The 576,716-nt window shown below is 41.6% G+C and overlaps 10 protein-coding genes and 6 pseudogenes across 24 annotated transcripts in view; 1 reads left to right on the top strand and 15 right to left on the bottom strand.

The window, feature by feature from the left end:
• Positions 1-110,225, bottom strand: part of AHCYL2 (adenosylhomocysteinase like 2) — a 178,721-nt gene extending 68,496 nt beyond the window's left edge. For 2 of the 6 annotated variants that reach the window (XM_082632673.1, XM_082632674.1), the window contains exon 1: positions 109,817-110,225. In XM_082632673.1, coding sequence (XP_082488799.1) covers positions 109,817-110,179 — 363 coding nt within the window. In that variant the 5' untranslated portion in view covers positions 110,180-110,225. Of the gene's footprint in view, positions 1-24,544; positions 24,742-109,816 lie in introns of those variants that run through there. The other 4 variants (XM_082632675.1, XM_082632676.1, XM_082632677.1 and 1 more) reach the window with 2 other exon arrangements.
• LOC309810764 (homeobox protein NANOG-like) lies at positions 17,327-18,269 on the bottom strand (annotated as a pseudogene). The gene has a single exon. The product of its transcript is annotated as a homeobox protein NANOG-like (transcript).
• Positions 110,226-120,342: 10,117 nt separating the features above from the next.
• SMO (smoothened, frizzled class receptor) lies at positions 120,343-141,276 on the bottom strand. Its single transcript, XM_082631615.1, has 12 exons — positions 140,405-141,276; positions 128,909-129,114; positions 127,984-128,193; positions 127,567-127,739; positions 127,007-127,226; positions 126,788-126,911; positions 125,389-125,481; positions 124,236-124,344; positions 123,244-123,429; positions 122,658-122,806; positions 122,055-122,189; positions 120,343-121,838 (listed from the first exon to the last, which is right to left on the bottom strand). The coding sequence occupies exons 1-12, from the start codon at positions 140,733-140,735 to the stop codon at positions 121,426-121,428; spliced, it is 2,349 nt and encodes a 782-aa protein (XP_082487741.1). The 5' UTR covers positions 140,736-141,276; the 3' UTR covers positions 120,343-121,425.
• A 14,781-nt stretch (positions 141,277-156,057) lies between these two features.
• Positions 156,058-174,532, bottom strand: TSPAN33 (tetraspanin 33). 2 transcript variants are annotated; one of them, XM_082632715.1, is made up of 8 exons: positions 174,229-174,532; positions 162,182-162,239; positions 161,394-161,521; positions 161,009-161,083; positions 159,773-159,868; positions 157,856-157,984; positions 157,293-157,454; positions 156,058-157,083 (listed from the first exon to the last, which is right to left on the bottom strand). In XM_082632715.1, exons 1-8 carry the CDS (start codon positions 174,328-174,330, stop codon positions 156,982-156,984), a joined length of 852 nt encoding a protein of 283 aa, XP_082488841.1. In that variant the 5' UTR covers positions 174,331-174,532; the 3' UTR covers positions 156,058-156,981. The 2 variants fall into 2 exon arrangements, with proteins under 2 accessions (XP_082488841.1, XP_082488840.1); XM_082632714.1 differs by lacking the exon at positions 174,229-174,532 and adding an exon at positions 164,371-164,419.
• A 59,455-nt stretch (positions 174,533-233,987) lies between these two features.
• Positions 233,988-556,918, top strand: TNPO3 (transportin 3). The gene is made up of 27 exons (XM_082632672.1): positions 233,988-234,878; positions 274,371-275,156; positions 347,997-348,784; positions 388,273-389,058; positions 461,608-462,395; positions 501,655-501,855; positions 502,803-502,876; positions 504,248-504,404; positions 514,247-514,390; positions 516,930-517,105; positions 517,631-517,769; positions 518,981-519,127; positions 521,197-521,304; positions 523,013-523,104; positions 525,058-525,197; positions 527,489-527,680; positions 529,344-529,435; positions 530,320-530,396; positions 531,929-531,989; positions 533,068-533,208; positions 536,137-536,253; positions 537,121-537,215; positions 538,446-538,602; positions 540,135-540,302; positions 545,714-545,826; positions 554,003-554,094; positions 555,720-556,918. Exons 5-26 carry the CDS (start codon positions 462,276-462,278, stop codon positions 554,061-554,063), a joined length of 2,772 nt encoding a protein of 923 aa, XP_082488798.1. The 5' UTR covers positions 233,988-234,878; positions 274,371-275,156; positions 347,997-348,784; positions 388,273-389,058; positions 461,608-462,275; the 3' UTR covers positions 554,064-554,094; positions 555,720-556,918.
• Positions 245,330-249,819, bottom strand: LOC309810287 (histone-lysine N-methyltransferase SETD2-like; the record flags this gene model as incomplete). The annotated part of the gene is made up of 1 exon (XM_082632246.1): positions 245,330-249,819. A coding segment is annotated over one exon (4,425 nt), but the record flags the coding sequence as incomplete, so codon positions are not given.
• LOC309810575 (histone-lysine N-methyltransferase SETD2-like) lies at positions 249,812-255,487 on the bottom strand (annotated as a pseudogene). The gene has a single exon. The product of its transcript is annotated as a histone-lysine N-methyltransferase SETD2-like (transcript).
• Positions 285,094-290,109, bottom strand: LOC309810286 (histone-lysine N-methyltransferase SETD2-like; the record flags this gene model as incomplete). Its single annotated transcript, XM_082632245.1, has 1 exon — positions 285,094-290,109. A coding segment is annotated over one exon (4,425 nt), but the record flags the coding sequence as incomplete, so codon positions are not given.
• On the bottom strand, positions 304,593-305,523 carry LOC309810572 (histone-lysine N-methyltransferase SETD2-like; annotated as a pseudogene). Its single transcript has one exon. The product of its transcript is annotated as a histone-lysine N-methyltransferase SETD2-like (transcript).
• On the bottom strand, positions 356,663-363,725 carry LOC309810285 (histone-lysine N-methyltransferase SETD2-like; the record flags this gene model as incomplete). Its single annotated transcript, XM_082632244.1, has 1 exon — positions 356,663-363,725. A coding segment is annotated over one exon (4,425 nt), but the record flags the coding sequence as incomplete, so codon positions are not given.
• LOC309810574 (histone-lysine N-methyltransferase SETD2-like) lies at positions 363,718-369,393 on the bottom strand (annotated as a pseudogene). Its single transcript has one exon. The product of its transcript is annotated as a histone-lysine N-methyltransferase SETD2-like (transcript).
• On the bottom strand, positions 399,071-403,959 carry LOC309810284 (histone-lysine N-methyltransferase SETD2-like; the record flags this gene model as incomplete). Its single annotated transcript, XM_082632243.1, has 1 exon — positions 399,071-403,959. A coding segment is annotated over one exon (4,425 nt), but the record flags the coding sequence as incomplete, so codon positions are not given.
• On the bottom strand, positions 418,440-419,370 carry LOC309810573 (histone-lysine N-methyltransferase SETD2-like; annotated as a pseudogene). Its single transcript has one exon. The product of its transcript is annotated as a histone-lysine N-methyltransferase SETD2-like (transcript).
• Positions 473,133-477,557, bottom strand: LOC309810763 (histone-lysine N-methyltransferase SETD2-like; the record flags this gene model as incomplete). The annotated part of the gene is made up of 1 exon (XM_082632979.1): positions 473,133-477,557. A coding segment is annotated over one exon (4,425 nt), but the record flags the coding sequence as incomplete, so codon positions are not given.
• On the bottom strand, positions 483,702-484,550 carry LOC309810577 (histone-lysine N-methyltransferase SETD2-like; annotated as a pseudogene). The gene has a single exon. The product of its transcript is annotated as a histone-lysine N-methyltransferase SETD2-like (transcript).
• Positions 556,919-559,806: 2,888 nt separating the features above from the next.
• IRF5 (interferon regulatory factor 5) lies at positions 559,807-572,162 on the bottom strand. Of its 3 annotated transcripts, none has more exons than XM_082632681.1 (9): positions 571,635-572,162; positions 566,778-566,987; positions 564,606-564,795; positions 564,111-564,175; positions 563,588-563,621; positions 563,140-563,409; positions 562,520-562,912; positions 562,312-562,430; positions 559,807-562,008 (listed from the first exon to the last, which is right to left on the bottom strand). In XM_082632681.1, the coding sequence occupies exons 2-9, from the start codon at positions 566,970-566,972 to the stop codon at positions 561,763-561,765; spliced, it is 1,512 nt and encodes a 503-aa protein (XP_082488807.1). In that variant the 5' UTR covers positions 566,973-566,987; positions 571,635-572,162; the 3' UTR covers positions 559,807-561,762. The 3 variants fall into 3 exon arrangements, with proteins under 3 accessions (XP_082488807.1, XP_082488805.1, XP_082488806.1); XM_082632679.1 differs by having other exon boundaries at positions 566,778-566,983; positions 571,634-571,716; XM_082632680.1 differs by having other exon boundaries at positions 563,140-563,361; positions 566,778-566,983; positions 571,634-571,716.
• Between the last annotated feature and the right edge of the window lie 4,554 nt (positions 572,163-576,716).

Genomic DNA, 576,716 nt, shown 5'->3' with positions numbered 1-576,716 from the left:
CCTGCGTATGATTATCTATAATAATCACCCTGAACATTTAGGAGTTTGCAACTTCAAAAGGATACACAAACTCCACCTGCCCCTGCAGCCTTCAAGCTTTACAAAAATTGACCAAGTATGTGAATAGCTCAAAAGAACCTCATTTTCACTCCAAGAAGAAGATGGCCTTTAAGTTCTATGTGCCAGTGGTGTTCCTACCAGTGGTGATTTGATACTAGTATCATCATTAAATTAATGAGGGCAAGCCAGATGACTTGCCGGAGTGAATATATGCTTGGGGCTGGAGGGGAAAGGACAAGAAGTTAATATTTCCAGGGGCCAAAGTCAAAAAGAACAAGGAGTAATTACAATGTGATGAAGAAGTAACTACAATGGCAGAAAAGTTTTAAACAGGAGGCAATAAATCTGGAGCCTTAGAGAGTCATAAGGCACAGGGCAAAGAATATAAGAATGTGACCCTGTCCTCTATTCCTGGCTTGTCCCTAATGGTTTTATTAGACTTTGGCAAGTCACCTAAGTACTCCCTTCTTGAGTTTCCTTATTATAAAATAAGGGGGAGGTGTAAGAGGGCACTGTGGAAGGTTAGAACTGGTTCCTTCCAGTTCTGACATTTGGTATTTCTAATCCGTCTGGTTTCTCTGAGGCCATAAGAGAAAGCAATAACTACTCCTTAGTCACCTAAGTTACAGCTAATTGTAGAGGCTAAGGTTTCTAACCAGCAGAGTTCAGAGTTCCATCTGGTCAATTATGAGGTTGGCTGAAATTGCGAGACTTTAAATCTCCTTTGCCCCTTCAAACTTGAAATGCCCACGCTACCTGAGCAACCAGAGTTAAGTCCTACTACCATCTCCCGCCCACCAACTTAAATGTTAGGCATCCTATCTCTCAGTTCCTCAGTGATCTTAAGACTTTCATCCCACAGGTATTTTATATTCCACATGGAGGCATCATCATTACTGGTAAAGACTACAGGCTTTAAGAGTTGGATAGGCTTGGGTTTAAGGCTAGCTCCATTACTTACTAGCTGTGTATCTTTTGGTAACCTATATAACTTTTTTGAGCCTTTGCTTCCTCATCTGTAAAACAGAATAATAAAACCCTCCTCAGATTGATGTTATAAAGATTAAAAAATACATTTAATACATAGAAAGCACTTAGCACAGTGCCAGGGAACTATTTTGTCCAAAACTAGACATAGCAGAGTAGTACCAGATGGGTTTGAATCTTGATTCATCACTTACCAACTGTGTAACCTTAGACAAATTACTTATCCTCCTTGTGCCTCAGTTTTCTCATCTTTAAAATGGAGACATTAAGAATATCTACCTTATAGGATTGCTGAGAAGATAAAATAAATTAACATACATAAAGCGCTTAGAGCAGTGCCTGCAACTTATCAGTGCTATTTAACATTTACTATTATTATTAATATATATATCATGTACATCTCCCAACACACCCAAATTCATCTTTTCTTCTTATACATGGTGAATTCATTCAATTGAACCACAAGTATTTATTGGGTGCCTATCATATGCCAGGCAGCAAAGAAAGATAGTCCCTGCATTCATGGTGCAGGAGAGAGAGAGGCAATTCAATAATTACTAAAAATAAAGTGTGAAAAATGATAAGGTAAGTACAGGCTGCTATGGGAGTATATGGCAAGGGTACCAATCATGTGTACTGGGAGTGTCACATCAGAGAAGCTCCAAGGTAAGCTGAAAGATAATGGGTGAATAGGGGGTACCTGGTGTGCATTTGGTGGGGAGGGGGAATGAGAAGAGTATTCCAAATAGGAGGAAGAATATGTTCTCCACATTATCTCTTGCAATCTGTCCTATCGTCTTCACACCAGCTGTCTAAAGCCTGACCATCATCCTATCCATCTAAATCAGTGCTTCTTAAACTTGAATGTGTCTACAAATTATTTGGAGATCTTGTTAAAATTCTGATTCTGATTTAGTAAGTCTGGAATAGGTCCCAAGAGTCTACATTTCTATCAGCTCTCAGATGATGGCAATACTGCTGAGACTACACTTTAACAGGGCCTAGGTAACTCCATCCCTGTAATACCCTACTTCAGTTCATTAAATTAACTTATTTATATGTGATTATCATCGGCACAATTATTTTACACATCACTTCCTTGTTCATAATGCCTCAATAGCTCCCCATTGTCTTCGAAATAAAATCCAAACTCCTCAGCATGAAACACAAGACCCTTCATGACAGCCTCCGTGTATCTCCTGAATTCCCTGGCAGTCCAGGGGTTAGGACTCTGTGCTCTCACTGCTGAGGGCCGGGGTTCAATCCCTGGTCGGGGAACTAAGATCCCACAAGCCACATGGGGAGGCCAAAAAAAAAAAAAAAAGAATCAATTCTATGATTTACTGAATAATCACCAAGACTGATCTCTATTATAGCACATATCAGTGCCGATAGTATAATTGAACATTTATCTGTTTACACAGCAGAACTGCAAGAAATTTGAGGGCAGATATTATGTCTCATTCCTGTATTCCAAGCACATAGCAAACAACCAATGGATATGTACTGAATTTTTTTAAAATGACTAAATCAAAGAACAGCTAGCTCAGAGTAAAGCCCCAAATGAATAAAATATACCACAGGCACCTGAAGGGTAAAAGGAAAGAAAAGGGACTCAGGTATGAGTAAGTATTGACAAAACCATAAAAAGAAACTGCATCATAACAAAATTATGCCTAGTATCCCTAAATGTACCTCCTTGCCACTGACTAACCCAGTCACTGTTACAATTAAGCAATACAGAGACTATAGTACACTAAAGCAGGCACCAAGCCACCTTTCCCACTCCCTGTTAAGTCCTCTAGAATCTGGGAGTGGAATGTGGACTTGAATCCTCAATCTCCCTGACACAGCTAATAGAGCTCCACTTAGGTCAGAGTTCAATTTGCTGCATAGTTAGCACCTCTAGCTAAAACTGTCCTCAAAAAGAGATCAAGCTTAAACTTGAAAGCTTCTTCCTAAACATGAAAACAACTAGAGTAAGAGCGGACAAGCATTTGCATTCAGGGCCCTCAATTTTATCACAGAGTGGGAAGTAGGGGAAGGGTAGGAAGGATGCAGGATGAAATAATGAAGCATAATGCCATTAAATAAATGTGGAATGTAGACTTCTCACTACATTATTTTTTATAATGAACTTTAAATTGAGGCATAACGTATCTATAGAAAAAGTACATAAGTCAGAAAGTTACAGTTCGATAAAATTTCAAAAGTCAACACAGCTATGTAACCACTACCCAGATAAGGAAATAGAACTTCACCAGCACCCTAGAGTCTTCCCTCATGTCCCCTCTCAGTCATTACCTTCACTCCTCCTTAAAGGTAATCTCTGGTTCCTATCACTATTTATCAATTTTGCCTATATTTAAACCTGATGTAAATACCATAAAAGATGCATTCTTAAGAGCCTGCTTTTTTCCTGCTCAATGTTTCTAAGAGTTATCCAAGTTCGTTGATTTAGCAGTAGTTCATTTATTTGTATTGCCTGAAAGTACCCCATTGCATGACTATTCATAATTTATTGAATCCATTCTCCTGTTGAAAGTTGGTTTCAGTTTGGGGGCCTTAAATAATAACGTGGCTATGTATGTTCTTGTGTATGTCATGTGGTACCCATATGAAAATATTTCTGTAGGATATAGGTACGTAAGAGTAGAATTGCTGGGTTATAGGGTATGCATATGTTCGGCTAGGTAGATAATGTCAAGCAATTTTCCAAAGTGTTGGTACCATTTTATACTCCTACCAGCAGGATATCAATGTTCCAGTTGCTTCATATCCTTGCTAGTGCTTAGTATTGTCGGTCTTTTTACATTTTAGGCATTCCAGGTAATGGTGTCACATTGTGATTTTAATCTGCACCTCACCACCACAACTACCATCATGACCACAACCTGAGCACATTTTTTTATGGTCTTTATTTTGTAGAGGTACATTTCCTCTATAGCCACTTCGTTGAGGTTTTTTTTTTTTTTTTTACCACGAATGGATGTTGAATCCTGCCAAATGCCTTTTCTGCATCTACTTAGATGATCGCATGATATTTAGCCTTCATTTTGTTAATCACATTGATTGATTTTCAGATACTGAACCATCCTTGCCTCTCTGGAATAAATCCCACCTGATCATGGTATATGATCCTTTTTATGTATCGTTAAATTTGGCTTGCTAATATTTTGTTGAGGTTGTTGAGGATTTTTGCATCTATGTTGATCAGGAATATTGGCCTGTAACATTTTGTGTGTGTGTGTGTGTGTGTGTGTGTGTGTGAAAAAATATAAGATTTGCTATTTTAAAGTGTACAATTCAGTGGCAATAATTGCATTGTTGTGCAACCATCACCACCATCCATCCCTGGGACTCTTTCATTATCCCAAACTGAAACTTTATACCCATTAAACAATAACTCCTCATTCCCTTTCTCCTCAGCCCCTGGTAACCACTGTTTTACTTTCTTTCTCTTTGAATTTGACTAGGTACCTCATATAAGTGGAATCATACAATATTTGTCCTTTTGTCTGGTTTATTTCACTTAGTATGTTTTTAAGGTCTATCCATATTATAGCATGTATCAGAATTTCATTCCTTTTTAGGGCTCAATAATATTCCATTGTATGCATACAGTACATTTTGTTTATCTATTATTCTTCCATCAATGGACATTTGGGTTGTTTCCACCTTTTGGTTATTGTGAATAGTGCTGCTACAAACATAGGTGTACAAATATCTGTTCGAGGTCCTACTTTCAATTCTTTTGGGTATATACCCAGAAGTGCAATTGATGGATCATATGGTAATTTCTGCTTAATATATATATATATATATATATTTATTTATCTATCTATCTATCTATCTATCTATCTATTTATTTGGCTGCGTCTGGTCTTCATTGTGGCACACAGGATCTTCGTTGCGGCATGCAGGATCTTTCTTTGCTCTTTGTTGTGGCACTTGGGCTTCTCTCTAGTTGTGGCGCATGGGCTCCAGAGCGCTTGAGCTCAGTAGTTGTGGTGCGTGGGCTTAGTTGCCCTGTGGTATATGGGATCTTAGTTCCCCAACCAGGGATTGAACCTACATCCCCTGCACTGGAAGGCAGATTCTTAACCACTGCAAGTGGTTAAGTCCCCTGTTTAATTTTTTGAGTATCTACCATACTATTTTCTACAGAAGCCACACCATTTTACATTCCATCAGCAATGCACAAGGGTTCCAACTTGGAGAAGTTGGAACTCTTGTGCACTGCCAAGAACATTTTTATGCTTATTGGCCATTTGGATATCCTCTTATGTGAAGTGGCCTTTCAAGTATTCTGCCTATTTTTCTTTCAGGTTGTCAGTCTTTCCCTCATTAATCTGTTTAAGTCATTTACAGATTCTGATTATGAGTCTTTTGCAAACATCTTCCACTCTGTGGCTTCCACTCTGTTTTTTTTTTATCTTTGTTTTGAAATAATTATAGACTTAGAAAGAAATTTGTAAAAATAGTGCAGAGAGCTCCCATATACACTTCACCCAAGATCCTCTAATGTTAACAACTTGTAAATGAGGGTAATTATCAAAACTAATAATGTTGGTAACAATCCTATTAACTAAATTACAGACTTTATTTGGAATTCAAAAGTTTCTCCAAATGTCCTTTTTTAGTTCTAGGACCCAACCCAGGATCCCACATTACATTCAGTTGTCATGTCTCCTTAGTCTCCTCCAATCTATGATAATTCCTCAGTCTTTCGTGACCTTGGCAATAGTAGTTGACTAATCCTGAAATAAAGCTATGCATTAATTGGATTTAAAACAAAACAAAACATCTGCTCATCTTTTCTGATTAAATTTTTAGTCTCCACACCAGTTTTACTGAGATATAATTGACATACAATATTGTATTAGTATAAGGTATACAACGTAATGTTTTATTTTGTTTTGGCGGTTTTTAAAAAAACTTTTTAAAAGTTTTATTTGTTTATTTAATTTATTTTTGGCTACATTGGGTCTTCGTTGCTGCACGGGGGCTTTCTCTAGTTGTGGCGAGCAGGGGTTACCCTTCCTTGTGGTGCTCGGGCTTCTCATTGCGGTGGCTTCTCTTGTTGCAGAGCATGGACGCCAGGCACACAGGCTTCAGTAGTTGTGGCACGCGGGCTCAGTAGTTGAGGCTTGCTGGCTCTAGAGCGCAGGCTCAGTAGTTGTGGCGCCCAGGCTTAGCTGCTCCGCGGCATGTGGGATGTTCCCAGACAAGGGCTCAAACCCGTGTCCCCTGCATTGGCAGGCAGATTCTTAACCACTGAGCCACCAGGGAAGTCCCAACATAATGTTTTGATATATGTATATATTGCAAAGTGATTGCCATTGTAAATTTAGTTAACACCTATCACCCCACATAGTTACAGATATCTTTTCTTGTGATGTTATCTGCTCATCTCTTTTGGTTACTTTTTAATAGAATGGAGATACCAACTTTATATGGTAATAAAGTTTAAACAATTTTAAAGATCAGCTAATTCAAGTTCCTTATTTTAAGGATAAAGAAGTAAAGAACTAGAAATATTACTTATCCAAAGTCTTACAGTATGCCTTTTCCCCACTGATTTTATTTGGAAAGTGATATATTTTTGTTTGTGACTTTTAATAGATTTTTGGGGTGCTTTAAGTGCCTTAAGTGTTTGGAGACCCTCTCTTCTTAACGTGAACCAAGTGGCTCTATTTCCATTAAGAGATCAACAGGGCCTAAATGGCTCCTGAATTGCTGCTCATTTTCTAATTTTTCTGGAATGAAGATGTATTACTCTTATAAAAATAGAAATAAAGAAAAGAAATGTGTGGTAGACAGAATAATGCCCCCCCCAAGATGTCCACATCCTAATCTCCAAAGCCTGTGAATACATAGCATGGGTGAGGCTGCAGATGGAAGTAAGGTTGCTAATTCATTGACCTTGAGATAGGGAGATTATCCTGAATTATCCAAGTGGGCCCAATATAATCAAAAGGTTCCTTATACTTGGAAGAGGGAGGCAGAAGAATGAGAGCCAGAGAGATATTTAAAGATGCTATAATGCTGGCTTTGAGAATGGAGGAAGGGGCCACAAGCCAAGGAAGAGGGAGGCAGAAGAATGAGAGCCAGAGAGATATTTAAAGATGCTATAATGCTGGCTTTGAGAATGGAGGAAGGGGCCACAAGCCAAGGAATCCTGGCTGCTTCTAGAAGCTGGAAAACGCAAGGAAGTAGATTCTCCTCTAGAGCCTCTAGATGGAATATAGCCCTGTTGACATTTTGATTTTAGTCCACTGAGACCCATTTTGGACTTCTGACTTCTAGAATTATAATTAAATACATTTGTATTATATTTAAGCCATAGAAAATTAATACTTGAAGGCTCTGAAATTTTAAGGGGGAGAGGGAGAGATAAGCTGTTTGGTCTTAAACATCTCATTTTCAACTAACTACCCATGAATGCTCAGTTTGACTAGCAATATTTTCATAACTTTTTAAATTCTGCACATTACAATGACTAACATTTTAAAAAGTGCTTGGGAATAAGATTCCATTTTTACCAAATCCTTATTTTGTATAAGAACACTGTCAGTGAGAGACAGTGTTAAGATGTGACTGGAGAGGTAGGCAGGGACTGACTGGCGATGTAGGGTTTGCAGGTCACAGAAAAGTTTTACTTGTATTCTAAGAATGATAGGAGGCTACTAGGGATTTATGTTTTTAAAAGATCACCATGGCTGTGTAAAAAGAGAAAAACTAAATGAACATGAATGGAAATGAGAAGAATAGTTAGAAGGTCATTAAAACATATGAAAGATGATGGTAGCCTGGATGATGATGACAGCAGTGAATGGATTTAAGATATATAGGTTGGTGGTCGACTCAACTGGACTTGGTAGCAATGTGAAAGGTAAGGAAGATGTCAAGAATAACCAACAGGTTTCTGGCTCAAGCAACTGGTTAAATAGGGATGCCATTGTTAAAATGTGGAAGAATAGGGGAAAAATAGATGTGGGAAGAATATCAAGACTTTAATTTTGGCCATGTTAAGTTTGAATACAGAGTCTGGAGCTCAGAGCAAAGCCTAGGCTGGAAATATAAAATTGGGAGTTATGATTTCTTCCGTTTCTATAATTTAAATCCCATGTATAGACAGATATATAAAACCATGGGAATGGATAAAAATTGCCTAGAGAGGAGAAAAAAGCAAACAAACAAACAGAATTCAAGTCTGAGCCCTGATCCATGATCTACCATACAGGATAGAAGAAGAAAAGCCAGCAACTGAAATTTAAGAAGCAGCCACCAGAAAAGTAAGAGGAAAAATCCAAAGAGAATGGTGTCACTGAAATCAAGAAAGGAGATTCTTTGAAGAAGGAAAGTATGGTCAGGTATTTCAAATACCTGCTGAGAAGTTTAACAAGATGACAGCTGAAAATAGTCTGTAGGACTTGGCAACATGAAGGTTTTGATGACTTGAGGGAGTAATGGTGGTGAAAGCAGGATTAGGGAAAACTGAAGAATGACTGGGAGGTTAAGAAGGAGAGATGGTTTGAATAGACAAGTCTTTTGAAAAACTGGGCTGTGAAGCAGAACAGAGGTACATTAATAACTAAAGAGGGATTACAAGTCAAAGGAAGTTTTGTGGCTGTGTGTGTCTGTGTGTGCTTTGGTTCACAAGATGTTTACTAAAGCTTGACTGAACTCTGAAAGGAATGACCCAACAGAGGGAGAGGATAAAAATGTGTGCGTCTGTGTGTGTGTATGAATGTGTGTGCATTTAGAAGTGTAAATAAAGTAAAGAGAGGGGTAAATAGGGTTACCAGATAAAATTCAAGACATCCAGTTATATTTGAATTTCAGATAAACAACAAATAATTTTTCAGCATAAATGTGTCCCAAATATTGCATGGGACATGCTTATACTAAAACCTATTTGTGGTTATCTGAATTTCAAACTTAACTGTGCAATGTGTTGTTGTTTTTGCCAAGTTTAACAACCTTAGGGGTAAATCAAGAAGAAAAGTCTCAGAAGAAAAGAGAGAATGGGATCCAGGGCACAAGTACTTCTTCCTCTGTTATAGAAAGAAAAAAGAAGAATAGATGTAGCAAATTTACAGATGATGGTAATAAGATGAGGGAATTCACATCTAAGAGGTTCCTGCCCCCCAACAATGAGTCATGACATAACATCAATTAAGGGGGGTGTTGGGGGGGTAGTTCCCTAGTGGTCTAGTGGTTTGGATTCCGTGCTTTCACTGCCATGGCCCGGGTTTGGGGAACTAAGATCCTGCAAGCTGCACAGCACGGCCAAAATTAAAAAAAAAAAAAAAAGGTAGATGGGGAGGAACAGCTGTAGGAGAACTGAAAAGCATTAAGAGACAATTGGTTTATAGTAATTTAAAAACAGACAACTTGGGACTTCCCTGGTGGTCCAGTGGTAAAGAATCCACCTTCAATGCAGGGGACGTGGGTTCGATCCCTGGTCAGGGAACTAAGATCCCACACGCTGCAGGGCAACTGAGCTCGTGCGCCTCAACGAGAGAGCCCAGGTGCCACAAACTACAGAGCCCATGTACCCTGGAGCCTGCGCACCACAACTAGAGAGAGAAAACCCACATGCCACTAGAGAGAAGCCCATGCGCCACACTGCAACTACAGAGAAACCCGAGCAGACTGCACGCTGTAATGAAAAAGATCCCGCCTGCCTCAACAAAGATCCTGTGTGCTGCAGCCAAAACAAAATAAATAAGAAAGACAAATAAATAAATAAATAAATAAATAAATAGGGCTTCCCTGGTGGTGCAGTGGTTGAGTCCGCCTGCCAATGCAGGGGACACAGGTTTGAGCCCTGGTCCGTGAAGATCCCACATGCCGCGGAGCAACTAGGTGCGTCGCCACAACTACTGAGCCTGAGCTCTAGAGCCCGTGAGCCACAACTACTGCAGCCCGTGCCCCTAGAGCCCATGCTCCTCAATAAGAGAAGCCAACGCAATGAGAAGCGCCACAAGTAGAGATAGCCTGTGTACGGCCACAAAGACCCAACAGAGCGAAAAATAAAGTAAATAAATTTATCAAAATAAATAAATAAATCCACTGAAAATCTACATTTGGAAAATTTAAAAAAGAAAAAAACAGACAACTAGCAGCCACTGAAAGTTTCTAAGTAGGGCAGTAATATCTCTGCAGAATGATATGATAAAAATATGCTAAAGTAAGATGCATTCAAGGGAGAATGTGGCTGAAAGAAATGAGAGCAACTTTAAGGTCAACTTGAAGATGGTTAACGTCTGTATTTCCAGGTTACTATTACATGAATGAAAAAGAAAGGAAAAATTTGAGAAATTACATAAAGGAAGAACTAGCAAGATCTAGACAAAGATCTGAATCCGGAGTTGAAGGAGAGAGATGTTCCTATAATATATATGTATATGAGGAGCCATGTTCAACATAGTACATTCAAATTCTATGCACTCAGCAACTTACATCATTACCGCTTTTATGTTTGTGATAATAACCACTATGATTATTTTTCCCTACCTGACAATTTACTGACAAAAAGTTCTAATTGCTTTCCAAAATTCTTTCATCTTTTCACTTTTCCCCATGAAAGCCAAATAGGGAATATTCTGATGAGTTTCAAAGCAAAATCAATCAAGCATAATTATGATTAGGAAACAGATCTTTTTACATCCAGGGTCAGGATATAATATATTTAAGAGATTCCTTATAAGAAGCAAAAATTGTCCTAGGATCTGAACATTAAAGAAAACCTACTATGTGGATTGCCCCCCACCATCCTCCATATAACAAATAAATTACTGTCTAGCAGCCAGTTTTTGAAAGTTGTGTTGATGACTGAGCTAATGTCTGTAAGATACTTTAATGTCGTTGAAGTAAAGAATATATAAAATACAGTAGATTCTCACGATTCACAGTAGTTATATTCTAATAAAGTCACGACAAACACTGAATTAGCCAACACTGAAGCATTGGTCCTATGGGAAATACAGGGTTAGGCTCCTATGAGTCTCTGATCACATTTTTGTCAAATGATCAACAGATAACCTTGCTTTATATGTTTCTGTTTAAAGACACCTTACTTAACATATGTTGTTGATTCATTAACACTGAACTCACAGCCAACAGCACTATAACTCATGGCTGCATGAAGCTTATCTAATGCACATTTTTCTCTATAAAACACATCACAGCCTTTTTTGTGCTTAGGAACACTAGACAGCACTTTAGCACTACATTTGGGGGACATTTTAAACAGTGAAATCACCAAGAAAAAGCACAAAAATAAGTGGCACTAAGTAGATCATGTAAAGCAGGGGTCCCCAACCCCTGGGCCACAGACAGGTACTGGTCCGTGGCCTGTTAGCAGCCAGGCTGCACAGCAGGAGGTGAGTGGCGGGCAAGCAAGCGAAGCTCCATCTGTATTTACAGCCTCTCCCCATCGCTCGCCTTACCACCTGAGCTCCGCCTGTTAGCATTATGGTGAGTTGTGTAATTATTTCATTATATATTATAATGTAATAATAATAGAAATAAAGTGCACAATAAATGCAATGCGCCTGAGTTATCCTGAAACCCTCCCCCTGCCTCCCTGGTCCATGGAAAAATTGTCTTCCACGAAACCAGTCCCTGGTGCCAAAAAGGCCGGGGACCACTGATGTAAATCAGGCCAAGTGTTTGAGACCAGACTTATTTTGCAAACAAATTAGTCTTAATTTGGTTATATTTGGTAGAAATGAGGGTAATTTTAGAGAGAAAAAGATGTTTCAATGAATGTTAAATCCCAGTTTTGATAATGGAGGTCTGTATTTACTAAGACTCACCTCCCAGATAGTTCCTTGCTGTTATATTGTATTAATGTAAACTTTAATTGAATTATTAAAGGACACTTTCTAAGTTTGTTACTGCAGCTTATCTCAGTAATCTACCTTTGGATGAAGATCAGATACCCCAAGACCTGCAATCAGGGGATTATGCGTACTGGAAAAGACATAATTTAAAGGACTATCTCAAACCTGGACGGAAGGACCCTTATCAGGTACTCTTAACTAGCTCATGCGCAGTAAAACTGAAAGGAATTGACTCTTGGATTAATTTCCACTCACAAAGGGCCCTGCTCGGTCCCTGCACTGGACTGGCCTATAGAGAGGACAGCTGACCTCAAAATCACCTTAAAACAATGCTCAAACAGAGGAGAAACTACACTTATACCAGGGCTAGAAGACGACATCAGGAGTAGACAGCTTGCCTAAGATCCTCAACCTGACTCGTATGATCATTTATAATGTTTTCTTGACTTCTTGGACCTCTGCATATGAATCAAATGTTTTTCTGTCATAGGCATGATCCTATGCTAGTTTTAAAAATCAATCCAATTGTTGATTTTGTGGCCAATTACCTGTGTCTAGTACTTCTGGGTTACTGGGATGGATTTCTCCACTCCAAGGCTCTAACTGGTTGGCTCTTAGGAAATTTGTTTATTTATTTTTGTTTCTTTTAAAAAATTAATTAATTAATTAATTTTTATTTTTGGCTGCGTTGGGTCTTCATTGCTGCACGCGGGCTGTCTCTAGTTGTGGTGAGCGGGGGCTACTCTTTGTTGTAGTGCACGGGCTTCTCATTGCAGGGGCTTCTCTTGTTGCGGAGCACAGGCTCTAGGTACGCAGGCTTCAGTAGATGTGGCATGCCGGCTCAGTAGTGGCTCATGGGCTCTAGAGTGCAGGCTCAATAGTTGTGGCACACAGGCTTAGTTGCTCCGTCGCATGTGGAATCTTCCCGGACCAGGGATTGAACCCGTGTCCCCTGTATTGGCAGGCAGATTCTTAACCACTGTGCCACCAGGGAAGTCCCAGGAAATTTATTTTAAAAGAAAAATTATAGTCATGTTCAGGCCACTATTGATATTACTAGATGGAATACCCTCACCTGGCCAAGTAATAATGCCTGCTCTGACCCTGGCCATAAATATGAATTTTCCTCTATTACTCAAGTTCAGAGCAACAAGCAAAATTTCAGCCAAGGAATAAAACCTCCCACAATTATGGGATGGATTTATGTAGTTAACACCAAACTATGGTAATTTAAATTTAAATGCCCCTCTATGTTGAGAACAATTAAATCATATTAAGGATAATCAGTCTAGCAACATTAGGAAATTAAGCTGGGTGCCTTATGGACAGTGCCAACACATAACTTCCCTTAAAGATAAGGATTGGTACAGAACACACTAAGTCAGACAACCTGGACATACTGGGCCACACCTAATGGAAGTTCTTGGCTTCTTACTTATGACTTTACTAATACTGCTAGCTATTTTAGTTGTATTTCACCTGTTTTACAAAATTGTTGTTTCTTACATTACCAATGTGTGACTGAGCCTCTGAGAAAATGATGATATATAGTTCCATATAAGAGCAATGATTGTAATAGTGTAACTCTAGATATGGGAAGAAGCAACCAGAGAGAATATTTTCCTGGACCACAAGAGACTAGTAAGACAGGTGGTCCAGAGACTTTTTGCTACTCACAAGGCCTAGTCCAGTAATAGCACATTGAGTGGTCTATCAGCAAAATCTCTGCCAGACCTGGGAATGAGCATTCCTAGTACTGTGGGACAAAGTGGTCATGAAATGCCCCAAAACCATGGTCGAATTTATGACCATGAAGGGGCCCTGCAGACTGGAAACTGGCACTGGCCATCTACCTCTACGAAGATTAAATCATGTGCTGCTACATCTGCTGACTTTCAGCACCCTCTGAAAGGAGTTCAGGGTGGAGATAAGGAACGAGGCACTCTGTGCTCTGGGAAAAACTGACAGAACAGGCCTTCAGATAGTTAGATTCTTTCAGGAGAAGATTTTATGAGCTCAAATTCTTGCATTTTCCCATACTAGAAAAGCAGTGAAATCATTAACAGTGACATCTGCTTTAACGTTGAGGAGGGAAATGCATTTGAAAGTCAAAATGGAGTAATGATGGTAAAACTAGGTGGATGTGATTTCAGATGCATTCATTCCTGTATTGCTGCAAACTTGAATTTTCTGAGCTATGTCAGACTCCACGAGGATTTAAAAATTCCCCTATATTCTTCAACGAGATTTTGGCTAAAGACTTGAGAGGATTACACTTGGATCAAGGTTGAATAGAGGCCTTTCCAGCCAAAATGGAAAAAGCATCAGAAGTGACAAAAACCCTTCTTAAGGACATTATTAAGAAAACGCTCGCCAAGCTATGAAAAAAACTCATCTAAAATGGGACAAGGTCTTTCCAGTTGTTCTCCTCTGTATACTGGTGGCCCCTAGAAGCGGGCTAGGATTGAGCCCCTATGAAATTATACACAGGAGACCACTCTTAGCTCCTAAGAGTAAAAAGAAGAACATTTCTAACACAGGAGGTAAAAATTAAACAGTATGTTCAACAGACTGGACAATTCTGAACTGCTACGTGTGAGTTTGTGTTCCACAGGTCTCCCCCTCACCTGGAAGCTACCTTACATCCCTTCAAAGCAGGAGACCAGGTGCTGCTGAAAGTGTGAAAAAGAGCAATGACCTGAGCAACAGCTTGAAGAAAAATGGAAGGGATCCTCTGAAGCTCTTCTTACTACTCACGCCTCTCTAAAACTGGATGGAGTATAACCGTGGGTACATCATACCAGAGTAAGAAGATTACCAGAGACTGACCAGCCAAGCCTGCCTACAGCCAGTAAGTGTACTCCTGAGAAGCAGACATCTCACCCTTTGGGAAACTTTAAGTATTTGTTCCAACAAGTGTAATGAAAGTTCTGTTTTCTTCTTTCTCATACCTTCTACCTATAGATTCATATGCTGATTCTTTCAATAATTCTAACTGCTAGATATGTGGTCAGCTTCCTATTTCTGGGTCTGCAGGATTGCCTTGATGGGTTTTCCCCATACAGGGAATGGTTTGAAAACAACTGGCTAAGATTAAGTCTCTCTGAAGTGCTGGTTCTAGACTGGGCTTCAGACTTATGCTCCTGAATTCCTAAGGAAATGAGATCTATTCTTTCTACTAAAGTTCTAGTTATCACTCCTCTTATCTCTAACTGGTTTTGCTGCACCAAAATGGTAGAACAAGGGATTGAGATCTTAATCATGTAAGACTCGAATCCAGGACTTGGAACTCAAATATTTCTAATTTATTATCTATTTCCCCAAATTTAGGCAGGGCCATGCCCCATCTCAGCAGGAAGTAGTTAGCATGTTTATCCCTCTGTTCCCTAAAAGATCTTGGGAAAGATAAAACTGAAGTGGGGATTAAAACTGAGTCCCCTTAAAACCGAGCTCCTCTGCTGAGTTTATGATTAACATCCCTATCCAAAATGATTATTCCTTCCTTGTCCAACACCTGTTCTCCTCAAGATTGGGGAGTTTCAAAGAAAAGGGGAGATTGATACTGAGCAGGGCTCTGTGGGGCTCCTGGGTACAAAGTCTTTCTGTGTCCCCCATTTCTTTGATCACAGGAAATAGCCTTCATTTAGCTTCCATGACCTTCCCCAACTTCCAACAGGCAGATTCAAGCAGTTGTTAATTAGGGAAGGGAGGGGAATGCAAGACAATGGAGAAACAAACTGTCAAGAGAAACAATAGTGCAGCCTTGGGGCAAGGTCCTGGTTCCCCATCAATGGATACACACAAAGATATTTTTGAGCTGTTTTGAAGATACTGAAACCCGCTCCAGGTGGGAGAAGTTGATGATTAACAATTAATGATGGTATGCTGCCCACAAGCACCTAGACCCCAGACCAGTTGGAACCTGAAGGTTGATGATGCTGACTCCTACCTACCTCACCACCAATCCATCAGAAGAATGCAAGCCCATTACTGCCTTGATCCTTATCACCTACCCATGACCAGGAGCCCTGTCTATAAGACCTCTCCCTATTTCCCAGGGAGAGGGGCACAGTTCTGAGGGCATTAGCCTGCACTGTTTCTTCTTTGTCTGGCAAAGAATAAAGCTACTCTTCCTTTCTCTTCCAAAACTCTGTCTCTGTATCTCATTTTAGCATCGGTGTACAGAGAGCCAATATTTTGGCATCAAACTCTTCCAGAAAAACCACAAATGAAAAACTGAATAAAACAGAAAGACAAACCTTTAGGATTAGAGGTAGAGTCTACTCAGGAGTTATAAATTTTGTTGAAATAATTAGTAGACAGTAATGGGGCCTGCTGTTCTTCTAAAAATAATAAGACTCTCCTTTAATTCTAATTCAGATAGGTACCTGACAAGGAGAGAAAGAAAAAAATCTACATGACCTTCATGGTGGAAATCCCAAACCTATCAGGAAACAGGGCAGCCAGTGCAACCTGAAAGCCCAGAGATCCAATGATTGATACCTGATTCTGAGCTGTTCTGCTTTTTTTTTTCTCTCTTTTTTTGTCAAGAACATAGAGGCATGGGCATTCATAAAGAGATCCTTGCTAAGGGATTTATGCAACAAAGTAATCTTAGGAGAAAACTGGTTCTAAATTCTGATAGTCAACAACTCTACTCAACTACTTATCTACTTGTCCCACAGTTCAGTGTAGAATCCAGGGAACTTAGTCTTTTTATAGGAAAATATACTCTGACCCACCCATTCAATGAGGCCCTTTAATTCAAGAAACTGAAACCTACCTCTCTGACTAACCAGTGCAACAGAGGGCCATTTTCTTAAGGTAGTCATCAAAATTATCAAGGATATTCTTTTTTTTTTTTAAATGTAAAATGGGTAATTTTTTAATTTATTGGTACTTATAAACGAACCAGCCAACTGGTAGTATTATGATGTGGACAAATCAAGACATCTTTCTACAAATACTAGAGTGGTGGGAAAAATTAGGGATTGTAGTAAAATAGCAAAAAGGAGTAGAGGAAATCAATGAAGCACATTGTAGCTTAACCCTTCACCTTAACAACTGAGGTTCTTAACAAGTAAAGCCTCCCTATCCCAGAAAATATGAATAATCCTTCATCACACATCTTTGTACTTTTGCTCTCTATTTTTGAAGTTAAGTTCTAGATCCTAAAGATATCCAAAAAATAGTATTATAACCTAGTTATCTATAGCCGCCAGTCATCTTTTATCATGTTGTCCGTAGAAGCCAATGCTTCTGAAACCTCTTTGATTAGACACCAATCATACACCCCCAAACTGACACAAAAGGCACAATGAAAAGCAGCTTATCAAGGCAGAGAGAGACGTAATTGTAAAAGAAAAATTCTAGGGAAGTAATACAGTCACGGCTCAAATTGAGATTGAATAATACAGCCATCGTTACAAATCTTCAGGCTGTATGTTCAGATAGTTATTGGGGAATAAATCCATGATTTGCTGTTGGGAACTTAAATACTTAGCAGTTTGCTGTATTATGTTATAGCTTTCCCCAGCAGTTTCCAAGGTGGCCTCCAAATCACTGACAGGAGAATTTTGCTGGAACTGGATCTGGGGCTGCAGGAATTCCTCAACATAGTTGTTGAATTGATTGTTCCAAGTCTGGTTATTCCAGGCTTGGGGGCACCAGGTCTGACTGTTCCAGCTCTGGTTGCTCCAGGTCTGACTGTTCCAGCTCTGGTTGCTCCAGGACTGACTGTTCCAGCTCTGGTTGCTCCAGGACTGACTGTTCCAGCTCTGGTTGCTCCAAGTTGGGTTATTCCAGGTCTGGTTACTCCACATGGGCAGGTTTCCGGAAGAGTTCGCCAGGCATTCTTGGTGGGAGGAATAGAAGCCCGGGTATTCTGTAGTTGCTGGGCCCTGAGTCACAGTGTTGCTCTTCCTCGGCCAGTTGTTTTTCTGCCACCTCTTACATCTCATTCTCTGGTTCTGGAACCAGGTCTTAACCTGTTTGTAGCTAAGGTTCAGGATGTTGGAAAGTTCTTGCATTTGCTGGAGGCTGAGGTATTTCTGCCTCTGAAATCTGTCATTGAGCACACACAGCTGCGTCTGAGAGAACACGGTTCTGGTCTTCTGCTTCTTGACCAGAACCTTCTCTTCCTTCTTCTCTTTGCTCTTGTCTGCAGCCGTGGCCAGCAGTTTTACTCTGGGGCTTGTGGAAGAATCAGGACTGTCCAGTCTCCATGTCGTGGGTCTCAGCAGATGACATTTGTAAGGACACATAATTTTCTTCAGGCCCATTAATCTCAGGCATTGGTGAAGATTCCCTAGAATTGGATGCTTCGGGGCCACACAGGCTTTGGGGATAAGCTGGGTCCACACTCATGTTGTTGAATTGAAGGAGAGGGAGAAAACCAAAGAGCTAGACAGATGGTAGGAAAAGTCCAGGCTTAAGAAGCTAGGTAGAAGAGCTTAGAGAAAGGTGAAGATCTCCAGGTGTAAAAGTATTAAAAACATGGGATGAACGGATGTCACCTGTGTGATAACAGAAGCCTACCAGCCCAATGTAGGAAAATGACCATCAAGGATATTCTGATTGTGGGATAACAAGACCATGTTAGCTCTCAAAAGAAGAGTGATTTGAAGGTCATCACTGTGCTACCCAACACAGGGCAAAAAGAGTGCATGACATTTTTCCAGGTGCAACTTAACTTTGGGAGGACTAGATTCTCTGTGGTAAAAATTTTTACTTTTGTCAAAATATTTGGGAAATCTCTAAACTGACTACTGTTTAGAACTCCCAGATCATCTATTATGGTGACTAACATATCCCTAGTACTTACAATGAGACTTGTTTCAAACGTATTACTGAGGGAGTGAAATGAAGTAATACACAGCACATACACCCAAGGAGGAATGTCTAGGGATGGTGGTACTCTGTTTATAAAATCCTGGGTATCAAGTTAAAACACAGACAGACAAAGAATAAAGTTCTTCCTAGATTCAAAAGAGTCAGCTCAAGAGCTCACTCTTAAGGAAAGAAAGGGAAAGCAGAAGAACTATAGCTGAACACAAATAAATACAGAATGTGTGTGCAAACTAAATTCAATTAGCAATTACCATTCTAAGGTAACCTGAAGAAAATGACAAAGAACACAATCAAGATTGTAAGTGCGTGGAGTTGTATAAAACATTTTATACACAATCCAAGTTCATCCTTTCGGTCTCAGCTCAAATGTCACCTCTTCAAGGCCTTCCCTGATCATCCTATCTGGCCCTGCCCCCATCACTCTGAACCACTACCTTATTTTATTTTCTTCAGTTATCACTATCTGAAATTACTCTTTTTTTCTCCTCCCCATTCTGGAATTTAAGCTTTAAGAGGGCAGGGACCTTATCTGTATTGTTCACCTAGCATAATATCTGATACATACAGGCATTCAATATATATTTATTGAAAATATACGGCCTCTACCTTGGAAGGCCTAAAGTTCAGTAGCAAGAGAGATTACAATAACAACCAAAGAGCTGCAGGAACACAGCTCAACACCTGTGAGATCTGTGAAGGCTTCACTGAGGAAATAATATTAGATTTGGGACTTGAAGAAATAATAAGTTATACATAACTCTGTAAGTCTGCAAACTGTCACGGTGCTTTATGTCTTCATGTTTTTAATAGCAACAACAACAAAAAAGATACTAGTTATAAAGAGAAAACTGACAGCAGAGTATTTTCTGGTGGAAGGAAACATAAAATAGCAAAATGGCTTAGATCACGTGTCTTAATTTTTTTAGGGCCATGAGACCCTCCTTAGAAAATATGATGAAAGTCACATACCCTCTCTCTAGAATCTACAGTGTTTGGTGTCTGCTTACACAAAATTTGGTATACAATTTCAAAGAGTCCACAGATCTATTCAGATTGACAATCTGAATTCACTTAGGCCTAGGTGAAGACAATAAATCCTCCAAACAGTAATTATGGAACTGGAGGGAAATAAACAAGAACAAAGTCTATCATTTATTGTATATGCATTTACTATATGCCAAGCAGCACTGCAAGAGATTATATACATGACTCATTTAATCCTCAGGACAGTCCGAAAGATAGGTTTTTTTAAATCTAGATTTTATTTTTTGATTTGTTCATTTGTTTTTCACTAGGTAACAAAGGTTCATGGCACAAACTTCAAGAGACAAAAAGATTATATTGTGAAAAGTAAGTCTCTCTTTCTGTCCCTTTCCTTCAGCACCAGATTATCCACTCTAGAGGGAAATTCTGTGCACATTCTTTTAGAGCCATCTTTTGCATATAAGCAAATAGGTTAAGTAACTGACTCAAGATTACTCTTATTACACTTATAAGAGGCAGAGCTAAGACGTAGATCTAGGTACATATATGTTTGTGTGAGTATTTTTAATTAATTGATTTATTTATTTATTTTGGCTGCATTGGGTCTCCGTTGCTGCACGTGGGCTTATCTCTAGCTGCGGCGAGCGGGGTCTACTCTTCCTTGCGCTGTGCAGGCTTCTCGTTGCGGTGGCTTCTCTTGTTGCGGAGCACTGGCTCTAGGCACGTGGGCTTCAGTAGATGTGGCACGCAGGCTCAGTAGTGTGGCTCGCGGGCTCTAGAGCGCAGGCTCAGCAGTTCTGGCACACGGACTTAGCTGCTCTGTGGCATGTGGGATCTTCCCAGACCAGGGCTCGAACCTATGTCCCCTGAATTGGCAGGTGGATTCTTAACCACTGCATCACCAGGGAAGTCCCTGTGTGTATTTTTGTTTCTTTTTCTACACAAATAGTAGCATGTCAGGAATTCCTTGGCGGTGCAGCAGTTAGGAAGCCCTGCTTCCATTGCAGGGTGTGTGGGTTCAATCCCTGGTCAAGGAACTAAGATCCCGCATGCTGCACAGTGCGGCCAAAAAAAAAAAAAAAAAATGTAGCATGTCGTACATAAACCTTCCCCTGCCAACATTACCTTGAAGATTGTTCCATATCAGTATTTATAGAGCTGCCTCACTCAAAAAACTCCTGAACATTATTCTATTCTATAAGTGTACCAATATTTATTTACCAGTCCCCTACCAATGGACATTTAGATAATTTCCTACCTTTTCCTATTTGCATATCACCATGATAATACTACAATGAATATTCATCTTTATATGGTATTTCATACATATGTGAGAATATCTATAGGATAAATGTCTGGAAGTATTAGTTATTATTCTCTTTTTTCGAAAAAAATAACTTTTGCCACTCACCCCACCCCAAAATCTGGATGCAGTAAGGAAGGAGAAGAGTATCTACCAGCCAGAAACTAGCCAATTACTTCACCTTAGTTTTTCAGGCTTACTTGTATACATGGGTATAACTCAATACCCCTTTTCCATCTTTTCAGAAGTTGTTTTGTAATCCATAGGGGAGGGAGGCCCTGGTACTCAAAGTAGATTAATGTATAGTATTTATTTGAAAAGCTCTGAAGTATAAAATGGTACTTGGATGTAAAAGTAAACAGGGTAAAAAATACAACTGAGGGACTTCCCTGGTGGCGCGATGGTTAAGAATTTGCCCGCCAATGCAGGGGACATGGGTTTGAGCCCTGGTCCAGGAAGATCCCACATGTCGCGGAGCCACAACTACTGAGCTCGTGCGCTACAACTACTGAAGCTCACACACCTAGAGCCCAGGCTCCGCAACAGAAGCCACCGCAATAAAAAGCCCGTGCACCGCAACGAAGAGTAGCCCCAGCTCGCCGCAACTAGAGAAAGCCCACACGCAGCAACAAAGACCCAACACAGCCAAAATAAATTAAAAAAAAAAAACTGAAAGAAGATTCAAATATTCCTTATTTAGTGAAATAAATTTCTTTTAATTATTGGTGTTGGATGTTTTCCATCATCATTTCTCCCCCAGCAATATAAAAATCCAGACATTTATATCTATACACTCATTAGGCTATAATTAAATCTTTCCAAGGAGTGTAATTGTTCACTATCATTGTAAAAAAACTTGACGGAGTGGTGAAAGTTGAGGAAGGGAAGCAAAACCTTCCCATTAAGCAGCAGCAAATAACTGAAAATAAAGACCAATGAATCCTACAGTATTTACTAAGTGATTTCAAGTTTAGACCAGTAGTCCTGAGTTATTTACCATATCTCCATGCAATTTCTTATTACAGCTAGTTTTTAAAAAAATAGACTTTATTTTCTAGAGCAATTTTAGGTTCACAGCAAAATTGAATATATAGATAGTTCTTATGTATCCCCTCCCCTCTAACACACACAGCCTCCTCCACTATCAACATCTAGTCCCAGAGTGGTACGTTTGTTATGATGGATGAACCTATGTTGACACATCATTATCACCTGAAGTCCAAACTTTACATTAGGGTTCATTCTTGGGGTTGTGTATTCTATAGATTTGATAGATGTATAATGACATGTATCTACCACCATTATACTATCATACAGAATAGCTTCACTGGTCTAAAAATCTTCTATGCTCTGCCTACTCATCTCCTCAACCCTCCACTCCTGGCAACCACTGATCTTTTTACTGTCTCCAGTTTTTCCTTTTACAGAATGTCATATAGTTAGAATCATACAGTATGTAGCCTTTTCAGATGGGTTTCTTTCACTTGGTAATATTCATTTAAGGTTCTTCTGTGTCTTTTCATGGCTTGATGACCCATTTCTTCTTAGTGCTGAATAATAGTCCACTGTCTAGATGTACCATAATTTATCCATTCACTTACTGAAGGACATCCTGGTTGCTTCCAAGTTTTGGCAATTATGAGTAAAGCTGCTATAAACATCAGTGTGTGGACATAAGTTTTCAGCTCATTTGGATAAATACCAAGGAGGACAACTGCTGGATTGTATGGTAAGAGTATGTTTAGTTTTGTAATAAGTTGCCAAATTATCTTCCAAACTGGCTGTTCCATTTTGTATTTCCACCAGCAACGAATGAGAGTTCCTGTTGCTCTATATCCTTACTGACATCCGGTGTGGGCAGTGTTCTTGGTTTTGGCCATTCTAATTGCTATAGAGTGGGATCTCATTGTTTTAATTTGCATTTCCCTGATGACAATGATGCGGGACATCTTTTTATATGCTTATTTGCTATCTGTATATCTTCTTTGGTGAGGTTTTGTTAAGGTTTTTTGCCCATTTTTTAATTGGGTTGTTTGTTTTCTTATCGTTGAGTCTAAGAGGTCTTTGTGTATTTTGAGTAACAGTTCTTTATCAGATAGGCCTTTTGCAAATAGTTTCTCCCAGTCTGTGGCTTGTCTTCTTATTTTCTTGATGTAGTTATTTTTAATAGACCAGAAAATTATAACTCAGAAACCTGATCAACGCATACAGTAGGAAGTGGCAAAGCCAGGGCCTAAACTCTGTTATTACCACCATTCCATGTTGTACTTGCTAGGACTCACTTGGAAAAGGAGACAGAATACTGAAGGAAAAAACAAAGCAAAACACCAACCACCACAACCATTCTGGGTCTGAAAAAAGGAAACCACACACCCTCCTCTTCTCTTACCTCACAAATTCCCCCTGATAATCTCTTCCATCACCATGTTTCAGTTATCCTCTATGTGCTAATAACTCCTAAATCTCTACTGAAAGCCCAAATCTCTCAGATCTGTATATCCAAATGCCTTTTGGACATCTCCACTTATACACCCTATGGGTTCCTCAAACATAGCCTGTCCAAAACTCAATTCATCATTTAACCAAAACTGTTCCTCTTCCTCCCAAATTCTCTATCCCAATAAATGGACCTCCATTTCAGAAACCCCAAAGTCACCCTAAGACCACTTTCTCTTAACCTGCCATTTCATTTGCAGAAATAGCCCCAATTCATAAAATTCTGTCCTTTGTCCAATGACATCATTTTCTCATAATTCATCAACTCTTTTTTTAGTTTCACTTCCCTCCTTGTCTAGCCTAGATTCCCTAGCCCATCTTGAAAATGACTCATAAATAACTTCATTCCATCTCTCCCTTCATTATTTTTGCCAGGCAAAAACCTCAGTCCTGATGACCCCTACTAATCTATCTACTTCATGTTTGGCCCCAACCTGCTAAGTTTTGCAAGAGAAAAACCACATGACCAAGCTGACTGGTTTCACTTTAAATTCACCTTCCCCAAACTCAAATGTGCATCAATAGCACCTCAGTCATCTTACGAAGTTTCTTTAGTGGTAAGTACTCCCTCTGTCCCCTTCCAGGAAGAATAGTTCATGTTTGTCCCCTCAAACTTCTACCCTCACTTTCAAGTGACAGCCTTATCTTATATAGATAAAAGAGAATAAAAAGAAGAGGAGGGGGCTTCCCTGGTGGCGCAGTGGTTGAGCGTCCGCCTGCCGATGCAGGGGACACGGGTTCGTGCCCCGGTCCCAGAAGATCCCACATGCCGCGGAGCGGCTGGGCCCGTGAGCCATGGCCACTGAGCCTGCGCATCCGGAGCCTGTGCTCCGCAAAGGGAGAGGCCACAACAGTGAGAGGCCCGTGTACCGCAAAAAAAAAAAAAAAAAAAAAAAAAAAAAGAAGAGGAGGAAAATATCTGATATAAACTTACATTCCCATCACCAGGCCTAGCTCATTTGCCCCAGCTTCACCTTCTTCCCCACTTTTACTGAAATAAGGGTCTCACCTTGTGCTCTACAGTCCATTCCATCCAAGTTCTTGAGGACTTGACTCTTTCCACATGATCTGGCACTTACTTATCTTTCTAACCCCATCTCCCATCATTTAGCCTCTGCCTAAAAATACTCCACTAAAAACCAACCTTCTTTTCCAAATTAGGGCCTTTGTACATGCTCCCTATGCCTTCTTTCCTTCATAATTTGCAATTTTTTGGTTAACTCAGTTGTTTGTCTATTTCTCCTGTGCAGTTGACTCACCACAACCACCACGATGGCCCTAGACAAACACTGATGTGTTTCCTGTCACTATAGAGAGAGTTGCCTTTTATAGAATGTTATATAAATGAAATCATAAATATATATACTCTTTTGTGTCTAGGTTATTTCACTTAGCATAATACTTTTGAGATTCATCCACATTGTTCCATGTGTAGTTCATTCTCTTTTATTGCTAAGTAGTACTCCTTTACATGGATGTACTTTAGTTTATCCATTTACTTGTTGATGGATATTTGGTGTTTTTCCAGTTTGGGGCCATTATGAATTAAACTGCTATCAACATCAGTGTACTAGTCTTTGTGTGAACATAGGATTTCATTTTCTTCGGTAGAGACAAAGGTAGGGGTAGAACTGCTGAGTCATTTGGTAAGTATATATTAAATTCATGACAAACTGGAAAACTGTTATTCACCAGTAATGTATGAGCATCGCAACAGATCCATATCCACATCAGTACTAGGTATTGTCAGTCTTTTGAATTTTAGCCATTCTAGTGGTGTATATAGTATCTCACTATGGTTTTAATTTGCATTTCTCTAATGACTCATCATGTTGAGCAACTTACATGCTTACTGGCATTTGTTTAGCATCTATTGAGGCATGTCTGTTCAAATCATTTGTCCATTTAAAAGACTAAATTGTGTATCATATTATTGAGTTTTAAGAGTTCTTTATGTATTCTAGATACCAGTCCTTTGTCTGGTATATGTATTGTGAATATTTTCTCCCATTCTGTGGCTACCCTTTTTATTTACTTAACTGTGTACTTTAAAAGAAATAGAAAGAAATAAGAAATTTTTGCTTGCCCCAAGGTCATGAAGATTTTTTCCTTTGTTTTCTTCTACAGCCTATGATCCATTTTGAGTTAAGTGTTACATATGGAATGAAATAAAGGTAAAAGGTCACTTTTCTCCCAAATGGATATCTAATTGTTCAAGTACCATTTGATTAAAAAAAGATCCTTTCCCCACTGATTTCCTCTGGCTTCTTTGTCAAAACTCAATTCATTGTCTACATGTGTATCTATTTCTGGACTCGCTATTCTGTTGCACTGACCTACATGTACCTATTCTTTTTCCTTTAGTGTCAGTACCTTCTGTGGAGTGAGAAAAGGTAATAACTGGAGTCCAAAAAATTCCAATTCTTTCCCATCTCTCCAAGTCCTCCTTCTCTTTTTCTTCTTTAAGCACTTAGCACAAAATAGTCTTCAAAGTCAAAATTGCTAGCACAGAAGGTACTGTAATCGTCCATGTATGTCAAATATAGACTGACCTCAGGATAACGATTTTATTCATACAAAATGTAGAACAAATAAGAAAAATATGGAAGTTTTAATTCCAAATTCACTATGAACAGTCCACTAAAAACAAACAATATCCTAGTGCCCTCTAGTGGGGAAAAACTGAAGGGATATAACAAACAGAGAAATGGGCTAATAAAACACCATTCGGAGGAATACTGAATACCGACAAATGTGATTAATATTTTCATTTATTCTCCTCACTCTCTTTATAACAAAATTATTTTTTTGGTAAAAAGGAAAATCTTTTGCTATCTTAAGCTATTTTAATCCAATGTGCATGCAGTGAAATAGAAAATTGGTTAGAAAAAACAAAACAGATGTTTGAAATTTGTATTCCCACAGAGTACTTCCCTATACAAAGGAAATGGGGACCAGAGGTCAGAGAAAAAGAGAAAGGATTTTACATAATTGATTGAGCAAGGATGTAAACTAAACGGTTTCAAGACATGTAGTTTAAATACACTGTCAAGGGCTTCCCTGGTGACGCAGTGGTTGAGAGTCTATCTGCCGATGCAGGGGATGCGGGTTCGTGCCCCGGTCCCAGAAGATCCCACATGCCACGGAGCGGCTGGGCCCGTGAGCCATGGCCACTGAGCCTGCGCGTCCGGAGCGTGTGCTCCGCAACAGGAGAGGCCACAACAGTGAGAGGCCCGCGTACCGCAAAAAAAAAAAAAACAAAAAAACAAAAAAACACTGTCAAGATATATATGTTAATATACACTTGTATACAATGCAAGACATAATAATGTATAGTATTAGGCACACACACAACACATTTTCTGGAATGGAGCACAAGAAGTTTATACATTTATATATTTTAAATATATATAATAAACCCTTTTTAAAATGTAGGTCAATCGTTTTGAAACAGTGAAATGGAATTCTACATACTTACCTATGAGCCCCCCAAATAGGTGGCAAGAAATACTTTCTTGAGAATAGTTCCAACAGTTGGTTATAATTAATTAACTCTTAAGTCCCACAGGGTACATAGCTACATTAACCTCCAACATTCTCAAACACGCAAAAGTAGAGAAATAATAAATTAAAAGTACTTTTCGGACTTCCCTGGTGGCGCGGTGGTTAAGAATCTGCCTGCCAACGCAGGAGACATGGGTTCGATCCCTGGTCCAGGAAGATCTCACATGCCGCGGAGCAACTAAACCCATGCGCCACAACTACTGAGCCCGTGCTCTAGAGCCCGTGAGCCATAACTACTAAGCCCGCGTGCCACAACTACTGAAGCCCGCGCGCCTAGAGCCCGTGCTCCGCAACAAGAGAAGCCACCACAGTGAGAAGCCCGCACACCTCAACGAAGAGTAGCCCCCGCTCGCCGCGCAATTAGAGAAAGCCCGCGCGCAGCAATGAAGACCCAACGCAGCCAAAAATAAAATAAATAAAATTTAAACCTCTAAATTCTGGCAGTGATTTATTACGCAACAATACTAACTATAACAGATGTTACACAGTAGTAGACAAGCTCTCCACTTTATATTATTTGAAGTCAATATAGAATCTTGAAGATATTCTGCTTCACTTCTTTTTTTTCTACTTTTTTTCCTTGCCTTAGAATTTCAGAGATATTTTTGTTAAAATTCCAAACCACTCATTTCATAGGTGTAGAAACTTATGTCCAGAGAAGTGAAATCACAGAACAAATTACAGATCAAACTAGTAGTAGTATACAGATCAAAATCCATGCTTCTTGATTCTCAATGTAGTGTTTTTTGTCCGTAACCAAAACCTCTTTGTATCTCCTCCTTCCTTTCTTTATTCCACTCTTTCTTTGTGGCAGAAGTGCAGCCAAAATAATATCAATCAACCAGCTTTATATGCTTCCCTCCAAAGAGCCCAGACGTATTTCCAATTAATTCAAGGATTTAAAGCGCATTTCCCAGTCCTGCTTGTCTCTACTCCCGCTGAGCCTCCAGCAATGCATGGTGCCAGCCTCCTGGGCCAGTTGGTAAGTGTGTATAGATTATCACCAACAGAATGCAAATCTGCTACTAAGTGTACCTGGGTAACAGGGGAACAATGACAGGAGGGCATTATCTGAGTAATAAGACTTACAGAACTTCCAGTAAGTAAGACAGCAAGAATCCCAATCTCACCTGGACTGAAAACTGCTATCTTTTGGCAACTGTAAAATGTAAAAGTTACCTGCAAGTCTAACAACTTCCTAACAAAGATCTAACTAGCAGTTAGACAGGCTGGTGTATCACATAGGGTCAGGAAGGAACCAAGACAAGAAAATTAAAAAACAGAAAATAAACCAAATGGCACCAGAAAAACAGATGGTAATAAAGAAAGAAAAACAAAGTAGGGTGAGAGTGCATAAAGGGAGCAAAACTATGAAGTTATACAGATATCTTTCCCTAGCCCAGATTAGAACTACAGCGGGATTTGTAGTTTTTCATTTATATTCAACTGATTTCTATGTATTAATTTCTGTAGCCTGATCCCAAAGTAGGATTGCTAATAAAAGGGACTTAAAGTTACTAAAATTTCAGCTTAAAACTATATGAAACCACTCAAATGTCCATTAACAGAGTTTTGATATATCTGTTAAAAAAAAAAAAAGAGGAAGCTTTTTGGTACACATATGAAGGTTCATATTATGTGACCCTTGGTGTAAGAAAGGGGGATAAGGATAAATATATGTATTACTTATATTTGCATAAGGAAACAATAAGAAATGATGACTAGGCCATGAAAAAAAAATTTTGGCTATCAATACATGTAAGTTCATTATCAACCTTCCTGCCCAGTTAGAGACTTAGGGTCATTATAATGACACTTCTTATTTAACTTTTGCTCTCTTCTAGCTTAAGAATGAACTGGACCATCTGGATGAGAATGTTTAATTTTAGTGCTGGTTGGCACAATAGGGTCTGATGCTGATCGGTTTCCAAAGTCTCCTCAGATCAGATAAAAAATGATTTTTTCTCCATATCTGGATTAAATGAGTAACTGTAATGTGCTTTTTTTCTCTTCCCCAAATAATGTATCACCCTATGTTTACCTCCATTAACCCCTAATCAATATTTACAATTTAAATTAATATCTTACTATCTGATTCTAAGTACTTACCTAGTTTCTGTGCCAAATGTTTTAGGCTTCAGCTGTTCTTGTCCCTCCAGTTGTAATTCTAAATGCTTGTAAGTTATTGACTGACCAGCTAGCTACACGTACCTTTGCATAGTGCCTCCAGTGCACATTTAATTAGACACTCTGGAACTACTTTTTTATGCCAATCCCCAAAGTGTAACCCTATATAACCAAAAATCCTTAACTTTATGTCATGCCATAAAACTTTTCCTAGGTTTTCCAGTCCTGAAAGACAGCTTAGAGTCTATGAACTCCAATAGTGACAGTTTCCAACATGCAACCAGAGAAAAAGTTATTAGCAACATCTCTCAGCTGCTGGGAAAAAAGGGCCAACACAAATAGCTATAGGTAACATACTCTAATCCCAAAGAGACAAGAATCAAGACCAAGAATGTAAACATAATATTCTCCTCCCTCAATTTCTACCCTTTCTTCTAGTCCTTCCCTATTACCTTCACCACCCTTTCCTTCCCTTCCTCTAGGGAGCGAGGCTCAGGCAGCAGCTGGTTTACTCATAGCTAGCTTTATTTGATTTACATGGCAACAGAAACACACAAAAAGTCAGGCCCAAAAGACAGCTATTTGTTTTTGATTGGTTCAAATTCTTTTCACCCAGGTAAAAAAACCCTCAAACTAACAAAAAAGAATTGGGAGAAAAGATAGGTGAAGGAGGATTTTCTAGTGAAAAGCTAAGAGATGGGCCCGGGGAATTGCTAACTGGTAAATTTCTAGGTACTGTGCTTCTGGTTTCTGAATCCTGTTACTAGTGGCCATGGTCCCAGATCTAGAGAACAAACTGAGCTATGGTTACAATGTTATTATTTAAAGACCTTTCATCTGTTCACATCTTAGGATCTCAGAATAACACTGCCATTTCAACCTTCCAGCTTGTATAAACTAGTGCCAAGAGGAAATTACAGGCAACATCAAGAGTGGATACACCCGAACTCAGAAACATATCTCTCTTCACAAACGGAAGGAAAAGGGAATGGTTATTTTTTTTAATCCACCCCACCCCTATGCTATGAAATGAATATCTTTTTTAAAACTTCAATTATAAAAGTCACTCATGTTCACTGTGGAAAACAACAAAAGAAGAGACAAAAATCAATCATAGTCCCAATACAATTATTATCATTGCTGACATTTTAGAATGTATCCTTCTGGTAAATTTTTATAGGCAAAAAATGAGATCATGTTATAACCATTTTTCATGTAATATATTATTACATATTTCATGTCTATAAAATCATTAAATACTGTGAGAGCATGGGTTTTGAAGTCAGACAAACATAACTGGGTCCCTGCTCTCCTACTTATTGTGCGATTTTAGATAAGTTATTTAACCTCTCTCAATGCCTGAGTTTCCTAATATATAAAATGGAAACAAACTGCTTACCTCACAGGCTTATTCTAAGTATTAAATAATAATAGATAAGAGATAGATAGAATAAATCTAGTACATAGTAAGCACTCAACAACATAATATACGTTGCATACATTTTGTATTTCTACAACATTTTATTAAAGTAGCTAGTCTTCCATGGAATAAATGTATCCTAGTTTATTAAAAAACCCCTATTGTCAAAATAGAGTTGTTTCTAAATTTATAATATTATAAATATCAATAACAATGCAACAAACACTAAATCTAAATTTTTACATGTTTGTGATTTTTTTCTTTAAATTCCTAGAAGTAAAATTATAAGTCAAAGGGAATAACATGTTCTCTATTGCCAAAGTGCCCTCCAGAGAAGTTGTACCAGTTTATAATCCCATCTGCATATATAAAAATGTCATCTCACTCCTCCATACACATAGAGATTTTAAAATATTTTTAAAATATCACACATATCTTTTTATAATCTATGTTTTAGAATTAAAAATACAGGATTCTGACAGAAAATTCCATCATTTCAGAACCATTGGAGATGAAAGTTTCCCTTCCTCCAGTTCTTTCCCTATTTGGAGGTCAACTTTTATGTAGTCAAATGTATTGCTCTTGTGAATTCTGGGTTTTATGTCAGTTAGAAAATAATCACTGATGGCTTCCTTCAGTACTTTTATAATCTCACTTTTATTTATGTATGCTTAAAATGTAGAAGTTACTCATGAATGTTTATTAAAAATTCAAATAATACATAAATATAAAGAATGAAAAGTAAAATTCACCCTTCATTCTTTCCCAGCAGTGACTGTGATTATTAAAGTTCATCCTTCCAGACCTTTACCTATGAATTTACAAACAGATAAATTCACAGTTTATTTTTGTTTGATATAAATATGGTCATATATCATCATACTACAAAAAGCAGCTTGCTGATTTTTTTTTCCTTTGCGGCACGCGGGCCTCTCACTGCTGTTGCCTCTCTGGTTGCGGAGCACAGGCTCCGGACGCGCAGGCTCAGCGGCCATGGCTCACGGGCCCAGCCGCTCCGTGGCATGTGGGATCCTCCCGGACCGGGGCACGAACCCGTGTCCCCTGCATCGGCAGGCGGACTCTCAACCACTGCGCCACCAGGGAAGCCCCTGCTGACTTTTTTTTTAAGTTACCAGAGTATCCATGACTGAATATGTAGATCTACTGATACATCATTCTTTTTTAAAATAATTTACTTATTTGTTTTTAGTTTTAGCTGCGTTGGGTCTTCGTTGCTGTGCACGGGCTTTCTCTAGTTGCATCGAGCGGGGGCTACCGTTGCAGTGTGCGGGCTTCTCACTGCGGTGGCTTCTCTTGTTGCAGAACACAGGCTCTAGGCGCACGGGCTCAGTAGTCATGGCTTGCGGGCTCTAGAGCGCAGGCTCACTAGCTGTGGCGCACGGCCTTAGTTGCTCCATGGCACGTGGGATCCTCCCGGGCCAGGGCTCGAACCCATGTCCCCTGCATTGGCAGGCGGATTCTTAACCACTGCGCCACCAGGGAAGCCCCGGTACATCATTCTTTTTAAACACTGGGTAATATTCCATTGAATGAGTGTACTATCATCAATGATGGTATCATTGATGATACAATGATTAAGTATCACTTAATCATTCCTCTGTTACTCTGTTGTTTCCAACTTTTCACTATTACAAACAATGCTGCAGTAAAAAAATTCTTGTACCAGTGCCCTTGTGGATTATGTGGGTACTTCTCTAAGATAAATACTAAAAAATGGAATTGGTGCGTCAGAGTATTTCTAATTTTAATAGCTACTACCAAAGTGTCTTCCAAAGAGGGTGCAGAAAATTTTCTTCTATCATCTGTGTATGAATGTACCCATTTCTAAATACCCTTGCCAAGACTGAATATTACTAATCTTTTAAAATTTTCCAATATCATGATCTGAGAGACAGAAATGGTCTCTCAGTTTAATTTGTATTTCTCTAATTACTAGTGAAGACAGGCATCTTTTCATATTTTTAATAGCCATTTGTAATTCCTCATCTGTGTAATTCTAGTTTATATCTTTTGCCCATCTTTCTATTGGATGGTGTGTCTATTTCTTATTGATGTGTAGAAATATTGTATATAACATGGATATTCATTTTTATCATATATATTACAAACATCCCCTCCCAGTCTATAGCTTAATTTTCAGCATTGTTTATAGCATCCATTTTTGTAGAAACGTTTTTTACCTGAATATTGAGTCTTATTTAAGAACTGCTTTCCTATCCCCGAAAGACTGAACATCCAAGGGAAAAAATGTTTATAACTCATTGATCCTACATACTATGTCTGTATTTACTCAGAACTATCCTCATTGAATTTCCCTGTTTGCTTTGCCCCTTCCCCAATTTACTAACATTATAACAAATTCTGTTCCTTTTTGTCTAAAATGATACAGAACAACAATAAAAGTGGGTAAAGATGTGTAAGATACCTTACACATCTTAATTAGATCTTCACAAAAAAAACCATACAAGTGGGGGTCATCCCACCCATTTTACAAATGAAGAAACTGATGACAAATAGATTAAGGGATCTCCAAAGGCTACTCAGTCTAACAAAGGCTAAATTTAAGATTTTAACCGAGATCTATAGATTCTAAAGCCCCATTCTCTTTTCAACAAATCAAAATTGCCTTCATTCCTGCCATACTTCAATACATGTCCACATACATGATTATCATAATCTCTATGCTATTATCTGAGAAATCAATAGAAAAACATTAATAGTAGATCCAGGACTAATTCCTGCAAGGTATTCTCACTGGATTGACAATGAGCCTTTGGTCACCACTGAAACCCAATCCTCTGGCCTAGGTTTTCCAAAGGGTATTCCAGGCAGATATCTTATTTTTTAAAAAGTCCATATTCAAATCAGTTTGAGAGACACTATAAGAAGCACAACAAAAGACCATCTCCATGTATTTAAAAAAAAAGATAAGTTAAAGGAGAAAAATGAACTAAGCAAAATATGAGGATAAACGTTCAAGATGAACTATTAACTAGGGATGTCACAAAATAGAAGAAAAATAGGTATACAGCAGTACAAGAAACGTTAAAGGAAGTCCTTCAGGCACAAAGAAAATGAAAAGATGGATCTACACAAAAAAATGAAGAACACCAAAAATGGTAACTATGTGGATAAATGCAAGATTTTTTTCTTGTTATTTAGATCTCTAAACGTTTATAGTCTGCACACCCTTGCCAATACTTTTTCTCTCCTGTTTTCTTGATGACAGCCATTCTAACAGATATGAGGTGATATCTCATTGTGGTTTTGATTTGCCGTTCCCTGATATTAGTGATGTTGAATATCTTTTCATACCTGTTGGCCATTTGGATGTTTTCCTTGGAAAAATGTCTATTTAGTTCCTCTGCTCATTTTTAAATGAATTATTTGGTTTTCCTTGTTGTTACTGAGCTGTATGAGTTCTTTATATATATCGACTATTAACCCCTTATCCAATATATGGTTTGTAAATATTTTCTCCCATTCTGTAAGTTACTTTTTCATCTTGTTGATTGTTTCTTTTGCTGTTAGAAGCTTTTAAGTTTGATGCAGTCCCACTCCAGTTTTGCTTTCACTGTTTGTGCTTTGATGTCATATTCAAAAAATCATTGCCAAGATCAATGTTGAGGAGTTCCTTCCCTATGTTTTCTTCTAGGAGTTTTATGATATCAGGTCTTATGTTTAAGTGTTGGTCCATTTTGAGTTAATTTCTGTGAGTGGTGTAAGATAAGAGTATAATTTCTTTTTTCTTCATGTCTTTATACAGTTTTCCCAGTACCATCTGTTGAAGAGACTATCCTTTCCCCATTGGTGTTCTTGGCTCCCTTATTGAGTATTTTTTCACTGTATATGAGGGGGTTTATTCTGGGCTCTCTATTATGCCTCATTGGTCTATGTGTCTTTTTTTTTTTTTTTTTTTTTTTTTAGCGGTACGCGGGCCTCTCACTGTTGTGGCCTCTCCCGTTGCGGAGCACAGGCTCCGGACGCACAGGCTCAGCGGCCATGGCTCACCAGACTAGCCACTCCGCAGCATGTGGGATCCTCCCAGACCGGGGCACAAACCCATGTCCCTTGCACCGGCAGGCGGACTCTCAACCACTGCGCCACCAGGGAAGCCCTATGTGTCTATTTTTATAGCAGTATCATTCAGTTTTAATTACTATAGCTTTGTACTATAGTTTGGAATCAGGAAGAGTAATGCCTCTGGCTCTGTTATTCTTTCTCATGACTGCTTTGGCTATTCAGGGTCTTTTGTGGTTCTATACAAATTTTAGGATATTTTCATTTCTGTGAAAAAAGCCATTGGAATTTTGATAGAGATTGTGTTAAATCTATAGATGGCTTAGAGTAGTATGGACATTTTAACAATATTAATTCTTTCTGACCCATGAACATTGGATGTCTTTCCATTTGTTTGTGTCTTCCTCAATTTCTTTCAACAAAGTCTTGTACACTATTGGTAGGAATATAAATTGGTTTAGCCACTATGGAAAACAAGATGGAGGTTCCTCAAAAAATTAAAAATAGAGCTATATATGATACAGTAATTCCACTTCTGAGTATATACCAAAGGAAATGAAAACAGGATATCAGAGAGATATATGCAATCCCACATTTACTGCAGCATTATTCACAACAGCCAAGATACGGAAACAACTTAAGTGCCCATAAACAGATGAATGGATAATGAAGATGTGATATATATGTATATACAATAGAATATTTTTCAGCCATGAAGAAGGAAATCCTGCCATTTGTGACAACATGAATGGACCTTAAGGACATTATGCTAAGTGAGATAAGTGAGACAGAGAAAGACAAATACTGTGCAATATAACTTATATGTGGAATCTAAAAAAGCCAAACTCATTAAATCAGAGAGTAAATGGTGGTTACTAGAGGCTGGGAGGTGGGGGAATATGAGAGAGGCTGTTTAAGGGTCTAAGCTTGCAACTAGTAGATAAATAAGACCTGGAGACCTCACGTACAGCACAGTGACTATAAACAATAATATTGTATTATAAACATCACACTTGCTAAGAGCCTAGATATTAATTATTTCTACCACAAAAAATAAAAGATAATTATGTGACATGATAGAGGAGATAATATGAGAATGGTAATCATATTGCAATATATAAATGTATCAAATCAACATGTATATCTTAAACCTATATAATGTCATATGTCAAATACATTTCAATTAAAAAAATGAATGTAAGATGCTTCTACAAAAATAGTTTACAACAAATAAATAAAATTAAATTAAAAGGTACTGTTGAGTTATATGCAAAAATAAAGTGGATGACAGCAATAATACAAAGGATGGGTGGGGAGATATAGAAGTATATTATTATAAGATTAATACTATATATGAAGTACCATAATATCACACAAATGTAGTCTCTGGTAAGTTAAAGATATGCCTAAAACAACCACTGAAGAAAAGAAAAGAAAGAATTATAGCTAATAAGCCAATTGGGGGATAAAACTAAATGATTAAAATATATTTAATTAGTACAAAAGAAATAGGAGAAGGGGAGCAAAGGGTAGATAGGAAAAACAGAAAACATATAGCAACATGGTAGATTTACACTCAACCATATTAACAATCACATCAGGGACTTCCCTGGTGGTGCAGTGGTTAAGAATCTGCCTGCTAATGCAGGGGACACGGGTTTGATCCCTAGTCCAGGAAGACTCCACATGCCGAGGAGCAACTGAGCCCACGTGCCACAACTACTGAGCCTGTGCTCTAGAGCCCACGAGCCACAACTACTGAGCCCACATGCCACAACTACTGAAGTCCATGCACCTAGAGCCTGTGCTCCACAACAAGAGAAGCCACTGCCATAAGAAGCCTGTGCACCACAACAAAGAGTAGCCCCCACTTGCTGCAACTAGAGAAAGCCCGTGTGCAGCAACGAAGACCCAGTGCAGCCAAAAAAATAAATAAAAATAAAAATTTAAAAAAACCCAATCACATCAAATGTCAATGGTCTAAACACCCGAATTAAAAGGCAGAGATTGTCAGATTGGATAAAAGCAAGACCCACCTATGTGCTGTCTACAAGAAATACACTTAAATAAACATAAAGATACAAACACAGTAAAAGAAAAAGAGTGGAAAATATATATGCTAATACTAACTAAAAGAAAGCTGAAATGACTACCTTTATACACATTCTCAGGTGATTTCAAATCTGATTGTCTGATGATGAGACACTCAATATTCACCAGCTTCCATCTTATTAATCATACCTAATTCATTTCTGAGGATTAAAGGCCTAAGTCATTAAAAATTATATGCCCCATTTAAGCATATTTTCTGCACACTTTACTCAGGCAAAAATGTTGAATGCATTTTCCCCTACATAAATTATGTCTTTTGTTTATGATTTACCAACATTTAAAGCTAGTAAATAAATGGATGCCTCTCAGTCTCGCACGCTAGTGGTGCATAATTCCTGAAAACAGCAAACTTAAGCAATAAAGACATCCATGCACTGTGTCCCCCACCCTTCTTCAGGCAATTATTCTTGGGGGAAAAAATCCCAGAGTTGCAAATTCCTTTTATAAGCCTATATATTTTAAACTGTTTTCATTAAATACAGAAACTAGAACACCCCTCCCTCAGTAAATTTAACCAAATGATTGTTTCAAAATACTCTGTTTTGTGACTTTTTAAAAAAAGTGTGCATATTTTAAAAATTGAAATATGGTTTCTTTTTTTAAAAGGTTGAAATGGCTGGGAATTCCCTGGTGGTTGAGTGGTTAGGGCTCCGCACTTCCACTGCAGGGGGCACGGGTTTGATCCTTGGTCAGGGAACCAAGATCCCACGAGGTGCGTGGCTTGGCAAAACAAACAATCAAAAACTAAAAAAAAAAAAAAGGTTGAAATGGCTATGTTAATATCAAGTAAAGTATATTTCAGAGCAAAGAATATTACCAGGAACAAAGGATATCATTTCTTAATCAGAAAGGGGTCAGTTCATCAAGAGGACATAATCCTAAGTGGTTCTATATCTGATAACTAAGCTTCAAAATAAATGAGACAAATGCTGATAGAACTGCCAAGAGAAATAGATAAATCCACAATTCTAGCCAGAGATTTCAATACCCCTCTCTTAATTGATAGAACAGCCAACTAGAAAGGATTATAGAAGACTTAAACAAAACTGTCAACCAACTTGACCTAACTGACATTTATCAAACACTCAACCCAAGAAGAGCAGAAAATACATTATTTTCAAGTGCACATAGAACATTTAACAAGATAAAACATTCTGGGCCAAAAGACAAGTCTAAATAAATTTAAAAGAATTCAAGTCAACAATGTACATTCTCTGACCACAATGAAACTGAACTAGAAAACAGTAACAGAAAGATATCTGGAAAATCCCCCAAATATTTGGAAATTAAAAGAAAAAAAAAAGGAAATTAGAACATATTTTAAGCTGACTAAAAACATAGCATATCAAAATTTGTAGGATACAGCTAAATAGCACTTAGAAATATATAACACTAAACACTTCTACTACAAAAAAAGAAAGGTCTTAAGTGAAAAACCTCAGCTTCCACCTTAAGAAACTGGAAAAAGAAGAGCTAATAAAACCCAAAGTAAACAGAAGAAAGGAATAATAAAGATCAGAATAGAAATCAATACAATACAAACTAGAAACTATGTAATAGAGAAAATCTTTGAAACCAAAAGCTAGTACTTTGAGATGAATGAAGCAGATAAACCTTTAGTCAGATTGATGAGGGAAAAAAAAGAGAGAAGATCCAAATTAACAATATTGGGAATGAGAGAGGTGACATCATTATAATTCTATAGATATAAAAAGGAATACAAGAAAATATTATGAGTAACTTTTTCTAACAGAGTCAACAAATTTCTTGAAAGACACAAAGCTCACTCAAGAAGAAATGAATAAATCTGAATAGCCCTGTATCTATTAGAAAAAATGAATTTGTGGTTAAAAACCTTCCCCCTCAAACACAAAAAACAGGCTCAGATAGCTTAACTGGTAAATTCCACCAAATATTTAAAGAAGAAATGATACAATTTCTACACAAACTCTACAAAGACATAGTAAGAGAAGATACCTAGAGACTAATTTTTCTCACTAACACAGATCCAAATGTTCTTAACAAATTTTTAGAAAATCGATTCCAACAATATATGAATAGAATAATACATCACAACAAAGTGGAGTTTATCCCATAATGGAAGGTTGGTTTGCAATATGAAAATCAATTGATGTAATTTACCACATTAATAAACTAAAAAAGAAAAACTATATGATCATCTCAATAGGTGCAGAAAAGCATTACATACAAGTCTTTATATGTACATATGCTTCCATTTTTCTTGGGTGGGTTTCTAAGAGTATAATAACCTGGAATGTCATTCTGCCCCATATAGAATTACCCTAGCAGGCAACTTTTGCTTGGGGACTCCACATCTGCTGAGATTTCCTCAATTGTGCTGTGATCTGAAGTTCTTCCCACCCAATCCTTCCTTCACAGCTGTTCGACCTGTATCACGTTCTGAGGGCTCTCCCTGCCTCTCCTGGCTCCCTTCCCTCTATACAGGTGCTCCCTTCCCTCTATACAGGTGCTTCCTCCAATAAATCTTGCACCTCTAAGGCTGTCTTGACATCTGCATCTTGGAAGATCCACACTGACATAGGGAATATAAGATAATTTAATTGAGGAAAGAATCAGCTACCTGTTTAAATTGGTCCTGACTCCACATTGTTCACACCCAACATTATGTTTAAAGCTGCAACATGGATGGTTTCTTTTGATAAGCAGTTAGAAGCCATGGGGCCCAGACACGAGGGAAGAGAAACAAGTTTTTTTAATCTCAGCATACTGTGGGCTCTTTTAGCTATTTCACTTGAACACTCAAATACATTTGCCTCAGGAAACAAAGATGTCTCTAAGTGAATCACCATACTTGTCCTGTCTTGAACTGAGAAATAACTCAGAGATCTGGTCAGCACTGAAGGTAACTGCACCACCCTCTCGCATTTAAAATGTCCTGAACAACAAATATGTTATCAGCCCAAGGCTTCTTTGTCCCCATCCCTAAGGAAAATCTCAAGTCTCACCCCAAGAATAGATGTTATGCCACCTTCTAACAGGCAACACTCATTTAGATAGGATTTCATCCGCATTTTTTCTAAAGTTTACCTTTGGCTTACTTCTACCATCATTCTGTTCCAAAGGGATAGTCTTATGAAATTTGCCAAAGTTTCTAAATTATTGGAACAAACTGAGAATACATAAAGCCTATAATAATCAGTGGTTTTACTTTAGAACCTCAAGAATCATGTGGCCTTACTGTGTATACTGCTCGACGTACAGGGCATGTCTAATAAATGCTAAACCAACCCTCTATAACCTGCCTTCTAGGACAAAAACTCTCTTTAATCATGAGACCAATATATTCCATGGCAGTGTTTCAAGGGAAAGAGCTTCTTAAGTCTTACATTTTGGCCTTACCGCTTCATACTATAAAAAGTTCTGAGGGATGAAGGTGACACCATTACCCCAAAACCACATCAGGACATTACTTTTAGAAAGGTATAAATTCGCCTGCCCTTAGTTTCACCTTCTTACTAAGTTTCCTAGTCTAGGCTAAATAATTCCTCTCTTGCTCTAATGTTAATAAGCTTCAGAAATTTGGGAGTGTCTCTCTCCTGGATCTCGTAGTTGCCAGATTTCAGTCAGCCCTGCATGCATAAAGTCTTTAAATGATTCATTTATTTATCCCTTCCAGCACTACAGTTGCTCTCAGAACTCACCACCTTCTGTTTCTATTATGCTGACACTGTGCTAAATGTAATACTCCCAGTGGGCTCTTGCCAACTCCCTACGCTGTGGCACAATTCTTCTTTGTTCACTGCCTAGAATAGCACTAGCTTTCCTTTGACTGCCAGATCACATTTCAAGCCCAAACCAAGTTTGTTATCTGCCATTACTGTCAAGTCTCTCTTGCCCTCTGGGGTTTCTTTCTTTTTTTTTCCCTGTCAGATCACTTGTATCTCCTCTTCAGCCTCTGAAACAAGAGCAGAATTGTGCCCTAATGCTAATTTCCCAGACAAATGAATATTGTTCATATTTTGGCCTATTAGTACTAAAAATTGCTTATCAATAATGTTCATAACTGACATTTTCCCCCCTGTTGGATTCCTACTTAAGATCTTTCTTTGTTAAATCTTCACTCAAACCTATATCCTCCTTCTAGTAACTATTTTAGTTAAAACAAAATAGGTTGTATACTCTCCATAGTTCATTTAATTCAATAAACTTTTACTAAGCACCTACTAGATGCAGGTGTTGTGGATAAAGATGAATGTACCACTTTTGCCCTCAAACAGTTCACAATCTTGTTTTAAAGAAAGACACGTACATATATATTTATAATACAGTGTAATAACACAATAATGGAAGATTTTACAGAAACTACAAAGATCAGGAAAGGTGATAACTTTAAGAAAGAATAGGAATCTATCAGCCCTGGAGGAAGGAGAGGACATTCCAGTCATACAGAAATTCCAAAACAAAGGCAAAGAATGTTGAATAGTGTGGAATGCTTGGGAAACAAGTAGCATGGTGTTATACTGGAGCATAAAGGGCAGGCATGGGGAAAATGGCAGGAGATAAAGGTAGGGAATTAGAAAAGAACCAAGGCAGTAGACCCTGAAGTGCCTTGAAGCTCAAGCTAAGGAGTTTGGACTTAATCATGTAAGCAATGAGCAGAGGTTAAAGAAATATAAAAAAGGAAGATACGTGACCAATGTTCTAGAAGAATCACTGAACACAAGTGCAGAGAAGAGAATGGAAGGAGGGGGTACAGAGGCAAGAAAATCTGTCAGGTGTCAGCTGCAATAGTCCAGGTGAGATGTAAGCGCTTTAAATTTGAAAATTTCCAGAAGGAAAAAAATCAAGATGGTTATCAGCTTAACGTTTACTGAGCATCAACTATGTGGAAGGTGCTATATTATAAGATTCCTGTATTTTATCTCATTTAATGGTTACCATAACCCTGTCAGGTAGATACTAGTGTCTTTTTTTTTTTAATTTATTTATTTTTGGCTGCGTTGGGTCTTCATTGCTGCGCGCGGGCTTTCTCTAGTTGCGGCAAGCGGGGGCTACTCTTCGTTGCGGTGCGAGGGCTTCTCATTGTGGTGGCTTCTCTTGTTGCGGAGCACGGGCTCTAGGCACGCAGGCTTCAGTAGTTGCGGCACACAGGCTTAGTAGTCGTGGCGCACGGGCTTAGCTGCTCCCCGGCATGTGGGATCTTCCCAGACAGGGGCTCGAACCTAAGTCCCCTGCATTGGCAGGCAGATTCTTAACCAGTGCGCCACCAGGGAAGTCCCGATTCTAGCATCTTAATCTAACACATGAAGGACCTGAGACTCAGAGAAAACAAAGTTCAAAAATGCAACAAATAAACCTACCACCAAAGAGTCAAATTTAGTAAAATGTCTGCTCCCTTTGGCTGGTAAACCTTTCAGTACATATAACTACTACACTTTTGGAATCTAAAATTTAAATACCACATTTCATCAAATCTAAGATGCTATCAATTGGAAGATTCACCATTATTTCACATACCAATAAGAAAAAAGTATTACCAATTAAACTGACATCTCAACTTCAAAGATATTAAGGTGAAAAAAAATACTCCTAAAATCAATAACTATGGTATCTTAATTCTGATGGCAACTGCTAGTCCTTTTATCAGCCTCTCACTCTGTGTTTTCCGTTGTATCTCTTTGACCTCAGCTACACCTCTGGAAACTTGACCCTTTTATACTATCCCAATCTGTTAGCTCTTGCCTTTTAGCAAAAACTGAGATTAGAATTTAGAGACACGAATTTAGAGAGGCAGCAATTCTATAACGTCATAGCACAGACAGGAACAGAGAAGGCAAACTACAGGAGTAATTCAGGAATTTGGGGACTGATAGAGGATAAGAGTCAAGGGGGCTGAAGGTATTTACAGGTGACTAACTGAAATGACAAACCATTTGTAACTATCAGTATTTATAATTCAGTCCTTTAAAATACTTATATCCCTTAATATAGCAGACTGAGAACCACTGCATGACCATAGAACATCACTGAAATTGTCTGTAATGATCCACACTAGCCTGCCCATATCATGTGGCCCATGTGCCTCAGCACCAATACCACATGCCCCTTATCACAGTAAATTATTATTCATTAAAATAATGGTTTATTTTTTTGAAATCACTTTAGAATAATTTCATTATCTGAATGTTTCTGGCTTTTAAACTCACATGAAGAATCTTCTCCTAGGGACTTCCCTGGCGGTCCAGCGGTTAAGACCCTGCGCTTCCACTGCAGCGGGCACAGGTTCCATCCCTAGTTGGGGAACTAAGATCCCGCATGCCACTCAGCCAAAAAAAAAAAAAGAAATCTTCTCCTATGTATTCAATTATGTGCTAAAACATCTTTTAGAAAAGTCATTCTGGTGTTTCGGATTTAAATTATCTAAACTATAGAAAATACAATAAAGCCAGAACAGATCAGTTCCCAAACGTGTGGATAAAGAGTCATCTTCTATATATACCAAGTTGTGTACTTCTACACTATATGGTTGGTGATAATGGTGAACAGGTACAACACCCTCTTGACAAGTCATAAGAGCATGAAAATCTTCCTAAAAGTTGGGAAATTCTCATCTAGACTATCACCTCCATGGGATATGAAAACTTAGTGGATTTTTAAAATGTGTTTGAATATAAAGCAGCAGTCAGCAAACTATGGCCCACAGAAAAAATTTGGCACACTGCCTATCTTTGTATAGGTCTTTTTTTTTTTTTTTTTTTTTGCGGTACGCGGGCCTCCTACTGTTGTGGCCTCTCCCGTTGCAGAGTACAGGCTCCGGACGCGCAGGCTCAGCGGTCATGACTCACAGGCCCAGCCGCTCCACGGCATGTGGGATCTTCCCGGACTGGGGCATGAACCCATGTCCCCTGCATCGGCAGGAGGACTCTCAACCACTGCGCCACCAGGGAAGCCCTAAATTTTTAAGTTTTAATTAATTAATTAATTAATTTTTGGCTGTGTTGGGTCTTCGTTGCTGCGCATGGGCTTTCTCTAGTTGCGGCAAGCAGGGGCTACTCTTTGTTGCGGTGCACGGGCTTCTAATTGCGGTTGTCTTTCCTGCTGTGGAGCACGGGCTCCAGGCACGCGGGCTTCAGCAGTTGTGGCATGCAGGTTTCAGTAGTTCTGGCTCGTGGGCTCTAGAGCGCAGGCTCAGCAGTTGTGGCGCACGGGCTCAGCTGCTCCGCGGCATGTGGGATCCTCCTGGACGAGGGATCGAACCTCTCTCCCCTGCATTGGCAGGCAGATTCCAATCCACTGCACTACCTTTGTATAGGTCTTTAAGAATGGTTTCTACATTTTAAAATAATTTTTTAAAATCTTAAAACAAATAATATATCATGGCACATGGAAATTACATGAAATTTAAACTTCAGATTTCAGAAATAAAGTTTTATTGGAACATAGCCACATTCATTTGTTTACACGTTGTATATGGCTACTTTTGTGCTACAACAGCAGAGCTGAGTAGTTGCAACAAGAATGTGTGGCCTGAGAAGCCTAAAATCCTTACTGTCTGACACCTTACAAAGTTTGCTGACCCATAATCCCCCCGAAAGTCTTATTTTATTGTACATTTTGGTGATGACAGTGAGTTATTTCCAAATGGGCATAAGAGCTTGAACCAACAGCAATTTGGAAAATGATGACCTTAGTCGATTAGAGTTAACAAAGCTTAAATAGTTTAATAAGTAAATTAGTCCTAATTAAATGGGTAGAATGGCAGGTATCAAACATACTATTGCATATGTGCCACTTAAAAGAATTCATCTCTTTGGTTTAGTTCTTATAAGCCCTTACCCTGCTTTTCTTCAATTATCCCCCAAGCAACCTTTTGTAATAACTCTCCGAATCTCCCCTAGGAGTTTTAGGGAAAGCCACATAAAGGTATAGTATTTTTTCACTGCAACCCTACCTAGGCACCTTCCATAGCTGTTATATTTCCATATTTCAGGAAAACAAAACAAAACAAAAAAGCGTATCCTCATGAAATGTCAGCTGAATTATGGCCAGTAGATGGAGACAGTTTCTCACCAAACTAGAGAAGCAAATTTTTTTTTTTTTTTTTGCGGTACGTGGGCCTCTCACTGTTGTGGCCTCTCCAGCTGCGGAGCACAGGCTCCGGACGCGCAGGCTCAGCGGCCATGGCTCACGGGCCCAGCCGCTCCGCGGCATGTGGGATCTTCCCCGACCGGGGCACGAACCCGTGTCCCCTGCATCGGCAGAAGGACTCTCAACCACTGTGCCACTAGGGAAGCCCGAGAAGCAAATTTTGATTTCAAGTTGTAGTGGAAATTTAAACTATCTTTAGATCCTTACCTTGAAATATTTAGTTAACTAGATGGGACAAAGTGATTTTTTTCCTAGTTCAGCACTAAAACCAGACTAACTCATATTTCTTAAATCAGATTTCATTAAGGGATCAGAAATAGAAAGGCTGGTTGTTGAACACTCCATTCCCTATAGAATATGAACCTACTTTATCAACCAGAATCCAAAATCTTCTTCTCTCGCTAATAAAAAAGGAATATTTCCCAATCATTTACTCTCAGCGAGGTTAGCATCTTTCCTCTCAAATCAAACCTCAGGCCCTCTTTTGCACTACTCTCAAGCTGCTTCTTTACATAAATTGGGAATAACTTGCTATTCAGCAGGTAGTAATTTGATAAACAGCTCCAAATCAGCTTATCAAATACTATTTACCTTCACTAACAAAAAATACCCTTCTCAAAGATTTTTCTCATTTTATAGACAAGAAAAAAAATTTTATATACTGCAAATTGTGCATAAACACCTGTGTAAAACCACAGGAACAGAATTGTGGTTCTAATTATTGGGCTACTAGTCCAGAGTTACAAGGCAATTTTTCTAGCAGTAGACAGGAGTAAGGAAGCTGGTTCTATTAGGCATTAAGCAAAAGCATTGTAATCCCAGGCACTCAGTACCTAGTATCAGCTCTAAACCACCTAGTGTCATAAGGTTCTGAAATTTTCATTTTACCTTTCAGGTTATGTGGAATATAGGTATAAGCACCTTAACCTTTCCATTTTAATAAACCCCAGGCATTTACTCTCTATCAATTTCATGGATCACCCTAGGAAGCCAAAATATTTAAATCTAATAAAAGTCAACATGGCACCAGACAATTTTACCTTTCTTCCCTGGATGTTTCTGATCTTTTGATCAAGTACCTAACTGGAAGGAAGGTCTGTGGTTGATGGTATATTAAGGGTCCAATGGTTCTTCACTGGCTCCTTTATGTAGCCTCTCCTCTACTCCTCCTATTAGTTCCTTGATTACTTTCAACAAACATCTGTTTTGAGAAATCTTAAGATTCCCCCAAAATAAGAATCTTGTACTAACCACATTTCCAAGTCTCCAATCAGTTTCTTTAAGTAACTGGAGGTAAAGGTGGGAGCAACAGAGCCAAGAGGCTGGCATAAGGTACTAAGATTCCAGGGTCTAAAATTACCTATATATTTATCCAATATATATAGCAAATAAAGACAACAGTTCAAATGCAAAGAACCTTTAGAAAAACTGACTCATCTATTTTCATCCTGACTTTGGCCAAATTACCTAAATCAATGCCTTTAACTTCATGTATGTTCATATAAACCCCCAGCAATACCAGCAACTGCTGGGAGAATAAAGGATTGAGCAACCTTCCAGGGATGCCTGTCGTTTCTCTGGCCATTCACTGCCTTCACCTTAAGACAATAAATAAGCATAATTCTATAATTGTTTTTACTAAACATTCATACATTTACTTACTGTGTGCCTACTATTTGTTGATTGTTGTGTTTTAATTTTCTTCTCTATATAATGGAAAAGTCCATGAATCAACTCACTAACAAAGGTCTGGAGAAACACCAAATAATGCCTAGATGGGGACTCAGTTCTACAGTCCACACAATTGGTCCCTCTACTGCCCATTTTTCTGCTTTCAGAATCTAGGCTTCTTTTCAATATGCTATTGAGGACCATTCCCTGAGCTTAAACTAGTTGCAGTTTACTGTTCTCAACCTAGGGACATAGACCAACTCATATGTAACATTTTTAAAGCTGTTGCTCTGTGGTGGACATCCCTCATAAAACCTTTATCACAATAAATTTAGTTAAATCCTTTAAAACCAGATTGTTCTAGCTTCACAGAAAAAGTGTGGCTGCTCAGCTTCAATCCCCTAGAGAGAAGGGAGAGGCTCTACGCTATTATGAAACCAGCTTGCCTAATAAAATTCCCTTTCAGAGAAAGAGGTCAAGGAGAATAACTGCTGTGCTATTTTTCAATTCTTCCTTCCAAGAAATTACTGTGATTGACAGATGCTATTTCTTTGAGTTCCAGTGGCCTACTGCCAAGATCAACTAATTGTTCCTTAGTTAAAAGAATGACACCAATCCACCAAGCTACACAACTCTCTATAATCATAATACATAATACTTTACATTTGTAAAAGTTTTATAATTTTCAAAGCTTACACATACACACTCTCTCTCTCTCTCTCTCTCTCTCTCATTCTCTCTCTCTCAACACCCCACTGGGGATGTAGAACAGATATTATCCTCATTTTAAACACTGGGAAAATGTAACAAAGGCAGTATATCACTTGTCCAGTGTTAGGTGCTGAATCTAAATGTTGGATCTAATATGTTGTTTTCCTATAGTCCTGCAATTCCTCACATTACATATCTCTGCAATCTCTTTAGTATGTCTACTAATCTTATTATCTGCCCCAACTTATTGAAGCATTTACTAACAGAAGACAGCATGTTCAGTCATGTTAGTGTAGTACAGATTCGTGTGGTGTAGTAGAAAAAGTGGTCTTTGGAGACTGAGATGGGTTCAAAGTATTGCCACTTAAGATATATGACTTAGGGTAAATTGGTAACTAGCCTTAATTTCTTTATCTGTAAAATCGGCATACCATCTACCTCACAAAACTCTAAGTGAAATTAAATGAGTTAACACATGTTAAGCACCTGATACATAAAAGGAAATCAAATGTTAATTCCCTTCCCTGGAACAGTCCTAAACAGATCACCAGCCCATGAGAGAGTCTAACTTATCTGATTTCAGCAACCTCTAAAAATTAAGTGATGAGGATTAGGGAGACTGGAACATTAACACTTTCTTGGCACTTCCCTCAGACATGGGGTTTTTTGGCTGTCAGTCTAATGAGCAGCTTTTAGAGATGCAGTCAAACCAATTAAGAAAAAATAGAAAAAGGCAAATGTGTCCAAATAAATAACATTTATCATGGGTACACAAAGTAATTGTTCTACCAAGTAAACATATATTTGGATGGCAGCTAGAAAACACCATTCAGCCTCCCAATAAAGAGCTGAATTAATGTTACGTTTCCTACAAAATAACTGGTTGATCCATACACAAAGAAATAATATGAACATTAATCTAAATAATCCTTCTCCACTACGACCAAATAAGCCAAATGGGATGAAGCACTTTTCACAACCAATAAATGAATAATCACATTGACTATGAAATAAGTCCCTAAAAGTGAATTAACAGTCTCTCAAATGAATTTCTTAGTTTAGAACAAATCACATCTGAGTCTTATTCTCAATACAACACATAAATTCATACTAAGCCATCTCTTTCCCTGAATTTACTATATTTTAATAAATAGTTGAAAAATAACTCCAATAAATATTTCAAAGACTTCAACATGTTAAGCCCCTCACATATAAGAACCCATATTTGTTGTTGCTGTTTTTATTGTTTTTGTTTGAAAAAAGTTGGATGTGTGTTGGGTTCCCTCAGATAAATTTTATTCTGTGGTCATAATCACTTCGTGGTTTCTACTAGAACATATTCAAGGCCATACTCAGACACTGATATTAGTTGAAGGGGCATAAATATATTTGCAAATAACTTTTATGTGCTGCAAAAATATTTCTTCTCTCTCAGATATAGGAAATCAGTAACATATTACTTATTAAAATAAATTTAGCATTGTTATTCTTGGTTTCCTTTTCTAAAACTTCCTTTTCCTCAACCATTAAAACTGAGCTGCCAAAAAACAACAAAAACAAAAAAAACCTGAGCTTCCCAAACAAAAGTTTCAAAGATAGAAAGAAAATAATGCTACTAGATGTCTCTGCTGTATCAATTTGAAGAAAGGTGGTTAAGCAATATGCTTCAAAGGTAATGTTTCTCCAACATGTTAGATCAGATGGACTCAATAAAAATACACAGAACATTCCATCCAAAAGCAGCTGAATACACAATCTTTTCTCAAGTACACAAGGAACATTCTACAGGACAGATCACATGCTAAGCCACAAAGCAAGTCTCAGCAAATTTAAGAAGACTGAAATCACATCAAGATCTTTCTGACAACACTATGAGACTAGAAATCAACTGCAAGAAAAAAAACTGCAAAAAACACAGATACTTGGAGGCTAAACAATATGCTACTAAACAACCAATGGGGGACTTCCCTAGTGGCACAGTGGATAAGAATCTGCCTGCCAATGCAGGGGACGTGAGTTCGATCCCTGGTCCAGGAAGATCCCACATGCCATGGAGCAACTAAGCCCGTGTGCCACAACTACTGGGCCTGTGCTCTAGAGCCCGCGAGCCACAACTATGACAACTGAAGCCCACGTGTCTAGAGCCCATGCTCTGCAACAAGAGACGCCACCGCAATGAGAAGCCTACACACCGCAATGAAGAGTAGCCCCTGCTCGCCGCAACTAGAGAAAGCCCATGCACAGCAACAAAGACCTGATGCAGCCAAAAGTGAAAAACAAACAAACAAGCAAAAATAACCAATGGGTCATTGGAGAAATCAAAGAAGAAATCAAAAAAACAAAACAAAACTGGAGGCAAATGAAAACAATTCAAAATCTATAAGACACAGAAAAATAAGTTCTAAGAGGGAAGTATATAGCAAGAGAAGCCTACCTTAGGAAACAAGAAAAATCTCAAATAAACAACTTTAACCTTTCACCTAAAACAACTAGAAAAAGAAAAATAGGGAATTCCCTGGTGGTCTAGTGGTTAGGATTCCAGGCTTTCACTGACATGGCCCCGGGTTCAATCCCTGATCAGAGAAACTGAGATCCTGTAAGTCGCACAGCCAAAAAAAGAAAAAAGGAAGAAAGAACAATGAACAAAACCCATAGTTAGTAGAAGGAAAGAAATCAAAAAGCTCAGAGCAGAAATAAATGAAATAGAGACTAAAAAAAAAAACAATAGAAAAGATCAGTGAAACTAAGAGCTGGTTCTTTGAAAAGATAAATAAATTGATAAAACTTTAGTCAGACTCACCAGGAAAAAAAGAAAGCCCAAATAAATCAGAAATGAAAAAGAAGTTACAACCAACACCACAGAAATACAAAAGGGATTACTACGAACAATTATACACCAATAAAATGGACAACCTAGAGGAAATGGACAAATTTCTAGAAATGTACACTCTCCCAAGACTGAATCAAGGAAGAAACAGAAAACATGAACAGACTAATTGCCACTAATGACACTGAATCAGTAATAAAAAAAAAAACCTCACAAAAAACAAAAGTCCAGGACCAGACAGCTTCACAGGTAAATTCTACCAAACATTTAGAGAAGAGTTAACACTATCCTTCTCAAATTATTCCCAAAAATTGTAGAGGAAGGAATGCTTCTGAACTCATTCTACAAGACCAGCATACCCTGATACCAAAACCAAACAAAGATATCACAAAAAAAGAAAATTACAGGCCAATATCACTGATGAGCATAGATGCAAAAATCCTCAACAAAATATTAGCAAAACAAATTCAACAATACTTTAAAAGGATCATACACCATGAAAAAAAAAAAAAAAGAGGTAATGTTTCTCAATCTAGAAGTCAAGCTGTAAAGCTGTGGGGACTTCCCTGGTGTTCCAGTGGTTAAGAATCTGCTTTCCAATGCAGGGGACGCATGTTCAATCCCTGGTCGGGGAACTAGGATCCCACATGCCTTGGGGAATCTAAGCCCACGTGCTGCAACGGAGCACACACGCCACAACTAGAAAGCCTGTGCACCGCAACTACTGAGGCTGCATGCCACAACTAGAGAGAGAAGCCCATGTGCTGCAACAAAGAGCCCACACACCACAACGAAAGATCCCGCATGCCGCAACAAAGATCCCATGTGCCACAACTAAGACCAGATGCAGCCAAAAAATTAAATAAATAAATAAATAAATATTTTTAAAAGTTGTAAAGCTGTGATCCAGATAACTTATTTGTAATAATACTTAATACTTTTATAAATAAATTAAGTTCAAAGTTTTCTCGATTAATGCCACTTTCATTCTCATATTACATTCAATTTTATTGAGTGGGAGAGAAATAAGTGACATACAGCCAGTCAGCCAGGAATTTTGCACAACCTGTGGACTCAATTATACATGTTACAGCCTTAGTTGTGACAATTACAGATTATTATAGTGCCTGTGAGTTATTCTCTTTTTCTCATGCATAAATGCATAGTAATGATGGAAGCAAGGAGAGATGAAGAAACTAAGACAACTGCCTCTTCAGGGCTCAAGTAGCATGCTATGAACACGTTAGTAACCACACAAAACAAAATCACTTGCCCTAATCAAAGGGAAAGTGATGGCAAACAAATGTTACAAGTACTGTTCCTCCTAAAAATGTTTAAGATTTCCAAATTCTATGAATCTAATTGTTTTACAATAAAATAGAGGATAATAAGAATTTGTTCATACTTATTTGCTTTAATACCATCTATGAAATGATGACCTAGGGAAAAAAATTAAGATTCACTTTTCTAGGAATAAAGTTTTATTTAAAAAAAACTGGCTTAGCCATAATTATTTATCATTAAAACATGACAGATGGGCTTCCCTGGTGGCGCAGTGGTTGAGAGTCCGCCTGCCGATGCAGGGGACACGGGTTCGTGCCCCGGTCCGGGAAGATCCCACATGCCGCGGAGCGGCTGGGCCCGTGAGCCATGGCCGCTGAGCCTGCGCGTCCGGAGCCTGTGCTCCGCAATGGGAGAGGCCACAGCAGTGAGAGGCCCGCGTACCGCAAAAAAAAAAAAAAAAAAAAAAAAAAAGACAGATTTTGTGACACTAGATGAATAATTTACCACATGACCCTATAATTCTTTTATGAGCACCCTCCCATCCTGCAAAAGTCTGTGGTTAGGTCACTAAAGGTAATTTAGCAGCACAGGCTCTGGAGAAAGAGTACATGATTTGAACCCTGGCTCTAACATTCACTACTTGTGTAACCTTGGGCAAGTTACTTAATCTCTGTGCTTCTACTACTTCATCTATAAAATAGGAGGATGATAATAATCCTACCTACTTAATAAGGTTGTGGTAATAAATTATATATATTCCACGTAAAAGCGCTCAGAACAGTGCCTACCATATGGTGGGTACTTAGTTTTGCATTACTGTCCTGCAAATTTTTTTTTAGGGTTTTGTAAAATAAATGGATAAACTCTGGGGAATGTACGCTTGATGATGATGTAAATGTTCTTTGGCATTTATATTAAGGGAGAAAAGAACGGGTTGCGGGTGGGAGAAGATGTTTTTAAATGTTATTTATCTTATAGCAAAGAAGTAAAAACAAAGATTCTGATTTATTCCTTTGATCAAATATACAATGAAAAGACTCACTGGAAATAATGGGGTAAACAACTCCATGCCTTCTAACAAATAGCAATTAAATAACACTTACTTTTTAAAAACTCCTTTTTCTTTCACATTCATTAGAATATTTTTCACTGTTGTATTATCTTTTCTCAGATCAAGCAGGGAAGCCATACTTGACACTGTCTGTCATGTCTCTAAGATGAACTGATATTTTAAAATGCTGCTCAGAACATTCATTCATTCATTTAACAAACATTTATTTATTTATTTATTTATTTTTTATTTATTTTTGTGTGTGTGGTACACGGGCCTCTCACTGTTGTGGCCTCTCCTGTTGCGGAGCACAGGCTCCAGACACGCAGGCTCAGCGGCCATGGCTCACGGGCCCAGCCGCTCCGCGGCACGTGGGATCCTCCTGGACCAGGGCACGAACCCGTGTCCCCTGCATCAGCAGGTGGACTCTCAACCACTGCGCCACCAGGGAAGCCCAACAAACATTTATTGAAAGCCATGTGCTAGGCACCAGGGACACAAAGATGACTAAGACATGTCCTCATCTTCAAGCTTAGTCCATTAGAAGAACAAACATGTAAAATTACTAGGTAAGGAATAACGTACAATGATAACAGCAATGAATTGAAGCATATTAAAAAATGTTTAAATCTAGGCATTCATAATGATACCAAAAACAAAGCAAAACAAAAAACCCTAACCAGTCACCACTGGCGAATGCTAGTGAACCAATTCATTATTCTGAAAATTGATGAATCAAAAGAAAGAATCAAGCATTCATCCTGACTTTCTTATATGAACTATACCACTGGGTAATCACATAGTAGATAAGGGAGAGTTTCTCTTTATAGAAGTATTCCATCTAATAAATGAAGAATAACAGATTAGAATATCACTATTTTGGAGCTCTTAATGATTTAATGGATCTAAGCAAAGATCATTAATAGCTACTGACATCACAAAAAGAGAGTCAGTACCTCCTGATAGAAGTACTTACCACTCTTGAAGAAGTCTGAGCAAACTTCTAAATTTAAGTACCAATTTAAAGGAAATGCAGAAGGGAAAGGAACATGCTAAAAGGCACCACAGAGATGTTATCAGCAAAATTCAGACTCAAGGAAACTCTACAAGACAAATGACTCAGTTTTTACAAGAAAAAATTGCGAAAGAAAAAAGAGAAAGAAAGAGATGGACGGTCTTAAAAGATAAATCAACCAACTGTACTGTACAAATTTATTTGAAGCCCAATTCAAACACACTAGAAAAAATATATGTATGTATGACACAATTGGGGAAACGCAAACACTCACTGGGTTTTGATGCTATTAAAGCATTATTGTTAAATTTTTAAGTGTAAGAATGGAATTATGGTTATTTATTCAAAGCCCTTATCTTTTAGAGATGTATATGGATATGTTTGTAGATTATATTATAAAATGTCTAGAATTTGCATCCAATAATCTAGGGAGGAGGCTGGAGTAAGTAGGGGTAGTACTAGGTGGGTGACGGCATACATATTTGACATTGTCTACTATAAAAAACATTAAAAAGAAACAATAAAGATCAAAATAACACGAGAAAGAGAGAGGCTGACTGTATGTAAAGCACTTAGGCTGTACATCACAAGTACTACTTATAATTATTATAAAGCTTAAGGATTGGATTAGATGACCTCTCAGGTACTTTTCAATTCTGAAAAGTCTAAAATGTTATGACTAGATTATTTTTAAAGGTCATTTTTATCTCTCAAATTCTTCGATTCTTCCCCAGGGATACGGCTCAATTTTCTTCTCCCACTGGTTAACAATATCACACAAAAACACTGAACAACAACTACTTTTAAAAAGCGCATGAACTGGAACTGACTCCCAGTTCAATGCTTGGAGGTTTTGGCTATCCCACTCACCTCAAGTCTGGAGTCTGGCTGTTATACTGCTTAAATACTAGGTTAAACAGCCAGTACTGGTTAAACACACGGAAAATTTTGCTTTATCCAATGGTGATAACTCCTATGCTTCTTTTATCCTACACATAAACAGTTTGGGAAGAGTGGTCCAGAACCCCATGGAGATAGTGAGGCACTTTCAGGAGGTGCCTGAGATCCAGAGTATTTTTGTGGTAATATAAGATGATATTTTCCTTTTTTACTCTCATCTTGTAAGTGTACAGTGGTGGGGTTTTCCAGAGGATACATGACGTGTGGAAATACACCAGACCAAATGCAAAAGCAGATATAAAATTCAAGCTGTTTTTTAATGAAGTCAGATATCAAAGAGATTTGCAAAAATATAAAACAATGCCTTTTTTCCCACTAAATGTTTTCTTGTTTTGGAAAATATATTCTTTTTTTTTTTTTTTTTTTCCCCCCAGCCATGCCACATGGCACCAGGGATTAACCCCCTGCAGTAGAAGTGTGGAGTCTTAACCACTGGACCTCCAGGGAAGTCTTCTTCATGAAAATGTTATTTATGCTAACATGTATGGGCTGATTATTTTTCAAATAAAATATATAAATATTTTTTTAATTTCTCAGTTTTAAATAAATAGTAACATGATGTATTTATTATTGCTATATTAAATAAATAAATAAATTTAAATTCTCAGCTTCAATTCCTAATATAGTAAATCGTGATGGATATAACCCTCTTACACAAAAGCTCTTTGGGATCCTCACATTTTAAGAGTACCATATGACCCAGCAACACCACTACTGCGCATATACCCTGAGAAAACCATAATTCAAAAAGAGTCATGTACCACAATGTTCATTGCAGCCCTATTTACAATAGCCAGGACATGGAAGCAACCTAAATGTCCATCAACAGATGAATGGATAAAGAAGATGTGGCACATATACACAATGGAATATTACTCAGCCATAAGAAACAAAATTGAGTTATTTGTAGTGAGGGGGATGGACCTAGAGTCTGTCATACAGAATGAAGTAAGTCAGAAAGAGAAAAACAAATACCGTATGCTAACACATATATATGGAATCTAAAAAAAAAGGTTCTGAAGAACCTAGGGGCAGGACAGGAATAAAGACGCAGATGTAGAGAATGGACTTGAGGACACGGGGAGGGGGAAGGGTAAGCTGGAACAAAGTGAGATAGTTGCTTGGACATGTATATATTACCAAATGTAAAATAGATAGCTAGTGGGAAGCAGCCGCATAGCACAGGGAGATCAGCTCAGTGCTTTGTGACCACCTAGCGGGGTGGGATAGGGAGGGTGGGAGGGAGATGCAAGAGGGAGGGGATATGGGGATATATGTATACATATAACTGATTCACTTTGTTATACAGCAGAAACTAATACAACACTGTAAAGCAATTATACTCCAATAAAGATGTTTAAAAAAAAAGTATAAAGGGTTCCTGAGACCTAAAAGTTTGAGAACTACTGCACTAGAATACATAGAACTCTAATTATGTCTGTCACTACATCACCTTACATTCCATTTTATGCTGCATAGCCTCAGTTCTCTCATTTCCACCCTACAAAGGACACTGCTCTAAAACTAGTTGGTTTGATATACCTAAAATTTAAGATTTATTGGGGGGAGGTGTCCTGGCTTAAAGAGAGAGGATTACTGCTCACAGTTACAAAAAGATATGAAGAATCCTAAGAATCACTTGGATTCTACAAGGTCAGGAAGAACATTTCCCTTTGGAGGGAGATTAGCACTTAGTCCAAGAACCTAACCTCTTTCTTTTGTAGTCTTTTTTCCTTTTCATTAAGACTTGCCAAAGTTAGAGTCCTCAATCCCAGTTCCCTGACACCATGGGAAGACTTTGGCAAAACAATGCTTCCTGGTCAGGGTAGGAAAGCTGGTCATCTCAGGACACAGAGAGCTGTTCATTTCCTTGCCTTGTGGATTCTCCATTAGGAACTCTATGCACTGATATCTGCCCAATTCTTCTAACAAAAACCTGAAGTTTAATTCAGTTTAACAAAGTTGGGTGAGCTCTTGAAGAAATGACTCAAGGAAACCACAGATGGGAAAGAAGGAAAAGAATGCAGCCTTAAACATAGCTGATGTTAGCTGTAAATACATACAGACATACAATACATGCATGAAGAAGGCTATATACATAAATATATCAGGGAGGACACAGATAGGAGAGAAAGAAAAGATGGTAGCCCTAAAGAGCTGATGCTGGCTATAAATACGTACTTACAAACATACGTATAAATGCAAATACCTAGAGTTGGCTGTCCCATCCTCTCACTAACCCTTGAGCAGCACTGGACTCCTCGAAATCATGTCTTCTAATCTTTTATACTCCAAGGCATTTTAACTGGATTTCACCTTTATAAAAATATTGTGGAAGAAATCTGAAATTTGTCCACTTTCCTAGAGCTATAATTCTCTAAATTGATACAATAAAAACTGCACTACTCCAATTTGAAGAAGAAGAAGAAAAAAAACACTCCAGAAACGAATGATTTGAATTTTCTTTTCCTTTCTTTTTTTTTGGCCATGCCGCACAGCTTGTGGGATCTTAGTTCCCCGACCAGGGAATGAACCCAGGCCCTCGGCAGTGAAAACATGGAGTCCTAACCATTGGATCACCAGGGAACTCCCTGAAATTTCTATTTCATGATATACTTTCCTGCTATGAAAAAATTTCTTTAAAAAATTTTTTTCATTCCCACTCCTTTTCAATGAATCAACAATTGTACATTGAACATAGAGGGGGGAAAAAAAAAAGCAAGAGTTAAAGTGATAACCTAGAATCCTATCCTCATCCTCAGAAAGGTGAGAATCACACTGCTACAGAACAAGTCTCCATACAGATATTCCAAGCTTTTTCTATCCCAACTAGAGGTTGAATGTTCCTATTCCTCACTTTTGTCAGATGACCCTACTTCCTCTCTGAGAAGACTGGTAAGCTCTCTCATCTTAAATTCAGATTCACTCTCTACTCAAAATCAACCCCAACTCCTTATTTTTCTTTCCTTTATTACGTCCACCAACAGAATTCATGTCCTTATCAATTTCCTTAAACTATTCAACTAGAACACAGTCTTCCTACCGCAGGAAATCTTGAAAATAAATTATTTATAATAAAATAGTACTCAAGTTAAATAATTCATTAACTAGGCTAGAGGACAGTGCTTCTTTTTTTTTTTTTAATGACTCCATTGTGGAAAGGTTTAAAGATATTTAAATGGTTTTAATATTTGGATCTCTGTTTTGTTTTTTAAAGCCTCAGGATGTCTCTTTATTCTATTTGTGGGACGTTTCTTCCTTGAGGTCACAAGATCAAATTAGACCAGGTTAGTAGACTGGTTTTAAAGTAAAAAATGACCACCTGATGCTATTTGGAAGCTAATATGAAACAAGATAGTGATATGAATTCAGGTCTCAGGGCCTGTAGTACAAGAAGTATTGCTCTATTCATAAAATCACAGAAAATAAATCTTTTTGTTTTAAAGATAACCAGTGAATGCTACAGTGAAAGATAACCAGTGAAAGCAAAAGGAATTACCTAAAAAACACCTGAAATATAAAACTTTAGTCTCCCAAAATGTTTGAGAAGAAGGTGAAGTTTAACCCAAGTCTGGAAAATTCTAATCGCTACCTTACCTTTGACAAATATACCTGCTTGGTTTATGTATTTATCACAGAACATTTTAAGTACACTAAAAAGTATAGAAAATAGGGGACTTCTATTTCCAGCCAATATGGGGTAACATGTAAAGGACTTATGTACCTGCCTCAAAAAACAAACAAAAGAACAGACAAAATATATGAAACAATGGTTTTGAAGACACTGCTCATTAGACTATGAATGAAGGACAGTGATGCCCAAGAGACAGGAAACAAGTGAGGTGAGTTCTATGAATACCTCAACTTACTGCCTTGAGACTGTTTTCAGGGCATAGGTCAGGGAGCAGGAACCCAGATAGAGCCCAGCAGACTATCTTAGTTGAGGAGATGGAGCTGAGACTTGGCAGGACAGAGTGCTGGAGAAGAGAGGGCTGTACAGAGAGAACACTCTGGAGACAGGTGTTCAGTATACCCTCAAGAATTCAGCAGAGGGGCTTCCCTTGTGTCACAGTGGTTGAGAGTCTGCCTGCCGATGCAGGGGACACAGGTTCGCGCCCCGGTCCAGGAAGATCCCACATGCCGCGGAGCAGCTAGGCCCGTGAGCCATGGCCGCTGAGCCTGCGCGTCCGGAGCCTGTGCTCCGTAACGGGAGAGGCCACAACAGTGAGAGGCCCGCACACCGCAAGAAAAAAAAAAAAAAAAAAAAAGGATTCAGCAGAGTACTGATCAGTGAATGCATGTAAGGAACCATTCAAAGGAGTTAGAGGGAACATTTACTGGCACTCAAACAGAATAGGAATAATGCCTGTTCCTACGAACCAGAATGGAAAACCCCATAATTTACAGAGCACTGGGTAGAGTGTTCAGAAGGGTCTTGGAGAAATAATTACCCTAGATGGAAAACTGCTCTGGCTCCACCTAACAAATCTTAAACGCAAGACCAGGAAGGGTCAAACTGTATCAATAACTTAACTGTGATACAAAACAAAGAAAAAGAAAAAGACTCAGTATCCAACAAGGTAAAACTCTGGAAAAATGTCTGGAATCTAAGCAAGTTTACCAGACATGTAAAGAATCAGGAAGATATGACCCATAAAAGGAGAAAAATCAGTCAGCTGAAACCAACACAGAATTGACACAAATGTTAGAATTAGCAGACAAGGGATTAAAATAGTTATTATACGTGTATTCTATATTCAAAAAACTACGTAGAAATATGTAGAATATTTCTTTAAGGAGAAAGACTATACCAGATGAAAATCTCAATCTGCACAAAGGAATGAAGGGTACCAGAAAGAATAACTACATGAGTACTTATATAAGGTTTTTTCTTATTATTTAAACTCTTTCTGAGATAGCTTACTGTTGATATGAAATGGCATGGGGTTCATAATAAAAGGAGAAAATGTATGACAAAAATAGCACAAAGGCTGAAAGGAAAGAAAGGGGAGTATTTCTTCTATTGTCTGAGAACTACTGTAAACTTTTTTTTTAGTTTATTGTAAACTTTTTATACTGTAGGCGAGGTGGTATAACACCATTTAAAGGCAAACTGTGATAAGTTGAAGATGTATACTACAAGTCAGATTTAAAGCAGCCATTAAAACAAAACAAAACAAAAAGTAGCCAACAAAGGAATAAAAGAGAATGATAAAAAATAATTAATTAATCCAAGATAAGACAGAGAGAAAAAATTGGAACTAGAACAGATGGGACAAATAGAAAACAAATAGCAAGATGGTAGGTTTAAATCTAACTATATCAAAAATCACTTTAAATATAAATGGTTCAAAAAAGTCAACTGAAAAACAGATTGTCAAATGAAATTAGCAAAGCAAATCTCAACTATATGCTATATACACTTATTAGAATGGCTAAAAATAAAGACTTGTGATACCAAATGTTGACAAGGATGTGGAGGAATTCAAAATCTCCTATACTGCCAGTAAGATTGAAAAATGGCAAAACCACTTTGCAAGACAGTTTGGCGGTTTCTTAAACATACACTTAAATGATCCAACTATTACACTCCTAGATATTTAACAAAGAGGAATGAAAGCATATGTCTACAAACACTTCTACAGAAATGTTCACAGAAGCACTATTTATAATAGCCCCAAGCTGGAAATAACCTAATTGTCTGTCAATAGGTGAAAAACAAAGTGTGGTCTAGCCATAAAATGGAATACTACTAAGCAATGAAAAGGAATGAGCCTTTGACCACTAACAATATGAATGAATCTCAAAATAATGATGCTTAGTAAATGAAGCATAATGTCCCCCACCCTCAAAAAAGAGCATATACTGCATGATTACATTTATATAAACTTCTAGAAAATGCAAACTCGTCTACTGTAAAATAAAACAGATCAGTGATTGCCTAGGGATGAGGTTAGGTGGTGGGAAGGGGCAGAAGACTTTAGGGGTGATGGATATATTCTTTATCTTAATTGTGATGACAGTTTCATGGTTGATTACCTACGTCAAAATTTTTCAAATTGTCCACTTTAAGTATATGCAGTTTATTGTATGTCAATTATACTCTTATCAAACTTAAAAAAATTCCATCTGTGCCTCTTTTCTATTGGGCAGATTTTTATTTATAATTGAATATGTTTAATGATTATAGGTTTATTCAGGTTTTTATTCCTTCCTAAGTCAGTTTTGGTAAGTTAGTTTTATTTCTAATTTCTATTATTATTTCTTCTTTGACCTATGAGTTACTTAGAGCATGCTTTTAAATTTCCAAATAAATAAAATTACTTTGATCATCGTTTGGTTTAATTTCAATCTTAACTGAAATGAACAAGAGAACATAGTCTGCATAACACCATTCACTGGTTTTGTTGAAACTTGCTTTATGAATTCAGTATGCATTCAATTTTTTTAAAAACTACTTAAAAAGAAAGTATATTCTCATGTATTACTTGTGGGGCTCTGTACAGGCCCACCAAATCAAACTTGTTAGTTGTTTGTTCAACTCTTCTCAAACTTATTGTCTGTTAGACCATCAATTATTGAAAAAGATATTAAAATTTCCTGCTTTGTAGATTTATCTTTTTCTTATAATTGTATCTATATATTTTCTTCCTGTATTCTCTCTATATACTTTGTAGTCTATCTGTATTCTATCTATATATATTTTGAGGCCATAGTAGCGAATGCATACTGATTTGGAATTATTATAGCTTCCCGGTTAATTATTCCATTTATATATTTTGTCATGATTCTTAACTATAATAATAATTTTTACCTTCAAGTTAATTTTGCCTACTATTACCCTGCTATACCAGCTTTCTTTTGGAATATGTTTTTCCATACCTTTCCTTTCAACCTCTCTGATTCCTTATGTTTTATTAGGTATGTCTTTTATAAACAGCATAGAACTAGATTATTTTCTATTCAATCTGACAGTGTTCCAATTATCTATTACTGCATAAAAAAGAAACTACCCCCAAACAGTGGTAAACAATGATCATTTATTATTCTCATGATTCTGTGGGCCAGAAATTCTAGTAGGGCACAGCTGAGACAGCGTGTCTCTGATCCGCAATGTCTGGGACCTCAGATGGGATGGATGACTTGAATGGATGAAGATGGTTGGGATGTCTCAAGAGGAGCTATTTGTCTGGGACCTCAGTTCTTCTCTCCAGATGATGGTAGCTAGGGATGGACTGTCCAACATGGTTCCTTCACACTCACATAGCTGACAGTTGATGCTGGCTGTTTGCTGGTAGCTCACTGGGGCTATCAACCAGGGCCTACATGTGTCCTCTCCACTTCGCTTGGGCTTCTCACAGCATGATGGCTGCGTTCTGAGAGCAAGTATTCCAAGAGGCATACATAGGCAGAAGCTGCAGGACTTCTTATGACCTAGCCTCAGAAGTCCCATTCAATTGGCCAAGCAAGCCACTAAAGACAGCCCAGATTCAAGGGGAGGAGAGAAATAGACTCCACCTCTGAATGGCAAGAAGGGAAGAAATTGACAATGGCCACTTTGGAGACAAAGCTACCATAAACCACCCTCTGGCCCCAAAAAGTCCCTCCCACATGCAAGATACACTCACCCTCTCCTAAGACCTCCAAAAGTCTCATCTGATTATGGCATCAGCTTGATGTCCAGAATCTTGATATCTAATTCGGGTCCAGGTGTGATTGAGGTTCCTCAGATGCAGTTCCTCAGGTACAGCTACTGGAGTATAATTCCTCTTGATCTGAATAAAGAGACAAATTATCTGCTCCCACACACTCAACATACAAATGTACAATAGTGAGACTGACTCAGGATAACCACAATAGACACTCGCATTCAAAATATGAAAAAAAGGGGGAAGGAACAGGAGACACATAGCAGTTTTTTTTCCACAGCAATTCTGTAATTTAATCAGACAAATATCACCAGTTTCTTGGTTACAGCTCAGCCCTACTCCCTGAGAGTGATTCTTCAAAACTCTTGGCTCCACCCTGAGTTATCCTTCCTTTTACATAAAAGATGGTTAATATTTGCAGGGGAGTAGCCTTCTCAGCCTGCTTCCTGCCTGTATATGGTTGGCAAGTCCAAAGGCCTATTTTTACTTTTAATTGTCTCTGTTCCTTTTGCTCCATGCTGAAGCTGCTGCAATTAATATACACAATTTATTAAAAATCTTGCAGATTTCCTATGAATCTTATAGGAAGTTCACTCCAGTAGATAGAGCCATACCCACTTTCTCTCTTTCAATTTCTGTGTAAGCTACTGTAAGAAAACACCCTTAAAATCCTTAGAAGCCCTATTGTTTAATTAAGAGGGTCTAGGAGGTATTCCCTTAAGATCTTTAGACATCTTTTTATCTAGCTGAAAGGTTCTATGAGGCACTGCCTTAAATCTTTCCGAAGTCTTAACAAAGGGATTTACAGTTGCATTCTTGAGATCTTTACTTTGAGGTCACATTTCATTGGCAGCATGTTGAATTTTATCTTTGCTCTGAAGCCATTTCTTTAGAAGTAATTGGCTATCTGGAGCAACTAGGGATAGGGATGAGAAAAAGTTTTATTTCCTAACATAACAGATCCTGGGTTAGAAATATTTCCCCTCTAAGTTCTGCTTAAAAATTGACTAGTTCATTTTTTAGCTCATTCATCTCTGTATTTTTACCTTATCATAGGCAGATAGAAGTAGCTAGGTAACACTTTTCAGCATTCCGCCTAGAAAACTCTTTAGATAAAATGAATTCATTAGATACATTTTCTATCTTCCATGTTACCACATGTGACAGTGTTAGCGAACCTTGTACCACCACCACCACATAACAAAGGTTCCCTTTTATCCAGGCTCCTGTAATACTCTTCTGTGTTTCAAGCCTTCACTAACAGTCTCCTCAAGGTCCCTCCAGCTTCTACCCACTGCCAAGTCCCAAAGCCAATCCACATTTTAGGTTACAGCAGCACCTCACATCAAGGTACCAAATTCTATTTCAATTATCTATTGCTATGAACAAACTACCCCAAAGCCTACTGGCATAAAACTACAACTATTTTATTATGCTCATAATTCTGGGGGTCAGGAATTCAGACAAGGTACAGTAGGGATGGTCTGTATCTGCTCCACATCTGGGGCCTCAGGTAGGGTGGCTCTAATGGCTGATGATGGCTAGATTGGGTCCGTATGCCTGGCGTCTGGGTTTTTCTCCATATGATGTCTGCTGGGGCTGGAATGTCCAAGATGATGCCTTCACTCACTCACATGGATGGCAGCTGATGCTGGCTGTTGGCTGGGAGTTCAGCTAGGCCTTTCCATCTGGCTTGGGCTTTTCACACATGACAGCTAGGTCCCCAGATTGAGTGTTCCATGGGAGAATATTCCAGAAAAGAATGTTCAAAAAGGCTAGATGGAAGCTGCAAAACTTCTCATGACCTAGCCTTGAAAGTCCCAGAATGTCACTTCTGGTACATTCTATTGGTCATACAAGTCACTAAAGCCAGCCCAGATTCAAGATGAATGGAAGAATAAACTCCACCGGTATGTGGGAGGATGGCACACACGTCAGCCATCTTGGAAACATGATATAACAGTCTTAACTGGTAAGTGTAATTCATTTACTTTAGTATGATTACTGGTGCATTTGGATTTATTTCTACCATCTTTTACTGTGTTTTTTATTTATCCTATCTTTTCCACTATATTTATCACATTTTTGATCCCTGCTTTCTTTTACATTGAACAAGTATACAAATCATAAGCTTAATAAATTATCACAAAGTGAAACAACCATGTAACTACCACCAAGGTCAAGGAATGTAATGTTACCACTACCCTAGAAACCGCCCCTTTGCCCACTGCCTAATCACTATCCCTTACCTCTTCCTCAAAGATTACTATCATGACTTCTAATACCATATGTTAGGGGTTTTAGCTTTATATAAATGAAATCATATAGTATATACTCTTTTGTGTCTGGCTTCCTTCATTCAGCATTATCATTATTCAACCATGATCTTGTGCATACCAGCAATTTATTCATTTCCATTGCTTTACAGTATTCCATTGCATGAATATACCACAATTTATCCATTCTACCATTGACATTGTCCATTGAATTTTAAATTTCAATGACTATATTTTTTAAAGTTCCATTTTTCAAAAAAAGTCTTTAGGACCCCTTTAGCTGTGGGGATCCTGTGTGGCTTACATTGAAGATATTCATGTAGAGAAGGTTTTCATTTGCTTCATCCTGATGCCAAGGGACTGTCACTAATTCAGAACTACTTCATATGTTAATTTCTTGGCTTTAGGTTCCCTGAACTGCAGAGAAAGAGGGACACTCTAAACCCAAGTTACAATAGGAGAAGTTCATGGTAACAAATTCTCAGAAAAAACTTTTTTACCTAGAGTTCATGCAGTGTGGATAAACTTCCTTGATATCTATGTCACTAGAGAGATGTTTTTCTACATCAACTTTTCAATGATATGGCAATGTTTTGAGGAACTAGCTTTATGGGGGGAGGCAGGAAAGTCCCCTATTCCTCTATGGCTCTTAAAACTGAAACCTCTTATTTACCTAGGGCAGCCATAGCTTTAGCTTATGTACCTACCACTTTTTTTTTTTTAATTTATTGATCGATTGATTTATGGCTGTGTTGGGTCTTCGTTGCTGTGTGCGGGCTTTCTCTAGTTGTGGTGAGCTGGGGCTCCTCTTTGTTGCAGTGCGCAGGCTTCTCATTGCGGTGGCTTCTCTTGTTGCAGAGCACAGGCTCTAGGCACACAGGCTTCAGTAGTTGTGGCTTGATAGCCCTAGAGCACAGGCTCAGTAGTTGTGGCTCACGGGCTTAGTTGCTCTGTGGCATGTGGCATCTTCCCAAACCAGGGCTCGAACCCGTGTCCTCTGCATTGGCAGGAGGATTCTTAACCACTGCGCCACCAGGTTAGTCCGTACCTACCACTTTGGTTTTAAATACCCTCTTCACTTTTTCCCCTGAGGATTTTCCTTACTTTTTTTCCCCACAAGCTCAGCTATTGGATTTAAAATAACGTTTATTATATTCTATCTGGCATGTGACTAGGAATCTTTAGTGCCCTTTTCGCGTTCTATGAAATGTAAAGCATATGACAGGGAAAACAAAAAGGCCACAGGAAGCAAAATTCAAAAACAGAATAAAAAAAATGTCTGCCTTTTATCACAGGACAGAACAGAGCGCTCACAGAGCCGAGGTTATCTGCACCAAGAAGATTCTAACTAAAGGAATGTGTATACTTTATTATCCTGTCTGAATCTCTTTGTGCTCTAGTGGTTAATCGAAGAGGACACCAGTCAAGCAGGTATTCCAAGGCAGTTCTAAACACAACTGACATTACATTTGGAAGGCATAATCCTTCAATCAAGGTGATTATACACTGAGGAAAGGTCTAAGGGAACTGAAAAATGAAGTATTAAGATATACCTAATAGTCTCCTAATGGGCTTCATCTTCTTTTCAGTAAACTTTGGCTTCTACCAAGTACTGTATAATTACATGAGTCTGCAGGAATAAAGAGGGCCCCAGTAAAAAACTTGCCATCAGTAGTGTAAGTAAAAACACTATTCAGTTAGGAAGTGAGTAGTCAGGGGAGAAAACGGAAATAAGAAACAGTAAATGAAATTCAGACACTAGGACAATATCAACAAAGAATATCTTTGAATATCCATAAAGAAATCCATGCAATATTATGAATTAGTTATTTGATATATACTATGTACAAAGCATTGTATTAAATGATAGGATAAAAATATGAATCAAGCAAATTTATCACACAAGACAGAGCTATAAACTTTATAAACTTTAAAGTGACCTCTAAAAATATGGAAACACAAAAAGAAATCATTTAGGAAGGGAAAACCTTTAAAAGTTAAGAAGTATACTTGTATTGTATGATCCCATTTATATGAAGTGTCCAGAATTGGCAAATCTATAGAGACAGAAAATAGATTAGAGGTTGCCTGGAGATGGCATGGGGGGTGGAGCGGGAGGAGGAGGGAATGACTACTGCAAGGTTTCTTTGGGGGATACAGAAAATGTTCTAAAAGTACATTATGATGATGGTCACACAACTCTGTAAATATACAAAAAGCACTGAATTGTATACCTTAAATCAATGAACTTTATGGTATAAAATTTTACCTCAATAAAGCTATTAAAAAAGAGAGGTCTATCTATTTTCGAAAAGCTAGAACATCCTACCAAAAGAGAAATTCAGTCCTCCAAGCAATATTCAAGCCCTTTTTTATTTGTTTGTCTATTTAAATAAATGAAAGATTGAAGCCCAGCATTAATGCTGTCTCCAAAGAAGAATAAACCCTATCAAAACTCCCTAATGATGGGCTTCCCTGGTGGCGCAGTGGTTGAGAGTCCGCCTACCGATGCACGGGACACGGGTTTGTGCCCCAGTCCGGGAAGATCACACATGGCGCGGAGTAGCTGGGCCCGTGAGCCATGGCCACTGAGCCTGCGCGTCCGGAGCCTGTGCTCCGCAACGGGAGAGGCCGCAACAGTGAGAGGCCCGCGTACCACAAAAAAAAAAAAAAAAAAAAAAAAAAGCTCCCTAATGCCTCCTTCAAAGTTACAGATTTTTAATACATAGATTTTTTCCCACCTGGTTATACCACAATACTCTGTCAAGATGAACTTCTTTCGGGTCTAGCTGATAAAAACAAGATCCTCAAGATAGCATAGGGATTTAAAAATCATCCCACAACTGCCAAAATTCAGACTTGGAAATTACTAATTTAAATTAGAACTTAGAGTAAAAGGGGAGTAGATTGAAATAGCAAGTTTGTCTAAAAAGTCTTCAAAGGAAATTATTCTCGGCTTTCCCTGGTGATGCAGTGGTTGACAGTCAGTCCGCCTGCCGGTGCAGGGAACACGGGTTCAAGCCCTTGTCTGGGAAGATCCCATATGCCACGGAGCTACTGGGCCCATGCGCCACAACTACTAAGCCTGAGCTCTGGAGCCCTCGAGCCACAACTACTGAGTCCACAAGCCACAGCTACTGAAGCCTGCGCACCTAGAGCCCGTCCTCCACTGCAAAAGAAGCCACCGTAATGAGAAGCCTGTGCACCACAACAAAGAGTAGCCCCCGCGCACAGCAATGAAGACCCAACGCAGCCAAATAAGTAAATAAATAAAAATTTAAAAAATAAAAGCAATAGCTTAAGAAAGACCCCAAGTCTCAAAAAAAAAATTTTCACTTTCACTCTCTCTAGACATTTCCCCTCATCAATTTTTTCTTAAAATAGATAATTTGATACTTTCAGTGGTTTTTCTCCCATGCTGTAAGGACTGTGAAATAAATAGGAAGCGGTACTACCATTCATCCAATCATACAAGACTAAAAACTTATCTTCCTCTCATAACACAGAGCATCCACCTCAACACACAAATGTCACCAAATTCCATCACTTCTATCATCTTACTATTTCTCTTATTACAGTTCCTCTTCTCTATATCCTGTCTTAGGTCAGGTCCTTATCCTCTCTTACTTAGATAACCACAACAGCCTGACAGTTCTCTTTGCCTTTAATACTAGCCTCACCCGCACCTCCAATGTATTATCCATACTACCGTTCAAATGTAATAAGACGGAAGTGAACGCAATAAACTGGAGGGCTTGCTTGCTTGTGCATGTGCACACACACACACATTCTCTCTATGTCTCCCTCCCACTCTCCTTCCCTCCCTTTAAACTAAATTGATATTTTATTTATTTATTTATTTATTATAAATTCATTTATTTATTTTTGGCTGCGTTGGGTCTTCGTTGCTGTGCGTGGGCTTTCTCTAGTTGTGGCGAGTGGGGGCTGCTCTTTGTTGTGGCGCGTGGGCTTCTCACTGTGGTGGCTTCTCTTGCTGTGGAGCATGGGGCTCTAGGCGAGTGGGCTCAGTAGTTGTGGCACCCAGGCTTAGTTGTTCCGCAGCACGTGGGATCTTCCCAGACCAGGGCTCTAACTGGTGTCCCCTGCATTGTCAGGTGGATTCTTAACCACTGTGCGACCAGGGTAGCCCTAAACTAAATTGATATTTTAAATTAAATTATTATTTTCTGTTCATGTCATTTTATAACCCATTTTTTGTTTTCACTTAAAACATAATGGTCATTTACCTTTTTTATTAAGTATACTTGTGCAACATAGTTTCTGATGGCTGAATATTATTACATAGAATATTAATATTATTCTATGGATATACTATATTTTACTATGTCTTCATAACATAAATAATATTTTCATGCTATACTAGTGAACAAAAAAGTTTCTCTTCAGGAGTTCCCTGGTGACCTAGTGCTTAGAACTTGGCGCTTTCACTGCCGTGTCCCGGGTTCAATTCCTGGTTGGGAACTGAGATCCTGCAAGCCACACTGCATGCCCCACCACCCCCCCAAAATAAAAGAAAAAGAAAAAAAAAAAGTTTCTCTTCAACATTTTCTTTTGCTTCTCTTTCCTTGAAAACCTATTTATATCTAAAATTAAAACTATGCTATTCTTGTTAATATAAATCATCTTTGTTTCACATGTTTTATAGCATTTATAGTATTTATTACATTCTAATTTGAGAAGTTATTATGTGATTTATTAATTCTACTCTATTATAACCCTCTGAATGTATGTACTATATCTTATTCAGCTTTGGATGCCTCTCCCCAACAATTTCTACCCCAGCATCTAACTCAGTATCATACTTAAATTAGATACTCAATTGTATGAGTGATATGTCCAGATAGAGTTACCCTGATAAAAACATTATGGGGCTTCCCTGGTGGCGCAGTGGTTGAGAGTCCGCCTGCCGATGCAGGGGACACGGGTTCGTGCCCCGGTCTGGGAAGATCCCACATGCCACGGAGCGGCTGGGCCCGTGAGCCATGGCCGCTGAGCCTGCGCATCCGGAGCCTGCGCTCTGCAACGGGAGAGGCCACAACAGTGAGAGGCCCGCGTACCGCAAAAAAAAAAAACCAAAACATTATGTCCGGGCTTCCCTGGTGGCACAGTGGTTGGGAGTCCGCCTGCCGATTCAGGGGACGCAGGTTCGTGCCCCAGTCCGGGGGGATCCCACATGCCGCGGAGCGGCTGGGCCCGTGAGCCATGGCCGCTGAGCCTGTGCGTCCGGAGCCTGTGCTCCCTGGTGGGAGAGGCCGCAGCGGTGAGAGGCCGCGTACCGAAAAAACAAACAAACAAACAAAAACATTATGTCCATTATGCTATCTAGATCTCTGTGAGATGACACTTTAGTTCAGGGCTCTTCCAAGGTATGGTTCCTTAGCATTTCCTGTGATTCTGAGAGTTACCCCTATTATCTTTATAATATCCTCCCCCCACCCACCCCTTTCCTTTTTTGCTTAAGTCAATTTGCAACCAAAGAAACCTAACTGATAAAGGCTGGAACACTTTGTAATTGCTCAACAGACATTTGTGTGTTGAGCAAAACAGTGAATGAACATACTGAAAGCCAGTTAAATGCGCACTGAGAAGGAAGAAAAGGATACAGGGATATACTGAAACAGGAAGATACTCACTACACCTACAGTAACTCACCATACCAATACAATTAGCCTCATTTTGGACAACTTTTCACTATTGCTCCCATCCTTATAGTTGTTCTGGCCAGTGGCTTTGAAGTCATTCTTAACGCCTCACTTTCTTTCAAACACTCATTAAATGCATTCACATTTCCTGTTTGCTCTACCTTCGATATATATGCAGAATCTAACCACTTCTCCCATCTTCACAGGTATCATCTGGTCCAAACTATCACCATCTCTCATTTGGTTATTGCAATGACCTCCCAACTGGTCTCCTTGCTACTACCCGAGACCCCCTTCAGTCTATTCTTAACTTTGCAACCAGAATGATCTTGTTAAAACTTAGGTCAGATCATGTCCCTCTGCTCAAGACTTGCCAATGGTTTCCTATCTCACTTAGATCAAAAGCCAAAGCCTAAAATCCTTAATATGACATATTAAGACCATATGATCTTTCTTCCTTATCTGCTAGTCTCATCTCTACAACTCCCCCTCTCTTTCTCTACTCCAGCCACACTGGCCTCTTTGCTATTCCTTAAAATTGCCTGGTAGACACACCCCCCTCAGAAGCTCTGCACTTGCCATACTCTGCCAGAACATTACTTCTTCACTCTCTTATATCAATAAAAAGCAGCTCCTTTAAGGTCATGCCATTCAACTGTATCATCTCTTCCCTTCCTAGTTACTGCCATCTACTAAATTCCTCTCTCTCATTCTAGTCATCCTAAATTCCACCACTCATCTGGGTTTATTAGATAACAGGTAAGTGGAAGTTGTTGGGTGGGACTTCTGGAAAAGAGGTGGGTTTTTTTTGCTTTTTCCCTACCTCCTTCTTTCTGGTTATAATTTAGAAAGCATGCCTTGAGCTCCAACAGTCATCTTGAACCATGAAAGTGTCCCTAAGGATGGAAGCAGCATACTAAGAATGACTGAACAAAATGAGTTGGGGCCCTAAGAGTCTGGGTCCCTAATCTTTGGGGAGCTACCACACCAACCTTATAATGCTTATCTCTGTATTTCTTTATAAATTAAATATAGTACATACATTCTGAAGGTTACAGTTGAGTAGAATTAATAAATCATGTATATAACTTACTCAGAATGTATACATACCATAAATGCTGCAAAAGATTTGAAACAATGATGCTTTTTTTTTTTTTTTTTGCGGTACGTGGGCCTCTCACTGTTGTGGCCTCTCCCGTTGCGGAGCACAGGCTCCGGGCGCCCAGGCTCAGCGGCCATGGCTCACGGGCCCAACCGCCCCGTGGCATGTGAGATCCTCCCGGCCCGGGGCACGAACCCGTGTCCCCTGCATCGGCAGGCGGACTCTCAACCACTGCGCCACCAGGGAAGCCCCCTGAATGACATTTTTACAAAGAAGACATACAGATAGCTAACAGGCACATGAAAAGATGCTCAACATCACTAATCAGCAGGGAAATGCAAATCTAAACCACAATGAGATACCATCTTACACTGGTCAGAAGGCCAATATCAAAGACAATAAATAACAAGTGTTGGTGAGGATATAGAGAAAACAGAACCCTCATGCACTGTTGGTGGGAATGTAAATTGGTGCAACCACTATGGAAAACAGTATGGAGACTCCTCAAACATTTACAAATAAAACTACCATATGATCCAGCAATTCCATTGCTGGGTATTTATCCAAGGAAAACAAAACACTATTTCAAAAACATATATGCACCCCTATGTTCACTGCAACATTATTTACAATAGCCAAGATATGGGAGCAACCTAAGTGTCCAACAGATGAATGGATAAAGAAGATGTGGTATATACATACAATGGAATATTTCTTATCCATAAAAAAGAATGAAATCTTCCCATTTGCGACAACATAGATGGACCTAGTAAGTATTATGCTAAGTGAAATAAGTCAGAGAAAGACAAATATTGTATAATTTCACTTATATGTGAAGTCTAAAAAACAAAACAAACACACATAACTAAACAGGAACAGTCATACATACATAAAACAGATGGTTGCCAGAGGGCAGGAGGGGTGGGGAAAGGAGAGAAATAGGTGAGGCAGATTAAGAGATAGAAACTTTCAGTAACAAAATAAATGAGTCACGGGTATGAAATGTACAATGTGGGGAATATAGTCATAATTATGTTATATCTTTGTATGATGATGACAGAGCAGACGGTAACTAAGCTTGGCATGGCGATCATTTTGAAATGTATAAAAATATGAAGTCACCATGTTGTGTACCAAAAAATAACATAGTGTTGTGGGTCAATTATACTTCAAATACATACAAACAAACAAATTCATAGAAGAGATCAGATTTGTACTTACCAGAGGAAAGGAGTGGAGAGAGGGGGAACTGGAAGAAGGTAGGAAAAAGGTACAAACTTCCAGTTACAAGATAAACAAGTACTAGGCATGTACAACTTGATAAAAATAATTAACATTGCCAAACATTATATAAGAAAGTTGTCAAGAGATAAATCCTAAGACTTCTCATCACAAGGAAAAAAATTTTTTTTCTATTTCTTTAATTTTGTATCCATATTAGTGCTGGATGTCCACTAAACTTATTGTGATAATCATTTCATGATGTATGTAAGCCAAATCATTATGCTGTACACCTTAAACTTATACAGTGCTGTATGTCAATTATATCCAAATAAAACTGGAAGAAAAAAAAAAGAAGAGTTTAACAAGGATTCCCAGCAATATTATATGTTAGCCTATGGCAAAATAGGGAAGGGGTAAAGACAGCACCAGAAGCCAGAATGGGTTCGATAAGAAAAAAATCATGCTAACCTAATTTAAAAACGACTAGACTGAGAGATCAGAGAAATAACATAGAGTAGGTCAAATACATCTCGCTGAAATCAAAACAAAGTTACTTATGTTCATCAGGTGACAGATTGAGAATAGGTTGATTATGAATCAATGGCTTGATATCAATCTGAATGGAAGGCTCTCATGTTGTCTCAGGGCTCTGTATTTGGCCTTACTTTATTCAATGTTTATAAACACCTGGGAGATTTAAACAGTAGCTTATAAATTTTCCTAGTGATATAAACCTGGGAAGATTAGATGATACCACGAAAGTCATAATCAAAAATCAAAAATATCTGAACAGATAGATAGAAACAATGGGGTGAAAATGCAAAATGAAATTTATCAAGGATAAATGTAAATGCATTATCTAAACAAAAGTATGCTACTAGTAAGAAATCAATTTTAACATTAGTTGCTAATTAGTTGAGAGTTTATTTGACGGTAAGCTCAAGACGAATCTTCAGTGTGAAAGTGTCAGCTTATAAACCTTACACAAATTCAGTTAATAAAATAACAGTATAGTGACCTGAACAGAGAAGAAAATCACTACAGGTCAGGCAACTTCCTGAGAATTATAATTTAGAATATGACCTCTTACAAGTGATAACTGACCACATATAACAGATTCAGAAGAGAATAACCAGGATTGGGGTAATGGGGCTGGCAAACTAAATCATATGAAGAAAAGAACTAAGAGAATCAGGAATGATTTCCACAGAGATGAGATCTGAGGTAGAAAAGTAAATCAGAACTGGTTCTGGGGGACTTCCCTGGTGGTCGAGTGGTTAAGAATCGGCCTTCCAATGCAGGGGATGCAGGTTCGATCCCTGGTTGGGGAACTAAGATCTCCCATGTCATAGGGCACCTAAGTCTGCGTGCCACAACTCCTGAGCCCATGCATTGCAACTACTGAGCCCACACGCCACAACTACTGAGCCCATGCACCACGACTAGAAAGAAGCCCATGTGCGGCAACAAAAGATTCCGCATGCTGCAACAAAGATCCCGCGTGCTGCAACTAAGACCCAACGCAGCCTAATTAATTAATTAATTAATTTTTTTAAAAAGAACTGTTTCCAAGTTCTTTGAATGACTGCTATTTTGAATAGCAGGAATTATGTTTTATACATTTTGTACTTATTCCCCACGCACACAGTTCCAAACTTTGCATATAATAAATGCTCAGATATTTGAAGTGCAAAAATCAACTCACCTGTTGATGGCTAAACCAACAATGACAGTTGTTACACAGGAGTATCTGATGTGATCTCAATGACAGCTCAACAAAAGGATAAGGCTGGAGGAAAAAAACTTAAAAACCAAAGTAAAAAGCCTTAACTGAAGCAAGCTGCATAGGATATCTGAGGCACATTACCCTGAAAGTTAGAACTTCTGTCTTCTATTAGATGATATTCTTGACCATACCACTAGTTATATTTCAGTTCCTCTTGTAAATATTTCCCTACTATAGTCATTTTTTCACTCTTCCTTTACAGAGAGAAAACTGAGGCTGACAGAAGCTATTTGCTTGGCACCAAACCACATGACAAGGATTAAACTTGAATCAGAACTCTAAGCTTTTTACCCACAACCTCCTTGTTAAAACCACTGGACTCATTAGGTATGTAGTAAACAAGTACAGTACTTAACTTAGCAACTCAACCCCGATTTGTTAATACTTTGGTTTCACTTTTATTACTCCCTCCAGTCATGCAATCTCTAAATCCACAGAGTAAGCCTGCAATAAAACTATAAAAGATATAGAAATTTTTATTTCTTAAAGCTTAAATGCTAAAACAAAAAACTGAGATTTGAAACCAAAGATTTGTCTCTTTCATGCTGCTTAAGGAGTAGCCATGGCACCATCGGTTCTACCATAAGCAAATCTTGGCCAACAGGGTATGCTAGGCACACACCACACTGTTTTTCTAGAAACCTAAGTGGCTTCCTTTGTGCACCGAAGAGCTGCAGCAATGTTAGTGCCAGAAGACAGTGTGAAAACCTTTAACTTTAGTAGAGGAAAAAGAGGTGTTCATGTATATGAAGAAGATAAGCACATGAGAGATCCATTTTGTTTTATATACATATTAAAACATGGTGTTAACTTCTCAAAAAACTAAAAGAAGGCTGGAGTGGCACAAGACTTGGTGGTGTCCAAGGAGGAGTTATACCAGGTTATTAAAATAGCAAACTGGGGCTTCCTTGGTGGCGCAGTGGTTGAGAGTCCGCCTGCCGATGCAGGGGACACAGGTTCACGCCCCGGTCCGGGAAGATCCCACATGCCGCGGAGCGGCTGGGCCCGTGAGCCATGGCCTCTGAGCCTGCGCGTCCGGAGCCTGTGCTCCACAACGGGAGAGGCCACAGCAGTGAGAGGCCTGCGTAATGCAAAAAAAAAAAAAAAAAAATAGCAAACTGCTAGTCATTTCTAGTAGTAAAATCTCTAAAGGAGTGCCCTTACAAGTGCCCAGGCTTTCTACTTCCTTCCCAAGGAGACTCATTTACATTATAATGGTTGCCAAGGTTACCTTAATTCCATCACAGCTTCTTTCTCCAATTGCTAATCTGGAGCTCCAGCCTGGGTGGTACATTGGATGGTACACATTAACCAAAAAACCCCACTTGAGGCCAACTCAAAACTCAGGCTACTCAAAAGTTCATAACCCACAAAAGGGCAGGGCTCTTTGTTTCCTGTACTTATTCTACCCAAGATCTTATTGCTACCTCAGGGAACTCTCTAGGAGTCAATCTTTTTACCTGCCCTAACCAGAGATTCTTGTAGGAAAAGCAAGACAAATAACATAAATTTAATAAAGAGTAATGGATCAATAAAGTGATTACTTTATTACCAGTATTTTTCCCCTTACTTTAATCAAATAAAGGCCATTATCTAAAAAGACATTTGAAAAGTCTCTCATATGACTCATCACTAACTCTTCTCTTCTAATATAGTGCTGGCTATACAAGTAGTACCTAAACCAGACATAAATAATGAGGCTAGTATATTCTGTATTAAAGCAACAACCAAACAGAACATATAGTAACAGAAAAAGGGAAGAAAAAAGTGAAGAAAGAGGTGAAGACCAAAAAAAAGAGCAAGATTTCAGAACCACGAACTCGAAATATTCACTTTAAGTACAGTTAAATTAACAAAACAAATATGGTCCAATGATAATTTGTTATGAGAAATATTACTCCCATAGATAGCAACAATGAAAGACACAGGGATAGTGGTCTGTAGATATCCTCCTAGTCAGCCATCAGATGCTTCAAAGATCACCCACAGGAGAAATGAAGTTCCACATTTACATATTTTTATTGTTTATTCTTTTTTTTTTTTTTTTTTTTTGTGCGGTACGCGGGCCTCTCACTGTTGTGGCCTCTCCTGTTGCGGGGCACAGGCTCCGGACGCGCAGGCTCAGCGGCCATGGCTCACGGGCCCAGCCGCTCCGCGGCATGTGGGATCTTCCCAGACCGGGGCACGAACCCATATCCCCTGCATCGGCAGGCGGACTCTCAACCACTGCGCCACCAGGGAAGCCCCTATTGTTTATTCTTTTATCCCCATTCTCATCATCCCCTCGACTTAGGCAATCATTGCAATGTACTTAATATGTTTAGATGTTTTCTTACAAACTGCATAATGTGTTTTACTTACGTACCTTTTTAAAATTTATATAAATGCTATTGTTACATATCTCAGTCTGTTTCTTTCCGTTTTTAATCAGCACTATGTTTTTAAGGTCCATCATGTTGGGCTTCCCTGGTGGTGCAGTGGTTAAGAATCCGCCTGCCAGTGCAGGGGATGCAGGTTCGAGCCCTAGTCTGGGAAGATCCCACATGCCACGGAGCAACTAGGCCCTCGTGCCACAACTACTGAGCCTGCGCTCAAGAGCCCGCAACCCACAATTACTGAAGCCCGCACGCCACAACTACTGAAGCCCGCACACCTACAGCCCGTGCTCCACAACAAGAGAAGCCACTGCAATGAGAAGCCCATGCACCACAACAAAGAGTAGCCCCTGCTTGCCGCAACTAGAGAAAGTCCACATGTAGCAACGAAGACCCAATGCAGTCAAAAATAAATAAATAAATTTATTAAAAAGAAAGATCCATCATGTTGTCACATGCACATCTAGTTCACTGCTTCAGACTGCTAGATAGTACCCTGTGGTATAAATCCATCACAATTTACTCAACATTGGGAAAAGAGTATGGACAACAAGATTGTTTTCCATGGGCACAAATAACAATGTAATGAACAACCAACCACTTATGGACCTGTGTGAGAATTTCTTTCAGATATATACCTAGGAAAAGAACTTCTGGATCCCAGGGTATGTAAAATGCATAATCTGATTAAGTACTACCTTCCAAAATGGTTAGACCAGTCTAACCATTCCACCAACAAGGAACTAGGGTAACTGAGCAGCCACTAACCAGGCACTGGACTAGGCACTACAGATCCTTTTTCTCCTATAAACCTCATCCTCTTCAGCTAGTCTTTGCTCCTTTGCTATCAGCTGTCATCACATCAAAACTATGAAGGTAAGGATTTCCTCCCTTACTCCTCCCTGACCATTAAGTTCCCTATTTATTCCAACAATGCCTTGGGCTCCCAAGGCCTCCACTAACCATGAAACTTATGAAAACAAAATCAAACAGCAAATGTTATTTTAACAAGGTTTAATTCTCAAAAAGTCATTAATTGAGGTTTAACCGTTACACAGAACACTAAGAAATTCCTTTTGTATACATTTCAGAGCCATTCCTATTTTTCTCTGAGGATTCTTTCTATAGTCCATCTTCTTACTCCTTTTTGGGAAGCCTTGGAGGAATAGCTCCATTTATTTGGAATTCTTCATCCATAGAATAAGGGGAGCTGGATTGCAATCAGTGTTTTCAATCTGTTCTCTGGAACTCTGAGGACTCAAGAGGATCATGTCAAGACAAAAACGGGTTACCTACGCCTCTTCAATTAGAACAGCAATATAAAAATTTTTTTAATTTATAAATTTTGTTTTCTATAATTTTTGTTTTCTGTAAAACAAAATTTATAGATTAAAAAATGTATAGATTAAAAGGTTCAGTCTGGAAAATTGGTTCAATAAGAAAAGATTTATTCACACATAACTAGTTGGGAGTATTAACTTGTATAACCTCTATTGCATCTGGCAATACTCACAAAATAAAAACCATATACATACCTTTTGAATCAGAAATTTCACTTGTAAGAATTTATTCTATAGACATTCACATATGTGTTCAACACCTATATACAAATATATTCATTATAGCTTTGTTTGTAAAGGCAAAATATATTGAAAACAACTCTTGAAGGACACATAAAAAACTAAACATTCTGGTTGCCTCTAAAAAGGGCAATCAAGTGGCTAGAGAACAAGAGCTTTATTTGTGCAATATAATCTTTTTATATCTTTTGAATTTTATACCATTACATATATAATCTATTAAAATTTTTAACTTATTTATCACTTTAAAAACCTACATTATCTTGTAAAGTTTCTTCTAGCCCTCACATTCTGATTTTAACATACTGACTTCCAATCAAATAGTATTTCTTTCAAGTGTTCAGAAAAAGAAAGCAGCTGAAGGGTAACAAGAAGCCAGCTTTCATTCGGCCACGTGGTGTGTCTATACAGGGTGATAGTATTAAAGTTAGTCTTGGCACTGCCACCTCCTTTAGGATGAACTGTCTTCTAACTGGATCTCACCTTAGTTTTTATCCATATCAACTTCCTTCGTGTTCAAGCCAGGTCTATCAAATGAATTGCCTGGTCCCTAAGAACTGCTAGAAAGAAAGAATATATCCTCCATACAAATAACAGATAACAGTGTTGATGAAGCTCAAAATGTATTTACTTTTTTTTTTTTGGCCTCGAGGCTTACAGGATCTTAGTTTCCTGACCAGGGATTGAACCCAAGCCCTCGGGCAGTGAAGGCACTGTCCTAACCACTGGACCGCCAGGAAATCCACCCGAAGTGTATTTACTTTTAATTACTTTTGAACCTCCCTATTCAATAGATAGCCATTAGCCATATGGGGCTAGTGAACACTTGAAATGTGGCTAGTCCAAATTCAAATGTGCTGTCAATACGTAATACACACCAGATTTCAGACTTAGTACTAAAAAAAAGTAAAATACCTCAATTTTTATATGGATTACATGTTGAAATTGTAACATTTTGTATTTATAGGATTAAATACAATATATCATTGAAAATTACTTTTACTTGTTTCTTTTTACTTTTTTAAATGTGGCTACCAGAAAATTTAATTCTACTCTACTTTCTGATTAATTCAGAAACCCTACTATACTTCGGATTAATTCACTTGCTCACATTCCACAAAAAAAAAGTATTCCAAAATGTCACCATTTTAGTTAAACTTCTGAGCCCTTTTCCTTTTCCACTCCTCAGCCTGTCACCTAGCCTCAGAGAAAATAGAAGCATAGTTATAATGTTGCCTTTAGGTTTATTTATAAAATTGTATCTTCTTTGAAATAAAGTTTGCAGGTAACATTGTTTTGGCAGGTTAAATAAAAAGTGACCCACAACTTAATGAAAACTGACGGTTTTACAGCAGTATGTACGGTACAACAAAGAGACCCAGATGGAAAATTAAGACACCTGGGCTCTAGTTTCAATAAAATTGCTCTTTCTTTTAAAAATATTAACAATGTACCAACCAAGTACAAAATAATCCAATGTAAAATATCTAGTTTTGTTTTTTTTTAATATTGTTCCTTATTTATTTATTTATTTATTTATTTATTTTTTCTGTGTTGGGTCTTCGTTTCTGTGCGAGGGCTTTCTCTAGTTGTGGCAAGCGGGGGCCACTCCTCATGGCGGTGCGCGGGCCTCTCACTATCGCGGCCTCTCTTGTTGCGGAGCACAGGCTCCAGACGCGCAGGCTCAGTAATTGTGGCGCACGGGCCTAGTTGCTCCGCGGCATGTGGGATCCTCCCAGACCAGGGATCGAACCCGTGTCCCCTGCATTAGCAGGCAGATTCTCAACCACTGCGCCACCAGGGTAGCCCCAATACTAGTTTTTAATCATAGCGTTTAGAAAAAATAGTAATAGTTTCCCTAAAATTAACATGTTATATTAAGAAGTCACTTAGTTGATTTTAAACTCAGTGTCAAGTAAAATTATGGATTTAACTGGATTAAAAGGTATAAAGAGCTATATAAAGGTAAAATTGTTACTATAGGATAATAATGTAATTTTGCCAATACTTATTCTTCTTCCTGTCCATTTAATAGTGCTTTGTACCCAAGGTTCTCTCATTAGCCATCTTTGTCCTCCCTACAATCCTTCTAAATATAGCTACCATTATGATAAGGACCTTTATAACAACTTCCAAAGCTATATCTTGACTTCCACCCATTTCCACTCTGAACTCAGTTCTTGCTATCTACAAGACATTTTCATTTAGATGTTGCAAACACAAGGTAAATATTTCAAACAAAAGGTAAAAAGCTGAACTTAAGTTCTTATTCTGTATTGCTTTAACCAAGCACTCACATGTTAGTCAAATAAGCATTTGGTTAAAGTATTATAGAATAAAAACTCAAGTTCACTTTTTTACATTGTGTTTGAATTGACTAAATCATAATATTTCAGCAGAAAAGATACGACTATAAACTAAGTTTGTTTCCTGTTTTTCTAATTTTGACTTTTTACCCCTTTGAAAATTCATGATACATAAAGACCCAAACAAGCATGTTTTGAAACACATTCTAATCTCTGCTCAAGAATATTTCTTTATTATCTTATAACTCTGGAATTATATTTTCAGATATAGAAACTGAGATTCTGCCCTGGCAAAATGCAGTGTTTGTTTTTTGCATTTATAGCTGTCTGCTCTGGAGCCTTGGACAAGCACTAAGTAGAGTGCTTAATGGCATTTAACAAACATTAATTTTATTTTATTTTATTTTATTCGGCCTTCCCATTAGTAAACTATAGTTGCTTACCACAGTGCTATTATAAGAACTAATTCATATTTATAACTGCTCTAAAGAGAGTATTCTTTGATACTCTGCTACATCTTGGCAAGGACCCAAACTTCCTAGGGTGCCCTTCCTTTTCTTCCCAAGACTGGGACAGAGGTTTCAGGAGTCTAACTGTGAGTCCCAAAATATCCATCACCTTTGCTTCCTTTAAGCCAACAGCCCTCCTGCTAAGTCTCTCAGTCTTCAAGTGGAAATACATATCTACCATGATCTCTGTTAAGGAACAGTTTTGGAGAAAAAGAGTAGATAAAACTAAGATCTACAAAGTAGGTTTTAATTCAAAGGGGTCTTAACTGGTTTAACATGATGCTCTTGAATATAACCAGCGTTGCTTTAGAATTGTCAAGTATCATCATGTCAATATATACTACACACTGTTTTTGTTACTGTCTAGCCAGAGAGCCTGAAAATCCTTGGGCTCTTCCCAAAGGCTTAATTGTCACTGCCATCTGACAGAGAATCTAACCAAGAATATTATATACAAAAGCTGAAAAGTTAATACTGAAGTTTTCATGTGTGTGACTGCATCAGGGGTTAAATTCATTCAAGGGACACAGGAAATAAACTGGTAATAAATGTTATAAATCAGTAGTCCATGACTGGGGCTCAGCTCTATAATCACAAACATTTATTAAGCACCTATTATATGTTACCATTAAATTGTGAAAAATCCACCAATAGCAAGACAAATACTAATGAACAAAAAGTGGATCAGCTAACCAAACAGAAGAGATTAAAAGATGCTACTACCCCACGGTAAGGAAAAAAAAATCTCAATGATTTCTTTTTTTTTTTTAAATAAATTTATTTATTTTTGGCTGCATTGGGTCTTTGTTACTGCATGCGGGCTTTCTCTAGTTGTGGCGAGCGGGGGTTACTCTTCGTTGTGGTATGAGGGCTTCTCACTGCGGTGGCTTCTCTTGTTGCGGAGTCCGGACTCCAGGCTCCAGGGCGCATGGGCTTTAGTAGCTGTGGCATGTGGGCTCAGTAGTGTGGCTCGTGGGCTCTAGAGCGCAGGCTCAGTAGTTGTGGCGCACGGGCTTAGTTGCTCCCCGGCATGTGGGAACTTCCCAGATCAGGGCTCGAACCCATGGCCCCTGCACTGGCAGGCAGATTCTTAACCACTGTGCCACCAGGGAAGCCCTCAGTGATTTCTGAGATAGGCAAACGATCCTAAAGACCATAAAATGTATAAGCCACTATGATAACTCAGAAGACAGTGGCAGAAAAGGAATTTAGGATTAGCTGGGTTAATTAATGGGTATATTCAAACTGGAAATAATTATTTTTGGGTATCATCATTATCAAGCTATGTGAGTTATCATCATTACTGATGGGATTCAGAACATGTTACCTCAAAATATGGCACCTTGGCATATTGAATATTTAAGGCCTTGCTAACTTTCCCCTAGTTTACTACTCTTAGCTCATACCCTTTTGTCTTATCATGTTTTGCTACGACTTTCCATTCTTCATCAAAACTAGTATTAAAACATTCAAGTTTAACCATGTCAACTACAAATCGGCACTTGCCATTGGCACTTGCCATCTACCTCTACAAGGATTTAAATCATGTGCTGGTGCAGCTGCTGACTTTCAACAACCCCTGAAAAGAGTTCAGGGTGGAGAGCATAAATGAGGTACTCTGTGCTCTGGGAAAAACTGGCAGAACAGGTCTTCAGATAGTTAGATATTTTCAGGAGCCGATTTTATGAGCCCAATTCTTGTATCTCCTCGTATCTAGAAAAACACGAAAATCCTTCATGGTGACATCTACTCCTCGTGACTAGCAGTAACCTTCACGAGACTAGCAGAAACCTTCTGCAAAAAATGTGTGCTTGATTGCATGTACTCCCCCTGCACCAAAATCACATATATACTGACCTTCCCCCCTACCTCTTTGGAGCAGTTTCTCAGAGCTGAGATGCTGTCTCCTGGGCTATGGTCCTCATTTTACCCCATATAAAACTTAACTCACAACTCTCAAGTTATGTATTGGTTTTTAAGTCGGCAACTATTTCTTTGGATTTTCATTTCCTAATGAAGGCTCTCGTCTCATGTAAAACATATTAGGGACTTCCCTGGTGGTCCAGTGGTTAAGACTCCATGCTTCCTTTGCACTGGGCACAGGTTTGATCCCTGATCAGGGAACTAAGATCCCGCATGCCACAGGGCATGGCCAAAAAAACAAAACAAAAAACATATTAAATAACTTCATATGCTTTTCTCTTGTTAATCTGTCTTTAATCAGTGCAATTTATGCAGCCACAGCCAAAGAGCCAAGGAGGGTAGTAGAAATAAAAACTTTTCCTCCCCTACAGTTTTGGCGATCATGAAGGGACGGCCAGGACACTCCACTCACCACAGAGGATATAGCTAAAAACCTGGGACAACTGAAAAAGCCAGTGAAAGGTAAGAATTCTTGCAGTTCAGAGAACGTAAACTCCTCCTTGTCAGATTAGCAGGAGGAAAACATTTCTAAGAATTAATTCTTCAGACTGTGACTCTTGTGAATTGGGTTTTGCATACCCATTGGTTATTGATCCCAGAAATAGTCATTGTTTTCCTGTATCTCTGTCTTTTGTGTCCTTTGTCATAAGGAGGTTCTTTATACCACCTGCAAATATAACAGGTCTTTACTTTCTTAGGCTATCTTTGGGAGTAACTCTGGATCTTCGGGGGGTTGGGGAGAAGGGGTCTGCATCTTTTGCACCCTCTTTGGGGATGCCTCTTAAATCCATAGTTAAGATATAAAAAGATTTATTGGCTTTAAATCACACTGAAATAGGTATACTATTAACAATTTGGATGTTTATATCTAAAAGGATTTTTTAAAGAGCTTTCATCCTAAACAAATGCTCTTTTGGTACCTATGGGAAGATCAGATTTAAAAAAAAAAAAGAAGAAAAAAAAAAGAAAATACACAAGAGAATGCCTTGGCTGGTCTGAAGGGAGATTAAAAAATTCCCTTAACAAGATTAGGAGGGGGCTTCCCTGGTGGCGCGGTGGTTGAGAGTCCGCCTACAGGACACGGCTTCGTGCCCCGGTCTGGGAAGATCACACATGCCGCGGAGCGGCTGGGCCCGTGAGCCATGGTCGCTGAGCCTGTGCGTCCGGAGCCTGTGCTCCGCAACGGGAGAGGCCACAACAGTGAGAGGCCCGCGTACCGCAAAAAAAAAAACAAAAAAAGAAAAAAAAAAGATTAGGAGGAAAGGTTAACATAAATCTTAACATAATCCTGGTCTTAACATAAATCTCAAGACCAGGCTTGAGATTTATGTTAACACTGATAGCCAGGAAACAGTTTTGGCAAAGGCCTAGAAAATGTATAGGCCTTGCCATGCTAAGCCCCTTGCAAATATATTTTGTACTCCCACTGCAAAGAATTCATTGAACTTTTTAAAAAAGAGAGAAACAAATAATGACTACCCCAGAAATCTGACAATAAGCAAATATGCCCCTGAAATCCTTCTTAGAGAAAATTTACTTATTTTCACAGAATCCCTTACCCAAAATTTAGTCCACAGCCTCTAAAAGATTATTTATCAAGGATGAAGGAAAATCCTAAAAGTCTTCTCCATAAATATTTATTTAAAAAAAAAAAGCTTTAGCAATCATTAAGCAGGTAACCAAACTTGTTCCATCTTCCAGAAACATACTTGGATTAGAAAAAATAATAAAGTAAAGATAAGAATCAACTCTTAAATAAATGAGTGAATTGTGTGTTTATGTATTTATATACTTAACTCATGGCTAAGCTTTAGAATGAAAGTTATAAGGTCTCTGTTTACATCTGTCTGTAAGTTTTTATATGTTTACATGTGTGTAATGTATACATATTTTTCTACCTCCAGATGGTATTACCAATTTATAAAATCCAAAGGAGTTCTATTCAAACTGGCCTAGAGATTCCAAAACTCTCAAAAATATAGAAAGTAATCCAAATGCTCTTTTCAAATTAATGTGATCTGAGATAATCTTTGGTTAAAAAAAAAAGGCTAATTTAAAATTTGGGGTTTAATAAAAACATGTATATTTTCAGAGTTGTCAGTATTAAAACACAGATAGATACACAATTGTTCCTACCTAGGAAAAAGCTTACTAGTCAAGAAGCTAATCCTATCCCTACTAGATGTTTAGGGTTATAAAACTATAAATCCAACCTAAAAGCAAAATGTACAATAAAAGTGAATTTTTTAAAATTAATTTATTTATTTATTTTGGCTGTGCTGGGTCTTAGTTGCGGCATGCGGGATCTTTGTTGAGGCAGGCATGCGGGATCTAGTTCCCTGACTAGGGATTGGACCCGGGTGCCCTGCATTGGGAGCGTGGAGTCTTACCCACTGGACCACCAGGGAATTCCCAAAGTGAATTTCTTGATGTATGTCAAGCATGGAAGAAATAAAAAAGCTATGTTTTACTTTTCAGATTCCTTTCTTCTGTTTTTTTTTTTTTTCGTTTTGTTGTTGTTTTGTTTTGTTTTATGGCCACATCACGAGGCTTGTGGGATTTTAGTTCCCTGACCAGGGATTGAACCCAGGTCCTCAGCAGTGAGAGCGTGTAGTCCTAACCGCTGGACCGCCGGGGAATTCCCCTTGCTTCTGTGATTTTCTTTTGATATTTGCCTGATTCAAGAAGAAAAATATAACTTACAATGATGGCTAGCTTTCTTTAACATCTCATGAAATTATGTTTAAAAATTTCATAATTTTAAAAATATTGTTAAAATAAGTAAGGATAATTGTTAAAAACAAGTACATAGGACTTCCCTGGTGGCACAGTGGTTAAGAATCCACCTGCCAATGTAGGGGACATGGGTTCGAGCCCAGGTCCGGGAAGATCCCATATGCCGCGGAGCAACTAAGCCCGTGCACCACAACCACTGAGCCTGCGCTCTAGAACTCGCGAGCCACAACTACTGAGCCCAAGTGCCACAACTACTGAAGCCCGTGTGCCTAGAGCCTGTTCTCTGCAGCAAGAGAAGCCACTGCAATGAGAAGCCCGTGCACCGCAACGAAGAGTAGCCCCGGCTCGTCGCAAACTAGAGAAAGCCCGCGCGCAGCAGTTAAGACCGAAGGCAGCCAAAAATAAATAAATAAATTTATAAAAATAAAAAATAAATAAAACAAAAACGAGTAAATTAAATAAATCTAAGTGGGATAAAAATTTATAAAGGAACCTTTTAACACTAAATATGTTTTATAGCATGTTTACTTAAAAACAGTTTCCAAAATCTTTTTGTAACTTGAAACCTTAAAGCTATATATACTAAGTTAAATGACAGATATTCATTGAACATTTAGGACCAGCTCCAAATAAGGTAAAATGCTGAAATATTAATTGCTAAATACAAGTTAATCTACTTCTGGCTTAATTTTTACAGAAAGATAAAAAAATATTTGGTTCTGTTAGTAAACGTGTCCTTTATCACACTGAAAAACTGTACTATGAGGAAACAGAAAACACCTATAAAAAATGTGAGATATGGGGCTTCCCTGGTGGTGCAGTGGTTGACAGTCCGCCTGCCGATGCAGGGGACGCTGGTTCGTGCCCCAGTCCGGGAAGATCCCACATGCCGTGGAGCGGCTGGGCCCGTGAGCCATGGCCACTGAGCCTGCGCGACCGGAGCCTGTGCTCCGCAACGGGAGAGGCCAAAACAGTGAGAGGCCCACGTGCCGCAAAAAAAAAAAAAAAAAAGTGAGGTATGGTATATTAATAAAATTTGCTAATCTGCTACAGAATGCTGGTATGTGACACTCAATTCATTAACTACTTCCTAGTTTTCTCAGTAAAAGAAAGGTTACTAATGCTTAAAAATTATAATGAATATACGTAAATGAAACTACTAGGAATAATGAGTTAAAAAAACTCTATGCAAAATATGCAAGAAAAGTAAGATGTGTTTTTAATTTTTTAAAAAATTTTATTTATTTTGGGCTGCGCACGGGCCTTCTATAGCTACGGTGAGCAGGCTTCTCATTGCAGTGGCTTCTCCCACTGTGGAGCACGGGCTCCAGGGCACACGGGCTTCAGTAGTTGTGACTCGCGGGCTCTAGAGTATAGGCTCAGTAGTTGTGGTGCACAGGCTCAATTACTCCATGGCATGTGGGATCTTCCCCAACCAGGGATCGAACCCGGGTCCTCTGCATCGGCAGGCGGATTCTTAACCACTGCACCACCAGGTAAGTCCAAAACATGTTTTTGATAAGGAAAAGTATGAGGTATGAAGGATGTGTTTTTGCTAGGGGAAAAGAGAGTTTTGTCTTAAACTAGAATGACTGGTTGTTCCAGAATAAGAAAAATGAACTAAAAAACTAAATGAACATTTTAAAATGTGTAGAACGTTTGTGGAAAAGGAATTTTATGTGTGCTCAAACTGCTAAGATTGAAAGGACTTATTTACAAGTTAAAAATAAAAGATGAGCCTTAATATCAAAAGTATACTAATGTAAAACTAGAATGACAAAGTTTTAGTGGATTACTGTCTGCTCTTATTAAGAAACGGTAAGGTTTTTCTTTACCTTTAAGTAATCTGCCTAAGAAACAAAGATTTTATATCTTATCAAGATAATGTCCTGTATTTCATGTTATCTTTATCAGGTCTTTGATTACTCAAAAAAAGTCTTCACAGTACTGAATGAGCTAAAATTTTTTCTTTTTTTTTTTCTTTTACAGCTATATCACTTCCTATATTTGCCTTTAAAATCTTTTATTATCACTTTGGTTAAATGGATAACTAAGTATGGTATCATACTGACCTTGGACCCTATATAATCAAATATTCAAACCTTTTGAGATTTTTGACAAACTTCCTAAAATCAAATTCTAAATGAAGTCTTTTTAATCTCAAACTAGAGTCCCGAAGGCTCCTGGAAAATCAAAGGATTTGTTCTTTTACCTTGTAAAAAGAAATGTTAAAAACTAAAAATATCAATGGTGAAAAACTGAAACCATTTCCACTAAGATCAGGAACAAGACAAGGTTGCCCACTCTCACCACTCTTATTCAACATAGTTTTGGAAGTTTTAGCCACAGCAATCAGAGAAGAAAAGGAAATAAAAGGAATCCAAATCGGAAAAGAAGAAGTAAAGCTGTCACTGTTTGCAGATGACATGATACTATACATAGAGAATCCTAAAGATGCTACCAGAAAACTACTAGAGCTAATCAATGAATTTGGTAAAGTTGCAGGATACAAAATTAATGCACAGAAATCTCTGGCATTCCTATATACTAATGATGAAAAATCTGAAAGTGAAATCAAGGAAACACTCCCATTTACCATTGCAACAAAAAGAATAAAATATCTAGGAATAAACCTACTTAAGGAGACAAAAGACCTGTATGCAGAAAATTATAAGACACTGATGAAAGAAATTAAAGATGATACAAATAGATGGAGAGATGTACCATGTTCTTGGATTGGAAGAATCAACATTGTGAAAATGACTCTACTACCCAAAGCAATCTACAGATTCAATGCAATCCCTATCAAACTACCACTGGCATTTTTCACAGAACTAGAACAAAAAATTTCACAATTTGTATGGAAACACAAAAGACCCCGAATAGCCAAAGCAATCTTGAGAACGAAAAATGGAGCTGGAGGAATCAGGCTCCCTAACTTCAGACTATACTACAAAGCTACAGTAATCAAGACAGTATGGTACTGGCACAAAAACAGAAAGACAGATCAATGGAACAGGATAGAAAGCCCAGAGAAAAACCCACGGACATATGGTCACCTTATCTTTGATAAAGGAGGCAGGAATGTACAGTGGAGAAAGGACAGTCTCTTCAATAAGTGGTGCTGGGAAAACTGGATAGGGACATGTAAAAGTATGAGATTAGATCACTCCCTAACACCGTACACAAAAATAAGCTCAAAATGGATTAAAGACCTAAATGTAAGGCCAGACACTATCAAACTCTTAGAGGAAAACATAGGCAGAACACTCTATGACATAAATCACAGCAAGATCCTTTTTGACCCACCTCCTAGAGAAATGGAAATAAAGACAAAAATAAAAACATGGGACCTAATGAAACTTAAAAGCTTTTGCACAGCAAAGGAAACCATAAACAAGACCAAAAGACAACCCTCAGAATGGGAGAAAATATTTGCAAATGAAGCAACTGACAAAGGATTAATCTCCAAAATTTATAAGCAGCTCATGCAGCTCAATAACAAAAAAACAAACAACCCAATCCAAAAATGGGCAGAAGACCTACATAGACATTTCTCCACAGAAGATATACAGACTGCCAACAAACACATGAAAGGATGCTCGACATCTTTAATCATTAGAGAAATGCAAATCAAAACTACAATGAGATATCATCTCACACCAGTCAGAATGGCCATCATCAAAAAATCTAGAAACAATAAATGCTGGAGAGGGTGTGGAAAAAAGGGAACACTCTTGCACTGCTGGTGGGAATGTGAATTGGTACAGCCACTATGGAGAACGGTATGGAGGTTCCTTAAAAAACTACAAATAGAACTACCATATGACCCAGCAATCCCACTACTGGGCATATACCCTGAGAAAACCATAATTCAAAAAGAGACATGTACCAAAATGTTCATAGCAGCCCTATTTACAATAGCCCGGAGATGGAAACAACCTAAGTGTCCATCTTCGGATGAATGGGTAAAGAAGATGTGGCACATATATACAATGGAATATTACTCAGCCATAAAAAGAAACGAAATTGAGCTATTTGTAATGAGGTGGATGGACCTAGAGCCTGTCATACAGAGTGAAGTCAGAAAGAGAAAGACAAATACTGTATGCTGACACATATATATGGAATTAAAAAAAAAATGTCATGAAGAACATAGGGGTAAGACAGGAATAAAGACACAGACCTACTAGAGAATGGACTTGAGGATATGGGGAGGGGGAAGGGTAAGCTGTGACAAAGTGAAAGAGCGGCATGGACATATATACACTACCAAACGTAAGGTAGATAGCCAGCGGGAAGCAGCCGCATAGCACAGGGAGATCAGCTCGGTGCTTTGTGACCGCCTGGAGGGGTGGGATAGGGAGGGTGGGAGGGAGACGCAAAAGGGAGGGGATATGGGAACATATGTATATGTATAACTGATTAAATTTGTTATAAAGCAAAAAAAAATAAAAAATTTAAAAAAAAACTAAAAATAATTTCATTTATTTGATACATTATGTTGCATGGAAAATGCTGTCAAATAAAAAGGGATGCTTAAGCTTACCTAGGTTATATTTTTTATGGGTAAATGTTAATAATATAGGTATTCCAGAAATTGCATGAAGTTCATAGAAATCTGTCAATATCTTCATCGTCTTATTATGCCAAAATGTTGTATATCATAGAAATATCCAGATTTCCTTATCAAATGAACTTTCATCAAATCTTTAACCTCAATGATTTTAAATTTTTTGTTATGCACAGAGAGTTTTACTTAGATTCTTCTCTGAAAATGTTTGAAACCGCTAATCCAAGATCAAGCAAAACACAAATTAATCACATGGGACTGAACGAACTGATAAAGAAGGATTTTGACTTTTTATGGCCTTCTTGTTTGAAATTTTGCTGGCTCTTTAATGCTCTACTTTCTAGATATAAGGAACTCCTTTCCCTTTTCTCTTAAACTATCTATAACTTGCAGCAATCTAATAGATTATACCTTGGTAAACTAAAATGTAACATTTATATTTTCTCCTACCTGATTCCTCCGAATTTGGAACACTTTTAAGTGTTCTTATTTTCATGGCAATATAGTTATTTTAATAAGTTAAATAAGAATCTGTTCTCCTTGTAACAGGACACAAGATGCATAATATCAGATACGATTAGACAGCTTCATGAAACTAAGGCTGACTTTATGGCGCCAAAGCCCTCTTGGAAAACCCAGGCTGGTACCTGGAACACAGATTTCTCAGGCTCACAGGTAAGTAAGGAAGGTCACTTCCTGCCAGGCCCATGTGAATGATAAATGTTGCCTGCCAAATCAGTAAACAAAGGATGTTGCAGCCATCAAGCCACAACAGCCACCCCCCCACACCCAAAAGTGAGCCCTGAGGGAACTCAGGATGGAGACAATACCCCCTCACCAAGCCCTCAGCCACTATCGACACCCCCAGTGGTACACCCTGAAAGGACTCAGGACAGGAAAGAACAAGATACTGGCCCTAGATAGCTAAGGTGCATATCAAAGGAATGATTTCAGTGAGCTCAGACTCTTGCATCTTCCCATACATAGAAAAATGCTAAATTCATTAACTTGCGATAACTGGTTTCCTTTAATTAATGGTAATCTTTTGATATTCCGACTACCTGGTCTTTGTTGCAAAAACCCCTCCGTATCCTGGCTCCTCCCTTACGTCTTCTTTAGAGCAGTCCCTCAGAGCTATCTGAGAGACTGTCTTCTGGGCTTGAAGTCCTCATAAAGTCTCTTGAATAAAATGTAATTCTCAACTTTTAGGTCATACATTTTTTTTCCAGTCAACATCCAAGAACCTACCAACCACCAGCTAACATCATACTTAATAGTAAAAGACTAAATACTTTTAACATTGGGAACAAGGCAAAGATGTCAGCTCTCGCCATTTCTACTAGAGGCTCTAGGAAGTGCAATTGGCAAGAATAAGAAATTAAAGGCATACACATTGGAAAAGAAGTAAAGAGGTCATTTGTAGATGACATGATCCTGTATGTAGAAAATTTAAAGAATCTCCAAAAACCAACTAGAGTAATAAACAAGTTTAGCAAGGCTGCAGGATACAAGATTGACATACGAATATCAATTCCACTAGTAGGTATATATCCAAATTTCAGTTGGATATATACCAAATTGAAACAGGGATTCAAATAGATCTTTATATAAACATGTTCATAGCAGTATTAATCATAATAGCCAAAAGGGAGAAACAGCACTAATGCCCATCAACAGAGGAAAGATAAACAAAATGTGGTATATAGATACAATGGAATATTGCTCAGCATTAAAAAGGAATGAAGGTAATTCCCTGGCAGTCCAGTGGTTAGGACTCCGCGCTTTCACTGCCGAGGGCATGGGTTCAATCCCTGGTCGGGGAACTAAGATCCTGTAAGCCGCGTGGTGCAGCCAAAAAAATAAAGAATAAATAAAATTAAAAATTAAAAAAAGAATGACAATGTTAAAAAAAAAAGGAATGAAATTCTGATATATGATACAACATGGATGGATCTGAAAAACATACCAAGTGAAATAAGCTAGATACTAAAGCATAAATACTGCATTACTCCACTTATATGAAGCACCCAAAGGAAAATTCATAGAGACAGGGGCTAGGAAGAGGAGGGAAAGGGGAATTATTTAAGGGTACAGAGTTTTTCTTGGGGATGATAAAGTTTGGGGTATAGATAGTGGGGACAGTTATAGAACATTGTGAATGTACTTAATGCCAATGAATTGGACACTTTAAAATGGTTAAAATGAGGGAATTCCCTGGTGGTTCAATGGTTAGGACTTGACACTTTCACTGCCGTGGCCCCGGGTTCAGTCCCTGCTCAGGGAACTACAATTGCAAGAGCTGAGCGCTGCGCATCCAAAAATAAATAAATATTAAAAAATAAATTGGTTAAAATGATAAATGTGTATATTTTACCATAGTAAAAAAAGAAGTCAATGTATTTCTATATACTAGTAATAAACAATCTGAAATAAAATAAAATGATTTCACTCATAATGGCATCTAAAAAAAATACTTATACATAAATTTAACAAAAGAAGTGCTAAGCCTGTACACTGTAAAGTACAAAACGTTCCTAAGAGCAATTAGCGAATAGCTAAAAAAAATGGAGAGATGTTTCACGTTTATGGGTTGAAAGGCTCAATATCATTACGATGAGAATTCTCCCAAAAATGACTTATAGATTCAACACAATCCCTATCGAAATCCTGGCAAGCTTTTTCATAGAAAATGACAAGCTTATCCTAAAACTTAAATGAAAATCTAAAGGACCTACAAAAGCCAAAATAATTTTGAAAAAGAAGAACAAAATAGGAGTATTTATACTACCTAATTCCAGTACTTACTATAAAGCTATAGTAATCAACAAAGATAAATAAGATAAATAAGCAAATCATTGGAACAGAATATAGAGTCCAGAAATAGGCCCACATATCTACAAACAACTAATTTTCAACAATGGTGTCAAGACAATTCAACAGGAAAAGCACAGTCTTTTCAACAAATGGATCTGGGACAACTGTATATCCATATGAAGGAAAAATGATTAGGCCCATATCTCATCCCATACAATAAAATCAACCCAGAATGGATCACAGACCTAAATATAAAATCTAAAACTATAAAACCATTAGAAGAAAACAAAATATTTTTGTGACCTTGAGTTACTGATTTCTTAGACATAACACCAAAAGTACATTTCTTAAAAAAGGATTAAATTGGACTCCATCAAAATTAAAAACATTAGCTCTTCAAAACAAATCACTAGGAAAATGAAAAGACAAGCCACAGACTAGGAGAAAATATTTACAAATCTTGTACCTGATAAAGGACTTGTATTCAGAATATAGAAAGAATTCTCCCAATTTAAAAATGGGCAAACGATCTGAATAGATTTCATCAAAGTAGATATACAAATGGTTAAGAAGGACATGAAAAGATGCCCAATGTCACTAGCCATGGAGAAATGCAAACTCAAACCATAACGAGATAGCACTACATGACCACTAAAATGGCTATCATCAAAAAGACTGATAATGCCAAGTGTTAGAAAGGATGTAGAACAACAAGGTCATACTGTATAGCACAGGGAAGTATATTCAACATTCTGTGACAAACCATAATGGAAAAGAATATGAAAAAGAATATACATATATATGTATAACTGAGTCACTTTGCTGTACAGAAGAAATTAACCCAACATTGTAAATCAACTATACTTCAATAAAATTAAAAAAAAAAAAAAGGATGTAGAGAAACCAAAACACATACATTGTTGGTGGAACGTAACATCATACAAACACTTCGGAAAAGTTAACATTTTCTTAAAAAGTTAAACTTAACACATAACCCATCAATTCTACTCTTAGATAGCCGCCTAAGAGAAATTAAAATAGTCCACACAGACTTCTCCACGATTGTTCACAGCAGCATTATTCAAAACAGCCAAAACTTGGAAACAATCCAAATGTCCATCAATGAGTAAAATGATAAATAAAATGTGGCATAGCCATACAATGGAATGCCATTCAGCAATAAAAAGGTAAACTACTGATATGTAATTGAACCTCAAAAACTTTATGCTAAGTGAAAAAGCTAGATACAAGACCATATACTGCATGATTCATTTACATGAAATTTCCAGTAGAGGCAAATCTATGGACAAAGAAAGCAAATGAATGATTACCTGGGGTGGAGAGTGGAAGCAAGGATTGCCTGCAAATGAGTAAAAGGGATTTTGGGGGGAAACAAAACTGCTCTTAAACTAGAATGTGATGGCAACTTTTTAAGACATTTCATACCCATTAGGGTAGCTATTATAATAACTAAATAAGTAAGTAAATAAATAAATGATATTGAGGATGTTAAAAAATTAGAACCTTTGTACATTGCTGGTAGGAGTGTAAAATGGTGTAGCTGCTATGGAAAACAGTATGGCAGTTCCTCAAAAAATTAGAAATAGAATTAAGACATGATCCAGCAATTCTACTTCTAGGTATATACCCAAAGAATTGAATACAAGGACTCATAAAGGTATTTGTACACCAATGTTTATAACAGCATTATTCACAACAGCCAAAAGGTAGAAGCAACCCAGTGTTCATCAATGAATGAATGGTTAAACAAAATGTGGTATATACATACACTGGAATATTATTCAACCTTAAAAAAGAATAAAATTATGACACAAGCTTCAATGTGGATGAACCTTGAAGACATTACACTAAGTGAATTAGCCAGATACAAAAGGGCAAATACTATATGATTCCACTTATATAAGGTACCTAGAATAGTCAAATTCATAAAGACAAAGTGGAATAGTGGTTGTTACAGACTGGCAGGAGAGGGGAACGGGGAGTTATTCTTTAATGGGCATAATGAAGTTTCAGTTTGGGAAGATGAAAAAAGTCCTGGAAGTGAGCGGTGGTGATAGCTTCACAACAATATGAATACACTTAATGCTGCTGAACTATATAAATTTAAAATGATTAAAGTGGTAAATTTTATGTTTTACATATCTTTTGCCATAGTGAAAAAAAAAACTCTACAGATGTATTTATTAATAGTCATTGAACTGAATATACAATGGGTGAATTTTACCCTATGTAAATTTTGCCTCAATAAAGCTGTTAAAAATTTTAAAGAATACATTAGAAGGAACTTATCCAAGCAAACATCAAGAGTTATTATAAAGTTCTAGTAATTAAAAAAAAGTGTGGTACTGGTAAAGAGATCAACAAAGAGACCACCCAGAACAGAATGGATACAGAGCATATGACAGAAAGTGGCAACATATATCAATGGGGAAAGGATAGACTTAGTCAACAAACAGGGCTGGGACAATTGGTTATCCATATGGAAAAATAAAATAAAATAGATCACTATCTCACACCATAAACAAAAACAAATTCCAGACAGATTAAGGACTAAATTGTGAAAAAACAAAATTAAACATGTTAGAAGACTATATAGAAGAGTATATGACCTCAAGATAGGGAAAAGTTTCTAAAACAAGACTCAAAAAGGACAAACTACACAGAGGGAAAAAAAAACTGATCGACTTTACATTAAAAAATTTAACTTCTATATGAAAGTCATAAGTTAAAAAAAAAGCAAGACACAGACTGGAAGATATTTGCAACACATATATCTGATAAAGGATTAGAATGAATATATTTAAAGAACTTTTACAGGGACTTCCCTGGTGGTCCAATGGCTGAGACTCTGAGCTCCCAATGCAGGGGGCCTGGGTTCAATCTCTGGTCAGGGAACTACATCCCACGTACCGCAACAGTTCGCATGCCACAACAAAGATCCCGCGTGCGGCAACTAAGACTCAGTGCAGCCAAATAAATAAATAAATATTTTTAAAATAAATAAATAACTTTACAAATCAATAATAAAAGCCAATGAGATCCCAAAAGAAAAATGGGAAAGGATATGAATACAGACCACAATTTACAAAAAAGGAAATCCAAATGGACTACAAACATATTAAAAGATGCTCAATCTCACTTTATCCAAGGAAATACAAATTAAAACAGCAGAGATACCATTTCACAACTACCAGACCTTGGTAGTTCAATTGAACAAAAGTTCAATGCCTGACAATTGCACATATTAGTAAGGATTCAGAAAATAGGAATTAATAAAACCAATTTAGAAAGCAATTTGGGAGTATCTGGTAAAGCTGACATACCTTAAGCAATTTTGCTTATAGGGATATATCCTAGAGAAACGCTCAAAAGGAACTGTGCATAAGGAAACACGATTAAGGATGTTCACTCCAGAAAAAAGAGAAAAGGAAACATTAGAGGGAAATGGGTAAAAAGTGGTATATTCATACAATGAAGTACTACACAGTAGTTAAAATTAATCAACAGAAAATCTATACATTTCAGACTGGTTAAAACTCAAAGTTGAGTGAAAAAAGTAGGTTGCAGAATAATATCTGCTCTATAAAACCACTTATATTAAGTTTATAAACATGCAAAACAATGCTATATATTGTTTACTGATATATAATTGATACTGGTAAACAATATGTAGCAAAAGTATTAAAACGTGAAGGGGAATTATAAACAGTAAAGTTTGAAGAGCAGTTATCTCTGTGTTGGGAGAAAGAGAAGGAAAGAAAGAAAGGAAATAAACAGAGAAGGGGTACAAAGAGTTTTCCATTTTATTTACAATGTTTTATATCTTAAAAAACATCTACAGGGCTTCCCTGGTGGCACAGTGGTTAAGAATCGCCTGCCAATGCAGGGGACACGGGTTCAAGCCCTGGTCCAGGAAGATCCCACATGCCGTGGAGCAACTAAGCCTGTGTGCCACAACTACTGAGCCTGCACTCTAGAACCTGCAAGCCACAACTACTGAAGCCTGTGCACCTAGAGCCCGTGCTCCTCAACAAGAGAAGCCACCGCAATGAGAAGCCCGTGCACCGCAACGAAGAGTAGCCCCCGCTAACCGCAACTAGAGAAAGCCCGCGCGAAGTAACGAAGACCCAATGCAGCCAAAAATAAAATAAATAAATTTTTAAAAAAAAAACCATCTACAGAAAATTTTGCAAAATGCTAACATATGTTAAATTGGGCAGTGACTACAATTTTCTCTGTACTCTTCCATATGCTTGGGAAAAACAATTTTTTTAACAGGCTTTTGGTCAAATGAATACATATACATGTACCAGGGAGCAAGAGAAAAATATTTACCTCCTTTTGGAACCTACATTTATAAAACTATTCTACTAATGTCTCTCTGGTGCCTTACTCCCTCAATGTGATAGAAACTTTTAAGTATTTAGGCACAAACATGCTGTACAGTCAAGTCTCTTTTTCCCTAACAAGATACTTCTCTCCAAGATGCTACCCAAGCCAAATCCCTGGGTACATGGATACCAATGATCTATCAACCAACACAGTGTGCAACCCCCAGCCTACATCCATATAGTTTTTAAATCCTTTAACTTACAACTAAATTATTCCCCTGAGTCACTCTTAAGCTTCATCACAGATCTTTATGCAAACCTATACCATGAATGATCCAACAGGTTAAACACCCCCAAATTACATCTCTTTCTAGCTTTAACATAATTTTCCCTCTCCACTCTACATTCTTCAATCCCACACACCCACAGAGGACTCAGTGTGAGTCTTCTACATAGGTACAGTGTTTCTAGATCTTCCAATTCTGGGCAGATTTATGTGACTCAGATAGCATCCAGGGGCACTGAGCATGGAACTCTGCTTAACCAGCAATCTAGCATACAAGCTCCTGAGAGAAAGAGAATAACTTTCCATCCAAGCATGATGAGTACATCAAGCTGAAAATGATGCCCAGGAACAAGCAGTTCCAGAAATAGGAATTCAAATAAAACTTTATAGTATTCACTGTTCTGCAGACCTGGTGGCAGCCCATCTATTTTTGCTTCACTTTCTGGCTCAGATAAAAGCACCTTAGAGAGTATACTCATCCCTTCTCCTGAAAATAACTATGGAGAACACTACTCAAGTCCTATGAAAATCTGAGTTTTGCACATTACCTGTTGGGTGTGTGTGTGTGTGTGTGTGTGCGTGTGTGTATCTCTGTATAGGACCGGGCCTCAGGGTGCATGTGAGTCTGGGTGGGGTGTCTCTGTGGGTATAAGTCCAGGACTCTGTGGAGACGCTCTCTGTGGGTGTGTGTGTGTCTGTGTCTGGCGGGGGGTGGGCAGTGTCTGAGTGGAGGGCTCTTGAGGGGTTCTGTGTACGTGGGGTAATCTCTGTGTATGTCTGTCTTTGTATATCTGTGCCCGTCTATGCTTCTGTCTCTGTGTCTATCAGATATTTCATTACAAGTCTTATAATGTTTTATTCTAAATTTCTACCCTTCCACAAAACCCTAAAATGATTTTCTTGCCTCTCTACTCTGAGATTTCATAAAAGAGAAACATGAAATAAGCCAACTGCTAAGCCAACATTATTCAACAATGAGTAAAAATTTAAGGTTCTGGTGGGTATGCACTAGTACAGAACCAATTGCCTGAGACTGTGCATTTCTAACAAGATCAAAGGTGATGCCAATGCTTCTGATCATAGACTGGTTTGAGTAGCAAGGACCTAAAAGATTCCAAACTTAAGAAACTGTCTTTATTATTAGACTTCCCATGTAGACTTTCCAAAGTCTCCTGACAGACATGTATTTCAGATTAGCTTGAAAGTTCTGTTCTGACCATAAATTAGAAGATATCATTTTGTTTTAAATGAGTCTCTTGTGAGTTTGGTTTGAATGAACCAGTCCTAAGAGGTGAATGAACTCTAAGTGTACTAAAAATGTGAATTTCTGGATTTGTAAAGCTGGAACATGGAAACCTCACAAAGGTTCTGCTACACTGTGAAGCTTCCTGGGTGGACAACCAACTCATTTTCCTACGGTGATATACCTCCATTTCAATGCTGACCTCCACAAACTGCAACAATTCCTGCTTCCAGTGGTGCTCATACTAAACTAGATTGTACTTATTTATTTTCCTATCCACATTCCCTACCCTCTCATTGAGGGCAAGAATGTTATTTTGATTTAATAACCCTACCACTTAGCAGTGTTCAGCACACAACACATAAGTGGTTTTTGCACAAAAGAAGCTCAGAATGTACTGGGGGAGATTATTAAACAAGCATCCGGAAAGATAATCTTTTCTCTCTCACAGAAACAACAGACATGAATGTAGCAAAAATTCCTTTAAAAAACTGTTAAGAAGCACAAGTTAAAGAGGAAAAAAAAAAGAGAACAAACCCAAGCAAGTATAATATTAAATTTTATTTGGGGCCAAATAGAGCTATCTTACATTCCAAATAGTCCCTATCATCTTATATTACAAACAAAAATAAATTCCAGATGGACTGAAGACCAAAAGATAATAAACACAACCATGAAAACAGCTGAAGAAAATATAAAAGAACTTGTTTATAAACCTGGGGTAGGAAAGGCCATTCTGAGACACAAAATGTTTAAACCATAAAAGAAAAAAATGGCCAATCTGACTACATAAAAACTTTTAATATAAACAAACTTACAAGTCAACAAGAAATAGAGTAGAAAAAATATCTGCAACATATAAACAAAGAATTAATACCCAGGGACTTCCCTGGGGGTCCAGTGGTTAAGATTCCGTGCTTCCACTGTAGGGGGCGTGGGTTCGATCCCTAGTTGGGGACTAAGATCCAGCATGTTGTGTGGCGTGGCCAACAACAACAACGAAAGAATTAATATCCAGAAAATATAAAGAATTCCTACAAGCCAACATGAAAAAGGCAAGTCAATAGGAGGGCAGAGAGATCTTCATCTATTTTGCTGAACACCCAGCACTTGGCACATAGTAATCCCTCAATAAATATTTGTTAATGAATAAATATGAACAGATAATTACAAGAAAAAGAATATAAATTCCAATCTATTCATGAAAATATTCTCAGCCTCACTATAAGCAGAAAAAATACTAATAAAAACAATAGTAAATGCCTTAAAAAAGGCATCTTTACATCTTTATGTCTTTTTTTCTTATAAAAGATGTAAAAATATCCAGTATTGGTGAAGGTGTAGTAAAAGGGTTATCTTGTATATAGTTAGTTGATGTATAAAATGGTACTACACTTTTGAAGGCAACATGATATTATGTATTAAGTTTAAAATGTGGATATCTTTCAACTCCAAAATTCTACCTTTAGGTATCTATCCTAGAGAAACACTTATACATGTACACAAAAAGAATGCATACAGATAGCTACTATCGCATATAAAAACTAAGTTAAATGTGCATCAACAGAATAGTTTAATAAACAACAATGGTATAGACTTTGGAAATCAACTCAGCAGTCAAAAAGTATGAGATACATATATATGTAATGATATGTAAAAAGCTCCAAGACATTCTGTTAAGTGGAAAAAGCAACCTGCAAAACAATGTATGTATATATATATATACATATAATGTGCTTTTCTTTATGTACAAGTTATTATAAAACTACCAGTTTCTCTATGTACAATATGAATGTAAAGTTGAAAAAGATAAGTTGATAGCAGAGGTCTCTGGGGAGGGGAACAAGACTGGCTGAGGGCCAAGGAAGGAGTTTCCTTCATTAGATTGAATTATTTCACAAGAATACATTCAAGCATTACTTGTGTAATTAAAAACAACTTTTTTAAAAAAAGGGAAAAAATAATGTAAATACCATTTTACCGATACGAAGAAAACAAGAAGAATATATTTTGAGGATTAGACAGGAGACAAAAATTCCATTTTCGACATTAGTTCTGAAGTCCAACTGTAAGTAGGGAGTTGTACACACACAAGATTGGCATTCAGAAGAGGGGTCCTGGCTAAAGAAATAATCTGGGGAGTTGTTGGTAAGTAGATGATACCCAAAGGCACAGGAATGCTGTGGATGATTTAGGGAGAAAACACAATGGAAAAAGCAGAGCGCCCAGGATCAAGGAGAAAGACTGAGAAGGAGCAGCTGGGGAAATAAGAGGAAAACTAGTAAAGAGGAGGGTAATGGAAGCCAAGAGAGGAGAGTGTTTTGGTAAGAAATTGGTGTCAAATGCTGCCAAGAGGTCTGATATGATGAGGGATGAAAAAACAGATAGCCATGCGAGAATCTGATGGACATTACCAGCTTCAGCAAGAGGGTGTCGTGTGGGTCAGAGTATTAGGGTAGGAGTGAATTAAAGAGTGTGGGAAGACAAAAGGTATATATAGCATATACTGAAAACTCCTTTACGAAACTTAGCTGCACAAGGGAGTAGAAAGATAGGACAGTAGCAGAAAGGAGATATGGAGGTTAGAGGACAGGGTTTTCAAAATGGGCTCTATAGAGCTCACATAGGCTCTAATAGAAAGAGGAAATAACCAAAGGAAGAAGTTCTTTAAGAAGACTGGAGGGACTTCCCTGGTGGCACAGTGGATAAGAATCCACCTGCCAATGCAGGGGACATGGGTTCTATCCCTGGTCTGGGAAGATCCCACATGCCGCAGAGCAACTAAGCCCGCGCACCACAACTACTTAGCCCGCACACCTAGAGCCCATGCTCCACAACAAGAGAAGCCACCGCAAGGAGAAGCCCTCGCACCACAATGAAGAGTAGCCCCTGCTCACCACAACTAGAGAAAGCCCACAAGCAGCAACAAAGACCCAACGCAGCCAAAAATAAATAACATTAAATCTTAAAAAAAAAAAAAAAAGAAGACTGGAGAACGTGATTAGAACATTTGTGGAGGGACTGGCCTTTGACAGAATGAAGGACACATCTTCCCCTATCATAACATGAGGGAAAGAGAAAAAGATGAACCCCCGATGGAGGTAGGTTTGTAGATTTGGGAGGGACAAAGATGAAGGAATTCCCTTTTGGTGGTTTCTGTTTTTATAACAAGTATAAGGCATATCACTAGTTTAAAAAGAACACATGTGAAATTAGAAGTAAAAAGATACAGTATGAAATAATCATTTGCAGTGAGTGTGAAAGTAACCTTACTAGAAAATGTATAACATTACGAGGCAGCGATGATCAAGCATATGAGGTTGACGACTATGAATTTATAGTGACATCGATCTATCTGGTTTTCTGATTTTCTTTAGCAACTCTCAGCTCCATAGATGCAGGCAACTAAAAAGGCAGATGGTTAGGTTCAACCAGTGCATCACTCAGAGTTCCATAAACAGCAGAAGTCAACTCTGGCTGAGTTGGACAGAAAAAGAATTTACAGAAAGGACATGAGGTAGCTTTCAGGGCTACACAGTTAAAAACACCACCACAGAATGGGCTTGGAAAAGACGTCATGTTTGCTTATGCCAAGCAGGAGATGCTGCAGCTTGGGCTGCACCATTATAGTTCAGGATACCAGGTGCCAGGTGCCACTGTTGCCACTGTAACTTGATCTTGCTGCTAGAGGCTGATGCTACAAGAAGATTTACTGATAATGAAGAGGCAAGTTGTAGAGAACACAGTGGAAAGGTTTGGGAAGATTGGACTGGCTGAGAGGATGAGGAGAGTGTTAAGGGAATGAGTATTAGGAAGACAATGGTTGACTAGGCGTCAGGTAGTGACTGAGGTAAACAGGGATGTGAGGCCTCCCCTTGGAAGAGGGTAGATCCTGGGATCCAAAAGGCTGCAGAATAGTCTCAGCAGCCTAGGTGCAATAACTTAAGCAAATTTCACATGGGCGTTTAATCAGAAAAGTAAGGGGTTGGCAGTGTGGCAAAGCCTCTCACTATTGCTGTGGGCAGTGTTTCATCTCACTGATCCCAAAGACATCAAAGACTGGCAAAGCCTTGGGCAAGTTAATTACTCTCTTTGGGCCTATATTTTCTTTTTTCTTTTTTTTTTTTTTTTTTTCCAATACGCGGGCTTCTCACTGTTGTGGCCTCTCCCGTTGCGGAGCACAGGCTCCAGACGCGCAGGCTCAGCGGCCATGGCTCACGGGCCCAGCCGCTCCGCAGCATGTGGGATCTTCCCGGACTGGGGCACGAACCTGTGTCCCCTGCATCGGCAGGCGGACTCTCAACCACTGCGCCACCAGGGAAGCCCAGGGCCTATATTTTCTAATCTATAAAATAAAGATAATAATATTCATCTGATAAAGTTGCTATGAGGATTAAATGAGATGAGATAGATAGATGCCTAGAAGAGAGTAAGTATTCAGTAAATGGTAGCCATAAATGAAGTTATAACTGAAGCCGAGAAAAAAGTTTCCAAGAAAAGGTAGTCAATATCAAATCAAATCTTTTAGAATGATCAGAAGGGTTCACATTGGAGCACTGCAGGAGATAAATCTGTAGGGAAGACGAAGCCAGTTTAAGTCTCAGCTTGTTTAACTTTCAATGACAGCTTTGCAGTATTCAGAAAGGCTTTAAGGAAAAGCCTGACTTAGAGAAACTCAGCTAGCAGCTCTAGAACCTCTATACCCTTCCTTAATATAAGTTCTGAGATAAAAAGAAGGAGGTGCCCCAAACCAATCCATTTCTATTGAAAGACCCTTAAAAAAAAAAAAGAATAGGAAATCACCAGCTATTAACGCAGTGTCCAAGAGGGAAAATGGCTAACTGAATTGCTGCGCAATATAGATGGGGAAGAGGGAACTGAAAATCATACACATCATATGGCTTAAGTTATTTAATTTAATCAAAGTAGTTTTACTTGGAACCATTACAGAAGAAATTTCACTCCACTGCTTTCTCCTCTGCTCAGCTCTCACCAAATCTCGGGCCATAGGTCGTTCAGACTATAAAAAGCTCCTCCAAATTCCATAGAAACCTGATCAATCTAACTAAACCTCTTATTGGAGGAGTGGAATTTCAGCTCCTCTAATTGTGCATACCACCTGAACACGAGGGCAGGCGGGTGGATCGGGGCAGCTGCCAAGATTTACTCTTCCCCCATCCACCTCAGTTGTACCTCTCTGAATTATTTAAACAAGGACCACCAAGAAAGAAGTCTGAATGAAGATCCCAACAAATCTCTTCCTTCTTTTTTTCTTTTACTGTGGGGGAGGAGAACACTTTCAAGGAAATGATATAATAAAGAAACTCACTCTCCCTTTTCATGAACTATCCATTTCTTCTATTAACTGAACACTAAGGACCAAAGTCGTCTTCCTCAGGACATTAAATACACAACTGCAACTTCAGCTCTGAGCAACCTCCTAAAACAGCTCTTAATGTTCAATCTTTCCCAGGAAGAAGAGAATTCAGAAATTATACAAAATAAGGGCTGCCTTCTCAGAAAATTCATAAATGTTCACATAAATAAATGGTAAGACCATTAAATAAGCTCAATAAATAAAAAACCACCTGTTAGTGAAATAACAGAAACATCCACAAAAATATACAGATTAAGTAAGATTTGAAAGGCTAAGCTTTGAACAGAGAAATACTTCAATTGAAAAGCAATGGAGGGACTTCCCTGGTGGTCCAGTGGGTAAGACTCTGCATTCTCAATTCAGAGAGCCCAGGTTTGATCCCTGGTCAGGGAACTAGATCCTGCATGACGCAACTAAAGATCCCACATGCCACAGTGAAGATCCTGTGTGCTGTAACTAAGACCCAGCGCAGCCAAATAAATAAATATTTAAATTTTTTAAAAAAAGAAAGAAAAGCAATGGAGGGACTTTCCTGGCGGTCCAATGGTTAAGACTCCACACTTCCAATGTAAGGGGTGCAGGTTCAATCCCTGGTCAGGGAACTAAGATCCCACATGCCGCTGGGCCAAAAAAAAAAGAAGAAAGAAAAGCAATGGAGTTTGGGCATGAGAGTCAAACAGATTAGAGTTCTGTTAGCTCACATCACACATGTAACCTTGAGACAAATTCCTTAATCTCTCCAACCCTCGGTTTCCTCAATAAAACAAGGATAACACTACCTATTTCTGAGAGCTCTTAAAAGGCTTAAATAAAATAGTATATGTAAAGCTCTAATACAATGCCTGGGACACAGCAGGAATACATAACAATATGCTTCCCCTTCTAATTTTCAAAATGTTTAACTAGAGATTGATTCATAAGAGAAGGTGGGTCTTAAAGAACAAGGAAAACTGTTAGCTGGACAGGTACTCCCGATTTATTTATAACTTTAAAAATAAGAATATAGGGCTTCCCTGGTGGCGCAGTGGTTGAGAGTCCGCCTGCCGATGCAGGGGACACGGGTTCGTGCCCCGGTCCGGGAAGATCCCACATGCCGCGGAGCGGCTGGGCCCGTGAGCCACGGCCGCTGAGCCTGCGCGTCCGGAGCCTGTGCTCCGCAACGGGAGAGGCCACAACCGTGAGAGGCCCGTGTACCGCAAAAATAAATAAATAAATAAATAAATAAATAAATAAATAAATAAAAAAAAAAAAAAATAAGAATATATCTCTCAAATTGTCACTAAATTACTAATGTGAAAATGCATCATTGATCCTGAAATGCTTTTTTATATACATATAAGATCCTCTTCTCTCTCTCTCATAATTTTACAATTCTCTGAGATTCTACATTTGTCCAATTTTTTCCTGTCCTCTTCCTAAAGCCCTGACTCAGACCCTCCTTACTTTGGATTTGGGATGACCTAAGTCTCAAACCAGAAAGACATAACTTAGAGTTCACTGAGTATTCTGACAGACTTCTGGGAGAAAGCCAGAACCCAGCAACTAAGAAGTTAGAATCAGTGTGGCATAATAAAAAGGACACAGGCTTCGGAAACAGACCAAGGTTTAAAACAGGGGTTTTAAGTCCTACCTTTCTAGATGTATAACCTTGGTCAAGGCACTTTACCTTCTCTGGACCTCATTTCCTTATCTGTGAAATGGAGATAATGCCACTTATATCTCATTGTGTAGCTGTCAGGATTAGAAAAATGCCAATAACATATAAAGGGCCGATTAATGGTAACTGTTATTACGGTCAATCTGCCAAGTGCCTTACTGAACATTTTGCAAGGCTGTACTTTCCTAACAGGCAAAAGGAGTAATACTTCTCCCCCATTCCCATGACTATATCCAAAGGGTTCCATTTTAGTAGCCTATAATTAACCAAATAAAGAGCTTAAAGAATTCAGGACAAGAAAGCACTAGCGTGGCTCAACTCATTCTCTGCTGACAGCAACAAAGCCAGTACAAGGTGGATTCATCTGCCAAAAAGATAAAGGAATCTGCTTGAACATGGTCATTACTGATACTGACGTAAGCACAAACTAGTTGTGGTTCTTAGGCTCACAGCCTTATTGTCAGAAAGTTTTAACTTTTCTGAAATAAATCCTCTCCTGCCTTGTTTTCCCTGCTGTGCTGTGACATTCCTATTACCCCATTTTCAAGAACACAGGGAAGAAATCCTCTCAACTATTGCAACTGCATTCACTGTGGACTTTATCTTCCTATTTCACAAATCACTTCTTACAGAAATTTTTGGTTTGTTGAGTTCACTTATGAAGAAAAACATTATACACAAATATACGATAGCCACGGTGACAAGATCTGGTCCCCAGAGTACCACAAATTACAGGATGGAGGTAGATGCCAAAGATAAGATGGGACTGAGTAACCGGCACACCATATGTTCATTCTTATTAAATGCTGCACTTGGAAAGTCTGGCTCTTATGAAGAGCTTATTTCCCTTGTGTGACTGAACAGAGTAACAGTACTAAGAAAACTGATGATAGATACACAAATGGAGTAAGGGAAACCATCAATGGAAATATGCTTAAGATAAACAAGCTTGTATGTGACAGTTACAAAATAAAAGCAATGATCACCAATTACATAGCCAAAGGTAGCTATTTCAATCCTAAGTACCTCCAGTCCCTCCCTACACTAAAATAAAAGCAGAAGGGAGTCAAGGTCAGAATGATTATTTAAATAAATTAAAAATCAAGAAAGGCTTAACAAATCAAAATATCACACTGCAGTCCCTTGGGGAAGTGACTTTCAACTTGAAGAAAGAAGGTCAGTCTCATGCACTTGTTTTAATTTAGCTAATTCTATGTCAAGAAAGTTCAAGATTCTGCCCCCCAAAAGTAGCTCAGCAATGCCTGTAGTTGTGTCATACAGCTGCATTCTCGCCCGGAGCTTTGCCTGCTTAACTTCCAGTACAGAAGTTGTTTTTTGGTTGCAATTAACATTGTAAGGCAAGCTCAGCCCTGTCTTCCATAGCCTTGAGGCTGCTGAGTAAATCTAGAATCATGAGACCTACATTTTGATGCTGGAAAAACAGGAAGAAGGTGGTTCAGTAACAAGGAAAATGGTCAAGAAACACATCTAGAATTAGGAAAAACAGACTGATGCTGGCCTATGATTTTTTCACTGCTTTATATAGAATATATTGAATAGTATGCACCATTTAAAGGAAGCCATAGTGGTGCACTTAAGCCACGATAGAAGGAAGAAAAAATAAAATCAATTCTTAATAATTGCTGTAATTTCTTAAGCCCTCACTATGTGTGCCAAGTTCAATGCTAAGCCCTCTACAAATATTTCTAATCTTCAATCGTATTAGTAACCTCACTTTATAAAAGAGAAAACTAAGATTTAGAGAATTTGGGAATTACCCAAAAGCTAGTTAGTGGGGGTACTAGGATTCAAACCCAGGTCTGCTTGACTGTAAATCCCATGTTCTAAAGGCAATTTGAGCCCACGGGCCACACAAAAAGACAGCACATGCTGCAACGAAGATCCCACGTGCCGCAACTAAGACCCAATGCAGCCAAATAAATAAAAATAAATACTAAAAAAAAAAAAAAAAAAAAGGCAATTTGTTGGGGAGTTCCCTGGCGGTCCAGTGGTTAGGACTTCGTGCTTTCACTGCTGTGGCCCCAGGTTCAATTCCTGGTCAGGGAACTAAGATCCCGCAAGCTTCATGACAAGGCCAAAAAAATAAATAAAGGCAATTTGTTAAACGCTCTTACCCTCGAGAGACCTAATCAAACTACAGATTTTACACAAAAAGACCCTTAACCACTGGATTTGGCCAAAGTTATAAAGCACCTCAACTAGTTACAAATACATTTCAGATTTCCAGACTCAAATCTAGGTAGTACCAGCACTGGTGCCTGTGCTGCCTCTCTTTCCTCCTATAATTCCTCCCAGAGAAGTTTCATAATGCAAATGAGAAAGACACTGTCCTCGAGCATCATTAAACAAATTCCTTCAGTCTTGCCTCTGATGTTATCACCTATATTTGGGTAATTAAAATGGAAGGGTTCTCTGCTTCATACCTTAATAATGAGGCTATTACAACCAAAGTTAGGCTGGATACAAGGTTCCAACTCAGCTGAATCCTGCACAGTGAAATCAATGCAGACTTCACGTCACTTCCTTGCTGTTCTGATAAAGCAATTAAAAATGATTCACAAGGGGACTTCCCTGGTGGCCAGTGGTTAAGAATCCGCCTGCCAAGGCAGGGAACATGGGTTCGAGCCCTGGTCCGGGAAGATCCCACATGCCCAGGAGCAACTAAACCCGTGCACCACAACTACTGAGCCTACGCTCTAGAGCCCACGAGCCACAACTACTGAAGCCCGTGCTCTGCAACAAAAGAAGCCACCGCAATGAGAAGCCCGCGCACCGCAATGAAGAGTAGCCCCTGGTTGCCGTAACTAGAGAAAGCCCGCGTACAGCGACAAAGACCAACACAGCCAAAAATAAATAAATTAAATAAATAGATTTTAAAAAGTCATTCACAAAGTAAAAAAACCCCATAAATTACTGTGTTCACATTACACCTCGGAAATTAAAATGATAATCCCTTTTCATACGATCCACATCTCTGTTTTTGCAATATTTGCCCTTTTTCTTCCGTGCTGATTTGCTTTATGAGGGGACAGACACACCACAGATAGCCATTGTGTAATACTGGGAATATCAAACATCTAGGCACACCTACTCCTTGGTGTTCTGAGGCTACGGCCTCTTCAAAACTATATCTGAAAGAAGCTGACAGCTGAGACGGAAAACCCCACAGTGATCGCCTTTCCCAAAAGTAGAAGCATTTCTTCCTAACACTTTCAGATCATAATAAAAGAACCAATAAAACAATCATTGTCTTCATACACAGTCTAATAATCCTGGTGACCAACTACTGAGCAGAGAGGACAAACCTCTGAAGAGAAAACAGTGAAGAGAATCTCTCCGTTACCCTTCTACATTCAGAGAAGATGTAAGGATATTGCAGTATCTGGAATGAAGGGCACGGCATCAATACTGCTCGATGGAAGCGCTTGGCCACAGAAAGGCAGAAAATCATCATCTGTACAGAAACCAGACAACTGAGGATCTCAGTGCGAGGTAACTACTCCTTATAGAAAAGATCTCCAAATAGAAAAGCTCTTTCCACCCTTATTGCTGGATGAACTCTCATAAGCAGTAAGCTTTTTCTACACCACCGGGGTCTTCTCCCCGATAGTCTGGAAAATACACACGGGAGTATGTTGGGAGTACAGAGAGGGGTAATACTATTCCAAGGAGCAGGGGAGAGCGCTACCTCCATGTTATTCCCAGCTAAGTACAGCCGTACCACCGGGAGTCTTCGCTCCCCAGCACTGGGGCCCGGGTGGGAACATCTCTGAGAGAGCGGGTTTAAGGGGAAAAGGGATCTCTCTGCTCCTACGATCAGAAGGGAGGGCCTGGAGGGTGGTGCCGCAGCGCCGAGAGGATCTGCGGTTCCCCCTCCCACCCTCGCTCTCCGAAAGAGGCAGCCCGGCCCCAATACCTTCTTGACCGTGCGCGGCGCCTCGGTGACGGTGCCGTCGGGGCTGACCAGGGCCTCGCCGCCGTCGCGGTGCCTCTGATGCTGGTGATGAGGGTCGCTCCGCTTCATGGCCGACGCCTGAGGCACTTTCCCAGCGGCGGGGCTGAGAGCCGCAGCGGGCCCCGATCCCGGACCAGGGGCCGGGGGCCGCTCCGCCGCGGGAGCTGGAGCTTCAGGGTCCCCGCCGCCCGCTGGGGGGGCCATGGCGCTCACGGCCGCCGTGCTCAGTCCCAGCCGCGGCTCCGCCTCGGAGGGGCTCAGGTCCTTCAGCTCCACCTCAGGCACCTTCGCGGCAGCCGCTGCTGACACGACCTGCACCGACATCACCGCTTCCACTGCAACCGCCGGCTCAGACTCCAGCTCCTGCTCGGCCCCGCCTCCCGCCTCCCTTCCCCATCCCTCCCCCATTCCCCCACTCCTCCCCTCCATCGCCTCCGCTCCCACCCGCTTCCTCTGCCCGCCCGCCAGCCAGCCCCGGCCTCTCCCCCACCGTCCCGCCCCGCCCCGCCCCGCCCCGCCCCGACCTGGCTCGCTCGCGCGCGTGGAGCCACGGAACCTGTAGTGCGCTTGCTCTGGGCCGCACGAGGCGAAAAGACAGTGGGACCTCAGCCCCCGAGCACCACTGCGCGCCGCCAAAGGCTGGGCGCACGATGCCCCCTGGGAGTTGTAGTCCCAATCCCTCTTCCTCCAGCAAGCGGGATTCTGTAGTAGAGATGGAGCTCTAGTGCCGGTGACTAACGGAAAGGAGTGACAACGGGTGACACGACATGAGGAAGAGAAAGTCTCCAGAGGAGTTGCGGCTTCCGGGGAACGAACGCTAGAAACCCTAGGGTTGGGAAGGTGGGGGAGGAATGGCTTTCTACCCTAACATTGTAAATTGCCTCCGAGTGTGCAAGTCTACGATCACGTGAGCAGGCATTTAAAGGAAAAGCGGTGTCACGTGGGGACAGCGCCGATTTACGGCTTAAAGAGACTTGATTTTTCTGCATCAATGAAATCGGGACCCTAACAGCTTTCCGAACTTTAATGGCTCTGTTTTTAGAAGGAATAAATTAGGACCTTGCCTGCTGTGGTGATTTCTAGAACATTCTAAGCTTGGAATTTAACATCAGTCCAAAAAAAGAAGTTAGGTATCACTAGGTCAAAATTTCAAGGCTAAAGAATTACACGTTGGGGACTTCCCTAGTGGCACAGTGGTTAAGAATCCGCCTGCCAGTGTAAGGGACATGGGTTCGACCCCTGGTAGGGGAAGATACCACATGCTGTGGAGCGACTAAGCCCGTGGGCCACAACTACCGAGCCTGCGCTCTACAGCCGGAGAGCCACAACTACTGAAGCCTGAGCACCTAGAGCCCCTGCTCGCCCCAACGAGAGGAAGCCCGCGCGCAGCAACGAAGACCCAACGCAGCCTAAATAAATTGAATTAAAATTTTTAAAATTACATGTTGCCTTAAACAAGGCCAATTCTTTTGCCCTGTTAATTAATTCCCTCTTTTTTATTATTATTATTTTTTTGCCCCTCCACACAGCTTGCGGCGTCTTAGTTCCCCGATCAGGGAGTGAACCCTTGGCAGTGAAAGCACGGAGTCCTAACCACCGGACGTCAAGGGAATTCCTGCCCTGTTAATTCTAATAGATGTCCAACCCAAGTTCGTGTGCCAGTGGCACAATGAAGTCAAGTAAACCAAAATGTCAAAGTTTGGAGCAGAGAAAAGTTTATTGCAGGGTGCCAAACAGAACAGGCAGCTAGTTTTCGAAAAGCCCGACCTCCCTGATAGACAAAATTTAGGGCTGCAGGATGTGTGACTTATTTCTGATTGGTCGGTGGTGAAGTAACAGGATGATGTCTCCGGAATCTCAACCTTCTGGTTCCAACCAGTCTAGGGTACCCATGCTTGTGGTCACATGCATGTAGTCACTATCCTCCACATGGGTAGGGGTCTTAGTTTCTGTAGAACTCAAAGATACCTATCAGATTGTTATCTATATCCCTTCAGGAGGAACTAGAACTATGTCCTGTGACTCTATTGTCCTATTAATGCTTGAGCCTGCTCTTTGGAATTTGGGGAAGACCTAGGAGATTAAAGCCTTTTTTTTTTTTTCTTTACTACAAACAAGAAACAGGGGACACGGAGGAGCACCTGAGAGGGCACCACAGACTCTTGCTCGGTTTCAGGGAGATAATATGAAATTCAGGTAAGTGTATCAGCAGAGAGGAATATTAACTAAAATATGAATAGTGATTTCTTTAAGTGATGGGATTTGGGGTGAGTTTTTTTTTTTACTTTGTACTTTTCTGTATTATTTTAAAATTTTAAATTTATTTTAAAAGGTGTAAACCCAAAGACATGTATGGCAGTTTTATTTTTAATTATGAAAAGTTATCTGATACTAATGTCCAACAACAGAGGAATGGTTACAACCTTTAAGTTGGCCAAGAACTTTTTTTAATGATGAAAGGAAATAAATGCTTATGATAAAATAATAAGCTAAAAAGTAGGAAACAGAATTGCACATTCTATTAGATTTTAACTATGTAAATAATACTTGAAAAAAGCAATACATTAAAATACAATTGACTCTGGGTGACAGATTATGGGGTAGGTCATTTCTTCTCCGTTCTCAGAGAAACTGAGGCAAAGGGGATCTTACAGTTTATGGTTGTTCAGAGAGTAAGTGATTGCCCTGACAACTCCAGAAGGCCACTGGACATCTAGTCTTTGGATCAACTATTTTTCCCCTGGCAAGAAGGAGAGGGAGAAATCACCTGCCTTGATCTCCTTCCCTGTGCTACTGCTGTCTTGGAAATCTGTTCATTTGTGGAGCTGTCCTACACTGAATGGAATCTTTTGTATCCTGGCCTTCAAAAATTTGTGCCTAACACTGTGAGTTGGAAGGCATCTGAGCACTTCCATTTCCACAAAGCCCACAAGTCCACCAGACACAAGGGCTTCTTAAGCTTTCTCTTCACACTCTGTCTTTCAGAATTTCCTTCCTATTATAGAGAACCAGCTTAGAGCTTCATCCTCCAGCTGTCAGAGAAGAGATTAGCAGCTCTATAACTGATTTCTTTCTTCCCCCTAATGCACAAGGGAGCTGTGGTACAGCCACCTGGCCTGTGTTGAAACTCATAGGCAGCAGCTGCCTACCTGGACGGCCACTAGACTTGATTACTGAGGGGATGAACTAATTCTTCAATGGGATGTGGTTACAAAACATAAGGTGTTGGAGCACTGGAAAGAAACTGATATTCATCGTTTATTTATCCAGGCACCATCCACTGTTTGAGGCCAAACATCAGGGCACATTCCTCCCCCATTCTCAACTCTATCCTACACACCTGCTGCTTCCGCCATCTTTGTTACTGAGGGACACAAGGCACAGTTGAAGATGGAAATACCGTAATGGAAACAGTATAATTAAGCATAAGTTTATGAACTATTTAGTTTATGAAATATTTAGACTACAGGTCCTCTTCCCTCACCTGGCTCATTCAGCTTCCAGACACTGGCAGGCAGAAATGTATCTTCCATGTAGGAGACTGGAAGAACTTCTCTAAGATAATCTGACTAGTCCAAGAGAGAAAACTTGAAGATATAACATTGAGAGTTCCCCAAGGAAATAGGCCAGCCAGATCAACCTCGGTGAAGACCACACCCATGTTCGCAGAGTTTCCAGAGAACTACTTAGTGCTACACTCTTAAGTATGAGTAGATAAAGTCACAAGTTATACAAGAAAACCTTTAATATGGAAGACAGAGATCAACATAAGCAAGCAGAAAAAAACAACTGGGAGGAAACAGAGGCTATGCATCAAGAAGAAATCAAGACCACCCCCCAAAATCATCAATATCCTCAGAGACTTAAGATATTTTATTTGTGAAAGAACATGCTGTTTCAAGAAGTGAACATTAAGAAAACAAACATGAGACCTTTAAAAGGAAAGCATACTAGCAGAAATTTTTAAAAACTCAATAAATAAAAAGAGGAAGAAATTGGGAATTCCCTGGTTGTCCAGTGGTTAGGACTCTGCACTCTCACTGCCAAGGGCCTGGGTTCAATCCCTGGTCAGGGAACTAAGATCCCACAAGCCACATGGCACTGCCAAAAAAAAAAAAAGGAAGAAATTAAAAATAAGAAAGATGCAGTTTATCTTTGCTCAGATTGTTGAGTAATGGTGGCTTATTTCATGGTTTTTATTTTTTTTAATTGAAGTATAGTGGATTTACAATTTTGTGTTAGTCGTGGTTTTTTTATTTGTGTCCAGTGCACATCTTAACATGATAGGTACAATGCATTGGGTAGCCGCAGTTTTCTGGAAAAGCTGATCTCTTAGGAATTGTTTTTCAGATCTTCAATACATGTTTTTTCTCTAATTAAAAAAAAAAAAAGGGCTTCCCTGGTGGCACAGTGGTTAAGAATCTGCCTGCCAATGCAGGGCACACGGGTTCGATCCCACATGCCGCAGAGCAACTAAGCCCGTGCGCCACAACTACTGAGCCTGCGCTCTACAGCCCATGAGCCACAACTACTGAAGCCCATGCACCACAACTACTGAAGGCTGCATGCCTAGAGCCCGTGCTCCGCAACGAGAGAAGCCACCACAATGAGAAGCCCACGCACAACAACGAAGAGTAGCCCCCGCTCACTGCAACTAGAGAAAACCCGCGCGCAGCAACAAAGACCCAATGCAGCCAAAACTAAAATAAATTTAAAAAAATACCATTCACAAAAAAAAAGAAAAAAGAAAGAAAAGAAAATGACTTAGAGGGTCAGTCCAAGAAGACCAACACCCAAATAATAGGAGTGCCAGAAAAGTGACAAGGAAAATTGGGGGTGTGGGAGGGGGGAATTCAAATAAATAACTCAAAAATTTTCCCAAAACTGAAAAAGGAGAATTTCCATGATGAAAGGGGCCACTAGGTGCCAGCCCAATAGATGAAAATAAACCTACATTAATATACATCACTATTAAATTTCAAAACTCTGGGGACAAAGAGATAATCCTTCAAATGTCTGGAGTGGATCAAGGAACATTTTCACAACAGTTCAAGAGTCAGAAAGATACTGAACTTCTTAAAATGAACTTCTGGAAGCCAGAAGATAATGCCTTCAAATACTACAGACCCTCTGTTTGCCTTCTCCAGAGAATGAACTGACAACCAGCCAAAGTTGGGAAGGGTAGTCATCTCACTGTTCAGAGTTAGGTAGGGGATCAGAAACCAATCCTCCTGCTTTCATTTCTACCTTCTAAAGTACCTGCTGCCTCCAATTCAGAGCCTTTTAGGGGTGCTGCAATGTAAGTTTTCCCTAGTGCTGGCTAAAACTTTATTTTAGCTTTTTCAAGACTGCCAAATTGCCACTCATTTGCTTTCCAGCTTTCAAAACTGTCACTATTGACTCCTCCCCCCTCCATCTCTTTTTCCCTCGTAGGCAGAGTGAAAAAGAGCTAAATCCATATTCTCTATATTGGGAGGTCAAATGATAACACCTAAAATGAACATTCAAGAGATGGCATTATCATGTTATTCAGACATATGGAAGTAAGTATCATAAGGATCATCTAAAATAAAATGGTTGGCTCCCAGGAACAGGAAATTATGGGGTACTGAGATAGCTGCTTTAATCAACAAGACCTGTAGAACTATTTGACTTTTCAAACATATCATGCATAATTGAGATGAAAATTAAAACTTTAAGAGCAGGGACTTCCCGGGTGGCACAGTGGTTAAGAATCCACCTGCCAATGCAGGGGACATGGATTCAAGCCCTGGTCCAGGAAGATCCCACATGCCGCGGAGCAACTAAGCCCGTGTGCCACAACTACTGAAGCCCGTGAGCCTAGAGCCATGCTCCACAACAAAAGAAGCCACCACAGTGAGAAGCCTGCACACCGCAATGAAGAGTAGCCCCCGCTCGCCGCAACTAGAGAAAGCCCACACGCAACAACAAAGACCCAACACAGCCAAAAATAAATAAAATAAAATGAATTAATTTAAAAAAACCTTTAAGAGCAGGCAAAACTATATTGTACAGAACAGGGAATTATATACATTATTTTGTAATAACTTTTAATGGGGTATAATCTATAAAAATACGGAATCCCTGTGCTGTACACCTGAAACTAATATATTGTAAATCAACTATACTTCAATAAAAAATATAATTAAAAAATAAAAAAATAAAAGCAGACAAAAGTAATACATAGTTTATGGATGCATAGCTTCATTTGCACATATAAAAATGGACTGGAAGAAAACCCACTAAATTCAGACAGTTGTTTTTCTGTGGAGGAAGGGGAAAGTGGGAGGAAAAATGGAACAGGAGTGTTGGTCAAAGGGGACTTTATAGCTAAATCTGTTATACTATATTTCTTTTTTAAAACTAGGCTGGGGGACTTCCCTGGTGGCGCAGTGGTTGAGAGTCTGCCTGCTGATGCAAGGGACACAGGTTCGTGCCCCGGTCCGGGAAGATCCCACATGCCGCGGAGCGGCTGGGCCCGTGAGCCATGGCCGCTGAGCCTGCGCGTCCGGAGCCTGTGCTCCCCAACGGAAGAGGCCACAACAGTGAGAGGCCCGCGTACCGCAAAATAAATAAATAAATAAATAAATAGGCTGGAAGCAAATATGATAAAATGGTTTTTAAAAAGTTATTTCTGGGGCCTCCCTGGTGGCGCAGTGGTTGAGAGTCCGCCTGCCGATGCAGGGGATACGGGTTCGTGCCCCGGTCTGGGAGGATCCCATATGCCGCGGAGCGGCTGGGCCCGTGAGCCATGGCCGCTGAGCCTGCGCATCCGGAGCCTGTGCTCCGCAACGGGAAAGGCCACAACAGTGAGAGGCCCGCGTACGGAAAAAAAAAAAAAAAAAAAAAAATTTAAAAAAAAAAAAAAAAAAAAAAAAGTTATTTCTGAGTAGTGGGAATGTGGGTGTTTATTATTAGGTTGTTTTTTGTGCTTCTCTATCTTTTCAGTTTCTTAGATTAAAAAATGACTTACACGAGCAGAGAAAGAGTTGGGGCAGTGGACATACTACTTAAAAGAATCTGCTACCAAAAGGGGCAGGCCTCACAAGCTGGGAAGATGGATGACTGAGTTTGAGTGTAAGGGGGGCCCAATGGAGCAGCTGAGGGCAGAGCCTGCTGGAGGGCTGAAAGCACGGAGACCTCAGGGCAGCAGCAGAGCCACAGGGAGTCCCCCAAACCAAGCTCCTCTTGGACTCTGAGGAGTTTCTTCCAGGGGTCTAATTCAGGAGTTTTGGTAGGAAAGTGGCCACTATTGCTCAGTCCCAAGATCTGGCGTTCCTATAAAAATACTGCAATGCACAACTGGTTTGTGGGAGTGTCCACAGTCACGGATTTCCAGCAGCTGCCTGTCTGCATTCACAAAAGATGGGCTCACAGTGCCCTCTAGTGGTCACAGAATCTATCAGCCTCCACAGTCAAACTGAAGGGTAACATTTCTCAGCTTTTCAAAGCCCAGAATAAACTCCCCCAATACCCCATTCGCCATCCTTTACATAAGTAATACTACTAAAGAAAGAAGAGATGGAGGGAATGTACATGGAGGTAAAAAGAAGAAAGAAAATTGTTAACATTTCCCCTTGTTTCAGAAAAGATCATTAGACAACACTGATCGTTTTTATTGTTTTGCATACTGCTGTTGATAAAGGTTTAAAAATAGCTCTACTACTGAAGACATACAGATGGCCAACAGGCAAAAGAAAAGATGCTCAACATCGCTAATTATTAGAGAAATGAAAATAAAAACTACAATAAAGTATCACCTCACCCCAGTCAGAATGGCCATCATTAAAAAGTCCACAAATAGGGAATTCCTTGGCGGTCCAGTGGTTAGGACTTTCACTGCCAGAGCCTGGGTTGGATCCCTGGTTGGGGAACTAAGATCATGCAAGCTGCATGGCACTGCCCCTCCCCAAATGTTTATAAACAATAAATGCTGGAGAGGGTGTGGAGAAAAGGGAACCCTTCTACACTGTTGGGGGGGAATGTAAATTGGTGCAGCCACTATGGAGAACAGTATGGAGGTTCCTTAAAAAACAAAAAACAGAATTACCATATGATCCAGCAATCCCACTCCTGGGCATATATCTGTAAGAGATGAAAATTCTAATTCAAAAAGATATATGCACCCCAATGTTCACTGAAGCACTATTTATAGTAGCCAGACATGGAAGCAACCTAAATGTCCATCGACAGATGAATGGATAAAGAGGATGTGGTACATATATATACACACACACTATGGACTATTACTCAGCCATCAAAAAGAATGAAATAATGCCATTTGCAGCTACATGGATGGACCTAGAGATTATCATACTAAGTGAAGTAAGACAGAGAAAGACAAATATCAAAAGATATCACTTATATGTGGAATCTAAAAAAATGATACAAATGAACTTATTTACAAAACAGAAATGGACTCACAGACAAACTTATGATTACCAAAGGGGAAAAGTGGGGGAGGGATATATTAGGAGTTTCGGATTAACAGATACACACTACCATATACAGACTAAACAACAAGGACCTACTGTATAGCACAGGGAACTATATTCAACATCTTGTAATAACCTATAATGGATAAGAATCTGAAAAGAAATATATATATACAACTGAATCACTTTGCTGTACACCTGAAACTAACACAACATTGTAAATCAACTATACTTCAATTTTATTAGAAAAAAATTAGCTTTACTACTGTTGAGAGGAGCAGTGATGTCAAGAACGAGCAAGATGAGCAAGCACAAGGGGATACAGGGTGGCCAGAGGGAACACAGCAGCAGAAACCTGGACAGGAGGAAAAACCAAAGGTCAGAACTGAGAGTGGAAAGAGTCTGGACTGCAGAGTCAGGAAGGCCCTGGACCCAGAGTCTGTCACTTACTAGCTATGAGGTTGTGGGCAAGTCATTTTGCTTCACTGAGTTTGTTGCTCCAGAAAACTAGTTCCTCTGATCCTTCTAAATTAAACAAGAGGCAGTAGACTGCAGTGGCCAAGAGCCAGGTCACTCTAGAGCCAGATGGCTCTGATGGAATCCCAGCATTATCACTTACTCTGTGGCCTCAGGCAAACTATTTTTTTTTTGTAGGTTTAAAATTTATTTTTATTTTTATTTTATTTATTTTTATTTTATTTTATTTATTTTTGGCTGTGTTGGGTCTTCGTTGCTGCACGCAGGCTTTCTCTAGTTGCGGCGAGTGGGGGCTACTCTGCATTGCGGTGCGCAGACTTCTCATTGCAGTGGCTTCTCTTGCTGCGGAGCAGAGGCTCTAGGCGCATGGACTTCCCTGGTGGCACAGTGGTTAAGAATCCACCTGCCAATGCAGGGGACACAGGTTCGAGCCCTGGTCCGGGAAGATCCCGGCACTGTGGCACATGGGCTCAGTAGTTGTGGCTCACAGGCTCTAGAGCACAGGCTCAGTAGTTGTGGTGCACGGGCTTAGGTGCTCCACGGCATGTGGGATCTTCCCGGACCAGGGCTCGAACCTGTGTCCCCTGCATTGGCAGGTGGATTCTTAACCACTGTGCCACCAGGGAAGTCCCTTGGGCAAACTATTGAACCATTCTGTGCCTCAGTATCTTGGGTGTGTTAACAGTGCCTCTTAGGTCTGTTGCGCTAAGGTATATACTTAGGTATATGTATATACCTTATGCACTTCATACACTTAGGTATATGAAGTGCTTAGAAGAGAGCTAGCAAGCATTGAATAATAATTAGCCATTATTAGTAGTATTATTATTACCATTATACACATGTAAAGTACCTAGAAGATGATCAGTGTTAGTTCCCTTTCCTCTTCCCCTGGAATTTGGCTCTGGGCAAATTGCTTGTGTCCCCATCACTTGAGCTACACCCCCAAACAAGCATGGTTAATACTCCACAATACCCTCTGAGTTGTCTGTGGGTACCATCCCCTTTCCTACGCAGATCTCCTTTCCACAGGATCCTGAGCCTAGTTTCCAGTTTTCTACTGACATCTTTTTGGAGGAAGTGAGGCTAGCAGCCTTCTCTCAGGGAAGCCAGATTCCTTTGACTGCCTGAAGGAGGAATCTGTGGATCCAAATGTACCTGGTCCCACAGACATCCCTTGTTGAGGCTAGAGGTCCCCAGAGGGGGGCCCAGGATTGCTATGAGGAGCCATGTCCATCGCCACTCCCCAGCAGGGGGACACTTTCTTCCAATCATCACACCAGGGACAAGCTGCATGTTCTTGCTCATTCGTCTTATGATCAATGCCCAGTGAGGCAGCTGTGGCCAGAGCTTTTGTCCTTATATAGAACCAACTGGCCAGGAAGGACAGCCAGCACATGAAGCTGACATCAGCCTGACATCTGTCAGCTGTGGACTCATTAGCACCAAGCTCTTGGCCTTTCAGAATAGCTTTCAGAGGAAGTGGAAGACAAATTAGATCAGCACCAGGTAAACAGGTCAAGACGGGGCCTATGGAAAGAAGCACATCAAGAGTTTATACAAAAACCTTTTATTTACTGTTTATATTTTGTCTCCCTATCCCTACCCCCTGATCTGGAACCCAGCCAGCTGCTAAGGCTTCCTGCTGTCTGGTTCTTGAAACTGGGTCCTCGGATGGGGGTTATGGGAGGTGGGAACTTCTTCACCCACTAGTTGTGGAAGTTGAAGGAAGCTTTTCTGCCTGGCTGAAGTGTCAGTAGCTTCCCAGGGGAGCCCCTCAAGTCAGAGGATCCATCCCCCACTGGACAGATACAGGAAAAGATAACATGCATCTCTTGGAGGCCCAGAGGCTCCCCGTCACTCACTGCTTCTAGGCCACGCCAGGCTCCATAGCTGAACCAATCTCTCACCTGGAGATGGAGCCCAGCAGCAAAGGGGTGGGGTTTGGGGGCAGGACAGACAATGCTGCGATGCTGGGTCCTAATCAACAAACAGGAAACGGGAAGAGGTTGGCCTGGTTGAACTGAAATGGGAAAGGGGAAGAAGGGTGCAGGAAAACCCAGGGTGGCTTAGTGGCCTGGAGTGGAGCCAGCTGGACACTTCATAAAGAAAGGTTACAGGCCCTTTGGGAGTAAGCACTCCCAGCCCCACAACCACCCTGAAGAGGGGGAAAGGAGCTCTGTCCTCCCATGGACAAAGGGCTAACGACACAAGCAACACTTCTGGTCTGAGAGTGCCAGGGAAGGGCACCCTCTGGCACCCAAAAGGGCAGCCTGCCTTGCTGGTCACCACAGCCCACTCTGAGTACCGTCACCCCTGCCTGCACCTTTACTGCCCACCACGAGCTCTGCATACCCCATGACCCCCACCGGAGACTGACGCTGCCAGCCAGGTGGGGCAGAAACAAGGACCCTGAGCTCCAGGGCCCTGCCCCGGGTAAGGCCTGTCCGTGGAGATGTCAGGGCTCTTTCCCACAGTCCTGCTGCCGTGAGCCAGACATACTGAACTCTCCTGGGAGGGCACTGGGCCCTCAGGTTCTCAGGAAGAGGAGACCCTGGAGAAGCACTCTCAGGCAGGAAGAAGAGCCTCCGAACGGTATTTGTTCCTCCTTCTTGTCCCAGGTCCTGCTCTCCAGGCTCAGAAGTCCGAGTCTGCGTCCATAAGTTCTGCGTCCATCAGGTTGGTGCGGGAGTGAATGGGCCCCAGCCCCGGCCGTCGGCCCTGAGCCCAGGCCATGGGGGCTGTGGCGCTGGGCTCTGGGCAGAAGGGGTTGGAGACCAGGGTCCAGGCTCCCTGTTGGTAGGATTCCCCAGCTCCCCAGGCACCTGCGGCCACCAGGCACTTCTGCCGGGGCAGCTGGGGCAGTCGAGGGACAGCACTGGAGGCAGGGGCAGGGCCCGGGGCGGGGTGGTGGAGCTCAGGGGGCGACACCAGCGGGCACACCTCCTTCTTCCTCTTCCTCCGCTTCTTCCTCCGGCCCAGGCGCTTCTCCAGCTCTGGGGAGATCTCTGCCTCCACCAGCCACAGGTTGGCTTTTTCCTCTGGGGGGACTGACAGTGGGAGAGAGAACGGGAGCCTGGGACGCTAACTCTGTCCACATCGTGCCTTCTCTCCTCGGGGCCCTACTCTTTTAGCTCAGGAACCCACACTTTAGATCCTCCAAGGCTTTTCCCTCCCCTCCCCTGCTGGCAGCCCCTGGCACTCCAGTCCCAGGAACCTCCAGCCTCTACGTCCCCCACCTTCCTACAGAAGCTGGAACCCCATACCTGGAGTTGCCACAGGGGTGACAGACACATCCTGGGGCAGTATGGCTCCTCTCCGGGCCACCATCTTGGTGACATGCTGGGCCCAGGCAGAGGACACATCGGCCGAGGGCTCATTGAGGTCAAAGGCCAAACCTGCTGTGGGGATGGAAGGAAAGGATAAGGTACCATGACCGCCCAGGCCCCCACAATGACCGCTCCTCCCTTATTTAGCACCATTCACCATCCCCCAACCCATGGCTCCCACTCGACTTAGCACAGAAAGCCCGCCCTAGTGAACACAACGATCTCTACCCATCCCCAGTCTGAAGAGACGGGTCTCACGAGAGGCCAGAAATGGAACCTGACTTCCCGTAGCCCAGGGAGAGAACAGTTGGAGAAGACGGCTGAAGGCGAGGGAGATGAGTCCTTTGGAACCAAAGCACCAGCAAGCAAGATCCAGGGGCAGGAACAGAGAGGGGAGAGTGGCCTGGGATGGGGGCAGGGTGGGGACTGGAGGAGAACCAGTGTGTGAGAGAGAGGAGGGAGCCATTCCTCACAGCCTTCCCAACAGTCCATGAGGCCACACCAGCCTAGAAGGAAACTGGGAATGGGGTGGAAGCTCACCCACAGGCCCGTCGTGGGAGACAGTGTGCATGCTGAAGGAGAGCTCCTGGCCTGGGTTCTGCAGCAGCTCGCGCCGCTTGGAGAAGGCCTTGGCGATCATCTTGCTCTTCTTGATCCGTTTAGGCTCATCGTCACTCTGCCCCGTCAACCTGAGGGCAGAAAGGGTGGGGGAAGGGGCATGGAGGGGCAGCTGCTTCCCCTCAAACCTTGCAAAAGACCAGCGGATCCGTTCCATCCAGGAAAGGAGCCTCCAGACGGCCTCAAGGACCCTGAGGGGTAGAGGCCTTCTGTGCCAAAAAGGGGGCCTAGAATGCAGGGCTCCTGCGCTCCGTTCTCAAATCACTCCACTCTTAGAAGACACCGGCAGCTGGCTCAGCCCTTGGCCCATCCTCCCAAGGACAGGAGGCGTCACCAGGGGGCAGTGGTGAGCCGCAGAAAAGGCCGCTTTCGGCGGCTCAGGGCAGGCCCTTAGAAATCACACCTGCTCAGAGCTGTGCTGGGACACATGAGACCAGACAAAGCCTAACAGACGCCGAGGCTGAGAGGACAAGGCAGCAGGGTCAGGACAGGCTGCTGCTGACCCCACCTGCACCAGGTGCGCCTCCAGATGAGCAGCGTGGCCTTGGTCCAGACCCAGGTGCTCATGGCAATGCCGGTCCCAAACATGGCAAATAGGTTGATCTTCTCCACCAGGAGGCTAGGGCGATTCTTGATCTCACAGTCGGGGATGGGTTTCTTGGTGGGCAGCCCGATGGTCACATTGGCCTGGCACCTGTGGTGAGGGGTAGTACACAGTTGAAGCTTTCTAAGTCTCCTGGGTGGGTGCCCAGACAATCAATCCAAACACTTTAGAAAGAGGGAAGCCCACAGCCCTGATTTGCAATCCTGGGTGATCATTAGAGTCACCTGGGAGCTTTTAAGGACTCCTGATGTCTGGGCCACACCCCAGACAATTAAATCAAATCTCTAGGGGAGGGACGTAGGCATCGGTGTGGTGTAAAGCTTCCCACGCTGGAAGCTGGAGTCTTTAAGGAAGAGTCTGAAGCAGTCAGATTTTAATGAGCATTTTAACTGCTATTCTTGGTATCGGTAGGTACTGCACTTCTTTAAGCAGCTGAGATGTGTTACCTTCTCAGATTCATCCTCATTGTAACACAAAAAAGCACAGGCAAAACCAGAAAACATTAATGGGCTGTTAACCTATGGTAGAGAGGTAACTACTTCTGTGCAGGGATTTGCAATAAGCTCTGTAAATAGTCTATGAGAAATAACAAGCAACTTCTGTGGCCAATGCAAGAGTCAGTTGGAGAAGCCAAAACACACGATGGCTTAACAGTTACAAACATACCAGCCAGAGAGCCTTGGGGGTGAAAGGGAAGGGTGGAGCTGGGCAGGGACCCAGAGGGCTGTCTGCCGTGTTTGCAAATTACAGAACAACTATCAGCTTAAGCGCCCAGAGCAAGATGGGCAGTTTCTCTTGTCCTCTGAGGCAGGGACCTGGCAGACCCCTGCTGGACAGCAGAGGAGGGTCTCCAGCTCCCACCACTGCTGCCCCCAAGCCTCCAGCCCCCCACTCACAGCACGTAGTCCCGGAAGCTGCGCTCCCACTCAGCCTGGTTGAAGAAGTCGTAGAAGTGGCAGCTGAAGGTAATGAGCACAAAGCCAAAGGCCAGGAAGCCAAAAATGCCTGCGGAGGGACAGGGGTGGGACAGGGCGTCACCAATCCCAGGTATGGAGGCAGCAGTGGGCCTGAAAGACAGCTGAGTCTGGGGTGAATTCGTGCTGGGCTCAGTTTAAGAGCTGTTTTCTCTACAAACGTATGGTTACCAAAGGGGAAAGTGGGGGAGGGATAAATTAGGAGTTTGGGATTAGCAGATAGAAACTACTATATATAAAATACATAAACAACGTGGTCCTACTGTATAGCACAGGCAACTATAATCAATATCCTATGATAGGGGCTTCCCTGGTGGCGCAGTGGTTGAGAATCCACCTGCCAATGCAGGGGACATGGGTTCGATCCCTGGTCTGGGAAGATCCCACAGGCTGCAGAGCAACTAAGCCCATGCACCACAAGTACTGAGCCTGTGCTCTGGAGCCTGCAAGTCACAACTACTGAGCCCAAGTGCCACAACTACTGAAGCCTAGAGTCCCTGCTCCGCAATAAGAAGCCCACGCACCACAACGAAGACCCAATGCAGCCAAAAATAAAAAAATAAATTCAATAAATAAGAAATTTTTAAAAAAAGATTACATGAAAACCTAAAAAAAATCCTGTGTTAAACAATAATGGAAAAGAATATGTCTATATCTATATCTGAATCACTTTGCTGTATACCAGAAATTAACACATTATAATTCAAGTATACTCCAATAAAAAAATTTTAAAAAGAACTGTTTTCTCCAAAATAAGACAAGATTTTGGAGGTGCTTAAGGCCACTCTGGGAGGGTCCCAGCAGGAGGGAAGTAGACATGAGGAAGCAGTCTTGGCATGAACTTGAATTCTTCCAACTGAGAAAGGAGCTACCTTCTCTTTTTTTTTTTTTGCTACCTTCTCTTTTCAGCTGCTACCACCACCACCATCAGCACCAACACACACACACACACACACACACACACACACACACACACGGCCTTATCTTGCCTTCCTGGCTGCTAACTTGCCCCACAATGTACTTCAGCCTGCAAGACTCTTCCCCAGAGGGTGTAGCGTTGGGATGGCACACTCACCCAGGCGCAGCATGGTCTCGTTGATCTTGCTGGCTGCCTTCTCGCTCAGCAGCCCAGGGTGGTTGCTCTTGATGGAGAACAGGGTCATGACTCCTGAACAGAAGGGAGATGGCAGACATTAGTGGAGGCCAGGCCACTCTCCTGGGAGGAATAGGTGCATGGCGGGGAAGGGCCCCATGGTCCTAGAGTCCCAGGTCTGATGACTTCTGGGCTGATTTAAAGCTTGGGGAACTGGAGACACTGGAGCACAGCTGGTGGCAGATGTGCCATGGTCTGGAAAGACTTGGGCAGGGCACAGACAGTCAGTGGAGACGAAAGATGCCTCAGTCCTGGTCCGGCCTCCCCAAGTAAGGCAGCAGGTCAAAGCTATTATGATGGAAAAGGCCTAAGAAGAGACTCCAGGACAGTGCTGTCCAAGAGAAATATAATGTGAGCCACATTCATAATCTCAAATTTCCTAGAAGCCACCTTCAAAAAATAAAGGGACACAAATGAAGCTAACTTCAATATATTTTATAAACAATATATCATTGTTTATGACATTATCATTTCAACATGTAATCCATATAACAAATTGTTAATGAGATAGTTTACTTCTGCATGTGCTGAGTCTTTGAAGTGCAGTGTGTATTTTATACTTATGACACATCTCAGTCTGGATTAGTTTCAACACACGTGGCTAGTGGTTCACACTAGCCACACAGGATCACACAGATACAAAATATGAATCAGAGGCTCAGCCACTGCCAAAGAGAGGGAAACGAGGTGGGCTGAACAGAAGACTGATAGTGCAGGGGGAGGAAACTGAAGTTTACAAAGAACACTCAACGAAAATGAGCTAAGATACGGAGGCTTATTGCGGAGGTGGCAGATTGAGACAGGGAAATGAGGAAACAGAGAATCTGCGCATGTTGTGAAAACTCTGTGTGTGTGTGTGTGTGTGCGCGTGCGCACTCGTACTACGAGCAGAAAGGAGAAATGAAGCTCCAAAGACTGAGCATGTATATAAATTCAGGGTGCACGCACGTGATTGAAGGCTCCCAGTTGACCCATGCAGACAGGGTGGTTACTCAGGGTGTTCACCACACAAGGGCATCTGGCCAGGGCTGACCAGGGGCTGGAATCCAGCCCAAGCTCCACTCAACAAGCCATGATCCCTGGCACAAAGCTGGAGTAAGGGGAGCATTTTTCTGACCTGCAAAAAGGTGCTGCCTGCACCAAGTGCCGTGGTGCTGAGCCTGCCCGTGGGCACCTTCCCCTTTGCACCAAGGTCCTGCACGAGGCAGCTGAGGTCCCACCTCGAAGGCAGCAGAGCTGGCAGCTCCTGGCTCCTACTTACACAGAGCAGATGCTCAGCACATTTTGCTGCCCGACCAGTCCTGGCCCGGTCTTCACTCACCTCGGATGAGGAAGTAACCTCCCACAATGAGCACCAGGCCGATTGGGGCCAGCACGAAGCCAGCACGGTATCGGTAGTTCTTATAGCCCACAAAACAGATGCCGCTCACAGAGTCCCCATCCACCTAGAGCAGGAAGGGGTGGGGGGACAGAGTCAGTCACTGTCTCCCTCACCCAAGTCCGCCCCACTCAGATCCCCACCCCCTACCAGTCACTATACCTGGGCCACGGCGAGGATTGCCACAGTGAGGACAAAGGGGAGCGACCAGGTGAGAAGGTGGAAGTAGGAGGTCTTGCCCGAGAGAGGCTGGTAGGTGGTCCCCAGGGCTTTGAAGGAGGTGTGCCAGGCATAGGTGAGGACCACAAACCAGACGACGCCGGCCATCAGGGCATAGTACACGATGACGAAGATGATGACGCAGGACAGGGTCTCGTTGGAGCTGCACAGACATGTGGAGCGTCATTTGGGGCAGTCGTTCTGTACTCCCTCTACGAAGTCTCTCCACCCTGTCCCCAGTCCCCTGGCTTCTAAGGTCTGGAGGTTCCCTAGCAGTCAGGGCTCGGAGACCAGGCTCAGGTCAGAAGTGAAGAGGATACAGAAGATGCCCCTTTGAACAGATGCAAACAGTCCAGGCTCTAATGCTGGAGACCTTGGGTGCAACAAGGCAAAGCTGAATCCCACGCTGAACTCTCCGTTTCAAGACCTACCTGCCCCTTTTGTGGAAAACGCACATCAGCCTCTTCCCCTCACCCTCGCCTCTGGGTCCTCAAGACACCTACGTGGGCTCCCCAAGCCTCATGGTGCCATCAGCACGGCAGACGATCTCCCGGCGGGCACCGTCCATGAACTGGGCCAGCCAGCCAATGCTGCCCACGAAGAAACACGCGTTGACGTAGAAGAGAATGACAGCAGGGTAACGATTGGAATTCCGCCAGTCAGCCACAAATGTGGCCTAGAAGAGAGAAGTGGGGCCCATTCTGTGAGGTTAGGGTTGTTCTGCTGCCCTTATCTGAACCCCCGGACCCCTCTTATCGCCACCCTTCCCCGAGGACCCCTGCCAAGTCCTCCTCCCCCCTCTCCCAGAGCCCAGACTCTCTCAGTGACAATCGGCTCCCTTCCTACTTTATAGGCTGCCTGAGGGTCCTGGGCCCTGCCGCTGCCCTGACCCTCCACCCATGGGCCTGCCTTCCGCTGACCAGGGTGAAGAGCGTGCAGAGGCCCGTGACGGCCCCGAAGGCCGCGATGTAGCTGTGCATGTCCTGGTGCTCGGCCTCGGTGAAGAGCGGGTTCTGGCACTGGATCCCACAGCCCTCCACGTCCTCATACCAGCTCTTGGGGTTGTCAGTCCGAACCAAGGGAGCCTCACATTGGCCCGAACTGTTGAACTTGATGTTCTGCACCTCATTCTGGCAATGAGAGAAGAGGAGAAAGTGCACAGGGGAGCAGCAGGCTCGGGGGACCTTTGGTTTAATAAGAGGCGCGAAGGTAGCATGGCAGAGAGGTCAAGAGCACAGGCGCTGCAGACAACCTTCCAGCATTTGAATCCTAGCCTTGCCACTCATGACTGCATAGCTTGGGGCAAATTATTTGACCTCTCTGTTAGCTCAGTTTCCTGATCTATAGGATAGCAATACTTACTTCATGGTGTGGTCTAAGGGTTAAATGAATAAATAAATGTAAGATGTTTATAATAGTATTTGGAAGGTAATAAATAATAATAATTAGTATTACTACCATCATCATTATTATTATTAATGTGCTGTCCTTCATCACCCAGAACTAGATCACATCCCCGTCTTGGTGTCTCTTAGCTGTTTTACACGTGCAAGCCTTGACTCCCTAAATACACAATAAACTTCCTGAGCATGGGTTGGTCATTCATGACTCCTGTAACTCCCTATCACCTAACAGAGTGGGTGCTCAAAAATCTTTTCATAAATAGATAATCCTGATAGACTGGCTCAGCTTGGCGAGCTTCAGTTTGGGCCTGTGGCTCACTGACGCCATGGCTGTAGACGTGGGATCTCCAAGAAGAGAAGGCGCTGAACTCCTCTGCCCCTGCTGGGCCCTGTCCTGTGCCTGGTCCTGCCCAGCCCAGACCCTGCCCCACACAGCACTTACCGGGCAGCCCTCGGGGAAGTGGTCGGGGGTGCAGCGCAGGAAGTCGGGCCAGCCCCGCTCCCTCTCCACAATGGCACAGGGGCCACGGGTGGCCTGGCAGAGGGTGCGGCTGGGCAGTTCCACCCGGTTGTTCTCACACTTTGGCATGTACACAGCACACAGCAGGGGCTGGATCACTGCCCAGCAGCGGGGGGCGTTCCGGAGGCCTGGGGGTAGCGACAGTGTGGACACATTGCAGTGAGGACCCCTCATCACTCTGACCCACAGACAGACGTAGCTGCACCACTGTTCCCCGGGCCTAAGGCATCCCTCTTTGCCACGCTGCAGGCCATGACTGCTCAGGACGGTCAGGCACGGCGTTTCTCAGCAGGGCATTTAGGCTTGACCGTTCTTTGTGCTGCAGGAGTGTCCCAGGTACCGCAGGACATTTGGCATCCCTAGACCCTGCCCACTAAATGCCAAGAGAACCCCTAAGTCCTGGTGACAGCCAAAATATTCTCCTCACCCCTCCCACTCCAGGGTGGGGATTGGAAGAAGCCTGAAGAGGAACGTCTGGGACGCTGGTGATGTTCTATTTCTTGATCTGGTTCTGGTTTTATGGGTGATTTTACTTTGTGAAAATCAAACTGTGCACTTTTCTCTGTGTATATTACAATTCAATCAAAGTTCTTAAGAAACAGCCCCCATTTCCAAATGCCCCACTGACGGAACGTTAGCACCTCTGGCTGAGAACCCCAGGTCAATTTACCTTTTACTTTTTCAGGGACATTGTTAAAACCTTCTACAGCCCACAGGGAAGGAGTGTTGTGGGACCCACCCTCACAGGGCCCGTGCACCAGAACCAGGAGTTGCTTCCCCTTGCCCAGACCCCAGGACCCTTGTTCCTCTTACCAAGCCGAGGTGAGATAGAGAACAGGTTGGAGCTTAAGAAGAGGTAGTCAGGGGAGCCAGGTACTCCAAAGCCAGAGGAGGAAACAGGAAATCAGATGGAGAGAAACAGAGGAGGCTGTGTCCAGTGCACAGGGAGGAAAGGCGTTGTCAGCCAGAAAGAAACAGGTGGAGGTCTCCCAGCACCCCTACCCCAGCCCAGGCCTCTACCCTGCTCTCCCTGTGGCTGGGCTCACTCAGCATTCTACCCCCTTCGCCCCTCCCGAATCACCCCTGCTTCAGGAACGCCTATTTCCCAAACAAGAAGTTGTATTAGGAGAAGCTTCTGAGGATGTGAGAGCCAACGTGGGTGACTGCCCAGGCTGGGGGTGGTGTGAGCAGGTAACTGCTCTTTTTGGGAGGAAGGTAATAGAGCAGAGGGATAAGGAGCATGGCCACTGCAATGAGCCTGCCTGGGTCCAATTCGTGGCTCTGTCATTTCCTGGCTGTGTGATCTTAGACAAATTACTTTATCTCTAGCCTCAGTTTCCTCATCTGTGAAATGGAGATAATATTGAATAGACTTACCTTGTGGAACTGTGGTGTAGAGTGAGATAATGCATCAAATGTGCTTACCTGTCATGTACTAAGCACTCAAGAGGTATTAGCTGTTACTATTAGTAATCTGAGGCCTCTGACCATTCACAGCTCTCACTAGACAAAACCTATTCCAAGGGTGCAGAGCAAGTTCCTGTCACTTAAGAAGCAATGTCCTTGGGCAACGGTTCTCAGACCTGACTCAAATCAGAATCACCTGGAGGACCTTTATCACTCTAGATGGAGAACCCAGTCTCAAAGATTTTGGCTGAGAGGGTGTGGGTGGAGGACACAGCAGTGGTTGCCAGGAGCTAGGGTAGGAGAGGGCTCTGCCTACTAAGGGGCAACACGAGGGAACATTTGGGGGTGATGGGACTGTTCTCTATCTTGAATGTAGTGGCTGCATCCAGAACTCTGTGCGTTTGTCTAAACTCATAGAACTGTGACAAAAAGGAAAAATGAATTTTACTGGATGCTTATTAAGCAATATATTTTAAATGTGGAGGGGCTCCCTAGAGTAATATGTATTTTAGAGGAGCAACAGGCAGATGCTTAATAAAAATACTGTGGGGACTTCCCTGATGGTCCAGTGGTTAAGAATCCGCCTTCTGGGACTTCCCTGGTGGCACAGTGGTTAAGAATCCGCCTGCCAATACAGGGGACACGGGTTCCACCCCTGGTCCTGGAAGATCCCACATGCCGCGGGGCAACTAAGCCCGTGCGCCACAACTACTCAGCCTGCGCTCTAGAGCCTGTGAGCCACAACTACTGAGCCCACGTACCACAACTGCTGAAGCCCACGTGCCTAGAGCCCGTGCTCCACAACAAGAGAAGCCACTGCAATGAGAAGCCCGCATACCACAACAAAGAGTAGCCCCCGCTCGCTGCAACTAGAGAAAGTCCACGTGCAGCAGTGAAGACCCAGCACAGCCAAAAATAAATAAACAAACAAATAAATAAATTTATTAAAAAAAAAAAAAGAATCCGCCTTCCAATGCAGAGGACACAGGTTTGATCCCTGGTCAGGGAACTAAGATCCCACATGCCGCGGGGCAACTAAGCCTGATCGCCTCAACTAGAGATCCCGCGTGCTGCAACTAAGACCCAACACGGCCAAAAATAAAATAAAATAAATTAATTAAAAAATAAATATTTTTAAAAAATACTGTGGAATATGGGCTGGCCTTAGTGACTTTCTCGACCAATAAAATGTGGTGGAAGTGATGTTCTCAGACTCTCAAGCCTGGATAATAATAATAAGCCATTTGGCTTTTGCCTGGGTCTCTCTTGGAACACTTGTTCTTGGATCCCAGTTGCCATGAAATAAGACCAACTAACCGGAGGCTGTCCTGCTGGAGAGGCTTGGTGGAGAAACCACATAGAGAGGCCCTGGGGCCAAAAAAAGAAAGAGAAAGAAATGCTGGGTTTTTCAAGTTCCCAGCTTTTCCAGTTATCCCAGTGAAAGCCACAGATATCAGGGAACAAAAACAAGCCATCCCTGCTGAGTGCTGTCCAGACTGCAGATTCATGAGCAAAAGGAATGGTTCTTGTTTTAAGCCACCAAGATTTGAAGTGGTCTGTAATATAGCAATAAACAACCAGAACCCACACACACACTCACACATAAACAATATTGTGTTATTTTTCTGGAATTTGTGATATTTGTGATAATTATCAGCTTTTTAAACGTGTAATTTGTTTTTCTTTTTATCTCATTTTAAATATTGTTTTTTTCTTCTTTTTTGTGGTACGCGGGCCTCTCACTGTTGTGGCCTCTCCCGTTGCGGAGCACAGGCTCCGGATGCACAGGCTCTGCGGCCATGGATCATGGGCCCAGCCGCTCTGCGGCATGTGGGATCTTCCCAGACCGGGGCATGAACCCGTGTCCCCTGCATCGGCAGGCAGACTCTCAACCACTGAGCCACCAGAGAAGCCCTAAATATTGTTTTGTACTTTAAAAATAAATTACCCGAGGAAAAAACAGATTATTAAATAAATATTAAAAGACAATTGAGGAGGCATCTAAGGAAAAAATAAGTTGAATCCTTACCCCATTTCTTACATAAAAATAAATTCCAGATGAATCAAAAATAACTACATTATTTTAAGAAATCAGAGTACTAGAAGAAAAAGTGGAAAATGTTGTTTTAAATCTTTGAGTGGAGAATGCATTTTGAAGTATGACACAAAACTCAGAAGTTTTGAAATAAAAGATTTAAAGAAAAGCCTTCAGAAAAATAGATAAATTCAGTAGGGTAAAAAGCAAACATGATAAGAAAAGCAACACACTGAGAAAATATATTTCCAATACATATCACAGGTAAAGAATTACTTTCCTTACATGCATAAAGCTCTTCCAAATCAATAAGAAATTCATAATCCTATAGAAAAATGGGCAAAAGACAAACAACAGAAAATACAAATGGCCTTTAAAAACATAAAGAGATGCTCAGTCTCACTCATTAAATGTGAAATAAAACTACGATGACATATAACTTTTTAACCTTTAGAAGGATAAAGATCAAAACATTTGAAAATGCTGTACTGGCAAGAGTCGGGGGGAAACTGGCACTTTTGTATATTTTTAGTAGGACTAAAAATTAGTTAACATTTGTGGAGACTATTTGACATTAGCTGTAAAATGTTATACTAGCAATTCCACTTCACACGTTCACAAAAATTGTATATAAGATTATTCATTGCAGTACTGTTTGTAATAACAAGAGTAGAAATGTCCTTAATATTTAGCCATCAATAGTAGACCCACTAAATAAAATATCACACATCAATATAATAGCACACTATCCAAGGTTGAACTATTTGCAATGAAATGGAACAATCTCCAATATGTCTTGTTTAATGGGTACAGCTGAGTGGAGAACAGCCTGGAGAGCTGCTACTGGTTATGGGAGGAAAAAAGAATAAGGACACATCTACATCTGTACATATGTTAGATATCAATAAAAAAATACACACAAACCAGCGTTGGTGGTTGCCTGTGGGAAGGGAAATGGGTAGCTGGAAACAGAAGTGGAAGGATTTAACTTTTGCTACTTTCGAATTTTGTACTGTGTTCATATACTACCTATTTTATTAAAGTAATTAAGCTTAAAAAATAAATATGCAAGTTACTGGGATGCAGGAAGCTCCCCAGCGAAGAAAAGGGAATGAAACTGGAAACAAGAAGAAAGGGGACATCAGCTTTATCTGTTTTGTTTTCTTTCTTTCTCTTTTTCTGTCTTTTTTTTTGGGGGGGGGAGCTGCAAGTCTTAACCACTGGACCGCCAGGGATTTCCCTTGTTTTATTTCTTTAATAAAATATGAAACAAACAAAAAAAAAACAGACACAGGTGTTATATTAGTCTCTGCATTTTTCTATATTTATACACTTTAAAAATAACATTTGCCGGGCTTCCCTGGTGGCGCAGTGGTTGGGAGTCCGCCTGCCGATGCAGGGGACATGGGTTCGTGCCCCGGTCTGGGAGAATCCCACATGCCGCGGAGCGGCTGGCCCCGTGAGCTATGGACGCTGAGCCTGCGCATCCGGAGCCTGTGCTCCGCAACGGGAGAGGCCGCAACAGTGAGAGGCCCACGTACAGCAAAAAAATAAAAAATAAATAAAATAAAAATAAAAATAAAAAAATAACATTTGCCACAATTTAAACTTTAAAAACAAATTTTTTTATGTGTGATTCTGATGATCAGTCAAGTTGAAAATCGTTGTTTCAAGAATGGTTTAGCATTAGAAAATTTCATCAGGACCTCCCTGGTGGCACAGTGGTTAAGAATCCACCTGCCAATTCAGGGTACATGGGTTCGAGCCCTGTTCCAGGAAGATCCCACATGCCACGGAGCAACTAGGCCTGTGCATCGCAACTACTGAGCCTGCACTCTAGAGCCTGTGAGCCACAACTACTGAACCCACGTGCCACAACTACTGAAGTCCATGTGCCTAGAGCCCGTGCTCCACAAGTGAAGCCATCACAATGAGAAGCCCACACACCCCAGTAAAGAGTAGCCTCCACTCACAACTAGAGAAAGCCCGTGCGTAGCAACGAAGACCCAACACAGCCAAAAATAAATAAATGAATAAATAAATTTTTAAAAAAGAGAAAATTTCATCAATGCAATTTACCATGTTAACAGATAAATGAAGAAAAAAATCATATGATCATCTCAATAGATACAGAAAAAGTAGTTGATAAAATTCAATGTCCATCCATGATAAAAATAATAATTGGCAAATTAGGAATAGAAGAAAATTTCCTTAATCTGATAAAATATTTATAACAACAAGAGACCTACACCAACCATCATATTTAATGGTGAAGGGTAGAAAAGCTTTCTCTTTAGAATGAAGAAAAAGTCAAGGATGAAAGATGCTACTATTTAAAAAAATTTTTTTTTGATGTGGACAATTTTTTTTAAGTCTTTATTGAATTTGTTACAATATTGCTTCTGTTTTATGTTTTTGGTTTTTTGGCCACGAGGCGTGTGGGATCTTAGCTCTCCAACCAGGGATTGAACTCACATCCCCTGCACTGGAAGGTGAAGTCTTAACCACTGGACCTCCAAGGAGGTCCCAGTGCTGCTACTATTACCACTTCTTTTTTTTTTTTTTAATGGCCATATTATTTTACTTTTGGCTGCGTTGGGTCTTCGTTGCTGCGCGTGGGGTTTCTCTAGTTGCAGCGAGCAGGGGCTACTCTTCATTGTGGTACACAGGCTTCTCACTGCGGTGGCTTCTCTTGTTGTGGAGCATGGGCTCTAGGTGCACGGGCTCAGTAGACACCTCCAGGACATTGTTAACTAGAAGTGGTAGGGCTTCCCGGATGGTCCAGTGGGTAAGAATCCACACTCCCAATGCAGGGGGCCTGGGTTCGAGCCCTGGTCAGGGAACTAGATCCCACATGCATGCCACAATTAAGAGATCCTGCATGCCGCAATTAAGAGATCCTGCGTGCCACAACTAAGACCTGGCGCAGCCTAAATAAATGAACAAATATTTTTTAAAAATGTTTAAGAACAACAAAATAGATAAATAAATTGTGATGTGTTCTACAATGGAATACTATTCAGCAATGAAAAATAAGCTGCAACAACATAGATGAATTTTACAAAATAATGTAGAGCAAAAGAAATGACATAAAAGAATACACACAGCATGATTCCACTTGTATAAAGTTCAAAAACATGCAAAACTGAAATACACTGTTTAGGGATTCCAAAACTAGATGGTAAAACTATGGAGGAAAGAGGAAACAATTATCAAAAACATCAGGGCAATGGTTACTTCTAGAAGAGGAGGGAGGGGGATGTGATTGGAAAAAACAAAGAGGGAGCTCCTGGGGGGGCCCCCACCATCACTTGACTCAGGTGTCACTTTATAATTATTTGTTATTTAGTACCTCTGTGTCTTATTCACCTTCTGTATACATGCTACATTTCACAATTTAAAACTTAACAATCTGATGCAAAAATGAAAACTTGGGCCCGTGGGTATTTCTCTGTATTTTTATACTTTCTAAAAAGGTATATTTCTAGAATGATTCTGATCATCAGCCAGGTTTGAGAACAGCTCTAAGGAAATTCTTCCTGATCTACCCCTGCAAACAACCTACCATCACCAACAACAGACCTCCTCTCAGTCTCTCAACTAAGTGTCTGGGAGGCAAATGAGAAACTCCTCCCAGCTTCTCCAGCTCTTTCCCACTGGCTGCCCTCGGCTGGGTGACAGGGCCGCACACCCCTGTGCGCACACACAGCACAGCAGTGGTCAAAGAGGCTACGTGCTGGCTCTCAGGGGCCTGTTTCTCTTGCCAGCCGCAGGTCTCTCTGCTTTCTTGCCCCATTTACCAAACCAACCAGATTTGGCTGAAGGTGGACCATGGCCTGGATAGTATGTTTGTCTGGGCAGCTTGGAATGCCTGAGAGGAGACATTTCAAGCTCTCCTGGGGAAAGATGCTGAGTGCCTGAAGAAGCGCAAGTCGAGAGAGTGGAAAGATATAGGAGAGACAGACCTGAGTTCTATATAAACCTAGAAATTGGCCCAACCTCAGCTGCAGACTTCCTCACTTGATGGCATGCTTCCAAAGGCTCAGCAATCTAGGCTGAGGAAGCTCATAGTGGGTACCTCTCTTCAGCAACTCTTATTCCAGATCTGCTGGGAATCTCCATATGGACATCCAATGAAGGCCTCTAATTCACATGGCCCATACTTTCTTTCTAAACCTCCTCCTTCTCTAGCATTCTCCAGCTTAGCGAAAGGGAATGATACCACCTTCCATCCAAGCCTAAAACCTGGGTCCTCCTGCTCTCTCATCAGCAAGTCCCATTGGTTCTACCTCTGAAACTCTGGGATCTATCCACTTCCTCCAAGCTGTTACTCCAGTCCTGACCGCCATCATCTCTCAGCTGGATTACTTCAACCATCCGCTAAACAAGCAAACAGGCTCCAGGATTTCCCTCCTCCTGTGGCTTCTTCACACAGTACTCAAAGAGATCGGTCTAAAATGCAAACGTGATTACATCTCTCTCTTGCTTAAAAGCCTTCAGTGGCTCCATACTATCTTCTGGAAAACAACCAAATTTCCTAATATGGGGTATGAATCCCTTTATTTTCTAATTCTCTAGGTCTTATCTCATATAATCCTATCCCTCAAATGCTTTGATCCAGCTCTACTGAAATTTTTATACTTCCTTAAAAGTACCAAGCCCTCTCACCTCTACACCTTTGTGCATGCTATACCCTCTTCCTATCCTTCCCACCCAAATCTTCCTTGGCCCCAGTAATCCCTACTTATTTCTCAGGTTGTGGGTTAAATGTCAGTTCCTCTGGGGGTCTTCCTTTGCACCCCAGAGTCCTTTGTGTTCATTCAGCACCCCACCCGGTCACAATACCTCTCAGAGGTGTTGCTAAAGCCTGTTTAATTATCTGTCTTCGGATCCTGTCTGAATTCTTTGTCTATTTTTTTTTTTTTTGGTATTCTTTGCCTTTATCTGCCCCAGAACCTGATCCAGAATGACATATAGCAAGCACCCGACACCTAACTGAATGAATGAGTGGATAGCTGTGTACTCAGAACTCTGAGACTTTTAAAAAAGTAATGAAGTCTCTACTTTCAGAAGTTTACAGATGAAGACAACCTAAATCATCTTCACCCACAAAAACACCTCCAAGAGCCAGATGACACTGACCACGTCCAAAGCCAAATCAAGACCACCAGCTCAGGACAGGACAAATCACTAGCCAGAACCCCCAGCAGAAGGCTTGTCTGTGATTCTCACACTCGGCTCCAGTTCACTACCCACCCACTGACCCAGCTGGCACCAACTCCTGCTTCTGGCCCTACTTCATATAAAACATCCAGCAGAAAGACCAGACACAGAAAAAGAACACCCAGAACACATATGGGAATGGGACTGAGCTGAGGCAACATGGCAGCAGAGAAGAGCTCAGAATGAACTAAGGACCAGGGTTCAGTGCCGGCACCCCTGCAGGACCCTGCCCCACCAGAGCCACAGCTAGTGAGGTTCGAACCTACACAGCCAGCGGATGGTTCTGACTCCTCAACTTTCCTGCCAAAACCACTTCTGCCTGCTCAGCAGCTGCTCTCAGGAGTATGGGCTGGAGAGAGGTTCATACCCTTTCTGCCTGATTTGATGGAAACTACAGAAGGGCAGCATCACACATGCACTTAATTTAGGAGAATTCGACCATGGGCCCCTGCAAAATAAATAAATAAAAAGAGAGAGAGAGAATGAACACATATTCTCTCATAGTGTGAGCAACTCAGAACTGGGTGAGGTTCTAGTGCTGAGACTTTTTTTTTTTTTAAGGAACATTTATTTATTCATTTTTTGGCTGCGTTGGGTCTTCGTTGCTGCACGCAGGGTTTCTCTAGTTGCGGCGAGCAGGGGCTACTCTTCGCTGCAGTGCGCAGGCTTCTCATTTGAGGTGTCTTCTCTTGTGGCGGAGTACGGGCTCTAGGTGCGCAGGCTTCAGTAGTTGTGGCACGCGGGCTCAGCAGTTGTGGTTCACGGGCTCTAGAGCACAGACTCAGTAGTTGTGGGTAGTTGTGGCACATGGGCTTAGTTGCTCCGCGGCATGTGGGATCTTCCCAGACCAGGGCTCGAACCCGTGTCCCGTGCATTGGCAGGTGGATTTCTTTTTTCTTTTTTTTTTTTTTTTGCGGTACGCGGGTCTCTCACTGTTGTGGCCTCTCTCGTTGCGGAGCACAGGCTCCGGACGCGCAGGCTCAGTGGCCATGGCTCACGGGCCTAGCCGCTCCGCAGCATGTGGGATTTTCCCGGACTGGGGCACGAACCCGTGTCCCCTGCATCGGCAGGCAGACTCTCAACCACTGCGCCACCAGGGAAGCCCTGGCAGGTGGATTTCTTAACCACTGCACCACCAGGGAAGTCCTAGTGCTGAGACATTTAGATTTTCCATACAGCTGGCTCCTAAACTCACAGAAACCTTGTTTATACCTTTCTTTTGTGTATTTTAAAAAAATCCTTTCCCTCTTCTGCTCTTTTGCATTTATGTAATTTTAAAAACTAAAATTATATTTTCTATGTATGCACCTTCTTATATACTGTACATTACTATATGTTGCACATTCATACAAACATGTTACCATAAAAGAGTATGTATGCAAAATCACATAGACCTTATGTTGTGGCCATTTACGGATTTTTCAAAGCTACTGTTGATTACACATGGTTTCTGCCTACATGTTGACTTTAGAACCTGATACCCACAAAGGATGTGGCTCCACCATGGGTACCATCCTCCAGGTTCTTCCTCTGGCATCTGTACCAAGCCAGGAATGACATGACTTTGTCCAACATCCAGCAAAGACTCTGAGAACTCTAGTGGCCAACCTGACAATGACAGGCAGCCTACAAACACTCCCCTATCAGGATCCTTACCCGTCCCTGGGGCAGAACTGAGATGTGGGGCATCCAAGGCCTATCAAAAGACTGAGGGCTGCCAGGTCTGCTCCTGCCTTTTGATTTTATTTCCTGTTTCTTCAAGGACAATTTTGGAGTCACCCTAGCTACAAGCAAGGGGTGGCAAGGCCAGTTCCCTCCCCTTCTCTTTAGGTCCCCAGCCCAGAAGAGTGACAGGTGGGAAGCTAATCCACTCCACACTGCTAAAGGACCTGCTTGGGTTCAGTCTGCAGTTTTTCAGGCTGGGTCATAATCCCACCATGAGGTGAGGGTTCTGGGACCTCAGACCACCATGAAAGTATCCAGGGGGCTCTAGACATCCCACACTTAAGTGTCCTTCCTCAGCCCAGACCAGCCTGAGGGTCAAACTTCCAAGGAACCCACAAATGATCGTTAGAATAGTCTCATTCCTTCACAACCTCAGACAAGGAACCGGGTCCGCATTTTTCAGATGAGGAAACTGAAATCTCCTGTCAAAGCAAGACATGATCACTAGACTTCTGTCTCCCAAAACAATATTTCTGGAACTTTCTGGTTACCTTTTAATTACTCATCACCAGGGGTTTCTTACCCTTCACAAATTTCACTCAGTTCTTTCCCCCCACCCTCTCCCTCAATGCCTAAATCTTCTACCCCCATCTTCCCTTTTTCCTGCCAATTCGATTTCCCAGTTTCTTCTCCAAGGTCTAAACACCTCCTTGAATTTCCGAGGACCCCGCTTCCATAGTGGCACCTACGTGGAGCATCTCCTTTTCTTAAAAAAAAAAAAAAAAGTCCTTTCCTGTGGCTCAGAGCCACCATCCCCCTCGTTCTTGGGCCCCTCATTCCCCCTTTTCCTTTGCTAACCCACCCTGCTCAGGCCTTTGTGATCCGCTTCCTCAACTTCCTCGCCCTCCCGCCTCATCACCGACGGTCCCATCCTGCATACAGCCTGCCCCTAAAGTTTCAGACTCTGTTCTTGCAACTCTCCCGGGCGCTGCTCCCGCCCTCTCAAAAGCTCAGGCTTGAGCCTATTCTTTCCGAGAATCCCCGCATCCCATCACCACAGCCCCCGGCTCCGGCTCCCGCGCGCTTACCCGACCAGAGCACCAGCTTGCCGTGCGCTTCCTCCTGGGATTCCGAGTCCCCGGCCAGCAGAGTGGAGGTGGCCCCGTAGGGCAGCGCCGAGCCCAGGCACACGTTGTAGCGCAGCGGCTCGCAGGGGGCGGCCCGGCCGCAGTGGCTCAGCAGCGGCGGAGGGCCGGTCACGGCCGCGCTCCTTCTCGCGCTCCCGCCCGCGCTCCGCGGCCCAGGCCGGGTCGCGTTCCCGCTCAAGGCCGCCCCCCGGCCCGGGCCCCCCAGCAGCAGCAGCAGCAACAGCCCCAGGAGCAGGAGCGCCGGCCCCCGTGCGAGGCGGGCAGCGGCCATGGCCAAACCCGCCAACTCAGCAGAAGCCCTGGCGCCCCCGCCCGCTCTCCGGAGCCCCCAGGCCACACGCGCAACCCTTGGGGCCTCGGGGGCAGCTCAGGCGACCAGTGCGCCCCGCGAGTCCGGTGCCAGGCCCCCCCGGACGCTCTGCGCGCCGCGGGCCCTAGGCGCCCAACTTCGCAAACTTTGGAACCCGGGGCCCATGTTGGGCGGTGGAGGCTCGGGCCGGGATGCACAACTCTCTACCCCTTCGCCAGGCAATCCTAGTTATCTTCAGCTGCGGGAGCCCCCTGGGCCCCCAATCTCTAGCCCCATTCCTTCTCCCACCATTAAAACCACCTCCCGGCCCCGCGATGGAGGCCAGGCGCGGGCCGGGGGTGCTGGACTAGGTTCCCGGCTCCACCCTCGCGCCAGCCTGCGGCCCAGACGCCCACTTGGCTGCACTGTGCCGCAGCCCCGGGACTCTCCCCGCCAACTACCCGGCTCCTTTGTTGCTCTAGCTCGCTCGGCTCTCTGGAATGCACGGGCCGCGCCGGGCCAAGCCCGGCCCCCCCTCTTCTACGGCTGGGGGAGGGACTGGCCGAGGGAGGGAAGAGGAGGAGCTCGAGCTTCAGCGTCCCGGGCGCCCGGAGAGGCCAGGACCAGGGGCTCTGGTGACCCTGCCACTGTCTCGGGTCAAGAGATGGGTGCAAATCGTGGCCAGTAGTTGCCACAAGACTCAGCAGGCACCTTGATTGGCCTGAGGATTGTTCAGCCCGGTTGCCTGCAGGGAGAGGACTCCTCTGGTTTACGGTGGGAGAGACAGGGGGTGCCCGAAGCCTCTGTTACACCCCGCCTTGCTCCCCAACCCGCCAGGCTTTTCTGCTTTGCGTTAGATCTTTCAACTTGTCCTAGGGCCCCATGGAGAAGACCGGGGTTTGGGGTTCCCACTCGTCCGAGTCCTTCCAGCTCAGGACCTGTGTGAGAGTCTACCTCAAAAGTCACTCAGGGCAGCTGCCCCCCACTGCTGTTACCTCGGGGAGCAGGTGTCTGGAAACCAAAAGTGCCAACATCAAGCCTTTATTGCTACAAATGTGTGAAGCCCTGAACTGCGGTTGCCAACAGCTGGCCTGGCGTGTCTTTAGTTATGTCCAAAGGAGGCCAGTCCCTCTTTGATGGCCCTTTGCTGCTCAGTCTGGCCAAGGAGGTTTATGCTGCTCTCCTTCCCTACTCTGCTGATTTTGCCTTTTCTCACTCCTTTGCTTGTCATGCTTTCAGTCATGGAATTTGATTTCACCCTGCAGCGGTTTCCACCTCTTAGTAACCAGGGGTCCAGCCGGAGAGTGGACTTGCGTTGAGCAACTTTTCCGTGTTGCTGATGGGGCAGCACACGAGGGTGGCTTTTCCTTTCTTACCGCTGGCCCTCCCCCTTCAGCCTAGCCCAAGTGAACTAGTTCTGTTAGGTTTGGCCATTTTAGAGCAAATTAGCTATTGCACTTCAGCTACCATCCTCAAGTGTTACATAAGCCCTAGAGACAGCGGGGGGGAGGGTTTAATTCAATTTAGCAAGTCTTTTTCTGAAATCCTGGGATGTATGTAGACTGTGATAGGCATGACATACTTGTAGAACTTGAGAACTTGGATTTTTACTGTGGAGTCGAGGCTTGCCCTCAAGAAACAGTAATATACTACGACAAAGCAGCAAAGTCTCCTCCTCTAGGGCAAGGACCTTATTCTATTCTCTGTATCCACAAAGCATCCAGTGCAGTCAGGCATGCAATATTAACCACTCGATAAATAAGCTGCCAAAATGAGGTGTACAGTGAGTGTACCATAGGAATTTATAGCAGGAAAAGGTCGGTGTGGGTAGCAGTGGAGGAGGTGGGATTTGAATCCAGCCCTGAAAAGTGAGTAGGAAGAGTTAGAAAAGTAGAGAGAAGCCCAGCTGGCATTACAAGTGGAGGAAACTATGACTATAGCTCAGAGCATGACCAGCCTGGCAATCAGGACATAGTAGGGGGTAAGCAGGGAAACTGACTGGTAAGAAACCGCAAATGACATACAGAGGAATTAAGGTTTCTTCTACTGGCAATAGGAAACAGTGAAAAATTTTGATCAGAGGAGTGATATGTTTAAGAACATTAATCAGTCAGTGTGAGGATGGTATGAAGGGCAAGAGTCTGGAGACAAGGGACCATTTCGAGGGAAGTCGCTGGTGATTTGTGGAAGAAGTGGGAATAGTCTATGTCATCAGGGTGTAATATTCCTACTGGAAAAATAATTAAAAACATTATGACCTACCTCATTTTTTTTTCTGTGATATAAATGAAATGGCTGTTATGTCTAAAGTTTGAGCCACAGAGAAGGTTGCCTGATACCACACCATTGCTTTGCTTTAGGAACTTTCTCCACTTGTTTTCTGTCTGGTTGTTACTGTGGCAGCTTTGAAGCCTTGTGGGATTTTCTCCGTAGTCCATGCATTAGGGAGAAACCTATGCATATGCTCAGGCAGCCCCTTACCTTTCTGCCTAAAAATGTTAGCAATTCTTCAAGTATGAAGGCTGTACCATCCCTTGTCTGGAATTTCTTGGGAAGCAGAAGAATCTTTTGTGGAAGAATCACATCATTGTAATATAGAACCTTTATTCTAGAGATTGAGAAGACCCTACAGTGTTGTCTTCCATCCAGAATGTTCTTCCCTTCAGGAGGAGGGAGAAGATGTGCTAATTTCTCAACTCCCTGAGACTCACTCTCCAGGAAGTGGAGATTCAGGATCCTGTCAGACAGCAGGTTCAGGAGAGGATGGAAAATGTTCAGTGGAGACTGGGGAAGAGAGGATTTCTTGGTGGTTCCTGAATGGCATTCAAGGTCCTGGAGAAAGCCCAATCCATCCCCTGCTTCAGGCATACCAAGACCGCCAGTGTCTTTTAGAGACTCCTCTGAGTGGTCTGACACACTCCTGTTCTCCAACCTCATGGTAGCAGGGTGAGAACTGCTCCTCTCCTGAGCCTGAGCCACCCCCACCCAGTTCCTCCAGAGTCTTAACCCTGTATACATGTCGTAATACAGTCCTTTTGTCAGGTTCAAGAGAAGCTATCCTGTGTGACAGTGTATTACAGTAGTTTATTTGCTACAAGTAGCTTCTTAATTTCTGAGTCATTCTCACCAAATATTTTGGCATTTTGAGGTCACACATTCAATGTTGACTCTTTGTTATTTGCCCCTGGGCCCTCCACTTGAAAAGAATGAACATGAAAGTATCTGTGGGCTATCCCTGGGTATCCTTGAGACCTTAGTTGCTTCCTTATGGTTCAGTTGTCACACTGGCCAGAATTTGGAGCATAATTATTGCAGTGCTCCAGTTCTTTCTCTTTTCCCGTGTTTCTTATTTTACAATGAAGAGCATCAGTCAGAGGGAAAGGACAAAATGAGAAAGGAGCTAGATAAGCTACATCCTCAGAGAAGGAGTACAATCGATTTGGAGTTAGAGACCTGACTAGCCAAGGACCTCTGAACAACTTAGTCTAAGTCCCTATTTCTTTCTTTATAAAAATGAGATATTATCAGTTGTATTTCAATACATCAGAAATGAATGTTCTGAAAAGGAAATTAAGATGGCAATTCCATTTACAAAGTATCTAAAAGAATTAAGTATTTAAGAATAAATCTAACCTAGGAGGTGAAAGACTTGTACACTGAAAACTACAAAAGGTTGCTGAAAGAAATTAAAGAAGACCTAAATAAATGGAAAGACATTCTGTGTTCATGGATACAAAGACTTAGCAATGTTAAGATGTTAATACTACAATCTATAGATTTAACACAATCCCTATGAAAATTCCAACAGCCTTTTTTCAAAGAAATGGAAAAGTGGATTGATCCTGAAATACATATAGAATTACAAGGGGCCCTGAATGGCCAAAACAATCTTGAAAAAAAGATTAATAAAATTAGAGGACTTAAACTTCACAATTTAAAAACTCACTACAAAGCTGCAGCAATTAAAACATTATGATAGGCTTCCCTGGTGGTGCAGTGGTTAAGAATCCGCCTGCCAATGCAGGTGACACAGGTTCGAGCCCTGGTCTGGGAAGATCCCACATGCCACGAAGCAACTAAGCCCGTGCGCCGCAACTACTGAGACTGAGCTCTAGAGCCTGCGAGCCAAAACTACTGAGCCCACGTACCACAGTTATTGAAGCCCGTGCGCCTAGGGTCCACGCTCCACAACAAGAGAAGCCCGCGAACTGTAACAAAGAGTAGCCCCCACTCTCTGCAACTAGAGAAAGCCCATGCGCAGCAACGAAGACCCAACGCAGCCAAAAGTAAATAAATAAAAATTTTAAAAAAATAGAAATAAGCCAGACATAAACGGACAAAGATTGAATGATTCCACTTATATGAGCTACCTAGAAAAGGCAAATTCATAGAGACAGAAAATAGAATATTGTTTACTAGGGGTTGGAGGGGAGGGAGGAAAGGGGAGTTATTGTTTAATGGGTACAGTTTTTGTTGGGGATGATGAAAAAGTCTTGGGTTGAGATAGTGGTGATGATTATACAACATTGTAAGTATATTTAATGCCACTGAATTGTAAACTTACAAATGGTTAAAATGATAACTATTAGGTTATATATACTTTACCATAACTTTTAAAAAGAAAAAGTAAGCAACTACTTAGCTATTAGGAATCTAATGAAGATTAATATGATGTAATAGTGGAAAGCTTGGTCCTTAAGTACTTAATAACTTTTGGTTTCACTTTCCTTTTTTCATCTCCAACATCCAAACTATGTGCCATTTCAGTGATTCCTGTAAGTCCAACTGGTAGCCAACAGTGTAGAAATGGGGCTGGTTTGGGAAAGGGTAATCTTGCCCCATTTCAGTCTGTGACTGTACACTGTGATTTCAGGTTTTAGGTCTTTTCTGGGTGTTAACAGTTCTGCTTTTACACTAAAGAATATAGTTTTTCAGAATCACAGACATAGAGAACAGACTGGTAGTTGCAAGGGGGAGGGGTGGGATGGAGTGGGAAGTTGGGGTTAGCAGATGTAAGCTTTTGTATATAGAATGGATAAACAAGGTCCTACTGTATAGCACAGAGAACTATTCAATATCCTATGATAAACCATAAGGGAAAAGAATATTAAAAAAGAATGTATATATGTATAACTGAATCACTTTGCTGTACAGCAGAAATTAACACAACATTGTAAATCAACTATACTTCAATTTAAAAAAAAAGAAAGAAAAACAAACCAAAAACGAATGTAATTTTCCTCTTCTCAATAAATGGCACCACCATTTACCCAGCTGCACCCAGGCCAAGAACCTTTGACTCATCCTTGACTCTTCTTTTTTTCTAACATCCCACACCCAATCCATCAGCATATCCTGTCAGCTACACCTTCAAAATATGTCTAGACTCCAACTACTCTTCATCACCTCCACAGCTGCCAGCCAGGTTGGAGCTTCCATCATCTATCTCCTGGGCCACTCCAAGAATTTCCTAACAGAGCCCTCTCTTTCCCCGTACCCTTCTACAGCCGATTCTCCAGTCAGGTGCCAGGGTGATCCTTCTAAAACGTTAAGTCAGATCTTATCATTCCTGTGCTCAGAACTCTCTAATGGCATCTCATCACACTCAGGGTAAATTCCAAGATCTCATCATGACTTCACCGAGGCCCTGTCGACCCCTGGCAACCTCCTGGATCTCACTTGCTGCTACTCTTTTTCTAGTTCACTCCATCTCAAACATGCTGTTCTTTTTGCTGGTCCTTACACACACCAAGCAAACGCCTGCCTTAGGACCTTTGCACTCTTGTTTGCTCTCATGTTCTCACTTTATTCGAGTCTCTGTTCAACTAACCCTCCTCAAGAAGGCATTCCTGGGGCTTCCCTCGTGGCACAGTCTGCCTGACAATGCAGGGGACACGGGTTCGAGCTCTGGTCTGGGAAGATCCCACATGCCGCGGAGCAACTAGGCCCGTGAGCCTGCGCGTCTGGAGCCTGTGCTCCGCAACGAGAGCCCACGAGTGAGAGGCCCATGCACCGCGATGAAGAGTGGCTCCCGTAACTAGAGAAAGCCCTCACACAGAAACGAAGACCCAACACAGCCAAAAATAAATAAATTTTTTTTTAAAAAAAGAAGGCATTCTTTATAATTGCTCCAAAGGAGATGAAATACATAAGTATAAACCTACCAAAAATATGTACAAGACCTGTATGGTGAAAATTACGCAATGCTGATTAAAGGAATGAAAAGACAACCTAAATCCTTGGAGAGACACACTGTGTTCATAGATTAGAAGATTCAACGTAGTAAAGATGCCAATTTTTCCTAAATTGATTTCCCCTAAACCTCAATCCTATCTAAATCTCAGCAAGTTTCTCTGTAGACATAGACAAGCTTATTCTAAAAGTTATATGGAAAGTGAAAGGCCCTAGTATAGCCAAAATAGCTTTTGGAAAAGAAGAATAAAGTGGGAGGAATAATTTGATATTAAAGCTTACTATAAAGCTATAGTAATCAAGACAGTGTGGTACTGACAGAAAGACAGATACACTGATCAATGGAAAAGAATAGAGAATTCATAAATATGCCCCCAAATATGCCCAGTTAATTTTTTTTAAAGTAGCAAAAGAAATTCAATGGAAGAAGGATAACCTTTTCAATAAATGGTGCTGGAGAAATTAGACATCCATAAGCAAAAATATGAAACTCAACCTAAACTTTACAGCTTATACAAAAATTAATTCAAAATGAATCATGTAAATGTAAAGCTATAAAACTTCTAGGAAAGAACATAGGAGAAAATTTTCAGGACTTAATGACTAGGCAAAGAGTTCTTAGATTTGTTACCAAAAGAATGACCCATAAGAAAAAAAATAGATAAATTAGACCTTATCAGAATTTTTAAAAGTTTAGCTCTGCAGAAGACACTGTTAAGAGAATGAAAAGAAAAATTATACACTGGGAGAAAATATTTGCAAATCACATATCTGATAAAGATCTAGAATCTGGAATATATAAAGAACTCTCAAGACTCAGCATTAAAAAAACAAACAATCGGGGCCTCCCTGGTGGCGCAGTGGTTGAGAGTCCGCCTGCCGATGCAGGGGATACGGGTTCGTGCCCTGGTCCGGGAGGATCCCATATGCCGCGGAGCGGCTGGGCCCGTGAGCCATGGCCGCTGAGCCTGTGCATCCGGAGCCTGTGCTCCACAACGGGAGAGGCCACAACAGTGAGAGGCCCGCATACCGCAAAAAAAAAAAAAAAAAAAAAAAAAAACAATCTCATTAGAAAATGGGCAAAATACATTCTCACTGAAGAGAATATAGAGGTGGCAAATAGTACATGGAAAGATATTCAACATCATTAGTCATTAGAGAAATGCAAATTAAACCACAATGAGATGATCACGACACACTTATTAAAATGGCTAAAATGAAAAACATGATTAACACCAAGTGTTGGCAAGGCTGGGGAGAAACTGGATCACTCATACATTGCTGGGGAACATAAAATGATACAGCCCCTCTGGAAAACGGTTTGTCAGTTTCTGAAAAAACCATACATACACTTACCATACAACCCAAACAATCACACATCTGGGCGTTTAGCCAAAAGAAATGGAGACTTGTTTCCACGCAGGAACTTGTACATCAATGTTCATAGCAGTTTTATCTGTAATAGCTCATACCTGGAAAACTAACCAAATGTCTTTTAATGGGTGAATGGTTAAACAAACTGTGGTACATCCATTACCATGGAACACTAGTCAGCAATAAAGAGGAATGAACTACTGATACACATAACAACTTGGACAGATCTCAAGGGAATTATGCTGAGTGAAAAAAGCCAATCTCAAAGGATATCTACTGCATGATTTCACTTATGTAACATTCATGAAATAACATAATTATAGAGATGGAAAATGAATTACTGGTTGCTGGGGGTTAGTGATGGTGGGGAGGGATGGGTGTTGTTATGAAGAGGTAACACCAACCACATGTCTTGTGATGATGGCACAATTGAGTATTTTTTGGTAACAGCTTTATTGAGATATAATTCATATATGCAGTTCAGTACCTTGATTGCATGATGATTACTCAAGGCTACACATATGATAAAATTACATAGAACTATGCACACATACTCATGTATGTATAACTGGTGAAATCTGAATAAGCTCTATGGATTGCACTAATGTCAATTCCTTGGTTTTGATATCATACTATAATTGCATGAGATGTCAACATTGGATGAGGTTAGGGAAAATGCATGTGGCTTCCCTGTACATTTCCTTGCAACCTCTTGTGAGTCTATAATTATTTCAGAATAAAATCATTTTTTAAAATTGAAGGCATTTTTTGCAATTCCATGACAGTCCAGTGGTAGGGCTCTGAGCTTTTTTTTTTTAAGAAGCTTTATTCTTTTTTTATTTTTTATTTTTATTTTTCATTTTTGGCTGTGTTGGGTATTTGTTGCTGCACACGGGCTTTCTCTAGTTGCAATGAGCAGGGGCTACTCTCCGTTGTGGTGAGCGGGCTTCTCATTGTGGTGGCTTCTCTTGTTGCGGAGCACAGGCCCTAGAGTGTGTGGGCTTCAGTAGTTGCGGCGTGCAGGCTCAGTAGTTGTGGTGCACAGGCTTAGTTGCTCCGCGGAATGTGGGATCTTCCCCAGACCAGGGATGGAACCCGTGTCCCCTGCATTGGCAGGAGGATTCTTTCTTTCTTTATTACACAGCAGGTTCTTAGTAGTTATCTATTTTATACATATTAGTGTATATATGTCAATCCCAATCTCCCAATTCATTCCACCACCCTGCCCCCCACTTTCCCCCCTTGGTGTCCCTATGTTTGTTCTCTACATCTGTCTCTATTTCTGCCTTGCAAACTGGTTCATCTGTAGCATTTTTCTAGATTCCACATATATGCGTTAATATACGATGTTTGTTTTTCTCTTTCTGACTTACTTCACTCTGTATGACAGTCTCTAGGTCCATCCACGTCTCTACAAATGACCCAATTTCGTTCCTTTTTATGTCTGAGTAATATTTCATTGTACATATGTACCACAACTTCTTTATCCATTCGTCTGTCAATGGGCATTTAGGTTGCTTCCATGACCTGGCTATTGTAAATAGTGCTGCAATGAACATTGGAGTGCATGTGTCTATTTGAATTATGGTTTTCTCTGGGTATATACCCAGTAGTGGGATTGCTGGGTCAGCAGGCAGATTCTTAACCACTGAGCCACCAGGGAAGTCCCAGGACTCTGCACTTTCTCTGCCAAGGTCCCAGGTTCAATCCTTGGTTGGGGAACTAAGATCCTGCAAGCCATGTGGCTCGGCCAAAAAAATTGAAAGCATTTTTAACTGCCTCATCCAAAGGAGCACCTCTTCCATCAGTCTCTACCCTCAGAGCCTGCTTTTTCTTCCTAGCCTATATCGCTACCTGACATCATAGTATATGTAATGTATAAGATATAACATATTTTGTATAAATCTGTCTTCTCCAGTAGACTTAAGAAGGCAGGAACTTGTTGTGTTCTCCATTGTGTGCCTGCTGCTAAAATGGCACCTGGCACATTATCTTTGTTGAATGAATGCATGTGTTTACCTGCCTTCCTATAGGTATACATTTTGTTTATTGTGTCTAAACACAAATTGGCCCTTACAGCCTCCTGCCAGAAAACACCTTTATCAAGGTATCCACCCAGACTCTCTATTTAGAGGAATTTCAATTGCCTTTTTCAGTAATAATATTTTAATACATGCAATTCTCTAGTGGGAAATAAGCATTTGATCCCATTCTGTTCATTCCTTCCCTGCTCCAATCCGGACTTCTGGGAATATATCTTCATTTAGTGTCTTTCTGGGATAGTTAAAGCTTCAGCTATGAGAAGGCAGCTAAATAAAGGTCCTTGAATCTGGACAGAATTGACCCTGTGTTCCTCATAAAAAGCTTCAGGAGGTCAAGGCTTCAGACAGAGTTGTTCAAATACATAAAATGAAGAAATTTTATAGGAAAAAGAAACCATACTAAGAAAGATCATTAAGCTCTCAGCCATCTATCTTGTTACAAATGGTCATAATGTATTTTATTGTGCATCTGTGGTAGGCAAAATAATGGGTCCTAAAGATGCCCACATCCTGGGTCTTCCCTGGTGGTGCAGTGGTTAAGAATCCACCTGCCAATGCAGGGGACATGGGTTCGAGCCCTGGTCTGGGAAGATCCCACATGCCGCGGAGCAACCAAGCCGGTGTGCCACAACTACTGAGCCTGCACTCTGGAGCCCGTGAGCCACAACTACTGAAGCCCACGTGCCACAGCTACTGAAGCCCACAAGCCTAGAGCCCATGCTCTGCAACAAGAGAAGCCACTGCAATGAGAAGCCCTCGCACCGCAACGAAGAGTAGCCCCCGCTAGCCGCAACTAGAGAAAGCCCGCACATAGCAACGAAGACCCAATGCAGACCAAAAAAAAAAAAAAAAAAAGTCCACATCCTAATCCTCAGAACCTGTGAATACGATGCCTCACATGGTAAAAGGGACTTTGCAGATGGATGTGATTAAGGTTAAGGATTTGAGGTGGGGAGATTAGCCTGGATCATGGAGGTGGACCCAATCTATTCACATGGGTTCTTAAAAGCCAAGAACCTTCCCCAGCTGCAGAAAACAAGAGAGATAGCGTGGTGAGAAGGACTTAATCTGCTGTTTCTGGCTTTGAAGATGGGAGAAGGGAACTTCAAGAAGCTGGAAAAGGCAAGGAAGGAGATCCTCCCTTGGAAACTCCCGAAGAAATGCAGCCCTGCCAGTATCTTGATTTTAGCCCGATGAGACCCATATCAGACTCTGACCTACAGAACTGCATGATAATGAGCGTGTGCTGTTTTACGCACTAAGTTTGTGGTGAGGTGTTATAGCGGCAATAGAAAACTAATATAGCATCTTACTGTGATTATAGCTTTGCTATTAGCTTTGCTTGTAAGCAACAGAAACCAAGTTGAGCTTCCTTAAGCAAACAAAGCAGGCTTTTCTGTAAGCACACAGTGTCTCAGGGAATCCAAGGGAGGACAGCCGTGGAGCTGCAGAAACATTGTAGGACCACAGTGAAAGCTGCTTCCAGGAGTATCCTTCCTCGGCTCCCTTTTCTCTGCCTCTCTGCCCCACCCCCAATGTATTTCATTCTGCTCTTTCTGTAAATAGACTTTCTCTGCTACTTAGTCCATAAGGTATAAGAAGCTGAGCCTCAGATTCCTTTTTTCTTCTTTCTCCACCAGACCAGTCAGGCCAGGGTGTGACTAGAATCTCATTTTCAATTCCGAAGGCCCACAGAGGGAACTCCGTTTGGCACAGTGTAGGTTGGATGCCTGTTATGGGTTGAACTGTGCTCCCCCAAAAAAGATATGTTGAATCCTTTACCCTCCAATACTTCAGAATGTGGCCTTATTTGGAAATAGGGTGGTTGAAGATGTAATTAGTTAAGATGAGGTCATACAGCAGTAGGGTGGGCCCTTATTCCTATATGACTGGTGTCTTTATAATAAGAAGAAATTGGGACACGGACACAGCGGGAAGATCACCACGTGAAGATGGAGGCAAAAGTTACAGTTATGCTGCCACAAGCCAAGGAATGCCTGGGGCTACCAGCAGTTGAAAGAGGCAAGGAAGAATCCTGTCCTAGAGGCCAGAGGGAGCACAGCCCTGCCAACACTTTGATTTCAAACTTCTGGCTTCCAGAACTGTGAGACAATAAGTTCTGTTTTAAGCTACCCAGTGTGTGGTACAGTTGACTCTTGAACAACATGGGTTTGAACTGCACTGGTCCACTTATACATGGATTTTTTTCAATAACTATGTACTACAGTACTGCATGATCAGGGTTGGGTGGATCCACAGACGCGGAACTGTGAATACAGAAGGCCAACTGTAAAGTTCTCAGGATTTTCGACTACATGGGGTGTTGGTGCCCCTAACCCCTGCGTTGTTCAAGGGTCAACTATACTTTGTTATAGCAGCCCTAGGATACTAATACAGTGCCCAAGCCTGATCCAGTCAGTTCTGTCCAGGAGACCAGGTCTATTAGCACAAATATGGCTTCTCAAGACTCACCCTTATGGCTTGGCAGTAGGGGGCCGGTTTCCAAAGAAGGAAGAAACCCTGTGAGCTGGGCAGATGCACTGAAAAGCTGCCCACTCTAGTTCTCGACAGCTAGGACACAGAAAATATTCTGATTTTCATTTTTGTTGTTCATTTTGCTTTATAATATCCTTTTACCTTCTGGAATGAACTGCAATGTATGATGTGAGATATGAATCTGAGTTACTTCTCTTCCGTAATGTAATCCATTTGTCCTAACAACTTTTATTAGTGATTCCTCTCATCATTGTGTTGCTTCTTGTTTACTAGTCGGTGAGTACTGATGATTAAAAACTTTTCTGGAATCTCTATGCTATTCCATTCATCTGATTGCTTGACCAGGTCCCTGGCATGGTAGTGAGGACTCTAGAGCTTAACTTCCAACCTCAGTTCTACAGTGTGGTTACCCATCTCTGAGTGTTTTATCTATGGCAATTTGGAATATCTAGTTACTCTTAACTTTTTTGGGGGGCGGGGAGTGGGTTTACAAAATGTTCTTGACCTTTTTAGAGTAATGGACCAGAAGAACTCTTCTGGTGGAAGAAGCTGCGCTGTTCCCCTTTCTTGGAATTGGTCCCTGGCCCTGTTAACATATCTGGTCTTTGGGATGAGAACAAGTTAGAAAACAGTAAAGGACCCACATATCAAACTTTGTAATAAATATGTACCTGGCACACAGCAAGCACACAATAAATGTTAGGTAATTACTAGAATGAAGGCCAGACAACACCTACATCAAACTCTTGCCAATATCCAACAACAGTCCATTTCTACATCTCCCCCACCTTTAAGTCATGCATGTAGTGGGAAGGGGATGTGACAGGCTGAATAAGAGCCACCCCAAAATGTCTATGTCCTAATCCCAGAAATTCTGTGTATATACCTTACATTGTAAAAGGGACTTTATAGATATGGTTAAATTAAAAAGAATTTGAAAAAGAACAGATACATGCATATGTATAACTGAATAACTTTGTTGTACACCTGAAACTAACATAATATTGTTAATCAACAATACTCCAATATAAAATAAAAAGTTAAAAATTAAAAAAAAAGAATCTTAAAATGGCAGATAATCTGGATAACCTAGGTGGGCCCAAATTAATCACAAGAGTCCTATAGGAGGGACATAGGAGAGTCAAAGTCAGATGAAAAGGAGATGCGACCACAGAAGCAGAGGTTGGAGTGATGTGCTTTAAAGATGGAAAAAGGGGCCAGGCACCAAGGAACACAAGTGGCCTCTAGAAGCTGGAAAGTGGATTCTCTAGAGCCCCCAGAAGGAACTTAGCCCTGCTCACACCTTGGTTTTAGCTCAGTGAGACCCATTTCAGATTTCTGACCTCCAAAATTGTAAAATAACAAATCTGTGTTGAATTAAGCCACCCAGTTTATGGTAATTTGTTACATCAGCAATAGAAAACAAATACAGAGGAAATTAGAATTTCATTGAACATTCTGCAAAATTTGCACTCCTGGACTCAAGTCCTTGTTTAAATTGTAGGGTTTGAGGCCCACAGCCTGTAGGGGTACCTTTCTTGCCATGTCATGCCAGACAAATTTTCACCCTCCTTCAGGCCCTTTCTGTCCACTTCTGCTCATCCAGCCTGATTTCCACTGCCCCAAGAATCTACTTCCATTCACCCACCTTTGAGGCCTAGATTTGATAGCTGTTCTAAGATACTGGTGTTAACCCCACATGCTTGAGACTAGGGTTTTTAAACTGATAGAAATTCAGGGAGCAAATTAAATTGAAACGTGAAATAATGATGAGAAACCTTTAAAAAACTGGGCATTTTCTCTCCCAGCATCAGGCCAAAGAGAAAGAAAGCTAAAAAGACACTGAGAAACGAATCTAGGTAAAAACACTGAACTGCACTATAAGCTCCTGAACAATTAAAGCTCAGGGCCTTTTAAGGCCTGGGACTTGGTGGGAAATTCCCGACTCCTTTTGTATCAATACAAGCCCAGAAGGCTAGATAGTGAGAGACAGTAGAGACTTAAGTAAAAGTGTAGTTGGGAGTTCAAAAAATCTGGATTTGAATCCTGGTTCTGCAGACTAGCGTTCCTGGTCTTTTCCTCCAAAAGGCCTTAAACAGCCCCCTACCAGGTAAGCTCCTCAAAATCGGTGAACCGGGAAGGTGCATCACCCCGTCTCCCTAACACCGAGCTGCTGGTCCGCATCACCAAATGAAGGAGCATAAAATGCCACTCTCTGGCACTAAGAAAGCGCGCTTTTTTACTCTTCTCTCCCAGAATAAAAGGCCCTTACTTAAAAAAAAAAAAAAAGATTTTATTTTTTCTTTCCGTTCTGTTACTAGCTGGAGCTAAACATTGGCTGGGGCCCCAGGTGGCTGCTGGAAAGGCGCCCTCCCAGGAGCAGAAGGCTGGTTTAGGGGAAACTGGGGGCGGGGAGAGAACTCTAGGCTCTGCCCAGCGCGGTAGGGCTTCTCCCATCTTTCCCCGGCCAGGCCAAGGCCCTAGTCTGAGCTTCCCGACTGCACAGCTAGGCTAGTTTAGGAGACTTGGTGGACACTCACCGGGGAGTGGGGTCACGCAGCCCTTCCCCTCCTCGCGGGCGCGGGGGGGGGGAGGCTCGGCCCAGCCGCCGCGGGGGTGGGGACCACCCAAGGCGCCACGGGGCCACGCCCCCCGACGCGCCAGCCGGGCCTCCCTGCTCTCCGCGCTCGCCCGCTCTTCTCCGCGCGAGGAAGCCCTGCGCACGCCTGGAAGTTTTTTTCTGGGTCTTCACTAAAGCAAGATGGGCCGCGGTACCCAGCTCTTTCAGATAAAGGTGGAGGAGAGGGCTAGAGGGTCTAGACTGGGAGTGAAGAGATGGCCTTCCTCCTCCTCACTCCTCCCCCCTCCCTTCCCGGCGAGAGGGCCACACAGTGATTTACAGACGTATCCTTCCCTAACCCATCCGGAAAGTTTTGGGTAGCAAATTATTTCAGTTCGGAAAAAAAAATTAACGTCAGGTTTGGGGATAAAATTATGCCGTTCCCAAATGCGAATGGGGAATCTCTTTATCTAATTTAGACTGGAGGGGGCGGGGTTGTGGGAGGGGAATGGTGCATCTGCTAGAGGGAGCTGGGGTGAGTGGTGGGGCCGGGGAAGTACGGTAGCGCCGGCCGGGCCCTTCTACCCCTCCCTTCCCAGTTGCCAGAATGGAAAATTCATGGAGTCCAGGTTAGCCCAGGTCAACAAACTTTTATTGCCATTTCTGGCTCCCCCAGCCCCAGCAAGATCCCTGCTTACACTGTAGAAATACTGAGCTCTGGTGCAGAGGAATGGGGGGCGGGGGGGTGTTACCTCTCTTTCTCTGCACACTGCCAAGGTTAAAAGAAAGAAACCCACTTACTGGAGAGTGAGGGCCATACAGGGGTGCAGTTCAAGGGGACGTATGGCTCAGTCCCACCTCTGCTGGCTGCAGAAGATAGAGACCATGGTTCCAGACATTTTTTAAAGGAGGGGAGACGGGGTGAATTTGGCTGCTTGTTGTACCCCTTGCAGTTGCTGCCACGTTTCCATGGAAATGAGGGCTGGGCAGGATGTAGCTCACTCTGACTACCTGGGAGGATGGCAGCACAAGGCAGTCAGTAAACACATGGTCTTCCACTCCTCCCCAGCACATACGACTGTCCCCAGCCGACCCCCACGCTCATTGCCTGCTCCACTCCCTTCCCTTCTGGAGCCGATATCATGCCAACCGGACTCCAGGCAGGGCGCACTGGCAACAGCCAGAATGCGAGTACGTGCTGCAAGCTCAGTGGCAGCCCCAGCAGGTCTGTCAGTTGCAGGGCTTCGGTGGAAAGCCTGTTGCCCCCACAACTCTGTGCGACTGCTGCTGCTCAAGCATCTCTGCTCAGACATACAAGAACAGAAACCCAAATGGTGGAGGGTAGAAAGAATACAGAATAACAATGCTGAGAGCTAGGATGGGGAGAGGAGACTTGAGCCACCTGTGTACCCTGCCTTCTGGCATCTGGAGTTTGCTTCTTGCCACTGGGCCGTGGCTTGTGGGGCTGGAACCCAAATCTCCATTTGGTGCTGAGAGCTGTAACCACTGCCGTTGGTCGATGAGGCTCGCCTGTTGCCCTAACGAGGAGGTGCAGGATGGATTCTCAGTACCATGGGTCAGCCCGGTGCTGCTGGTTGTAGAGCTGTAGTTTGATCTGATCTTTGATCTGACTCATGAGGATCATGGACAGCAGGATTCCCACCAGCTGGGAAAGGTGAGAAGGAATTGGGTCCTCAGCAATGAGTGATGCCTTTGTTTTCTCTGACTCCATCTTCCCAGTGCAGTCGGCACCATCACATCTCCTACCCTTCAGCAACCTTAGTGCCTGACACCCTAGCTGAGCCCCAGGTGCCCTCCCCCAAACAAAGGAGTCTTTACAGAATTGTGGGACCACAGTTTTACAGGGTAAGTTACCTGGGGGATGGCCAGGCCCAGTGCCACACCACCAAGTACGAAGAGGTTGCTGTGTATCCAGTTGACCAATCTGTCAATACAGCCATTGGTGTAGATGACTTTACTAGCTTCCAAGTAGTCAAGGGCCTGCATACCTTGGCCGCACATGGTGTTGATCACTGCCTGGGGAGAGAGTTGAAAAGCCAAGTGGGACTCCCATTCCAATAACTTTTTCTTAGGGGCCCTAGCTGATGGGCTTCCCCACCCTTCCTGAACTCCTAAATTGTTAGAGAATATATGTGGAGGATGCTACGTTGGAAGTTGCTAAATGCAGACTTCCCTTCCTCTGAGACGTCTGAGTCCAGTTCTCCTTGCCTTAGAGACCTGTGCCTTCTGAACCCCCAAGTGGGCTGCAGGAGTGCAAGATAACAGAGCCATCAGATTGGAGTGAAGAAAAACATCTGACAGCTGTCCTACAAAATTGACTGGCTAAACCAGGGGATGGAGATTCCCAATAGCAGCTGCCCTAATCGGAAAGTAACTCAGATCACTGCAGGAGGAAATGAGGTGGGATGTGTGCTCACCTGGTTGGGGGTAGGCAAGCAACAGGAGTAAGGCACAGAGCAGCGCTCACGGCTGGGGTTGTCTTCCGAACAGTTGAAGTACATGTTCAGGGACCAGTCCTTGTAGGAAATCCCTCCACAGCAGCCGAACTGCAACAAAGCTCACCACAGGGGTTAAAATTACCACCCCCATCCCCACACTGAGGTGACAAGGGGAACTCTCAGAGCAACCAAAAGTCTATGGCAAGCTTGCACTTGTAAGTTCACGTTGTGTTGAAACACAACCTGGAACCTGGAGCTCAAGCTTCTCAGTGATCTTCCCCTGAAGAAGTTTTCTCTTCTTAATTTCTATCATTTTATATGTCTTGTTATAACTTGTTGTATATATATTTTGTTTTACACACTCAACTATGCGCTCCTTGAGGGCAGTTTCTGATTTTGCAGTCCTGTATAGCATAGAGCTTGGCAAAAGTATATGTTCCAAAAATACTGGCTGAAATAAAGGATCAGTGCTACAAACATTTGCCTTAATATAGAGAAAGCACAGGAGGAGACTCTTCAATATTGTGGGCCCATAATTACACCATGAAAGTAAACAGGATCCAAGTCAAGAGTGTTGCACCAAGCGAAGGGGAACTCAGCACTGGTCTCAAAAGCACTTTTGTTTCAAATTTAAGTTCTGACTCATAGCAGCATTATTCACAATAGGCAAAAGGTAGAAGTAACCCAAGTGTGCATCAAAAGATAAATGAATCAACAAAGTGTGGTATATACATATGATGGAATATTATTCAGCCTTATAAAGGAAGGAGTTTTGGCACATCCCACAACATGGATGAATCCTGAAGACATGCTAAGTGAAACAAGCCAGTCACAAAAGGACAAATACAGTATTCATAGAGACAGAAATTCATAGAGATAGAACATAGAATGGTGGTTGCCAGGAGCTAGGGGGAGGGGGAAAATGGAGAGTTAGTGTTTAATGGGGTACAGAGTTTCAGTGTGGGGAGAAAGTTTTGGAGATGGACGGTGATGAGGGTTGTACAACAATGTGAATGTACTTAGTACTACAGATCTGTACACTTAAAAATGGTAAATTTGATATTATGTATATTTTACCACAATTTTAAAAATCTGACTTTGAATTGGTAATATTAAAAAATCTGCCCAGTTCCCCCTCCCACTATAAGTAACCACTTATAATGGTTTCCTTCATATCCTTCCAGATTCCTTTTGCAAACATGAATATTCTTTCCTCTCTTTTTTTACACAATTGGTAGATTACTATATATACTGTTCTTTGCCCTTAAAAGTACTTTTGTGGCTTCCCTGGTGGCGTGGTGGTTGGGAGTCCGCCTGCCGATGCAGGGGACACGGGTTCGTGCCCCGGTCCGGGAAGATCCCACATACCGCAGAGCGGCTGGGCCTGTGAGCTGTGGCCGCTGAGCCTGGGCGTCCTGAGCCTGTGCTCTGCAGTGGGAGAGACCACAACAGTGAGAGGCCCGCGTACCACAAAAAAAAACCAACCAACCAACCAAACAAACAAACAAACAAACAAAAAGTACTTTTGTTTGTTTGTTTGTTTTTTGCGGTACGCGGGCCTCTCACTGCCGTGGCTTCTCCCATTGTGGAGCACAGGCTCCGGATGCGCAGGCCTAGCGGCCATGGCTCACGGGCCCAGCCGCTCCGCGGCATGTGGTATCCTCCAGGACCGGAGCACGAACCCGTATCCCCTGCATCGGCAGGCGGACTCCCAACCACCACGCCACCAGGGAAGCCCTTTAAAGTATTTTTTAAGCTACGTGTGTTTTTTTTGCCAGACCCCTTCCCAGAATCCATTACCCGGCAGGTGATGAGGGTGAGGTGTCTCTTGGGATGGCGTTAACTTTTGTCCACAGCTTCCCGGACCACTAGACGACCCCCCCTCTTAGCCCATACCTTCTTCTGGCCAAAATCAATGAGGTTCTGCAGGTCCAAGTCATCTCGGTAGTGCACAATGGCGTTATTGATGATCTCACTCACTTTCCCCCGCGCCTGCCAGAAACACGAGGAGGGAATCAGAACACAGGACTAACCCCTAACCTGCTCCTCCCTGAAGAAATAGCAATAGACAGTGGTCATCCTTCTTTATTTAAGTCAGCCTGGAAATCAGAACCAAGTCCTAGTGATGGAAGATGGCCAATTCCAAAGCCTGTGCATCCCTGGGCCCTCAGGTACCTGTGGGCGAGAAAAATGCTGGTCCTGCTATTGCCTCTTCTCAGAGCCACATTTCAAGATAATCCAATAGTAATCTATCTCTGAATACTATTACACAAAAGACTTGTTGACTGATGCAAAGCAGTGAAACGTGTGTGTGTGTGTGTGTGTGTGTGTGTGTGTCTCTCTCTCTCTCTCTCTCTCTCTCTCTCCGCCCCCCCCCACCCCGGGGGTGGGGGGTTTAGTAGAAAAGGACTTACTGAGCTAAGGCACTGACCTCTAGTGGACATAAGAGAATTGCATCTCTGTAGACTCAAAACAGATCTGTATCATATTAGGATTTTACTGAGCCCGAAGGACTAGGACATTCTGAGTTAACTCAGTGGCTCTCAAATTCATGGTTCTACCACGGTCTCTTCCTTCCTGCTTCATTACTTTTCTCAAAGTTTCCTATCCATAGTCCTATACTCTACCCCTGGTAATCATTTGCCCTTTGGGAAAGAAATTCTGGTTCTTAATTAAAAGGGCTGTCACTGAATGGCAGACCACTCCCAGATATGGTAAGAGCTGTTCAAAGTGTTGTTGACTTCCCCCTTTTCTTACTTTTGTTTATCCCAATAAATAATTTTTAAAAGAAATAAAAGGCTCTTCACGTTGTCTGTGGTCCACTTGATAAGTGAATTTTACTCAATCATTTGCCGTTAAAGTTTACAGACTATTTTAACTTTCGGTTCATAGAATTTACTTCCCTGTTGGCCTCTCAGACTGTCAAAGGAAAACACCTTACAATCTTGAAATCCTCTTTAAATATGGCAACTTTAAAGGCCATTCATTCATCCCTAAGGATAATCTTTCAGAGGCAGATGCTTCTCAGGGGAAGGACCACCGTGGTTAATTAGTCAGGCTAAGCACGGGCAGGAACCTTCCCTTCCTCCCTCTGGTTCACATCTGAGGAGGCCCCGTGACTCCCAGTGTTACCTTGTCTGAGAAGACGAAGCCCAGGACCCCGGCTGCCAGCTGTAGCAGGAACACGATGGTGAGACAGAGGGAGAACTGTGGGGAGCAGGCGGAAAAAGGAGGCAGTCTGTTACCAGGCTGGGCAGTAGGGCCACGGCGAGCACTGGGGGGCCACGGAGCACTTTCTCCTAGGTGCCCCACACACAGGAAAGGCAGCTGCCTCTGGGACACTGTCCTGGGGGTGGTCACCCTGTGCTGGGTCACCTGGGCTGAGCTCTACAGTGAGGAGTGGACAGCACAGACCTTGGGGGCATTGAGGGACAAAGGAAACTGAAAGGTTTCAGGAATGAGAGGCACGTGGAGGAGAGAGGCCAGGGCATTTATGGGGGTGCCCCTGACCACTCACCGTCTGCAAGAGGCAGATGTTCTCCCGGAGAGAGCCGATGCAGCCGCAGAAGGTGAGCAGGAACATGAGGACGCCCACCACGATCAGCAGGATGGCAGGGTCCACGGCCAGGCAGGCCAGCGCTGCTTCTGGGGGAAGGGGCTGTCTCTCAGTCTGAATCTGGTGCCGACTGAGGCGGGTACCAGGGAGGGGGTGGGGTGCCTCCAAAACTGTCCTCCTCCCCTGGTGGAGGATTCTCCAGTGTGGCTGGGGGAAGGTTACAGGAAGCAGTACTGCCCTCCCATGGGGAGAAAACAAAGGGCCCAGAAGGGCTTGTGGCATTTTATTTGAGAAACTAACAAAAAGTAAGAGCCTTTATTCCCGGGCTTAAGAGAGGAGGGACCACTTTCGCTCCAGAAAAGAATTAGAATGGCATTAGGCTCATTGGCTTTGCAGATTCCGTCTCCTGGAGACTTTGTGCAGAGGAATAGGAATGGAGGTTGAGTTACTCCGGAACAGAGCGAAGGAAGGGCTACAGCCCCTGGTTACTCTTTGCACCCAGAAGCCTACCTTCTTCCTTAGACACTTCCTAAGCCTAAAATGCAGGCAGATCTCAGAAGACTCGTGGGAGCTCAGGGAAATCCAGGTGAACTGGCTCGGATGGCCTGATGGAGTAAGCCTCTAGGATTTGGCTAGAGGGTGGCTGCCCCCTATAGCTCCATAGCTTATGTGGGAAGGAGGGCTGAAAGACCAGGGCTGAAAGAGGCAGAGAAGAGTCGTGGGGAGATGGATGGGGACCTACAGCTCACCTGCATGCTTCATCAGCCGAGCATAGACTCCCACGGCAACCATCACCATGGAAATCACCTGTGGAGACAGGGAAGGAGCCACACTCTGAGGTTTTGGAAATCAGGGAGCCCTGACAGCTGTGAGTAACCTTAAAGCAGAGTAGAAGGAGGACGACTCTTCCTGGACCCAGAAATGAGCATCTTTTTCCTTCCTGGTGATACTATTGAGAGAATCTGTCAGTGCTTTACCTCCATGAACAGCTTATACCAAGATTATCTCATTTAATCCTCACAACACAGTTATCTTGTGAGGCAGCTATTATCCCCATTTTACAGATGAGGAAATTAAGGCAATGCAAGGTTAAAACAGAATAGCAGTTAAAAACATGAGCTTCGGAGTGAGTTGAACCTGGGACTGTGCCGGACAACTCTCTGAGCCTCAGTTTCTGTATCTGAAGATGGTAATTTAAAACAACTACATTTAATAAGATTACTGTGACAATGAAATAAAAGAATGCATGGAAAGCATTTAACACGATGCCTGATAATAAATATTATCATTACTAAGGATTAACTTGCCCAGGGTCACATAGAAACTATGAAGTTCTGAATTTGAATCCAGCTACATCAAAGGGGAGGTCTTAAAGCTGAAGCAGGCCTGAGTAGATGCTCCCAGGTCTCTAACCCTCTTGGAGGTCAATATGGTGTCAAATGCAAGAATGAAAGTCCAGACCAGTGTGAAAGAATGCTTGCACATGAATGTGTGGGTGTAAAATAGCAGAACTACCTTGCAAAGGAAACTTTTTAAACCCTGATTCCAGTGTGGAACAGAGAAGTTTAGACCTTTCAAACTTCCTGGCTTCTCCGTCAGAGAACAAACCCATCCGAGACCACCAGTGCTCCCTAAAGGGGCCTTCTCTGTGTCCCGCTCTATGCCTCTAGGAGTGCAGGGTGGCCCAGTGTGCACATCCTTTGGTCACCCTTCTTTTGTGCCCAGTTCCCAGGCTGGTGCTAAGAAGCAGCTGGCTATCACCATGGCAATAGCGGGGGCCAAGCTCTGGCTGGAGGGAGTTCTCAGCATCAGGGACTTGACCAACTCAGTGGTGAAGGAGAGGGCTGGCTGCACTCCACTGTCCTGCGAGACAAAGACCAGCTGGGAAGAAACCATCTTGGGGCTTTGGTGGGAGAAGGGAATTGAGCACCTATAGCAGGTAATAGGGTCAGACTAGCCCCTCAGTAGAGAGACATTTTCCTTGGGAAACTCTACCAGCTGGTGCATTCAGCAGGAAATGGGAAACCCTTGTCTAAAACCGCGCCTTTCAGGACTCTTCTCGGCTTGTACACACAGCCCCTTCTCCTTGGTCCCCAATCATTTGACGCCGCCTCTGACTCGGGGCCAGATGTGTGATGTGCTGGCCCTCACACTCTTTGTCCAGGAGAGAGGGATCTGCTTGCAGAAAGAGCTGTGTGAGGGGCTGCAGGTGCCAGCTGGCTTCTTGTCCCACAGCACAGCCAGGCTCAGGGAGCAAGGGGGAGTTGGTGGGAGGCAAGGAAACCACACAATGGAGACCCCGGTTACCCCACAGGCCTGGAAGCACAAGCCCTTTGCCAGAGTGATCGGGCATCTCTGTCTGCCCTTTAAAACTCACCACAGCCAATTACGGTTCTGAATATCACTTTACTGAATCATTAAAAAATATGTATCTGCTCTTTATTTCTGTTGCTCTCATGCTCCTCACTGTTTTGTCACATGTTAAGTTTTCACTAAGGTGTATAACTTTCCACAAAGACGGTCTCTGATTAAATCCTAACACAGCTAAAACAAGAAAGGAAAAGTAAACAGATGCCGTGTGTCACAGGGTAACTTCATTCCATGGATGGGCTTGTAATTATAGCAGTTGCTCTATCTGTGGTAGGTAGAACAGTGTCCTCCCAAAGATGTCCATTCCTAATTCCCAGAACCTGTGAATATGTAACCTTACACGGCCAGAGGGGCTTTGCCAATGTGATTAAGGACCTTGCAAATGGGGAGATTATCCCAGTTGGCCCAATATAATCACAAGGGACCTTATAAGGGGGAGGCAAGAGGGTCAGAGTCAGAGGAGGAGATATGTGTGACAACAGAAGCAGAGGTTGGAGTATGTGCCATAAGCTGAAGAACGTGAACAGCCTCTAAAAAAGCTGGAGAAGGCAAGCAAATAGATTCTTACCTAGAGCCTCCAGAAGGAACTATTCCTGCTGACATCTTGATTTTTGCCCAGTGAGACCTGTTTTGGACTTCTGACCTCCAGAACTATGAGAAAACTAATTTGTGTTATATTAAACCATTAAGTTTGTGGCAATTTGTTACAGCAGTAATAGGAAACTAACATACTATCCAAATCCAATTCATCAGCTGTTATGTAGGAGACACTCTGAGGACTGCAAAGATGAGCAAGATGTGGTCCCTGCCCTTAAGGAAATGTATCTGTTACATGGGAGGGGGAAAGAGCATCTAGAGCCTAATGCAGTGCTTCTTAACCTTGGCTGCCATTAGAATGGGGGGCACGGAGGAGAACTTAAAAACTCCTGATGCCTAGGCTGCACCCCAAACCCAGTATATCAGAATTTCTGGCATTAGAACCCAGGCAACAGTGTTTCTGAATGCATACCAGGCGATCCCAACATGCAGTCAAGTTCGAGAACCACAAGCCTAAAGCACACTCAGCCAGGGATCTAGAGCAGTAGGTGCTGGCTATGTGAAAAACAAGACTAAGACATTAATATTATCATTAATATTTAATATGATCATTAATGATACTGCTTACCTGGAACTCACTAGCTAACTCTAAAGTTCTGCATTTCTGTCATCGATCTGCCTCTTTATCCTGCAGTCAAGCCTGCCCTTTCACACTTCTACTCCTGCCCGCATCTCCCGCCCTGAATCCCTCCAAGCTGCTGCCATTCCAAAGTTAGTGCTGCTGCTGTTAGTAGCATAACATTCTAGAGCTGAATAGAAGCTTAGAAATGAACTCAGCCACTCACCCACCCTTTTTTACAGATGAGGCCAAAAGAGGGAAGTGATATTTGACCAAGTGCACATGGGCGCAGTGGCAGTATCTGGACTAAACCCCATTTCCAGTCTCAGTCGGGTACCGTCTACAATATATTAGTCTTTGCTACCAAATCCTAGGACACCCTACAATATCACCAATGATCTCCTTTCATGATGAGAATGGAGATAAAGACACTTCACTTCCTAGAATAGCTTTTCATATTCTGGCTAGAATGAAGCCTTGCTGGAAACTTTCAAAAGCTAGACAGTTTTCAAAATAGCTGAGTCCAGCCAAAGGCATGTTCTTGAAGAGTTGTCAATCAAATTATATAAAATAATTTGCATGCACCAGTACCTTTATCCTTATGTAAGGTGAGTAATCACCTTATAAAGAAAATAGCCATCCCCTGGGCTCCTTGGAGAAATGGCTGATCCTAGGACTAGGATGGGAAATAGATAAGTCTGGAGCATCTTGTGGTGCCAGAAGGTAAGGAAATGCTCAAAAACAAAAAACAAAAACAAAACCCCACATTCGTGTGGCTATGCCAAAGAGACATCAAAATAAAAGAGTATGGAATTGCTACCCCAAATATAAAATAAATACCCATGAGTCCATACTGATATAAATGACTTAATAAATAAATAAATGGGGGAGAAAAGACAAAACCCCCATGCAGAAGAATCCCAAATATTTTATGGAGGTACTGCACTATCAAGAAGGTGGAGCCTAACTCCCCATTTCCAAGTGTGGGTGGCACATAGTAACTTCCTTCCAAAGAGAAAAGGGGGGAAAAGATTAACTTTACAGTGGAGAAGCCTGACTACCTCAGCCAGGTGATCAAGGGCAACATCAACAGAGGTCATTGATATATGAGATTATGTGATGAAAATGGCACTTCCCTTCTGTGCTCTTCCTTCCCCAAACCCATAACCCCAGTATAACCATGAGAAAACATCAGGCGAGTTCCAATAGAGGGACATTTTACAAAAAGTCTGACCAGTACTCCCGAAAACTATCAAAGTCATCAAAAACAAGGAAATTCTGAGAAACTGCCACAGCCAACAAAAACCTAAGGAGACATGACAACTAGATGAAATTCAATATCCTGGATGGGATCCTGGAACACTAAAAGGGCATTAAGTAAAAACTAAGGAAATCTGAATAAAGTATGGACCTTAATGATAATGCCATTAATTGTAACAATTATATCATACTCATGTAAGATGTTAATAATAAGAGACACGATGTGGGATATATGGGAAGTTGCTGTACCATCTTCTCAAAAGTTTCTGCAAAACTGACACTGTTCTAAAAAATGAAATCTATTTAAACAATAGTCACCCTCCATTTGTTAGTCTTGTAAATCCACACTTTTTAATATTATATTTTCTATTTTTTTTTTTTTTTCTTTTTGCGGTACGCGGGCCTCTCACTGTTGTGGCCTCTCCCGCCGCGGAGCACAGGCTCCGGACGCGCAGGCCCAGCGGCCATGGCTCACGGGCCCAGCCGCTCCGCGGCATATGGGATCCTCCCAGACCGGGGCACGAACCCGTATCCCCTGCATCGGCAGGCGGACTCTCAACCACTGCGCCACCAGGGAGGCCCTATAACTGTTTTTTTTCCCCCCCTTTTTTCTGGTTCAGGGTCCGGTCAAGGATCATGCATTTAGTGATCAAGTCTCCTTTAGCCTGGAACAGTTTCACAGCTTTTTTTCTTTTCTTTGTTTTTGGTTTTTCAAGACACTGACTTCTAAAAAATCGTGCTAAAATACATATACCACAAAATTACCCATTTTAAAGTGTACAGTTCAGTGGCCTTAAGTATATGCATATTGCTATGCAACCACCACCACTATCAGGTTCCAGGACATTTTCATCACCCCAAATATAAACGCTGTACCATTAAATGGTCACTCCCATTCCCTCCACTCCTCCAACCCCTGGCAACCACTTTCTGTCTCTATGGTTTTGCCTATTCTGCACATTTTCTATAAATGGAATACATAATATGTGGCTCTTTGTGTCTGCCTTCTTTCACTTAGCATAATGTTTTCAAGATTCATCCATGTTGTAGCATGTAAGAGTACTTCAATGCCTTTTATGGCCTAATAATATCCCATGGTATGGATAGAACCCAATTTGTTTATCCATTCATCCACTGATGGACATTTGGGTTGTTTCCACCTTTTGGCTATTGTGAATAGTGTTGCTATGAATATTCATGTACAAGTTTTTGTTTGAATACCTGTTTTCAGTTCTCTTGGGTATAGACCCAGGAGTGGAACTGCCAGGTCATATGGTAATTCTACGTTTAATTTTTTAAGGAGTTGACAAACTTTTTTCACAGCAACTGAACCATTCCACATTCCCACCAGCAACGTATGGGGTTCCAATTTCTCCATACCCTTGCCAACACATGTTCTGATATTTTTTCTTTTGACACTGAAATTTTTTTTGGTAAGTCCAGGCCAGTTGTTTGGCTTAATGTCCCTCAATTTGGATGTCAGATTGTTTCTCCCCAATTAGATTCAGACGACATATTTTTGACAGGAATATTACACAGATAATGTGTCCTTCTCAATGTGTCATGTGAGGAAGCATGACATACTAATTTCTATCATAGAAATAAGGAACAATTTTACTAACAGATGATTCAGCTGTTAGACGTATGTCTCTGCATCTCATAAAATAATACTGCAATACTCTAAATAGTTTCCTAGTTTTCCATAATGTTTGTTGCTACTTGTCCTCTTCCCTTTGCCTTCTGCTTGCACTTGGTGGCAGATAAGCAGCTGTTATCTTGGAGAGATGGGAGAAAACAGAAAATGGAGAAAAGTCTTTCCGTTATCTTGACTTTTTTTTCTGTAAATCAGGAAAAGACAGTTATGATTTGATGTGAGGAAAACCCTTATTCTAGCCCCTAGGACACTACTTCACAGCCATCAATACTAAGAGATAAGTGGTTATAGGGCCCCAAGTTGAGGTCCTGAACAAGAGTTCTTCTCCTGGCTCTAATGCTCAAATGCCGATAATTACAGGCAAATTAGCTCTTGGAATCCATTTCCACTGGATTGTACCTTAAGACCAATGCGGTGTGAAAAGCTCTGAGTGGACCTAGGGAAGGTCCTTAAAGACAACAGTGGAGTCTCTGTTCCTATGATATATATGAAACTTCTTTGTAAACTATAAAATATAAAGATGCCATTAATTGTCATCTCCCTCTGGCTAACAGTAGGAATGTGAGCAAGGGTGTTCAAGGTTGAAGGAAGTCAGGCTCAGGGTTGGCCCTTACGTAGACTCAATCCCCACCTAGTTGCCACTCGTCAGGAGGAGCACTCATCCTAGCTCTCCAAGTCCATCCCCAAAAGGTGAATTGGCTCTAGGAGCCAATTCTAACAATGATGTAACAGCTACCTTTTGTTGAGTGCTAAGGGCCAGGCACTGGACTAACCACTGTATGTATACTATGACCACAACCCCAAGAGGGTGTTAGGATCTCCACTCTACAGAACTGATGTTGGGCGAATGCACTCAGTGAGTGAGAGTGGCTAAAGAGGGACTGGAATGTAGGTCCACATGGCTCCAGGGCCCTATGACCTCGGTCACATGGCTGCCTCCCTCTCTGTCTCCTACCAGGACATGTGTATTCACTTCCAGGCATCATGTGAGGTGGGAAGGAGCTGCCTGCAGTTATCTTGGGTGAGCAGTGGGTAATCTCCAGACTGGGCGGGGCTCAGGCAGGAGGAAGTAAAACAGCATCAGGAGGGCCCTGCAGGACCCAGAGGGAAGTCCCTGGAATGGCTCCTGAAAGGGGCAGACAGGGCATCACCACCCAGGGCCCGCCAGCCACCGAGAGAAAGCCCGGCCTGTCCGCCTTCCACATTCTAAAGTCCAGTCTGCATGAACTGGGTGGATCTGTCTCAGAGTCCTCACCTCTTCTTTGGAATAAATCTTTTTCCTCTTCTTTTGAAGGTGGCGGTGGGGGACAGCTGAGAGTCGAGTGATTCCCTGCATGGGAATCAAAACACTCTCCCTTCCCAGAGGGACACTGGGAGGGAGGGGTCTGTACCTCCAGGTTCTCAGTCCTTTCTATCCTCATTTCTGGATGAAGTCAAAGAAATCACATCCTGCTAGCCCTAAAGTAGGGCCTCCTCTCTCACTGCCGAGGATCTGCAAACACCGGTCCTACAGTGGTCATCCTGGCGCCACCGTTGTTCCTGGGTTTCTGAAGTGGCAACTATCTGTGTGAAACTGGCTCTTGGCTTTCTCCCTCTGGATAGGATGCAATTGTCCTGCTGGAGTAGAGGAGTCCACGGGGCTCTTTCCTCTCCAATGTCTGGGCCAAGCCTTTAGCTCCTTCCTTAGGCCATGGCTGGTTTTGGTTTTCCAAGGGTATAAAGGAGGAAGGAAAGTTCACAAGTGCTCAAAGTAGTATAAACGCGCAAACTCACGGCCTGGGGTTACCAGCCTGACACACAGCCTGCTGTGGAGACTCTAAGAGATGCTTTTCTTTTATTCTTTTTAAAGGCTGCTTGAAGTTTATGATTTTCTACTTGGTACAAGGCAAACAGAGCTATCTGGGGAGTTAAGAAGGCAGGCATGTGACTTGACAGCAAAGAGTGTGGTTCTTGTCTTCATTCTTGGTATTGTTGTTGTTGTTTTTATAACAATAATGTGATAGGGACTTCCCTGGTGGCGCAGTGGTTAAGAATCCAGCTGCCAATGCAGGGTACATGGGTTCGAGCCCTGGTCTGGGAAGATCCCACGTGCTGCGGACCAACTAAGCCTGTGAGCCACAACTACTGAAGTCCGCACGCCTAGAGCCCGTGCTCCACAACAAGAGAAGCCTACGCACCGCAACGAAGAGTAGCCCCCACTCGCTGCAACTAGAGAAAGCCCGTGTGCAGCAACAAAGACCCAATGCAGCTAAAAATAAATAAATAAATAAATGTATACATATGTTAAAAAAATAATGCTATAATTCATTTATTGCAGCCTGGTTAGTCTATAGGGAAAGGAGGGGGAAAATGGAGGAGGAAATGGGCTCTGCCTCCTAGCATATTTAAGTAGTTTTGTGTGTGTGTGTGTGCGTGTGTGTGTGTGTTTGTGGTGGGGGGATGGGGGCATAAGGGACCCCATCACTCAGGAGGGGCTTTTGCCAGGCTTGATGCCTCATCATATCCTCATGGCTTCTGAGCCAGGTTACAACAGATAGTGCTGCAGGTGGTTTGGGGCATCCTGAGTGCTTTGGGGACTCCAGTACAGCGGTCCTAGGCAGGAAAGTGAATTTGTTGAAGAAGATACCTCACCAGAGGCCTGGATCCGCCTAGGGAAGATCTGGAAGGGGGTCCACGTGTGCTGTGTGTGGTAATTAGGCCCTGAGGGAGATGCTGGAGGGGATGGCTGCCATGTTTTCTGACCTGGCTTGAGGGAGGGGTGCCAGGCCCACTGCAGAAAAGAACACAGGACAATACTCCAACCAAGAATGCTGGAGGACTTAACGTTGTGCTGCATCCTGAAAGCCTAGTGTCCATGAGAGAGGGAGGAAGGGCATGATGCCTCCACCCTGTAGGCTCTGCTCTCTCATTCCCCACTCAGTAAACATTCAATAAGTACCCACTCTCTGCCAAACACAGCTGAGCACTGAGAATCCGGAAGTGAATAAAGCAGTCTCTACCCTCGGGAGCCTGAAGTCTAGAGGGGGAGAAAAATAGAAACACATAATTGCAGCACAGGTAAAGAAAGATCTGACAATCAAAATATGTACGAGGTGCCATGGGAGCCCTGAGGCATCGCCACTAAGGAAGCCTCAGCTGAGACACAGGGGCAGGAGATCTGAGCTTCTGGGCTTTGCCTGACTCAAAAGCCACCCCAACTGCAGCCCTGGGTGGGAAAAGGATCAGCAAGGAAGGAGATGGTTGCTGTAGGCAGCACTGATAATGTTCCTGCCAACATATGCCCAAGATGATAAAGCATGTACCAGCCCACTTTCTTCCCTCTGCACAGAGCTGTCCAATATAGGGAGGTAAAGAAAGTCAGCGACTTCTTAACTCAAAGACTAAAATACAACTTTTGTGATCTTGAGGCAACTCTCCAAGCCATGGGATCCTAACAATCAGGAACCCAGCAGCACAATTCTGGGGAGAAAATCAGAACTCCTGGGCAAAAGGGGAAGTGAGATTTGAAACATGAACAGGTGGAATAGGTCCTGGTCGAAAGGAGCCAGGAGCTTTCTGAGTCAGACACCAAATGCCCCAAGGATCAGGGCTCCAAGAGAAGTAGCAGGGATGGCCACTGCCACCACTGAGTATGAGCCCAGACAATGCTGGCTACCATCCCAAGGTGATCCAGGCCCAGCACAAACACCATCCATACACAGCTCCCCAGCACCTGGCCAGAATACGCACTCTGTCTGGAAAAGGAGTGGGCTGACAGTCCCAGCCATGGCACTCAGGTGCCTCCTGAGTAGAAGAGGGGAATCTGACTGGGATGGTGGAAGCCTGCAAAAAATAAACCACACTAACCAGTCCCTAAAGGGGGGATGGGAAGACAAATGACCCCTGGTCTGGGCAAGCAGCTCTTCATCTCCAGCTGGCCTTGTGTGGAATGAACTCTGCCGCTCTGGACCTGGGGGAGAAGTGGCACTCAGTAATGCCGAAAGAGTACTGTCCCCTGGTAAGATCAATGTCCCAAGGATACTAGGACACAAAAAAGATGCATCCTTAGATCTAGCCTCAGCTCTTGAAGAAAGAAAACAGTCCCCAAAGTGATGCATTCATCTTTAAACAGTTCACAGAAGCAGAAAAAAACGTCTCCTTTAGAGGAGAAAGCTTAAGGACAGAGAGACAGATATATTGGCTTGGGGTCACACAGTAAGTGGGTGCCAGAAAGAAACTGGGCCTCTTGTCCTTCAGTGTGCCATTTCTAGTGCCAATGACTTCTTATGAGTCTAAAGTAGGGCCAAGAAGGGGCTCTCCTCTAATTTGGGATGGTGCCAGCTTGGTTAGCCAGGTCCTCTGACCTTGAATGAAGCATTTGTACCAAGTTAAATGGGTCTATGGAGCCAAACTCTCTCCCTTGCTGTGACCTCCCAAAGTCATTTATCTGGCAAAAGGCCGGTGGGGTAGAGTGGGGAAGTCCAGAAAAATTACTGAGAACACAAGTGTAACAGATGCACCCAGATGTTGTAGCTGGGGAGCACAGATAAGGGTGAAGTGCCAAAGGCTCCAAAGAAGATGCATGCAAAGCCTTGGTTGATAGAGGAAGCTAGAGTGAGGACCTGAGGTCCCTGGGATGCTAGTGCTGGCTCTGAGGATGGCGTGCATTGGCCTGGGACACTCAGTGAGCATGTAAGAGGGTTCTCAGGAACTTGCTTTTAGGTGGGGGGTTCCCCTTAGGACATCCCCCAGCCTGGCAGAGCGGTGGTGAGATTTTCTTCCATTCTTGCCTGACCTCCAGCTGAAACAGAACGTACACCATGGAACTTGTGTTGACTAGTTAACTACTAATACTGCTAACACCCCAGCCACAGTAGCAGCCATCTGGACCAAGGACTTCCCCTAGAGGCACTGTGGTTCAGTAGAAAAAAATCACCAGATCAAGCCCACTAACAAGCTGTTGGACCTAGGATAAAACAACATCTCTATGCTTTGGCTTTCTCACATATAAGATGCAAGTACTGGACAAGATGTCTTCCAACTTTTTTTTTCCAGTTCTAAATCTGAGAATTTGTTAGGAGTTCAAACTTCATTTCTCCCAGTACAATTGCTGAGAATGAGCTGTCATCACCACCCTCTGGGATTTCTCTCATTTTTCCCAACGGGCTAGCCCTTATGTACTTTGTGTCTGTTCACACCACGGCCCCTGTGAAACCTTTCCAGCAACTGGCTTAGCTGCCTAGTCTGCTCCCTCTCCCAGGAAACGTATTTTAGACTCCTCCCTCCGGCAAGTCTGAACTTTAGGTCTCAGGCAGAGGTGGGCAAGCATAACGGGCTCTTAGAGCAGCAGCTCTGGTGTAGTTGTTGCTGGAAGAGAAATTGGGGAAAAGGGGTGGATCTCCCAATGTTCTCAAACCCAGAGAGGCTCAGGGACTCTCTAGACCTGAAACAGGATTGAGCTAGCATTTCATGATCTGGTCCAGCTGCATTCTCAGCTCCAGCAGAGTATTTCTGGCATCCTTGATCACGCTGGATTTTTATGGAGGAGGAGACTAAGGTCTACAGAAGTGAACATATTGCCCAGGTTAGTCAAGTCAACAATTAATGGCAGAGTGGGGATGAGAATCTAGGCAGCCCCGGTCCAATATTTTTTCTACTTTTCCAGCCCCAAGCAGAAGATTCTGAAAGGACCCCTGGCCTTCCAGCCCAACATAGGGTCTATTTAAAGAAGCTGAAGACTGTCAAACTCCCGGGGACGGAACCTGGTCCTGAGAAAGGTGGGGCAAAGTTTGGGACAGTTCTGGGAAAGACATCTACACCTGGAGGCTCTTCCTGTCCTTTCTCAGCCTTTGGAGGGAGAAAGGGCAGCAGAGGCCTGCAAAAGGAAGAGATGAAAGCCCCTTAACTCATTCTCTCGGAGGTAAGGGAGAGGGAAGGTTTGGGTTTCCCTCCTTCCTCTTTCTTCTTTGCCAGCAGGGCCTCCCAGCCCCCAGGCCTGAAAAATCCCCTAATCATGAGTGTATCAGTGGGTCTTGCCTTGGGCCAACAGGAAAACCCGCTCCTGACGCTCAAAACCACCTTTTTGGCCTGACACAGACCCTCATCCGATGCCGAGAGGAGAATACCCAGAAGTCTGCACTGAATCCCCTGCATATCCCCCACCCCAACACGCTCTGCACACAAGGAGCCACTGTGGTGTCTCTGCCTAGAATAAATTACCCCAAAGTACGGTCTTCTCAGAAAACTCGGCAGTGCCGCTCACCACGTTCGCCTTGAACCGGGCATCCGGGGACGACCTCTGCTCAGCGCGGGCAGCCCACTCAACCCTCCAGGGGGTGCCCTGCAGCCCAGGTGCCCCCACGACCCCCAAGCCTCACCCAAAAGAGCATGTTGAAGAAGAAGAGCAGATATTTCACCAGCGGACTGACGAAGGAGAAGTCCTCCCCGTAGGCGGCCGGCGCCCCGGGTCTCCGGGCCATGGTCCAGCCGCCGCCGCCCCCGGGGGCCTATCTCCCCGCGACGGCCGGCCCACCTGAGCGCTCCGCGCCCGGAGGCATGAGCCGTGCCACGGCCGGAGCCCGAGCGGCGGGGGAACTGCGCTGCGGCGGGAGGTGCCCGCGCGTGCCTCCGGGAGAAGCGCGGGCAGGGGAACGACGCCGCTACTGGAGCCGCTAGGAGTCGCGGGAGCTGCCGCGGGCAGCGTGAACGGCAGAGACTCCGCTGTGGCTGGAGGACTAGCCCGGCCCGCCGGGCTCCCAGGAAACCGGGCCCGCCCTCGACCTCCCATTGGCTCGTCTGCCGAAGCCTGATTTCTCATTAGTCGGTCTCTGATGTCACGAAGTATCCAACCATCCCTCTTTTCCAAGAGGCGGGGGAGACACCTGTTCTTTGAGGCACAACTTGTTAAAGGGTCAGCGGTTCTACCTCCTCCCCCGAGAAGGAAAGCATCCAGGCTGCAGCTACTCAAGGGAAAAAGGATGAGGAGGAATGCACACTACATCACGCACCCACGTCCTCTACCCAGTTGCTGTGCACGTATGCAAACACATAAAATCAACAAGTACGTACTCTGTATGTTGAGCAATGCGCTGAAAGCTGTGGGAATGCAAGAGAATAGACATATCCCTGGCTGTGTGTGTGTGGGGGGGATGACAATAAAATCAGAGAGATAAAACTAACCTACACATAACAATTGAGAATATTTGAGTAGCTGCAATCCTGTTTAGCAAATATATATTTTAAATGCTTATTTCAAAAACACTATAACCCAATAGTGGAAATTTGGAAACATCACCAAGAATCCTGCCATCCTAATTCATTACTGTTTCAGTGCCCACCTCCCTATTTAAGTCTTGATCTACATGAAGACAGAGTTTTTAACACGCTTATCCTACCCACACAGGTCGAGAGCAGTGCAGGTGATGGACACTGTGCTGCCTACGTAACACAAACATGAATGCTGTAGACAATGTTTGAATCGGTTCTCTCCCCAAATTCATATGTTGAAATCCTAAGCCCCAAGGTGATGGTATTAGGAGATGGAGCCTTTGGGAGACGCCTAAGTCATAAGAATGGAGCCTTTATGAATGGCATTAGTACCCCTATAAAAGAGACCCCAGCGAGCTCCCTCAACCTGTCTGCCCTGTGAAGACACAATGAAAAGACAGCTGTTTATGAACCAGGAAGTGGGTTCTCACCAGACACTAAATCTGTGGGTGCCTTGATCTTTGACTTCCCAGCCTTCAGAACTGTTGAGAAATGCATTTCTGTTGTTAGCTACTCGGTTTATGGCATTTTTGTTATAGCCTGAACGGACTAAAACAATGATTTCAACCTCATCAGCTGCATGACTTGGTCAAACTACCTAATCTCCTTGAGCCTCATTTTCTTTAATGTTAAATGCGAAGGGTGCTAGCCTAACAACATTGATGTGAGGATTAAATGAGATAATGCATGCAAGTCACTTAGCACAGGTTGGCACCTAGAAGGGCTCACTCAAAGCAGTATTTCGTTTGAACAGAATTTACAATCCAGTCAGGAAATATGATAACTGCACAAATAACTATAACACATTTGGTGGAGAGTTAGTAAAGATATCATGGTAAGTGAAATTAGGGGAGGATAAGATTTAGAATAGCAGAGATGGAGGGGAAGGGTAGTCCAGGTGAACTCAGGTGAACCGGAGCCTGGAGATGCAAAAGCACACTGTGTGTTTAGTGAAAAATAAGCAGACTGGTTTGGCTGGAGCATAGGGTATGCTGAGTATAGAAGTGGAAGTTTACGTTGACTGATGCCCATTCATGCTGAACTGAGTTAAAATCTTGGAAATACTTGAATATCAGATTGGGGAGTTAGTGTTTAATTGATTTGGAAATAAGTGTTTGGAAAAGGGAATAATGTAAGATCTGCTTTTTTTTTTTTCAGTTAGAGTGAGAAAGAGACTGCACAGAGGAAGGTTTGTTAGAAGATCACTGTTAATAGTCTAGATAATCAGATATTAGGATCTGATTTAGGGGTAATGGACAGAACTGATGGGAAAGGATAGAAGTGAAGCCACAGGGAAGATAAAATCTCTAAGGCTAGGCTATGGTGGGGTATAAGGGTGATAGGAGCACCAGGGGTAGGGTTCAAAAAAGTGAGTCAAGGCCAGGTTACTGGAAGATTGGCCATTAACAGGTCAAGGTGACCACTTGGAAATCAGTTTTAGTATGAAGGGGGTGTTGTGGGCAGAAGCCATTTTACACGAGGTTAAAGAGTGAATGGGTAAGTGAAGGGTGGATACCCATTTTCAGATGTTAGAGAGGTGAGGACTGAGAAAAAGACCAAGCTGCTGATTGTTTCTATTAGATGATCACCCAGAGATCAGTTTTAGTACAGACTGGGCAAGTAGCCCAGTTTATTTTAACCAAAAGAAAAGGAATAATGGGGGATAGAATTAGCAAAATAAATTGGACACTGATCATGCGGGGCCTTGAAATTGTTTACAGTTTACTCTGTAGACCACTTGAGAATTCTACTGAGCCCCAGGTGTGAATAAGCCATTAGTCCACAACGCCTGTAGGACGGTGGCTGTGTCTCCCTGGCATACAGCAGAGCGTTCCTTGTGGGATGCTCAGAATGTATTCATTGTTGAAAACGTGGCTTTATTGAAGGAGTTTTGGTTGGATACTAACATGCTAAAATCTCCTTTGGGAAGGTTGAGAAAATTTGTTGGTAATCATGGTAAGTAGAATAAGAATTGAAAGAGGGCTAGATGAATGAGTTGGAGGAATTGAAGTGGCTTTATAAAGGAGGTAGGGCTTGGCTAAATTAAAGGGGGAAACAGCGTAAGCAAAGATGAGGAGTCAGGAATGAGTTGAGGATGGCATGATGACTACTAAGGAGATTGTACTTTGGGGTGCTTTAAGAAATGAGATTCCAAAAGATAGGGTCCAGAATGGTTTAGAGGGTCTAAAATTGGTCAGATATCTCTTGTTACATAGTAAATGACATCTGATCATACATGAACTCAAGATTTGCAGTTTAAAAAATTGTCTACCTATGTTTTTCATGTAAGAACTTTTAGTACAATAAAATAAGAAGGACAAAATTGGATAAGATTATTCTGAGCCTAAGAAGAATTAATAACTCAAGAATGCCTAAACAAAGGGAATATTAAATCGGATTTATCTTGGATTATGTTCCTTTCAAATTTATTAGACAATTGAAATATGACTGAGTACAACTGCATATATGAAATGGGAATATGATTGGCAGTGTTAGCAATTTTAGTTAAAACAAATTTAATGAAGAAAGCAGAATATTTTCTGAAGACCATAAAGGAAATTGTATATTCTTATTGAAGCTTGACAGTTTATCCCCCTTTCAGGAGGTTGGGCCCTCCTTGATTACATATTTGGGTTAAGGTGCAACCCAGACACACCTGTCCCCTTCACAAAATGTTCACAGATGGTCTACCAGCAATTTCTACTAGTATCTATTGGCCAGAACTGGGTGACATTGCCACCTTTGCTGCAAAGGGTCTGGGAATACAGTATTATTAAATAATGTACTACTTCCCCAAGGTGGGGGGAAAACAAAGCTCTATTTTTAAGAAAGAAAGGGAGGGAGTTCCCTGGTGGTCCAGTGGTTAGGACTCGGCACTTTCACTGCTGTGGCCCAGATTCAATCCCAGGTCAGGGAATTAAGATCCTGCAAGCCACCATGCAGTGCAGCCAAAAAAAAAAGAAAAAAGAAAAGAAGGAAAGAAGGGGAGAAAGAGTATGGAGAAAACTAGAAAAATATCTGTCAAAAGTGTTTATTGTGTGTTTGAATGTCTATTAGAATATGTCTGTATGTATTAATTTGGATATTTGCGGCAGTGAAAGCACCGAGTCCTAACCACTGGACTGCCAGGGAATTCCCTTTATTAAGCTAGTTTAAGTTACCCTTTCTTTCAACCAAATAATCCTTATTAACACACCAGAAAACTATAGGATGCACTGAATGGACAGCTCAGGACAGATCAGATGGATCATGACCAAACATTCAATCTTTACTAAGGCCCAGCAGCAAGTCAGAGCTGTTTCTTAAAAGGAGAGTTGTTATCTGCAGAGGATAGCATAGCTTTGCTCCAAAATCCTAAAGGTCTATGCTGTGTTTTGCCTATAGGGATCTGCCAAAGGCTTCATGCAGTATTTCTATCTGCCCACAGACACTTCCAACACCATCATAGTTGCTAGATCTTATGACAAGTAGCAGAGCAGCTTGCATGGCAGCCTGGACCTACTGCAGGGCCTTCTCTTGTTCTGAGTGCCACTCAACACTAACAGCTTTTTTAGGTCACTCAATAAATGGGCCAGAGTAGCACTCTCAAATGAGGTATATGTTGCCTCCAAAATCTAAAGAGGTACACTAGGCATTGTTACATTCTTGGAGATAAGAGGGACCAGGTGAGACAACCTGTTCATTATCTTGAAAGTGTTGTCTCAAATGCTCCAAACCACTAGACCCACACAAATTTTACTTTGGAGGTCTCCAGAATTTTTGTTGGATTTATTTCCAACCCTTTGGCACACATGTATATTACCAATGTGTCTACGTAGTTGCTACTTCCTGCTCATTGTGTCCAATTAACATGATATCATTAATGTAATGGACCTGCATGATGTTCTATGGAATGAAAAGGTGATCAAGGTCCCTGCAGTCTAGATCATGACATAGTGCTGGACAACTGATACAGCCCTGAGGTAGGACAGTGAAGGTGTATACTGGTCCTGTTGCCTGACAACACACCACTTCTGATGGCTTTTACTAACAGGCATAGAGGAAAAAGCATTGGCCAGGTCAGTATCTGCCTAGCAGGTGCAGGGGATCAGTTGATTTGCTTCAGCAAAGAAACCACAGCTGGAACAGCAGCCACAATTAAAGTCACCACATGATTAAGTTTATATGAACCTACTTCCATTCTCGAAGATTCACTTGTCTTCATAGGCCAAATAAGCAAGTTGAATGGGGATATATCAGGACACTAATACATACATAAGACATTGCACTGCTCAAGTCTTTGATAGTGGCACTAATCTTAGGGATGTGGTGTTGCTTTTGTTTACTATATTGGTAGGTAGAAGTAGTTCTAAAAGCTTCCACTTGGCCTTTCCTACCATAATTAGCCCTTACTCCATGAATTAAGAAACCAATGTGGGGATTCTGCCAGTTGCTGAGGGTGCCTCTGACAACTTTACATTAGAGAACTGGGAAAATAACTAGAGGGTAGTTGTGGGAACTCACCGGGCCCACCAAGAGATAAACCAGACGCAAAAAACTCTATTGATCGCTTGAAAACCATAAGCCCATATTCTGACTATTGGGCCACAGTGACACTTTGGGTCTTCAGGAATTAGTATCAGTCAGAGCCAGTGTCCAGTTTTCTCTAAGACATGTATTTCCCCTTTCCCAATATACAGTCATCCAGGAAAATGGCTGCAGTTCCTATTAGAGAAGGCTAGGAAGAAAATTTACAGTAAAAAAATTTTGATTGTGTAACAGGTTCCTTTTTCAAAGGGACCTGGATTCCCCTTCATGCAAGGGGTTCTGGGTTTATGAGCTTGTTTCAGTCTGGGAATTGGTTGAAGGGCTAAGATTCTCTATTGTGGTCATTCATGTCAGAATTCTGTTCACCAGATCCAAAGCTTTCCCACTTGCACAAATAAAGTAGACTAGTAGGCTGCCCACCAATTTCAGTTCTAGGAACACTATGATCAACTGGCCAACGCCAAGGATCTCTGAGGGTCAGGCTGTTCTGATTATTACTTTGGTTCTCCTGTCCATTACATCAACCACGTTATCTTCGACAATTAGGTGCTACCAACTGGCCCTTGCCACCCTGGGGATCCCATCATGCCCACCGAATTCAGGGAACCCAGTTTAGTGACAACCTGGCCTGCAGAGAAGAGCCACCATAGAGTTCTTTTTTTTTTTTTTTAATTTATTTTGTTTTTGGCTGCATTGGGTCTTCGCTGCTGTGCGAGGGCTTTCTCCGGTGGCGGTGAGCGGGGGCTACTCTTCGTTGCGGTGCGTGGGCTTCTCATTGCGGTGGCTTCTCTTGTTGTGGAGCACTGGCTCTAGGCGCACGGGCTTCAGTAGTTGTGGCACATGGGCTCTGTAGTTGTGGCTCACAGGCTCTAGAGCTCAGGCTCAGTAGTTGTGGCACATGGGCTTAGTTGCTCTGCGGCATGTGGGATCTTCCCGGACCAGGGCTCGAACCCATGTCCCCTGCACTGGCAGGCGGATTCTTAACCACTGCACCACCAGGGAAGTCCCCACCATAGAGTTCTTTAAGGAAGCTGGACCTCTCCATACAAATATATTTCTCATTGTCCGGGAGGACACAGTCAAGGGTAGGTGAGCACACCTTACATGATAAATCTACTTTAGCCTTCCAATTTTCCCTAAGCCTTTGGAAACTTTCCTCTACAGCTGTGGTTCTCAACTGGGGGCAATTTTGCCCCCAAGAGACATTCGGCAATGTCTGGAGACAATTTTGGTTGTCACAACTAGGAGGAAGCTACTGGTATCTAGTGGATAGGGACCAGGAATACTGCTAAACAGGGCCAGGACTAAGATGAGGTGAATGATGCTCCCAGGGCACAGAACTAGCTGCCTCCCTCACTTCACCCTGGTCTTGGCTCCGCTCCTACACATCCTACGATGTACAAGGCAGCCCTCCACGAAACAGAATTCCTCAGCCCAAAATGTTAATAATGCTAAGGTCGAGAAGCCCTTCTCTATAGTATGCTAAGAAAAATTAATTCAGCCTAGGCCATCTTTAGGTCCAGATTTCCGTTAAGTAACCAAACAAACTACAAGAGCCATTTCCAGCATCTTGAGCTAACATATTAAATCAGAATCTCTACTTAGGGAGCCCATATCTATAAGTTTGGCCTGGTTCAAATTTATATTTCTTTCACCCTGATCCCATACTCTTGGGATTTATTCCTACATGTATTTCCTGGGTTGATATAAATTGGTAAATCCACCCAAGAGGCTCTGGGTCTGTGAACTTTCTCCAGTTTGGGAATTGGTTGATATAAATTGGTAAAATAATGTAATTCTTTAGTATGTATCTCACTTCTTCAGGTTATTCTCTCTACCTCATCCTCTGGGACATAATGTAACTTTAAAAAAATGTATTTCATTATATATATATTTTTGGCTGCGTTGAGTCTTCGTTGCTGCACACAGGCTTTTCTCTAGTTGCAGCGAGCAGGGGATATTCTTCATTGCGGTGCACGGGCTTCTTTTGCTGTGGCTTCTCTTGTTGCGGAGCACCGGCTCTAGGCACGCAGGCTTCAGTAGTTGTGGCACGCAGGCTCAGTAGTTGTAGCTCAGGGGCTCTAGCTCTCAGGCTCAGTAGTTGTGTGCACGGGCTTAGTTGCTCCACGGCATGTAAGATCTTCCTGGGCCAGGGATCGAACCCATGACCCTGCACTGGCAGTTGGATTCTTAACCCCTGTGCCACTGGGGAAGCCCAACATGCTGTAACTTAAATCTTATAGGTCTAAAAGCAGTGAGAATTAATGGGGATGGGTCTTAGGAGGACCTGCAGTCGTTGCAAGAAGGCCATATCAGTTCCTCAAGCAAGGGGAGTCTGTCACAAAATCTTAATGGAACGATATCGAAAAAATAAATTATAATATTGAAGTATAATTGAACTTTGTATTTCAAGTGTTATCACTTTCCAGGCTTGATTTCATTACATTACATTACATTAAAACAGATGGCATTTGTCTCTTTTTGAAAGAGAGGTTGGATATAAATTGGGTTTCATAGACTACATTCATCATTCATTCTATTTTGAAATCCACGTATTTGTGACAGCAATTGCTCAGGTAGAGATCACTGCTGGCAGTTTTTACTACTATTAGTCTTAGATTTTCTGTCACCTTGATTAAAGGAGAATTGTGACTCACCTTTTCAAGGAGATGTATGTGTAATAGGATACTGTACTTTTTGTGAGTACTCACCATGGATAAAAATCTGTGATAATAGGTTTAAACTATTTGACCTGTGAAAAGAATTTGCATCCTTGTATCCAGAATGAAGTTATGCTTATAGGAGTGCTCAGACACAGTATAGCAAACATGCTATGGGCACTCATTATACATCAAACATTGTGCTGATTGCTGGGGTACAAATATGAAAAAAATACAACCTTAGGCAAAATTTTAGGAGCACACAATCTAGCTGCAAACTCAGCTAACTTGTTCAGATTTGAAGCAGAATTTGGCTCTGCTTTACTAATGATTACAGAAAATAAATTTGAAAAGAATCAAGATAATTCTGGAAACAACATACTAGTACCTCTTTCAAAAGAAAAAAAATACTTCAAACTGCTACACAATTAAGACACATTCATTATAAAAAATACAAACAATAAAAAAGAAGAAAATAAAAATCATCTGTAAGCCCACTGTCTTCCAGAGTTTTCTCTTGGGCACATGCATGCACATAACACAAACAGACATTTTTCACAAAAGTAAGTCTGATATTTAATGTTTTCCAGAGACCTAGACAACATCAGGAGAATACCTAGAATTTTTAAAGAACAGGGGAAAGAATTCTGTAATTGCCTTTTGAACTGTCCCCTGGTAATCCTGCTAATTTTACTTATATAGCTATTTTGAGGTTAATTCTTAGTGAGTGCTAAAATTGTTTATGTGGAATTTGGTATGTTTGTCACAGCATTTTGCCTGGTGGTTTGAAAGAGAGGTGGAATCTGAAAACCAAGGGAAAAGGAAAAGTAAAGTGACCTTAAAATAATCTTGAATTTATGCTAAGAAACAGCAAAGGCAAAGAAGCCATTTATAAAAACTTGGTTAAAAATTAAAACGTGGTCAGGTTTGCCTGGGGCTGAGGGGATTCCCTGGGTATGGGACTTAGTGCTAAAATCAGGACAGTCCAGGGCAAATTGGGATGACTGGTCATCCTAGACAGAGCCTGAAGGTAACAGAATCTGTGTTGTACACACTTATTACAGTCTAAAATCTGAAAAGTTCTGGCTTCTGAAACCCATTTGTCCCTAAGGATTTGGGATGAGGGACTGTAGATCTAGGTGTGTATAGACTATCTCCAGAAGAAGACACAAGCAATGAGTCAAAACCACTCTCCCCCTGCACACACACACAAGGAAGTAAACAAGCTGGAGGGCAGGTGTAGAAGGCAGAGTTTTCACTGCACATCCTTTTGCATCTTTTGGCTCTGAATCATGAGACTGAATTTCCTATGTACAAAATAAATACAGTAAATGATTGAAAAAAAAAGTGGTCAGCATCTGCTACAATTAAGCTTTCTGGTTACTTATCAAATCAGTGGTTTCTAGTATGGCTTGCTCATTTACTCTCTTCGGCTGTGCCTATAATATTCTTTCTATACATATCGCTTCTCCCTCTAGGAACAGCAAGGAATAGTGTAGGTAGACCAAGCTCTTTGGAAACATGCTACTTTAAGAGTTTCTAGGGTGGGGATGTAGGACCAGAATGGTTCAGCCTGAGGAGGGGACCCTCCCTGTGAAGGTAATGGGACTTAACCAGAGGAAAATGACATTTATAACTTACTACGTGCCAGTCACTGTTCTAAGTGCAGCGTGTCTGACAAGTTAGGAAACGTAGGATAAGTTGATTTTTTAAATGTACGTTATTTAGCTTTTCAAATAATATGTTCAATTTTTAAAAATTCCAAGACATCTTTTCAGTGAACTATCTCTAACTTTGAAGCAATGGATACATTTGCTAATGTGAAAAAAAAAGTTTATTTCATATGTATATGTTACCGAGCCCAAGCTTGCTCTGCTCGCCACATGACAGGCCAGTAAATCAGGAGACGAGTTGCTGGGGCAAGGAATAACGACTTTAATCGGAAAGCCAGCAGACCAAGAAGATGGCAGACTAGTGCCTCAAAAATACCATCTTCCCTCAGTCTGAATTCAGGCTCCTTTTATACAGAGGAAGGGGAAGGGGAGGGGCCACTGGGATGCCAACCAGTGGCTGAGAGAGACCGCTAAGGATCACTCGCTAACAGCCGTGCCTATTACATATATATACTGTATATATAATTTTCTCTATATTTCTAGAATTTTTAGATACTCTTTAGTGTATTTATTGTACTTTTTATAGATTAAAATTGAACCTGTTGCTTTAAACTGGGGCTGTCCAAAAGTTGAAGAAAAGATAGTGATGATGTTATTTGAAAAGCTAATATAATGTTTAAAAACAAATTTATCCTATGTTTCTCGATTTTTCAAATACCTTGAACTTTGTAATTGTTAGTTCATTTAATCCTTTCAACGATGACATGAAGTAGGTGTTATTATCCTTATTTCACAAATGAAGAAATTGAGGCAAAGAGAAGTTGCCTAACTTGCCCAATGTTATAGACACAGACACAGCCAAGAAGCTGTAGAGTCTGGGTTTAAACCCACCTAGACTACCTCTAGATCCGTGCTCATAACCACTGAACCTTACTGCCTTTTACAGAAAAAGTTCTGAAGAAGTAGTGACTTGGCACTGACTGAGTCCATATAGGATTCCTGATTCTGAGGAAGGGAAAGGAGGCTGATATTAAATATGTAATATTTCCAGGTTGTGCTGAAGTCTTCATATAGCTCACTCATAATTACAGATACATTGCTAATGAAAAATGGTAAAGAAATTATATTCTAATATTTGCATCAACCTCGTCCTCGGCCTCCATTTCGAATTACTGCCATTTCCTGCAAGAGTTTTAAACAATATGTTCTAACTTCACCAGGTAAGAAGGAAATGCACTGCTCAGGAAGAGTCCTGCAGAACAGAACAACTTCCAGACAAGTCTAAACAGTTGTTTGCACATTAGCCTCTCTGGAAAACAGGTTAGTTTTCTTTGTCCCACAGTTTCTTAAAATTTTAAAAAAAATTAAATGCCTTTAGCTTGGGCTTACCCTCTCCAATTAGCCACAGTCTCCACCACTCCTAATTATACATTCAGCCAGCTTCAAAAATTGTATTACCTCTCTAGCCCTAGGAGAGAGAGACAGAGAAACAGAGAATCTGTACTGCTAGAATAATACAGCCAATGAGTAGCCAACAAAGAATGACTCAAAGAATTAGGGGCACGTTGGTAATGGAGATAGAACTAGCTAGAGGTAAGGTTTGCAAGACAGGAACATGTTGTAGGGGAATCTAAAAACTCTAACATATTGCAGGAATGATAAAAAGATGATCCTAATGAACATGTGAATCGGCAAAAGATCCTGGGAGATTTTGGAGTTCTTTTTGAAGCAGACAGACTGTAAACCAGCAAATGAATGGAGAAGTTTCAGGTTCTTTTGTGTTCACTCAAAAAGTCAAAAGCACTGAGGTCTGTTAAAATTCAGTGCAAAATTCCAGTTGTACTCAATTTCCACTGACGGTGTCATCCTTCTAGATCACAGAGAGTGAAGGAGAGACAACATAGAACTCTGAGGCAGCACAAAGGAGCCTCCGTGCAAAGGTGAAGAGGTGAGACTGTGTGTGCCTTTGGAGGAAGGAAGAGCCAGAGAAAGAGGGAGACCTTGAAAACCAGAACAGATGGTATTGAGAAGGAGCAATACCCTCAAGGCCTAATGATTCGGGAGTTGGGACTGAGGGGACTGAGGCTGTGGACTGCAGACAAGGCAATAGGGACATTTCCTATCAGGAGCAGCCTTACTCTCAATTAGGGGTAGGGCACTGTTCATTTTTGTGTCAGTTGAGAGGTTCTCTTCCCCTACTTCTCACTCTTAGCAGCTTGCCTGAAATTCCCACCGCTCTCTAATCCAATCATAATTTCATCTTATTTTAGATTAAGGTGTTGAATCGCCTATTAAATGCAAATATTCCTGGGAAGGACACACAGCCCGATATCTGCACTTCATACCATAGATGTCATACATTAAACAAACAAAGAAACAAGCAATATATATATATTTGGCTCCACTGTGTGGCTTGTGGGATCTTAGTTCCCCAGCCAGGGACTGAACCAGGGCCCTTGGCAGTGAGAGCGTGGAGTCCTCACCACTGGACCGCCAGGGGATGCCCTGATGGCATACAGTTTTGAAAACATTTATTCTGTATACCTTCCATTCAACCATCCAGAAATCAGAGAATGACTGCACTCAGATAGAATCTCTGGAGTTTGAAATTTGGTCACACTGACATGGGGGAGAAACTGTTTCAGACACTTAAGTGAGTAGAACTAAATCTCTGTCCATTATTTTTCCAAGCCCAGTGTCCATTCCCCCTACTGTTACAGCATTCTAGATTTCCTCTGGGAAATTACCCTCCCCTCCCTCTCAGACTAAGTGTCTAAGGGGGACATCTACTCTTGGGCCCTGGAGTTGGAGCATATGACCCTGTTCTGGCCAATATGAACACAGGGGTGGGTGTGACTCAAGTTAGTCCAATCAGAATGAATTTGAGGGAGGAGAGGAACATTACTGAAAGAGCTTTCCTCTCTCGTTTGGTGGAACCCCTAGCATTCCAGGTGAACTGCCGCCACCAAGGGCCACCACACGGATTATAGGTAACGCTGAGGGGAGGCAGAGCTGAGAGATGGGGTGAAACTAAGTCCAGATGACATTGTTTGAGTCCCAAGATCTAATAGTGCCTGAAATTAGCCCTATCCTTAGACTTTTCAATTAGGTGAGTCAGTAAATTAATTTGTTTTGCTTAAGTCAGATTGAAATGGATTTCCAGTCAGTTTGCAACTGAAAAAAAGTTGCTATAGAATGAATATCTGTGGCCTGCCACCATTCATATGTTGAAACATAATGACCATTGTGATGGTTTTATGAGGTGGGATCTTTGTGAGGTGATTAGGTCACCTGACCTAGGGAACCACCCAGAGAGCTAAGCTCCTTGCTTCAGCCCTGTGAGGACACAGGGAGAAAACTGCCATCTAGGAACCAGGAAGCAGATTCTCACCAGACACCAAATCTGCTAGGTGCCTTGATCTTGTTTTCCCCTGTGAGAAAGAAATTTCTGTTGTTTGTAAGCTACCCAGTCTGTGGTATTTTGTTACAGCAGCCAAATGGACAAAGACAAGTACTGAGTGGCCCAGCATTCCACCCTGTTGTGTGCTGTGGATATTAAAAATGTTCACCTTTTCTTAGGAATCCATCCCATATGCAACATCCCTCAAGACGGGGACTTCCCTGGTGGGCAAGTGGTTGAGACCCCACGCTCCCAAGGCAGGGGGGCCGTGTCCAATCCCTGGTCAGGGAATAGACCCCTCATGCCACAACTAAAGATCCTGAGTGCCGCAAGTAAGACCCGGTGCATCCAAATACGTAAATAAATAAATAACTATTAAAAAAAAAATCGCCATGATGTAGCCAGATCTAGGATGCCTGTCTTTATAGCTTAGCCATTGACTTCTTTAACTCCAGCAATTGCCTGATGACCTTCTTTCAGCAGCTCCAGCAGAGAGAAGCACAGCGGGGCTCCTTAAAAGGTAAATTCCAAAGGCTGATTATGCCAACAGCTAACCACAGTTAACTGTGGTAACCAAAGTTGGCCTGGGCAGTCCAGAGGCAGATGACCCACCCCTGTACTGAGGGCAGCTTTCCTGCAGTGCTAGACCCCAGAAAGAACCCACCACCAGTTCCTTACTGAGGTGAGAAATAACCCCGAGAAGCTTGGCTCTCTAAGTTTGGGACAACCAAGAAATGAGTCAGCTTTCTGTAGAAAACCCTCCTTCCCACAGTCTGTGATTCACAATCTCTACCAGGCCCCCACTCCCACCCCTACACCAGTAAGGGCTATGCATTTCTTTCAAGAGCACGATAATACCTTATATTTGAAAAGCCCTGAAGTGCTGTACCTCTTGCAAAGTACTTGTGCATTCATTATCTCATTAGGACACCAGATTTGCTATTTTTTTCCTTTAGAGTCATTTTTTTTTTAACTCAAATCCAGTGGAGAAATTCTGTATGTGGCTTTCAGTGAGCCTTGAGAGGAGAAAATCAGAATTTAATCCAAGAGCAAAGCTTTCCTAGAGCCGCAAATATAATCCTTTTCTCTCATGCCAAAAATAACAAGAGGGCAGAGGCTAGATTCTAGAGGAAAGAACACCGAGTGGGAGTTGAAACCTGGGTTCTAGTTCCAAATCTGCCACTAAAGAGCTGTGTGACTTAACCAAGCCCCTTAATCTCTCTGGGCTTCAGTTTCTTCCTTTGTAAAATGGTGGTATTAAGCCTTTCTGGGGAGGTTGGCCTTGATATTTCCTGAAGACTCTGAGCGTATATAGCTCTTGAGGAATAGAAGAGCCTAAAGGGACTAATTTATAAGCAAGTTGGCACATTTTAACAAGGCCAGCTGCTCTTCTGGGATGTGCAGAAGAAAGCCCCTATCCAAGGTGCTAGGACCCATAGCACAGTATGACATAGAGCTGACAGGGCTGAGTCCCCAGAGACCCGCAAGGCCTCCCTCACAACAGCCTCTGATGGTGGTGGTTGGTTGGTGGTGGTTAGTTGGTTAAATGAAGGGTGAGCACCTGACTACCACTCACAAAGTGCTGGCCTCCTGATTGATCAGGAAACCCTGTGGCCTGTGGAGCCACAGATGTCAGTATGATTCTTAGAACAGAAAGGAAGTGGAGCCCTGGTATTTTCCTAGAGATGTGGCCTGTGTAGGGCTTGGCCGGCCAGGGTGGTAGGCCCTACTTAGCAAACAGAGACCAGCCCAAGAATTTTTCTTGCTGAGTTCAACCTTCTCTTTACAACCCTTTGCTCCAGCAAACACTACTCTGCCCAGTGGGGAGGTGAATGGATCCCTCACCCCCGTGGGCCCTGCAGCATGACTCTGCTCTCTGATATACCCTGGCTCATCCTTCCTTTTCCAATGACGGCTTTGAGAGACTGGGATGTCCGTGATTTATCTCCCCCGTGCCTGAATTATGCGTCCTTTGAGAGCAAGGACTGCAGTACATCAGAGTGCCTCCGCCATTACTCGGCGTGGCTTTGGCTCTAAGCCTGCCTGCAGCCTGTCCCCCACCCCCACAAAAAGACAAAACGAGACAAACAGCTACCACCGCTACGAACAACAGCAAAACCCTTAACCATCCCACTCTGTATCTCGTCCTCAGGAAAATTTTCTTTGTTCCCAAACTAATTTTCAAGCTAAAGTGCTGATAGCTGCTAAGGCTTATTACTTACCCACTCCCTGTCACTGCTCCAAATATGTATTTGCATTTTAACAGGGACATTGGATCCAATTTGTCAGAAACAATCCCATTAAAGGAACAACTTGTTTCAGGGTCCAGCATCAGACCTATGATGGGAGATACTTTTGTCTTTGAGGAAGGGCGTTTTCAGTCCTTCCAATTACCGAAAGGAGGCTGGGTACTGTGAGGTCAGAGCTGTTGGAGGGCAGCCTGGTCAGTCAGGACTTGCCCTGAGCCAGCAGTGTCATCCCATACATAATCAGACCTGCAATTTTAATACCCAGAACAAAATCTGCCACATTGCCTTTGCCAGCCTCCCTGCATTTCATAATGTTATTTTGTTGTTTCTGGGATCTTCCGTCTTTCTCCTTAAATCCTGGCCCAGCCTCAGATGCCCCTGGCTCTGTATGGGCTGTACTTCCTGATGCTGGGATGTGGAGTCTTGGCATCCTCTGAGAACTCCTCAGATTCCTCTGCCCTGTGCCCCTCCACACACCAATCCTATGCCCTTTATAGACTCTCCTGCTCCCCTAATGCCAGGACATCATGGCCTGAACTTAAAACGGGACCAGAGAAAGAGACCATGATCCCATTAAGTAAAACCAAATTTGTATTAATCCCAGGAGACCAGCTGAGTTGCCAGAGCTTCCAGTTCTGCATTACAAAGGGACAACTTTCTATCCCAGTTGTTTGCCAACTCTGAGTTTTGGTTCCAGGCCAGTACTCTCTGCCACTCACCCCTGTCCCACCCCACTCCCCATAACAAGGTTGAGAATGTCCCTGTGAACATGAGCTGGCCAGTTCCCTCAACTTGGAAGTCAGCTTGATTCTTTGAGGGGAAGGGTTAGAAGGGTCAGACCCAGCTCGGGGACATCCTTAAGTGATCAGATGCTCTGAGTTTTGCTGGCCTGTTTTGGTGTTAATATACAAACATAGGCAAACTATGAAGGAGTTTGCACTGATGTATAAAATATGGTGGCTAAGCTAAAGTAATAATGCAAATAAACAAATATAAGGAAGGTTAAAATGTCTCTTAAGTTTAGAATTCTAAAATAACACAGAGTTCCATGGGAAAACCAATACCAGCCCATCCACTGTTCTTTCCCACTTCCACAGCCTGGGGGGTGAGTCTTGGAGCCAAGGAGAAGGGAAAGAGCCACTTCTCTTCCAGTCCCTGATTCATCCTGCCTGGATCTGCATGGCCCATGCCTAAACTCGCTGGTTAAAAATGTGGTCACTTCAGTTATCTCCTGTTCATTCATCTTGCCCTCTCTTCTTCCTGATGTTGATTTAGTGGATGACACAGTAAAAGCCATGGTGAGCCCTCTGGAGAGGAGAAGCACCACAGATCTTTGTTAGGTCACAATGTAGAGATTAGTGATTAGCCTCATTAACGATTAGTGATGAAGAAACTTATAGGGTCCATGTAAAAGGAGATATTACTGAAAAGAAAGGAGAAAGAGGGAAGGCTAGGGCTGAGGCTGAAGGAAATCTACCAACCAGTGAAGTGCAATCATCACCTGAGAAAGGTCATCCCTCGGCTGTGTCTGTGGCTGAAGTAGTTTCTTGCACCTGGGTGGATCCAGGCAGACCTTGCCCAGCAATAAAACTGGAGCAGCCAAACCGACTTTCTTCCTAACCCCACTTATTTTATACGAAAGGAGCTTTATCATCATCTCTAGGCTTCCAAAACCTCACCACTCTTTCCCAGCTTATTATCCCAGAACCAGCCTTGGGCTAACATGGGCTGTGGAAAAGATTCTTCTCTCAGTTCTTTGACTCACACGCTTGCCAGCAACAGTCTATGACTGCCAGCACCAAAAGAGCAGAGTGACTCTGGGTCAGCTTTGCTTCATGCAAAAATAAAATATAGAAATCCAGATTTTTTCCTCAGATGATTAATTTGGGAGGTGATTATGTATTTGTTATTATTTATTTATTTATTTATTTATTTACAAAAGCAAATAAATGCTTTGAAGTGTTTCTTCAAAGAAAGACTCTGAAGTGTTTCTTCAGCTTTTCTATGGTTCTAGGTTTTTTGGTTGTTGTTGTTGTTTTTCTTTTATTTTATTGAAGTATAGTTGATTTACAATGTTGTGTTCATTTCTTCTGTACAGCAACATGACTCAGTTATACATATATATATATTCTTTTTCATATTCTCTTCCATTATGATTTATCACAGGATATTGAATACAGTTCCCTGTGTGGTTCTGTTTTTTTTTTTAAAGATTATCATTGGTATAAAATTATATAATCACTTTACAAAAACTTGGGAAAAAACTGAAAAAAGGAAACAATCCTACATGACCCCCCCATCCTCTTAATGCATCTATCCCATGCTAGCATTTAGAGATTTTCTTTCTTTCTTTTCTCCTATACACATTTTCCCTTCTAAACGTTAAAAGGATTGTTTTGTTTTAAATTTGAAAAAAAAGTACTTCAGGTACATGATAAAAAAAGTAAAGTAAAAAGTAACAATCTCTCTCCTCCAGCGTTATCCCCAGTGAGCACTGTCAACTCATATATCTTTTCAGAAAATAGCTTTTTATATAGGGTGCATGGCTGGGTTGGCATGTGCTGTGCGGGGTGAGGGGTAAGCAGTAAATTTGCTCCTATTTGGAGTATGGACACCTGAACCATGTGAGCAGCCCCTCCTAGGTGTCAGAATTATAATATGTAAAATTTGGGAGCTCCAAGGGATGGTGTTTCTGGACATATAATTAAAATAAGAGACAAAAAGAACTGTAGAGAGAGCCCGGGTGCTATTAGGAATTCTGGATGTAGCTCTTTCTGAGGTTGATCGATGACCCTGGCCTTCCTACGACTTAATTGTTTGACCTTTCTCAAAGTTCATGACCAATAAATTTCCTGTCTGCTAAAATTTATTTGAATTGGGTAGATGTCATGTGTCAACAAATTAGCAATTCATCATAAGCATTTTTCTTTCTCTGTACAATCTTCATGTCCATAACTTTTCTTCCAGTTTTATTGAGATATAATTGACATACAGCACTGTATAAGTTTAAGGTGTACAACAGAATAATTTGACTTGCATACATGATGAAATGATTATCACAATAGGTTTAGTGAGCATCCATCATCTCATACAAATACAAACTTAAAGAGATAAGAAAAAATATATTTTTTTCCTTGTGATGAGAACTCTTAGGATTTACACTCTTAACAATTTTCATATATAACATTATAATTAACATTAACAGCAGTGTTAATTATATTACCATATCATACATTACATCCCTAGTACTTATTTATTTTATAACTGAGAGTTTGTACCTTTTGACTGCCTTCATCCAATTCCCCTCTCCCCTTCCACTCCCCACCTCTGGTAACTACAGGTCTGATCTCTTTTCTATGAGTTTGTTTATTTGCTTGTTTGTTTGTCTTTGAAGTATAACTGACCTACGACACAATGTTAGTTACTGTTACACAACATAGTGGTTCCATATTTCTATACATTTCAAAAAGATCACCATGATAAGTCTAGTTACAATGTCACCATCCAAAGATATTACATAGTTATTGACTATATTCGCCACACTGTATATTTCATGCCCATAACTCATTTATTTTGCACCTGATATTTGTATCTCTTAATCTTCCTCACCTATTTATTTTCTCCCCCCACCTCCCTCCCCTCTGGCAACTACATTTTGTTCTCTGTATCTATAACCCTGGTTCTCTTTTATTATGTTTGTTCATTCATCTTTCTCTGACTTATTTCACTTAATATAATACCCTCTAGGTCCATCCGTGTTGTCGCAAATGGCAAAATTTCATTATTTTTTATGGCTGAGTAATATTCCAATGTGTATATGTATGTATGTATGTATATATATATGTGTATATACACACTCACATATACACATCTTTATCCATTCATGTATGGATGGGCACTTAGGTTGCTTTCATATCTTGGCTATTGTAAATAATGCTGCAATGAACACGGGTGCATATATCTTTTTTTGCACTCAGAAGTGCAATTGGTGGATCATATGGTAGCTCTATTTTTGATTTTTTGAGGAATCTCCATACTGTTTTCTGTAGTGGTTGCACCAATTTACATTCCCACCAACAGTACACAAGTGTTTCTTTTTCTCCACATCCTTGCCTTGTTATTTGTTGTCCTTTTGATAATAGCAGCTCTGAAAGGTGTAAGGTGATGTCTTGTGGTTTTGATTTGCACTAATAATTCCCTAATTAGTGATGCTGAGAGTCTTTTCACATGCCTGTTGGCCATCTGTAAGTCTTCTTTGGAAAAATGTCCATTCACATCCTCTGCCGATTTTTTAATCAGGTGGTGTATTTTTTTGATGTGGAGTTGTATGAGTTCTTTGAATATTTTGGATATTAACCCCTTACTGGGTATATTGTTTGCAAATATCTTCTGCCATTCAGTAGGTGGCCTTTTCGTTTTGTCGATAGTTTCCTTCACTGTGCCAAACTTTTTAGTTTGATGCATTCTGTTTATTTATTTTTGCTTTTGTTTCCCTTGCCTGAGTAGACATATCCAAAAAAATATTAATTAAGTTTATGTCCATAATTTTTAAGGATAAACAATAGCAACAAGCAACAAAAAGAAAAAACAGATAACTTGTACATTATCAAAATTTAAAACTTTTGTGCTTCAAAGGACATCATCAAGAAAGTGAAAAGATAATCCACAGAATGGGAGAGAAATTTTTTGCAAATCCCAGACGTGATAAGGGACTTGTACCTTAGAATATATTTTAAAATCTCACAATTGAATAATAAAAAGACAGAAAAACCCAAGTTAAAAATGGGCAAAAGATTTGAATAGGCATTTCTGCAAAGGAGGCATACAAATGGCCAATAAGCACACGAAAGGATGCTCAACAGAGAAATCCAAATCAAAACCACAACAAGATACTACTTCACACTCACTAGGATGGCTGTACCAAAAAAACAAATAATAACAAGTGTTAGTGAGGATGTCGAGAAATTGGAACCCTCATATACTGCTGGTGGGAATGTAAAATGGTCCAAGTTGCTTTGGAAAATAGTGTGGCAGTTCCCCAAAAGGTTGAACATGGAGTTACCATATGACCCGGCAATTCCACTCCTCAGTATATACCCAAGAGAAATGAGAACATGTCCACACAAACATTTGCACATGAATGTTTAGCAGCACTATTCATAATAGCTAAAAGATAGAAACAACTCAAATGTCCATCAGCTGATGAATGGATAAACAGAGTATGATATATCCATACAGTGAAATATTATTCAGCAATAAAAAGAAATGAAGTACTGAAACACTACAAATTGGATGAACCTTGAATACTTTATTCAAGTATTCAAGTGAAAGAAGCAAGACACAAAGGATCACATATTGTGTGATTCCATTTGTATGAAATGTCTAGAATAGGCAAATCAATGGAGACAGTAGATTTGCCTAGGGATGGGAGATTGAAGGGAAATGGGGAATGACTGCTAATGGGGGAGATGAAACTGTTCTAAAACTGCACTGATGGTTGTGAAACTCTGTGAATATACTAAAAACCATTGACTTGGACACGTTAAATGGGTGAATTGTATGGTATGAGAATTATGGTAAAAGTGTTATTTTAAAAAATAGCCTATTGCGTGGATGTGTCAATGGGATTATTTACGTAGTTGTCAGGTACAAACAGTTCCTCTATTATTTATAGTACTCTGTGTTTCATATCATTTAACAAATATTTACTGAGCCTCAGATGTGTTGGGAATATAAAAAAGCAGAAGAGCATCTCACGCCCCAGCCAAGGAGGCAGCACCCATACACAGAAGGTAGGTAACTGGGCAAAGCCGAACATAATAAATGCTACTGGATTCAGAGGCAGGCTTGCTGTCACAGGCTTTGCACCCTAAGGAAGGCTTCGCTGAGAATGGAAAACACTGAATCTTGAAGATAAGTGGTGAGAAACAAAATATAACAGTTATCATTTGTCGAGCACTTACCCTGGTGGGCACTGTTCTAAATATAACACATAGAGGGTGGAACTTTCAGAATGGCAGGGCAAGGAGTTAGGTGGATCCTCTCCCCAGCAAAACACAACTTAACTGGTAAAAACTGTAAGACAAAACACATGCTATCATTTAAAAATCACTTGAAATGGTTCCAAGAGCATAGAGCAAACAGAAATATATTATACAAGAAACCCACATTTTAGGAAGAATGATGAGAGTCTATGGCCTTTGAGCCACGACCCATTATTCCCTTAGCCTGCCTCTCCCAGCCCCTTGTTACAGAAGCTCTCCCAGGGAGCTCTGCTCTTAATAAGAAGATTCATCCCAGCTCCCAGTCTGTGGCTACAGTTTCACCCTGGGAGAAGCAGACTGTCAGAACTTCCATGCCCCTAGTTCTCTGTTGTGGAAACTCTATTACAGGCATGGCAGGCTGGAATACTGGGGCCCCATCACTCCATCCCTCCCCCAAGCCAGTTTATAGAGTGGGGTTCTAAACCAGGAGGAACAGGCAGAGAAGATGAGTAGGTTCCATCCTCCACCCCACCCCCTCACAGAGCAGGATGTTGCTCCAGGAAAAATGGGGCCCCACCCCCAGCTCTGATGCAGTGGCACACAGGTTCTGCCAAGGAGGAAAAGCAACTCATGAGGACAAAGAGCTTCAGAACTCCACTTGAGACGGTATTGGAACAGAGCCTGGAGAAAACTCTGCCTAATGGTGCTGTGGAAACAACAGAGATCTTGATGTAGAGCAATTAAGAGGAGCTGGTTGCTCCATGATACAAGCAAAATGGCAGAGTGGCTAGAAAGTTAATAGAGACCCAGGGAAAGAGGAAGCCCATAAGAGCATTCCTGGAAGCCCTTTTCACACTAGGGATCAAGCAGCTTGAGCACACGTGCCTGGCTGCTCCCACTCAGGGGCAATCAGGGCACGGGATGGGGCAGACTTGAAAACGTCCCCAAGCCACACACTGGCTGTTAACACAGGGCCCCTTATGGCACAATGGGCTTAAACACAACCTCTGACCAAACACTGACTGAACAATAAGCTACTCTGACCAGGGGCAGCTCCTAGGAAATTAGTCTTAAAAGTAAAATCACACTCATCCCTGGCAGTTGGGATGACTGTGGGCATGTCTGAGGCTGCACCCTATCAGGAGTGATCAGAGAGGGAACATCTAAGCTGCTGGGTGCTGGACAAACATGGAGCAAAAAAGGAAACCCCCTGAATGTGACAGCAGCCTCCAAGCCAAACACATATCCAATGATAAAGGGTCAAATATAACGGGGCTTAAGGGGCCTTAAGTACAGCCTGTGACCGATAAGAACCTGAGGCCAACCCTGGGCAACCCCAGCTAGCCAGGGTAAAAGATAAAAGCAAGGGGAAACTGTCTGAGCACGGAAATCAGAGACTGCACACCACAGGGGAAATAGACTTGGCAAAATTAGTTCAGCCAAGCCATTAAACAAATAAACAAATGATGAAGCAAACAGCAGCTACAACCCTCTGGGATGGGAAATCAGCATCCATAGTTGCTACAATCTATTATCAAAAATGTCCACTTTTAGGAGCTTCCCTGGTAGCGCAGTGGTTGAGAGTCCGCCTGCCAATGCAGGGGACACGGGTTCGTGCCCTGATCCACGAAGATCCCACGTGCCGCGGAGCGGATGGGCCCGTGAGCCACGGCCACTGAGCCTGCGCGTCCGGAGCCTGTGCTCCGCAATGGGAGAGGCCACAACAGTGAGAGGTCCATGTGCTGCAAAAAAAGAAAAAAAAAAATATTGGAATACAATAATATGTATAGAATTGTATTGTTGGGGCCAAAATATGTAAAAATGTAACATGTTTGACAATAACAGAGTGAAGGAAGCTGGTGGGAGCAAAGCTGTACTGGAGTGAGGAAATGACACCAGATGGAAACTCAAATCCATAGGAAGAAATAAAGAGAAACAGGAATATCAGTTTGTTCTGATATTCTACTATATCTCTGTAGTAGACATAGTAGAACAGAAGGTTAGTAGAACAAACTCTGTAATATATACTTGCTCTTCTTCTCTAAGTCCCTTTAAAAGTAATAATTATAACAATGTATTATTGGGTTTATAACATACATAGATGTAACAATAATAAAACAAAAAAGAGAGAGAGGGGGATGCAGTTATTTAGGAATAAAGTCTCCATATTTCACTGGAGCTATTTAAAATATAAATCTCTAGGTCTGCTGAATCAGAATTTCAGAGGATGGCCAGAGCTTTCTTGGTCTATACTGTGCCTTTGTGTGAGTTCAAAGGCTCCTCTTCCTCTCATCAAATGCAGCTCCATGCCAGGGTCAATGGCTTAGCAAGCAGAACATGAACTGGCTCAGCCAACCACCCACCCTTCTACACCGAATGATCTGCACAACCGTATGAGGGAGGTGACCCCAGGCAAGACCCACACCTGTTATTTTAAGACTGTTCCTCTAATGATTCTAATGCATGAGCAGGGTTGACAACTGCTGGGTTAGGGAAGCATTCGAAAGGAATCTGAAATATCAGGTAACAGGTAAAATATGAGATGTGATTGTTAGGGAGGATTTGGAGGGGGGACTCAGGTTTTTAGTCCCAAAGACCGAGAGAATGTTAACAGAAATAGAGGAGTTGGAAGGAAACACCTGATTTGGAAGGAATATGTTAATCGTGCTGAGTTTGAAGTCATGGCAAGACATTAGGAATGTGCAGCTGAGAGAAGAAAGATGGTCCCAGAATTAAACGACTGTCTGTTTAGGGATCATCACATAGCATAACGGTAATGAAAATACATAGTGTTTATATAGAGCCTACAGAGTGCTTTCCTTTGTGCTGGACAGTATATATAAATATAAGCAGCAGTGGGCATAAGGGTGATGACACAGACAGTCACTGTCCCATGAGGCGTTATTTACTCCTTATGTGTTTGGCCAGCGGTCTGGGATGGGTCAGATGAGAGCAGGGATCAGGAAGTGAGGTGGGACTGGGAGGGCGGTCGTGCACTCGACTACAAAGCCTGCAGGTAGCGCTGACAAGCAGCAGGTAGCTCAGAGTGGCCGCCACCTGAGGTCTCAGGGCATGACCCTAGGATCTTAAAACAGGTAAGTGCTGATATCATCATGACAAGTGGATGATAAAAATGTCAGTGGCTTCCCAAGTTCCACAGTTAGCTGTCAGGAGTTCTCATGTGTGACGAACCCCTTTTGCCCCTCTCATCCCTAGTAGAGCACATATGGAATTGACATTCACCAAAATCAGAAGTCTGGGTGTGTTGGTATCTGGACCCAGTGGACTGGCTCTGTTTGATAAGGTGACTCAATACCTAGAAACTTGTGTAGCTTGAACCATGGATAATTTCCTGTAGATAAATAATGAGGCATAAAGAAAAGCGGGAGGGTATAAACAGGTTTGGAACTGGCAGGTTATTTGGGGAGAGGCACGCAGCAAGTCCCAATTGCAGTATCAATGACATCTGTCTCTACGGTTATGTGCACACAGTTATAATCATCCCCCTGGAACTCTGGGCTGTGGACAGGCCCCAGCCAGATTCTGGGCTTGGCCAGACTGGTGAGCAGGTGTAGGCAGTTAGCCAGCTTACCTTTCTGGGCCTTACCTTCAGGGCCACCATTTCTGTAAGGCCACCTACTTCAGCATCCAAGCTGGCTTATAGCATCATTATGTTCAGTCCTTCCTGGAAATTTGCACACAGGTCAAATCCAGAGCTAGGAAGCAGATTCCATGAAGGACAGGCTCACTAACCCCTTTGTTAGCTGCAGTGGTCGTCGGCCAATGCCTGCTAGGGTATTTTTTATTCCAAATCATCCCATGAGGAATCCAGCAAAGTGGATTCCGTATAGGGTCTTTCTGGCTGCACTCTGCCATTTCAGGGTTTCCCAGTAAGGCAGGAAAACAGAAATAATTCTGATGATCCTTGCCCAAAAAACGTGGGGCCTGGAGGGTCAAAAAAATTAGGCAGCTACAGCAGAATGCCACGAAACTGCAGGGTCTTTGGTGTAGTTGGGAAGGTAAGGGGAAAACACCCTGGACACGGCCAGCACTGGGCAAGGCTGACAATGGCGCTTATGGGCTCAGAACTGTGGGCTCCACTGGCTGTGAAAGCTGGAATTCACCCCTGGAAGGAGAAACTTTCTTTATAATGCCGAGTTAGCCAAGCGGAGCGAATGCAGAGTGCCTGTAAGCTTTTCCTTCTCGCCTGACTGCGAATCTCAGAGTTTGCAAGTTAGTTACTGAGTAACTGATAGAGGCAGTTGATGTGACCCTAAGGCCTTTCATAGAATCAGCAATTTAAAGAGCTGCAGGCAGACAGTGAGTCCAAGGTCAAAAACTGGAGGAAACCAAATTCTGGGCTAAATTGCAGAGCTACAGGGCAGAGAGAAACCAGTCCAAGGAATGTTGCAGGAGGCAGGTGAATGGAGCAGGAGAGAAGTGAATTTGTGCAGGATTTAAATCTGGCTTCGACTGTCTTGACGCAATGGGAACGGAGCCATCAAGGGCCCAATCCGACTGGACGAGATGAGTTCTGTGGCTTTAGAATGACTATGAGCACGGAGCCTTGGAGCAGTCATTCCATGAGTCTTCATCTTCTGCTTGTTACCCAGGAAGTATATTACTAATTATATAGCCTTTGCAAAATCTTCTGAGTGGCCTTCCTTCCTCTTCCCAATCCTGTGGGCAGAGTTTGGGGGTCTCTTGCTCAGCACTTAAAGCACACCTCTTTTTTGCATGTATCTCGCTCTACTGAGAGTATTTATTTGCATAGCTCTTTCCCCTCCGTAGACTGTGGCTTATTGAAGGTAGAGCCATTAGAAGTGCTTGACTTGGTGTTGGGAGCATAAAAAGTGCTAAATAAATATCTAGTGAATGAAGGACTCAACCCAAGACTGAGGGTACACAAGCAATAATCTGATCCTCCTCCCTTTCTTCAGTCTCATCTCTCATGGCATTGTTCCGTTCCTCCTGAGCTTGAGCGAATGGGTTGAACTTCTTTCTATCTGAAGTTCCCAGCCAGGAACGCATCCGCTGTGACCACATCTTCGTGCTTTCCCTGCTGCTGTCCCCTCTCTCTGGAATGCTTTTCTTCCCTTTTTATGCTTTTGGACATGCGACTTCACCCTTACCTCTCCACCCCCTGGACTGGAAGCTCCTTGAAGGCAGGACTTATCTGTACTCGCAGCAAAGCCTGACCCGGGACCTTGCACTCAGCAAAGTCTCAATCAGATTTTGCTCAGGGAAGGAATGAGTTACTTTGGCTTTAAATGAAGTGACCTTCTGGCCTCCATCAGGCAGCTTCTCATTCTGTCTTGGTTGATTGCCATTTATTTAAGAGGATTTTCTTTAGAGAGAGAAGATGAATAACTAACTGAGCAATGTGAAAATTCAGTGTTAAGCAGGAGTTTGATCAAGAGTAGTTTGGGGCTTCCCTGGCGGCACAGTGGTTGAGAGTCTGCCTGCCGATGCAGGGGACACGGGTTCGTGCCCCGGTCCGGGAAGATCCCACATGCCGCGGAGCAGCTGGGCCCGTGAGCCATGGCCACTGAGCCTGCGCGTCCGGAGCCTGTGCTCCGCAACGGGAGAGGCCACAACAGAGAGAGGCCCGTGTACCGCAAAAAAAAAAAAAAAAAAAGAGTAGTTTGAAAATTGTTGGATTGATCAAGAGTGGCCGGCTACTTCCTGTTCACTGTGACCATGTAGTTAATAGCATGAAGACATCTTGGACTTACTACAGGGGAGTTCTTGGCTCGCCCTTATTCCATGAGAGCCAAATGGATGGGAGGAGGAGGGCAGTGTGGAGAGACATCTCTACCCCACTCTCTATTGTGCCCACTCCCTGTCCCAGCCCTGGGACAATGCAGGTCGACACAAAACCATAAAGTGGTTAAGGTTTGGCTTTGTTTGTACCCTACCTATATGCCTCTTTTCTCTCTTTGTCCCCTTCTAACTTTATCCCAGTTTATGGACTAAATGTTTCTGCTCTGTTCCAGGGCTGAGGAAAGGAAATTTGATCAATCAGTAACCAGGATTGGAAAACTCAAACGCTAGCAGAGGCCAAGGGAAACAAGCTAAATCAGCTGGGCAAGAACAGTGACCACGGCCTGATTAAAGGGGCAGCTGCTTCCCTGCTCAGAGACATGATTCCAGGGTTGCCTGATTTTGTGTTTTGCATAGTCACCCTTGTTATGAGCCTTGGCATCATCAGGAAAATTTTTCCAAGACTGGGAAAAGGGCACAAGAGATTATTGGGCATCCTTTCAGTGGACTGTGTCCTTTCAGTGAACTGCATCCTTCCAGTGGACCACAGGGTGTGGTCTCTTGTGGACTCTTCAGGGATCATCTGATTCTCAAAGGAGTTAGCACCGTTGATGGATCTCGGGATGGGGAGACTATCCTGTATTATCCAGGTGGGCCTAGTATAATCCCCAGGGTCCTTAAAAGTGAAAGAGGGAGACAGGAGAGTCAGAGTCAAAGAAGATGTGACAGTGTTATCAGAGAACCTGGGGTGCTGCAGAGTGAAAAGGACTCAACCAACCATTACTGCCTTGAAGATGAAGGAAGAGGACCAGAAGCCAAAGAGTTGGGGTGGCCTCTAGAAGGTGGAGAAAGCAAAGAGACGGATTCCCACCTAGAGCCTCCAGAAAGAACATAGCTTTGCTGACACCTTGATTTTAGCCACGTGAAACCCATTTTGGACTTCTGCCCTGCAACTGTGAGATACTCCAACTAAACTGTAAGATAATTTGTGTTGTTTTAAGCTACCAAGTTTTTGGTAATTAGTTACAGCAGCAGCAGAAAATTAACACCAGGGTTGGTTTTGTATTTTTGTTTGTTTGTTTGTTTGTTTCGTTGGTTCTACAACCTGTAGAGGTAGAAGTTAAATTGTAGAAAATTGAGAGAAATACAAATGCTTCCTGTCCATAGTTATACAAATGATTTCTGTTCATAGAGCTGTAAAAATATGCTGTCTACTGTGTTAAATTCTCATTTGAATTTTAACATCCTATTGGTTTTTTTCATTCATCAATAAGTTGAATAAAGTCTTTGACGTGTTAATTTATATTTGCATAAGTCCATGTTATTAAATTTAAAAAAATCTATACTTCCGTGTAATTCATATACATTCATATTATGTTCATATGCTGTACCTTGTGCCTTTGAATTTAAGCTCTAGTAGTACTTTTTTTTTTTTTTTTTTTGTGGTATGCAGGCCTCTCACTGTTGTGGCCTCTCCCGTTGCGGAGCACAGGCTCCGGACGCGCAGGCTCAGCGGCCATGGCTCACGGGCCCAGCTGCTCCGCGGCATGTGGCATCTTCCCGGACCGGGGCACCAACCCGCGTCCCTGAATCGGCAGGCAGACTCTCAACCACTGCGTCACCAGGGAAGCCCTCTAGTAATACTTTTGAATCCACTGTGATATCCCTCACTAATCTGATTTCTATTTTTCAAGTAGGCCAAGTATCACCAATTTCAAAAAGGCATGTGTTAGCAAGGGCTGCGGTTGGGATCTCCATGGGAAGGGGTTACATTTACCAAGATTTTGACCAGGATGAGGTAACTCATTAGACTTGGGAAAGTGTCAAACAGTGTATTTTTTCATAGCTAAAGCCTTAAGGAGTATTTTCTACTTAGGCAATAGATATGTATTTTGATATTTCTTTTTGAGAGACATGCTAATATCTTCCATAGCATCTACTGCTGAATGCATTTATCAACAGGAACCGGGAAGGTCAAAAGCAGTATATGCATAGGAATTCCTTGGTGGTCCAGTGGTTAGGACTGTGCGCTAATGTCCTGCAGGCCACACGGCATGGCCAAAAAAAAAAAAGAGAACGACATGCAGAAGTAACTGGTCAACCTTGCAACGCGGGGTGGTGGGTGGACTGGAGGGCTGAGGGATGGAAGGCTTCTCCACACAGCCTGCCACAGCTGTGCTCAAGGGAGACATAGCAACTGCTGCTCCTGCCGTGGGGGGCAGAGACCAGCCCCATAGCTGGAGACTCGAGGCTCAGAGATGTTAAATGGCTTTGCTCAGGGTCTTACAGAGAATGAATGGCTGACCACTGAACTCAGATCTTTCCCAGTCCAAAGCCCAGCTTTTTGGTCACACTCCGTATTTCAGGCCGGGGCTGTGCCATACAGAGCATGTAGTATAATGCCCTCAGTACGAGCAGTACTGCTCCAAGAAGTTTTGGGTTGTCACAATGGTTGGGGGACACTACTGCCATTTAGAGGGCACGGCCAGGCCCGCTAAGTTATCCTGCAGTGAACGTGACAATCCCGCAAGATGAAGAAGTGTCCTGCATCCTGTCCAACTTTTGAATGTATCAGTACTCACGCAGCTGAAAAACTGTCCAAAGGTGTCTGAATCTAAAGCCTAACTCTCTTTTGCATATAAACACAAAATATTTTTTACATGGTTTAAAAATACAGCAAATAGGGCTCCCCTGGTGGCACAGTGGTTGAGAGTCCGCCTGCCGATGCAGGGGACACGGGTTCATGCCCCGGTCCGGGAAGATACCACATGCAGCGGAGCGGCAGGGCCCATGAGCCATGGCCGCTGAGTCTGCGCGTCTGGAGCCTGTGCTCCGCAATGGGAGAGGCCACAACAGTGAGAGGCCCGCGTACTGCAAAAAAAAAAAAAAAAAAAGTACAGTGAATTTCTCAGGAATACAACAACTATGTAAGTTAAGGGATGATGGTATTTTGTTTTGTTCAGAATTTTGTCTGAAGTTGTTCACCGATCTGGAGAATCATGTCAGGGACAGCAATGTATGGGATTAGAGTTGTCAGTACAACCAGTTGTGTTTGTCTTTATTTGTGGCTGTTTGAATTTATAGTGAGTCTGCTCTAAGCATCTATTATTTCATTACAAGTTCTAGTATAGTTGTACTTGAGCATTTGTTTCATTTGCAATTATACTATTATTAAATTCTTATTTTATTGGTAATTATAGTAATTCTTTACTATAAACCATTATTCTTTTATTTCTCCTGTATACCATGGGGACAACAGACTGATTATCTTGTGAAATTATGTGTAGGTTTAATTTCATTGTAGTAAAGGGGGGCGCTGATACAAAATATTTGTTATAATAGGTGGGGAGATTAAACCACTAGAGTGGAGTGAGCACTAGGCCAGGAAACAGCAAAACCTTGATCGAGGATCTTGGTCCTGCCACTTATTTTGAGCATGTCCCAATCTCCCAGAGACTGCTTCCTCTTCTGTAAAACAAGCATAACCTCAGCCTTCTACTTTTCAGAGGGCTTGTATTAACCAAATGACATCATGTAGTAGCACACAGGTATAAGGATCATCTCTCAGTGTAGCCCGTGAATAGAACATGTTTTTTGGAAATTAAATTGAATACTGAACAATGCTCTTATCACTCAGGGTAAGTAAATTTAGGCTTAAATTGTTTGCCTAAAAGCGTTGAATAGGCACTTGACAAAGAAGATATCCAAACCATATGGCTGATAAGCTCGTGAAAAGGTGCTCAACTTCATTAGTCATCAGGGAAATGTAAATTAAAACTACAAGGCAATACCATTACCCACCCACCAGGATGACTAAAATGAAAAACAATATACCAACGTTGCCAAGAACATGAAGCAACAGAAGCTCTCATACATTGCTGATGGGAATGTAAATTAGTACCTACAACACTTTGGAAATCTGTTTGCAGTCTCAGTGAAAACAACCCTACAAACTGGCAATTCGACTTTTAGTTATAAAGCCAGAAGAAGTACCCAGAAATGTGTACTTATATTTCCCAAAAGCTATGTAGAAGTCATGTAGAAGAATGTTCATAGAAGCATTCTTTTTTCAAAAATTGAAGTATAGTTGATTTACAATGTGTTCGTTTCTGGTGAACAGCAAAGTGGTTCACTTATACATATCTATGTTTATATATATAAAAGCAATGAGAGTGAACCATATGCAACAACATAGATTAATTTCACAACTTTCAGCAAAAGTCATATACACGAATACATACTGTCTGATTCCAAAAGCAGACAAAATTAACCTATGATGTTAAAAGTCAGAACAGCATGGAACTTCCCTGGTGGTCCAATGGTTTAGACTCCGCGCTTCCATTACAGGGGGCACGGGTTTGATCCCTGGTTGCGGAACTAAGATCCAGCATGCTGCCCGGCCAAAAAATAAAGTCAGAATAGTGGTTAACTGGGGGGTGAGATGTGACTGGACGGGAGCATAAGGGAAATAAATGCTAATAATGTTCTGTTTCTTGATCTGGGTGCTGGTTACAGCGGTGTGCTCACCTTGTGAATATTGATTGAACTGTACATTTATGATTTGTGCATTTTTCTATGTTTATTTTTTTTCCTTTTTTCAAACATCTATATTGGAGTATAATTGCTTTACAATGGTGTATTAGTTTCTGCTTTATAACAGAGTGAATCAGCTGTACATATACATATAACCCCATATCCCCTCCCTCTTACGTCTCCCTCCCACCCTCCCTATCCCACCCCCCATGTGGTCACAAAGCACCGAGGTGATCTCCCTGTGCTATGCAGCTGCTTCCCACTAGCTATCTGTTTTACCTTTGGTAGTGTATATATGTCCATGCCACTCTCTCACTTTGTCCCAGCTTACCCTTCCCCCTCCCTGTGTCCTCAAGTCCGTTCTTTACGTCTGCGTCTTTTTTCCTGTCCTGCCCCTAGGTTCTTCAGAACATTTTTTTTTTTTTAGATTCCATATATATGTGTTAGCATACGGTATTTGTTTTTCCTCTTTCTGACTTACTTGACTCTGTATGACAGACTCTAGGTCCATCCACCTCACTACAAATAACTCAATTTCATTTCTTTTTATGGCTGAGTAATATTCCATTGTATATAAGTGCCACATCTTCTTTATCCATTCATCTGTAGACGGACACTCAGGCTGCTTCCATGTCCTGGCTATTGCAAATAGAGCTGCAATGAACATTGTGGTACATGACTCTTTTTGAATTATGGTTTTCTCAGGGTATATGCCCTGTAGTGGGATTGCTGGGTCATATGGTAGTTCTATTTTTAGTTTTCTAAGAAGCCTCCATACTGTTCTCCATAGTGGCTGTATCAGTTTACATTCCTAACAACAGTGCAAGAGGGTTCTCTTTTCTCCACACCCTCTCCAGCATTTATTCTTTGTAGATTTTTTGATGATGGCGATTCTGACTGGTGTGAGACGATATCTCATTGTAGTTTTGATTTGCATTTCTCTAATGATTAATGATGTTGAGCATTCTTTCATGTGTTTGTTGGCAGTCTGTGTATCTTCTTTGGAGAAATGTCTATTTAGGTCTTCTGCCCTTTTTAAAAAATATTTATTTATTTAATTAATTTATTTTTGACTGCGCTGGGTCGTCATTGGTGCGTGCGGGCTTTCTCTAGTTGTGGTGAGCGGGGCTACTCTTTGCTGCGGTGTGCAGGCTTCTCATTGCGGTGGCTTCTCTTGTTGTGGAGCAGCGGCTGTAGGTGTGCGGGCTTCAGTAGTTGTGGCACATGGGCTCAGTAGTTGTGGCTCACGGGCTCTAGAGCGCAGGTCTAGTAGTTGTAGTGCACAGGCTTAGTTGCTCTGCAGCATGTGGGATCTGCCCGGACCAGGGCTCGAACCTGTGTCTCCTGCATTTGGCAGGCGGACTCTCAACCACTGTGCCACCAGGGAAGCCCTCTGCCCATTTTTGAATTGCTTTGTTTGTTTTTTTTGATATTGAGCTGCATCAGCAGCTTGTAAATTTTGGAGATTAATCCTTTGTCAGTTGCTTCATTGGCAAATATTTTCTCCCATCCTGAGGGTTGTCTTTTCATCTTGTTTATGGTTTCCTTTGCTGTGCAAAACTTTTAAGTTTCATTAGGTCCCATGTGTTTATTTTTGTTTTTATTTCCATTTCTCTGGGAGGTGGGTCCAAAAGGATCTTGCTGTGATTTAGGTCATAGAGAGTTCTGCCTATGTTTTCCTCTAAGAGTTTTATAGTGTCTGGCCTTACATTTAGGTCTTTACTCCACTTTGAGTTTATTTTTGTGTATGGTGTTAGGAAGTGCTCTAATTTCATTCTTTTACATGTCCCTGTCCAGTTTTCCCAGCACCACTTATTGAGGAGGCTGTCTTTTCTCCACTGTACATTCTTGCCTCCTTTATCCAAAATAAGGTGACCAGGGACTTCCCTGGTGGCGCAGTGGTTGAGAATCTGCCTGCCGATGCAGGGGACACGGGTTCGAGCCCTGGTCTGGGAAGATCCCATATGCTGCGGAGCAACTAGGCCCGTGAGCCACAATTACTGAGCCTGCGGGCCTGGAGCCTGTGCTCCGCAACAAGAGAGGCTGCGATAGTGAGAGGCCCATGCACCGCGATGAAGAGTGGCCCCCGCTTGCCGCAACTAGAGAAAGCCCTCGCACAGAAACGAAGACCCAACACAGCTAAAAATAAATAAATAAAATAAATAAATAAATATTAAAAAAAAAATAAGGTGACCACATGTGCGTGGGTTTATCTCTGGGCTTTCTATACCATTCCATTGATCTATCTTTCTGTTTTTGTGCCAGTACCATACTGTCTTGGTTACTGTAGCTTTGTAGTGTAGTGTGAAGTCAGGGAGCATGATTCCTCCAGCTCCATTTTTCTTTCTCAAGACTGCTTTGGCTCTTTGGGGTCTTTTCTGTTTCCATACAAATTGTGAGGTTTTTTGTTCTAGTTCTGTGAAAAATGTCATTGGTGGTTTGATAGGGATTGCATTGAATCTGTAGATTGCTTTGGGTAGTAGAGTCATTTTCACTATGTTGATTCTTCCAATCCAAGAACATGGCATATCTCTCCATCTGTTTGTATCATCTTTAATTTCTTTCATCAGTGTCTTATAGTTTTCTGCATACAGGTCTTTTGTCTCCTTAGGAAGGTGTATTCCTAGGTATTGTATTCTTTTTGTTGCAATGGTAAATGGGAGTGTTTCCTTAATTTCTCTTTCAGATTTTTCATCATTAATGTATAGGAATGCAAGAGATTTCTGTGCACTCATTTTGTATCCTGCAACTTTACCAAATTCATTGATTAGCTCTAGTGGTTTTCTGGTGGCATTTTTAGGATTCTCTATGTATAGTATCATGTCATCTGCAAACACTGACAGCGTTACTTGTTCTTTTCCAATTTGTATTCCTTTCATTTCTTTTTCTTCTCTGATTGCCGTGGCTAGGACTTCCAAGACTATGTTGAATAATAGTGGTGAGAGTGGACATCCTTGTCTTGTTCCTGATCTTAGAGGAAATGCTTTCAGTTTTTCACCATTGAGAATGATGTTTGCTGTGGGTTTGTCGTATATGGCCTTTATTATGTTGAGGTAGGTTCCCTCTATGCCCACTTTCTGGAGAGCTTTTTTTTTTTTTTGCGGTATGCGGGCCTCTCACTGTTGTGGCCTCTCCCGTTGCGGAGCACAGGCTCCGGATGCGCAGGCCCAGCGGCCATGGCTCATGGGCCCAGCCGCTCCGCGGCATATGGGATCCTCCCAGACCGGGGCACGAACCCGTATCCCCTGCATCGGCAGGCGGACTCTCAACCACTGCGCCACCAGGGAGGCCCATGGAGAGCTTTTATCATAAATGGGTGTTGAATTTTGTCAAAAGCTTTTTCTGCATCTATTGAGATGATCATATTGTTTTTATTCTTCAATCTGTTAATATGGTGTATCACACTGATTGGTTAGCATATATTGAAGAATCCTTGCATCCCTGGGATAAATCCCACTTGATCATGGTGTACGATCCTTTAATGTGTTGTTGGATTCTGTTTGCTAGTATTTTGTTGAGGATTTTTGCATCTATATTCATCAGTGATATTGGTCTGTAATTTTCTTTTTTTGTAGTACCTTTGTCTGGTTTTGGTATCAGGGTGACGGTGGTCTCATAGAATGACTTTGGGAGTGTTGCTTCGTCCACAATTTTTTGGAAGAGTTTGAGAAGGATGGGTGTTAGCTCTTCTCTAAATGTTTGATAGAATTCACCTGTGAAGCCATCTGGTCCTCAACTTTTGTTTGTTGGAAGATTTTTAATCACAGTGTCAATTTCATTACTTGTGATTGGTCTGTTCATATTTTTTATTTCTTCCTGGTTCAGTCTTGGAAGGTTATACCTTTCTAAGAATTTGTCCATTTCTTCCAGGTTGTCCATTTTATTGGCATAGAGTTGTAGTAGTCTCTTAGGATGCTTTGTATTTCTGTGGTGTCTGTTGTAACTTCTCCTTTTTCATTTCTAATTTTATTGATTTGAGTCCTCTCCCTCTTTTTCTTGATGAGTCTGGCTAATGGTTTATCAATTTTGTTTATCTTCTCAAAGAACCAGCTTTTAGTTTTATTGATCTTTGCTATTGTTTTCTTTGTTTCTATTTCATTTCTTTCTGCTCTGATCTTTATGATTTCTTTCCTTCTGCTAACTTTCAGTTTTGTTTGTTCTTCTTTCTCTAGTTCCTTTAGGTGTAAGTTTAGATTGTTTATTTGAGATTTTTCTTGTTTCTTGAGGTAGGCGTGTATAGCTATAAACTTACCTGTTAGAACTTCTTTTGCTGCATCCCATACGTTTTGGATCATCGTGGGTTTTTTTGTTTGTTTTTGTTTTTGTTTTTTGCGGTACATGGGCCTCTCACTGTTGTGCCCTCTCGCATTGCAGAGCACAGGCTCCGGACGTGCAGGGTCAGCAGCCATGGCTCACGGGCCCAGCTGCTCCGCGGCATGTGGGATCTTCCCAGACCGGGGAACGAACCTGTGTCCCCTGCATTGGCAGGCGGACTCTCAACCACTGTGCCACCAGGGAAGCCCCATCGTGTTTTCATTGTTATTTGTCTCTAGGTATTTTTTGATTTCCTCTTTGATTTCTTCAGTGATCTCTTGGTTATTTAGTAGCCTATTGTTTAGCCTCCATGTGTTTGTGTTTTTTACGTTTATTTCCCTGTAATTCATTTCTAATCTCATAGCATTGTGGTCAGAAAAGATGCTTGATATGATTTCAATTTTCTGAAATTTACCGAGGCTTGATTTGTGACCCAAGATGTGATCTATCCTGGAGAATGTTCCGTATGCACTTGAGAAGAAAGTGTAATCTGCTGTTTTTGGATGGAATGTCCTATAAATATCAATTAAATCTATCTGGTCTATTATGTCATTAAAGCTTCTGTTTCCTTATTTATTTTCATTCTGGATGATCTGTCCTTTGGTGTAAGTAAGGTGCTAAAGTCCCCCACTATTACTGTGTTACTGTCGTTTCCCCTTTTATAGCTGTTAGCAGTTGCCTTACGTATTGAGGTACTCCTATGTTGGGTGCATATATATTTATAATTGTTATATCTTCTTCTTGGATTGATCCCTTGATCATTATGTAGTGTCCTTCCTTGTCTCTTGTAACAGTCTTTATTTTAAAGTCTATTTTATCTGATATGAGTATTGCTACTCCAGCTTTCTTTTGATTTCCATTTGCATGGAATATCTTTTTCCATCCCCTCACTTTCAGTCTGTATGTGTCCCTAGGTCTGAAGTGGGTCTCTTATAGACAGCATATATACGGGTCTTGTTTTTGTATCCATTCAGCCAGTCTATGTCTTTTAGTTGGAGCATTTAATCCATTTACATTTAAGGTAATTATCGATATGTATGTTCCTATTACCATTTTCTTAATTGTTTTGGGTTTGTTATTGTAGGTCTTTTCCTTCTGTTGTGTTTCCTGCCTAGAGAAGTTCCTTTAGCATTTGTTGTAAAGCTGGTTTGGTGGTGCTGAATTCTCTTAGCTTTTGCTTGTCTGTAAAGGTTTTAATTTCTCCGTCGAATCTGAATGACATCTTTGCTGGGTAGAGTAATCTTGGTTGCAGGTTTTTCCCTTGCATCACTTTAAATATGTCCTGCCACTCCCTTCTGGCTTGCAGAGTTTCTGCTGAAAGATCAGCTGTTAACCTTATGGGGATTCCCTTGTGTGTTATTTGTTGTTTCTTCCCTTGCTGTTTTTAATATTTTTTCTTTGTATTTAATTTTTGATAGTTTGATCAATATGCGTCTTGGTGTGTTTCTCCTTGGATTTATCCTGTATGGGACTCTCTGCACTTCCTGGACTTGATTGACTATTTCCTTTCCCATATTAGGGAAGTTTTCAAATATAATCTCTTCAAATATTTTCTCAGTCCCTTTCTTTTTCTCTTTCTCTTCTGGGACTCCTATAACTTGAATGTTGGTGCATTTAATGTTGTCCCAGAGGTCTCTGAGACTGTCCTCAATTCTTTTTTCTGTCTTCTGCTCTTTGGTAGTAATTACCACTATTTTATCTTCCAGGTCACTTATCCGTTCTTCTGCCTCAGTTATTCTGCTATTGATTCCATCTAGAGAATTTTTAATTTCTTTTATTGTGTTGTTCATCACTGTTTGTTTGGTCTTTAGTTCTTGTAGGTCTTTGTTAAATGTTTCTTGTATTTTCTCCATTCTATTTCCAAGATTTTGGATATCTTTACTATCATTACTTTGAATTCTTTTTCAGGTAGACTTCCTATTTCCTCTTCATTTGTTAGGTCTGGTGCGTTTTTGCCTTGCTCCTTCATCTGCTGTGTGTCTTCTCATTTTGCTTAAGTTACTGCGTTTGGGGCCTCCTTTTCGCAGGCTGCAGGTTTGTAGTTCCTGTTGTTTTCGGTGTCTGCCCTCAGTGGGTAAGGTTGGTTCAGTGGGTTGTGTAGGCCTCCTGGTGGAGGGGACTGGTGCTGTGTTCTGGTGGATGAGGCTGGATCTTGTCTTTCTGGTGGGCAGGACCGCGTCTGGTGGTGTGTTTTGGGGTGTCTGTGACCTTATTATGATTTTAGGCAGCCTCTCTGCTAATGGGTGGGGTTGTGTTCCAGTCTTGTTAGTTGCTTGGCACTGTAGCATGCTTGTCATCGAGTGGAGCTGGGTCTTAGCGTTGAGATGGAGATCTCTGGGAGAGCTCTCGCCAATTGACATTACGTGGAGCCAGGAGGTCTCTGGTGGACCAATGTCCTGAACTCGGCTCTCCCACCTCAGAGGCACAAGCCTGACACCCAGCCGGAGCACCAAGACCCTGTCAGCCACACGGCCATGTACTTGGGGAGTTTCTTGCGTTTTGGGAAGTCTGAGGTCTTCTGCCAGCGTTCAGTAGGTGTTCTGTAGGAGCTGTCCCACATGTAGATGTATTTCTGATGTATTTGTGGGGAGGAAGGTGATCTCCACGTCTTACCCCTCTGCCATTTTGAAGGTCTCCTCTATGTTTATTTTAATTTCATTAATTTTAAAGAGTTGATGAAAGAAAAAAATAGTGTGAACCTAGGCTTGTGCTGCTTTGGCCATATGCTTTGCTTTTTCTCCTTGTGACCAAGCCCTGGCATGTTGAAGGTTCCATTTGTGACCACACAGCAGAACAAATTTAATAGGCTCCTACAGGGGTCAAAGTCAGCTGCAAGGTCCTGCAATCCAAGAATAAGGGGATGTCAGGTCCACCCTTATGCAAAATACAAGAAAGGCATTTACATAGGTTGTTAGTTTTCAGTTGTTCCTTCTCATTCTGGAAGGCGGGGCGGGTGATGTGAAAAGACGCGAGAATGTATCACGAAAACACCTTGTACACTGCGAAGCATTAGGGAAAAAGTTATTAATAGAGGGCAAGGGTAAGTGGGAGGACTGGCTTTGGGAGGCAGAAAGGACTGGTAAATTAGAAAGAGACAGCGAAGCGCTCTGGTGGTATTTTTATTTTCCTCCTTCTCTTCCCCCTCCCTCGGATCCAGGTGAACTTTGAGTCTTTGGGGGCTGTATCCGACCCTGGCCTTTGTTCACCTCGCCAGGTGGAGTCCCATTCTCCGCCGCGAGAGGGCGGTATTGCTACACTGAGCTGGGGTCTCAACTGCAGAATTAAGAGGATTTTACCGTGAGCGCTGAGGGAGTGGCCTGGGTTTAATCCGGTTTTGAGGACAAGACCACAAACTGGGCAAATCCTCCTTTGTCCCGTGCTACCCCAATCGAGTCGTGGGGAAATTGTGGAGTTGGAGGGCAAGGAAGCATTTTGCACGTCGTATGTCATCATCTCTGGTGTATTCAAACGCAGGGCATGGGACTGGGAAGTTCAGGAGTGCTTTTTGATGCCGGCTAGTGGAGAAGAGAATAGCCTTTGCAAGAACTCCTCGCAGAACGCAAGTCTCTCTGGACTAGATTCGTGGGGGCTTTCAAAAGCGGAATATTGATACAAAAGACTCCCCATCAACATTTTCCCTGTTGAGCGATTTTACCCTCCCCAACGCTCCAGCCCTGTGACTTCTCTCCAACTCCACCTAAATTACGTACACCAGAGCCGAAAGGAGCCTAAATGATCATTTACTCATGTGATTCTCAAATTATGCACAAGGATCGCCAGCATCAAAATCAGCTAGGTGCTTGTTAAAAATTAGATATGACCCTACGCGAGATTTACTGAGTTAGAACCACTGGTTGGGCCAGAAACCTGCATTTTTAAAACAGACACATGCACCGGTGCCCCCTCCACTACACGCAGGTGGTGGTGGACACTAAATTTTGAGAAGTTCTTATTTTGTTCCCTCTCCTCAATTTGCAGAGGAAGAAACAAAACTCAGACAAAGGTCAAGGGACTTGCCCAAGGTTACCCAGCTGGTTTGCATCATCCCTACAACTTAAATTAAGACCCTGAACCCTGACCTCACACTAGTAGCCTTTGCTCCATTTTTCTGAGAGCTCTAGAGTTTTGAAGAGGTTCCATGGGGGTTCAACAAATATTTGATTGTAAGGTAACCTGCTTAAAAGAAAAAAACAAAAACAAAAACCTGTTATCATTGGCGACTTCTTATAGTGTGAATCAGGATTTTTTAAAATATCATGTCAAAAAAAAAAGTGGTTCTGAAGAACTTAGGGGCAGGACAAGAATAAAGACACACACGTGGAGAGTGGACTTGAGGACCCTGGGAGGGGGAAGGGTAAGCTGGGACAAGGTGAGAGAGTGGCATGGACATATATACACTACCAAATGTAGAATGGATGGCTGGTGGGAAGCAGCCGCATAGCACAGGGAGATCAGCTCGTTGCTTTGTGACCACCTAGAGGGGTGGGATGGGGAGGGCGCGAGGGAGACGCAAGAGGGAGGGGATATGGGGATATGTGTATACGTGTGGCTGATTCACCTTGTTATACAGCAGAAGCTAATGCACCATTGTAGAGCAATTGTACTCCAATAAAGATGTTGAAAAACAATCATGTTAGCAATTGTATCCTTTATTCCCATTTAATATTACTGAGATCACCACAAAAGTCCCACTGTTAGGGACTTCCTTGGTGGCACAGTGCAACCACTCAACAGAATCCGCCTGCCAATGTAGGGGACACGGGTTTGATCCCTGGTCTGGGAAGATCCCACATGCCATGCAGCTAAGCCCACGCATCACAACTACTGACCCTGCGCTCTGGAGCCTGGGCGCCACAACTACTGAAGACTGTGCGCCTGGATCCCGCGCTCCGCAACAAGAGAAGCCACCACCGAGAAGCCCGCGCACCGCAACGAAGAGTAGCCCCCGCTCACTGCAACTAGAGAAAACCCGCGCGCAGCAACAAAGACCCGATGCGGCCAAAAAATTAAAAAAAAAAAAAAAAAGTCCCACTGCTAGTACTAACTGGCTTAAATAAAACTATTTAATGCCACTTTTATCTGTTTTATATGTTGGGATTCTGTGTAAAATTTCGTTTGACAAAACAATTCTGCTGCTCTGTATGAAATTTATTGGGCACTCATTAAACTCCACAAACACAGTGTTAAGCACTGTGGAAATAAAGATCACCCAAATGAGAAGAAACAGAAGCTATTTACTCACAGCTTTGCTGTAGCTAGGGAGTCAGCCACCATCGTGTGTATTTGGCAGATTCAAAGGCAGGCAGGGGAGTGGAAAAGCTTTATAGTAAAAAAGGGAAGCCTTCATCCCTGGTGGTTGAGAGCCCGCCTGCCGATGCAGGGGACATGGGTTCGTGCCCCAGTCCGGGAGGATCCCACATGCTGCGGAGCGGCTGGGCCCGTGAGCCATGGCCGCTGAGCCTGCGCGTCCGGAGCCTGTGCTCCGCAACGGGAGAGGCCACAACAGTGAAAGGCCCGAGTACAGCAAAAAAAAAAAAAAAAAATCAGTGAAGCCCTGATAGGAGGTTGTTGGCCTGGGAAAGGTGGAGGTGGGCTGACTAGATATGGGTTGTCCTATGTGATTGGTTTGGGGAGCAAATTTGGCTTTCTCTGCTTGGTCCTGAGTTGGAAGCCAGGACAAAAATTAGAGAAGTTGGCAGTCATTGACTTGGTCAAGTCCTGACTGATCTGGGCCAATCCCTGCAGAGGTTGTGGTTTGGTTTCCTAGACTGGTTGCTGTGGGTCAGGGTTCAGTTATCATATAAGGTCTGGCCATTGTCTGTCTGTATTTTCAGTCTTTCAGCAGTATATGCCGTGTTTCACTTAAGTCCCATCACAACCCCATGAGATTGTTAATATTAGTATAGTTGCCGAAATATTGGCTTCCCTGTGCACTGATGCCGAACAGAAATACGGAGACAGAGATTTTGGAGGAAGAGAGAGATGGCTTTATTTTTCTGCCAGGCAGAAGGGAAGACACAGCAGGCTAGTGCCTGAAGAACTGTACCCCACTTCTTGGGGAAACGGACAAGATTTTATATGTGGGGCTCGCAGTCCGGGGTATATGATAAGGATCAAACTAGTGAAGCTCTTGCATTCTTTTTTTCCCTTGTATTATTTCAAAACAGTCTTAGCTGGCTTCAGGCGGCCCCGTAATTGGGGTCCGGCAGCCTGGTAATTGGGTCCGTTTGTCTGGTTTATCGGCTGGTGACCTTCTTTCTGAAATGCAAAAGCTACAGGGGATGATCTGTTACAAGGGGGCGTAGGGAATGTATGGTGCTGGGATGCAATAGGTTAAGGAGTGATAGGCACAGGATGTAACTCACACAGAGTCAGGGGTGATAGGTGCAGAAAGTAATTTACATAGTGTCAGGGAGTGAGGTTAGCTGTGTGAAGTACAAACCTAGTTACAGACACAACAGATTAGTGAGAGTTAAAATAAAACTAGGAGTGATTAACTCTTTCAGGCCAGGTTATGTTTCTTCTCTAACTTGTTCACTGTTCCCTTTATTTTTCTTGTTCTCAGGGGAGGGGGAAAAAAACCCTGACTTCTATTTTTATCGCTACATTATTTCAGCTTTATGAATGAGAAGTGGAGTTACAGAGAAGTTAGGAAACTTGCGTAAAGTCAAGCAGCTAAGAAGAGGTAAATCTGGGTCTTGAACCTAGGCAGACTGACCACAGAGCCCTGGGTTTTTCATTAATATGCCATATTTCTGTCTCTGCTCTACAGAAAAAAAATTGTAGAAGTTGACAAGCTGTTTAAAATTCACATGAAAACGCAAAAGACCTAGAATAGCCAAAACAACTTTGAAAGAGAATAACAAAGTTGGAAGACATTGTAACATTACTGAATTTTAAGACTTCTTATCAAACAATGTATAGAGAGTTTACATACACACACACACACACACACACATATATATACACTGTCATATATATATATATATATATATATATATATATATATATAGAGAGAGAGAGAGAGAGAGAGAGAGAGAGAGAGTTTATTTTTGAAAAATATCCAAAGACAAGACAATTCAAAGGAGAAGGGACGGTTGTTTCAATGAATGAGGCTGGACAATGAACTTCAACCTATACCTCATACCATATACAAAATTAAGTCATAATAGATCATAGACCTAAAGGCAAAATCTAAAACTATAAAGCTACTAGTAGAAAACTTAGGAGAAAATCTTTGTGATCTTTGATTAGACAAATATTTCATAGATATGACACTAAAAGCACAATCCATAAAAGAAAATTTTGATAAATTGGATTTCATCGAAATTTAAAACTTCTGTTCTTGAAAAGACACTGTGAGAAGAATGAAAAAACAAGCCACAGACTGGGAAAAAATATTTGCAAAACACATATCTGTTAAAGGACTCATGTCTCAAATATATAAAGAGTTTTGAAAACTCAATAATAAGAACATACAACTCAATTTTTTTTAAGTGAGCAAAAATTTGAACAAACATTTCCAAGAAGATATATGGATGGCAAATAAGCACATGGAAAGATGCTCAACATCGTTAGTCATTAAGGAAATGCAAATTAAAATCACAAAGAGAGGGCTTCCCTGGTGGCACAGTGGTTGAGAGTCTGCCTGCCAATGCAGGGGACATGGGTTCGTGCCCTGGTCCGGGAGGATCCCACATGCCGCAGAGCAGCTGGACCCATGAGCCATGGCCGTTGAGCCTCCGCTTCCGGAGCCTGTGCTCCACAACGGGAGAGGCCACAACAGTGAGAGGCCTGTGTACCGCAAAAAAAAAAAAAAAAAAAAAAAAAAAAAATCACAAAGAGATATTGCTACATACCCATTATTGTATAGAATGCCTGATTAAAAAGACTGATCATACCAAGAGTAGACAAGGATGTGGAGGAACTGGAACTCTCATAAATTGTTGGTGAGAGTGTGAAATGGTACTAGCACTATAGAAAGCAGTTTGGTAGTTTCTTAAAAAGTTAAATACATCTACCACATGATCTAGCCATTTCACTCCTGCGTCTTAAACTAAAAGAAAAGAGAGCATGTGTCCACACAAAAACTTATGTTTCAATGTTCATAGCAGCTTTATTTTTAGTATTATTATTTTTTTGGTCCATGTCACGTGCCATGCAGCATCTTAGTTCCCCCACCAGGGATTGTGGCATGTGGGATCTTAGTTCCCGCTGCAGTGGAAACTTGTAGTCTTAACCACTGGACCGTCGGGGAAGTTCCTTATAGCGGCTTTATTTTCTTAAATATTTATTTATTTAATTTATTTATTTTCTTTATTTTTTTTTTGGCTGCATCGGGTCTCCGTTGCGGCACTCGGGCTTCTCTCTAGTTGTGGCATGCAGTCTTCAGGGCGAGCGGGCTCAGTAGTTGTGGTGCCTGGGCTTAATTACCCCAAGGCATGTGGGATCTTGGTTCCCTGACCAGGGATTGAATCTGCATCCCCTGCATTGGAAGGTGGATTCTTTTACCACTGGACCACCAGAGAAGTCCCCAGCAGCTTTATTTTATTTTATTTTTTCCAGAAACTCTATTCTGTTTTAATGTAAAGCATCATAAGTCAATAGCATTAAGAATTATATTCGTGTGCCTACAGAATAGGGGGATTTGTCAAATCTGCTCTTTAATATCTAAATAATAGCTTAAATTAGCTCTCTGATGAAAATAAAATGTCACATATGTAATTTGAAAGTTTCCAATTTTCCCTTTAACCAGTAAAAAGGAACAGGTGAAATTACTTATAATAATATATTTTTAAGTGTAATATATAAAAATATAGTCATTTTAAAATTAATATATTAATAATGAGATATTTTACCTTTTTCATAATAAGATTGTAAAATCTGTTGTGCATTTTACACTTACTGCACACATGTTAAATATTGATTGGAAAGACTTTATCTATATTTAGATTTCATAAAGTTTATAATCAAATTATTTGACTCATTTGCTTGATTTTTTCCAAACATACTGAAATATTTTCCAAACGTTTAAATGTGTCATATTTTAAAATTAATGTTTAAATAAAATTAAAATATAAATTCCACTGTTATCCTAGCCACATTTCTTTTTTTTTTATACAGCAGGTTCTTATTAGTTATCTATTTTATACATATGAGTGTATACATGTCAATCCCAATCTCCCAGTTCATCCGCCCACCCCCTGCGGCTTTCTCCCTTTGGTGTCCATACATTTGTTCTCTACATCTGTGTCTCTATTTCTGCCTTGCAAACCGGTTCATCTGTTCCATTTTTCTAGATTCCACATATATATGTTAATATACGATATTTGTTTTTCTCTTTCTGACTTACTTCACTCTTTATGACAGTCTCTAGGTCCATCCACGTCTCTGCAAATGACCCAGTTTCATTCCTTTTTATGGCTGAGTAATACTCCATTGTACATATGTACCACATCTTCTTTATCCATTCATCTGTCGATGGGCATTTAGGCTGCTTCCATGACCTGGCTATTGTAAATAGTGCTGCAATGAATATTGGGGTGCATGTGTCTTTTTGAATTATGGTTTTCTCTGGGTATATGCCCAGTAGTGGGATTGCTGGGTCATATGCTTATTCTATTTTTAGTTTTTTAAGGAACCTGCATACTGTTCTCCATAGTGGCTGTATCAATTTACATTCCCACCAACAGTGCAAGAGGCTTCCCGTTTCTCCACACCCTCTTCAGCATTTGTTGTTTCTAGATTTTCTGATGATGCCCATTCTAACCGATGTGAGGTGATACCTCATTGTAGTTTTGGTTTGCATTTCTCTAATAATTAGTGATGTTGAGCAGCTTTCCATGTGCCTCTTGGCCATCTGTATGTCTTCTTTGCAGAAATGTCTATTTAGGTCTTCTGCCCATTTTTTGATTGGGTTGTTTGTTTTCTTACTATTGAGCTCCCAGCAGCCTTATTTTTAATAGCCAAATATTGTAAACAACCCAAATGTCTATCAACAGGTAAACTGACTAGAAAACTGCAGTATATTTATATAATGTAATGCTACTCATCAGTAAAAGTAACAAAATATTTTTTGTAACAGCTTTAGAGAGATATAATTTACATACCATAAAATTCACCCATTTAAAGTATACAAGGCAAAGGTTTTTGGTATACTGACAGAGCTGTGCAAACCATCACCACAATCAATTTGAGAACATTTCAACACCCCACAAAGAAAACCTGGGCACCTCCCTGGTGGTCCAGTGGGTAAGACTCCGCTCTCCCAATGCAGCGGGCCCAGGTTTGATCCCTCATCGGGGAACTAGATCCTGCATGCATGCCGCAACGAAGTATGCCGCAACTAAGACCCGGTGCGGCCAAAATAAGTAAATAAGTAAATAAAAAAAAAAAGAGTAACAAAAAAAGAAAGAAAACCTGCACACCTTCAATTTTCCCCCCAACTTTTGCCCCCAGCCCTAGGCAACCACTAATCTACTTTCTGTCTCTATACATTTGCCAATTCAGAACATTTCATTTAAAAATGGAATCATGGGGCTTCCCTGGTGGCGCAGTGGTTGAGAGTCCGCCTGCCGATGCAGGGGACACGGGTTCGTGCCCCGGTCCGGGAAGATCCCACATGCCGTGGAGCGGCTGGGCCCGTGAGCCATGGCCACTGGGCCTGCACGTCCGGAGCCTGTGCTCCCCAACGGGAGAGGCCACAACAGTGAGAGGCCCGCGTTTCGCAAAAAAAAAAAAGGAATCATGCAATATGTGTTTGTCTGTGTGTGTGTGGCTGGCTTCTTTCTCTTAGCATAATGTTGTCAAGGTTCAGCCATGCTGTAGCGTGTATCAGTACCTCACTTTTTTTTTTAATTTTTATTTATTTATTTATTTGGCTGTGTTGGGTCTCCGTTTCTGCACCTGGGCTTTCTCTAGTTGTGGCGAGCGGGGACTACTCTTCGTTGTGGTGCGCGGGCTTCTTATTGCGGTGGCTTCTCTTGTTGAGGAGCGTGGGCTCTAGGTGCGCGGGCTTCAGTACTTGTGGCTCATGGGCTTAGTTGCTCCGCGGTATGTGGGATCTTCCTGGAACAGGGCTCGAACCCGTGTCCCCTGCGTTGGCAGGCGGATTCTTAACCACTGCACCACCAGGGAAGTCGCTCATTTCTTTTTATGGCTAAACAATATTCCATTGCATGAATATATCACATTCGATTTATTCATTCATCACATGATGGGCATTTGGGTTGTCTCCACATATTGACTGTTATGAATAATGCTGCTATAAACATTTGTGTACAAGTTGTACACACATGTATGTTTTCATTTCTTTTGGGAATAAATGTAGGATTGGAATTGTTGGGTCAAATGGTAACTCTCTGTTTAACTTTTTGACGAACGGCCAGACTGTTTTCCAATGTGGTTGTACCATTTTACATTCCTATAAGCAGTGTATGCGAGTTATGATTTTTCTACATACTCACCAATACTTGCTATTATCTGACTTTTTAACTATAGCCATCCTAGTGGGTGTGAAGTGGTATCTCATTGTCGTTTTTTTTTTTTTTTTTTTTGCGGTACGCGGGCCTCTCACTGTTGTGGCCTCTCCCGTTGGGGAGCACAGGCTCCGGACGTGCAGGCCCAGTGGACATGGCTCACGGGACCAGCCGCTCCGCGGCATGTGGGATCTTCCCGGACCGGGGCACGAACCCGTGTCCCCTGCATCGGCAGGCGGACTCTCAACCACTGCGCCACCAGGGAAGCCCCTCATTGTCGTTTTGATTTGCATTTCCCTGATGACTAATGATGGTAAGCATCTTTCCATGTACATTTGTGTATCTTCTTTGGAGAAATGTCTATTGAGATCATTTACTCATTTGCAAAATTGGATTGTTTGTCTTTTATTGTTGAGTTGTAAGCGTTCTTTACATAGTGTAGATATAAGTCCCTTATCAGAGGAATAAATTATTAATACACCCAACAACACAGATGAATCTCCAAATAATTATACCAAGGGAATTCCTTGGCAGTCCAGTTGTTAGGACTCTTGTGCTTTCACTGTCGAGGGCCTAAAGTCCCACAAGTTGTGCAGCACGGGAAAAAAAAAATATTACACCAAGTGAAAGAAACCAGACAAAAAAGTGTAAATACTGTAGACTATGTAAAATTCTAGAAAATGTGAAATAATCTATAGTTACAGAAAACAGATCATGGACAAGCAGAGGGAGAGTTTGGGGGGAGGTGCAGGGAGGGAGGGTCTACAAAAGGGCACAAAGAAACTTTTGGGGGTAATGTCTATTTTCATTATCTTGACTGTGGTGATGGTTTCATGGGTGTATACATAAAACTTATCAAATTACACACTTTAAATGTGCAGTTTATTGAATGTCAATTAACCTCAATAAAGCTATTTTAAAAGAGTCCAAGGGACTTTACAATCCTCTGTTGCTTCATGTTTGTCATGTTACTATTTTTTCACCCTGAAAAGCTCCCTCCCAACTGTACTCCCCCCGATTTATTTTGCTCTTCTACCCTCACCAATGTTCTGCAACATCTCTCATCCCACCTGGCTCTATTCCTGGACACACCCTATTTCCTGTCACATTTATTGGTGCTTCTCTCCCTAAGGCTTCCCAGGTCCCAGGACAATGCATACTTAAGGCCCTCTCAGAATTTAGCCCAGGGTCTCAGTTCTGTTTAACGTGGTGGTTAAAAGCACAGACTCTGAGACAGACTGCTTGGGTTCCAATCCTGGTTTTTCTATCCTGACCTTAAGCAAGTTCATTAATTGTTTTATGCCTTAGTTTCCCCCTATATAAAATGGGCATAAATTGAGTGCTCACCTCATAGGGTTTGTGTGATGATTAAATGAATTAATGTATGTAAGGTGCTTAGATCAGTCCCTGGCACGTGGTAAGCATAGGTAAGGCTTTGCTATTATTTATTCTTGGAATAAGGATGGAGATTTGCCAAAAATTTGGTGGGCCGCTATTTCTGGGTAGAAAGAATTTTCAGGATGTTTGGGAAGTAGCTTCATCATGGTTTTCTCTTTGTGGTAGGGTCTATTGCTGCTGGCCCTTCTCTTGTTAGAAATTCTGATTGGTGATTTTTCTTTGTTGTGTATTTCCCTCCATGGTACCTATAGACATTGAGGGCATGGTGAACGTGTTATTAAGGGGATACACAAAGGTAGCGTGGGGCAAGATTATCGCATGGAATTGAAATGAGCTCTAAGCCTTTGAACATTTGTTATGTGAACCTGGGGAAGGGAGGGGTATACTCCAAAATCTGTTTTTTCCAGTCATCTTTTTTGGTCAGAAATTTGCTAACTCACTCCTTGATTCATCAGCACTATGAGAACAGGTAGAACAGAGAGCAGAACACAGACTTATTCTGTGGATCCAGCAGAGCACACTGACCCTAGCACACCTCTCCTTGGGGGACCCCTGCTTTCTCTTTGTTTGTTGACCCAGCCTTGTAAGGCTTCCCTTTACCTAATAAAGCTTAATCCTTCACCTATGCTGAGTGATATTCTAGAATGCATTCTAAATCCTGGAAGACAATAGGTGATGACCCAGAAAGGCTCCCATGGCATGACAGAAACACACTGAGAGTCATACAGTCTATTCCTTTGTCTCAGTCCCTGTTTATTGTTGGTCTGGGGATTAGGATGATTCTCTGAGCAGAGAGGTCCCTACAGGATAATTAAAAGGTGACCATATAAATAGTTCCGTAAATTAAACCAAGGCAGTGTACTTAGTTCTAGCTGAATCTCGATACTAATTGGCTTCCTCTGACTAAATTATAAGGCCTTCTTTTAAAACTTTAAAAAATTTCTAAATTATTTTTTAATTGTGGTAAGAAATGCACGACATAAAATTTACCATCTTAACCATTTTTAAGTTACAGATCAGTACTATTAACTATATTTACATTGTTGTGCAGCCAATCTCTGTGTCCATTAAACAATTCCCCATTCAGCCCAGCTCCTGGCAACCACCATTCTACTTTCTGTTTTTATGAATATAACTACGCTAGATACTCATATAAGTGGAATCATACAGTATTTATCTTTTGTGACTGTCTTAATTCACTTAGCTTAATGTCCTCAGAATTCATCCATGTTGTGTCATGTGTCAATTTCACTCTTCTTTAAGACTGAATAATATTCCATTGTATGTGTACACCACAATTTGTTTACCCAATCATCTGTTAATGGACATTTGGATTGCTTCCATCCCTTGGTTGTTATGAATAGTGCTGCTATGAACGTGAGTGCACAAATAAGTTTTCAGCTTCCTGCTTTCAGGGGTTTTTAAATTACATACCCAGAAATGGAATTGTTGGATCATATGGTAAAGGCTTTGCTTCCTTTCTTATCTTGGAAAAAAAACATTATTTTAATGTTAAAATGAACTGACTTTATCTTGGAATAGAAAATAAAAACTGCATGAATTTCTAAGATAAAACGTAACACTTCAAAGTTATTTCATGTTATCATAAGCTGTATAGGATTACTCCTCATATTTTTCCTCTTCTCTCCCTTTAGGGCATCTTTAGTGGAAAGTTTGAAAAGTACTATTTCAAGACAAGTGGATTTAAAAAGGCTTTCATCAGGATCAGGAATGTAAATTCAGTACTTGCATTAATACTGTGTCCCCAGAAGAACTTTGAATTAAATTGTAACAGAAAGTTTGAAGGAATCACGTACTGTTTATGTACCCATCTCTAAACTGTATGGCTGTTAACATAACTGATGCCATCTTGGGCCCATTCAATTCCTCCTATTCTTCCACTGACTCTACCTAGGGCTGACCTGTATAGTAAGCTCTTCTCTGTCATCAAGGGCTTTGTAGTAGTAGATATAGTTTAATGACCGTTAGGTCTAGGTGGCCTTTATGCTCTATTCGTCCCCAAACAGTGATGCAAACCTTCACTGCTATATTCCCAGCACCGAAGAGACTAGTTACCTATTCATAAATCTTGGCTTAGGAACGCACTTCTTGTTTCCAACTGTATACCCCCTAACCCTAGGTTAATTATGAAATTGTCCCAATGGCATCTTGGCGGTGCAGAGTGCAGCTGTGACTGCTTCTGGATCGTTAACTGGCCAATCCCACCCTGTGAGTAAGTTACCGTATGAGAAACTGATTCATTGATTATATGGAGCTACGTGCATCATTTTTTGGTCTCAGGATAACTTCTCAGTTCAGTGGGCACTTTTTGTTCCTTCCGTCCTCCAAAACTAAACTCTTTTGGGTTTTCCTAATTAATACATAGATTTAGTGCTGAGTCTTTCCTTTCTTTCATCCAGGTGAGAAATGGGCTCTTTTAGATCCCTACCATTTATTCGTTACATTGGCATAGATGCCAGACAAAGAAATAAAAGCATCCCAATTGGGAAGGAAGAAGTAAAAGTATCTCTATCTGCAGATGATATGATCTTGTATATAGAAAGTCCTAAAAAATACACTAAAAAACTTTTAGAACTAATAAATGAATTGAGCAAGTTTGCAGGATACAAGATCGATATACAAAATCAATTGTATTTCTATATACTTACCGTGTACAATCCAAAGATAAAATTAAAAAACAATTTTATTTATAAAAATAGGAATAAACTTAACAAAAGAAGTGCAAAACTTATACTCTGAAAACTACAAACACTGTTGAAAGAAATTAAAGATCTAACTAATTAGAAGAACATCCCATGTTCATGGATTGGAAGACAACATTGTTAAGATGGCAATACTCCTCAAACTGATCTACTGAATCAGTGTAATCTCTATAGTGTCCCAGCTGAGTTCTTTGTAGAAATTGACAAGCTGATTCTAAAATTTATATTGAATTTTAAGGTACCCAGAATAGCCACAATTATCTTAAAAAAGAAGAAAGTAGGAGAACTCACACTTCCCAATTTCAAAATTTAAAATAAGGCAATGGTGGGAATTCCCTGGTTGTCCAGTGGCTAGGACTGTGTACTTTCACTGCTGAGGGTGCAAGTGCAATGCCTGGTCAGGGAGCTAAGATCCCACAAGCCATACAGCATGGCCAAAAGATAAATAAATAACAAACTAAAATGGAATGAGATAAAATAAGGCAATGGTGATCAAGACAGTGTGGTACTGGCACAAGGACAGACATATAGATCCAAGGAATAGAATTGACAGTCCAGAAATAAACCCATACATCTATGGGCAACGGATTTTCAACAAGAGTGCCAAGACCACTTAATGGAGAAAGAATCGTCTTTTCAACAAATGGTGCTGGAAAAACTATATATTCACATGCAAAAGCATGAAGTTCGCACACACATACAAAAATTAACTCACAATGGATGTGTTGGGCTGCACCCCGCAGTGCTGCAAGCCCTGTCTTGCAGCTTCAAGACTGAAGAAGAAAGAGCCAGGAGTCAGTGACAAGAGACATCAGGGGTTTAATGGAGCAGGGAGCTAACATGTCTGAAGCAAGGTCCTGGAGTGACACCCCACCATGCCCAGCAGATGGCAGGCGGGACATGGCAGTGATCTTCACTACCAGGGGAAGACAGAGATTACTAGTTTTAGGGGGAATTGATGTCAGGTTGGCTCATCAGTTGCCAGGGCAACCAGCCGAGGGGCGCGCCCCTCACCGCTGCTTTGATCAACTAACATAGTGGCGATATTTCTGATCTAAAGATTAGAACAATCACTAGCTGGGGCCAGGAGCAAGTACATAGGCATTTACTGATTAGGCTCTATGATTAAGAGGGAGGGTCAGTCGTGTAAGCAGGGTGTAGGTGAGGCAGGGACTGGTCGAGCAGGGGATGTTCAGAGAGCAAGAGAACAGCCATCTTGGGTGGCCTGATCATACAGGATATACGATATAAAACTATAAAACTCTTTGAAGAGAACATGGTGGGGTAAATCTTCATGACCTTGGATTTGGCAAAGGATTCCTAGAAATGACACCAAAAGCATGAGGAGCAAAAACAACAAATAGATAAATTGGACTTTATCGACATTTACAAATTTTGTGCCTCAGAGGACACTGTCTTAGTCCATTCGAGCTGCTATAACAAAATACCACAGACTGAGCAGGTATAAACAACAGAAATTTGTTTCTCACTGTTCTTGAGGCTGGCAATCTGAGATCATCGTACCAGCATAGCTGGGAGAGGACCCTCCTCTGGGTTGCAGACTTCTCATTGTGTCCTCACATGGCACAAGGGGCTACGGAGCTCTGTGGGGTCTCTTTTATAAGAGCATAATTCCATTCATGAGGGCTCCACTCTCATGACCTAAGCACCTCCCAATGGCCCCATATCCTAATACCATCAAATTGGGCATTACAGTTTCAACATATGAATTTCAACGGGAGCACAAACATTCAGCTCCCACCATCGAGAAAGTGAAAAGACAACCTACAGAATGGGAGAAAATATGTACAAATCATATTGGATAAGAGACTTGTATCCAGTACATATAAAACACTGTTATAACTCAATAATAAAAAAGATAACCCAATTTAAAATGAGCAAAGCGTCTGAATAGGAATGAAGTATTGATCCATACTATAGCGTAGATAAATCTTGAAAACATCATGCCAAGTGAAAGAAGCCAGTCAAAAAAGGCTACATAATATATAATTCCATTCATATGAGATGTGCACAACAGCAAAATCGTTATGTAGAGAACATAGGTTAGTGGCTGCTTAGAGCAAGGGTGGGGAGAGAAGGGCATGGGGAGAGGAGTGATAGCTAAAGGAGATGGGGTTTCTTTTGAGGTGATGAAAATTGTTCTAAAATTGGTGATAGCTGTACATATTTGTGAATCTCCTAAAAATCATTGAATTGGACACTTTAAGTGGGTGAATTATACCCTATATGAATTATATCTCCATAAAGCTGTTTAAGAAAAAAAAGGGGGGGATTTATTAGAAAGACACAGGCTCATGTAACCCTAGGGTGGGGCTGAACCTGCTGGGCCCTCAGAGGCCCTGGAACTCTGGCCCAGAGGAGGGGTCCTCACATAATCCATAATTTACAGCATCAACACCACCCGGGAGTGCCTTAGAAAAGCAGATCCTTGGGCCACATGCAGACCTACCAAATTACATGCTCTGGGGGCAGGACCCAGAAAACAGCGTTTTAAGGACGCCTCTACATGAGGGATGCTGATGCAGGCTCAAGTTTGAGAATCACTTGAGCACTGTGTAGAAGCCAGGAAGCTTCTACCTCACCTCGGTATGTGTTTCTATCAGGGCACATGTATCTTCTGTTGTTACAGACAGATTTTCTGCACTGCCCATCCTCTCCCACACCTCACAGCAGTCTTCATGATAGGAAATGGCCACCAACCATTCCCGAATTTAAATCTCTTTTGGAGCACTAGCCGAATTGTGACTAGCATCCACTTCCAATTGCAAATTCTGGGGGAGGAACTCAGGGGGCCCAGTTTGTGTAAGCAACCTCTTCAAGGCTGTTCCCAGTGTAACCTTTGAATGGAGGAAGGTTGGGATCGGGAAGGGCCAGTTCCCAGAAAAGAGGTGAGGGAAGCAGAAAAAACAATGGGTATCCCTCATGGGAGGCAAGAGAAGAAAATCTAGGATGACTAACCATTGTCGTTTGCCTGGGACTTTCCTAGTTTTAGCACTGAAAGCCTCATGTCCTGGGAAAACCCTGGGTCCTGAGCAAACTAGAACAACTGGTCACCTGAGAATTGAAGGGTGGGGCTGGGAGGGAGGGGCTTTCACTTGGGGGTGGGCACAAAAGGAAGAGAAGGAGCTTGTAAGATTCTCAAGTGAGGGCATTTAGAGATGTTGGTGCATTTTTGGTTGTTGCCATGACGGGGGTATGCTACCGACACTCCACAATGCTTGAGTCAGACTTGCACAAGGAAGAATCGTCCTGCCCCAAATGCCAGTAGCTCTCCTGTTGAGAAACCCTTCCGTGACAAAATGACGGCATGACCAGCAACCTAGCTGCACATTAGAATCACCTGGAGCTTTAAGGTACCAAGATTGGAGCCCCAGACCTAGCCCCAGGATTTCTGATTTAACTGGTCTAGAGAGGTACCCAGGCATCACCACCCCAGGTGATTTTTTTTCTTTTTTCCTTTTTTGGGGTGGCTGTGTAGGATATTCGTTTCAGCATGTGGGGTATTTTTTGCGGCATGCAGACTTCTTAAGGGATCTAGTTCCCCGACCAGGGATCAAACCCGGGCCCACTGCATTGGAAGCACTGAGTCTTACCCACTGGACCACCAAGGAAGTTTCCCCTCCCTCCGCCCAGGTGAGTTTAATATGCAGCTGGGTTGATAGGCACCATTGAGAATCAAAGTGACATCAGGGAGGGCTGAGCTGTGGAAGTTGAAGTCTTGGGAGATGAAGTGTTGGGGCACAGGGGGAACAGGGAAGTTGAGCTGTCTGAGGCTGTAGAGAGATCTAGAAGGCTGGAGGACAATGAGGAGGGCGTTGGGTTTGTTCATGGAAGGAGGTCCTGGAGTCTGGATCCAGCAGCATGGAGCCAGAGCAGGTGCGTGCTCAGTGCCTACTAAGAGTAGAGTGGGAGGGAAGGTGGATGTAAATATCTGAATTCTTCCAGAAGCAAGAGCCAGCTAGCTGGTAAACACTTTGACCCCAGGAATCGGGGAGATGCAGGCACTGTGGAAGGTGTGACAGTGTTTACTGGTGCTTGGCTGGTGGAGTAGCCAAGCCTTTGGCTTGTTTACAGCCTGGGTAGCTCATTAAGCTACCGTTCCTCGCGTATTTGAAAAGCCTGTTGGTTTGGGGGTAAAAACTTGAGATTTCTAAGGATCTCAATAAGACCAGAAGTGACAGTTTGACTCCATATTTTTGTACAACGGTAATTACTTCACAGTGGTTTACAAGGAGCCAGTTCCAAAGCACTTTCACGTGATCTTACTTGGTCCTCCTTGTGTGTTGGATGGGCAGGTATCATGCCCCTTTTTCCAGCTTATGAAGGTAGTTACTTGGCTAGAGTCATATGGCCATAAAGTGGTGGTGCTGGGACTGGCACCAGGGGGTCTAATTTTTAGGATAGCCCACTTTCCACCATGCCGTACAAGAGAGAGTTATTTTTTTTCTCCCTACAGCCAAATGGAGTCTTCTGCATTTGTGAGGGAAGTGTAATCTGTCAGCCTGGGTGGGTTACAGTTTGACCCATATCATACCAGCTCCAATATATTGGTTAATACCCTGAAGTAAAACTGCACTAAAAGTCAAAAACCTATGGATATAATATGACTTATAGAAATTAAGCTTGTTGGGAGAAAGCTACTTTTCCCCTCCTCTGTGTCTGGCTTCCAAAGAGAAGAGTTCAACGAGTGAAGGAAGACTTTGTGAGGAATCAAGGAGAAGGAATCGGGGCAGCTTGGACGTTGACTGAACTGTGTATGTTTTTGCTCTACCATTGCCCTTGGGTTCTCTGTACAGTATTTTTTTTATTTTTCTGAAATGAATTTCACTTTGTTAATGTTCAGAAAAATTCAAACCTATTCTGTTTTCCCATCCCTGTTTATCAGAACTGTCCCTCAGGACATCTGTCTTTAAACTTTAAAGGCTCCTTTTGACTGTGGACAGTTCATTTGTGCTCTCCGTATTCCATAGAAATTCATGATCTCTATTCACCATCCTTCTCTCCCAGCCCCTCTCACCAGTTTGAATTTGCTTTGCAAGTGAAACTGGGGGAAAAGCTGGCCACGACTGAGGGCAGTTCTGAGCTGAAGAACCAGACAAAGGCAGGTGATATCCTCAGCACGTGAGCCCTGAATGTGGGTTTAAATGAAGGAAAGAGGTTCGTCCAGTGCTGGGTTTATGGCCGTCTCAGGTTGTGCAGCTGGAGGAATTTGGTATAGAATATGTGCCCTATGGATTGAAGTTGGGCCAGGAGGGGTCTGTGCTGTACAGCCTTTTGGCAAACAGCCACTAAGATTCAGTCAACACTGGCTCCTGACAACTATGACTTCAAGTTTATAGTGTCACTGTTTGGAAAAAAACACCTGTGTTGTTTTAAAAGTGAAAATAATCATTAGAAAGAAAAATTCAAATCATAGAAGCTTTATTAATGCATTTAACAAATATTTATTGTGTCCCTGCCCTATGTCAGGCACCATTCAAAGCACTGGGGATATGACAGTGACCTAGAGACTACATGTTAATGGAGAGAGTAGCCAAAAAATAATAAAAATATGGAATATGTCAAGGGGTGATTAATGTTATGAAGAAACACAGACAAAAAAGAAAGTAGAAACCACTCAAAATCCCATCCCTGGCGATAACCTTTGTTAACATTTTGTTGAAAATCCTTCCAGACACCACTCTACCTATATAGAAACATAGATATAATTTCATGTCAATGAGCATTTTCACATGCTGAGTCATAACCTGTTTCTTTTTCCAATAATATTTTCTGACATCTTTTCATGTCATAAATAAAAATTGACATAATTTTTTTCCAGTTTTGACTTTTTTTTTAATTTGGAAAATTTCAAACAGAGAAGTAGAGAGAATGGTATTGTGACCACAATTACCTGTCTCCTACATTTAATAATTGTTAACATATTTGTTTCATCTATTTTGGGGAGGACAGGGCTTATGTCTGTTAAACTAAATTACAGACTTCGTGAACATCTTACCTGTTCTGTTTCTACAGCAGTGGGGTGAAGGCCAAGTCAATTCTGACACTACCTGGAGTTAGTATCAGACTCCACAGGCTTAAGGGCTCAGTCCCCCTCAAGACTGCCTTCACTTCAAACGTCAGCCTTACTTCAGGGGTCCCCGGGCCACCTGCACTACTGACCAACTGGCTACAAATTCAGGGGTTCCCACTACCCCCACAGGTTTGATAATCTGCTAGAACAACTCACAGAACTCAGTTAAGTGCTACACATATAAATAAAGATGTATTTAAAAGGCTATACATAGCAGGAGGTCTGGGAAGAAGACAGAACTCCCATGCCCTCTCTTGGTGGAGTCAGGGTATATCACCCATCTGGCATATTAACCTGTTCATTAACCAGAAAGCTCTACTGAGCTTCAATGTCCAGAGTTTTGATCAGGGTTTCATTACTAGGCACAGATGATTATATCAGTGTTAAGTGATTGCACTTAATCTGGTCCAAAGTTGCAACTCTCTAATCACACGCATAGTCTTTCAAGTGACCAACCCCTATCTTGTCTTTTCATTGTTGAATTATGAGTTCTTTATATGTTCTGGATACTGATCCCTTATCAGATATTTGATTTGCAAACATTTTCTCTCATTTTGTGGGTTGTCATTTCACTTTCTTAATAGTGTTCTTTGACACACAAAAGTTTTTAGGTTTTTTTTTTTTTTTTTTTTCTTTTTTTTTTTTTGTGGTACGCGGGCCTCTCACTGTTGTGGCCTCTCCCGTCGCGGAGCACAGGCTCCGGATGCACAGGCTCAGCGGCCATGGCTCACGGGCCCAGCCACTCCGCGGCATATGGGATCCTCCCAGACGGGGGCACGAACCCGTATCCCCTGCATCGGCAGGCGGACTCTCAACCACTGCGCCACCAGGGAGGCCCAAGTTTTTAGTTTTGATTGACTAAACTGATGAACTAAAATAGATAAATTGGACTATCTATTTTCCCTTTTGTTAATTGTGCTTTTGGTGCCGTATCTGAGAAACCATTGTCTAATCCAAGGTCATGAAGATACACTCTTTTAAGAGTTTTAAGAGTTTCATAGTTTTAGCTCTTACATTTAGGTTCTTTTTTAGTTTTGGTATATGGTGCAAGGTAGGTCCAATATCATTCTTTTGCTTGTGGATATTCATAGACCCTTTCAACTGTACTGAGTTGTCTTTCTTTGCATTTGGTCTGTAAACTCCATGAGGGCAGAGACCAAGGTGGTCTTACTAAATTTTTAACGAATGGATGAATTAGGCAACCAAAATATCAAGATTCTTTCCTTTGGTCAGAAATTATATCAACTGTGTACAGTAACACTGTTTTCATTGTGATATTGGTAGTTAAAATCTTTTGACAGTAACAATTCAGAAACAAACCAATATACAGGATGATAGGGACTGTACAACTTAACAGCCTTTGGAGCAAAACATTTGGATTCAAATCCTGATTTTCATTTAAGAAATGTGTAACCTTGGGCAGATTAATTACCTATTTCTTATTCGTTAAAATGGGGATTTACTTTATATAATTGTTAAAAGGATTAAATAAGACCTCATAACTACAGTGCTTTACACATTGTAAGCATTCATCAAATGGTGGCAGTTAATTAATTAATTAATTAATTAATTTTTGGATGCATTGGGTCTTTGTTGCTGCATGTGGGCTTTCTCTAGTTGCGGTGAGCGGGAGCTACTCTTCGTTGCATTGCACGGGCTTCTCATTGTGGTGGCTTCTCTTGTTGCAGAGCACAGGCTCTAGGCGTGTGGGCTTCAGTACTTGTGGCTTGCAGGCTCAGTAGTTGTGGCACATGGGCTTAGTTGCTCGGCAGCACATGGGATCTTCCCGGACCAGGGATGGAACCCGTGTCCCCTGCATTGGCAGGCAGATTCTTAACCACTGTGCCCCTAGGGAAGTCCCAGTAGTCGTTACTTATTAGTGCAAAGGAGAAGCAGCAACGTTTGGAAATTTTCTCCATAGTACAGATTCCAAGATTTATATTTTCTTTTGTGAATTGTGAATTGTTATACCATCGATGTTTGATTCGGGAAGAAAGGCATACACAAAAACACAATTCAGTGTGTTTGTGCAAATACTCTGGAGTCAGAGCGTCCTGGGCAATAGAATGAAATACCTTTTTGGGTGTCAGAATTTAGTGGAAAGGGAATTCTAAGCATTTTGTATTTATTTCAGCGCCACATTTTTCAGGTTTGTACAATAGTTATTTGATTACGTGTCTGTCTCCTCCATTAGGGTCTGCATACAAATCTTGTCTTAAATCATCTTTGAATTTGCAGTACAGTGGACACTCCACAGATGGTTGAATTGATGCGCCTTGTCCACGGGGGTCCAAAAGGACTCTCTGTAGAGGAATGGAGAAGTCGGAAGGAGGAGGAAAGACCTCGGATCCATTGCCAAGGAGAGGAGAGCTGCACAGGTGTGGGAGCCACGAGGGTCCTAGAGCTTCAGTCCGACGCAAGGAAGTAGAGAACCACTTCTTTCCTTCTCACTTCCGGGAGGGGGCGGCGAGACAAGAGGAGGCATGCGGGGAAGGAGGCAGTTTACGCCGCACCAGGCGGAAGTGTGCCAAAGGTTTTGGTGCTGCCGCTTCCGGTCCGGGTAAAGGCTGCTGAGGTATGCTGCATGGTCTGTGTCGGGCTGGGACAGCTTTCTGAGGGCAAGTCAGCGGGTCAAGAGGCGAGCACCGGCGTGTAGACTCAGAAGTCTATAGAGTCTAGTGGTAAGATCGGAAAAACAACCAGGAACTTGAATACGATCTAACCTCTGTTTCCGAGGGGGTAACTTCAACGGGGAACCCCTCTGCCCTGGTAACGGCCAAAGAGGAGATGGCGCCAGTCAGGGAGCGGCCGTGGCCGACAAAGTGAGGAAGCGCGAAGGCGGAGCAGCCGGAGAAGCCTCGGGAGAAAACACCAGAGCCATCGCTGCCGCCACCACCGCTACCACCATGGAAGGGGCAAAGCCGACATTGCAGCTCGTGTACCAGGCAGTGCAGGCGCTGTACCACGACCCAGATCCCAGCGGAAAGGAGCGCGCTTCGTTTTGGCTTGGGGAGCTGCAGCGTTCGGTGAGGGGCCGAGAGAGGCCATTCTGCGCCGCGGGGCAAGGGCTGGGTGGGACCTCGGCTGGAGCCGGCGCCCGGCCGTTGGCCTCCTGAGGTCCTCCTTGGGGAGGAGCTGCTGCCGCGGGGTGGGGCTGCGAAGCTCCATGTACGCGGCTTTTCGGAAACTAGTTGCAGCTGGCCGGTCGCGAAGTGGCCCTTTCCCCACCCCGTAGAATCTGGCTTGTAGGTCCTGTACTTCTCGCTCGTGGCTTCGATCTGGTCCTCTAAGTTTCACCCTTGCTACCATTTGTTTCTTAGGCCTTACTTTTCCGTTTTGTCTTTCTTCAACCAAATCCAATCCCAGTCTTTCTCTGTCTTCCACTTAAGGATGTTTTATCCGTCTCCCTTCGGTGTCCAGGTGTTACTCCGGCAATTCCTTCCCACTCATAGCCTTACATCTCACTGTTGCTTGCTGCTTTTCACTCTAGTTTGAGTACATTATTCTCGAAACTTCTCAGGCTTCTAGATCCTTATACACGTGAGTTTTCCCCGTGTTTTGGAGTGCAACACAACGTAAAGAAAAAAAATCAAACCTCGTTTCAGAAAATCTTTGCAGTTCTCATTTTGCTGCATATTGGTTTTCTAACCTTCTCTTTCCCCTGATTTTTAGCTTCTTTATAAGATACGGGTATCGTAGCTGCCTTGATTATTACAGATAATTGTGTCAGCATCCAATGAGGGGGTTAATTGCAGCCTATTATACTTATTGTGTTTCTGCGTTCTTTGAATCTCGTGTATTATGCTTCCTGCTCTAATTTTCCTACTTGCCCTTGCAGTGCTCTAATTCAGTGTGATTATGTGTACTTGGTGATATTGCTGACTTTACCTTTCTTATTTCTGCATTTATACGCCTAAGTATGTTTTAAAATTTGCTCCCTCCCCTTCCATTTCTTCTTTTAAACTCATAACTAGTACTTAAAGATGCTCTGCCCTTTTGAATCAGCTCCTAGGCTGTGAGTGCATAATAAGTATTTCAAAAATTGCAACTTTGAATATTACACTTAAAAAAAAAAATCGGGAACCCAAGTCCTGGGTGACCTCATGGAAGAGAAGGGAATAAGACTCACTGTTGGCTACACAAGAAAATCATTCATATGTGGTCTATCTTAGTGTTTAGTTAGTTTTTGTGATCTGGGGAGCCACACGTCCCTGATGTTAAAGTTTTCAAAGTAAAAATAGGAGAAATGCTACACCATACCGAAAGTCCGCCTTCCCTACTACACCTGCTTATTGCTGTATGTATTTTATTTTATTTTATTTTGTTTGTTTATTTATTTATTTATTTTTGCGGTACGCGGGCCTCTCACTGTTGTGGCCTCTCCATTTGCGGAGCACAGGCTCCAGACGCGCAGGTTCAGCGGCCATGGCTCACGGGCCCAGCCACTCCGCAGCATGTGGGATTTTCTCGGACCGAGGCACGAACCCGTGTCCCCTGCATCGGCAGGCGGACTCTCAACCACTGCGCCACCAGGGAAGCCCCCTGCTGTATGTATTTTAAATCAGTATTTTAGTGCTTACCATGTACCAGCAACTGCTAGGTGTTGGTGTATGGAAATGAACCAGACCAAAAAAATCTTTGCTTGGCACAGGATATTTGTGATGTTTAAACGAGTTAATACCTACAAAGAGCTTAACAAAGTTCTTGGAACCTAGAACTCAAAATATGTTAATAATTGTTATTTAAATATTAGTCACTTAGTTTTCACTAGTCTCTGTTACAGCCTTACATCATCACCATCATCATCATCACTATTTACAGTCAGGTCCCAACAGGAACAGATGGCACACTTGAAATAGACTAATTTGAGGAGTGTTTGTTTTATAAAGGTACTGTTTATAAAGATGTGGATATAATGGGGTACCACAAAAGATAGTGTAGTACCCTGTAGCCAAACTGTTAGCAGCCCTAAGCCAGAAGAGGTAAGAGAGAGAGTGGTTACTTCTTGGACTCTCAGGAGAAGTATGGAGTTGGCTGCCTTGAGAGGAATTGTAGTTTTCAGTTGAAGGGACATAGCCAGCATGAGGTGATTCTGCAGGGAGGAAGTGGAAGAATAAATACCTACACCTTATTCTCCTAACTTCCACCTGGGATTTCCCAATGGGCAAACCTAACCCTAAGCTAGGGGACTCAGGAACCTGTTGATCTGTTCCATAGAGGTCAGCATACTGGGGCAGAAAACATGGTAGAGAAGAGTGGAAAAGTGGACCTGGAAAATAGCACAGTCACACATCATCATTTTTAGGCAACTTGCAGCATCTGGATTGACAATTCAGCTAACACTTTGGCTTCTTAATTCCTTTACTTTTTTCTAAGCCACCTGGTCACACAGTCACATCTTGGATCTTGTCATTGCTAAAAAGTCACCAACCCCCCCTAAATCACTAACTCACGCAGTGAGCTCTGATGACACAACCAACTGAAATTCTTCTAGTTTGCTGGCTCAGGAATCTCAAGTACTGTCATGTAATAGTTTTTACTTTTTTGAAATCTTACATAATTTTAATTTTATCGAAATGAAAAACTTATTAATTTGTTAATTTAGTAATAAAAGTTATTATTGTTAAAATTTTATAAAGATTTAAGCCAAACTTTAAAAACTTTCTAAAGTTATAAAATGGGAATAGTTTTAGAAGATTTAGGAAGAAAAAAGAGCAGTTTCATAGTTTCTCCTATGAAAAATGAGGATTTAGGCTTCCTCCGCTTCCTCACACCCCATCACTCATAGGTATGCCTATGGTATGCCACATTTTTGGTTAACATAGGTATACCACATTTCTGGTTAAATCATTACACATTGTGAATCATGAAGTGTGTATACCCTGATCATTTCTTTTTTGTGCAACCTTTTTTTTTGGTGGTAATCATTACCTTTTTCTTTTTTTCACGTTTGCCTTCTTTTCTCTATATGTACAGTAATTCATCCCAAACTCTCTGTTAGTAGGTGTAAATATCCTCTTAGTATGTTCACACTGGTAATCTGTTTCCTTTTTTGGTGGAAGGAAACCTCTCCTGAGAGCCCTCTGTCTCCCTGCTCCAATCTGGCCTGGTTGTTCTCCAGGTCTCTTGCATAATTATTATCCTGGGATCTCACTGTCCTAGGGAATTCCTTTTTCTTTCTTGTATTGGATGTGCTGAATCCTGGCTCCCACGATCTTTTCTTGAATTACTCCCTCATTTGACAGATAATTGAGAGGGGAACCTTCATCTCTTCTCTCTCATTGTTGGTCTTTTTTCTTGGACCACTTTTACCCTGAGCGTTCTGTAGTCTTCTGCCTGGAGGTTATGAACTAGGCTGCCAGTGGCAGGTAGGAGAATGAACTGGAGGAGGAATCTAAAGGCTAAGTATGTAGACTTTAGTTTATATAATCTGTTTTTCAGTATGATACTCCTGTCCTTAGGTGAGTCTGTTGTCCAAGAGTCCAGAGTCCCTTTACTTCAGTCTCTGCAAAGTAAACCTTGAGTTTTCTGTGATGGTGGGAGGATAGTATAGTAGCCTGGCCCCTCAGAGTCAGGGAGCAAATCTAGGAAACTAAACCGCTTACACAGATTTTGAAGCCATTCCTTTGTTTTTTGTTCTGTCTGTGCATCTGTCTTCAGGTGTATCTCAGTACTTCTAATTCTTGAGCCTTACTGGGATTTTGCAAATGAATTAGTTTGCCTCTTGGCTTCCCCCATTCTTATCCCTTCCCCCTCCCTGCTGCCAGACAAATTTCAGCTTTCTCAGACCTTCTCTGAGAGTTAACACTTACCCAGCAGCTTTCTCCTTTTCACAGTTTTGTTAATATCATTCGTGTTTCCATTTTCTGTCCTTGTGGGTTCCCTCATCCTTGGGGGAAAAAATCTTTTTACTCTGATTTTGGAGGGAATTTGAGGGCAAACAGATGTTTCAATCAGTTAAATTGTGTTAAACACAAGTCTTAGTTCTTGAATTTCATCAAAACCGTATTCCATTGACTGGCCCTTTTTCTTGTTAGGTCTTGTCTTTTTCCAGGGACTGTCGCTCTCCTCCCTTTCTTCAATATACCACCAGCCCTTCACCTCTGATGTGGTAGAACTTGAGCGTGTGGATCCAACTGCTTCTCCTGTCCGATTTCAGTGCTCTGCATCTCATTATCTGAATTCTCAGGAACCTTGATCTTTTGGTTATCCTGTGTCTCACTGGTATCCTAAAACTCCCTCTTTACTGGATCCTTCCCATCAGCATTCACACAGCTGTAGTATCTCCCAGAATAAGCAAATGGTTTTTTGTGGGGAGGGGATGCAGCCTTTGTCTGGTTTTATGATTTTTTAATTTTTTTCTTACCTTTGGACTTTTACTATTACTTTTTCCCAATCCTGTCTTCAAATGAAGAAACTAGCCCATCTTTTCAAAGCCTAGCTTAAATTCTTTCTCCTTAAAGTCTTAACAGATTCTCTTCCGCTGAAAGTCATTTCTGCCCCTGCCCCAACACCGAAAGCACTTTAATTGCATTTATCATTTTTTTAACCTTTTTGAAAATTTGTTTTGTCTCCCCCAATAGACGGTAGGATCCTTTCAGATGTTTATATAATCTGATACCATAGTTGAAGGAATAAACCATGATTAGTAAGAAATGATGAAGATGTCTGAGAATTTCTTTTTTTTTTTGAACATCTTATTGGAGTATAAATGCTTTACAAGGGTGTGTTAGTTTCTACTTTATAACAAAGTGAATCAGCTATCCATATAGATATATCCCCATATCTCCCCCCTCTTACGTCTCCCTCCCACCCTCCCTATCCCACCCCTCTAGGTGGACACAAAGCACCGAGCTGATCTCCCTGTGCTATGCGGCTGCTTCCCACTAGCTATCTATTTTATCTTTGGTAGTATATATGAGTCCATGCCACTCTTTCACTTCATCCCAGCTTACCCTTCCCCCTCCCCATGTCCTCAAGTCCATTCTCTACGTCTGCGTCTTTATTCCTGTCCTGACCCTAGGTTCTTCAGAACATTTTTTTTTTCAGATTCCATATATATGTGTTAGCATACGGTATTTGTTTTTCTCTTTCTGACTTACTTCACTCTGTATGACTGACTCTGGGTCCATCCACCTCACTACAAATAACTCAATTTCGTTTCTTGTTATGGCTGAGTAATATTCCATTGTATATATGTGCCACATCTTCTTTATCCATTCATCTGTCAACAGACACTTAGGTTGCTTCCACGTCCTGGCTATTGTAAATAGAGCTGCAATGAACATTGTGGTACATGACTCTTTTTGAATTATGGTTTTCTCAGGGTATATGCCCAGTATTGGGATTGCTGGGTCTTATGGTAGTTCTATTTTTAGTTTTTTAAGGAACCTCCATACTGTTCTCCATAGTGGCTGCATCAGTTTACATTCCCACCAACAGTGCAAGAGGGTTCCCTTTTCTCCACACCGTCTCCAGCATTTATTGTTTGTAGATTTTTTGATGATGGCCATTCTGACTGGTGTGAGGTGATACCTCATTGTAGTTTTGATTTGCATTTCTCTAATGATTAGTGATGTTGAGCATTCTTTCATGTGTTTTTTTTGTCAGTCTGTAGACGCACAGTTTCTTAAAAATGTTCCTGAATGCATAGCTGCTTGTAGCACCTCCAAAGGGGCAGTTGGATGACTCAGATTTGTCTTTTTCTATGAATTTCATTTATTTTTGCTGCTTCTCTCTAACATATCCATGGATGATTGAAAATAAACGATATTATTCGGCCTCCTATGATGCTCTGTTTTCAGTCTTTCCAATCTTTTTTAAAAAGCAGTCTTTATGAGATAAGTTTTTATTACCCTCCTTTTATGCTTTGAACAACTTGAGTACAGAAAAGGAGAGGAACTTTTTGACACAATAAGCCTTTCTTGAAGTGGTCACTAAGTGACATTTTAAACCAAAAATCTGTTTTAGAGTGGTCACAAGACATGCAGTATAGTAGCCTAGTGTTTTAATTTTCAATTTGAAATTGGTAAAGAATTCCCTGGTGGTCCAGTGGTTAGGACTCTGTGCTTTCACTGCAGAGGGCCCCGGGTTCAGTCCCTGGTTGGGAAATTAAGATCCCACAAGCCGCATACTGTGGCTGGGGGAAAAAAAAATCTACTTTAGTTGAAAACAGAAAATGTAGTAACTAAAATTATGCCATATAAAGTAGCATCCAGGGAGTTTCCCTGGTGACGCAGTGTTTGAGAGTCCACCTGCCGATGCAGGGGACACGGGTTCGTGCCCCGGTCCGGGAAGATCCCACATGCCGCAGAGCGGCTGGGCTCGTGAGCCATGGCCCGTGAGCCTGCGCATCCAGAGCCTGTGCTCCACAACGGGAGAGGCCAAAACAGTGAGAGGCCCACATACCGCAAAAAAAAATAAATAAATAAAAAATAAAGTAGCATCCAAAACTGTACAGTCCCTAAGGAAATTAACAAAAAAAAATGAAATTCGTAAGGAACAGAATTTGCCTGGTTTGTTTCAAAACCACTTTGAATAATATACGTTTTGAAAAACTATTATCCTTACTTCCCTCTTCCCCGTACTTATTAATCTTAGAGTCATTTAGTATAGTTATAATGATTCTGGTGACAATAGATTTGGTATAACGGTATAATTTGGACATGGTTCAGCCCATGCTATGAGTTAGCATCTTTTCTCTTTCTCTGGTATTTGTATAAAACAGCCATTTTCTGAAGAATCTACATTCATTAAACTTTTTTCCACCAAAATTCTTGGAAACAGCCTACAGCCATGGTTTTGTTTTATGGGATAGGCAGATATCACTGATGTCTTCCAAGTGTTTTAAAAGAAAAAATTATTTTGAGACAGATCTTAAAGGAAGCCTATTTAACAGTGGACTACTCTGAATACTTAGTAGTTTTCTTTGTCCACCTCTAGTAACCAAAATTAGTAGACAATGCAGAAACCAATGGAAGGGAAGACCATCTCTTTATAGGGCTAATTAATTGTGCTACTCATTTGTTCTAAGTTTGTAATTTAAATTATAAGAAAGGGACTACTTTCACAGAGACCATCTGTGGGTTAGAGGTTATCTCAAAAGTTGCGTAGTTCAGTCTGTACACTGAAAAGGAAAGATGAAAAGAAAAAAAAAGTACAAATCAGCTGGAATCGATGGCATTGTAGTGTTTGGTTTATGACATATCCTTGAGAATTTTCTTATTCTAAATATCTCGGGAAGGTCGTGGGTCATGGAGTATCAGCTTCAGACTTCTTTCCTAGTAATTTTTCTCTTTGGAGTTTCTTGATTCTTGAGCCTAGTTCTAAAACCTAGAGTCTTTGTTTTTGCTCTAGTAATGCAGTCATTGATTTGATTTACCTGAAAATCTAGACATCTTCTAATGTTTCTGCTCTCATCCTCCAGTCAAGTGACTCTTAAAACATAAACATGTGGGCCTCCCTGGTGGCGCAGTAGTTGAGAGTCCGCCTGCCGATTCAGGGGACACGGGTTCGTGCCCCGGTCCGGGAAGATCCCACATGCCGCGGAGCGGCTGGGCCCGTGAGCCGTGGCCGCTGAGCCTGCGCGTCCAGAGCCTGTGCTCCGCAACGGGAGAGGCCACAGCAGTGTGAGGCCCGTGTACCGCAAAAAAAAGACAACAACAAAAAACCCCATAAACATGTTTTTGAAAGGCAAGCCTTGTAGAAAATAGAAAATGTTCGTGTACAACTTCTTTGGGGCCAGTTAGTTCAGTGAACATAGGAATACTGTATACTTTGCATTGCTGGAAAATGGGAGTGTGTAAGTAAATGATAAAAACCAAAGGCCTTTCAACTGAATAGTATACCACTCTGGCTATATTGTCTAATATGATTGCCATTACCCACATGGCTATTGTGGCTGTTTAAATTTAAGTTAATTAAAATGAAGTTAAAATCCATTCCTTAGTTGCACTGCCACATTCCAAGTCTTGGACAGTGCAAATATAGTCATTTCATGTCCTTGTTGTATTGGAGCTTATGAATGTGAATTTGTGACGGTATTTCTGTTGGCGTGATAGTCTGTTATCTGGTGGCATTCATTTGTATTTGGATTAGTTTATTTCTCATGTTCCCAGGCCTTGGACCAGAGTCAATGGTTTGAAACAGGATATAAAATGATCTGGATACTGCTACATTTTCTAAGTTGCCATTTTAACCATTTTTAGGCGTGCAGTTCAGTGGCATTAAGTACATTCATGTTGTGCAATCATCACCACCCCCCATCTCTAGAACTTTTTTGTCTTCCCAAACTAAAACTCTGTACCTATTAAAGAATAATTCTCCATCCCCTCCTCTCTTCAGCCCCTGGTAACCACCATTCTACTTTTTTTTTCCTCTAGGAATTTGACTACTCCAATTACCTTATGAGTAGAATGATACAATATTTGTCCTTTTTGTGTCTGGCTTATTTCACTTAGCATAATATCTTCAAGGTTCATCATGTTGTAGACTATGTCAGAATTTCATTCCTTTTTAAAAATTATGGTGAAATACACATAGCATACAATTTACCACTTGAACCATTTTTAAGTGTGTAGTTCAGTGGCTTTAAGTACATTCCCATTGTTGTGCAACCATCATCACCATGCACCTCCAGAACTTTTTTCGTCTCGTAAAAATGAAAATCTGTACCCATTAAACACAGTTAACTAACTCCCCATTTCTCTCTCCCTACAGCCCCTGGCAACCACCATTCTGCTTTTTGTCTCCGTGAACTTGACTACTCTAGGTACCTCATATAAGTAGAATCATACAGTATTTGTCCTTTTGTGACTGGCTTTTTTCACCTAACATAATGTCCTCAGGGTTCATCCATGTTGTAGAATGTGTCAGAATGTCATCCCTTTTTAAGGCTGAATAATATTGTGTGTACCACATTTTGTTTACCTATTCATCTGTTGATACACACTTGGGTAGCTTCCACGTTTTGGCTATTGTGAATACTGTTATGAGCCCAGGTGTACAAATATCTGTTGGAGTCCCTGCTTTCAGTTCTTTTGAGTATATCACCAGAAGGGGACTTGCTGGATCATATGGTAATTCTATGTTTTTTTTGAGGAACTGACATACTATTTTCTAGATTTTACAGAATTTTAAGCTCTTGTTTTTGTTTTTTTGTTTTGTTTTGTTTTGGCTGAGCTATGTGGCATGCGGGATCTTAGTCCCCGACCTGGCTCGAATCTGTGCCTCCTACAGTGGAAGCGCGGAGTCTTAACCAGTGGACCGCCAGAGAAGTCCCATAAGCTCTGTTGAACTTAAAAACATTTAATTCTTAGAAAGTTGCGCTTGCTCAGATTACCTCTCCTGTGTTTCCCTAGCTTGTACCCTGGTACTGAAATATTACCAGAGAGTGTTGTACTGTTATATAGGTGAAGTTCCAGAGAGAAGCTTTATTTCTCTTTCCTGGAAGTTCACAGTACTGCTAACGGGGATAATTTTGTAGTGTTTGGCATGCAGGACCCCTTGAAAGTACCGATTTAATTTTCCTCTTTCTGGTTAGACTTCCCAAAATGAAAATATTATGAAATTTGTATTTTTTTTTCTTTTGGTAAGCAATTTTCTGTTAACAGAGTTTACATTATATTTTTTACTTTTTTTTTTCAAGCCCACTGCACTCTTCAGTTTTTCTCCGTCTTAAGTGTTTACTTGTATTTTCTGTCTCAGCCATAGTTAATACCATTTATACAGATGGCCCTAAAGCAGAAGAATACACTTAGAACTAGTCTTAAAAAGGTACATGTTTTTACATAAGCACTCAGAGTTTTCTAGCACTATAATGCATTTTTTATTAAACCTTAAGCCAGACAGCTCATATTTCTATACAATTAAGAAGCTTGAATCTTCAGCATTGTGTTAGTGTATGCTTAGTATGTCTGATAATGCTCTCATTCTTCAGGTTTTCATCAGAAACTCAGGAGACCCCAGCGTGCAGTGCTGTAGTCATTTGGTCTTACTGATTCCTTTCATTGAGATCAAGATAGAGTAATGCATATGGGCACTACCATCTTCCAACATTGTCTTGAAGATAAGAGTGTTTGAGTATTTCTCCTGGAATTTGAATAGCTTATGATGTTTTTTGTTTTTTTTACAAATTATTTTCAATATATTCACGTATACATTAAAATATAATACAGATCGTCAGGGTAAGGGGTCGTGGGTGGGGATGTGCATGAGTCTGTGCGCTGACAGCACCGCCAAGGAGGAGACCCAGGCTTGAGAATGGGGTCAGGCCTGGCCAGGGTCACAGAAGGGAAGGTCTCAAGGGCCTAAACCTTTGCATGAGATGGCCTCTCCCAACAGCTCACAACCAGGGACTGCTTGTTGTAGGTGGAGCTCATTTTTGTGGCTTTCAGTTGAAATCTGCAGGTTTGAATTCCCCAGGGTGATGTGTCATCAGTAGCACAGCCCTGACAGCGGGGTGGGGAGAGAGGGCCCACGGGATTTCTTCTCCCCAGAGTCTCTCCTACCAGCTTGCCCGCCCTCCCACCCTGGCCCTGAAGGTCACTCTAATTCAGTGACCTGTTTGGGTCTGTAAACAGCCCCAAACTTCTGCATGTACTTCTTAATGTACTCCTTGGTTTTGCGTTTCACATTCTCATTGCACTCCAGGTCCTCGGGGTTCTTACAGTACTTCAGCTCCTTATTCATAACGCCGTGAGTCAGCTTGCGAGCTAGGTGTTTGAAATCTTCAGTTGTGGTAATTCTTCCCACTTTGCAGTCAGGTTTCCAGTAAGGGTTCAGGCACTGGACGATGAACTGGGACATCTCTTTTCTGAATACTTGTTTGCTTTTCTTAGCCAGCTCACTGGAGGTGTGTGCTTCTGCTGTCTTAGGCTTTTTTGAGGTCTTCATGGGATTTTCATCATATGTTGGGGTTCCCAGGCCCATCTCAGCTTCATGCTCAAGGCTGGCATCATCTCCTGGGCTTTCCCAAGTAGGAGGATCCCACTGAATCTGCCTTGGGATCACATGGTAGTAGTAAATCTTCCCTTCTGGGTCTCGGGCTGTCTTCCAGTTGGGAGGTAAGACAATGGTGTTTGGTTTGGGAGGAGGTGGGGATGGTAAATCCAGGAGATTATTTGTCACAACCATTTCAGGTGGCTGTAAGGGCTGAGGCTGCCCTGGCACAACTATTGTAGTCATGGCTGTGGCTGGCTGTACCACCACTCCTTGTGGGTGAGTTGTGAAAAGCTGTTGTCCCTGGATGTACTGAAGACTTGGCTGGGCATAACTCTGTACAGTTGGTGGAGTTGTCTGTGAATAGGGTGATGTCACACCATAGACAGTTGGACAAGCCTGTCCTTGATAATCTATGGTTACTTGAGACTGTGCAGGAGAGTACTGCTGCTGTACACTCACGGACTGTTGGTTTGAATCCCAAACCCCATAATTCTGTCCCTGGACTGGGCCTGGGGCTGGCACTGGCAAGACGGTGACTCTGGAGTCTTGGTGTACCACACCATCACTTTGGGCCACATACTGTGAACTGGGAACTTCCACAGGGGCCGCCACATGTGGCACCACTGGCACAGGTGGAGGGGCAGCAAGGGATTCTGTAGAATGTCCCAGCAAGGGCTGAGAATGATCATAAGGAGCAGGAGAACACACAGGATCCATGCTGGGTGTGGGGAGGAGCACCTTTCCAGCATTAGGATTGCTGGGATCCACATAGGCCTGCATGGGATAACCTGGTGGGTAGCCAGCAAAGGGGTGATGAGGGGCATTGTAGCCAAGAGAGTCACAGGGCAGTGGAGACGTCCTTCCCAGGTTCTGCATCTGCTGCTGTTGTTGTTGAGCCTCCCGCTGAGCTACCTCCTGCTCAAGCAACTTTCGACGCTCCTCTGTAGGAAGTTTATTGCGATCTTTAATTCGTCCTTTCTTTTTGGAAGTTGGTGTATCATATCTGTCACCTGGCCTTTTTGTTCCCCGCTCATAGGGAGAAGGTGGTGGTGAGAGGGAGCCCCTTCGTTGCCTTTTCTCTTTATTTTGAGTTTGTTTGTCTGGGTCTCTCTCTCTTGACCTGTTAGGAGTCTTTGGGGCAACTGTTTGATCTCTGAAGCCAACAGCATCCCTTCCTCGTTCAGTTATTGTGCTCTCCTTTTCAGTTTGACTTTTCTTTGGAATTCGATATACCTCCTTTAGGTCTTTCCAACTGTCCAGGAGCTTGGTGGCCAAATCACTTATATCTACTGTTTTATCTGGCTGTTCCTGGCTCCTCTCACTCTCCATACCAGATACCCCCTCCTCTTCATCTTGGGATGGTGTTTGCTCAGCAATAGGTTCGTCTAGTTTTGTGCCATTGCTCTCTTTAGGCTCTATTTCAGTGTCAGCCTCTGGTTCAGATGTGGGTAGCTTAATGGCCTCCACAGCAATTTCACTATCAACTTTAGATTCAGGCAGCTGTTGTATGAGTAGCTGTTGTGACTGTAACTCTTCCTCTTCTTCTACAGGGACGTTTTCTAACTGCTCAGGGTTCTCTTTGCCATCGTTGCCTTCTAGCTTGCTGGTAGCCTCAGAGATCGCACTGTCCATGCTATTTTCACTTATAATTTTAAGTCTGCGAAACATTCGCTTCTTGGGGGTGTCTGTGTCAGCTTCTGTGCTCAGCTTGGTGGAAGGATCAGGTGTGTGGAGTGGTATGTGAGCACGTGATGTATTCTCGCTAGAATACCCATCTCCTTCACTCAGCTGAGGGACAGCAGTCTTGGTTTGAGACCAACGTTGAATAATAGGAAGTACTTTGCTTTCCGCCAACATATTTTTAGTAGGAATGGGTAAATGTTCCAAAGTCTTTATAATCTCTTCCTGAAGCTTCTGGTTACTTTCCCGGCCATCACCTAGTTCTGCCATCCAGATCCACAGCAAAGACAGCCCATGATGTTCCAGAAAGGACTTCAGGCAAGACTGTGAATGTGTGTTCTGTATGAGCTTGAGACAGGTAAGTTTCTGTTCCAAAGTTTCAATTGTAACCATTAGCCAGGATAAGCTGAGCACCTGGCTTTTATCAGAGAGACCCTCACCATTCTTCATCAGAGCTTCTAGCTCTCCATCCACCGAATCCTTCTTCCGAGATCGTTCTTTCTTCATTTTCCCTCCTGCTGCTCTGATGCTGACTCTGTTCTCTCCTCCCAGGTAACCCCGGCAATTAGCCGGCCCACAGAAACATTTCTGCACTTCTTTCTGATAGCCAAGTGTTAGCTCTGAGCCTGAAGGAACCAGTTTGGTGGTAAAAAACCCAACTCTCAGTTGTCCGTTCACAATCCATTTTTGAGCCTCACAGTTTGGTTCACAGCTGTGATTCATGAACCGGGAGCAGTTTCCTTTCTGAGTGGCATCTATTATCTCATCATTCTTCAGGGCCATGAAATAGTGGTGGGTGTTTTTGTTTCGTGCATACTCCTTTACCCGGGCTTTAAACTCTTTATGATCAAGTACCTCTCCACAATATTCCAGGACAAAGGTGTTCGAAGGAAGGTCTTTAGCAGCTCTCAAGCCCCAGCCTTTCTTTTCTGTGAGTATGACTTCCACATCTGCATGCTGTTTTCTTTGAAACCGTCTATTGGAACAATAATCCCCATTTGGACACCGAGAAGAACATTCAATCATGAGGAGACGATTCAGACAATCTTCCCCACATGCTATTTCACCTTGAGCTCTTTCATCTTTAGAAAGAGGTGTACACTGACATTGCATTCGCTTAAAATCCCGATGGGATTTATTCTTCTTTCTTTCTGTTAAATAAACATTTTCTTCAATCAGATCAAAGTAACAAGGCATCTTCCCTTGTTTGGCACGTTCCTTCCACCGCTGTGGGTCCCTGAAGTCCTCCATGACACACGAAGGCCCAACCAATGCTGAGCCTAGAGGCACTGCTGTCTCTCCCTGCTCTACCTCCACTCTAACTTTCTTTCTGTCCTGAAGCTCACCATCACTTTCAGAAGCACTCTCCAATTCCTGTCTCCTGTTTTTAAGAGGCCCTCTATCTTTCATATCATTTTTTTCTAAGTTTTTCGAAAGATCTTTCTTCTCATTCACAGCTAAAGAGTCCTTAATGGAATTGCTGCTTATTTCAGGTGCTTGCACTGACGCCTTGTCCTTCTGAAGGGACAGAAAAAATTTACTGGACTGACTTGAAATGTGAGATCCTCCACGTTGATCCCAGTCCTCCTCCTCTTCACAGTCATCTGTTAAGGAATCTGGTACCTGCCCTTGAATTCGATCATACACAGCCCCAGTTTCGGGCGGTCTGCCTGCTGATCTTGGATCCCAGTAGCCATTGCCTTGCCAGTAATTAGGTGTCCCACTATACTGTTCGGCACTTTGCTGATACTTGTGTCCACCACAGGCTCCATAGCTGCTGTCAGGTTGCTGATATGTGGTAGTAGGCTTTTCTTGTTGAGAGAAGTCCCACCCTAGATTTCTGAGCTCTTCTGATGAAGGGAAACCATCCACTCGGGAGATCTCACAAGAAGAAAAATTTGACTCCGTTTTTCCCAGTCTCCCCTCTGGCCTGATAGGGAAACTGGTCTGTTGCCGAGACTTACTTGAAACATCTTCACAATCATCAGAAGAATAAACTGGTAGCTCTTCTTGCTGCCTAGAAGTTATTTTGGCTTTCACTGCTTCCTCAGAATTTGGATGACCTAGAGGGTCAGATTTTATGTCTGTATGACTTGTACTATCAAGCCCATCACTCTGAGGATGAGCAATTTCAGACAGGTGATTATCTGTCTGTTTTTGGTTGAGCTGTGTAAAAGAAATTTCTGAATTCTTCTCTGTTGCTTTATGAAAGAAGAACTTCTCAGTTTGAGGACAGGCTGAAAAAGAATTCAGAATAATGATAGTAAAGATGATCCAAAATCTTGGCAATAGAATAGACAAAATGCAAGAAACAGTTAACAAGGACCTAGAAGAACTAAAGGTGAATCAAGCAACGATTAGAAACACAATAAGTGAAATTAAAAATACTCTAGATGGGATCAATAGCCGAATAACTGAGGCAGAAGAACGGGTAAGTGACGTGGAAGATAAAATAGTGGAAATAACTACTGCAGAGCAGAAGAAAGAAAAAAGAATGAAAAGAACTGAGGACAGTCTGAGAGACCTCTGGGACAACATTAAACGCACCAACATTCGAATTATAGGGGTTCCAGAAGAAGAAGAGAAAAAGGACTGAGAAAATATTTGAAGAGATTATAGTTGAAAACGTCCCTAATATGGGAAAGGAAATAGTCAAGTCAAGTCCAGGAGGCACAGAGAGTCCCATACAGGATAAATCCAAGGAGAAATACGCCAAGACACATATTAATCCAACTGTCAAAAATTGAATACAAAGAAAACATATTAAAAGCAGCAAGGGAAAAACAACAAATAACACACAAGGGAATCCCCATCAGGTTAACAGCTGACCTTTCATCAGAAACTCTGCAAGCCAGAAGGGAGTGGCAGGACATATTTAAAGTGATGAAGGAGAAAAACCTGCAACCAAGATTACTCTACCCAGCAAGGATCTCATTCAGATTTGATGGAGAAATTAAAACGTTTACAGACAAGCAAAAGCTGAGAGAGTTCAGCAGCACCAAACCAGCTTTACAACAAATGCTAAAGGAACTTCTCCAGGCAAGAAACACAACAGAAGGAAAAGACCTACAATAACGAACCCAAATCAATTTAGAAAATGGGAATAGGAAGATACATATGGATAATTACCTTAAATGTAAATGGACGAAATGCTCCCACCAAAAGACACAGATTGGCTGAATGGATACAAAAACAAGACCCATATATATGCTGTGTACAAGAGAGCCACTTCAGACCTAGAGACACATACAGACTGAAAGTAAGGGGATGGAAAAAGATATTCCATGCAAATGGAAACCAAAAGAAAGCTGGAGTAGCAATTCTCATATCAGACAAAACAAACTTTAAAATAAAGACTACTAGAAGAGACAAAGAAGGACACTACATAATGATCAAGGGATCGATCCAAGAAGAAGATATAACAATTGCAAATATGTATGCACCCAACATAGGAGCACCTCAATACATAAGGCAAATACTAACAGCCATAAAAGGGGAAATTGGCAGTAACACATTCATAGTAGGGGACCTTAACACCCCACTTTCACCAGTGGACAGATCATCCAAAATGAAAATAAATAAGGAAACACAAGCTTTAAATGATACATTAAACAAGATGGACTTAATTGATATTTATAGGACATTCCATCCAAAAACAACAGAATACACATTTTTCTCAAGTGCTCATGGTACATTCTCCAGGATAGATCATACCTTGGGTCACAAATCAAGCCTTGGTAAATTTAAGAAAATTGAAATTGTATCAAGTATCTTTTCCGACCACAATGCTATGAGACTAGATATCAGTTACAGGAAGAGATCTGTAAAAAATACAAACACATGGAGGCTAAACAATACACTACTTAATAACGAAGTGATCACTGAAGAAATCAAAGAGGAAATCAAAAAATACCTAGAAACAAATGACAGTGGAGACACGACGACCCAAAACCTATGGGATGCAGCAAAAGCAGTTCTAAGAGGGAAGTTTATAGCAATACAATCCCACCTTAAGAAACGGGAAACATCTCGAATAAACAACCTAACCTTGCACCTAAAGCAATTAGAGAAAGAAGAACAGAAACACCCCAAAGTTAGCAGAAGGAAAGAAATCATAAAAATCAGATCAGAAATAAATGAAAAAGAAATGAAGGAAACGATAGCAAAGATCAATAAAACTAAAAGCTGGTTCTTTGCGAAGATAAACAAAATTGATAAACCATTAGCCAGACTCATCAAGAAAAAAAGGGAGAAGACTCAAATCAATAGAATTAGAAGTGAAAAAGGAGAAGTAACAACTGACACTGCAGAAATACAAAAGATCATGAGAGATTACCACAAGCAACTCTATGCCAATAAAATGGACAACCTGGAAGAAATGGAGAAATTCTTAGAAATGCACAAGCTGCCAAGGCTGAATCAGGAAGAAATAGAAAATATGAAGAGACCAATCACAAGCAGCGAAATTGAAACTGTGATAAGAAAAATGTTCCAACAACGAAAACCCAGGACCAGATGGCTTCACAGGCGAATTCTATCAAACATTCAGAGAAGAGCTAACACCTATCCTTCTCAAGCTCTTCCAAAATATAGCAGAGGGAGGAACACTCCCAAACTCATTGTACGAGGCCACCATCACCTTGATACCAAAACCAGACAAGGATCTCACAAAGAAAGAAAACTACAGGCCAATATCACTGATGAACAACAAAATACTAGCAAAGAGAATCCAACAGCACATTAAAAGGATCATACACCATGATCAAGTGGGGTTTATTCCAGGAATGCAAGGATTCTTCAATAGACGCAAATCAATCAACGTGATATTAACCTTATATTAACAAATTGAAGGAGAAAAAACCATATGATCATCTCAATAGATGCAGAGAAAGCTTTCGAAAAAATTCAACGCCCATTTATGATAAAAACCCTGCAGAAAGTAGGCATAGAGGGAACTTTCCTCAAGAAAATAAAGGCCATATATGACAAACCCACAGCCAACATCATCCTCAATGGTGAAAAACTGAAAGCATTTCCACTAAGATCAGGAACAAGACAAGGTTGCCCACTCTCACCACTCTTATTCAACATAGTTTTGGAAGTTTTAGCCACAGCAATCAGAGAAGAAAAGGAAATAAAAGGAATCCAAATTGGAAAAGAAGAAATAAAGCTGTCACTGTTTGCAGATGACATGATACTATACATAGAGAATCCTAAAGATGCTACCAGAAAACTACTAGAGCTAATCAATGAAATTGGTAAAGTAGCAGGATACAAAATTCATGCACAGAAATCTCTGGCATTCCTATATACTAATGATGAAAAATCTGAAAGTGAAATTCAGAAAACACTCCCACTTACCATTGCAACAAAAAGAATAAAATATCTAGGAATAAACCTACCTAAGGAGACAAAAGACCTGTATGCAGAAAATTATAAGACACTGATGAAAGAAATTAAAGATGATACAAATAGATGGAGAGATATACCATGTTCTTGGATTGGAAGAATCAGCATTGTGAAAATGACTGTACTGCCCAAAGCAATCTACAGATTCAATGCAATCCCTATCAAACTACCACTGGCATTTTTCACAGAACAGGAACAAAAAATTTCACAACTTGTATGGAAACACAAAAGACCCCGAATAGCCAAAGAAATCTTGAGAACGAAAAATGGAGCTGGAGGAATCAGGCGCCCTGACTTCAGACTATACTACAAAGCTACAGTAATCAAGACAGTATGGTAGTGGCACAAAAACAGAAAGATAGATCAATGGAACAGGATAGAAAGCCCAGAGATAAACCCACGCATATATGGTCACCTTATCTTTGATAAAGGATGCAGGAATGTACAGTGGAGAAAGGACAGCCTCTTCAATAAGTGGTGCTGGGAAAACTGGTCAGGGACATGTAAAAGTATGAGCTTCGATCACTCCCTAACACCATACACAAAAATAAGCTCAAAATGGATTAAAGACCTAAATGTAAGGCCAGAAACTATCAAACTCTTAGAGGAAAACATAGGCAGAACACTCTATGACATACATCACAGCAAGATCCTTTTTGACCCACCTCCTAGGGAAATGGAAATAAAGACAAAAATAAACACATGGGACCTAATGAAACTCCAAAGCTTTTGCACAGCAAAGGAAACCATAAACAAGACGAAAAGACAACCCGCAGAATGGGAGAAAATATTTGCAAATGAAGCAACTGACAAAGGATTAATCTCCAAAATTTATAAGCAGCTCATGCAGCTCAATAACAAAAAAGCAACCCAATCCAAAAAAGGGCAGAAGACCTAAATAGACATTTCTCCACAGAAGATATACAGACTTCCAACAAACACATGAAAGAATGCTCAACATCACTAATCATTAGAGAAATGCAAATCAAGACTACAATGAGATATCATCTCACACCAGTCAGAATGGCCATCATCAAAAAGTCTAGAAACAATAAATGCTGGAGAGGGTGTGGAAAAAGGGAACACTCTTGCACTGCTGGTGAGAGTGTGAATTGGTACAGCCACTATGGAGAACAGTATGGGGGTTCCTTAAAAAACTAAAAATAGAACTACCATATGACCCAGCAATCCCACTACTAGGCATATACCCTGAGAAAACCATAATTCAGAAAGAGTCATGTACCAAAATGTTCATAGCAGCCCTATTTACAATAGCCCGGAGATGGAAACAACCTAAATGTCCATCATCGGATGAATGGATAAAGAAGATGTGGCACATATATACAATGGAATATTACTCAGCCATAAAAAGAAATGAAATTGAGCTATTTGTAATGAGGTGGATAGACCTAGAGTCTGTCATGCACAGTGAAGTAAGTCAGAAAGAGAAAGAGAAATACCATATGCTAACACAAATATATGGAATTTAAGAAGAAAAAAAAATGTCATGAAGAACCTAGGGGTAAGACAGTAATAAAGACACTGACCTACTAGAGAATGGACTTGAGGATATGGGGTGGGGGAAGGGTAAGCTGTGACAAAGCGAAAGAGAGGCATGGACATATATACACTACCAAATGTAAGGTAGATAGCTAGTGGGAAGCAGCCGCATAGCACAGGGAGATCAGCTCAGTGCTTTGTGACCACCTAGAAGGGTGGGATAGGGAGGGTGGGAGGGAGACGCAAGAGGGAGGGGATATGGGAACATATGTATATGTATAACTGATTCATTTTGTTATAAAGCAGAAACTAACACACCATTGTTAAGCAATTATACTCCAATAAAGATGTAAAAAAAAAAAAACTGTCCCGTTTAGAAGTGCAAAATGTTGCCAAATCAGATCCTGCCCCAGGAGATCCGTTGATATTAAATTCAGTGGGACAATAACTTCTTAATTGATCATTCTTCACTTTACATAAAGAGTCTAATTCCTTAATACTATCATGGCTATCATGTCCTATAAATTCAGGCTTAAAAACATGTGATTCATCTAGCTTTTTAAAAGTAGGTGAATGATTTAATCGATTTGTTGGAGATGGAGACCCAGTGTTCTCTCTTTCAGGAACTTTACTAATCATTCTTAATTCACTACCTTTTGAACAAGGAGTCTGTAAACTGAAAGAATGAGACTGTTTGATTTCCTCATTCAATTCTGCACAACAGAAAGAATTTTGAAATTGATCAGACTTAGGTGCAGATTTTGAAAGGGGCAGATTTATAACGGGAAGCAGTGTTACCATGCTTGGAATATGATGACCCCCGTCGGAATCCCAGTTGATTCGTGGGAGGAGAACATCTTTTCATTGCTCCATTTTCTGAAGTCCTTTTGGATTCTCTTTCTAATTTTGAAGAACACTTTCCTCTCTTCCCCATCTAGAGAGTCTCTAAGTAAGAATGAGATGATGTGCGCCTTGAATATGTCTTCTTATACTCATCTAGTGAATCAGAACTTTCTCTTGCCCTGTTATCTGTATATGGCCGAGAATAGCGTGCCCTCTCTCTATAAGGGGAGCGCCTATGGTAACGACCATCAGAGTCATAATAATGGGATTATGACAGATTAGGATGAACTAGTTCTGTCAGGTCTAGAACGAGACGTTCTTCCCTGAGTCGGCAGCTGCTTCATCGGGAGCGGCTGGAGACGGCGACGCGAGCCCCTCCCCGCGGCAGGGCGACGGGAGGGAGGGGAGGGGAGGGGAGGAGGCCGCCGGTGCGGCGGCGGCGGCGGCGGCGGAATGGGCGGCGGCGGCTTGGGCCGCGTCGGGGCAGGGGCGGCCCGCGTCGCTTGCTTGTTCGCTCGCTCCCTCCCTCCTTTCCTCCGGCGCCCGCCCGCCGCTCTCTCCCCCACACACTCAGCAGCTTATGATTTAATTTTTAGCCAGGAATCTTTCCTCCCATAAGGGAAATGATATCTCGGTTTTAATTATCTCTTCAGTTATTATGGGGATGGCTGTGAAAATGTAAATTGGCTGAACTTATCTCTATAAATGAGCTTTTTTGCTTCTAGAAAACTTGTTTATGCATACATGGGTAGTCTGGTTCTGGGAGCTTGCTTGGGGCTTTATGATTATTTTTCACTTACACTCTGCTTTTGGAGTTGGGAGTTGTTTACTCATCACTGCTGTGGTGAAGGTATTAGCTAAGTTTCACTTCACCATAGTTTCTGTATTTCAGACCATCTTGCAAAACAAATTATTTTGAAAGATAACAATTTTAGGTAGTGGTGGTTTTCTTTTGAGATCTAGAGCTTATATATTTCCTAATATCCATTCATATCATTTTCTCTCCTTGCTGTTTAAGAAAACCATCAGAAAGTAACTTGTGACAGACCTAGCAATTTATCTTAAATTTGTAAAATTTTCATAAAGGATTAGATACAAAAACGTAAGATAGTTGACTGACAAAAAATTCCTTTCTCTTTTTCAGGTTAATAAGACTAGTTTGTTCTTTACCCGTCTCATGAAAATGACTTTTTCTTGATTTGGGAAATTCTGATTTTCTAGCTCTATACCATATTGGTACAAGGCATGTGTCTATAATGTTGCAGTGTCTGATTGACTGCTTTTTAGGGGTTCTTTTTACTGTGCTCTTGCCTGGTCTGCTCCTCCTTCCAGTATACTATAAATCTTTATTTAATAGATGTATTATTCACTAACTGAAATGTTTTTAAAAAGTACAGCAGTCGTACACATTTATTCTTACTTATCAAATTTCATTGAAATATTTGTATTTCCAGAACATAATTTTCTATTTGCCAGAGCTCTCCTGTTTTCAGTGAAGTATTTTTAAGTAATGCTGCTTAATTTGAGGAGTTTTTGTATAGGATTAACTAGCAGCTCTAATCTGCTTCTGATTCTTGGCAGCTGATGAATCCTTAGCCCCCCCCCCATTTGGGTGTTTACTTGCAGTGTTAAGGGTAATTTACATAGTGTCAGGGAGTAAGGTTAGCTGTGTGAAGTACAAACCTAGTTACAGACACAACAGATAAGTGAGAGTTAAAATAAAACTAGGAGTGATTAACTCTTTCAGGCCAGGTTATGTTTCTTCTCTAGCCTGTTCACTGTTCCCTTTATTTTTCTTGTTCTCAGGGGAGGGGGAAAAAAAAACCCTGACTTCTATTTTTATCGCTACATTATTTCAGCTTTATGAATGAGAAGTGGAGTTACAGAGAAGTTAGGAAACTTGCGTAAAGTCAAGCAGCTAAGAAGAGGTAAATCTGGGTCTTGAACCTAGGCAGACTGACCACAGAGCCCTGGGTTTTTCATTAATATGCCATATTTCTGTCTCTGCTCTACAGAAAAAAAATTGTAGAAGTTGACAAGCTGTTTAAAATTCACATGAAAACGCAAAAGACCTAGAATAGCCAAAACAACTTTGAAAGAGAATAACAAAGTTAGAAGACATTGTAACATTTCTGAATTTTAAGACTTCTTATCAAACAATGTATAGAGAGTTTACATACACACACACACACACACATATATATATATACAATGTCATATATATATATATATATATAGAGAGAGAGAGAGAGAGAGAGAGAGAGTGAGAGTTTATTTTTGAAAAATATCCAAAGACAAGACAATTCAATGGAGAAGGGACGGTTGTTTCAATGAATGAGGCTGGACAATGAACTTCAACCTATACCTCATACCATATACAAAATTAAGTCATAATAGATCATAGACCTAAAGGCAAAATCTAAAACTATAAAGCTACTAGTAGAAAACTTGTGAGAAAATCTTTGTGATCTTTGATTAGACAAATATTTCATAGATATGACACTAAAAGCACAATCCATAAAAGAAAATTTTGATAAATTGGATTTCATCGAAATTTAAAACTTCTGTTCTTGAAAAGACACTGTGAGAAGAATGAAAAAACAAGCCACAGACTGGGAAAAAATATTTGCAAAACACATATCTGTTAAAGGACTCATGTCTCAAATATATAAAGAGTTTTGAAAACTCAATAATAAGAACACACAACTCAATTTTTTTTAAGTGAGCAAAAATTTGAACAAACATTTCCAAGAAGATATATGGATGGCAAATAAGCACATGAAAAGATGCTCAACATCATTAGTCATTAAGGAAATGCAAATTAAAATCACAAAGAGAGGGCTTCCCTGGTGGCACAGTGGTTGAGAGTCTGCCTGCCGATGCAGGGGACATGGGTTCGTGCCCCGGTCCGGGAGGATCCCACATGCCGCAGAGCGGCTGGGCCCATGAGCCATGGCCGTTGAGCCTGCGCTTCTGGAGCCTGTGCTCCACAACGGGAAAGGCCACAACAGTGAGAGGCCTGTGTACCGCAAAAAAAAAAAAAAAAAAAATTCACAGTGATATTGCTACATACCCATTATTGTATAGAATGCCTGATTAAAAAGATTGGTCATACCAAGAGTTGACAAGGATGTCAAGGAACTGGAACTCTCGTAAATTGTTGGTGAGAGTGTGAAATGGTACAAGCACTATAGAAAGCAGTTTGGTAGTTTCTTAAAAAGTTAAATACATCTACCACATGATCTAGCCATTTCACTGCTGCATATTAAACTAAAAGAAAAGAGAGCATGTGTCCACACAAAAACTTATGTTTCAATGTTCATAGCAGCTTTATTTTTAGTATTATTATTTTTTTGGTCCATGTCACGTGCCATGCAGCATCTTAGTTCCCCCACCAGGGATTGTGGCATGTGGGATCTTAGTTCCTGCTGCAGTGGAAACTTGTAGTCTTAACCACTGGACCGTCGGGGAAGTTCCTTATAGCGGCTTTATTTTCTTAAATATTTATTTATTTAATTTATTTATTTTCTTTATTTTTTTTTGGCTGCATCGGGTCTCCGTTGCGGCACTTGGGCTTCTCTCTAGTTGTGGCATGCAGTCTTCAGGGCGAGCGGGCTCAGTAGTTGTGGTGCCTGGGCTTAATTACCCCAAGGCATGTGGGATCTTGGTTCCCTGACCAGGGATTGAATCTGCATCCCCTGCATTGGAAGGTGGATTCTTTTACCACTGGACCACGAGAGAAGTGCCCAGCAGCTTTATTTTATTTTATTTTTTCCAGAAACTCTATTCTGTTTTAATGTAAAGCAGCATAAGTCAATAACATTAAGAATTATATTCATGGACCTACAGAATAGGGGGATTTGTCAAATCTGCTCTTTAATATCTAAATAATAGCTTAAATTAGCTCTCTGATGAAAATAAAATGTCACATATGTAATTTGAAAGTTTCCAATTTTCCCTTTAACCAGTAAAAAGGAACAGGTGAAATTACTTATAATAATATATTTTTAAGTGTAATATATAAAAATATAGTCATTTTAAAATTAATATATTAATAATGAGATATTTTACCTTTTTCATAATAAGATTGTAAAATCTGTTGTGCATTTTACACTTACTGCACACATGTTAAATATTGATTGGAAAGACTTTATCTATATTTAGATTTCATAAAGTTTATAATCAAATTATTTGACTCATTTGCTTGATTTTTTCCAAACATACTGAAATATTTTCCAAATGTTTAAATGTGTCATATTTTAAAATTAATGTTTAAATAAAATTAAAATATAAATTCCACTGTTATCCTAGCCACATTTCTTTTTTTTTTATACAGCAGGTTCTTATTAGTTATCTATTTTATACATATGAGTGTATACATGTCAATCCCAATCTCCCAGTTCATCCGCCCACCCCCTGCGGCTTTCTCCCTTTGGTGTCCATACATTTGTTCTCTACATCTGTGTCTCTATTTCTGCCTTGCAAACCGGTTCATCTGTTCCATTTTTCTAGATTCCACATATATATGTTAATATACGATATTTGTTTTTCTCTTTCTGACTTACTTCACTCTTTATGACAGTCTCTAGGTCCATCCACGTCTCTGCAAATGACCCAGTTTCATTCCTTTTTATGGCTGAGTAATACTCCATTGTACATATGTACCACATCTTCTTTATCCATTCATCTGTCGATGGGCATTTAGGCTGCTTCCATGACCTGGCTATTGTAAATAGTGCTGCAATGAATATTGGGGTGCATGTGTCTTTTTTTTTGTTTTGTTTTTTTTGCGGTACGCGGGCCTCCCACTGCCGTGGCCCCTCCTGCTGCGGAGCACACGCTCCGGACGCGCAGGCTCAGCAGCCATGGCCCACGGGCCCAGCAGCTCCGCGGCATGTGGGATCCTCCCGGACCGGGGCACGAACCCGCGTCCCCTGCATCGGCAGGCGGACTCCCAACCACTGCGCCACCAGGGAAGCCCGCATGTGTCTTTTTGAATTATGGTTTTCTCTGGGTATATGCCCAGTAGTGGGATTGCTGGGTCGTATGGTTATTCTATTTTTAGTTTTTTAAGGAACCTGCATACTGTTCTCCATTGTGGCTGTATCAATTTACATTCCCACCAACAGTGCAAGAGGCTTCCCTTTTCTCCACACACTCCTCAGCATTTGTTGTTTCTAGATTTTCTGATGATGCCCATTCTAACCGGTGTGTGGTGATACCTCATTGTAGTTTTGGTTTGCATTTCTCTAATAATTAGTGATGTTGAGCAGCTTTCCATGTGCCTCTTGGCCATCTGTATGTCTTCTTTGCAGAAATGTCTATTTAGGTCTTCTGCCCATTTTTTGATTGGGTTGTTTGTTTTCTTACTATTGAGCTCCCAGCCGCCTTATTTTTAATAGCCAAATATTGTAAACAACCCAAATGTCTATCAACAGGTAAACTGATTAGAAAACTGCAGTATATTTATATAATGTAATGCTACTCATCAGTAAAAGTAACAAAATATTTTTTGTAACAGCTTTAGAGAGATATAATTTACATACCATAAAATTCACCCATTTAAAGTATACAAGGCAGAGGTTTTTGGTATACTCACAGAGTTGTGCATACCATCACCACAATCAATTTGAGAACATTTCAACACCCCACAAAGAAAACCTGGGCACCTCCCTGGTGGTCCAGTGGGTATGACTCCGCTCTCCCAATGCAGCGGGCCCAGGTTCGATCCCTCATCAGGGAACTAGATCCTGCATGCATGGCGCAACTAAGTCTGCATGCCACAACGAAGTACGCTGCAACTAACACCCGGTGCGGCCAAAATAAGTAAATGAGTAAATTGAAGAAAAAAAAGAGTAACAAAAAAAGAAAGAAAACCTGCACACCTTCAATTTTCCCCCCAACTTTTGCCCCCAGCCCTAGGCAACCACTAATCTACTTTCTGTCTCTATACATTTGCCGATTCAGAACATTTCATTAAAAAATGGAATCATGGGGCTTCCCTGGTGGCGCAGTGGTTGAGAGTCCGCCTGCCGATGCAGGGGACACGGGTTCGTGCCCCGGTCCAGGAAGATCCCACATGCCGTGGAGCGGCTGGGCCCGTGAGCCATGGCCACTGGGCCTGCACGTCCGGAGCCTGTGCTCCGCAACAGGAGAGGCCACAACGGTGAGAGGCCCGTGTTTCGCAAAAAAAAAAAAAAAAAAAAAGGAATCATGCAATATGTGTTTGTCTGTGTGTGTGTGGCTGGCTTCTTTCACTTAGCATAATGTTGTCAAGGTTCAGCCATGCTGTAGCGTGTATCAGTACCTCACTTTTTTTTTTAATTTTTATTTATTTATTTATTTGGCTGTGTTGGGTCTCCGTTTCTGCACCTGGGCTTTCTCTAGTTGTGGCGAGCGGGGACTACTCTTCGTTGTGGTGCGCGGGCTTCTTATTGCGGTGGCTTCTCTTGTTGAGGAGCGTGGGCTCTAGGTGCGCGGGCTTCAGTACTTGTGGCTCATGGGCTTAGTTGCTCCGCGGTATGTGGGATCTTCCTGGAACAGGGCTCGAACCCGTGTCCCCTGCATTGGCAGGCGGATTCTTAACCACTGCACCACCAGGGAAGTCGCTCATTTCTTTTTATGGCTAAACAATATTCCATTGCATGAATATGTCACATTCGATTTATTCATTCATCACATGATGGGCATTTGGGTTGTCTCCACATATTGACTGTTATGAATAATGCTGCTATAAACATTTGTGTACAAGTTGTACACACATGTATGTTTTCATTTCTTTTGGGAATAAATGTAGGATTGGAATTGTTGGGTCAAATGGTAACTCTCTGTTTAACTTTTTGACGAACGGCCAGACTGTTTTCCAATGTGGTTGTACCATTTTACATTCCTATAAGCAGTGTATGCGAGTTATGATTTTTCTACATACTCACCAATACTTGCTATTATCTGACTTTTTAACTATAGCCATCCTAGTGGGTGTGAAGTGGTATCTCATTGTCGTTTTTTTTTTTTTTTTTTTTTTTTTTTTTTGCGGTACGCGGGCCTCTCACTGTTGTGGCCTCTCCCGTTGGGGAGCACAGGCTCCGGACGTGCAGGCCCAGTGGACATGGCTCACGGGACCAGCCGCTCCGCGGCATGTGGGATCTTCCCGGACCGGGGCATGAACCCGTGTCCCCTGCATCGGCAGGCGGACTCTCAACCACTGCGCCACCAGGGAAGCCCCTCATTGTCGTTTTGATTTGCATTTCCCTGATGACTAATGATGGTAAGCATCTTTCCATGTACATTTGTGTATCTTCTTTGGAGAAATGTCTATTGAGATCATTTACTCATTTGCAAAATTGGATTGTTTGTCTTTTATTGTTGAGTTGTAAGCGTTCTTTACATAGTGTAGATATAAGTCCCTTATCAGAGGAATAAATTATTAATACACCCAACAACACAGATGAATCTCCAAATAATCTCCAAATAATTACACCAAGGGAATTCCTTGGCAGTCCAGTTGTTAGGACTCTTGTGCTTTCACTGTCGAGGGCCTAAAGTCCCACAAGTTGTGCAGCACGGAAAAAAAATATATTACACCAAGTGAAAGAAACCAGACAAAAAAGACTATGTAAAATTCTAGAAAATGTGAAATAATCTATAGTTACAGAAAACAGATCATAGACAAGCAGAGGGAGAGTTTGGGGGGAGGTGCAGGGAGGGAGGGTCTACAAAAGGGCACAAAGAAACTTTGGGGGGTAATGTCTATTTTCATTATCTTGACCGTGGTGATGGTTTCATGGGTGTATACATAAAACTTATCAAATTACACACTTTAAATGTGCAGTTTATTGAATGTCAATTAACCTCAATAAAGCTATTTTAAAAGAGTCCAAGGGACTTTACAATCCTCTGTGGCTTCATGTTTGTCATGTTACTATTTTTTCACCCTGAAAAGCTCCCTCCCAACTGTACTCCCCCCGATTTATTTTGCTCTTCTACCCTCACCAATGTTCTGCAACATCTCTCATCCCACCTGGCTCTCTTCCTGGACACACCCTATTTCCTGTCACATTTATTGGTGCTTCTCTCCCCCTAAGGCTTCCCAGGTCCCAGGACAATGCATACTTAAGGCCCTCTCAGAATTTAGCCCAGGGTCTCAGTTCTGTTTAACGTGGTGGTTAAAAGCACAGACTCTGAGACAGACTGCTTGGGTTCCAATCCTGGTTTTTCTATCCTGACCATAAGCAAGTTCATTAATTTTTTTATGCCTTAGTTTCCCCCTATATAAAATGGGCATAAATTGAGTGCTCACCTCATAGGGTTGGTGTGATGATTAAATGAATTAATGTATGTAAGATGCTTAGATCAGTCCCTGGCACGTGGTAAGCACAGGTAAGGCTTTGCTATTATTTATTCTTGGAATAAGGATGGAGATTTGCCAAAAATTTGGTGGGCCGCTATTTCTGGGTAGAAAGAATTTTCAGGATGTTTGGGAAGTAGCTTCATCATGGTTTTCTCTTTGTGGTAGGGTCTATTGCTGCTGGCCCTTCTCTTGTTAGAAATTCTGATTGGTGATTTTTCTTTGTTGTGTATTTCCCTCCATGGTACCTATAGACATTGAGGGCATGGTGAACGTGTTATTAAGCGGATACACAAAGGTAGCATGGGGCAAGATTATCGCATGGAATTGAAATGAGCTCTAAGCCTTTGAACATTTGTTATGTGAACCTGGGGAAGGGAGGGGTATACTCCAAAATCTGTTTTTTCCAGTCGTCTTTTTTGGTCAGAAATTTGCTAACTCACTCCTTGATTCATCAGCACTATGAGAACAGGTAGAACAGAGAGCAGAACACAGACTTATTCTGTGGATCCAGCAGAGCACACTGACCCTAGCACACCTCTCCTTGGGGGACCCCTGCTTTCTCTTTGTTTGTTGACCCAGCCTTGTAAGGCTTCCCTTTACCTAATAAAGCTTAATCCTTCACCTATGCTGAGTGATATTCTAGAATGCATTCTAAATCCTGGAAGACAATAGGTGATGACCCAGAAAGGCTCCCATGGCATGACAGAAACACACTGAGAGTCATACAGTCTATTCCTTTGTCTCAGTCCCTGTTTATTGTTGGCCTGGGGACTAGGATGATTCTCTGAGCAGAGAGGTCCCTACAGGATAATGAAAAAAAGGTGACCATATAAATAGTTCCGTAAATTAAACCAAGGCAGTGTACTTAGTTGTAGCTGAATCTCAATACTAATTGGCTTCCTCTGACCAAATTATAAGGCCTTCTTTTAAAACTTTAAAAAATTTCTAAATTATTTTTTTAATTGTGGTAAGAAATGCACGACATAAAATTCACCATCTTAACCATTTTTAAGTTACAGATCAGTACTATTAACTATATTTATTTTACATTGCTGTGCAGCCAATCTCTGTGTCCATTAAACAATTCCCCATTCTGCCCAGCTCCTGGCAACCACCATTCTACTTTCTGTTTTTATGAATATGACTACCCTAGATACTCATATAAGTGGAATCATACAGTATTTATCTTTTGTGACTGGCTTAATTCACTTAGCTTAATGTCCTCAGAATTCATCCATGTTGTGTCATGTGTCAATTTCACTCTTCTTTAAGACTGAATAATATTCCATTGTATGTGTACACCACATTTTGTTTACCCAATCATCTGTTAATGGACATTTGGATTGCTTCCATCCCTTGGTTGTTATGAATAGTGCTGCTATGAACGTGAGTGTACAAATAAGTTTTCAGCTTCCTGCTTTCAGGGGTTTTTAAATTTCATACCCAGAAATGGAATTGTTGGATCATATGGTAAAGGCTTTGCTTCCTTTCTTATCTTGGAAAAAAAACATTATTTTAATGTTAAAATGAACTGACTTTATCTTGGAATAGAAAATAAAAACTGCATGAATTTCTAAGATAAAACGTAACACTTCAAAGTTATTTCATGTTATCATAAGCTGTATAGGATTGCTCCTCATATTTTTCCTCTTCTCTCCCTTTAGGGCATCTTTAGTGGAAAGTTTGTAAAGTACTATTTCAAGACAAGTGGATTTAAAAAGGCTTTCATCAGGATCAGGAATGTAAATTCAGTACTTGCATTAATACTGTGTCCCCAGAAGAACTTTGAATTAAATTGTAACAGAAAGTTTGAAGGAATCACGTACTGTTTATGTACCCATCTCTAAACTGTATGGCTGTTAACATAACTGATGCCATCTTGGGCCCATTCAATTCCTCCTATTCTTCCACTGACTCTACCTAGGGCTGACCTGTATAGTAAGCTCTTCTCTGTCATCAAGGGCTTTGTAGTAGTAGATATAGTTTAATGACCGTTAGGTCTAGGTGGCCTTTATGCTCTATTCGTCCCCAAACAGTGATGCAAACCTTCACTGCTATATTCCCAGCACCGAAGAGACTAGTTACCTATTCATAAATCTTGGCTTAGGAACGCACTTCTTGTTTCCAACTGTATACCCCCTAACCCTAGGTTAATTATGAAATTGTCCCAATGGCATCTTGGCGGTGCAGAGTGCAGCTGTGACTGCTTCTGGATCGTTAACTGGCCAATCCCACCCTGTGAGTAAGTTACCGTATGAGAAACTGATTCATTGATTATATGGAGCTACGTGCATCATTTTTTGGTCTCAGGATAACTTCTCAGTTCAGTGGGCACTTTTTGTTCCCTCCGTCCTCCAAAACTAAACTCTTTTGGGTTTTCCTAATTAATACATAGATTTAGTGCTGAGTCTTTCCTTTCTTTCATCCAGGTGAGAAATGGGCTCTTTTAGATCCCTACCATTTATTCGTTACATTGGCATAGATGCCAGACAAAGAAATAAAAGCATCCCAATTGGGAAGGAAGAAGTAAAAGTATCTCTATCTGCAGATGATATGATCTTGTATATAGAAAGTCCTAAAAAATACACTAAAAAACTTTTAGAACTAATAAATGAATTGAGCAAGTTTGCAGGATACAAGATCGATATACAAAATCAATTGTATTTCTATATACTTACCGTGTACAATCCAAAGATAAAATTAAAAAACAATTTTATTTATAAAAATAGGAATAAACTTAACAAAAGAAGTGCAAAACTTATACTCTGAAAACTACAAACACTGTTGAAAGAAATTAAAGATCTAACTAATTAGAAGAACATCCCATGTTCATGGATTGGAAGACAACATTGTTAAGATGGCAATACTCCTCAAACTGATCTACTGAATCAGTGTAATCTCTATAGTGTCCCAGCTGAGTTCTTTGTAGAAATTGACAAGCTGATTCTAAAATTTATATTGAATTTTAAGGTACCCAGAATAGCCACAATTATCTTAAAAAAGAAGAAAGTAGGAGAACTCACACTTCCCAATTTCAAAATTTAAAATAAGGCAATGGTGGGAATTCCCTGGTTGTCCAGTGGCTAGGACTGTGTACTTTCACTGCTGAGGGTGCAAGTGCAATGCCTGGTCAGGGAGCTAAGATCCCACAAGCCATACAGCATGGCCAAAAGATAAATAAATAACAAACTAAAATGGAATGAGATAAAATAAGGCAATGGTGATCAAGACAGTGTGGTACTGGCACAAGGACAGACATATAGATCCAAGGAATAGAATTGACAGTCCAGAAATAAACCCATACATCTATGGGCAACGGATTTTCAACAAGAGTGCCAAGACCACTTAATGGAGAAAGAATCGTCTTTTCAACAAATGGTGCTGGAAAAACTATATATTCACATGCAAAAGCATGAAGTTCGCACACACATACAAAAATTAACTCACAATGGATGTGTTGGGCTGCACCCCGCAGTGCTGCAAGCCCTGTCTTGCAGCTTCAAGACTGAAGAAGAAAGAGCCAGGAGTCAGTGACAAGAGACATCAGGGGTTTAATGGAGCAGGGAGCTAACATGTCTGAAGCAAGGTCCTGGAGTGACACCCCACCATGCCCAGCAGATGGCAGGCGGGACATGGCAGTGATCTTCACTACCAGGGGAAGACAGAGATTACTAGTTTTAGGGGGAATTGATGTCAGGTTGGCTCATCAGTTGCCAGGGCAACCAGCCGAGGGGCGCGCCCCTCACCGCTGCTTTGATCAACTAACATAGTGGCGATATTTCTGATCTAAAGATTAGAACAATCACTAGCTGGGGCCAGGAGCAAGTACATAGGCATTTACTGATTAGGCTCTATGATTAAGAGGGAGGGTCAGTCGTGTAAGCAGGGTGTAGGTGAGGCAGGGACTGGTCGAGCAGGGGATGTTCAGAGAGCAAGAGAACAGCCATCTTGGGTGGCCTGATCATACAGGATATACGATATAAAACTATAAAACTCTTTGAAGAGAACATGGTGGGGTAAATCTTCATGACCTTGGATTTGGCAAAGGATTCCTAGAAATGACACCAAAAGCATGAGGAGCAAAAACAACAAATAGATAAATTGGACTTTATCGACATTTACAAATTTTGTGCCTCAGAGGACACTGTCTTAGTCCATTCGAGCTGCTATAACAAAATACCACAGACTGAGCAGGTATAAACAACAGAAATTTGTTTCTCACTGTTCTTGAGGCTGGCAATCTGAGATCATCGTACCAGCATAGCTGGGAGAGGACCCTCCTCTGGGTTGCAGACTTCTCATTGTGTCCTCACATGGCACAAGGGGCTACGGAGCTCTGTGGGGTCTCTTTTATAAGAGCATAATTCCATTCATGAGGGCTCCACTCTCATGACCTAAGCACCTCCCAATGGCCCCATATCCTAATACCATCAAATTGGGCATTACAGTTTCAACATATGAATTTCAACGGGAGCACAAACATTCAGCTCCCACCATCGAGAAAGTGAAAAGACAACCTACAGAATGGGAGAAAATATGTACAAATCATATTGGATAAGAGACTTGTATCCAGTACATATAAAACACTGTTATAACTCAATAATAAAAAAGATAACCCAATTTAAAATGAGCAAAGCGTCTGAATAGGAATGAAGTATTGATCCGTACTATAGCGTAGATAAATCTTGAAAACATCATGCCAAGTGAAAGAAGCCAGTCAAAAAAGGCTACATAATATATAATTCCATTCATAAGAGATGTGCACAACAGCAAAATCGTTATGTAGAGAACATAGGTTAGTGGCTGCTTAGAGCAAGGGTGGGGAGAGAAGGGCATGGGGAGAGGAGTGATAGCTAAAGGAGATGGGGTTTCTTTTGAGGTGATGAAAATTGTTCTAAAATTGGTGATAGCTGTACATATTTGTGAATCTCCTAAAAATCATTGAATTGGACACTTTAAGTGGGTGAATTATACCCTATATGAATTATATCTCCATAAAGCTGTTTAAGAAAAAAAAGGGGGGGATTTATTAGAAAGACACAGGCTCATGTAACCCTAGGGTGGGGCTGAACCTGCTGGGCCCTCAGAGGCCCTGGAACTCTGGCCCAGAGGAGGGGTCCTCACATAATCCATAATTTACAGCATCAACACCACCCGGGAGTGCCTTAGAAAAGCAGATCCTTGGGCCACATGCAGACCTACCAAATTACATGCTCTGGGGGCAGGACCCAGAAAACAGCGTTTTAAGGACGCCTCTACATGAGGGATGCTGATGCAGGCTCAAGTTTGAGAATCACTTGAGCACTGTGTAGAAGCCAGGAAGCTTCTACCTCACCTCGGTATGTGTTTCTATCAGGGCACATGTATCTTCTGTTGTTACAGACGGATTTTCTGCACTGCCCATCCTCTCCCACACCTCACAGCAGTCTTCATGATAGGAAATGGCCACCAACCATTCCTGAATTTAAATCTCTTTTGGAGCACTAGCCAAATTGTGACTAGCATCCACTTCCAATTGCAAATTCTGGGGGAGGAACTCGGGGGGCCCAGTTTCTGTAAGCAACCTCTTCAAGGCTGTTCCCAGTGTAACCTTTGAATGGAGGAAGGTTGGGATCGGGAAGGGCCAGTTCCCAGAAAAGAGGTGAGGGAAGCAGAAAAAACAATGGGTATCCCTCATGGGAGGCAAGAGAAGAAAATCTAGGATGACTAACCATTGTCGTTTGCCTGGGACTTTCCTAGTTTTAGCACTGAAAGCCTCATGTCCTGGGAAAACCCTGGGTCCTGAGCAAACTAGAACAACTGGTCACCTGAGAATTGAAGGGTGGGGCTGGGAGGGAGGGGCTTTCACTTGGGGGTGGGCACAAAAGGAAGAGAAGGAGCTTGTAAGATTCTCAAGTGAGGGCATTTAGAGATGTTGGTGCATTTTTGGTTGTCGCCATGACGGGGGTATGCTACCGACACTCCACAATGCTTGAGTCAGACTTGCACAAGGAAGAATCGTCCTGCCCCAAATGCCAGTAGCTCTCCTGTTGAGAAACCCTTCCGTGACAAAATGACGGCATGACCAGCAACCTAGCTGCACATTAGAATCACCTGGAGCTTTAAGGTACCAAGATTGGAGCCCCAGACCTAGCCCCAGGATTTCTGATTTAACTGGTCTAGAGAGGTACCCAGGCATCACCACCCCAGGTGATTTTTTTTCTTTTTTCCTTTTTTGGGGTGGCTGTGTAGGATATTCGTTTCAGCATGTGGGGTATATTTTGCGGCATGCAGACTTCTTAAGGGATCTAGTTCCCCGACCAGGGATCAAACCCGGGCCCACTGCATTGGAAGCACTGAGTCTTACCCACTGGACCACCAAGGAAGTTTCCCCTCCCTCCGCCCAGGTGAGTTTAATATGCAGCTGGGTTGATAGGCACCATTGAGAATCAAAGTGACATCAGGGAGGGCTGAGCTGTGGAAGTTGAAGTCTTGGGAAATGAAGTGTTGGGGCACAGGGGGAACAGGGAAGTTGAGCTGTCTGAGGCTGTAGAGAGATCTAGAAGGCTGGAGGACAATGAGGAGGGCGTTGGGTTTGTTCATGGAAGGAGGTCCTGGAGTCTGGATCCAGCAGCATGGAGCCAGAGCAGGTGCGTGCTCAGTGCCTACTAAGAGTAGAGTGGGAGGGAAGGTGGATGTAAATATCTGAATTCTTCCAGAAGCAAGAGCCAGCTGGTAAACACTTTGACCCCAGGAATCGGGGAGATGCAGGCACTGTGGAAGGTGTGACAGTGTTTACTGGTGCTTGGCTGGTGGAGTAGCCAAGCCTTTGGCTTGTTTACAGCCTGGGTAGCTCATTAAGCTACCGTTCCTCGCGTATTTGAAAAGCCTGTTGGTTTGGGGGTAAAAACTTGAGATTTCTAAGGATCTCAATAAGACCAGAAGTGACAGTTTGACTCCATATTTTTGTACAACGGTAATTACTTCACAGTTGTTTACAAGGAGCCAGTTCCAAAGCACTTTCACGTGATCTTACTTGGTCCTCCTTGTGTGTTGGATGGGCAGGTATCATGCCCCTTTTTCCAGCTTATGAAGGTAGTTACTTGGCTAGAGTCATATGGCCATAAAGTGGTGGTGCTGGGACTGGCACCAGGGGGTCTAATTTTTAGGATAGCCCACTTTCCACCATGCCGTACAAGAGAGAGTTATTTTTTTTCTCCCTACAGCCAAATGGAGTCTTCTGCATTTGTGAGGGAAGTGTAATCTGTCAGCCTGGGTGGGTTACAGTTTGACCCATATCATACCAGCTCCAATATATTGGTTAATACCCTGAAGTAAAACTGCACTAAAAGTCAAAAACCTATGGATATAATATGACTTATAGAAATTAAGCTTGTTGGGAGAAAGCTACTGTTCCCCTCCTCTGTGTCTGGCTTCCAAAGAGAAGAGTTCAACGAGTGAAGGAAGACTTTGTGAGGAATCAAGGAGAAGGAATCGGGGCAGCTTGGACGTTGACTGAACTGTGTATGTTTTTGCTCTACCATTGCCCTTGGGTTCTCTGTACAGTATTTTTTTTATTTTTCTGAAATGAATTTCACTTTGTTAATGTTCAGAAAAATTCAAACCTATTCTGTTTTCCCATCCCTGTTTATCAGAACTGTCCCTCAGGACATCTGTCTTTAAACTTTAAAGGCTCCTTTTGACTGTGGACAGTTCATTTGTGCTCTCCGTATTCCATAGAAATTCATGATCTCTATTCACCATCCTTCTCTCCCAGCCCCTCTCACCAGTTTGAATTTGCTTTGCAAGTGAAACTGGGGGAAAAGCTGGCCACGACTGAGGGCAGTTCTGAGCTGAAGAACCAGACAAAGGCAGGTGATATCCTCAGCACGTGAGCCCTGAATGTGGGTTTAAATGAAGGAAAGAGGTTCGTCCAGTGCTGGGTTTATGGCCGTCTCAGGTTGTGCAGCTGGAGGAATTTGGTATAGAATATGTGCCCTATGGATTGAAGTTGGGCCAGGAGGGGTCTGTGCTGTACAGCCTTTTGGCAAACAGCCACTAAGATTCAGTCAACACTGGCTCCTGACAACTATGACTTCAAGTTTATAGTGTCACTGTTTGGAAAAAAACACCTGTGTTGTTTTAAAAGTGAAAATAATCATTAGAAAAATTCAAATCATAGAAGCTTTATTAATGCATTTAACAAATATTTATTGTGTCCCTGCCCTATGTCAGGCACCATTCAAAGCACTGGGGATATGACAGTGACCTAGAGACTACATGTTAATGGAGAGAGTAGCCAAAAAATAATAAAAATATGGAATATGTCAAGGGGTGATAAATGTTATGAAGAAACACAGACAAAAAAGAAAGTAGAAACCACTCAAAATCCCATCCCTGGCGATAACCTTTGTTAACATTTTGTTGAAAATCCTTCCAGACACCTCTCTACCTATATAGAAACATAGATATAATTTCATGTCAATGAACATTTTCACATGCTGAGTCATAACCTGTTTCTTTTCCCAATAATATTTTCTGACATCTTTTCATGTCATAAATAAAAATTGACATAATTTTTTTCCAGTTTTGACTTTTTTTTAATTTGGAAAATTTCAAACAGAGAAGTAGAGAGAATGGTATTGTGACCACAATTACCTGTCTCCTACATTTAATAATTGTTAACATATTTGTTTCATCTATTTTGGGGAGGACAGCGCTTATGTCTGTTAAATTAAATTACAGACTTCGTGAACATCTTACCTGTTCTGTTTCTACAGCAGCGGGGTGAAGGCCAAGTCAATTCTGACACTACCTGGAGTTAGTATCAGACTCCACAGGCTTAAGGGCTCAGTCCCCCTCAAGACTGCCTTCACTTCAAACGTCAGCCTTACTTCAGGGGTCCCCGGGCCACCTGCACTACTGACCAACTGGCTACAAATTCAGGGGTTCCCACTACCCCCACAGGTTTGATAATCTGCTAGAACAACTCACAGAACTCAGTTAAGTGCTACACATATAAATAAAGATGTATTTAAAAGGCTATACATAGCAGGAGGTCTGGGAAGAAGACAGAACTCCCATGCCCTCTCTTGGTGGAGTCAGGGTATATCACCCATCTGGCATATTAACCTGTTCATTAACCAGAAAGCTCTACTGAGCTTCACTGTCCAGAGTTTTGATCAGGGTTTCATTACTAGGCACAGATGATTATATCAGTGTTAAGTGATTGCACTTAATCTGGTCCAAAGTTGCAACTCTCTAATCACACGCATAGTCTTTCAAGTGACCAACCCCTATCTTGTCTTTTCATTGTTGAATTATGAGTTCTTTATATGTTCTGGATACTGATCCCTTATCAGATATTTGATTTGCAAACACTTTCTCTCATTTTGTGGGTTGTCATTTCACTTTCTTAATAGTGTTCTTTTAGTTTTGATTAACTAAACTGATGAACTAAAATAGATAAGTCGGACTATCTATTTTCCCTTTTGTTAATTGTGCTTTTGGTGCCGTATCTAAGAAACCATTGTCTAATCCAAGGTCATGAAGATACACTCTTTTAAGAGTTTTCTTTTAAGAGTTTCATAGTTTTAGCTCTTACATTTAGGTTCTTTTTTAGTTTTGGTATATGGTGCAAGGTAGGTCCAATATCATTCTTTTGCTTGTGGATATTCATAGACCCTTTCAACTGTACTGAGTTGTCTTTCTTTGCATTTGGTCTGTAAACTCCATGAGGGCAGAGACCAAGGTAGTCTTACTAAATTTTTAACGAATGGATGAATTAGGCAACCAAAATATCAAGATTCTTTCCTTTGGTCAAAAATTATATCAACTGTGTACAGTAACACTGTTTTCATTGTGATATTGGTAGTTAAAATCTTTTGACAGTAACAATTCAGAAACAAACCAATATACAGGATGATAGGGACTGTACAACTTAACAGCTTTTGGAGCAAAACATTTGGATTCAAATCCTGATTTTCATTTAAGAAATGTGTAACCTTGGGCAGATTAATTACCTATTTCTTATTCGTTAAAATGGGGATTTACTTTATATAATTGTTAAAAGGATTAAATAAGACCTCATAACTACAGTGCTTTACACATTGTAAGCATTCATCAAATGGTGGCAGTTAATTAATTAATTTTTGGTTGCATTGGGTCTTTGTTGCTGCACGTGGGCTTTCTCTAGTTGCGGTGAGCGGGAGCTACTCTTCGTTGCATTGCACGGGCTTCTCATTGTGGTGGCTTCTCTTGTTGCAGAGCACAGGCTCTAGGCGTGTGGGCTTCAGTACTTGTGGCTTGCAGGCTCAGTAGTTGTGGCACATGGGCTTAGTTGCTCGGCAGCACATGGGATCTTCCCGGACCAGGGATGGAACCCGTGTCCCCTGTATTGGCAGGCAGATTCTTAACCACTGTGCCCCTAGGGAAGTCCCAGTAGTCGTTACTTATTAGTGCAAAGGAGAAGCAGCAACGTTTGGAAATTTTCTCCATAGTACAGATTCCAAGATTTATATTTTCTTTTGTGAATTGTGAATTGTTATACCATCGATGTTTGATTCGGGAAGAAAGGCATACACAAAAACACAATTCAATGTGTTTGTGCAAATACTCTGGAGTCAGAGCGTCCTGGGCAATAGAATGAAATACCTTTTTGGGTGTCAGAATTTAGTGGAAAGGGAATTCTAGGCATTTTGTATTTATTTCAGCGCCACATTTTTCAGGTTTGTACAATAGTTATTTGATTACCTGTCTGTCTCCTCCATTAGGGTCTGCATACAAATCTTGTCTTAAATCATCTTTGAATTTGCAGTACAGTGGACACTCCACAGATGGTTGAATTGATGCGCCTTGTCCACGGGGGTCCAAAAGGACTCTCTGTAGAGGAATGGAGAAGTCGGAAGGAGGAGGAAAGACCTCGGATCCATTGCCAAGGAGAGGAGAGCTGCACGGGTGTGGGAGCCACGAGGGTCCTAGAGCTTCAGTCCGACGCAAGGAGGTAGAGAACCACTTCTTTCCTTCTCACTTCCGGGAGGGGGCGGCGAGACAAGAGGAGGCATGCGGGGAAGGAGGCAGTTTACGCCGCACCAGGCGGAAGTGTGCCAAAGGTTTTGGTGCTGCCGCTTCCGGTCCGGGTAAAGGCTGCTGAGGTATGCTGCATGGTCTGTGTCGGGCTGGGACAGCTTTCTGAGGGCAAGTCAGCGGGTCAAGAGGCGAGCACCGGCGTGTAGACTCAGAAGTCTAGAGTCTAGTGGTAAGATCGGAAAAACAACCAGGAACTTGAATACGATCTAACCTCTGTTTCCGAGGGGGTAACTTCAGCGGGGAACCCCTCTGCCCTGGTAACGGCCAAAGAGGAGATGGCGCCAGTCAGGGAGCGGCCGTGGCCGACAAAGTGAGGAAGCGCGAAGGCGGAGCAGCCGGAGAAGCCTCGGGAGAAAACACCAGAGCCATCGCTGCCGCCACCACCGCTACCACCATGGAAGGGGCAAAGCCGACATTGCAGCTCGTGTACCAGGCAGTGCAGGCGCTGTACCACGACCCAGATCCCAGCGGAAAGGAGCGCGCTTCGTTTTGGCTTGGGGAGCTGCAGCGTTCGGTGAGGGGCCGAGAGAGGCCATTCTGCGCCGCGGGGCAAGGGCTGGGTGGGACCTCGGCTGGAGCCGGCGCCCGGCCGTTGGCCTCATGAGGTCCTCCTTGGGGAGGAGCTGCTGCCGCGGGGTGGGGCTGCGAAGCTCCATGTACGCGGCTTTTCGGAAACTAGTTGCAGCTGGCCGGTCGCGAAGTGGCCCTTTCCCCACCCCGTAGAATCTGGCTTGTAGGTCCTGTACTTCTCGCTCGTGGCTTCGATCTGGTCCTCTAAGTTTCACCCTTGCTACTATTTGTTTCTTAGGCCTTGCTTTTCCGTTTTGTCTTTCTTCAACCAAATCCAATCCCAGTCTTTCTGTGTCTTCCACTTAAGGATGTTTTATCCGTCTCTCTTCGGTGTCCAGGTGTTACTCCGGCAATTCCTTCCCACTCATAGCCTTACATCTCACTGTTGCTTGCTGCTTTTCACTCTAGTTTGAGTACATTATTCTCGAAACTTCTCGGGTTTCTAGATCCTTATACACGTGAGTTTTCCCCGTGTTTTGGAGTGCAACACAACGTAAAGAAAAAAAATCAAACCTCGTTTCAGAAAATCTTTGCAGTTCTCATTTTGCTGCATATTGGTTTTCTAACCTTCTCTTTCCCCTGATTTTTAGCTTCTTTATAAGATACGGGTATCGTAGCTGCCTTGATTATTACAGATAATTGTGTCAGCATCCAATGAGGGGGTTAATTGCAGCCTATTATACTTATTGTGTTTCTGCGTTCTTTGAATCTCGTGTATTATGCTTCCTGCTCTAATTTTCCTACTTGCCCTTGCAGTGCTCTAATTCAGTGTGATTATGTGTACTTGGTGATATTGCTGACTTTACCTTTCTTATTTCTGCATTTATACGCCTAAGTATGTTTTAAAATTTGCTCCCTCCCCTTCCATTTCTTCTTTTAAACTCATAACTAGTACTTAAAGATGCTCTGCCCTTTTGAATCAGCTCCTAGGCTGTGAGTGCATAATAAGTATTTCAAAAATTGCAACTTTGAATATTACACTTAAAAAAAAAAATCGGGAACCCAAGTCCTGGGTGACCTCATGGAAGAGAAGGGAATAAGACTCACTGTAGGCTACAGAAGAAAATCATTCATATGTGGTCTATCTTAGTGTTTAGTTAGTTTTTGTGATCTGGGGAGCCACACGTCCCTGATGTTAAAGTTTTCAAAGTAAAAATAGGAGAAATGCTACACCATACCGAAAGTCCGCCTTCCCTACTACACCTGCTTATTGCTGTATGTATTTTATTTTATTTTATTTTGTTTGTTTATTTATTTATTTATTTTTGCGGTACGCGGGCCTCTCACTGTTGTGGCCTCTCCATTTGCGGAGCACAGGCTCCAGACGCGCAGGTTCAGCGGCCATGGCTCACGGGCCCAGCCACTCCGCAGCATGTGGGATTTTCTCGGACCGAGGCACGAACCCGTGTCCCCTGCATCGGCAGGCGGACTCTCAACCACTGCGCCACCAGGGAAGCCCCCTGCTGTATGTATTTTAAATCAGTATTTTAGTGCTTACCATGTACCAGCAACTGCTAGGTGTTGGTGTATGGAAATGAACCAGACCAAAAAAATCTTTGCTTGGCACAGGATATTTGTGATGTTTAAACGAGTTAATACCTACAAAGAGCTTAACAAAGTTCTTGGAACCTAGAACTCAAAATATGTTAATAATTGTTATTTAAATATTAGTCACTTAGTTTTCACTAGTCTCTGTTACAGCCTTACATCATCACCATCATCATCATCACTATTTACAGTCAGGTCCCAACAGGAACAGATGGCACACTTGAAATAGACTAATTTGAGGAGTGTTTGTTTTATAAAGGTACTGTTTATAAAGATGTGGATATAATGGGGTACCACAAAAGATAGTGTAGTACCCTGTAGCCAAACTGTTAGCAGCCCTAAGCCAGAAGAGGTAAGAGAGAGAGTGGTTACTTCTTGGACTCTCAGGAGAAGTATGGAGTTGGCTGCCTTGAGAGGAATTGTAGTTTTCAGTTGAAGGGACATAGCCAGCATGAGGTGATTCTGCAGGGAGGAAGTGGAAGAATAAATACCTACACCTTATTCTCCTAACTTCCACCTGGGATTTCCCAATGGGCAAACCTAACCCTAAGCTAGGGGACTCAGGAACCTGTTGATCTGTTCCATAGAGGTCAGCATACTGGGGCAGAAAACATGGTAGAGAAGAGTGGAAAAGTGGACCTGGAAAATAGCACAGTCACACATCATCATTTTTAGGCAACTTGCAGCATCTGGATTGACAATTCAGCTAACACTTTGGCTTCTTAATTCCTTTACTTTTTTCTAAGCCACCTGGTCACACAGTCACATCTTGGATCTTGTCATTGCTAAAAAGTCACCAACCCCCCCTAAATCACTAACTCACGCAGTGAGCTCTGATGACACAACCAACTGAAATTCTTCTAGTTTGCTGGCTCAGGAATCTCAAGTACTGTCATGTAATAGTTTTTACTTTTTTGAAATCTTACATAATTTTAATTTTATCGAAATGAAAAACTTATTAATTTGTTAATTTAGTAATAAAAGTTATTATTGTTAAAATTTTATAAAGATTTAAGCCAAACTTTAAAAACTTTCTAAAGTTATAAAATGGGAATAGTTTTAGAAGATTTAGGAAGAAAAAAGAGCAGTTTCATAGTTTCTCCTATGAAAAATGAGGATTTAGGCTTCCTCCGCTTCCTCACACCCCATCACTCATAGGTATGCCTATGGTATGCCACATTTTTGGTTAACATAGGTATACCACATTTCTGGTTAAATCATTACACATTGTGAATCATGAAGTGTGTATACCCTGATCATTTCTTTTTTGTGCAACCTTTTTTTTTGGTGGTAATCATTACCTTTTTCTTTTTTTCATGTTTGCCTTCTTTTCTCTATATGTACAGTAATTCATCCCAAACTCTCTGTTAGTAGGTGTAAATATCCTCTTAGTATGTTCACACTGGTAATCTGTTTCCTTTTTTGGTGGAAGGAAACCTCTCCTGAGAGCCCTCTGTCTCCCTGCTCCAATCTGGCCTGGTTGTTCTCCAGGTCTCTTGCATAATTATTATCCTGGGATCTCACTGTCCTAGGGAATTCCTTTTTCTTTCTTGTATTGGATGTGCTGAATCCTGGCTCCCACGATCTTTTCTTGAATTACTCCCTCATTTGACAGATAATTGAGAGGGGAACCTTCATCTCTTCTCTCTCATTGTTGGTCTTTTTTCTTGGACCACTTTTACCCTGAGCGTTCTGTAGTCTTCTGCCTGGAGGTTATGAACTAGGCTGCCAGTGGCAGGTAGGAGAATGAACTGGAGGAGGAATCTAAAGGCTAAGTATGTAGACTTTAGTTTATATAATCTGTTTTTCAGTATGATACTCCTGTCCTTAGGTGAGTCTGTTGTCCAAGAGTCCAGAGTCCCTTTACTTCAGTCTCTGCAAAGTAAACCTTGAGTTTTCTGTGATGGTGGGAGGATAGTATAGTAGCCTGGCCCCTCAGAGTCAGGGAGCAAATCTAGGAAACTAAACCGCTTACACAGATTTTGAAGCCATTCCTTTGTTTTTTGTTCTGTCTGTGCATCTGTCTTCAGGTGTATCTCAGTACTTCTAATTCTTGAGCCTTACTGGGATTTTGCAAATGAATTAGTTTGCCTCTTGGCTTCCCCCATTCTTATCCCTTCCCCCTCCCTGCTGCCAGACAAATTTCAGCTTTCTCAGACCTTCTCTGAGAGTTAACACTTACCCAGCAGCTTTCTCCTTTTCACAGTTTTGTTAATATCATTCGTGTTTCCATTTTCTGTCCTTGTGGGTTCCCTCATCCTTGGGGGAAAAAATCTTTTTACTCTGATTTTGGAGGGAATTTGAGGGCAAACAGATGTTTCAATCAGTTAAATTGTGTTAAACACAAGTCTTAGTTCTTGAATTTCATCAAAACCGTATTCCATTGACTGGCCCTTTTTCTTGTTAGGTCTTGTCTTTTTCCAGGGACTGTCGCTCTCCTCCCTTTCTTCAATATACCACCAGCCCTTCACCTCTGATGTGGTAGGACTTGAGCGTGTGGATCCAACTGCTTCTCCTGTCCGATTTCAGTGCTCTGCATCTCATTATCTGAATTCTCAGGAACCTTGATCTTTTGGTTATCCTGTGTCTCACTGGTATCCTAAAACTCCCTCTTTACTGGATCCTTCCCATCAGCATTCACACAGCTGTAGTATCTCCCAGAATAAGCAAATGGTTTTTTGTGGGGAGGGGATGCAGCCTTTGTCTGGTTTTATGATTTTTTAATTTTTTTCTTACCTTTGGACTTTTACTATTACTTTTTCCCAATCCTGTCTTCAAATGAAGAAACTAGCCCATCTTTTCAAAGCCTAGCTTAAATTCTTTCTCCTTAAAGTCTTAACAGATTCTCTTCCGCTGAAAGTCATTTCTGCCCCTGCCCCAACACCGAAAGCACTTTAATTGCATTTATCATTTTTTTAACCTTTTTGAAAATTTGTTTTGTCTCCCCCAATAGACGGTAGGATCCTTTCAGATGTTTATATAATCTGATACCATAGTTGAAGGAATAAACCATGATTAGTAAGATATGATGAAGATGTCTGAGAATTTCTTTTTTTTTTTGAACATCTTATTGGAGTATAAATGCTTTACAAGGGTGTGTTAGTTTCTACTTTATAACAAAGTGAATCAGCTATCCATATAGATATATCCCCATATCTCCCCCCTCTTACGTCTCCCTCCCACCCTCCCTATCCCACCCCTCTAGGTGGACACAAAGCACCGAGCTGATCTCCCTGTGCTATGCGGCTGCTTCCCACTAGCTATCTATTTTATCTTTGGTAGTATATATGAGTCCATGCCACTCTTTCACTTCATCCCAGCTTACCCTTCCCCCTCCCCATGTCCTCAAGTCCATTCTCTACGTCTGCGTCTTTATTCCTGTCCTGACCCTAGGTTCTTCAGAACATTTTTTTTTTCAGATTCCATATATATGTGTTAGCATACGGTATTTGTTTTTCTCTTTCTGACTTACTTCACTCTGTATGACTGACTCTGGGTCCATCCACCTCACTACAAATAACTCAACTTCATTTCTTTTTATGGCTGAGTAATATTCCATTGTATATATGTGCCACATCTTCTTTATCCATTCATCTGTCGACGGACACTTAGGTTGCTTCCACGTCCTGGCTATTGTAAATAGAGCTGCAATGAACATTGTGGTACATGACTCTTTTTGAATTATGGTTTTCTCAGGGTATATGCTCAGTATTGGGATTGCTGGGTCTTATGGTAGTTCTACTTTTAGTTTTTTAAGGAACCTCCATACTGTTCTCCATAGTGGCTGTATCAGTTTACATTCCCACCAACAGTGCAAGAGGGTTCCCTTTTCTCCACACCGTCTCCAGCATTTATTGTTTGTAGATTTTTTGATGATGGCCATTCTGACTGGTGTGAGGTGATACCTCATTGTAGTTTTGAGTTGCATTTCTCTAATGATTAGTGATGTTGAGCATTCTTTCATGTGTTTTTTTTGTCAGTCTGTAGACACACAGTTTCTGAAAAATGTTCCTGAATGCATAGCTGCTTGTAGCACCTCCAAAGGGGCAGTTGGATGACTCAGATTTGTCTTTTTCTATGAATTTCATTTATTTTTGCTGCTTCTCTCTAACATATCCATGGATGATTGAAAATAAACAATATTATTCAGCCTCCTATGATGCTCTGTTTTCAGTCTTTCCAATCTTTTTTAAAAAGCAGTCTTTATGAGATAAGTTTTTATTACCCTCCTTTTATGCTTTGAACAACTTGAGTACAGAAAAGGAGAGGAACTTTTTGACACAATAAGCCTTTCTTGAAGTGGTCACTAAGTGACATTTTAAACCAAAAATCTGTTTTAGAGTAGTCACAAGACATGCAGTGTAGTAGCATAGTGTTTTAATTTTCAATTTGAAATTGGTAAAGAATTCCCTGGTGGTCCAGTGGTTAGGACTCTGTGCTTTCACTGCAGAGGGCCCCGGGTTCAGTCCCTGGTTGGGAAATTAAGATCCCACAAGCCGCATACTGTGGCTGGGGGAAAAAAAAATCTACTTTAGTTGAAAACAGAAAATGTAGTAACTAAAATTATGCCATATAAAGTAGCATCCAGGGAGTTTCCCTGGTGACGCAGTGTTTGAGAGTCCACCTGCCGATGCAGGGGACACGGGTTCGTGCCCCGGTCCGGGAAGATCCCACATGCCGCAGAGCGGCTGGGCTCGTGAGCCATGGCCCGTGAGCCTGCGCATCCAGAGCCTGTGCTCCACAACGGGAGAGGCCAAAACAGTGAGAGGCCCACGTACCGCAAAAAAAAATAAATAAATAAAAAATAAAGTAGCATCCAAAACTGTACAGTCCCTAAGGAAATTAACAAAAAAAAATGAAATTCGTAAGGAACAGAATTTGCCTGGTTTGTTTCAAAACCACTTTGAATAATATACGTTTTGAAAAACTATTATCCTTACTTCCCTCTTCCCCGTACTTATTAATCTTAGAGTCATTTAGTATAGTTATAATGATTCTGGTGACAATAGATTTGGTATAACGGTATAATTTGGACATGGTTCAGCCCATGCTATGAGTTAGCATCTTTTCTCTTTCTCTGGTATTTGTATAAAACAGCCATTTTCTGAAGAATCTACATTCATTAAACTTTTTTTCCACCAAAATTCTTGGAAACATCCTACAGCCATGGTTTTGTTTTATGGGATAGGCAGATATCACTGATGTCTTCCAAGTGTTTTAAAAGAAAAAATTATTTTGAGACAGATCTTAAAGGAAGCCTATTTAACAGTGGACTACTCTGAATACTTAGTAGTTTTCTTTGTCCACCTCTAGTAACCAAAATTAGTAGACAATGCAGAAACCAATGGAAGGGAAGACCATCTCTTTATAGGGCTAATTAATTGTGCTACTCATTTGTTCTAAGTTTGTAATTTAAATTATAAGAAAGGGACTACTTTCACAGAGACCATCTGTGGGTTAGAGGTTATCTCAAAAGTTGCGTAGTTCAGTCTGTACACTGAAAAGGAAAGATGAAAAGAAAAAAAAAGTACAAATCAGCTGGAATCGATGGCATTGTAGTGTTTGGTTTATGACATATCCTTGAGAATTTTCTTATTCTAAATATCTCGGGAAGGTCGTGGGTCATGGAGTATCAGCTTCAGACTTCTTTCCTAGTAATTTTTCTCTTTGGAGTTTCTTGATTCTTGAGCCTAGTTCTAAAACCTAGAGTCTTTGTTTTTGCTCTAGTAATGCAGTCATTGATTTGATTTACCTGAAAATCTAGACATCTTCTAATGTTTCTGCTCTCATCCTCCAGTCAAGTGACTCTTAAAACATAAACATGTGGGCCTCCCTGGTGGCGCAGTAGTTGAGAGTCCGCCTGCCGATTCAGGGGACACGGGTTCGTGCCCCGGTGTATATGTAATGGATAAAGATCCCACATGCCGCGGAGCGGCTGGGCCCGTGAGCCGTGGCCGCTGAGCCTGCGCGTCCAGAGCCTGTGCTCCGCAACAGGAGAGGCCACAGCAGTGTGAGGCCCGTGTACCGCAAAAAAAAGACAACAACAAAAAACCCCATAAACATGTTTTTGAAAGGCAAGCCTTGTAGAAAATAGAAAATGTTCGTGTACAACTTCTTTGGGGCCAGTTAGTTCAGTGAACATAGGAATACTGTATACTTTGCATTGCTGGAAAATGGGAGTGTGTAAGTAAATGATAAAAACCAAAGGCCTTTCAACTGAATAGTATACCACTCTGGCTATATTGTCTAATATGATTGCCATTACCCACATGGCTATTGTGGCTGTTTAAATTTAAGTTAATTAAAATGAAGTTAAAATCCATTCCTTAGTTGCACTGCCACATTCCAAGTCTTGGACAGTGCAAATATAGTCATTTCATGTCCTTGTTGTATTGGAGCTTATGAATGTGAATTTGTGACGGTATTTCTGTTGGCGTGATAGTCTGTTATCTGGTGGCATTCATTTGTATTTGGATTAGTTTATTTCTCATGTTCCCAGGCCTTGGACCAGAGGCAATGGTTTGAAACAGGATATAAAATGATCTGGATACTGCTACATTTTCTAAGTTGCCATTTTAACCATTTTTAGGCGTGCAGTTCAGTGGCATTAAGTACATTCATGTTGTGCAATCATCACCACCCCCCATCTCTAGAACTTTTTTGTCTTCCCAAACTAAAACTCTGTACCTATTAAAGAATAATTCTCCATCCCCTCCTCTCTTCAGCCCCTGGTAACCACCATTCTACTTTTTTTTTCCTCTAGGAATTTGACTACTCCAATTACCTTATGAGTAGAATGATACAATATTTGTCCTTTTTGTGTCTGGCTTATTTCACTTAGCATAATATCTTCAAGGTTCATCATGTTGTAGACTATGTCAGAATTTCATTCCTTTTTAAAAATTATGGTGAAATACACATAGCATACAATTTACCACTTGAACCATTTTTAAGTGTGTAGTTCAGTGGCTTTAAGTACATTCCCATTGTTGTGCAACCATCATCACCATGCACCTCCAGAACTTTTTTCGTCTCGTAAAAATGAAAATCTGTACCCATTAAACACAGTTAACTAACTCCCCATTTCTCTCTCCCTACAGCCCCTGGCAACCACCATTCTGCTTTTTGTCTCCGTGAACTTGACTACTCTAGGTACCTCATATAAGTAGAATCATACAGTATTTGTCCTTTTGTGACTGGCTTTTTTCACCTAACATAATGTCCTCAGGGTTCATCCATGTTGTAGAATGTGTCAGAATGTCATCCCTTTTTAAGGCTGAATAATATTGTGTGTACCACATTTTGTTTACCTATTCATCTGTTGATACACACTTGGGTAGCTTCCACGTTTTGGCTATTGTGAATACTGTTATGAGCCCAGGTGTACAAATATCTGTTGGAGTCCCTGCTTTCAGTTCTTTTGAGTATATCACCAGAAGGGGACTTGCTGGATCATATGGTAATTCTATGTTTTTTTTGAGGAACTGACATACTATTTTCTAGATTTTACAGAATTTTAAGCTCTTGTTTTTGTTTTTTTGTTTTGTTTTGTTTTGGCTGAGCTATGTGGCATGCGGGATCTTAGTCCCCGACCTGGCTCGAATCTGTGCCTCCTACAGTGGAAGCGCGGAGTCTTAACCAGTGGACCGCCAGAGAAGTCCCATAAGCTCTGTTGAACTTAAAAACATTTAATTCTTAGAAAGTTGCGCTTGCTCAGATTACCTCTCCTGTGTTTCCCTAGCTTGTACCCTGGTACTGAAATATTACCAGAGAGTGTTGTACTGTTATATAGGTGAAGTTCCAGAGAGAAGCTTTATTTCTCTTTCCTGGAAGTTCACAGTACTGCTAACGGGGATAATTTTGTAGTGTTTGGCATGCAGGACCCCTTGAAAGTACCGATTTAATTTTCCTCTTTCTGGTTAGACTTCCCAAAATGAAAATATTATGAAATTTGTATTTTTTTTTCTTTTGGTAAGCAATTTTCTGTTAACAGAGTTTACATTATATTTTTTACTTTTTTTTTTCAAGCCCACTGCACTCTTCAGTTTTTCTCCGTCTTAAGTGTTTACTTGTATTTTCTGTCTCAGCCATAGTTAATACCATTTATACAGATGGCCCTAAAGCAGAAGAATACACTTAGAACTAGTCTTAAAAAGGTACATGTTTTTACATAAGCACTCAGAGTTTTCTAACACTATAATGCATTTTTTATTAAACCTTAAGCCAGACAGCTCATATTTCTATACAATTAAGAAGCTTGAATCTTCAGCATTGTGTTAGTGTATGCTTAGTATGTCTGATAATGCTCTCATTCTTCAGGTTTTCGTCAGAAACTCAGGAGACCCCAGCGTGCAGTGCTGTAGTCATTTGGTCTTACTGATTCCTTTCATTGAGATCAAGATAGAGTAATGCATATGGGCACTACCATCTTCCAACATTGTCTTGAAGATAAGAGTGTTTGAGTATTTCTCCTGGAATTTGAATAGCTTATGATGTTTTTTGTTTTTTTTACAAATTATTTTCAATATATTCACGTATACATTAAAATATAATACAGATCGTCAGGGTAAGGGGTCGTGGGTGGGGATGTGCATGAGTCTGTGCGCTGACAGCACCGCCAAGGAGGAGACCCAGGCTTGAGAATGGGGTCAGGCCTGGCCAGGGTCACAGAAGGGAAGGTCTCAAGGGCCTAAACCTTTGCATGAGATGGCCTCTCCCAACAGCTCACAACCAGGGACTGCTTGTTGTAGGTGGAGCTCATTTTTGTGGCTTTCAGTTGAAATCTGCAGGTTTGAATTCCCCAGGGTGATGTGTCATCAGTAGCACAGCCCTGACAGTCGGGTGGGGAGAGAGGGCCCACGGGATTTCTTCTCCCCAGAGTCTCTCCTACCAGCTTGCCCGCCCTCCCACCCTGGCCCTGAAGGTCACTCTAATTCAGTGACCTGTTTGGGTCTGTAAACAGCCCCAAACTTCTGCATGTACTTCTTAATGTACTCCTTGGTTTTGCGTTTCACATTCTCATTGCACTCCAGGTCCTCGGGGTTCTTACAGTACTTCAGCTCCTTATTCATAACGCCGTGAGTCAGCTTGCGAGCTAGGTGTTTGAAATCTTCAGTTGTGGTAATTCTTCCCACTTTGCAGTCAGGTTTCCAGTAAGGGTTCAGGCACTGGACGATGAACTGGGACATCTCTTTTCTGAATACTTGTTTGCTTTTCTTAGCCAGCTCACTGGAGGTGTGTGCTTCTGCTGTCTTAGGCTTTTTTGAGGTCTTCATGGGATTTTCATCATATGTTGGGGTTCCCAGGCCCATCTCAGCTTCATGCTCAAGGCTGGCATCATCTCCTGGGCTTTCCCAAGTAGGAGGATCCCACTGAATCTGCCTTGGGATCACATGGTAGTAGTAAATCTTCCCTTCTGGGTCTCGGGCTGTCTTCCAGTTGGGAGGTAAGACAATGGTGTTTGGTTTGGGAGGAGGTGGGGATGGTAAATCCAGGAGATTATTTGTCACAACCGTTTCAGGTGGCTGTAAGGGCTGAGGCTGCCCTGGCACAACTATTGTAGTCATGGCTGTGGCTGGCTGTACCACCACTCCTTGTGGGTGAGTTGTGAAAAGCTGTTGTCCCTGGATGTACTGAAGACTTGGCTGGGCATAACTCTGTACAGTTGGTGGAGTTGTCTGTGAATAGGGTGATGTCACACCATAGACAGTTGGACAAGCCTGTCCTTGATAATCTATGGTTACTTGAGACTGTGCAGGAGAGTACTGCTGCTGTACACTCACGGACTGTTGGTTTGAATCCCAAACCCCATAATTCTGTCCCTGGACTGGGCCTGGGGCTGGCACTGGCAAGACGGTGACTCTGGAGTCTTGGTGTACCACACCATCACTTTGGGCCACATACTGTGAACTGGGAACTTCCACAGGGGCCGCCACATGTGGCACCACTGGCACAGGTGGAGGGGCAGCAAGGGATTCTGTAGAATGTCCCAGCAAGGGCTGAGAATGATCATAAGGAGCAGGAGAACACACAGGATCCATGCTGGGTGTGGGGAGGAGCACCTTTCCAGCATTAGGATTGCTGGGATCCACATAGGCCTGCATGGGATAACCTGGTGGGTAGCCAGCAAAGGGGTGATGAGGGGCATTGTAGCCAAGAGAGTCACAGGGCAGTGGAGACGTCCTTCCCAGGTTCTGCATCTGCTGCTGTTGTTGTTGAGCCTCCCGCTGAGCTACCTCCTGCTCAAGCAACTTTCGACGCTCCTCTGTAGGAAGTTTATTGCGATCTTTAATTCGTCCTTTCTTTTTGGAAGTTGGTGTATCATATCTGTCACCTGGCCTTTTTGTTCCCCGCTCATAGGGAGAAGGTGGTGGTGAGAGGGAGCCCCTTCGTTGCCTTTTCTCTTTATTTTGAGTTTGTTTGTCTGGGTCTCTCTCTCTTGACCTGTTAGGAGTCTTTGGGGCAACTGTTTGATCTCTGAAGCCAACAGCATCCCTTCCTCGTTCAGTTATTGTGCTCTCCTTTTCAGTTTGACTTTTCTTTGGAATTCGATATACCTCCTTTAGGTCTTTCCAACTGTCCAGGAGCTTGGTGGCCAAATCACTTATATCTACTGTTTTATCTGGCTGTTCCTGGCTCCTCTCACTCTCCATACCAGATACCCCCTCCTCTTCATCTTGGGATGGTGTTTGCTCAGCAATAGGTTCGTCTAGTTTTGTGCCATTGCTCTCTTTAGGCTCTATTTCAGTGTCAGCCTCTGGTTCAGATGTGGGTAGCTTAATGGCCTCCACAGCAATTTCACTATCAACTTTAGATTCAGGCAGCTGTTGTATGAGTAGCTGTTGTGACTGTAACTCTTCCTCTTCTTCTACAGGGACGTTTTCTAACTGCTCAGGGTTCTCTTTGCCATCGTTGCCTTCTAGCTTGCTGGTAGCCTCAGAGATCGCACTGTCCATGCTATTTTCACTTATAATTTTAAGTCTGCGAAACATTCGCTTCTTGGGGGTGTCTGTGTCAGCTTCTGTGCTCAGCTTGGTGGAAGGATCAGGTGTGTGGAGTGGTATGTGAGCACGTGATGTATTCTCGCTAGAATACCCATCTCCTTCACTCAGCTGAGGGACAGCAGTCTTGGTTTGAGACCAACGTTGAATAATAGGAAGTACTTTGCTTTCCGCCAACATATTTTTAGTAGGAATGGGTAAATGTTCCAAAGTCTTTATAATCTCTTCCTGAAGCTTCTGGTTACTTTCCCGGCCATCACCTAGTTCTGCCATCCAGATCCACAGCAAAGACAGCCCATGATGTTCCAGAAAGGACTTCAGGCAAGACTGTGAATGTGTGTTCTGTATGAGCTTGAGACAGGTAAGTTTCTGTTCCAAAGTTTCAATTGTAACCATTAGCCAGGATAAGCTGAGCACCTGGCTTTTATCAGAGAGACCCTCACCATTCTTCATCAGAGCTTCTAGCTCTCCATCCACCGAGTCCTTCTTCCGAGATCGTTCTTTCTTCATTTTCCCTCCTGCTGCTCTGATGCTGACTCTGTTCTCTCCTCCCAGGTAACCCCGGCAATTAGCCGGCCCACAGAAACATTTCTGCACTTCTTTCTGATAGCCAAGTGTTAGCTCTGAGCCTGAAGGAACCAGTTTGGTGGTAAAAAACCCAACTCTCAGTTGTCCGTTCACAATCCATTTTTGAGCCTCACAGTTTGGCTCACAGCTGTGATTCATGAACCGGGAGCAGTTTCCTTTCTGAGTGGCATCTATTATCTCATCATTCTTCAGGGCCATGAAATAGTGGTGGGTGTTTTTGTTTCGTGCATACTCCTTTACCCGGGCTTTAAACTCTTTATGATCAAGTACCTCTCCACAATATTCCAGGACAAAGGTGTTCGAAGGAAGGTCTTTAGCAGCTCTCAAGCCCCAGCCTTTCTTTTCTGTGAGTATGACTTCCACATCTGCATGCTGTTTTCTTTGAAACCGTCTATTGGAACAATAATCCCCATTTGGACACCGAGAAGAACATTCAATCATGAGGAGACGATTCAGACAATCTTCCCCACATGCTATTTCACCTTGAGCTCTTTCATCTTTAGAAAGAGGTGTACACTGACATTGCATTCGCTTAAAATCCCGATGGGATTTATTCTTCTTTCTTTCTGTTAAATAAACATTTTCTTCAATCAGATCAAAGTAACAAGGCATCTTCCCTTGTTTGGCACGTTCCTTCCACCGCTGTGGGTCCCTGAAGTCCTCCATGACACACGAAGGCCCAACCAATGCTGAGCCTAGAGGCACTGCTGTCTCTCCCTGCTCTACCTCCACTCTAACTTTCTTTCTGTCCTGAAGCTCACCATCACTTTCAGAAGCACTCTCCAATTCCTGTCTCCTGTTTTTAAGAGGCCCTCTATCTTTCATATCATTTTTTTCTAAGTTTTTCGAAAGATCTTTCTTCTCATTCACAGCTAAAGAGTCCTTAATGGAATTGCTGCTTATTTCAGGTGCTTGCACTGACGCCTTGTCCTTCTGAAGGGACAGAAAAAATTTACTGGACTGACTTGAAATGTGAGATCCTCCACGTTGATCCCAGTCCTCCTCCTCTTCACAGTCATCTGTTAAGGAATCTGGTACCTGCCCTTGAATTCGATCATACACAGCCCCAGTTTCGGGCGGTCTGCCTGCTGATCTTGGATCCCAGTAGCCATTGCCTTGCCAGTAATTAGGTGTCCCACTATACTGTTCGGCACTTTGCTGATACTTGTGTCCACCACAGGCTCCATAGCTGCTGTCAGGTTGCTGATATGTGGTAGTAGGCTTTTCTTGTTGAGAGAAGTCCCACCCTAGATTTCTGAGCTCTTCTGATGAAGGGAAACCATCCACTCGGGAGATCTCACAAGAAGAAAAATTTGACTCCGTTTTTCCCAGTCTCCCCTCTGGCCTGATAGGGAAACTGGTCTGTTGCCGAGACTTACTTGAAACATCTTCACAATCATCAGAAGAATAAACTGGTAGCTCTTCTTGCTGCCTAGAAGTTATTTTGGCTTTCACTGCTTCCTCAGAATTTGGATGACCTAGAGGGTCAGATTTTATGTCTGTATGACTTGTACTATCAAGCCCATCACTCTGAGGATGAGCAATTTCAGACAGGTGATTATCTGTCTGTTTTTGGTTGAGCTGTGTAAAAGAAATTTCTGAATTCTTCTCTGTTGCTTTATGAAAGAAGAACTTCTCAGTTTGAGGACAGGCTGAAAAAGAATTCAGAATAATGATAGTAAAGATGATCCAAAATCTTGGCAATAGAATAGACAAAATGCAAGAAACAGTTAACAAGGACCTAGAAGAACTAAAGGTGAATCAAGCAACGATTAGAAACACAATAAGTGAAATTAAAAATACTCTAGATGGGATCAATAGCCGAATAACTGAGGCAGAAGAACGGGTAAGTGACGTGGAAGATAAAATAGTGGAAATAACTACTGCAGAGCAGAAGAAAGAAAAAAGAATGAAAAGAACTGAGGACAGTCTGAGAGACCTCTGGGACAACATTAAACGCACCAACATTCGAATTATAGGGGTTCCAGAAGAAGAAGAGAAAAAGGACTGAGAAAATATTTGAAGAGATTATAGTTGAAAACGTCCCTAATATGGGAAAGGAAATAGTCAAGTCAAGTCCAGGAGGCACAGAGAGTCCCATACAGGATAAATCCAAGGAGAAATACGCCAAGACACATATTAATCCAACTGTCAAAAATTGAATACAAAGAAAACATATTAAAAGCAGCAAGGGAAAAACAACAAATAACACACAAGGGAATCCCCATCAGGTTAACAGCTGACCTTTCATCAGAAACTCTGCAAGCCAGAAGGGAGTGGCAGGACATATTTAAAGTGATGAAGGAGAAAAACCTGCAACCAAGATTACTCTACCCAGCAAGGATCTCATTCAGATTTGATGGAGAAATTAAAACGTTTACAGACAAGCAAAAGCTGAGAGAGTTCAGCAGCACCAAACCAGCTTTACAACAAATGCTAAAGGAACTTCTCCAGGCAAGAAACACAACAGAAGGAAAAGACCTACAATAACGAACCCAAATCAGTTTAGAAAATGGGAATAGGAAGATACATATGGATAATTACCTTAAATGTAAATGGACGAAATGCTCCCACCAAAAGACACAGAGTGGCTGAATGGATACAAAAACAAGACCCATATATATGCTGTGTACAAGAGAGCCACTTCAGACCTAGAGACACATACAGACTGAAAGTAAGGGGATGGAAAAAGATATTCCATGCAAATGGAAACCAAAAGAAAGCTGGAGTAGCAATTCTCATATCAGACAAAACAAACTTTAAAATAAAGACTACTAGAAGAGACAAAGAAGGACACTACATAATGATCAAGGGATCGATCCAAGAAGAAGATATAACAATTGCAAATATGTATGCACCCAACATAGGAGCACCTCAATACATAAGGCAAATACTAACAGCCATAAAAGGGGAAATTGGCAGTAACACATTCATAGTAGGGGACTTTAACACCCCACTTTCACCAGTGGACAGATCATCCAAAATGAAAATAAATAAGGAAACACAAGCTTTAAATGATACATTAAACAAGATGGACTTAATTGATATTTATAGGACATTCCATCCAAAAACAACAGAATACACATTTTTCTTAAGTGCTCATGGTACATTCTCCAGGATAGATCATACCTTGGGTCACAAATCAAGCCTTGGTAAATTTAAGAAAATTGAAATTGTATCAAGTATCTTTTCCGACCACAATGCTATGAGACTAGATATCAGTTACAGGAAGAGATCTGTAAAAAATACAAACACATGGAGGCTAAACAATACACTACTTAATAACGAAGTGATCACTGAAGAAATCAAAGAGGAAATCAAAAAATACCTAGAAACAAATGACAGTGGAGACACGACGACCCAAAACCTATGGGATGCAGCAAAAGCAGTTCTAAGAGGGAAGTTTATAGCAATACAATCCCACTTTAAGAAACGGGAAACATCTCGAATAAACAACCTAACCTTGCACCTAAAGCAATTAGAGAAAGAAGAACAGAAACACCCCAAAGTTAGCAGAAGGAAAGAAATCATAAAAATCAGATCAGAAATAAATGAAAAAGAAATGAAGGAAACGATAGCAAAGATCAATAAAACTAAAAGCTGGTTCTTTGCGAAGATAAACAAAATTGATAAACCATTAGCCAGACTCATCAAGAAAAAAAGGGAGAAGACTCAAATCAATAGAATTAGAAATGAAAAAGGAGAAGTAACAACTGACACTGCAGAAATACAAAAGATCATGAGAGATTACCACAAGCAACTCTATGCCAATAAAATGGACAACCTGGAAGAAATGGAGAAATTCTTAGAAATGCACAAGCTGCCAAGGCTGAATCAGGAAGAAATAGAAAATATGAAGAGACCACTCACAAGCAGTGAAATTGAAACTGTGATAAGAAAAATGTTCCAACAACGAAAACCCAGGACCAGATGGCTTCACAGGCGAATTCTATCAAACATTCAGAGAAGAGCTAACACCTATCCTTCTCAAACTCTTCCAAAATATAGCAGAGGGAGGAACACTCCCAAACTCATTCTACGAGGCCACCATCACCTTGATACCAAAACCAGACAAGGATCTCACAAAGAAAGAAAACTACAGGCCAATATCACTGATGAACATCGATGCAAAAATCCTCAACAAAATACTAGCAAAGAGAATCCAACAGCACATTAAAAGGATCATACACCATGATCAAGTGGGGTTTATTCCAGGAATGCAAGGATTCTTCAATAGACGCAAATCAATCAACGTGATATTAACCTCATATTAACAAATTGAAGGAGAAAAAACCATATGATCATCTCAATAGATGCAGAGAAAGCTTTCGACAAAATTCAACACCCATTTATGATAAAAACCCTGCAGAAAGTAGGCATAGAGGGAACTTTCCTCAAGAAAATAAAGGCCATATATGACAAACCCACAGCCAACATCGTCCTCAATGGTGAAAAACTGAAAGCATTTCCACTAAGATCAGGAACAAGACAAGGTTGCCCACTCTCACCACTCTTATTCAACATAGTTTTGGAAGTTTTAGCCACAGCAATCAGAGAAGAAAAGGAAATAAAAGGAATCCAAATTGGAAAAGAAGTAAAGCTGTCACTGTTTGCAGATGACATGATACTATACATAGAGAATCCTAAAGATGCTACCAGAAAACTACTAGAGCTAATCAATGAAATTGGTAAAGTAGCAGGATACAAAATTCATGCACAGAAATCTCTGGCATTCCTATATACTAATGATGAAAAATCTGAAAGTGAAATCCAGAAAACACTCCCACTTACCATTTCAACAAAAAGAATAAAATATCTAGGAATAAACCTACCTAAGGAGACAAAAGACCTGTATGCAGAAAATTATAAGACACTGATGAAAGAAATTAAAGATGATACAAATAGATGGAGAGATATACCATGTTCTTGGATTGGAAGAATCAACATTGTGAAAATGACTCTACTACCCAAAGCAATCTACAGATTCAATGCAATCCCTATCAAACTACCACTGGCATTTTTTCACAGAACAGGAGCAAAAAATTTCACAACTTGTATGGAAACACAAAAGACCCCGAATAGCCAAAGAAATCTTGAGAATGAAAAATGGAGCTGGAGGAATCAGGCGCCCTGACTTCAGACTATACTACAAAGCTACAGTAATCAAGACAGTATGGTAATGGCACAAAAACAGAAAGATAGATCAATGGAACAGGATAGAAAGTTCAGAGATAAACCCACGCACATATGGTAACCTTATCTTTGATAAAGGAGGCAGGAATATACAGTGGAGAAAGGACAGCCTCTTTAATAAGTGGTGCTGGGAAAACTGGTCAGGTGTCGAAAGCCATCCTGGAGCCATTGCACCATGACAGAGTCATGAGCGACGGAAGGTGAAACTGCAAGGCAGCGCCATGCCAGGAAGGTGGACTACAGCTCCGTTGTTACGTTTTATGATAATAAATTTACATACGGGGCAATTTTGGTGGGATGTTGCTCCACGTGAAAGAAAAATTCCTCTAGGACTCCCCCTCCTGAAACTACCACAGAATGGGAAGTACCCACTAAAGCGCCGGGGAAATGGGTAAAGAATTAAGAGCCTGGAACTAAGGGGATGTTTTTATGAAAAACACCCTCTAGTATGGAGTTATGGCCATGGGCCGGAGTTCCTGATGACATAGGAAATTTATGGTTCTATTATAAAGGAAGATGAATTATAGAAAAGCAAATGACTAGAGCAGAATTGGTTGCCAGGATAGGGAGAAAACACTGTCTCAGTTGAAGGAAACAACGAGAAAGAGCATGCAGGTAAATTGTAAATATTTTCATGGAACCATTGTAAAAGGTTGCCCATGCAAGAAGAGAAATAGGAACAAGTAGCTCCAACTTTTACAACTGAAATAATCATATAACTGCTTGGCTTGGTTACTAAGAAACAACCTGTGATTAATGGGAACTTGGGGAAATATTTTAATAGGACATCTAGAAACTAGGGGATTTTTTTAAAAAAAATCTTTATAGAACATTTTGAGGTTTGATTGTGCGAAGATTGGCCACGTACCTGGTAATGTAATCAACTACAATATATAAACCTGTGATTGTAAACAATAGAAGAAGAATGAAGAATAAAGACTTGAGAAGGAGAAACATGCAATGCTGATACTTTAAGAAGTGTAATAGAATTATTTCCTTCGCCGACGCTATCCATCCCTTGGGTATCCCTGGACTCGCTGGAGCTGGACTACAGCAAGTGGCGCCCGAACAGGGACCTGAAGGGTGAGTGTAAATAGAGTGAGTTCGGGATAGCTAGGCTTCCACCTAGGGTGCTGCAGACACCCTTGCAGAGTATAGGCTAGGTAAGTGAAGGGTGGATAATCTAATAAGTTATATAAAAGGTAAGTTAACTATGGGTCATAAGGAATCTAAAGAGAGAAAATTATTTATTGATATTATTAAACATATGTTATCTGGAAGAGGTATTAAGGTAACTACTAGTCAATTAGCTAACTTTTTTAACTTTATTCAAGAACAATGTCCATGGTTCCCAGAGGAAGGTACAGTTAATTTGGATACATGGGCTAAGGTAGGGGATCAATTAAAAACATATTATTCACTTCATGGTCCTGAAAAAGTTCCTGTAGATACTTTTGCTCTATGGTATCTCATTAGAGATACCTTAGATCCAGTACAAGAAAGACAGAGAATACCTTATATGGGAATTCCAGATGAAAGTACTCCCTTAATACCTCCAAAACCACCTCGCAAGAAAGTATTGGCAGCTACATTTGAAAAATGTAAAATAGATGATGATGATGATGATGCGTTGTCCCCTCAGGACCGAAAAGACCTGGAGGAGGCTGCTGCTGCTTATCATAGAGAGCCAAATCCTTGGGATTTTCCTGTTATTAATTCTGAGACAAAAACACCTTTGCCAAAAATTAGTTATCCTGCATTACCAGATTATAAACAAGAGATGCCTTTGAGACCACCTCCACCTCCTCCAACTAACAAAATGATTAAAAATACATTTAATATTAAGCCAAAGATGCATTCCAGAAGAATACAGGTCTCTGATGATCCATAATTTGCTGCTTGTTTCCCTGTAGGTTTTGAAGGAGCCTTTGATGATGGGGTGACATGGGAACCTCTGCCTTATAAGATTCTCAAAGAATTAAAGGCTGCATGTGCTGATTATGGACCACTAGCTCCCTATACACTCACTTTGCTAGATGCTCTTGCTAACAGATGGATGACACCATATGATTGTGTCCAAGTGGCTCGAGTCTGTCTCTCAGGTGGGCAGTATCTGTTGTGGAAAACAGAATATGAAGACTTAGCTAAAAAACAAACTGCAATTAATGAAAGACAAAGGAAAGCTGATATCTTGTTGGATATGTTAATAGGTGAGGGAGATTATGATACTGCACAAAGTCAAATGTACCTAGATAAGGAAGTCTTGATGCAGGTCACTAGCTGTGCTGTTAATGCCTGGAAACCTCTTCCTTTGGTGGCTGGGAAAGCAACTGCCTTGGGGGAAATTAAGCAAAGGGCTGATGAAGCATATGAAGACTTTGTGTCAAGATTAACACAGGCAGTACAGAGAGTAATTACCAATCAAGAGGCAGCTGATTGCTTGTTAAGCAATTGGCATTTGAAAATGCAAACAGTACCTGTCAAGCATTATTGAAACCTATTAGGAAAACTGGAAATATAACTGATTTTATTAAATAATGTGCAGACGTAGGACCTGCCTTTATACAGGGCGTTGCTATAGCAGCTGCATTAAAAGGGGAAATGTATCCACAATATGTACAAAATATAATAAAGAAAAAAGGAGCTCCTGTCATTATGGCTGGGGGTACTCCCGGAAATTATTGTTATGCCTGTGGTAAGCCAGGTCATTTTAGTAGAGCATGTCCTTATAAGAATGCAGATAACCAACAAGAAGCACCTAACATGCCTCCACTATCGGTTCCTTCACCTATAAATTCAAAAGTCAATCTTCCAAAGACTTTATGTCCACGGTGTCAGAAGGGTTATCATTGGGCAAAAGAATGTAGATCTAAATTTCATAAGAATGGACAACTTTTACCACCTAATTCTGACACAGGGAATTCAGGAAACTTCCAGGGGGGCCTGCCCCAGGCCCCAAAAATGATAGGGGCAACACAAATAAATACATCCCAACATCTGAACCCCTTCCTTCCTTTCGTTCCATCTCAGAACTCTTCAGAGCAACCCCAGGCAGTGCAGGATTGGACTTGTGTTCCACCACCTCAACAATATTAACTCCTGATGCTCCTCCAATAAAAATTCCTACTGGAATCAAAGGGCCATTGCCAGAAGGTGTATTGGGTCTCATATTGGGAAGAAGTTCATCATCTCTTGCAGGATTAACAGTTTTGCCAGGTGTTATAGATTCTGACTATACAGGACAACTACAAATTATGGTGGCTCCCCCTACAAAAACACGACAAATATTTAAAGGTCAAAGAATAGCTCAATTGCTTTTGCTCCCATACTATCAGACGGGACAATCTGTAATTGATAAACCTAGAAATGAAGGAGGTTTGGGATCTAGTGATATGGCTTTTTGGGTACAGGAAATTACCCAGTCTAGACCTACAAAAGCACTAAGGGTTAATGGAAAAGAGATTATAGGATTATTGGATACTGGAGCAGATGTGTCCTGTGTGGCTGGTAAGGACTGGCCTCCAGCCTGGCCAACTAAAAGTACTCATAATGAGCTTACAGGTTTGGGGAAAGCTCCATCTGTAGCAAAAAGTTCGCCAATATTGCATTGGACCAATGAAGAAGGTCAATCAGGTACATTTTATCCTTATATAATACCTTCTTTGCCATTTACCCTTTGCGGAAGAGATATATTGCACAAATGAGAATGCTATTGTATAGCCCAGATGAAAAGGTTACTTCTCAAATGTTAAATATGAGATATGATCCCAATAAGGGATTAGGTAAGGAACAACAAGGTGATATGTTGCCCATACTAACTAAACAACATAAATTTAGGCAAGGTTTGGGTTATCCAAATTTATAAATATGGCCATTGCTCGAGCTGCTGACCCCATTTCTTGGAAATCAGATCTTCCTGTATGGGTAGAACAATGGCCATTAACTATGGAAAAATTGTCAGCAGCAAGACAATTGGTACAACAGCAATTAGAAGCAGGACATAGTGAAAGTTCTAACAGTCCATGGAATACACCAATTTTTGTAATAAAGAAAAAATCAGGAAAATGGAGACTCTTACAAGATCTAAGGGCAATTAATAATACTATGGAAGATATGGGAGCTTTACAGCCTGGATTGCCCTCTCCTGTTGCTGTTCCAATAAATTATAATATAATTATTATAGATCTACAAGATTGCTTTTTTACTATTCCTTTGGACCCTCAAGATAGAAAAAGATTTGCTTTTAGTGTACCCTCTACTAACTTTAAACAACCTTATCAAAGATATCAATGGAAGGGCTTCCCTGGTGGCGCAGTGGTTGAGAGTCCGCCTGCCGATGCAGGGGACACGGGTTCGTGCCCCGGTCCGGGAAGATCCCACATGCCGCAGAGCGGCTAGGCCCGTGGGCCATGGCCGCTGAGCCTTTGTGTCCGGAGCCTATGCCCCACAACGGGAAAGGCCACAACAGTGAGAGGCCCGCGTACCGAAAAAAAAAAAAAAAAAAAAAAAAGATATCAATGGAAGGTATTACCTCAGGGAATGAAAAATAGTCCAACCTTATGTCAAAAATTTGTGGATAAGGCTATAACAGAAATAAGAATTAATAATCCGGAAGTATATATGATACACTATATGGATGATATATTGTTGGCCCATTCAGGTAGAGGATATTTACAAGAAGTCTTACAGCATTTAACAGAGGCATTACAAAAAAACGGACTCCAAATAGCTCCAGAAAAGATTCAAACTGAACCACCTATGACTTATTTAGGGAGAATAATACATACACAAACTGTGACACGTCAACCATTACAACTTCGGAAAGATAATTTACGAACATTAAATGACTATCAAAAACTATTGGGAGATATTAATTGGATTAGACCTTATTTAAAAATAACTACAGCAGAATTGAAGCCTTTATTTAACATATTACAAGGAAATTCAGATCCAACCTCATCTAGAAATATGACTCCTGAAGCAGAAAAGGCTTTACAGTCTATTGAATCTGCTTTAAACAACTGCTTCTTACAAAGAATAGATTACACAAAAGAATGGTGTTTGCTAATCTTGCCCATTCCAGTCACACCTACGGGTATACTTTGGCAGGAAGGACCTTTGGAATGGATCCATTTACCAGCTACTTCAAAGAAAATAGTTCCTATCCTATGTTAACAGCAACTTTAATAGCTAAAGGAAGAAAAAGAAGTAAGGAATTGTTTGGAAAAGATGTAACTAATATAATTATCCCTTATAATAAATATCAACTACAAATTTTATTACAGAATGATGAAGACTGGCAAATAGCTCTTAGTTCTTACACTGGACAAATTCTGTTTCATTTGCCAAAACATCTGCTATTACAATTTTTTGCTACACATCCAGTTATATTTCCTAAATGCTATGTTGATCAGCCAATAGAAGATGCAGCTTTAGTTTTTACAGATGGATCATCTAATGGAAAAGCTGCTTTACTTATTAATAATGTTCCAAAGGTAATTCAAACTCAGGAAACTTCTGCTCAAAAAGCGGAATTAATTGCAATAATACATGCTTTTGCTGAGCTGCAGAACCAGACTTTCAATTTATATTCAGACTCACAGTATGTGGTTAAGCTATTTCCTCATATAGAAACCGCAGTCTTGCCAGAGCATAAAACTACAATTTTTGATCTTTTAAATTGTTTACAAAAACAAGTTTGGGCACGTTCTTTACCTTATTATGTCGGTCATGTAAAGTCACATTCTAACTTGCCTGGAAGCATATGTGAAGGTAATCGCCAAGCTGACCTTTTGACACGAATTGTCGCTTTCCCTTGTATTAAGGAGGCACTAGCTTCGCATAATTTGCATCATCAAAATTCCGCAGCTCTGCGATATCAATTTCAACTGCCTCGGGAGATAGCCAGATCTATAGTTAAAAATTGTCCACATTGTCCAACTTATTCATCCAGTTTGCCCATGGGGGTCAACTCTAGAGGATTATTACCTAATGTGTTATGGCAAATGGATGTAACTCATGTGCCAACTTTTGGAAAGCTGTCTTATGTACGTGTTTCAGTGGATACTTATTCTCATGTAATTCTTGCCTCAGCAAGAACCAGAGAAGCTTTTAAGGATGTTATGTAACACTTATTTTTCTGTTTTGCCTTTCTAGGCATTCCAAAAGCTCTAAAAACGGATAATGCTCCTGCCTGTGTTTCAAAGGCTTTTAAAGACTTTTGTGAAAAATTTAATATTTCCCATTCTACTGGAATCCCCTGTAATCCTCAGGGTCAAGCAATAGTGGAAAGAGCCCATCATACTTTAAAAGTTCAAATTACAAAATTACAGCAAGGGGAATTCAAGTACAGTTCTCCACATCACATTCTTCAACACGCACTATTTGTATTAAATAATTTGAATACTGATTCACAAGGTAATACTGCCATGATGAGGCATTGGAATCCCGATATTAATAAACCTAAACCTAGGGTGAAATGGAAGGATCTGCTCACTGGTCAATGGAAAGGACCTGATATTTTACTAACCAGTGGCAGAGGGTATGCTTGTGTATTTCCACAGGGCGCCGACTCGCCGTTGTGGGTGCCTGACCGTCTCATCAGACATGTCGGGCCCTCCGCCCCCGCCTTACCACTTTCCAATCAGGCACAAGCCACCACAGCCGGAGACGTCAGCTGATGAATCACCATCAGCTAAAGAACCGCTGCTGCAGCAGATACAAAACCTCACCATCGGAGAGAGACCAATTCTTTGTCTGCCACGTCCGCGCCTGAGACCTCGCAAGAGACAAGCCGTCTCTATGAGAACTTCGAATCCACCAACTTGGGGTCAGATTAAACGACTTGCTGACGATGCCGAGAAAGTGGTAACAGACCAGGGAGCTACCTTAACACCTGGAAATCTTTTTGTTGCTATGCTTGCTATATTGGCCTGCCAGGTAACTAGGGGAAATGCTTTGGGTAATTCTTATTGGACTTATCTCCCTGATCCACCAATTTTATAAACTGTAGCCTGTGATAATGAGGATATACCAGTATCTACTACTGTGCCCAGGTTAATGGGAGGAGCCATAAGCTCCTATCCATATAATAAATTTAAAACAAATAATAATTTTACTTTTCATGGAAAATCAGGGTTCCATCCTGTATGTTTTATATTTCCATCGATTAATAATTCTGTAGCCTCTCGTAAGAATGGATGTATACCGGTTTTTCTTAAAGGACAGCTTACTGCTTCTCCTTCGAGTCAATCTAATAAGAGACTTCTTTGGTCTTTGATTTATCTAGCACCCGGAGAAGATCCAACTTATAATCAACCTTCCTCTCATCCTTTAAAATTTCCTCCTTGTAATCCTCCTTATGGTATTCGTACAGGAATACAATCATCTATATTACAATCTCTGGAAGACCAATTGGATAGTAACTGGGATGCTGTAGATGCCAATACAGGATTTCCTACATGGAATTATTGTATATATTCTTCAAGAATAGATATTCCCATACAGGATACCACAAAAAATGTGCATGACTGGAGTAATCCTGATCCATCTAAGGATTACAGATCTTATTTACAACATCATGCACATTATGATTGGAATAATTCATTCATTCCTGCTTCTATGCATGTTAATAGATGGCACACTGGAGGATGGGTGCCTCCTACCCTAACTATGGCTTAAGATAATATGTATTATGCACAGACCCAGCTTTGGAAAGCTATTGCTGCACCATCGCCAGTTATTCTTCATAGACCTAAAAATATGGGCATTTGTTCTATGCAGGCTTGTGTGTCAGCACCTTATGTATCCTTGGTAGCCCCAAGATATGTGGATCTAAATATTTATCAAAATACTTCTGATTCTACTTTTTGGACACATTGCTATGATTGTATTTTGACAAGTTGTATAAATCCCTCTGTGAATGTACAAGTTTTAATGATTCTTAAACGACCACCATACATTATGTTGCCTGTAAAATTATCCTCTGCCTGGTATGATGATTATGGCTTACAAGTTTTGCATGAAACTGAAGTTTTATTATGTTCAAAGAGATTTGTTGCAGCTTTAATTGTAGGAATATCTACATTTATAGCTGTAATAGCATCATTTTCTCTTTCAATAAGTTCCTTTAGCTCAACAAGTACATACAGCTCAACATGTAAATGAGCTTTCAAAAAATGTACCTTTAGCTCTGGCTACTCAGGAAGTTATAGACAGAAAGTTAGAAGCAAAGGTGGATGCCTTAGAAGAAGCAATTTTACACATAGGGCAGGAATTAACAGCGCTCAAAGTAAGATTAGCTTTGAGGTGTCATAAAAAATATAGATGGTTTTGTGTTACTCCTCTAAAAGTGAATGAATCATTATATTCTTGGGAACAAATTCAGACTCATATTATGGGAGTTTGGAACCAAACAGATGTTAGTTTAAACCTTACTAAATTACATCAAGAGATTCATGACATAGGAAATACAAACTTAGATTTATCTCCGGCACAGTTTGCTCAGAATTTTTTTGAAAGTACTAAGTGATTTGTGTCACATAAAACCTTATTCTCAATGCTCATTAATGGAGGAATCATTGCAGTCGTTGTACTAATTCTGATATTTTTACTTCCTGTCATCATCAGAATAATTATTAAAAGCATCAAACAACTTTCCGTGGAGCTACATACTGCACTTTTTTTTATTATTATTATTTTTTTTTGCTGCGGTACGTGGGCCTCTCACTGTTGTGGCCTCTCCCGTTGCAAAGCACAGGCTCCGGATGCGCAGGCTCAGCGGCCATGGCTCACAGGCCCAGCTGCTCCGCAGCATGTGGGATCTTCCCAGACCGGGGCACGAACCGGTGTCCCCTGCATCGGCAGGTGGACTCTCAACCACTGCGCCACCAGGGAAGCCCCATACTGCACTTTTAAAAAATAAAAAAGGGGGAGATGTCAGAAGCCATCTTGGAGCCATTGCACCATGACAAAGTCATGAGCAATGGAAGGCGAAACTGCAAGGCAGCGCCGTGCCAGGAAGGTGGACTACAGCTCCGTTGTTATGTTTTATGATAATAAATTTACATACAGGGGCAATTTTGGTAGGATGTTGCTCCACGTGAAAGAAAAATTCCTCTAGGACTCCCCCTCCTGAAACTACCACAGAATGGGAAGTACCCACTAAAGCGCCGGGGAAATGGGTAAAGAATTAAGAGCCTGGAACTAAGGGGATGTTTTTATGAAAAACACCCTCTAGTATGGAGTTATGGCCATGGGCCGGAGTTCCTGATGACATAGGAAATTTATGGTTCTATTATAAAGGAAGATGAATTATAGAAAAGCAAATGACTAGAGAAGAATTGGTTGCCAGGATAGGGAGAAAACACTGTCTCAGTTGAAGGAAACAACGAGAAAGAGCATGCAGGTAAATTGTAAATATTTAGATGGAACCATTGTAAAAGGTTGCCCATGCAAGAAGAGAAATAGGAACAAGTAGCTCCAACTTTTACAATTGAAATAATCATATAACTGCTTGGCTTGGTTACTAAGAAACAACCTGTGATTAATGGGAACTTGGGGAAATATTTTAATAGGACATCTAGAAACTAGGGGATATTTTTTTTTAAAAATCTTTATAGAACATTTTGAGGTTTGATTGTGCTAAGGTTGTTTGGCCACGTACCTGGTAATGTAATCAACTACAATATATAAACCTGTGATTGTAAACAATAGAAGAAGAATGAAGAATAAAGACTTGAGAAGGAGAAACATGCAATGCTGATACTTTAAGAAGTGTAATAGAATTATTTCCTTCGCCGACGCTATCCATCCCTTGGGTATCCCTGGACTCGCTGGAGCTGGACTACGGCAGTCAGGGACATGTAAAAGTATGAGCTTAGATCACTCCCTAACACCATACACAAAAATAAGCTCAAAATGGATTAAAGACCTAAATGTAAGGCCAGAAACTATCAAACTCTTAGAGGAAAACATAGGCAGAACACTATGATATAAACCACAGCAAGATCCTTTTGGACCCACCTCCTAGAGAAATGGAAATAAAAACAAAAATAAACACATGGGACCTGATGAAACTCCAAAGCTTTTGCACAGCAAAGGAAACCATAAACAAGACGAAAAGACAACCCTCAGAATGAGAGAAAATATTTGCAAATGAAGCAACTGACAAAGGATTAATCTCCAAAATTTATAAGCAGCTCATGCAGCTCAATAACAAAAAAACAACCCAATCCAAAAAAGGGCAGAAGACCTAAATAGACATTTCTCCACAGAAGATATACAGACTTCCAACAAACACATGAAAGAATGCTCAACATCACTAATCATTAGAGAAATGCAAATCAAGACTACAATGAGATATCATCTCACACCAGTCAGAATGGCCATCATCAAAAAGTCTAGAAACAATAAATGCTGGAGAGGGTGTGGAAAAAGGGAACACTCTTGCACTGCTGGTGAGAGTGTGAATTGGTACAGCCACTATGGAGAACAGTATGGAGGTTCCTTAAAAAACTAAAAATAGAACTACCATATGACCCAGCAATCCCACTACTGGGCATATACCCTGAGAAAACCATAATTCAGAAAGAGTCATGTACCAAAATGTTCATAGCAGCCCTATTTACAATAGCCCGGAGATGGAAACAACCTAAATGTCCATCATCGGATGAATGGATAAAGAAGATGTGGCACATATATACAATGGAATATTACTCAGCCATAAAAAGAAATGAAATTGAGCTATTTGTAATGAGGTGGATAGACCTAGAGTCTGTCATGCACAGTGAAGTAAGTCAGAAAGAGAAAGAGAAATACCATATGCTAACACAAATATATGGAATTTAAGAAGAAAAAAAAATGTCATGAAGAACCTAGGGGTAAGACAGTAATAAAGACACTGACCTACTAGAGAATGGACTTGAGGATATGGGGTGGGGGAAGGGTAAGCTGTGACAAATCGAAAGAGAGGCATGGACATATATACACTACCAAATGTAAGGTAGATAGCTAGTGGGAAGCAGCCGCATAGCACAGGGAGATCAGCTCAGTGCTTTGTGACCACCTAGAAGGGTGGGATAGGGAGGGTGGGAGGGAGACGCAAGAGGGAGGGGATATGGGAACATATGTATATGTATAACTGATTCATTTTGTTATAAAGCAGAAACTAACACACCATTGTTAAGCAATTATACTCCAATGAAGATGTAAAAAAAAAAAGACTGTCACGTTTAGAAGTGCAAAATGTTGCCAAATCAGATCCTGCCCCAGGAGATCCGTTGATATTAAATTCTGTGGGACAATAACTTCTTAATTGATCATTCTTCACTTTACATAAAGAGTCTAATTCCTTAATACTATCATGGCTATCATGTCCTATAAATTCAGGCTTAAAAACATGTGATTCATCTAGCTTTTTAAAAGTAGGTGAATGATTTAATCGATTTGTTGGAGATGGAGACCCAATGTTCTCTCTTTCAGGAACTTTACTAATCATTCTTAATTCACTACCTTTTGAACAAGGAGTCTGTAAACTGAAAGAATGAGACTGTTTGATTTCCTCATTCAATTCTGTACAACAGAAAGAATTTTTAAATTGATCAGACTTAGGTGCAGATTTTGAAGGGACAGATTTATAACGGGAAGCAGTGTTACCATGCTTGGAATATGATGACCCCCGTCGGAATCCCAGTTGATTCGTGGGAGGAGAACATCTTTTCATTGCTTCATTTTCTGAAGTCCTTTTGGATTCTCTTTCTAATTTTGAAGAATACTTTCTTCTCTTCTCCATCTCTAAGTAAGAGGACTCTCTTACTTAGTCTCTAAGTAAGAATGAGATGATGTGCGCCTTGAATATGTCTTCTCATACTCATCTAGTGAATCAGAACTTTCTCTTGCCCTGTTATCTGTATATGGCCGAGAATAGCGTGCCCTCTCTCTATAAGGGGAGCGCCTATGGTAACGACCATCAGAGTCATAATAATGGGATTATGACAGATTAGGATGAACTAGTTCTGTCAGGTCTAGAACGAGACGTGCTTCCCTGCGTCGGCAGCTGCTTCATCGGGAGCGGCTGGAGACGGCGACGCGAGCCCCTCCCCGCGGCTGGGCGACGGGAGGGAGGGGAGGGGAGGAGGCCGCTAGGGCGGCGGCCGCGATGGCCGCGGCGGCGGGGGCGGCCCGCGTCGCTTGCTTGCTCGCTCGCTCGCTCCCTCCCTCCCTCCCTCCGGCGCCTGCCCGCCGCTCTCTCCCCCACACACTCAGCAGCTTATGATGTTTTAAAGAATTCTTTTTAGCCAGGAATCTCTTTCCTCCCATAAGGGAAATAATATCTCCCTTTTAATTATCTATTCAGTTATTATGGGGATGGCTGTGAAAATGTAAATTGGCTGAACTGTAGAGAGAGCCCGGGTGCTATTAGGAATTCTGGATGTAGCTCTTTCTGAGGTTGATCCATAACCCTGGCCTTCCTATGATTTAATTGTTTGACCTTTCTCAAAGTTCATGACCAATAAATTCCCTGTCTGCTAAAATTTATTTGAATTGGGTAGATGTCATGTGTCAACAAATTAGCAATTCATCATAAGCATTTTTCTTTCTCTGTACAATCTTCATGACCATAACTTTTCTTCCAGTTTTATTGAGATATAATTGACATACAGCACTGTATAAGTTTAAGGTGTACAACAGAATAATTTCACTTGCATTCATGATGAAATGATTATCACAGTAGGTTTAGTGAGCATCCATCATCTCATATAAATACAAAATTAAAAAGGTAAGAAAAAATATATTTTTTTCCTTGTGATGAGAACTCTTAGGATTTACACTCTTAACAATTTTCATATATAACATAATTAACATTAACAGCAGTGTTAATTATATTATCATATCATACATTACATCCCTAGTACTTATTTATTTTATAACTGAGAGTTTGTACCTTTTGACTGCCTTCATCCAATTCCCCCCTCCCCTTGCACTCCCCACCTCTGGTAACTACAGATCTGATCTCTTTTCTATGAGTTTGTTTATTTGCTTGTTTGTTTGTCTTTGAAGTATAATTGACCTACGACACAATGTTAGTTACTGTTACACAACATAGTGGTTCCATATTTCTATACATTTCAAAAAGATCACCATGATAAGTCTAGTTACAATGTCACCATCCAAAGATATTACATAGTTATTGACTATATTCGCCACACTGTATATTTCATGCCCATAACTCATCTATTTTGAACCTGATATTTGTATCTCTTAATCTTCCTCACCTATTTATTTTCTCCCCCCACCTCCCTCCCCTCTGGCAACTACGTTTTGTTCTCTGTATCTATAACCCTGTTTCTCATTTATTATGTTTGTTCATTCATCTTTCTCTGACTTATTTCACTTAATATAATACCCTCTAGGTCCATCCGTGTTGTCGCAAATGGCAACATTTCATTATTTTTTATGGCTGAGTAATATTCCAATGTGTATATGTATGTATGTATGTATATGTATGTGTATATACACACTCACATATTCACATCTTCTTTATCCATTCATGTATGGATGGGCACTTAGGTTGCTTTCATATCTTGGCTATTGTAAATAATGCTGCAATGAACACGGGTGCATATATCTTTTTTTGTATTCAGAAGTGCAATTGGTGGATCATATGGTAGCTCTATTTTTGATTTTTTGAGGAATCTCCATACTGTTTTCTGTAGTGGTTGCACCAGTTTACATTCCCACCAACAGTACACAAGTGTTTCTTTTTCTCCACATCCTTGCCTTGTTATTTGTTGTCCTTTTGATAATACCAGTGCTGACAGGTGTAAGGTGATGTCTCGTGGTTTTGATTTGCACTAATCATTCCCTAATTAGTGATGCTGAGTGTCTTTTCACATGCCTGTTGGCCATCTGTAAGTCTTCTTTGGAAAAATGTCCATTCACATCCTCTGCCGATTTTTTAATCAGGTGGTGTATGTTTTTGATGTGGAGTTGTATGAGTTCTTTGTATATTTTGGATATTAACCCCTTACTGGGTATATTGTTTGCAAATATCTTCTCCCATTCAGTAGGTGGCCTTCTCGTTTTCTTGATAGTTTCCTTCACAGTGCCAAACTTTTTAGTTTGATGCATTCTGTTTATTTATTTTTGCTTTTGTTTCCCTTGCCTGAGTAGACATATCCAAAAAAATATTAATTAAGTTCATGTCCATAATTTTTAAGGATAAACAATAGCAACAAGCAACAAAAAGAAAAAATAGATAAATTGTACATTATCAAAATTTAAAACTTTTGTGCTTCAAAGGACATCATCAAGAAAGTGAAAAGATAATCCACAGAATGGGAGAGAAATTTTTTTCAAATCCCAGACGTGATAAGGGACTTGTACCTTAGCATATATTTTAAAATCTCACAATTGAATAATAAAAAGACAGAAAAACCCAAGTTAAAAATGGGCAAAAGATTTGAATAGGCATTTCTGCAAAGGAGGCATACAAATGGCCAATAAGCACACGAAAGGATGCTCAACAGAGAAATCCAAATCAAAACCACAACAAGATACTACTTCACACTCACTAGGATGGCTGTATCAAAAAAACAAATAATAACAAGTGTTAGTGAGGATGTCGAGAAATTGGAACCCTCATATACTGCTGGTGGGAATGTAAAATGGTCCAAGTTGCTTTGGAAAATAGTGTGGCAGTTCCCCAAAAGGTTGAACATGGAGTTACCATATGACCCGGCAATTCCACTCCTCAGTATATACCCAAGAGAAATGAGAACATGTCCACACAAACATTTGCACATGAATGTTTAGCAGCGCTATTCATAATAGCTAAAAGATAGAAACAGCTCAAACATCCATCAGCTGATGAATGGATAAACAAAATATGATATATCCATACAGTGAAATATTATTCAACAATAGAAAGAAATGAAGTACTGAAACACTACAAATTGGATGAACCTTGAATACTTTATTCAAGTATTCAAGTGAAAGAAGCAAGACACAAAGGATCACATATTGTGTGATTCCATTTGTATGAAATGTCTAGAATAGGCAAATCAATGGAGACAGTAGATTTGCCTAGGGATGGGAGATTGAAGGGAAATGGGGAATGACTGCTAATGGGGGAGATGAAACTGTTCTAAAACTGCACTGATGGTTGTGAAACTCTGTGAATATACTAAAAACCATTGACTTGGACACGTTAAATGGGTGAATTGTATGGTATGAGAATTATGGTAAAAGTGTTATTTTAAAAAATAGCCTATTGCGTGGATGTGTCAATGGGATTATTTACGTAGTTGTCAGGTACAAACTGTTCCTCTATTATTTATAGTACTCTGTGTTTTATATCATTTAACAAATATTTACTGAGCCTCAGATGTGTTGGGAATATAAAAAAGCAGAAGAGCATCTCACGCCCCAGCCAAGGAGGCAGCACCCATACACAGAAGGTAGGTAACTGGGCAAAGCCGAACATAATAAATGCTACTGGATTCAGAGGCAGGCTTGCTGTCACAGGCTTTGCACCCTAAGGAAGGCTTCGCTGAGAATGGAAAACACTGAATCTTGAAGATAAATGGTGAGAAACAAAATATAACAGTTATCATTTGTCGAGCACTTACCCTGGTGGGCACTGTTCTAAATATAACACATAGAGGGTGGAACTTTCAGAATGGCAGGGCAAGGAGTTAGGTGGATCCTCTCCCCAGCAAAACACAACTGGTAAAAACTGTAAGACAAAACACACGCTATCATTTAAAAATCACTTGAAATGGTTCCAAGAGCATAGAGCAAACAGAAATATATTATACAAGAAACCCACATTTTAGGAAGAATGATGAGAGTCTATGGCCTTTGAGCCACGACCCATTATTCCCTTAGCCTGCCTCTCCCAGCCCCTTGTTACAGAAGCTCTCCCAGGGAGCTCTGCTCTTAACAAGAAGATTCATCCCAGCTCCCAGTCTGTGGCTACAGTTTCACCCTGGGAGAAGCAGACTGTCAGAACTTCCATGCCCCTAGTTCTCTGTTGTGGAAACTCTATTACAGGCATGGCAGGCTGGAATACTGGGGCCCCATCACTCCATCCCTCCCCCAAGCCAGTTTATAGAGTGGGGTTCTAAACCAGGAGGAACAGGCAGAGAAGATGAGTAGGTTCCATCCCCCACCCCACCCCCTCACAGAGCAGGATGTTGCTCCAGGAAAAATGGGGCCCCACCCCCAGCTCTGATGCAGTGGCACACAGGTTCTGCCAAGGAGGAAAAGCAACTCATGAGGACAAAGAGCTTCAGAACTCCGCTTGAGACTGTATTGGAACAGAGCCTGGAGAAAACTCTGCCTAATGGTGCTGTGGAAACAACAGAGATCTTGATGTAGAGCAATTAAGAGGAGCTGGTTGCTCCATGATACAAGCAAAATGGCAGAGTGGCTAGAAAGTTAATAGAGACCCAGGGAAAGAGGAAGCCCATAAGAGCCTTCCTGGAAGCCCTTTCCACACTAGGGATCAAGCAGCTTGAGCACACGTGCCTGGCTGCTCCCACTCAGGGGCAATCAGGGCACGGGATGGGGCAGACTTGAAAACGTCCCCAAGCCACACACTGGCTGTTAACACAGGGCCCCTTATGGCACAATGGGCTTAAACACAACCTCTGACCAAACACTGACTGAACAATAAGCTACTCTGACCAGGGGCAGCTCCTAGGAAATTAGTCTTAAAAGTAAAATCACACTCATCCCTGGCAGTTGGGATGACTGTGGGCATGTCTGAGGCTGCACCCTATCAGGAGTGATCAGAGAGGGAACATCTAAGCTGCTGGGTGCTGGACAAACATGGAGCAAAAAAGGAAACCCCCTGAATGTGACAGCAGCCTCCAAGCCAAACACATATCCAATGATAAAGGGTCAAATATAACGGGGCTTAAGGGGCCTTAAGTACAGCCTGTGACCGATAAGAACCTGAGGCCAACCCTGGGCAACCCCAGCTAGCCAGGGTAAAAGATAAAAGCAAGGGGAAACTGTCTGAGCACGGAAATCAGAGACTGCACACCACAGGGGAAATAGACTTGGCAAAATTAGTTCAGCCAAGCCATTAAACAAATAAACAAATGATGAAGCAAACAGCAGCTACAACCCTCTGGGATGGGAAATCAGCATCCATAGTTGCTACAATCTATTATCAAAAATGTCCACTTTTAGGAGCTTCCCTGGTAGCGCAGTGCTTGAGAGTCCGCCTGCCAATGCAGGGGACACGGGTTCGTGCCCCGGTCCAGGAAGATCCCACATGCCGCAGAGCTGCTGGGCCCATGAGCCATGGCCGCTGAGCCTGCGCGTCCGGAGCCTGTGCTCCGCAATGGGAGAGGCCACAACAGTGAGAGGTCCATGTGCTGCAAAAAAAGAAAAAAAAAAAAAAAGTAATGGAATAAAATAGTATGTATAGGGCTTCCCTGGTGGCGCAGTGGTTGAGAGTCCGCCTGCCGATGCAGGAGACACGGGTTCGTGCCCCAGTCCGGGAAGATCCCACATGCCGCAGAGCGGCTGGGCCTGTGAGCCGTGGCCGCTGAGCCTGCGCGTCCGGAGCCTCTGCTCCACAACGGGAGAGGCCACAACAGTGAGATGCCCGCATACCGCAAAAAATAAAAAAAATAAAAAAAATAAAAATAAAAAAAAATAGTATGTATAGAATTGTATTGTTGGGGCTAAAACATGTAAAAATGTAACATGTTTGACAATAACAGAGTGAAGGAAGCTGGTGGGAGCAAAGCTGTACTGGAGTGAGGAAATGACACCAGATGGAAACTCAAATCCATAGGAAGAAATATAGAGAAACAGGAATATCAGTTTGTTCTGATATTCTACTATATCTCTATAGTAGACATAGTAGAACAGAAGGTTAGTAGAACAAACTCTGTAATATATACTTGCTCTTCTTCTCTAAGTCCCTTTAAAAGTAATAATTATAACAGTGTATTATTGGGTTTATAACATACGTAGATGTAACAATAATAAAAAAGAGAGAGGGGGGATGCAGTTATTTAGGAATGAAGTCTCCATATTTCACTGGAGCTATTTAAAATATAAATCTCTAGGTCTGCTGAATCAGAATTTCAGAGGATGGCCAGAACTTTCTTGGTCTATACTGTGCCTTTGTGTGAGTTCAAAGGCTCCTCTTCCTCTCATCAAATGAAGCTCCATGCCAGGGTCAATGGCTTAGCAAGCAGAACATGAACTGGCTCAGCCAACCTCCCACCCTTCTACACCGAATGATCTGCACAACCGTATGAGGGAGGTGACCCCAGGCAGGACCCACACCTGTTATTTTAAGACTGTTCCTCTAATGATTCTAATGCATGAGCAGGGTTGACAACTGCTGGGTTAGGGAAGCATTCGAAAGGAATCTGAAATATCAGGTAACAGGTAAAATATGAGATGTGATTGTTAGGGAGGATTTGGAGGGGGGACTCAGGTTTTTAGTCCCAAAGACCGAGAGAATGTTAACAGAAATAGAGGAGTTGGAAGGAAACACCTGATTTGGAAGGAATATGTTAATCATGCTGAGTTTGAAGTCATGGCAAGACATTAGGAATGTGCGGCTGAGAGAAGAAAGATGGTCCCAGAATTGAAAGACTGTTTATTTAGGGATCATCACATAGCATAATGGTAATGAAAATACATAGTGTTCATATAGAGCCTACAGAGTGCTTTCCTTTGTGCTGGACAGTATATATAAATATAAGCAGCAGTGGGCATAAGGGTGATGACACAGACAGTCACTGTCCCATGAGGCGTTATTTACTCCTTATGTGTTTGGCCAGCGGTCTGGGATGGGTCAGATGAGAGCAGGGATCAAGAAGTGAGGTGGGACTGGGAGGGCGGTCGTGCACTCGACTGCAAAGCCTGCAGGTAGCGCTGACAAGCAGCAGGTAGCTCAGAGTGGCTGCCACCTGAGGTCTCAGGGCATGACCCTAGTATCTTAAAACAGGTAAGTGCTGATATCATGACAAGTGGATGATAAAAATGTCAGTGGCTTCCCAAGTTCCACAGTTAGCTGTCAGGAGTTCTCATGTGTGATGAACCCCTTTTGCCCCTCTCATCCCTAGTAGAGCACATATGGAATTGACATTCACCAAAATCAGAAGTCTGGGTGTGTTGGTATCTGGACCCAGTGGACTGGCTCTGTTTGATAAGGTGACTCAATACCTAGAAACTTGTGAAGCTTGAACCATGGATAATTTCCTGTAGATAAATAATGAGGCATGAAGAAAAGCAGGAGGGTATAAACAGGTTTGGAACTGGCAGGTTATTTGGGGAGAGGCACGCAGCAAGTCCCAATTGCAGTATCAATGACATCTGTCTCTACGGTTATGTGCACACAGTTAAAATCATCCCCCTGGAACTCTGGGCTGTGGACAGGCCCCAGCCAGATTCTGGGCTTGGCCAGACTGGTGAGCAGGTGTAGGCAGTTAGCCAGCTTACCTTTCTGGGCCTTAACGTTCAGGGCCACCATTTCTGTAAGGCCACCTACTTCAGCATCCAAGCTGGCTTATAGCATCATTATGTTTAGTCCTTCCTGGAAATTTGCACACAGGTCAAATCCAGAGCTAGGAAGCAGATTCCATGAAAGACAGGCTCACTAACCCCTTTGTTAGCTGCAGTGGTCGTCGGCCAATGCCTGCTAGGGTATTTTTTATTCCAAATCGTCCCATGAGGAATCCAGCAAAGTGGATTCTGTACAGGGTCTTTCTGGCTGCACTCTGCCATTTCAGAGTTTCCCAGTAAGGCAGGAAAGCAGAAATAATTCTGATGATCCTTGCCCAAAAAACGTGGGGCCTGGAGGGTCAAAAAAATTAGGCAGCTACAGCAGAATGCCACAAAACTGCAGGGTCTTTGGTGTAGTTGGGAAGGTAAGGGGAAAACACCCTGGACACGGCCAGCACTGGGCAAGGCTGGCAATGGCGCTTATGGGCTCAGAACTGTGGGCTCCACTGGCTGTGAAAGCTGGAATTCACGCCTGGAAGGAGAAACTTTCTTTAAAATGCCGAGTTAGCCAAGCGGAGCGAATGCAGAGTGCCTGTAAGCTTTTCCTTCTCGCCTGACTGCGAATCTCAGAGTTTGCAAGTTAGTTACTGAGTAACTGATAGAGGCAGTTGATGTGACCCTAAGGCCTTTCATAGAATCAGCAATTTAAAGAGCTGCAGGCAGACAGTGAGTCCAAGGTCAAAAACTGGAGGAAACCAAATTCTGGGCTAAATTGCAGAGCTACAGGGCAGAGAGAAACCAGTCCAAGGAATGTTGCAGGAGGCAGGTGAATGGAGCAGGAGAGAAGTGAATTTGTGCAGGATTTAAATCTGGCTTCGACTGTCTTGACGCAATGGGAACGGAGCCATCAAGGGCCCAATCCGACTGGACGAGATGAGTTCTGTGGCTTTAGAATGACTATGAGCACGGAGCCTTGGAGCAGTCATTCCATGAGTCTTCATCTTCTGCTTGTTACCCAGGAAGTATATTACTAATTATATAGCCTTTGCAAAATCTTCTGAGTGGCCTTCCTTCCTCTTCCCAATCCTGTGGGCAGAGTTTGGGGGTCTCTTGCTCAGCACTTAAAGCACACCTCTTTTTTGCATGTATCTCGCTCTACTGAGAGTATTTATTTGCATAGCTCTTTCCCCTCCGTAGACTGTGGCTTATTGAAGGTAGAGCCATTAGAAGTGCTTGACTTGGTGTTGGGAGCATAAAAAGTGCTAAATAAATATCTAGTGAATGAAGGACTCAACCCAAGACTGAGGGTACACAAGCAATAATCTGATCCTCCTCCCTTTCTTCAGTCTCATCTCTCATGGCATTGTTCCGTTCCTCCTGAGCTTGAGCGAATGGGTTGAACTTCTTTCTATCTGAAGTTCCCAGCCAGGAACGCATCCGCTGTGACCACATCTTCGTGCTTTCCCTGCTGCTGTCCCCTCTCTCTGGAATGCTTTTCTTCCCTTTTTATGCTTTTGGACATGCGACTTCACCCTTACCTCTCCACCCCCTGGACTGGAAGCTCCTTGAAGGCAGGACTTATCTGTACTCGCAGCAAAGCCTGACCCGGGACCTTGCACTCAGCAAAGTCTCAATCAGATTTTGCTCAGGGAAGGAATGAGTTACTTTGGCTTTAAATGAAGTGACCTTCTGGCCTCCATCAGGCAGCTTCTCATTCTGTCTTGGTTGATTGCCATTTATTTAAGAGGATTTTCTTTAGAGAGAGAAGATGAATAACTAACTGAGCAATGTGAAAATTCAGTGTTAAGCAGGAGTTTGATCAAGAGTAGTTTGGGGCTTCCCTGGCGGCACAGTGGTTGAGAGTCTGCCTGCCGATGCAGGGGACACGGGTTCGTGCCCCGGTCCGGGAAGATCCCACATGCCGCGGAGCAGCTGGGCCCGTGAGCCATGGCCACTGAGCCTGCGCGTCCGGAGCCTGTGCTCCGCAACGGGAGAGGCCACAACAGAGAGAGGCCCGTGTACCGCAAAAAAAAAAAAAAAAAAGAGTAGTTTGAAAATTGTTGGATTGATCAAGAGTGGCCGGCTACTTCCTGTTCACTGTGACCATGTAGTTAATAGCATGAAGACATCTTGGACTTACTACAGGGGAGTTCTTGGCTCGCCCTTATTCCATGAGAGCCAAATGGATGGGAGGAGGAGGGCAGTGTGGAGAGACATCTCTACCCCACTCTCTATTGTGCCCACTCCCTGTCCCAGCCCTGGGACAATGCAGGTCGACACAAAACCATAAAGTGGTTAAGGTTTGGCTTTGTTTGTACCCTACCTATATGCCTCTTTTCTCTCTTTGTCCCCTTCTAACTTTATCCCAGTTTATGGACTAAATGTTTCTGCTCTGTTCCAGGGCTGAGGAAAGGAAATTTGATCAATCAGTAACCAGGATTGGAAAACTCAAACGCTAGCAGAGGCCAAGGGAAACAAGCTAAATCAGCTGGGCAAGAACAGTGACCACGGCCTGATTAAAGGGGCAGCTGCTTCCCTGCTCAGAGACATGATTCCAGGGTTGCCTGATTTTGTGTTTTGCATAGTCACCCTTGTTATGAGCCTTGGCATCATCAGGAAAATTTTTCCAAGACTGGGAAAAGGGCACAAGAGATTATTGGGCATCCTTTCAGTGGACTGTGTCCTTTCAGTGAACTGCATCCTTCCAGTGGACCACAGGGTGTGGTCTCTTGTGGACTCTTCAGGGATCATCTGATTCTCAAAGGAGTTAGCACCGTTGATGGATCTCGGGATGGGGAGACTATCCTGTATTATCCAGGTGGGCCTAGTATAATCCCCAGGGTCCTTAAAAGTGAAAGAGGGAGACAGGAGAGTCAGAGTCAAAGAAGAAGATGTGACAGTGTAATCAGAGAACCTGGGGTGCTGCAGAGTGAAAAAGACTCAACCAACCATTACTGCCTTGAAGATGAAGGAAGAGGACCAGAAGCCAAAGAGTTGGGGTGGCCTCTAGAAGGTGGAGAAAGCAGAGACGGATTCCCGCCTAGAGCCTCCAGAAAGAACATAGCTTTGCTGACACCTTGATTTTAGCCACGTGAAACCCATTTTGGACTTCTGCCCTGCAACTGTGAGATACTCCAACTAAACTGTAAGATAATTTGTGTTGTTTTAAGCTACCAAGTTTTTGGTAATTAGTTACAGCAGCAGCAGAAAATTAACACCAGGGTTGGTTTTGTATTTTTGTTTGTTTGTTTGTTTGTTTGGTTCGTTGGTTCTACAACCTGTAGAGGTAGAAGTTAAATTGTAGAAAATTGAGAGAAATACAAATGCTTCCTGTCCATAGTTATACAAATGATTTCTGTTCATAGAGCTGTAAAAATATGCTGTCTACTGTGTTAAATTCTCATTTGAATTTTAACATCCTATTGGTTTTTTTCATTCATCAATAAGTTGAATAAAGTCTTTGACGTGTTAATTTATATTTGCATAAGTCCATGTTATTAAATTTAAAAAAATCTATACTTCCGTGTAATTCATATACATTCATATTATGTTCATATGCTGTACCTTGTGCCTTTGAATTTAAGCTCTAGTAGTACTTTTTTTTTTTTTTTTTTTTTGTGGTACGCAGGCCTCTCACTGTTGTGGCCTCTCCCGTTGCAGAGCACAGGCTCTGGATGCGCAGGCTCAGCGGCCATGGCTCACGGGCCCAGCTGCTCCGCGGCATGTGGCATCTTCCCGGACCGGGGCACCAACCCGCGTCCCTGAATCGGCAGGCAGACTCTCAACCACTGCGTCACCAGGGAAGCCCTCTAGTAATACTTTTGAATCCACTGTGATATCCCTCACTAATCTGATTTCTATTTTTCAAGTAGGCCAAGTATCACCAATTTCAAAAAGGCATGTGTTAGCAAGGGCTGCGGTTGGGATCTCCATGGGAAGGGGTTACATTTACCAAGATTTTGACCAGGATGAGGTAACTCATTAGACTTGGGAAAGTGTCAAACAGTGTATTTTTTCATAGCTAAAGCCTTAAGGAGTATTTTCTACTTAGGCAATAGATATGTATTTTGATATTTCTTTTTGAGAGACATGCTAATATCTTCCATAGCATCTACTGCTGAATGCATTTATCAACAGGAACCGGGAAGGTCAAAAGCAGTATATGCATAGGAATTCCTTGGTGGTCCAGTGGTTAGGACTGTGCGCTAATGTCCTGCAGGCCACACGGCATGGCCAAAAAAAAAAAAGAGAACGACATGCAGAAGTAACTGGTCAACCTTGCAACGCGGGGTGGTGGGTGGACTGGAGGGCTGAGGGATGGAAGGCTTCTCCACACAGCCTGCCACAGCTGTGCTCAAGGGAGACATAGCAACTGCTGCTCCTGCCGTGGGGGGCAGAGACCAGCCCCATAGCTGGAGACTCGAGGCTCAGAGATGTTAAATGGCTTTGCTCAGGGTCTTACAGAGAATGAATGGCTGACCACTGAACTCAGATCTTTCCCAGTCCAAAGCCCAGCTTTTTGGTCACACTCCGTATTTCAGGCCGGGGCTGTGCCATACAGAGCATGTAGTATAATGCCCTCAGTACGAGCAGTACTGCTCCAAGAAGTTTTGGGTTGTCACAATGGTTGGGGGACACTACTGCCATTTAGAGGGCACGGCCAGGCCCGCTAAGTTATCCTGCAGTGAACGTGACAATCCCGCAAGATGAAGAAGTGTCCTGCATCCTGTCCAACTTTTGAATGTATCAGTACTCACGCAGCTGAAAAACTGTCCAAAGGTGTCTGAGTCTAAAGCCTAACTCTCTTTTGCATATAAACACAAAATATTTTTTACATGGTTTAAAAATACAGCAAATAGGGCTCCTCTGGTGGCACAGTGGTTGAGAGTCCACCTGCCGATGCAGGGGACACGGGTTCGTGCCCCGGTCCCGGAAGATCCCACATGCCGCAGAGCGGCAGGGCCCATGAGCCATGGCCGCTGAGCCTGCGTGTCCCAAGCCTGTGCTCCGCAATGGGAGAGGCCACAACAGTGAGAGGCCCGCGTACCGCAAAAGAAAAAAAAAAAAAGTACAGTGAATTTCTCAGGAATACAACAACTATGTAAGTTAAGGGATGATGGTATTTTGTTTTGTTCAGAATTTTGTCTGAAGTTGTTCACCGATCTGGAGAATCATGTCAGGGACAGCAATGTATGGGATTAGAGTTGTCAGTACAACCAGTTGTGTTTGTCTTTATTTGTGGCTGTTTGAATTTATAGTGAGTCTGCTCTAAGCATCTATTATTTCATTACAAGTTCTAGTATAGTTGTACTTGAGCATTTGTTTCATTTGCAATTATACTATTATTAGATTCTTATTTTATTTGTAATTATAGTAATTCTTTACTATAAACCATTATTCTTTTATTTCTCCTTTATACCATGGGGACAACAGACTGATTATCTTTTGAAATTATGTGTAGGTTTAATTTCATTGTAGTAAAGGGGGGCGCTGATACAAAATATTTGTTATAATAGGTGGGGAGATTAAACCACTAGAGTGGAGTGAGCACTAGGCCAGGAAACAGCAAAACCTTGATCGAGGATCTTGGTCCTGCCACTTATTTTGAGCATGTCCCAATCTCCCAGAGACTGCTTCCTCTTCTGTAAAACAAGCATAACCTCAGCCTTCTACTTTTCAGAGGGCTTGTATTAACCAAATGACATCATGTAGTAGCACACAGGTATAAGGATCATCTCTCAGTGTAGCCCGTGAATAGAACATGTTTTTTGGAAATTAAATTGAATACTGAACAATGCTCTTATCACTCAGGGTAAGTAAATTTAGGCTTAAATTGTTTGCCTAAAAGCGTTGAATAGGCACTTGACAAAGAAGATATCCAAACCATATGGCTGATAAGCTCATGAAAAGGTGCTCAACTTCATTAGTCATCAGGGAAATGTAAATTAAAACTACAAGGCAATACCATTACCCACCCACCAGGATGACTAAAATGAAAAACAATATACCAACGTTGCCAAGAACATGAAGCAACAGAAGCTCTCATACATTGCTGATGGGAATGTAAATTAGTACCTACAACACTTTGGAAATCTGTTTGCAGTCTCAGTGAAAACAACCCTACAAACTGGCAATTCGACTTTTAGTTATAAAGCCAGAAGAAGTACCCAGAAATGTGTACTTATATTTCCCAAAAGCTATGTAGAAGTCATGTAGAAGAATGTTCATAGAAGCATTCTTTTTTCAAAAATTGAAGTATAGTTGATTTACAATGTTGTGTTAGTTTCTGGTGAACAGCAAAGTGGTTCACTTATACATATCTATGTTTATACATATAAAAGCAATGAGAGTGAACCATATGCAACAACATAGATTAATTTCACAACTTTCAGCAAAAGTCATATACACGAGTACATACTGTTTGATTCCTTTTATATGAGATCCAAAATCATTCAAAATTAACCTATGGTATTAAAAGTCAGAACGGCATGGAACTTCCCCGGTGGTCCAATGGTTTAGACTCCGCGCTTCCATTACAGGGGGCACGGGTTTGATCCCTGGTCGCGGAACTAAGATCCAGCATGCTGCCCAGCCAAAAAATAAAGTCAGAATAGTGGTTAACTGGGGGGTGAGATGTGACTGGACGGGAGCATAAGGGAAATAAATGCTAATAATGTTCTGTTTCTTGATCTGGGTGCTGGTTACAATGGTGTGCTCACCTTGTGAATATTGATTGAACTGTACATTTATGATTTGTGCATTTTTCTATGTTTTTTTTTTCCTTTTTTCAAACATCTATATTGGAGTATAATTGCTTTACAATGGTGTATTAGTTTCTGCTTTATAACAGAGTGAATCAGCTATACATATACATATAACCCCATATCCCCTCCCTCTTACGTCTCCCTCCCACCCTCCCTATCCCACCCCCCTAAGTGGTCACAAAGCACTGAGCTGATCTCCCTGTGCTATGCAGCTGCTTCCCACTAGCTATCTGTTTTACATTTGGTAGTTTATATATGTCCTTGCCAGTCTCTCACTTTGTCCAAGCTTACCCTTCCCCCTCCCTGTGTCCTCAAGTCCGTTCTCTACATCTGCGTCTTTTTTCCTGTCCTGACCCTAGGTTCTTCAGAACATTTTTTTTTTTTTAGATTCCATATATATGTGTTAGCATACGGTATTTGTTTTTCTCTTTCTGACTTACTTGACTCTGTATGACAGACTCTAGGTCCATCCACCTCACTACAAATAACTCAATTTCATTTCTTTTTATGGCTGAGTAATAGTCCATTGTATATAAGTGCCACATCTTCTTCATCCATTCATCTGTCGACGGACACTCAGGCTGCTTCCATGTCCTGGCTATTGTAAATAGAGCTGCAATGAACATTGTGGTACATGACTCTTTTTGAATTATGGTTTTCTCAGGGTATATGCCCTGTAGTGGGATTGCTGGGTCATATGGTAGTTCTATTTTTAGTTTTCTAAGAAGCCTCCATACTGTTCTCCGTAGTGGCTGTATCAGTTTACATTCCCAACAACAGTGCAAGAGGGTTCTCTTTTCTCCACACCCTCTCCAGCATTTATTCTTTGTAGATTTTTTGATGATGGCGATTCTGACTGGTGTGAGACGACATCTCATTGTAGTTTTGATTTGCATTTCTCTAATGATTAATGATGTTGAGCATTCTTTCATGTGTTTGTTGGCAGTCTGTGTATCTTCTTTGGAGAAATGTCTATTTAGGTCTTCTGCCCTTTTTTTTTTGTATTTATTTAATTAATTAATTTATTTTTGACTGCGCTGGGTCATCGTTGGTGTGTGCGGGCTTTCCCTAGTTGTGGTGAGCGGGGCTACTCTTTGCTGCGGTGTGCAGGCTTCTCATTGCGGTGGCTTCTCTTGTTGTGGAGCAGCGGCTGTAGGTGTGCGGGCTTCAGTAGTTGTGGCACATGGGCTCAGTAGTTGTGGCTCACGGGCTCTAGAGCGCAGGCCTAGTAGTTGTAGTGCACAGGCTTAGTTGCTCTGCAGCATGTGGGATCTGCCCGGACCAGGGCTCGAACCTGTGTCTCCTGCATTTGGCAGGCGGACTCTCAACCACTGTGCCACCAGGGAAGCCCTCTGCCCATTTTTGAATTGCTTTGTTTGTTTTTTTTGATATTGAGCTGCATCAGCAGCTTGTAAATTTTGGAGATTAATCCTTTGTCAGTTGCTTCATTGGCAAATATTTTCTCCCATCCTGAGGGTTGTCTTTTCATCTTGTTTATGGTTTCCTTTGCTGTGCAAAACTTTTAAGTTTCATTAGGTCCCATGTGTTTATTTTTGTTTTTATTTCCATTTCTCTGGGAGGTGGGTCCAAAAGGATCTTGCTGTGATTTAGGTCATAGAGAGTTCTGCCTATGTTTTCCTCTAAGAGTTTTATAGTGTCTGGCCTTACATTTAGGTCTTTACTCCACTTTGAGTTTATTTTTGTGTATGGTGTTAGGAAGTGCTCTAATTTCATTCTTTTACATGTCCCTGTCCAGTTTTCCCAGCACCACTTATTGAGGAGGCTGTCTTTTCTCCACTGTACATTCTTGCCTCCTTTATCCAAAATAAGGTGACCAGGGACTTCCCTGGTGGCGCAGTGGTTGAGAATCTGCCTGCCGATGCAGGGGACACGGGTTCGAGCCCTGGTCTGGGAAGATCCCATATGCTGCGGAGCAACTAGGCCCGTGAGCCACAATTACTGAGCCTGCGGGCCTGGAGCCTGTGCTCCGCAACAAGAGAGGCTGCGATAGTGAGAGGCCCATGCACCGCGATGAAGAGTGGCCCCCGCTTGCCGCAACTAGAGAAAGCCCTCGCACAGAAACGAAGACCCAACACAGCTAAAAATAAATAAATAAAATAAATAAATAAATATTAAAAAAAAATAAGGTGACCACATGTGCGTGGGTTTATCTCTGGGCTTTCTATACCATTCCATTGATCTATCTTTCTGTTTTTGTGCCAGTACCATACTGTCTTGGTTACTGTAGCTTTGTAGTGTAGTGTGAAGTCAGGGAGCATGATTCCTCCAGCTCCATTTTTCTTTCTCAAGACTGCTTTGGCTCTTTGGGGTCTTTTCTGTTTCCATACAAATTGTGAGGTTTTTTGTTCTAGTTCTGTGAAAAATGTCATTGGTAGTTTGATAGGGATTGCATTGAATCTGTAGATTGCTTTGGGTAGTAGAGTCATTTTCACTATGTTGATTCTTCCAATCCAAGAACATGGCATATCTCTCCATCTGTTTGTATCATCTTTAATTTCTTTCATCAGTGTCTTATAGTTTTCTGCATACAGGTCTTTTGTCTCCTTAGGAAGGTGTATTCCTAGGTATTGTATTCTTTTTGTTGCAATGGTAAATGGGAGTGTTTCCTTAATTTCTCTTTCAGATTTTTCATCATTAATGTATAGGAATGCAAGAGATTTCTGTGCACTCATTTTGTATCCTGCAACTTTACCAAATTCATTGATTAGCTCTAGTGGTTTTCTGGTGGCATTTTTAGGATTCTCTATGTATAGTATCATGTCATCTGCAAACACTGACAGCGTTACTTGTTCTTTTCCAATTTGTATTCCTTTCATTTCTTTTTCTTCTCTGATTGCCGTGGCTAGGACTTCCAAGACTATGTTGAATAATAGTGGTGAGAGTGGACATCCTTGTCTTGTTCCTGATCTTAGAGGAAATGCTTTCAGTTTTTCACCATTGAGAATGATGTTTGCTGTGGGTTTGTCGTATATGGCCTTTATTATGTTGAGGTAGGTTCCCTCTATGCCCACTTTCTGGAGAGCTTTTTTTTTTTTTGCGGTATGCGGGCCTCTCACTGTTGTGGCCTCTCCCGTTGCGGAGCACAGGCTCCGGATGCGCAGGCCCAGCGGCCATGGCTCATGGGCCCAGCCGCTCCGCGGCATATGGGATCCTCCCAGACCGGGGCACGAACCCGTATCCCCTGCATCGGCAGGCGGACTCTCAACCACTGCGCCACCAGGGAGGCCCATGGAGAGCTTTTATCATAAATGGGTGTTGAATTTTGTCAAAAGCTTTTTCTGCATCTATTGAGATGATCATATTGTTTTTATTCTTCAATCTGTTAATATGGTGTATCACACTGATTGGTTAGCATATATTGAAGAATCCTTGCATCCCTGGGATAAATCCCACTTGATCATGGTGTACGATCCTTTAATGTGTTGTTGGATTCTGTTTGCTAGTATTTTGTTGAGGATTTTTGCATCTATATTCATCAGTGATATTGGTCTGTAATTTTCTTTTTTTGTAGTACCTTTGTCTGGTTTTGGTATCAGGGTGACGGTGGTCTCATAGAATGACTTTGGGAGTGTTGCTTCGTCCACAATTTTTTGGAAGAGTTTGAGAAGGATGGGTGTTAGCTCTTCTCTAAATGTTTGATAGAATTCACCTGTGAAGCCATCTGGTCCTCAACTTTTGTTTGTTGGAAGATTTTTAATCACAGTGTCAATTTCATTACTTGTGATTGGTCTGTTCATATTTTTTATTTCTTCCTGGTTCAGTCTTGGAAGGTTATACCTTTCTAAGAATTTGTCCATTTCTTCCAGGTTGTCCATTTTATTGGCATAGAGTTGTAGTAGTCTCTTAGGATGCTTTGTATTTCTGTGGTGTCTGTTGTAACTTCTCCTTTTTCATTTCTAATTTTATTGATTTGAGTCCTCTCCCTCTTTTTCTTGATGAGTCTGGCTAATGGTTTATCAATTTTGTTTATCTTCTCAAAGAACCAGCTTTTAGTTTTATTGATCTTTGCTATTGTTTTCTTTGTTTCTATTTCATTTCTTTCTGCTCTGATCTTTATGATTTCTTTCCTTCTGCTAACTTTCAGTTTTGTTTGTTCTTCTTTCTCTAGTTCCTTTAGGTGTAAGTTTAGATTGTTTATTTGAGATTTTTCTTGTTTCTTGAGGTAGGCGTGTATAGCTATAAACTTACCTGTTAGAACTTCTTTTGCTGCATCCCATACGTTTTGGATCATCGTGGGTTTTTTTGTTTGTTTTTGTTTTTGTTTTTTGCGGTACATGGGCCTCTCACTGTTGTGCCCTCTCGCATTGCAGAGCACAGGCTCCGGACGTGCAGGGTCAGCAGCCATGGCTCACGGGCCCAGCTGCTCCGCGGCATGTGGGATCTTCCCAGACCGGGGAACGAACCTGTGTCCCCTGCATTGGCAGGCGGACTCTCAACCACTGTGCCACCAGGGAAGCCCCATCGTGTTTTCATTGTTATTTGTCTCTAGGTATTTTTTGATTTCCTCTTTGATTTCTTCAGTGATCTCTTGGTTATTTAGTAGCCTATTGTTTAGCCTCCATGTGTTTGTGTTTTTTACGTTTATTTCCCTGTAATTCATTTCTAATCTCATAGCATTGTGGTCAGAAAAGATGCTTGATATGATTTCAATTTTCTGAAATTTACCGAGGCTTGATTTGTGACCCAAGATGTGATCTATCCTGGAGAATGTTCCGTATGCACTTGAGAAGAAAGTGTAATCTGCTGTTTTTGGATGGAATGTCCTATAAATATCAATTAAATCTATCTGGTCTATTATGTCATTAAAGCTTCTGTTTCCTTATTTATTTTCATTCTGGATGATCTGTCCTTTGGTGTAAGTAAGGTGCTAAAGTCCCCCACTATTACTGTGTTACTGTCGTTTCCCCTTTTATAGCTGTTAGCAGTTGCCTTACGTATTGAGGTACTCCTATGTTGGGTGCATATATATTTATAATTGTTATATCTTCTTCTTGGATTGATCCCTTGATCATTATGTAGTGTCCTTCCTTGTCTCTTGTAACAGTCTTTATTTTAAAGTCTATTTTATCTGATATGAGTATTGCTACTCCAGCTTTCTTTTGATTTCCATTTGCATGGAATATCTTTTTCCATCCCCTCACTTTCAGTCTGTATGTGTCCCTAGGTCTGAAGTGGGTCTCTTATAGACAGCATATATACGGGTCTTGTTTTTGTATCCATTCAGCCAGTCTATGTCTTTTAGTTGGAGCATTTAATCCATTTACATTTAAGGTAATTATCGATATGTATGTTCCTATTACCATTTTCTTAATTGTTTTGGGTTTGTTATTGTAGGTCTTTTCCTTCTGTTGTGTTTCCTGCCTAGAGAAGTTCCTTTAGCATTTGTTGTAAAGCTGGTTTGGTGGTGCTGAATTCTCTTAGCTTTTGCTTGTCTGTAAAGGTTTTAATTTCTCCGTCGAATCTGAATGACATCTTTGCTGGGTAGAGTAATCTTGGTTGCAGGTTTTTCCCTTGCATCACTTTAAATATGTCCTGCCACTCCCTTCTGGCTTGCAGAGTTTCTGCTGAAAGATCAGCTGTTAACCTTATGGGGATTCCCTTGTGTGTTATTTGTTGTTTCTTCCCTTGCTGTTTTTAATATTTTTTCTTTGTATTTAATTTTTGATAGTTTGATCAATATGCGTCTTGGTGTGTTTCTCCTTGGATTTATCCTGTATGGGACTCTCTGCACTTCCTGGACTTGATTGACTATTTCCTTTCCCATATTAGGGAAGTTTTCAAATATAATCTCTTCAAATATTTTCTCAGTCCCTTTCTTTTTCTCTTTCTCTTCTGGGACTCCTATAACTTGAATGTTGGTGCATTTAATGTTGTCCCAGAGGTCTCTGAGACTGTCCTCAATTCTTTTTTCTGTCTTCTGCTCTGTGGTAGTAATTACCACTATTTTATCTTCCAGGTCACTTATCCGTTCTTCTGCCTCAGTTATTCTGCTATTGATTCCATCTAGAGAATTTTTAATTTCTTTTATTGTGTTGTTCATCACTGTTTGTTTGGTCTTTAGTTCTTGTAGGTCTTTGTTAAATGTTTCTTGTATTTTCTCCATTCTATTTCCAAGATTTTGGATATCTTTACTATCATTACTTTGAATTCTTTTTCAGGTAGACTTCCTATTTCCTCTTCATTTGTTAGGTCTGGTGCGTTTTTGCCTTGCTCCTTCATCTGCTGTGTGTCTTCTCATTTTGCTTAAGTTACTGCGTTTGGGGCCTCCTTTTCGCAGGCTGCAGGTTTGTAGTTCCTGTTGTTTTCGGTGTCTGCCCTCAGTGGGTAAGGTTGGTTCAGTGGGTTGTGTAGGCCTCCTGGTGGAGGGGACTGGTGCTGTGTTCTGGTGGATGAGGCTGGATCTTGTCTTTCTGGTGGGCAGGACCGCGTCTGGTGGTGTGTTTTGGGGTGTCTGTGACCTTATTATGATTTTAGGCAGCCTCTCTGCTAATGGGTGGGGTTGTGTTCCAGTCTTGTTAGTTGCTTGGCACTGTAGCATGCTTGTCATCGAGTGGAGCTGGGTCTTAGCGTTGAGATGGAGATCTCTGGGAGAGCTCTCGCCAATTGACATTACGTGGAGCCGGGAGGTCTCTGGTGGACCAATGTCCTGAACTCGGCTCTCCCACCTCAGAGGCACAAGCCTGACACCCAGCCGGAGCACCAAGACCCTGTCAGCCACACGGCCATGTACTTGGGGAGTTTCTTGCGTTTTGGGAAGTCTGAGGTCTTCTGCCAGCGTTCAGTAGGTGTTCTGTAGGAGCTGTCCCACATGTAGATGTATTTCTGATGTATTTGTGGGGAGGAAGGTGATCTCCACGTCTTACCCCTCTGCCATTTTGAAGGTCTCCTCTATGTTTATTTTAATTTCATTAATTTTAAAGAGTTGATGAAAGAAAAAAATAGTGTGAACCTAGGCTTGTGCTGCTTTGGCCATATGCTTTGCTTTTTCTCCTTGTGACCAAGCCCTGGCATGTTGAAGGTTCCATTTGTGACCACACAGCAGAACAAATTTAATAGGCTCCTACAGGGGTCAAAGTCAGCTGCAAGGTCCTGCAATCCAAGAATAAGGGGATGTCAGGTCCACCCTTATGCAAAATACAAGAAAGGCATTTACATAGGTTGTTAGTTTTCAGTTGTTCCTTCTCATTCTGGAAGGCGGGGCGGGTGATGTGAAAAGACGCGAGAATGTATCACGAAAACACCTTGTACACTGCGAAGCATTAGGGAAAAAGTTATTAATAGAGGGCAAGGGTAAGTGGGAGGACTGGCTTTGGGAGGCAGAAAGGACTGGTAAATTAGAAAGAGACAGCGAAGCGCTCTGGTGGTATTTTTATTTTCCTCCTTCTCTTCCCCCTCCCTCGGATCCAGGTGAACTTTGAGTCTTTGGGGGCTGTATCCGACCCTGGCCTTTGTTCACCTCGCCAGGTGGAGTCCCATTCTCCGCCGCGAGAGGGCGGTATTGCTACACTGAGCTGGGGTCTCAACTGCAGAATTAAGAGGATTTTACCGTGAGCGCTGAGGGAGTGGCCTGGGTTTAATCCGGTTTTGAGGACAAGACCACAAACTGGGCAAATCCTCCTTTGTCCCGTGCTACCCCAATCGAGTCGTGGGGAAATTGTGGAGTTGGAGGGCAAGGAAGCATTTTGCACGTCGTATGTCATCATCTCTGGTGTATTCAAACGCAGGGCATGGGACTGGGAAGTTCAGGAGTGCTTTTTGATGCCGGCTAGTGGAGAAGAGAATAGCCTTTGCAAGAACTCCTCGCAGAACGCAAGTCTCTCTGGACTAGATTCGTGGGGGCTTTCAAAAGCGGAATATTGATACAAAAGACTCCCCATCAACATTTTCCCTGTTGAGCGATTTTACCCTCCCCAACGCTCCAGCCCTGTGACTTCTCTCCAACTCCACCTAAATTACGTACACCAGAGCCGAAAGGAGCCTAAATGATCATTTACTCATGTGATTCTCAAATTATGCACAAGGATCGCCAGCATCAAAATCAGCTAGGTGCTTGTTAAAAATTAGATATGACCCTACGCGAGATTTACTGAGTTAGAACCACTGGTTGGGCCAGAAACCTGCATTTTTAAAACAGACACATGCACCGGTGCCCCCTCCACTACACGCAGGTGGTGGTGGACACTAAATTTTGAGAAGTTCTTATTTTGTTCCCTCTCCTCAATTTGCAGAGGAAGAAACAAAACTCAGACAAAGGTCAAGGGACTTGCCCAAGGTTACCCAGCTGGTTTGCATCATCCCTACAACTTAAATTAAGACCCTGAACCCTGACCTCACACTAGTAGCCTTTGCTCCATTTTTCTGAGAGCTCTAGAGTTTTGAAGAGGTTCCATGGGGGTTCAACAAATATTTGATTGTAAGGTAACCTGCTTAAAAGAAAAAAACAAAAACAAAAACCTGTTATCATTGGCGACTTCTTATAGTGTGAATCAGGATTTTTTAAAATATCATGTCAAAAAAAAAAGTGGTTCTGAAGAACTTAGGGGCAGGACAAGAATAAAGACACACACGTGGAGAGTGGACTTGAGGACCCTGGGAGGGGGAAGGGTAAGCTGGGACAAGGTGAGAGAGTGGCATGGACATATATACACTACCAAATGTAGAATGGATGGCTGGTGGGAAGCAGCCGCATAGCACAGGGAGATCAGCTCGTTGCTTTGTGACCACCTAGAGGGGTGGGATGGGGAGGGCGCGAGGGAGACGCAAGAGGGAGGGGATATGGGGATATGTGTATACGTGTGGCTGATTCACCTTGTTATACAGCAGAAGCTAATGCACCATTGTAGAGCAATTGTACTCCAATAAAGATGTTGAAAAACAATCATGTTAGCAATTGTATCCTTTATTCCCATTTAATATTACTGAGATCACCACAAAAGTCCCACTGTTAGGGACTTCCTTGGTGGCGCAGTGCAACCACTCAACAGAATCCGCCTGCCAATGTAGGGGACACGGGTTTGATCCCTGGTCTGGGAAGATCCCACATGCCATGCAGCTAAGCCCACGCATCACAACTACTGACCCTGCGCTCTGGAGCCTGGGCGCCACAACTACTGAAGACTGTGCGCCTGGATCCCGCGCTCCGCAACAAGAGAAGCCACCACCGAGAAGCCCGCGCACCGCAACGAAGAGTAGCCCCCGCTCACTGCAACTAGAGAAAACCCGCGCGCAGCAACAAAGACCCGATGCGGCCAAAAAATTAAAAAAAAAAAAAAAAGTCCCACTGCTAGTACTAACTGGCTTAAATAAAACTATTTAATGCCACTTTTATCTGTTTTATATGTTGGGATTCTGTGTAAAATTTCGTTTGACAAAACAATTCTGCTGCTCTGTATGAAATTTATTGGGCACTCATTAAACTCCACAAACACAGTGTTAAGCACTGTGGAAATAAAGATCACCCAAATGAGAAGAAACAGAAGCTATTTACTCACAGCTTTGCTGTAGCTAGGGAGTCAGCCACCATCGTGTGTATTTGGCAGATTCAAAGGCAGGCAGGGGAGTGGAAAAGCTTTATAGTAAAAAAGGGAAGCCTTCATCCCTGGTGGTTGAGAGCCCGCCTGCCGATGCAGGGGACATGGGTTCGTGCCCCAGTCCGGGAGGATCCCACATGCTGCGGAGCGGCTGGGCCCGTGAGCCATGGCCGCTGAGCCTGCGCGTCCGGAGCCTGTGCTCCGCAACGGGAGAGGCCACAGCAGTGAGAGGCCGAGTACAGCAAAAAAAAAAAAAAAAGAAAAAAAAAAAACCAGTGAAACCCTGATAGGAGGTTGTTGGCCTGGGAAAGCTGGAGGTGGGCTGACTAGATATGGGTTGTCCTATGTGATTGGTTTGGGGAGCAAATTTGGCTTTCTCTGCTTGGTCCTGAGTTGGAAGCCAGGACAAAAATTAGAGAAGTTGGCAGTCATTGACTTGGTCAAGTCCTGACTGATCTGGGCCAATCCCTGCAGAGGTTGTGGTTTGGTTTCCTAGACTGGTTGCTGTGGGTCAGGGTTCAGTTATCATATAAGGTCTGGCCATTGTCTGTCTGTATTTTCAGTCTTTCAGCAGTATATGCCGTGTTTCACTTAAGTCCCATCACAACCCCATGAGATTGTTAATATTAGTATAGTTGCCGAAATATTGGCTTCCCTGTGCACTGATGCCGAACAGAAATACGGAGACAGAGATTTTGGAGGAAGAGAGAGATGGCTTTATTTTTCTGCCAGGCAGAAGGGAAGACACAGCAGGCTAGTGCCTGAAGAACTGTACCCCACTTCTTGGGGAAACGGACAAGATTTTATATGTGGGGCTCGCAGTCCGGGGTATATGATAAGGATCAAACTAGTGAAGCTCTTGCATTCTTTTTTTCCCTTGTATTATTTCAAAACAGTCTTAGCTGGCTTCAGGCGGCCCCGTAATTGGGGTCCGGCAGCCTGGTAATTGGGTCCGTTTGTCTGGTTTATCGGCTGGTGACCTTCTTTCTGAAATGCAAAAGCTACAGGGGATGATCTGTTACAAGGGGGCGTAGGGAATGTATGGTGCTGGGATGCAATAGGTTAAGGAGTGATAGGCACAGGATGTAACTCACACAGAGTCAGGGGTGATAGGTGCAGAAAGTAATTTACATAGTGTCAGGGAGTGAGGTTAGCTGTGTGAAGTACAAACCTAGTTACAGACACAACAGATTAGTGAGAGTTAAAATAAAACTAGGAGTGATTAACTCTTTCAGGCCAGGTTATGTTTCTTCTCTAGCTTGTTCACTGTTCCCTTTATTTTTCTTGTTCTCAGGGGAGGGGGAAAAAAACCCTGACTTCTATTTTTATCGCTACATTATTTCAGCTTTATGAATGAGAAGTGGAGTTACAGAGAAGTTAGGAAACTTGCGTAAAGTCAAGCAGCTAAGAAGAGGTAAATCTGGGTCTTGAACCTAGGCAGACTGACCACAGAGCCCTGGGTTTTTCATTAATATGCCATATTTCTGTCTCTGCTCTACAGAAAAAAAATTGTAGAAGTTGACAAGCTGTTTAAAATTCACATGAAAACACAAAAGACCTAGAATAGCCAAAACAACTTTGAAAGAGAATAACAAAGTTGGAAGACATTGTAACATTACTGAATTTTAAGACTTCTTATCAAACAATGTATAGAGAGTTTACATACACACACACACACACATATATATATACACTGTCATATATATATATATATATATATATATATATAGAGAGAGAGAGAGAGAGAGAGAGAGAGAGAGAGAGGGAGAGTTTATTTTTGAAAAATATCCAAAGACAAGACAATTCAAAGGAGAAGGGACGGTTGTTTCAATGAATGAGGCTGGACAATGAACTTCAACCTATACCTCATACCATATACAAAATTAAGTCATAATAGATCATAGACCTAAAGGCAAAATCTAAAACTATAAAGCTACTAGTAGAAAACTTAGGAGAAAATCTTTGTGATCTTTGATTAGACAAATATTTCATAGATATGACACTAAAAGCACAATCCATAAAAGAAAATTTTGATAAATTGGATTTCATCGAAATTTAAAACTTCTGTTCTTGAAAAGACACTGTGAGAAGAATGAAAAAACAAGCCACAGACTGGGAAAAAATATTTGCAAAACACATATCTGTTAAAGGACTCATGTCTCAAATATATAAAGAGTTTTGAAAACTCAATAATAAGAACATACAACTCAATTTTTTTTAAGTGAGCAAAAATTTGAACAAACATTTCCAAGAAGATATATGGATGGCAAATAAGCACATGGAAAGATGCTCAACATCGTTAGTCATTAAGGAAATGCAAATTAAAATCACAAAGAGAGGGCTTCCCTGGTGGCACAGTGGTTGAGAGTCTGCCTGCCGATGCAGGGGACATGGGTTCGTGCCCTGGTCCGGGAGGATCCCACATGCCGCAGAGCAGCTGGACCCATGAGCCATGGCCGTTGAGCCTCCGCTTCCGGAGCCTGTGCTCCACAACGGGAGAGGCCACAACAGTGAGAGGCCTGTGTACCGCAAAAAAAAAAAAAAAAAAAAAAAAAAAAAATCACAAAGAGATATTGCTACATACCCATTATTGTATAGAATGCCTGATTAAAAAGACTGATCATACCAAGAGTAGACAAGGATGTGGAGGAACTGGAACTCTCATAAATTGTTGGTGAGAGTGTGAAATGGTACTAGCACTATAGAAAGCAGTTTGGTAGTTTCTTAAAAAGTTAAATACATCTACCACATGATCTAGCCATTTCACTCCTGCGTCTTAAACTAAAAGAAAAGAGAGCATGTGTCCACACAAAAACTTATGTTTCAATGTTCATAGCAGCTTTATTTTTAGTATTATTATTTTTTTGGTCCATGTCACGTGCCATGCAGCATCTTAGTTCCCCCACCAGGGATTGTGGCATGTGGGATCTTAGTTCCCGCTGCAGTGGAAACTTGTAGTCTTAACCACTGGACCGTCGGGGAAGTTCCTTATAGCGGCTTTATTTTCTTAAATATTTATTTATTTAATTTATTTATTTTCTTTATTTTTTTTTTGGCTGCATCGGGTCTCCGTTGCGGCACTCGGGCTTCTCTCTAGTTGTGGCATGCAGTCTTCAGGGCGAGCGGGCTCAGTAGTTGTGGTGCCTGGGCTTAATTACCCCAAGGCATGTGGGATCTTGGTTCCCTGACCAGGGATTGAATCTGCATCCCCTGCATTGGAAGGTGGATTCTTTTACCACTGGACCACCAGAGAAGTCCCCAGCAGCTTTATTTTATTTTATTTTTTCCAGAAACTCTATTCTGTTTTAATGTAAAGCATCATAAGTCAATAGCATTAAGAATTATATTCGTGTGCCTACAGAATAGGGGGATTTGTCAAATCTGCTCTTTAATATCTAAATAATAGCTTAAATTAGCTCTCTGATGAAAATAAAATGTCACATATGTAATTTGAAAGTTTCCAATTTTCCCTTTAACCAGTAAAAAGGAACAGGTGAAATTACTTATAATAATATATTTTTAAGTGTAATATATAAAAATATAGTCATTTTAAAATTAATATATTAATAATGAGATATTTTACCTTTTTCATAATAAGATTGTAAAATCTGTTGTGCATTTTACACTTACTGCACACATGTTAAATATTGATTGGAAAGACTTTATCTATATTTAGATTTCATAAAGTTTATAATCAAATTATTTGACTCATTTGCTTGATTTTTTCCAAACATACTGAAATATTTTCCAAATGTTTAAATGTGTCATATTTTAAAATTAATGTTTAAATAAAATTAAAATATAAATTCCACTGTTATCCTAGCCACATTTCTTTTTTTTTTATACAGCAGGTTCTTATTAGTTATCTATTTTATACATATGAGTGTATACATGTCAATCCCAATCTCCCAGTTCATCCGCCCACCCCCTGCGGCTTTCTCCCTTTGGTGTCCATACATTTGTTCTCTACATCTGTGTCTCTATTTCTGCCTTGCAAACCGGTTCATCTGTTCCATTTTTCTAGATTCCACATATATATGTTAATATACGATATTTGTTTTTCTCTTTCTGACTTACTTCACTCTGTATGACAGTCTCTAGGTCCATCCACGTCTCTGCAAATGACCCAGTTTCATTCCTTTTTATGGCTGAGTAATACTCCATTGTATATATGTACCACAACTTCTTTATCCATTCATCTGTCGATGGGCATTTAGGCTGCTTCCATGACCTGGCTATTGTAAATAGTGCTGCAATGAATATTGGGGTGCATGTGTCTTTTTGAATTATGGTTTTCTCTGGGTATATGCCCAGTAGTGGGATTGCTGGGTCATATGCTTATTCTATTTTTAGTTTTTTAAGGAACCTGCATACTGTTCTCCATAGTGGCTGTATCAATTTACATTCCCACCAACAGTGCAAGAGGCTTCCCGTTTCTCCACACCCTCTTCAGCATTTGTTGTTTCTAGATTTTCTGATGATGCCCATTCTAACCGATGTGAGGTGATACCTCATTGTAGTTTTGGTTTGCATTTCTCTAATAATTAGTGATGTTGAGCAGCTTTCCATGTGCCTCTTGGCCATCTGTATGTCTTCTTTGCAGAAATGTCTATTTAGGTCTTCTGCCCATTTTTTGATTGGGTTGTTTGTTTTCTTACTATTGAGCTCCCAGCAGCCTTATTTTTAATAGCCAAATATTGTAAACAACCCAAATGTCTATCAACAGGTAAACTGACTAGAAAACTGCAGTATATTTATATAATGTAATGCTACTCATCAGTAAAAGTAACAAAATATTTTTTGTAACAGCTTTAGAGAGATATAATTTACATACCATAAAATTCACCCATTTAAAGTATACAAGGCAAAGGTTTTTGGTATACTGACAGAGCTGTGCAAACCATCACCACAATCAATTTGAGAACATTTCAACACCCCACAAAGAAAACCTGGGCACCTCCCTGGTGGTCCAGTGGGTAAGACTCCGCTCTCCCAATGCAGCGGGCCCAGGTTTGATCCCTCATCGGGGAACTAGATCCTGCATGCATGCCGCAACGAAGTATGCCGCAACTAAGACCCGGTGCGGCCAAAATAAGTAAATAAGTAAATAAAAAAAAAAAGAGTAACAAAAAAAGAAAGAAAACCTGCACACCTTCAATTTTCCCCCCAACTTTTGCCCCCAGCCCTAGGCAACCACTAATCTACTTTCTGTCTCTATACATTTGCCAATTCAGAACATTTCATTTAAAAATGGAATCATGGGGCTTCCCTGGTGGCGCAGTGGTTGAGAGTCCGCCTGCCGATGCAGGGGACACGGGTTCGTGCCCCGGTCCGGGAAGATCCCACATGCCGTGGAGCGGCTGGGCCCGTGAGCCATGGCCACTGGGCCTGCACGTCCGGAGCCTGTGCTCCCCAACGGGAGAGGCCACAACAGTGAGAGGCCCGCGTTTCGCAAAAAAAAAAAAGGAATCATGCAATATGTGTTTGTCTGTGTGTGTGTGGCTGGCTTCTTTCTCTTAGCATAATGTTGTCAAGGTTCAGCCATGCTGTAGCGTGTATCAGTACCTCACTTTTTTTTTTAATTTTTATTTATTTATTTATTTGGCTGTGTTGGGTCTCCGTTTCTGCACCTGGGCTTTCTCTAGTTGTGGCGAGCGGGGACTACTCTTCGTTGTGGTGCGCGGGCTTCTTATTGCGGTGGCTTCTCTTGTTGAGGAGCGTGGGCTCTAGGTGCGCGGGCTTCAGTACTTGTGGCTCATGGGCTTAGTTGCTCCGCGGTATGTGGGATCTTCCTGGAACAGGGCTCGAACCCGTGTCCCCTGCGTTGGCAGGCGGATTCTTAACCACTGCACCACCAGGGAAGTCGCTCATTTCTTTTTATGGCTAAACAATATTCCATTGCATGAATATATCACATTCGATTTATTCATTCATCACATGATGGGCATTTGGGTTGTCTCCACATATTGACTGTTATGAATAATGCTGCTATAAACATTTGTGTACAAGTTGTACACACATGTATGTTTTCATTTCTTTTGGGAATAAATGTAGGATTGGAATTGTTGGGTCAAATGGTAACTCTCTGTTTAACTTTTTGACGAACGGCCAGACTGTTTTCCAATGTGGTTGTACCATTTTACATTCCTATAAGCAGTGTATGCGAGTTATGATTTTTCTACATACTCACCAATACTTGCTATTATCTGACTTTTTAACTATAGCCATCCTAGTGGGTGTGAAGTGGTATCTCATTGTCGTTTTTTTTTTTTTTTTTTTTTGCGGTACGCGGGCCTCTCACTGTTGTGGCCTCTCCCGTTGGGGAGCACAGGCTCCGGACGTGCAGGCCCAGTGGACATGGCTCACGGGACCAGCCGCTCCGCGGCATGTGGGATCTTCCCGGACCGGGGCATGAACCCGTGTCCCCTGCATCGGCAGGCGGACTCTCAACCACTGCGCCACCAGGGAAGCCCCTCATTGTCGTTTTGATTTGCATTTCTCTGATGACTAATGATGGTAAGCATCTTTCCATGTACATTTGTGTATCTTCTTTGGAGAAATGTCTATTGAGATCATTTACTCATTTGCAAAATTGGATTGTTTGTCTTTTATTGTTGAGTTGTAAGCGTTCTTTACATAGTGTAGATATAAGTCCCTTATCAGAGGAATAAATTATTAATACACCCAACAACACAGATGAATCTCCAAATAATTATACCAAGGGAATTCCTTGGCAGTCCAGTTGTTAGGACTCTTGTGCTTTCACTGTCGAGGGCCTAAAGTCCCACAAGTTGTGCAGCACGGGAAAAAAAAAATATTACACCAAGTGAAAGAAACCAGACAAAAAAGTGTAAATACTGTAGACTATGTAAAATTCTAGAAAATGTGAAATAATCTATAGTTACAGAAAACAGATCATGGACAAGCAGAGGGAGAGTTTGGGGGGAGGTGCAGGGAGGGAGGGTCTACAAAAGGGCACAAAGAAACATTTGGGGGTAATGTCTATTTTCATTATCTTGACTGTGGTGATGGTTTCATGGGTGTATACATAAAACTTATCAAATTACACACTTTAAATGTGCAGTTTATTGAATGTCAATTAACCTCAATAAAGCTATTTTAAAAGAGTCCAAGGGACTTTACAATCCTCTGTTGCTTCATGTTTGTCATGTTACTATTTTTTCACCCTGAAAAGCTCCCTCCCAACTGTACTCCCCCCGATTTATTTTGCTCTTCTACCCTCACCAATGTTCTGCAACATCTCTCATCCCACCTGGCTCTATTCCTGGACACACCCTATTTCCTGTCACATTTATTGGTGCTTCTCTCCCTAAGGCTTCCCAGGTCCCAGGACAATGCATACTTAAGGCCCTCTCAGAATTTAGCCCAGGGTCTCAGTTCTGTTTAACGTGGTGGTTAAAAGCACAGACTCTGAGACAGACTGCTTGGGTTCCAATCCTGGTTTTTCTATCCTGACCTTAAGCAAGTTCATTAATTGTTTTATGCCTTAGTTTCCCCCTATATAAAATGGGCATAAATTGAGTGCTCACCTCATAGGGTTTGTGTGATGATTAAATGAATTAATGTATGTAAGGTGCTTAGATCAGTCCCTGGCACGTGGTAAGCATAGGTAAGGCTTTGCTATTATTTATTCTTGGAATAAGGATGGAGATTTGCCAAAAATTTGGTGGGCCGCTATTTCTGGGTAGAAAGAATTTTCAGGATGTTTGGGAAGTAGCTTCATCATGGTTTTCTCTTTGTGGTAGGGTCTATTGCTGCTGGCCCTTCTCTTGTTAGAAATTCTGATTGGTGATTTTTCTTTGTTGTGTATTTCCCTCCATGGTACCTATAGACATTGAGGGCATGGTGAACGTGTTATTAAGGGGATACACAAAGGTAGCGTGGGGCAAGATTATCGCATGGAATTGAAATGAGCTCTAAGCCTTTGAACATTTGTTATGTGAACCTGGGGAAGGGAGGGGTATACTCCAAAATCTGTTTTTTCCAGTCATCTTTTTTGGTCAGAAATTTGCTAACTCACTCCTTGATTCATCAGCACTATGAGAACAGGTAGAACAGAGAGCAGAACACAGACTTATTCTGTGGATTCAGCGGAGCACACTGACCCTAGCACACCTCTCCTTGGGGGACCCCTGCTTTCTCTTTGTTTGTTGACCCAGCCTTGTAAGGCTTCCCTTTACCTAATAAAGCTTAATCCTTCACCTATGCTGAGTGATATTCTAGAATGCATTCTAAATCCTGGAAGACAATAGGTGATGACCCAGAAAGGCTCCCATGGCATGACAGAAACACACTGAGAGTCATACAGTCTATTCCTTTGTCTCAGTCCCTGTTTATTGTTGGTCTGGGGATTAGGATGATTCTCTGAGCAGAGAGGTCCCTACAGGATAATTAAAAGGTGACCATATAAATAGTTCCGTAAATTAAACCAAGGCAGTGTACTTAGTTCTAGCTGAATCTCGATACTAATTGGCTTCCTCTGACCAAATTATAAGGCCTTCTTTTAAAACTTTAAAAAATTTCTAAATTATTTTTTAATTGTGGTAAGAAATGCACGACATAAAATTTACCATCTTAACCATTTTTAAGTTACAGATCAGTACTATTAACTATATTTACATTGTTGTGCAGCCAATCTCTGTGTCCATTAAACAATTCCCCATTCAGCCCAGCTCCTGGCAACCACCATTCTACTTTCTGTTTTTATGAATATAACTACGCTAGATACTCATATAAGTGGAATCATACAGTATTTATCTTTTGTGACTGTCTTAATTCACTTAGCTTAATGTCCTCAGAATTCATCCATGTTGTGTCATGTGTCAATTTCACTCTTCTTTAAGACTGAATAATATTCCATTGTATGTGTACACCACAATTTGTTTACCCAATCATCTGTTAATGGACATTTGGATTGCTTCCATCCCTTGGTTGTTATGAATAGTGCTGCTATGAACGTGAGTGCACAAATAAGTTTTCAGCTTCCTGCTTTCAGGGGTTTTTAAATTACATACCCAGAAATGGAATTGTTGGATCATATGGTAAAGGCTTTGCTTCCTTTCTTATCTTGGAAAAAAAACATTATTTTAATGTTAAAATGAACTGACTTTATCTTGGAATAGAAAATAAAAACTGCATGAATTTCTAAGATAAAACGTAACACTTCAAAGTTATTTCATGTTATCATAAGCTGTATAGGATTACTCCTCATATTTTTCCTCTTCTCTCCCTTTAGGGCATCTTTAGTGGAAAGTTTGAAAAGTACTATTTCAAGACAAGTGGATTTAAAAAGGCTTTCATCAGGATCAGGAATGTAAATTCAGTACTTGCATTAATACTGTGTCCCCAGAAGAACTTTGAATTAAATTGTAACAGAAAGTTTGAAGGAATCACGTACTGTTTATGTACCCATCTCTAAACTGTATGGCTGTTAACATAACTGATGCCATCTTGGGCCCATTCAATTCCTCCTATTCTTCCACTGACTCTACCTAGGGCTGACCTGTATAGTAAGCTCTTCTCTGTCATCAAGGGCTTTGTAGTAGTAGATATAGTTTAATGACCGTTAGGTCTAGGTGGTCTTTATGCTCTATTCGTCCCCAAACAGTGATGCAAACCTTCACTGCTATATTCCCAGCACCGAAGAGACTAGTTACCTATTCATAAATCTTGGCTTAGGAACGCACTTCTTGTTTCCAACTGTATACCCCCTAACCCTAGGTTAATTATGAAATTGTCCCAATGGCATCTTGGCGGTGCAGAGTGCAGCTGTGACTGCTTCTGGATCGTTAACTGGCCAATCCCACCCTGTGAGTAAGTTACCGTATGAGAAACTGATTCATTGATTATATGGAGCTACGTGCATCATTTTTTGGTCTCAGGATAACTTCTCAGTTCAGTGGGCACTTTTTGTTCCTTCCGTCCTCCAAAACTAAACTCTTTTGGGTTTTCCTAATTAATACATAGATTTAGTGCTGAGTCTTTCCTTTCTTTCATCCAGGTGAGAAATGGGCTCTTTTAGATCCCTACCATTTATTCGTTACATTGGCATAGATGCCAGACAAAGAAATAAAAGCATCCCAATTGGGAAGGAAGAAGTAAAAGTATCTCTATCTGCAGATGATATGATCTTGTATATAGAAAGTCCTAAAAAATACACTAAAAAACTTTTAGAACTAATAAATGAATTGAGCAAGTTTGCAGGATACAAGATCGATATACAAAATCAATTGTATTTCTATATACTTACCGTGTACAATCCAAAGATAAAATTAAAAAACAATTTTATTTATAAAAATAGGAATAAACTTAACAAAAGAAGTGCAAAACTTATACTCTGAAAACTACAAACACTGTTGAAAGAAATTAAAGATCTAACTAATTAGAAGAACATCCCATGTTCATGGATTGGAAGACAACATTGTTAAGATGGCAATACTCCTCAAACTGATCTACTGAATCAGTGTAATCTCTATAGTGTCCCAGCTGAGTTCTTTGTAGAAATTGACAAGCTGATTCTAAAATTTATATTGAATTTTAAGGTACCCAGAATAGCCACAATTATCTTAAAAAAGAAGAAAGTAGGAGAACTCACACTTCCCAATTTCAAAATTTAAAATAAGGCAATGGTGGGAATTCCCTGGTTGTCCAGTGGCTAGGACTGTGTACTTTCACTGCTGAGGGTGCAAGTGCAATGCCTGGTCAGGGAGCTAAGATCCCACAAGCCATACAGCATGGCCAAAAGATAAATAAATAACAAACTAAAATGGAATGAGATAAAATAAGGCAATGGTGATCAAGACAGTGTGGTACTGGCACAAGGACAGACATATAGATCCAAGGAATAGAATTGACAGTCCAGAAATAAACCCATACATCTATGGGCAACGGATTTTCAACAAGAGTGCCAAGACCACTTAATGGAGAAAGAATCGTCTTTTCAACAAATGGTGCTGGAAAAACTATATATTCACATGCAAAAGCATGAAGTTCGCACACACATACAAAAATTAACTCACAATGGATGTGTTGGGCTGCACCCCGCAGTGCTGCAAGCCCTGTCTTGCAGCTTCAAGACTGAAGAAGAAAGAGCCAGGAGTCAGTGACAAGAGACATCAGGGGTTTAATGGAGCAGGGAGCTAACATGTCTGAAGCAAGGTCCTGGAGTGACACCCCACCATGCCCAGCAGATGGCAGGCGGGACATGGCAGTGATCTTCACTACCAGGGGAAGACAGAGATTACTAGTTTTAGGGGGAATTGATGTCAGGTTGGCTCATCAGTTGCCAGGGCAACCAGCCGAGGGGCGCGCCCCTCACCGCTGCTTTGATCAACTAACATAGTGGCGATATTTCTGATCTAAAGATTAGAACAATCACTAGCTGGGGCCAGGAGCAAGTACATAGGCATTTACTGATTAGGCTCTATGATTAAGAGGGAGGGTCAGTCGTGTAAGCAGGGTGTAGGTGAGGCAGGGACTGGTCGAGCAGGGGATGTTCAGAGAGCAAGAGAACAGCCATCTTGGGTGGCCTGATCATACAGGATATACGATATAAAACTATAAAACTCTTTGAAGAGAACATGGTGGGGTAAATCTTCATGACCTTGGATTTGGCAAAGGATTCCTAGAAATGACACCAAAAGCATGAGGAGCAAAAACAACAAATAGATAAATTGGACTTTATCGACATTTACAAATTTTGTGCCTCAGAGGACACTGTCTTAGTCCATTCGAGCTGCTATAACAAAATACCACAGACTGAGCAGGTATAAACAACAGAAATTTGTTTCTCACTGTTCTTGAGGCTGGCAATCTGAGATCATCGTACCAGCATAGCTGGGAGAGGACCCTCCTCTGGGTTGCAGACTTCTCATTGTGTCCTCACATGGCACAAGGGGCTACGGAGCTCTGTGGGGTCTCTTTTATAAGAGCATAATTCCATTCATGAGGGCTCCACTCTCATGACCTAAGCACCTCCCAATGGCCCCATATCCTAATACCATCAAATTGGGCATTACAGTTTCAACATATGAATTTCAACGGGAGCACAAACATTCAGCTCCCACCATCGAGAAAGTGAAAAGACAACCTACAGAATGGGAGAAAATATGTACAAATCATATTGGATAAGAGACTTGTATCCAGTACATATAAAACACTGTTATAACTCAATAATAAAAAAGATAACCCAATTTAAAATGAGCAAAGCGTCTGAATAGGAATGAAGTATTGATCCATACTATAGCGTAGATAAATCTTGAAAACATCATGCCAAGTGAAAGAAGCCAGTCAAAAAAGGCTACATAATATATAATTCCATTCATATGAGATGTGCACAACAGCAAAATCGTTATGTAGAGAACATAGGTTAGTGGCTGCTTAGAGCAAGGGTGGGGAGAGAAGGGCATGGGGAGAGGAGTGATAGCTAAAGGAGATGGGGTTTCTTTTGAGGTGATGAAAATTGTTCTAAAATTGGTGATAGCTGTACATATTTGTGAATCTCCTAAAAATCATTGAATTGGACACTTTAAGTGGGTGAATTATACCCTATATGAATTATATCTCCATAAAGCTGTTTAAGAAAAAAAAGGGGGGGATTTATTAGAAAGACACAGGCTCATGTAACCCTAGGGTGGGGCTGAACCTGCTGGGCCCTCAGAGGCCCTGGAACTCTGGCCCAGAGGAGGGGTCCTCACATAATCCATAATTTACAGTATCAACACCACCCGGGAGTGCCTTAGAAAAGCAGATCCTTGGGCCACATGCAGACCTACCAAATTACATGCTCTGGGGGCAGGACCCAGAAAACAGCGTTTTAAGGACGCCTCTACATGAGGGATGCTGATGCAGGCTCAAGTTTGAGAATCACTTGAGCACTGTGTAGAAGCCAGGAAGCTTCTACCTCACCTCGGTATGTGTTTCTATCAGGGCACATGTATCTTCTGTTGTTACAGACAGATTTTCTGCACTGCCCATCCTCTCCCACACCTCACAGCAGTCTTCATGATAGGAAATGGCCACCAACCATTCCCGAATTTAAATCTCTTTTGGAGCACTAGCCGAATTGTGACTAGCATCCACTTCCAATTGCAAATTCTGGGGGAGGAACTCAGGGGGCCCAGTTTGTGTAAGCAACCTCTTCAAGGCTGTTCCCAGTGTAACCTTTGAATGGAGGAAGGTTGGGATCGGGAAGGGCCAGTTCCCAGAAAAGAGGTGAGGGAAGCAGAAAAAACAATGGGTATCCCTCATGGGAGGCAAGAGAAGAAAATCTAGGATGACTAACCATTGTCGTTTGCCTGGGACTTTCCTAGTTTTAGCACTGAAAGCCTCATGTCCTGGGAAAACCCTGGGTCCTGAGCAAACTAGAACAACTGGTCACCTGAGAATTGAAGGGTGGGGCTGGGAGGGAGGGGCTTTCACTTGGGGGTGGGCACAAAAGGAAGAGAAGGAGCTTGTAAGATTCTCAAGTGAGGGCATTTAGAGATGTTGGTGCATTTTTGGTTGTCGCCATGACGGGGGTATGCTACCGACACTCCACAATGCTTGAGTCAGACTTGCACAAGGAAGAATCGTCCTGCCCCAAATGCCAGTAGCTCTCCTGTTGAGAAACCCTTCCGTGACAAAATGACGGCATGACCAGCAACCTAGCTGCACATTAGAATCACCTGGAGCTTTAAGGTACCAAGATTGGAGCCCCAGACCTAGCCCCAGGATTTCTGATTTAACTGGTCTAGAGAGGTACCCAGGCATCACCACCCCAGGTGATTTTTTTTCTTTTTTCCTTTTTTGGGGTGGCTGTGTAGGATATTCGTTTCAGCATGTGGGGTATATTTTGCGGCATGCAGACTTCTTAAGGGATCTAGTTCCCCGACCAGGGATCAAACCCGGGCCCACTGCATTGGAAGCACTGAGTCTTACCCACTGGACCACCAAGGAAGTTTCCCCTCCCTCCGCCCAGGTGAGTTTAATATGCAGCTGGGTTGATAGGCACCATTGAGAATCAAAGTGACATCAGGGAGGGCTGAGCTGTGGAAGTTGAAGTCTTGGGAGATGAAGTGTTGGGGCACAGGGGGAACAGGGAAGTTGAGCTGTCTGAGGCTGTAGAGAGATCTAGAAGGCTGGAGGACAATGAGGAGGGCGTTGGGTTTGTTCATGGAAGGAGGTCCTGGAGTCTGGATCCAGCAGCATGGAGCCAGAGCAGGTGCGTGCTCAGTGCCTACTAAGAGTAGAGTGGGAGGGAAGGTGGATGTAAATATCTGAATTCTTCCAGAAGCAAGAGCCAGCTAGCTGGTAAACACTTTGACCCCAGGAATCGGGGAGATGCAGGCACTGTGGAAGGTGTGACAGTGTTTACTGGTGCTTGGCTGGTGGAGTAGCCAAGCCTTTGGCTTGTTTACAGCCTGGGTAGCTCATTAAGCTACCGTTCCTCGCGTATTTGAAAAGCCTGTTGGTTTGGGGGTAAAAACTTGAGATTTCTAAGGATCTCAATAAGACCAGAAGTGACAGTTTGACTCCATATTTTTGTACAACGGTAATTACTTCACAGTGGTTTACAAGGAGCCAGTTCCAAAGCACTTTCACGTGATCTTACTTGGTCCTCCTTGTGTGTTGGATGGGCAGGTATCATGCCCCTTTTTCCAGCTTATGAAGGTAGTTACTTGGCTAGAGTCATATGGCCATAAAGTGGTGGTGCTGGGACTGGCACCAGGGGGTCTAATTTTTAGGATAGCCCACTTTCCACCATGCCGTACAAGAGAGAGTTATTTTTTTTCTCCCTACAGCCAAATGGAGTCTTCTGCATTTGTGAGGGAAGTGTAATCTGTCAGCCTGGGTGGGTTACAGTTTGACCCATATCATACCAGCTCCAATATATTGGTTAATACCCTGAAGTAAAACTGCACTAAAAGTCAAAAACCTATGGATATAATATGACTTATAGAAATTAAGCTTGTTGGGAGAAAGCTACTTTTCCCCTCCTCTGTGTCTGGCTTCCAAAGAGAAGAGTTCAACGAGTGAAGGAAGACTTTGTGAGGAATCAAGGAGAAGGAATCGGGGCAGCTTGGACGTTGACTGAACTGTGTATGTTTTTGCTCTACCATTGCCCTTGGGTTCTCTGTACAGTATTTTTTTTATTTTTCTGAAATGAATTTCACTTTGTTAATGTTCAGAAAAATTCAAACCTATTCTGTTTTCCCATCCCTGTTTATCAGAACTGTCCCTCAGGACATCTGTCTTTAAACTTTAAAGGCTCCTTTTGACTGTGGACAGTTCATTTGTGCTCTCCGTATTCCATAGAAATTCATGATCTCTATTCACCATCCTTCTCTCCCAGCCCCTCTCACCAGTTTGAATTTGCTTTGCAAGTGAAACTGGGGGAAAAGCTGGCCACGACTGAGGGCAGTTCTGAGCTGAAGAACCAGACAAAGGCAGGTGATATCCTCAGCACGTGAGCCCTGAATGTGGGTTTAAATGAAGGAAAGAGGTTCGTCCAGTGCTGGGTTTATGGCCGTCTCAGGTTGTGCAGCTGGAGGAATTTGGTATAGAATATGTGCCCTATGGATTGAAGTTGGGCCAGGAGGGGTCTGTGCTGTACAGCCTTTTGGCAAACAGCCACTAAGATTCAGTCAACACTGGCTCCTGACAACTATGACTTCAAGTTTATAGTGTCACTGTTTGGAAAAAAACACCTGTGTTGTTTTAAAAGTGAAAATAATCATTAGAAAGAAAAATTCAAATCATAGAAGCTTTATTAATGCATTTAACAAATATTTATTGTGTCCCTGCCCTATGTCAGGCACCATTCAAAGCACTGGGGATATGACAGTGACCTAGAGACTACATGTTAATGGAGAGAGTAGCCAAAAAATAATAAAAATATGGAATATGTCAAGGGGTGATTAATGTTATGAAGAAACACAGACAAAAAAGAAAGTAGAAACCACTCAAAATCCCATCCCTGGCGATAACCTTTGTTAACATTTTGTTGAAAATCCTTCCAGACACCACTCTACCTATATAGAAACATAGATATAATTTCATGTCAATGAGCATTTTCACATGCTGAGTCATAACCTGTTTCTTTTTCCAATAATATTTTCTGACATCTTTTCATGTCATAAATAAAAATTGACATAATTTTTTTCCAGTTTTGACTTTTTTTTTAATTTGGAAAATTTCAAACAGAGAAGTAGAGAGAATGGTATTGTGACCACAATTACCTGTCTCCTACATTTAATAATTGTTAACATATTTGTTTCATCTATTTTGGGGAGGACAGGGCTTATGTCTGTTAAACTAAATTACAGACTTCGTGAACATCTTACCTGTTCTGTTTCTACAGCAGTGGGGTGAAGGCCAAGTCAATTCTGACACTACCTGGAGTTAGTATCAGACTCCACAGGCTTAAGGGCTCAGTCCCCCTCAAGACTGCCTTCACTTCAAACGTCAGCCTTACTTCAGGGGTCCCCGGGCCACCTGCACTACTGACCAACTGGCTACAAATTCAGGGGTTCCCACTACCCCCACAGGTTTGATAATCTGCTAGAACAACTCACAGAACTCAGTTAAGTGCTACACATATAAATAAAGATGTATTTAAAAGGCTATACATAGCAGGAGGTCTGGGAAGAAGACAGAACTCCCATGCCCTCTCTTGGTGGAGTCAGGGTATATCACCCATCTGGCATATTAACCTGTTCATTAACCAGAAAGCTCTACTGAGCTTCAATGTCCAGAGTTTTGATCAGGGTTTCATTACTAGGCACAGATGATTATATCAGTGTTAAGTGATTGCACTTAATCTGGTCCAAAGTTGCAACTCTCTAATCACACGCATAGTCTTTCAAGTGACCAACCCCTATCTTGTCTTTTCATTGTTGAATTATGAGTTCTTTATATGTTCTGGATACTGATCCCTTATCAGATATTTGATTTGCAAACATTTTCTCTCATTTTGTGGGTTGTCATTTCACTTTCTTAATAGTGTTCTTTGACACACAAAAGTTTTTAGTTTTTTTTTTTTTTTTTTTTTTTTTTTTTTTTTTTTTTTTGTGGTACGCGGGCCTCTCACTGTTGTGGCCTCTCCCGTCGCGGAGCACAGGCTCCGGATGCACAGGCTCAGCTGCCATGGCTCACGGGCCCAGCCACTCCGCGGCATATGGGATCCTCCCAGACGGGGGCACGAACCCGTATCCCCTGCATCGGCAGGCGGACTCTCAACCACTGCGCCACCAGGGAGGCCCAAGTTTTTAGTTTTGATTGACTAAACTGATGAACTAAAATAGATAAATTGGACTATCTATTTTCCCTTTTGTTAATTGTGCTTTTGGTGCCGTATCTGAGAAACCATTGTCTAATCCAAGGTCATGAAGATACACTCTTTTAAGAGTTTTAAGAGTTTCATAGTTTTAGCTCTTACATTTAGGTTCTTTTTTAGTTTTGGTATATGGTGCAAGGTAGGTCCAATATCATTCTTTTGCTTGTGGATATTCATAGACCCTTTCAACTGTACTGAGTTGTCTTTCTTTGCATTTGGTCTGTAAACTCCATGAGGGCAGAGACCAAGGTGGTCTTACTAAATTTTTAACGAATGGATGAATTAGGCAACCAAAATATCAAGATTCTTTCCTTTGGTCAGAAATTATATCAACTGTGTACAGTAACACTGTTTTCATTGTGATATTGGTAGTTAAAATCTTTTGACAGTAACAATTCAGAAACAAACCAATATACAGGATGATAGGGACTGTACAACTTAACAGCCTTTGGAGCAAAACATTTGGATTCAAATCCTGATTTTCATTTAAGAAATGTGTAACCTTGGGCAGATTAATTACCTATTTCTTATTCGTTAAAATGGGGATTTACTTTATATAATTGTTAAAAGGATTAAATAAGACCTCATAACTACAGTGCTTTACACATTGTAAGCATTCATCAAATGGTGGCAGTTAATTAATTAATTAATTAATTAATTTTTGGATGCATTGGGTCTTTGTTGCTGCATGTGGGCTTTCTCTAGTTGCGGTGAGCGGGAGCTACTCTTCGTTGCATTGCACGGGCTTCTCATTGTGGTGGCTTCTCTTGTTGCAGAGCACAGGCTCTAGGCGTGTGGGCTTCAGTACTTGTGGCTTGCAGGCTCAGTAGTTGTGGCACATGGGCTTAGTTGCTCGGCAGCACATGGGATCTTCCCGGACCAGGGATGGAACCCGTGTCCCCTGCATTGGCAGGCAGATTCTTAACCACTGTGCCCCTAGGGAAGTCCCAGTAGTCGTTACTTATTAGTGCAAAGGAGAAGCAGCAACGTTTGGAAATTTTCTCCATAGTACAGATTCCAAGATTTATATTTTCTTTTGTGAATTGTGAATTGTTATACCATCGATGTTTGATTCGGGAAGAAAGGCATACACAAAAACACAATTCAGTGTGTTTGTGCAAATACTCTGGAGTCAGAGCGTCCTGGGCAATAGAATGAAATACCTTTTTGGGTGTCAGAATTTAGTGGAAAGGGAATTCTAAGCATTTTGTATTTATTTCAGCGCCACATTTTTCAGGTTTGTACAATAGTTATTTGATTACGTGTCTGTCTCCTCCATTAGGGTCTGCATACAAATCTTGTCTTAAATCATCTTTGAATTTGCAGTACAGTGGACACTCCACAGATGGTTGAATTGATGCGCCTTGTCCACGGGGGTCCAAAAGGACTCTCTGTAGAGGAATGGAGAAGTCGGAAGGAGGAGGAAAGACCTCGGATCCATTGCCAAGGAGAGGAGAGCTGCACAGGTGTGGGAGCCACGAGGGTCCTAGAGCTTCAGTCCGACGCAAGGAAGTAGAGAACCACTTCTTTCCTTCTCACTTCCGGGAGGGGGCGGCGAGACAAGAGGAGGCATGCGGGGAAGGAGGCAGTTTACGCCGCACCAGGCGGAAGTGTGCCAAAGGTTTTGGTGCTGCCGCTTCCGGTCCGGGTAAAGGCTGCTGAGGTATGCTGCATGGTCTGTGTCGGGCTGGGACAGCTTTCTGAGGGCAAGTCAGCGGGTCAAGAGGCGAGCACCGGCGTGTAGACTCAGAAGTCTATAGAGTCTAGTGGTAAGATCGGAAAAACAACCAGGAACTTGAATACGATCTAACCTCTGTTTCCGAGGGGGTAACTTCAACGGGGAACCCCTCTGCCCTGGTAACGGCCAAAGAGGAGATGGCGCCAGTCAGGGAGCGGCCGTGGCCGACAAAGTGAGGAAGCGCGAAGGCGGAGCAGCCGGAGAAGCCTCGGGAGAAAACACCAGAGCCATCGCTGCCGCCACCACCGCTACCACCATGGAAGGGGCAAAGCCGACATTGCAGCTCGTGTACCAGGCAGTGCAGGCGCTGTACCACGACCCAGATCCCAGCGGAAAGGAGCGCGCTTCGTTTTGGCTTGGGGAGCTGCAGCGTTCGGTGAGGGGCCGAGAGAGGCCATTCTGCGCCGCGGGGCAAGGGCTGGGTGGGACCTCGGCTGGAGCCGGCGCCCGGCCGTTGGCCTCCTGAGGTCCTCCTTGGGGAGGAGCTGCTGCCGCGGGGTGGGGCTGCGAAGCTCCATGTACGCGGCTTTTCGGAAACTAGTTGCAGCTGGCCGGTCGCGAAGTGGCCCTTTCCCCACCCCGTAGAATCTGGCTTGTAGGTCCTGTACTTCTCGCTCGTGGCTTCGATCTGGTCCTCTAAGTTTCACCCTTGCTACCATTTGTTTCTTAGGCCTTACTTTTCCGTTTTGTCTTTCTTCAACCAAATCCAATCCCAGTCTTTCTCTGTCTTCCACTTAAGGATGTTTTATCCGTCTCCCTTCGGTGTCCAGGTGTTACTCCGGCAATTCCTTCCCACTCATAGCCTTACATCTCACTGTTGCTTGCTGCTTTTCACTCTAGTTTGAGTACATTATTCTCGAAACTTCTCAGGCTTCTAGATCCTTATACACGTGAGTTTTCCCCGTGTTTTGGAGTGCAACACAACGTAAAGAAAAAAAATCAAACCTCGTTTCAGAAAATCTTTGCAGTTCTCATTTTGCTGCATATTGGTTTTCTAACCTTCTCTTTCCCCTGATTTTTAGCTTCTTTATAAGATACGGGTATCGTAGCTGCCTTGATTATTACAGATAATTGTGTCAGCATCCAATGAGGGGGTTAATTGCAGCCTATTATACTTATTGTGTTTCTGTGTTCTTTGAATCTCGTGTATTATGCTTCCTGCTCTAATTTTCCTACTTGCCCTTGCAGTGCTCTAATTCAGTGTGATTATGTGTACTTGGTGATATTGCTGACTTTACCTTTCTTATTTCTGCATTTATACGCCTAAGTATGTTTTAAAATTTGCTCCCTCCCCTTCCATTTCTTCTTTTAAACTCATAACTAGTACTTAAAGATGCTCTGCCCTTTTGAATCAGCTCCTAGGCTGTGAGTGCATAATAAGTATTTCAAAAATTGCAACTTTGAATATTACACTTAAAAAAAAAAATCGGGAACCCAAGTCCTGGGTGACCTCATGGAAGAGAAGGGAATAAGACTCACTGTTGGCTACACAAGAAAATCATTCATATGTGGTCTATCTTAGTGTTTAGTTAGTTTTTGTGATCTGGGGAGCCACACGTCCCTGATGTTAAAGTTTTCAAAGTAAAAATAGGAGAAATGCTACACCATACCGAAAGTCCGCCTTCCCTACTACACCTGCTTATTGCTGTATGTATTTTATTTTATTTTATTTTGTTTGTTTATTTATTTATTTATTTTTGCGGTACGCGGGCCTCTCACTGTTGTGGCCTCTCCATTTGCGGAGCACAGGCTCCAGACGCGCAGGTTCAGCGGCCATGGCTCACGGGCCCAGCCACTCCGCAGCATGTGGGATTTTCTCGGACCGAGGCACGAACCCGTGTCCCCTGCATCGGCAGGCGGACTCTCAACCACTGCGCCACCAGGGAAGCCCCCTGCTGTATGTATTTTAAATCAGTATTTTAGTGCTTACCATGTACCAGCAACTGCTAGGTGTTGGTGTATGGAAATGAACCAGACCAAAAAAATCTTTGCTTGGCACAGGATATTTGTGATGTTTAAACGAGTTAATACCTACAAAGAGCTTAACAAAGTTCTTGGAACCTAGAACTCAAAATATGTTAATAATTGTTATTTAAATATTAGTCACTTAGTTTTCACTAGTCTCTGTTACAGCCTTACATCATCACCATCATCATCATCACTATTTACAGTCAGGTCCCAACAGGAACAGATGGCACACTTGAAATAGACTAATTTGAGGAGTGTTTGTTTTATAAAGGTACTGTTTATAAAGATGTGGATATAATGGGGTACCACAAAAGATAGTGTAGTACCCTGTAGCCAAACTGTTAGCAGCCCTAAGCCAGAAGAGGTAAGAGAGAGAGTGGTTACTTCTTGGACTCTCAGGAGAAGTATGGAGTTGGCTGCCTTGAGAGGAATTGTAGTTTTCAGTTGAAGGGACATAGCCAGCATGAGGTGATTCTGCAGGGAGGAAGTGGAAGAATAAATACCTACACCTTATTCTCCTAACTTCCACCTGGGATTTCCCAATGGGCAAACCTAACCCTAAGCTAGGGGACTCAGGAACCTGTTGATCTGTTCCATAGAGGTCAGCATACTGGGGCAGAAAACATGGTAGAGAAGAGTGGAAAAGTGGACCTGGAAAATAGCACAGTCACACATCATCATTTTTAGGCAACTTGCAGCATCTGGATTGACAATTCAGCTAACACTTTGGCTTCTTAATTCCTTTACTTTTTTCTAAGCCACCTGGTCACACAGTCACATCTTGGATCTTGTCATTGCTAAAAAGTCACCAACCCCCCCTAAATCACTAACTCACGCAGTGAGCTCTGATGACACAACCAACTGAAATTCTTCTAGTTTGCTGGCTCAGGAATCTCAAGTACTGTCATGTAATAGTTTTTACTTTTTTGAAATCTTACATAATTTTAATTTTATCGAAATGAAAAACTTATTAATTTGTTAATTTAGTAATAAAAGTTATTATTGTTAAAATTTTATAAAGATTTTAGCCAAACTTTAAAAACTTTCTAAAGTTATAAAATGGGAATAGTTTTAGAAGATTTAGGAAGAAAAAAGAGCAGTTTCATAGTTTCTCCTATGAAAAATGAGGATTTAGGCTTCCTCCGCTTCCTCACACCCCATCACTCATAGGTATGCCTATGGTATGCCACATTTTTGGTTAACATAGGTATACCACATTTCTGGTTAAATCATTACACATTGTGAATCATGAAGTGTGTATACCCTGATCATTTCTTTTTTGTGCAACCTTTTTTTTTGGTGGTAATCATTACCTTTTTCTTTTTTTCACGTTTGCCTTCTTTTCTCTATATGTACAGTAATTCATCCCAAACTCTCTGTTAGTAGGTGTAAATATCCTCTTAGTATGTTCACACTGGTAATCTGTTTCCTTTTTTGGTGGAAGGAAACCTCTCCTGAGAGCCCTCTGTCTCCCTGCTCCAATCTGGCCTGGTTGTTCTCCAGGTCTCTTGCATAATTATTATCCTGGGATCTCACTGTCCTAGGGAATTCCTTTTTCTTTCTTGTATTGGATGTGCTGAATCCTGGCTCCCACGATCTTTTCTTGAATTACTCCCTCATTTGACAGATAATTGAGAGGGGAACCTTCATCTCTTCTCTGTCATTGTTGGTCTTTTTTCTTGGACCACTTTTACCCTGAGCGTTCTGTAGTCTTCTGCCTGGAGGTTATGAACTAGGCTGCCAGTGGCAGGTAGGAGAATGAACTGGAGGAGGAATCTAAAGGCTAAGTATGTAGACTTTAGTTTATATAATCTGTTTTTCAGTATGATACTCCTGTCCTTAGGTGAGTCTGTTGTCCAAGAGTCCAGAGTCCCTTTACTTCAGTCTCTGCAAAGTAAACCTTGAGTTTTCTGTGATGGTGGGAGGATAGTATAGTAGCCTGGCCCCTCAGAGTCAGGGAGCAAATCTAGGAAACTAAACCGCTTACACAGATTTTGAAGCCATTCCTTTGTTTTTTGTTCTGTCTGTGCATCTGTCTTCAGGTGTATCTCAGTACTTCTAATTCTTGAGCCTTACTGGGATTTTGCAAATGAATTAGTTTGCCTCTTGGCTTCCCCCATTCTTATCCCTTCCCCCTCCCTGCTGCCAGACAAATTTCAGCTTTCTCAGACCTTCTCTGAGAGTTAACACTTACCCAGCAGCTTTCTCCTTTTCACAGTTTTGTTAATATCATTCGTGTTTCCATTTTCTGTCCTTGTGGGTTCCCTCATCCTTGGGGGAAAAAATCTTTTTACTCTGATTTTGGAGGGAATTTGAGGGCAAACAGATGTTTCAATCAGTTAAATTGTGTTAAACACAAGTCTTAGTTCTTGAATTTCATCAAAACCGTATTCCATTGACTGGCCCTTTTTCTTGTTAGGTCTTGTCTTTTTCCAGGGACTATCGCTCTCCTCCCTTTCTTCAATATACCACCAGCCCTTCACCTCTGATGTGGTAGAACTTGAGCGTGTGGATCCAACTGCTTCTCCTGTCCGATTTCAGTGCTCTGCATCTCATTATCTGAATTCTCAGGAACCTTGATCTTTTGGTTATCCTGTGTCTCACTGGTATCCTAAAACTCCCTCTTTACTGGATCCTTCCCATCAGCATTCACACAGCTGTAGTATCTCCCAGAATAAGCAAATGGTTTTTTGTGGGGAGGGGATGCAGCCTTTGTCTGGTTTTATGATTTTTTAATTTTTTTCTTACCTTTGGACTTTTACTATTACTTTTTCCCAATCCTGTCTTCAAATGAAGAAACTAGCCCATCTTTTCAAAGCCTAGCTTAAATTCTTTCTCCTTAAAGTCTTAACAGATTCTCTTCCGCTGAAAGTCATTTCTGCCCCTGCCCCAACACCGAAAGCACTTTAATTGCATTTATCATTTTTTTAACCTTTTTGAAAATTTGTTTTGTCTCCCCCAATAGACGGTAGGATCCTTTCAGATGTTTATATAATCTGATACCATAGTTGAAGGAATAAACCATGATTAGTAAGAAATGATGAAGATGTCTGAGAATTTCTTTTTTTTTTTGAACATCTTATTGGAGTATAAATGCTTTACAAGGGTGTGTTAGTTTCTACTTTATAACAAAGTGAATCAGCTATCCATATAGATATATCCCCATATCTCCCCCCTCTTACGTCTCCCTCCCACCCTCCCTATCCCACCCCTCTAGGTGGACACAAAGCACCGAGCTGATCTCCCTGTGCTATGCGGCTGCTTCCCACTAGCTATCTATTTTATCTTTGGTAGTATATATGAGTCCATGCCACTCTTTCACTTCATCCCAGCTTACCCTTCCCCCTCCCCATGTCCTCAAGTCCATTCTCTACGTCTGCGTCTTTATTCCTGTCCTGACCCTAGGTTCTTCAGAACATTTTTTTTTTCAGATTCCATATATATGTGTTAGCATACGGTATTTGTTTTTCTCTTTCTGACTTACTTCACTCTGTATGACTGACTCTGGGTCCATCCACCTCACTACAAATAACTCAACTTCATTTCTTTTTATGGCTGAGTAATATTCCATTGTATATATGTGCCACATCTTCTTTATCCATTCATCTGTCGACGGACACTTAGGTTGCTTCCACGTCCTGGCTATTGTAAATAGAGCTGCAATGAACATTGTGGTACATGACTCTTTTTGAATTATGGTTTTCTCAGGGTATATGCTCAGTATTGGGATTGCTGGGTCTTATGGTAGTTCTACTTTTAGTTTTTTAAGGAACCTCCATACTGTTCTCCATAGTGGCTGTATCAGTTTACATTCCCACCAACAGTGCAAGAGGGTTCCCTTTTCTCCACACCGTCTCCAGCATTTATTGTTTGTAGATTTTTTGATGATGGCCATTCTGACTGGTGTGAGGTGATACCTCATTGTAGTTTTGATTTGCATTTCTCTAATGATTAGTGATGTTGAGCATTCTTTCATGTGTTTTTTTTGTCAGTCTGTAGACGCACAGTTTCTTAAAAATGTTCCTGAATGCATAGCTGCTTGTAGCACCTCCAAAGGGGCAGTTGGATGACTCAGATTTGTCTTTTTCTATGAATTTCATTTATTTTTGCTGCTTCTCTCTAACATATCCATGGATGATTGAAAATAAACAATATTATTCAGCCTCCTATGATGCTCTGTTTTCAGTCTTTCCAATCTTTTTTAAAAAGCAGTCTTTATGAGATAAGTTTTTATTACCCTCCTTTTATGCTTTGAACAACTTGAGTACAGAAAAGGAGAGGAACTTTTTGACACAATAAGCCTTTCTTGAAGTGGTCACTAAGTGACATTTTAAACCAAAAATCTGTTTTAGAGTAGTCACAAGACATGCAGTGTAGTAGCCTAGTGTTTTAATTTTCAATTTGAAATTGGTAAAGAATTCCCTGGTGGTCCAGTGGTTAGGACTCTGTGCTTTCACTGCAGAGGGCCCCGGGTTCAGTCCCTGGTTGGGAAATTAAGATCCCACAAGCCGCATACTGTGGCTGGGGGAAAAAAAAATCTACTTTAGTTGAAAACAGAAAATGTAGTAACTAAAATTATGCCATATAAAGTAGCATCCAGGGAGTTTCCCTGGTGACGCAGTGTTTGAGAGTCCACCTGCCGATGCAGGGGACACGGGTTCGTGCCCCGGTCCGGGAAGATCCCACATGCCGCAGAGCGGCTGGGCTCGTGAGCCATGGCCCGTGAGCCTGCGCATCCAGAGCCTGTGCTCCACAACGGGAGAGGCCAAAACAGTGAGAGGCCCACGTACCGCAAAAAAAAATAAATAAATAAAAAATAAAGTAGCATCCAAAACTGTACAGTCCCTAAGGAAATTAACAAAAAAAAATGAAATTCGTAAGGAACAGAATTTGCCTGGTTTGTTTCAAAACCACTTTGAATAATATACGTTTTGAAAAACTATTATCCTTACTTCCCTCTTCCCCGTACTTATTAATCTTAGAGTCATTTAGTATAGTTATAATGATTCTGGTGACAATAGATTTGGTATAACGGTATAATTTGGACATGGTTCAGCCCATGCTATGAGTTAGCATCTTTTCTCTTTCTCTGGTATTTGTATAAAACAGCCATTTTCTGAAGAATCTACATTCATTAAACTTTTTTCCACCAAAATTCTTGGAAACAGCCTACAGCCATGGTTTTGTTTTATGGGATAGGCAGATATCACTGATGTCTTCCAAGTGTTTTAAAAGAAAAAATTATTTTGAGACAGATCTTAAAGGAAGCCTATTTAACAGTGGACTACTCTGAATACTTAGTAGTTTTCTTTGTCCACCTCTAGTAACCAAAATTAGTAGACAATGCAGAAACCAATGGAAGGGAAGACCATCTCTTTATAGGGCTAATTAATTGTGCTACTCATTTGTTCTAAGTTTGTAATTTAAATTATAAGAAAGGGACTACTTTCACAGAGACCATCTGTGGGTTAGAGGTTATCTCAAAAGTTGCGTAGTTCAGTCTGTACACTGAAAAGGAAAGATGAAAAGAAAAAAAAAGTACAAATCAGCTGGAATCGATGGCATTGTAGTGTTTGGTTTATGACATATCCTTGAGAATTTTCTTATTCTAAATATCTCGGGAAGGTCGTGGGTCATGGAGTATCAGCTTCAGACTTCTTTCCTAGTAATTTTTCTCTTTGGAGTTTCTTGATTCTTGAGCCTAGTTCTAAAACCTAGAGTCTTTGTTTTTGCTCTAGTAATGCAGTCATTGATTTGATTTACCTGAAAATCTAGACATCTTCTAATGTTTCTGCTCTCATCCTCCAGTCAAGTGACTCTTAAAACATAAACATGTGGGCCTCCCTGGTGGCGCAGTAGTTGAGAGTCCGCCTGCCGATTCAGAGGACACGGGTTCGTGCCCCGGTCCGGGAAGATCCCACATGCCGCGGAGCGGCTGGGCCCGTGAGCCGTGGCCGCTGAGCCTGCGCGTCCAGAGCCTGTGCTCCGCAACGGGAGAGGCCACAGCAGTGTGAGGCCCGTGTACCGCAAAAAAAAGACAACAACAAAAAACCCCATAAACATGTTTTTGAAAGGCAAGCCTTGTAGAAAATAGAAAATGTTCGTGTACAACTTCTTTGGGGCCAGTTAGTTCAGTGAACATAGGAATACTGTATACTTTGCATTGCTGGAAAATGGGAGTGTGTAAGTAAATGATAAAAACCAAAGGCCTTTCAACTGAATAGTATACCACTCTGGCTATATTGTCTAATATGATTGGCATTACCCACATGGCTATTGTGGCTGTTTAAATTTAAGTTAATTAAAATGAAGTTAAAATCCATTCCTTAGTTGCACTGCCACATTCCAAGTCTTGGACAGTGCAAATATAGTCATTTCATGTCCTTGTTGTATTGGAGCTTATGAATGTGAATTTGTGACGGTATTTCTGTTGGCGTGATAGTCTGTTATCTGGTGGCATTCATTTGTATTTGGATTAGTTTATTTCTCATGTTCCCAGGCCTTGGACCAGAGTCAATGGTTTGAAACAGGATATAAAATGATCTGGATACTGCTACATTTTCTAAGTTGCCATTTTAACCATTTTTAGGCGTGCAGTTCAGTGGCATTAAGTACATTCATGTTGTGCAATCATCACCACCCCCCATCTCTAGAACTTTTTTGTCTTCCCAAACTAAAACTCTGTACCTATTAAAGAATAATTCTCCATCCCCTCCTCTCTTCAGCCCCTGGTAACCACCATTCTACTTTTTTTTTCCTCTAGGAATTTGACTACTCCAATTACCTTATGAGTAGAATGATACAATATTTGTCCTTTTTGTGTCTGGCTTATTTCACTTAGCATAATATCTTCAAGGTTCATCATGTTGTAGACTATGTCAGAATTTCATTCCTTTTTAAAAATTATGGTGAAATACACATAGCATACAATTTACCACTTGAACCATTTTTAAGTGTGTAGTTCAGTGGCTTTAAGTACATTCCCATTGTTGTGCAACCATCATCACCATGCACCTCCAGAACTTTTTTCGTCTCGTAAAAATGAAAATCTGTACCCATTAAACACAGTTAACTAACTCCCCATTTCTCTCTCCCTACAGCCCCTGGCAACCACCATTCTGCTTTTTGTCTCCGTGAACTTGACTACTCTAGGTACCTCATATAAGTAGAATCATACAGTATTTGTCCTTTTGTGACTGGCTTTTTTCACCTAACATAATGTCCTCAGGGTTCATCCATGTTGTAGAATGTGTCAGAATGTCATCCCTTTTTAAGGCTGAATAATATTGTGTGTACCACATTTTGTTTACCTATTCATCTGTTGATACACACTTGGGTAGCTTCCACGTTTTGGCTATTGTGAATACTGTTATGAGCCCAGGTGTACAAATATCTGTTGGAGTCCCTGCTTTCAGTTCTTTTGAGTATATCACCAGAAGGGGACTTGCTGGATCATATGGTAATTCTATGTTTTTTTTGAGGAACTGACATACTATTTTCTAGATTTTACAGAATTTTAAGCTCTTGTTTTTGTTTTTTTGTTTTGTTTTGTTTTGGCCGAGCTATGTGGCATGCGGGATCTTAGTCCCCGACCTGGCTCGAATCTGTGCCTCCTACAGTGGAAGCGCGGAGTCTTAACCAGTGGACCGCCAGAGAAGTCCCATAAGCTCTGTTGAACTTAAAAACATTTAATTCTTAGAAAGTTGCGCTTGCTCAGATTACCTCTCCTGTGTTTCCCTAGCTTGTACCCTGGTACTGAAATATTACCAGAGAGTGTTGTACTGTTATATAGGTGAAGTTCCAGAGAGAAGCTTTATTTCTCTTTCCTGGAAGTTCACAGTACTGCTAACGGGGATAATTTTGTAGTGTTTGGCATGCAGGACCCCTTGAAAGTACCGATTTAATTTTCCTCTTTCTGGTTAGACTTCCCAAAATGAAAATATTATGAAATTTGTATTTTTTTTTCTTTTGGTAAGCAATTTTCTGTTAACAGAGTTTACATTATATTTTTTACTTTTTTTTTTCAAGCCCACTGCACTCTTCAGTTTTTCTCCGTCTTAAGTGTTTACTTGTATTTTCTGTCTCAGCCATAGTTAATACCATTTATACAGATGGCCCTAAAGCAGAAGAATACACTTAGAACTAGTCTTAAAAAGGTACATGTTTTTACATAAGCACTCAGAGTTTTCTAGCACTATAATGCATTTTTTATTAAACCTTAAGCCAGACAGCTCATATTTCTATACAATTAAGAAGCTTGAATCTTCAGCATTGTGTTAGTGTATGCTTAGTATGTCTGATAATGCTCTCATTCTTCAGGTTTTCATCAGAAACTCAGGAGACCCCAGCGTGCAGTGCTGTAGTCATTTGGTCTTACTGATTCCTTTCATTGAGATCAAGATAGAGTAATGCATATGGGCACTACCATCTTCCAACATTGTCTTGAAGATAAGAGTGTTTGAGTATTTCTCCTGGAATTTGAATAGCTTATGATGTTTTTTGTTTTTTTTACAAATTATTTTCAATATATTCACGTATACATTAAAATATAATACAGATCGTCAGGGTAAGGGGTCGTGGGTGGGGATGTGCATGAGTCTGTGCGCTGACAGCACCGCCAAGGAGGAGACCCAGGCTTGAGAATGGGGTCAGGCCTGGCCAGGGTCACAGAAGGGAAGGTCTCAAGGGCCTAAACCTTTGCATGAGATGGCCTCTCCCAACAGCTCACAACCAGGGACTGCTTGTTGTAGGTGGAGCTCATTTTTGTGGCTTTCAGTTGAAATCTGCAGGTTTGAATTCCCCAGGGTGATGTGTCATCAGTAGCACAGCCCTGACAGTGGGGTGGGGAGAGAGGGCCCACGGGATTTCTTCTCCCCAGAGTCTCTCCTACCAGCTTGCCCGCCCTCCCACCCTGGCCCTGAAGGTCACTCTAATTCAGTGACCTGTTTGGGTCTGTAAACAGCCCCAAACTTCTGCATGTACTTCTTAATGTACTCCTTGGTTTTGCGTTTCACATTCTCATTGCACTCCAGGTCCTCGGGGTTCTTACAGTACTTCAGCTCCTTATTCATAACGCCGTGAGTCAGCTTGCGAGCTAGGTGTTTGAAATCTTCAGTTGTGGTAATTCTTCCCACTTTGCAGTCAGGTTTCCAGTAAGGGTTCAGGCACTGGACGATGAACTGGGACATCTCTTTTCTGAATACTTGTTTGCTTTTCTTAGCCAGCTCACTGGAGGTGTGTGCTTCTGCTGTCTTAGGCTTTTTTGAGGTCTTCATGGGATTTTCATCATATGTTGGGGTTCCCAGGCCCATCTCAGCTTCATGCTCAAGGCTGGCATCATCTCCTGGGCTTTCCCAAGTAGGAGGATCCCACTGAATCTGCCTTGGGATCACATGGTAGTAGTAAATCTTCCCTTCTGGGTCTCGGGCTGTCTTCCAGTTGGGAGGTAAGACAATGGTGTTTGGTTTGGGAGGAGGTGGGGATGGTAAATCCAGGAGATTATTTGTCACAACCATTTCAGGTGGCTGTAAGGGCTGAGGCTGCCCTGGCACAACTATTGTAGTCATGGCTGTGGCTGGCTGTACCACCACTCCTTGTGGGTGAGTTGTGAAAAGCTGTTGTCCCTGGATGTACTGAAGACTTGGCTGGGCATAACTCTGTACAGTTGGTGGAGTTGTCTGTGAATAGGGTGATGTCACACCATAGACAGTTGGACAAGCCTGTCCTTGATAATCTATGGTTACTTGAGACTGTGCAGGAGAGTACTGCTGCTGTACACTCACGGACTGTTGGTTTGAATCCCAAACCCCATAATTCTGTCCCTGGACTGGGCCTGGGGCTGGCACTGGCAAGACGGTGACTCTGGAGTCTTGGTGTACCACACCATCACTTTGGGCCACATACTGTGAACTGGGAACTTCCACAGGGGCCGCCACATGTGGCACCACTGGCACAGGTGGAGGGGCAGCAAGGGATTCTGTAGAATGTCCCAGCAAGGGCTGAGAATGATCATAAGGAGCAGGAGAACACACAGGATCCATGCTGGGTGTGGGGAGGAGCACCTTTCCAGCATTAGGATTGCTGGGATCCACATAGGCCTGCATGGGATAACCTGGTGGGTAGCCAGCAAAGGGGTGATGAGGGGCATTGTAGCCAAGAGAGTCACAGGGCAGTGGAGACGTCCTTCCCAGGTTCTGCATCTGCTGCTGTTGTTGTTGAGCCTCCCGCTGAGCTACCTCCTGCTCAAGCAACTTTCGACGCTCCTCTGTAGGAAGTTTATTGCGATCTTTAATTCGTCCTTTCTTTTTGGAAGTTGGTGTATCATATCTGTCACCTGGCCTTTTTGTTCCCCGCTCATAGGGAGAAGGTGGTGGTGAGAGGGAGCCCCTTCGTTGCCTTTTCTCTTTATTTTGAGTTTGTTTGTCTGGGTCTCTCTCTCTTGACCTGTTAGGAGTCTTTGGGGCAACTGTTTGATCTCTGAAGCCAACAGCATCCCTTCCTCGTTCAGTTATTGTGCTCTCCTTTTCAGTTTGACTTTTCTTTGGAATTCGATATACCTCCTTTAGGTCTTTCCAACTGTCCAGGAGCTTGGTGGCCAAATCACTTATATCTACTGTTTTATCTGGCTGTTCCTGGCTCCTCTCACTCTCCATACCAGATACCCCCTCCTCTTCATCTTGGGATGGTGTTTGCTCAGCAATAGGTTCGTCTAGTTTTGTGCCATTGCTCTCTTTAGGCTCTATTTCAGTGTCAGCCTCTGGTTCAGATGTGGGTAGCTTAATGGCCTCCACAGCAATTTCACTATCAACTTTAGATTCAGGCAGCTGTTGTATGAGTAGCTGTTGTGACTGTAACTCTTCCTCTTCTTCTACAGGGACGTTTTCTAACTGCTCAGGGTTCTCTTTGCCATCGTTGCCTTCTAGCTTGCTGGTAGCCTCAGAGATCGCACTGTCCATGCTATTTTCACTTATAATTTTAAGTCTGCGAAACATTCGCTTCTTGGGGGTGTCTGTGTCAGCTTCTGTGCTCAGCTTGGTGGAAGGATCAGGTGTGTGGAGTGGTATGTGAGCACGTGATGTATTCTCGCTAGAATACCCATCTCCTTCACTCAGCTGAGGGACAGCAGTCTTGGTTTGAGACCAACGTTGAATAATAGGAAGTACTTTGCTTTCCGCCAACATATTTTTAGTAGGAATGGGTAAATGTTCCAAAGTCTTTATAATCTCTTCCTGAAGCTTCTGGTTACTTTCCCGGCCATCACCTAGTTCTGCCATCCAGATCCACAGCAAAGACAGCCCATGATGTTCCAGAAAGGACTTCAGGCAAGACTGTGAATGTGTGTTCTGTATGAGCTTGAGACAGGTAAGTTTCTGTTCCAAAGTTTCAATTGTAACCATTAGCCAGGATAAGCTGAGCACCTGGCTTTTATCAGAGAGACCCTCACCATTCTTCATCAGAGCTTCTAGCTCTCCATCCACCGAATCCTTCTTCCGAGATCGTTCTTTCTTCATTTTCCCTCCTGCTGCTCTGATGCTGACTCTGTTCTCTCCTCCCAGGTAACCCCGGCAATTAGCCGGCCCACAGAAACATTTCTGCACTTCTTTCTGATAGCCAAGTGTTAGCTCTGAGCCTGAAGGAACCAGTTTGGTGGTAAAAAACCCAACTCTCAGTTGTCCGTTCACAATCCATTTTTGAGCCTCACAGTTTGGTTCACAGCTGTGATTCATGAACCGGGAGCAGTTTCCTTTCTGAGTGGCATCTATTATCTCATCATTCTTCAGGGCCATGAAATAGTGGTGGGTGTTTTTGTTTCGTGCATACTCCTTTACCCGGGCTTTAAACTCTTTATGATCAAGTACCTCTCCACAATATTCCAGGACAAAGGTGTTCGAAGGAAGGTCTTTAGCAGCTCTCAAGCCCCAGCCTTTCTTTTCTGTGAGTATGACTTCCACATCTGCATGCTGTTTTCTTTGAAACCGTCTATTGGAACAATAATCCCCATTTGGACACCGAGAAGAACATTCAATCATGAGGAGACGATTCAGACAATCTTCCCCACATGCTATTTCACCTTGAGCTCTTTCATCTTTAGAAAGAGGTGTACACTGACATTGCATTCGCTTAAAATCCCGATGGGATTTATTCTTCTTTCTTTCTGTTAAATAAACATTTTCTTCAATCAGATCAAAGTAACAAGGCATCTTCCCTTGTTTGGCACGTTCCTTCCACCGCTGTGGGTCCCTGAAGTCCTCCATGACACACGAAGGCCCAACCAATGCTGAGCCTAGAGGCACTGCTGTCTCTCCCTGCTCTACCTCCACTCTAACTTTCTTTCTGTCCTGAAGCTCACCATCACTTTCAGAAGCACTCTCCAATTCCTGTCTCCTGTTTTTAAGAGGCCCTCTATCTTTCATATCATTTTTTTCTAAGTTTTTCGAAAGATCTTTCTTCTCATTCACAGCTAAAGAGTCCTTAATGGAATTGCTGCTTATTTCAGGTGCTTGCACTGACGCCTTGTCCTTCTGAAGGGACAGAAAAAATTTACTGGACTGACTTGAAATGTGAGATCCTCCACGTTGATCCCAGTCCTCCTCCTCTTCACAGTCATCTGTTAAGGAATCTGGTACCTGCCCTTGAATTCGATCATACACAGCCCCAGTTTCGGGCGGTCTGCCTGCTGATCTTGGATCCCAGTAGCCATTGCCTTGCCAGTAATTAGGTGTCCCACTATACTGTTCGGCACTTTGCTGATACTTGTGTCCACCACAGGCTCCATAGCTGCTGTCAGGTTGCTGATATGTGGTAGTAGGCTTTTCTTGTTGAGAGAAGTCCCACCCTAGATTTCTGAGCTCTTCTGATGAAGGGAAACCATCCACTCGGGAGATCTCACAAGAAGAAAAATTTGACTCCGTTTTTCCCAGTCTCCCCTCTGGCCTGATAGGGAAACTGGTCTGTTGCCGAGACTTACTTGAAACATCTTCACAATCATCAGAAGAATAAACTGGTAGCTCTTCTTGCTGCCTAGAAGTTATTTTGGCTTTCACTGCTTCCTCAGAATTTGGATGACCTAGAGGGTCAGATTTTATGTCTGTATGACTTGTACTATCAAGCCCATCACTCTGAGGATGAGCAATTTCAGACAGGTGATTATCTGTCTGTTTTTGGTTGAGCTGTGTAAAAGAAATTTCTGAATTCTTCTCTGTTGCTTTATGAAAGAAGAACTTCTCAGTTTGAGGACAGGCTGAAAAAGAATTCAGAATAATGATAGTAAAGATGATCCAAAATCTTGGCAATAGAATAGACAAAATGCAAGAAACAGTTAACAAGGACCTAGAAGAACTAAAGGTGAATCAAGCAACGATTAGAAACACAATAAGTGAAATTAAAAATACTCTAGATGGGATCAATAGCCGAATAACTGAGGCAGAAGAACGGGTAAGTGACGTGGAAGATAAAATAGTGGAAATAACTACTGCAGAGCAGAAGAAAGAAAAAAGAATGAAAAGAACTGAGGACAGTCTGAGAGACCTCTGGGACAACATTAAACGCACCAACATTCGAATTATAGGGGTTCCAGAAGAAGAAGAGAAAAAGGACTGAGAAAATATTTGAAGAGATTATAGTTGAAAACGTCCCTAATATGGGAAAGGAAATAGTCAAGTCAAGTCCAGGAGGCACAGAGAGTCCCATACAGGATAAATCCAAGGAGAAATACGCCAAGACACATATTAATCCAACTGTCAAAAATTGAATACAAAGAAAACATATTAAAAGCAGCAAGGGAAAAACAACAAATAACACACAAGGGAATCCCCATCAGGTTAACAGCTGACCTTTCATCAGAAACTCTGCAAGCCAGAAGGGAGTGGCAGGACATATTTAAAGTGATGAAGGAGAAAAACCTGCAACCAAGATTACTCTACCCAGCAAGGATCTCATTCAGATTTGATGGAGAAATTAAAACGTTTACAGACAAGCAAAAGCTGAGAGAGTTCAGCAGCACCAAACCAGCTTTACAACAAATGCTAAAGGAACTTCTCCAGGCAAGAAACACAACAGAAGGAAAAGACCTACAATAACGAACCCAAATCAATTTAGAAAATGGGAATAGGAAGATACATATGGATAATTACCTTAAATGTAAATGGACGAAATGCTCCCACCAAAAGACACAGATTGGCTGAATGGATACAAAAACAAGACCCATATATATGCTGTGTACAAGAGAGCCACTTCAGACCTAGAGACACATACAGACTGAAAGTAAGGGGATGGAAAAAGATATTCCATGCAAATGGAAACCAAAAGAAAGCTGGAGTAGCAATTCTCATATCAGACAAAACAAACTTTAAAATAAAGACTACTAGAAGAGACAAAGAAGGACACTACATAATGATCAAGGGATCGATCCAAGAAGAAGATATAACAATTGCAAATATGTATGCACCCAACATAGGAGCACCTCAATACATAAGGCAAATACTAACAGCCATAAAAGGGGAAATTGGCAGTAACACATTCATAGTAGGGGACCTTAACACCCCACTTTCACCAGTGGACAGATCATCCAAAATGAAAATAAATAAGGAAACACAAGCTTTAAATGATACATTAAACAAGATGGACTTAATTGATATTTATAGGACATTCCATCCAAAAACAACAGAATACACATTTTTCTCAAGTGCTCATGGTACATTCTCCAGGATAGATCATACCTTGGGTCACAAATCAAGCCTTGGTAAATTTAAGAAAATTGAAATTGTATCAAGTATCTTTTCCGACCACAATGCTATGAGACTAGATATCAGTTACAGGAAGAGATCTGTAAAAAATACAAACACATGGAGGCTAAACAATACACTACTTAATAACGAAGTGATCACTGAAGAAATCAAAGAGGAAATCAAAAAATACCTAGAAACAAATGACAGTGGAGACACGACGACCCAAAACCTATGGGATGCAGCAAAAGCAGTTCTAAGAGGGAAGTTTATAGCAATACAATCCCACCTTAAGAAACGGGAAACATCTCGAATAAACAACCTAACCTTGCACCTAAAGCAATTAGAGAAAGAAGAACAGAAACACCCCAAAGTTAGCAGAAGGAAAGAAATCATAAAAATCAGATCAGAAATAAATGAAAAAGAAATGAAGGAAACGATAGCAAAGATCAATAAAACTAAAAGCTGGTTCTTTGCGAAGATAAACAAAATTGATAAACCATTAGCCAGACTCATCAAGAAAAAAAGGGAGAAGACTCAAATCAATAGAATTAGAAGTGAAAAAGGAGAAGTAACAACTGACACTGCAGAAATACAAAAGATCATGAGAGATTACCACAAGCAACTCTATGCCAATAAAATGGACAACCTGGAAGAAATGGAGAAATTCTTAGAAATGCACAAGCTGCCAAGGCTGAATCAGGAAGAAATAGAAAATATGAAGAGACCAATCACAAGCAGTGAAATTGAAACTGTGATAAGAAAAATGTTCCAACAACGAAAACCCAGGACCAGATGGCTTCACAGGCGAATTCTATCAAACATTCAGAGAAGAGCTAACACCTATCCTTCTCAAGCTCTTCCAAAATATAGCAGAGGGAGGAACACTCCCAAACTCATTGTACGAGGCCACCATCACCTTGATACCAAAACCAGACAAGGATCTCACAAAGAAAGAAAACTACAGGCCAATATCACTGATGAACAACAAAATACTAGCAAAGAGAATCCAACAGCACATTAAAAGGATCATACACCATGATCAAGTGGGGTTTATTCCAGGAATGCAAGGATTCTTCAATAGACGCAAATCAATCAACGTGATATTAACCTTATATTAACAAATTGAAGGAGAAAAAACCATATGATCATCTCAATAGATGCAGAGAAAGCTTTCGAAAAAATTCAACGCCCATTTATGATAAAAACCCTGCAGAAAGTAGGCATAGAGGGAACTTTCCTCAAGAAAATAAAGGCCATATATGACAAACCCACAGCCAACATCATCCTCAATGGTGAAAAACTGAAAGCATTTCCACTAAGATCAGGAACAAGACAAGGTTGCCCACTCTCACCACTCTTATTCAACATAGTTTTGGAAGTTTTAGCCACAGCAATCAGAGAAGAAAAGGAAATAAAAGGAATCCAAATTGGAAAAGAAGAAATAAAGCTGTCACTGTTTGCAGATGACATGATACTATACATAGAGAATCCTAAAGATGCTACCAGAAAACTACTAGAGCTAATCAATGAAATTGGTAAAGTAGCAGGATACAAAATTCATGCACAGAAATCTCTGGCATTCCTATATACTAATGATGAAAAATCTGAAAGTGAAATCCAGAAAACACTCCCACTTACCATTGCAACAAAAAGAATAAAATATCTAGGAATAAACCTACCTAAGGAGACAAAAGACCTGTATGCAGAAAATTATAAGACACTGATGAAAGAAATTAAAGATGATACAAATAGATGGAGAGATATACCATGTTCTTGGATTGGAAGAATCAACATTGTGAAAATGACTGTACTGCCCAAAGCAATCTACAGATTCAATGCAATCCCTATCAAACTACCACTGGCATTTTTCACAGAACAGGAACAAAAAATTTCACAACTTGTATGGAAACACAAAAGACCCCGAATAGCCAAAGAAATCTTGAGAACGAAAAATGGAGCTGGAGGAATCAGGCGCCCTGACTTCAGACTATACTACAAAGCTACAGTAATCAAGACAGTATGGTAGTGGCACAAAAACAGAAAGATAGATCAATGGAACAGGATAGAAAGCCCAGAGATAAACCCACGCATATATGGTCACCTTATCTTTGATAAAGGATGCAGGAATGTACAGTGGAGAAAGGACAGCCTCTTCAATAAGTGGTGCTGGGAAAACTGGTCAGGGACATGTAAAAGTATGAGCTTCGATCACTCCCTAACACCATACACAAAAATAAGCTCAAAATGGATTAAAGACCTAAATGTAAGGCCAGAAACTATCAAACTCTTAGAGGAAAACATAGGCAGAACACTCTATGACATACATCACAGCAAGATCCTTTTTGACCCACCTCCTAGGGAAATGGAAATAAAGACAAAAATAAACACATGGGACCTAATGAAACTCCAAAGCTTTTGCACAGCAAAGGAAACCATAAACAAGACGAAAAGACAACCCGCAGAATGGGAGAAAATATTTGCAAATGAAGCAACTGACAAAGGATTAATCTCCAAAATTTATAAGCAGCTCATGCAGCTCAATAACAAAAAAGCAACCCAATCCAAAAAAGGGCAGAAGACCTAAATAGACATTTCTCCAGAGAAGATATACAGACTTCCAACAAACACATGAAAGAATGCTCAACATCACTAATCATTAGAGAAATGCAAATCAAGACTACAATGAGATATCATCTCACACCAGTCAGAATGGCCATCATCAAAAAGTCTAGAAACAATAAATGCTGGAGAGGGTGTGGAAAAAGGGAACACTCTTGCACTGCTGGTGAGAGTGTGAATTGGTACAGCCACTATGGAGAACAGTATGGGGGTTCCTTAAAAAACTAAAAATAGAACTACCATATGACCCAGCAATCCCACTACTAGGCATATACCCTGAGAAAACCATAATTCAGAAAGAGTCATGTACCAAAATGTTCATAGCAGCCCTATTTACAATAGCCCGGAGATGGAAACAACCTAAATGTCCATCATCGGATGAATGGATAAAGAAGATGTGGCACATATATACAATGGAATATTACTCAGCCATAAAAAGAAATGAAATTGAGCTATTTGTAATGAGGTGGATAGACCTAGAGTCTGTCATGCACAGTGAAGTAAGTCAGAAAGAGAAAGAGAAATACCATATGCTAACACAAATATATGGAATTTAAGAAGAAAAAAAAATGTCATGAAGAACCTAGGGGTAAGACAGTAATAAAGACACTGACCTACTAGAGAATGGACTTGAGGATATGGGGTGGGGGAAGGGTAAGCTGTGACAAAGCGAAAGAGAGGCATGGACATATATACACTACCAAATGTAAGGTAGATAGCTAGTGGGAAGCAGCCGCATAGCACAGGGAGATCAGCTCAGTGCTTTGTGACCACCTAGAAGGGTGGGATAGGGAGGGTGGGAGGGAGACGCAAGAGGGAGGGGATATGGGAACATATGTATATGTATAACTGATTCATTTTGTTATAAAGCAGAAACTAACACACCATTGTTAAGCAATTATACTCCAATAAAGATGTAAAAAAAAAAAAACTGTCCCGTTTAGAAGTGCAAAATGTTGCCAAATCAGATCCTGCCCCAGGAGATCCGTTGATATTAAATTCAGTGGGACAATAACTTCTTAATTGATCATTCTTCACTTTACATAAAGAGTCTAATTCCTTAATACTATCATGGCTATCATGTCCTATAAATTCAGGCTTAAAAACATGTGATTCATCTAGCTTTTTAAAAGTAGGTGAATGATTTAATCGATTTGTTGGAGATGGAGACCCAGTGTTCTCTCTTTCAGGAACTTTACTAATCATTCTTAATTCACTACCTTTTGAACAAGGAGTCTGTAAACTGAAAGAATGAGACTGTTTGATTTCCTCATTCAATTCTGCACAACAGAAAGAATTTTGAAATTGATCAGACTTAGGTGCAGATTTTGAAAGGGGCAGATTTATAACGGGAAGCAGTGTTACCATGCTTGGAATATGATGACCCCCGTCGGAATCCCAGTTGATTCGTGGGAGGAGAACATCTTTTCATTGCTCCATTTTCTGAAGTCCTTTTGGATTCTCTTTCTAATTTTGAAGAACACTTTCCTCTCTTCCCCATCTAGAGAGTCTCTAAGTAAGAATGAGATGATGTGCGCCTTGAATATGTCTTCTTATACTCATCTAGTGAATCAGAACTTTCTCTTGCCCTGTTATCTGTATATGGCCGAGAATAGCGTGCCCTCTCTCTATAAGGGGAGCGCCTATGGTAACGACCATCAGAGTCATAATAATGGGATTATGACAGATTAGGATGAACTAGTTCTGTCAGGTCTAGAACGAGACGTTCTTCCCTGAGTCGGCAGCTGCTTCATCGGGAGCGGCTGGAGACGGCGACGCGAGCCCCTCCCCGCGGCAGGGCGACGGGAGGGAGGGGAGGGGAGGGGAGGAGGCCGCCGGTGCGGCGGCGGCGGCGGCGGCGGAATGGGCGGCGGCGGCTTGGGCCGCGTCGGGGCAGGGGCGGCCCGCGTCGCTTGCTTGTTCGCTCGCTCCCTCCCTCCTTTCCTCCGGCGCCCGCCCGCCGCTCTCTCCCCCACACACTCAGCAGCTTATGATTTAATTTTTAGCCAGGAATCTTTCCTCCCATAAGGGAAATGATATCTCGGTTTTAATTATCTCTTCAGTTATTATGGGGATGGCTGTGAAAATGTAAATTGGCTGAACTTATCTCTATAAATGAGCTTTTTTGCTTCTAGAAAACTTGTTTATGCATACATGGGTAGTCTGGTTCTGGGAGCTTGCTTGGGGCTTTATGATTATTTTTCACTTACACTCTGCTTTTGGAGTTGGGAGTTGTTTACTCATCACTGCTGTGGTGAAGGTATTAGCTAAGTTTCACTTCACCATAGTTTCTGTATTTCAGACCATCTTGCAAAACAAATTATTTTGAAAGATAACAATTTTAGGTAGTGGTGGTTTTCTTTTGAGATCTAGAGCTTATATATTTCCTAATATCCATTCATATCATTTTCTCTCCTTGCTGTTTAAGAAAACCATCAGAAAGTAACTTGTGACAGACCTAGCAATTTATCTTAAATTTGTAAAATTTTCATAAAGGATTAGATACAAAAACGTAAGATAGTTGACTGACAAAAAATTCCTTTCTCTTTTTCAGGTTAATAAGACTAGTTTGTTCTTTACCCGTCTCATGAAAATGACTTTTTCTTGATTTGGGAAATTCTGATTTTCTAGCTCTATACCATATTGGTACAAGGCATGTGTCTATAATGTTGCAGTGTCTGATTGACTGCTTTTTAGGGGTTCTTTTTACTGTGCTCTTGCCTGGTCTGCTCCTCCTTCCAGTATACTATAAATCTTTATTTAATAGATGTATTATTCACTAACTGAAATGTTTTTAAAAAGTACAGCAGTCGTACACATTTATTCTTACTTATCAAATTTCATTGAAATATTTGTATTTCCAGAACATAATTTTCTATTTGCCAGAGCTCTCCTGTTTTCAGTGAAGTATTTTTAAGTAATGCTGCTTAATTTGAGGAGTTTTTGTATAGGATTAACTAGCAGCTCTAATCTGCTTCTGATTCTTGGCAGCTGATGAATCCTTAGCCCCCCCCCCATTTGGGTGTTTACTTGCAGTGTTAAGGGTAATTTACATAGTGTCAGGGAGTAAGGTTAGCTGTGTGAAGTACAAACCTAGTTACAGACACAACAGATAAGTGAGAGTTAAAATAAAACTAGGAGTGATTAACTCTTTCAGGCCAGGTTATGTTTCTTCTCTAGCCTGTTCACTGTTCCCTTTATTTTTCTTGTTCTCAGGGGAGGGGGAAAAAAAAACCCTGACTTCTATTTTTATCGCTACATTATTTCAGCTTTATGAATGAGAAGTGGAGTTACAGAGAAGTTAGGAAACTTGCGTAAAGTCAAGCAGCTAAGAAGAGGTAAATCTGGGTCTTGAACCTAGGCAGACTGACCACAGAGCCCTGGGTTTTTCATTAATATGCCATATTTCTGTCTCTGCTCTACAGAAAAAAAATTGTAGAAGTTGACAAGCTGTTTAAAATTCACATGAAAACGCAAAAGACCTAGAATAGCCAAAACAACTTTGAAAGAGAATAACAAAGTTAGAAGACATTGTAACATTTCTGAATTTTAAGACTTCTTATCAAACAATGTATAGAGAGTTTACATACACACACACACACACACATATATATATATACAATGTCATATATATATATATATATATAGAGAGAGAGAGAGAGAGAGAGAGTGAGAGTTTATTTTTGAAAAATATCCAAAGACAAGACAATTCAATGGAGAAGGGACGGTTGTTTCAATGAATGAGGCTGGACAATGAACTTCAACCTATACCTCATACCATATACAAAATTAAGTCATAATAGATCATAGACCTAAAGGCAAAATCTAAAACTATAAAGCTACTAGTAGAAAACTTGTGAGAAAATCTTTGTGATCTTTGATTAGACAAATATTTCATAGATATGACACTAAAAGCACAATCCATAAAAGAAAATTTTGATAAATTGGATTTCATCGAAATTTAAAACTTCTGTTCTTGAAAAGACACTGTGAGAAGAATGAAAAAACAAGCCACAGACTGGGAAAAAATATTTGCAAAACACATATCTGTTAAAGGACTCATGTCTCAAATATATAAAGAGTTTTGAAAACTCAATAATAAGAACACACAACTCAATTTTTTTTAAGTGAGCAAAAATTTGAACAAACATTTCCAAGAAGATATATGGATGGCAAATAAGCACATGAAAAGATGCTCAACATCATTAGTCATTAAGGAAATGCAAATTAAAATCACAAAGAGAGGGCTTCCCTGGTGGCACAGTGGTTGAGAGTCTGCCTGCCGATGCAGGGGACATGGGTTCGTGCCCCGGTCCGGGAGGATCCCACATGCCGCAGAGCGGCTGGGCCCATGAGCCATGGCCGTTGAGCCTGCGCTTCTGGAGCCTGTGCTCCACAACGGGAAAGGCCACAACAGTGAGAGGCCTGTGTACCGCAAAAAAAAAAAAAAAAAAAATTCACAGTGATATTGCTACATACCCATTATTGTATAGAATGCCTGATTAAAAAGATTGGTCATACCAAGAGTTGACAAGGATGTCAAGGAACTGGAACTCTCGTAAATTGTTGGTGAGAGTGTGAAATGGTACAAGCACTATAGAAAGCAGTTTGGTAGTTTCTTAAAAAGTTAAATACATCTACCACATGATCTAGCCATTTCACTGCTGCATATTAAACTAAAAGAAAAGAGAGCATGTGTCCACACAAAAACTTATGTTTCAATGTTCATAGCAGCTTTATTTTTAGTATTATTATTTTTTTGGTCCATGTCACGTGCCATGCAGCATCTTAGTTCCCCCACCAGGGATTGTGGCATGTGGGATCTTAGTTCCCGCTGCAGTGGAAACTTGTAGTCTTAACCACTGGACCGTCGGGGAAGTTCCTTATAGCGGCTTTATTTTCTTAAATATTTATTTATTTAATTTATTTATTTTCTTTATTTTTTTTTGGCTGCATCGGGTCTCCGTTGCGGCACTTGGGCTTCTCTCTAGTTGTGGCATGCAGTCTTCAGGGCGAGCGGGCTCAGTAGTTGTGGTGCCTGGGCTTAATTACCCCAAGGCATGTGGGATCTTGGTTCCCTGACCAGGGATTGAATCTGCATCCCCTGCATTGGAAGGTGGATTCTTTTACCACTGGACCACGAGAGAAGTGCCCAGCAGCTTTATTTTATTTTATTTTTTCCAGAAACTCTATTCTGTTTTAATGTAAAGCAGCATAAGTCAATAACATTAAGAATTATATTCATGGACCTACAGAATAGGGGGATTTGTCAAATCTGCTCTTTAATATCTAAATAATAGCTTAAATTAGCTCTCTGATGAAAATAAAATGTCACATATGTAATTTGAAAGTTTCCAATTTTCCCTTTAACCAGTAAAAAGGAACAGGTGAAATTACTTATAATAATATATTTTTAAGTGTAATATATAAAAATATAGTCATTTTAAAATTAATATATTAATAATGAGATATTTTACCTTTTTCATAATAAGATTGTAAAATCTGTTGTGCATTTTACACTTACTGCACACATGTTAAATATTGATTGGAAAGACTTTATCTATATTTAGATTTCATAAAGTTTATAATCAAATTATTTGACTCATTTGCTTGATTTTTTCCAAACATACTGAAATATTTTCCAAACGTTTAAATGTGTCATATTTTAAAATTAATGTTTAAATAAAATTAAAATATAAATTCCACTGTTATCCTAGCCACATTTCTTTTTTTTTTATACAGCAGGTTCTTATTAGTTATCTATTTTATACATATGAGTGTATACATGTCAATCCCAATCTCCCAGTTCATCCGCCCACCCCCTGCGGCTTTCTCCCTTTGGTGTCCATACATTTGTTCTCTACATCTGTGTCTCTATTTCTGCCTTGCAAACCGGTTCATTGTTCCATTTTTCTAGATTCCACATATATATGTTAATATACGATATTTGTTTTTCTCTTTCTGACTTACTTCACTCTTTATGACAGTCTCTAGGTCCATCCACGTCTCTGCAAATGACCCAGTTTCATTCCTTTTTATGGCTGAGTAATACTCCATTGTACATATGTACCACATCTTCTTTATCCATTCATCTGTCGATGGGCATTTAGGCTGCTTCCATGACCTGGCTATTGTAAATAGTGCTGCAATGAATATTGGGGTGCATGTGTCTTTTTTTTTGTTTTGTTTTTTTTGCGGTACGCGGGCCTCCCACTGCCGTGGCCCCTCCTGCTGCGGAGCACACGCTCCGGACGCGCAGGCTCAGCAGCCATGGCCCACGGGCCCAGCAGCTCCGCGGCATGTGGGATCCTCCCGGACCGGGGCACGAACCCGCGTCCCCTGCATCGGCAGGCGGACTCCCAACCACTGCGCCACCAGGGAAGCCCGCATGTGTCTTTTTGAATTATGGTTTTCTCTGGGTATATGCCCAGTAGTGGGATTGCTGGGTCGTATGGTTATTCTATTTTTAGTTTTTTAAGGAACCTGCATACTGTTCTCCATTGTGGCTGTATCAATTTACATTCCCACCAACAGTGCAAGAGGCTTCCCTTTTCTCCACACACTCCTCAGCATTTGTTGTTTCTAGATTTTCTGATGATGCCCATTCTAACCGGTGTGTGGTGATACCTCATTGTAGTTTTGGTTTGCATTTCTCTAATAATTAGTGATGTTGAGCAGCTTTCCATGTGCCTCTTGGCCATCTGTATGTCTTCTTTGCAGAAATGTCTATTTAGGTCTTCTGCCCATTTTTTGATTGGGTTGTTTGTTTTCTTACTATTGAGCTCCCAGCCGCCTTATTTTTAATAGCCAAATATTGTAAACAACCCAAATGTCTATCAACAGGTAAACTGATTAGAAAACTGCAGTATATTTATATAATGTAATGCTACTCATCAGTAAAAGTAACAAAATATTTTTTGTAACAGCTTTAGAGAGATATAATTTACATACCATAAAATTCACCCATTTAAAGTATACAAGGCAGAGGTTTTTGGTATACTCACAGAGTTGTGCATACCATCACCACAATCAATTTGAGAACATTTCAACACCCCACAAAGAAAACCTGGGCACCTCCCTGGTGGTCCAGTGGGTATGACTCCGCTCTCCCAATGCAGCGGGCCCAGGTTCGATCCCTCATCAGGGAACTAGATCCTGCATGCATGGCGCAACTAAGTCTGCATGCCACAACGAAGTACGCTGCAACTAACACCCGGTGCGGCCAAAATAAGTAAATGAGTAAATTGAAGAAAAAAAAGAGTAACAAAAAAAGAAAGAAAACCTGCACACCTTCAATTTTCCCCCCAACTTTTGCCCCCAGCCCTAGGCAACCACTAATCTACTTTCTGTCTCTATACATTTGCCGATTCAGAACATTTCATTAAAAAATGGAATCATGGGGCTTCCCTGGTGGCGCAGTGGTTGAGAGTCCGCCTGCCGATGCAGGGGACACGGGTTCGTGCCCCGGTCCGGGAAGATCCCACATGCCGTGGAGCGGCTGGGCCCGTGAGCCATGGCCACTGGGCCTGCACGTCCGGAGCCTGTGCTCCGCAACAGGAGAGGCCACAACGGTGAGAGGCCCGTGTTTCGCAAAAAAAAAAAAAAAAAAAAAAGGAATCATGCAATATGTGTTTGTCTGTGTGTGTGTGGCTGGCTTCTTTCACTTAGCATAATGTTGTCAAGGTTCAGCCATGCTGTAGCGTGTATCAGTACCTCACTTTTTTTTTTAATTTTTATTTATTTATTTATTTGGCTGTGTTGGGTCTCCGTTTCTGCACCTGGGCTTTCTCTAGTTGTGGCGAGCGGGGACTACTCTTCGTTGTGGTGCGCGGGCTTCTTATTGCGGTGGCTTCTCTTGTTGAGGAGCGTGGGCTCTAGGTGCGCGGGCTTCAGTACTTGTGGCTCATGGGCTTAGTTGCTCCGCGGTATGTGGGATCTTCCTGGAACAGGGCTCGAACCCGTGTCCCCTGCATTGGCAGGCGGATTCTTAACCACTGCACCACCAGGGAAGTCGCTCATTTCTTTTTATGGCTAAACAATATTCCATTGCATGAATATGTCACATTCGATTTATTCATTCATCACATGATGGGCATTTGGGTTGTCTCCACATATTGACTGTTATGAATAATGCTGCTATAAACATTTGTGTACAAGTTGTACACACATGTATGTTTTCATTTCTTTTGGGAATAAATGTAGGATTGGAATTGTTGGGTCAAATGGTAACTCTCTGTTTAACTTTTTGACGAACGGCCAGACTGTTTTCCAATGTGGTTGTACCATTTTACATTCCTATAAGCAGTGTATGCGAGTTATGATTTTTCTACATACTCACCAATACTTGCTATTATCTGACTTTTTAACTATAGCCATCCTAGTGGGTGTGAAGTGGTATCTCATTGTCGTTTTTTTTTTTTTTTTTTTTTTTTTTTTTGCGGTACGCGGGCCTCTCACTGTTGTGGCCTCTCCCGTTGGGGAGCACAGGCTCCGGACGTGCAGGCCCAGTGGACATGGCTCACGGGACCAGCCGCTCCGCGGCATGTGGGATCTTCCCGGACCGGGGCATGAACCCGTGTCCCCTGCATCGGCAGGCGGACTCTCAACCACTGCGCCACCAGGGAAGCCCCTCATTGTCGTTTTGATTTGCATTTCCCTGATGACTAATGATGGTAAGCATCTTTCCATGTACATTTGTGTATCTTCTTTGGAGAAATGTCTATTGAGATCATTTACTCATTTGCAAAATTGGATTGTTTGTCTTTTATTGTTGAGTTGTAAGCGTTCTTTACATAGTGTAGATATAAGTCCCTTATCAGAGGAATAAATTATTAATACACCCAACAACACAGATGAATCTCCAAATAATCTCCAAATAATTACACCAAGGGAATTCCTTGGCAGTCCAGTTGTTAGGACTCTTGTGCTTTCACTGTCGAGGGCCTAAAGTCCCACAAGTTGTGCAGCACGGAAAAAAAATATATTACACCAAGTGAAAGAAACCAGACAAAAAAGACTATGTAAAATTCTAGAAAATGTGAAATAATCTATAGTTACAGAAAACAGATCATAGACAAGCAGAGGGAGAGTTTGGGGGGAGGTGCAGGGAGGGAGGGTCTACAAAAGGGCACAAAGAAACTTTGGGGGGTAATGTCTATTTTCATTATCTTGACCGTGGTGATGGTTTCATGGGTGTATACATAAAACTTATCAAATTACACACTTTAAATGTGCAGTTTATTGAATGTCAATTAACCTCAATAAAGCTATTTTAAAAGAGTCCAAGGGACTTTACAATCCTCTGTGGCTTCATGTTTGTCATGTTACTATTTTTTCACCCTGAAAAGCTCCCTCCCAACTGTACTCCCCCCGATTTATTTTGCTCTTCTACCCTCACCAATGTTCTGCAACATCTCTCATCCCACCTGGCTCTCTTCCTGGACACACCCTATTTCCTGTCACATTTATTGGTGCTTCTCTCCCCCTAAGGCTTCCCAGGTCCCAGGACAATGCATACTTAAGGCCCTCTCAGAATTTAGCCCAGGGTCTCAGTTCTGTTTAACGTGGTGGTTAAAAGCACAGACTCTGAGACAGACTGCTTGGGTTCCAATCCTGGTTTTTTTATCCTGACCATAAGCAAGTTCATTAATTTTTTTATGCCTTAGTTTCCCCCTATATAAAATGGGCATAAATTGAGTGCTCACCTCATAGGGTTGGTGTGATGATTAAATGAATTAATGTATGTAAGATGCTTAGATCAGTCCCTGGCACGTGGTAAGCATAGGTAAGGCTTTGCTATTATTTATTCTTGGAATAAGGATGGAGATTTGCCAAAAATTTGGTGGGCCGCTATTTCTGGGTAGAAAGAATTTTCAGGATGTTTGGGAAGTAGCTTCATCATGGTTTTCTCTTTGTGGTAGGGTCTATTGCTGCTGGCCCTTCTCTTGTTAGAAATTCTGATTGGTGATTTTTCTTTGTTGTGTATTTCCCTCCATGGTACCTATAGACATTGAGGGCATGGTGAACGTGTTATTAAGCGGATACACAAAGGTAGCATGGGGCAAGATTATCGCATGGAATTGAAATGAGCTCTAAGCCTTTGAACATTTGTTATGTGAACCTGGGGAAGGGAGGGGTATACTCCAAAATCTGTTTTTTCCAGTCGTCTTTTTTGGTCAGAAATTTGCTAACTCACTCCTTGATTCATCAGCACTATGAGAACAGGTAGAACAGAGAGCAGAACACAGACTTATTCTGTGGATCCAGCAGAGCACACTAACCCTAGCACACCTCTCCTTGGGGGACCCCTGCTTTCTCTTTGTTTGTTGACCCAGCCTTGTAAGGCTTCCCTTTACCTAATAAAGCTTAATCCTTCACCTATGCTGAGTGATATTCTAGAATGCATTCTAAATCCTGGAAGACAATAGGTGATGACCCAGAAAGGCTCCCATGGCATGACAGAAACACACTGAGAGTCATACAGTCTATTCCTTTGTCTCAGTCCCTGTTTATTGTTGGCCTGGGGACTAGGATGATTCTCTGAGCAGAGAGGTCCCTACAGGATAATGAAAAAAAGGTGACCATATAAATAGTTCCGTAAATTAAACCAAGGCAGTGTACTTAGTTGTAGCTGAATCTCAATACTAATTGGCTTCCTCTGACCAAATTATAAGGCCTTCTTTTAAAACTTTAAAAAATTTCTAAATTATTTTTTTAATTGTGGTAAGAAATGCACGACATAAAATTCACCATCTTAACCATTTTTAAGTTACAGATCAGTACTATTAACTATATTTATTTTACATTGCTGTGCAGCCAATCTCTGTGTCCATTAAACAATTCCCCATTCTGCCCAGCTCCTGGCAACCACCATTCTACTTTCTGTTTTTATGAATATGACTACCCTAGATACTCATATAAGTGGAATCATACAGTATTTATCTTTTGTGACTGGCTTAATTCACTTAGCTTAATGTCCTCAGAATTCATCCATGTTGTGTCATGTGTCAATTTCACTCTTCTTTAAGACTGAATAATATTCCATTGTATGTGTACACCACATTTTGTTTACCCAATCATCTGTTAATGGACATTTGGATTGCTTCCATCCCTTGGTTGTTATGAATAGTGCTGCTATGAACGTGAGTGTACAAATAAGTTTTCAGCTTCCTGCTTTCAGGGGTTTTTAAATTTCATACCCAGAAATGGAATTGTTGGATCATATGGTAAAGGCTTTGCTTCCTTTCTTATCTTGGAAAAAAAACATTATTTTAATGTTAAAATGAACTGACTTTATCTTGGAATAGAAAATAAAAACTGCATGAATTTCTAAGATAAAACGTAACACTTCAAAGTTATTTCATGTTATCATAAGCTGTATAGGATTGCTCCTCATATTTTTCCTCTTCTCTCCCTTTAGGGCATCTTTAGTGGAAAGTTTGTAAAGTACTATTTCAAGACAAGTGGATTTAAAAAGGCTTTCATCAGGATCAGGAATGTAAATTCAGTACTTGCATTAATACTGTGTCCCCAGAAGAACTTTGAATTAAATTGTAACAGAAAGTTTGAAGGAATCACGTACTGTTTATGTACCCATCTCTAAACTGTATGGCTGTTAACATAACTGATGCCATCTTGGGCCCATTCAATTCCTCCTATTCTTCCACTGACTCTACCTAGGGCTGACCTGTATAGTAAGCTCTTCTCTGTCATCAAGGGCTTTGTAGTAGTAGATATAGTTTAATGACCGTTAGGTCTAGGTGGCCTTTATGCTCTATTCGTCCCCAAACAGTGATGCAAACCTTCACTGCTATATTCCCAGCACCGAAGAGACTAGTTACCTATTCATAAATCTTGGCTTAGGAACGCACTTCTTGTTTCCAACTGTATACCCCCTAACCCTAGGTTAATTATGAAATTGTCCCAATGGCATCTTGGCGGTGCAGAGTGCAGCTGTGACTGCTTCTGGATCGTTAACTGGCCAATCCCACCCTGTGAGTAAGTTACCGTATGAGAAACTGATTCATTGATTATATGGAGCTACGTGCATCATTTTTTGGTCTCAGGATAACTTCTCAGTTCAGTGGGCACTTTTTGTTCCCTCCGTCCTCCAAAACTAAACTCTTTTGGGTTTTCCTAATTAATACATAGATTTAGTGCTGAGTCTTTCCTTTCTTTCATCCAGGTGAGAAATGGGCTCTTTTAGATCCCTACCATTTATTCGTTACATTGGCATAGATGCCAGACAAAGAAATAAAAGCATCCCAATTGGGAAGGAAGAAGTAAAAGTATCTCTATCTGCAGATGATATGATCTTGTATATAGAAAGTCCTAAAAAATACACTAAAAAACTTTTAGAACTAATAAATGAATTGAGCAAGTTTGCAGGATACAAGATCGATATACAAAATCAATTGTATTTCTATATACTTACCGTGTACAATCCAAAGATAAAATTAAAAAACAATTTTATTTATAAAAATAGGAATAAACTTAACAAAAGAAGTGCAAAACTTATACTCTGAAAACTACAAACACTGTTGAAAGAAATTAAAGATCTAACTAATTAGAAGAACATCCCATGTTCATGGATTGGAAGACAACATTGTTAAGATGGCAATACTCCTCAAACTGATCTACTGAATCAGTGTAATCTCTATAGTGTCCCAGCTGAGTTCTTTGTAGAAATTGACAAGCTGATTCTAAAATTTATATTGAATTTTAAGGTACCCAGAATAGCCACAATTATCTTAAAAAAGAAGAAAGTAGGAGAACTCACACTTCCCAATTTCAAAATTTAAAATAAGGCAATGGTGGGAATTCCCTGGTTGTCCAGTGGCTAGGACTGTGTACTTTCACTGCTGAGGGTGCAAGTGCAATGCCTGGTCAGGGAGCTAAGATCCCACAAGCCATACAGCATGGCCAAAAGATAAATAAATAACAAACTAAAATGGAATGAGATAAAATAAGGCAATGGTGATCAAGACAGTGTGGTACTGGCACAAGGACAGACATATAGATCCAAGGAATAGAATTGACAGTCCAGAAATAAACCCATACATCTATGGGCAACGGATTTTCAACAAGAGTGCCAAGACCACTTAATGGAGAAAGAATCGTCTTTTCAACAAATGGTGCTGGAAAAACTATATATTCACATGCAAAAGCATGAAGTTCGCACACACATACAAAAATTAACTCACAATGGATGTGTTGGGCTGCACCCCGCAGTGCTGCAAGCCCTGTCTTGCAGCTTCAAGACTGAAGAAGAAAGAGCCAGGAGTCAGTGACAAGAGACATCAGGGGTTTAATGGAGCAGGGAGCTAACATGTCTGAAGCAAGGTCCTGGAGTGACACCCCACCATGCCCAGCAGATGGCAGGCGGGACATGGCAGTGATCTTCACTACCAGGGGAAGACAGAGATTACTAGTTTTAGGGGGAATTGATGTCAGGTTGGCTCATCAGTTGCCAGGGCAACCAGCTGAGGGGCGCGCCCCTCACCGCTGCTTTGATCAACTAACATAGTGGCGATATTTCTGATCTAAAGATTAGAACAATCACTAGCTGGGGCCAGGAGCAAGTACATAGGCATTTACTGATTAGGCTCTATGATTAAGAGGGAGGGTCAGTCGTGTAAGCAGGGTGTAGGTGAGGCAGGGACTGGTCGAGCAGGGGATGTTCAGAGAGCAAGAGAACAGCCATCTTGGGTGGCCTGATCATACAGGATATACGATATAAAACTATAAAACTCTTTGAAGAGAACATGGGGTAAACCTTCATGACCTTGGATTTGGCAAAGGATTCCTAGAAATGACACCAAAAGCATGAGGAGCAAAAACAACAAATAGATAAATTGGACTTTATCGACATTTACAAATTTTGTGCCTCAGAGGACACTGTCTTAGTCCATTCGAGCTGCTATAACAAAATACCACAGACTGAGCAGGTATAAACAACAGAAATTTGTTTCTCACTGTTCTTGAGGCTGGCAATCTGAGATCATCGTACCAGCATAGCTGGGAGAGGACCCTCCTCTGGGTTGCAGACTTCTCATTGTGTCCTCACATGGCACAAGGGGCTACAGAGCTCTGTGGGGTCTCTTTTATAAGAGCATAATTCCATTCATGAGGGCTCCACTCTCATGACCTAAGCACCTCCCAATGGCCCCATATCCTAATACCATCAAATTGGGCATTACAGTTTCAACATATGAATTTCAACGGGAGCACAAACATTCAGCTCCCACCATCGAGAAAGTGAAAAGACAACCTACAGAATGGGAGAAAATATGTACAAATCATATTGGATAAGAGACTTGTATCCAGTACATATAAAACACTGTTATAACTCAATAATAAAAAAGATAACCCAATTTAAAATGAGCAAAGCGTCTGAAGAGGAATGAAGTATTGATCCGTACTATAGCGTAGATAAATCTTGAAAACATCATGCCAAGTGAAAGAAGCCAGTCAAAAAAGGCTACATAATATATAATTCCATTCATAAGAGATGTGCACAACAGCAAAATCGTTATGTAGAGAACATAGGTTAGTGGCTGCTTAGAGCAAGGGTGGGGAGAGAAGGGCATGGGGAGAGGAGTGATAGCTAAAGGAGATGGGGTTTCTTTTGAGGTGATGAAAATTGTTCTAAAATTGGTGATAGCTGTACATATTTGTGAATCTCCTAAAAATCATTGAATTGGACACTTTAAGTGGGTGAATTATACCCTATATGAATTATATCTCCATAAAGCTGTTTAAGAAAAAAAAGGGGGGGATTTATTAGAAAGACACAGGCTCATGTAACCCTAGGGTGGGGCTGAACCTGCTGGGCCCTCAGAGGCCCTGGAACTCTGGCCCAGAGGAGGGGTCCTCACATAATCCATAATTTACAGCATCAACACCACCCGGGAGTGCCTTAGAAAAGCAGATCCTTGGGCCACATGCAGACCTACCAAATTACATGCTCTGGGGGCAGGACCCAGAAAACAGCGTTTTAAGGACGCCTCTACATGAGGGATGCTGATGCAGGCTCAAGTTTGAGAATCACTTGAGCACTGTGTAGAAGCCAGGAAGCTTCTACCTCACCTCGGTATGTGTTTCTATCAGGGCACATGTATCTTCTGTTGTTACAGACGGATTTTCTGCACTGCCCATCCTCTCCCACACCTCACAGCAGTCTTCATGATAGGAAATGGCCACCAACCATTCCTGAATTTAAATCTCTTTTGGAGCACTAGCCAAATTGTGACTAGCATCCACTTCCAATTGCAAATTCTGGGGGAGGAACTCGGGGGGCCCAGTTTCTGTAAGCAACCTCTTCAAGGCTGTTCCCAGTGTAACCTTTGAATGGAGGAAGGTTGGGATCGGGAAGGGCCAGTTCCCAGAAAAGAGGTGAGGGAAGCAGAAAAAACAATGGGTATCCCTCATGGGAGGCAAGAGAAGAAAATCTAGGATGACTAACCATTGTCGTTTGCCTGGGACTTTCCTAGTTTTAGCACTGAAAGCCTCATGTCCTGGGAAAACCCTGGGTCCTGAGCAAACTAGAACAACTGGTCACCTGAGAATTGAAGGGTGGGGCTGGGAGGGAGGGGCTTTCACTTGGGGGTGGGCACAAAAGGAAGAGAAGGAGCTTGTAAGATTCTCAAGTGAGGGCATTTAGAGATGTTGGTGCATTTTTGGTTGTCGCCATGACGGGGGTATGCTACCGACACTCCACAATGCTTGAGTCAGACTTGCACAAGGAAGAATCGTCCTGCCCCAAATGCCAGTAGCTCTCCTGTTGAGAAACCCTTCCGTGACAAAATGACGGCATGACCAGCAACCTAGCTGCACATTAGAATCACCTGGAGCTTTAAGGTACCAAGATTGGAGCCCCAGACCTAGCCCCAGGATTTCTGATTTAACTGGTCTAGAGAGGTACCCAGGCATCACCACCCCAGGTGATTTTTTTTCTTTTTTCCTTTTTTGGGGTGGCTGTGTAGGATATTCGTTTCAGCATGTGGGGTATATTTTGCGGCATGCAGACTTCTTAAGGGATCTAGTTCCCCGACCAGGGATCAAACCCGGGCCCACTGCATTGGAAGCACTGAGTCTTACCCACTGGACCACCAAGGAAGTTTCCCCTCCCTCCGCCCAGGTGAGTTTAATATGCAGCTGGGTTGATAGGCACCATTGAGAATCAAAGTGACATCAGGGAGGGCTGAGCTGTGGAAGTTGAAGTCTTGGGAAATGAAGTGTTGGGGCACAGGGGGAACAGGGAAGTTGAGCTGTCTGAGGCTGTAGAGAGATCTAGAAGGCTGGAGGACAATGAGGAGGGCGTTGGGTTTGTTCATGGAAGGAGGTCCTGGAGTCTGGATCCAGCAGCATGGAGCCAGAGCAGGTGCGTGCTCAGTGCCTACTAAGAGTAGAGTGGGAGGGAAGGTGGATGTAAATATCTGAATTCTTCCAGAAGCAAGAGCCAGCTGGTAAACACTTTGACCCCAGGAATCGGGGAGATGCAGGCACTGTGGAAGGTGTGACAGTGTTTACTGGTGCTTGGCTGGTGGAGTAGCCAAGCCTTTGGCTTGTTTACAGCCTGGGTAGCTCATTAAGCTACCGTTCCTCGCGTATTTGAAAAGCCTGTTGGTTTGGGGGTAAAAACTTGAGATTTCTAAGGATCTCAATAAGACCAGAAGTGACAGTTTGACTCCATATTTTTGTACAACGGTAATTACTTCACAGTTGTTTACAAGGAGCCAGTTCCAAAGCACTTTCACGTGATCTTACTTGGTCCTCCTTGTGTGTTGGATGGGCAGGTATCATGCCCCTTTTTCCAGCTTATGAAGGTAGTTACTTGGCTAGAGTCATATGGCCATAAAGTGGTGGTGCTGGGACTGGCACCAGGGGGTCTAATTTTTAGGATAGCCCACTTTCCACCATGCCGTACAAGAGAGAGTTATTTTTTTTCTCCCTACAGCCAAATGGAGTCTTCTGCATTTGTGAGGGAAGTGTAATCTGTCAGCCTGGGTGGGTTACAGTTTGACCCATATCATACCAGCTCCAATATATTGGTTAATACCCTGAAGTAAAACTGCACTAAAAGTCAAAAACCTATGGATATAATATGACTTATAGAAATTAAGCTTGTTGGGAGAAAGCTACTGTTCCCCTCCTCTGTGTCTGGCTTCCAAAGAGAAGAGTTCAACGAGTGAAGGAAGACTTTGTGAGGAATCAAGGAGAAGGAATCGGGGCAGCTTGGACGTTGACTGAACTGTGTATGTTTTTGCTCTACCATTGCCCTTGGGTTCTCTGTACAGTATTTTTTTTATTTTTCTGAAATGAATTTCACTTTGTTAATGTTCAGAAAAATTCAAACCTATTCTGTTTTCCCATCCCTGTTTATCAGAACTGTCCCTCAGGACATCTGTCTTTAAACTTTAAAGGCTCCTTTTGACTGTGGACAGTTCATTTGTGCTCTCCGTATTCCATAGAAATTCATGATCTCTATTCACCATCCTTCTCTCCCAGCCCCTCTCACCAGTTTGAATTTGCTTTGCAAGTGAAACTGGGGGAAAAGCTGGCCACGACTGAGGGCAGTTCTGAGCTGAAGAACCAGACAAAGGCAGGTGATATCCTCAGCACGTGAGCCCTGAATGTGGGTTTAAATGAAGGAAAGAGGTTCGTCCAGTGCTGGGTTTATGGCCGTCTCAGGTTGTGCAGCTGGAGGAATTTGGTATAGAATATGTGCCCTATGGATTGAAGTTGGGCCAGGAGGGGTCTGTGCTGTACAGCCTTTTGGCAAACAGCCACTAAGATTCAGTCAACACTGGCTCCTGACAACTATGACTTCAAGTTTATAGTGTCACTGTTTGGAAAAAAACACCTGTGTTGTTTTAAAAGTGAAAATAATCATTAGAAAGAAAAATTCAAATCATAGAAGCTTTATTAATGCATTTAACAAATATTTATTGTTTCCCTGCCCTATGTCAGGCACCATTCAAAGCACTGGGGATATGACAGTGACCTAGAGACTACATGTTAATGGAGAGAGTAGCCAAAAAATAATAAAAATATGGAATATGTCAAGGGGTGATAAATGTTATGAAGAAACACAGACAAAAAAGAAAGTAGAAACCACTCAAAATCCCATCCCTGGCGATAACCTTTGTTAACATTTTGTTGAAAATCCTTCCAGACACCTCTCTACCTATATAGAAACATAGATATAATTTCATGTCAATGAACATTTTCACATGCTGAGTCATAACCTGTTTCTTTTCCCAATAATATTTTCTGACATCTTTTCATGTCATAAATAAAAATTGACATAATTTTTTTCCAGTTTTGACTTTTTTTTAATTTGGAAAATTTCAAACAGAGAAGTAGAGAGAATGGTATTGTGACCACAATTACCTGTCTCCTACATTTAATAATTGTTAACATATTTGTTTCATCTATTTTGGGGAGGACAGCGCTTATGTCTGTTAAATTAAATTACAGACTTCGTGAACATCTTACCTGTTCTGTTTCTACAGCAGCGGGGTGAAGGCCAAGTCAATTCTGACACTACCTGGAGTTAGTATCAGACTCCACAGGCTTAAGGGCTCAGTCCCCCTCAAGACTGCCTTCACTTCAAACGTCAGCCTTACTTCAGGGGTCCCCGGGCCACCTGCACTACTGACCAACTGGCTACAAATTCAGGGGTTCCCACTACCCCCACAGGTTTGATAATCTGCTAGAACAACTCACAGAACTCAGTTAAGTGCTACACATATAAATAAAGATGTATTTAAAAGGCTATACATAGCAGGAGGTCTGGGAAGAAGACAGAACTCCCATGCCCTCTCTTGGTGGAGTCAGGGTATATCACCCATCTGGCATATTAACCTGTTCATTAACCAGAAAGCTCTACTGAGCTTCACTGTCCAGAGTTTTGATCAGGGTTTCATTACTAGGCACAGATGATTATATCAGTGTTAAGTGATTGCACTTAATCTGGTCCAAAGTTGCAACTCTCTAATCACACGCATAGTCTTTCAAGTGACCAACCCCTATCTTGTCTTTTCATTGTTGAATTATGAGTTCTTTATATATTCTGGATACTGATCCCTTATCAGATATTTGATTTGCAAACACTTTCTCTCATTTTGTGGGTTGTCATTTCACTTTCTTAATAGTGTTCTTTTAGTTTTGATTAACTAAACTGATGAACTAAAATAGATAAGTCGGACTATCTATTTTCCCTTTTGTTAATTGTGCTTTTGGTGCCGTATCTAAGAAACCATTGTCTAATCCAAGGTCATGAAGATACACTCTTTTAAGAGTTTTCTTTTAAGAGTTTCATAGTTTTAGCTCTTACATTTAGGTTCTTTTTTAGTTTTGGTATATGGTGCAAGGTAGGTCCAATATCATTCTTTTGCTTGTGGATATTCATAGACCCTTTCAACTGTACTGAGTTGTCTTTCTTTGCATTTGGTCTGTAAACTCCATGAGGGCAGAGACCAAGGTAGTCTTACTAAATTTTTAACGAATGGATGAATTAGGCAACCAAAATATCAAGATTCTTTCCTTTGGTCAAAAATTATATCAACTGTGTACAGTAACACTGTTTTCATTGTGATATTGGTAGTTAAAATCTTTTGACAGTAACAATTCAGAAACAAACCAATATACAGGATGATAGGGACTGTACAACTTAACAGCTTTTGGAGCAAAACATTTGGATTCAAATCCTGATTTTCATTTAAGAAATGTGTAACCTTGGGCAGATTAATTACCTATTTCTTATTCGTTAAAATGGGGATTTACTTTATATAATTGTTAAAAGGATTAAATAAGACCTCATAACTACAGTGCTTTACACATTGTAAGCATTCATCAAATGGTGGCAGTTAATTAATTAATTTTTGGTTGCATTGGGTCTTTGTTGCTGCACGTGGGCTTTCTCTAGTTGCGGTGAGCGGGAGCTACTCTTCGTTGCATTGCACGGGCTTCTCATTGTGGTGGCTTCTCTTGTTGCAGAGCACAGGCTCTAGGCGTGTGGGCTTCAGTACTTGTGGCTTGCAGGCTCAGTAGTTGTGGCACATGGGCTTAGTTGCTCGGCAGCACATGGGATCTTCCCGGACCAGGGATGGAACCCGTGTCCCCTGTATTGGCAGGCAGATTCTTAACCACTGTGCCCCTAGGGAAGTCCCAGTAGTCGTTACTTATTAGTGCAAAGGAGAAGCAGCAACGTTTGGAAATTTTCTCCATAGTACAGATTCCAAGATTTATATTTTCTTTTGTGAATTGTGAATTGTTATACCATCGATGTTTGATTCGGGAAGAAAGGCATACACAAAAACACAATTCAATGTGTTTGTGCAAATACTCTGGAGTCAGAGCGTCCTGGGCAATAGAATGAAATACCTTTTTGGGTGTCAGAATTTAGTGGAAAGGGAATTCTAGGCATTTTGTATTTATTTCAGCGCCACATTTTTCAGGTTTGTACAATAGTTATTTGATTACGTGTCTGTCTCCTCCATTAGGGTCTGCATACAAATCTTGTCTTAAATCATCTTTGAATTTGCAGTACAGTGGACACTCCACAGATGGTTGAATTGATGCGCCTTGTCCACGGGGGTCCAAAAGGACTCTCTGTAGAGGAATGGAGAAGTCGGAAGGAGGAGGAAAGACCTCGGATCCATTGCCAAGGAGAGGAGAGCTGCACGGGTGTGGGAGCCACGAGGGTCCTAGAGCTTCAGTCCGACGCAAGGAGGTAGAGAACCACTTCTTTCCTTCTCACTTCCGGGAGGGGGCGGCGAGACAAGAGGAGGCATGCGGGGAAGGAGGCAGTTTACGCCGCACCAGGCGGAAGTGTGCCAAAGGTTTTGGTGCTGCCGCTTCCGGTCCGGGTAAAGGCTGCTGAGGTATGCTGCATGGTCTGTGTCGGGCTGGGACAGCTTTCTGAGGGCAAGTCAGCGGGTCAAGAGGCGAGCACCGGCGTGTAGACTCAGAAGTCTAGAGTCTAGTGGTAAGATCGGAAAAACAACCAGGAACTTGAATACGATCTAACCTCTGTTTCCGAGGGGGTAACTTCAGCGGGGAACCCCTCTGCCCTGGTAACGGCCAAAGAGGAGATGGCGCCAGTCAGGGAGCGGCCGTGGCCGACAAAGTGAGGAAGCGCGAAGGCGGAGCAGCCGGAGAAGCCTCGGGAGAAAACACCAGAGCCATCGCTGCCGCCACCACCGCTACCACCATGGAAGGGGCAAAGCCGACATTGCAGCTCGTGTACCAGGCAGTGCAGGCGCTGTACCACGACCCAGATCCCAGCGGAAAGGAGCGCGCTTCGTTTTGGCTTGGGGAGCTGCAGCGTTCGGTGAGGGGCCGAGAGAGGCCATTCTGCGCCGCGGGGCAAGGGCTGGGTGGGACCTCGGCTGGAGCCGGCGCCCGGCCGTTGGCCTCCTGAGGTCCTCCTTGGGGAGGAGCTGCTGCCGCGGGGTGGGGCTGCGAAGCTCCATGTACGCGGCTTTTCGGAAACTAGTTGCAGCTGGCCGGTCGCGAAGTGGCCCTTTCCCCACCCCGTAGAATCTGGCTTGTAGGTCCTGTACTTCTCGCTCGTGGCTTCGATCTGGTCCTCTAAGTTTCACCCTTGCTACTATTTGTTTCTTAGGCCTTGCTTTTCCGTTTTGTCTTTCTTCAACCAAATCCAATCCCAGTCTTTCTGTGTCTTCCACTTAAGGATGTTTTATCCGTCTCTCTTCGGTGTCCAGGTGTTACTCCGGCAATTCCTTCCCACTCATAGCCTTACATCTCACTGTTGCTTGCTGCTTTTCACTCTAGTTTGAGTACATTATTCTCGAAACTTCTCGGGTTTCTAGATCCTTATACACGTGAGTTTTCCCCGTGTTTTGGAGTGCAACACAACGTAAAGAAAAAAAATCAAACCTCGTTTCAGAAAATCTTTGCAGTTCTCATTTTGCTGCATATTGGTTTTCTAACCTTCTCTTTCCCCTGATTTTTAGCTTCTTTATAAGATACGGGTATCGTAGCTGCCTTGATTATTACAGATAATTGTGTCAGCATCCAATGAGGGGGTTAATTGCAGCCTATTATACTTATTGTGTTTCTGCGTTCTTTGAATCTCGTGTATTATGCTTCCTGCTCTAATTTTCCTACTTGCCCTTGCAGTGCTCTAATTCAGTGTGATTATGTGTACTTGGTGATATTGCTGACTTTACCTTTCTTATTTCTGCATTTATACGCCTAAGTATGTTTTAAAATTTGCTCCCTCCCCTTCCATTTCTTCTTTTAAACTCATAACTAGTACTTAAAGATGCTCTGCCCTTTTGAATCAGCTCCTAGGCTGTGAGTGCATAATAAGTATTTCAAAAATTGCAACTTTGAATATTACACTTAAAAAAAAAAATCGGGAACCCAAGTCCTGGGTGACCTCATGGAAGAGAAGGGAATAAGACTCACTGTTGGCTACACAAGAAAATCATTCATATGTGGTCTATCTTAGTGTTTAGTTAGTTTTTGTGATCTGGGGAGCCACACGTCCCTGATGTTAAAGTTTTCAAAGTAAAAATAGGAGAAATGCTACACCATACCGAAAGTCAGCCTTCCCTACTACACCTGCTTATTGCTGTATGTATTTTATTTTATTTTATTTTGTTTGTTTATTTATTTATTTATTTTTGCGGTACGCGGGCCTCTCACTGTTGTGGCCTCTCCATTTGCGGAGCACAGGCTCCAGACGCGCAGGTTCAGCGGCCATGGCTCACGGGCCCAGCCACTCCGCAGCATGTGGGATTTTCTCGGACCGAGGCACGAACCCGTGTCCCCTGCATCGGCAGGCAGACTCTCAACCACTGCGCCACCAGGGAAGCCCCCTGCTGTATGTATTTTAAATCAGTATTTTAGTGCTTACCATGTACCAGCAACTGCTAGGTGTTGGTATATGGAAATGAACCAGACCAAAAAAATCTTTGCTTGGCACAGGATATTTGTGATGTTTAAACGAGTTAATACCTACAAAGAGCTTAACAAAGTTCTTGGAACCTAGAACTCAAAATATGTTAATAATTGTTATTTAAATATTAGTCACTTAGTTTTCACTAGTCTCTGTTACAGCCTTACATCATCACCATCATCATCATCACTATTTACAGTCAGGTCCCAACAGGAACAGATGGCACACTTGAAATAGACTAATTTGAGGAGTGTTTGTTTTATAAAGGTACTGTTTATAAAGATGTGGATATAATGGGGTACCACAAAAGATAGTGTAGTACCCTGTAGCCAAACTGTTAGCAGCCCTAAGCCAGAAGAGGTAAGAGAGAGAGTGGTTACTTCTTGGACTCTCAGGAGAAGTATGGAGTTGGCTGCCTTGAGAGGAATTGTAGTTTTCAGTTGAAGGGACATAGCCAGCATGAGGTGCTTCTGCAGGGAGGAAGCTGGAAGAATAAATACCTACACCTTATTCTCCTAACTTCCACCTGGGATTTCCCAATGGGCAAACCTAACCCTAAGCTAGGGGACTCAGGAACCTGTTGATCTGTTCCATAGAGGTCAGCATCCTGGGGCAGAAAACATGGTAGAGAAGAGTGGAAAAGTGGACCTGGAAAATAGCACAGTCACACATCATCATTTTTAGGCAACTTCAGCATCTGGATTGACAATTCAGCTAACACTTTGGCTTCTTAATTCCTTTACTTTTTTCTAAGCCACCTGGTCACACAGTCACATCTTGGATCTTGTCATTGATAAAAAGTCACCAACCCCCCCTAAATCACTAACTCACGCAGTGAGCTCTGATGACACAACCAACTGAAATTCTTCTAGTTTGCTGGCTCAGGAATCTCAAGTAACGTCATGTAATAATTCTTACTTTTTTGAAATCTTACATAATTTTAATTTTATCAAAATGAAAAACATTAATTTATTGTTAATTTAGTAATAAAAGTTATTATTGTTAAAATTTTAAATATTTTAGCCAAACTTTAAAAACTTTCTAAAGTTATAAAATGGGAATAGTTTTAGAAGATTTAGGAAGAAAAAAGAGCAGTTTCATAGTTTCTCCTATGAAAAATGAGGATTTAGGCTTCCTCCGCTTCCTCACACCCCATCACTCATAGGTATGCCTATGGTATGCCACATTTTTGGTTAACATAGGTATACCACATTTCTGGTTAAATCATTACACATTGTGAATCATGAAGTGTGTATACCCTGATCATTTCTTTTTTGTGCAACCTTTTTTTTGGTGGTAATCATTACCTTTTTCTTTTTTTCACGTTTGCCTTCTTTTCTCTATATGTACAGTAATTCATCCCAAACTCTCTGTTAGTAGGTGTAAATATCCTCTTAGTATGTTCACACTGGTAATCTGTTTCCTTTTTTGGTGGAAGGAAACCTCTCCCGAGAGCCCTCTGTCTCCCTGCTCCAATGTGGCCTGGTTGTTCTCCAGGTCTCTTGCATAATTATTATCCTGGGATCTCACTGTCCTAGGGAATTCCTTTTTCTTTCTTGTATTGGATGTGCTGAATCCTGGCTCCCACGATCTTTTCTTGAATTACTCCCTCATTTGACAGATAATTGAGAGGGGAACCTTCATCTCTTCTCTGTCATTGTTGGTCTTTTTTCTTGGACCACTTTTACTCTGAGCGTTCTGTAGTCTTCTGCCTGGAGGTTATGAACTAGGCTGCCAGTGGCAGGTAGGAGAATGAACTGGAGGAGGAATCTAAAGGCTAAGTATGTAGACTTTAGTTTATATAATCTGTTTTTCAGTATGATACTCCTGTCCTTAGGTGAGTCTGTTGTCCAAGAGTCCAGAGTCCCTCTAGTTCAGTCTCTGCAAAGTAAACCTTGAGTTTTCTGTGATGGTGAGAGGATAGTATAGTAGCCTGGCCCCTCAGAGTCAGGGAGCAAATCTAGGAAACTAAACCGCTTACACAGATTTTGAAGCCATTCCTTTGTTTTTTGTTCTGTCTGTGCATCTGTCTTCAGGTGTATCTCAGTACTTCTAATTCTTGAGCCTTACTGGGATTTTGCAAATGAATTAGTTTGCCTCTTGGCTTCCCCCATTCTTATCCCTTCCCCCTCCCTGCTGCCAGACAAATTTCAGCTTTCTCAGACCTTCTCTGAGAGTTAACACTTACCCAGCAGCTTTCTCCTTTTCACAGTTTTGTTAATATCATTCGTGTTTCCATTTTCTGTCCTTGTGGGTTCCCTCATCCTTGGGGGAAAAAATCTTTTTACTCTGATTTTGGAGGGAATTTGAGGGCAAACAGATGTTTCAATCAGTTAAATTGTGTTAAATAGAAGTCTTAGTTCTTGAATTTCATCAAAACTGTATTCCATTGACTGGCCCTGTTTCTTTGTTAGGTCTTGTCTTTTTCCAGGGACTGTCGTTCTCCTCCCTTTCTTCAATATACCACGAGCCCTTCACCTCTGATGTGGTAGAACTTGAGCGTGTGGATCCAACTGCTTCTCCTGTCCGATTTCAGTGCTCTGCATCTTATTATCTGAATTCTCAGGAACCTTGATCTTTTGGTTGTCCTGTGTCTCACTGGTATCCTAAAACTCCCTCTTTACTGGATCCTTCCCATCAGCATTCACACAGCTGTAGTATCTCCCAGAATAAGCAAATGGTTTTTTGTGGGGAGGGGATGCAGCCTTTGTCTGGTTTTATGATTTTTTAATTTTTTTCTTACCTTTGGACTTTTACTATTACTTTTTCCCAATCCTGTCTTCAAATGAAGAAACTAGCCCATCTTTTCAAAGCCTAGCTTAAATTCTTTCTCCTTAAAGTCTTAACAGATTCTCTTCCGCTGAAAGTCATTTCTGCCCCTGCCCCAACACCGAAAGCACTTTAATTGCATTTATCATTTTTTTAACCTTTTTGAAAATTTGTTTTGTCTCCCCCAATAGACGGTAGGATCCTTTCAGATGTTTATATAATCTGATACCCATAGTTGAAGGAATAAACCATGATTATTAAGAAATGATGAAGATGTCTGAGAATTTCTTTTTTTTTTTGAACATCTCATTGGAGTATAATTGCTTTACAAGGGTGTGTTAGTTTCTACTTTATAACAAAGTGAATCAGCTATCCATATAGATATATCCCCATATCTCCTCCCTCTTGCGTCTCCCTCCCACCCTCCCTATCCCACCCCTCTAGGTGGACACAAAGCACCGAGCTGATCTCCCTGTGCTATGCAGCTGTTTCCCACTAGCTATCTATTTTACCTTTGGTAGTATATATGAGTCCATGCCACTCTTTCACTTCATCCCAGCTTGCCCTTCCCCCTCCCCGTGTCCTCAAGTCCATTCTCTACGTCTGCATCTTTATTCCTGTCCGAACCCTAGGTTCTTCAGAACATTTTTTTTTTTCAGATTCCATATATATGTGTTAGCATACGGTATTTGTTTTTCTCTTTCTGACTTACTTCGCTCTGTATGACTGACTCTGGGTCCATCCACCTCACTACAAATAACTCAATTTCGTTTCTTGTTATGGCTGAGTAATATTCCATTGTATATATGTGCCACATCTTCTTTATCCATTCATCTGTCGACAGACACTTAGGTTGCTTCCACGTCCTGGCTATTGTAAATAGAGCTGCAATGAACATTGTGGTACATGACTCTTTTTTGAATTATGGTTTTCTCAGGGTATATGCCCAGTATTGGGATTGCTGGGTCTTATGGTAGTTCTATTTTTAGTTTTTTAAGGAACCTCCATACTGTTCTCCATAGTGGCTGCATCAGTTTACATTCCCACCAACAGTGCAAGAGGGTTCCCTTTTCTCCACACCGTCTCCAGCATTTATTGTTTGTAGATTTTTTGATGATGGCCATTCTGACTGGTGTGAGGTGATACCTCATTGTAGTTTTGAGTTGCATTTCTCTAATGATTAGTGATGTTGAGCATTCTTTCATGTGTTTTTTTTGTCAGTCTGTAGACGCACAGTTTCTTAAAAATGTTCCTGAATGCATAGCTGCTTGTAGCACCTCCAAAGGGGCAGTTGGATGACTCAGATTTGTCTTTTTCTATGAATTTCATTTATTTTTGCTGCTTCTCTCTAACATATCCATGGATGATTGAAAATAAACGATATTATTCAGCCTCCTATGATGCTCTGTTTTCAGTCTTTCCAATCTTTTTTAAAAAGCAGTCTTTATGAGATAAGTTTTTATTACCCTCCTTTTATGCTTTGAACAACTTGAGTACAGAAAAGGAGAGGAACTTTTTGACACAATAAACCTTTCTTGAAGTGGTCACTAAGTGACATTTTAAACCAAAAATCTGTTTTAGAGTGGTCACAAGACATGCAGTATAGTAGCCTAGTGTTTTAATTTTCAATTTGAAATTGGTAAAGAATTCCCTGGTGGTCCAGTGGTTAGGACTCTGTGCTTTCACTGCAGAGGGCCCCGGGTTCAGTCCCTGGTTGGGAAATTAAGATCCCACAAGCCGCACACCATGGCTGGGGAAAAAAAAAATCTACTTTAGTTAAAAAAGAAAATGTAGTAACTAAAATTATGCCATATAAAGTAGCATCCAGGGAGTTTTCCTGGTGACGCAGTGTTTGAGAGTCCACCTGCCGATGCAGGGGACACGGGTTCGTGCCCCGGTCCGGGAAGATCCCACACGCCGCAGAGCGGCTGGGCTCGTGAGCCATGGCCGCTGAGCCTGCGCATCCAGAGCCTGTGCTCCACAACGGGAGAGGGCAAAGCAGTGAGAGGCCCACGTACCGCAAAAAAAATAAATAAATAAAAAATAAAGTAGCATCCAAGACTGTACAGTCCCTAAGAAAATTAACAAAAAAATGAAATTGGTAAGGAACAGAATTTGCCTGGTTTGTTTCAAACCCATTTTGAATAATATACGTTTTGAAAAACTATTATCCTTACTTCCCTCTTCCCCATACTTATTAATCTTAGAGTCATTTAGTATAGTTATAATGATTCTGGTGACAATAGATTTGGTATAACAGTATAATTTGGACATGGTTCAGCCCATGCTATGAGTTAGCATCTTTTCTCTTTGGTATTTGTATAAAACAGCCATTTTCTGAAAAATCTACATTCATTAAACTTTTTTCCACCAAAATTCTTGGAAACAGCCTACAGCCATGGTTTTGTTTTATGGGATAGGCAGATATCACTGATGTCTTCCAAGTGTTTTAAAAGAAAAAATTATTTTGAGACAGATCTTAAAGGAAGCCTATTTAACAGTGGACTACTCTGAATACTTAGTAGTTTTCTTTGTCCACCTCTAGTAACCAAAATTAGTAGACAATGCAGAAACCAATGGAAGGGAAGACCATCTCTTTATAGGGCTAATTAATTGTGCTACTCATTTGTTCTAAGTTTGTAATTTAAATTATAAGAAGGGGACTACTTTCACAGAGACCATCTGTGGGTTAGAGGTTATCTCAAAAGTTTCGTAGCTCAGTCTGTACACTGAGAAGGGAAGATGAAAAGAAAAAAAAAGTATAAATCAGCTGGAATCGATGGCATTGTAGTGTTTGGTTTATGACATATCCTTGAGAATTTTCTTATTCTAAATATCTCGGGAAGGTCGTGGGTCATGGAGTATCAGCTTCAGCCTTCTTTCCTAGTAATTTTTCTCTTTGGAGTTTCTTGATTCTTGAGCCTAGTTCTAAAACCTAGAGTCTTTGTTTTTGCTCTAGTAATGCAGTCATTGATTTGATTTACCTGAAAATCTAGACATCTTTTAATGTTTCTGCTCTCATCCTCCAGTCAAGTGACTCTTAAAACATAAACATGTGGGCCTCCCTGGTGGCGCAGTGGTTGAGAGTCCGCCTGCCGATGCAGGGGACACGGGTTCGTGCCCTGGTCCGGGAAGATCCCACATGCCACGGAGCGGCCGGGCCCGTGAGCCGTGGTCGCTGAGCCTGCGCGTCCGGAGCCTGTGCTCCGCAACGGGAGAGGCCACAGCAGTGTGAGGCCCGTGTACCGCAAAAAAACGACAACAACAAAAAACCCCATAAACATGTTTTTGAAAGGCAAGCCTTGTAGAAAATAGAAAATGTTCGTGTACAACTTCTTTGGGGCCAGTTCAGTGAACATAGGAATACTGTATACTTTGCATTGCTGGAAAATGGGAGTGTGTAAGTAAATGATAAAAACCAAAGGCCTTTCAACTGAATAGTATACCACTCTGGCTATATTGTCTAATATGATTGCCATTACCCACATGGCTATTGTGGCTGTTTAAATTTAAGTTAATTAAAATGAAGTTAAAATCCATTCCTTAGTTGCACTGCCACATTCCAAGTCTTGGACAGTGCAAATATAGTCATTTCATGTCCTTGTTGTATTGGAGCTTATGAATGAGAATTTGTGACGGTATTTCTGTTGGCATGATAGTCTGTTATCTGGTGGCATTCATTTGTATTTGGATTAGTTTATTTCTCATGTTCCCAGGCCTTGGACCAGAGTCAGTGGTTTGAAACAGGATATAAAATGATCTGGATACTGCTACATTTTCTAAGTTGCCATTTTAACCATTTTTAGGCGTGCAGTTCAGTGGCATTAAGTACATTCATGTTGTGCAATCATCACCACCCCCCATCTCTAGAACTTTTTTGTCTTCCCAAACTAAAACTCTGTACCTATTAAAGAATAATTCTCCATCCCCTCCTCTCTTCAGCCCCTGGTAACCACCATTCTACTTTTTTTTTCCTCTAGGAATTTGACTACTCCAATTACCTTATGAGTAGAATGATACAATATTTGTCCTTTTTGTGTCTGGCTTATTTCACTTAGCATAATATCTTCAAGGTTCATCATGTTGTAGACTATGTCAGAATTTCATTCCTTTTTAAAAATTATGGTGAAATACACATAGCATACAATTTACCACTTGAACCATTTTTAAGTGTGTAGTTCAGTGGCTTTAAGTACATTCCCATTGTTGTGCAACCATCATCACCATGCACCTCCAGAACTTTTTTCGTCTCGTAAAAATGAAAATCTGTACCCATTAAACACAGTTAACTAACTCCCCATTTCTCTCTCCCTACAGCCCCTGGCAACCACCATTCTGCTTTTTGTCTCTGTGAACTTGACTACTCTAGGTACCTCATATAAGTAGAATACAGTATTTGTCCTTTTGTGACTGGCTTTTTTCACCTAACATAATGTCCTCAGGGTTCATCCATGTTGTAGAATGTGTCAGAATGTCATCCCTTTTTAAGGCTGAATAATATTGTGTGTACCACATTTTGTTTACCTATTCATCTGTTGATACACACTTGGGTAGCTTCCACGTTTTGGCTATTGTGAATACTGTTATGAGCCCAGGTGTACAAATATCTGTTGGAGTCCCTGCTTTCAGTTCTTTTGAGTATATCACCAGAAGGGGACTTGCTGGATCATATGGCAATTCTATGTTTTTTTTGAGGAACTGACATACTATTTTCTAGATTTTACAGAATTTTAAGCTCTTGTTTTTGTTTTTTTGTTTTGGCCGAGCTATGTGGCATGCGGGATCTTAGTCCCCGACCTGGCTCGAATCTGTGCCTCCTACAGTGGAAGCGCGGAGTCTTAACCAGTGGACCGCCAGAGAAGTCCCATAAGCTCTGTTGAACTTAAAAACATTTAATTCTTAGAAAGTTGCGCTTGCTCAGATTACCTCTCCTGTGTTTCCCTAGCTTGTACCCTGGTACTGAAATATTACCAGAGAGTGTTGTACTGTTATATAGGTGAAGTTCCAGAGAGAAGCTTTATTTCTCTTTCCTGGAAGTTCACAGTACTGCTAACGGGGATAATTTTGTAGTGTTTGGCATGCAGGACCCCTTGAAAGTACCGATTTAATTTTCCTCTTTCTGGTTAGACTTCCCAAAATGAAAATATTATGAAATTTGTATTTTTTTTCTTTTGGTAAGCAATTTACATTATATTTTTTACTTTTTTTTTTCAAGCCCACTGCACTCTTCAGTTTTTCTCCGTCTTAAGTGTTTACTTGTATTTTCTGTCTCAGCCATAGTTAATACCATTTATACAGATGGCCCTAAAGCAGAAGAATACACTTAGAACTAGTCTTAAAAAGGTACATGTTTTTACATAAGCACTCAGAGTTTTCTAGCACTATAATGCATTTTTTATTAAACCTTAAGCCAGACAGCTCATATTTCTATACAATTAAGAAGCTTGAATCTTCAGCATTGTGTTAGTGTATGCTTAGTATGTCTGATAATGCTCTCATTCTTCAGGTTTTCATCAGAAACTCAGGAGACCCCAGCGTGCAGTGCTGTAGTCATTTGGTCTTACTGATTCCTTTCATTGAGATCAAGATAGAGTAATGCATATGGGCACTACCATCTTCCAACATTGTTTTGAAAATAAGAGTGTTTGAGTATTTCTCCTGGAATTTGAATAGCTTATGATGTTTTTTGTTTTTTTTACAAATTATTTTCAATATATTCACGTATACATTAAAATATAATACAGATCGTCAGGGTAAGGGGTCGTGGGTGGGGATGTGCATGAGTCTGTGTGCTGACAGCACCGCCAAGGAGGAGACCCAGGCTTGAGAATGGGGTCAGGCCTGGCCAGGGTCACAGAAGGGAAGGTCTCAAGGGCCTAAACCTTTGCATGAGAAGGCCTCTCCCAACAGCTCACAACCAGGGACTGCTTGTTGTAGGTGGAGCTCATTTTTGTGGCTTTCAGTTGAAATCTGCAGGTTTGAATTCCCCAGGGTGATGTGTCATCAGTAGCACAGCCCTGACAGTGGGGTGGGGAGAGAGGGCCCACGGGATTTCTTCTCCCCAGAGTCTCTCCTACCAGCTTGCCCGCCCTCCCACCCTGGCCCTGAAGGTCACTCTAATTCAGTGACCTGTTTGGGTCTGTAAACAGCCCCAAACTTCTGCATGTACTTCTTAATGTACTCCTTGGTTTTGCGTTTCACATTCTCATTGCACTCCAGGTCCTCGGGGTTCTTACAGTACTTCAGCTCCTTATTCATAACGCCGTGAGTCAGCTTGCGAGCTAGGTGTTTGAAATCTTCAGTTGTGGTAATTCTTCCCACTTTGCAGTCAGGTTTCCAGTAAGGGTTCAGGCACTGGACGATGAACTGGGACATCTCTTTTCTGAATACTTGTTTGCTTTTCTTAGCCAGCTCACTGGAGGTGTGTGCTTCTGCTGTCTTAGGCTTTTTTGAGGTCTTCATGGGATTTTCATCATATGTTGGGGTTCCCAGGCCCATCTCAGCTTCATGCTCAAGGCTGGCATCATCTCCTGGGCTTTCCCAAGTAGGAGGATCCCACTGAATCTGCCTTGGGATCACATGGTAGTAGTAAATCTTCCCTTCTGGGTCTCGGGCTGTCTTCCAGTTGGGAGGTAAGACAATGGTGTTTGGTTTGGGAGGAGGTGGGGATGGTAAATCCAGGAGATTATTTGTCACAACCATTTCAGGTGGCTGTAAGGGCTGAGGCTGCCCTGGCACAACTATTGTAGTCATGGCTGTGGCTGGCTGTACCACCACTCCTTGTGGGTGAGTTGTGAAAAGCTGTTGTCCCTGGATGTACTGAAGACTTGGCTGGGCATAACTCTGTACAGTTGGTGGAGTTGTCTGTGAATAGGGTGATGTCACACCATAGACAGTTGGACAAGCCTGTCCTTGATAATCTATGGTTACTTGAGACTGTGCAGGAGAGTACTGCTGCTGTACACTCACGGACTGTTGGTTTGAATCCCAAACCCCATAATTCTGTCCCTGGACTGGGCCTGGGGCTGGCACTGGCAAGACGGTGACTCTGGAGTCTTGGTGTACCACACCATCACTTTGGGCCACATACTGTGAACTGGGAACTTCCACAGGGGCCGCCACATGTGGCACCACTGGCACAGGTGGAGGGGCAGCAAGGGATTCTGTAGAATGTCCCAGCAAGGGCTGAGAATGATCATAAGGAGCAGGAGAACACACAGGATCCATGCTGGGTGTGGGGAGGAGCACCTTTCCAGCATTAGGATTGCTGGGATCCACATAGGCCTGCATGGGATAACCTGGTGGGTAGCCAGCAAAGGGGTGATGAGGGGCATTGTAGCCAAGAGAGTCACAGGGCAGTGGAGACGTCCTTCCCAGGTTCTGCATCTGCTGCTGTTGTTGTTGAGCCTCCCGCTGAGCTACCTCCTGCTCAAGCAACTTTCGACGCTCCTCTGTAGGAAGTTTATTGCGATCTTTAATTCGTCCTTTCTTTTTGGAAGTTGGTGTATCATATCTGTCACCTGGCCTTTTTGTTCCCCGCTCATAGGGAGAAGGTGGTGGTGAGAGGGAGCCCCTTCGTTGCCTTTTCTCTTTATTTTGAGTTTGTTTGTCTGGGTCTCTCTTTCTTGACCTGCTAGGAGTCTTTGGGGCAACTGTTTGATCTCTGAAGCCAACAGCATCCCTTCCTCGTTCAGTTATTGTGCTCTCCTTTTCAGTTTGACTTTTCTTTGGAATTCGATATACCTCCTTTAGGTCTTTCCAACTGTCCAGGAGCTTGGTGGCCAAATCACTTATATCTACTGTTTTATCTGGCTGTTCCTGGCTCCTCTCACTCTCCATACCAGATACCCCCTCCTCTTCATCTTGGGATGGTGTTTGCTCAGCAATAGGTTCGTCTAGTTTTGTGCCATTGCTCTCTTTAGGCTCTATTTCAGTGTCAGCCTCTGGTTCAGATGTGGGTAGCTTAATGGCCTCCACAGCAATTTCACTATCAACTTTAGATTCAGGCAGCTGTTGTATGAGTAGCTGTTGTGACTGTAACTCTTCCTCTTCTTCTACAGGGACGTTTTCTAACTGCTCAGGGTTCTCTTTGCCATCGTTGCCTTCTAGCTTGCTGGTAGCCTCAGAGATCGCACTGTCCATGCTATTTTCACTTATAATTTTAAGTCTGCGAAACATTCGCTTCTTGGGGGTGTCTGTGTCAGCTTCTGTGCTCAGCTTGGTGGAAGGATCAGGTGTGTGGAGTGGTATGTGAGCACGTGATGTATTCTCGCTAGAATACCCATCTCCTTCACTCAGCTGAGGGACAGCAGTCTTGGTTTGAGACCAACGTTGAATAATAGGAAGTACTTTGCTTTCCGCCAACATATTTTTAGTAGGAATGGGTAAATGTTCCAAAGTCTTTATAATCTCTTCCTGAAGCTTCTGGTTACTTTCCCGGCCATCACCTAGTTCTGCCATCCAGATCCACAGCAAAGACAGCCCATGATGTTCCAGAAAGGACTTCAGGCAAGACTGTGAATGTGTGTTCTGTATGAGCTTGAGACAGGTAAGTTTCTGTTCCAAAGTTTCAATTGTAACCATTAGCCAGGATAAGCTGAGCACCTGGCTTTTATCAGAGAGACCCTCACCATTCTTCATCAGAGCTTCTAGCTCTCCATCCACCGAATCCTTCTTCCGAGATCGTTCTTTCTTCATTTTCCCTCCTGCTGCTCTGATGCTGACTCTGTTCTCTCCTCCCAGGTAACCCCGGCAATTAGCCGGCCCACAGAAACATTTCTGCACTTCTTTCTGATAGCCAAGTGTTAGCTCTGAGCCTGAAGGAACCAGTTTGGTGGTAAAAAACCCAACTCTCAGTTGTCCGTTCACAATCCATTTTTGAGCCTCACAGTTTGGTTCACAGCTGTGATTCATGAACCGGGAGCAGTTTCCTTTCTGAGTGGCATCTATTATCTCATCATTCTTCAGGGCCATGAAATAGTGGTGGGTGTTTTTGTTTCGTGCATACTCCTTTACCCGGGCTTTAAACTCTTTATGATCAAGTACCTCTCCACAATATTCCAGGACAAAGGTGTTCGAAGGAAGGTCTTTAGCAGCTCTCAAGCCCCAGCCTTTCTTTTCTGTGAGTATGACTTCCACATCTGCATGCTGTTTTCTTTGAAACCGTCTATTGGAACAATAATCCCCATTTGGACACCGAGAAGAACATTCAATCATGAGGAGACGATTCAGACAATCTTCCCCACATGCTATTTCACCTTGAGCTCTTTCATCTTTAGAAAGAGGTGTACACTGACATTGCATTCGCTTAAAATCCCGATGGGATTTATTCTTCTTTCTTTCTGTTAAATAAACATTTTCTTCAATCAGATCAAAGTAACAAGGCATCTTCCCTTGTTTGGCACGTTCCTTCCACCGCTGTGGGTCCCTGAAGTCCTCCATGACACACGAAGGCCCAACCAATGCTGAGCCTAGAGGCACTGCTGTCTCTCCCTGCTCTACCTCCACTCTAACTTTCTTTCTGTCCTGAAGCTCACCATCACTTTCAGAAGCACTCTCCAATTCCTGTCTCCTGTTTTTAAGAGGCCCTCTATCTTTCATATCATTTTTTTCTAAGTTTTTCGAAAGATCTTTCTTCTCATTCACAGCTAAAGAGTCCTTAATGGAATTGCTGCTTATTTCAGGTGCTTGCACTGACGCCTTGTCCTTCTGAAGGGACAGAAAAAATTTACTGGACTGACTTGAAATGTGAGATCCTCCACGTTGATCCCAGTCCTCCTCCTCTTCACAGTCATCTGTTAAGGAATCTGGTACCTGCCCTTGAATTCGATCATACACAGCCCCAGTTTCGGGCGGTCTGCCTGCTGATCTTGGATCCCAGTAGCCATTGCCTTGCCAGTAATTAGGTGTCCCACTATACTGTTCGGCACTTTGCTGATACTTGTGTCCACCACAGGCTCCATAGCTGCTGTCAGGTTGCTGATATGTGGTAGTAGGCTTTTCTTGTTGAGAGAAGTCCCACCCTAGATTTCTGAGCTCTTCTGATGAAGGGAAACCATCCACTCGGGAGATCTCACAAGAAGAAAAATTTGACTCCGTTTTTCCCAGTCTCCCCTCTGGCCTGATAGGGAAACTGGTCTGTTGCCGAGACTTACTTGAAACATCTTCACAATCATCAGAAGAATAAACTGGTAGCTCTTCTTGCTGCCTAGAAGTTATTTTGGCTTTCACTGCTTCCTCAGAATTTGGATGACCTAGAGGGTCAGATTTTATGTCTGTATGACTTGTACTATCAAGCCCATCACTCTGAGGATGAGCAATTTCAGACAGGTGATTATCTGTCTGTTTTTGGTTGAGCTGTGTAAAAGAAATTTCTGAATTCTTCTCTGTTGCTTTATGAAAGAAGAACTTCTCAGTTTGAGGACAGGCTGAAAAAGAATTCAGAATAATGATAGTAAAGATGATCCAAAATCTTGGCAATAGAATAGACAAAATGCAAGAAACAGTTAACAAGGACCTAGAAGAACTAAAGGTGAATCAAGCAACGATTAGAAACACAATAAGTGAAATTAAAAATACTCTAGATGGGATCAATAGCCGAATAACTGAGGCAGAAGAACGGGTAAGTGACGTGGAAGATAAAATAGTGGAAATAACTACTGCAGAGCAGAAGAAAGAAAAAAGAATGAAAAGAACTGAGGACAGTCTGAGAGACCTCTGGGACAACATTAAACGCACCAACATTCGAATTATAGGGGTTCCAGAAGAAGAAGAGAAAAAGGACTGAGAAAATATTTGAAGAGATTATAGTTGAAAACGTCCCTAATATGGGAAAGGAAATAGTCAAGTCAAGTCCAGGAGGCACAGAGAGTCCCATACAGGATAAATCCAAGGAGAAATACGCCAAGACACATATTAATCCAACTGTCAAAAATTGAATACAAAGAAAACATATTAAAAGCAGCAAGGGAAAAACAACAAATAACACACAAGGGAATCCCCATCAGGTTAACAGCTGACCTTTCATCAGAAACTCTGCAAGCCAGAAGGGAGTGGCAGGACATATTTAAAGTGATGAAGGAGAAAAACCTGCAACCAAGATTACTCTACCCAGCAAGGATCTCATTCAGATTTGATGGAGAAATTAAAACGTTTACAGACAAGCAAAAGCTGAGAGAGTTCAGCAGCACCAAACCAGCTTTACAACAAATGCTAAAGGAACTTCTCCAGGCAAGAAACACAACAGAAGGAAAAGACCTACAATAACGAACCCAAATCAGTTTAGAAAATGGGAATAGGAAGATACATATGGATAATTACCTTAAATGTAAATGGACGAAATGCTCCCACCAAAAGACACAGAGTGGCTGAATGGATACAAAAACAAGACCCATATATATGCTGTCTACAAGAGACCCACTTCAGACCTAGAGACACATACAGACTGAAAGTAAGGGGATGGAAAAAGATATTCCATGCAAATGGAAACCAAAAGAAAGCTGGAGTAGCAATTCTCATATCAGACAAAACAAACTTTAAAATAAAGACTACTAGAAGAGACAAAGAAGGACACTACATAATGATCAAGGGATCGATCCAAGAAGAAGATATAACAATTGCAAATATGTATGCACCCAACATAGGAGCACCTCAATACATAAGGCAAATACTAACAGCCATAAAAGGGGAAATTGGCAGTAACACATTCATAGTAGGGGACCTTAACACCCCACTTTCACCAGTGGACAGATCATCCAAAATGAAAATAAATAAGGAAACACAAGCTTTAAATGATACATTAAACAAGATGGACTTAATTGATATTTATAGGACATTCCATCCAAAAACAACAGAATACACATTTTTCTCAAGTGCTCATGGTACATTCTCCAGGATAGATCATACCTTGGGTCACAAATCAAGCCTTGGTAAATTTAAGAAAATTGAAATTGTATCAAGTATCTTTTCCGACCACAATGCTATGAGACTAGATATCAGTTACAGGAAGAGATCTGTAAAAAATACAAACACATGGAGGCTAAACAATACACTACTTAATAACGAAGTGATCACTGAAGAAATCAAAGAGGAAATCAAAAAATACCTAGAAACAAATGACAGTGGAGACACGACGACCCAAAACCTATGGGATGCAGCAAAAGCAGTTCTAAGAGGGAAGTTTATAGCAATACAATCCCACCTTAAGAAACGGGAAACATCTCGAATAAACAACCTAACCTTGCACCTAAAGCAATTAGAGAAAGAAGAACAGAAACACCCCAAAGTTAGCAGAAGGAAAGAAATCATAAAAATCAGATCAGAAATAAATGAAAAAGAAATGAAGGAAACGATAGCAAAGATCAATAAAACTAAAAGCTGGTTCTTTGCGAAGATAAACAAAATTGATAAACCATTAGCCAGACTCATCAAGAAAAAAAGGGAGAAGACTCAAATCAATAGAATTAGAAGTGAAAAAGGAGAAGTAACAACTGACACTGCAGAAATACAAAAGATCATGAGAGATTACCACAAGCAACTCTATGCCAATAAAATGGACAACCTGGAAGAAATGGAGAAATTCTTAGAAATGCACAAGCTGCCAAGGCTGAATCAGGAAGAAATAGAAAATATGAAGAGACCACTCACAAGCAGTGAAATTGAAACTGTGATAAGAAAAATGTTCCAACAACGAAAACCCAGGACCAGATGGCTTCACAGGCGAATTCTATCAAACATTCAGAGAAGAGCTAACACCTATCCTTCTCAAACTCTTCCAAAATATAGCAGAGGGAGGAACACTCCCAAACTCATTCTACGAGGCCACCATCACCTTGATACCAAAACCAGACAAGGATCTCACAAAGAAAGAAAACTACAGGCCAATATCACTGATGAACATCGATGCAAAAATCCTCAACAAAATACTAGCAAAGAGAATCCAACAGCACATTAAAAGGATCATACACCATGATCAAGTGGGGTTTATTCCAGGAATGCAAGGATTCTTCAATATGCGCAAATCAATCAACGTGATATTAACCTCATATTAACAAATTGAAGGAGAAAAAACCATATGATCATCTCAATAGATGCAGAGAAAGCTTTCGACAAAATTCAACACCCATTTATGATAAAAACCCTGCAGAAAGTAGGCATAGAGGGAACTTTCCTCAAGAAAATAAAGGCCATATATGACAAACCCACAGCCAACATCGTCCTCAATGGTGAAAAACTGAAAGCATTTCCACTAAGATCAGGAACAAGACAAGGTTGCCCACTCTCACCACTCTTATTCAACATAGTTTTGGAAGTTTTAGCCACAGCAATCAGAGAAGAAAAGGAAATAAAAGGAATCCAAATTGGAAAAGAAGTAAAGCTGTCACTGTTTGCAGATGACATGATACTATACATAGAGAATCCTAAAGATGCTACCAGAAAACTACTAGAGCTAATCAATGAAATTGGTAAAGTAGCAGGATACAAAATTCATGCACAGAAATCTCTGGCATTCCTATATACTAATGATGAAAATCTGAAAGTGAAATCCAGAAAACACTCCCACTTACCATTGCAACAAAAAGAATAAAATATCTAGGAATAAACCTACCTAAGGAGACAAAAGACCTGTATGCAGAAAATTATAAGACACTGATGAAAGAAATTAAAGATGATACAAATAGATGGAGAGATATACCATGTTCTTGGATTGGAAGAATCAACATTGTGAAAATGACTCTACTACCCAAAGCAATCTACAGATTCAATGCAATCCCTATCAAACTACCACTGGCATTTTTTCACAGAACAGGAACAAAAAATTTCACAACTTGTATGGAAACACAAAAGACCCCGAATAGCCAAAGAAATCTTGAGAATGAAAAATGGAGCTGGAGGAATCAGGCGCCCTGACTTCAGACTATACTACAAAGCTACAGTAATCAAGACAGTATGGTAATGGCACAAAAACAGAAAGATAGATCAATGGAACAGGATAGAAAGTTCAGAGATAAACCCACGCACATATGGTAACCTTATCTTTGATAAAGGAGGCAGGAATATACAGTGGAGAAAGGACAGCCTCTTCAATAAGTGGTGCTGGGAAAACTGGTCAGGTGTCGAAAGCCATCCTGGAGCCATTGCACCATGACAGAGTCATGAGCGACGGAAGGTGAAACTGCAAGGCAGCGCCATGCCAGGAAGGTGGACTACAGCTCCGTTGTTACGTTTTATGATAATAAATTTACATACGGGGCAATTTTGGTGGGATGTTGCTCCACGTGAAAGAAAAATTCCTCTAGGACTCCCCCTCCTGAAACTACCACAGAATGGGAAGTACCCACTAAAGCGCCGGGGAAATGGGTAAAGAATTAAGAGCCTGGAACTAAGGGGATGTTTTTATGAAAAACACCCTCTAGTATGGAGTTATGGCCATGGGCCGGAGTTCCTGATGACATAGGAAATTTATGGTTCTATTATAAAGGAAGATGAATTATAGAAAAGCAAATGACTAGAGCAGAATTGGTTGCCAGGATAGGGAGAAAACACTGTCTCAGTTGAAGGAAACAACGAGAAAGAGCATGCAGGTAAATTGTAAATATTTTCATGGAACCATTGTAAAAGGTTGCCCATGCAAGAAGAGAAATAGGAACAAGTAGCTCCAACTTTTACAACTGAAATAATCATATAACTGCTTGGCTTGGTTACTAAGAAACAACCTGTGATTAATGGGAACTTGGGGAAATATTTTAATAGGACATCTAGAAACTAGGGGATTTTTTAAAAAAAAATCTTTATAGAACATTTTGAGGTTTGATTGTGCGAAGATTGGCCACGTACCTGGTAATGTAATCAACTACAATATATAAACCTGTGATTGTAAACAATAGAAGAAGAATGAAGAATAAAGACTTGAGAAGGAGAAACATGCAATGCTGATACTTTAAGAAGTGTAATAGAATTATTTCCTTCGCCGACGCTATCCATCCCTTGGGTATCCCTGGACTCGCTGGAGCTGGACTACAGCAAGTGGCGCCCGAACAGGGACCTGAAGGGTGAGTGTAAATAGAGTGAGTTCGGGATAGCTAGGCTTCCACCTAGGGTGCTGCAGACACCCTTGCAGAGTATAGGCTAGGTAAGTGAAGGGTGGATAATCTAATAAGTTATATAAAAGGTAAGTTAACTATGGGTCATAAGGAATCTAAAGAGAGAAAATTATTTATTGATATTATTAAACATATGTTATCTGGAAGAGGTATTAAGGTAACTACTAGTCAATTAGCTAACTTTTTTAACTTTATTCAAGAACAATGTCCATGGTTCCCAGAGGAAGGTACAGTTAATTTGGATACATGGGCTAAGGTAGGGGATCAATTAAAAACATATTATTCACTTCATGGTCCTGAAAAAGTTCCTGTAGATACTTTTGCTCTATGGTATCTCATTAGAGATACCTTAGATCCAGTACAAGAAAGACAGAGAATACCTTATATGGGAATTCCAGATGAAAGTACTCCCTTAATACCTCCAAAACCACCTCGCAAGAAAGTATTGGCAGCTACATTTGAAAAATGTAAAATAGATGATGATGATGATGATGCGTTGTCCCCTCAGGACCGAAAAGACCTGGAGGAGGCTGCTGCTGCTTATCATAGAGAGCCAAATCCTTGGGATTTTCCTGTTATTAATTCTGAGACAAAAACACCTTTGCCAAAAATTAGTTATCCTGCATTACCAGATTATAAACAAGAGATGCCTTTGAGACCACCTCCACCTCCTCCAACTAACAAAATGATTAAAAATACATTTAATATTAAGCCAAAGATGCATTCCAGAAGAATACAGGTCTCTGATGATCCATAATTTGCTGCTTGTTTCCCTGTAGGTTTTGAAGGAGCCTTTGATGATGGGGTGACATGGGAACCTCTGCCTTATAAGATTCTCAAAGAATTAAAGGCTGCATGTGCTGATTATGGACCACTAGCTCCCTATACACTCACTTTGCTAGATGCTCTTGCTAACAGATGGATGACACCATATGATTGTGTCCAAGTGGCTCGAGTCTGTCTCTCAGGTGGGCAATATCTGTTGTGGAAAACAGAATATGAAGACTTAGCTAAAAAACAAACTGCAATTAATGAAAGACAAAGGAAAGCTGATATCTTGTTGGATATGTTAATAGGTGAGGGAGATTATGATACTGCACAAAGTCAAATGTACCTAGATAAGGAAGTCTTGATGCAGGTCACTAGCTGTGCTGTTAATGCCTGGAAACCTCTTCCTTTGGTGGCTGGGAAAGCAACTGCCTTGGGGGAAATTAAGCAAAGGGCTGATGAAGCATATGAAGACTTTGTGTCAAGATTAACACAGGCAGTACAGAGAGTAATTACCAATCAAGAGGCAGCTGATTGCTTGTTAAGCAATTGGCATTTGAAAATGCAAACAGTACCTGTCAAGCATTATTGAAACCTATTAGGAAAACTGGAAATATAACTGATTTTATTAAATAATGTGCAGACGTAGGACCTGCCTTTATACAGGGCGTTGCTATAGCAGCTGCATTAAAAGGGGAAATGTATCCACAATATGTACAAAATATAATAAAGAAAAAAGGAGCTCCTGTCATTATGGCTGGGGGTACTCCCGGAAATTATTGTTATGCCTGTGGTAAGCCAGGTCATTTTAGTAGAGCATGTCCTTATAAGAATGCAGATAACCAACAAGAAGCACCTAACATGCCTCCACTATCGGTTCCTTCACCTATAAATTCAAAAGTCAATCTTCCAAAGACTTTATGTCCACGGTGTCAGAAGGGTTATCATTGGGCAAAAGAATGTAGATCTAAATTTCATAAGAATGGACAACTTTTACCACCTAATTCTGACACAGGGAATTCAGGAAACTTCCAGGGGGGCCTGCCCCAGGCCCCAAAAATGATAGGGGCAACACAAATAAATACATCCCAACATCTGAACCCCTTCCTTCCTTTCGTTCCATCTCAGAACTCTTCAGAGCAACCCCAGGCAGTGCAGGATTGGACTTGTGTTCCACCACCTCAACAATATTAACTCCTGATGCTCCTCCAATAAAAATTCCTACTGGAATCAAAGGGCCATTGCCAGAAGGTGTATTGGGTCTCATATTGGGAAGAAGTTCATCATCTCTTGCAGGATTAACAGTTTTGCCAGGTGTTATAGATTCTGACTATACAGGACAACTACAAATTATGGTGGCTCCCCCTACAAAAACACGACAAATATTTAAAGGTCAAAGAATAGCTCAATTGCTTTTGCTCCCATACTATCAGACGGGACAATCTGTAATTGATAAACCTAGAAATGAAGGAGGTTTGGGATCTAGTGATATGGCTTTTTGGGTACAGGAAATTACCCAGTCTAGACCTACAAAAGCACTAAGGGTTAATGGAAAAGAGATTATAGGATTATTGGATACTGGAGCAGATGTGTCCTGTGTGGCTGGTAAGGATTGGCCTCCAGCCTGGCCAACTAAAAGTACTCATAATGAGCTTACAGGTTTGGGGAAAGCTCCATCTGTAGCAAAAAGTTCGCCAATATTGCATTGGACCAATGAAGAAGGTCAATCAGGTACATTTTATCCTTATATAATACCTTCTTTGCCATTTACCCTTTGCGGAAGAGATATATTGCACAAATGAGAATGCTATTGTATAGCCCAGATGAAAAGGTTACTTCTCAAATGTTAAATATGAGATATGATCCCAATAAGGGATTAGGTAAGGAACAACAAGGTGATATGTTGCCCATACTAACTAAACAACATAAATTTAGGCAAGGTTTGGGTTATCCAAATTTATAAATATGGCCATTGCTCGAGCTGCTGACCCCATTTCTTGGAAATCAGATCTTCCTGTATGGGTAGAACAATGGCCATTAACTATGGAAAAATTGTCAGCAGCAAGACAATTGGTACAACAGCAATTAGAAGCAGGACATAGTGAAAGTTCTAACAGTCCATGGAATACACCAATTTTTGTAATAAAGAAAAAATCAGGAAAATGGAGACTCTTACAAGATCTAAGGGCAATTAATAATACTATGGAAGATATGGGAGCTTTACAGCCTGGATTGCCCTCTCCTGTTGCTGTTCCAATAAATTATAATATAATTATTATAGATCTACAAGATTGCTTTTTTACTATTCCTTTGGACCCTCAAGATAGAAAAAGATTTGCTTTTAGTGTACCCTCTACTAACTTTAAACAACCTTATCAAAGATATCAATGGAAGGGCTTCCCTGGTGGCGCAGTGGTTGAGAGTCCGCCTGCCGATGCAGGGGACACGGGTTCGTGCCCCGGTCCGGGAAGATCCCACATGCCGCAGAGCGGCTAGGCCCGTGGGCCATGGCCGCTGAGCCTTTGTGTCCGGAGCCTATGCCCCACAACGGGAAAGCCCACAACAGTGAGAGGCCCGCGTACCGAAAAAAAAAAAAAAAAAAAAAAAAAGATATCAATGGAAGGTATTACCTCAGGGAATGAAAAATAGTCCAACCTTATGTCAAAAATTTGTGGATAAGGCTATAACAGAAATAAGAATAATCCGGAAGTATATATGATACACTATATGGATGATATATTGTTGGCCCATTCAGGTAGAGGATATTTACAAGAAGTCTTACAGCATTTAACAGAGGCATTACAAAAAAACGGACTCCAAATAGCTCCAGAAAAGATTCAAACTGAACCACCTATGACTTATTTAGGGAGAATAATACATACACAAACTGTGACACGTCAACCATTACAACTTCGGAAAGATAATTTACGAACATTAAATGACTATCAAAAACTATTGGGAGATATTAATTGGATTAGACCTTATTTAAAAATAACTACAGCAGAATTGAAGCCTTTATTTAACATATTACAAGGAAATTCAGATCCAACCTCATCTAGAAATATGACTCCTGAAGCAGAAAAGGCTTTACAGTCTATTGAATCTGCTTTAAACAACTGCTTCTTACAAAGAATAGATTACACAAAAGAATGGTGTTTGCTAATCTTGCCCATTCCAGTCACACCTACGGGTATACTTTGGCAGGAAGGACCTTTGGAATGGATCCATTTACCAGCTACTTCAAAGAAAATAGTTCCTATCCTATGTTAACAGCAACTTTAATAGCTAAAGGAAGAAAAAGAAGTAAGGAATTGTTTGGAAAAGATGTAACTAATATAATTATCCCTTATAATAAATATCAACTACAAATTTTATTACAGAATGATGAAGACTGGCAAATAGCTCTTAGTTCTTATACTGGACAAATTCTGTTTCATTTGCCAAAACATCCGCTATTACAATTTTTTGCTACACATCCAGTTATATTTCCTAAATGCTATGTTGATCAGCCAATAGAAGATGCAGCTTTAGTTTTTACAGATGGATCATCTAATGGAAAAGCTGCTTTACTTATTAATAATGTTCCAAAGGTAATTCAAACTCAGGAAACTTCTGCTCAAAAAGCGGAATTAATTGCAATAATACATGCTTTTGCTGAGCTGCAGAACCAGACTTTCAATTTATATTCAGACTCACAGTATGTGGTTAAGCTATTTCCTCATATAGAAACCGCAGTCTTGCCAGAGCATAAAACTACAATTTTTGATCTTTTAAATTGTTTACAAAAACAAGTTTGGGCACGTTCTTTACCTTATTATGTCGGTCATGTAAAGTCACATTCTAACTTGCCTGGAAGCATATGTGAAGGTAATCGCCAAGCTGACCTTTTGACACGAATTGTCGCTTTCCCTTGTATTAAGGAGGCACTAGCTTCGCATAATTTGCATCATCAAAATTCCGCAGCTCTGCGATATCAATTTCAACTGCCTCGGGAGATAGCCAGATCTATAGTTAAAAATTGTCCACATTGTCCAACTTATTCATCCAGTTTGCCCATGGGGGTCAACTCTAGAGGATTATTACCTAATGTGTTATGGCAAATGGATGTAACTCATGTGCCAACTTTTGGAAAGCTGTCTTATGTACGTGTTTCAGTGGATACTTATTCTCATGTAATTCTTGCCTCAGCAAGAACCAGAGAAGCTTTTAAGGATGTTATGTAACACTTATTTTTCTGTTTTGCCTTTCTAGGCATTCCAAAAGCTCTAAAAACGGATAATGCTCCTGCCTGTGTTTCAAAGGCTTTTAAAGACTTTTGTGAAAAATTTAATATTTCCCATTCTACTGGAATCCCCTGTAATCCTCAGGGTCAAGCAATAGTGGAAAGAGCCCATCATACTTTAAAAGTTCAAATTACAAAATTACAGCAAGGGGAATTCAAGTACAGTTCTCCACATCACATTCTTCAACACGCACTATTTGTATTAAATAATTTGAATACTGATTCACAAGGTAATACTGCCATGATGAGGCATTGGAATCCCGATATTAATAAACCTAAACCTAGGGTGAAATGGAAGGATCTGCTCACTGGTCAATGGAAAGGACCTGATATTTTACTAACCAGTGGCAGAGGGTATGCTTGTGTATTTCCACAGGGCGCCGACTCGCCGTTGTGGGTGCCTGACCGTCTCATCAGACATGTCGGGCCCTCCGCCCCCGCCTTACCACTTTCCAATCAGGCACAAGCCACCACAGCCGGAGACGTCAGCTGATGAATCACCATCAGCTAAAGAACCGCTGCTGCAGCAGATACAAAACCTCACCATCGGAGAGAGACCAATTCTTTGTCTGCCACGTCCGCGCCTGAGACCTCGCAAGAGACAAGCCGTCTCTATGAGAACTTCGAATCCACCAACTTGGGGTCAGATTAAACGACTTGCTGACGATGCCGAGAAAGTGGTAACAGACCAGGGAGCTACCTTAACACCTGGAAATCTTTTTGTTGCTATGCTTGCTATATTGGCCTGCCAGGTAACTAGGGGAAATGCTTTGGGTAATTCTTATTGGACTTATCTCCCTGATCCACCAATTTTATAAACTGTAGCCTGTGATAATGAGGATATACCAGTATCTACTACTGTGCCCAGGTTAATGGGAGGAGCCATAAGCTCCTATCCATATAATAAATTTAAAACAAATAATAATTTTACTTTTCATGGAAAATCAGGGTTCCATCCTGTATGTTTTATATTTCCATCGATTAATAATTCTGTAGCCTCTCGTAAGAATGGATGTATACCGGTTTTTCTTAAAGGACAGCTTACTGCTTCTCCTTCGAGTCAATCTAATAAGAGACTTCTTTGGTCTTTGATTTATCTAGCACCCGGAGAAGATCCAACTTATAATCAACCTTCCTCTCATCCTTTAAAATTTCCTCCTTGTAATCCTCCTTATGGTATTCGTACAGGAATACAATCATCTATATTACAATCTCTGGAAGACCAATTGGATAGTAACTGGGATGCTGTAGATGCCAATACAGGATTTCCTACATGGAATTATTGTATATATTCTTCAAGAATAGATATTCCCATACAGGATACCACAAAAAATGTGCATGACTGGAGTAATCCTGATCCATCTAAGGATTACAGATCTTATTTACAACATCATGCACATTATGATTGGAATAATTCATTCATTCCTGCTTCTATGCATGTTAATAGATGGCACACTGGAGGATGGGTGCCTCCTACCCTAACTATGGCTTAAGATAATATGTATTATGCACAGACCCAGCTTTGGAAAGCTATTGCTGCACCATCGCCAGTTATTCTTCATAGACCTAAAAATATGGGCATTTGTTCTATGCAGGCTTGTGTGTCAGCACCTTATGTATCCTTGGTAGCCCCAAGATATGTGGATCTAAATATTTATCAAAATACTTCTGATTCTACTTTTTGGACACATTGCTATGATTGTATTTTGACAAGTTGTATAAATCCCTCTGTGAATGTACAAGTTTTAATGATTCTTAAACGACCACCATACATTATGTTGCCTGTAAAATTATCCTCTGCCTGGTATGATGATTATGGCTTACAAGTTTTGCATGAAACTGAAGTTTTATTATGTTCAAAGAGATTTGTTGCAGCTTTAATTGTAGGAATATCTACATTTATAGCTGTAATAGCATCATTTTCTCTTTCAATAAGTTCCTTTAGCTCAACAAGTACATACAGCTCAACATGTAAATGAGCTTTCAAAAAATGTACCTTTAGCTCTGGCTACTCAGGAAGTTATAGACAGAAAGTTAGAAGCAAAGGTGGATGCCTTAGAAGAAGCAATTTTACACATAGGGCAGGAATTAACAGCGCTCAAAGTAAGATTAGCTTTGAGGTGTCATAAAAAATATAGATGGTTTTGTGTTACTCCTCTAAAAGTGAATGAATCATTATATTCTTGGGAACAAATTCAGACTCATATTATGGGAGTTTGGAACCAAACAGATGTTAGTTTAAACCTTACTAAATTACATCAAGAGATTCATGACATAGGAAATACAAACTTAGATTTATCTCCGGCACAGTTTGCTCAGAATTTTTTTGAAAGTACTAAGTGATTTGTGTCACATAAAACCTTATTCTCAATGCTCATTAATGGAGGAATCATTGCAGTCGTTGTACTAATTCTGATATTTTTACTTCCTGTCATCATCAGAATAATTATTAAAAGCATCAAACAACTTTCCGTGGAGCTACATACTGCACTTTTTTTTATTATTATTATTTTTTTTTGCTGCGGTACGTGGGCCTCTCACTGTTGTGGCCTCTCCCGTTGCAAAGCACAGGCTCCGGATGCGCAGGCTCAGCGGCCATGGCTCACAGGCCCAGCTGCTCCGCAGCATGTGGGATCTTCCCAGACCGGGGCACGAACCGGTGTCCCCTGCATCGGCAGGTGGACTCTCAACCACTGCGCCACCAGGGAAGCCCCATACTGCACTTTTAAAAAATAAAAAAGGGGGAGATGTCAGAAGCCATCTTGGAGCCATTGCACCATGACAAAGTCATGAGCAATGGAAGGCGAAACTGCAAGGCAGCGCCGTGCCAGGAAGGTGGACTACAGCTCCGTTGTTATGTTTTATGATAATAAATTTACATACAGGGGCAATTTTGGTAGGATGTTGCTCCACGTGAAAGAAAAATTCCTCTAGGACTCCCCCTCCTGAAACTACCACAGAATGGGAAGTACCCACTAAAGCGCCGGGGAAATGGGTAAAGAATTAAGAGCCTGGAACTAAGGGGATGTTTTTATGAAAAACACCCTCTAGTATGGAGTTATGGCCATGGGCCGGAGTTCCTGATGACATAGGAAATTTATGGTTCTATTATAAAGGAAGATGAATTATAGAAAAGCAAATGACTAGAGCAGAATTGGTTGCCAGGATAGGGAGAAAACACTGTCTCAGTTGAAGGAAACAACGAGAAAGAGCATGCAGGTAAATTGTAAATATTTTCATGGAACCATTGTAAAAGGTTGCCCATGCAAGAAGAGAAATAGGAACAAGTAGCTCCAACTTTTACAATTGAAATAATCATATAACTGCTTGGCTTGGTTACTAAGAAACAACCTGTGATTAATGGGAACTTGGGGAAATATTTTAATAGGACATCTAGAAACTAGGGGATATTTTTTTTAAAAAATCTTTATAGAACATTTTGAGGTTTGATTGTGCTAAGGTTGTTTGGCCACGTACCTGGTAATGTAATCAACTACAATATATAAACCTGTGATTGTAAACAATAGAAGAAGAATGAAGAATAAAGACTTGAGAAGGAGAAACATGCAATGCTGATACTTTAAGAAGTGTAATAGAATTATTTCCTTCGCCGACACTATCCATCCCTTGGGTATCCCTGGACTCGCTGGAGCTGGACTACGGCAGTCAGGGACATGTAAAAGTATGAGCTTAGATCACTCCCTAACACCATACACAAAAATAAGCTCAAAATGGATTAAAGACCTAAATGTAAGGCCAGAAACTATCAAACTCTTAGAGGAAAACATAGGCAGAACACTCTATGATATAAACCACAGCAAGATCCTTTTGGACCCACCTCCTAGAGAAATGGAAATAAAAACAAAAATAAACACATGGGACCTGATGAAACTCCAAAGCTTTTGCACAGCAAAGGAAACCATAAACAAGACGAAAAGACAACCCTCAGAATGAGAGAAAATATTTGCAAATGAAGCAACTGACAAAGGATTAATCTCCAAAATTTATAAGCAGCTCATGCAGCTCAATAACAAAAAAACAACCCAATCCAAAAAAGGGCAGAAGACCTAAATAGACATTTCTCCACAGAAGATATACAGACTTCCAACAAACACATGAAAGAATGCTCAACATCACTAATCATTAGAGAAATGCAAATCAAGACTACAATGAGATATCATCTCACACCAGTCAGAATGGCCATCATCAAAAAGTCTAGAAACAATAAATGCTGGAGAGGGTGTGGAAAAAGGGAACACTCTTGCACTGCTGGTGAGAGTGTGAATTGGTACAGCCACTATGGAGAACAGTATGGAGGTTCCTTAAAAAACTAAAAATAGAACTACCATATGACCCAGCAATCCCACTACTGGGCATATACCCTGAGAAAACCATAATTCAGAAAGAGTCATGTACCAAAATGTTCATAGCAGCCCTATTTACAATAGCCCGGAGATGGAAACAACCTAAATGTCCATCATCGGATGAATGGATAAAGAAGATGTGGCACATATATACAATGGAATATTACTCAGCCATAAAAAGAAATGAAATTGAGCTATTTGTAATGAGGTGGATAGACCTAGAGTCTGTCATGCAGAGTGAAGTAAGTCAGAAAGAGAAAGAGAAATACCATATGCTAACACAAATATATGGAATTTAAGAAGAAAAAAAATGTCATGAAGAACCTAGGGGTAAGACAGTAATAAAGACACTGACCTACTAGAGAATGGACTTGAGGATATGGGGTGGGGGAAGGGTAAGCTGTGACAAATCGAAAGAGAGGCATGGACATATATACACTACCAAATGTAAGGTAGATAGCTAGTGGGAAGCAGCCGCATAGCACAGGGAGATCAGCTCAGTGCTTTGTGACCACCTAGAAGGGTGGGATAGGGAGGGTGGGAGGGAGACGCAAGAGGGAGGGGATATGGGAACATATGTATATGTATAACTGATTCATTTTGTTATAAAGCAGAAACTAACACACCATTGTTAAGCAATTATACTCCAATGAAGATGTAAAAAAAAAAAGACTGTCACGTTTAGAAGTGCAAAATGTTGCCAAATCAGATCCTGCCCCAGGAGATCCGTTGATATTAAATTCTGTGGGACAATAACTTCTTAATTGATCATTCTTCACTTTACATAAAGAGTCTAATTCCTTAATACTATCATGGCTATCATGTCCTATAAATTCAGGCTTAAAAACATGTGATTCATCTAGCTTTTTAAAAGTAGGTGAATGATTTAATCGATTTGTTGGAGATGGAGACCCAATGTTCTCTCTTTCAGGAACTTTACTAATCATTCTTAATTCACTACCTTTTGAACAAGGAGTCTGTAAACTGAAAGAATGAGACTGTTTGATTTCCTCATTCAATTCTGTACAACAGAAAGAATTTTTAAATTGATCAGACTTAGGTGCAGATTTTGAAGGGACAGATTTATAACGGGAAGCAGTGTTACCATGCTTGGAATATGATGACCCCCGTCGGAATCCCAGTTGATTCGTGGGAGGAGAACATCTTTTCATTGCTTCATTTTCTGAAGTCCTTTTGGATTCTCTTTCTAATTTTGAAGAATACTTTCTTCTCTTCTCCATCTCTAAGTAAGAGGACTCTCTTACTTAGTCTCTAAGTAAGAATGAGATGATGTGCGCCTTGAATATGTCTTCTCATACTCATCTAGTGAATCAGAACTTTCTCTTGCCCTGTTATCTGTATATGGCCGAGAATAGCGTGCCCTCTGTCTATAAGGGGAGCGCCTATGGTAACGACCATCAGAGTCATAATAATGGGATTATGACAGATTAGGATGAACTAGTTCTGTCAGGTCTAGAACGAGACGTGCTTCCCTGCGTCGGCAGCTGCTTCATCGGGAGCGGCTGGAGACGGCGACGCGAGCCCCTCCCCGCGGCTGGGCGACGGGAGGGAGGGGAGGGGAGGAGGCCGCTAGGGCGGCGGCCGCGATGGCCGCGGCGGCGGGGGCGGCCCGCGTCGCTTGCTTGCTCGCTCGCTCGCTCCCTCCCTCCCTCCCTCCGGCGCCTGCCCGCCGCTCTCTCCCCCACACACTCAGCAGCTTATGATGTTTTAAAGAATTCTTTTTAGCCAGGAATCTCTTTCCTCCCATAAGGGAGATAATATCTCCCTTTTAATTATCTATTCAGTTATTATGGGGATGGCTGTGAAAATGTAAATTGGCTGAACTGTAGAGAGAGCCCGGGTGCTATTAGGAATTCTGGATGTAGCTCTTTCTGAGGTTGATCCATAACCCTGGCCTTCCTATGATTTAATTGTTTGACCTTTCTCAAAGTTCATGACCAATAAATTTCCTGTCTGCTAAAATTTATTTGAATTGGGTAGATGTCATGTGTCAACAAATTAGCAATTCATCATAAGCATTTTTCTTTCTCTGTACAATCTTCATGACCATAACTTTTCTTCCAGTTTTATTGAGATATAATTGACATACAGCACTGTATAAGTTTAAGGTGTACAACAGAATAATTTCACTTGCATTCATGATGAAATGATTATCACAGTAGGTTTAGTGAGCATCCATCATCTCATATAAATACAAAATTAAAAAGGTAAGAAAAAATATATTTTTTCCCTTGTGATGAGAACTCTTAGGATTTACACTCTTAACAATTTTCATATATAACATAATTAACATTAACAGCAGTGTTAATTATATTATCATATCATACATTACATCCCTAGTACTTATTTATTTTATAACTGAGAGTTTGTACCTTTTGACTGCCTTCATCCAATTCCCCCCTCCCCTTGCACTCCCCACCTCTGGTAACTACAGATCTGATCTCTTTTCTATGAGTTTGTTTATTTGCTTGTTTGTTTGTCTTTGAAGTATAACTGACCTACGACACAATGTTAGTTACTGTTACACAACATAGTGGTTCCATATTTCTATACATTTCAAAAAGATCACCATGATAAGTCTAGTTACAATGTCACCATCCAAAGATATTACATAGTTATTGACTATATTCGCCACACTGTATATTTCATGCCCATAACTCATCTATTTTGCACCTGATATTTGTATCTCTTAATCTTCCTCACCTATTTATTTTCTCCCCCCACCTCCCTCCCCTCTGGCAACTACGTTTTGTTCTCTGTATCTATAACCCTGTTTCTCATTTATTATGTTTGTTCATTCATCTTTCTCTGACTTATTTCACTTAATATAATACCCTCTAGGTCCATCCGTGTTGTCGCAAATGGCAACATTTCATTATTTTTTATGGCTGAGTAATATTCCAATGTGTATATGTATGTATGTATGTATATGTATGTGTATATACACACTCACATATTCACATCTTCTTTATCCATTCATGTATGGATGGGCACTTAGGTTGCTTTCATATCTTGGCTATTGTAAATAATGCTGCAATGAACACGGGTGCATATATCTTTTTTTGTATTCAGAAGTGCAATTGGTGGATCATATGGTAGCTCTATTTTTGATTTTTTGAGGAATCTCCATACTGTTTTCTGTAGTGGTTGCACCAGTTTACATTCCCACCAACAGTACACAAGTGTTTCTTTTTCTCCACATCCTTGCCTTGTTATTTGTTGTCCTTTTGATAATACCAGTGCTGACAGGTGTAAGGTGATGTCTCGTGGTTTTGATTTGCACTAATCATTCCCTAATTAGTGATGCTGAGTGTCTTTTCACATGCCTGTTGGCCATCTGTAAGTCTTCTTTGGAAAAATGTCCATTCACATCCTCTGCCGATTTTTTAATCAGGTGGTGTATGTTTTTGATGTGGAGTTGTATGAGTTCTTTGTATATTTTGGATATTAACCCCTTACTGGGTATATTGTTTGCAAATATCTTCTCCCATTCAGTAGGTGGCCTTCTCGTTTTCTTGATAGTTTCCTTCACAGTGCCAAACTTTTTAGTTTGATGCATTCTGTTTATTTATTTTTGCTTTTGTTTCCCTTGCCTGAGTAGACATATCCAAAAAAATATTAATTAAGTTCATGTCCATAATTTTTAAGGATAAACAATAGCAACAAGCAACAAAAAGAAAAAATAGATAAATTGTACATTATCAAAATTTAAAACTTTTGTGCTTCAAAGGACATCATCAAGAAAGTGAAAAGATAATCCACAGAATGGGAGAGAAATTTTTTTCAAATCCCAGACGTGATAAGGGACTTGTACCTTAGCATATATTTTAAAATCTCACAATTGAATAATAAAAAGACAGAAAAACCCAAGTTAAAAATGGGCAAAAGATTTGAATAGGCATTTCTGCAAAGGAGGCATACAAATGGCCAATAAGCACACGAAAGGATGCTCAACAGAGAAATCCAAATCAAAACCACAACAAGATACTACTTCACACTCACTAGGATGGCTGTATCAAAAAAACAAATAATAACAAGTGTTAGTGAGGATGTCGAGAAATTGGAACCCTCATATACTGCTGGTGGGAATGTAAAATGGTCCAAGTTGCTTTGGAAAATAGTGTGGCAGTTCCCCAAAAGGTTGAACATGGAGTTACCATATGACCCGGCAATTCCACTCCTCAGTATATACCCAAGAGAAATGAGAACATGTCCACACAAACATTTGCACATGAATGTTTAGCAGCGCTATTCATAATAGCTAAAAGATAGAAACAGCTCAAACATCCATCAGCTGATGAATGGATAAACAAAATATGATATATCCATACAGTGAAATATTATTCAACAATAGAAAGAAATGAAGTACTGAAACACTACAAATTGGATGAACCTTGAATACTTTATTCAAGTATTCAAGTGAAAGAAGCAAGACACAAAGGATCACATATTGTGTGATTCCATTTGTATGAAATGTCTAGAATAGGCAAATCAATGGAGACAGTAGATTTGCCTAGGGATGGGAGATTGAAGGGAAATGGGGAATGACTGCTAATGGGGGAGATGTAACTGTTCTAAAACTGCACTGATGGTTGTGAAACTCTGTGAATATACTAAAAACCATTGACTTGGACACGTTAAATGGGTGAATTGTATGGTATGAGAATTATGGTAAAAGTGTTATTTTAAAAAATAGCCTATTGCGTGGATGTGTCAATGGGATTATTTACGTAGTTGTCAGGTACAAACTGTTCCTCTATTATTTATAGTACTCTGTGTTTCATATCATTTAACAAATATTTACTGAGCCTCAGATGTGTTGGGAATATAAAAAAGCAGAAGAGCATCTCACGCCCCAGCCAAGGAGGCAGCACCCATACACAGAAGGTAGGTAACTGGGCAAAGCCGAACATAATAAATGCTACTGGATTCAGAGGCAGGCTTGCTGTCACAGGCTTTGCACCCTAAGGAAGGCTTCGCTGAGAATGGAAAACACTGAATCTTGAAGATAAATGGTGAGAAACAAAATATAACAGTTATCATTTGTCGAGCACTTACCCTGGTGGGCACTGTTCTAAATATAACACATAGAGGGTGGAACTTTCAGAATGGCAGGGCAAGGAGTTAGGTGGATCCTCTCCCCAGCAAAACACAACTGGTAAAAACTGTAAGACAAAACACACGCTATCATTTAAAAATCACTTGAAATGGTTCCAAGAGCATAGAGCAAACAGAAATATATTATACAAGAAACCCACATTTTAGGAAGAATGATGAGAGTCTATGGCCTTTGAGCCACGACCCATTATTCCCTTAGCCTGCCTCTCCCAGCCCCTTGTTACAGAAGCTCTCCCAGGGAGCTCTGCTCTTAACAAGAAGATTCATCCCAGCTCCCAGTCTGTGGCTACAGTTTCACCCTGGGAGAAGCAGACTGTCAGAACTTCCATGCCCCTAGTTCTCTGTTGTGGAAACTCTATTACAGGCATGGCAGGCTGGAATACTGGGGCCCCATCACTCCATCCCTCCCCCAAGCCAGTTTATAGAGTGGGGTTCTAAACCAGGAGGAACAGGCAGAGAAGATGAGTAGGTTCCATCCCCCACCCCACCCCCTCACAGAGCAGGATGTTGCTCCAGGAAAAATGGGGCCCCACCCCCAGCTCTGATGCAGTGGCACACAGGTTCTGCCAAGGAGGAAAAGCAACTCATGAGGACAAAGAGCTTCAGAACTCCGCTTGAGACTGTATTGGAACAGAGCCTGGAGAAAACTCTGCCTAATGGTGCTGTGGAAACAACAGAGATCTTGATGTAGAGCAATTAAGAGGAGCTGGTTGCTCCATGATACAAGCAAAATGGCAGAGTGGCTAGAAAGTTAATAGAGACCCGGGGAAAGAGGAAGCCCATAAGAGCCTTCCTGGAAGCCCTTTCCACACTAGGGATCAAGCAGCTTGAGCACACGTGCCTGGCTGCTCCCACTCAGGGGCAATCAGGGCACGGGATGGGGCAGACTTGAAAACGTCCCCAAGACACACACTGGCTGTTAACACAGGGCCCCTTATGGCACAATGGGCTTAAACACAACCTCTGACCAAACACTGACTGAACAATAAGCTACTCTGACCAGGGGCAGCTCCTAGGAAATTAGTCTTAAAAGTAAAATCACACTCATCCCTGGCAGTTGGGATGACTGTGGGCATGTCTGAGGCTGCACCCTATCAGGAGTGATCAGAGAGGGAACATCTAAGCTGCTAGGTGCTGGACAAACATGGAGCAAAAAAGGAAACCCCCTGAATGTGACAGCAGCCTCCAAGCCAAACACATATCCAATGATAAAGGGTCAAATATAACGGGGCTTAAGGGGCCTTAAGTACAGCCTGTGACCGATAAGAACCTGAGGCCAACCCTGGGCAACCCCAGCTAGCCAGGGTAAAAGATAAAAGCAAGGGGAAACTGTCTGAGCACGGAAATCAGAGACTGCACACCACAGGGGAAATAGACTTGGCAAAATTAGTTCAGCCAAGCCATTAAACAAATAAACAAATGATGAAGCAAACAGCAGCTACAACCCTCTGGGATGGGAAATCAGCATCCATAGTTGCTACAATCTATTATCAAAAATGTCCACTTTTAGGAGCTTCCCTGGTAGCGCAGTGATTGAGAGTCCGCCTGCCAATGCAGGGGACACGGGTTCGTGCCCCGGTCCAGGAAGATCCCACATGCCGCAGAGCTGCTGGGCCCATGAGCCATGGCCGCTGAGCCTGCGCGTCCGGAGCCTGTGCTCCGCAATGGGAGAGGCCACAACAGTGAGAGGTCCATGTGCTGCAAAAAAAGAAAAAAAAAAAAAAAGTAATGGAATAAAATAGTATGTATAGGGCTTCCCTGGTGGCGCAGTGGTTGAGAGTCCGCCTGCCGATGCAGGAGACACGGGTTCGTGCCCCAGTCCGGGAAGATCCCACATGCCGCAGAGCGGCTGGGCCTGTGAGCCGTGGCCGCTGAGCCTGCGCGTCCGGAGCCTCTGCTCCACAACGGGAGAGGCCACAACAGTGAGATGCCCGCATACCGCAAAAAATAAAAAAAATAAAATAAATAAAAATAAAAAAAAATAGTATGTATAGAATTGTATTGTTGGGGCTAAAACATGTAAAAATGTAACATGTTTGACAATAACAGAGTGAAGGAAGCTGGTGGGAGCAAAGCTGTACTGGAGTGAGGAAATGACACCAGATGGAAACTCAAATCCATAGGAAGAAATATAGAGAAACAGGAATATCAGTTTGTTCTGATATTCTACTATATCTCTATAGTAGACATAGTAGAACAGAAGGTTAGTAGAACAAACTCTGTAATATATACTTGCTCTTCTTCTCTAAGTCCCTTTAAAAGTAATAATTATAACAGTGTATTATTGGGTTTATAACATACGTAGATGTAACAATAATAAAAAAGAGAGGGGGGATGCAGTTATTTAGGAATGAAGTCTCCATATTTCACTGGAGCTATTTAAAATATAAATCTCTAGGTCTGCTGAATCAGAATTTCAGAGGATGGCCAGAACTTTCTTGGTCTATACTGTGCCTTTGTGTGAGTTCAAAGGCTCCTCTTCCTCTCATCAAATGAAGCTCCATGCCAGGGTCAATGGCTTAGCAAGCAGAACATGAACTGGCTCAGCCAACCTCCCACCCTTCTACACCGAATGATCTGCACAACCGTATGAGGGAGGTGACCCCAGGCAGGACCCACACCTGTTATTTTAAGACTGTTCCTCTAATGATTCTAATGCATGAGCAGGGTTGACAACTGCTGGGTTAGGGAAGCATTCGAAAGGAATCTGAAATATCAGGTAACAGGTAAAATATGAGATGTGATTGTTAGGGAGGATTTGGAGGGGGGACTCAGGTTTTTAGTCCCAAAGACCGAGAGAATGTTAACAGAAATAGAGGAGTTGGAAGGAAACACCTGATTTGGAAGGAATATGTTAATCATGCTGAGTTTGAAGTCATGGCAAGACATTAGGAATGTGCGGCTGAGAGAAGAAAGATGGTCCCAGAATTGAAAGACTGTTTATTTAGGGATCATCACATAGCATAATGGTAATGAAAATACATAGTGTTCATATAGAGCCTACAGAGTGCTTTCCTTTGTGCTGGACAGTATATATAAATATAAGCAGCAGTGGGCATAAGGGTGATGACACAGACAGTCACTGTCCCATGAGGCGTTATTTACTCCTTATGTGTTTGGCCAGCGGTCTGGGATGGGTCAGATGAGAGCAGGGATCAAGAAGTGAGGTGGGACTGGGAGGGCGGTCGTGCACTCGACTGCAAAGCCTGCAGGTAGCGCTGACAAGCAGCAGGTAGCTCAGAGTGGCTGCCACCTGAGGTCTCAGGGCATGACCCTAGTATCTTAAAACAGGTAAGTGCTGATATCATGACAAGTGGATGATAAAAATGTCAGTGGCTTCCCAAGTTCCACAGTTAGCTGTCAGGAGTTCTCATGTGTGATGAACCCCTTTTGCCCCTCTCATCCCTAGTAGAGCACATATGGAATTGACATTCACCAAAATCAGAAGTCTGGGTGTGTTGGTATCTGGACCCAGTGGACTGGCTCTGTTTGATAAGGTGACTCAATACCTAGAAACTTGTGAAGCTTGAACCATGGATAATTTCCTGTAGATAAATAATGAGGCATGAAGAAAAGCAGGAGGGTATAAACAGGTTTGGAACTGGCAGGTTATTTGGGGAGAGGCACGCAGCAAGTCCCAATTGCAGTATCAATGACATCTGTCTCTACGGTTATGTGCACACAGTTAAAATCATCCCCCTGGAACTCTGGGCTGTGGACAGGCCCCAGCCAGATTCTGGGCTTGGCCAGACTGGTGAGCAGGTGTAGGCAGTTAGCCAGCTTACCTTTCTGGGCCTTAACGTTCAGGGCCACCATTTCTGTAAGGCCACCTACTTCAGCATCCAAGCTGGCTTATAGCATCATTATGTTTAGTCCTTCCTGGAAATTTGCACACAGGTCAAATCCAGAGCTAGGAAGCAGATTCCATGAAAGACAGGCTCACTAACCCCTTTGTTAGCTGCAGTGGTCGTCGGCCAATGCCTGCTAGGGTATTTTTTATTCCAAATCGTCCCATGAGGAATCCAGCAAAGTGGATTCTGTACAGGGTCTTTCTGGCTGCACTCTGCCATTTCAGAGTTTCCCAGTAAGGCAGGAAAACAGAAATAATTCTGATGATCCTTGCCCAAAAAACGTGGGGCCTGGAGGGTCAAAAAAATTAGGCAGCTACAGCAGAATGCCACAAAACTGCAGGGTCTTTGGTGTAGTTGGGAAGGTAAGGGGAAAACACCCTGGACACGGCCAGCACTGGGCAAGGCTGGCAATGGCGCTTATGGGCTCAGAACTGTGGGCTCCACTGGCTGTGAAGGCTGGAATTCACCCCTGGAAGGAGAAACTTTCTTTATAATGCCGAGTTAGCCAAGCGGAGCGAATGCAGAGTGCCTGTAAGCTTTTCCTTCTCGCCTGACTGCGAATCTCAGAGTTTGCAAGTTAGTTACTGAGTAACTGATAGAGGCAGTTGATGTGACCCTAAGGCCTTTCATAGAATCAGCAATTTAAAGAGCTGCAGGCAGACAGTGAGTCCAAGGTCAAAAACTGGAGGAAACCAAATTCTGGGCTAAATTGCAGAGCTACAGGGCAGAGAGAAACCAGTCCAAGGAATGTTGCAGGAGGCAGGTGAATGGAGCAGGAGAGAAGTGAATTTGTGCAGGATTTAAATCTGGCTTCGACTGTCTTGACGCAATGGGAACGGAGCCATCAAGGGCCCAATCCGACTGGACGAGATGAGTTCTGTGGCTTTAGAATGACTATGAGCACGGAGCCTTGGAGCAGTCATTCCATGAGTCTTCATCTTCTGCTTGTTACCCAGGAAGTATATTACTAATTATATAGCCTTTGCAAAATCTTCTGAGTGGCCTTCCTTCCTCTTCCCAATCCTGTGGGCAGAGTTTGGGGGTCTCTTGCTCAGCACTTAAAGCACACCTCTTTTTTGCATGTATCTCGCTCTACTGAGAGTATTTATTTGCATAGCTCTTTCCCCTCCGTAGACTGTGGCTTATTGAAGGTAGAGCCATTAGAAGTGCTTGACTTGGTGTTGGGAGCATAAAAAGTGCTAAATAAATATCTAGTGAATGAAGGACTCAACCCAAGACTGAGGGTACACAAGCAATAATCTGATCCTCCTCCCTTTCTTCAGTCTCATCTCTCATGGCATTGTTCCGTTCCTCCTGAGCTTGAGCGAATGGGTTGAACTTCTTTCTATCTGAAGTTCCCAGCCAGGAACGCATCCGCTGTGACCACATCTTCGTGCTTTCCCTGCTGCTGTCCCCTCTCTCTGGAATGCTTTTCTTCCCTTTTTATGCTTTTGGACATGCGACTTCACCCTTACCTCTCCACCCCCTGGACTGGAAGCTCCTTGAAGGCAGGACTTATCTGTACTCGCAGCAAAGCCTGACCCGGGACCTTGCACTCAGCAAAGTCTCAATCAGATTTTGCTCAGGGAAGGAATGAGTTACTTTGGCTTTAAATGAAGTGACCTTCTGGCCTCCATCAGGCAGCTTCTCATTCTGTCTTGGTTGATTGCCATTTATTTAAGAGGATTTTCTTTAGAGAGAGAAGATGAATAACTAACTGAGCAATGTGAAAATTCAGTGTTAAGCAGGAGTTTGATCAAGAGTAGTTTGGGGCTTCCCTGGCGGCACAGTGGTTGAGAGTCTGCCTGCCGATGCAGGGGACACGGGTTCGTGCCCCGGTCCGGGAAGATCCCACATGCCGCGGAGCAGCTGGGCCCGTGAGCCATGGCCACTGAGCCTGCGCGTCCGGAGCCTGTGCTCCGCAACGGGAGAGGCCACAACAGAGAGAGGCCCGTGTACCGCAAAAAAAAAAAAAAAAAAAGAGTAGTTTGAAAATTGTTGGATTGATCAAGAGTGGCCGGCTACTTCCTGTTCACTGTGACCATGTAGTTAATAGCATGAAGACATCTTGGACTTACTACAGGGGAGTTCTTGGCTCGCCCTTATTCCATGAGAGCCAAATGGATGGGAGGAGGAGGGCAGTGTGGAGAGACATCTCTACCCCACTCTCTATTGTGCCCACTCCCTGTCCCAGCCCTGGGACAATGCAGGTCGACACAAAACCATAAAGTGGTTAAGGTTTGGCTTTGTTTGTACCCTACCTATATGCCTCTTTTCTCTCTTTGTCCCCTTCTAACTTTATCCCAGTTTATGGACTAAATGTTTCTGCTCTGTTCCAGGGCTGAGGAAAGGAAATTTGATCAATCAGTAACCAGGATTGGAAAACTCAAACGCTAGCAGAGGCCAAGGGAAACAAGCTAAATCAGCTGGGCAAGAACAGTGACCACGGCCTGATTAAAGGGGCAGCTGCTTCCCTGCTCAGAGACATGATTCCAGGGTTGCCTGATTTTGTGTTTTGCATAGTCACCCTTGTTATGAGCCTTGGCATCATCAGGAAAATTTTTCCAAGACTGGGAAAAGGGCACAAGAGATTATTGGGCATCCTTTCAGTGGACTGTGTCCTTTCAGTGAACTGCATCCTTCCAGTGGACCACAGGGTGTGGTCTCTTGTGGACTCTTCAGGGATCATCTGATTCTCAAAGGAGTTAGCACCGTTGATGGATCTCGGGATGGGGAGACTATCCTGTATTATCCAGGTGGGCCTAGTATAATCCCCAGGGTCCTTAAAAGTGAAAGAGGGAGACAGGAGAGTCAGAGTCAAAGAAGAAGATGTGACAGTGTAATCAGAGAACCTGGGGTGCTGCAGAGTGAAAAAGACTCAACCAACCATTACTGCCTTGAAGATGAAGGAAGAGGACCAGAAGCCAAAGAGTTGGGGTGGCCTCTAGAAGGTGGAGAAAGCAGAGACGGATTCCCGCCTAGAGCCTCCAGAAAGAACATAGCTTTGCTGACACCTTGATTTTAGCCACGTGAAACCCATTTTGGACTTCTGCCCTGCAACTGTGAGATACTCCAACTAAACTGTAAGATAATTTGTGTTGTTTTAAGCTACCAAGTTTTTGGTAATTAGTTACAGCAGCAGCAGAAAATTAACACCAGGGTTGGTTTTGTATTTTTGTTTGTTTGTTTGTTTGTTTGGTTCGTTGGTTCTACAACCTGTAGAGGTAGAAGTTAAATTGTAGAAAATTGAGAGAAATACAAATGCTTCCTGTCCATAGTTATACAAATGATTTCTGTTCATAGAGCTGTAAAAATATGCTGTCTACTGTGTTAAATTCTCATTTGAATTTTAACATCCTATTGGTTTTTTTCATTCATCAATAAGTTGAATAAAGTCTTTGACGTGTTAATTTATATTTGCATAAGTCCATGTTATTAAATTTAAAAAAATCTATACTTCCGTGTAATTCATATACATTCATATTATGTTCATATGCTGTACCTTGTGCCTTTGAATTTAAGCTCTAGTAGTACTTTTTTTTTTTTTTTTTTTTTGTGGTACGCAGGCCTCTCACTGTTGTGGCCTCTCCCGTTGCAGAGCACAGGCTCTGGATGCGCAGGCTCAGCGGCCATGGCTCACGGGCCCAGCTGCTCCGCGGCATGTGGCATCTTCCCGGACCGGGGCACCAACCCGCGTCCCTGAATCGGCAGGCAGACTCTCAACCACTGCGTCACCAGGGAAGCCCTCTAGTAATACTTTTGAATCCACTGTGATATCCCTCACTAATCTGATTTCTATTTTTCAAGTAGGCCAAGTATCACCAATTTCAAAAAGGCATGTGTTAGCAAGGGCTGCGGTTGGGATCTCCATGGGAAGGGGTTACATTTACCAAGATTTTGACCAGGATGAGGTAACTCATTAGACTTGGGAAAGTGTCAAACAGTGTATTTTTTCATAGCTAAAGCCTTAAGGAGTATTTTCTACTTAGGCAATAGATATGTATTTTGATATTTCTTTTTGAGAGACATGCTAATATCTTCCATAGCATCTACTGCTGAATGCATTTATCAACAGGAACCGGGAAGGTCAAAAGCAGTATATGCATAGGAATTCCTTGGTGGTCCAGTGGTTAGGACTGTGCGCTAATGTCCTGCAGGCCACACGGCATGGCCAAAAAAAAAAAAGAGAACGACATGCAGAAGTAACTGGTCAACCTTGCAACGCGGGGTGGTGGGTGGACTGGAGGGCTGAGGGATGGAAGGCTTCTCCACACAGCCTGCCACAGCTGTGCTCAAGGGAGACATAGCAACTGCTGCTCCTGCCGTGGGGGGCAGAGACCAGCCCCATAGCTGGAGACTCGAGGCTCAGAGATGTTAAATGGCTTTGCTCAGGGTCTTACAGAGAATGAATGGCTGACCACTGAACTCAGATCTTTCCCAGTCCAAAGCCCAGCTTTTTGGTCACACTCCGTATTTCAGGCCGGGGCTGTGCCATACAGAGCATGTAGTATAATGCCCTCAGTACGAGCAGTACTGCTCCAAGAAGTTTTGGGTTGTCACAATGGTTGGGGGACACTACTGCCATTTAGAGGGCACGGCCAGGCCCGCTAAGTTATCCTGCAGTGAACGTGACAATCCCGCAAGATGAAGAAGTGTCCTGCATCCTGTCCAACTTTTGAATGTATCAGTACTCACGCAGCTGAAAAACTGTCCAAAGGTGTCTGAGTCTAAAGCCTAACTCTCTTTTGCATATAAACACAAAATATTTTTTACATGGTTTAAAAATACAGCAAATAGGGCTCCTCTGGTGGCACAGTGGTTGAGAGTCCACCTGCCGATGCAGGGGACACGGGTTCGTGCCCCGGTCCCGGAAGATCCCACATGCCGCAGGGCGGCAGGGCCCATGAGCCATGGCCGCTGAGCCTGCGTGTCCCAAGCCTGTGCTCCGCAATGGGAGAGGCCACAACAGTGAGAGGCCCGCGTACCGCAAAAGAAAAAAAAAAAAAGTACAGTGAATTTCTCAGGAATACAACAACTATGTAAGTTAAGGGATGATGGTATTTTGTTTTGTTCAGAATTTTGTCTGAAGTTGTTCACCGATCTGGAGAATCATGTCAGGGACAGCAATGTATGGGATTAGAGTTGTCAGTACAACCAGTTGTGTTTGTCTTTATTTGTGGCTGTTTGAATTTATAGTGAGTCTGCTCTAAGCATCTATTATTTCATTACAAGTTCTAGTATAGTTGTACTTGAGCATTTGTTTCATTTGCAATTATACTATTATTAGATTCTTATTTTATTTGTAATTATAGTAATTCTTTACTATAAACCATTATTCTTTTATTTCTCCTTTATACCATGGGGACAACAGACTGATTATCTTTTGAAATTATGTGTAGGTTTAATTTCATTGTAGTAAAGGGGGGCGCTGATACAAAATATTTGTTATAATAGGTGGGGAGATTAAACCACTAGAGTGGAGTGAGCACTAGGCCAGGAAACAGCAAAACCTTGATCGAGGATCTTGGTCCTGCCACTTATTTTGAGCATGTCCCAATCTCCCAGAGACTGCTTCCTCTTCTGTAAAACAAGCATAACCTCAGCCTTCTACTTTTCAGAGGGCTTGTATTAACCAAATGACATCATGTAGTAGCACACAGGTATAAGGATCATCTCTCAGTGTAGCCCGTGAATAGAACATGTTTTTTGGAAATTAAATTGAATACTGAACAATGCTCTTATCACTCAGGGTAAGTAAATTTAGGCTTAAATTGTTTGCCTAAAAGTGTTGAATAGGCACTTGACAAAGAAGATATCCAAACCATATGGCTGATAAGCTCATGAAAAGGTGCTCAACTTCATTAGTCATCAGGGAAATGTAAATTAAAACTACAAGGCAATACCATTACCCACCCACCAGGATGACTAAAATGAAAAACAATATACCAACGTTGCCAAGAACATGAAGCAACAGAAGCTCTCATACATTGCTGATGGGAATGTAAATTAGTACCTACAACACTTTGGAAATCTGTTTGCAGTCTCAGTGAAAACAACCCTACAAACTGGCAATTCGACTTTTAGTTATAAAGCCAGAAGAAGTACCCAGAAATGTGTACTTATATTTCCCAAAAGCTATGTAGAAGTCATGTAGAAGAATGTTCATAGAAGCATTCTTTTTTCAAAAATTGAAGTATAGTTGATTTACAATGTTGTGTTAGTTTCTGGTGAACAGCAAAGTGGTTCACTTATACATATCTATGTTTATACATATAAAAGCAATGAGAGTGAACCATATGCAACAACATAGATTAATTTCACAACTTTCAGCAAAAGTCATATACACGAGTACATACTGTTTGATTCCTTTTATATGAGATCCAAAATCATTCAAAATTAACCTATGGTATTAAAAGTCAGAACGGCATGGAACTTCCCCGGTGGTCCAATGGTTTAGACTCCGCGCTTCCATTACAGGGGGCACGGGTTTGATCCCTGGTCGCGGAACTAAGATCCAGCATGCTGCCCAGCCAAAAAATAAAGTCAGAATAGTGGTTAACTGGGGGGTGAGATGTGACTGGACGGGAGCATAAGGGAAATAAATGCTAATAATGTTCTGTTTCTTGATCTGGGTGCTGGTTACAATGGTGTGCTCACCTTGTGAATATTGATTGAACTGTACATTTATGATTTGTGCATTTTTCTATGTTTTTTTTTTCCTTTTTTCAAACATCTATATTGGAGTATAATTGCTTTACAATGGTGTATTAGTTTCTGCTTTATAACAGAGTGAATCAGCTATACATATACATATAACCCCATATCCCCTCCCTCTTACGTCTCCCTCCCACCCTCCCTATCCCACCCCCCTAAGTGGTCACAAAGCACTGAGCTGATCTCCCTGTGCTATGCAGCTGCTTCCCACTAGCTATCTGTTTTACATTTGGTAGTTTATATATGTCCTTGCCAGTCTCTCACTTTGTCCAAGCTTACCCTTCCCCCTCCCTGTGTCCTCAAGTCCGTTCTCTACATCTGCGTCTTTTTTCCTGTCCTGACCCTAGGTTCTTCAGAACATTTTTTTTTTTTTAGATTCCATATATATGTGTTAGCATACGGTATTTGTTTTTCTCTTTCTGACTTACTTGACTCTGTATGACAGACTCTAGGTCCATCCACCTCACTACAAATAACTCAATTTCATTTCTTTTTATGGCTGAGTAATAGTCCATTGTATATAAGTGCCACATCTTCTTCATCCATTCATCTGTCGACGGACACTCAGGCTGCTTCCATGTCCTGGCTATTGTAAATAGAGCTGCAATGAACATTGTGGTACATGACTCTTTTTGAATTATGGTTTTCTCAGGGTATATGCCCTGTAGTGGGATTGCTGGGTCATATGGTAGTTCTATTTTTAGTTTTCTAAGAAGCCTCCATACTGTTCTCCGTAGTGGCTGTATCAGTTTACATTCCCAACAACAGTGCAAGAGGGTTCTCTTTTCTCCACACCCTCTCCAGCATTTATTCTTTGTAGATTTTTTGATGATGGCGATTCTGACTGGTGTGAGACGATATCTCATTGTAGTTTTGATTTGCATTTCTCTAATGATTAATGATGTTGAGCATTCTTTCATGTGTTTGTTGGCAGTCTGTGTATCTTCTTTGGAGAAATGTCTATTTAGGTCTTCTGCCCTTTTTTTTTTGTATTTATTTAATTAATTAATTTATTTTTGACTGCGCTGGGTCATCGTTGGTGTGTGCGGGCTTTCCCTAGTTGTGGTGAGCGGGGCTACTCTTTGCTGCGGTGTGCAGGCTTCTCATTGCGGTGGCTTCTCTTGTTGTGGAGCAGCGGCTGTAGGTGTGCGGGCTTCAGTAGTTGTGGCACATGGGCTCAGTAGTTGTGGCTCACGGGCTCTAGAGCGCAGGCCTAGTAGTTGTAGTGCACAGGCTTAGTTGCTCTGCGGCATGTGGGATCTGCCCGGACCAGGGCTCGAACCTGTGTCTCCTGCATTTGGCAGGCGGACTCTCAACCACTGTGCCACCAGGGAAGCCCTCTGCCCATTTTTGAATTGCTTTGTTTGTTTTTTTTGATATTGAGCTGCATCAGCAGCTTGTAAATTTTGGAGATTAATCCTTTGTCAGTTGCTTCATTGGCAAATATTTTCTCCCATTCTGAGGGTTGTCTTTTCATCTTGTTTATGGTTTCCTTTGCTGTGCAAAACTTTTAAGTTTCATTAGGTCCCATGTGTTTATTTTTGTTTTTATTTCCATTTCTCTGGGAGGTGGGTCCAAAAGGATCTTGCTGTGATTTAGGTCATAGAGAGTTCTGCCTATGTTTTCCTCTAAGAGTTTTATAGTGTCTGGCCTTACATTTAGGTCTTTACTCCACTTTGAGTTTATTTTTGTGTATGGTGTTAGGAAGTGCTCTAATTTCATTCTTTTACATGTCCCTGTCCAGTTTTCCCAGCACCACTTATTGAGGAGGCTGTCTTTTCTCCACTGTACATTCTTGCCTCCTTTATCCAAAATAAGGTGACCAGGGACTTCCCTGGTGGCGCAGTGGTTGAGAATCTGCCTGCCGATGCAGGGGACACGGGTTCGAGCCCTGGTCTGGGAAGATCCCATATGCTGCGGAGCAACTAGGCCCGTGAGCCACAATTACTGAGCCTGCGGGCCTGGAGCCTGTGCTCCGCAACAAGAGAGGCTGCGATAGTGAGAGGCCCATGCACCGCGATGAAGAGTGGCCCCCGCTTGCCGCAACTAGAGAAAGCCCTCGCACAGAAACGAAGACCCAACACAGCTAAAAATAAATAAATAAAATAAATAAATAAATATTAAAAAAAAAATAAGGTGACCACATGTGCGTGGGTTTATCTCTGGGCTTTCTATACCATTCCATTGATCTATCTTTCTGTTTTTGTGCCAGTACCATACTGTCTTGGTTACTGTAGCTTTGTAGTGTAGTGTGAAGTCAGGGAGCATGATTCCTCCAGCTCCATTTTTCTTTCTCAAGACTGCTTTGGCTCTTTGGGGTCTTTTCTGTTTCCATACAAATTGTGAGGTTTTTTGTTCTAGTTCTGTGAAAAATGTCATTGGTAGTTTGATAGGGATTGCATTGAATCTGTAGATTGCTTTGGGTAGTAGAGTCATTTTCACTATGTTGATTCTTCCAATCCAAGAACATGGCATATCTCTCCATCTGTTTGTATCATCTTTAATTTCTTTCATCAGTGTCTTATAGTTTTCTGCATACAGGTCTTTTGTCTCCTTAGGAAGGTGTATTCCTAGGTATTGTATTCTTTTTGTTGCAATGGTAAATGGGAGTGTTTCCTTAATTTCTCTTTCAGATTTTTCATCATTAATGTATAGGAATGCAAGAGATTTCTGTGCACTCATTTTGTATCCTGCAACTTTACCAAATTCATTGATTAGCTCTAGTGGTTTTCTGGTGGCATTTTTAGGATTCTCTATGTATAGTATCATGTCATCTGCAAACACTGACAGCGTTACTTGTTCTTTTCCAATTTGTATTCCTTTCATTTCTTTTTCTTCTCTGATTGCCGTGGCTAGGACTTCCAAGACTATGTTGAATAATAGTGGTGAGAGTGGACATCCTTGTCTTGTTCCTGATCTTAGAGGAAATGCTTTCAGTTTTTCACCATTGAGAATGATGTTTGCTGTGGGTTTGTCGTATATGGCCTTTATTATGTTGAGGTAGGTTCCCTCTATGCCCACTTTCTGGAGAGCTTTTTTTTTTTTTTTTTTTTTTCTTTTTGCGGTATGCGGGCCTCTCACTGTTGTGGCCTCTCCCGTTGCGGAGCACAGGCTCCGGATGCGCAGGCCCAGCGGCCGTGGCTCACGGGCCCAGCCGCTCTGCGGCATATGGGATCCTCCCAGACCGGGGCACGAACCCGTATCCCCTGCATCGGCAGGCGGACTCTCAACCACTGCGCCACCAGGGAGGCCCCTCTGGAGAGCTTTTATCATAAATGGGTGTTGAATTTTGTCAAAAGCTTTTTCTGCATCTATTGAGATGATCATATTGTTTTTATTCTTCAATCTGTTAATATGGTGTATCACACTGATTGGTTAGCATATATTGAAGAATCCTTGCATCCCTGGGATAAATCCCACTTGATCATGGTGTACGATCCTTTAATGTGTTGTTGGATTCTGTTTGCTAGTATTTTGTTGAGGATTTTTGCATCTATATTCATCAGTGATATTGGTCTGTAATTTTCTTTTTTTGTAGTACCTTTGTCTGGTTTTGGTATCAGGGTGACGGTGGTCTCATAGAATGACTTTGGGAGTGTTGCTTCGTCCACAATTTTTTGGAAGAGTTTGAGAAGGATGGGTGTTAGCTCTTCTCTAAATGTTTGATAGAATTCACCTGTGAAGCCATCTGGTCCTCAACTTTTGTTTGTTGGAAGATTTTTAATCACAGTGTCAATTTCATTACTTGTGATTGGTCTGTTCATATTTTTTATTTCTTCCTGGTTCAGTCTTGGAAGGTTATACCTTTCTAAGAATTTGTCCATTTCTTCCAGGTTGTCCATTTTATTGGCATAGAGTTGTAGTAGTCTCTTAGGATGCTTTGTATTTCTGTGGTGTCTGTTGTAACTTCTCCTTTTTCATTTCTAATTTTATTGATTTGAGTCCTCTCCCTCTTTTTCTTGATGAGTCTGGCTAATGGTTTATCAATTTTGTTTATCTTCTCAAAGAACCAGCTTTTAGTTTTATTGATCTTTGCTATTGTTTTCTTTGTTTCTATTTCATTTCTTTCTGCTCTGATCTTTATGATTTCTTTCCTTCTGCTAACTTTCAGTTTTGTTTGTTCTTCTTTCTCTAGTTCCTTTAGGTGTAAGTTTAGATTGTTTATTTGAGATTTTTCTTGTTTCTTGAGGTAGGCGTGTATAGCTATAAACTTACCTGTTAGAACTTCTTTTGCTGCATCCCATACGTTTTGGATCATCGTGGGTTTTTTTGTTTGTTTTTGTTTTTGTTTTTTGCGGTACATGGGCCTCTCACTGTTGTGCCCTCTCGCATTGCAGAGCACAGGCTCCGGACGTGCAGGGTCAGCAGCCATGGCTCACGGGCCCAGCTGCGCCGCGGCATGTGGTATCTTCCCAGACCGGGGAACGAACCTGTGTCCCCTGCATTGGCAGGCGGACTCTCAACCACTGTGCCACCAGGGAAGCCCCATCGTGTTTTCATTGTCATTTGTCTCTAGGTATTTTTTGATTTCCTCTTTGATTTCTTCAGTGATCTCTTGGTTATTTAGTAGCCTATTGTTTAGCCTCCATGTGTTTGTGTTTTTTACGTTTATTTCCCTGTAATTCATTTCTAATCTCATAGCATTGTGGTCAGAAAAGATGCTTGATATGATTTCAATTTTCTGAAATTTACTGAGGCTTGATTTGTGACCCAAGATGTGATCTATCCTGGAGAATGTTCCATATGCACTTGAGAAGAAAGTGTAATCTGCTGTTTTTGGATGGAATGTCCTATAAATATCAATTAAATCTATCTGGTCTATTATGTCATTAAAGCTTCTGTTTCCTTATTTATTTTCATTCTGGATGATCTGTCCTTTGGTGTAAGTAAGGTGCTAAAGTCCCCCACTATTACTGTGTTACTGTCGATTTCCTCTTTTATAGCTGTTAGCAGTTGCCTTACGTATTGAGGTACTCCTATGTTGGGTGCATATATATTTATAATTGTTATATCTTCTTCTTGGATTGATCCCTTGATCATTATGTAGTGTCCTTCCTTGTCTCTTGTAACAGTCTTTATTTTAAAGTCTATTTTATCTGATATGAGTATTGCTACTCCAGCTTTCTTTTGATTTCCATTTGCATGGAATATCTTTTTCCATCCCCTCACTTTCAGTCTGTATGTGTCCCTAGGTCTGAAGTGGGTCTCTTATAGACAGCATATATACGGGTCTTGTTTTTGTATCCATTCAGCCAGTCTATGTCTTTTAGTTGGAGCATTTAATCCATTTACATTTAAGGTAATTATCGATATGTATGTTCCTATTACCATTTTCTTAATTGTTTTGGGTTTGTTATTGTAGGTCTTTTCCTTCTGTTGTGTTTCCTGCCTAGAGAAGTTCCTTTAGCATTTGTTGTAAAGCTGGTTTGGTGGTGCTGAATTCTCTTAGCTTTTGCTTGTCTGTAAAGGTTTTAATTTCTCCGTCGAATCTGAATGACATCTTTGCTGGGTAGAGTAATCTTGGTTGCAGGTTTTTCCCTTGCATCACTTTAAATATGTCCTGCCACTCCCTTCTGGCTTGCAGAGTTTCTGCTGAAAGATCAGCTGTTAACCTGATGGGGATTCCCTTGTGTGTTATTTGTTGTTTCTTCCCTTGCTGTTTTTAATATTTTTTCTTTGTATTTAATTTTTGATACTTTGATCAATATGCGTCTTGGTGTGTTTCTCCTTGGATTTATCCTGTATGGGACTCTCTGCACTTCCTGGACTTGATTGACTATTTCCTTTCCCATATTAGGGAAGTTTTCAAATATAATCTCTTCAAATATTTTCTCAGTCCCTTTCTTTTTCTCTTTCTCTTCTGGGACCCCTATAACTTGAATGTTGGTGCATTTAATGTTGTCCCAGAGGTCTCTGAGTCTGTCCTCAATTCTTTTTTCTCTCTTCTGCTCTGTGGTAGTAATTACCACTATTTTATCTTCCAGGTCACTTATCCGTTCTTCTGCCTCAGTTATTCTGCTATTGATTCCATCTAGAGAATTTTTAATTTCTTTTATTGTGTTGTTCATCACTGTTTGTTTGGTCTTTAGTTCTTCTAGGTCTTTGTTAAATGTTTCTTGTATTTTCTCCATTCTATTTCCAAGATTTTGGATATCTTTACTATCATTACTTTGAATTCTTTTTCAGGTAGACTTCCTATTTCCTCTTCATTTGTTAGGTCTGGTGCGTTTTTGCCTTGCTCCTTCATCTGCTGTGTGTCTTCTCATTTTGCTTAAGTTACTGCGTTTGGGGCCTCCTTTTCGCAGGCTGCAGGTTTGTAGTTCCTGTTGTTTTCGGTGTCTGCCCTCAGTGGGTAAGGTTGGTTCAGTGGGTTGTGTAGGCCTCCTGGTGGAGGGGACTGGTGCTGTGTTCTGGTGGATGAGGCTGGATCTTGTCTTTCTGGTGGGCAGGACCGCGTCTGGTGGTGTGTTTTGGGGTGTCTGTGACCTTATTATGATTTTAGGCAGCCTCTCTGCTAATGGGTGGGGTTGTGTTCCAGTCTTGTTAGTTGCTTGGCACTGTAGCATGCTTGTCATCGAGTGGAGCTGGGTCTTAGCGTTGAGATGGAGATCTCTGGGAGAGCTCTCGCCAATTGACATTACGTGGAGCCGGGAGGTCTCTGGTGGACCAATGTCCTGAACTCGGCTCTCCCACCTCAGAGGCACAAGCCTGACACCCAGCCGGAGCACCAAGACCCTGTCAGCCACACGGCCATGTACTTGGGGAGTTTCTTGCGTTTTGGGAAGTCTGAGGTCTTCTGCCAGCGTTCAGTAGGTGTTCTGTAGGAGCTGTCCCACATGTAGATGTATTTCTGATGTATTTGTGGGGAGGAAGGTGATCTCCACGTCTTACCCCTCTGCCATTTTGAAGGTCTCCTCTATGTTTATTTTAATTTCATTAATTTTAAAGAGTTGATGAAAGAAAAAAATAGTGTGAACCTAGGCTTGTGCTGCTTTGGCCATATGCTTTGCTTTTTCTCCTTGTGACCAAGCCCTGGCATGTTGAAGGTTCCATTTGTGACCACACAGCAGAACAAATTTAATAGGCTCCTACAGGGGTCAAAGTCAGCTGCAAGGTCCTGCAATCCAAGAATAAGGGGATGTCAGGTCCACCCTTATGCAAAATACAAGAAAGGCATTTACATAGGTTGTTAGTTTTCAGTTGTTCCTTCTCATTCTGGAAGGCGGGGCGGGTGATGTGAAAAGACGCGAGAATGTATCACGAAAACACCTTGTACACTGCGAAGCATTAGGGAAAAAGTTATTAATAGAGGGCAAGGGTAAGTGGGAGGACTGGCTTTGGGAGGCAGAAAGGACTGGTAAATTAGAAAGAGACAGCGAAGCGCTCTGGTGGTATTTTTATTTTCCTCCTTCTCTTCCCCCTCCCTCGGATCCAGGTGAACTTTGAGTCTTTGGGGGCTGTATCCGACCCTGGCCTTTGTTCACCTCGCCAGGTGGAGTCCCATTCTCCGCCGCGAGAGGGCGGTATTGCTACACTGAGCTGGGGTCTCAACTGCAGAATTAAGAGGATTTTACCGTGAGCGCTGAGGGAGTGGCCTGGGTTTAATCCGGTTTTGAGGACAAGACCACAAACTGGGCAAATCCTCCTTTGTCCCGTGCTACCCCAATCGAGTCGTGGGGAAATTGTGGAGTTGGAGGGCAAGGAAGCATTTTGCACGTCGTATGTCATCATCTCTGGTGTATTCAAACGCAGGGCATGGGACTGGGAAGTTCAGGAGTGCTTTTTGATGCCGGCTAGTGGAGAAGAGAATAGCCTTTGCAAGAACTCCTCGCAGAACGCAAGTCTCTCTGGACTAGATTCGTGGGGGCTTTCAAAAGCGGAATATTGATACAAAAGACTCCCCATCAACATTTTCCCTGTTGAGCGATTTTACCCTCCCCAACGCTCCAGCCCTGTGACTTCTCTCCAACTCCACCTAAATTACGTACACCAGAGCCGAAAGGAGCCTAAATGATCATTTACTCATGTGATTCTCAAATTATGCACAAGGATCGCCAGCATCAAAATCAGCTAGGTGCTTGTTAAAAATTAGATATGACCCTACGCGAGATTTACTGAGTTAGAACCACTGGTTGGGCCAGAAACCTGCATTTTTAAAACAGACACATGCACCGGTGCCCCCTCCACTACACGCAGGTGGTGGTGGACACTAAATTTTGAGAAGTTCTTATTTTGTTCCCTCTCCTCAATTTGCAGAGGAAGAAACAAAACTCAGACAAAGGTCAAGGGACTTGCCCAAGGTTACCCAGCTGGTTTGCATCATCCCTACAACTTAAATTAAGACCCTGAACCCTGACCTCACACTAGTAGCCTTTGCTCCATTTTTCTGAGAGCTCTAGAGTTTTGAAGAGGTTCCATGGGGGTTCAACAAATATTTGATTGTAAGGTAACCTGCTTAAAAGAAAAAAACAAAAACAAAAACCTGTTATCATTGGCGACTTCTTATAGTGTGAATCAGGATTTTTTAAAATATCATGTCAAAAAAAAAAGTGGTTCTGAAGAACTTAGGGGCAGGACAAGAATAAAGACACACACGTGGAGAGTGGACTTGAGGACCCTGGGAGGGGGAAGGGTAAGCTGGGACAAGGTGAGAGAGTGGCATGGACATATATACACTACCAAATGTAGAATGGATGGCTGGTGGGAAGCAGCCGCATAGCACAGGGAGATCAGCTCGTTGCTTTGTGACCACATAGAGGGGTGGGATGGGGAGGGCGCGAGGGAGACGCAAGAGGGAGGGGATATGGGGATATGTGTATACGTGTGGCTGATTCACCTTGTTATACAGCAGAAGCTAATGCACCATTGTAGAGCAATTGTACTCCAATAAAGATGTTGAAAAACAATCATGTTAGCAATTGTATCCTTTATTCCCATTTAATATTACTGAGATCACCACAAAAGTCCCACTGTTAGGGACTTCCTTGGTGGCGCAGTGCAACCACTCAACAGAATCCGCCTGCCAATGTAGGGGACACGGGTTTGATCCCTGGTCTGGGAAGATCCCACATGCCATGCAGCTAAGCCCACGCATCACAACTACTGACCCTGCGCTCTGGAGCCTGGGCGCCACAACTACTGAAGACTGTGCGCCTGGATCCCGCGCTCCGCAACAAGAGAAGCCACCACCGAGAAGCCCGCGCACCGCAACGAAGAGTAGCCCCCGCTCACTGCAACTAGAGAAAACCCGCGCGCAGCAACAAAGACCCGATGCGGCCAAAAAATTTAAAAAAAAAAAAAAAAGTCCCACTGCTAGTACTAACTGGCTTAAATAAAACTATTTAATGCCACTTTTATCTGTTTTATATGTTGGGATTCTGTGTAAAATTTCGTTTGACAAAACAATTCTGCTGCTCTGTATGAAATTTATTGGGCACTCATTAAACTCCACAAACACAGTGTTAAGCACTGTGGAAATAAAGATCACCCAAATGAGAAGAAACAGAAGCTATTTACTCACAGCTTTGCTGTAGCTAGGGAGTCAGCCACCATCGTGTGTATTTGGCAGATTCAAAGGCAGGCAGGGGAGTGGAAAAGCTTTATAGTAAAAAAGGGAAGCCTTCATCCCTGGTGGTTGAGAGCCCGCCTGCCGATGCAGGGGACATGGGTTCGTGCCCCAGTCCGGGAGGATCCCACATGCTGCGGAGCGGCTGGGCCCGTGAGCCATGGCCGCTGAGCCTGCGCGTCCGGAGCCTGTGCTCCGCAACGGGAGAGGCCACAGCAGTGAGAGGCCGAGTACAGCAAAAAAAGAAAAAAAAGAAAAAAAAAAAAATCAGTGAAACCCTGATAGGAGGTTGTTGGCCTGGGAAAGCTGGAGGTGGGCTGACTAGATATGGGTTGTCCTATGTGATTGGTTTGGGGAGCAAATTTGGCTGTCTCTGCTTGGTCCTGAGTTGGAAGCCAGGGCAAAAATTAGAGAAGTTGGCAGTCATTGACTTGGTCAAGTCCTGACTGATCTGGGCCAATCCCTGCAGAGGTTGTGGTTTGGTTTCCTAGACTGGTTGCTGCGGGTCAGGGTTCAGTTATCATATAAGGTCTGGCCATTGTCTGTCAGTATTTTCAGTCTTTCAGCAGTATATGCCGTGTTTCACTTAAGTCCCATCACAACCCCATGAGATTGTTAATATTAGTATAGTTGCCGAAATATTGGCTTCCCTGTGCACCGATGCCGAACAGAAATACGGAGACAGAGATTTTGGAGGAAGAGAGATATGGCTTTATTTTTCTGCCAGGCAGAAGGGAAGACACAGCAGGCTAGTGCCTGAAGAACTGTGCCCCACTTCTTGGGGAAACGGACAAGATTTTATATGTGGGGCTCGCAGTCCGAGGTATATGATAAGGATCAAAGTAGTGAAGGTCTTGCGTTCTTTTTTTCCCTTGCATTATTTCAAAACAGTCATAGCTGGCTTCAGGCGGCCCCGTAATTGGGGTCCGGCAGCCTGGTAATTGGGTCCGTTTGTCTGGTTTATCGGCTGGTGACCTTCTTTCTGAAATGCAAAAGCTACAGGGGATGATCTGTTACAAGGGGGCGTAGGGAATGTATGGTGCTGGGATGCAATAGGTTAAGGAGTGATAGGCACAGGATGTAACTCACACAGAGTCAGGGGTGATAGGTGCAGAAAGTAATTTACATAGTGTCAGGGAGTGAGGTTAGCTGTGTGAAGTACAAACCTAGTTACAGACACAACAGATTAGTGAGAGTTAAAATAAAACTAGGAGTGATTAACTCTTTCAGGCCAGGTTATGTTTCTTCTCTAGCCTGTTCACTGTTCCCTTTATTTTTCTTGTTCTCAGGGGAGGGGGAAAAAAAACCCTGACTTCTTTTTTTATCGCTACATTATTTCAGCTTTATGAATGAGAAGTGGAGTTACAGAGAAGTTAGGAAACTTGCGTAAAGTCAAGCAGCTAAGAAGAGGTAAATCTGGGTCTTGAACCTAGGCAGACTGACCACAGAGCCCTGGGTTTTTCATTAATATGCCATATTTCTGTCTCTGCTCTACAGAAAAAAAAATTGTAGAAGTTGGCAAGCTGTTTAAAATTCACATGAAAACGCAAAAGACCTAGAATAGCCAAAACAACTTTGAAAGAGAATAACAAAGTTGGAAGACATTGTAACATTACTGAATTTTAAGACTTCTTATCAAACAATGTATAGAGAATTTACGTACACACACACACACACATATATATATACACTGTCATATATATATATATATATATATATATATATATATATAGAGAGAGAGAGAGAGAGAGAGAGAGAGAGAGAGAGAGTTTATTTTTGAAAAATATCCAAAGACAAGACAATTCAATGGAGAAGGGACGTTTGTTTCAATGAATGATGCTGGACAATGAACTTCAACCTATACCTCATACCATATACAAAATTAAGTCATAATAGCTCATAGACCTAAAGGCAAAATCTAAAACTATAAAGCTACTAGTAGAAAACTTGTGAGAAAATCTTTGTGATCTTTGATTAGACAAATATTTCATAGATATGACACTAAAAGCACAATCAATAAAAGAAAATTTTGATAAATTGGACTTCATCAAAATTTAAAACTTCTGTTCTTGAAAAGACACTGTGAGAAGAATGAAAAAACAAGCCACAGACTGGGAAAAAATATTTGCAAAACACATATCTGTTAAAGGACTCATGTCTCAAATATATAAAGAGTTTTGAAAACTCAATAATAAGAACACACAACTCAATTTTTTTTAAGTGAGCAAAAATTTGAACAAACATTTCCAAGAAGATATATGGATGGCAAATAAGCACATGAAAAGATGCGCAACATCGTTAGTCATTAAGGAAATGCAAATTAAAATCACAAAGAGAGGGCTTCCCTGGAGGCACAGTGGTTGAGAGTCTGCCTGCCGATGCAGGGGACATGGGTTCGTGCCCCGGTCCGGGAGGATCCCACATGCCGCAGAGCGGCTGGGCTCATGAGCCATGGCCGTTGAGCCTGCGCTTCTGGAGCCTGTGCTCCGCAACGGGAAAGGCCACAACAGTGAGAGGCCTGTGTACCGCAAAAAAAAAAAAAAATAATAATAATCACAAAGAGATATTGCTACATACCCATTATTGTATAGAATGCCTGATTAAAAAGACTGATCATACCAAGAGTTGACAAGGATGTCAAGGAACTGGAACTCTCATAAATTGTTGGTGAGAGTGTGAAATGGTACAAGCACTATAGAAAGCAGTTTGGTAGTTTCTTAAAAAGTTAAATACATCTACCACATGATCTAGCCATTTCACTGCTGCATATTAAACTAAAAGAAAAGAGAGCATGTGTCCACACAAAAACTTATGTTTCAATGTTCATAGCAGCTTTATTTTTAGTATTATTATTATTTTGGTCCATGTCACGTGCCATGCAGCATCTTAGTTCCCCCACCAGGGATTGTGGCATGTGGGATCGTAGTTTCTGCTGCAGTGGAAACTTGTAGTCTTAACCACTGGACCATCAGGGAAGTTCCTTATAGCGGCTTTATTTTCTTAAATATTTATTTATTTAATTTATTATTTTTTTTGGCTGCATCGGGTCTCCGTTGCAGCACTCGGGCTTCTCTCTAGTTGTGGCATGCAGTCTTCAGGGCGAGCGGGCTCAGTAGTTGTGGTGCCTGGGCTTAATTACCCCAAGGCATGTGGGATCTTGGTTCCCTGACCAGGGATTGAATCTGCATCCCCTGCATTGGAAGGTGGATTCTTTTACCACTGGACCACGAGAGAAGTGCCCAGCAGCTTTATTTTATTTTATTTTTTCCAGAAACTCTATTCTGTTTTAATGTAAAGCATCATAAGTCAATAACATTAAGAATTATATTCATGGACCTACAGAATAGGGGGATTTGTCAAATCTGCTCTTTAATATCTAAATAATAGCTTAAATTAGCTCTCTGATGAAAATAAAATGTCACATATGTAATTTGAAAGTTTCCAATTTTCCCTTTAACCAGTAAAAAGGAACAGGTGAAATTACTTATAATAATATATTTTTAAATGTAATGTATAAAATTATAGTCATTTTAAAATTAATTAATATATTAATAATGAGATATTTTACCTTTTTCCTAATAAGATTGTAAAATCTATTGTGAATTTTACACTTACTGCACACATTTTAAATATTGATTGGAAAGACTGTATCTGTATTTAGATTTCATAATATTTATAATCAAATTATTTGACTCATTTACTTGATTTTTTCCAAACATACTTAAATATTTTCCAAACATTTAAATGTGTCATATTTTAAAATTAATGTTTAAATAAAATTAAAATATAAATTCCACTGTTGTCCTAGCCACATTTCTTTTTTTTTTATATACAGCAGGTTCTTATTAGTTATCTATTTTATACATATGAGTGTATACATGTCAATCCCAATCTCCCAGTTCATCCCTCCACCCCCTGCGGCTTTCTCCCTTTGGTGTCCATACGTTTGTTCTCTACATCTGTGTCTCTATTTCTGCCTTGCAAACCAGTTCATCTGTTCCATTTTTCTAGATTCCACATATATATGTTAATATACGATATTTGTTTTTCTCTTTCTGACTTACTTCACTCTGTATGACAGTCTCTAGGTCCATCCACGTCTCTGCAAATGACCCAGTTTCATTCCTTTTTATGGCTGAGTAATACTCCATTGTATATATGTACCACATCTTCTTTATCCATTCATCTGTCGATGGGCATTTAGGCTGCTTCCATGACCTGGCTATTGTAAATAGTGCTGCAATGAACATTGGGGTGCATGTGTCTTTTTGAATTATGGTTTTCTTTGGGTATATGCCCAGTAGTGGGATTGCTGGGTCATATGCTTATTCTATTTTTAGTTTTTTAAGGAACCTGCATACTGTTCTCCATAGTGGCTGTATCAATTTGCATTCCCACCAACAGTGCAAGAGGCTTCCCGTTTCTCCACACCCTCTTCAGCATTTGTTGTTTCTAGATTTTCTGATGATGCCCATTCTAACCGATGTGAGGTGATACCTCATTGTAGTTTTGGTTTGCATTTCTCTAATAATTAGTGATGTTGAGCAGCTTTCCATGTGCCTCTTGGCCATCTGTATGTCTTCTTTGCAGAAATGTCTATTTAGGTCTTCTGCCCATTTTTTGATTGGGTTGTTTGTTTTCTTACTATTGAGCTCCCAGCAGCCTTATTTTTAATAGCCAAATATTGTAAACAACCCAAATGTCTATCAACAGGTAAACTGACTAGAAAACTGCAGTATATTTATATAATGTAATGCTACTCATCAGTAAAAGTAACAAAATATTTTTTGTAACAGCTTTAGAGAGATATAATTTACATACCATAAAATTCACCCGTTTAAAGTATACAAGGCAAAGGTTTTTGGTATACTGACAGAGCTGTGCAAACCATCACCACAATCAATTTGAGAACATTTCAACACCCCACAAAGAAAACCTGGGCACCTCCCTGGTGGTCCAGTGGGTAAGACTCTGCTCTCCCAATGCAGCGGGCCCAGGTTCGATCCCTCATCGGGGAACTAGATCCTGCATGCATGCCGCAACGAAGTATGCTGCAACTAAGACCCGGTGCGGCCAAAATAAGTAAATAAGTAAATTTAAAAAAAAAGAGTAACAAAAAAAGAAAGAAAACTTGCACACCTTCAATTTTCCCCCCAACTTTTGCCCCCAGCCCTAGGCAACCACTAATCTACTTTCTGTCTCTATACATTTGCCAATTCAGAACATTTCATTAAAAAATGGAATCATGGGGCTTCCCTGGTGGCGCAGTGGTTGAGAGTCCGCCTGCCGATGCAGGGGACACGGGTTCGTGCCCCGGTCCGGGAAGATCCCACATGCCGTGGAGCGGCTGGGCCCGTGAGCCATGGCCACTGGGCCTGCACGTCCGGAGCCTGTGCTCCCCAACGGGAGAGGCCACAACAGTGAGAGGCCCGCGTTTCGCAAAAAAAAAAAAAAAGGAATCATGCAATATGTGTTTGTCTGTGTGTGTGTGGCTGGCTTCTTTCTCTTAGCATAATGTTGTCAAGGTTCAGCCATGCTGTAGCGTGTATCAGTACCTCACTTTTTTTTTTAATTTTTATTTATTTATTTATTTGGCTGTGTTGGGTCTCCGTTTCTGCACCTGGGCTTTCTCTAGTTGTGGCGAGCGGGGACTACTCTTAGTTGTGGTGCGCGGGCTTCTTATTGCGGTGGCTTCTCTTGTTGAGGAGCGTGGGCTCTAGGTGCGCGGGCTTCAGTACTTGTGGCTCATGGAATTAGTTGCTCCGCGGTATGTGGGATCTTCCTGGAACAGGGCTCGAACCCGTGTCCCCTGCATTGGCAGGCGGATTCTTAACCACTGCACCACCAGGGAAGTCGCTCATTTCTTTTTATGGCTAAACAATATTCCATTGCATGAATATGTCACATTCGATTTATTCATTCATCACATGATGGGCATTTGGGTTGTCTCCACATATTGACTGTTATGAATAATGCTGCTATAAACATTTGTGTACAAGTTACACACATGTATGTTTTCATTTCTTTTGGGAATAAATGTAGGATTGGAATTGTTGGGTCAAATGGTAACTCTCTGTTTAACTTTTTGACGAACGGCCAGACTGTTTTCCAATGTGGTTGTACCATTTTACATTCCTATAAGCAGTGTATGCGAGTTATGATTTTTCTACATACTCACCAATACTTGCTATTATCTGACTTTTTAACTATAGCCATCCTAGTGGGTGTGAAGTGGTATCTCATTGTCGTTTTTTTTTTTTTTTTTTTTTTTTTTTTTTGCGGTACGCGGGCCTCTCACTGTTGTGGCCTCTCCCGTTGGGGAGCACAGGCTCCGGACGTGCAGGCCCAGTGGACATGGCTCACGGGACCAGCCGCTCCGCGGCATGTGGGATCTTCCCGGACCGGGGCACGAACCCGTGTCCCCTGCATCGGCAGGCGGACTCTCAACCACTGCGCCACCAGGGAAGCCCCTCATTGTCGTTTTGATTTGCATTTCCCTGATGACTAATGATGGTAAGCATCTTTCCATGTACATTTGTGTATCTTCTTTGGAGAAATGTCTATTGAGATCATTTACTCATTTGCAAAATTGGATTGTTTGTCTTTTATTGTTGAGTTGTAAGCGTTCTTTACATAGTGTAGATATAAGTCCCTTATCAGAGGAATAAATTATTAATACACCCAACAACACAGATGAATCTCCAAATAATCTCCAAATAATTACACCAAGGGAATTCCTTGGCAGTCCAGTTGTTAGGACTCTTGTGCTTTCACTGTCGAGGGCCTAAAGTCCCACAAGTTGTGCAGCACGGAAAAAAAAAATATTACACCAAGTGAAAGAAACCAGACAAAAAAGACTATGTAAAATTCTAGAAAATGTGAAATAATCTATAGTTACAGAAAACAGATCATAGACAAGCAGAGGGAGAGTTTGGGGGGAGGTGCAGGGAGGGAGGGTCTACAAAAGGGCACAAAGAAACTTTTGGGGGTAATGTCTATTTTCATTATCTTGACTGTGGTGATGGTTTCATGGGTGTATACATAAAACTTATCAAATTACACACTTTAAATGTGCAGTTTATTGAATGTCAGTTAACCTCAATAAAGCTATTTTAAAAGAGTCCAAGGGACTTTACAATCCTCTGTGGCTTCATGTTTGTCATGTTACTATTTTTTCACCCTGAAAAGCTCCCTCCCAACTGTACTCCCCCCGATTTATTTTGCTCTTCTATCCTCACCAATGTTCTGCAACATCTCCCATCCCACCTGGCTCTATTCCTGGACACACCCTATTTCCTGTCACATTTATTGGTGCTTCTCTCCCTAAGGCTTCCCAGGTCCCAGGACAATGCATGCTTAAGGCCCTCTCAGAATTTAGCCCAGGGTCTCAGTTCTGTTTAACGTGGTGGTTAAAAGCACAGACTCTGAGACAGACTGCTTGGGTTCCAATCCTGGTTTTTCTATCCTGACCATAAGCAAGTTCATTAATTTTTTATGCCTTAGTTTCCCCCTATATAAAATGGGCATAAATTGAGTGCTCACCTCATAGGGTTGGTGTGATGATTAAATGAATTAATGTATGTAAGATGCTTAGATCAGTCCCTGGCACGTGGTAAGCATAGGTAAGGCTTTGCTATTATTTATTCTTGGAATAAGGATGGAGATTTGCCAAAAATTTGGTGGGCCGCTATTTCTGGGTAGAAAGAATTTTCAGGATGTTTGGGAAGTAGCTTCATCATGGTTTTCTCTTTGTGGAAGGGTCTATTGCTGCTGGCCCTTCTCTTGTTAGAAATTCTGATTGGTGATTTTTCTTTGTTGTGTATTTCCCTCCATGGTACCTATAGACATTGAGGGCATGGTGAACCTGTTATTAAGGGGATACACATAGGTAGCACGGGGCAAGATTATCGCATGGAATTGAAATGAGCTCTAAGCCTTTGAACATTTGTTATGTGAACCTGGGGAAGGGAGTGGTGTACTCCAAAATCTGTTTTTTCCAATCATCTTTTTTGGTCAGAAATTTGGTAACTCACTCCTTGATTCATCAGCACTATGAGAACAGGTAGAACAGAGAGCAGAACACAGACTTATTCTGTGGATTCAGCAGAGCACACTGACCCTAGCACACCTCTCCTTGGGGGACCCCTGCTTTCTCTTTGTTTGTTGACCCAGCCTTGTAAGGCTTCCCTTTACCTAATAAAGCTTAATCCTTCACCTATGCTGAGTGATATTCTAGAATGCATTCTAAATCCTGGAAGACAATAGGTGATGACCCAGAAAGGCTCCCATGGCATGACAGAAACACACTGAGAGTCATACAGTCTATTCCTTTGTCTCAGTCCCTGTTTATTGTTGGCCTGGGGACTAGGATGATTCTCTGAGCAGAGAGGTCCCTACAGGATAATGAAAAGGTGACCATATAAATAGTTCCGTAAATTAAACCAAGGCAGTGTACTTAGTTCTAGCTGAATCTCAATACTAATTGGCTTCCTCTGACCAAATTATAAGGCCTTCTTTTAAAACTTTAAAAAATTTCTAAATTATTTTTTTAATTGTGGTAACAAATGCACGACATAAAATTTACCATCTTAACCATTTTTAAGTTACAGATCAGTACTATTAATTATATTTACACTGTTGTGCAGCCAATCTCTGTGTCCATTAAACAATTCCCCATTCTGCCCAGCTCCTGGCAACCACCATTCTACTTTCTGTTTTTATGAATTTGACTACCCTAGATACTCATATAAGTGGAATCATACAGTATTTATCTTTTGTGGCTGGCTTAATTCACTTAGCTTATGTCCTCAGAATTCATCCATGTTGTATCATGTGTCAATTTCATTCTTCTTTAAGACTGTATAATATTCTATTGTATGTCTACACCACATTTTGTTTACCCAATCATCTGTTAATGGACATTTGGATTGCTTCCATTCCTTGGTTGTTATGAATAGTGCTGCTATGAACGTGAGTGCACAAATAAGTTTTCAGCTTCCTGCTTTCAGGGGTTTTTAAATTATATACCCCGAAATGGCATTGTTGGATCGTATGGTAAAGGCTTCCTTTCTTATCTTGGAAAAAAAACATTATTTTAATGTTAAAATGAACTGACTTTATCTTGGAATAGAAAATAAAAACTGCATGAATTTCTAAGATAAAACGTAACACTTCAAAGTTATTTCATGTTATCATAAGCTGTATAGGATTGCTCCTCATATTTTTCCTCTTCTCTCCCTTTAGGGCATCTTTAGTGGAAAGTTTGTAAAGTACTATTTCAAGACAAGTGGATTTAAAAAGGCTTTCATCAGGATCAGGAATGTAAATTCAGTACTTGCATTAATACTGTGTCCCCAGAAGAACTTTGAATTAAATTGTAACAGAAAGTTTGAAGGAATCACGTACTGTTTATGTACCCATCTCTAAACTGTATGGCTGTTAACATAACTGATGCCATCTTGGGCCCATTCAATTCCTCCTATTCTTCCACTGACTCTACCTAGGGCTGACCTGTATAGTAAGCTCTTCTCTGTCATCAAGGGCTTTGTAGTAGTAGATATAGTTTAATGACCGTTAGGTCTAGGTGGCCTTTATGCTCTATTCGTCCCCAAACAGTGATGCAAACCTTCACTGCTATATTCCCAGCACCGAAGAGACTAGTTACCTATTCATAAATCTTGGCTTAGGAACGCACTTCTTGTTTCCAACTGTATACCCCCTAACCCTAGGTTAATTATGAAATTGTCCCAATGGCATCTTGGCGGTGCAGAGTGCAGCTGTGACTGCTTCTGGATCGTTAACTGGCCAATCCCACCCTGTGAGTAAGTTACCGTATGAGAAACTGATTCATTGATTATATGGAGCTACGTGCATCATTTTTTGGTCTCAGGATAACTTCTCAGTTCAGTGGGCACTTTTTGTTCCCTCCGTCCTCCAAAACTAAACTCTTTTGGGTTTTCCTAATTAATACATAGATTTAGTGCTGAGTCTTTCCTTTCTTTCATCCAGGTGAGAAATGGGCTCTTTTAGATCCCTACCATTTATTCGTTACATTGGCATAGATGCCAGACAAAGAAATAAAAGCATCCCAATTGGGAAGGAAGAAGTAAAAGTATCTCTATCTGCAGATGATATGATCTTGTATATAGAAAGTCCTAAAAAATACACTAAAAAACTTTTAGAACTAATAAATGAATTGAGCAAGTTTGCAGGATACAAGATCGATATACAAAATCAATTGTATTTCTATATACTTACCGTGTACAATCCAAAGATAAAATTAAAAAACAATTTTATTTATAAAAATAGGAATAAACTTAACAAAAGAAGTGCAAAACTTATACTCTGAAAACTACAAACACTGTTGAAAGAAATTAAAGATCTAACTAATTAGAAGAACATCCTATGTTCATGGATTGGAAGACAACATTGTTAAGATGGCAATACTCCTCAAACTGATCTACTGAATCAGTGTAATCTCTATAGTGTCCCAGCTGAGTTCTTTGTAGAAATTGACAAGCTGATTCTAAAATTTATATTGAATTTTAAGGTACCCAGAATAGCCACAATTATCTTAAAAAAGAAGAAAGTAGGAGAACTCACACTTCCCAATTTCAAAATTTAAAATAAGGCAATGGTGGGAATTCCCTGGTTGTCCAGTGGCTAGGACTGTGTACTTTCACTGCTGAGGGTGCAAGTGCAATGCCTGGTCAGGGAGCTAAGATCCCACAAGCCATACAGCATGGCCAAAAGATAAATAAATAACAAACTAAAATGGAATGAGATAAAATAAGGCAATGGTGATCAACACAGTGTGGTACTGGCACAAGGACAGACATATAGATCCAAGGAATAGAATTGACAGTCCAGAAATAAACCCATACATCTATGGGCAACGGATTTTCAACAAGAGTGCCAAGACCACTTAATGGAGAAAGAATCGTCTTTTCAACAAATGGTGCTGGAAAAACTATATATTCACATGCAAAAGCATGAAGTTCGCACACACATACAAAAATTAACTCACAATGGATGTGTTGGGCTGCACCCCGCAGTGCTGCAAGCCCTGTCTTGCAGCTTCAAGACTGAAGAAGAAAGAGCCAGGAGTCAGTGACAAGAGACATCAGGGGTTTAATGGAGCAGGGAGCTAACATGTCTGAAGCAAGGTCCTGGAGTGACACCCCACCATGCCCAGCAGATGGCAGGCGGGACATGGCAGTGATCTTCACTACCAGGGGAAGACAGAGATTACTAGTTTTAGGGGGAATTGATGTCAGGTTGGCTCATCAGTTGCCAGGGCAACCAGCCGAGGGGCGCGCCCCTCACCGCTGCTTTGATCAACTAACATAGTGGCGATATTTCTGATCTAAAGATTAGAACAATCACTAGCTGGGGCCAGGAGCAAGTACATAGGCATTTACTGATTAGGCTCTATGATTAAGAGGGAGGGTCAGTCGTGTAAGCAGGGTGTAGGTGAGGCAGGGACTGGTCGAGCAGGGGATGTTCAGAGAGCAAGAGAACAGCCATCTTGGGTGGCCTGATCATACAGGATATACGATATAAAACTATAAAACTCTTTGAAGAGAACATGGGGTAAACCTTCATGACCTTGGATTTGGCAAAGGATTCCTAGAAATGACACCAAAAGCATGAGGAGCAAAAACAACAAATAGATAAATTGGACTTTATCGACATTTACAAATTTTGTGCCTCAGAGGACACTGTCTTAGTCCATTCGAGCTGCTATAACAAAATACCACAGACTGAGCAGGTATAAACAACAGAAATTTGTTTCTCACTGTTCTTGAGGCTGGCAATCTGAGATCATCGTACCAGCATAGCTGGGAGAGGACCCTCCTCTGGGTTGCAGACTTCTCATTGTGTCCTCACATGGCACAAGGGGCTACGGAGCTCCGTGGGGTCTCTTTTATAAGAGCATAATTCCATTCATGAGGGCTCCACTCTCATGACCTAAGCACCTCCCAATGGCCCCATATCCTAATACCATCAAATTGGGCATTACAGTTTCAACATATGAATTTCAACGGGAGCACAAACATTCAGCTCCCACCATCGAGAAAGTGAAAAGACAACCTACAGAATGGGAGAAAATATGTACAAATCATATTGGATAAGAGACTTGTATCCAGTACATATAAAACACTGTTATAACTCAATAATAAAAAAGATAACCCAATTTAAAATGAGCAAAGCGTCTGAATAGGAATGAAGTATTGATCCATACTATAGCGTAGATAAATCTTGAAAACATCATGCCAAGTGAAAGAAGCCAGTCAAAAAAGGCTACATAATATATAATTCCATTCATATGAGATGTGCACAACAGCAAAATCGTTATGTAGAGAACATAGGTTAGTGGCTGCTTAGAGCAAGGGTGGGGAGAGAAGGGCATGGGGAGAGGAGTGATAGCTAAAGGAGATGGGGTTTCTTTTGAGGTGATGAAAATTGTTCTAAAATTGGTGGTAGCTGTACATATTTGTGAATCTCCTAAAAATCATTGAATTGGACACTTTAAGTGGGTGAATTATACCCTATATGAATTATATCTCCATAAAGCTGTTTAAGAAAAAAAGGGGGGGGATTTATTAGAAAGACACAGGCTCATGTAACCCTAGGGTGGGGCTGAACCTGCTGGGCCCTCAGAGGCCCTGGAACTCTGGCCCAGAGGAGGGGTCCTCACATAATCCATAATTTACAGCATCAACACCACCCGGGAGTGCCTTAGAAAAGCAGATCCTTGGGCCACATGCAGACCTACCAAATTACATGCTCTGGGGGCAGGACCCAGAAAACAGCGTTTTAAGGACGCCTCTACATGAGGGATGCTGATGCAGGCTCAAGTTTGAGAATCACTTGAGCACTGTGTAGAAGCCAGGAAGCTTCTACCTCACCTGTGTATGTGTTTCTTTCAGGGCACATGTATCTTCTGTTGTTACAGACGGATTTTCTGCACTGCCCATCCTCTCCCACACCTCACAGCAGTCTTCATGATAGGAAATGGCCACCAACCATTCCCGAATTTAAATCTCTTTTGGAGCACTAGCCGAATTGTGACTAGCATCCACTTCCAATTGCAAATTCTGGGGGAGGAACTCAGGGGGCCCAGTTTGTGTAAGCAACCTCTTCAAGGCTGTTCCCAGTGTAACCTTTGAATGGAGGAAGGTTGGGATCGGGAAGGGCCAGTTCCCAGAAAAGAGGTGAGGGAAGCAGAAAAAACAATGGGTATCCCTCATGGGAGGCAAGAGAAGAAAATCTAGGATGACTAACCATTGTCGTTTGCCTGGGACTTTCCTAGTTTTAGCACTGAAAGCCTCATGTCCTGGGAAAACCCTGGGTCCTGAGCAAACTAGAACAACTGGTCACCTGAGAATTGAAGGGTGGGGCTGGGAGGGAGGGGCTTTCACTTGGGGGTGGGCACAAAAGGAAGAGAAGGAGCTTGTAAGATTCTCAAGTGAGGGCATTTAGAGATGTTGGTGCATTTTTGGTTGTCGCCATGACGGGGGTATGCTACCGACACTCCACAATGCTTGAGTCAGACTTGCACAAGGAAGAATCGTCCTGCCCCAAATGCCAGTAGCTCTCCTGTTGAGAAACCCTTCCGTGACAAAATGACGGCATGACCAGCAACCTAGCTGCACATTAGAATCACCTGGAGCTTTAAGGTACCAAGATTGGAGCCCCAGACCTAGCCCCAGGATTTCTGATTTAACTGGTCTAGAGAGGTACCCAGGCATCACCACCCCAGGTGATTTTTTTTCTTTTTTCCTTTTTTGGGGTGGCTGTGTAGGATATTCGTTTCAGCATGTGGGGTATTTTTTGCGGCATGCAGACTTCTTAAGGGATCTAGTTCCCCGACCAGGGATCAAACCCGGGCCCACTGCATTGGAAGCACTGAGTCTTACCCACTGGACCACCAAGGAAGTTTCCCCTCCCTCCGCCCAGGTGAGTTTAATATGCAGCTGGGTTGATAGGCACCATTGAGAATCAAAGTGACATCAGGGAGGGCTGAGCTGTGGAAGTTGAAGTCTTGGGAGATGAAGTGTTGGGGCACAGGGGGAACAGGGAAGTTGAGCTGTCTGAGGCTGTAGAGAGATCTAGAAGGCTGGAGGACAATGAGGAGGGCGTTGGGTTTGTTCACGGAAGGAGGTCCTGGAGTCTGGATCCAGCAGCATGGAGCCAGAGCAGGTGCGTGCTCAGTGCCTACTAAGAGTAGAGTGGGAGGGAAGGTGGATGTAAATATCTGAATTCTTCCAGAAGCAAGAGCCAGCTAGCTGGTAAACACTTTGACCCCAGGAATCGGGGAGATGCAGGCACTGTGGCAGGTGTGACAGTGTTTACTGGTGCTTGGCTGGTGGAGTAGCCAAGCCTTTGGCTTGTTTACAGCCTGGGTAGCTCATTAAGCTACCGTTCCTCGCGTATTTGAAAAGCCTGTTGGTTTGGGGGTAAAAACTGGAGATTTCTAAGGATCTCAATAAGACCAGAAGTGACAGTTTGACTCCATATTTTTGTACAACGGTAATTACTTCACAGTGGTTTACAAGGAGCCAGTTCCAAAGCACTTTCACGTGATCTTACTTGGTCCTCCTTGTGTGTTGGATGGGCAGGTATCATGCCCCTTTTTCCAGCTTATGAAGGTAGTTACTTGGCTAGAGTCATATGGCCATAAAGTGGTGGTGCTGGGACTGGCACCAGGGGGTCTAATTTTTAGGATAGCCCACTTTCCACCATGCCGTACAAGAGAGAGTTATTTTTTTTCTCCCTACAGCCAAATGGAGTCTTCTGCATTTGTGAGGGAAGTGTAATCTGTCAGCCTGGGTGGGTTACAGTTTGACCCATATCATACCAGCTCCAATGTATTGGTTAATACCCTGAAGTAAAACTGCACTAAAAGTCAAAAACCTATGGATATAATATGACTTATAGAAATTAAGCTTGTTGGGAGAAAGCTACTTTTCCCCTCCTCTGTGTCTGGCTTCCAAAGAGAAGAGTTCAACGAGTGAAGGAAGACTTTGTGAGGAATCAAGGAGAAGGAATCGGGGCAGCTTGGACCTTGACTGAACTGTGTATGTTTTTGCTCTACCATTGCCCTTGGGTTCTCTGTACAGTATTTTTTTTTATTTTTCTGAAATGAATTTCACTTTGTTAACGTTCAGAAAAATTCAAACCTATTCTGTTTTCCCATCCCTGTTTATCAGAACTGTCCCTCAGGACATCCGTCTTTAAACTTTAAAGGCTCCTTTTGACTGTGGACAGTTCATTTGTGCTCTCCATATTCCATAGAAATTCATGATCTCTATTCACCATCCTTCTCTCCCAGCCCCTCTCATCAGTTTGAATTTGCTTTGCAAGTGAAACTGGGGGAAAAGCTGGCCACGACTGAGGGCAGTTCTGAGCTGAAGAACCAGACAAAGGCAGGTGATATCCTCAGCACGTGAGCCCTGAATGTGGGTTTAAATGAAGGAAAGAGGTTCGTCCAGTGCTGGGTTTATGGCCGTCTCAGGTTGTGCAGCTGGAGGAATTTGGTATAGAATATGTGCCCTATGGATTGAAGTTGGGCCAGGAGGGGTCTGTGCTGTACAGCCTTTTGGCAAACAGCCACTAAGATTCAGTCAACACTGGCTCCTGACAACTATGACTTCAAGTTTATAGTGTCACTGTTTGGAAAAAAACACCTGTGTTGTTTTAAAAGTGAAAATAATCATTAGAAAGAAAAATTCAAATCATAGAAGCTTTATTAATGCATTTAACAAATATTTATTGTGTCCCTGCCCTATGTCAGGCACCATTCAAAGCACTGGGGATATGACAGTGACCTAGAGACTACATGTTAATGGAGAGAGTAGCCAAAAAATAATAAAAATATGGAATATGTCAAGGGGTGATTAATGTTATGAAGAAACACAGACAAAAAAGAAAGTAGAAACCACTCAAAATCCCATCCCTGGCGATAACCTCTGTTAACATTTTGTTGAAAATCCTTCCAGACACCTCTCTACCTATATAGAAACATAGATATAATTTCATGTCAATGAACATTTTCACATGCTGAGTCATAACCTGTTTCTTTTCCCAATAATATTTTCTGACATCTTTTCATGTCATAAATAAAAATTGACATAATTTTTTTCCAGTTTTGACTTTTTTTTAATTTGGAAAATTTCAAACAGAGAAGTAGAGAGAATGGTATTGTGACCACAATTACCTGTCTCCTACATTTAATAATTGTTAACATATTTGTTTCATCTATTTTGGGGAGGACAGGGCTTATGTCTGTTAAACTAAATTACAGACTTCGTGAACATCTTACCTGTTCTGTTTCTACAGCAGCGGGGTGAAGGCCAAGTCAATTCTGACACTACCTGGAGTTAGTATCAGACTCCACAGGCTTAAGGGCTCAGTCCCCCTCAAGACTGCCTTCACTTCAAACGTCAGCCTTACTTCAGGGGTCCCCGGGCCACCTGCACTACTGACCAACTGGCTACAAATTCAGGGGTTCCCACTACCCCCACAGGTTTGATAATCTGCTAGAACAACTCACAGAACTCAGTTAAGTGCTACACATATAAATAAAGATGTATTTAAAAGGCTATACATAGCAGGAGGTCTGGGAAGAAGACAGAACTCCCATGCCCTCTCTTGGTGGAGTCAGGTTACTATCACCCATCTGGCATATTAACCTGTTCATTAACCAGAAAGCTCTACTGAGCTTCAATGTCCAGAGTTTTGATCAGGGTTTCATTACTAGGCACAGATGATTGTATCAGTGTTAAGTGATTGCACTTAATCTGGTCCAAAGTTGCAACTCTCTATTCACACATATAGTCTTTCAAGTGACCAACCCCAATCTTGTCTTTTCATTGTTGAATTATGAGTTCTTTATATGTTCTGGATACTGATCCCTTATCAGATATTTGATTTGCAAACATTTTCTCTCATTTTGTGGGTTGTCATTTCACTTTCTTAATAGTGTTCTTTGACACAGAAAAGTTTTTAGTTTTGATTAACTAAACTGATAAACTGAAATAGATAAATCGGACTATCTATTTTCCCTTTTGTTAATTGTGCTTTTGGTGCCGTATCTAAGACACCATTGTCTAATCCAAGGTCATGAAGATACACTCTTTTAAGAGTTTTAAGAGTTTCATAGTTTTAGCTCTTACATTTAGGTTCTTTTTTAGTTTTGGTATATGGTGCAAGGTAGGTCCAATATCATTCTTTTGCTTGTGGATATTCATAGACCCTTTCAACTGTACTGAGTTGTCTTTCTTTGCATTTGGTCTGTAAACTCCATGAGGGCAGAGACCAAGGTGGTCTTACTAAATTTTTAACGAATGGATGAATTAGGCAACCAAAATATCAAGATTCTTTCCTTTGGTCAGAAATTATATCAACTGTGTACAGTAACACTGTTTTCATTGTGATATTGGTAGTTAAAATCTTTTGACAATAACAATTCAGAAACAAACCAATATACAGGATGATAGGGACTGTACAACTTAACAGCCTTTGGAGCAAAACATTTGGATTCAAATCCTGATTTTCATTTAAGAAATGTGTAACCTTGGGCAGATTAATTACCTATTTCTTATTCGTTAAAATGGGGATTTACTTTATATAATTGTTAAAAGGATTAAATAAGACCTCATAACTACAGTGCTTTACACATTGTAAGCATTCATCAAATGGTGGCAGTTAATTAATTAATTAATTAATTTTTGGTTGCATTGGGTCTTTGTTGCTGCACGTGGGCTTTCTCTAGTTGCGGTGAGCGGGAGCTACTCTTCGTTGCATTGCACGGGCTTCTCATTGTGGTGGCTTCTCTTGTTGCAGAGCACAGGCTGTAGGCGTGTGGGCTTCAGTACTTGTGGCTTGCAGGCTCAGTAGTTGTGGCACATGGGCTTAGTTGCTCGGCAGCACATGGGATCTTCCCGGACCAGGGATGGAACCCGTGTCCCCTGCATTGGCAGGCAGATTCTTAACCACTGTGCCACTAGGGAAGTCCCAGTAGTCGTTACTTATTAGTGCAAAGGAGAAGCAGCAACGTTTGGAAATTTTCTCCATAGTACAGATTCCAAGATTTATATTTTCTTTTGTGAATTGTGAATTGTTATACCATCGATGTTTGATTCGGGAAGAAAGGCATACACAAAAACACAATTCAGTGTGTTTGTGCAAATACTCTGGAGTCAGAGCGTCCTGGGCAATAGAATGAAATACCTTTTTGGGTGTCAGAATTTAGTGGAAAGGGAATTCTAGGCATTTTGTATTTATTTCAGCGCCACATTTTTCAGGTTTGTACAATAGTTATTTGATTACGTGTCTGTCTCCTCCATTAGGGTCTGCATACAAATCTTGTCTTAAATCATCTTTGAATTTGCAGTACAGTGGACACTCCACAGATGGTTGAATTGATGCGCCTTGTCCACGGGGGTCCAAAAGGACTCTCTGTAGAGGAATGGAGAAGTCGGAAGGAGGAGGAAAGACCTCGGATCCATTGCCAAGGAGAGGAGAGCTGCACGGGTGTGGGAGCCACGAGGGTCCTAGAGCTTCAGTCCGACGCAAGGAAGTAGAGAACCACTTCTTTCCTTCTCACTTCCGGGAGGGGGCGGCGAGACAAGAGGAGGCATGCGGGGAAGGAGGCAGTTTACGCCGCACCAGGCGGAAGTGTGCCAAAGGTTTTGGTGCTGCCGCTTCCGGTCCGGGTAAAGGCTGCTGAGGTATGCTGCATGGTCTGTGTCGGGCTGGGACAGCTTTCTGAGGGCAAGTCAGCGGGTCAAGAGGCGAGCACCGGCGTGTAGACTCAGAAGTCTATAGAGTCTAGTGGTAAGATCGGAAAAACAACCAGGAACTTGAATACGATCTAACCTCTGTTTCCGAGGGGGTAACTTCAACGGGGAACCCCTCTGCCCTGGTAACGGCCAAAGAGGAGATGGCGCCAGTCAGGGAGCGGCCGTGGCCGACAAAGTGAGGAAGCGCGAAGGCGGAGCAGCCGGAGAAGCCTCGGGAGAAAACACCAGAGCCATCGCTGCCGCCACCACCGCTACCACCATGGAAGGGGCAAAGCCGACATTGCAGCTCGTGTACCAGGCAGTGCAGGCGCTGTACCACGACCCAGATCCCAGCGGAAAGGAGCGCGCTTCGTTTTGGCTTGGGGAGCTGCAGCGTTCGGTGAGGGGCCGAGAGAGGCCATTCTGCGCCGCGGGGCAAGGGCTGGGTGGGACCTCGGCTGGAGCCGGCGCCCGGCCGTTGGCCTCCTGAGGTCCTCCTTGGGGAGGAGCTGCTGCCGCGGGGTGGGGCTGCGAAGCTCCATGTACGCGGCTTTTCGGAAACTAGTTGCAGCTGGCCGGTCGCGAAGTGGCCCTTTCCCCACCCCGTAGAATCTGGCTTGTAGGTCCTGTACTTCTCGCTCGTGGCTTCGATCTGGTCCTCTAAGTTTCACCCTTGCTACTATTTGTTTCTTAGGCCTTGCTTTTCCGTTTTGTCTTTCTTCAACCAAATCCAATCCCAGTCTTTCTCTGTCTTCCACTTAAGGATGTTTTATCCGTCTCTCTTCGGTGTCCAGGTGTTACTCCGGCAATTCCTTCCCACTCATAGCCTTACATCTCACTGTTGCTTGCTGCTTTTCACTCTAGTTTGAGTACATTACTCTCGAAACTTCTCAGGTTTCTAGATCCTTGTACACGTGAGTTTTCCCCGTGTTTTGGAGTGCAACACAACGTAAAGAAAAAAAATCAAACCTCGTTTCAGAAAATCTTTGCAGTTCTCATTTTGCTGCATATTGGTTTTCTAACCTTCTCTTTCCCCTGATTTTTAGCTTCTTTATAAGATACGGGTATCGTAGCTGCCTTGATTATTACAGATAATTGTGTCAGCATCCAATGAGGGGGTTAATTGCAGCCTATTATACTTATTGTGTTTCTGTGTTCTTTGAATCTCGTGTATTATGCTTCCTGCTCTAATTTTCCTACTTGCCCTTGCAGTGCTCTAATTCAGTGTGATTATGTGTACTTGGTGATATTGCTGACTTTACCTTTCTTATTTCTGCATTTATACGCCTAAGTATGTTTTAAAATTTGCTCCCTCCCCTTCCATTTCTTCTTTTAAACTCATAACTAGTACTTAAAGATGCTCTGCCCTTTTGAATCAGCTCCTAGGCTGTGAGTGCATAATAAGTATTTCAAAAATTGCAACTTTGAATATTACACTTAAAAAAAAAAATCGGGAACCCAAGTCCTGGGTGACCTCATGGAAGAGAAGGGAATAAGACTCACTGTTGGCTACACAAGAAAATCATTCATATGTGGTCTATCTTAGTGTTTAGTTAGTTTTTGTGATCTGGGGAGCCACACGTCCCTGATGTTAAAGTTTTCAAAGTAAAAATAGGAGAAATGCTACACCATACCGAAAGTCAGCCTTCCCTACTACACCTGCTTATTGCTGTATGTATTTTATTTTATTTTATTTTGTTTGTTTATTTATTTATTTATTTTTGCGGTACGCGGGCCTCTCACTGTTGTGGCCTCTCCATTTGCGGAGCACAGGCTCCAGACGCGCAGGTTCAGCGGCCATGGCTCACGGGCCCAGCCACTCCGCAGCATGTGGGATTTTCTCGGACCGAGGCACGAACCCGTGTCCCCTGCATCGGCAGGCAGACTCTCAACCACTGCGCCACCAGGGAAGCCCCCTGCTGTATGTATTTTAAATCAGTATTTTAGTGCTTACCATGTACCAGCAACTGCTAGGTGTTGGTATATGGAAATGAACCAGACCAAAAAAATCTTTGCTTGGCACAGGATATTTGTGATGTTTAAACGAGTTAATACCTACAAAGAGCTTAACAAAGTTCTTGGAACCTAGAACTCAAAATATGTTAATAATTGTTATTTAAATATTAGTCACTTAGTTTTCACTAGTCTCTGTTACAGCCTTACATCATCACCATTATCATCATCACTATTTACAATCAGGTCCCAACAGGAACAGATGGCACACTTGAAATAGACTAATTTGAGGAGTGTTTGTTTTATAAAGGTACTGTTTATAAAGATGTGGATATAATGGGATACCACAAAAGATAGTGTAGTACCCTGTAGCCAAACTGTTAGCAGCCCTAAGCCAGAAGAGGTAAGAGAGAGAGTGGTTACTTCTTGGACTCTCAGGAGAAGTATGGAGTTGGCTGCCTTGAGAGGAATTGTAGTTTTCAGTTGAAGGGACATAGCCAGCATGAGGTGATTCTGCAGGGAGGAAGTGGAAGAATAAATACCTACACCTTATTCTCCTAACTTCCACCTGGGATTTCCCAATGGGCAAACCTAACCCTAAGCTAGGGGACTCAGGAACCTGTTGATCTGTTCCATAGAGGTCAGCATACTGGGGCAGAAAACATGGTAGAGAAGAGTGGAAAAGTGGACCTGGAAAATAGCACAGTCACACATCATCATTTTTAGGCAACTTGCAGCATCTGGATTGACAATTCAGCTAACACTTTGGCTTCTTAATTCCTTTACTTTTTTCTAAGCCACCTGGTCACACAGTCACATCTTGGATCTTGTCATTGCTAAAAAGTCACCAACCCCCCCTAAATCACTAACTCACGCAGTGAGCTCTGATGACACAACCAACTGAAATTCTTCTAGTTTGCTGGCTCAGGAATCTCAAGTAACGTCATGTAATAATTCTTACTTTTTTGAAATCTTACATAATTTTAATTTTATCAAAATGAAAAACTTGGGCCTCCCTGGTGGCGCAGTTGTTGAGAGTCCGCCTGCCGATGCAGGGGATGCGGGTTCGTGCCCCGGTCTGGGAGGATCCCATATGCCGCGGAGCGGCTGGGCCCGTGGGCCATGGCCGCTGGGCCTGCGCATCCGGAGCCTGTGCTCCGCAACGGGAGAGGCCACAGCGGTGAGAGGCCCGCATACCGCAAAAAGAAAAAAAAAAAAAATGAAAAACTTATTAATTTATTGTTAATTTAGTAATAAAAGTTATTATTGTTAAAATTTTAAAGATTTAAGCCAAACTTTAAAAACTTTCTAAAGTTATAAAATGGGAATAGTTTTACAAGATTTAGGAAGAAAAGAGAGCAGCTTCATAGTTTCTCCTATGAAAAATGAGGATTTAGGCTTCCTCCGCTTCCTCACACCCCATCACTCATAGGTATGCCTATGGTATGCCACATTTTTGGTTAACATAGGTATACCACATTTCTGGTTAAATCATTACACATTGTAAATCATGAAGTGTGTATACCCTGATCATTTCTTTTTTGTGCAACTTTTTTTTTGGTGGTAATCATTACCTTTTTCTTTTTTTCACGTTTGCCTTCTTTTCTCTATATGTACAGTAATTCATCCCAAACTCTCTGTTAGTAGGTGTAAATATCCTCTTAGTATGTTCACACTGGTAATCTGTTTCCTTTTTTGGTGGAAGGAAACCTCTCCCGAGAGCCCTCTGTCTCCCTGCTCCAATGTGGCCTGGTTGTTCTCCAGGTCTCTTGCATAATTATTATCCTGGGATCTCACTGTCCTAGGGAATTCCTTTTTCTTTCTTGTATTGGATGTGCTGAATCCTGGCTCCCACGATCTTTTCTTGAATTACTCCCTCATTTGACAGATAATTGAGAGGGGAACCTTCATCTCTTCTCTCTCATTGTTGGTCATTTTTCTTGGACCACTTTTACCCTGAGAGTTCTGTAGTCTTCTGCCTGGAGCTTATGAACTAGGCTGCCAGTGGCAGGTAGGAGAATGAACTGGAGGAGGAATCTAAACGCTAAGTATGTAGACTTTAGTTTATATAATCTGTTTTTCAGTATGATACTCCTGTCCTTAGGTGAGTCTGTTGTCCAAGAGTCCAGAGTCCCTCTGCTTCAGTCTCTGCAAAGTAAACCTTGAGTTTTCTGTGATGGTGGGAGGATAGTATAGTAGCCTGGCCCCTCAGAGTCAGGGAGCAAATCTAGGAAACTAAACCGCTTACACAGATTTTGAAGCCATTCCTTTGTTTTTTGTTCTGTCTGTGCATCTGTCTTCAGGTGTATCTCAGTACTTCTAATTCTTGAGCCTTACTGGGATTTTGCAAATGAATTAGTTTGCCTCTTGGCTTCCCCCATTCTTATCCCTTCCCCCTCCCTGCTGCCAGACAAATTTCAGCTTTCTCAGACCTTCTCTGAGAGTTAACACTTACCCAGCAGCTTTCTCCTTTTCACAGTTTTGTTAATATCATTCGTGTTTCCATTTTCTGTCCTTGTGGGTTCCCTCATCCTTGGGGGAAAAAATCTTTTTACTCTGATTTTGGAGGGAATTTGAGGGCAAACAGATGTTTCAATCAGTTAAATTGTGTTAAACAGAAGTCTTAGTTCTTGAATTTCATCAAAACCGTATTCCATTGACTGGCCCTTTTTCTTGTTAGGTCTTGTCTTTTTCCAGGGACTGTCGCTCTCCTCCCTTTCTTCAATATACCACCAGCCCTTCACCTCTGATGTGGTAGAACTTGAGCGTGTGGATCCAACTGCTTCTCCTGTCCGATTTCAGTGCTCTGCATCTCATTATCTGAATTCTCAGGAACCTTGATCTTTTGGTTATCCTGTGTCTCACTGGTATCCTAAAACTCCCTCTTTACTGGATCCTTCCCATCAGCATTCACACAGCTGTAGTATCTCCCAGAATAAGCAAATGGTTTTTTGTGGGGAGGGGATGCAGCCTTTGTCTGGTTTTATGATTTTTTAATTTTTTTCTTACCTTTGGACTTTTACTATTACTTTTTCCCAATCCTGTCTTCAAATGAAGAAACTAGCCCATCTTTTCAAAGCCTAGCTTAAATTCTTTCTCCTTAAAGTCTTAACAGATTCTCTTCCGCTGAAAGTCATTTCTGCCCCTGCCCCAACACCGAAAGCACTTTAATTGCATTTATCATTTTTTTAACCTTTTTGAAAATTTGTTTTGTCTCCCCCAATAGACGGTAGGATCCTTTCAGATGTTTATATAATCTGATACCATAGTTGAAGGAATAAACCATGATTAGTAAGAAATGATGAAGATGTCTGAGAATTTCTTTTTTTTTTTGAACATCTTATTGGAGTATAAATGCTTTACAAGGGTGTGTTAGTTTCTACTTTATAACAAAGTGAATCAGCTATCCATATAGATATATCCCCATATCTCCCCCCTCTTACGTCTCCCTCCCACCCTCCCTATCCCACCCCTCTAGGTGGACACAAAGCACCGAGCTGATCTCCCTGTGCTATGCGGCTGCTTCCCACTAGCTATCTATTTTATCTTTGGTAGTATATATGAGTCCATGCCACTCTTTCACTTCATCCCAGCTTACCCTTCCCCCTCCCCATGTCCTCAAGTCCATTCTCTACGTCTGCGTCTTTATTCCTGTCCTGACCCTAGGTTCTTCAGAACATTTTTTTTTTCAGATTCCATATATATGTGTTAGCATACGGTATTTGTTTTTCTCTTTCTGACTTACTTCACTCTGTATGACTGACTCTGGGTCCATCCACCTCACTACAAATAACTCAACTTCATTTCTTTTTATGGCTGAGTAATATTCCATTGTATATATGTGCCACATCTTCTTTATCCATTCATCTGTCGACGGACACTTAGGTTGCTTCCACGTCCTGGCTATTGTAAATAGAGCTGCAATGAACATTGTGGTACATGACTCTTTTTGAATTATGGTTTTCTCAGGGTATATGCTCAGTATTGGGATTGCTGGGTCTTATGGTAGTTCTACTTTTAGTTTTTTAAGGAACCTCCATACTGTTCTCCATAGTGGCTGTATCAGTTTACATTCCCACCAACAGTGCAAGAGGGTTCCCTTTTCTCCACACCGTCTCCAGCATTTATTGTTTGTAGATTTTTTGATGATGGCCATTCTGACTGGTGTGAGGTGATACCTCATTGTAGTTTTGATTTGCATTTCTCTAATGATTAGTGATGTTGAGCATTCTTTCATGTGTTTTTTTTGTCAGTCTGTAGACGCACAGTTTCTTAAAAATGTTCCTGAATGCATAGCTGCTTGTAGCACCTCCAAAGGGGCAGTTGGATGACTCAGATTTGTCTTTTTCTATGAATTTCATTTATTTTTGCTGCTTCTCTCTAACATATCCATGGATGATTGAAAATAAACAATATTATTCAGCCTCCTATGATGCTCTGTTTTCAGTCTTTCCAATCTTTTTTAAAAAGCAGTCTTTATGAGATAAGTTTTTATTACCCTCCTTTTATGCTTTGAACAACTTGAGTACAGAAAAGGAGAGGAACTTTTTGACACAATAAGCCTTTCTTGAAGTGGTCACTAAGTGACATTTTAAACCAAAAATCTGTTTTAGAGTAGTCACAAGACATGCAGTGTAGTAGCCTAGTGTTTTAATTTTCAATTTGAAATTGGTAAAGAATTCCCTGGTGGTCCAGTGGTTAGGACTCTGTGCTTTCACTGCAGAGGGCCCCGGGTTCAGTCCCTGGTTGGGAAATTAAGATCCCACAAGCCGCATACTGTGGCTGGGGGAAAAAAAAATCTACTTTAGTTGAAAACAGAAAATGTAGTAACTAAAATTATGCCATATAAAGTAGCATCCAGGGAGTTTCCCTGGTGACGCAGTGTTTGAGAGTCCACCTGCCGATGCAGGGGACACGGGTTCGTGCCCCGGTCCGGGAAGATCCCACATGCCGCAGAGCGGCTGGGCTCGTGAGCCATGGCCCGTGAGCCTGCGCATCCAGAGCCTGTGCTCCACAACGGGAGAGGCCAAAACAGTGAGAGGCCCACGTACCGCAAAAAAAAATAAATAAATAAAAAATAAAGTAGCATCCAAAACTGTACAGTCCCTAAGGAAATTAACAAAAAAAAATGAAATTCGTAAGGAACAGAATTTGCCTGGTTTGTTTCAAAACCACTTTGAATAATATACGTTTTGAAAAACTATTATCCTTACTTCCCTCTTCCCCGTACTTATTAATCTTAGAGTCATTTAGTATAGTTATAATGATTCTGGTGACAATAGATTTGGTATAACGGTATAATTTGGACATGGTTCAGCCCATGCTATGAGTTAGCATCTTTTCTCTTTCTCTGGTATTTGTATAAAACAGCCATTTTCTGAAGAATCTACATTCATTAAACTTTTTTTCCACCAAAATTCTTGGAAACAGCCTACAGCCATGGTTTTGTTTTATGGGATAGGCAGATATCACTGATGTCTTCCAAGTGTTTTAAAAGAAAAAATTATTTTGAGACAGATCTTAAAGGAAGCCTATTTAACAGTGGACTACTCTGAATACTTAGTAGTTTTCTTTGTCCACCTCTAGTAACCAAAATTAGTAGACAATGCAGAAACCAATGGAAGGGAAGACCATCTCTTTATAGGGCTAATTAATTGTGCTACTCATTTGTTCTAAGTTTGTAATTTAAATTATAAGAAAGGGACTACTTTCACAGAGACCATCTGTGGGTTAGAGGTTATCTCAAAAGTTGCGTAGTTCAGTCTGTACACTGAAAAGGAAAGATGAAAAGAAAAAAAAAGTACAAATCAGCTGGAATCGATGGCATTGTAGTGTTTGGTTTATGACATATCCTTGAGAATTTTCTTATTCTAAATATCTCGGGAAGGTCGTGGGTCATGGAGTATCAGCTTCAGACTTCTTTCCTAGTAATTTTTCTCTTTGGAGTTTCTTGATTCTTGAGCCTAGTTCTAAAACCTAGAGTCTTTGTTTTTGCTCTAGTAATGCAGTCATTGATTTGATTTACCTGAAAATCTAGACATCTTCTAATGTTTCTGCTCTCATCCTCCAGTCAAGTGACTCTTAAAACATAAACATGTGGGCCTCCCTGGTGGCGCAGTAGTTGAGAGTCCGCCTGCCGATTCAGGGGACACGGGTTCGTGCCCCGGTCCGGGAAGATCCCACATGCCGCGGAGCGGCTGGGCCCGTGAGCCATGGCCGCTGAGCCTGCGCGTCCAGAGCCTGTGCTCCGCAACGGGAGAGGCCACAGCAGTGTGAGGCCCGTGTACCGCAAAAAAAAGACAACAACAAAAAACCCCATAAACATGTTTTTGAAAGGCAAGCCTTGTAGAAAATAGAAAATGTTCGTGTACAACTTCTTTGGGGCCAGTTAGTTCAGTGAACATAGGAATACTGTATACTTTGCATTGCTGGAAAATGGGAGTGTGTAAGTAAATGATAAAAACCAAAGGCCTTTCAACTGAATAGTATACCACTCTGGCTATATTGTCTAATATGATTGCCATTACCCACATGGCTATTGTGGCTGTTTAAATTTAAGTTAATTAAAATGAAGTTAAAATCCATTCCTTAGTTGCACTGCCACATTCCAAGTCTTGGACAGTGCAAATATAGTCATTTCATGTCCTTGTTGTATTGGAGCTTATGAATGTGAATTTGTGACGGTATTTCTGTTGGCGTGATAGTCTGTTATCTGGTGGCATTCATTTGTATTTGGATTAGTTTATTTCTCATGTTCCCAGGCCTTGGACCAGAGTCAATGGTTTGAAACAGGATATAAAATGATCTGGATACTGCTACATTTTCTAAGTTGCCATTTTAACCATTTTTAGGCGTGCAGTTCAGTGGCATTAAGTACATTCATGTTGTGCAATCATCACCACCCCCCATCTCTAGAACTTTTTTGTCTTCCCAAACTAAAACTCTGTACCTATTAAAGAATAATTCTCCATCCCCTCCTCTCTTCAGCCCCTGGTAACCACCATTCTACTTTTTTTTTCCTCTAGGAATTTGACTACTCCAATTACCTTATGAGTAGAATGATACAATATTTGTCCTTTTTGTGTCTGGCTTATTTCACTTAGCATAATATCTTCAAGGTTCATCATGTTGTAGACTATGTCAGAATTTCATTCCTTTTTAAAAATTATGGTGAAATACACATAGCATACAATTTACCACTTGAACCATTTTTAAGTGTGTAGTTCAGTGGCTTTAAGTACATTCCCATTGTTGTGCAACCATCATCACCATGCACCTCCAGAACTTTTTTCGTCTCGTAAAAATGAAAATCTGTACCCATTAAACACAGTTAACTAACTCCCCATTTCTCTCTCCCTACAGCCCCTGGCAACCACCATTCTGCTTTTTGTCTCCGTGAACTTGACTACTCTAGGTACCTCATATAAGTAGAATCATACAGTATTTGTCCTTTTGTGACTGGCTTTTTTCACCTAACATAATGTCCTCAGGGTTCATCCATGTTGTAGAATGTGTCAGAATGTCATCCCTTTTTAAGGCTGAATAATATTGTGTGTACCACATTTTGTTTACCTATTCATCTGTTGATACACACTTGGGTAGCTTCCACGTTTTGGCTATTGTGAATACTGTTATGAGCCCAGGTGTACAAATATCTGTTGGAGTCCCTGCTTTCAGTTCTTTTGAGTATATCACCAGAAGGGGACTTGCTGGATCATATGGCAATTCTATGTTTTTTTTGAGGAACTGACATACTATTTTCTAGATTTTACAGAATTTTAAGCTCTTGTTTTTGTTTTTTTGTTTTGTTTTGTTTTGGCCGAGCTATGTGGCATGCGGGATCTTAGTCCCCGACCTGGCTCGAATCTGTGCCTCCTACAGTGGAAGCGCGGAGTCTTAACCAGTGGACCGCCAGAGAAGTCCCATAAGCTCTGTTGAACTTAAAAACATTTAATTCTTAGAAAGTTGCGCTTGCTCAGATTACCTCTCCTGTGTTTCCCTAGCTTGTACCCTGGTACTGAAATATTACCAGAGAGTGTTGTACTGTTATATAGGTGAAGTTCCAGAGAGAAGCTTTATTTCTCTTTCCTGGAAGTTCACAGTACTGCTAACGGGGATAATTTTGTAGTGTTTGGCATGCAGGACCCCTTGAAAGTACCGATTTAATTTTCCTCTTTCTGGTTAGACTTCCCAAAATGAAAATATTATGAAATTTGTATTTTTTTTTCTTTTGGTAAGCAATTTTCTGTTAACAGAGTTTACATTATATTTTTTACTTTTTTTTTTCAAGCCCACTGCACTCTTCAGTTTTTCTCCGTCTTAAGTGTTTACTTGTATTTTCTGTCTCAGCCATAGTTAATACCATTTATACAGATGGCCCTAAAGCAGAAGAATACACTTAGAACTAGTCTTAAAAAGGTACATGTTTTTACATAAGCACTCAGAGTTTTCTAACACTATAATGCATTTTTTATTAAACCTTAAGCCAGACAGCTCATATTTCTATACAATTAAGAAGCTTGAATCTTCAGCATTGTGTTAGTGTATGCTTAGTATGTCTGATAATGCTCTCATTCTTCAGGTTTTCATCAGAAACTCAGGAGACCCCAGCGTGCAGTGCTGTAGTCATTTGGTCTTACTGATTCCTTTCATTGAGATCAAGATAGAGTAATGCATATGGGCACTACCATCTTCCAACATTGTCTTGAAGATAAGAGTGTTTGAGTATTTCTCCTGGAATTTGAATAGCTTGATGTTTTTTGTTTTTTTTACAAATTATTTTCAATATATTCACGTATACATTAAAATATAATACAGATCGTCAGGGTAAGGGGTCGTGGGTGAGGATGTGCATGAGTCTGTGCGCTGACAGCACCGCCAAGGAGGAGACCCAGGCTTGAGAATGGGGTCAGGCCTGGCCAGGGTCACAGAAGGGAAGGTCTCAAGGGCCTAAACCTTTGCATGAGATGGCCTCTCCCAACAGCTCACAACCAGGGACTGCTTGTTGTAGGTGGAGCTCATTTTTGTGGCTTTCAGTTGAAATCTGCAGGTTTGAATTCCCCAGGGTGATGTGTCATCAGTAGCACAGCCCTGACAGTCGGGTGGGGAGAGAGGGCCCACGGGATTTCTTCTCCCCAGAGTCTCTCCTACCAGCTTGCCCGCCCTCCCACCCTGGCCCTGAAGATCACTCTAATTCAGTGACCTGTTTGGGTCTGTAAACAGCCCCAAACTTCTGCATGTACTTCTTAATGTACTCCTTGGTTTTGCGTTTCACATTCTCATTGCACTCCAGGTCCTCGGGGTTCTTACAGTACTTCAGCTCCTTATTCATAACGCCGTGAGTCAGCTTGCGAGCTAGGTGTTTGAAATCTTCAGTTGTGGTAATTCTTCCCACTTTGCAGTCAGGTTTCCAGTAAGGGTTCAGGCACTGGACGATGAACTGGGACATCTCTTTTCTGAATACTTGTTTGCTTTTCTTAGCCAGCTCACTGGAGGTGTGTGCTTCTGCTGTCTTAGGCTTTTTTGAGGTCTTCATGGGATTTTCATCATATGTTGGGGTTCCCAGGCCCATCTCAGCTTCATGCTCAAGGCTGGCATCATCTCCTGGGCTTTCCCAAGTAGGAGGATCCCACTGAATCTGCCTTGGGATCACATGGTAGTAGTAAATCTTCCCTTCTGGGTCTCGGGCTGTCTTCCAGTTGGGAGGTAAGACAATGGTGTTTGGTTTGGGAGGAGGTGGGGATGGTAAATCCAGGAGATTATTTGTCACAACCATTTCAGGTGGCTGTAAGGGCTGAGGCTGCCCTGGCACAACTATTGTAGTCATGGCTGTGGCTGGCTGTACCACCACTCCTTGTGGGTGAGTTGTGAAAAGCTGTTGTCCCTGGATGTACTGAAGACTTGGCTGGGCATAACTCTGTACAGTTGGTGGAGTTGTCTGTGAATAGGGTGATGTCACACCATAGACAGTTGGACAAGCCTGTCCTTGATAATCTATGGTTACTTGAGACTGTGCAGGAGAGTACTGCTGCTGTACACTCACGGACTGTTGGTTTGAATCCCAAACCCCATAATTCTGTCCCTGGACTGGGCCTGGGGCTGGCACTGGCAAGACGGTGACTCTGGAGTCTTGGTGTACCACACCATCACTTTGGGCCACATACTGTGAACTGGGGACTTCCACAGGGGCCGCCACATGTGGCACCACTGGCACAGGTGGAGGGGCAGCAAGGGATTCTGTAGAATGTCCCAGCAAGGGCTGAGAATGATCATAAGGAGCAGGAGAACACACAGGATCCATGCTGGGTGTGGGGAGGAGCACCTTTCCAGCATTAGGATTGCTGGGATCCACATAGGCCTGCATGGGATAACCTGGTGGGTAGCCAGCAAAGGGGTGATGAGGGGCATTGTAGCCAAGAGAGTCACAGGGCAGTGGAGACGTCCTTCCCAGGTTCTGCATCTGCTGCTGTTGTTGTTGAGCCTCCCGCTGAGCTACCTCCGGCTCAAGCAACTTTCGACGCTCCTCTGTAGGAAGTTTATTGCGATCTTTAATTCGTCCTTTCTTTTTGGAAGTTGGTGTATCATATCTGTCACCTGGCCTTTTTGTTCCCCGCTCATAGGGAGAAGGTGGTGGTGAGAGGGAGCCCCTTCGTTGCCTTTTCTCTTTATTTTGAGTTTGTTTGTCTGGGTCTCTCTTTCTTGACCTGCTAGGAGTCTTTGGGGCAACTGTTTGATCTCTGAAGCCAACAGCATCCCTTCCTCGTTCAGTTATTGTGCTCTCCTTTTCAGTTTGACTTTTCTTTGGAATTCGATATACCTCCTTTAGGTCTTTCCAACCGTCCAGGAGCTTGGTGGCCAAATCACTTATATCTACTGTTTTATCTGGCTGTTCCTGGCTCCTCTCACTCTCCATATCAGATACCCCCTCCTCTTCATCTTGGGATGGTGTTTGCTCAGCAATAGGTTCGTCTAGTTTTGTGCCATTGCTCTCTTTAGGCTCTATTTCAGTGTCAGCCTCTGGTTCAGATGTGGGTAGCTTAATGGCCTCCACAGCAATTTCACTATCAACTTTAGATTCAGGCAGCTGTTGTATGAGTAGCTGTTGTGACTGTAACTCTTCCTCTTCTTCTACAGGGACGTTTTCTAACTGCTCAGGGTTCTCTTTGCCATCGTTGCCTTCTAGCTTGCTGGTAGCCTCAGAGATCGCACTGTCCATGCTATTTTCACTTATAATTTTAAGTCTGCGGAACATTCGCTTCTTGGGGGTGTCTGTGTCAGCTTCTATGCTCAGCTTGGTGGAAGGATCAGGTGTGTGGAGTGGTATGTGAGCACGTGATGTATTCTCGCTAGAATACCCATCTCCTTCACTCAGCTGAGGGACAGCAGTCTTGGTTTGAGACCAACGTTGAATAATAGGAAGTACTTTGCTTTCCGCCAACATATTTTTAGTAGGAATGGGTAAATGTTCCAAAGTCTTTATAATCTCTTCCTGAAGCTTCTGGTTACTTTCCCGGCCATCACCTAGTTCTGCCATCCAGATCCACAGCAAAGACAGCCCATGATGTTCCAGAAAGGACTTCAGGCAAGACTGTGAATGTGTGTTCTGTATGAGCTTGAGACAGGTAAGTTTCTGTTCCAAAGTTTCAATTGTAACCATTAGCCAGGATAAGCTGAGCACCTGGCTTTTATCAGAGAGACCCTCACCATTCTTCATCAGAGCTTCTAGCTCTCCATCCACCGAGTCCTTCTTCCGAGATCGTTCTTTCTTCATTTTCCCTCCTGCTGCTCTGATGCTGACTCTGTTCTCTCCTCCCAGGTAACCCCGGCAATTAGCCGGCCCACAGAAACATTTCTGCACTTCTTTCTGATAGCCAAGTGTTAGCTCTGAGCCTGAAGGAACCAGTTTGGTGGTAAAAAACCCAACTCTCAGTTGTCCGTTCACAATCCATTTTTGAGCCTCACAGTTTGGCTCACAGCTGTGATTCATGAACCGGGAGCAGTTTCCTTTCTGAGTGGCATCTATTATCTCATCATTCTTCAGGGCCATGAAATAGTGGTGGGTGTTTTTGTTTCGTGCATACTCCTTTACCCGGGCTTTAAACTCTTTATGATCAAGTACCTCTCCACAATATTCCAGGACAAAGGTGTTCGAAGGAAGGTCTTTAGCAGCTCTCAAGCCCCAGCCTTTCTTTTCTGTGAGTATGACTTCCACATCTGCATGCTGTTTTCTTTGAAACCGTCTATTGGAACAATAATCCCCATTTGGACACCGAGAAGAACATTCAATCATGAGGAGACGATTCAGACAATCTTCCCCACATGCTATTTCACCTTGAGCTCTTTCATCTTTAGAAAGAGGTGTACACTGACATTGCATTCGCTTAAAATCCCGATGGGATTTATTCTTCTTTCTTTCTGTTAAATAAACATTTTCTTCAATCAGATCAAAGTAACAAGGCATCTTCCCTTGTTTGGCACGTTCCTTCCACCGCTGTGGGTCCCTGAAGTCCTCCATGACACACGAAGGCCCAACCAATGCTGAGCCTAGAGGCACTGCTGTCTCTCCCTGCTCTACCTCCACTCTAACTTTCTTTCTGTCCTGAAGCTCACCATCACTTTCAGAAGCACTCTCCAATTCCTGTCTCCTGTTTTTAAGAGGCCCTCTATCTTTCATATCATTTTTTTCTAAGTTTTTCGAAAGATCTTTCTTCTCATTCACAGCTAAAGAGTCCTTAATGGAATTGCTGCTTATTTCAGGTGCTTGCACTGACGCCTTGTCCTTCTGAAGGGATAGAAAAAATTTACTGGACTGACTTGAAATGTGAGATCCTCCACGTTGATCCCAGTTCTCCTCCTCTTCACAGTCATCTGTTAAGGAATCTGGTACCTGCCCTTGAATTCGATCATACACAACCCCAGTTTCAGGCGGTCTGCCTGCTGATCTTGGATCCCAGTAGCCATTGCCTTGCCAGTAATTAGGTGTCCCACTATACTGTTCGGCACTTTGCTGATACTTGTGTCCACCACAGGCTCCATAGCTGCTGTCAGGTTGCTGATATGTGGTAGTAGGCTTTTCTTGTTGAGAGAAGTCCCACCCTAGATTTCTGAGCTCTTCTAATGAAGGGAAACCATCCACTCGGGAGATCTCACAAGAAGAAAAATTTGACTCCGTTTTTCCCAGTCTCCCCTCTGGCCTGATAGGGAAACTGGTCTGTTGCCGAGACTTACTTGAAACATCTTCACAATCATCAGAAGAATAAACTGGTAGCTCTTCTTGCTGCCTAGAAGTTATTTTGGCTTTCACTGCTTCCTCAGAATTTGGATGACCTAGAGGGTCAGATTTTATGTCTGTATGACTTGTACTATCAAGCCCATCACTCTGAGGATGAGCAGTTTCAGACAGGTGATTATCTGTCTGTTTTTGGTTGAGCTGTGTAAAAGAAATTTCTGAATTCTTCTCTGTTGCTTTATGAAAGAAGAACTTCTCAGTTTGAGGACAGGCTGAAAAAGAATTCAGAATAATGATAGTAAAGATGATCCAAAATCTTGGCAATAGAATAGACAAAATGCAAGAAACAGTTAACAAGGACCTAGAAGAACTAAAGGTGAATCAAGCAACGATTAGAAACACAATAAGTGAAATTAAAAATACTCTAGATGGGATCAATAGCCGAATAACTGAGGCAGAAGAACGGGTAAGTGACGTGGAAGATAAAATAGTGGAAATAACTACTGCAGAGCAGAAGAAAGAAAAAAGAATGAAAAGAACTGAGGACAGTCTGAGAGACCTCTGGGACAACATTAAACGCACCAACATTCGAATTATAGGGGTTCCAGAAGAAGAAGAGAAAAAGGACTGAGAAAATATTTGAAGAGATTATAGTTGAAAACGTCCCTAATATGGGAAAGGAAATAGTCAAGTCAAGTCCAGGAGGCACAGAGAGTCCCATACAGGATAAATCCAAGGAGAAATACGCCAAGACACATATTAATCCAACTGTCAAAAATTGAATACAAAGAAAACATATTAAAAGCAGCAAGGGAAAAACAACAAATAACACACAAGGGAATCCCCATCAGGTTAACAGCTGACCTTTCATCAGAAACTCTGCAAGCCAGAAGGGAGTGGCAGGACATATTTAAAGTGATGAAGGAGAAAAACCTGCAACCAAGATTACTCTACCCAGCAAGGATCTCATTCAGATTTGATGGAGAAATTAAAACGTTTACAGACAAGCAAAAGCTGAGAGAGTTCAGCAGCACCAAACCAGCTTTACAACAAATGCTAAAGGAACTTCTCCAGGCAAGAAACACAACAGAAGGAAAAGACCTACAATAACGAACCCAAATCAGTTTAGAAAATGGGAATAGGAAGATACATATGGATAATTACCTTAAATGTAAATGGACGAAATGCTCCCACCAAAAGACACAGAGTGGCTGAATGGATACAAAAACAAGACCCATATATATGCTGTGTACAAGAGAGCCACTTCAGACCTAGAGACACATACAGACTGAAAGTAAGGGGATGGAAAAAGATATTCCATGCAAATGGAAACCAAAAGAAAGCTGGAGTAGCAATTCTCATATCAGACAAAATAAACTTTAAAATAAAGACTACTAGAAGAGACAAAGAAGGACACTACATAATGATCAAGGGATCGATCCAAGAAGAAGATATAACAATTGCAAATATGTATGCACCCAACATAGGAGCACCTCAATACATAAGGCAAATACTAACAGCCATAAAAGGGGAAATTGGCAGTAACACATTCATAGTAGGGGACTTTAACACCCCACTTTCACCAGTGGACAGATCATCCAAAATGAAAATAAATAAGGAAACACAAGCTTTAAATGATACATTAAACAAGATGGACTTAATTGATATTTATAGGACATTCCATCCAAAAACAACAGAATACACATTTTTCTCAAGTGCTCATGGTACATTCTCCAGGATAGATCATACCTTGGGTCACAAATCAAGCCTTGGTAAATTTAAGAAAATTGAAATTGTATCAAGTATCTTTTCCGACCACAATGCTATGAGACTAGATATCAGTTAAAGGAAGAGATCTGTAAAAAATACAAACACATGGAGGCTAAACAATACACTACTTAATAACGAAGTGATCACTGAAGAAATCAAAGAGGAAATCAAAAAATACCTAGAAACAAATGACAGTGGAGACACGACGACCCAAAACCTATGGGATGCAGCAAAAGCAGTTCTAAGAGGGAAGTTTATAGCAATACAATCCCACCTTAAGAAACGGGAAACATCTCGAATAAACAACCTAACCTTGCACCTAAAGCAATTAGAGAAAGAAGAACAGAAACACCCCAAAGTTAGCAGAAGGAAAGAAATCATAAAAATCAGATCAGAAATAAATGAAAAAGAAATGAAGGAAACGATAGCAAAGATCAATAAAACTAAAAGCTGGTTCTTTGCGAAGATAAACAAAATTGATAAACCATTAGCCAGACTCATCAAGAAAAAAAGGGAGAAGACTCAAATCAATAGAATTAGAAGTGAAAAAGGAGAAGTAACAACTGACACTGCAGAAATACAAAAGATCATGAGAGATTACCACAAGCAACTCTATGCCAATAAAATGGACAACCTGGAAGAAATGGAGAAATTCTTAGAAATGCACAAGCTGCCAAGGCTGAATCAGGAAGAAATAGAAAATATGAAGAGACCAGTCACAAGCAGTGAAATTGAAACTGTGATAAGAAAAATGTTCCAACAACGAAAACCCAGGACCAGATGGCTTCACAGGCGAATTCTATCAAACATTCAGAGAAGAGCTAACACCTATCCTTCTCAAACTCTTCCAAAATATAGCAGAGGGAGGAACACTCCCAAACTCATTCTACGAGGCCACCATCACCTTGATACCAAAACCAGACAAGGATCTCACAAAGAAAGAAAACTACAGGCCAATATCACTGATGAACAACAAAATACTAGCAAAGAGAATCCAACAGAACATTAAAAGGATCATACACCATGATCAAGTGGGGTTTATTCCAGGAATGCAAGGATTCTTCAATAGATGCAAATCAATCAATGTGATATTAACCTCATATTAACAAATTGAAGGAGAAAAACCATATGATCATCTCAATAGATGCAGAGAAAGCTTTCGACAAAATTCAACACCCATTTATGATAAAAACCCTGCAGAAAGTAGGCATAGAGGGAACTTTCCTCAAGAAAGTAAAGGCCATATATGACAAACCCACAGCCAACATCATCCTCAATGGTGAAAAACTGAAAGCATTTCCACTAAGATCAGGAACAAGACAAGGTTGCCCACTCTCACCACTCTTATTCAACATAGTTTTGGAAGTTTTAGCCACAGCAATCAGAGAAGAAAAGGAAATAAAAGGAATCCAAATTGGAAAAGAAGAAATAAAGCTGTCACTGTTTGCAGATGCCATGATACTATACATAGAGAATCCTAAAGATGCTACCAGAAAACTACTAGAGCTAATCAATGAAATTGGTAAAGTAGCAGGATACAAAATTCATGGCATTCCTATATACTAATGATGAAAAATCTGAAAGTGAAATCAAGAAAACACTCCCACTTACCATTGCAACAAAAAGAATAAAATATCTAGGAATAAACCTACCTAAGGAGACAAAAGACCTGTATGCAGAAAATTATAAGACACCTATGAAAGAAATTAAAGATGATACAAATAGATGGAGAGATATACCATGTTCTTGGATTGGAAGAGTCAACATTGTGAAAATGACTCTACTACCCAAAGCAATCTACAGATTCAATGCAATCCCTATCAAACTACCACTGGCATTTTTCACAGAACAGGAACAAAAAATTTCAGAATTTCTATGGAAACACAAAAGACCCCGAATAGCCAAAGCAATCTTGAGAACGAAAAATGGAGCTGGAGGAATCAGTCGCCCTGACTTCAGACTATACTACAAAGCTACAGTAATCAAGACAGTATGGTAGTGGCACAAAAACAGAAAGATAGATCAATGGAACAGGATAGAAAGCCCAGAGATAAACCCACGCACATATGGTCACCTTATCTTTGATAAAGGAGGCAGGAATGTACAGTGGAGAAAGGACAGCCTCTTCAATAAGTGGTGCTGGGAAAACTGGTCAGGGACATGTAAAAGTATGAGATTAGATCACTCCCTAACACCATACACAAAAATAAGCTCAAAATGGATTAAAGACCTAAATATAAGGCCAGAAACTATCAAACTCTTAGAGGAAAACATAGGCAGAACACTCTATGACATAAATCACAGCAAGATCCTTTTTGACCCACCTCCCAGAGAAATGGAAATAAAAATAAACACATGGGACCTAATGAAACTTAAAAGCTTTTGTACAGCAAAGGAAACCATAAGATGAAAAGACAACCCTCAGAATGGGAGAAAATATTTGCAAATGAAGCAACTGACAAAGGATTAATCTCCAAAATTTATAAGCAGCTCATGCAGCTCAATAACAAAAAAACAACCCAATCCAAAAATGGGCAGAGACCTAAATAGACATTTCTCCACAGAAGATATACAGACTTCCAACAAACACATGAAAGAATGCTCAACATCTTTACTCATTAGAGAAATGCAAATCAAGACTACAATGAGATATCATCTCACACCAGTCAGAATGGCCATCATCAAAAAATCTAGAAACAATAAATGCTGGAGAGGGTGTGGAAAAAAGGGAACACTCCTGCACTGCTGGTGGGAATGTGAATTGGTACAGCCGCTATGGAGAACGGTATGGAGGTTCCTTAAAAAACTACAAATAGAACTACCATATGACCCAGCAATCCCACTACTGGGCATATACCCTGAGAAAACCATAATTCAAAAAGAGACATGTACCAAAATGTTCATAGCAGCCCTATTTACAATAGCCCGGAGATAGAAACAACCTAAGTGTCCATCATCGGATGAATGGATAAAGAAGATGTGGCACATATATACAATGGAATATTACTCAACCATAAAAAGAAATGAAATTGAGCTATTTGTAATGAGGTGGATAGACCTAGAGTCTGTCATACAGAGTGAAGTAAGTCAGAAAGAGAAAGACAAATACTGTATGCTAACACATATATATGGAATTTAAGAAAAAAAATGTCATGAAGAACATAGGGGTAAGACAGGAATAAAGACACAGACCTACTAGAGAATGGACTTGAGGATATGGGGAGGGGGAAGGGTAAGCTGTGACAAAGTGAAAGAGCGGCATGGACATATATACACTACCAAACGTAAGGTAGATAGCTAGTGGGAAGCAGCCGCATAGCACAGGGAGATCAGCTCAGTGCCTTGTGACCGCCTGGAGGGGTGGGATAGGGAGGCTGGGAGGGAGACGCAAAAGGGAGGGGATATGGAAACATATGTATATGTATAACTGATTAAATTTGTTATAAGGCAAAAAATTTAAAAAAATTTAAAAAAAATAAATTAATTAAAAAAAAAAAAAGCTTTTGTACAGCAAAGGAAACCATAAACAAGACGAAAAGACAACCCTCAGAATGGGAGAAAATATTTGCAAATGAAGCAACTGACAAAGGATTAATCTCCAAAATTTATAAGCAGCTCATGCAGCTCAATAACAAAAAAACAACCCAATCCAAAAATGGGCAGAAGACCTAAATAGACATTTCTCCACAGAAGATATACAGACTTCCAACAAACACATGAAAGAATGCTCAACATCTTTAATCATTAGAGAAATGCAAATCAAGACTACAATGAGATATCATCTCACACCAGTCAGAATGGCCATCCTCAAAAAGTCTAGAAACAATAAATGCTGGAGAGGGTGTGGGAAAAAGGGAACCCTCTTGCACTGCTGGTGGGAATGTGAATTGGTACAGCCACTATGGAGAACAGTATGGAGGTTCCTTAACAAACTAAAAATAGAACTACCATATGACCCAGCAATCCCACTACTGGGCATATACCCTGAGAAAACCATAATTCAAAAAGAGTCATGTACCAAAATGTTCATAGCAGCCCTATTTACAATAGCCCGGAGATGGAAACAACCTAAATGTCCATCATCAGATGAATGGATAAAGAAGATGTGGCACATATATACAATGGAATATTACTCAGCCATAAAAAGAAATGAAATTGAGCTATTTGTAATGAGGTGGATAGACCTAGAGTCTGTCATGCAGAGTGAAGTAAGTCAGAAAGAGAAAGAGAAATACCGTATGCTAACACAAATATATGGAATTTAATAAGAAAAAAAATGTCATGGGCCTCCCTGGTGGCGCAGTGGTTGAGAGTCCGCCTGCCGATGCAGGGGATGCGGGTTCGTGCCCCGGTCTGGGAGGATCCCATATGCCGCGGAGCGGCTGGGCCCGTGAGCCATGGCTGCTGAGCCTGCGCGTCCGGATCCTGTGCTCCGCAACGGGAGAGGCCACAACAGTGAGAGGCCCGCATACCACAAAAAAAAAAAAAAAAAAAAAAAAATGTCATGAAGAACCTAGGGGTAAGACAGTAATAAAGACTCTGACCTACTAGAGAATGGACTTGAGGATATGGGGCGGGGGAAGGGTAAGCTGTTACAAAGCGAAAGAGAGGCATGGACATATATACACTACCAAATGTAAGGTAGATAGCTAGTGGGAAGCAGCCGCATAGCACAGGGAGATCAGCTCAGTGCTTTGTGACCACCTAGAAGGGTAGGATAGGGAGGGTGGGAGGGAGATGCAAGAGGGAGGGGATATGGGAACATATGTATATGTATAACTGATTCATTTTGTTATAAAGCAGAAACTAACACACCATTGTTAAGCAATTATACTCCAATAAAGATGTAAAAAAAAAACAAAACTGTCACGTTTAGAAGTGCAAAATGTTGCCAAATCAGATCCTGCCCCAGGAGATCCGTTGATATTAAATTCTGTGGGACAATAACTTCTTAATTGATCATTCTTCACTTTACATAAAGAGTCTAATTCCTTAATACTGTCATGGCTATCATGTCCTATAAATTCAGGCTTAAAAACATGTGATTCATCTAGCTTTTTAAAAGTAGGTGAATGATTTAATCGATTTGTTGGAGATGGAGACCCAATGTTCTCTCTTTCAGGAACTTTACTAATCATTCTTAATTCACTACCTTTTGAACAAGGAGTCTGTAAACTGAAAGAATGAGACTGTTTGATTTCCTCATTCAATTCTGCACAACAGAAAGAATTTTTAAATTGATCAGACTTAGGTGCAGATTTTGAAAGGGGCAGATTTATAACGGGAAGCAGTGTTACCATGCTTGGAATATGATGACCCCCGTCGGAATCCCAGTTGATTCGTGGGAGGAGAACATCTTTTCATTGCTCCATTTTCTGAAGTCCTTTTGGATTCTCTTTCTAATTTTGAAGAACACTTTCCTCTCTTCCCCATCTAGAGAGTCTCTAAGTAAGAATGAGATGATGTGCGCCTTGAATATGTCTTCTTATACTCATCTAGTGAATCAGAACTTTCTCTTGCCCTGTTATCTGTATATGGCCGAGAATAGCGTGCCCTCTCTCTATAAGGGGAGCGCCTATGGTAACGACCATCAGAGTCATAATAATGGGATTATGACAGATTAGGATGAACTAGTTCTGTCAGGTCTAGAACGAGACGTTCTTCCCTGCGTCGGCAGCTGCTTCATCGGGAGCGGCTGGAGACGGCGACGCGAGCCCCTCCCCGCGGCAGGGCGACGGGAGGGAGGGGAGGGGAGGGGAGGGGAGGAGGCCGCCGGTGCGGCGGCGGCGGCGGCGGCGGAGGCGGAATGGTCGGCGGCGGCTTGGGCCGCGTCGGGGCAGGGGCGGCCCGCGTCGCTTGCTTGTTCCTTCGCTCGCTCCCTCCCTCCCTCCCTCCCTTCCTTCCTTCCTTCCTCCGGCGCCCGCCCGCCGCTCTCTCCCCCACACACTCAGCAGCTTATGATGTTTTAAAGAATTACTTTTAGCCAGGAATCTCTTTCCTCCCATAAGGGAAATAATATCTCCCTTTTAATTATCTATTCAGTTATTATGGGGATGGCTGTGAAAATGTAAATTGGCTGAACTTATCTCTATAAATGAGCTTTTTTGCTTCTAGAAAACTTGTTTATGCATACATGGGTAGTCTGGTTCTGGGAGCTTGCTTGGGGCTTTATGATTATTTTTCACTTACACTCTGCTTTTGGAGTTGGGAGTTGTTTACTCATCACTGCTGTGGTGAAGATATTAGCTAAGTTTCACTTCACCATGGTTTCTGTATTTCAGACCATCTTGCAAAACAAATTATTTTGAAAGATAACAATTTTAGGTAGTGATGGTTTTCTTTTGAGATCTAGAGCTTATATATTTCCTAATATCCATTCATATCATTTTCTCTCCTTGCTGTTTAAGAAAACCATCAGAAAGTAACTTGTGACAGACCTAGCAATTTATCTTAAATTTGTAAAATTTTCATAAAGGATTAGATACAAAAACGTAAGATAGTTGACTGACAAAAAATTCCTTTCTCTTTTTCAGGTTAATAAGACTAGTTTGTTCTTTACCCGTCTCATGAAAATGACTTTTTCTTGATTTGGGAAATTCTGATTTTCTAGCTCTATACCATATTGGTACAAGGCATGTGTCTATAATGTTGCAGTGTCTGATTGACTGCTTTTTAGGGGTTCTTTTTACTGTGCTCTTGCCTGGTCTGCTCCTCCTTCCAGTATACTATAAATCTTTATTTAATAGGTGTATTATTCACTAATTGAAATGTTTTTTAAAAGTACAGCAGTCGTACACATTTATTCTTACTTATCAAATTTCATTGAAATATTTGTATTTCCAGAACATAATTTTCTATTTGCCAGAGCTCTCCTGTTTTCAGTGAAGTATTTTTAAGTAATGCTGCTTAATTTGAGGAGTTTTTGTATAGGATTAACTAGCAGCTCTAATCTGCTTCTGATTCTTGGCAGCTGATGAATCCTTAGCCCCCCCCCCATTTGGGTGTGTACTTGCAATGTTAAGGGTCTGCTCAGTGATTTCCATTGATTAGGCAGTTTTAGAACTGTTAGTGTAGAAGTGAGTCTTGGAGCAGTCGTGACCGTTATAGAAAAAAGGGCAAGTACTTTTAGGATCTGCTGTGAAGTATAATGAAAGACTTAGAGCATGTTAGTGAAAGGATTGCTGGGCCATAGCCTGCTTCATATTCATCACATAGTCATGGAAATATCTTTTGAAAAGACTGATAGTAAAGGCCTGTTCTGCTACTGCTTTGTGAAATGGAAGATCGGAATTAGTTGCTTAAATGGAAAATGTTCTCTTGTTGCAGCCTCTTTGAAATGTGCTGCTAGTGGGAGCTGCAGCTTCCTCCTGCTGACTCTGAGCCCCAGGCTTCGGTTGAGATGGTCCTTTCAGAAATGTGGAGCTTAGTCCAAGCCTGGATTTCAGTGGGTAGCACCTGGCATCTGTGGCTAGAAAGTCCTATGAAGTGTAAGTGCTTTACTCTCTCCTTGTAAAGAATCCCTTTTCCTTTCTTCTTTCTGCAGCTTAGCGGAGGGGAAGAACAGTGAGCAATGTAGTGTAGTGTCTGAGGTATCAGGATTTGGTTGCATTTTCTTAATGATTCAGTGATCAAAACAGGATTACTTGTTTTTTGGATGCCAACAATTCTTAAACCCTCCTGGAATTCAAAATAAAGGGACAGATTATGACCCCTTAATATATAGTACTGGCAGTATCATCCTGGGTAATTTTTCACTGACAGTTTACTTAGACTGTGATATTCAAGTTTCCCAGGTTTCTCTAGAGGTCAGTTTTGTATTTCGTTCTTGTTCCAAAAGACACATATTTGAAAGGAGAGGCACAATTGACCAGTGGGTGAGGCCGCATCAAGATCAATAAGGACGCTTGAAATGAGAAGACAGTTCTTTTGTCACTTCGGTTCTACTGGACACATTTACACAAGGAGCAGTATGGGAAGTTTCCTGAGACCAGTTCCTCATAGAATTGTCCTAGGAAATACATATAGCTGCCATCTATATTTTAGTTTAGTTAAAAAACAGAAAACTATGATAACATAATGAGCGTTAGAAGATGCCAAGTTTATATTTGGTTTAGTTGCCTGGGGTTAACTGCTATTCTCCTTTTTTTTTTTTTTTTTTTTCTATTTCAGAAATACTGGTAATATTTTAAAGTAGGGTCATTCCAGAAAAGACTCCCATTTTGGGGAGACTTTAAGTTTCCCTTCACTGAAATTTTTCTGAGATTCTTAAATCTTCCGATTTGGGCTAGGAAAATATTGAGATTCTTCTCATTGCTAAAGCAAAATGTATGTTTAAAACAAAACAGAACCAGGGCTCCAGCTGGGTAAGGCACGCAAAGTTCTACAAATGAGGACTCTGAATGAAAAAGGTCCTTTCAGGGCCTTTGTTTTCTTTATCTGTAAACTGGTTTGCTTGTTTTTTCTTGCCCTTTCTCTCTCTAAACATTGTGGATTCTGTTATTATAGCTTACTCCCAATCCAGTAAGTATCTCAGCTACCTAGTAAAAGAATGGGCTTCATGTTTGGGAAAACAAAGAGGTGTTATAGATTTATGAGATGATAGTATCTTGTCATTTTGCTTCATATTTAATAATTTAATATATATTTGTTTAAATGGCTCTACGGCCAGGAGATTTTGAGAGAGGCAGAAATAATTAAGGTTGTTCTTTACTTTTTTTTTTTTTTTTTTTTTTTTTTGCTGTACGCGGGCCTCTCACTGTTGTGGCCTCTCCGGTTGCGGAGCACAGGCTCCGGATGCGCAGGCTCAGCAGCCATGGCTCACGGGCCCAGCCACTTCGCAGCAGCATGTGGGATCCTCCCGGACCGGGGCACGAACCCGTGTCCCCTGCATCGGCAGGCGGACTCTCAACCACTGCGCCACCAGCGAAGCCCCTGTTCTTTACTTTTGAAGAGCTTACAGTCTATTAAAAAAGATGAACAAAGGCCCAAATAATTACAATATAAAGTTCTACAATTGAGCTGTTACAGTCAAGGGTACCTTGGTAGTAAGGAAAAAGGATTACTCCTCCAATATTTTCTCTGTATTTCTGGCTTTCAGGAGTTTGAATATGATGTGTTTAGCTTTTGTTTGTTTGTTTGGGGGAGTGGGGGACAGTAACATTCTCTGTTGCCCTTGTCTACTGTAGTCTTTAGCAGTTCCAGTGTCCAGTGTTCTCATTGGTGGGGCTTTCTCAGTGATTCTGTCCTCCCCTGTGGCATTGATGCTCTGCCTTGCATCTGGCAGATCTTGTGCAGGATAAATTTGTTTTGCCCTTCCTTCAGTGGCAGGAGACCTCTGTGGTGTTATTGTTATAGTATCATGGGCTCAAGACAGTTTTATGCCCTGTCCTGTAGGGGTAGAGGTGTTTTTCTTTTACCCTTACTGCAACAGCAATGGGCCTTACTTAACCTATAAGCCTTGAGGGTAACATCATTTGCTGCCCTTCCCATACCAGTTAAGGCTTTTGTTCAGTAAGGGAGAAGGGCCTAGTCAGAGCTTTTTGTGTCCTTTCTGCTATTGTGGCTACTCCTGTCCTCCAAGACTGTACCACCAAAGAGGTTTTCTCTGGTCTCCTGCCCTACCCCCATTCTTTCTCCTGAGTATTTGGTGGAGTTGTGTGGATAAGAGCCTGTAGGTGGTCGTGAATTCCCCTTGTGTCCAAGAGTCCCATGGGTTTTATATGTACATACTAACCCACACATATACAATTTTTTTATCAATTTGTTAATAATTTTAATTGAATTTTTATTACCTGGTCGTCTGGTGCCCCATATCTCTTTTCTTTGTTCTGCCACAGATGAGCCAACACTTGGTGAGGTCTCTTTAAATTTCAGTCTACTTGGTTGTCCTGGGACCTCAGCTTTCTGCTGCTTTTAAGAAAAGTTACTTTGTAGTTTATTTGCTTTTATTTATTAACTCCAAAACAATGTTCTTTTCCACTTTCTGCATCTTAGAGAATGTGAAATTCCTCTCAGGTATATAGATTCATTTATTTTAAACCCTACAAGATATTGTTGCTTTATATAGTCGGTGTTCACAGAGATTTACTTACGTACTTAGCCTTTCCATTACTCTTCATTCCTTCCTGATTTCCATATTTCTATCCAGAATTATTTTCATTCTGCTTGAAGAACACCCTTTAGTATTTTCTTCTTTGTTCTATTGGTAATGAACTCTCTCCTTTTATTTTTTTTCTTTTGGCCCCGAAGTGTCTTAATTTTGTTGCATTTTGGAAGGATTTTTTGCCGGGTATAAGTAACCAATTGACAATTATTTTCTTCCAGTACTTTGAAGATATTTGGTTCCCATTTTTTATTTTGGCAAGTCAGCTATCAGTCTAATTGTTCCTTTAAAGGTAATACATGATTTTCCTCTTGCCTTTAAGATTTTCCGTTTTGTCTTTAGCAGTATTTTAGCAGTGTTATTTGATATGCTTAGGTCTGGTTTTTCTATCCTTAAGGTTTACAGAGTTTCTTAAACTGTGGCTTGGTGTCTTATCAGTTTGGAAATTCCTCAGCCATTATGTTTAAATAGTGTCCCATTTTTTTCTTTTCCTTCTGAGATTTCGGTCATGTTTGTTAGACTTTTTCACTATGTCCCATATGTCACTTGCATTCTTCCTATTCCTTTTTTTTTTTTTTGCTGTACGCGGGCCTCTCACTGTTGTGGCCTCTCCCGTTGCGGAGCACAGGCTCCAGACGCGCAGGCTCAGCGACCATGGCTCACGGGTCCAGCCGCTCCGCGGCATGTGGGATCTTCACGGACCGGGGCACGAACCCGTGTCCCCTGCATCAGCAGGCAAACTCTCAACCACTGCGCCACCAGGGAAGCCCATTCTTCCTATTCTTTACCTTTATTCTGTTTTGAGTTTGTGCTTCAGGTCTTATTTTCTGTTGACCTATTCTCTAGCATAGTAATCTTTTCTTCAGTTGTCTGATTGCTATTCAACCCTTCCATTTGGGTCTTAATTTCAGTTACTGTATTTTTCAGTTCTAGAATTTCCCTTTGATTCTTCTTTTTTTTTAGATTCCATTTCTTAATGCAAATTCCAATTTGTCTTCTAATTTCTTGAATACGTTAATCAGCTATTTAATTTTTCCCAATTGTTTATTTTGAAAAATTCATAACTTGAAAGAATTGTGTAGTGAACACTGATTCATGATAAGCCCTTCTCAAATTGCCTGTTCCCATTTGCTTTCTCTCTTTTTTCTTTCTTTCTCTCCCTTTTGGAACCTTTTGGAAGTAAATTGCAGATTTTATAATGCTGTACCCCTAAACATTTTGATGTATAGCTCCTAAGAACAAAGACATTCTACTAAACTAAAACCATTGTCACATTAAAGAAATTTAACATTGATATACAATAATATTATCTAATACACAGTCCATATTCTAATTTCCTAGTTGTTGCAGTTACAGATTTCTAGCTTTTTTTTTTTTTTTTTTTTTTTGGTACGCGGGCCTCTCACTGTTGTGTCCTCTCCTGTTGCGGAGCACAGTCTCCGGACGTGCAGGCCCAGCAGCCATGGCTTACGGGCCTAGCCCCTCCGCGGCATGTGGGATCTTCCCGGACCAGGGCACAACCCATGTCCCCTGCATTGGCAGGCGGACTCTCAACCACTGCGCCACCAGGGAAGCCCCAGATTTCTGGCTTTCTAAAAATTTTACTTTCCCTAATCCAGGCTCGAAACAAGGATAATGCATTGCTTTTAGGTGTTTTGTCACTTTAGTTTCCTGGGTTTTTTTTTTTTTTTTCCTTTTAGGATAGTGACATTAAAAAACAAATCCAGGCCCATTTTGTCTTTGTTTTTAATATGACCCACTCGCTATTTTGCTTTGTCTGGTTGTTTCCTCATGATTGTGTTCAACTTAAACAGTTTTTGGAAGAATACTACATGAACGAAAAATTGCTGTTTTCAGTGAATCACATCAAGAATCACTTAAAATGTGTTTGTCCCATTATTGGTGATGTTAAGTTTTATCATTTTGGTTGAGACATCACAGTTATTTTAGTCCTCATCTGATAACTCCGTTATCTAGATAGGTTATTTTCTATTGTCTGTTTCCACCCCCAACCCTCCCTTTTTTGCTTTCGTTTGATAAATACTGGATATATTGTTTATGGAAAGTTGAAGAGGTAATAAATGATGTTTTTCCCCTGAGGTAATTTCTTTTGCTTCTGGCAGGTCTTTATGATAAGCCCAGATCCCTTTAGTTTGTGAAGGGATTGAGCAGATTCTAAACTGTGTGTTTCTTTTTTGTAAAATATACATGACATCAAATTTACCATTGTAACTATTTTAAAGTGTACAACTCAGTGAGAGTAAGTATATTCATGTTGTTTTATGACCACCAACACAAGCAACCTCCAGAATATTTTTATCTTCTACAAGTAAAACTTTGTACCCATTAAATGATAACGCTGCCCATTCTCCCTCCCATCAACCCTTGGCAACCAAAATTCTACCTTTGTCTCTATGAATTTGACTACTGCAGGTACCTCATGTAAGTGGAATCATACAGTATTTGTCCTTTTGTGTCAAGCTTATTTTACTAAGCATAATGTCCTCAAAATTCATCCATGTTATGGCATGTAATGGTACTTCCTTCCTTTTTAAGGCTGAATAATAGTCCACTGTATGTATATGCCACATTTTGTTTATCCATTCTTCTGTCAATGAACATTTGAGTTGTTTTCAACTTTTGGTTATTGTGAAATATGCTGCTATGAACATTGGTGTATAAATATCTGTTTGAGTCCCTGCTTTTGATTGTTTTGGCTATATACCCAAAAGTGGAATTGCTGCATTATGTGGTAATTTTATTTTTAATTTTTTTGAGGAACTGCCATACTATTTTCCATATTGGCTGTACTATTTTACATTCCCACTAGCAATGTGCATTGTTACAATTTCTCTACAACCTCATCAACACTTGGTTTTTTTGTTTGTTTGTTTGTTTTGTTTTGTTTGTTTTGGCCACATTGCAGCCTGTGGGATCTTAGTTCCCTGACCAGGAATCAAACCCATGCCCCCTGCAGTGGAAGTGCAGAGTCTCAACTGCTGGACTGCCAGGGAAGTCCCTGCCTATTGTTTTTTAATTATTTTATTTTATTTATTTTATTTATTTTATTTTATGCTACATTGGGTCTTCATTGCTACACACAGGCTTTCTCTAGCTGCAGTGAGTGGGGGCTACTCTTCATTGTGGTGCGCGGGCTTCTCATTGCGGTGGCATCTCTTGTTGTGGAGCACGGGTTCTAGGTGCGAGGGCTTCAGTAGTTGTGGCACGCGGGCTCAGTAGTCATGGCTTGCGGGCTCTAGAGCGCAGATTGAGTAGTTGTGGTGCACAGGCTTAGTTGTTCCATGCCATGTGGGATCTTCCCAGAACAGGGCTCGGACCCATGGCCCCAGTGTCCGCAGGTGGATTCTTAACCACTACACCACCAGGGAAGTCCCTCTGCCTATTTTTAAATTGGGTTGTTTGGTTTCGTTGTTGTTGTTGTGTTGTAGGAGTTCTTTATATATTCTGAATATTAACCCCTTATCAGATATGTCATTTGCAAATATTTTCTCACATTCTGTGGGTTGCCTTCTCATACTGATTATATCTTTTAATGATGAATAGAAGTTTAAAATGTTGATGTAGTCCAATTTATGTGTTTTTACTTTTGTTGCTTGTGTGTTTTTTTGTGTTTTTTTTTTTTGGCCTTGCTCCATGGCATGCAGGATCTTAGTTCCCTGACTAGGGATCGAACCCCGTGCCCTGTGCATTGGAAGCACAGAGTCCTAACTACTGGACCGCCAGGGAATTCCCTGTTGCTTGTGCTTTTGATCCAAGAAATCATTGCCAAGTTTAATGCACATATAGCTTTCCCCCCATGAGTTTTATAGTTTTAGGTCTTACATTTAAATTTTGATCCATTTTGAGTTAATTTTTGTATATGATGTCCTGTTCTTGTTGAAAATCATTTGACCATATCTGCACGGATTCATTTCTGGGCTCTCTATTTTGTTCCAGTGGTCTTGTGTCTGTCTTTATGCCAGTGCTAAACTTTTTTTTTTTTTTTTGGTGGCAAAACCACAAAATATGAAATTCAACCTCCCAACAGTTTGCAAGTATACAGTGCAATATTTTGCAAGCATACAGTGCAATATTGTTGACCACATGCATGTTGTGTAGCGGATCCCCCTGAACCCCCTGCATCCTACATGACTGAAACTCTGCATCCACTGAACAACTCTCCACCTCCTCCTCCTCCTAGCCCCTGAGTTTGACTACTTTAGATAGCTCATGTAAATGGAATCATGCAGCATTTGCCGTTTTATGACTGAGGTATTTTACTTGGCACAATACCCTCAAGGTTCATCTATGCCTTTGCAGCACATGACAGGATTTTTTTTTTTTTTTTTTTAATTTAATTTTATTTTATTTTTTTGCTTTATAACAAATTTAATCCGTTATACATATACATATGTTTCCATATCCCCTCCCTTTTGCGTCTCCCTCCCACCCTCCCTATCCCACCCCTCCAGGCGGACATGACAGGATTTTTAAGACTAAGTGATAATCCATTAAGACTGAATGGATACTCCATTCCATGTATGTATCACATTTTCTTTATCCATTCATCCATTGATAGACATTTAGTTTGCTTCCACCTCTTGGCTTTTGTGAATAATGCTGCGATGAACGTGGGTGTGCAAAGATCTTTTTGAGATGTTATTTTCAATTCTTTTGGGTATATATCCACTTCGTTGCTGGATCACATGGTAGTTACATTTTTAATTTTTTGATGAACCTCCATACTGTTTTCCATAGTGTCTGCACTATTTTATATTACCATCAACAGTGCATAAGAGTTCGAATATCTCCACATCCTCACCAACACTTATTTTCTGGTTTCTTTTTTTTTTTTTGCGGTACGCGGGCCTCTAACTGCTGTGGCCTCTCCCGTTGCGGAGCACAGGCTCCGGACGCGCAGGCTCAGCGGCCATGGCTCATGGGCCCAGCCACTCCGCGGCACGTGGGATCCTCCCAGACCAGGGCACGAACCCGCGTCCCCTGCCTCGGCAGGCGGACTCTCAACCACTGCGCTACCAGGGAAGCCCTCTGGTTTCTTTTGATAGTGGCTGTCTTAACAGGTATGAAGTGATATCTGATTATGCTTTTGATTTACATTTCCCTGATAACTAGTCATGTTAGCATCTTTTTATGCTTGTTGGCCATGTTTATACTGTCTTTAGAGAAATGTTTTTTTTCAAGCCCTTTGCTCAATTTAAAATTGGGTTATTGGTTTTTATGTTGAGTTATAGAAATTCTTTGTATATTTTGGATATTAACTCCTTGTCAGATGTATGGTTTGCAAATATTTCTCCCATTCCATAGATTGCTTTCTCACTCTGGATTTTGTGTTGCACAGAAGTTTTTAGAGTTTGGTATTGTCCTATTTGTTTTATTTTTGCTTTTGTTTCTTGTGGTTTTGGTGTCATATCCATGAAGTCATCATCAAATCCAATGTCATGAAATTTCTTGTCCCCCATGCTTTCTTCTTGGAGTTATAGTTTCAGGTGTTACATTTAGGTCTTTAATCCATTGTGAGCTAATCTTTGTATATGGTGTAAAATGAGAGTCCACTTCTTTCTTTTGTCTATGGATATCCCTTTTCCCAACAGTATTCGTTGAAGAGACACTCCCTTCCCCATCTTGTAGTTTTCTCATCCTTGTTGAAGATGATTTGTCTCTATTTTCGAGGGTTTCTTTATTGGTGCTCTGTTTTTTCCCATTGGTCTATGTATCTTTCTTTATGCCAGTACCATACTCTTTTGATTGCTGTGGTTTCATAATAAATTTTGAAATCAGGAAATATGAGACCTCCAATTTTGTTCTTTTTCAAGCTTATCTTAGCTGTTTGGGACCCCTTGAAATTCCATATGAATTTTTCGATGGATTTTTCTCTTTCTGCAAAAAAAAAGTCCTTAGGATTTTGATAGGGATTGCATTGAATCTGTAGAGCACTTTGGATAGTCTTAACAACTGTAGTACGTCTTCTAATCCTTGAACCCAGGATGTCTTTTCATTTATTGGTGTCTTCTTTAATTTCTTTCACAAGTATTTTATAGTGTTCAGTGTACAGCTTGCTTTATTCCTGAGTATTTTGTTCTTTTTGGAAGCTGTTGTATATGCAGTTGTTTTCTTAATTTCGTTTTCAGATTGTTCATTGTCAGTATATAAAAACAACTGATTTGGGGGTGTTGACTTTGTATTTTGCAACTTTGATGAATTCGTTTATTAGTTCTAACAGGTTTTGAGGAATCTTGAGGGTTATCTACATATAAGATCATGTCATATGTGAACAGTCATCATTTTACCTTTTCCTGTCCAATTGGGATGCCTTTTATTTGCTTTTCTTACCTAATTGCTCTGGCTAGAACTTCTAGTACTATGCGGAATAGAAGTGGCAAAAGTGGGCATCTTTGTCTTGTTCCTGCTCTTATAGAGTTTTGAAAAGTTTTCAGTCTTTGAATATTGAATATGATGTTCACTGTGGAGTTTTCTTATGTAGTCTTTACTACGTTGAGACAGTTTTCTTCTTTACCTAGTTTGTTGAGTGTCTTTATCATGAAAGGGTGATAGCTTTTGTCAGATGCTTTTCTGCATCAATTGAGATATTTATGTGGTTTTCCCCCCTTTATTCTGTTAATATGGTGCATTACATTGTTTGATTTTTGTATGTTGAGCCACCCTTGCATTTCAGGAATAAATCCCACTTGGTCATGGTGTATAATTCTTTAATATACTGTTGAATTCAGTTTGCTACTATTTTTTTGAAGTTTTTTTCCATTAGTATTCATAAGGGATATTGGTCTGTAGGTTTTTTTTTTTTTTTTGCGGTACGCGGGCCTCTCACTGTTGTGGCCTCTCCGGTTGCGGAGCACAGGCTCCAGATGCGCAGGCTCAGTGGCCATGGCTCACAGGCCTAGCCGCTCCGCGGCATGTGGGATCTTCCCGGACCGGGGCACGAACCCGTGTCCCCTGCATCAGCAGGTGGACTCGCAACCACTGTGCCACCAGGGAAGCCCCTGTAGGGTTTTTTTTTTTTTCCTTCTAGTAGTATCTTTGTCTGCCTTTGGTATCAGGGTAATCCTGGCCTCATAGAATGAATTCGGAAATGTTTACTCCTCCTTTTCAATTTTTGGGATGAATTTGAGAAGGATTGGTGTTAATTCTTCTTTAAATATTTGGTAGAATTCACCAGTAAAGCCATCTGATCCTGGGCGTTTCTTTGTTGGGAAGTTTTTGATTACTGATTCAGTCTGTTCACTAAGTTTAGTAATATAGTCTATTCAGATTTTCTGTTTCTTCTCGATTCAGTCTTGGTACATTGTATGTTTCTAGGAATTTGTCCATTTCATCTGGATTATCCATTTTGTTGGTGTACAGTTCACAGTGTTTCCTGTAATCTTTTTTATTTCTGTAAACTTAGTAGTAACGTCCCCACCTTTATTTCATTTCTTTTTGCTTGGTTAAAATCTAAATAAAGGTTTGTCAATTTTGTTGATCTTTTTGAAGAATCAAATCATGGTTTTTCTGTGTTCTATTTTATTTATCTTTGCTCTAATCTTTATTATTTGCTTCCCTATGCGAGCTTTGGGCTTAGTTTTTTCTTTTTTTCTAGTTCCTTAAGGTATAAAGTGAGGTTGTTGATTTGAGATAATTTTTCTTTTTTTAATTTAAGTGTATATGTATAGCTATAAATTTCCCTCTTAGCACTGTTTCACTGCATCTTACAAGTTTTGGTATGTTGTATTTCCATTTTCGTTTGTCTTAAAATATTTTCTGATTTCCCTTCTCTGACCCATTAGTTGTTTAAGAATTGATATTTAATTTTTACATATTTGTGAATTTTCCAGTTTTCCTTCTGTTAATTTCTAGTTGCATTTCATTTTTGATTGGAAAACATACTTTCTGTGATTTCAATCCTTCTGCATTTCTTAATTTTGTGGCCTAACATCTGGTCTATCCTGGAGAAGTTTCAGCCTTTTTGAGGTACATTTCCTGTTTCCTGCTGAAAATCTGGACTATTTTCCAGGCCCCCTCTTCCTTGGCGGGCTCTGAATTCTACTTTTCATCTCCCCAGTCTTATGTGACTGCCCAAATCTCTTCAGCTTTTTAGCCTCTTGTCTTCTACTTTCAAACAGGCAAATGTCTTGTGGAGAAAGGTGGAGCCACATATTAGGCTGAACTCTCTGGAATCTGTGACCTCATGTTCTAGATGTCTTGGTAGTTCTGATGTCTTCAAACAAGTTCTTTTTGATATTTAATCAATTTTTTCTACTTTTTTTTTGGCTGGAAAATTGGTGTACAGCCAGTTAGTGTGGTAAAAACAAAGTTGAAACACTTTGCTATGAATGCTAAGGCTTCAGGTATAAAATTAATTCCTGTATGTTAAAAAGCTTCACTATGCTTTCCCAAAAAAAAAAAAAGTGTAATTTAAATTTTTACAAAAAGGATTTTATGATATCATCTGCATCTTTGTCTTTTAAATGTATATCTTGGAGATACTTCCATATTAGGACTACAAATCTATATTTATTTTTAAAGACCGTTCCAAAGGACATGTTAAAAACTATTCAAACATCATCAAAGGTGCTTGAAAAAGAAATCTTCTTTGCGTCCCTACGCCCAAGTTAACAGTTCCGCAGAAGGAAATATTTTTTTTATTTTGTTTTGACTTTTGGTTCTGCCCTTCATTTTTGAGATCTTTACTTTTAAGGAGATAGAAATGTTTGTCAGAAATACAGATAATAAGAATGATATAATTGGTATTTTTTGCTAGTTTCTGCCATTCAAATTAAAGCACAACATGACACTGTACAATCAATGAACTTTTTCACAAGGGTTCTGACTTGGTGGGTTGACAGTTAGATTTCACTAGGGAGAAAGACTTCATACTAGTTTAATTTAATAGGCAATATTGAGTTTTGTTTGTTTTGTTCTATTTTGTTTTTTAAACACAGATACAGAAAAACCACACAAAACAAATGTATAACTTAGTGAATTAAGGTAGGTCTTTGAGTGTCTTTTAATCTGCAGGTTCTTTCTCTCCCTGTTGTGTTGAGGAATCTGGGCCTTTTGACCTGTTGAGTTTCCTATAGTCTTGATTTTGTTGATTACATAGTTAGGATGCAGTTCTGCTTTCCTCTTTATTTCCTGCAAATTGCCTGCTAGATCCAGAGGCTTAATGAGATGCAGATTTGATCCTCTTGTCCTTGTGGTGATGAATTTGAGGAAATTTTTGAACAAGGCTCTGTGAATGATTCTGCTCCAAGAGGCATCCATTTGGTGGATGGGTGGTCTGGAGGTTCTAAGATGGCTTCACTTACATGCCTGACACTCTGGTAGGAAGGGCTGGAAGGCTTGACTTAACTGGGCTCCATTTGCTTTCCGTGTAGTGTTAGGTCTCTTTACATTGTCTCTGCAGCAAAGTCTCCATGTTGTCTCTCTACTAGAGTAGTCACAGTTCTTAATGGTAAGTGTTAAAGAATATGTGGACATATATTAAAACCACCACAGTAACCAATGAATATTTTGGGGAGATAGTTTGTTGTATTTTATCATTTATCCATGAATCTTGCTTGTAGCAGTTATTTCTGGTGTGTTCTAATGGTGGTGATTTTCTATTTCCCTCATTCCTTCCACATTTATTAACTAGCATTCTTCTGTTAAAAAAGATGTCTTATATCCTGCAAATAACCTCTCCCCAGTTATTTATTCAGTTGTTATTCACATCAGTATGGACTCATGGATATTGTTTTGTTTTTAAACTATAATCCAATACTGTCATAATTTGTTACTCCCAGGTTTTCTAGTTTAGGCCGTTGGGAGCTTTTTCAGTTGGCTCCTATGTCCTTTGGACTTTAGGCTAGTTTTTATTTATTTATAATTTTTATTTATTTATTATTTTTGGCTGCGTTGGGTCTTCATTGCTGCGCACGGGCTTTCTCTAGTTGCCGTGAGTGGGGGCTACTCATGGTTGCGGTGCACAGGCTTCTCGTTGCGGTGGCTTCTCTTGTTGTGGAGCATGGGCTCTAGGTGCGCAGGCTTCAGTAGTTGTGGCTCGTGGGCTCTAGAGCGCAGGCTCAGTAGCTGTGGCACACAGGCTTAGTTGCTCCGCTGCATGTGGGATCTTTCTGGACCAGGGCTCGAACCCATGTCGCCTGCATTGGCAGGCAGATTCTTAACCACTGTGCCACCAGGGAAGCTCCTAGGCTAGTTTTTAAAATGTTTTTCTGGCCTACTTTCTTTGTAAGCATGCTATTCTCATTATCTGCCCCCGCCCCCAGTTGCTATATATATATGGCATTTGAGCTCAATGGCTTATTTCTTGTGAAATTAGTTTTTTGAACTTTTGGAAGGAGGCATAGTTAAGGATAGTATTTCCAACTTCATAGAGCTTCCTTTTCTCTTGTTTTCAGACAGTATTTACAAATATGGTGGTTTGGTTTCTAAGATTTCCGAGCTTTGTTATTACCTTCTCCTTTTTTTCCTTTGTCTCTGTTGTACTTGTCCAGTATATTATTGACTTTTCACAGCAGTTTCTCCTCAGTTTGGGGCCCTGCCCTGTCTTTTCAGTTTTAAGAGTGCATAGAGGCTAGATTGTTCCATCTCCTTAGACCTTACATAGGCCTCTTTAACTCATTTGCTTTTGGATTGGGCAAAACCTTTTCTGTTTTCATCTGCAGTCTTCAGATTGGTTCCCTGTGCTTTCTAGTGAATACCTGTTGACTCTTTTGGTATTCTCTGCTCTTAGATCCATTAGATACCCTATTGTTTCCCTCTGCTTCTGCCTTTTACTGAAGTTGAAACAGGTCTTACAGATGTCACTGGCTTGTCCCCATCCACTTATATTTTGGGGTTCCTGGAGATAACTAGATAATACCTAGTTTTGTTGTAAATGTCCGTAGTGCTTTGGTTTTGCTCTTTAATTGCTCTGTTTTTATGAGGACATTTATGGTGATTCCAAGGCTGCTTATTTGCTATTATATTTTAAAATATCAATTTGAGGGGCTTCCCTGGTGGCGCAGTGGTTGAGAATCTGCCTGCCAATGCAGGGGACACGGGTTTGAGCCCTGGTCTGGGAAGATCCCGCATGCCGCGGAGCAACTGGGCCCGTGAGCCACAACTACTGAGCCTGCGCGTCTGGAGCCTGTGCTCCGCAACAAGAGAGGCCGCGATAGTGAGAGGCCCGCGCACCGCAGTGAAGAATGGCCCCCGCTTGCCGCAACTAGAGAAAGCCCTCGCACAGAAACGAAGACCCAACACAGCTAAAAATAAATAAATAAATATTTTTTTAAAAAAAAAATCAATTTGAGGGAGGTATATTTTGATGGCATATTAAATCGTAGATGTGCTTGGGTTACTGGTTAGATAATGAATGGCTAAAAACTGTGGCTTGGAAGATTTTTTGTGACAGTATGCTAGGGGTAAAAAGTACAAAAAATTAATAAATACATTTTATCTAGAAGGAAGTTAATGTTTCATGCTTGTTTTTTCACCAGCTTATTACTTGATTAAAGCTAAGTTTTATGTCAACAGACATATCATTGTGAGTTTTAGAGTCTCTTTTCAGTTTACTTTGGGAACTCATACAGGCCATTTCCTTGACTTGCCATTTATCTTTGGAAAGATCTTGAAGAATCCTTGTGTATTACTTGTGAAGTGCTCTATCTTCATAAGAAATTGAGTAGGTAAATCTCTGTGATCTTTCTTTACAGTTGGCTCTGTTCCTGAATTGGGATTGAAAAAGATTTTCAGTCCATTATTAACAGCCCATTTTAGCCTGCTCCCACTCCCATGAAGAGGCAGTTTGGTATAGAATTGGATTAGAATTTATCGCTTGTTAATTAGTTGCCTACTTTATACTGCATGAGTTTGTTCCGAAAGTTATCTTTCAAAATAGGGCTTTGTTTTATAACTGTGACTAGCTGTTAGAGACCAAATTCTGTGCTTTTGCTCTATTTATTATTTCCATAGATGCTCCTGTGGAAATGATTTTAGTAGCATATACAGCACTGTCTGTACCAAATATAAAAACATTAGAAAATAATTGAAGTATGTGAAATAGTTTTTGTACTGTTTTAGTCAGGAACTAAAGATTGAAATGTAGGCCTATTGAGACCAATATGAAATATATTCTCCTATTTATAGATATATTAAAATAGCTTCCAGACTCAATTCTTAGAGTGAACAAAAGCTTACTTATTTTAAGTGGAAAAGAGAAGAAACATCCAACCTATAGATTAGGGTTGGAAACTATACAGTGACATTTTAGTTTTAATAGAAACTTTTGGGACATTTTTCTTTATACTCTCCCCCCTACACAATTAATAATTATAGTCAGCAAGATTAGATCTGTTTATTCAGTTGATAACTCTCATGCCTTCCTACAATCAGAAGATTTTAGGTAATACTTTTGTTGAGCACGGCCTATAAATTTATACCGTAGTTTGAAGTTTTGGCTGAATTAGTGGGCAATTTAGCTTGTCAGATTTTTCTTTCATTATACTTTGGTCTAAATAAGTTTGTATATGTATTGAGGTTGTATGGCATAAACGTTGTTTAGAAAAGTAGTTTTTAAGACTTTTTTTTTGTCTGATCTACTTTCAGGTTCATGCATGGGAGATTTCAGACCAATTGTTACAGATCCGGCAAGATGTGGAATCATGCTATTTTGCTGCACAGACCATGAAAATGAAGATTCAGACCTCATTTTATGAGCTCCCCACAGACTCTCATGCCTCTTTACGGGACTCATTACTAACCCATATCCAGAACTTGAAAGACTTGTCACCTGTCATTGTAACTCAGGTAAATCCTATGCTTCTCATTAGGAAAATTTGTAAGACCATTTGGATTTATCAAGTTAATTTTGATTGACATTGCTTGCTAGCCCATGTGAAGTGATGTTAACTTTTTTACAGACTCATTGCTATATTCTTATAAGTGAATAGAAAGTGAATATTTAAATCTTTGTATTCATCTTAGAATTCATTTGATACCAAACTAACTTGAATACCAAAAAGTGGGGGAGGTCACACACACACACACACACACACCCCACCCCACTGTTAAAATTGTAGATGGTAAAGTACTGTCCTGGGTCAGAAGTCTACATACCTGTCTTTTAAAATAATCCTTTCTAGACTGATTGGCTAGTAAAAGTCTCATGAATGAAGTGGTGAACTAGAGCATCTGGCCTTTCCACCTTAGGTAGGGAAATACATTAGAAAGGAAAACTGGAAGCTTCAGTGAGTACATACTCACATGTGTTCTCTGCCTGGCATAGAAGTGTCCTTGAAGGGGAAGTAGGCTTTTGCATAAGCCTTCAAGATGAGACATGAAGAGAAGGGAAATGGCAATCCATTACTTGAGGAGTGAGTCAAAGGGCTGACTTTGTCAGTAGCTTTGGCTTTTTGGCAGAATAATTTATATGTCCATGAAGTTCTATGGTATTGCCAAATAAAAGTAAGTATTGATATATTCTGAGGAAAATATATAGTCTGTTCTTTCTGACTTTTTGTTATTTTTTTGGTTTTTCATTTTTAAAGGTTAACTTTTAAATCCCAGCAATTTGTAGTTAACCCAGAAGAATTTACATGATATGTAGCTGTGGGGGTGAGAAGGAGGGTGGTGTCACTGTTTTAGTTGTCATATTGTTTGGAAGAAATTTAGTTTCTTTGCTTTCCAGTTAATATTGATGTTAACTCTATTTCTGTTCATCTGTCTGTTCATTTATTTAATCTCTTTTTATTCAGCTGGCTTTAGCAATAGCAGACCTTGCTCTACAGATGCCTTCCTGGAAGGGATGTGTACAAACATTGGTAGAAAAGTAAGTAACTTGTATTGACTATATGCTAGCGTTTACCATTAACCTACACAGAGAAATCTGTTAGCAATAGCTAGACATTTGGACTATTCCCCCCAGACTCTTAATGTAGAATTATTTATTAACTTTTGTTAGATTAAAAGAAAATCACTTAAAATTTAAATACTACAGAAATATGTCATGTGGGACTTAAAAGAATTTCGTAGTTTACACACACACACACACACACACACACACACGCTTCTTGAATTAACTACAACGACTTAAAAGAACTTCATAGTTTACATGCACACACACACGCTTCTTGAATTAACTACAACAACGTATTTCATTGCCTTGTGGATCACTCCCACTGTCATATCAGTGATTTTTATAAAAACATTGTCAGAATGTTTAAGATTATATTAAATTGAAAGTTGTTATGAGTATACATTCTTACTAATTGGGGTTTATTTCATGTCTATAAAAGGGACAGTATTATTTTTAGATATATGGAGCTTGCTGCTTTGAGTAAAGTATTTCCTCATGGTCTTGGCAAGATAATCTTGATATTTGCTTGCATTTTGGCATTTGGTTAGGAAATTATTTTTGAGCAGAGTGGATGTCCTTTTTACCACCAACTATAGTGTGTCATTAAAACCTTTATGTGGATAATTTATTTTTTGTTTTAAGAAACTTTTTATTAATAATATTAATATATGCTCTTTGAAAAAATTCTAGCAGTATGGAAGCTTTCAAAGTAAAAAGTAAATACCTTCCCCTCTTCCTTTTCCTGTATTTTATAAGTAAACCACTATTGGTGATTGACTATATAGCCCTCTAGACTTCCCTTTAAGCATTTTAAAATAAATAAGTGCATATATATTAATATGCATACACATATGTATTTTTTTCAGTTGTATGTAAAAATATGTTTCATATCCTTCTTTTTGCTTAATATGTTGTGGACATCTCACGTTATGACATAGGTACTTGTTATAATGGTTGTGTATGTTCCATTGTATGATATCTGTAACCTTTTTTATCCTGTCTAATTATGGAGGACCTTTATATTTTTCCAGTATTTTTTGCTATTATAAAAAAAATACTTGTGCATATACATCTGTATGTGTATGTGAGATTTTTCTGACAGATAAATTTCTGGAAGTGGAATTGCTGGGTCAAAGATTATTATGCAAGTTGAAATTTTGATTTCTAGATATCTTTCCAAAAAAGTATATCTAGTTTTCTCCCCTTCAACAGTAGTGAGAATTCTACTTTTGTTGTTGTGGTTGTTCTGATGGCTGTTGTTATCTTATGTGATTGTGTGGGGCTGTGATTGTGAGTGTGGTGCACATTCTGAATAACCTATATCTCTCCTCTTTTCTTTCCTAGATATAGCAATGATGTAACTTCTCTGCCTTTTCTGCTGGAGATCCTTACAGTGTTACCTGAAGAAGTACATAGTCGTTCCTTACGAATTGGAGCTAACCGACGCACAGAAATTATAGAAGATTTGGCCTTCTATTCTAGTACAGTGGTATCTCTATTGGTGAGTATGTTTGAAATACTGAGTTGCTGCCTAGGGGCAAAAAGCCTTGGTGGTTATTTAGTAATTCAGTTGCACTATTGTGAAATAGCTTTCTTAGCAAAATTTGACAATGATAATACGGTGGCATTTATATAATACTTTACAGTTAAAAAGTACTTTCAGAAGCTGTACTTTTTGAGCTTCTAAGTAATGCTTTGAGGGTGGTGTTCTCCCCATTTTATGAATGAGAAACAGGCTTTAGAGTGACACTACTGCTAATTCAGAGTTTGAACTCAGGTCTTCTGATTACATGTCCCTTGCTCTTCTGCTTCTTCATGCCACCGACTGTAGGCTGTTGATCAAGGACTGTGCTAAGGGAAGTGTGTATAAATTTACTTTACTTAAGGAAAGGATCCTCTCTAAGGGCTGAACTGAGATTTTTTGATAGGGTGGTGGTACAGGACTTTACTTGACCTTTGAGCCATATCACAATTATAGATTAGCTAATACTACACCATCCTTTTAAAAAGAGTTAATTTTTGATTAGGTGGAAATTTTAATGCCCTAGACCAGGGTGGGTAAATTTATGGTCCATGGGCTGGTCACCTATTTTTGTAAATAAAGTTTTATTAGAACACAGTCATGCCCATTCAGTTACACGGTGTCTGTGTCCGTAATTTTGGGCTAAAACGGCAGAATTGAGTAGTTTTCACAGAGGCCATATGGTCCGCAAAGCCTAAAATATTTACTGTCTGGTCCTTTATAGAAAAATTTTGTGGATTTCTGAACTACTAGATGGTATTAAATTGATAATCTAGCTCACATCTCATTTTTAGGTCTTTATTGTCCAGCTCAATTTTCTCAACAATGTGGTTTATAATAGATTATTTTTCAGGAATGTGTTTCAGTACTTCAGCATCATAGAACTTTTTATTTGAAAAAACAAAATTTTGTTTAAAATTGTGTTCAGTTTGGTGTTAGAAATTCATTGGAAACTTTTTTAAGTTAAATGTATTTTTTAATTAACCATTTATTTTAAAGAAATAGTGTAATAGAAAATTAGAAAATGTAGATAAGCAAATTACATTCAAACCACCTGGGATCACACTATTTATTAATCCTTTAGCACATATCCTCTGTGAACATATATACAGATTTTGAAAATCCAAATGAAAATATGCTCTACCTACCCTTCTGCAGCCTGCTTGTCCAGTCATCCAGCTTCATCTTTCTATTTCAGTAAGTTTTTATATCATCTAATAAATACCTAAACCATATTCACATTTCCTGAGTTGGTCCTAAAATAGCGTTTACAGCATTTTTCCAAATCAGTATCCAGTCTAGAACCATACCTTTTATCAAATTATTATGACTTAATCACAGTCCCTCTTCTCCTTCTTTTTCAAAATGACACTGATTTGTTGAAGAAATTGGACTAGTTTTATAAAGCATCTTCTTACCTCCTGGATTTTCTGTTGCCTTGTCTTTGTTTCCTTTAGTTTGTTTTTCTATTCTCTGTAATTCCTCTAATTGGAAGTTATATTTAAAGCAGCCCTACTCAGTAGGAATTCCTCAAGAGAATTAAGCCTCAAATGCCCTAAGGCACCAATTGTTTGTAATGAATTTTCTCTTGTATACTATCCATAGGATGATTAAGAAAATAGACACTCAGATCATTTTCTGCAGGACTTAATTCTTTCCCAGAACCCTGGTAAGAAAGACTGAAAGGCTTGATGGATTAATTTTAAAAAGTTAAACATTTTTGGCCAGAAAACATGTTAGATACTTCATGCTGCAGTTTATCACAAGTAATACTTTTTGGTTGACCTTCTGTTAGTGATGCTAGGATTGACTGGATTAGGATGATGATGGTCTGATTCTTCCATTTATAAAGTTTGTTTCCCCCCTTGTAATATAATGCAGTTTGTACGAATGTTAAATTCTAGTTTATAATCCTTGCTTTAATAATTTCATTGTGGTTTGCAAAATAATGTTTTGCTAATTCTGTCTTTCCTTCTACATATATATTAGCATTCTTCTGAGTACCCACTAGAAAGGCAGGATGAATCTTAACTTTTAAATTTCCTGTTTTCAATATAAGGGTTTTGTTTTAAAGGTGCCTTACTTTTTTTCCTGGCTTTCTCTTTATGCTGTACTATGGACCCATGGATTTTCATTGATTCAGGGTGTCCGCTTAAGTTATTCTTCTGATGCTTGAAATGTTGTAACTTTGGCTACTGGAGCACTTCTTTACTTCCTAACAGAAAAAGATGACTAGTATTCATCTAGTTACTTTCATGCCCCAGATCTAGAATCCTTAGTTCCTTTTAGTATCAGTTTGGGTCTAGTCAGGAGAGAGAAACCACTTAGTAATTTGTTGGGGCTTTTTTTTTTTTTTTTTTGCAGTACGCGGGCCTCTCACTGCTGTGGCCTCTCCCATTGTGGAGCACAGGCTCCGGACGTGCAGGCTCAGCGGCCATGGCTCACGGGCCCAGCCACTCTGCGGCATGTGGGATCTTCCCAGACTGGGGCACGAACCCGTGTCCCCTGCATCGGCAGGCAGACTCTCAACCACTGCACCACCAGGGAAGCCCTGTTGGGGCTTTGTAATATAAAGAATGTTTAACTATAACAGGCATCTGTAGTAATGAGGGCTTGTCTAGTAAGAGGTAAGAGAGCTCTAAAGAATATAGAAATAAAATAGATACAAGGAGCAGTCATTAACGCCAAGGCTGAGATAGAGTTTCCAAGGGAGGAAGAGTTCACCCCCCTCCCAGGACTGAGATTCAGACCCTGCTGGTGATGGTATAGCTATGGTAAAGAAGTCACTGTGGTGCTGCATGCTGAAAATCTGTCCTCTCAAGCTTGCTGGAAATCTGCTTTCCAGGAAGCCCAAGAAAGTTGTTAGGGAAGGTGTCTCACCAGAGGCATTCTGCCACAAAATCACCTGGGCGTGGGAGTGCCAGGGGAAGCTGCTGGCTACTGTGCACTGTAGGCACTGGAGAATTTAAGTGCACTGAATCTGGTGCTGGAGAAGAAGTTGCACGTTTCTTGGGAGCCAGAAGCACTTTACTGTAAAACTGTTGGGGGTGAGGGTGGGCACTGCTGGAGAAACTGCTGGTTAGTGCACTGCAAGAGCTGGCACCAGAGGAGCTAGGAGTCTGGGGCCGAAGAAGCTGCACATTCTTTTTTTTCTTTTTTTTTTTTAATTAATTAATTAATTTGTTTGTTTGTTTTGGGCTGCATTGGGTCTTCGTTGCTGCATGCGAGCTTTCTTTAGTTGCAGCGAGTGGGGGCTACTCTTCGTTGTGGTGTGTGGGCTTCTCATTGCAGTGGCTTCTCGTTGCAGAGCACGGGCTCTAGGAGCACAGACTTCAGTAGTTGTGGCACGCGGGCTCAGTAGTTGTGGTGCACAGGCTTAGTTGCTCCGCGACATGTGGGATCTTCTTGGACCAGAGCTCAAACCCGTGTCCCCCTGCACTGGGAGACGGGTTCTTAACCATTGCGCCGCCAGGGAAGCCCTCTATATGTACTCTTTTACATACATTTAAACTCCAGTACAGTGGTGTAACAAGCAAATAGGAAATATGCCCTCACGTATATATTGATTAACAAGGCTATAATTGGTATCGATGGCTTTCTTCTTCCACAACTCATTTCATCTTTTCTCTGCTGCTATAGGCTGAATATTTGTGTGTCCAAAACCCACCCCCACCCCAGGAAATTCATATGTTGAAAACAAATCCCCAAGGTGATGGTATTAGAGATGTGGCCTTTGGGAGGTGATGAGGTCATGACAGTGGAGCTCTCATGAATGGGATTAGTGCCCATATAAAAGAGGCCCCAGAGAACTCCCTTCTCCTTTATGCCATGTGAAGACACAGTAAAAAGACAGTTGTTTGTGAACCAAGAAGCAGGTCCTCACCAGACACTGGTACCTTGATCTTGGTCTTCCAGTCTCCAGAACTGTGAGAAAGATTTCTATTGTTTATAGGCCACCTATTCTGTGTTATTCTGTTAATAGCATCCTGAATGGACTAAGACAACTGCACTAGCCAGAAGCTCAGCTGCTTGGGGTTCTTTACTCTGTGAAGTGACCCAAGCCTTCATTCCCCAAGAGTCTGAGCCCTCAATCATCCTGCCTTTTGTGGATTGTTGCTTCTGTAGTTTTCCATTAACTTTTTGGGCATGGAAGTACTAAGAGGCTCCCTAGAAAATCCTCTGGGTTATAGACCTAGAGCTCCTTGCTTTGATTATATAGAAGCAACACAGTTTTTCCTTGGTAATTGGGATCTGTCACTCCAGCCTGTAAAGTTCCTGTTGGTTCAGTGGCATAAGAAGCCCAAATAGTCCAGGTGGTAGTCTTATGTTCCAATTCACTGGAATTATTTTTGTGTTTCTTTTTTTTTTTTTTTTGCAGTATACGGGCCCCTCACTGTTGTGGCCTCTCCCACTGCGGAGCACAGGCTCCGGACGCGCAGGCTCAGCGGCCATGGCTCACGGGCCCAGCCGCTCCGCGGCATGTGGGATCTTCCCAGACCGGGGCACTAACCCGTGTCCCCTGCATCGGCAGGCAGACTCTCAACCACTGCGCCACCAGGGAAGCCCTATTTTTGTGTTTCTTGATAGAAGTATTCCTTCTTTGGGACCAAGATCTCCAAACCAGTAGAGCTCAAAGTTGCTGTACTTCCTTTACTCTGATATGAGTTTCTTGATTAGCTATGATACCATGATGGTTGCATGTGGTATTCTGTGAGTCCATGAATGATAGTGCTGACAGAAACATTACAAGCAGAGAAGACAACTCTATATCCAGAATATGGGTCTAATCCTCTGGACAAATCTCTGCTTCCTCCATGATGGAAGTCCAGTATAATCAATGAACGTGGTCCCCATGGGGAATGGTGCCACTGGGGACTCAGTGTTGGTCTCTGCTGTTGATGGGTTTGACACTCATCAGTAGTGTTTATCAGTTAACCCTTGGTAGGTGGAAATCCATGTTAACTCCATGTTTAGCCTCTATCCCTGCTACTATGGCTCCTTTGTTTATGAGCCCATCGAACAAGCACTGGGTGGCTAGGGAAGGAGGCTGACATCATAGAGTTTGTCATTTTGTCCATCTGTCATTGGGAGATTCCTTTATAGTGGATGCCCTTTGATGGATATTCACATAGGACAGATATATCGTCACAGGCTGTGCCCATTTAAATATCATTCATAACGCATATATGTGGAACCTAGAAGAATGGTACAGATGAACCTGTTTGCAGGGCAGAAATAGAGACACGGATGTAGAGAACAAATGTATGGACACCAAGGGGGGAAAGTGGCAGGTGGGGGTGGGGTGGTGGGATGAATTGGGAGATTGGGATTGACATGTATACAATAATATGTATAAAATGAATAACTAATAAAAACCTGCTGTATAAAAAAATAAATTCAAAAAATATATCATTCATATATGTCTTCCTCAGACTTCCTTGTCACCAGTCTTCCAATCCTGTTTCTACCAATCCCTGATCATCCATCCAAATGATTGACATATGTCCATGAATAAGTGGAGATCCATATTTCTGGTCATCTCTCACTCCAGACATGGTGGACAGCCATGTGTATTGCTTGAAGATATGGTCACTAGGAGGGTTTTCCTTCAGCACTGGCCTTTACTAAAGCCCCTGAGTGGGCCTGTAATGCTGCAGCTGTCTGCCTTCAGGTGGTACCAGCATATTATGCAGAGCCATCTGTAATCCAGGCTTGAATTTTTTCTTCTTCAGTTATCTGGTTTGTAAGGGACACCCCAGGAGGCCACAGGCATGGATTGAAGGGGATGAATCAATGCAAGAAGAGGTGGTGTCAAAGGAATCTGAGCCACCTATTCATGCAACGTTTTTGTAGCTTCCAAACCTTCCCGTACTCAGTCTCCTTATATCATTTCCATTTGATGACAGATTGCTGCTATGCATGCCCAACATTATGGCTAGGTAGTTCAGACAATACTTAGTTCATGATGGGAATCTCAGGTGTTGATGAGATTGCTGTCCTATGGATAGGCCTACCAAGGCCCAGTAGCAAATCAGAAGCTGCTTCTCAAAAGGAAAATAGTTACCTGCAGAAGAGAGCATAGATTTGTTCTAAAATCCTAGGTATTTGCACTACGATATTCCTATTGGTACTTCCCAGAGGCTCCATATACTCATTAAATCCAGAATCTCAAGGAAGTACACTCGTATCAATGAGCTTGGCTCAATGTAGTGTTATATTCCAGCCTTCCTCGGTCTAACACCTTTAGAATACACTCCTGCATGTTTCCCAGCTTTCTTCAGACACATATAAGCAAAGTTTTACAGTTCTCTTGGTGTATAAGTTATTTCCTCCTGCATGTACCTGTTCCCCTAGAACCTTCTGAGATTTGACCCTAGTTATGAGTGGTACAGGGGATGGTTGTGGTAGGTATTGAAGAGATTGGGCATCCTCTTTCAAAGCATCTGTCTCAGATGGGGTCATTACAGGGCTTTCAAGCTGAGGAAGGCTAGTCTCAGACACTGGAAGGCAGGCCACTTTTATTGGTAAGGTAGACTCAGAGTGACTTGGGGTTTCAGGATTATCAGTTTCATTAGGGTCCAACCAGATGTCTCCATTCCATGCATCAGAAGTCCATTCTTTACCAGTCAATTTCAGAACTTTCACATGAGAAACTTGGTGAGACTTATAAATTCGACTGTTGTTTGTAATTCAGCAAGCCACACAATTAAATTTTGTATATGAGTTCCAGCAGTATTAGCTCTGCAGCTACAAAAAATAAGAGCTTTATTTGGAGCTGCTGTGGAAGCTCTCTAGCTCTCAGACTGTGACTTGAGTTGGGTTAACCGACCCGAGCTTGTCATTTTTTGTAAGCACTCAAATGAACTAAAAAAAAATTCAGTGGCCACTGTAGTCGTTACAGTCATCATTACTGCCACGATGGGCAAGTGCGGTTAGCCACTTGGACTTGACTTAGCACTTTATCACAATTGGCAACAGGTGTTAGCTTGATTTATCATCATGAAATCTGAAAAATATATCCTTGTGGTACTTAATAAGGTCTATAATTCTGTCATGTAGCTTGTCATGTTATAGAACCTAGAGCATGAAATTAGTCCACAGTTACCAAGAAAAATAGGTATTTGGCTGTAATAGATACCAAAAGCTTCTTAGAACCTTTTCATTCAGTTACCCCACGTTCTCTTTAATGGTTTTATTCTATCTTATTTTCTGGTCAGTATTATACTTTTGTGGTCTATTTGAATGGACTTATTCCTAAACATTGTGTTGAACTTTATAATTTTTTTAAATATTATTCTTCTTGCTCTTAAACTGAGCCTGGCCTCTAATATTTTTCTCCATTTATTCTCCATTTCATTAATTCAAGATCTATTATTATTTACCTCTGCTATATTTTTACTGGTGAGCTCTTCTGGTATTTATCTTTTAGCTTTTGAGGTCTTAACTTTAATAAGAGACAAGAGTCTTTAATAGTACAGTTCTCAAAGAGAAACTGAAGGCATCTCTTAGTTCTGAAGCTTTGTGGTGAGTGTTTGATTTAATTAATAGAATTTCTTCTCTTCAGGGTAGCTAGTTTTAGATGTAGGGTTTTTCCAAAATTCTGTCTTAAGTTTGAGTCAGTAGTTAGAATGTATAATCAAGTCCTTCCCTTTGTAAACATCGTGCCTTATTAAACTTGAAATGTCATTCAGGAAGCATAAAGGCCAAGCAATTGTGTCATGAGTTTATAGCGAGAGCTTCAAAGATTTAGGTGTGTGTGTTTGTTGGTGTGGATGTGGGTATGTGGTTGCCATGCACTTACTTGAATCTTTTCTTTTTTCTTCATTCATTTCAATTCAGTTCAGTGTAATTCAAACTAATTAATAAGTATGTAATTATTATTGCCTGATACTGCAAACATAGGGGGAACATGGCTACTTGGAAGTATAATTGTCAGCATTTAGATCATTATGGGATTACATACCACTACCACCCGCCCCCCCATGCATTCTAAATGCCATGGCAGTTATGATAATTCTAATCCATTGCCTGCAAAAGTTATTTTTAAAGATTCTTTTTTTTTTTTTTTTTTTTTTTTTTGGCTGTGTTGGGCGAGTGGGGGCTACTCTTCGTTGAGGTGCACGGGTTTCTCATTGCGGTGGCTTCTCTTGTTGCAGAGCACGGGCTCTAGGCACACGGGCTTCAGTAGTTGTGGCACACGGGCTCAGTAGTTGTGACTTGCAGGCTCTAGAGTGCAGGCTCAGTAGTTGTGGCGCATGGGCTTAGTTGCTCCGCAGCATGTGGGATCTTCCTGGACCAGGGATCAAACCCGTGTCCCCTGCATTGGCAGGCAGATTCTCAACCACTGCGCCACCAGGGAAGTCTCTATTTTTAAACATTCTTTATCCAGAAAAAGTTGCATTACACCTTACTTGGGAAAAAGTATACATCACAAAAACAGTTTACAAAGAGAAACAATGGTGAGTTTTAGGCTGACTTTTCATTATATCTTTTATAAACTATCGTATTTATAGTAATATCACTTTCTGTGGATGGTATATTTGCTAGAGTATTCCAGTGCTGAAGCTGAAATACCAGCTTTTCATGAAGCAATATACAGTAGTACAACTAGCTTATTTCTACTCTATAAAATCAAGTGTATAGATGTGTTATTTATTTTATTAATTTTTATTGAGATATAATTGATCTACAATATTAGTTTCAAGTGTACAACATAGTGATTCAGAATTTTTATAGATTATACTCCATTTAAAGTTATTGTAAAATATTGGCTATATTCCCTGTGCTGTACGATATATGCTTATTGCTTATTTATTTTATACATAGTAGTTTGTACCTCTTAATCCCCTACCCCTATCTTCCCCCTTCTCCTCTTCCCCTCTCCCCACTGGTAACCACTACTTTGTTCTCTGTATCTATGAGTCCGTTTGTTTTGTTATATTCATTTGTTTGTTTCATTTTTTAGATTCCACATATAAGTGATAACATACAATATTTTTCTTTCCTATTTCACTAAGCATAATACCCTCTCCAGGTCCATCCGTGGTTGTTTCACATGACAAATTTCATTCTTTTTCATGGCTGAGATGATGAGTATTACTTTAAAGACAATTCTATTGATAAGATTACATTAATGCAGAAGTTGGATCTAAGAAATATACTGATAATTGTTTCTGAAACATATCTGTCTTTGAACCAGTCTATAACCTCTCTGTACCTCAGCTTCCCAGTTGAGAAAGTGGAGATAATAATAGTACATACCTATACAGTTTTAGTGGGGATTAAGTGAATTAAGAGTGATGAGAAAGGGCTTCCCTGGTGGCGTAGTGGTTAAGGATCCGCCTGCCAGTGCAGGGGACACGGGTTTGAGCCCTGGTCTGGGAAGATCCCATGTGCCACGGAGCAACTAAGCCCATGTGCCACAACTGCTGAGCCTGCACTCTAGAGCCGTGAGCCACAACTGCTGAGCCCGTGTGCCACAACTAGTGAAGCCCGTGCGCCTAGAGCCTGTGCTCTGCAACAAGAGAAGCCACCGCAATGAGAAGCCTGTGAACCGCAATGAAGAGTAGATCCCGCTCGCCGCAACTAGAGAAAGCCTGCGCACAGCAACGAAGACCCAACACAGCCAAAAATAAATAAATAAAATTAATTTATTAAAAAAAAAAGAGTGATGAGACAGTGTCTGGCAATTAAAAAGCACTTTTAACTGTTAGCTGTTATTGTTATCCTTCTCATCATTACACCTGTAAGGTGATTGTAATAATATTTTAAATATAAAGATTGACATTATTTGTTGTAACTTTTTTTTTTCTTCTTTTCAGATGACTTGTGTAGAAAAAGCAGGAACAGATGAGAAAATGCTTATGAAGGTCTTTCGCTGTTTGGGAAGTTGGTTTAACTTAGGAGTTTTGGACAGTAACTTCATGGCTAACAATAAGTTACTAGCACTCCTTTTTGAGGTTTTGGTAAGTAATGGCTTTGTTTATGAAATGGTTTTTGTTTGTTTCTGGCACATAGTCGCTTAGGGTAACTGCCCTTCTGGGATATAAAAGTGTTTTCAGAGTTTTACGGAGTGAGTGGAAAGTGTATGGTAAGAAAGCAACACTGTCCCTTCCTTGTTGCCAAGTACCAAATTAAGATATTAGTTTTAGTGCTCAGAATAAAATGTAGTTAGGTTTAAGAGGAAAGCAGTCTTATATGTAGATATGTGTAGATCAATGATTTACATATTAAAATTCAAGTAACAAAAAAACCATTGGTCTCTTTTTCTTATTTTAAAAGTATTAAGTTGTTTGTTTCTAATAATGGCCATTGGGCGTTTGAGACAATTACAAATCAGAATATTATCTTTGTAACTGAGGTAGTTTACTTAAACATCAGGGTATGTATAGGATGAATTTTGGGTTTTTGAGATCAGAAGTAATGTATTTCTATACACTTGTGCATTTGTTCCTTAAACTTTAAAAGTAACAATGCCTAGTAATACATTCCTCTGTCTTGGTAGACAAAGAGTAAGTGAGTGCTTAGAATAAGACTAGTTTTTAGAACAAGAAACAGCAATACCTCAAGCACAAATGTTAAACAGGTCTTTGGAGGTGGGTGTGACTTTGTCTCTTTCTCCCTGATGGTTTTCCTTCCATGAACACATATTAGTATGGAAACTCTGTGTTTCCATACTGGTTGTGTGCTGGTGTACTATAATTTAGAAGATTTAGCATGATACTAGGTTGATATCACTGTGAATTAAAGAAAGAAAAGGAAAACACATTCTTCAAGGAGACATTTTTGGTATTGTACTGTTGTTCGTGTATTTCTGCTGTCATTCTTGGATCAGAAGCTAAAATTCAGGAAACTTAGGATGCTAATAATTGTTTTGCTAATCATTGTCTTTGTCTCCATGTCTATTGTTGCCATACCTCAATAATGGTAATTTTGATTCTCATCTCACCAAGTTGTGTGAAGAGTAGTCAGTATTAAAAAATTCAGGTCCCACTTTTGTTTAAAAAGTGTGTAAATAAGTTCACATATGAATGGAGGACAGTGTAGAATACTCTTCAAACTTAAAACAGTGGTGACTCTTGGGAACTGAGATTGGGGTAAGGAGCAAGCTAAGTAGTGTGCTAGGGTTATATTGTCTTCTCTACTGATCCAGTATTAGGTCCTCTGTTACTTAAAAGAGTGTTTCTAGAGTCAGGGTCAAATGTATTCTCGTTCTTACATTTTTTTCAGTGGTTCGAAGTCATGCCACATAAAACTAAATATTTTAGTTTGCTTTATGCTTGGACCACGACCTTATTATATAAAACTAAATATTTTAGTTTGCTTTATGCTTGGACCATGACCTTATTATATAACTTTTCCCCTATAGTTCTTTTTTAAAAAATATTTTTAAAATAATACTTGATATATACAAAAGAATAAATTTGAACATTTAACTTTTGAAACATAGTTAATACAGTGGATATTTTTGAATTCACTGCCACTCAATCTAAGAATAACCTAATGAATAATTTGTGTCTTTGTGCTTTCCCAACCCTGCTTTTATAGCTCCCACCGCCCGCCCCCCCCACCCCCCGCTCCTCCTCGCAGAGATTCTAAATGTCCTTGTTTTTTTTATTATTCACAGAAGACCAATATGCCTTCGCTAAATTTATCCAACCTCTCAACTGTACTGTCCTGAATAGAAACCCTGGAGGCCTCCCTCCTTGAACCTTCTAATATTCTCTAATTTGTATCAGTTGCTCTTTTGATCTGCTCCCCAGCTGTCATCCTGGGACTTCTCTTTACTCTGCTTCTGGATTGGTTTAACCATTTTTTTTGACCTACCTCAAATACCTTCCTCAGAAGGATATGTGGGAAATAAATATTGAGTTTTTGCATGCATTCCTGAGAAATGTTTTTATTTCATTCTTAATCAATGATTTAGCTAGGTATAGAGTTCTATGTTCACTATTCTTTTTCTTCAAAATTTCTAAGACCTTGCTTTCTTATATACTGGCAGGCATCATTGCTAATGAGAAGGTGGATAAACTGATTTTTGCTCCTTTCTAAGTTACCTTCTCCTTTCCTCCCCAGAAGCTTTAAAAATCTCTGTTTAACCTTAGTATTCTGAAATAGCACAATGATGTGTTGATACTTGTTGGACCCTTTCATTTTAGATAATACTTGAATATCAGAAAAAAAGATGGAGAAAATTTCCATAGACTAAAATAGGGCAGGGAACACATGGAATTCCATTTGGAGGGACTGGTATGGAAGAGAATATGAATTTTAGAAGTCATATGACCATGACTGAGGTACAAAAAGGCTGATTTGCTTGGCATATAAGGAAATAATAGTCAGAAATAGGAAGATTGATGGATGTTGTCTCATTGAAGGCCATGACTATTAGGCTGTTATGTATTTAAAGTACATGTTCAGAAACAGGCTATAATTGCTTTCCTGTTACTTGGATTACAGCTTAATGATCAAACTTCTTACTTCCCTACTCCTGCTACCTCCTAGCAACAGGATAAGACCTCATCCAACCTACATGAAGCTGCTTCAGACTGCGTATGCTCAGCTCTGTACGCCATTGAGAATGTGGAAACCAACTTGCCATTAGCCATGCAACTTTTTCAAGGAGTCCTGACATTGGAGACTGCCTATCATATGGCTGTGGCACGTGAAGATTTAGACAAGTGAGTAATTATTAAAGGCAGTAGACCTGGATTCATATACAGTCTGGTGTTCTCTTAAGTCACCTTTTATTATTTATCTATCCTTTGTGATTCTTCGTGACTCTGTGTAAATATATACATTGCATCCTCAAGATGCTCTGCTATTCTCATCTGAACCAAGAGTGGCAAATCAAATGCAGAGGGAGAGGTTGTGATCATGGAGAGTAGTAAGTTTTTGCACTTAAAAGGGTAAGGCTCTTAAGAATTAGGGATGCCCTTTGAAGTATCAAGTGTGATTTGATGGGAATTTTATTCAGATGTTTTAATAATTGAGAATTTTAACTGACTTATGAGTCATTTGCTTGTATGTATAGAAGTATGTGATTTAAGGAAAGATGTTTGTTATAGAAATTGTGATACAACATAGCAAATAATCACTACATGTCCCTTAGGCTGAGGATTGCTTTTATTTATTTGATTAACTGTGTCTGTACACATAATATCCAGATTTCTGACTTGATGTTCTCATTCCTCTTTCATTTACAGAGTTCTGAATTACTGCCGTATTTTCACTGAACTGTGTGAAACTTTTCTTGAAAAAATTGTTTGTACTCCAGGCCAAGGCCTTGGGGACCTACGAACTCTAGAACTGCTTCTTATCTGTGCAGGACACCCTCAATATGAGGTAGTGTTTATTCTATGCTAATGCCATTATTTTCCAAGTTGTATGTCACATATTATCTGCATTCCCTTTTCTCCTGTCCAGCTTTCTACTTGTGGGAAATCATAGTTTTATTTTTAATTAATGTGATGGGGAGTTTCCTCTGTTTTGAATTTTTTAAAATATATATATTTGGGCTTCGGCTTTGATTCTTTTCTATTTTCCTACTTGGTTAGCTGGGCTGACTGGTATAGGAACCTGTTAGCAAAAAAGCCTATTACTTTTCCACTGAGGCACCCTCTCTAGCGTCAGTTATTCTTTAGAGCTTTATAGCTAAAGAAAAGATACCAAATCTTAACTTGTGGAGACAAGTTTTAACATACAAAAGTTTTTTCCAAACTATGGATGAAAATGAGAATGGCATTGAAAGGACTTAAAGAGTCTTCTTCATCCCAAAATTTCTAAGACATGCTGCCTCTTTTAAGTTTGCTAGATTAAAAAAAAAAAACAACAAACTCCTTATTCAAGAAGCTTTATCTCCTCTTAATAGTATAAGTGAGAAAGAACTCCCAAGCTGGGTTAGCTCTATTGAAATTGCTCCATTCTGGATCATTGATGGGAAAGGATGGTAGGGCCCCTCTTAGGGAGGGGCTCAGTAGTCCTGTGAGTCTCAGTCCTTTTTCTTTGATCATATAAAAGATAATGTGTATTTGCTTGACATAATCTCATGAGGATATCTAGATTTTGTTGAAACTTAAAACATTTTGGGGCAGAAGTATTGTACTACCTAATAATTATCATTCCTCTGAACAGTGCCATATGTAAGATGAGCTGTGGCTTGTACAGGTATTTGTAGGTGGTTTATCTGGTGAGAAGTGTTTTAATCTCAAAAATAAAATGAAATAATTTCAGAATTTAGGAAAAAATACTTTTAAAGAGACTTCCATTTCTGTATCTGTTTCTCTAAATTCAGAATCCAGTATACTGTTGGAGAAGTTATCCCAAGGCTAGACAGAGAATGTAAAGCCAGTCATCCTAAATGGAGTTTTGGGCCTAACATGGAAAGATATAATTTGGGAGGATAATAATAAATCTGCTAGAAAAAAGGTGGCCTCTTAACTGGTTCCACTCATATTGTTTTAAAGTGTTTCTTTCCTATTGGCCCTAGTAATAATAAAACTGCCTTCTTTTCTTATTCAAATAAACCATCTTTTCTCTTTCTTTTAATTTGATAGGTAGTAGAAATTTCCTTTAACTTTTGGTACCGACTAGGGGAGCATTTATACAAAACTAATGATGAAGTTATTCATGGCATCTTCAAAGCTTACATTCAAAGGCTGCTTCATGCCTTGGCTCGCCACTGCCAGCTGGAACCAGACCATGTAAGTTTTCTTCTCTACTTAATCAAGTCTTGATTTCCTCTTCTTTTCAATGCTAACTTGAAAAGGAACTGAAAAGATAGAGAATAAAGCTAATGGAATCTGTGGGTTTTCTGTCACTCTAGCTTACACTGAAGAAGTCAGTACCAGTATAATGAAGAGTGCTAGGTCTATGTAAAAAGAACTCAATCCTGCTGAGCCAGTTATTCTTCTGGGAATTCACCTTAAATAATTCTGCAGAAGAAAAAAATTGCTATTTTATGTACAAAGCATTATCTATAAAAGTAAAAAATGGTAAACCCATGTACAAGAGTATTAGAAGAGGAAATTCCCTGGTGGTGCAGTGGTTATGACTTGGTGTTTTCACTGCTGGCGGCCCAGGTTCAGTCCCTGATCGGGAAACTAAGATCCCGCAAGCTGTGTGGCATGGTCTACCCCCCCAAAAAAACAAAGAATATTAAAGAGTTATGTATATTATTATGTAGCATTCTGATGGATCATAATGCAGCAGTTAAAAATAATAACTTGAGATAGCAATAGTTGGTATGCTAAATGAAAAAATAATGTCAGATTTTATAATATGTATTTTTAATAGCATAAAATATGTGGTTGGATTAAAACTAACACAAAGGTGAAATATTTGTATGAGGATGTGGAAAATAACTTATGACTCCCCCCCGACACATATGTGCAATTTTTCTTTATATTACTTATACTAATTTTATAAGTTAAAATAAAATATAATCTATTTGCTTAGAATAAAATATACTAGAAATATTATAAAACAGTCCATTGGAAAACTCTTCAATCTCATTCTTTGCTTGGTCACTTCAAATTTTGTAACATTTATTTCATTCTTTTGGTTGGTTGGTTTAATATCCCTGTCCTTCAACCTATAACTTGGTGTGGGTTTTTTTCCTATTGCTTACTATTAAATCTCACATGAAAACTGTCTATTCATTTTAATGTTAATGTTGTTATTTGAGTTATGGTATTTTGTGTTTCCACAGAACCTTAGTGATGATTTAGTTTAGTGGTTTTCACTAATTTTTTTTTTAAAACTGAGGAATCTTATCTTCAGCTACATATTGCTTGGAAGCCTGATAAGTAAATAAAAGCCGGGCTGCTCTGGTTTAAATGGCTGTGCTTGCTTGATCCGTTTCTTCCCTTTGCTAGTTCTGTGACACCATTTCCCTGGCAGGTAATTCCTTACACTTGTAGGTGTATAGTGCTTTATAATTCATTATCTCATCTGAGACAGCCATTGTTTCCTCCTCATTCGTTGACTTTAATTTTTTCATCTTAAAGCAAGGAGGTTGAACTAGATCAGCAATTGTCAATAATACTAAGGGCTTTTCCCAGATACTCATGGTCCAAGATTCTTATACATGCCCATAACCATCTCACAATTGGTAAGCCTTAATTTACTCACAGGAGGGTGTTGGAATAAGAAAAACTTAAGCATGAAATGTAAATGATCTCTGTATTTTTTAATGAAATATTTCAAATATACAGCAAAGGGAAAATGATTTTATAGTGAATATCTGTATACCTACTACCTAAATTCTACCATTAATATTTTACTATACCTGTCTTATTATGTATCTGTCCACCTATATAAAATTCTTTTTAAAGTCTAATATTCTATTCTGTGTCTAGTTCTTGTGATAATGGTTGATTTTGGTAGATCTTGCACTGTAAAGCTTCAGAGGCTTATTCAGTAATAAAAAGCTAGGCCTTATCTAGATAGGCTAATAAACTCTTAAGTTACCACCTCTTCTAGGTCACTTCCCACCCCCACCACTCCAGATTTTTCCAACAGCAGGCAAGATGTAGCTGGGACACACAAAAAAAGAGAAGCATTTCTAATAGTCAAGGCAGAGGATAGGTTGTATTGACTTGACACACCTAAAAGTTTGGGATACCCTCTAAAGTAAAATGTCTTTGTGATTTAGGCGATTCATCTTTTTGTTCATTGGGACTGGACTGCTTAATGGCTTTTTTATTCTTGATTTTATAAAGTAAATGAAAGCCTTAGTTTAAAACAAATGTTATCTGATTTGAAATTTTAGGAGGGGGTTCCTGAGGAGACTGATGACTTTGGGGAGTTTCGGATGAGGGTGTCAGACCTGGTGAAGGACTTGATTTTCTTGATTGGGTCTATGGAGTGTTTTGCTCAGGTAAGCCCATTTGGAGATTCTTAGCAGTTTTACCAATCACTTTAATTGTGTTAACTTCTATGTCTTCTCTAAGTGTTCCATCTTTTTCTTCAATCTTGATAGCTAAATGGGACAGTAGATATGCAGGTGCCTAGCACACTGCCTGGCATATAGTAGCTATGTTTGTTTAGTATCTTACAAGCCAATTGCAGTGAACAGTTCAGTTATGGTTTACACTATAATCTTGCTAGTGAGAGTTGTTCCACTTGTTCAGTTGAAATGGAAGATCATGGATAAACCTTAAAGCCCCCAAGATACTTATAGGGAATTTGGACCTAGCCAGGAAAATAGACAAGTTTTTCTGCTTTAATAATTATGTATCAACTCCTGGCAACTCTTAGTTACTTGGCATTTCCTTTGTTCACATTTATGGTTAGATTCCTTTGCAGTTTCATCCCAGAGGTGACTATACTAGAGTAGAAGAATCATAGTCCTGTGGTTTTCCTGACAATCAGTGAGTAACATTTTACATCATAAGGTTGCAGTCACCACCATTCCACATCACTTAACATTAGCATAATGTCAGGTGGTTTTCATATTGCTGGAGCATGCTCTGAATCCTGAAATACTAGTTTTAATGCTTTGTCAGCAATACTGAACTAACCTAATTTGGAGGGATGGGTAATCCAGGCATTTTGTGTATTTTGGGGCATCATCTGATCTAGAAAGCGTTAATAAAATTGTAACTATATTTCTTTATATTAAACAAAGTTTGTTTCTTGACCTAACTAGAAAGGGTTGGGGATTCTTAGAAAGCAGATTTAGTGAGATCCCCAGATCACAGGCAGATGACCTGTGCTCAGATTTCAACTCTTCTCTCACTGGCTCTGCAGCTTTGAACAAGTTACTTGTTCTTCTCCAGGCCTCAATTTACAAATTTATATAAATTATTAGTCTTGTCCAAGATGTGGACTGTGGGACACCAGTCTCATGAGATGTTCTTTGCCAGAAAAAAACAGTTCTGTCAATTAAAACTGGAAAATGACTTAAATAGTATATTTAAAGGCTCTGTGAAGTTGTACAAGAGAATTGTTTAATTTTGTCTTAACTAGCAGCGTGTTATTTGACTACAGAAATCTTAGTTAGACTAACACCCGGTCACATTCCACTGATGGATATACCCTGGGAAGTTTCTGGACATCTCTGAGTATTCTGCTTGGTCTTTCCCCATCTCCCCTTGCTTGGACATGGTATTGTGATGGGTGCTTCAGAACAGCTACTTTTTAGGAATTTAATCTATGCTACTAGTGTTGATGCAGACAAGTAGTTAAAATAATAGAAATGTAAAGCCAATGCATATGCTGAGGTTTTACATTATATCTCATTTTTAAGTGTGTTTATGTATTTATGAGTTGTTATCAGGACCAGGAAAAGACACTCGTGTAATGTGTTTTGTTTTCTCCATAATACTCATTTTGTGGGGGTAGACGATAATCTTGATATACTCTTGGGGACCTAAATGGGTTTGTTTCAAATATTAAACTAGTATTACTTAGAGTTAGTGAAGATTTGAAAAATGAAGATACTATTTGTTCCCTGGCTCTGAGAGATAAATTGAGAAACAAGGGGCTAGATTTATTTTAACTAACAGAGTTTTTTGTTTTGTTTATTCTGGAATTCTATTCTGTTTTCCTTTTAATGGATCCATAATCCACCTCTTCTTCTCTAGTTATATTCTACTCTGAAAGAAGGCAACCCACCCTGGGAGGTGACAGAAGCGGTTCTCTTTATCATGGCTGCTATAGCAAAGAGTGTTGATCCGTGAGTGTCTAATAAGTCTTTTGCTGGGAACTCTTAATATCAGAGGAAGGAAAATTACATTTTTCTCATATGGGATATGTTTGGAAACTCTTAGAACTTCTTACTTCTATAATGCTGTCTAGTCTTCTGCCTTCTAGAGTCTAGTCCAGAGTAGCATGCATTGTTGATATCCATGTTTTAACCACATTTCCTAGAGTTAAAATTATTTTGTTCTTGATGCTAGGAAAAGAATGCTGATTTATCTTCCCAACCTAGGTTCCCTTGTGAAAGTTGGTATAATCAAAAATTTGTTAGACTGTTAAATTGTTGGCACTTGCTTAAAAGCATTTGAATAGGCACTAATTTGGCTCTCACCTGCTTTTGTGACCTTGGGTGAGTTATCCTTACAAATATTTAATTATATTGTTCTCCTTTTTTCCTGTCTTGGAGAGTCATTTGTAAGTTTCAGAGAGGCCAGGCATAGGTACCATTTCACCTAAAAGAATAGCAAACTCTAAAGGGCAATTATTATTTTTGTTTTTGTCATTGGAAAATTTTAAATTATTAGAGTTTGATTTCTAATTGCTTAGCATAGAAATTCTATTTATTACTTCAACATGAATCCTTAAAAACAGAATTTACTTCGTTCTGTGAGTTTATAAATCAATGCTAGTATCTGTCAAGTTTTCCTATATTGTAATCAGATGTCTGCAGTTGAGCTCTCTGTCCATGGCCTTGGTTGGAGAGATGGTTAAGGCTTGTATTCATAAAATGTACAGTGCTTCTTTCTTAGCTGTCTTACAGGATCTAGTCAGTGAAATCTTATGTTGTTTCTAATACAGTAAATATTTAAGGAGATAGAGTAGGTTTGTTTTTCTCTATTAAGAAGTTCTGGTCCTGAATCACATACACTATTTGATCTTAAACCCATTTGGTATCTTTTGGAACCTCAGTAACAGTCTGAAGATTATTACACTAATAATCTAACTGATTTGTGTTGGTATGAGAAAGGATGGGAAGAGAGTCTCAATAATTAGCTTAGTGCCCGTAGGAAGCATAAGGCATAAATGAGAGAAGATTATATTTTGTTTTTTGTTTATCCACATTTCAAGCCAACTGCATGATTACAATTTTTTTTAGTGTATGAAGGACTTAATAGACTTATCAGCAAGGAGTGCTCTTGCACTAATCCAGGATTTATTTGCATTTTAAACATCTTTCATTTCTGGATTACGTTCTACCACTTTGGGGGCATCCTCCACTCTGCTTAAAGAACTTCAGCCAGTATTCTTGGGGAGTGAAAAAAAGAGAAGGAAAGGGAAAAAGTTAATTCATGGAGCTGTGGAAAGTATTTGGATAACTTTAATTTTCCCTCATGTTCTAAGTCAGGGCACCTTTATTCCTACAGCTTGTGTTCTTATTTCTTTAATTAGTGAGCTGGCCCACCCATGCTTACCTGTTCTTAAAGTATCCATTATCCAGCTATAAGAAATCTTTTGGAGAATAACAACTAATAGCAAGTGGTCTAGAATTATTTATTCATTCATTTAGCCATTCAGCAATATTTATTGAGTGCCCACTGTGTGCCAGGCACTGTTCTAGGTGCTGCAGATATAGGAATAAATAAAATGGATTCATTAAAAGAAGACTTTGATCCACAGTAATTGCCTGCCTCTCCAATTTGAAGAGCCTTATTTGACAGCAGGATGTGTCTTTAGACACTTCACTGACATTCAGAAGATTAAGGAGCAGTAGTATGCTTCTCAGCTGAAACAATGATATCTTCCATTTCTGCCTTTTCCCCCTTTTTGAGGGTTAAAAAACTTTCATACCAGATGTTAAGCACTTTTATCCAAATGGTTATTTATTTAGAAAGAAACCCTTTAGCAATGATTTGTGTCATTGCAGCCTGTTTTTTAGCCAGAACCTAACCTCTGAAATTGGTAACTCTGAGTACTTGCCTTCTAAACTCAGGGAGAACAATCCAACACTTGTGGAGGTCCTAGAAGGAGTTGTCCGTCTCCCAGAGACCGTACATACAGCTGTGCGATACACCAGCATTGAATTGGTTGGAGAGATGAGCGAAGTGGTTGATCGAAATCCTCAGTTCCTTGGTATGTGTGAACACTCTCCTCTGCAGCTGCTGCTTCTGATTTTTCTGATTTCTTTCTTTCTCTCTCTTACTTTTGCTTTTGTTTTCCTACTTTCTCTTTTATTGATAGGTAGAATGTTTGTAGACACTGAGACTAAATATATGAGTTATTACTTAGTTGATACAACATTTTATAATCTGATCAGACTTTGGAGAAAGGACCTTTGAAAGATTAGATCTCTAGATAGGGAAACAGTTTGCTACTAGTACTCTGCTTCAGCGTAACTATTTCTGTCTTTGTTAGGCTTTGGCATAGGCTTGAGCTAATCAGACTGTCCTGTAATTCTAAACTAGAAGCTGCTAATAGGCTAAAGCAAAGGGGTGTGTGTGTTATTTCAGTGTTAAATACATGCTCCATTTAAAAACTAAGAATTATTATTGAAACTAAATAAGTACAAACTAGAATGAAGAGTGTTGAGTTATATAACCTCTGGCTGCCGTTACTGACTTGAAAAAACAACTAAAGATCATATAAAATAACTTTAGAATTGAAAGTAAATTTAGAAATAATTTATTCTTATCCCCTCATTTTGCAGATGAGGAAACTGAAATACAGAGAGACTAAATAATTTTTCTAGGTTAATATATATTAAACCCACCTGATGTTCAAGACTGATATATTCTGAGAATTTTAAGAATTCTCAAATTCGTGAATATCATTAAGTTTGTGCTGTACTTATCTTTATTACCACCTTTCGACTTGATTTTATTTTACACATGATCTTTTTTTATTGACTGAAACTCTTACTTAAAAAGAGATGTGTGTTCCTATTTTCTTGTTTCTGTATACAGAACATATAAGATAGATAAGCTTATTACATCATAGCTGAGTCACTTTCAAGTTCAACATACCATTTAAAAATTTTTCCAAAATACCTGTTTTCTAATTCTTAAATCTCTTCACTTCCATTATCTGTCTCAAAATTTGGCTTTCTTTTCTGAACACTTTTTCCACAAAGAAACTAAGTGGGTTTATCTGTTTGTTAAGACTTACATTCAGTACCACCTGTAGTATCTCATTCAAATTTGTGCCTCAATTAGAAGACAAATTGCTGAGTGTTCATACTTACTCTAGAATAGTCAAAAACACAGATATTTAATTTGAGAATCATTGAAGCCTGTAGTATTTGAGTTGCGTGGACTAGGTTTTAGATTCTAGTTCTGATTCCCATGCTAAACAGGCCTTTTTTTGTGTGTGTGGAGGGGAGCAGGTTCATGCTGGGTTGGTGCATTGTTTTTGTCATTAGACTAGAAACGGAGATAACTTTTAAATGGGCTTTCAGAGATTGCTTCTTTTATAAGGTTTGGTATGTGGTTACTCTGTAGTACACATAAAGTGCTCTTTAACCATGTATGATTTTTCTTAGGGTTTCTTCATAGAAAAACGTTCTGATTTTTATGAAGCAAGGTAAAGGATAACTAGGATTTGCTTTATAGGAATTCGCCTTTGTAATCACTTTTCTTAGAACGCTTACATTTGGCAGAAAGTAAAACATAATGAATTAATTCTTTTAGAAGTGCTGAAGATCCATCTGTGTGGTTGGGGGCCTTTTATAATTATAAAGAAGCAAGTATAAAAGTGTCAGCTTTAGATAACTCATTGTCCTGATTAATGTAGACTGCTTTTTTTTTTTTTAAACAAAGTGACTAATCTCTGAGTATAATGGTACTCTCTGAGCTTTATCGTCTTTCTTACATTACCCTATTAATACTTGGTTATATCCACCAGTGGTTTCAGACTGAATCAGTGGTTTTCAAACCGTGCTCTGTGAAGCCCTAGCAACAAGCAACAGTTGATTTCCACAAGGAAAGAAATGGAAGATAAATAGATAGGACTCTCTCTGACACCATTTGTCAGTGAGATTAGCTCCATTTTTATATGTAAAAACATTGGAGTTTAAACACATTTCATTTTTATTTATTTATTTTTTTTTTGCGGTACATGGGTCCTGTCACTGTTGTGGCCTCTCCCGTTGCGGAGCACAGGCTCTGGAAGCACAGGCTCAGGGGCCATGGCTCACAGGCCTAGCCGCTCCGCGGCATGTGGGATCTTCCCGGACCAGGGCACGAACCTGTGTCCCCTGCATCGGCAGGTGGACTCTCAACCACTGCGCCACCAGGGAAGCCCCACATTTCATTTTTTTTAAATGGTTCTTTTGCTTAAAAAGGGAATGTAAAACCTTTGTTCTAACAAATAGAAGTTTTCCTTGAGTTTCAAATAATGTAATCTTTACGTATGGATTTTCTCCTTAGACCCTGTGTTGGGCTATTTGATGAAAGGACTGTGTGAAAAACCTCTGGCTTCTGCTGCAGCCAAAGCCATTCATAACATTTGCTCTGTCTGCCGAGACCACATGGCTCAGCACTTTCATGGACTCCTAGAGATTGCCCGTTCCCTTGATTCCTTCATGTTGTCTCCAGAAGCTGCTGTGGGCTTGCTAAAAGGTACTTACTTAAGATATTAAGAAGGAACAGTCTCTAAGCCACTTCTAGGTGTTATATCAGTGGTATCCCACTTTTCAGTGGCAGTTTACTCAGTTATGGGGAAGGTCACTCAGAGGGGAGGGTGTTGATTATGTGTACATGCATTCTTAGAATATTTTAAGGCTATATAACTAGTACAAAGTGCTTACAGTATTTATAGCACGAACCTGGATTTTGAGTGGAGACAACACATTGGAACTGAACATAGTTCCTTTTTGAGTTGGGGGAAAGAATAAAAACGGAGACCAAATAAGCATTGCTATACCAAAGAAATAAGTGGAAATTTAAAGGTAGTGTGCCTGGCTCAGTCCTATAACTAGAAGCCAAGGGTTCTGGTCGCTTAATGGTCTTTAACCAGTACTGATCAGTCTTCCCTGATCAAGAGGCAAACAGCCAGGGTGGTGATGAAACTCAGAGTTATGGAAGAACTAGAGATATTATGCTAGGGGGAAAGACTTAGAGGAGACTTTAACACAGTGGCTATTTTTAAATATTTGAAAGATTATCTTAGAAAAGAGGGAACAGGTTTATTTTATGAGGAATTGATTGTTGACAGTTTACTGGCTCCTAGAAAGAAAATGCTTTGTAACCATACTTTCTGAAAACAAATCAGGGTGTCCTGTGAGGTAGTGAAATCCTTAAAGCTAGTATATCAAATAAAAGATTGAGCAATCTTTTATTGGGGTATATCAAATAAAAGATTGGGTAATACGGCCTGTGCAGCATCTTTTAAGTCTCTGTGAGTGGCAGACAGCCTTGTCCAGATTGGATGACTGTTAAATGTCAACTAACCGTTCTTTCTCACTTCTACGATCAGGTTCCCTACCAGCCAATGTAACTATGCATTTTCAAGACAGATTTTCTTTTCTTTTCAATCTTCTTTTGCCACATTTTCTGGCATTAAATCAGGTCAGATTTTTCTTAACTACTGCCAGTGGGTATTGCTGCCATCTTGTCATTTTCTAGTGAAATTTAACCTTGATGCTAATGTGACGTCTAACTTAGAATGTGGCATCCCAGTTATATCAGTGGTATCTTCTAGATATAGAAAACTTTTTAGTAACATTCTTTTCTATAGGGATGAATTAAAAGGAGAAAATTGTATGTTAGATTTTTTCCCCCTAGTTTTAAATAAAAAATCTAATTCATCCATGGTTTATAGACTGTCAAGAAGAATCAGTTTTTTATTCAAATGTGAAGGTTTATGGTTTTATTACTGTTTATTTGGGGGGAAAAGGGAGAGGGGAGATTTTTGCAACTATTTAAAAATGAAAGAAAGGCAAACTTAACTATTACTTTTCTGTTCAAAGCACTCATTTAAATCTTTGAAGAATTGGAAGTGGGGCTATGTATTTAAACATCTTTAAACCAATAGGCTGCTGAGGAGAAATAGTTTAATATTAACTTCAGTTGTAAATGTAAATGTGAAAGTCAGTATGGTCTTCTAAGCCAAGTAAAGAAAAACCCAACCATAAATAACAAACTATTATAATTTAAAAACAGTGCTGATCTTTTTGAAAGAATGGAACCAGTCATCCTTTTCTGTTAGCCATATGATGTAGACCAATGAATTACCTCAGTTCAGCTTTTATTTTCTTCATTTGTATCATCTTTTGTCTTTCAGGGACAGCACTTGTCCTAGCCAGATTACCTTTGGATAAGATTACTGAATGTCTTAGTGAACTATGTTCTGTTCAGGTTATGGCATTGAAAAAGGTGAGTCCAATTAAGTAAGGGGTGAAACAAATATAATGTTTACATGTTAGAAAGGAAAAGACAAAATTTTTTATTTGCAGGTGGTCTTTTATCTAACCAGAAAAGCCAAGAGAATGAACTGAGAAGTTATTAAAATTAATAAGTTTATCAAAGTAGCTATATATATGAAATAAGTATTCCAAAATCAGTAGATTTTCACTGTATCAGAAATACCATTTACAAGATGACAGTGGGAAAAACACCATTCAAGTTAACAACCAAAACCATAACCTACCATGTTTCCTTGAAGAGTGTTGTAAAAACGTCAGCTCTTCTCAAATTACTTTTATGGTACAATAGCAATGAACATACCAGTGGGATTTTTAGGAGAACTTGACAAAGTGACTCTAAAGTTTATCTCTAATAATGTGCTGGTAGAAGTATCTAAGAAATTTTAGGAAAGAAGAGTAAGAGGTGGCAACTTGCCTTACCTCATAAAATATATTATAAAGCTATAATAATTTTGAAGCTTTATATTATAAAAGTATAATATAAATATATATTATATAGTATAATACATATAATCTATATTATAATGTATAATGTCTGTAATATCCTAAACATTGTAAAAGAAAATGGGAAAAAATTAACGATACTGTTTTCTACTCCACAATGATCATATAGTAAAAGTTAATACGCATTCCTGGCCAGGATGCAGTAAGATGGAGGAAAATAATTTGCTAATATGAATTTAAAAGTTTTTACCATTTTGAGTAACTTTCAGGAATCTGTCACAAGGAAATAATCAGAGATTGAGACAGAGGTTGATGTACAAGGGTATATATTGCAGTGTTTGCTGTGGGTTTGTATGTGTAATGACTGGGTGTTAATATCTGTCTCTTCAGCTCTTGTCTCAGGAGCCCAGCAACGGCATATCCTCAGATCCCACTGTGTTCTTAGATCGCCTTGCAGTGATATTTAGGTAAGAAGAGAGATGCCAGGTTCCTGCCCTGGGTTAAAAGCTCAAATGAAACCATTATGTATTGAAGTAAGGAAGTGTTTTTTCCTCCAACTTCCGAGTACCTCCTATAAACTCCCTCTGTCAGGAGACTAATTTAGTCCTATTACAATTGCAAAGGCAAATTCTAAGAATTTATTTTTGGTAGACCTTTGTCAAAAGACCCTTTAAAATGTAATTAATTCTCTACGTCTCTAGATCAGTGATTCTCAAACTTTAACATGCAACAAAGTTGCCTGTAGTACTTAAATTACCAAGGCAACAGATTGCTGGGTCCCATTCCCAGAGTGTCTGATGGATTGGATCTTGGATAGGACCCAAGAATTTACATTTCTAATAAGTTCCCAGATGCTGTTGCTTTCTATTCCAAGGACTACCCTTTCAGAGTCATTGCTATATAGTGTATGGGTGCAAACAAATAATAAAGCCTCTTCAGTAACCAGGTGAAATTAAACTTTCTTTGAAGTCAAGAGGAGCGTAATGATTAAAACAGCATTAGAGTGACAGTGTTCAAAGAGTGATCCTTTCTTAGTTACATAATATAATTAGTTGTGTAATATAATTTGCGAGTCCTGTAGGTATAACTGGAATATCAATTAATAGTTGCATAAAAACCTATGTGGAAGAAATTAAAACTGAGGTGTTGTTTTAGCTTGTTAGTTCTTGTCTACAAGTATCTTTTTCTGAGTTGGTATAATGCTTTCCTTATATAATTAGGGGAGCCCTGTTGCATACCATTCTGAGAGCCTATTAACAATAACTCCTATTTCACAATAAATGAAAGAAAATCTGCAAAAGGTGGACATGCCCTGATTTTTTAAAAATTAGATTTTTATTGAGTTGCCATTGAGCTTTTTAAAATTAAAGAATTTTGTTCCTTTAAAGAGGTAGGTAGCTAATCATAGTGGGGGTTTTTTGTGGGTTTTTTGTTTGTTTTTTCCTGCTTTCCTTCAAATTAGTGGATTCTAGAACTAGACAAATAGTTGGATTGGATGTACTGTGGGTGGGCCCATGTTGTGTATCATTGGATTTAGACTAGAACCATGAGAAACGTCTTTGGTAGACCAGGGTACCTAATGCTTTTGCCTTTTAATGCTGGGAATGAAGCAGTACTTGGTTTCTCATAGTGGATTCAGACAATCTGAATATATTTATTAGTTTGGAAGAAACTACATATTCAGGTTTATAAAGGGAAAAAAGATGGAAAGGATAGTTGTAGCGCCCCACACCCACAGCCCATGTAGCCAGAGTTGGATTGAATTTACATGTTACAGTAGAAGAGGCTTAAAGGTGAGAAAAAATTGATGGGATGATTTAAACTGTGCTTTTGTTTGAACAGAGTGGGAGGAAAAGGTATTGAGTCTTAAAAATACTCTGGTTTTCTTTAATTGGTGAGAATGATACTAATACTAAGTAAACTAACAGGGATTAGGGCCCTGGGTCCTTGATGAAATTGCTCTTCTTTCTCGCTAATTTGGGCCATTGTCTTTCCCCAGACACACCAATCCCATTGTGGAGAATGGACAGACTCATCCGTGCCAAAAAGTCATACAGGAAGTAAGTGCTATTGTATGCCTGTGGATCTTCCTTTTTCCTTATAAGGCTCTGGGTAACTAAAGTGAGAAGGTACTGTCTTCTAGGTTCACAGGAAGATTCAATTTGTTGATATGCTTTAAATATCAATGAAAAGAGGAACAGAACCATCCAAATAAATATTTTTGATTTTAAATTTGGTAAGAAAACAGGCTGTGGGGAAATGCACTGAAAGGCCAAAGTAGGGAGAGATTAACTGTGTGAATCTTATTGTTGCTGGGAGGCATGATCATTACCGGCAAAATTTTTTTTACAAAGCCAGTTAACCATCATAGTTAGTTTCCTCTTTGATAATGTACTTTTTTTTTTTTTTTTGCGGTATGTGGGCCTCTCACTGTTGTGGCCTCTCCCGTTGCTGAGCACAGGCTCCGGACGCGCAGGCTCAGCGGCCACGGCTCACGGGCCCAGCCGCTCCGCGGCATGTGGGATCTTCCCGGACCGGGGCACAAACCCGTGTCCCCTGCATCGGCAGGCGGACTCTCAACCACCGCGCCACCAGGGAAGCCCGATAATGTACTTTTTTAAAAAAATGAGGGTAATGTGAGGATCAGAGGGCATGTTCTGAGAAGTGCTTTTGAGACTTCAGGAGGGAAACACCAAATATCCTTAAGTGTTCAGTGGTATCAAGTCTTACCATTTCCTTAGCTCTAGTCCTTTCGTTCAAGGTCTTCCAACTTATTGGAACTGTCTGTAAATATCTCTTCCTCTATAATTCATTCCGCTTCTTCCCATCCTAAATCAGGAAGTCCAGAATTTAGGAAAATATGTATCTTTGTCTTTTCATAAAGTTAGACATGCTCCTCTGTGTTGTAAAGAGTCATTGTGCTTCTGTTAAGAAGTAGTTGTTTCAGTGATGGGTAGTGTATTGAACCTCAGCACATATATACACACCCACTGACCAGAATCAGGCCATGTGTGTTCCTATAAAGAAAGATTTTTCCAAATTATTTAAAAGCCAAATAAGTTGTTACCAACTTGGGAGCATTATTTTCAGCACTTAGTTGTTCATTCTCTTTCTGTGCTCTTTTCACTTTTGACTCAGATATGGCCAGTTTTATCTGAGACTCTAAATAAGCACCGGGCTGATAATCGGATTGTAGAACGTTGTTGCAGATGCCTCCGTTTTGCTGTTCGCTGTGTAGGCAAAGGATCTGCAGCCCTGCTGCAGCCACTAGTCACACAGGTGAGTTCTCTACAAGAGGGAAAATGTAGAGTATACAGAATTTTGAAATAGGAGCCTTTTAGAACAAAAACTCTGCTGATGAAATGAAACATTTTTGTATTTCTTAAATACAAACTAAAATATATTTGAAAGAGATAAGTAGTGCCTGTGGTAGGTATGTTATTTATAAGGCAAGTAGCCTGTAATCTGTTCTGTATAGTGATAGTCTAAATAGGAGCACATTTCAGTGTGGAATTCAGAAATGGGAATGACTTTAATGCTCAGCTCTTATATACCCATGTTAAGCATTTTATATTAATTTCCTTTTTAAAAATGTGGCAAGTCAAACTTTGCTATTTCTGACCCAAAGAGACTTTCTTCTTTCTTCACCATAGTTAGTTATTTACATAAATCTCTTACTTGTCAAGAAATAAATTTGACTCTTTCAATCACCAAGATTAGTATGTAATTATGTTGGTGTGCCTCACTGTACATGGCTCTCTGAGATCATATTCATGTCTAGAATATTCTGTATGAGACACCTATGACTAGTGACTTAATTCACTGAGTAATTTATGTTGGTGTTAACCTTACAGTAGGGCCGGAACTAGATATAGGCAAGTGAGGTGCCATGGGCACAAAATTGATGGAGGTGAGGCAAAGTGCCAGTCCTGCATTTGCAGGACTCTGAGCAAGTACCTTCTCAAATTTTGCACTCGTGCTGTTAGGAGAACTACCACAGGGCTTCAGGCTAGACCCCACCCAGCCAACCTGAAGTGACCCTTCTCCACCTGGGCAGGGCATCTATCAGGCTGACTCTGACAGTGAGTGCACCCTCAAGTTCTGCCTCACTCTTAAGGAAGCTCTCCTGAGCCAGGGTCATGCTGTTGCAGTGTCAGTTGGCACTTACGTGACCATGCCTCCTTAAATTGTAGATTTGATTAGAGTTAAAGAGTTAAAGTTTGTACAGGTAAATATTTTAACAGAATTTTAATTTTTAGTGATTTTCTGCATTTACTGTACCCTGAGTACAATAGTATATGTTTGCATTTAGGCTGTGTCCACCTCTGGTCAAGTGTCCCCTTCAGGTCAATACGTTCTGGGTCCAATACAATGTGATTTAACTCCCCTTTGCTATTGGAGGATACCTTCATGACTTTTATGTTATTCTTTTATTCCAGTAGCATAGGGTAGCATCTTATGTGACAAAAATCCCATAAATTCGAGGTCAGTAAGCTACAACCAGTGGGCCTGCCACGTGTTTTTGTAAATAAAGCTTTACTGAGAGATAGTCATGCTTATTCATCTAATTATTGCTTATTGGCCATTTTTGTGCTACAGTGGCAAAGTTAAGTAGTCAAAAGATTGTAAGGCCGGCAGAGCCTAAAACTTTTACCATCTGGCCCTTTAAGAAAAAGTTTGCCTAAGGTAGATAGCTAGTGGGAAGCAGCCGCATAGCACGGGGAGATCAGCTCGGTGCTTTGTGACCGCCTGGAGGGGTGGGATAGGGAGGGTGGGAGGGAGACGCAAAAGGGAGGGGATATGGGAACATATGTATATGTATAACTGATTAAATTTGTTAAATAAAAAAATAAAATAAAAAATAAAAAAAAAGAAAGAAAATGTTTGCCAACCCGTAATTTATATTGTTCGTTTAGTACAGCATATAGTTTTGAGTATACAACACTGAACAGATTCATAGCTCCCATCTCGTGTTCTTTTCATGGTATATGCTGATAAGCACCAGTTACTCTACCCTTCCGCTCCCACCAAGCTCAAAGAATTGAATTTATATAATAAGCTGAATACATACATGTTGCATGAGCTTTTTTTTCCCCTTTTGCTGTACCACGCAGCTTGTGGGATCATAGTTTCCCGACCTGGGATCGAACCCTGGACCCATGGCAGTGAAAGTCCTAACCACTGGACTGCCAGGGGATTCCCATGTGATGGCATTTTAAGTAGATGAATGTACAGTGGCCTCTTAATTTTTGGAGGATAGTAGGGTAAAAACCCTAAACAAATAATTTAATTTAAATATTTATATTGTATTAAAATTTTTATTCTGTAGAGATTCAGATATCTTGATTGGAAACACTGTTTTTACTCAGATGATTAGATAGAGGGATTTAGAAGCCAATTTAAACAATGCTTTCAGAGTCTCCTCTAATATGAGGGGCATTGGATATTTTGTTCCTGCTGTGGTGGTTTTTTAAAAAAAGAATTACCTTTGATGCAAATAAGAGCAACTTGTAGGTTGGAAAATTAAGGTATATTGTTAGGGTTTTGTAAATATTACACAAGCCTTGGATAATAACTCCTTAATGGTTCCAGCTTGAAGTATTATACAACTCTCCTACAACATTGTTTTGGAAAGATAAAAAAAGATTAAAGGCTTGAAAGAACTCTAAATAGAGTACTTGAAAATAATTGAGGAATTGAGCCCTATGTTTTAGAAAATGTTGCCAACAAGCTTTACTACATTGTCTTAAAGAGAAGAGACCAGTCTATCTCAGAATTTCTTCCTCCAGACAGCTACCTAAGCTGATACTTTTTTAAAAAAAAAATAATTAATTAATTAATATTTATTTTTGGCTACGTTGGGTCTTCATTGCTGCGTGCGGGCTTTCTCTACTTGTGGCGAGCGGGGGCCACTCTTCGTTGCAGTGCGCAGGCTTCTCACTGCGGTGGCTTCTCTTGTTGTGGAGCACAGGCTCTAGGCACGCGGGCTTCAGTAGTTGTGGCTCACGGGCTCTAGAGCACAGGCTCAGTAGTTGTGGCTCAAGGGCTTAGTTACTCCGCGGCATGTGGGATCTTCCCAGACCAGGGCTCGAACCCGTGTCCCCTGCACTGGCAGGCAGATTCTTAACCACTGTGTCACCAGGGAAGTCCTAAGCTGATACTTTTTGAGGGGTAAAGAATTGAACTAATTGGGTTTTCCCTTGGCAGATGGTGAATGTTTACCATGTACATCAGCATTCCTGTTTCCTGTACCTTGGTAGTATCCTTGTGGATGAGTATGGCATGGAAGAGGGCTGTCGGCAAGGACTACTAGACATGCTCCAGGTATGTTTTCTTGGAGGGTCTAAAGGCCTAGCAGTGTGTTCTTCACCATGTCTTTAATTCTGTTGCTTCTTCATATTTCCTTCCCTGGCATGATGATGTCCTAATAATAGGGAGGTAGAACTTACTAGTTGTTCTCTGGACAGGCCTGCTTGGGAGAATGAGAGAGAGATTGACCACACAAATGTACTGGTCATTACAGTTATTACTGTCTGATTTATGCTAGCCAGAGATAGGATTTTTTTGGAGGGTGGGAAGGTGGGCAAATGGATTTAAAATAAAGGATCTCTAAGCTCAAGCATGATTCTGTTTTTGATTTCTTGCCTGGAACAGCCAATGAACTAGTTTACTTAGAAGGGATGGTCTTAGGGTAAATAGCAGGCATTGGAAAAGTCTCCTGATATACTGCTTTTACCCTCTCCTATTCACAGGGTGGGGAAATATATTAGGGAGTTAAATCATAATGCTCCTTTTCCCAAGATGTCTTTCCCTTTAAAATTGACATTTCATAGTTATTATTATTAAAACATCAACTACTCCCTTAGTGGACCAGACCATATCTAGTACATGAGCACAGTCTTCACTTTCAGAAACTTCTAAAAATTTGAGGTGACATCTACCCAGTTTCATCAACAGAAATCTGTACCCTCAACCCTTTCTGAAATGTGGACGTCATATGTGAAGACTGTTTCTGTCAGCTGAGAAAGATTTATATCTTCCCTTTGTTGACCTCTCATCAAAGTCTTTTTCTTTTCTTACTTAACTGTGCTTCCCCTCTTTGTTCTCTTTGTATATGTTATGATATTTAGCAAGTCTGAATCCCATGGCATTAATTTACAAGCATTTGTTTTAAAATCACTTCTTTTCTAGGCACTGTGCATGCCCACCTTTCAGCTCTTAGAACAGCAGAATGGGCTCCAGAATCACCCTGACACTGTGGACGACCTATTCAGGCTAGCCACCAGGTCAGTCCTTCTGAAGAGCAACCCTTTTTTTTTATTGCTCATCCTCATCACTGCTTGATCTTGTCACCTAACAGTTAACTGTTTCCTTCTCTGTAAAATGAGGTAAGAGGAGTAGGTATAGATTAATGGTTCATAACCCAAAGTTAAATCGTGAACCAGAATATTCCCATAAATGAAGAAGAGTTGGATGAGAACAGGGGAATATAACTGATTTCCTTGCATGAAGGAGGGAACATGCCCAAGACAATAAAAATGAGCTTTGCAAGAATATTTGACTAGACAGTCTGTAGAATCCCATGTAGTTTTAACATTTTATGGTACTATGATATCATTCTTTACTTAAACTTTTTCCTTGAGAAGCTTAGCATCCTTTAGATATAATCATATCTCAGAATAAAAAATCCTTAGGCTTTTAAGGTGCCTTAGAAGTTATCTGGTATGTACTTCCCACCTCTACCCCTAGTCAGCCACCCCACTTGTTGCTTAAATTCCTTTTACTAGTAACACTGACATTTGTATTCATTCTAAGTCCTTAGCTCAGGAATTTGAACCAGATCAGTTAGTAATGAACACTGTTTTTTTTGTTAATTTTTGGACAAGTTAGAAAACGCTTTTTTGTGTGTGCGTATGTGTGTTGGTATGAGAGAATTGTTGGGTGGGTTGTCAACCTGTTTTCCCGGTGTGTTCCTTGAAAAATCAATCTGTAGAGATGCTCTTTGCACAAATTGTTGCCTGGTAAAATAAATTTGGAACAATGTTTTATCTTTTTCTTGGAGATTCTCTGTAAACATTAGAGGATCTGAGAAAACTGAGTGGGAAGTATAGAGTTCCCATATACCCCTAGCTTCCCCGCTCCTTCCCCACAGCCTCCCTTACTATCAACATCCCCCACCAGAGTGGTCCATTTGTTAGAATTGATGAACCTCCATTGACACGTCATTGTTAAAGTCCATAGTTTACATTAGGGTTCTGTCTTGGTGGTGTTCTTTCTATGGGTTTGGACAAATGTGTAATGACATAATGACATATATCCACCATTATAGTATCATACAGAATAGTTTTATGACCCTAAAAATCCTGTGTGCTTCACCTATTCATCCCCTTACCCTCCACTCCCTCAGTCCTTAACAATCACTGATCGTTTTCCTGTCTCCATAGTTTTGCCGTTTACACTGGCTGCTTTTATAGCCTAATCCTGTCATTTATACCTAGCTTGTCTTTCCACACCAGGTTTATTCAGCGTAGCCCTGTTACCTTGCTGAGGAGCCAGGTTGTCATCCCTATCTTACAATGGGCCATTGCCTCTACTACCCTGGACCACCGGGATGCCAACTGTAGTGTCATGAGGTTCCTACGAGACCTCATCCACACAGGGGTAGCCAATGATGTAAGTATAAACAATGTAGTCTTTCTACTTTGTAGCTCATTGTTTTCTCATATCTCTTTCTCATTCCTTAGGGGAAGACCAACATCTCCTTATTTGATCTGTGTTGGTAGGCATATTCCATAGTGAATCATTCAGTAACCAAAATATCAACTAGTAGATTTAAGACAACCTGTACTAAGTGTTGTAAGCTGTATCAACTAGTCTGAAAATATCTCTGCTCCCAAGGCATTTGGTGTCTAATTGAAGAGAGAAACAGATACGGTTATAAAGAATTAAACAACAGCAACAAGGCAGTATTTGATTGTCAGATAAGTGATAAAAGTCATGATTGCTATGAGATCAGAGGAGGGAAAACTCTTTGGAAAGAAGTAGGTTGGGATAACTTTCTGGAAGAGGAAGGACCTCAGTGGAGCCATTTGGATGGATTGGAGAGGGGAGGAAAATCTAACTGGGGTATAAATCATAATCAGAGAAAGTTAGGATAGTACTAAGTATACTAGTAGACACTTAAGAGACCTTTTTGGCTGGAGTAGTAAAGTGGTTCACAAAATTTTCAAAGGTAGGTTTGACTAGATGTGGAGTAGAATTGAAGGTAAGGGAGAGCAGTGAAGAATTAAGTATGTGACTAGGCTAATTACTGAAGAATTTTGACAGTAAAAAGAGAGAGGGAAAAGAAGAAAATAACTAGAAGTGAAAGCCACTTTAAAAGTTTTTTTTTTCAACATATTAGAAATATGTATATTCAAAGACTAAGAAGGAAGAAAATAAGTTAAGATTTTTTTTGATAGAGATTAGGTATCTGGTAGAAGTCTTCTTTTTTTCAGTTGCTTTTTAAAAAAGGAAATACAGATACTTTAAATTATTTTTTAACAGAAAAAAAAAGGTTAAGAAAATTGCTACCCTTAATCTCTAGCCATTGTTTCTCTTCTGTGTTCTATTCATGAAAAACCTAAGGGTTGGGCTTTCCTGGTGGCGCAGTGGTTAAGAATCCGCCTGCCAATGCAGGGGACACGGGTTCGAGCCCTGGTCCGGGAAGATCCCACATGCCGCGGAGCAAGTAAGCCCGTGCGCCACAACTACTGAGGCTTCACTCTAGAGCCCGAGTGCCACAACTACTGAGGCTTGTGCGCCTAGAGCCCGTGCTCCACAACAAGAGAAGCCACCGCAATGAGAAGCCCGCACACCACAACAAAGAGAAGCCCCTGCTCGCTGTGCAACTAGAGAAAGCCCGCGTGCAGCAATGAAGATCCAATGCAGCCAAAAATAAAATAAATAAATTTATTTAAAAAAAAAAAAAAAACTTTAAAAAACCTAAGGGTTAAGGTTAATCTCAGCTGAAGCCCATGCCCATTTCCTTGAAACTAAACTCTTAATATTTTCTTCCTGGTGACAGAACATTTAGTGGATCTTGTGAATCCAGCTGTCATATATACTTTCTTCCCCGGGAAAGAGAGATTACCAGACTAAAGGGGAAAGAGTACTTGCTCTTTGGAAAGTTGAAATTAGAATTTTGCTGTTCTGTTTTCTTACAGCATGAAGAAGACTTTGAATTACGGAAAGAACTGATTGGACAGGTGATGAACCAGCTTGGACAGCAACTTGTAAGCCAGCTGCTTCACACGTGCTGCTTCTGTCTCCCCCCATACACCCTACCAGATGTGGCCGAAGTGCTCTGGGAGATCATGCAGGTTGACAGACCGGTAAGATTGTTTTCATAATCTTTTTAAAGGGCTAGGGTTAGGGTTAGTCCCTAACCCTAACAAGTCCTAAACAGTTCCTTGAGAGGCTGACTATAACTTTGAAACCAGTCCTGTTGTATGTTCGTGGAACCTGATTTAGGTATATTGCTAAGTTTAATTGTTAAATGAAGGGGTCTATAGAAGGGTTCTTGAAAACATGTTTGTGTCACTGTCATAGGGTTTATTTATTACCAAAAGTGAATACTAAGCATTGAATTCAGCTATGTGGCTGGCCAGTGGGAAATTTGTTCACTTGTGAGAGATGCCCATATTACAGGTTATTCAAGAAGTGTTCATTCATTTCAGGTTCCTTAAATAGGATTATATGGTTCCTTGGTAATAAATCTAGCCAGAGCATTTGGAGGCATATGCATATAAAACTAGCCTACAATCTATAGCTAGATTTGTTTCCCCTTTGGATTTATTTATATCCTGCTTCAGTTCTTGAACCAGGTTCTTTATCACCTGAGCATGCAAGTTTTTTTTAGGCTATCCAGTAATGTCCAACTAATTTTAGTACTGGGCCACATGATTATAAATCAGGTTGTGTGTACTACATGAAAGTTTTGAGTATAATGGTAGCATATAGTGTATAGCCTGTAAATTATTTTTTTAATGAGGTTTATAATTTGTAATATTAATATAAAAGCAGTTCAGAAAAGTACACAGTTGGACCTAATGTGAGCTGACTTGATTGAACCACAGAAATCCAGGTACATAAGTATCTTATAACTTTTAAGTCCCTGTACATCTTAATGTTATCTCCTATTTTATATCACTGATTGCAGTTCTTAGACTCAATTTCAGCAGTTTCACAAAAAAAAGTACACTTTCACTCTTAGACCCTAATGTTACTGAGGCAAAAGTTCTGCCTAGTCTTGGATTTGTGTGTTCATCTCCACAATTCAATGATTAGTGTAAATTGTCTTAGGCATATGCATTACTTGATCGTTAGCTCACTCAAATGAAAAACAATCACATGTAGGGTAGATGGTAGATGTGTAATGGATTTCTAACATTTTCTCTAGGTTTCTACTTCAGAAACAGCCCCATGAACCTTAACTTTTTTTTTTTTTTTAATTATTTATTTGGTTGCTCCGGGTCTTAGTTGTGGCAGACGGGCTCCTTAGTTGCGGCATGCAAACTCTTGGTTGTGGTATGCATGTGGGATCTAGTTCCCTGACCAGGGATAGAACCTGGGCCCCCTGCATTGGGAGCGTGGAGTCTTAACCACAGCACCACCAGGGAAGTCCCCTCCATGAACCTTAATTCTTACTCATCAAACTCTGTGAGGCTCCTCTGTGACTTTGGTTTCATCAAATAGCTCTGCAGTTCTTCCATTAGCTCAAGTGCTTCAGGAATGAATAGCACCTGTAGTTCCCTTGCTGGCTCTTCACAACACCTGTTCCATTTCAATCTAATACAGTAGTATTTTTTGTTTTTCTAAAAAGTATTCTGTGAACCCCTGGGGACCAACAAGTTTGTTCCAAACATTATTGATAAGAGAAATAAAATTTCCATACTCTTACTTTTAAATAAATATACTTGGTTTCCAGGTAACACAAAACTTATTATGTACATTTAACCTTACAAAAACTTTTGGATTTGTAAGCATACAGGTAAGGGCTAAAGAAGAAAATGAGAGCAGCAGTTTGGGGCAGGAACAGAAACCAAGTAGCCCTGTGCTCTTAAGTTTACTATGTACCCACTGAATTGCTAAATAATTTTAAAGTGATTGTTAAAATAGATAACCAACAAGGACCTACTGTATAGCACAGGGAACTCTACTCAATATTCTGTAATAACCTAAATTGGAAAAGAATTTGAAAAAGAATAGATACATGTATATGTATAACTGAATCACTTTGCTGTACACCTGAAACTAACACAACATTGTTAATCAACTATACTCCAATGTAAAATAAAAAAATTTTTTAAATGGTTTTCTATAAACACCAACTTAAAACTGAGTTTTTGTAAAGGAACTCTTACATAAATTTAGGTTGTCTATATGCTGTAAACTGATTGAAATCGTAACTAAGGATATAAGTCTGAAGAAAATTAACATTCTTGAGCACATTCTCAATCATACATTTTCAAAGTTCAACACAGATTCTTCAGTAGAAGATGACGTACCAGCTTTGTCTCTTGACTTGAATATCTTGAGAAATAATTGATCTACATCAGTGTGTAAGTTTAAGGCATACAGCATAATGGTTTGATTTACATATATTGTGAAATGGTTACCACAGTAGGTTCAGCTAACATTCATCTTCTCCTATGGACACAATAAAAAAAAAGAAGGAGGGGCTTCTCTGGTGGCACAGTGGTTGAGAGTCCACCTGCCGATGCAGAGGACGTGGGTTCGTGCCCTGGTCCGGGAAGATCCCACATGCCGTGGAGTGCCTAGGCTCATGAGCCTGCGCGTCCGGAGCCTGTGCTCCACAATGGGAGAGGCCACAACAGTGAGAGGCCCGCATACTGCAAAAAAAACAAAAAACAAAAAAAAAAAAGGAAAAAAATGTTCTCCTGTTGTTGAAAACTCATAGGATTTACTTACTTAACTAGTTCTTATTTATCTTATAACTGGAAGTTTGACCTTTTGACCACTGCCTCCAGTTTCTCTCCCCCCACTTTTTGCCTCTGGTAACCACAAGTCTGATTTCTTTTTCTGAGTTTTGTTTTGTTTTTCTAGATTCCACATATCAGTGAGATCATACAGTATTTGTCTTTCTCTGTCTAACTTATTTTGCTTATCATAATCCTTTGAGGTCATCCATTTTGTCAGAAATGGTAGGATTTCCTCGTTTTTTTTTTTAATAAATTTATTATGTATTTATTTATTTTGGCTGCGTTGGCTCTTCATTGCTGCATGCGGGCTTTCTCTAGCTGTGATGAGTGGGGGCTACTCTTTGTTGTGGTGCGCGGGCTTCTCATTGCAGTGGCTTCTCTTGTTGCGGAGCACAGTCTCTAGGCTCACGGGCTTCAGTAGTTGTGGCACGTGGGCTCAGTAGTTGTGGCTTGCAGGCTCTAAAGCACAGGCTCAGTAGTTGTGGTGCATGGGCTTAGTTGCTCTGTGGCATGTGGGATCTTCCTGGATCAGGGCTCGAACCCATGTCCCCTGCATTGGCAGGCGGATTCTTAACCACTGCGCCACCAGGGAAGCCCAGGATTTCCTCATTTTTTATGGTTGAATAATAATATCCATTGTGTGTACCACATACTGCAACTTCTTTATCCATTCATCATCCATGGACACTTAGGTTGTTTCCATGTCTTGGCTACTGTAAATAATGCTCCTGTGAACATGGGGTGTGGTTATCTTTTCGAGTTAGTGTTTTTGTTTCCCTTGGATATATCCCAGAAGTAGAATTGCTGGATCATGTGGTACATATATTTAATTTTTTGAGGATCCTCCAAACTGTTTTCCATAGTGGCTGTATCAATTTACAATCCCACCAACAGTGTACAAGGGTTCCCTTTTCTCCATACCCATGCCAGCACTTGTTATCTCTTATCTTTTTGATCATGACCATTCTAACAGGTGTTAAGATGATATCTCTTTATAGTTTTAATTTGCGTTTTTTTCAGGTACCTGTTGGCCTTTCGTATTTCTTCTTTAGAGAAACATTTATTGAGGTCCTTTGCCCATTTTTTAATTGAGTTATTTGGCTTTTTGCTAGACTGGTATGGGTTCTTTATGTATTTTAGATACTAACCTCTTATCAGGTATATGGTTTGCAAATATTTTTTCCCATTTCTTAGGTTGTCTTTTTACTTTGTTGATAGTTTCTTTTGCTGTGCAGAAGCTTTTAGATTGATGTAGTTTCACTTGTTTGTTTTTATTTTGCTGGTTGTGCTTTAGGTGTCATGGCCAAAAAATCATTATCAAGACCCATGTGAGAATGCTTTAGGCCTTTGTATTCTTCTGGGAGTTTCATGGTTTCAGGTCTTACATTTAGTCTTTAATCCATTTTGAGTTACTTTTTGTGAGTGGTGAAAGGCATGAGTCCAGTTTCTTTCTTCTACATGTGAGTATGCAATTTTCCCAGCACTATTTATTGAAAAGGCTGTCATTTCTACATTGGGTATTCTCATCTCCTTTGTCAAATATTAGTTGACAGTATATAGTTTAGCTTCTTACTGTTTTTGTTTTGGGGGGTACTTATAGTTAACTCATGGGTCATTTTGGATGCCAAAGCTTTGTCAGTTAAAGGGTTCATTCATGCTGTTTGCCTCTGCTTGTTTTTGTCTGAGTAGAATGTTGTCTTCTACTCAGAAGGGGCAGCACTTGGAGAATTATGCAGTACTTTTTAAGCATTTATAGTGGAATATTTACTTTTGCTCTAGTCTTTTGTGTTCATAAATTAACAATGGGAAAACACATAATGTAAAAAATTTAGATATAAAATAGTTATTTTACAACTGAAAACTGTGACCAAGGCATACATCCTACTTAAGAAAGGCATGAAGAAAAATTAGAGCTTTTTCAAAGAATAACAATTCAAATGAAAATAAGAACCCAGAGGAAGTCTCTAGAATTTTGATTTTTAAGCTTGCTCCCACTCCCCTTCCTCTTCAAGCAGTTTTTGTACACATGAAAGATATAAAGAGACTATGCTCAGATGTAAGTAAATTGTTTTAAAGAGCAACAAGAGGGACTTCCCTGATGGTCCAGTGGTTAAGATTCCATCCACACTTCCATTGCAAGGGGCATGGGTTCCATCCTTGGTCAGGGCACTAAGATCCTGCATGCCGTGTGGCTAAAAAAAAGAAAAAGAAAAAAAGAGCAATAAGAGTGAGCAAAAAAAAAAGAATTTTCTAACCCACAGAACAGGCAGATATCACAAAGGAACTGACTGGATATGACTCCTACTGAGAGAGGTGACCTTAAAATCCTTAAGATTCTGGATTCATATTACGTGTATACACTTTTTTAAATGTTTACTTACTATACTTTTTGTCCCTGCTCTTTCTGGTACCTGAACTTTTGCTTTGGATTGCCTTTGATCTCTAAGCTCAAGAGTTTTCTGGCAGCTGTTTAATTTTTAAAATATTACATAAGTTTACTGACAGAAACAGAACAATAGCTTTATCCAGAAGCGACTTCACTTCCAAGGTTGAAAGGCTCTGTCTGAAATGACGCCTGCTGCCCCCTTGAAGGGAGTCTAGGCATGCCTTTGTAGGCTGTTCCAACCCCCAGTGGGTTGGAAGGCCAGAAATAGTACTTCTGTTAAGTCCTTTACTTGCTTCCAAGTTTGGGGAGCTAATGCTACTAAGGAAAAAACCTGTGGGTTTTGGTTATCACCTGTAGGATCTCAGTTGAGTAAGCCCTGCCTTCTTTTAAAACTCTCGTCCTCTTCTTTGTACAGACTTTTTGTCGATGGTTAGAGAATTCCTTGAAAGGTTTGCCAAAGGAGACAACCGTGGGAGCTGTCACAGTGACACACAAACAACTTACAGATTTCCACAAACAAGTCACTAGGTGAGTGATGATCAGCAGCAGGGGTATGTAGAAAAAATATCTTTGTTTCTTATACCACCTTAGTTATAGATACACCCAGGAGTATTTTTGTGTGTGTCTTTGTAAATTCAAAGTTTTGTGTCTGTTTAGCCTTGAATTGCACAAATTGGCATTGGAAACCAATCTGGGGGAAAGTATCACCATGCTGTACATGTGTGCCTCAGTTTTATTGTATTATACATATCCTGATGTTCTTCTAAAAGAACAGTGCGTTCAACAGCCCACTACCCTTCAGGAAATCTGTCTGTATCTTTTTAAAGTCCTTCCCAGTTCTTATCCGTATTCAGGGGTCAAGAATGCAGGTGTCTGAATAGGTGAAGCGTTGGTTGTAAAATATTATAGAGTGATGTGGACTGCAGTGAATTAGGAAATTTTTACTGTGCCTAAAGATATTCAAATTCAAATTTAATTCAGGCCAACCAAAACATCTCTCTGGGATGCATTAGGCCCATGAGCCACTTGCTTACAGCTTAGTTAAAATGTTAAGTTGTACATGTGTGGGTTTTTTACTATAAACATAATAAACATTTTAAATATACCTACATAGTCTTCCTAATTACAGTTTTATAGCTATAAGGTGTTGATTGATTTCCTTACAGTGCCTCTATTAATGTTCATTTTTTCAGTATTATGGATAATATTGAATATCTAGCCTTTTCTTCTTTTGATTATTTTCCTTAAAATGCAATCACTGAATCAGAAATTACGAGACTTTTATGGTCCTTGATAGTATTAATGACAGCAACTTAAATTGGATTTTGTAACTGTGTGTTACCTTCCTCTAATATTCCTTTTTCTATGTAGAGTCTTTAGAATTTTGACTAAATTTTAGGCAATGGCTTATATTCATACAACTGTGGAATGATTTATAGGTCCAAGAATGAGCTGTTGCAGTGAGCTTGGTAATGGTGAAAAAGAAGAAGAAGGAGAAAAATGCATTTGATGATACAGAAAAATATATAATATATTATAAAGGGAAAAAAATAACAATTTTGTATAACCCAACTTGCACTTAAAATTTTTTTAATTTTTAATTTTGATAAAATACATGCAAAATTTACTGTCTTAACCTTTTTTTTAAACCATTTTAAAGTGAACTGCTCAGTAGTGTTAAGTACATTCACACTGTTGTGGGATTAATCGCCAGAACTTTTTCATCTTGCAAAACTGAAAGTATGCTTATTAAACAACAACTCCCCATACATATCTCCCTCCCTCCAGCCCCTAGCAACCATCATTCTACTTTCTCAGTTTGACTATTCTAGATACCTCATATAAGTGAAATCATACAGTTTTTGTCCTTTTGTGACTGATTTAGCATAATGTCCTTCAGGTTCACTCATGTTGTAGCAGGTATCAGAATTTCCTTCCTTTCAAAGGCTGAATAACACTCCATTGTATGTATATATCCTATCTTATTTATCCATTCATCCTTTGATGGACATTTGATTGATTCTGCCTCTTGGCTATTGTGAATAATGCTGCCATGAACATGAGTGTACAAATGTCACTTCAAGACCCTGCTTTCAGTTCTTTTGGATATATACCCAGAAGTGGAATTGCTGGATTACATGGCAGTTCTATGTTTAATTTTTTTTGCCGAACCGCCGTACTGTTTTCCATAGCAGCTATACCATTTTGCATTCCCACCAACGGTGCACAAGGTTCTGATTTCTCCATATCTATTTTATTTTTGTTGCCTGTGCTTTTGGTGTTACATTCAAGAAATCATTGCAAAATATAATATCATGAAGCTTTTCCCCTATGTTTTCTTCTGAAAGTTTTATACTTTTGGTCTTACATTTATGTCTTTGATCCATTTTGAGATAATTTTTGTATGTGATGTATGTTAAGGGTCTGACTTCATCCTTTTGCAGTTTTCCCTTCGCTGTCCTTTTTTCATTGAATGGTCTTGGTACCCTTATTGAAAAATCATTTGACCATATATGTAAGGGATTTATTTCTGGGCTCTCTAGTCTATCCCAGTGGTCTATGTATCTGTCTTTATATCAGTCCCATACTGTTTTGATTATTATAGCTTTGTAATAAGTTTTGAAATTGGTAAATTGAGACCTTCAGCTTTGTTCTTTTTTTTTTTTTTTTAATGATTTAGTTAGTTTTTGGGTGTTGGGTCTTCATTTCTGTGTGAGGGCTTTCTCTAGTTGCGGCGAGCGGGGGCCACTCTTCATCGCGGTTTGCGGGCCTCTCACTGTCGTGGCCTCTCTTGTTGCGGAGCACAAGCTCCAGATGCGCAGGCTCAGTAGTTGTGTCTCACGGGCCTAGTTGCTCCACGGCATGTGGGATCTTCCCAGACCAGGGCTCAAACCCGTGTCCCCTGCATTGGCAGGCAGATTCTCAACCACTGCGCCACCAGGCAAGCCCCTAGCTTTGTTCTTTTTCAAGAGTATTTTGGTTCTTTGGAATCCCTCGAGATTTCATATGAATTTTTTTTTCACTCTAATCCTAGGTTTATTCAACACAATCCTTTTACTCTATACAACAAAGTACAAACACGACATTATCTAAAATGCTACAAAGTTACAAAACTCAAAACAGAAAATTTATAGTACTGACTATACAATAAAACCCAAAAAAGCAATGTACACGTTGCCAAGGTGACTGCATGACCACAGTGAATACCAGCACAACTGGGAGAGCTGTGTTCATATGAATTTTAGGATAGGTTTTTCTATTTCCACAAAAAAATGTCGTTGGGATTTTTGACTGGGATTACATTGAATCTGATCACTTTGTATAGTATTGACACCTTTAGTAATATTAGGCTTTCCAGTGCGTGAACATGAGATGTTTTTCCATTTATTGGATCTTTAATTTCTTCCAGCAACATTTTATAGCTTAAGTGTTTTATTCTTGTTGATGCTGACATAAATGAACTAACTTGTACTTTCAAAAGCTGTTCTAGTATATGTGATATATATATGTATGTAAGCTACTTTATTATGAATAGTAAATTTCTGGAAAGATATATAACTAGAACTTTTCATTTCATAACCTGTGCTATTTGCATTCTTCTCATGAGCATGGTATGCTTTTACAATTAAAACCAGACCTAGTTTTTAAAAGGGAGAGAAAATTAAATGCTAATCTTTTTTTCTGAGAATTGATTTCATGTCACTCTCCAAAATGGTTTACTTTCTTATTCCCAAGACTTTCCAATAATTCTGTTAATGGTAAAATCCCAAATCTTCGAGTGCTGTTTTTTTGTAGTTTACTAAGTGGCCTAACTTCATGTCCCGGAAGTAACTGACTTTGGGCCATAGATCAAGTGACATGCATGACTTTAAAATAGGATGTGATTGCCTTCATGACACATTTTGCCAAAAGAGGGGATTTCCCCTCTACTAGGTAGGCATATATTTATTGGGATGACCTTAAAAAACTATTTTATCTTTTACTATGAATCTTCCCAGTAGAAGTAATATTCTACCTACAAACTGTCTCAGGGGAAAGAATTATAACAGTTGCTTCTCCCTGCTTCCGTTTTGCTCTGTTTTATCTAGTGTTGTTCATTAAAAGGGCAGGATCATATTGACTCTAGATTAGAGCGAATGAGAGCCTGAGGAGAACCCTCAAAGGAGGACTGGGCTTAGAGTCAAGGCTGTTGGTTTGAATCTTGCCACTTACTGTTACTTTGCAGCTTATTTATCTGTAAAATAGGGTTAGTAATACCTATCTCATAGGGTTATTGTGAAATACCAAGTGGAAATTTAAAGACAATCTGGTACATAGTAGGTGATCAGTGAATGTTAACTTTTTCCTTGGAGAAGAACCTGCCAGAATGTCATTACATATTTGCAAAACTAGCTAGAGCATGTCTCCTTCAGCTCTAAGGCAACCTCCCACACATTCTGGAATAAGTTTCCACCAAGCTCATATTTCCTCATCCAGGCTAATATATGACAGGTAGAAACAAAGTGTAGAAACAAAGTGTAAGTCTGAAATAAAAGTCATGAACATTCCATAGTGTAAGGAAAATCTTGAGGCTAGGAAAATGAACCCAAATAATGTATTGCTTTGAACAAAAATATCTGTGATCTTTGTCCTGTGATATGGGACAATAAGGTATTTACCATGCTGGCCTACTTGATCTCTTACTGCTAAACAAGTTTTGCAGCTCCTCCTGTAGTAGGCTGTGACATAATGGTGGGAAATGAACAGAAGTAAGAGGTAATGTTGAGGTGCTAGAGAAAGGATTTGAGATTGCTCAGCTCCTCTTAGTAATTCTCTTTCTCTGGTTTGTGTATTGCCCTTGAACCTTCTGTTCCATGCATGACTCAGTCTCCCTTTCGGTTTTAAGGTCCTGTTACTCCTGCCTCAACATGCTACTTTGTTTGCCATCCTAGCAGGGAGGGTAAACTGGTTCAGTGTCATTTCAGCAAGTCCAAGCCTGTTTCTCAAATGGTACTGGTAATTAATTAATTCCCTGGCATTTTTAGTTGGCTAACTTGAAGAAAGCTGGAATTTTTCATTCTGAAATATCATTCTTTCTTTCCAAATACCACTAATTATGTCTAGAAGAAATTTTGCCATCATTTCCCATTTTTCTGTCTTGGTATTTATTCTGTGACTATCGCTTGCATGAGGATCTCAAGGTCAAAAAAAGACATGCAGAGGGAGCATTGACACTAGAATGGGCCAGTATGGGAGTGTCTTCTTGCTGAAGTCATTAGTTAGAGCTTGATTACTCTCCATTATGCACATCAGATGAAAAAGGCTGCATTTCTCAGCGCACCACTAGGATTACGGGCCTTGAGGAATAGTGACCATAAAATTACTCAAAAGTGGGCTTCCCTGGTGGTGCAGTGGTTGAGAGTCCGCCTGCCGATGCAGCGGACACGGGTTCGTGCCCCGGTCTGGGAAGATCCCACATGCCGTGGAGCAGCTGCGCCCGTGAGCCATGGCCGCTGAGCCTGCGCGTCCAGAGCCTGTGCTCCGCAGCGGGAGAGGCCACAGCAGTGAGAGGCCCGCATACTGCAAAAAAAAAAAAAAAATTACTCAGAAGTATAGTGAAAGGCTCCTGGGCATATATCTGGAGAAGACTATAATTTGAAAAGATACATGCACCCCAATACATGCAATAGTGCAGTAGTTCATAGGAGCGCTATTTACAATAGCCAAGACACGGAAGCCACCTAAATGTCCATGTAAAGATGAATGGATAAAGATGTGATATATACACAATAGGGTACTACTCAGCCATAAAAAAGAATGAAATAATGCCATTTGCAGCAACATGGATGGACCTAGAGATTATCATACTAAGTAAGTCAGAAAGAGGAAGACAAATACCATATGATATCACTTATGTGTGGAATCTAATGACACAAATGAACTTAATTACAAAACAGAAACAGACTCACAGACATAGAGAACAAACTTATGATTACCAAAGGGGAAAGGGATCAGGGAGGGATAAATTACTAACATAGCATTGTAAATCAACTATACTTATATTATTTAAAATTTTAAAAAAAGGGCTTCCCTGGTGGCGCAGTGGTTGAGAGTCCGCCTGCCGATGCAGGAGACACGGGTTTGTGCCCCGGTCCAGGAGGATCCCACATGCCACGGAGCAGCTGGGCCCGTGAGCCATGGCCGCTGAGCCTGCGCGTCCGGAGCCTGTGCTCCGCAACAGGAGAGGCCACAACAGTGAGAGGCCCGCATACTGAAAAAAAAAAAAATTTTTTTTTTAAAGTATAGGAAGGATTGGGATGGTGGGACTAGACTAGAAGCCAGAAAATAGAACCTACAAAAATAGTGGCAGTTGTGAATGAATGAATGAATATAAATAAATAAGTGTAAATGAATATAAAAACAACCCAGAAATATTAAGTGCCGGGAGGACTGAGGCAGAAACAGAAAATAGTTCTAGTTTTTAAGGAGGTTTGTTTGTTTGTTTGTTTAAAAATCTATTTCTTTGGGCTTAATCACCAGGGACACTTAAGTTAAACATTTGGCTAAAGCGCTTGACACCAGAGCAGTTGCTGACAGGATTGGGAGCAGAAGCTGAGTTGATTCGAGAGGTTGTGGCCCATTGCTTATTTCACCATGTCTCACCACAGTTCTCCTGTACTTGAATTTTGGTTTCAGTACTTTTTCTCATGTTACGAAAGAGGCTAAGAGTGGAGTTATCATTTCTCTTCCAGATTTAACCACGATCTCTGGTTGAAGAAGGGTAGTATTGAACAACATGTAAGGCATTAAGATAGCAAAAGAATCCTGAGTCTCCAGCATTATCCTAAGTTTATCTCTTTCCTGTCGTCTTAGTCCCTTATAATAATACACCACACAGTGACTTCTCTGAGGTTACGTATCTTCCTCCTTCGTGACATTGGGAAGCAGGAGTGATCGGGCTCACTCACCAAGGCTGCCTCCTTATAGTCAGTATTGATTCAGAAATAGAGAAATGTAATGCTTTTATTGAGGCATGTTAAATTCACAGAGCAAATGGCAGAATTCCAATAAAACTAGAAGACCTTCTTTACTTGCCTTACATTTTTATGATGGAGGGAGACTAGAAGAAAGCCTCTGTTGAATCAAGTCCTAGAGTCTAAATCAAGGTTCTTAGTGATGTTTCAGACCTTATAATAGCTGGGGAAATCCAGATGTAGGCTCTTAAGGAGATAGCTCTCATTACCTTCTTGTATGTTGAATCACTGTTAGTGGTTCCCTCCCTGACTTTTAACCATTACAAGGAGAGAGAGCTTTCTTCTGACATTGAATGCTAGGCTATAGGCTGTGCTCCCTGAGTTTTTCTGAGCCAAAGAGAGGGCCACAGAAGGATGAGCATATTAGGATGTGCTTTCTTTTCCACTGTTTTTAGCTTAGCCTCATGTTCAGTTACGAAAAACTATTATGAAGACTGACAAAAAAGAATGAAGCTGGCATCAGCTGGTTTCTTGGTGACAATCGGGAAGCCTTTTGAAAAAACAGGGTCAAATGAATATTGGGCTATTCATGCCACCTAGGCATCTCATTGCTTGCCTGAGGACCAAGACCTGCTTCCTCCTCCTCCCTTTCTTCATGCCTTAACCCTTTCCTCTCTCCTCTCCCTCCTCCTCCCACAGGAGGAAACCTTGAGCAGCCTGTTCAACTAGAAAATCACTGATTGAGACTCACTTTCTGGATTGGGCTTTATAAACAAAATCTGCTCTTGGGAAAGAATGAGGAAACCAGGGTCCCTAAGTTAGCTCAGCTCATAGAGTTTAAATGATCAACCTTAGGTGAATATGCTTGCTTTTTTACTTTGAGGGTTCTGGCTTTCTTTTATTTATGTCAAGGACTTTAACCAGGTTTTGTTGTTTTTTGTTTTTTTAGCCACGGGATTTTAGTTCCCCGGCCAGGGATCGAACCCGTGCCCCTTACAGTGAAAGCACAGAGTCTTTTTTTCTTTTTAATTTTATTTATTTATTTATGGCTGCATTGAGTCTTTGTTGCTGTGCGCGGGCTTTCTCTAGTTGTGGCGAGCAGAAGCTACTCTTTGTCACAGTGTGCGGGCTTCTCATTGTGGTGGCTTCTCTTGTTGTGGCGCACAGGCTCAGTAGTTGTGGCGCACAGGCTTAGTTGCTCCGCAGCATGTGGAATCTTCCCAGACCAGGGCTCGAACCCATATTCCCTGCATTGGCAGGCGGATTCTTAACCACTGCGCCACCAGGGAAGTCCAAAGCACAGAGTCTTAACCACTGGACCGCCAGGGAATAGCCAAGTTTTCTTGTTGTAGCAGCCTACATCTGTCAAATACTATTTTATTCACTGTTCTATTATCCTAAGCACTTTACATATAGGAATTGATTTAATCTTCAAAACATCATGGGGTAGATAATAGATGAGGAAACTGAGGCAGGTTGGTAACTTGCTCAAGGACACAGTGAAACCAAGATTCAGACCTAAGCAGTTTTTCTCCAAAGCCTACTCTTTAACAACCACACAGCTTATAATTGTTCTCATGTACAATAGTTAATATTTACTCTTGAGTTACAGAAAGATTGAAAGCGGGGTCAAGAGATGATGGAGAGAGCAGAGCTGGGACAATTCTCGGTATACCTCAAGGTTGTGGTTGCTTTTCAACATATCATATCTTTCTCATCAGTCAGGGACCAACCTACCTTTTCTTTTCTAGTGCTGAGGAATGTAAACAAGTTTGCTGGGCCTTGCGAGACTTCACCAGGTTGTTTCGATAGCTCATACTCCTGCACTGTGCCTGTCACCCAGGTGAGTGGTATATAGTTCCCAGCTTTTCCCCTGGCTGTCGGGAGTACTTGGGGATGGGCATAGGTTTTTAATGCCCATCATGGGACTAGTACTATAGCTAGAGTCAGGGAAGGACTTACAGTTTAACGCTGCTGCACAGCTGAGAAGTGCACAGGCCTGATTTTCTTGGGTCAAGGCAGCCAAATAATTGTCAGCTTCTTTTGGATGCCAGTTTTACCCCCATAAGAAAGTTATTGTTGCAGAATATCTCAAAAAGAAAATTCCTCCCCTCTTCTCTTTACAGGTACTTCTAGCATGGTAAGTATGTGTGGTAACAAATGAATATTTTTCAACCTAGCAACTTTGGTGAAAACAGTGCTGACCTAAAGTAGACCATGATACATGGCACTGCCTTCCTAAAACTGATCTTTCAGATTTGATAAATAAAGATGCTTGTTCTTATCATTTTTTACAATTTTAACACTGAAATGCTAGGTTTTTGACCAAGGCAGGAGGTAAAAGAAAAGAGCTAGCCTCTATGTCTAGCCCCTGATCATCAGTTTTCTCCGTTTGCTTCTGATTCTGAAGTAAAGCAAGAAGCTTAGCTGAGGAAGGAAAGGACTGGGTGGTGGGGTCTGGGTGCCAGTTTCTTGACTGAAAGAAGAAAGGCATCTCTCCTGTAAGCCCACCCTTTGATGTCTTAAGCAGAATTTATTCTCCCTGGAGGCAATTCTCGATGAATGTGCAGCCCTCTCACTGGTGTGATTAAATGCATTTGCGGGTGAAGATGCTGTTGAGCAATGCCTCACCATACCAGAAATTATTTCTAAACTTTGGTTCTTTGATGAGTAGTGATATCATTTGGGATCCTCAGGTTTTGCAGTGTCTGTAATAGCTAACGTTGATACACATAGGGTTGTTCGTGCATAGCTGTGGATGTTCATAGCTGATGTTTATGGAGCCCTTACTGTGTGTCAGATACTGTTCTGAGTGCTTTGTATTATGTACAAAGCACATTATGTATTATCTATAAGATAGTCCTCACACAGTCCTCTGGATTAGTTACTATTATTATTTCCATTTTACAAATGAGGAAATTGAGGTTCGAAGATGTTAAGTAAGTTGTTTGATGTCACAGTCAGTAATTGATAGAGCCACAATTCACTTTTCTGCTGCCAGAGTCCTCACCTTTAACCACTCTACTTAATACTTTTACATAGTACCCTTTACATAGAGTCTAAATCAGTGGCTCTTAAACCTTTTCTTAGTAGTCAAAGCCTTCTTTCAAAATAAAATCTTGCATGAAACCCCAATACTTAAAAAGACGTAAATGGAGGTTTTCTGGTTGGCTTTGGAGTGGGCAGCCTGGACCTGCTGGCGTACTCTTTACCCCCACATATTATCACTGAGGACACTCAGAATTGGAAAAGCACCACAGAAGGTATTTCATTAAAACAGTAGCTCCTTTAAAATCACAAGTGAAAAAATCCAACTTCTTTTTTTTTTTTTTTTTAACTGAGTTCTTACAGCAGAGGCCAGAATGAGGTGCCTGAGCAAGTATAGAAACTTCTGTCTTGAGGTTGCCTTTCTGAAGTATTTGCTGTCTTCTGGACCACAGTTATTGACTATCTTCTCTCTTTTGTCAGGAATGTCTTTTTTAATTAGAAGACAGGAAGAAAACAAAAACCAGACTGTGTCCCACAATCAGAAACCTCCATTATGGCAGAGGGGCCTTCACCGCCACCAGGGCCTCCCGCCAGACAGGGAGAGACTCCAGCCTTCCAAGGCCATCCTGAGGAGTTCCTGTTTGGGGGTGTGAGGGAAAATCAGCGCGGTTTAAAAAAGATGGCTGCGGCCTGTGCAGCGTGGTGGGAGGTGAGCTGGTTTCCTGGTGAACTTGTTTCTAAAAGGAAAAATAATTTTAAAGAAATAAAAAAGAAAAAAAAAAGGAAAACTAAACTGAAATCAGAACTGAAACATTCTCCTGGTAGCAAATGACACGCACACATACGTACACATACCTACACACACACGCACACACACACATGCTAACATGCATGTGTACACACAGAAAAACAAAAGTACAAAACTTTCTGTGAAACAAAAACGTTTACTTAGGGAAGATGGGAATTCAAATGAATTAAATAACTGCAATTGGAAGCAAAGGGTCAAGATCATCTCTTAAGGTTTTCTGCTGTTTTGTCCTTTCCTTCTCTCCCACCCTCTCTTCTTTCCCTTTCCCCCTCCTCTTTTAACGAAAGTTAGAAATTTTTCCTACTGTCCCAACTGTTTTCTTCTCACCTTTAGAGTTCTTCAGACAAGGAGAAATAAGCAAGGAGCCTGTTCTGTTTTATATCATGGTCATATCAATGATACTGGGACCTGCCAGGGCCAAAATTCATGTATATCCCCATCCTGACCCTATTCAGTCTCTTAAGTCCACTTCCCACCTACATTGGGTTGTCGTCATCTTTGGAGAGAAGAGCCAAAATTAGGGTGAGTGGGATATAAATATATATTCCAAGTTGTAGTTTTTTTAAGATTTTTTTTTCTCTTTTTTAATTAATTTTTCACCCATAGACATGAGAGAGGAAAACAGGGTGGGAAAATGGAAAAAAGTGTTTACAGGGCTAACTGTATTTTACTAAAAAATGCAGAAATTATTTGATTTCATGGGGAGTGAGGCAGAAGAGGGAGGCCCAAAGCAAGTCCTAATATTTTAAAGGAGTTGCAGCCCTGCACAGGCATTAGATATTAGGGCACTGTTCTGTCTGGTGTTGTAGCCATCACAAGAACAAATCAACAGCAACCAAAAAAAAAAAACCAATAAATTTTAAAAATTTAATCAGTGTTTGTTTTTACTTCATTTCACTGCCTCATAGATCTGAAATGGTACGGCTAAACCCCCTAAGTGAATAGTCTTAGTTGTTCTCTAATAGACATCTGGGTACAGAGTTTGAAATTCAGGCCCCTGCCATTACTGCCCCAGACCCTTCATATTTCAGGGGAGTGGCTCTTTCTGCATCTTTTATTCTTCTGGTTTACCCTAAAACTCCTCCTGCTACATTCTGTCCTTTCATATGGCCTCAGTGGGAAGGAGGATGGGTCACTTGGCATATTAAACAAAATGTAGCATATTCTTTTTACAGTGGCCACCCAAGTAGATTGTTTCGTAACCTACTGAGTATTTATTTGATCTTAAAAAAAAACAACCCCGTAATGAAGTATCATTGACATGCAATAAGCTGTACATGTTTAAGGTTTACACGTTTAAGGTATACAGTTGATAAGCTTTGACATAGGATACACCTGTGTATGTATATATGTAAAAAATTATTATTTTTAAAATTAATTTATTTTATTTATTTATTTTTGGCTGTGTTGGGTAATAGACTTCCCTGGTGGTGCAGTGGTTAAGAATCCGCCTGCCAATACAGGGGACACGGGTTCGAGCCCTGGTCCGGGAAGATCCCACATGCCGCGGAGCAAGTAAGCCCGTGTGCCGCAACTACTGAGCCTGCACTATAGAGCCCGCGAGCCACAACTACTGAGCCCGTGTGCCACGAGTACTGAAGCCCACGTGCCTAGAGCCCATGCTCCGCAACAAGAGAAAAGATAGTGAACATACCCTTTACTCCCAAAGGTTTCTTCGTGCCTCTACCCATCCTTTCCCATGCCCAAGTAGCCACTGATCTGCTTTCCATCACTGTGAATTAGTTTGCATTTTCTTGAGTTTTATATAAATGAGATCACACAGTATATTATAGTAATTGGGCTTTGAGCTAATAACCTTGACCACAGAGTTGCATCTAGTATTTGGAATCCATGAAGCAAACCTCCCTGCATAACATCAATGGTACTCGGAGTTTTATTCTCTAAAAAGGCAATATTGGAAGGGGAGAAAAAAACTTGAATATGGAATGGTGTTTGGAGTAAGATTATCAAATTCTGGGGATCAGCACGTTGCCCTCACCGTCCTGCTCATTTTCTGGTTAGACAGTAAAACTTTGAAGCCTAGTCCAACCCTAGGTCCTTGCAACGACCAGTTGACTTTTCTCTGTTTAAGGAGTTTGGCTTTTATCATCAAAAGCTGTGTCTAGGACTGGAAAACATGTGGAAGGGTTAATATAACTCTCCCCAGCCACTAAAAAGTAGCCTTTGGAATACATATCCTAGTGTATGTCAAGAACATCCTCTCCACAGCTATAGCTTTGAAATCCAGAACTCTTATTAATGGTTCTCACTGCTTACTCTTCAGTGTTAACAGATTGATTCAGACTAATTCTTACAAATAGTCTTGTTACTTTTGGGCATAGCAAGGATACCCACCTAAATTTCAATTTAAAAGGGAACTGTTTGGGATCAGGTACCCTAATATAGATATTGTGTTCCTGCTTGACATTGTCTAGTGGAAGTAGAATGAGAGTCTTGCACCTGAACTTACCTAAGTCAGAAAGTTCCCATGGATCTGTTCCCTTATTTCCATGATTGACTTAGCGAAGAAATTTTAGCCATGATTATGTGAAACACAAATCACCCGTTGGGGCTATTCCCAGCAAGATTGTACTAAACTAAAGTAACCTGTAATTTTTATGTACCTGTTCTATATAATAGATCAATAACTGAGAATGTAGGATAAATAAGACAGGAACTTTTGAATGGCATCAAGACCTCATGAATGCAAAGTATGTGTCCATCTTGTGTAGCCCGGGTACTAAATCGTTTTACAGGGATGAAGGCCAAAATCCAGAAAAGTTAAACATTCAAGATTATGCAACAAGGTATGCCTGATTTTTGTGAGATGTATTACTAGCAAATGAGAAAGTTGCCTGTGAGAACATTCCTCTGACAAAAATGGGGGAAAGCTGTCAATATTTCTCTCCTACTCAACAAAGACTGAAAAGTTCTTTAGGTCAGTGAAAAGCTGAATAAGGGGAAGGAGTCTTGAATTAAAAGGGAATATTTTGTTGGGTACAAGGATGAACTTGGTGGGGATGAGGGGCCTGCAGGAAGGATGTAAGGTAAACTACAGGGTGCTAGAGGGGTGTATTCATCCCCAGGGCCATGAGCATCAGTACTCTGGATTCCAACTTAAACACTAGCAGAGGCCACTACCAACCGGAACTTTAGCGTAGCTAGGGAGCAGTGAATAGCAATGCGTTGTCCTGCCTTTAACCTCTGGAACCTACAGTATCTGTTATTTTGGGTGGGGAGGGATAGTGTTCATCCACCACTGGCTACAACACACAGATCTACAAGAAATGATGGCCAGGTATGCTGTTTTTTTGTTTCTGCTTTCATTGTTGTTTTATTTTTAAGAAATCAAAATATAAGTAGAAGCCCAAGGAAGATTTTCAGCAGCCACTGAGCTTCCTGCAGTGTTGCAGAAGTCAGTCAGATGTTCCTGCCAAGCTTTGTAATTCATCAACTCGGTATGACTGGTGAGAATGACACTTAACCTCAGTGTCTTCCTTACAAAAACCGTGAGAAACACATCAGATAAATCCCAAATGAGGGACATTCTAAAATGTACCCTCAAAGCCATCTAAGTCATGAAAAACAAGGGAAGTCTGAGAAACTGTCAGACCAGTGGCGGCTAGGGAGACATAATGACTAAATGTAATGTGATCATTTGGATGGGATGCTAGAGCAGAAAAAGAGTATGCGATAAAAACTAATGAAATCTGAATAAAGAATGGAATTTAGTTAATAATGATGTATTCATTTTGTTTCATTAGTTGTGACAAATGTTCCATAGTAATGTAAGGTATAATGTAAGATGTTAACAACTGGGGAAACTGGCTGTGGGTTATATAGGCACTCCATTAGCAACTTTCCTGTAAATCTGAGACTATTCTAAATTTGTTTATTTTTTTAAAAAATCACTAAAATCTGCACAGGGCACTTAACCATATAAAGATGCTAAGCCTTGTTCATAACGAGAAATGGTAGAGATACTATTTCTCACCTATCAGGTTGGCAAAAATCCAAAAAGTTGACACTGTAGTCTGTTGAGACAGCGGGAAAACAGCCACGCTCAGAGATTTATCAGAATTTTGCCGATATCTAGCAAAGTTAGACACATATTTATCCTTTGGCCCGGAAATCCCATTTCTGTGGAGCCATCCTAAAGATATACAGGCAAAAATATGAAAATACATAAATATGCACAAGCCTATCCACTACAGCGTTATGTATAATAATTAAAGATCGGAAACAATTCCAATACCCACTAGTCAAAGGTAGTCGAAACAAAAACCTGTATCCAATTAAGCCTCTAGAATCAAAGTACCAATTTACAGGAGACACAGGAGACAAAATATGTTAACAGATGCAGTCAGGAGCATCTAGGCAAAAACAAAATGCAGAACAAAAAATGCAAGTTCTTCCACAATTAAATGGCAAGGGAATAAAATTTCTCTAGTTGTCTTAAATTTTTAAATGCTAGATATTTAATAAAAATTAATTAGGTGCGATATTGTAGTTTTTTAGGATGTGCTTGTCTTTTAGAGATACATACTGTTTATACCTGAAATATGTCTAGGATTTGCTTCAAAATAATCTCAGGGTGGGGGTGTGGTTGGGAGTTTAGATGAGAAAAGACTATGAGTTGATTACTGTTGGAGCTACAAATAAAAAGATAAGAGCAAAATTGTTCAGGTCAGAAAATTACATCTATGAGCCAGATTCAAACAGTGAACTACCAATTTGTATGCATTGTCCTAATATATTTAATATATTTAATAGCATATGAATATATATGAGGGAAACAGACTGTAATGGTCCCTAGTTGAAATCCAGCCCAGGATTTTAGACTCTGCACACATTTAAAAGTCCTCGCCCTTGCTTCAGCTGGCTTCCTCCTGGAAAGCAAAGCCAGCCAGCTGAGTGCTTATGAAGGCCCCACTGACTCATCAGCCTGGAAGGCAAGCCCTCCCTGTGTCAGCGGCCCCAGAGCAGGAGGGCAGGTGCTGGGGGAAAGAGGGCCAGCTGGTATGAGACATACGGTCTAGTAGAATAGCATGGGAGCAACCGGTACTGAAAATAATAGCTGAGTCTGTTTTTTAATATTTATTAATCCAAAAATATGTAAAATTCCACTTTCTACCCCAGGTTCTTGGACTCTGAAGGGAGGTAGCTGCCAGCCTTAAGTATCTGGTGTAATACCTAAGTGCTCATCTCTATCTCTGAAGGAAGAAAGATGAGGAAGTGGGGCTCAAGCTAGGGAACCCCAATATCCAGTCCATGCCCTCCAGAGGACCTGCCAGGGAGACCTGACCCACAGCACTTGGCTCTTTTTGCCAGAAGAAATGGGGGCAACCACAAGTATGGGTCACTCTGGGGCAACTCCCTCTGTACAACTAGGCCCCCTGGAGTTGGGGGGAGTTCCTTCCCTCCTCACTGGTGCCGATGGCTCAGTTCCCCCAGTTCCCCCACAGCCAGCCCAGGAGAGGCATATCCAGGAAGACAGAGTCCTCAAAGCAAAACTGGCTTCCAGTTTCCGTCAGCTTCTGAGGAGAACCTGGAACTCGGGCCTCTTTTCCCTCTTCTTCGTGACCCAGATCCACTTCCAGAGGACCCAGAGGTAGGACCCTGCCGCCCACCAGGTGCCCACTGAGGCCATCGCACCTCCACATCAGTCTGCACAGCCACCCTGGAAGCCTGGGCCAGTCACTGTCTGCAGCCGCATTACTGCATGCCAACTGGGTGCATGGGCCAGGGCCCCTGGCCAGCACTGAGGCCTGCCACAGGAGGGGCTTGGGCCACAGGCTGCAGCTGCTGCTGGGACTGCCAGATGTGATGGAGCTCCTTGAACTGTTCTACCATGCGGTCTTTGAGGTCTGGGTTTGAGATCTGTAGCCGGATGCTATCAGCCGACCAAGAAAGCTCCCCTGAGAACATCTCCAGCAGAAGCCGAGCTGCTACAGGCACCACCTGGGGGGCAAAGAGGAGAAAGGACAGGGAGAACCTTGGCAGGGCTGTCCAATCCAGTTGTGCATGAGGGCGTCCTCCAGGGGTCAGGTGGTGGGCTGCATCCACCAGGAAGATGGGGCACCAACTTCTACTTCATAAAAAGGCTGCTTATGTGTGGGCAGCACTGATCCTTGATTAACTCTGACCACCGAGTTCACACCACCCAGAGGGCCCTGCGCCTCCACCCTGGGGCAAGGGCCTAGCCCCAGGATTTCCCAATATTCAAACCAAAGCAGAGTTGGGGGGTGGGAGGTGGGAGTATACCTGTACAGTGATGAGCTTCTTCTCTCGGGGTTTGCGATCAGGCCACTCCTCCCCAAAGCAGAAGAAGATCTCAAACGGTGGTGGGGTGTTGGTCTGGCCCTTCTGGAACAGGATGAGCTCTGCATTGAGATTGAGACCCTTAGTCAGAGGCTGGCACCATGCCCCTGGATGAAAGGAGACCAAGAGGAACACGACGTGGGGCCCTCACCATTGAGAAAATGCTCCAGGCTGAAGAGCTTGGTCTTGACCTCCCTCTGGATGGGGTTGGGGTGTGAGCCATGGGCTGAGGCGCAGGGCCCGCTCCAGAACACCTTGCACTGGCACAGGCGGATGGCATACAGATCCTGGCCTTGTAGCTGGAGGATGAGCCCGCGGTCCAGGACATCCAGCAGCTGGTTGGTATAAAAGCGCTGCTTGTCGCTGGGGATGTCTTCGGGGCTGGGGAAGCGCACTTGTTCTAGGCTCACAGGGCCAAAGAGCTCCACCTGCTCCTGGGTGGCCTCCAGCTGGCTGTAGAAGAGCCGGCAGCCATGGGGGTTGCTGATGGTGAGGGCCCGGGGTGGCCTCCCCCGGTACTGGAACTTGATCTCCAGGTCCGTCACTGCAGGGCAGAGGGGCAGCCCCGCCCCGCCCGTGAGCCCCACGCCTCCCCATTCTGCAGCCCACTGACTTTCTCTTCCCTCTCTGCCCCATGGCCAGGCCATCATCAGCTCTCCCACTTCCTTCCTCCACCCAAGCAGGGACTGGCGTGGGCGTTTTTGTTCTCCTCGTCATCCTCCACCTTCCCAGCGCTGCTTTTCCCGGCCCAGGCCCCCCCGGGGTCCTTACGAGGCAGCATGTGAGGGCTGATGAGCAGGTCGGGCAGGAGTTGTTCGCCTGTGGGGGGCAGGCTGGCAGCCAGGGTCCCAGGCTGTGGGCTCGGCAGGACCTCAGAAAGCAGCTCCCCAAAGTCAGCAGGGTTGCCAGGGGCAGGGCCCAGGAGGCTGGGGTCTGGAGCAGGGGGACCCAGCACCACAGGTGGCTGGAGAGTGGGTGGCCACTTGACATCCTCTTTGGATAAAGAATAGGGTGCCATGGGGGGGCCGGGCTGCACTGCTTCTACGGAAGGTGGCGGCGGACAAAGCTTCAATGCCACTTCCAGGAGCTGCCTCCCAGGTCCACCTACTCCCAGCCCTGGGCCGCCCCCCAGCCTCCCTTCAGCCCCCGCCCAGGTACCCGTGGTACCTGCAGCTCCTCCTTATACTAAACCCCCAACCACACCGCCTCCCAGCCCCACCTGTGAGGCTCAGGCTTGGTAACATCCTCTGGAGCTGAAAGGAAGACACAGGCAAAGGAGGAGGGAGGAGGTCAGAGAGAGAGAAGGGAGGACAGGTTATTAAATTGATCTGATGCTAAAGAATGAGACCCACAAGGCAATTCCCTGGTCTTCCGCTTAGGCGAGGCCAGACCCTGCCTCCAGGCCCAGCTCGGCCATCCCAGGCACGTCAGTAGGCTCTCGGCGCCCCAGTTTCCGCCTTCTGCAGGTGGTAATACCTACTAAGCCCCAACTGCTGAGGGCAAGACCATGTGTGAGCATGCTTTATACCAACAAAGTCCCAGGGAGGTTCAAGGTGGTGACTTTGTTCCTGTCTCCAGAATCCCGAGAGAAGAAACTCAGAGAAGAGCTGCAGAAACAGCAGCAGGGCTCCAGAGGAATGGACCTGCTCCATCCTACAGCAGAGTAGGACAGCAGCAACACCCTAGCAAGGCCCACCGCATCAGCGCAGGCAGACGCTGCGAAGAGCGGCCCCCGAGCTCACCTCTTCCTCTTCCTCCTCCTCCTCCTCTCCTGTACCGAGAGTGTAATCCTCACTGGGCTGTGACTCTGCAGAGTGAGGGAGAGAAGAGAAGGAGTTCAGTGGGGGAGGAGGAGGAAGGCCACCAGGGCTCCATGTGGCAGCTCCTGCCGCGGCTGGCTCCTCCCCCTCCCCAGAACTGCCCAAACACAGAGTGAGTGAAGGGCCGCACAGCCACCAGCAATCACTAGGGATGCCCCTAACCCCATGGCACTCTGCTCCCTGGGCCACCCGACCTACATTCACTGGAGTCAAGAGCCAAGAACCAGGATGGGTTGAGGAAGACAAACCTGGGGGCCTGGTCCATGCCAAGCCATTCCTGGCCTCACAAATGATCCACTCCTGGGAGCCCTGGATGTTATGACCTAGCAGCATGCCCCCGACCACTGCTTGTTGGAGCGACCCCTGGCCCTTCCAGCATAGCCTCCCAGGTGTCCCACACAGGGCCAGACAGGATACCTGCAGGAGTGGGGCCATTGGAGCAGACCTCGTAGATCTTGTAGGGCTGAGGCGGCATGTCCCGGGGCCCATCATAGATGAGGCGAAAGTCACGGCTCTTGTTAAGGGCACAGCGCAGGTTGGCCTTCCACTTGGCCGGATCGGCCTCGTCCACCCCCTCGGTGTACTTTCCTGTCTCCTTGGCCCAGGCCTAGGTCAGGAAGACAAGACAGGCGACCACAGAGAACCTCACCCCTCACAAAAGCCCCTCCTGGCCAGCGGGAGTCACTGCTGTGCGGTGAGACCTTCAGCGACACACTGGTGGAGCCCAAGTGCCCGTTTGCAAGGTGGGAGATAGGAGGCCAGTCCCTTGGGGCTCCAACAAGCTAAAGGAAATCTAGGTGCTTTGAAGGGCATTGAACTCACTGGTCCTAAGGTGGCAAATAGGTACAATCTCTGAGGAGGATGGGGTGACATGGTGGATAAGAGCACGGGATCTGGAGCAGAACTGAATCCGGAATCTGCCACCGCCCACTGTGTGCCAGGGCGGGTTACTTTGCCCCTCCTTGCTTTGATCTCCCCAACACAGTGCCTACCTTGCAGTGTGGCGGTGAAGACTCAGGGCTAATGCACATAAACTCTCTGAACTGTGTCTGCACTTGGGATGGACTCCGTACACTTCAGCTTTTGTTATTATTATAATTATCATACTTATTGTTATTTTTTGGCCTCGCTGCACAGCTTGCGGCATCTCAGTTCCCTGACCAGGGATTGAACCTGGGCCGTGGCAGTGAAAGTGCCAAATCCTAACCACTAGACCACCAGGGAACTCCTGGTATTATTATTTTGGAGGGCAATGTGGTTGATATCAAGATTACAAATGTTTCTGCCCTTTAACCCAGCAATTTGGCTTCTGGGAATTTATCCTACGGATGCAGAAGCATCCGCACAAAAGTTTGCACATACAAGGTTATTCACTGCAGCTCTGTTTACAAAAGAAAAAGACCCCAAATAATCTAAATGTCCATTAATGGGAGCTGGTTAAATTATGGCCAACCCATAGAATGGAATACTGGGCAGCAAGAAAAAAAAAAAAAAAAACAGGGAAGTTTCGATATACTAACATGTTGTAATCTTCAAGAAATGAGGTACAGAAGAGTATGTAGACATCTACCATTTTTGTCAAAAGTTGGGGAAAGCATAGGTACATATTTGCTTGTATATGCACAAAAATCTCTCAGGAAGGATAAACAAGAAACTGATAACACTAATTGCCCCAAAGGAGGGGGTTGGGTGCCTGGGAGAGAGTCTCCCATAAGGGAGACTTTTTGCTGTTAACCATTTTGCACTTCTTAAATGTTGAATTGTGTGACCATGTTACCTATTCAAAAATAAGAAATTGATTTGAAAGGAACCTTGAAAAGGTAAATACCAAGTGCAAAGACTAAGAAATAGGTAGCCAAAGCTTTAAAACGAAGCATTCCCTTTGGCCCAGAAATGTTTAACGGGGAACTAACCCCAAAGAAAATCATTTAAGATGTGCCATGGGTAAGAGTTTAGAGGGCGTCCATGGCAATGTGGTCTTCAACACAAGAGACCCTGAAAGCCACCTGAGGTGTCCAAAAACTGGGACTGGGTGACTAAAGTGTGCTAACCCCTCCAATGGAACATTCAGTGGTCACTAAAGGTGCTGTGGCATTTGTTGGAGAGGAAAGCTAGTCCTGATGTTGGGTGAAAAATACAGGTTATAAAATAGAATCTATGGTTTGATTCCATGTTTGCACTTCATATACACACACATGCAGTAAACTGGAAATGTAAGCAAAAGATATTCACAGTAGTTACCTCCTAGTATTAAGATTAAGGGGGAATTCTGTGGTGTTCTTCTAGCGTACGTGTACACCAAACGTGCACCCTGGACAGGCGCTCACGTGTGATGAAAATGACACAAGAACAAGGAGGAAGAGAAGGAGTTACAGGAAGGTCTCCTGGGGGGTCCCTCAGTCCTCACCTTGCTCTGGGGATCAGGTTAGAAAGATGTGCACTGTGATGATGCCTGCGGCCCCTTAGCCCAGGCCTGTGGTCACCTGCAGCAAGGCAGCTCGGAGAGTGGCCAGTCTGAGATGTAGAGAGAGTTCTCTTCTAGGGAGGGGGGCCTCAGAGGCCCAGGCGGTACACCTGTCCAGGGCTTACCTTGAAGATGGTGTTATCTCCATCCTGGCTGGGGCCGTGCCGCGTGGCATGCCGCCAGGGGATATAGAAGCATTTCTTTTCCCCATTGACCCACTGAAGCCCCGGGTACTGGCAGCTGTTCACCTGGGCCACCAGCCAGGGCTTCAGCCGTACGCGGCGGGGCGGAGGGAGGGCAGCGGGGGCAGGCGGGTTCATGGCAAAGGCGTCTGCCGGAGAGAGCAGAGGGGGAGCACATCAGCACGTCAGCTGGCTGTTCCCTGCAGCAGGGGACGTGTGGGCGCCGAGGCACGGGTCATTAGGGCTTTCCCTTCCTCCGGCATGGGTGGCCGGAGTCACTGCTGTCCATCCAGGTGCTCAAGTCAGTTCTCCTCTCCAGCCACCAGGTTTCCTGTCACAGGGTCCCTGCATGTGGGCTTTGTGTTTGGGGGGAAGGAAGGAGAGGGTGTACAGCTCTAGTGGATGCTGTGGGTACCCACCCAGATGCCCCGTGCCAGGCAGTGTATCAATTCCCCTGCTGCTGTGAGGCCGGCACAGCACAAAGCCACCCTCGGCTGCCTCACTCCCGGGCCAGGCCCACCCCTCCACTCTTGGGGGGACAGCCCACAGCCAGTGGGTGACTGACACACGGGGACAGAAGGCTGGTCCCCTGGCTTCAGGTGGAGCAAATGTGTGCTCCAGGCTCCTCATGGGTTCGGGCTGAAGCCAGTCTCCAGCTGAGGCCACATCCTTGCTTAGCTTTCTTCCTGCCCCACCCCTGTTCCCTCCCTCTCCTCCAGAGAACCCCTCACCAAACCACCTTCTAGGAAACCCCGCTAAGACAAAGGTAGAACCTGTGAGCCAGGGTCAGAGACAGAAAGGACCGACCCCCGTCCTGAGACTCAGAGGGGACTCTGTCGCTGGTCAAGGAAGGAACAAGGGGCTGAGCCACGATGAGAAATCAGCCTGCCTCCCGCCCAGGGCTCTAGTTTCTGAGCACGTGTGAGTTAGGTGGGTGTGCAAGCGTGTGTGTAAGAGGGCACACACTGCCCCGGCACCATGCTTCTCTCCCACTTCCTTGGTACCACTGTCCCTCGCAGAAGATGCTCCACAAGTAATGGAGAGGGAGTGGTGGCGATGAGGATGTGGTGGCCACGGTCTTTTCCAGAGGCCGTGCTTCCTGGAACAAGGGTGCCCACACTTGGCCTCTGGGGTGGGCCCCCCGGCACTCACATGCCCCTCTCCAGAGTGCCATGGGCGGTCCTGAACTCCTCTCCATTGAGATGAGTGGTTTGGGGCTCTTACTCAGCCTTGCACTGCCTCTTCCCCATCTTGTTCACCTTCCAGGTGGGCGGGCAACCTCTTCGAGGGCAGGAGTGCCTCCTGCTCTTCTTCCTCACCACTCGCCCCCCTCCCGGACACCTGGCCATTCAGTGGACCAAAATAGGACTTAAGAAATACCAACCAGATGTTGGAAGCATCTGTCCTCCAGCTGTTTATTCCCCCCACCCCCGCCCCACAACCAGCTCTGCTCTCCCCAGGATCCTCCTCGGACTCAAGGGTGAGACCAGAGGAAGGCTGCAGGGGCTGTGATGCAGGTGAGGGTCTCAGGGGGGCAGGCCTCTCAGGGAAGGAATGACTGAAGGAAATGGGATATCTGGGTAGGTGAAGGGAACACTCAGTGGGGTGGGAATGAGAGGTACCACCGTGTGACAAAGAGACTAGGGTTGAAGTCAACACCCCGACAGCCTCCACTGAGACAGACTAGACCCAGGTTGAAGAACTTTCTAACAGCTAAAGCCACCCAACCACAGGCCAGACTGCTGCTGGGAGCAACGGCTTCTGGGAGTACACAAGCCCTGGTGGGCTTCCTGGCCTGCACTGGGACGGACACACACACACACACACACACACACACACACACCCCATCCTCCCAGGCCTGCTTTGGAATTTCCCCTGAAATTCCCTGCCCCAGTACCTTGTTGGGTTGTGGCAGCTAAGTGCCACTTCCACGCCGCTGAGGAGTCTCATCTGCAGGCCTCTCCTCAGAGCAGTGCCCAGCGCTGGGCTGGGACCAGGAAGGTAGGAGAGCGTCCAGCCCTGCCCCCAGGCCTCAGAAGATGGGTGGCTTGGTTCCCTTTTCTGCACTAGCCTCCACCCAGCCCCAAGGGAAATGAAAGTGGCCAGACCGGACAACTCGGAAACCTGACTCACTGTGAGCTGGGGGAGGGAAGGGATGTGGAGAAAATCACATTTGGGTCCCCCAGACCAAATTCTCAATCTCTCACCTTGTAGCCCATCCCCCGACCCCCAAACCCGCTGGCAGTCATTGTACGTTGTGTGGTTCACAGCGCTGGAGAGCCTCACCCAATATGTATTTGTAGCATCCCCACCCTCCCAAAGGCCTGGGTCCTAGAATAGAGGGGTGGCAGTCACCAGTAGCCGGCGATTCTGGCTAAGAGAAGGTGGACAGAGGAAAGCTCTGTTGACACAGAGGACAAGGCAAGCTTTCCTGATGACCCACACACATGGTCAGCCCGCAGCTGTGCCAAAGGTGGTGGTGCAGCTGGGAGGCCAGAAAGGTCGGGTCCTCTGCCCAGGGCAAGGAGGAAGTCAGGGCGAGGAATACTGCCTGGCCTGGGCCAACACTGCTTTTCAACACAAAGGTCTTGAAGTTATAACTCTGACCTCTTGACAGTAAGGTGCAACCCCTTCAAGCAGTACAGGGAGGGGCTGTAGAGAGAGCCTCCCATGACAAGCCCGACCAGGGCCAAGAGAGGGTCTGTCTAGCATGCCACAGAAGGGTCTTCAGCCACAGGGGGTTTGCCTGCCTCCAGGTGCACCAGGACCAGGCTCGGCATCAGCTACCCAAGGAGGCTTCCTCCCACCGGGAGACAGGCTTAGATCTGATTCAGACTATCCCAATGCCAGGAGTTCCGAATTTCAGTGCTCCATCCCTACTTTCCCTCCACATAGAAGCAGTCACCCAGATTCCCAGGGTGTCCCAGAAGCTATAGCACAGCCCTGAGAAATTCCATCCTACACCCGCTACCTGCTGCTGGGAGGAGGACTTGATTTTCTATCAGAGGCCAGACTAGTCAGGGGGTCTGCCCTGATCCTTGACAGCTGGGCCGCTCTGCAGCCCTCAGACCTAGCCTTGTGGATTTGAGCACTGGAGAGCGGAAAGGCGGAAGTGCATGCATCAGCTTCCATGGGAACATCAAAGGAGGTGTGGCCTGCTGAGGACCCGAGGAAGCCCCCAAAGGTGAAGGGGCAGCCCAGGAGCTCCTCCTGAGGGGGCGAGGCCTCGCATCTCCTGAAGTCCCAGGAGCCAGCCTCCAGAGGAGCCTGGAACATTGTGGGCACCAGGGACCCCCTAGGGGAGGAAGCTCTGCAGTCCCCAGTAGTGGGCAGATCAGAAAGCCCTTGCACCTCCCGAGTTTATCTGATTCAGACGTCTCCCCACAAACTCCACACCAAGCTCCTGGAGAAGGTAAGGGGTTCCCTGCCTCCGGCAAGACCTTAAGCCCCGCCCTCTCATGGTGAGTTGACCACACCCTGAGAATAGTTGAGGCTCTGTGGCAGCTGATGCGGCGAAAGAAGCTTCTCTCGGCTTCATTTCGGGGGCACGCTGGGGTAAGGCCAAGGCGCAGGGGGAAAACCCCAAGATAGGGCCTTTAGGTAAAAAAGGGTGGTTTCCCATGGCTTTTCTTGACTTGCTGGAAGCCCCAGCGCCCTAGCCCGATAGCTCTGCTCTGGCCCGGCTGCCCCTCCCGAGGGCCTCTAGCTTCCTGCATCGGCCCCGCCCTCGTCCTTACTGGTCCTGGTCACTCATCCCAGCTCTGGGCGCTCGTGGAACCCAGGCCCGGTCCTGCCCTCTGGGCCGCCCCCGCAGGTGCTCCCCGGGTGGCTTGCCCGCGCCTCCTGGGCCAGCCCACGGAACCACCACCCCCCTACCCCGCCCGGGGCGCTGGCTTAGGGTCTGCCTCTCGGACTGCTTCTCCGGCTGGTGGCGCCCCCGCCCTCGTCCCCGCTCTGATGTGCCCAGGGTGGCCGGGAAAGTCCCCCTCGCCCCTGATCCCGAGTGCCGGATCCGGCGGCTCTGGGGTCGCGGAGACAACCCCGGCGCAGGTGTTCACCATCTCCTATCCCGCATCACGGTCACGCTGGTCTCACTTTCCTTCCACTTTTAGACTCTTAATTGTTTCGTTTCTAAGTTCGGGGGAACTAGTCTAAGAAGTATCGCGCCCGTGGTTTCTCTCTGTTAGAGGAGGGTCAGCGCCTTCTTTTCTCGGCCACGAGTCGAAGGACGGCCGGCGCCTCTGCCTGACACCATCTTACTACACACTCTGTGCCCGAATTCTTGCCATTGGCCTTAAGATCCAGGGAGGATGAACCTTTTTACACCTCATTCTCTTACTCGAAAGGATGAGAGGTGCCAGAGGAAGAGGGATCGGAGTGCACAGAAAGGGGGAATCGGGGCTTGCCCCTCCCATGGCCCAAGCCAGGCGCCCGGGCGCTGCCCATCCTTGGCGGTGGCGAGACGAAGGGAGAGAAGCAGCAGAGCTGGCGCCCCTGGCAGCAGTGCCTACTCCGCCGACCGCGCCTCCGGGCTCCCCGGGCGCCTTCGGGACGAAGGCTGCTGGTGAGGGGCACCCCACGCTAATCAGGAGGTAGGAGGCATCCTGGAGGCCGCCAGAACGGCGGGGCGCGCCCTGCCTTACGCGACCCCCACCCCGCGTCCCCCCCCCCACCGAGCTCCGGCGCTAGGAGAAGCCGGCGCTGACCCCTCCCGCGCGCCCTCCCAACTCCGGTCCCCCGCCCGCCGCCAGCGGGTGCCCCGCGGGCGCGGAGAGGAGCGCGCGGCAGCGGAGACCTACCTGTCTGCGGTGCGCCCGCTTGGCTGCTCCCGGGAGCACGGGCCAGGCGGTGGGGCCGAGCTGCGCCCTCCCGGAGCCGAGCTTGTCTGTCCGCCCGCCCTCTCGGCACTTCCGCATCACCGCCCCCGCCCCTGGGCCGAGGCCGCCGAGCCTGGGTGCGCGGGCAGCGCCCCGCCCTGCCCCGCGAAGCCACCGTGGGGTCCCCGCGCAGACCCAGCGACCGAGGGGCCGGGCTGAGCCTCGGGCCAGGCTGGTCCCCCTGCAGCCCAGGGCCTGGGGAAGACGCCAGGCGGCGAGGTAGCCTGGACTGACTACTGAGCTCCTTCAGCAATCGGGAAGCGCGAAATAGTCGTTCGACACCCCTAGCCCCCCACCCCACCCTGCCGCGGTGCTCGGCTGGGCCTGGGAGCTTCCCAGCCTGTCCCTCCGGGAGCTCAAGATCGGTGCGGACATTGGCGATCAACTGAGCCACGTACCAGCGCGGTGGGGCGGACTGATAGACAGCCCCCGGCCCTCGCCCGCCAGCCTGCGAACTCTACCGAGGGTCACTGGCACCCAGCCGAGGGTCGCTGGCACCCAGACTCAGACACCCCCTCCACGACGTGCCTGCAGACAGGGGTCCTCAGGCTACTCTGTTCCTTTCTAATTCTCAACCTTCGCACCTGCCTGCCCCAGGTCCCCTCCCTGATCACCTTCCGGGCCTCTCAGGGTCAGCTCCTTGGTCGCTTGTCCCACCTCTTCACTCACCGCTATCTTGACTACCCGTCTGCCGTTCTGAACGCTTTTCAGTTCCACACGTGGACCTCCTCGCTGGCCTCAACCTTCACACATCCTGTTCCCTCTTCAGGAGCATTCTTCGCTTGGGAACTCCTGCTCGTCTTCAAATGTTGTCTCAGCATCACCTCCTTTGGGAAGCTTCCCTTCCTAGCTTGACTTCCCTTCCTAGGTCGGGTTCCTGGCCTCTGAGGCTCATCCTCGCTGGTTTTCACTTAGGATTTTAATGTCTGACTCCCACTGGAATCAGCTTACTCAGGGACCACTCCTGTCTTTTTGTCTTCTATTTTCTATAGTAATTTTTAATTAAAATATTTTTAAACGAAGGAAATTTACGTCAGTTGATTAAATTTTAGGTAGAAACTAAAATACATAAGTTCTAAAAAACACTATTTGCACTTTAACGTTTAGAGCCTGTATTTTTTAACAAATACAGCCGTATTAGTTGATGAATCAGAACTTTGACCTTCCCCTCCCCTCTCCATCTCTGCAGGAATACCTAGGTTGGTCTTTACCCCTGATCTGTATCATGACTCTTTATGTGTTGTCTGTTTTTCTTCTCTCCTGCATCTCTCTCCCTCTCCCCCACTCTTGCATAGCCCTAATATAAAAGGGAATATAATTATATGTATTTTATTATTTGTATCTGCTGAATCTTTCACTATTTTATATTTTTAAAATTTAAAGTGTGGATGCAGAAAATGAGGATAGGGAGATTGTTTTGTATTTCTTTCTTTAAATATGAAACTGCTATTTACTTGAAAATGGTTGCCCCTAAAATACGAACCTTTTTCATTGGAGGTTAGTTGTGCTTAATAGAAAGTATTCTATGTTGGACTAGAAAATATATCTGGAGCAATAGTCAAGAGGAGCCTTCTTTTATTGTTAGATGCACCACACACAGCTTAAGGGAGCGTGAGACTAGGATTCTGCACTCCTCCCCACGATCCCGTGTCTTCAGGTGAGGCCTCCCACCCTTAGGGTCTCTGAACTTTGTCAAGAACCATTCATGGGGCTGTGTGTAGAAGAAGGGGCACTGCCCTTGAGCTTGAAGTACAAGCAAAGGGGAAGTGAGACTACACTGGTGACCCCCGTGTGATCACTCCCAGTTCCCCGCAGTGGGACCGGGGTACACGGGGAACGAGGAGACTCGACCTCCACAGCCCCAGGAGCCTCAGCAGAGACGTGTATCCAGGCTTCTTATTCCCAGTGGTGAGACAGCCCCTGCCCCAACTTCCCCTGGCCGGGGCATCAGACTGAGGGTGTGGTGAGAGGCCTGATTCCTGTAGAAGCCACCATTTGTGTGCATCTGTGTATGGGGATGGGGGAGCCACATCACCAAAGGGAACTGAAAGAAGCTCAGAGTGAGTGGTGGGGAGAGAAGGTAAGAGATCCAGCAGGCAGCTGGACAAGACCCCCTCCCAACTCTGGACCTGCCCCCCTCAACACAGGCCTGGGCAGATGACAGCTGGCTTTGCCCCCAGTACCTCCCATCCAGGAGACCCATCTCCTCAGTCTGGGCTGTCGGGCTTACCCAGGCTGGCCTGGTCCTCAGATGTCCTCCCGTTTCTGGGAACTTGCTGGCTAGGCACTGGGCTCTGGACTCCAACAGGGCTGAGTCACACCCTGGCTCTACCACTCGGGAATTGTGTGACTTTGAGCAAAGCTCGGACTCTCTTGGAAGCCCCATTTCCTGCCCGTAAGGTGAGAATGATAACATCACGGTCACAGATGGACTGTGAGGCCTAAATTTAACAAATGCTCAGTGAGCACCTCCTATGTACCAGGAGAAAGCGGCAAAGCAAAGTCTACTTTGTCTAAACACCCTGCCTTCCTGGAGCTCCCATTCTATGGAGTGAGCTAGACAATAAATGCTTCAGTAACAAAATTGGGGGGGCGGGGCACTTCGTGGGTTGTTGCACAGTCAGAGCAGAGGCGCCACATGATCTGACTTAGGGTTTTACGCGGCCACTCTGGCTCCTGCCTGTAAAGCACATAATACCACATCTGACACGCGAAAGTGGCAGCTTCACTGCTACCGATGCCCAGGACGCCACAGCTGGGGCTTCCTTCCCCTTTCTTACTAAACGCTGCCTCCTCAGAGTATTCTGAGCTGTGAGCTGGAAGTCCCCCGCTTGGCCAGCACTGTCACGCAGATGCCTCTAGACCTCATATCACACCCCACCCCCTTCCAAATCTGCACTCTATCTCTTCAAATGGCCTGTGTCCCAGGAAGCTACACAGACACCCTTGTCCATCCCAGGTCCTGGCTCTGTGCTCCCTTAACCCTGTTGAGAACAAATGCTATTTCCCTTTTCCTTCGTGGTCAGCCCCTCTCCTCTCCCTAATCCTCGGCAATCTGGCTCCCACCCCCTTTCCCATGGATTCTGCTCTGGACCTTGGACCCAGAGCTCCAGCCGTCCCTGAAACACTCAGGTACACCTCAGAAACTCCAGTCTCTGCATGTCTTCTTTACTTAAACTCTCAGATCCTGAGGTTTCACTATTGCCTGGGTTTCTCACCATCCACTGTAAATAAATGCCCTGGGATTTCGCTCCTAGCTCAGCTCGGTGCCTTAAGCATCCTCCCACATCCCGCGCTGCCTCGCCCCTGCCCTGCCTCTCAGTGCAGTCGTCATTGGTCCTTCTGCTGATTCTTCCCCCACTTGTATCTTCCACCACGACACCAGGATGCCTCTTGCCCAGATCCTCATCTCCCCACTCTGCCCCCGCAATTACCCTTGGTCTGATTCAGACACTCCTAAAATCTACTTAGCTCAGTGTTTTGCTCAAACCACTTCCCTCCCCAGTACTGGGCTTTATCAAGGAAGGGGCTGGGGCCAGAGCCTCCATCCTTCCCGCCTGTGTGGAGGACTCACTTGAGAGCATGCAGCACTTGGACAAGGAGGAAAAGGAAGAGGAGGAAGTCCCACCTGGAAACCGCAGTCTTCCAGGGCTCCTGCAATGGGAATGGCTGAGCCCCTGCTTTGTGGGGACAGAGGCCACCCCAGTCCTGCAAGAACCAGCTGTGGACTTCAGTGTCCTCTCTTGTCCCAAACAGACTTGGTTGAAGCCCAGAGTCCATAGGTGCCCCCACCGGGGAGAGGGATCCCATCCAGATGCACGAGGACCACCTGTCATTGATGTGGGATGCAGGGGGCCCCGTGGCTTATCAGCTAGATTCATCTCAAGCCCCTGCAACTTAGAACCAGGGCTCGGGATCCCCCCTGGGGCAGGACTGTTGTGCCTCTAAGGTGGGAAAGGAGGAGGGACTCAGTTGAGTCCAGGATGGCAGGGTCAGCCCAAGGGCATGGGGGGGGGGCTCTTCTCAGCTCACATTTGGACCTCAGGATGGTGGAAAGATGAGAGAACCACCCTGGATGGGAGGGGACTCTGGGGATGGCTCTGGGAGTCCAGAGGAGGCACTCCCTGGCCTGGAATGAGGTGTGAGGTTATGGGAGGGGGCAGGGGGCATGATAGTCATCCCACGTGGCCTCTCAACACTTCACCATGGGAGGGGGATGTCCCAGCTGCCCCTCTCTGGCCTCCTAAGGGGTGGGCTGGCTGGGGGTTGTGGCCTGAGGATGTCATGTATGTGGTAGAAGCAGGAGAAGGAGCTCTTGGGGGCCAGGAGCCAACAGAGCTGTGGGAACAGGTGTTTGGTTCTTGCCAGCCAGTTACCCCTGGGCCAGGACTACCACCCTGTAAGAGTCAGACCTGGGGGCCCCAGATGGGGCTCCCTCAGGCTGCTCTGCTGCTTCTGTGGCCTCTGATGCTGGGGGCAAAAAGTCAAGAAAGCAGAGAGCCCTGAGGGCTGAAGGACCCCGTGGGGGCTCCTAGAGCAGGACCACTCTGCTCTCTTGGGTCCTCCTAGAGAAGGAGGGTGTCAGGACTTGCTAGAGGGGAGTCTAGAGGGAGTTCTGACCAGGCCAGTGTCCTGGAATCTCAGTGTTTCAGAGTTTTTCAAGTCAGGAGCCAGCTGGAGCTCTGATGCCCACCCAGGCCCCCTGTGCCAGGCCGACTGGGGCATAAGGGTGCTGGTGGGCATGCAGGACCCAGGAGTCTCCACCGATCTGTGCTAGTCTGAGGACCAGTCTCCCCTATTTCTTTCAGCCTATTCTCCTCCCTTTCTCCTGGAGCAGCACTTCCAAAGCTGCAGGGAGGCTGACATGACCTGACAGCTTGTCCAGGGGCCATCACCGGGGGTGGAGGTTGGGGTGAGATGGGAAGAAGAAGGGGACACCTGCTCAGGTAGGAAAGAACTTATGGGGGCTTCCTCGTCACCCCCTGACTCACTTCAAAAGCTTTGC

Source organism: Mesoplodon mirus (genome assembly GCF_964341445.2).
Source record: "Mesoplodon mirus genome assembly, chromosome: 9".
Lineage (NCBI taxonomy): Eukaryota > Metazoa > Chordata > Mammalia > Artiodactyla > Ziphiidae > Mesoplodon > Mesoplodon mirus.
Note: the sequence above shows the minus strand (reverse complement) of the source record. Positions and strands in the feature narration are given on the sequence as shown.

Coding starts and splice junctions, on each gene's coding strand:
- SMO (XM_082631615.1), bottom strand. CDS start 140,735: ATGGCCGCTGCCCGCCTCGCACGGGGGCCGGCGCTCCTGCTCCTGGGG. Junction 123,430..124,235: donor AGCTTCCGGGACTACGTGCT/GTGAGTGGGGGG, acceptor CCCTCACCACAG/GTGCCAGGCCAATGTGACCA. Junction 122,190..122,657: donor CTCCCACGACGGGCCTGTGG/GTGAGCTTCCAC, acceptor CCATCCCCACAG/CAGGTTTGGCCTTTGACCTC.
- TSPAN33 (XM_082632715.1), bottom strand. CDS start 174,330: ATGGCCCGGAGACCCGGGGCGCCGGCCGCCTACGGGGAGGACTTCTCC. Junction 162,240..174,228: donor TCTTCAACATGCTCTTTTGG/GTGAGGCTTGGG, acceptor CTGTCTCCACAG/GTGATTTCCATGGTGATGGT. Junction 157,084..157,292: donor TGGGCCTGGCCATCCCCCAG/GTAACTTACCCT, acceptor CACCTTTCCCAG/CTGGTGGGAATCCTGCTGTC.
- TNPO3 (XM_082632672.1), top strand. CDS start 462,276: ATGGAAGGGGCAAAGCCGACATTGCAGCTCGTGTACCAGGCAGTGCAG. Junction 523,105..525,057: donor ATAGCAAAGAGTGTTGATCC/GTGAGTGTCTAA, acceptor TTCTAAACTCAG/GGAGAACAATCCAACACTTG. Junction 540,303..545,713: donor TCATGCAGGTTGACAGACCG/GTAAGATTGTTT, acceptor TTCTTTGTACAG/ACTTTTTGTCGATGGTTAGA.
- IRF5 (XM_082632681.1), bottom strand. CDS start 566,972: ATGAACCCGCCTGCCCCCGCTGCCCTCCCTCCGCCCCGCCGCGTACGG. Junction 563,622..564,110: donor AGGAGGAGGAAGAGGAAGAG/GTGAGCTCGGGG, acceptor TCTTCCTTTCAG/CTCCAGAGGATGTTACCAAG. Junction 562,913..563,139: donor CAGCCCTCACATGCTGCCTC/GTAAGGACCCCG, acceptor TCTGCCCTGCAG/TGACGGACCTGGAGATCAAG.